Raw genomic sequence first — 576,716 nt, 5'->3', positions numbered from 1 at the left:
GCTGCAGTTGGCAATTCATTTCCATTGGTTGGGGCCAGTCGAGCGATAGCACAGAGTAGGCAATGAGAATTGCGAATCTAATGACTTGTTTCGGCGAGAAATACGAACCGATGACTTATTTTCGATATGGATAGCACGTAATTGACAATAATTGATCTGGCCATTACGGATTATAACGTTTGTTATGGGTTTTCTTATTTATTTACTGTATTGTGAATTTCTAGAAATGTGGCAGGATTTAATGGGATAATGTTTCGTATTACAACGTTGTAGTTCAGTTGTGAGTTGGCGACGGCAACTAGTGTGACTGGAGAAAAACTGGGAGCGATGAAGTAATGATCTGTGGCACAGCCCAATGAACGTTCCAAAAACTTTGTGGAGTATTCTCTAATTGTTCTAGTCTCCGAGGTTCTGGTTACGCCGGATCCTAAGAGCGGAGTTTAAATTTTATGGAATAAGCTGTTTTACATGATAACATTCCGTACAATATATACCAATATGCCGCCACATAATTTCGTACTTTCTTTATCGAATATTACTTTCTCGTTGGTTCCATCATCTTCCCACCATTCATCGCGCAGTTTACACCTGAAGCTCCGAAAGCAAAAACCACCGATACCATAAGTGCACCTTCATCAGAAGTTCAAAGCGATACATATGGGATGACTGATGCAGGAGACACGTATCTGCTATGCCTGACAACAATATTACAGAGGACTAAGTACAGAGACAGAAATAATCAATGAAACTCAAGAGGAAGGCACCCTACACCAGTGAGTAATAGCAATTAGAATGGTCCATATCTTAACAAGTATTTGTTTCACGACATATGTTAGTAGGATTTTTTTTCTAATTTTGTCAGGTACTAATTTCTGTAAGAATATGGGACACGCTTTTCTAAGCAAAAAACACTCAGTATATATGTCTTTCCACCACTTATATGATCAATGTTCATCATTGATGTAGTCTCGTACTACAACTTCATTTCTACAGGGTGTCTCGGGAGGAATGGATAATATTCAAGTATATAACAGGAATAATCATTCGAAGTACAAATGTCTAGTAAGCTTGAGATCTAAAAAGCTTACTTTAGGAACTTTGAGCAATTCTTCATCTTCGATACTGTGAAACAAATCTCTTCTACTGCAAGCTCTTTGGTTTACATCTTTTTGGAGGAGGTAGTACAGACTAAATGAAGAAAAAAATTTCCCGGTAAACATTGGCCTTAAAGTGCATACCTTAACAGCTATTAGTCCTTGTTCTGCAGAAAAGATATGCTTCACAATAGAGAAGATGGACATAGCTCTTAAGGTACGCACTTTAGAGCCACTGTGTACTGAACAATTCTCAAAATATGGAAAGTAAAGAGCTTACAGTAGAAGAAATTTGTTCCACAGTACCGAATATGAAAAAGGGCTCTTAGCTCTTAAGTTATGCATTTCAGAGCCAATGTTTACTAGAATATTCCTTAGAATGATAGTTACTGTTGAATCCATTCCTCCTAGGACGCCATGTATAGTGATCTCTTAAAGATCTGTTCTTTTACTCTTGGAAACCGAAGCGAAGAATAAATACTGTACTTACTATAAAAACGTGTAGAAACACTGTATCGTTACAGACGACATAAGAACATTACAACGAGGCTTACCAGCAATTTTCAGGTGATCCACTAAATAAGACGAAAAAAATCTTTACATGCATTTTTGAAAAGAGAGACTGATTGAGACAAGTGATATTGTTGTGTTAGGTTGTTACTAGTACGCGATGATGAATGTAGCTTACACAAGGCTGACCTCAACATAAACACAGTGGCTCTATTTGCACACGATATTTGTATCGAAGAGGAGGGTAAATAAACTTCAGTCTCGAAAAAAATTGAGTAAGAGTAGTTACTTCTTTGTTAACTGTTGACGTAACACAATTTAATGAACAATTAATGTTATTAACACCTCATTCTTGCAGTGAAATCAATGGGTAACAAAATTCGTTCTTTATCATCGGTTCTTAAAACCTCGCATCTCTTTCTCCACTTTCATTCGCATCCTATGTTTTGTGTTGACGACCGTGGATGCTGGAAACCCTACATCACATAAATAGGGTGTGAGAAAAGGTATTAAAGCTCGTTGTGCCTTGTTACCTATTTGCGGACACTCCTGGACCTATTCAACCAGGTTCCAAAACTCAGGTACTGGTGAGGAAACGAAAATCGGTTACAGTGTGGCGTCTGAAGAAATACCAATAAATGGGTCTTTTTCTTCAGTGTTAAACGTTAATGGCTCTTTTGTTCTGAAAGGATCTATAAGCCAATTGTGTTGACCAACATACTCTGGAAAGTTCTCCAGCAAGTTTGGTTAAATGATCCATAAACAACAGGCTTCAGTTTCTCTCTCAAGAGAAAGTCAGTCTCTCCTAAAACAGTGGAAGAGCAGGGAAGACGTAATGTCCTTGGAGCTCTAACTTACGCATTATTATGGCAGACCAACTAACTTTTATTGAATGATGCACCTCACTTCTAAGCAACGCAGATGCATGTCCACTTTTTTTCAACATAGTCATCAAGTCTCTGTAGCCAAGTATGGGAACGTGTCTGCACGAATCGCTAAATAGAACTTCTGACAACGCGCCACTCCTGTTGCGCAACAATTTAGTGAGGGACATGTGTTAACTTCCTGCAGTCGCTACGTATATCTGCATCCAGCTTTTCTCCTGCAACAGTAGCCTTTCCGAAGGCTGAAATTTTGCCTGCCAGTTGCAGAATATTTGTCTCATTATTTTGAAGAAATATATTCAATGAATTTAGTTTTTCAAGAAGGTCACATAGATTCGCCACCTCCAAAACAGTCACTGTCTACAAACTTCTCGGAATTCAAATGTCTCTCTTGAACAAGGTAAGAAAGAAGTTGATTCCTGAGTTCACACACCGTTTTCCACACATTCCTAGGTGAGATCCAGTCTCTTATCAGCGCATATTTTTTGAAAAAATCTGTATTTCAGTGACCAATTTTTAACGAAGTTTACCACTCGTATTACTGATAGCAGAAATTCATGATGGACAGAAATCACGCATTTTGGTACTAGTGCTTCTCGGTGAAGAAAACAGTGTGTCCAAACAGTATGAGGAACCTCTTTACGGAGCAAAGCCTGCAATCCGATGTGACAACCAGTCATATTAAGCGCTCCATCTGTAAAAATTTTTCCACATAAAAGTTCGCTGCAACTGGCTGAGTGATTTACTCATAGCCACATATAGCTCATAGAAATTGCTGTCCCACTGAAATTAAGTTGATGTGTTCCAATGTTTCAAAATTTCCTTTTCGAAAATATTTTCACCTCATTAAGAAGTACATAGAAACTACAAAAAGAAGCATTAATACCTGCCTTATGGACCACAAGAGTAACTGTCACCTAGGCAAGACGAAAAAATTAGAGGTAGCAGATCATCCACTAGAATCGGGAAACCACAAAACTGGTGTCTCTCACACTGTGGTTTTGGCAAGATCTATTAATTACTACACTGGGATGTACAGAGACTCTATACAAATTCAAAATGATTTTCACAGAGAGGAAGAGGGACTGAAATTAGACAAGTTGTGGGCCTTAGTGCTAACCAAAAGAAACAGCGCCAGCTCTCCCCCTGCAGGATCCATAGCACACGTCTGTAATTGCTTTCTGAGTCGGGAAGCCTCTAAGGGAAACATCAGCAACTCCGCAAATACCGGCCGTGAAAACCCGCATTCTATAACAGCAGTAAATATTCCGTAAGGTGACTCTTTGCCACAAAGTATTTCAAAATAATTGTTTAAATTACTTGTTATGTGCTGACGTCAATGGGGAGCAGCTGACTGAAGGCGATATTGCTGCCGAGATTGCCAGCCATGTAGCGATCGTTGACTCTAATATGAAACCCTCATCGATGGGACTATTGGATGTGTCAGACCAGGAGCACAAGGTCGGAGATTTTCGCTGCAGCGGAATATGCGCTTATCTGAAACTTCCTGGCAGATAAAACTAGGTTTCGCACCGAGACTCGAACCCGGGACCTTTGCCTTTAGCGGACAAGTGCTTTATCGACTTTTTCTTTTGATCTCATTTTGTTCATTATTTTTCTTTGTATTTGTTCGGGGCGGACGTCCCATGCCGCTTTTTCAATTTCATTGTTGATCCATCAACTCAGTTTTTTTTTTATTTCAAAGGACATCTAACCCTCTGTCCGAACACCCTGAGCTACCATGCCGGCAGCGAATCAGCTAGCTAAGCACACCGCAGAACCTGTCCTCATAGCTTTCTTCCCGTCACATTTGCTCGCGAAAGGCAAAGGTCGTGAGTTAGAGTCTCGGTCTGCCACATAGTTTTTATCTGCTAAGAAGTTTCAGTATCGTGTGATTACTTAAGCTTTTAGTGAGACGAATTAAAGTATGAAACGCAGTGACACAAAGTCGATGAAGTTTCAAAAAAATGGTTCAAATAGCATCTGAGCACTATAGGACTTAACGTCTGAGGTCATCAGCCCCTAGAACTTAGAACTACTTAAACCTAACTAACCTAAGGACATCACACACATCCATGGCCGAGGCAGGATTCGAACCTGCGACCGTAGTAGTCGCACGGTTCCGCACTGAAGCGCCTAGAACCGCTCGGCCACAACGGCCGACGATGAAGTTTCAAATCGCAGCAATATCAAATTACATTTCATTCCGTTAACTTCTACAGTTTTTTAGACCGATTAAAGTGGATAATTAGTTTTCTGACACCAAAGAAACTGCTTATCTACTATGCTGTACAAATTCTTATAAATAGGTATGATGTGGGGGTTAGAGCAAGGTCCGATTCCAACCGTCCGCTTTCATCCATGACGCAATTTTTCAAGTATACAGTGAAGTTTGCAAGATATGCGAAGACAATCAAAGGGGAAAAATATCTCAGAAATGAGCATTCAGATGCGTATAATTGATTTTGTATTGTTAACATACATGGTCACCGTGGTAACATCTCGGGACGGCGTAAGTTTGTCCGTAATCTGTCTTAGAAATTTTGAATATATTTTTGTCTCTTGGACAAACAGATTCCCTTCGTAGATGATGTGGATTTGGTACAGGCGTTTCCTAGGCAACATAACAATTTTTATTTGGTATCTGGAATAAACTGCGCCCTTAGGTTTGAAGAGCAAAATGAACGCGCACCTCGTCACCGTATCGTCATGTCACGGTGTATTCACACTCTCCGGCACGTAATTTCACGTCAGTTCACTTAGCCCAGGGTAGCGAAAGCGAGGTTATGAGTCACCATTCGTGATACAAAAAGTCAGAGTATAGTATCGGAAGTGACGAACTAACAATACAAAGTTTATTACTGACCAATGAAAACTTCATAACGCATGCTCTTAATCAACTTCGTTCACTAATGCGCTGAAAAGTGAAACAAAATTTCAGAACATCGACATTTACTTGCTAGCGAAAATATACACATACAAAATACAATACGTCTAACAATAGCTGTAACAAAGTAAATGGGGCCTCTTTACCTTACCCAGTACGGTTTCTTTTTTCTTATGTAATTAATAATGTCATAAACAACTTTTTTCTTCTTCATTAAAGCTGACCTTTTCGCTTAAAATGTTATCTAATGGAAACTGCTTCGTCAACTTAGTTCTTATTGAGATACATTGTGGACGTCAGCACTATTCTGTTACTGTTAACCCTAAATAACTTTTCGCTTTGAGATATCTGATCTCGCTTGTCTAAGAATGTTCAGTGAAAAAAAAAAATATTCAAGTTAACAGGAACATTTGAAATTTTCCACGAATACGAAGCGTAATAATAATAAAATAAATTTTACAAAGACAGAAAGCATAAAATCTACTACTATACCACGAGTGAAAATATTTTAACTTACGACGTTAGAGATGACGATACCGTCAAAACTTTATTCACGAGAAACCTTGACGTGCCGTGACATGACGTGATGATTCGTTGACGACCTGTGTGAATGTTGCCTTTTTTAAATGTACCGGGGAAATGATTGACGTCACATGATGTAACGTGACGTGACGGCCAGTATGAACTGCGTCGTCCTGTGTTGAAAACATGCGCAGAACGCAGTGCTCAGTCCAGAGATATTTCTGCTCCATGAAGACAACCAGAGGTAACATTTAATAAGAGACCAGTTACGTCGCTCAAGATAGCAAGCAAAGACAGACGATTATGGTAATATATATGCAAGACATTTGGAATATTTCAAGCAGATAATGAAATGAAAGTAATGGAACAACCGCGGGTATTGAGGGCTTTTAGGAGCAGACAAACTACAGAAATAACAATAAATGTGAGATTACCTCAAAGGACTCGAAAATCCAAAACATCACGCACACGAATTCTTCCAGAATAATCTGAAGGAAGAAATACACACACAGTCTTGGAATCGAATATTTTACTTGAACTATATAGCTCAAATGAAGACAGCGACACCAGAAATACCTCCCACCCCCGCACCCAATAACCGAAAAGTAACACATAGAACTACTTCCAGGATAAACAGACCATAAAATCAAAAACATACACGATTGCAATCGAATATTTAACTTGACCTAACACAAATTTCAAAACCCTCATTTCAGATAGATTTCCCTTCCACAAACTAACTACAGTTTGACAATAAATGGCAAAGATCGCAAAAACACACTTTTGAGCTATAGACAACTCCAAATTAATCAAGGCTGGCCACAAAACACACATACACACACACACACCACACTACAAACAACAAAATATCCAAACACTACTCCAAAGCATACCACAAACAAAAACATTCAGTCTAAGAAACTAACAAACTGCAAAGAAAACTAACAGATCAGAAACTAAAACCAAAAAAATTAGCAGTTACTAGCGAAGACTTGAGCCCATTCAACTGAAGCATTACTACAACCCATAATTCATACACAGACCTCCATCATAATGAGTGAGCCATTGCTAACAACAACAACACGACCCCTATGATAAACAATTCATTTCAAATACACTGCTTGTCCACGACGTCACGTTCGAAAAATATTCTTGGAAATTAGCCTCGTTTCAGTCGCAAACATTTGAGATATACACTCAGGTGCCTGCCTAAATTCACCATCTGCAAATGTATCACATTACGGAATCAGAAAAATGATGAGACACAGTACTTTAATTATAATCAAAAATCGTTTCACTTGCAAAAATTTAAGCTGTGCTCTCAGTTTCCACCATAACCATACCCTCGTAATTCACGATATATTTAGAATAAACGGCATATTTTATAAACTTCATAGTTTACACCAGTTGCTAAGACAACCACAGATAAAATTTAATAACATGCCACTTACCTCCTTCGCGTCGTAAACTCATAAGGAAGGATGAAGGTAGGAAGATTGTGTTTAACGTCCCTTCGACAAAGAGGTCATTAGAGACGGGGCGCAAACTCAGATAGTGTCAAGGATGGGGAATGAAATAGGCCTTGCCCTTTCAAAGGAACCATCCCAGTATTTGGCTGGAGCGATGTAGGCAAAACACGGAAAACTTAAATCTGGGTGGGTTTGAACCGTTGTCCTCCCGTATGAGAGACAAGTGTGCTAAACACTGCGTGCTAAACTCATGTCGGTATAGATGACTACATGGGTCAAAGCAGATGAATGGAATCGGGCCGTGCCCCTGACCATGATTTGCTATGGTATGTTTACGGAAAACTGTGTTTCAAAACACTTTTTTTATACAGTGATTTACTGCACAATACCAATGTGACTGAATGCAGAAGCGCCCTTTCACGGAAAATGAATAGGAGAGTGTATAACTTGCAGAATTTCTATTTTCCTATAATTATGAGATTAAAAAGTATTTAGGCTTGTTCAACGCAAACTGATTCGGACAAACAGTGATACACAGTTCGGATGAGCGATCTGCAATATCAAATTACTCTCAATATAACCACCGTGTCGTATTCATTACACATACGTGCTTCTAAGAATTTATATTGCCCATCTGGTAAAAGGTACGATTGATTTATGAATTGGGTGCCACGAATTGGCAGAACCGAGATGTTTTATGATGCCTTACCTTCTCACTGCTGTCGTAGTTCCGCGTTCTTACTTCACCATTCAGTTTTCTTAGGGTTTTTGTAACTGAACCCGATACATTCGTGTTACTCGTCGGTTGTCTCATCTCGAACTGTTGCTACGCAACGCTGTGGGCCGCCGCAGCGACTCTTCTATTGTTAAGAAACGCGGCGCGACGCGATTCGTTGTTAACTTTTACAAGGGGAGCCCACGACGTTGGGATCACGGGTTTACTTGAAGCTTTGTAGGCCTTTAGTAGCCCATTAAACAACATATGAGTAAGCAGTAAAGTGCACTACTTTGGCAATTCCCAGAAAATCTCAAGAGAACTTTTAGTGTCTATTACGTAACTGATGTATTGTGCGAAGGCTCCGGTTGCAAAAAGGCTTTGTGGTAAAGGGTTTGCGTTCGCGCTTAGAAAGTGAGTTGTGGGCGACCTAACAGTTCGAATCCCACTATGAATTAATTTTTAATGTTTATTCTTTTCATGACTGGTCGCGTTGTTTAATTTATATTGCATTTGAGAGGCAATGTAATCAAGTGAATGTCCCACGTTATTTGGCCATTAACTATTTGTAATTAAATTTTCATCGACGATGGAAAGGCTTGGGAAGCCCAAGTCAAACTCAATAAATAATGATGCGAATGACGTTACAATGTGCCAGACCACAAGAGTAATGTAAAAGCACTCGTCGGATGTGCTCTCAACATCATACGTTTCAGGAAGGTATTTGTCATACAGACGAGGAAAGCATAAATTGAAACTTCATGCAAATACTGCATGCAAATAAACGTGTTTTTTTAAAATATAGTATCTCTCAAATGTCGTATAAATCAAATAATATGACCAGTGATGAAAAAATAGATTAGGCATTAAGTTTGAGCGGGAGTCGAACAATCGCTTCTTTTGTGTTTGTCTTACAATGCCCGAACACTAATCAAGTGATCAAGCTGAGCTCTAACGTCCAGCACCTACTCATAGATATGAAAGCACATAATCGGCGCGTAAAACTTGTAACCCCTGACACAGCACTCGTTAAAGCCTGTGCTATGGTAAGTGAGCGGGATTCACCTTATGAGAAAGAATTTTCGTATAGATATCGACCGCGTGTACCTGAATGGTGGCATATCAGACGTACCTCCACTGTGTAATAACAATGATCCGTCAAGTAAGTTCGAAATGCCATTACTCGTCAGGATGGATCAAAAGCAACCCAGAAGATGCTACCAATTAGATAATAATACGGTCGCCAGCCTAATTAAGCATTAATTGAGTTTCTTACCTGTACAAGTTGGTGTATATTCACGCAAAGCAACAAGTTGTAACACTGCATAATATAGTAGAATTTTAGAACCAGAAACTCTATTGAACTGATAGTTTCACGTTCTGTACTGATATGGAAAACCATGAATACATAACACTGCACTATGATGTATACTACAAAACTTTATACTGTCTATTAATCTGATTAAAATCGGGCATAGGTTACCCTACAAATTGCACTTTCGTGCCACACACAAAATGTCAATTTTGATAAAGAGAAAACACTGATAAATTTTGACTTTTATATTGACTTTAACTTTTGCTGGTCAAACCAATGTAGAACACTTCAAAATTCAAATGAATGAGGGGGGACCCCGAAACTTTTATGATCGCTGTATTTAAAAAAAAATGATTACTGAATTTATTATGCGAACAAGATTTCCAGTATATAAGTTACTACTCTTTTCATTGTATTTACTGCTCATTTAAATGCCTTTAAATCTGTTTCGAAATAATAAACTTCATTACTACATCAATACTAAAGTTATCTTTCAACTTCGTTAGACCTTCGTTATCCATTTACTGGTTCATTAACAAAACTTTCTTTAAACACAATTCTAACATAGCTAGTTGTGCAAATAATTATTATTAACACAAATTTTGATTTTCGTTTCGGGACACTCGGATTGCACAACATTTGGAAAGGAACCTGTCTGGGTTAGTTGTGAGGATAATTAAATGATGGAAAAGTTCTGGTAAAATTTAGGTTATTATTGCACCAAACAAACACAGTTCACTCTCTGATCCACACGAATACAGTACTTAAAGGTTCAACCTGCTAGTATCGATGCGGCGGTTGGCAGGCGGCGAGATGGCGAGGCACAGAGCACACATACAGCCACAGGTATGGCTCTTGATGTATCGGCACTTTAATTCTTCTTAGCGTCGCAATACTTTTCCATTTAGTGCCTGTGCTGTGAGGGCGTTGGAACGGCATACCCGAGGCACAGTGAAGCTATGTCTTCCAGGAGAGCCTCCTCGCTCCAGAAGGCGTTGCTCAAACCAGTGCCAAACTCCAGCTACTACTGAGGCCGTTGTGCCGTGCAGTGCCCGCGTGCATTTTCCCGCGCTCGCCTGCCATCCACCTTTTACCGCTCCCTTACAGACAGGGTATTCACCCGAGGTTTTGCATTCTACGTATCTTAACACATTGCCTACGTATGGACCCGACGCACAGTTACAATTTTAAACATCTTACAACAGTCTCAACATTTGTCACATTTCAATTCTATTACAATATTACTTGACATTTGACATCAACATTAATATTCACATTGAAACTTATTTACAGTTTTCTTAACACAATGACGTGAAACAAAAAAATTGAAATCAGAACATCAATTACACAAGTTTATCGAAAAATCAGATGGAAAAAATTACATGTACAATAGTACAGCGTCGTTGTTGTTACAAACTTCTCTTGCAATTTTCTCGGAATTTCCAGAGTAGTGCACCTTATTACTTGCACATTCTGTTGTTTTAATGACGCACTAAAGGTGTGTAAAATTTGAAATAAATCTGTGAGCCAGCGTCGTGGCCTCCTCTTGTTAGAGGAAGTGCGGAAAATTATCACATCTTGTCAAGGTAATTATTCAGCAATAATAGTAGGGCGTAACTAGGTTGGGGCAGCTTTTTCAAGGCCGTAGGACCACCGACGAAAAAGACACCAAAGAAAAAAATAAGGAAGAACTAAAATGTAAAGAAAAAGTGCAAAATTAGTGAAATCGATCAGGTAGGTGAACTCTTTCACTAAGCGCAAGTAACAAAAGATGTTTCCGCAGATTCAGAGGTAAGTATACGCGAATCACGTACTTCCTCTGCCTCAAACAAAAAATCGCTGTACAGCGGGACTCGAACATTATTTAATTCAGTCACTAGAACTCTTTCACCGCTATTCCAAGCATATTTAGATATTACTCAAGAGATTACAACGAAGATCATTAGAGCAGCTAGATCAGGAGCGTCCGAGATTTCGGCTACGGTACGAGTGCCATAGCGCTCACCTCAGCCCCGCTGCACGTTTTCCCCACTGCCACACCATGCTGCCTGGGCTGTTGGAGGGGGGAGAGGGGGAAACTGCGAACGCACCGCATTAAAATGGCAGTACAGTCGCACTGCATGTGTCCTGGTTGAATATTTCGCATTTCTCGGCAATGTGGATTACAAACAAAACATATTTTCCGTGTTACCGGATTACTTTCGGCGGGCTGAAGACATAATTTTTGTCTGATACGAAGTGTCAGGATACGAACATATGCAGACAGTATTACTGACTTAGTACCGTAATCGCCGGCCATTGTGGCCGAGCGGTTCTAGGCGCTTCAGTCCGGTAACGCGCTGCTGCTACTGTGGAAACTTTCAATCACCAACTGTCTCCTCCGAATGCGAAAATATTTTGTTGACGCATAGCTACATAATGAGAAACGATCATCGTAAAAAATAAGGGAAATCAGAGCTCGCACGGAAATCTATAAGAGTTCGTGCTTTCCGTGCGCTGGTCGAGATTGGAATAACAGAGAAATATTTTGAAGGTGGTTCGATGAACCGTCTCCCAAGAACTTAAGTGCGATTTGTAGAGAATCCACAAAGATGAAGATGTAGAAGAGTATGAGGTAGCTGTTGATTACAGTGTTCAAGAATATTAACCAAAAATAAATCGTGCTTGGTTAAGGATTGTGCGTGTCGTGGAGATCTTCTGGGAGCTTCGTCTGCAACACTTCGGGAGCTTGCCAAGGATGTTATTCTAGAATACAAGAGAACTATGAGAATGAATGTTGGGCTGTTTAACGTGTCGTATAATTTAATTGAACGTAAAATATCAAAAACAGGTACGTGAATGGAGGTTGCCTTACGATATTTAGGCAATGGTGTAATTTACCAAACTCTAGCCATCACGTTTCGCATACTACCCGAAGTATTACAGCAATAACTACGGCATTAAAAGAATATGTCAAGGTAAGACCTCGCAGTTTATTGCGTACTAAGTAGTTAATTTATAGTTTATGGTAGCAGAAAAATCAAGAACTGGTCTGTCTTTTATATCACGTAACACCTATTTTTGAAAAGAGCATCTATTCTTAGAAATACCGATGCGTTAAAAGTAAATAACTGCAGAAATGTGCATATATATTCAGCAGTTGTCATTCCCAATTATTGTTCTAACCGTACAAGAGGTGATTAAATAAAATATATAAAGTTCATTTAGTACAAATTATTATTAAATACTGGACGTAGAACAAAAATTATTTGTGAGGAAAATCTCCTTCAGTTATAAATTCGTCATTTCAATCACCAGTGTTAGACGAGGCTCTAGATAACATCGGAGTAGTTGATGGTTGTGGGGCTTCCAACAAGTTGGGTCTCCCTTTTGTCCGCGCTGATTTAATATGATCTTAGCATGTAAGTCTATTTTTTTACGAGAAGGTACTTCAACTGAGCTGTAACAAATTTTACACAGACAGGAAGTCAACCTCGTCGGGCTGAGGTGTATTTGAAGTTGATAGGCGACACTTTGATGTTTTCCGTAACTTCTCAATGGCAAAATCAACTTTCGCCAACTTGCCTACATGCCTTTTTATACTGGGCGTTGGCAGAGGAGACACAAGTGGGGGTTGTTGTGAACCATCGGCATTCCGTACGATGTCAGTAGTTTGATAATCAGATGCGCCAGTTTCGTTATGCGTCCCATTATCTGTAGCACTGGTAGTTGTTGTAAATGAAATTAAAAGCCTACCAAGAATTAACCGCACTCACAATTCTTAATGCTTTTGTTAATGCTTTTTTACCCACTTGCAGATTTTACTTTGTAACTAATATTTCTTTTTTAAGTTCCACAAACATTGGAAGAACAGATGGAAAAAATTGAAACAAAATGGAATTTTCCGTTGTATTGATGGAAAGCATGTTGCCACAGAGCATCCATCCGGGAGTCTTAGAATTACAAAGGAGGCTGCAGCGTTATGCATTTGGCACTAGTAGATGCTGACTGTAAGTTCCCATACACCTGTCTGGGGACTAATGGTAGAACCAATGACGCAAGTGAATGCCGGTTGTCCTTGCCTAAGTCGGCCTTAGTCAATAGTACGCTACATTTTCCTAATGAACACTTTATTTTCGGTGATGACGCATTCACTTTGTCACCGAACTTAACCTTTTCAAAACGAAATTTCACATTATGAGAACGTGCATTCTAAGACAAAAAAAGGAAAAGCGATGCACCCCGAAGGAATAATCTGAATGGTACGGAAGTCGGTAGATGTGATGTACACGTACGGACAAATAAATGATTACATTTTCATACAAATTGGATGATGTATCCTAGAGAAAGAGCTTCACAAACTGAGCAAGTCAATAATGCGTTGGTCCTCCTCTGGTCCATATGTAAGCAGTTATTCGCCTTTCCATTCATGGATAGAATAGTCAGATGTCCTCCTGACGGATAACAATGCCAAATTCTGTCTAATTGGCACGTTAGCTGGTCAAATTGCCGAGGTGGTTGGAGAGCGCCAGTCGTAATGCTCCAAACGTTCTCAATTAGCGGGAGATCCGTAGACCTTGGTGCCAAGGCAGTGTTTGGCAGGCACGAAGACAATCAGTAGAAACTCTCGCCGTGTGTGGGCGGGCATTACTATGTCATTATGTGAGCCCAGGATGGCTTCCCATGAAGGGCAACAAAATGGGACGTAGAATATCGTCCACGTACCGCCGTGCTGTAATAGTGCCGTAGATGACAACCAAAGGGGTCCCCGCTATTGCAGGCAGTGGCACCCCATACCATCACTCCTGGTTGTCGAGCTGTCCGTGACGTCTCCAGAGACGCCTTCGGCATGGAATCTCATTGATGGGAGTAGAAATGTGGTGATGAGTCCTGCTTCGAACTGAGCCTCTATGACCAGTGGAAACGTGTCTGGGGACGCTCTGGACAGCAGTGGAATACCAACATGGCTGTCGCCCGCCATACAGCGTGAAACCATGAGTAATGGTCTCGACTGCTATTTCATTTAATGAAAGGCACCCTTACAGCACTGCGAGACCTCGACGACATTCTCCACCCCGTTTTGTTGCCTTCATGGCAAGCCATCCTGGGCTTGCATTTCATCAAGATACTTTCCGCCTCCATACAGCGAGAGTTTCTATTGTTTGTCTTCGTGCTTGCCAAACCCTATCTCAGCCAGCAAGATCTTCGGATTTCTCCCCAATTGAGACCCTTTTGAGCATTAGGGGCAGGGCCCTGGAATCAGCCTGGGATTTTCACGGTCTAACGCGCCAATTGGACGAAGTTTGGAACGATATCTCTCGAGAAAACATCCAACAGCTCTGTCAGTCAATGCCAAGCCCAATAACTGCTTGCATAAGGACCAAAGCTCGACCAACTCTTTATTGGCTTGTTCAATTTGTGAAGCCGTTTCTTTTGACTAAATCATTGTAACAGGAATCTTAATTTAGAAACGGTAGATTTGACTGTACTATGTATACGTACTCTTCAGAACTGGTTGCAAGGAATGCCACCTGAAATGATCTTTGAAACAGGATGGGTTGACCATGAGGACACTGGCACTGGGGTTTTTCTCCCTGGCCAGTGACGTTCCACTGGAACAGAACTACCGTCATTGCGTCGGGCTTACGCCACAGACACATATTTGAAAACTGCTTTTGAAACAAGGATGAAAGTGGCTGAGTTCTTCAGTGATAAAGGACGAGCTTCTTGGCAGATGAAAGCAGTTGGCTTTGTAATAAACAGCACTGCAAATGTACTTAGCTACTGATGAACTCTGTAATATAAATTGTTCTGAACATCTTACTACTGTCATTTTACAATGACTCAAGTTCGTTTACATGTTAACAGTATATAACAATAGTCGTTTGATATTGCCTATTATCTTATTAAATCATTTAGTCTGGAGAGTGTTTTTTTAATAACTATTATGATCCTTTACTCCTTATGGTTAAAAATATGTTCTATGCTTTTACTTTTTTGTAAGTAATCGAAATTACGTTACCTAACGTCTAGGAAAGTGACAATTATTTGAATACCATTTTACTGGTTTACCTGTGCTCACGGTTCTGATTTGACACACACAGGGATTAAAAATTACTTTCCAAATTCGCTGTCAACCTCCTCGTGATGAACACTTCTCTCAAGAAACTGTCGGCTGCAATAAATCCTTCGGTACGCAGTTACCGTCAGTGCCCGCTCCGCTTGTCTTTGATGAACTCTCTTTCAAGAGTTCACATCGGTATGTGGTCTTTATTGCCTTTATACGGGCTCTCAGAAACGTCAGGAACTGCAATCCCTAGGTCCGCTAAATCACTGTTTAACGTTACCGTAGCTCTCTCCCTCTTCGCATTACTGGCATAATCACAATGACGTATATAGTAGTTCATAGTTTACGTAAGTCCCTAAAAATATACCTATATTGTCGGCACTCCATTTTACACTAGCAGTTCTGAAGATACTAAAAACCTTCAGCATTGAAAGTGTAATACGCACAACATAGTTCTCCCTCTTCTGGCGACCATTACCTTTATGAGACATGTCCGCCACTAGATCACATGACTTTCTTACTGCATCTTTAGTGTCCGACAAACTCAAACAAGCTTGAGTTTGCTGGTTACCAGTAGCCTACTAGACGGTGAAGCCGATGTACCCCTCTCTGTACACGGCAACATCGGACGGATAACTACTTGCGGCAAGTACTGGCTAATATTACTGGCTGCCAATACTGTCAATGTTTGCAGGTGCTTCAGATTGGCAGTGTCTTCGAAACGTTCAGGAAACTGTTCTTGTAATTCATTCAAGGCTACAGAGAATTCTTAAAACGCCTCGCTTTCGTTTAACGGCAGTGAGCTTAGCGAACTGAATTGTGTTTGTCAGAATTTGTTCCGTATACACCGCGGTTTTCTTTTTAAATGCTTCCTCATCAAATCAGAAAGAAGTTGATTCTCACGTTGCCATATCTTGTTGCGAGCTGTGGGCACTTAAGTCCAATCCATTGCGTATGTTCTAATTTTTATTCCTGCGCTCCTTTTTCCTTCGTAAATTAAACAGTAGCGAGTTTTAAATCCAAAAATGGTTCCTGACACTCCCCTTGATTTAACCAACATACTTTGCAGTAATATATTATGTCTGCATACTCTTCATTCAGTTCCATAGAAAAACTGTCGCAAGTGACAGTGGGATAATTCTTGCGGCTTCAGAAATTTTACTAGCCATAGCACCAATTTCTTCACGAGCTGAACGCCCGAAAATGTGACATAGACTGCTTCTTCATGTACTGAACAATGAATCCCATCCGTCGATCATTGTAATTTTTTGCTCTTTCATGGTCAACTAAATCTTTCAGTTCCTACTGTACGATATTGTATTAGCGTTTCATAGCAAATCCGCAGAACCCGTCGCTTATGCAACTGCATAATAGATAATGAGAACTCTCATCCTTCTCTTCCGTCATTCCCATTCATTTTTAAATCCTTGGAATGGCAGATCTCTGGAATTCATCTTTTTGTGCAGATAGCCACTGGGTCTATAAATGGATCTGTGAATGTCCTTCACACAGCGAAGGGAAAACAGCGTTGACATCAAGATTCTGCCGAATAGAAGAGATTCGCGCCGACCTAAAAATACCACACTGCAGCATTACGTGAAATATGGCGCTGTACCTTGTGCTTCCGGGAATGAACGAGTAAAGCCGAGACAGGCCGAGCCGTGGCCCCCGCGCGGCCTACACACTCGGCCCGCATCAAGTTTAACACTTGATGGCTGGCCTTGACCTAAACTAAATAGTTTTTAGCGTCCCATTCCCACAGAAATAGTCCAAGTTGAAAGTAATATCTTGCCCTGATGACGAGACTCACGTTACCAATAACACTTTTGTTGCCGCGTTAAGTCAAGCGCCGGAACGCCAGTCGGAAACGAGAGAGGATAGAGGGCTGTGAAGAAGACGTCAGCCAATTGCACGCTGACCGACCCCTCTCCAGGATGACAACGCGACAGCAGCAGCCTCTGTGCGACGTGGACATAAGCACCGCGCCTTCTGGTTGCGGCCCAATTCTGCAGCAGCATCAAGATTACTTGAAGACCGGCGACTTAGGAGTTGTATATACTGAAGAACATCATTGTTTATTTTGTCTGTCGCTCTTTGCTTGCGACACATCTGACAAATAGAAAGTTAAGTATTGTAATAATTTCCTTTTGTAATAAAATTCATTAAGACGATTTGTTTGAATGTTGCCTAGAGCTTCGAGAAGGCAGGCTTCCTAGACCCCACATATTTGACGTCAAGGCAGGATACAACAACTTTGGCGCACGTTTCTAGACAGTATGATGAGGAAAAATGTATCCGTACTGACAGCTCCAAAGCCGTTGACCCTGTCGGAAGTGCTTATTGTTTATAGTGTTTGCCGAACTCTGGGCTATTCAAGCTACCAAAAGAGGCGAGTATCATGACTGCACAACTTGTTGCGATACCAGGAACGTATCGTCTCTTATTGCGGATAACAAAATCCATATTATTTCCTACTCAATTACTCTTCACATACTAGATACTACTTCAAAATTTTAGCACCTGTTCGACTGTATTGTATTGTATACAGGATTATCGATGAGCTGGAATCGATCCATGGGGAAAGTCTTCTATTAATTTCGCTTGGGTGAAATCACACTGTGGGCTCACTGGCAATGAAGCTTTCGTCTGCTTAGTCAAAGAAGCTTCTGGATTGCAATCCAAAGTGCTGATTACCGAAGTACGTGTGTCCTACACAGAGGCGTGATAGAACACTGGAAACGGGAATGGGAGGATACAACAAGGCATAAACGAAATAAATGCACAACAGTTCACCCACCGGAAACCTATTCCACGAAATCAACACAAATTCAGTGCCTAGTCAGCCCACCCCTCTAATAGACAGACTAAAATTTATCCAAGGATGTCCCCGTAAACATCTTCACATGCTGAACATTGTAGAGACACCAATTCTCACTTGTAGAGAACAAGAGGACCTACATCACCCTTTCTTTGGGTGTCAGAGACTACATGGGAGGACTGTAAACCTGTTACACGAAATTGTACAGATAGACGCAACATGTGTGACGGCTAGGTTAACAACATAGGGTCACAGGCTTTGTGCGTGACGTACTGGTTCACTGTTGTCACAGGTATCCACATCTAAGAAGAAATTATGACTAACAATGGACTGCACGAAAGTGTTAATTAACTAGTGGATTACCGATTAGTTATTAAGGATATTCCATCTGCATTAACAAATTTTATTTTATAATTGTTGTCCAGCGCATTTCGTAACTTCATCTCCATTCACAAGGGCTCTGTAGATGTACTGGGCGTAGCATTTATTTCGTTCATCTCGTACAGACCATTTTGTATCCGTATGAAACATAAGCATGGAAAAAGATTATATTTTACTGCTTGAGAATCCTAACTTTGCTCTAAATGATAGTTATTTCTTGTGAAGTGTGAATTGCCTACGAGGCCTATACATTTTCACTTAATAATCTTCCTTGCAATGTGTTGTGTAGTATTGTAACTGGTTTGAATCCGTTTTCAATCAAGAAGATAGCAGAAATGTCTCCTTCTGACTTTCCCAAACCAGCTGCGTTTTAATTTGTAACGATCTAAAATACAAAAGACGAATAACATGAGTTTTTGCAGGAAATAAGACATTAAGAGATGATTTTTCACAATTGTTTGAGATAAAGTACGACATACTTTCGCGTGCGATTGATTTTCACTGTTTAATTTATCTTCAGTGTGCTACTATAAGTTAAAAAAATTAGCTACATATTTAATCAGTAACCAACAGAAATAGCTTCTTTCAAGTTTATTAAATCATCTTGTGTCCATTTCCCACGCATCTGAAAAATATAAAATGGATAAATTAGTATCTACAGGATGAGCACCACCAGGTGGTTTTACTCTACTATCTGACACAAAAAGAGACTAACTTTTATAATGTTGCGTCTCTCCCCTTTTGGCAGCCTTGCATTCTGCTGGAGTGTGCTTTATAAGCTGTAGCTAACTTCTTAATCAGGTAAAATATCATGTTTTCCCTTTGCAAATGGTGTCCAGTCAATTCTGCACACGTCTGAAACATGGAAAATCAATAAATTAACTTTTGGTCGATGAGCAACACTAATAGCTTTTGCTTGGCAACTACACACATAAAAAAAAAGTTTGCATCACCTCGGTTCCGAGAGTTCCGGTACCTGTACAGAAAACTGGAATAGAGATCAACATAAACATCATTTTCCCCCTTCTTATCGTTCATGAAAACCAAACATTGCATGTTGTACCACCATATAGAGAGACCTTCAGAGGTGGTCGTCCAGATTGCTGTACACATTGGTACCTCTAATACCCAGTAGCACGTCCTCTTGCATTGATGCATGCCTGTATTCGTCGTGGCATACTATCCACAAGTTCATCAACGCACTGTGGGTCCAGATTGTCCCACTCCTCAACGGCGATTCGGCGTAGATCCCTCAGTGGTAGTGGGTCACGTCGTCGATAAACAGCCCTTTTCAATCTATCCCAGGCATGTTCAATAGGGTTCATGTCTGGAGAGCATGCTGTCCACTCTATTCGAGCGATATCGTTATCCCGAAGGAAGTCATTCTCAAAGTCTGCACGATGAGGGCGCGAATTGTCGTCCATGAAGGCGAATGCCTCGCCAATCTGCTGCCGATGTGGTTGCACTATCGGTAGGAGGATGACATTCACGTATGGTACAGCCGTTACGGCGCCTTCCATGATCACCAGCGGCGTACGTCGGCCCCACATCATGCCACCCCAGAACAGCAGGGAACCTCCACTTTGCTGCACTCTCTGGGCAGTGTGTCTAAGGCGTTCAGTTCAGCCTGACCGGGTTGCCTCCAAACACGTCACCGACGATTGTCTGGTTGAAGGCATATGCGACACTCATTGGTGAAGAAAACGTGATGCCATTCCCAAGCGGTCAATTCGACATGTTGTTGGGCCCATCTGTACCGCGCTGCATGGTGTCGTGGCTGCATGGATGTCGTGGGTGAAGTTGCGCATCATGCAGCCTACCTACTGAGCACAGTTTGAATCGTAACACGACGTCCTGTGGCTGCACAAAAAGTATTATTCAACATGGTGGCGTTGCTGTAAGGGTTCCTCCGAGCCATAATGTGTAGGTAGCGGTCATCCACTGCAGTAGTAGCCCTTGGGCGGCCTGAGCAAGGCATGTCGTGTACAATTCCTGTCTCTCTGTATCTCCTCCATGTTCGAACAAAATCGCTTTGGTTCACTCCGAGACAACTGGACACTTCTCTTAAAGAGAGCTCGCCGGCCGATGTGGCCGAGCTGTTCTCGGCGCTTCAGTCAGGAACCGCGCGACCGCTACTGTCGCACTTTCGAATCCTGAATCGGACGTGGATGTGTGTGATGTCGTTAGGTTAGTTAGGTTTAAGTAGCTCTACATTCTAGGGGACTGATGACCTCAGATGTCAAGTTCCATAGTGCTCAGACCCATTGAGAGTGCTTCCTGGCACAAAGTAACAATGTGGACGCGATCGGAATGACTGGAACTGATCGGCTGTCGGACTCCCTCCGTCTAATGGGCGCTGCTCATGCATGATTGGTTACATCTTTGGGCGGGTGTAGTGACATCTCTGAACAGTCAAAGTGACTGTGTTTGTGGTACAATATGCACAGGTAACGTCTATCTTCAGGAGTACTGGGAACCGGTGTGATGCAAAACTGTGTATTACTAAGTACTATGTATTACTAATTATGACTTACCTACCACTCCGATTTATTTTCACATTCCACTCGTTCACGCAACATGGTAACAGCAGTTTAAAAGAGTTTTAGATGGATTTTTGATCGATAGTCCACAATAATGAATATATTTTCTATTTGACACATCTCATGCAGACTATTTTATATCCATCAGGAACATAAACTTGGATAAGATTAGTTTTTACACATTGATCACCCTAACTTTATTTTACATGTCAGTTATTAGCTGTCAAGTGTCCAATACATTTTCGCTCATTGATCTGCCACACAATGTGCTGGGTGTATTTTAAGCTCTTCAAAGCACTTTTCATTCAACAAAAAAATGTTCAAATGTCTGTGAAATTTTATGGGACTTAACTGCTAAGGTCATCAGTCCCTAAGCTTACACACTACTTAACCTAAATTATTCTAAGGACAAACACACCCACCCATGCCCGAGGGAGGACTCGAACCTCCGCCGGGACCAGCCGAACAGTCCATGACTGCAGCGCCTGAGACCGCTCGGCTAATCCCGCGCGGCTCATTCAACAAGATAGCAGAAATATGTTCCTTTTTGAGACCTGAGTTTCTCCTGGCGTATACAACTTTCAAATAACTTCCGGGAATTCAGCCAGGTAACACTTTCAGCGACCGCCGATATTTCGGCGGGAGAACACCCCGCCATTTTCAAGGCAAACTGCAACGGACAGGCGGCGTACATGCAAATTTAATACCTCGGTCCTCGGACCCAAGCAGGAAAGATAACACACACACACTGAACACTAGTGCCACCAAAGATGGCCAAAGTCAGAGCTATCGATAGTGAGACTATGAATTCGCCGGTGAGGTAGCATTGAGTCTGTCCCTCTGTTTCTTGACAAGGGAGAGAGCCGGATTCCAAACAGAGTTTAAACAGAAACCTCCATCCCTGTTAACAAGGTTGCTCGCTAATTTAATCTCAACTGCCTCCCGAATCACACTGTCCCAATAGCTGGACGTGCATGCCAATATCTCGGTCTTATTATATAACATGGGGTGACCAGTATCCAAGCAATGTTCGGCAATAGCAGATCTATTAGGCTGCTGTAATCGTGTGTGCCGTTTATGCTCAGTACATCTGTCCTCCACGGTCCTGATAGTTTGACCAATATATGCCATGCCGCAGCTACAAGGGACACGATATACACCCGCCTTACGCAGTCCAAGATCATCCTTAACGGAACCCAAAAGTGCTCTAATTTTAGATGGAGGTCGGAAAACGCATTTCACATCGTATTTCCGTAAAATACGACCGATCTTATTGGACGTGTTTCCTACGTAAGGCAAGAAGGCAGTAGACTTAGGTGTTGACTCAGAATTATCATCAATCACCTGATGTACAGTTGGTCGATAGCGCAACGCACGTTCAATCTGTCTATCACTGTAACCATTTTGACGAAATGTAACTTCAAGATGGGACAGCTCAGCTGGCAAAGTCTCAGCGTCAGAAACGATATGTGCCCTGTGTACCAAGGTACGAAGTACCCCTTCACGCTGAGCCGAATGGTGACAACTATTAGCTTGTAAGTACAAGTCGGTGTGAGTACGTTTCCTGTAGACTGCATGTCCCAATGATCCATCATCCTTCCTCCTAACCAACACGTCGAGAAAGGGAAGGCAACCATCCTTTTCCACCTCCATCGTGAAACGAATGTTCGGGTGGATCGAGTTCAGATGTTCTAGAAAGACATTCAAATTCTCCCTACCGTGAGGCCAAACAACGAAGGTATCGTCAACGTATCTATAGAAACAGGCGGGTTTTAAAGGCGCCGACTCCAATGCACGTTCCTCGAAGTCTTCCATAAACAAATTTGCGATCACAGGAGACAACGGACTACCCATCGCAACTCCATCTGTCTGCTCGTAATACTGGTCATTAAATAAGAAATAAGTGGATGTCAACACATGCCTAAAGAGATTAGTTAAATCAGCACCAAACCTGGCTTCAATTAACCGCAACGAATCAGACAGAGGAACACGAGTGAAGAGAGAGACCACATCGAAACTCACTAAAATATCAGAGTCATTCAGCCTCAGTCCCTCCAAACGACGTAAAAAATCAGCTGAGTTCCTGATATGATGTTCACACCGTCCTACTTGTGGACTCAACAGAGAAGCAAGATGCTTGGATACACAATATGTCGGGGCGCCGATGTTACTCACTATAGGACGGAAAGGAACCCCTTCCTTATGAACCTTTGGAAGGCCATATAACCTAGGGGGAACCGCACTATAGGTGTTAAGCCTCTTGATTGTGTCCTGCGACAAACCACTTTTCTTCAGGAGGCTGTTGGTCTTTCTCTCAACACTTTTCGTGGGGTCAGCATCGATTCTGCGATACGTTGAATCAGATAGTAAACGTTGCATCTTTTGTACATAATCATGTTTATTTAAAACAACGGTGGCATTGCCCTTGTCAGCAGGTAAAATAACAATACTAGGATCAACTTTGAGAGAGCGTAAAGCAGCCCTCTCTGCTGCTGTTACATTACTCTTGGGTGGACGAGCCCTAGTCAAAACACGGCATGCCTCCCTCCTAACTTCCTCGCAGGACACAATCAAGAGGCTTAACACCTATAGTGCGGTTCCCCCTAGGTTATATGGCCTTCCAAAGGTTCATAAGGAAGGGGTTCCTTTCCGTCCTATAGTGAGTAACATCGGCGCCCCGACATATTGTGTATCCAAGCATCTTGCTTCTCTGTTGAGTCCACAAGTAGGACGGTGTGAACATCATATCAGGAACTCAGCTGATTTTTTACGTCGTTTGGAGGGACTGAGGCTGAATGACTCTGATATTTTAGTGAGTTTCGATGTGGTCTCTCTCTTCACTCGTGTTCCTCTGTCTGATTCGTTGCGGTTAATTGAAGCCAGGTTTGGTGCTGATTTAACTAATCTCTTTAGGCATGTGTTGACATCCACTTATTTCTTATTTAATGACCAGTATTACGAGCAGACAGTTGGAGTTGCGATGGGTAGTCCGTTGTCTCCTGTGATCGCAAATTTGTTTATGGAAGACTTCGAGGAACGTGCATTGGAGTCGGCGCCCTTAAAACCCGCCTGTTTCTATAGATACGTTGACGATACCTTCGTTGTTTGGCCTCACGGTAGGGAGAATTTGAATGTCTTTCTAGAACATCTGAACTCGATCCACCCGAACATTCGTTTCACGATGGAGGTGGAAAAGGATGGTTGCCTTCCCTTTCTCGACGTGTTGGTTAGGAGGAAGGATGATGGATCATTGGGACATGCAGTCTACAGGAAACGTACTCACACCGACTTGTACTTACAAGCTAATAGTTGTCACCATTCGGCTCAGCGTGAAGGGGTACTTCGTACCTTGGTACACAGGGCACATATCGTTTCTGACGCTGAGACTTTGCCAGCTGAGCTGTCCCATCTTGAAGTTACATTTCGTCAAAATGGTTACAGTGATAGACAGATTGAACGTGCGTTGCGCTATCGACCAACTGTACATCAGGTGATTGATGATAATTCTGAGTCAACACCTAAGTCTACTGCCTTCTTGCCTTACGTAGGAAACACGTCCAATAAGATCGGTCGTATTTTACGGAAATACGATGTGAAATGCGTTTTCCGACCTCCATCTAAAATTAGAGCACTTTTGGGTTCCGTTAAGGATGATCTTGGACTGCGTAAGGCGGGTGTATATCGTGTCCCTTGTAGCTGCGGCATGGCATATATTGGTCAAACTATCAGGACCGTGGAGGACAGATGTACTGAGCATAAACGGCACACACGATTACAGCAGCCTAATAGATCTGCTATTGCCGAACATTGCTTGGATACTGGTCACCCCATGTTATATAATAAGACCGAGATATTGGCATGCACGTCCAGCTATTGGGACAGTGTGATTCGGGAGGCAGTTGAGATTAAATTAGCGAGCAACCTTGTTAACAGGGATGGAGGTTTCTGTTTAAACTCTGTTTGGAATCCGGCTCTCTCCCTTGTCAAGAAACAGAGGGACAGACTCAATGCTACCTCACCGGCGAATTCATAGTCTCACTATCGATAGCTCTGACTTTGGCCATCTTTGGTGGCACTAGTGTTCAGTGTGTGTGTGTTATCTTTCCTGCTTGGGTCCGAGGACCGAGGTATTAAATTTGCATGTACGCCGCCTGTCCGTTGCAGTTTGCCTTGAAAATGGCGGGGTGTTCTCCCGCCGAAATATCGGCGGCCGCTGAAAGTGTTACCTGGCTGAATTCCCGGAAGTTATTTGGATGTTCCTTTTTGCTTTTACAAAACAGGTGCAATCTAATTAGTATCCATCTAAAATGGTCCGTCTGTATACCTTCGTATGTGCCCTAATTTCTCGTATTTTATCTTCGTGGTCCTTATGTGCGATGTTTGTTGGAGGGAGTAGAATCGTTCGGTAGTCAGCTTCAACTGCCGCTTCTCCAAATTTTCTCAGTAGTGTTTCTCTCCGGGGATTCCCATTTGACTTCCCGAAGCATCTCCGTAGTACTGATGTGTTGTTAGAGCCACTGGCAACTCTGAATTGCTTCGATGTCTTCCTTCAATCCGACCTGATACGGATCCCAAACACTCAAGCAGTACTCAAGAATAAGTCGCACCACCATCCTACATGGGGTCTCCTTAACAGGTGAACCACTCTGTCCTAAAATTCTCCCAATAAACCGAAGTCGACGATTCGCCTTCCGTACCAGAGTTCTCACATGCTCGTTCCATCACGTATTGCTCTCCAACGTTATGCCCAGATATTTAAACAACTTGACTGGGTCACGCAGGACACTAGTAAAACTGTATCCAAACACAACACATTTGTTCTTCCCACTCATGTGCATTTTTCCTCATTTAGGTCTAGCAGCCATTCACCACACCTATTGGAAGTTTTTTCTAAGTCGTCTTGTATCTTCCTGCAGTCATTCAACTTCGACACCTTACCGTGCACCGTGGTATCAGCGGAAAACAACCGCAGACTGCTGCCCTCACCGTCTGCCAAATCATTTATGTACACGGTGTTTCAAAAATGACCGGTATATTTGAAACGGCAATAAAAACTAAACGAGCAAGGATAGAAATACACCGTTTGTTGCAATATGCTTGGGACAACAGTACATTTTCAGGCGGACAAACTTTCGAAATTACAGTAGTTACAATTTTCAACAACAGATGGCGCTGCAAGTGATGTGAACGATATAGAAGACAACGCAGTCTGTGGGTGCGCCATTATGTGCGTCGTCTTTCTGCTGTAAGCGTGTGCTGTTCACAACGTGCAAGTGTGCTGTAGACAACATGGTTTATTCCGTAGAACAGAGGATTTTTCTGGTGTTGGAATTCCACCGCCTAGAACACAGTGTTGTTGCAACAAAACGAAGTTTTCAACGGAGATTTAATGTAACCAAAGGACCGAAAAGCGATACAATAAAGGATCTGTTTGAAAAATTTCAACTGACTGGGAACGTGACGGATGAACATGCTGGAAAGGTAGGGCGACTGCGTACGGCAACCACAGAGGGCAACGCGCAGCTAGTGCAGCAGGTGATCCAACAGCGGCCTCGGATTTCCGTTCGCCGTGTTGCAGCTGCGGTCCATATGACGCCAACGTCCACGTATCGTCTCATGCGCCAGAGTTTACACCTCTATCCATACAAAATTCAAATGCGGCAACCCCTCAGCGCCGCTACCATTGCTGCACGAGAGACATTCGCTAACGATATAGTGCACAGGATTGATGACGGCGATATGCATGTGGGCAGCATTTGGTTTACTGACGAAGCTTATTTTTACCTGGACGGCTTCGTCAATAAACAGAACTGGCGCATATGGGGAACCGAAAAGCCCCATGTTGCAGTCCCATCGTCCCTGCATCCTCAAAAAGTACTGGTCTGGGCCGCCATTTCTTCCAAAGGAATCATTGGCCCATTTTTCAGATCCGAAACGATTACTGCATCACGCTATCTGGACATTCTTCGTGAATTTGTGGCGGTACAAACTGCCTTAGACGACACTGCGAACACCTCGTGGTTTATGCAAGATGGTGCCCGGCCACATCGCACGGCCGACGTCTTTAATTTCCTGAATGAATATTTCGATGATCGTGTGATTGCTTTGGGCTATCCGAAACATACAGGAGGCGGCGTGGATTGGACTCCCTATTCGCCAGACATGAACCCCTGTGACTTCTTTCTGTGGGGACACTTGAAAGACCAGGTGTACCGCCAGAATCCAGAAACAATTGAACAGCTGAAGCAGTACATCTCATCTGCATGTGAAGCCATTCCGCCAGACACGTTGTCAAAGGTTTCGGGTAATTTCATTCAGAGACTACGCCATATTATTGCTACGCATGGTGGATATGTGGAAAATATCGTACTATAGAGTTTCCCAGACCGCAGCGCCATCTGTTGTTGAAAATTGTAACTATATATGAAGACGCATGTACAAGTGTGCAGTCTCAAATACCTCCTACCTCTTTAACTAAAATTTTAGCATAGTCATTCGATAGAGAGCGTAGCGCGTAAGACATTGCCAAGAAACATAACCATTTATTCGCTCCAGCATTCGCCTTTATCGAGATTTTTCCACAAGTTTGTCTGCCTGAAAATGTACTGTTGTCCCAAGCATATTGCAACAAACGGTGTATTTCTATCGCTGCTCGTTTAGTTTTTATTGCCGTTTCAAATATACCGGTCATTTTTGAAACACCCTGTATATAGAGAACAATAACGGTCGTATCATACTTCCCTGGGGCGCTCCTGGCGATACCCTTGTCTTTCATGAACACTCGCCGCCGAGGACAACACACTTGTTGTGTATGCTGAACCAGCTGCTGATGTGCAGACCTTTGAACAGATTGCCCGTGTAGCCTATGACGCTATTCGTCTGTGGGCTGGGACATTTGAAAGAATAATAGAATTCATGCTGCGACATGCAGTGTGGTCAGAAACAGTCTGTAAAGCTTGTAAGGGTGTTGCAGAATAGATTGCGCAGAGAAATAATTGCTAAGAAAAAAGTTCCATACAATGCGCTGTTTTCGACTTACTTCGCATCGAAGTTGGCCAATCAGGCATATGCTTGAGCAAATTCAAGTGGCCCGTCAGGTACCATTAATGTCAGATGTTCTCATAGCATAGACGATAGCGGACGACACTATTCAACCTTTGGCTGGGGTTCGATACCATGTGCACGTTTTGTATCGCTCTCTTGTTTGGTTTTAGGAATCCAAATGAAGGACACATTTGACGACACAGTCTCTGGCGGGCAGCTTGAATTTGCGCGTGCTATGGCCTGATGGATAACTTGCATGATAATTAATTCGGAAATGGCGTAACGTATCGATACTACTTCTGACCGCCTTGTATAAAAGATTTCACTATTGCACTGCATCCCACGATGTGTTGTGGTGGCTTCTGCCACCGAATGTATCAGGATGACCAAATGTAGCGGGAAGACATCAAATGTAGTGGATGGTTGCCAGGAGGTGCCATATTGGAACTTAGTGAGAACTTTCCAAATGATTTATTTGCTTCAACTACAGTGCTCCGTTCACCTGGGTGTGCGTCACAGGATCCCGCAATGCTGAAACCACCGCCCAGCGACCCAGTGCAACGCGCTGTGTCCTGCCGGCCTTGTACGCCATCTGCAGAGTTCCAATTACCTCAGGATGGATGCGCCAGCAGCCGACTCAGCCGCTACCGTCCTCCTTATTTCCGCGCTGCCCTGACGGGAGCCGTAGGCCGGCACCGCTGCTGCTTCTGCCTCGCTGGCGTAGCTGAGATTGCGGTGGCAACGACCGTCCGCGATCCGGCGTCCGAATCTGCGGCCCTCGCCTCGTAAGTCTCGGGTGCGTGTCGGGAGCCGAGACGACTGCCCGCGGTAACGACCCGAAGAGTGGCCCGCCGCTGGCTGGCTGCAGACACCATGTCGCCATCAGAGGGTCGAACCAACGACCTGCCGTGGACTGGGACGTTGTCGCCCCACCTGTTGCTGCGTGTAACCGGCGGTGTGACACGCCTCGCCGTCCACGAGAGCTGCCACATTTGAATGAATCTCGTAAGAAAATGGCACCTATTTGTACTCGGTTGTGCATGTCTGTTTTGCCAAGCGCGCAGCTTCGCGTATGCATAACACTTAGGTTGGCCAGTGCCCCACTTTTGCCCGTGACTTGCGCCATGGAAACTGCTGTGTGCGCCCTCTCTGGCAGTTCTATGCCCCTGTGGCCTCTATTTGCCTTCACAACTGCTGGTATGTGTAACTTACTGCAATGTGGCCTACAGTTGGCTGCAACGCGTGCTCTGAATATAGCACAAACCTAACTTTCCGTATCCTAAACGGTGGTGCAGCTACAGATGGCTACTTTGAAGATCTTTTGTAATATGAAAGATATTAATACCATGCAATGCGCTATGTAATATAGCAGTGGTACATGCTTTATTGCAGGCCCACTTCCAGATACTATATGATACGAAGTTTTTAGATTCTTTTTAGATTCACTCTCTCTCTCTCTCTGTCCAACCCCTCCTCCCACCACAAACAGACAAACACACACACACGCACACGCACGCACGCACACACACACACACACACACACACACACACACACACACACACACACACACACCTCTTAGTACAGTATGACACAGAAACTATGTTCAGGAAAGACTTAAGTCATGCTGCAGTATTTTAAGTGTAGTTATATGTGATGCATGTACTTATCCCAAAAATACTTCCTCTCTCACTCTCCTATATATGAAGACGCATGTACAAGTGTGCAGTCTCAAATACCTCCTACCTCTTTAACTAAAATTTTAGCATAGTCATTCGATAGAGAGCGTAGCGCGTAAGACATTGCCAAGAAACATAACCATTTATTCGCTCCAGCATTCGCCTTTATCGAGATTTTTCCACAAGATGGCTACAAGACCGCCACGACAAGAAAACGCAAATATTACCCTTTTTGCTGAACTATATACGCTTTGCAAAAGGAACCGAAAGAAAGACACCTGATAAGACAAATTACACAACAATCCCCGAAATATTACCCTACAAAAACTTACTTATTTCCTAGGTGGACACAATGTACCAGCTTCCCATACCCTGAAATTACGAGCTATGTACTTTAACTTTTCCACTCCTTCTGGTCGTCTCCGCTGCGTCTCTACGACGGGTTTGTTTTTAGGCTCCATATTGGCGGTCGATTCCAGTCATTGGTGGTTTGTACCGTTCTGCCGCTCATTGCGCCACGTGTCGGGTGCTCTCACTTCCACAATCTGGGCACCTTTACACTCTGCATTACGAACCTCTGTTCTTTCATCCTCCACATGGTTGGTCCAAGGACGCGCTCTGCTATTGGCATTCTTTTTACGCTTGCGCGCGCCCTGCTTGATGCTGTCTCTTGCTCGCTTTACTGTCTTCCTGTGTCGCAACTTTCGTTGTGGCGGGCAGTCTCATCCAGATGCAATCTACTGAGTCGTAAGAAAACGTAATGGTCGAAGACCTCCCCCGCTGCCGACTTCGCTGCCTGGATGACCGCCGGGCGCGGTTCACGATATGCGCCACTCAGTGTTCGTGACGACAGGCACGTGTTACAGTTTGGAGACTGACTTCGGTCGCTTCTTACTCTAACTTCAAGAGCGAACGGTATGCTGCACTCATTTGCACGGCCGCCAACCTCCGTGCCTAACACGGGCGCTTCTTTGATTGCGGGAGCGCCTAGTTCCTCGGCACATTAAGTCCGCCTGCCATTTGCTTTCCCTGTTGATATTTCCTCATGGCTCAGAACGTTTCACCCGTTCCTGCACTTTGCCGAGTAGGAACTGGTAGAGGGGCATCCTGTCTGAGCCTGTCCCTACGTCCCGTTCCACCTCCTCGACTGTGCGTCCCATTTGAGCCGGAATGGCACGTACTGCCGCTTCTACCTCTTCAGTTCTTTGTACTGCTTCTCCGGTTCTATCTTCCTGGTCATCCTGACGCCGTTTTATATCGGTAGCTTCCTGTTGTACTTGCTGGAATTCTCTTTCTGATAGTTCAGATTTCTTTTCTTCTTGGTTATGTGACTCCGTTGAGACCTCCTTGTTGATAACATCTTGTTTTTCTTGGAAGGCCTCATCCGTTTTCTGATTTTCTTTATGTCTTATTTTGATTTGCTTTTTTGTGTGTTGCCTCAGTAAATGGCTGCAATCTCGCCCCTGTCTTCTTAGCAAGTTCCTCCTGTGACTTTTCGTACTTCCTATCTCGTTCTTCGACTCGTTTCTTCTGTAACTTCTTATTCTCTTCCCCGTCAGATATGATTTTTCCGTAGCACACTCATTATGTCCTCGGTTCCTCATGCTGCTCCTACCACTGTTGAAATCATTACGACCGGCTGAGTGAAATGCGTTTCCGTGCCCTGCGTGTTTTATATGCTACCACCTATCTCGTAACTATCATCACTCATTGTGGCTGCCTCATCCTGATTTGTACCCAATAGGCTGTCATCCACATTACTGCTATCTTTCCCTTGAAACTGCTCCCCCATTTACAGACGTATCTACACTATCACCTGCTTCCGCAAGAATGAACGCTGTTACGGTTTCCGTGTTGCCTAATTGTCTCGTCTGGCTTCCAGTTCTCATTCTCTAAAAGCTCCGATGCACCTGCCTATTCCTCTGACGTGCAGTGCACAGAAAGCTCACGCGTTTATTGCTGATAATGCAGAAAGAATACTAGAAAAAATGTAGACGGTGCACAAAATGCTAGGAGAAAAATTTACACAATTACGAAAAGCGCTGCACACTTAGCTAACATCAAATATATTCCCAAAATTTAAACATATTTGTTAACAGTTGTGTACTCTTGTTCGTAACTTTATTGAGTATTCGATTCTTACATTTGCGTATCTGAATGAGAGAAAAAATTATATCTGACCATGGATCAAAAGAAAGAAAGCTCGTATCCCCTATCATGAGAAAAGGAATGAAGGTGAGGCGAATTTATGCCAGAGACAGGATGTGCTGTGAACACGACCTCTTGCTTATCAGGTACTCCGTCGTTATGCTGAACCTATCACCCCAGAACATATAAAATGATAGATTACCCCCATGAAGCTGATAGGCCACTTGAAAAATCAACTGCCGCGCACATCGGAAAGCGTTATTTGTTAAGTTCCTAAACTCGTCAGGGGGCTCACCCAGTACTTTTCGTTGGAGGACATGGTTATTGCGTTTGAATAATTTACGTTAATTGTTGTTGAATGATACATTTTGATCTGATAAAATAATACTTATTCAAATAGTGTGTAAAAATTACTTATGGCACATAAAGGTCGAGGTTATAAAGCAATTTGAGAGTGAATTTTATTTAATTAAGAAAAATAATAAGAAAATGAATGGTTGTTAGGGTTACCACCAGCATGATGTTTGACAATCACGATTGAGATGTTGCCCAGACACATAAAGAACACGAATTATGCTTTCAATCATGACTGAAAAACTTTAAAATTACACAAAAACGTTATGAATTCGAACAGAGCATACAACAGATCAATGAATGAAGAAAGAATCAGAAAGAAACATCACCAGTCTGGTGAACTCGACATCGAAACTAACATGAGTGGTTAAGAGAAAAATTCACTTTGGAGCAAGAATTAGACTGCATACCAGTGCGTGAAGCGTGTAGATCAAGTTAGGGGGACTAGAAAATAGAAACCAGAATTCAACTCATGTTCCCTAAGCAAATCCTGGAAGTCGGGAGTGTACATTGCAGATACGATCTTACCGTGAGAGCCACTGAGGTGTTTCCGGCATCTCGAAGTGCGCCAAACTTCGGCCGCTGCTAACCGTTGCTGGACTGAGCTGAGATAGCAAATCTCATCATCCTACTGATTACTCACCGCCTAAGTTCAAAGTGAAGACTTGCCAGAAGACCGAAGTCAACAAAAATACGTACGAGTGCAGAGTTCAGGGCAGACTCACCCAGTTCCAATTCGGGATCTGGAAGTCTATAAAGTTAAACGTGTATCCGCCAATGAGACGCATGTTCACAGGGTGTTTCCGTAAGAGCGTGCAAAAATTGAGTAGGGCATAGAGGATGCTGCACGAAACAATTTGAGGTAGAGAACCACTGAGAGCACGCAGAACTGCCACAAGAATACGCGGCATGCACTTAACTAATGACTGAAGTAGTGCTGGAGGCAACTGACACTATGAATCCTGCAGGGCTGTCCATAAATCCGTAACAGTACCAGGCGGTGGAGATCTCCTCTGAACAGCGCGTTGCACGGCAGCCCAGATATGCTGAATGTGTTCATGTATGGTGAGTTTGATGGCTAACGGAGGTGTTTGAACTCAGAAGAGTGTTCTTGGAGCCACTCTGTAGAAATTCTGGGCGTGTGGGGTGTCGCATTGTCCTGCTGGAATTGCCCAAGTTCGTCGGAATGCAGAATGGTCATGAATGGATACAGGTGATAGGACAGGATGCTTACGTAGGTGCCACATGTCACAGTCCTATCTAGACGTATCAGGGGTCCCATATCACTCCAATTGCACATGCCCCACACCATTACTGAGCCTCCACTAGCATGAACAGTCCCCTGCTGACATAGAAGATGCATGGATTAATAAAGTTGTCTCCATATCCGTACATTCCCATCGGCTCGATACAATTTGAAACGAGACTCGTCATACCAGGCAACATGTTTCCAGTCATCAACAGTCCAGTGTCGGTGTTGACGGGTCCAGGCGAGATGTAAAACTATGTGTCGTGCAGTCATTAAGGATACACGAGTGGGCCTTCGACTCCCATATCGATGATGATTCGTTGAATGGTTCGCACGCTGATACTTGTTGATGGCCCAGCATTTAAATCTGCAGCAATCTGCAGAATGATTGCAGTTATGTCACGTTGAACGATTCTCTTCGTTCGTCGTTGGTCCCGTTCCTGCAGGATCGTTTTCCAGCCACAGCGATGTCGGAGATTTGATGTTTTACCGGATTCCTGATATTCACGGTACACTTCATCGCTACCTCGGAGACGCTGTGTCCCATCGCTCGTGCGCCGACTGTAACACCACGTTCAAACTCGCCTAAATCTTGATAACCTGCCATTGCAGCAGCAGTAACAGATCTAACAACTGTGCCAGAAACTTGTTGTCTTATATAGACTTTGCTGACCGTAGCTCCGTATTCTGACTGTTTACATGTCTCTGTATTTGAATACGCATGCCTATACCAGTTTCTTTGGCACTTCATTGTATATCATTCACCCTTTTTGGTCGACGGCGCAACATATGTCTGATCTGTCTCTCACTAGAACCATTCCGTTGTAACGACACCTCAAGATGAGCTAACTTAGTTGACAAACTCCAGTTTCGAGATGATGTGGGCCCTGTGAACCAAGATACGAACTACCTCTTCCCTCTGAGGCGGATAGTGACAAGTATCAGCCAATAAATACAAGTCAGTTTGAGTAATCTTCCCGCAAAGGGCACGTCCCAACGTACCATCAGTCTCATTCCTGACCAGCGCGTCAAGGACGGGAAGGCTTCTGTCCTTTTCCACCTACATCGTTAAAAGATATACTGGTGGACTGAATTCAGGTCTTCTCAAAATCGACGGAATTCTTACTGTCATGAGGCCAAACGATATAAGTATCGTCTCTTACAAGGAATTTTTACAGTACTTTAAAAGAAAGACATCGACCGAGTTAACGGCCACAGGCCAATTAAATGAGCTTTACAATTGGTAGACACAAGGAGTGCATCACGGTCCACCCGACAAAATGTAATAAACAAGTGACATATAATTCATAATCAGAGGATACTGATCTAAAGTACTCAGCTGGCCAGCCCGGTTACCAGAACAGATCACTGAAAAGGAAAGTGTTACCACTTCCGTTTCATATATGTCAGAGAACAGCATAATGCATACAGTGAGGCATCTCAGAAGAAAACTTTTGTAATGGAATACATGTCCTGCTAGATACACACGAAATTTAACAGTACAGTATTCACAGCCAAGGTACAACAAATGTTGTGTCCGACTTCATACACAACGGTAAGGAGATTTGGATCACAGAATGGTGGGACTCATTTAAATTGATGCAACAAGAAACGGCGTACGGCGTTTAGAATAGCAACAACGGTGGTGACAAAGTCGCGACTAGGCGGCGCCTGAGTAACTTCATATAGCGATGTGGCATCTAGAGCGAGTAAGGATGTGTTGCTGCCGCTGCCGCTGGCCGTCCTATAGCGTGCGGGCAGAGTGTTCTCATAGTCCACAGGCGATGGAAGCATGGCTCAGCGGGCGCGTTTCATTGGGCCCACCAAATTCCACGCAGCCGTAGTCGGTGTCAGACGGAAACTTCCAGTTCCATTCTTGTGATGCCCATGGGGTGGTATCGATACATGATATGACAAAACAAGCACTAAAAGCACCAGAAAAACAAATTAAATAACATTGCTCGCAAAAAATTCAGGACACTAGATAACATGTGAAACAGCCAGATATAAGAAACCTTAACAGTAGGCTCCTAGAGCACTCTTTAACCAAAGAGAAAATGCCTCCATACACTGGCAAAGAGATGCAAAGAACAGATCCATTAAGCTACTAAAGCATGTAACAGAAAACAACCGTTTACATACACCACAAGGCAGCCATGGCGCTCAATATCCAACAGGTTTCAGAATGAGATTTTCACTCCGCAGCCAGAGAGTGCGCTGATATGAAACTATTTTGCAGATTAAAACTGTGTGCCGGGCCGAGACTCGGACTCGGGACCTTTGTCTTTCGCGGCAAAGGGCCAGAGTTCGAGTCTCGGTCCGGCACACAGTTTTAATGTGCCAGGAAGTTTCAAATAACGGGTTAATACTTTTAACGCACGATCCCCAGAAACCGCAAATACATGCTCGGTTGTGAAACAAAACTGGCAGCTTGGGCTCACAATATCAGACGATAGTGAGGGCACAAATGTTAAGGAAACACATGGGAAATGAGGATGCAGGCATGAATTTAGAGCCAGTAATCATCTATCTAATAACGTCGCAGAAGAAGGAAGAGAATCAAATATTAGAGTCAGAATTTAAATGAGCATTGGAAGACTTAAGATCAAATAAGGCAAAACGGATGGATAACTTTCCACCACAATTTATAAAATACTGGGGGACGTGGCAACAAACAGACTATTTACGTTGGTGTGTAGAATGTATGATCTGGCGACATACTATCTGACTTTCGGAAAAACATCATCCACACAATTTAGAATATTGCAAGAACCGACAATTGCAAGAATTATCGCATAATCAGTTTAACAGCTCATTCATCCAAGTTGCTGACAAGAATAATGTAGAGAAGATTGGAAAAGAAAACTAAGAAAGTGTTAGATGACGACCTGTTTGGGCTTAGAAAAGGTAAAGGCATCTGAAAAGCAGCTCTGACGTTGCGGTTGATAATGGAAGCAAGACTAAAGAAAAATCAAGACACTTTGCCAACCAGAAAAAACGGTTTGACAGTTACACATGATGCAAGATGCTCGAAACTTTGGGTAAGTAAGGGTAACCTACGGAGAAATGTACAAGAGCCAAGAAGGAACAATAACAGTGGAAAACCAAGAGGTAAGAGCTCGAATTAAAAAGAATGTAACAGGAATGCAGTCTCTTACCCCCTACTGTTCAGTCTGTACATAGAAGAGGCAACGACGGAAGTAAAATAAGGGTGCAAGAGCAGAATTCCAACTCAATGTGAAACAATATCAATGATCAGAATCGGTGACGACAATGCTATCCTCAGTGAAAGTGAAGAAGAATTACAGGGTGTGTTAATGGAATGAACAGTCTAATGAGTACAGAATATGCTTTGAGAGTAAATCGTAGAAATATGAAAGTAGTGGAAGTGCATAAATGAGAATAGTGAAAAACTTAACATCGTAATTTGTGACCAGCAGATGAAGTTAAGGAAATCAGGAAAATAGCCCAGGATGGATGGAGCAAGGAGAACATAAAAAGCAGACTAACACTGAAAAAAGGGAATTCCTTGCCAAGAGAAGTCCATTCGGGAGGACGACGGTTCAAATCCACGTCCGACCATCCTGATTTAGGTTTTCCGTGATTTACCTACATCGCTTAAGGCAAATGCCGGGATGGGTCTTTCGAAAGGGCACGTCTGCTTTCGTTCTCCATCCTTCCCTAATCCGAGCTTGTGCTCCGTCTCTAATGACCTCATTGTCGACGGGACGTTAAACACTAATCTCTTCCAAGAGACGTCTACTAGTATGAATCATATTCTGCTACTTAGGCAGCAAAATAACCCATGACGGATAGGGCACGGAAGACATAGAATGCAGACTAGCACTGGCAAAAAAGGCCATTCCTGGCCAAGAGAAATATACTGGTATCAAATAGGCCCTAATTTGAGGAAGGATTTTCTGAGTGTCTATGTTTGGAGCACAGCATTATATGGTACTGAACATGGACTATGGGAGACTGGAGAAAAGAGAATAGATGCATTTGAGACGTGGTGCTACAGAAGAATATTGAAAATTAGGTTGACTGATTAGGTTAGGAATGAGTAGGTTCTCCGGAGAATCGGCGAGGAAAGGAATATATGGAAAACACAGACAAGAAGAAGGGACAGGATGACAGGACACCTGTTTAGACATCACGGTATAACTTCCATGGTAGCAGAGGGAGCGGTCAAGGGTAGAAACAGTAGAGGAAGACAGAGACTGGACTACTCCTGCAAACAACTGACGACGTAGGCGGGAAGTGCTACTCTGAAATGAAGACAATAGCACAGGAGGGGAAATAGTGACAGATCGCGTCAAGCCAGTCACAGGACAAAAAAACAAAAAAAAAAAATGAATCAAGCAGCACCTGACCATAGTACACAACATGTGCAGGGAACAGGTCCGTAAACAGGCTCGTTTCCTTCAACGGTGAAGGAGAATAGAATCAGGATCCCAACTAGTGCTGCTGTGATGCCGCTGATAACTCATAACAAGCAGAGTCCGGCCTACAGGGAACACTCACACGTCCTCCAACAAAACGGGTCGTCATCTACCGCTGCCACGAGCCAGTCCCTACCGCCAGCCGCTCACCGGAATATAACCCGACCACAGACATTCACGCTCGTCCTCCAGAGGGCCAGTGTCCACCCTGTCACCCAGCAATGTCCAGAGCAAAATATAGCACGAGTAGGATCTATACCAGCAAAGATAACATACACACAAGACACAATAACATACTGAAGAGCCAAATAAACTGGAACATCTGCCTAATATCGTGTAGGGGCCAATCAGTAAGAGTACCAGGCGATGGAGATCTATTCTGAACAGCATGTTTCAAGGCATCCCTGATATGGCCAACAATATTCATGTCTGGGGAGTTTGGTGGCCAGCGGAAGTGTTTAAACTCAGAAGAGCGTTCCTAGAGCCACTCCGTAGCAATTCTGGACGTTTGGGGCGTCGCATTGTCCTGCTGGAATTGCCCAAGTCCCTCATATCCGCAATGGACATGAATGGATGCAGGTGATCAGACTGAATGCTTACGAACGTGTCGCCTGACAGAGTCGTAACAGGGGTCCCATATCACTCCAACTGCGCACGCCCCACAGCATTACAGAGCCTCCACCAGCTTGAACATTTCTCTGCTAACATACAGGCTCCACGGATTCACGAGGTTGTCTCCATACCCGTACATGTCCATCCGCTCGATACCATTTGAAAAGAGATTCGTCCGACCAGGCAACATGTTTCCGGTCATAAACAGATGTTAAGTCCCATAGTGCTCAGAGCCATTTACAATGTCGGTGTTGACGGGTTCAGGCGAAGCGTAAAGCTTTGTGTCGTGCAGTCATCAAGGGTACACGAGTCGGCCTTCGGTTCGGAAAGCCCATATCGATGATGTTTCATTGAATGGTTCGCACGCTGATACTTATTGATGGCCCAGCACTGAAATCTGCAGCAGTTTGTGGAGAGGTTGCACTTCCGTCATCGTTGGACCCGTTCTTGCAGTACTTTTTTTCCGGACGCAGCGATGTCGGAGATTTGATGTTTTACCGGATTCCTGATATTCGCGGTACGCTCGTGGAATGGTCGTACAGTAAAATACCCTCTTCGTCGCTACCTCGTAAATGCTGTGGGCCGACTATGAGACCATGTTCAAACTCACTTACATCTTCATAACGTGTCATTGTAACAGCAGTAACTGATCTAACAACTGTGCCAGACACTTATTGTATTATATAGGCGCTGTCGACCGCAGGACTGTATTCTGCTTGTGTTAGATATCTTTGTGTCTGACTACCCATGCCTATACCAGTGTCTTCGGTGCTTCAATGTACACTCCTGGAAATTGAAATAAGAACACCGTGAATTCATTGTCCCAGGAAGGGGAAACTTTATTGACACATTCCTGGGGTCAGATACATCACATGATCACACTGACAGAACCACAGGCACATAGACACAGGCAACAGAGCATGCACAATGTCGGCACTAGTACAGTGTATATCCACCTTTCGCAGCAATGCAGGCTGCTATTCTCCCATGGAGACGATCGTAGAGATGCTGGATGTAGTCCTGTGGAACGGCTTGTCATGCCATTTCCACCTGGCGCCTCAGTTGGACCAGCGTTCGTGCTGGACGTGCAGACCGCGTGAGACGACGCTTCATCCAGTCCCAAACATGCTCAATGGGGGACAGATCCGGAGATCTAGCTGGCCAGGGTAGTTGACTTACACCTTCTAGAGCACGTTGGGTGGCACGCGATACATGCGGACGTGCATTGTCCTGTTGGAACAGCAAGTTCCCTTGCCGGTCTAGGAATGGTAGAACGATGGGTTCGATGACGGTTTGGATGTACCGTGCACTATTCAGTGTCCCCTCGACGATCACCAGTGGTGTATGGCCAGTGTAGGAGATCGCTCCCCACACCATGATGCCTGGTGTTGGCCCTGTGTGCCTCGGTCGTATGCAGTCCTGATTGTGGCGCTCACCTGCACGGCGCCAAACACGCATACGACCATCATTGGCACCAAGGCAGAAGCGACTCTCATCGCTGAAGACGACACGTCTCCATTCGTCCCTCCATTCACGCCTGTCGCGACACCACTGGAGGCGGGCTGCACCATGTTGGGGCGTGAGCGGAAGACGGCCTAACGGTGTGCGGGACCGTAGCCCAGCTTCATGGAGACGGTTGCGAATGTTCCTCGCCGATACCCCAGGAGCAACAGTGTCCCTAATTTACTGGGAAGTGGCGGTGCGGTCCCCTACGGCACTGCGTAGGATCCTACGGTCTTGGCGTGCATCCGTGCGTCGCTGCGGTCCGGTCCCAGGTCGACGGGCACGTGCACCTTCCGCCGACCACTGGCGACAACATCGATGTACTGTGGAGACCTCACGCCCCAAGTGTTGAGCAATTCGGCGGTACGTCCACCCGGCCTCCCGCATGCCCACTATACGCTCTCGCTCAAAGTCCGTCAACTGCACATACGGTTCACGTCCACGCTGTCGCGGCATGCTACCAGTGTTAAAGACTGCGATGGAGCTCCGTATGCCACGGCAAACTGGCTGACACTGACGGCGGCGGTGCACAAATGTTGCGCAGCTAGCGCCATTCGACGGCCAACACCGCGGTTCCTGGTGTGTCCGCTGTGCCGTGCGTGTGACCATTGCTTGTACAGCCCTCTCGCAGTGTCCGGAGCAAGTATGGTGGGTCTGACACACCGGTGTCAATGTGTTCTTTTTTCCATTTCCAGGAGTGTAAATTCTGAGTAAGAGAAACATGTTGCAAATTCTTTTCTGAAGGTATTTGTGGAGACAGTAGCCATGTATAGAGGTGAAACGTGGACAATAAACAGTTGAAATTTGAAATATGGTGCTATAGAAGAATACTGAAGATTTTATTGGTAAATCATGTGACTAATGAGGAGAAACTCGATAGAAAGGGCGAGAAAAGAAGTTTGTGAGGTAAGCTGACTAAAAGAATGGATTGCTTGATAGGCTATACTCTGAGACATCGAGGGATCAGCAGTTTAGTATTGGAGGGAAATGTGGGTGGGTTGGCGGGGTGGTGGCGGGGGGGGGGGGGGGGGGTGAGCAGATTTTAAACGTTGTAGTTTCCAGTAGTTATTCGGAGATGAAGAGGGTTGCACAGGGACAGGGCAGAGTATATGGAGAGACACATCAAACCAGTCTTTGGACCGGAGGCCACAACAATAACAAGATCTATACACTCTTTATTTCCACAACACACAGAAGCAAAGTTCATCACAATGTACAATTGAAAGATCGCCCGGATCTGATAAGAGTACGACGCCATCGAAGTTATGTTCGTCGCGATGGTCACTATGAGGCAGAAGTACACATACTAAGTTCCACGGAAATACTAGCAGTCCAGTGACACTGAGTTCCGGGAAGGTCAGTGAAGGAGGAAGTGGAGATTCTGAGGGAGATGGCCGGCGGCTCGGTGCAGCAGCTGTGCAATGTCATCCCCGGTGGCTGCAAGAGTTGCGTCACCGAGCGGTGCGCTTTAGGTGCTGACCTTGGGACTGGACTCGGCTGGCGAGAAACACGGTGTGTGCACGTGTGATGCCTGCTAGTGATCGAGCAGTGTCTCGAAGTAAGCAGCAGGCGTAAGGGTACCGCACATCGCTCGGCGAAGGCACTTGGCTTGTGGATGCAATAAAGTCCATGCGATTGCAGCTCCGCCGTCGCTGATATGCGCTCTCTTCGTGGGCGAAGTTGGCGACTCTGGTGGTGACCGTTGGAGGTTAGCGTAGGGATGGTTGTTATCGATGAAAGAACCAGTTTTCGCTGATACCATTTTTTCACCTCCGAATCTGAAAGACGTACGAAATAGCCGGTTTCCGAAATAACCGTTTTTTAGTTATTTTAAGTAATAAACGTAGACACAAAACAACGATTGAAAACTTATGCAGTATACATTTCGAGATACATAAAATCGAAATTGTCAAATAAAATAGGTAAACAAAAGAAAACTTAATCCTTCCGATTTTCTTGAAGATTTATAATGCAAAAAATCATCAGAATTCTCATACTGGGTTGAAACGCCGCTCAGAAATGAGCGTAATACAAGTATTACGAATAGTCAGTGTTATAGTGTGAAAACTGAAGTTGGACAACGCTATTATTCGTGTTAAATTGTCCGTTTCCAAGCGCATCACGCCTCGTGTAATAGGCCACGCAACACGGCAACAAGTACAATGTTAGCTCAGCAGTTTTGTTCCGATTTTTGTATCTTGTGTCTAGCTATCGGGGTTGTTATTAAGGTAACGCTGATCGCTTTTCTTATCTTCTATAATAATCCAAAATCCAAGATTTTACGAATAAACATTATCTTTTTAAAAAAAGTTTTATTTGAAAACCAATAATTGTAATGCCACCGCTATACCAAACTGATGATCGATTTTTTTACCGGGTTATTAGTAAAAAATATAAAAACAGATGAACTCAAGACCATACTAATACCGAAAAATACCGGTTATTTATAATTAAAATACCTGTCTCGGATTTCACTGGTTGGTTTTTCCAATCACTAGGTCATCGTATCAAGAGGCATGTTACTGTACATGCTTCCAAAACACGCGGTGTGCTAGCGATGCTCGGCGCAGGAAGAGTTACGCCTACGGCATAGCTTTAGACTACCCGCTGATCACGGGCGTCGTGCTGGAAGCAGAAGCGGCCAGACTGGTACAATATTTCCATTTTACTTCTTATGCATTTATACTCATTCAGTATTTTGATGGCATCTCAGTCTTTTCTTAGAATCCAGCGAAGAGGAACCTACATGCCATCTCATATTCGTTTCATTAGTATTATTGTCACAAGTACGTCTTCCACTATTTTTCGTTCCCTGATTCATTTGTTTTATTTCCTACCGCTCCTAATAATTTGTAGGCCGTTTCTATCGATTATAAATACGGGAAAGATATATACGACCAAGAAGAAAATTAAAGAGACTTTTGGTAGAAACAGAAGCAGCTTATGAATATCAAGAGCTCAGCTGGAAAGCAAGTACTAAGCAAAGAAGGAAAAGCTAAAAGGTGAAAGGAGTATAGAGAGGGTAATGCAAGGGAAATGTACTTGAAGACATTATTATAGAGAGGGAAGATGGAGATGAGCTGGGACGTACATGATACTGCGAGAAGAAATTGACAGAGCACTGAAGGTCCTAAGTCCCCTGGAATGGACGACATCCCCTCAGAACTGCTGGTATCCTTGGTGGAGTCAGTCATTACTAAACTATTCTATCTGGTGCGCACGATATATGGAACATAGGTATATTGAGCAAGCAATGAAGGAAACAAAAAAAAAAGAAATTCGGAGTTGGAATTAAAATCCATGGAGAAGAAATAAAAACTTTGAGGCTCGTCGATGACATTGTAATTCTGTCAGAGACAGCAAAGGGCCTGGAAGAGCAGCTGAACGGAATGGACAGTGTCTTGAAAGGTGGATATAAGATGAACATCAACAAAAGCAAAACGAGGATAATGGAATGTAGTCGAATTAAGTCGGGTGATGCTGCGGGAATTAGATCAGGAAATGAGACGCTTAAAGTAGTAAATGAGTTTTGCAATTTGGCGAGCAATATAACTGATGATGGTAGAAGTAGAAGTTATATAAAATGTAGACTGGCAATGGCAAGGAAAGCGTTTTTGAAGAAGAGAAATTTGTTAACATCGAGTATAGATTTAAGTGTCAGGAAGTCGTTTCTGAAAGTATTTGTATGGAGCGTAGCCATATATGGAAGTGAAACATGGACGATAAATAGTTTAGACAAGAAGAAAATAGAAGCTTTCGAAATGTGGTGCTACAGAGGAATGCTGAAGATTAGATGGGTAGATCACATAACTAATGAGGAGGTATTGAATAGAATTGGGGAGAAGAGGAGTTTGTAGCACAACTTGACTAGAAGAAGGGATCGTTGGTAGGACATGTTCTGAGGCATCAATGGATCACCACTTTAGTATTGGAGGGCAGCGTGGAGGGTAAAAATCGTAGAGGGAGACCAAGACATGAATACACTAAACAGATTCAGAAGGGTGTAGGTTGCAGTAGGTACTGGGAGATGAAGAACCTTGCACAGGCTAGAGTAGCATGGAGAGCTGCATCAAACCAGCCTCTGGTCTGAAGATCACAACAACAACAGGTTAAAGAAAGCAAACTTACGATATAGAATTTGTAGATTTGGAGAATGCTTTTTGACAATGTTAACTGGAATAATTTTTTGAAACTGTGAAGGAAGCGGGGATAAAATAAAGGGAGCAAAAAGTTCATCTTGTACAAAAACCAGACTGAAGTCATAAGAGAAATAAACATGAAAGGGAAGCAATAGCTGAAAATAGAGGGAGACAAGGTTGTAGACTATCGCCGATGTTATTCAGTCTGTTCTTTCAGCAACCTGAGAAGGGAAACAAGGAGAAATTCCAAGTATGAATTAAAGTTTAGGGAAAAGGAGTTAAAACTTTTAGGCGTGCTGATGACATTATGCTTCTGTGAGAGGCGACAAGGACTTGGAAGAGCAATTGAATGGAGTGGGTAGCGTCTTGAAAAGAGAGTATAGCATGAACTTCAACAAAAGTAACGTAAGGGTGATGGAATATAACGCCGTTAAAGTTTGTGATGTTCAGGGAATTTTATTAGGAGATGAGGCACTAACAGTAGTGGTGTTTTGCTGCTTGCGAAGAACAATGACTTATGGACGAAGTAGAGAGGTTATTAAAGGTAACGCCGAATGTAAATGTTGGGAACTTTTTTCTGAATGTATTGTAGGGAGTGTCGCCTTGTACGGAAGTGAAACTTGCACAGTTAACAGTTCAGTCAGGAAGAGAACAGAAGATTTTGAAATATGGTGCTACAGAAGAATGCTGCAGTTTACGTGGTTAGACTGTATAATTAATTGTGTAACTAATGAGGAGGTACGGAACCGAAGTGGAGAAAAATATTTGTTGCTCAATCCGACTAAAAGGACGGTTTGGTTGACAGGACACATCCCGAGGCGTTAAAGAATCGGCTATCTTCTAATGGCGTGAAGTATGTGTATGTATGTGAGTGTGTGTGTGTGTTTAGTGGTGGGGAGGGAGGAGCGGCGGGGGGGGGGGGGGGGGCGGCGGATGTATAATTGTAGAGGGAGACGAAGGCTTGAACACAGTAAACAGGTCGAAGACAAAAGAGTACACTGAAGTATTTATATGAAGGTGAAGAGAGACAGCACGGACTAACGTACATGGTTGCATCAAACCAGTCTTTGAACTGAACACAGGAACAGCATTTTTCATGGTGAGGAAGGAGGTTAGGATTTAACGTCCCGTTGACATAGAGGTCATTAGATACTGCATGCGCGACAGCCTGAGAAAGGGTGGAAGACAACGGCTACTTGCTTGCCCACGCGGGGTAGCCGCGCGGTCTGCGGCGTCTTGTCACGGTCCGCGCGGCTTCCCCCCGTCGGAGGTTCGAGTCCTCTCTCGGGCATGGGTGTGTGTGTTGTCCTTAGCGTAAGTCAGTTTAAGTTAGGTTAAGTAGTGTGTAAGCCTAGGGACCGACGACCTTAGCAGTTTGGTCCCATAAGACCTTACCACAAATTTACACATTTTCTACTTGCTTATCATCGATTTCAGTTCATTCGACCACATTCCCAATGTTACTCTAGGTGCGCGTAATGCATCAGAACGTGATTTGCATCATGTATTGTTTTTATGTGAACGTAATGGCGATCAGAAAATCATTTTGTGCAAGAAGTTATACAAGTTCAAACATCAGTTTCCGGAAGCACCCCCAGTATCCGTGGTTTCTGCAAGTCTTCGTAGACGTCTTCTAACCTAGTCAACGAAGACCAAAAAATGTCGACTGGGAGAAAAATTCATGTAATCGCTAATTTGTCAACAGTTGTGTGGTGGAATGCCATGAGCAGCATATTAAAAATTCCGGGGTGTGGATGTCCGAGTGGGAGGAGGGTCGTAATGGTCACGAAATGGTTCAAATGGCTCTGAGTACTATGGGACTTAACATCTGTGGTCATAAGTCCCCTAGAACTTAGAACTACTTAAACCTAACTAACCTAAGGACATCACACACATCCGTGCCCGAGGCAGGATTCGAACCTGCGACCGGAGCGGTCACGCGGTTCCGGACTGAAGCGCCTTTAACCGCACGGCTACACCGGCCGGCCCCGTAATGGTCACGTTTTTTGGTTTATCTAGAATATCTCGAAAACCCCGCCTTCTAGAGAGAACGTTTCCCAGTACAAAATTCAAGCACATTAAATTTCCTACAAAGAAGGCAGTGTTCATAGTTTCTGTAGGACTAATAGCTTACGCGTTCAAGGGCATGGAAGAATCTTAGCTCAAAATACTGTCTACGACGGAAGCCACATTTACCAATCCAGTAAATACTAAATAAACTTAAATCACCTCCATTATATAAAAACAAGCTCACTGAAGTTATTTTGTCTACTTACATAGCAGGACTGGACAGGAAATACTGGGAAGATATTTGCTCTTTCTAACCTGAAATGCGAGCAGCGTTCTTGATGGAGGAAGTTGTCTTTCCGGAAGAATGCACCTGCTGCCATACAGGATGGCTAAGAAACGACTTCCCTTGTAGTAATGTAGAACAGAAAACGAAAGGGTTGGTATAACTTTTCTTGCTTTTGTAGCATTAGCAACTCAAATCCGTATTCACCGTAATGTTAATACACTTTGTGGGAAATAAACCCGCTTCACCCCCAGATCCCACACCTGGCAATGTCTGCTCACAGATTTGACAGCGATTCATAAGAAGAGCTGCGAAAGGGTTGGTATAACTTTGTGAAGTTCCCTGTAGTTACTTTCGTGACGTAGTGCTGTAATGGAGAGAATGGCGAATTGCCTGCATGCTTCGATACAATGAGACTTCTGTACATTGGTTATACAAAATGGATCATTATATGAAATGGACATGAGTGATAGGGTACATTGATTTCTTAAATCTACATAGGTAAAAGCAAGTAGCGACATCACCAAGAGCAAGATATACGAGGGTCGTCCACAAAGTAAGTTCCGTTTCTATTTCTATCCGCGGCAGCGCTACGATCGCAGTTCCGAGCATGCGCGGCAGTTACTCTGACTCAAGGAGAAGACATGTACGCCATTTTCAGATCGCTGCTGCTGACGTTTGCTTTGTAATGCTTCCTTATAATGTCAGCCGTAATTGAAAATGCCGCTGCGTGTGAAATCAGATCTGTGGTTCGTTTTCTAAATGCAAAGAAAGTTAAACCAAAGGAAATTCATCGGCAGATCTGCGAGGTTTAAGGAAAAAATGTTATGAGTGATTCAATGGTTAGAAAATGTGTGAGACTGTTCAGTGAACGACGTGATCAAGTGCACGATGAAGAACGAAGTGGACGCCTGTCTGTGGTTCCTGATGAAATGGTTCACACAATTGAAGAGAAGTTTGGGCACAACCGTAAGTTTACACTTAGTGCCCTTGCTATGGAAATTCCGCAAATCTCACGATCACTAATTCATGAAATTGTTACTGAAAAACTGAAATTTCGAAATTTTTGCTCACTTTGGTTCCCAAAATTATCACTGAGCAACACAAAAAATTACGGATGGGCAGTGCACTTCAGTTTTTGAGACGCTACATTGAAGAAGGCGATGGTTTCCTTTCTCGGATAGTCACGGGGGATGAAACTTGGGTGTTGTACGACACTCCTGAAACAAAACGGCAATCAACGGAATGCAGGCATATTTCATCGCCTACGAAGGTTAAGTCTAAGCAAATCTTGAACCTCGAAAAGTCATGTGCACCGTTTTTTGGGACAGAAAAGGCATTTTGCTGACTGATTTCTTACCACGAGGCCAAACAATCAATGCACATGGTTACCGCGAGACCATTAAGAAATTGCGCCGCGCAACGCAGAACAAGCGCAGAGGTGTTGGTTTTTTCCACGATAATACCCGACCTCACACGGCGAATGTGAACAAACAACTCTTACTGGAATTTCACTGGAACGTGTTTGATCATCCTCCATACAGCCCAGACCTCGCTCCTAGTGACTTTCATCTCTTCTTACACCTAAAATCTGTCCTTGGTGGTCAACACTTCAACGAAGATGGCGAGCTGAAAGAACATGTTACCATAAGGTTGAATACACAGGAGGCAATGTTCTATGAAGAAGGCATTCAAAAACTTGTGACACTCTATGACCAGGGCCTACAAAATTTTGGAAGCTATGTAGAAATGTAGTTTAACAGTTGTAGATTTATGTACAGTAAATATTTTCTTCTGTATCTGTACGCATTTGTTCTATATAACCAAACGGAACTTACTTTGTGGACGGCCCTCGTATATAGCAAATTAGAACACAAGGCTGGGCATTTAAAACATAGCAACATTATAGAATACAAAGACTAACTAACCCAACAAAGAATTTAATAATAATTCATCAGGCAATAGCGTAAATGTCAGTAGTAATAGTATCTTGCGCTAACAGGAAAGTGGAGTAGCATAGAATCATAAAAAATAGCACATTACACGGTATCAGAAAAGACAAAATAGCATCAGAAATAAATGAACGTAAGCCATATAGAGGGAACATACCAAAAGACAAAAATTATTACTAAAAAAATGTTTGAGTTACAGTTTGCAGGGTCAGACCACCCAAGGGATGTGATGGGCTGGACAGATGTCAAAATAAATGGTGACTCTTTCCGTTGTTGTTTTCATGCACATGCGTATGAAAACAGAAAAATGTGCAAGGTCTATACCGATGTGCAAGATTCTCCCTACCGAGCGCGGCGCCACCTTCTGAAATTCAGAATAATCGAGGAATCGTGGTAACTAGGTACCAATAGAATTTTTATAAGCACAGGAAGTGTATCAAGCAAAAGTCTGGTGTGTTTTATAGGTATGTGGACTCGCATAAAGAACTAAAACAAGCGTAAGTTGAGATGTACTGGTAATGCGAATAACGCCTTCTGAAAGACAAATGTGAAGTATCATATTACCTGTAAGATAGAAAAAAAAATTATACAAAACTGAAATACGGAAAATAAATAGTTGTGGTATGTGATCCTCAAAATTATATTTAGCTAAGTGAAATGGACCAAAGGGAAAGTTATTCTATAAAGTGCTTGATGTTACTGATCTGGTGATTGGCTCGCGATTTTCTCGTCCGTAAAGTTTCAATGTGAACCACATTGGGATGGGGAAGATTAAGTATCCTAAACGGTCCAGAATATAAATGTTCAAATTTACTGCAACGATTCTTTACTCCGTTGGATAGGTAGCGAGTGAGTACTAATACTTTTTGTCCTACGCGAAATTCCTGGAGGTTACTCACCTGTTCTTGTTGACGTTTGCTCCGCTGTGCTGCACGCTTTATATTGTTAAGTGCGATGTCTATAATTTCATGGTGGCGTAATCTTCTTGTAGAAGGAAAAGAAACAAGTTCACGAATTTTGTTATGTGCATCTACACTCCTGGAAATGGAAAAAAGAACACATTGACACCGGTGTGTCAGACCCACCATACTTGCTCCGGACACTGCGAGAGGGCTGTACAAGCAATGATCACACGCACGGCACAGCGGACACACCAGGAACCGCGGTGTTGGCCGTCGAATGGCGCTAGCTGCGCAGCATTTGTGCACCGCCGCCGTCAGTGTCAGCCAGTTTGCCGTGGCATACGGAGCTCCATCGCAGTCTTTAACACTGGTAGCATGCCGCGACAGCGTGGACGTGAACCGTATGTGCAGTTGACGGACTTTGAGCGAGGGTGTATAGTGGGCATGCGGGAGGCCGGGTGGACGTACCGCCGAATTGCTCAACACGTGGGGCGTGAGGTCTCCACAGTACATCGATGTTGTCGCCAGTGGTCGGCGGAAGGTGCACGTGCCCGTCGACCTGGGACCGGACCGCAGCGACGCACGGATGCACGCCAAGACTGTAGGATCCTACGCAGTGCCGTAGGGGACCGCACCGCCACTTCCCAGCAAATTAGGGACACTGTTGCTCCTGGGGTATCGGCGAGGACCATTCGCAACCGTCTCCATGAAGCTGGGCTACGGTCCCGCACACCGTTAGGCCGTCTTCCGCTCACGCCCCAACATGGTGCAGCCCGCCTCCAGTGGTGTCGCGACAGGCGTGAATGGAGGGACGAATGGAGACGTGTCGTCTTCAGCGATGAGAGTCGCTTCTGCCTTGGTGCCAATGATGGTCGTATGCGTGTTTGGCGCCGTGCAGGTGAGCGCCACAATCAGGACTGCATACGACCGAGGCACACAGGGCCAACACCCGGTATCATGGTGTGGGGAGCGATCTCCTACACTGGCCGTACACCACTGGTGATCGTCGAGGGGACACTGAATAGTGCACGGTACATCCAAACCGTCATCGAACCCATCGTTCTACCATTCCTAGACCGGCAAGGGAACTTGCTGTTCCAACAGGACAATGCACGTCCGCATGTATCGCGTGCCACCCAACGTGCTCTAGAAGGTGTAAGTCAACTACCCTGGCCAGCCAGATCTCCGGATCTGTCCCCCATTGAGCATGTTTGGGACTGGATGAAGCGTCGTCTCACGCGGTCTGCACGTCCAGCACGAACGCTGGTCCAACTGAGGCGCCAGGTGGAAATGGCATGGCAAGCCTTTCCACAGGACTACATCCAGCATCTCTACGATCGTCTCCATGGGAGAATAGCAGCCTGCATTGCTGCGAAAGGTGGATATACACTGTACTAGTGCCGACATTGTGCATGCTCTGTTGCCTGTGTCTATGTGCCTGTGGTTCTGTCAGTGTGATCATGTGATGTATCTGACCCCAGGAATGTGTCAATAAAGTTTCCCCTTCCTGGGACAATGAATTCACGGTGTTCTTATTTCAATTTCCAGGAGTGTATGTTTTTCAACAAAAGATACGGCGAAAGCATGGTAGACTCGTTCGGTATGGAATTGATGACGTCCTGAAAATCTGAAATCTACTTGTCCTAATCACTATGTTTATTGTGACAGTAGATACGACAAAGTTTTCCAACCTCTTTCATGATGAGCACTGATGGGGTGGAATAAGCATGGTATTTGGAGATAAAAGTGGATGTAATATTTCTGTCTACAGTGTGCGTTTCCATATTACTGATAGACATTGCGGTCCATTGTCTGAGATTACTTTCTGAACATGTCCAATATGAGGCCAAAAATGTTTAGAAAAAGCATTATAAACAGTTCTAGCAGTGGCTTTGCGCAATGGAGTGAAATAAACAAATTCCTAAGTTAGTTCTGCAGCAACTAACATCTAGCAGAAACCTTTATTTGTACTCGGAAAGGATCCAAATAGATGAACAGCTGCGATATGTCTTAATTTCATGCGTACAATGGGTTACAGAGGGACAATGTGAGATATTGTAGAGAATTTAGCTTTTTGACAAATTTTGCAAGTCGCCAAGACTCGTCGAATAGGCTTTCCCATATTTGTGAAATAACAGTTCTCTCGTAGCATCAAAAAGCATTTGCGAGCACCATAATGGGCCTAGCTCAACAGTTTATACCAGATTAATTTATTGACAACTTCTTCAGGTATGCATAGAGTCCATTTATCGCTGTCAGGGTGAGCGCAGTGAAACATAGTGTTACTGTGCACGGTATAGTAAGTTCTGATTGTTATCTGGCTCCTGATGCGCCACAGAAGTTTGACCTCTTTCCAGACGTCATCTTTGCTCTGCTCTATGGCAATGTTTTTTAACGATGCTGAAATGAAATTTTTAAAAGCTACCTGTTTAATATAGAGAAGGCTGAAATTAGTTTGACAGAAATTGGCAGCTTTTTCTTGCTGGTTACTGCACAGTGAGCGAGAAAGCGCATCTGCTACAGTACACCGGGTTCCTGGGATGTGGACAATCGTAAAATCAAATTCATGTAAATAAAGTTGCCAACGACTAAGTCTGTCATGTGTGAATTTAGCTGATAAAAGAAATTGAATAGCTCTGTGATCAGTGTATACTGTAGTGTGTCTGCCGTATAGAAAGTGAAAAAATTTAGTGAAAGCCCAAACAACACATAATGTTTCGATTTCAGTGATAGAGTAATTTCTTTCAGCCGATGTGAGGATGCTACTAGCAAACGCGATGTTCTTCGTAACAGTTGTACCATTTCCCTCTATTTCCTGAAATAAATGGACACCAAGAGCAGTCTTGGAACTGTCTGTAGCAATCGAAAAATTCTTTGTAGGATCAGGATGTGATAGAAGTGCGCTCGCAGCTCGTAGTCGTGCGGTAGCGTTCTCGCTTCCCACGCCAGGGTTCCCGGGTTCGATTCCCGGCGGGGTCAGGGATTTTCTCTGTCTCGTGATGACTGGGTGTTGTGTGCTGTCCTTAGGTTAGTTAGGCTTAAGTAGTTCTAAGTTCTAGGGGACTGATGACCATAGATGTTAAATCCCATAGTGCTCAGAGCCATTTGAACCATTTGATAGAAGTGGAGCGTTAAATAAATCATTCTTTACATTGAGCAACTCGGACTGTGCTTGAGCATCCCACGACCAGATAGTATTTTTACTAGTAAGATGACATAACTCAGGGTATCTAGTGCAGAGTGGTGTATGAAACGGCGAAAAAATTGATCGAACCGAGGGAGCTGAGAAGTTGTTTCTTGGTAGGCGCAATTGTAATGTCACGGATGGCTTGTAGTTTCCCGGGAACTGGCGTAATGCCGACTGCCGAAATTATGTGACCTAGAAATTTAATGGAAGTCTTGCCAAATGAGATTTGGTAAGGTTCATGGTAACATCTTCCGTAAGAAAAGTTTGCAGTAGCATGCGAAGAACAGAATTATGTTCCGACCAAGAAGGTTCTGCAGTTAGAACGTCGTCAATGTAAGTGGTGATTCTGTCTTTTAATTCCTTTGGAAGAATAGCATTCATCGCACGGATGAAAGTAGCGGAGCTAATTGTTAAACCAAAAGGCAATTTACAAAATTACTATCAGTTACCAAAACATAGGAAAGAGGTGTATTTCCGGCAATTAGGATACAACTGAATATGCCAGAATCCAGATTTTAGGTCCAAAGTGGAACAGATTGACGTTCCGTGAAATTTTTGCAAGAGCTCTTCCAGCGTTTGCGGATGATTGGTTTCAGTAACGATGACTTCGTTGATCTGACGTGAATCCAACACAAGGCGAAAAGAGCCATCTTTCTTGTTAACAGTATCAAGAGGGTTAATATATTGACTAACGGCTGGTTGAATGATACCTTGGTCTAATATAGCCTGAAGTTCTTGCTTGACTTGATCTCTACAGATGAACGGAGTGGAATAATGTTTTGCCTTAAATGTATCATGTGGTTTTATTTGGAATTCGTAAACAAAACTGGACATGGTTCCTGGTTCATTGCCAAATACTTAATAGTGCGTAAAAGAATATCCTGCAACTGTTGGCGCTCTTCGTCGGTGAAAGCTTTACATTCATTCACCTTACTGTTGATCGTCTGCACAGTGTCATAATCAGTTTCCTCAGGGATATTGTTACTACAGAAATAGGTGTCAGTACAGAATGTTGTATGCCAATTAGTATTCTTAGATACTGAAATGACCTCTACTTTGTTAATGTCTTGCTTCTCAACTGACAAAATATTGTGAAAAGCGACAGTTAGTTGTTGCGTATCGGATTTCAACATAAGCAATGACTTCTTAAAGTTGATAACAGGGTTATGCTGGCCTTGGAAATCCACACCAAGGGTGACGCCGGTTGTTAAGAGGCAAACGACCCAGAAATTAGCATGAAATGTGTGATCAGAAAGTATAAAAGTTATGTGAGTTTGCAGTTTCACATCTACTCCCTTATTAGAGATTGCGCCTTGAACTTTCGCTTCACCGAGTGAATAGGTAGGACAGGTATTATCGGCGTTACATTTTTGGAATGCTGTTTCTTTTATCACTGTTACTGGTGAACCAGAGACGATCACTGGAGAAAATAAATACAAACAAATTTTAATTTCAACTATGTGATGAGAAGTATTCTTTTTAATGTGATGTCTCTCTTCTAATAGTGTGTCCCTAATGTCGTCGAAAGTCGATGTTTTACTGAACGGTGTCATGGGTAGCAGAATAACACGGTATATTGTCCGACAGAACTGCGTCGGTAGTTTCTAGTCATTCATTACTACTGGACTGATTGGTGGCAGAATATTGCTGTGGTGATTCAATTATATGTACTGTACGGCTGTTTGGTCTGCAGAATGCCGCGGTGGATGGAAACGAACATTAGGTAATTAAGAATGACCTGAGGGTGTGATGTTTAAAGCTTTCCCGGCGTACTGATTGTTCCATAAAAACACGGGAGACCTGCCGGATATCAGTAACGTCCTGCCACGATATTTCGGCGCAGAGTCTTCTGGCCATCTTCAGGTGAGTGCCACTGTAGTAGTACTGGCGAGTTCGCGCTGAGATCCGCTATTTAAAGCCTTCTGAGGTGACATTGCGCATGTGCCGCTCAGCGTGCGCGTTCATAACGGCTCCGTGCGCTGCGTCTCGCGCTCTCCACTGTGAAAGCCGGGCGTATCGGTATCACGTCGATTTCCATCTTTATGCAGATAACTACGTCGACTACGAAGTTTCTCTATAACAAGATTCCAAGCAGAGTTTAACTGATAACCGTTATCTCGATTGATGAGAGTCTCGTTGTCAGACAATCTTATTTCCACAGATTCATTGATAATCGAGCTCCAAAAGTTTGATTGTGGGCCAAAATTTTTGTGTCGTAATTCATGGAATGGTCTGTGGAAATACAATGTTCAGCGATTGCGGACTTGGTGGGTTGGAGAAGGCGAGTATGCCGTTGCTGTTCCACAATTAGTTCCTGCACAGTTCGTGTTGTTTGCCCTATATACGAGGTGCATTCAAGTTCTAAGGCCTCCGATTTTTTTTCTCCGGACTGGAAAGAGATAGAAAAATGCGCATTGTTTTAAAATGAGGCCGCGTTCAATGTCAATAAGTCCCAGAGATGGCAGCACCGTACGGCAGATGGAATTTTACCGCCAGCGGCGAGAATGAGAACTGTTTTAAATACTTAAAATGGCAACGTTTTCCTTACTTGAACAGCGTGCAATCATTCGTTTTCTGAATTTGCGTGGTGTGAAACCAATTGAAATTCATCGACAGTTGAAGGAGACATGTGGTGATGGAGTTATGAATGTGTCGAAAGTGCGTTCGTGGGTGCGACAGTTTAATGGAGGCAGAACATCATGTGGCAACAAACCGAAACAACCTTGGGCTTGCACAAGCCGGTCTGACGACACGATCGAGAAAGTGGAGAGAATTGTTTTGGGGGATCGCCGAATGACTGTTGAACAGATCGCCTCCAGAGTTGGCATTTCTGTGGGTTCTGTGCACACAATCCTGCATGACGACCTGAAAATGCGAAAAGTGTCATCCAGGTGGGTGCCACGAATGCTGACAGACGACCACATGGCTGCCTGTGTGGCATGTTGCCAAGCAATGTTGACGCGCAATGACAACATGAATGGGACTTCCTTTTCGTCGGTTGTGACAATGGATGAGACGTGAATGCCATTTTTCAATCCAGAAACAAATCGCCAGTCAGCTCAATGGAAGCACACAGATTCACCGCCACCAAAAAAATTTCGGGTAACCGCCAGTGCTGAAAAAATGACGCGCAACGACAACATGAATGGGACTTCCTTTTCGTCGGTTGTGACAATGGATGAGACGTGGATGCCATTTTTCAATCCAGAAACAAATCGCCAGTCAGCTCAATGGAAGCACACAGATTCACCGCCACCAAAAAAATTTCGGGTAACCGCCAGTGCTGAAAAAATGATGGTGTCCATGTTCTGGGACAGCGAGGGTGTAATCCTTACCCATCGCGTTCCAAAGGGCACTACGGTAACAGGTGCATCCTACGAAAATGTTTTGAAGAACAAATTCCTTCCTGCACTGCAACAAAAACGTCCGGGAAGAGCTGCGCGTTTGCTGTTTCACCAAGACAACGCACCCGCACATCGAGCTAATGTTACGCAACAGTTTCTTCGTGATAACAACTTTGAAGTGATACCTCATGCTCCCTACTCACCTGACCTGGCTCCTAGTGACTTTTGTCTTTTTCCAACAATGAAAGACACTCTCCGTGGCCGCACATTCGCCAGCCGTGCTGCTATTGCCTCAGCGATTTTCCAGTGGTCAAAACAGACTCCTAAAGAAGCCTTCGCCGCTGCCATGGAATCATGGCGTTAGCGTTGTGAAAAATGTGTACGTCTGCAGGGCGATTACGTCGAGAAGCAACGCCAGTTTCATCGATTTCGGGTGACTAGTTAATTAGAAAAAAAATCGGAGGCCTTAGAACTTGAATGCACCTCGTATGATTTGCCGCATTCACACGGAATTTTGTAAACACCTGGCTTACGCAGGCCCAGGTCGTCTTTAACGGATCCCATCAGTGACGAACTTTTGGAAGGAGGGCGAAAGATGACTCTCACTTGATACTTTCTCAATATTCTGCCTATCCGGCAGTTCACCCATGTTTTTATGGAATGACCTGAGGATGATTCTGATGAAAGCTGCTGTTGTTGAAATTACGCTTAAATTCGTGGTCATTCCCTTTATGTTTGTTGTGAAAATTACGTTGCTGATGATCGTTTCTATTTGACTGCGACCATTGGTTCTTATGAGAGAAATTATTCCCTTGCAGTTGCGTGAAACTGTTCGATTGGGCTGTCCTGATAAAGCTCAGCAGCGGCTCATTTACCTTCGGTTGAGCTTGTAGACCGTCTTGTTGAATATTTCCAGGCTGCTGCGGCTGCGGCAACAATAGCGTCTGGAAACTGTGACAATTGGCGTCAACATTCTGATATTGTTGCTACTGCTGAATATACCAGTTGTCAAAATGTTCTCTCTTATTAAAATGTCCATGAAAATCGTTATTAGAACCAAATCTTGTATTTCTCTTGTTAAGGAATGGGCGGGATTGCTCGTTGCAACGGAATGAGTTGTTATCTTGATTGCTGTTATGAAAGTTCTTATTGACAAATGAGTAGTTCGATCGATGAATTTCTAATAATTGTAATAAGTCCCTGAATGCTGAAATGCTTTCCTTTTGCTGTCTGGCGAGAAGAGAAACTCGCAATGAACGTGGAAGTTCTGAGACGCATTATTGTATGAGTGCAGATTGGCTATACGGTTCGGTCAGGTACTGGTATTGTTGAACCATATACTCAAAAAAAAAACTGGGTGATAGTGGGAAAACTGGAGTGTTCAGAGTTGGGTAAACTGATTAGTTGGTCTTTAATTCCTTGCTGAGTCGTTTCCGACCAATACGCAGATAGAAATGCATTTTGGAACTCTTCGACGGGGTGACATTGCCTTGCTATGGGTCTCATACGCATCGAAGGTTCTCCCTCTTTTAGAGGGACCGATAAATTCGAGCTTGTGTGTCACTGGCCAGTTTGGCGGCAGCGAAAATGAAAATTGCTGCACCTAATGAAGGGGATGCAGGCCTGTGTGGTTATTTCTAAATACCTTGAATTTCTTTAAAGATAGGAAATGTTTATAGTCTAATTCTTCGTGTTGTAGATTTTGAGAAGGTTTAGCGGCGTAAAAAAATTATTGTGAGATGACTGACTTGCATAAATGTCACACGTTCTTTGTAGTCTGCTCATATTATTGTGAGGTTGAAACGTAGGTGACTGTTGCTGTTGCATGTTAGTTTGAAACTGATTATGTGGAGAAAATTTTGTATTATTGTCTACTTCCTGATGTAAACTATTAACTTTTCTATGTAGCGAACTGTTTTGTGCACCAAGCTGGATTATTGTTTGCTGCATGGACTGATATTCTCGAAATTCAGTAAATGGAATGGGAGCTGTGTCGTCTGATTTATTTTCAGTTGTCTTCCAAGTGTTTCTAATCTTGCCGATAGCTCATCACATTTTTCCGTGAGCGTAAGGATGTGTGTGGAATTACTTGAATCTAAAACGTCAACTTGCTTCTGTAGTTTCCTTGTAGCTTTGTTCGTCTTTTCCAAATCTGGTTTAATTGTGTCAGGGTCCTGCACCAGTTCTATTTGCTCAAGACGTGAGCTTAACGACTCAGTGTCATCTGTACACTTTACTTCAACTTTTTGGATTCGTGTGACAACAGTGGTTCAAAATCAGTTACATCTGTCTGAATTTGGTTCTGTAATTTTTTACTCTGTTAACTTCGTCTGTAACGGAATTTATACTAGCGTCAACATGGGTTGTAAGATTAGTGAGCAACTGCTGTTCTACGTCCTTGCTTTGTACAGCGAATGACTGTAACAACTGATTGCTTTCTTCTATATGTTTACGGAGAAAGTCTTTGTATCGCTTTTCTGAGGTCTCTTAGTGGACTTTAAGACGTGTATCTAATCAAGTGTCTTGTTGATCTATTCTTTCATTAACTGATTGTATTTCGTATGTAAGCTGTTTATATGTTTCACTATACTGAGGTCTTAAAACATTATCATCTCTCTAAGGTTTGGTGCTGTCTGCGCATTGCCTGGTTATGGCTTCAATTTTATCGCAAAGACGTTTTTCTCTGGCCTTAATGTCTGTATTTACCTGTTTGAAATGGTTATCTGTCGTTTCTGTGTACGATTTAAGCTCGTCACGTTTGGTGCTAAATTGTTCATTGAACTGTGTGGTGGTGTCAACTTGTATTCCTCGCATTTCTTGTTGTAACCAGTTTGTGGTGTCAACTTGTATTTCTCGTATGCTGGAAAATTGTTCGTTTAACTGAATATTCAGGTTAAACATCACTTGTATGAGATTTTGAAGTGTCACTTCCATATTCGTTTCAATTGATACGTCGGGTGTCACTTGTGTTTCGTTGAGTGGAGACATCATCTACGACCACAGACGTATCTTTCGTTGCATTATCTACATAATTACCGCTAATAGAATATGACGGGTTTTCTAAAACAGACTGAGTACTTGGCACTACTGTGTCCTCTAACATACTGTTGGCATTCAGACTGACTGTATTAGAATTGGGAATTTTATTGACCTATACGGTAAAAAATCCTGTTCTGACATAAGCGTGTTAGCAATATCTACTTCAGCGTCGTCCACTATACCGGTATCGACAGCCTGAGCAGATGATAAATTGGGTGAAATCATACTGTCAGTAAACTGCATAGTATTTCGGGAAATGGAACTCACGTTATCTGTGGTGCTTTGTAACTGTTGCAGCGCAGAGTGGTTAGTATCATTCTCAACATTGTTGCCTATGATCGGAAAATCGTCTATCTCGGTATCTTTAACTGTCGGATTACGCGCCGGAACCTTGAAACTTTTGCGAGGCATCATAAATCGAATATAGAGTACAAATCCAAAGGCAGAAAATTATGATCAACCAAATCAATGAAAAGAAGGCGGAGCATAAAAATACCAATGAACTGTAGAAAAATTTTGTACAAGTTACTAAATTGCGTTGCGCCAAAAAAATCGGACTACTATTATCGCTACAGAGCGGTTACAGAATATATATATATATATATATATATATATATATATATATATATATATATATATATATATATATATATACATATATATATATATCAAAGATTTCACAAAGCGAACGACTAGCAAAGCTGTCGGCAAGTGTAATGTTCTTTTTAAAATATTAGGTTTTTTTGTTTGCCAATGAATATGCAGTGCATAATGTTTGCGTCACGCAAATTTACTGTGTTATGTGTTGTTGAGCAGATGGTGTATTTAATCAGTTTTGCTGTAATCCAAAAAAATTGAACAACTTAATCAGGAAAACCAGTATGCATTGCCTATAATGAAATCAGTCCCTCTGAAGTTTACTCAGTCTCGTGAGCACTGAGTTCTATAGCCCTGTGTAATAAAGTGATAAAATTCTCTGCGCAAACAAACAATAAAAGAAGTAGATTGGTTTATAAATGAATAACCTTGCAAATGTTCAGTGAAAATTTTAGATATTGGCTCAGCGCTGTGCAATGCTGCTCGCATTAAAGCTGTAAAAAAACATTAATACTTTTCTGATGCTGGCACATTAATATTTTTCTGATTCTAACTGAAAAATCATTTCTTTTAAAAAAATATTCATTGGATTTAAATAACACGATGTGGAGGGGGATGAGGTACTGATAAGGGGATATGCTAAGACCGAATAGTTCAGTTTGAAAATTGTAGGTATTCAAAATATTCTCCTTCACAAAATCTGATATGAAACATTTTACACTAACTTAAAAATCAGTGAACTTCTCAGCTGTTCTACAATGCTTACTGTTGTAATTAAAAACACTTGGATTGTTACATGAGAAACAGTCTGATATCGTTTGGCAACATAGATTCCAAAATTTTCTCTGTATCAGGATTACAAAACACACAAAATATTACAAAATGGGTATACCTAATCAATATGCACATAAAATCTGATGGAAGATATTTGGTTCATACATTCAAAGGTCGGTACTGCTAGAATTGGCAAAATCCACATTGCATTGCAGCATTCTTAAAACTAAATATAAAAAATTATCATTATCTTATAAATATGTTCCAGCTGCTTTACCTTTGAGTTACACTATAATTCTTCACTTCATTTTATAAAAACTGTATTATGGTGTGTCCATAGACCAACACCTCAATTGTCACAGCTAGCCACTAGCTTTAAGTCTTACATCCTACCTACGACAGAGTGCAACCACCGAACAAGAAAAAAGAGAAACGCAACTCTCATGTTAAAAGTGGGAAACACAGATGTACAGCAGCGCCTCAAGTGGTATGGAGATGAACTAAAATATGAAAACATTGCGGGTTGCATCCCTCCTAGTTTACTTACATTGTAGGTTTTTATTTTAACTTTAATTCTATTACCTCATTTTTCTGGACATGCAATGTAATTATTTTGGCTGGCATCATAATATAATAATTGAAACACAGCTATAGCACACTGTACTACAGCAAAGAGAAACCTATTCAGTAATATTTTCAGTCTATTTTTGACGTTTGCGTCTGACAGACAAGAAAATGTGATAGGAGCAGCGAATGTCAGGCGCAAACGTCTAAAATAGACTTTTAAATTGACATGCTTATGTTGTTATCTATCAACATGTAAAAGCTCCAGCATGTTTTATGGCTCATAAGAACTAGATGGAACACTTGAAACTGAGAGTAAGACGAAACAAGCTTGTGGTGCAAATAACTGAAGCAAACGAAAAATAACATTGTAGCAACTAAACTGGACTACAAACATTCCTGAATAATGTCATAATTTTTATGTCATACAAGTTGCTGGATCAATGGAGGGAAAAAAGTCTATTATTAAGAGAATAAGCAGCAGTTAAAGAGGTTCAATTAAGAAATATTTATCACAGGATTAATTAATGAAGAATTCTAAAATTTGTTACAACTATGTTTTCAGGACTAAAAGTTCTGAGTAACTGCCCAGGAAACTTGCACTACTGACCATTAATTTCTTAAAAATGTTCCTACATCTTACTACCGTAAATGCTTCAACACAAAAAAGAGAACATCAATACCAAGTACCAAAAGCAGGAAGGGTGGATAAAAACAGTGAAATGAAAACAACACTTACTTTTTATTTATCAAGCACACAAGAAAAAATTTCTTTTAACTGTTATAAAGCTTGAAACTGTTTACTGAATTTGTCTTTAACAATATCAAGTATTTTATTACTGATGGTGTGTTTCCAATGTTTCACATAGTTGTAAATCAATAGGGGTACACATTGTCGTAAAATATACTGTCCAGAAAAATGGGCCTTGCAAAATGTTACTTCCTCTGGAAACTTGAACAGTGAATAGAATGTATTCTCCAATTGTTGCTTGTGTCCACATTTATCTAAGAATGCAAACAACTGACTATGAACATTTGTACAAAGGACATTAAGCTGTCACTATTGTACAATAATTTTGGGTTTAAAGCATCATATTCTTTGAAACTTGTAAATAAATTATGCTCTGTGGATGTTGGTGAGAACAGAGTTGTTTTACAGTCACTGCAGTTGGTTTCAGGTGTTACAGCCTTCTTTCGTAGAATGTAACCAGCTACATATGCTAGTGCTTGTCTGTCATTTCTTACATCAGCCCCACCACTACCAGCAGCAGCTTCATCATCAGCAAGGGCACAATATAAAGCACTTTGATCCATAATGGAATGGTCTGTTGTGGAGTCGAGAAAGTTGTCATCACTAGCTCCCAAAAATTGCCTTAAATTGCTTAATGGCATACATCTACCATCTTCACAAGTACCTAGTGACTTTGTAGGTAAGGACATGTTATTGATTATAACTGTTTTCAATGCTGCTTTGAACTGAAAGCAGGTTGGGTTGGTGTTTGTAACATCATGCTGCCTCACACAACAAAATACATTCTCCACTGAGTCTTGATTGAAAGCCCTCATGCTTAAAAAATTAAAGCCATTTTTTAAAATCTGTTCCAAATGAACATCAATGATCTTATTGTAGTTTGCCACCCACTTGTGAAATTGAACATATTTGTCTTATCTCTCCCTGTGCCTAGCTCCAACACTTTCCAATTTTCCATTTCCTTTAACAGACTGTACCACATTTCAATATGTGGGGACTCTGCAGAGAGGGCACACTTATAAGACTAGCCATCTTGTGGATAACAATAGGAACTGTTCAGTGAAACAAATAAACAATCCATCTTTTCAACAAATTATGCAGTGTATATTGCCTCATCAGGTAAGATATTAAATGCCACATAAGTTTCAATAACTGCAGCAACAGTATGAGTGAGCTGGGCTGCAGCTACCTTGACTTTCATTTTAGTAAAAGAATCCTTTAATTCAAAATGATTCCTATGTAGTTTTGGCAATGTCTTAAATATCTTATGCTGATCCAGAAGTAAAGCCCTGTGAATATATTCAAAACTGCCCTCTTTTTTAAACCCAAACTGTATTTTATTTCCTAGCAGAGCATTTCTAGTATTTTTAATAAATGTGGGACATCATAAATGAGTGCAATAGGTTCATCTCTGATTACAAAATGAAATGGACTGGACTCAGCAGATTTCTCACAGCAGAGTTCCTTCAGTGCTCTCTGGTTGGTTGCAACCAGGTCACAAACTGTACAAACTACCTTTAGCCCTACTTCTTGCAATTGCCTTATGCCATAGGTAATAAGACTTTTTAATGTGATACTTGAAACTGAATTGTGAGTGAAATAATAAGCAACAACCTGCTTCCAGCTTTTATGTATGCCTCTAACCATGAAAACTAATGCATGAATTGCATGAACATTTGATCTCCCTAAATGCCCTAAATCTTGAACCCCTGAAATTTCTTGTTTGATTGCATTATAATACAACCCTCTTTCTAAAGACATTTCATCAAACAACAAAGCACAATATTTGTCACTGTTGTTCATTACTTCAACTTCTGCTTTCATTACATTCATGACTGAAGTATTCAATCCTGGTTCAAAAGGTATGGAAGGCAACAGACATTTCAGATACCTCACAGAAGGAAGATAAAAATGAACTGACAAATATTTGTATAGGCGGGGACTTCGTTTGTATAAGGATAAAGCAAATACTTTGTCCTTGGGTGTCCATCACCCAGCCTTTGCTGATCGATGAGCATTTCGTAATTGGCTGTTTATGAAATCTTTGGCAACAGAGTTTAAATTGGATTCTATGACAGAGAAAATATTGCTGTCATACAAATCTTTAAGTGCTTTCAGTTCTGATTTTCCATGATGTAGCTTTGCTTTCAGTTTTGATAGACTTGTCAGAGTATTCCTATGAATCTTGCACATTTTTGATTTTGTATGAGTTAAGTCTGCTTTTGAAACCCCTGTACCTAAAACCCCATTTTCCTCATTACAAAATGTTTTAGATAAGATTGTTTACTCACTATCTGCAGATTGATTTTGAGGGGAGATAAAAAATTTAAGAGGTTCATCACTCAATGAATTACTCTGCTCAGCACAACTAGTGCTAGGTAATTTTCTAACACTAGGTTCACCTCTGGTATTGGCACCTGTGTAATAAAGATTTTCCATGGTACCACTAGTGCTTGGTACACCTAATTCACTATTGACACCAGTTTCACCTGATCCACTTCTGGTACAAACACCTACATGAGAACTACTTACCACAGCACAACTAAGGCTTTGTAGTTCATTAACACCGGTTTCACTTCTGGTATTAGGAGCTGTAAAATGAATAGTTGCCATAGCTCCACCAGTGCTTGCTGGGCCCAATTCACTATTAACAACAGTGTCACTTGATTTTGGCAATTTCACAAGGAACACCTATTTTGGAAACACACCCCCATTTTTAGCCTATGCCTACTTTTATTCATAAAATCTTCTTCGAAAAAATGATCTTCACAAACAAAACAAGATGCACAGTTCACATCTGGTGACAGTTTACAAACACTCTACCACTTTAGAAGCAACTCTTGAGGTTGTTTTGGAAACCTGCAGAAATGCTTGTTGCAAATTTCCTCTGTTGAAACCACATAATAGCACAATGAACAGCCAGGGAAATCGCAGGAGTATTTCAACGTCGATCTGTTGTGTTGAATATTGTGAAAAAAACATAAATGTGTTCGTTAAATAAAACAACTACAGACATATCAAAGTTATTTAAATAAACAAACAGAAACCACACTGCTTAATTCACGATAGAGGAGAATACATTTCATTTATATGCTATGAGATTATTGAATGAAAAATTAAATGTCTTACCTTACAATTAATTGTGGACATTTTTCAGCAGGAAATTTCTTCAATTCCACAGTGAGCTTTATGAATTTAAAGTAAAAAATCTGTTTATAATGGGAATGAGTAGTATGTAAATATGAAATAAACATAAAGACGACTGTAAGCGAGGACCACAGACTTCAGTGCAGAGCAAGGGGATATAATATTTCAAAACAACCACCATTGAAGTTTAGGTAGCTCTCATTAGTCAATTCCAGCTTCGTTTCACCCCTAGCGCCTCTAGTGGTCTGGAATGGAACTACATGGCTTGTTGCCTCTTCGCCCATATAGCTTTCATCCCCGAGAGTGCAACGACAACTGCTACTTCGCTTCACAGGAGCCCACTTACAATCGATTCTGCCACTCAGGCAACATCTTTGGTTTAGTGGCGTCAAAAATACAATCTTTTCATGAATTGTATTACAAAATCGGGCTCCACGTGCAAGTGGATCTCTCACAATATCAACTGTCTTTGCTAAGTCTTAACCTAAGTGCGTTCGAATGCCGAGCCACATCATGCTGCAACCGGATCGGCAGCCATCTTGTTTGCTTCGCCAACAGTTACGGAGGCGGATTATCTAAAGTATGCTAATACCCAAACCTCCAGAAGTCGGGCACTCTGATCGATACCAAACGTAGTGTGTCGAAAGAGTATCAACGAAAATACCAATTTAGTTCGTGCTGTGTGCTGTCGTCCAGTATAACATGTGTAAGCGTATCTGTGAGGAGTGGTTATGCAGATCTCGCGTGGATGAGTTCGAAGAGCAAATAGTCGGTTCGTTAGCTGAAAGTAGCAAACCTATAGGGTACATTTATATAGACATGTCCGACAGGTTTGTTACTTTCAGCTAACGAAGCGGAACCAGCCTGTCAACAGAATATTGCTACAAAGTCCGAAAAGTCCGTTTTACATGTCAGGAAATTGTTCTCTCATATAACAGTTTCACGCGTAAACAGTTAAAAAAATTGTCTTGAGCCGAGTTTGAAAGCCGGATCTTGGGAACGACGACCTTATGATCTACCAACTCACCTAAGCGAGCTTTTCAGATCTTTCGCTCACAGTTAAGCTTTCCCAGTGCTCTGTAGGTGTGGGGTTACCTTTAATTATCGTTTACGCATGTTACACTGGACGACAGCACACAATACGAACTAGATCTTTGTTTTGGTTGATACACTATCGACACACAATGTTTGGTACCAATCTGAATGTCGGACATCTGGAAGTTTTGGTGTAAGGGCAGTATGATTAAAGACGAGGAAAAGATGTGTACCTGCGGGCTCGGCTGTTGGCTTCTGAAGCATAGTGTGATACATGTCAAATGAGGAATTAACGCTGTAGTTGTGGGTGAATGAAACCCTCTTTTACTGTACAATTGTCGAAGTCATGCATAAGGCAACACGTAATTGAACTGTCTTATGACCCAAATGAAATCAGTTGCCCATTCTATATGTTCAGTCTTCTAACTCTTCTCTGTACCTATTTCTTTAAGACTACAAATTTGTGTCTATGTGATCGCTGAAAGATGTTTGGTTTACTCATTTTAAGTTACAGCATTTCTCTAGCTGCGAATTTATACAGCACAATGTTCTTGTTTAACGAACTCTCATATGAAAAGTTCATTTCCAAAAGATACCAAATCGATAACATCAAATCTAACAGAAAAGACAAAAAACGTTTTACAACTACAGTAGCCTCAGAATATGGTTTTGTAGCTTTAGTGTTATATTCAGACAGATGTTGAGACACATTACGCCAAGTTTATTTGTTTAATTGTTATTGTATAAATAAAATTGTATTTGGTACTTTTTGGCAGAAAATAGCGTTAAGTTTGATAACTGTTGTTCTGGAGTTTTTGTTACTGATTCACAGTATTCACCTGATATATGAGACTCCATAATTTAATTAAAAACTCACGGTGAATATCAAAAAACGACAGACACGTCCTTACAACATACAATGCCTGTACACAAATGTCGGCCATGTTGTGTGTGACGTCATTATCAAGAAGAGCAACGATTGGCTGCTGGGATTTGATACATCTTGGAAACGAAATAAGACTGGATTTGGTACCTTTTGGCCATGAACAGCAAGTCTTAAGAAGAAATATATAACGGATATGCTACGTTTTGATATATACAGGATGTTACAAAAAGGTACGGCCAAACTTTCAGGAAACATTCCTCACACACAAAGAAAGAAAATATTTTATGTGAACATGTGTCCGGAAACGCTTACTTTCCATGTTAGAGCTCATTTTATTACTTCTCTTCAAATCACATTAATCATGGAATGGAAACACACAGCAACAGAACGTACCAGCGTGACTTCAAACACTTTGTTACAGGAAATGTTCAAAATATCCTCCGTTAGCGAGGATACATGCATCCACACTCCGTCGCATGGAATCCCTGATGCGCTGATGCGGCCCTGGAGAATGGCGTATTGTATCACAGCCGTCCACAATACGACCACGAAGAGTCTCTACATTTGGTACCAGGGTTGCATAGACAAGAGCTTTCAAATGCCCCCATAAATGAAAGTCAGGAGGGTTGAGTCTGTTGAATCTATTGTTGAGAATCGTACGAACACTTCGACTGAAATGAGCAGGAGCTCCATCGTGCATGAACCACATGTTGTGTCGTACTTGTAAAGGCACATGTTCTAGCAGCACATGTAGAGTATCCCGTATGAAATCATGATAACGTGCTCCATTGAGCGTAGGTGGAGGAACATGGGGCCCAATCAAGACATCACCTACAATGTCTGCCCAAACGTTCACAGAAAATCTGTGTTGATGACGTGATTGCACAATTGCAACATTACCTTCCTTCAATCGGGCCAACTGGCGGTGAATCGAGGAAGTACAGTACATACTGACGAAACTAAGATGAGCTCTAATATGGAAATTAAGCGTTTCCGGACACATGTCCACATAACATCTTTTCTTTATTTGTGTGTGAGGAATGTTTCCTGAAAGTTTGGCCGTACCTTTTTGTAACACCCTGCTAACTGTTCTCTAGTAGCATTGCTACATGTTATCTCATTTTTCAATTTTTCGGATTTCGTACCTTTTGGAAATGAACTTCTCATATGTCGTGTGGGTTTTGAGTTATTATAAACGTTAATGACCTTTGTGAGACGCATAAAGGTCTTTAAGTGTTAAAGGGTACCCTGACTCATTTATTATACCAGCGAAAAATGCCCCTGTCAGAGCAGAAAAATGCGAATATCTTCCTCTTTGAAAGAGTCTAAGAGAAAAGTGGGGAATAAACTGCCTCAGTCCTCATTCCACCTTCCTCACAAAAAATTTTGGCATGCAGACGTATTAGCGCTCTTTTTAAGGCAGAATATTCTAAATCATTTTACCCAGTCTCTCTTGGATCTCCCTCTTACTCTGTTTACATACGTCTCTCTCCCACTGTCTCTCTTTTCTCCCATTGACTTACAGTATATTCCATTACAACTGCTTCCTGTGTCACTAACACTGTCTTTCTTTTCGACTGCCACTGTGTCCAGCATTACTCGACAGCTCAAAAACGGTAGGGGGGGGGGGGGAGGGAGGGGGAGTCTAACATATCTTTTGCTCTGTACTCACGTGTTTATAATTTCGGTCCAAAATGCACCCTCCTCTGTAGCTATGTGCTAAAGTTCGCCAGTCTGGTAGAGTCCATACCCTCCAAGTCAATGTATGGTCTCCACTCCTCTGTATTTTTATTTGCACTCTTTTCTCATTCTTTTTCTCCCACTACTTCTATCTCCATGCATCTCTCCTGCTCTTTTACTGCCGCTTTCTCTCTCCTAACACCACTCTCTCCTTGTCTCGCGCTGTCATTCTCTCCTTTCTATTTCACAGTCACTGTCTTTCAGCTGTTCTCTTTCAGCACAAAAAAAAAAACGCAGATTGTTCGCATGCCAAAATTTTTAGTGAGGAAGGCGGAATGAGGATTGAGGAATTCCCCACATTTCTTTCAGGTTCCTTGAAAGAGGAACATATTCATCTTCTGTGTACAAAGAGAGGAGCATTTTTTCCGCTGGTTCCCTGCTACAGGGGTGTGCTGCTTATAGTCTAGTGTATAAAACGAATTCTACATCTCAGTAAAGTTTTGATCGTTTAATTATGTACTTAGACATGTTTATACACTGAGGTGATAGAAGTCGTGGGACAACGATATGCACATTTACCGGTAGCGGTGGCATCGCGTGCACAATGTATAAAAGAGCAGTGTTTTTGGCGAAGCTGTCATTTGAACTCAGCTGATTCATGAAGAAAGGTTTGCGCTGTGATTTTGGCCACACGACGGGAATTTGAATGCTGGATGGTAATTGGAGAGAGACACAAGGGACATTCCATTTCGGAAATCGTGAGAGATTTCAATATTTCGAGATCTACGGTGTCGAGATTGTGAAAAGAATATCACATTCCAGGCATTTCTTCTCACCACAGACAACGCAATGACCGACGGCCTTCGCTTAATGACTGAGTGTATAGGCGTTTGCGTATAGTTATCAGTGCTAACTGACAAGCAACAGGGTGTGAAACAACCGAAGAAACCAATATGAAAAGGCCTACAAACGTATCTATTAGGACTGTGAGGCAAAATTTTCCGTTCATGGGGGAAGGTAGATAACGACCGACCTGAGGGCCTTTGCTAACAGCAAGACACAGCCTTCAACGCCACACCTGACCTAGTGACCATTTCGGCTGGACGCTAGACTATTCGAAAACCGTGGCCTGGTCAGATGAGACTCTATTTCAGTCGGTAAGAGCTGATGGTAGGGTTCGAGTGCGACGCATGCCCCACAAAGCCACTGGACCACGTTCCCAACAAAGCACTGTGCAAGGTGGTGATAGCTCCATAATGGAATGGGCCAGGTCCTCTGGTCCAACAGAACGGGGCTGGAAATGCTTATGTTCGGCTACTTGCACACCATCTGCAGCCTTTCATGGACTTCATGTTCCCAAACATGACACTGGACCACAATTGTTTGCGACTGGTGCGTAGAATATTCTGGACAGTTCGAGCGAATGATTTGGATACCCAGATCTCCCGACACAAATCCCGTGGAACATTTATGGGACCTAATCGAGAGGTCGGATCGTGGTCACAATCCAGCACCGGAAACACTTTCGCAGTTATGAATGGCTATAGAGGCAGCTTGGCTCAATATTTCTGCAGGTGACGTCCAACGACGAGTCCACGCCGCGTCTCGAGTTGTTGCACTCCACAGGGAAAAAGGAGGTCCGACACGATATTAGAAGGTATCGCATGAATTTCGTCATTTTATATGTAATTTGACACATATAAGTGACAAACAAGTTCACATAATACAATGCTAACACAAAATCGTTACTTTACATTTTTTCCAGATAATTTGCTCACTGATCACAATTCATCTAAAGCGTCTGGCTTATGATTTGTATCTTAAAAATGTTATTAGACATATTTCACTGAACTTGTAGTTTTTCCAGTTTTACACAATTTTTAGCAGCCATTTTAAGTTCTTTTCAGGCATGTTGAGACCCTTTTTAGCCAATGTTTTGTCACTGCAGTACCACTTTGGGCATGGTACTACTGGCGTGCAGTACACATTATACCGAGAGACCGGGTCTTAACGTTTTATTGGTAAAAAAACATAATTTAGTAACCTCGTAACTCTTGAGACGACGCTAGAACCTTTGCCATTTACTAAATACGTCAATTAAAACTATATTTATACCTCATATCGGATATTACGTGCATATTTTACATTCCTAAATACGGGAGCTTTGAAGCTACGGACGTCGGTATCGGATAATGACATCAAAAAAAGTTTCGAGGTTCCGTTCGAACATCATCTTAAGAACATACGGTAAAAATTTCGATGTTTCGATATGAATAGAAATTATAGAAATGATCATCTCCTCAAATGGTATTTTTGGTACCTAGAAAATCATGATGTCTTCGTGGTTTTCTCATGAGCCCACCATTAACAAATGGAGCTTTTGTAAGTCGCCTGAGACCGACCCTAGAGCACACCTAATGCATAGGAAACAAGTGATTTGCTCAGTTTGCATAGGCTGGAGGAAGTATGTAGCGTTTAAAAAAATGGTTCAAATGGCTCTGAGCACTGCAGGACTTAACATCTGAGTTCACCAGTCCCCTAGAACTTAGAACTACTTAAACCTAGCTAACCTAAGTACACCACACACATCCATGCCCAAGGCAGGATTCGAACCTGCGACCGTAGCAGTCGCACGGTTCCGGATGAAGCACCTAGAACCGCTCGGCCACCCCGGCCTGCTGTAGCTTTTAAACTTTGGCCCTGTACAGCAAGATAGCTACAATATGCCCTTTTTTCCGATAGGTAGAAAAATGGTCGCTAGGGCAAGGGCTATCAGTAAGACTTGACCCCTTACCTCTGTGGTCAATGGAACCCTAAATATGATCCTCTGAAAAATCGCTTTTTCGCGCGAAGCTTTTTGGAAGATATTGGCACTGTGCACTGTCGTGCACGGACAGACAATTTAAATGACAACGGTTTGCAGAACAAATTCTCATTTTATAACATAAAGAAGTTCTAGTGTATTACCTTCAAAAATATTATATGTCTTTCTGAAGTGAAAGAAAGTATTAAGTCTGCGTATTTTAATTTACTTCTGTGAGTTGTATGGGACAGTGGGTCGTTTACCAAACATAAGCTGATTTTACACGTACAGGTCAAGAATAGTCCAAGAATCGATAGTCGAGCGCCGAGTGCGCCCAGCCAGTGAGTGAGCAGTGGAAGTGAGTGGCGGTTGTTGTGATGTAATGGAAAAGGATGAATATCGTATCGACTGAATGCTTGTTCCCATCGCCGTGGGATGATTCCAGATAACTGAATTATACTGGCCAGTGACAAGTGTTTCAACGAGAAATGATTATAAATACAGAGTGCTAGTATTCGTGTTTACTTCTGCCCCGCCGGCCAGTGAATTCAACACATTTGACTTGTGCCGGATTTGCCATGAACGGAAATTAACGGCAATTGCAGTGATTGTCTTATATATATAACTTTCCTTTGGCCAATTGTTCGAACTTTGATTAGTGCAGAACCTGTGTCCATGGAAAACAGCGTTTTTGAGCAGCCGTTTGAAACATCTCCAACAGCTCCAACCGCTTATCACTTGCCCATTAGGTTATGGTTATTTAAAATAAAGGTAACCTGCTAAATTGTTAGGCTAGTAACAATAGCATAATTTAATCGGGGGTCAAATCTTAAACATGGCTATGAAACAGCAACTGTGTAATTCAGAATAGATTGAAAATCAACCAACCAGTTGCAAATAAAGGTTTATTATCCCTTGAACATGGTGTCGATATTTGTAAAAATATCTTCTTCAGAAGTACTGGTCCTGTTTAAAAAAATTAAGAACAAGGCCAATACTCCTGAAGAAGATATTTTAACAAATATCGAAACCATGGTCAAGGGATAATAAACCTTATTTGCAACTGGTTGGCTGATTTTTCGATCTGTTCTTAATCGGGGGTGTTTCATCTTATCCCCATGTGAGGGACGTAATGTTTCATTTCGGCTACCGTGCATGTGACCTGTTGTTTGGATCGAATAAGAAGAAATTCTGAACGGTAGTAAGTGTAATACATCATAATTTCGAAAGTTAGAAATCGCACGATTTTGCATTGCAGTAATATCTTATATATGGTGAATAAATACGTTTTCATCATACGAAACAGTACGAACAGTGTCAAAGAACGTTGTCTAACAGTGTGAACCCTAAAATCCGCGTGAAAAACTGTGAATTTCAGTTGCTAAAGAAAGACATGTGTGGACGTTACTGCGTCTAAACAGTCGATGTAAGTCGATATGCAGGGTATTTGGAAATTCTCGTTTCAAACTGCTACGACTTGTAGATGCGAGTGACTACTTACTATTTTGAATAGGAACCTATGTCGTTTCCTTCTACGACGATTTCAGTGCAGATGTTGAACTCATCCACTTCAGCTTGAGGAATTGAACTAGCGTTACGCAGAACAGTCGTTACGTAACAATTCGAAAGCAAACATAATGAAACATCTATTTATCACATAAGCACATTTGCTTGCATTAACACATAAACATTGCATTCTGTACGTATAGTATGCACGGTTCTTTCTTGCTTTTGAATAATGTAAACACGTATTGTTGAAGTGTTAATACAAACAACCGTGCTTAATGGATCGGTGGACGTTTCGTTATGTTTCCTTTCGAAATGTTATCTAGTAACTGTACCACGTCACTCCTAATTCAATTCTTCAAGCTGTAGAGGATGAGTTAATCTGCAGTGAAACCGTCGTAAAACGGAAACTGTACGTTTCCGAACATGGGTTCCTGTTCAGAATATTATGTACCCACTCCCCTCTACGAGTCCTAGAAGTTTGTAATGAGAACTTCCGAACACCCCGTGTATTGGGGGTCAGAGTCCCACTTTCCCCAGTATGAAAATTTGGGCAAAATAGGTAAAATACTGTCGAAAACTACGAAATTTATATCAAAATAGCGTTTTGTTGACGGCATGAACCACATTTCACGAAAGAGAAACAAAGAATATTTACTGAAAAAGTGGAAAACGAGTGGCACCGAATGTTCTTTCGGACGCCTTTAGCCTGTGCACGCGACTCTTCACGAAGGCTAACTTCAAAATTAACTGAAGTGCTTCATTGATTCGAGGCGTTAATAATTACACAGGTGAGAATGAAGATCGTCTTGTCGAACGGCATGCCCTCCCCATAAATAACGTTATATAAAACCTCGTCGGTGATGTCTATTCGCTTCAGTCAATGACGGAGGGTATGACGGAGCAAAGAATCATGGAATTTGGAACTAACCATTTTTTTTACGTTTAAATGACACGCTGTAAATCGAAGTGCCACCGTTGATGACGATTCAGACTTCATGGTGGAAGGTAAATACGTGCTTGGGGTCACTTTATTATGAATAAACTTTTGGGGTCAGTTTGTTAGGGCCTGTATATCGGTCCGTAAGATACCGTGAGTTGGTGCAATGGGTTAGGATGTCGTAGTACCAAGGAACGTGGTACCTTATACTGATGCCATTGGGGACGGGGTCGGTATCGCAAAGTGTCTACTTCGTTCTGCAGGGTCGTCGTACGTTTGCGAACTGCTTCGAGTGCTGCATTCATATGGAGGGCAGCGCGCAAGTCAACGATGCGAGTACAGCGGCTGGAACGAGGTATCCATCCAAGCACCGTATTTTGTAAAACTTGTAGACGGTCAGTTTGTGCTGAACTGGCAGGACCCCACCCCGCGCTGCTATACAGTATCTTTGAGTGAACGGAACTAACTACCTGTACATATAGAGCATCAAATCAGTAAAAACTTCATTCAAATTAAATCATTTTCATCATTTTATTTTGTGCAAGCACACGATTTTTTTAAGAAGAGAAGAAATATGGACAAGGCGTAAATGTGATCGTAGCTACACAAATTTTCGTACAAAAAGAGTAATTTTATTGTGAAAGTACCCATCGTACCGTGTTAAAAACTTGGCATGTCTCGCAAGAGACATCTATGGAGACTTCAAGAAACTATTTCTTCGTGTACTACTGCAAGGAATTACTACAGAACGAGACAGGAACACGTGGTTTCGATAAGCACGAGTGACGGCCTTGTCATATCTACAGACGGAAGAGGAAGTTCCTACTTGATTTCCCTTCATCCGATGGCGTATGCCAGACATGTCGACATTGTTTCCTTACGTTGTTCTTCTTATAAATGACAACGCTAAGAATTCACAGTAACTCAGCCTCGCGCCAAGTTGAAGGGCGAAGGACTTACGACATTTAGTGTATTGTAAAAAATGAATTAATTCCACTTATTCTTAAGGATCAGGATGATCGAAGAAAACTTAAAAGAAATCTTTGGAGAGAACTGCTCTACACAAAACTTGAGAATGATGATGAAGTCTTCAAAAGTGATGAACCCACACAACCGGAGGAATCACCAAGAATGACGAAATCTTCCAGTTTCACAAAGGTGTCTTCGGAAAGCACGACGTTTGCCAGGAAACTACACATGACAAATTTTGAGAACAACCTCAGTCTACTCGAACCAAACTTTTTCTTGATCGCATCGAGCAGAAAAATCATGAAAATCGTAAAAAGTCAGCTAAAGGTTCATCATGGGTTGAAGATCAATCTTTTCCTCTTCTGTGAGTTCAGACTGGAAGAAAGTGAGAGAACCGTGAAATTTGGTTTCCAATCTTAAGACAAAAGAATGAAAATTTCACACTGCAGCGGAGTGTGTGCTGATATGAAACTTTCTCGCAGATCAAAATTGTGTACCGGACCGAGACCCAACTCGGGACCTTTGCGTTTCGAGGGGAAGTGCTGTAGCAATTTATTTTTTAATATCTTTTTTTCGTTTTAGTTCGTTGTATTTGTTAGTGGTGGACGTCGCAAGAAACCCGTTCAAGTTCGTCGTTGATCCATTAACTCAGTTTTTTTTTTTTTTTTTTTGTTACAGAGGGCAGCTAACCCTCTGACCGAACACTCTGAGCTACCGTGCCGGCATTCAACTGGGCCGCCCAAGGACGACGACGACCCCTCCTTACAGCTTTACTTCCGCCAGTACCTCGTCTCCTATCTTCCAAACTTCACAGAAGCTCTCCCGCGAACCATGCAAGACTAGCATACAGTTTAATATCTAGGAAGTTTCATGTCAGTGCACACTCCGCTGCAAACATTTCCCAGGCTGTGGTTAAGCCATGTCTCTGCAGTACCCTTTCTTCCAGAAGTGCTAGTCTCGTACTGTTCGCAGGAGAGCTTCTGTGAATTTTGGATGGTAGGAGACGAGGTACTGGCGGAAGTAAAGCTGTGAGGAAGAGTCCTGAATCGTGTGTGGATAGCTTAGTTGGTAGAGCACTTGCCCTCGAAAGCCAAAGGTCCCAAGTTAGAGTCGCGGTCTGGCACACAGTTTTAATCTGCCAGGAAGTTTCATAAAACAAGAGGATCACAACGGAGAGAGATTCACTCAAGTTCTGTAGAAGAGCCAAAAGAAAGATTTTATCGAAAATGACTAAGCCCGTGGATCAGCCTGGACGTTGAAAATGTCATTGGCCTTAAGCTGGCAGCCAATCGATGCGTTCCACTGAGAGAATCATCATACAATGAACTGTCAGAAAAAATAAGAGACAAACAAGCTTTCATCTACGTGAGAAATAATGATCAGCATTAAATCCTGTAGATCGTAAAAAATGTAAAAATTCTGAGAGAAGGAGTAACTACAAAAAAATTCTAGCAGAACTTGAAGTAAAAATACACATCTCATTTCCCAAAACAATTTATGATATTTTCAAGGCTGAGGGAAAAATCAACGTGTACATCAATGTTTACTCATCTGCTGAAAAATTTCTGGTGTACCTATTAAAGGCAACGACTAACAAGAAGGAAAAGCACTTGAATCTACTGTATTTCAAAGAAGGTGTGAACTCTCACTACTGTTGGATTAAAGATCTATCTCGTGTTGTTTCTACACAGATCTCAAAGCATAAAGAATCAAAATTTATGTTGGACATGCGTCTACTTCACTTCAACAACAAGGAAAAATTAGATAAACACACACCAAACTGTCTAGTCAGAAAGCCACTCACAGTTGAATTACCTGTGAAAGGCCAACGAATCGTCTTCAGAAATTTTCAAAGCACGATGAGAGTTCCCATCGTGGTTTATTCAGATTTCGACAGTTTACTCTTTAAGACAGAAAACTGTCAACCAAATCCAGAAGCCTTGTATACGACGATATATCGAAAAGATAAAAAAAAGTGGATTTTGTTACTACATCAACGGAAACTACAGGTAATCAGATTTCTATCGAGCAAAAAATTGTCATGCAAAAGTTCATCGAGTGTATGAAAAGATAAGTTGAAGAAATCGAAAGAGTTTACTCTGAAATTGAAGAAATGAGACCACTCACACGAGAAACACAGCCAATTTGCGACAAGTCTAGAAAATGTCCACTGCGTCGAAAACTTTACTTACGACGGAACTGAAAAGTTCGTCACCACGATTGTTTGACTGGAAAATACCTTGCCCCACTGTGCGATCAGTGTAAACTACAACTGTGGCATCCAACGTCCGTTCTAATTTATCTTATGATAACATGGATTCTTGGAAGATATTTGAAGAAACACCACTTACACTGAAGGAAGAATTTCACAACAAGCTGATTGACTGCGCCCTAAGTGATGAAGATTAGAAACATGCAGTTTAAAGTAGTAATTATTGGTGAATGCCATGAGTTTAAAGTAGTAGGTCTTGGTGAATACCGTGATCTTCGCCTTAAAACTAATGTCCTGCTGTTGGTTGACGTGTTTGAAAATTTCAGAAAAACTTGCTTGGATGTTTGTGATCTCGATCCTTCCACACAGCACCAAGATTATCTTTGGATGCAATGCTGAAAATGTCTGAACAACCAATTGATCTTTTTCATGATTATGACATGAGTCTGATGGTTGAGAAATGAGTCAGAAGAGGAGAGGTTGTAAGAGATACGTCAAGGCATACAAAAATTTTTTTCATGAACTGCGATTCAATGAAGACATTACGTTTTTCGACATATCTCGATGCAAACAACCGCTATGGATATGCCATGAGTTAATTTTTACCTTAAGCTGTGTTTTAATGGGATGAAACAACTTCATTCGATTCTGAAAGGAATATATGAGATTTAGGAGATATCCCAAGTTGGATATATCTTCGAAGTTGGTCTAGGATAGCCGAAGGTGTTACGTGATCTTCACAAAGATTTACTACTAGCTCCAGAATATAAGCTTGTAAAAAACACTAACGGAAGCAAACTGTTGACTACACTGAACGACAAATGTAAGTATACTATACACAACAGAAACCTCAAAAAATGCGTATTCCTATGGATGAAAGTGACCAATGTGCGCAAAGTCTTGAAAGTCGAGTAATCTGACTGGTTGAAGAAGTGCAGAGACTTGAACACAGAGATGAGGACGAAGGCAATGAATGATTCCGAGAAAGATTTGTACAAGCTGACGAACAAGTCAGTGTTCGGCATGACGATAAAAAACATAAGAAACACAGTGGACAAGAAATTGGTCTCGAGTCTAGAAATGTATGAAAACCTCATTTCAAAGCCAAACTTCAAAGGAAAAACCATTTTTAATGAAAATCTCGTTACTATTCACACGAAGAAGACGAAAATCACGTTCAACAAACCTATTCACGTTGGTATAAATATACTCGACTTATCTAAAGAATTGATGTATGACTTCCACTAAAAGGTGATGACACTAAAGCAGGGTTTAAAAATTAAACTTTTCTATCAAGACACAGACAGTTTCATCTACAACATATAGACCGTAGATTTCTATGAAGCCATGGATACGACGACTGTAGAAATTGATACAAATAACTACCCCACAGAGAATATCTGAATCCTACAAGTGAACAAGGAAGTTCTAGGAAAGATGAAGTGCAACGGAAGGATACTGGAAGAATTTTGTGGTTTGAGAGCAAAAATGTATACCTATAAGTTTCATTGCAAGGAAAAGAAGAAATCGAAAGGAGTCCAGAAATTTGTGATCAAGGATAAGACATGCCTTCAAGACTACAAAGACTATATGTTCAACGATGTTGAAAAATATAGAACGATGAACTTCATCAGATGTGTTAGACATGAGGTTTACTCAATCGGAATAAACAAAATAGGGTTGAGTTCTCTCGAGACACCAAGAAATTTGTGTTGGGAAATCAGGTACACACACTATCGTATAGACATTACGTTTTTGAGTAACCACCGTTTCTTGTAACATTCAAAATCAGCACATATTTCAGCACCCTCCAGGATAAAGAAATGAAAAACATCTTCGTCATTCAGCTAATCTATGAAGACAGGCATTTCCTCATCGTCACGGTAACAACAATTAGAAAGAAATATGTAAAAATGGTTTCATCGAACGTGAAAAAATTAGCGTTATGTGTACCTTTGGAACTGAAGTACGTAGAGATGGCATCAAAAGACATCAACTGACGTCCAAACACAAAAAAAAACAGACAGAAATATAAACAAATTAAAAATGTTCACTCCAATTTCTGTGTTAAGCATCGTACGTAAAGTTTTTCTTGCCACACATAATTGTGTAGACACCTGTGCCCTTTAGAAGTTTATCACTGAATGTTGTACACAGTTTTCTGTGTTGCCAGCATGTTCATCCTTCATGATACTTTTATCACATACATGGGATAATTTTCAATGAAAGTGAATAGACTTACGTTAACATCACCATTCAGTTGTGTAACACATTTAAAATCACGAAAAGAATCATTGTTGTTGTTGTTGTTGTGGTCTTCAGTCCTGAGACTGGCTTGATGCAGCTCTCCATGCTACTCTATCCTATGCAAGCTTTTTCATCTCCCAGTACCTACTGCAACCTACATCCTTCTGAATCTGCTTAGTGTATACATCTCTTGGTCTCCCCCTACGATTTTTACCCTCCACGCTGCCCTCCAATACTAAATTGGTGATCCCTTGATGCCTCAGAACATGTCCTACCAACCGATCCCTTCTTCTGGTCAAGTTGTGCCACAAAGTTCTCTTCTCCCCAATCCTATTCAATACTTCCTCATTAGTTATGTGATCTACCCATCTAATCTTCAGCATTCTTCTGTAGCACCACATTTCGAAGGCTTCTATTCTCTTCTTGTCCAAACTATTTATCGTCCATGTTTCACTTCCATACATGGCTACACTCCATACGAATACTTTCAGACATGACTTCCTGACACTTAAATCAATACTGGATGTTAACAAATTTCTCTTCTTCAGAAACGCTTTCCTTGCCATTGCCAGTCTACATTTTATATCCTCTCTACTTCGACCATCATCAGTTATTTTGCTCCCCAAATAGCAAAACTCCTTTACTACTTTAAGTACCTCATTTCCTAATCTAATTCCCTCAGCATCACCCGACTTAATTAGACTACATTCCATTATCCTTGTTTTGCTTTTGTTGATGTTCATCTTATATCCTCCTTTCAAGACACTGTCCATTCCATTCAACTGCTCTTCCAAGTCCTTTGCTGTCTCTGACAGAATTACAATGTCATCGGAGAACCTCAAAGTTTTTATTTCTTCTCCATGAATTTTAATACCTACTCCGAATTTTTCTTTTGTTTCCTTTACTGCTTGCTCAATATACAGATTGAACAACATCGGGGACAGGCTACAACCCTGTCTTACTCCCTTCCCAACCACTGCTTCCCTTTCATGTCCCTCGACTCTTATAACTGCCATCTGGTTTCTGTACAAATTGTAAATAGCCTTTCGCTCCCTGTATTTTACCCCTGCCACCTTTAGAATTTGAAAGAGAGTATTCCAGTCAACATTGTCAAAAGCTTTCTCTAAGTCTACAAATGCTAGAAACGTAGGTTTGCCTTTCCTTAATCTTTCTTCTAAGATAAGTCGTAAGGTCAGTATTGCCTCACGTGTTCCAGTGTTTCTACGGAATCCAAACTGATCTTCCCCGAGGTTGGCTTCTACTAGTTTTTCCATTCGTCTGTAAAGAATTCGTGTTAGTATTTTGTAGCTGTGACTTATTAAGCTGATAGTTCGGTAATTTTCACATCTGTCAACACCTGCTTTCTTTGGGATTGGAATTATTATATTCTTCTTGAAGTCTGAGGGTATTTCGCCTGTTTCATACATCTTGCTCACCAGATGGTAGAGTTTTGTCAGGAGTGGCTCTCCCACGACCGTCAGTAGTTCCAATGGAATATTGTCTACTCCGGGGGCCTTGTTTCGACTCAGGTCTTTCAGTGCTCTGTCAAACTCTTCACGCAGTATCGTATCCCCCATTTCATCTTCATCTACATCCTCTTCCATTTCCATAATATTGTCCTCAAGTACATCGCCCTTGTATAGACCCTCTATATACTCCTTCCACATTTCTGCTTTCCCTTCTTTGCTTAGGACTGGGTTTCCATCTGAGCTCTTGATATTCATACAAGTCGTTCTCTTATCTCCAAAGGTCTCTTTAATTTTCCTGTAGGCGGTATCTATCTTACCCTAGTGAGATAGGCCTCTACATCCTTACATCTGTCCTCTAGCCATCCCTGCTTAGCCATTTTGCACTTCCTGTCGATCTCATTTTTGAGACGTTTGTATTCCTTTTTGCCTGTTTCACTTACTGCATTTTTATATTTTCTCCTTTCATCAATTAAATTCAATATTTCTTCTGTTACCCAAGAATTTCTATTAGCCCTCGTCTTTATACCTTCTTGATCCTCTGCTGCCTTCACTACTTCATCCCTCAAAGCTACCCATTCTTCTTCTACTGTATTTATTTCCCCCATTCCTGTCAATTGCTCCCTTATGCTCTCCCTGAATCTCTGTACAACCTCTGGTTCTTTTAGTTTATCCAGGTCCCATCTCCTTAAATTCCCAACTTTTTGCAGTTTCTTCAGTTTTAATCTACAGATCATAACCAATAGATTGTGGTCAGAGTCCACATCTGCCCCTGGAAATGTCTTACAATTTAAAACCTGGTTCCTAAATCTCTGTCTTACCATTATATAATCTGATACCTTTTAGTATCTCCAGGGTTCTTCCATGTATACAACCTTCTTTCATGATTCTTAAACCAAGTGTTAGTTATGATTATGTTGTGCTCTGTGCAAAATTCTACCAGGCGGCTTCCTCTTTCATTTCTGTCCCCCAATCCATATTCACCTACTATGTTTCCTTCTCTCCCTTTTCCTACACTCGAATTCCAGTCACCCATGACTATTAAATTTTCGTCTCCCTTCACAATCTGAATAATTTCTTTTATTTCATCATACATTTCTTCAATTTCTTCGTCATCTGCAGAGCTAGTTGGCACATAAACTTGTACTACTGTAGTAGGTGTGGGCTTCGTATCTATCTTGGCCACAATAATGCGTTCACTATGCTGTTTGTAGTAGCTTACCCGCATTCCTATTTTCCTATTCATTATTAAACCTACTCCTGCATTGCCCCTATTTGATTTTGTGTTTATAACCCTGTAGTTACCTGACCAGAAGTCTTGTTCCTCCTGCCACCGAACTTCACTAATTCCCACTATATCTAACTTCAACCTATCCATTTCCCTTTTTAAATTTTCTAACCTACCTGCCCGATTAAGGGATCTGACATTCCACGCTCCGATCCGTAGAACGCCAGTTTTCTTTCTCCTGATAACGACATCCTCCTGAGTAGTCCCCGCCCGGAGATCCGAATGGGGGACTATTTTACCTCCGGAATATTTTACCCAAGAGGACGCCATCATCATGTAATCATACAGTAAAGCTGCATGCCCTCAGGAAAAATTACGGCTGTAGTTTCCCCTTGCTTTCAGCCGTTCGCAGTACCAGCACAGCAAGGCCGTTTTGGGTATTGTTACAAGGCCAGATCAGTCAATCATCCAGACTGTTGCCCTTGCAACTACTGAAAAGGCTGCTGCCCCTTTTCAGGAACCACACGTTTGTCTGGCCTCTCAACAGATACCCCTCCGTTGTGGTTGCACCTACGGTACGGCTATCTTTATCGCTGAGGCACGTAAGCCTCCCCACCAACGGCAAGGTCCATGGTTCATGGGGGGGAAAAGAATCATATGCTTTCTAAAAGTTTTTTGGTGATTCGAAGTTCCATATTTCTTGAAGAAAAAAGTCGTTTCTTCCACTCTTCAATTACATATTCAGTAGTTTGACATAATCGAACAAGGAAAAGTCAGCTAACTGATTGTTTTTTCTATTTGTCTATATCGAATAATAGGTAAGGCATGTCAGATTCTGCTGAACTGTAGTAGTTTCTGATATCAATTCCGAAATTTCTCTATCTAGCTGGTATTTTCTTCGAAGAAATATATAGCAATCTTCGGATTTTTCAACTTGTTCTACCTCGAGAAAATATTCTGCTTCATACGTCACTACAGCAATCTAGATTTTCATGCTTTCCACAACAATTTTACCTTCTTGTGGAACTGAAACCTGGTCCAAATTACCATTGTTGATGTCAGACCAATGAAAAATGTCATCGTTTGTTCTTGAACTCCAGGTGAAACTTATAGTTGGATCACTTCCCCACATGAATTCTTTATAATCTTTAAAGAACTCACGAAGCATGCTTAGTGGAAAAAGTACTTCATTTTGTTACTTTTCATCTTCCAGTTGTTGAGGATGTGACCTCCCTTGCTTAACTCATTGGCAAGAGATGAAGTCAAATGTAACAAAACTGATGAAGAAATGCACAGATGCTCAATCCTCTACAAGATATTGTCTCCTTTCTTGATGGTGATAACCTTTAACAACTTCATCACATAGATGTCAATGAACTTTTTGTTGGATTTTCCATTGCATTTTGGAAAATCTTTGGTATCAGCTTTAATAATCATGAAGCTGTTAATTTCTGTGCCCTTGCTGGGAGATATAGGGTACGTTTTTTTGTCTTCTCATTCACTGAGAACGAGTAAAGCTGATAGCTCTTGATTTTGATAATTGATGAAGAAAAATTTGTTAGTTTAGTTCTAAAATAACTGTCACATGTGTTCATCTTCATAATTATGGTTACTTCTAGTAGGGTAATGGTGGTGCTGGTGCACTTTGTGCATGTTGCATACATTCAGTGCAGGCATATATTTGTGGGCAAACCTATTGCTCTGTTAATTGATTTATTACTCCAAGTGGGCAATAATCTGCCCTTCTGAGAAACCCACCTATCACTCCCCATCCCCCTCCAACACCCTCACCCCTCTGGGAAATCACGTACCCATACCCCCCCTCCCTTGTCAATACAAGCCCACTTTTGATATCAAATTATTTGACTAATTAATTAAATCAAACAGTTAATTAACTCCACCCTCTCTGGGATATTCCTCAGCACTCCCCTCCCCTCTCCCCCTTCTCCACCCCCATCTGGGTATTGGTGGGAAAGATGCTTGGTCTCTGTTGGAGAGGAAGCATCTCACCATACAAATTTCAAATCAATGTCACTTACATAACGGAGGATATAGTGTTTATTTATAAAACTCAGTTTTTAGGGGTTGGAAAGTGTGTAGGCTGTTACAACAATGTTTGGTGATATGTCTACTCTTTGGACCTGTGTTGAGGTTAGCCATGAATGGAAATACATGACAATAGTAGTGAATGTCTCCAATTGTGTTTAAAGTGGATATATGTAAATTTACTTTCGCACACTTTTTGCAACTTAGATAAGTGCAGATCTCTGTCCTTGGAATACAGCATTACTGAGCAGCAAACCGGATTGAAACAATTTCTGTGGCAGTCAAACAGATTACCACACACCTATTAGGTTATGTTTATACAGGGTGTTACAAAAAGGTACGGCCAAACTTTCAGAAAACATTCCGCACACACAAATAAAGAAAAGATGTTATGTGGACATGTGTCCGGAAACGCTTAATTTCCATGTTAGAGTTCATTTTAGTTTCGTCCACCTACGCTCAATGGAGCACGTTATCATGATTTCATACGGGATACTCTACCTGTGCTGCTAGAACATGTGCCTTTACAAGTACGACACAACATGTGGTTCGTGCACGATGGAGCTCCTGCACATTTCAGTAGAAGTGTTTGTACGCTTCTCAACAGATTCGGTGACCGATGGATTGGTAGAGGCGGACCAATTCCATGACCTCCACGCTCTCCTGACCTCAACCCTCTTGACTTTCATTTATGGGGGCATTTGAAAGCTCTTGCCTACGCAACCCCGGTACCAAATGTAGAGACTCTTCGTGCTCGTATTGTGGACGGCTGTGATACAATACGCCATTCTCCAGGGCTGCATCAGCGCGTCAAGGATTCCATGCGACGGAGGGTGGATGCATGTATCCTCGCTAACGGAGGACATTTTGAACATTTCCTGTAATAAAGTGTTTGAAGTCACGCTGGTACGTTCTGTTGCTGTGTGTCTCCATTCCATGATTAATGTGATTTGAAGAGAAGTAATAAAATGAGCTCTAACATGGAAAGTAAGCGTCTCCGGACATATGTCAACATAACAAGTTTTCTTTCTTGTGTGTGAGGAATGTTTCCTGAAAGTTTGGCCGTACCTTTTTGTAACACCCTATATAGAATAAGGGTTACCTGCTATACTATTAGACCGCTAATAATTACATACGTTAAACTGGGGAATTTCATATTCCATCTTGTCACCAAGACAGGGACGGTAACTTTTCAGTTTAAGGTTTGTTGGCAAATCCACCCCTCTCTCTGTGGTGTCGTTCTGTTCTTCGACCATCTGTTCTTCGACCATCTGTTCCTCGACCATCAGCAGTTACTTTACCACCCATTCACTAGTCATACCGGACTCGAGAGTGCATTACCGCAGCAACGTATTTTCGCCATCTGTCCCTGTCTTGGGCTATTTCCTTCCATTCACCTTCAATCCCTAGGCTCCTCAAATCAGCCTTCACATTGTCCTCCCATATACGCCTCGGTTTCCCCACAGGACGTTTTCGCTCAAAGTGCCCTACCAGTACTCTGCGCGCTGCCCTGCCCTCATCCATTCGAGCTACGTGACCCGTCCATCGCAGCCTACGTGATAATACTGATTATGTCAGGGCTTGAATAGAGTTCGTGAACCTCTTAGTTACGCAGTTTTCGTCACTCTCCACTAAAATCATCCCTTTTTGCTCCAAAAAGTTTCCCCAAAATTTTGTTTTCAAATACTCGAAACGGCTTTTCATTTTGCACAGTGAGAGACCAAGTCTCACACCCACACAGCATAACTAGTAGAATAATAGTTTTGTATATTCTAATCTTTAAATTCCTAGACTATATCCGTGATGTACGTAATCTATTCAGTGAGAAGTAGCACGCAGTTCCCGTCAGGATTCAATCTCATTTCTCGAAGTGATGTGCACGCCTAGATAAATGTGTTCACTATTTCAAACTGCATGTCTCCAACTCTTAACATTTCCTGATCTACTGCTGTAGGCAGTCTAGTAGTAACCAGGTATTTAGTTTTGTCTTCACTTATCCTTTGACCTACATCTTCACTAGCCTTGATTAACGCATTCGCATTTGATGTTAGAGATTCTTTCCTATCGCTAATGATGTTTAGATCATCTGCATACCCTAATATCTTAATATTTTCATTTAAATCCACACCCTCTGAATTATCTGCTGCCATTCGTACAATATATTCTAGGACTAAATTAAAAAGTAGCGGGGACCGGGCATCTCCCTGCTTAAGTCCGTTCTTCATTACTAATTCTACTGACTCCCATTTCCCCCCGCGTACTCTACCTTTTGTGTTTTTCAAACTCGCTTCTATAAGTCTAACATACTTCTTTGGTATTCCAAGTTCCAAAAGAATTGTCTACAATTTTGACTGCAACACTGAATCATATGCTTTTGTAAAATCTATGAAAAGATTATGAACTGGTTTATTGTATTCCCATTTCTTTTCCAAAATTTGACGCGGGGTGAATATTTGGTCTATAGTTGATCTGTTCCTCCGAAAGGCAGCTTGGTAATCCCCCACAATTTCATCTGCATATGGTGTAAGCCTGCTTAGCAGAATATTCGAGAAAATTTTGGAACATACAGGTAATAGCGATATCCCTCTATAGTTACTACAATCCATTTTGTCGCCCTTTTTAAAAATTGGGATCAGAATCGACTCCTGCCACTCTTCAGGTATCATCTCTGAGTTCCATACTTTAGTTATCACTTTGTGAACTACTTCCACCAATTTCTGTCCCCCATTTTTAACTAATTCCGCAGTTATGCATTCTGATCCTGGTGCTTTATAGTTTTTCAATTTGTTGATTGCATCTCTTACTTCCTTTAACATTGGCTCGGGTATCTGGAGTTCTGCTGTATGTATTTCGTACGCCTGCTCATTTCCTGCTTCCTGGTGTACATTTAACAGATGCTCAAAATACGCCCTTCATTTACTTAATATAGCACTGGGGTCTGTCAGTATTCCCCCGGCATCCCCTCGAAGTGCATTTGTCGTAGCCTTGAACCCCTTCCTATACCCATTTATGTCTAGGTAAAGATCCCTAATGTTTTTTGCTTTACTGTTTGTTTCAATTTTTTTAAAATTTGATTGTTCAAATAATCCCTCTTCTTTGCCCATAGCCTACGACCAACTTCCCTTCTCATGTTCAAGAACTCCTCTCGTTTTCTGTCTCCCATTCTATCCCAATCTAATCGCGCTATTCTCCTTTCCTCTACCAATTTCTTGCATTCCTCATCAATCCACGGTTTCCTCCTGTTCTTCTTAATTGTATCTGTTGTGACCTTCCCTGCCTCTTTGATATTATTCCTCACAGTGATCCACTGTTTATTTACATCCTCGTCTTGATCTTCGTGTGTCCTGAGAGAATCAAACCTATTTGAAATTTATGTCATGTACCTTCTTCTAAAGTTTTCATCATTTAGCTTGTCAGTGTCGAACCTTACACGTTCTGCATTGTGACACCTTGATGTTGCTGTAGATAGCCGTTGGTGAACTTTGGCAACTACAAGAAAATGAATCGCAGTCTGCTCCCATGAAAGTCCTAACATTTTCTATACTAGTGTGTCATATCCTATCTACAAGAACTTGATCAATTTGGTTTCGGATGTGTCCATCCTGAGAGACCCAAGTTGCTTTATGAATGTCCTTCCTTTTCAATTATGTGCTCTCAACAATCATGTCTTTTGAAATAGCAAAATTGACCACCCTTGTGCCATTATCATTCGAAATGTTATGCAAAATTTCTTTCCCAATTGTAGGCTGGAATGCTTCCTCCTTCCCTATCTTCGCATTAAAATCACCTATGGTTAAATTTGTATTGTACGAGGAGAATTCATCCCACAGTTGATCTAGTTCTTCATAAAAGCCGTCTTTAACAACCTCTTCAGTGTCCTCAGTTAGTGCGTGTGCATTAATTACTACTAGTCTATCCCACCTGCCGGACAACACTATAACTGATAGTCGGTCACTAATGAACCTTGTATCTCTGATTGCGTGAAGCACTTTTCTCTGTACTGCGAAACCTGTTCCGAAACTGTGAGCTTCCGCACCTCCATAGAAAAATGAATAGTTACCCCTCTTTATGCTACTCTCCCCCTGCCACCGAGTTTCTTGAATAGCTGTAATGTCTACATCGTATCTGTCTAATTCGTCTAATAATGTCTGGAACGTTCGTGGCCTGTTCAAACTTTTAACGTTCCATGTTCCCAACCTGAAAGTTCCTTTTGGCCTGAATCTCTTCGAAGTAGGTTCCGCCCGGAGATCCAAATGGGAACCTAGTTTACCTCAGGAATATTTTACTTCAAAGGGGCCCATGCCCATTAATGTTGCTGATTCTTGATGAATAGATTTGATAGTAAGAGAAGAAGAAACAGGGATGATTCATCACGCCATCGCCTGCTCCTCACCAGCTGTCCGCGACTGCTTATTTTTTGTATTCGCAGCTACCCTTCATGTCTGAAGGCCGTATCCCCTATCCGCAACCTGGGGACGCGCTGTGCCGTGGTGGTAGGGGCCCACGAGACAGTTCTATAAAATCAGTCACTGGACTAAAAACCTCAACAGCAACAACAACATATGTCTACAGCTCAGTGCCAAGACCCCTAACACACCCTAACACTAGTATCCACATCAACAGTTTAGGCCAAATGGTGTCTCATTTTGAAAGGTGGCTACAGTGAGCCACAGCGCCAGAGATTGCGCCAAAGAGTATTATTCAGCCGCCTCCACTGGCAGTGCTTGGGGAGAACTCGTAGTAGTCAGTGCTTGTTGAGATGTGCTAGTGAAGAGTGCTTGATGAGAACTTGTAGCAGGCAGCGCTTGCTGAGATGTGATACTGAAAAGTTCTTGTTGGGATGTGGTAGTAGCGAGTCGGTGTGGAGATATATTGTAATGATTAGAGTGATTTTCGTTAATATATGAAGGTAAAAGAAAAAAAATTTTCCTTTTCTTTTTATGATCTCAATGTCTTAAATAATGCAGCATTACAGGTTCAGTCAACAAAGCATCTGGCTTGTGTTCTTGTATTAGAGTGTAATTCTGCTTTCCTTACGCAATTATAGTATTTCTATTTTTTAATTACTTCAGTATAAATGATATTTAAATTTCCTGTCTTATTGAAGAAGAACCGTGCCAGATGTGTACGTTGAGTCATACTTCCACTCACAGAACAGTTACACTTGTGTTTTGGTTTCGTAGGTTTTATAGTTGCTGGGGACTTAATTAATTAATTGTATTAACGAAAATTTTCATTTCATTCTTTGTTGTTGTTCTATGCAGTCAGATTGCGTACTAAAACTAGTCAGGGCCAACCGTTTACGAGACACAGCGTAATCGGACATACAGCCACCAAAAATAAAAAAAATGATTTTCAAATTTAATAATAATTAAGCCCCCATGCACGTGGCGACCGCTGCTTCGGATGGTCCCCTGGAAATCTTCTGATTGTAAAAATAGTAGACAGTAGTATTGTTGTAGTAATTTGTAGTTTAGTAATTGTAGTCCCTTTTCCATGTGTAGATTTGGTAATTGGCATTCTTCTAATGGTATTTTTCAAAATTTAAATTTGTTGTCTTGTCTACGGGTTTGACAATTTAGTGCAATTATTTCAATTGTTCGTTAATCGTGTTTGAGGGAAGCATTTCGTGTGAATGGTATTGTTGGAGATAAGGAGGCATTGTGTGTAATTTTCGTATAGTGACGAGTTTTGTATGTTTTGTAAATGATTACGCGATCGATGAAAAAGGCAAAAATGATGGATAGTCAGAATGACGAAATTGTTGACATGGCGAACTCGCCAACACAGGGGAACAGTATGATGAATAATGAAGTGGAAAACAATTTAATAAGTCGGGAAAATAGTCCGGAACCATTTCAAAATTTTTCTCAATTAGAAAATTCACAGAATACGAGATTAACGATAGAAGATTCTGAAATAGTATCGAACAAAGATAGCTTTACAGCTATGACGAAAGAAGTTGGTTTCGCGGGAAATGTTAGGGGCGAAACGAATTTCGAACAAGGTAATATGGAGCAGTTGATGGGTGTAATATTAAATTTGGGATCTAAATTAAAAACACGGTTAGACTCACAGGGATCACAAATAGGAACAATTAAAACTGATATGGGAACTCTGAGATCTGAATTAAAAACAGAGATGGAAACAATGGAAACACCGTTAGATTCACGATGTTTCAAAAACATCAAAGATGAATTAAAGAAAGAAATCCGAGAAGAAGTACAACCGATTTTGAATTCTTACAATAATAGATTAATTGCAGTAGAGATTAGACAAAAGGAACAGGATAGAGAACAGGAAGAAAGAGATCGCGTGATAGTACAGAAATTTTCAGAGTTAAATTTACAACGTGCACACGATAAGGAGGAAATATTTGAGAGAATTGAGGAATCCGTACCAAATTACAGATTAAATAACCTAACACAACAATATGAACAGTTAACTACCAAATGTGTCAATACTGAAACCCGAGTCGCGACACTTACGGAAGACGTAAATAAACAGAAAGAAAAAATAGGTGACTTATCGGAAAGAGTTGAGGAGATTTCAAACAAATTGACAAGTCTTAGTTTAAATGGGGACAGAGATTCAGATGATACAGCACCATTGCCATTTGCAGAAACCGAAGAGTACCAGAACATAAATAAGCATGTTGAAAATCAGGGAAAATTTAATGAACGAGTGAAAAGGGAATTTGAGGCATTAAAAAAGCAACTCAAACAAATTGAAGGCGAAATCGTAGGAAAAGACGGCAAAAGAAATTTAGAATCACAGATACCAGAGGGGTTTGAAGAAAATAATTTGTTTCATTTATGGGATGCAACAAGAGAGCGCCAGGCGCGTGAATTTAACAATAATCGTCATTGGGACTGGGACAGACGCGGTAGGTCTTTGTCGCCACGAGGAGAAAACTTTGACTATAAACGCATTTTGACTGTTCGGAAATTTAAGATCTTCCGCAATTCTCAGAATGACATACATCCATGTGCATGGTTAGATCAATTTATGTACGCACTCCCACTGAATTGGCCACTAAGACACAAACTGGAAATTACGTGCGGCTATTAAGGTCCTCAGGGGATTCACTACTCTAAGTGAATATGTGCCGTAGCGTGCATAGGGCCCCGAGCTGTAGTGGTGCTATTTCTCTTTTAGTTTTCTGTACCGCTGCCTACTCTTTTACTATTCTTTGCATCTGTCAAACCAACTCTTCGACTATCAATCTATCTAGAGAGTAAGTAAACAATAACCGGATATGACTATTTTACCTAGAAGTGATTTCGGAAATTACCGTTTGGACTTACAGTATCTTCACTAGCATTCATTCGTAGCTTAAACGAAATTTTACCTGTTTATCTTCGTAACAATATCACTTCATATGTTGCTGATATTCTTATTGCTAAACATTCTTGGAGTGAGCACAACAAAATTTTGGATTCATTATTATGTATTTTTGCACGAGTTGGCATTACAGTGAACTTAGAAAAATCTGAATTTGGTCGTTCTCAGGTGAAATTTCTCGGTCACATTATTTCTACAGAAGGTATTCTTCCTGGTCCAGAGAAACTAGATGCTATTCAGTTCGCAATGACATTCTTTTTAAACGAAAATCGCTCGACAACTCTGTTTGGTTAGTTTGTATTCCTGATGAGTGGGTCAATAAATTGATTTGGTACACACATTTCAGTTATGCACACTTTGGTCCCAGAAAATGCTTTCATAAATTACGGGAAAATTGCTACTTCAGTAATATGGAAAAACGTATTCGATCTGTTCTGGCCAAATGCAAATTATGTCAAAAGGCTAGGCCGCCAACAATTTCTCACAGAGCACCGTTGTTTCCTATCATTCCAGCGAAATTAAAGGACATGGCTGCAGTCGATTTGTTCGGTCCAGTGGTTCGTTCTGCTAATGGTTTTGCGTACATTTTAGTAGCAGTGGAATTGACATCAAAATATGTATGTCTTACACCTTTACGCAAAGCAACAGCTCATTCAGTATCTAATGCTTTCATCAAACATTTTCTTAAAGAAGTTGGTCATGTTAATAAGGTTATATCAGATAATGGATCACAGTTTCGTTCTAAAATTTGGCTTCGTACTCTACGGCGTCGTAAAATTAAACCAATTTTCATTTCACTTTTTCACCCTCAATCTAACGCTTCAGAGAGATGGATGAAGGAAATCAATAAATTGTGTCGTCTTTATTGTCATCAGAATCACAGAACTTGGGATCAGTATCTTCATATTTTTCAAAACATTCTGAATGAACTTCCTAATGACTCAACTTCTTTACCGCCTATACTGATATTAAAAAACAAAGCACCGACAAATCGCATATCTGAAATCGTTCCTTTTCCGCCTTCACGGAAACTGCGGCATTCTGAAGTTGTCAACCTGGCTCTACAAAATATTGCATCTGCGGCTGCTAAAAGAGAGAATTCAGCTAATCATCCTGGTCGTTTAAAAATCTTGTCAGTTGGTCAGAAGGTGTTAATTAAGTCTCATCGTTTGTCTCACAAAGGAAAAGGCTTGTGTCGCAAATTTTTTCTGCTTTATAACGGTCCATATAGAATTCGCAAAATTATTCATGATAACACTGTTGAAGTAGAAACTCTTAAATCACGACGCTCTAAGGGAATACATCATATATCTAACGTTAAAATTTTTGTGGAATGACATACTTTAGAGAAACTAACAGCTACATGTAAACATGCAGAGAATACAAGGATACCGCGCTGTGTTTTGGCAGCGGCACATACTCAAAGCAACAGTCAAGTCTGCGCGCCGCACAAGGCAGTCGTTGACCGCAAACAATTGCTTCCTACGTCACGCGCCTACAGCTGATCGAGCGCTCAGTGCGAATGCACTGACAGCCGTAAACAAATACACAGTCTAAGTTCTCCGACTAAATTCAGTATAAAGCTATAGTAACTTGATGAATTATGTTATTAACATTCAGTATTTTTCAGGATACGGTTCTATAAAATATTTAAGAACTTCAGGTAAATTCTGTGCGTGTCCGACGTTAAGACGACTTGCTATCGAGAAATTTTCAGGAAGAATGTAATTTTGAAGAAGAAACTAATAAACTAAAAAAGGTAACTATTAATTGAGTTCATTTTTCAGGTAACATATTTCCACTTAGGTACGTACTTTAGACATAATTTGCTGCTCACGATTACGTGATTCATACTTCGTGCTAAATTTCATGTTCTATGAAATTACTTGTGAAGCGACGTGCTTGCGTACGTTAACTGATTTTGACAATGATTATTAATGAATAGGGTTGTTATTTGTATATTATGCATCGCTTGGCTGCACTGCTTTTTCACTGATGACATATTTTTTTTATTATGTGCCTGCTGTGCTTATTTATTTAAATTATAATTGTAACCTGATTAGTTGTGTTGATTTGTATGTAAGTTATACTTTGTGATTTATCTGCTTGCGCCTTCATGTTTACTTATTGAGATGACATATGAACATTTATTTGCTTATGCCGATATGATGCTAATGACCTGTTTATTATGTTAGATAACATATTTGCTGCCTTGCTTATGGATTGCATATTCACACATTTCTGTTTTGTTGTCATGACTACTCTTTAATTTGGTATATAGAAATGCTGATATACTGTGTACGAACATAGAGTGTAGGTCACACTATTGTATTAATTATAGATTGTTCGCTTGGCAGAGCCTCGTTGTAGGAATTACATTCTGTTCTCTACTGGTATATTTACTCGCTATTGCATGTTTTGCTTACGCTCAGTGCCTTATATTTTTAAGATAGGAAAATGAACTGCTATAATTCGACGAACGACATTAGTACAAGAAACTTCATAGAAGTCACATGAGCAGAGGTTTTATGGAAGCTGTATAAATTCATGCTAATAGGAAGGAAGCTAACGACATGACATACCAAAACTAGGTTTAGACCATTGACACTGCATTTTTCGTGAGCAATTGAAATAGGAAGTGACACTTGACACAAGAAATACTCCACATGTTTGCTTCTGTTTGCCATAATTCTTGAAGTGGTGTACACACTGTGAAATATTATGATCATTCACACTCCGTAATCGTACTTAATTACTGAGAGTTATTCGAATTAAGTCTGTTAGAGGTCATGTATGCATTTCTTTTGTTTATAATTCATAATGAGTAGAAGATTTGGGTCAGATGGATTACACAGAGGTTGTGTGTTGACAGTGTGTCTTCGGATTGTATGGGATGATGAGGTTTGCATTAGGATTTTATCTGTACTTGTTCGAGGAGACTGACTAGAGGAAAGAGTTGTTATGGAAGTGAAATGATATTGGCGATAAGGTTTATATGTGTCGACGTATTGAAGAGATATTATTGAGGTATTGATATTATATGAAGTTGATGATTATTGGAGTTTTTGTGGACAAGAGGTAAGGTAAATGATATTGATGATAAGATTTATATATATCGATGTAAGAGGTATTATTGAAGTATTGAGATTATGTGATGCTGATGATTATTGGAGTTTTGGTGGATAAGAGGTAAAGTAAGTGAGGTGCATATATATATATATATTTTGTTGGTCTATATGGAACAAGGAGGATGAAGATAGCAGACTAGAACACTCAAGTAGAAGGAAGATAGTCTATACACACACTTTGTTAAATCACTAAGCAGTATATAATTTTTTTTTTGGAGAGAGGAAGTAATTGCATATCTTGGCTCACTGACAGTTGTTCAGCAACCGTACATTTTGATCTGGCTTGGCAAACATTGGTCTTGACATGATGACTATGACGTTGACTGAACTATTATTGACTGTTATACATTGCTGCCACTACTACTTGATACACATGATGAACATCAAATTTTGACAGAATTGCATTTCCACAGTTAACACTATTCAATTACACAGTAGTACTTAATGTGAATGAAAGATGAGTGAGTGTGTTTTGTGTGTTTTCCTTTCCTAATCCTACCCACCTATCTCCTAAAAATTATTTTATTTGTTTGTAGTGGCTTGCACTGACACCCATAAATATTATAGGTTTACTGGTATTTGTGTATTTGTAATAGATAATATGACAATTATCTGATATCATTTGTGTGTTTATTAGAATTTATATGTTTAGTGTGTAAAAGCATTTGTATGTGTATTCAAACTATTGTTCATGCCTGAACTGTCTGATTAGTGATGGTGAATATTATGGACTGTTACTTGTACTTTTTCTACATGATTGGTGCCACTAGGACATGTTTAATTTCTGCTTATAAACTCTGATGAGCAGTGTGATCAGTGATAGTGAATATTATGGACTGTTACTTGTACTTTTTCTACATGATTGGTGCCACTAGGACATGTTTAATTTCTGCTTATAAACTCTGATGAACAATGTGATCAGTGATAGTGAATATTATGGACTGCTCTCTGGACCTGCTCATCATTGCTAGGTGCAACTGATGGACTGCTTCTACTGAAATAATGTCACTTGTTGGTGTCTGCACCTGCTCAACATTGCTGGGTGCCACTGATGAACTGCTTCTACTGAAATAATGTCACTTGTTGGTATCTGCACCTGTCAACACTACTGGGTGCCACTGATGAACTACTTCTACTGAAATAATGTCACTTGTTGGTGTCTGCACCTGTTCAACATTACTGGGTGCCACTGATGAACTGCTTCTACTGAAATAATGTCACTTGTTGGGTCTGCACCTGTTCAACAATGCTGGATGTCACTAATGGAACCGCTTCTGCTGAGAAATGTGACTTGGTGCTGTGTGTACCTGTTCAACATTGCTGGGTGCCACTGATGGACTGCTTCTACTGAAATGATGTCACTTGTTGGTGTCTGCACCTGTTCAACATTGCTGGGTGCCACTGATGGACTGCTTCTACTGACATAATGTCACTTGTTGCTGTGTGTACCTGTTCAACGTTGTTGGGTGCCATTGATGGACTGCTTCTACTGAAATGATGTCACTTGTTGGTGTTTGCACCTGCTCAACATTACTGGGTGCCACTGATGAACTGCTTCTACTAAAATGATGTCACTTGTTGGTATTTGCACCTGTTGACCATTGCTGGGTGCTACTGCTGGAACTATCAACTACTTGTTTTTTTTAATCATTAAAATCATTTTATGTGAACATTTGTATAAACTGATTTTTTGTGTATTGTGTAAACTATTATGTAAAGTCACATGTATGAAAGAATTTGTATTGCTTACTTTATTTCATATATTAGGTTATTCAAAGGTCAGTGCAAAGCCAAAATTTTATCTAATTATGTGATATTTACGTATTGATATTATCTTTTATTTTTGTCTGTATTTTTGTGGACGAATTTGGTGGTATTTTCACCACCAATGCTGGCAAAAATACCATCAAATTTTGCCCCGTGGAGGAGGGGCATATGAAAGGTGGCTACACTGAGCCACAGCGCCAGAGATTGCGCCAAAGAGTATTATTCAGCCGCCTCCACTGGCAGTGCTTGGGGAGAACTCGTAGTAGTCAGTGCTTGTTGAGATGTGCTAGTGAAGAGTGCTTGTTGAGAACTCGTAGCAGGCAGTGCTTGCTGAGATGTGATACTGAAAAGTTCTTGTTGAGATGTGGTAGTAGCGAGTCGGTGTGGAGATATATTGTAATGATTAGAGTGATTTTCGTTAATATATGAAGGTAAAAGAAAAAAAAAATTTTTCCTTTTCTTTTTATGATCTCAATGTCTTAAATAATGCAGCATTACAGGTTCAGTCAACAAAGCATCTGGCTTGTGTTCTTGTATTAGAGTGTAATTCTGCTTTCCTTACGCAATTATAGTATTTCTATTTTTTAATTACTTCAGTATAAATGATATTTAAATTTCTTGTCTTATTGAAGAAGAACCGTACCAGATGTGTACGTTGAGTCATACTTCCACTCACAGAACAGTTACACTTGTGTTTTGGTTTCGTAGGTTTTATAGTTGCTGGGGACTTAATTAATTAATTGTATTAACGAAAATTTTCATTTCATTCTTTGTTGTTGTTCTATGCAGTCAGATTGCGTACTAAAACTAGTCAGGGCCAACCGTTTACGAGACACAGCGTAATCGGACATACAGCCACCAAAAATAAAAAAAATGATTTTCAAATTTAATAATAATTAAGCCCCCATGCAATTTCCTAATCTAATTCCCTCAGCATCACCTGATTTAATGCGACCACATTATATTACCCGCGTTTTGTTTTTGTTAATGCTGATATTATAGTCTCCTTTCAAGATATTGACCATTCCGCTGATTTACACCTAGAAATGGAGGCTAATTAAAGAGGATGTTTAACAGATCACGCCAATAATAAAAATTTTAGGAGCTATGTTTTACGGGAGTGCTATGAGAATAAACTGGAGTAATGTTGAAAAAGATGTGGATGAGAGAGTGAAAGTGTTGGACACGTATTGCATTTTAATGAACTGAATATGAATATGCTACTGATGACGACCTAAGTTGATGTGATGGATATGTTGCACAGAAGAGGTGTGACGAAAATGATGAGACCTATACTGTTGATATGGATACTAGTGTGAGGGTGTGTTAGGGGTCTTGGCACTGAGCTGTAGACATGTGTTGTTGTCGCTGTTGAGGTTTTCAGTCGAATGACTGGTTTTATAGAACTGTCCATGTTACTTTATCCTGTGCAGGTCTCATCATCTGCGATAACTACTGCAAACCACATGAATTTGAACCTGCTTACTGTAGACGTCCCTGTGCAATACGGTCTACCGATTTCATCCACAATATTCTTCTGTAGCACCATATTTCACAATCTTCTTTTCTCTCATTGTCGGAGCTGCTTATTGTCTACATTTCACGTATGTACAAGCAAGACAAATGCCGTCAGAAGAGACTTCCTAACTCTTAAATTTAATTCGATGAGAATAATTTCTCTTCTTCAGAAATTCTATTGGAGACATTGCCATTCTACATCTTACATCTTCTCTACTCCGACCATCATCAGTTATTTTACCTCCCAAATAGTGTCTCGTTTCCTAATCTAATTGCCTCAGCATCACCTGATTTAATTCGACTTTATTCTATTACCCGTGTTTTGCTTTTGTTAATGTTGATCTTATAGTCTCCTTTCAAGTTACTGTCCATTCCGCTGAACTGCTCTTCCAAGTCCCTTGCCGTCTGTGGAAAAATTAAAATTTCATTGGCAAACCTCGAAGTTCTTCTGTGTTCTCCCTGAACTTTAGTACCTTTTCCTGATTTTTCTTTGGCTTTTTTTCTGCTTGCTTAGTGTACACATTGAATGACGGCGGGGAGAGGCTACAACCCTGTCCCACTCCCTTCACAACCACTGCTTCCCTTTCATGGCCTTCAACTCTTATAACTCCCAGCAGGTTTCTGTAGGAGTTGTATACAATCTATTGCTCCCAGTATTTTACCCCTTTTACCTTCAGATTTTCACGGTGTTTTCCAGTCAACACTGTCAAAAGCTTGATGTAAGTGAGCAGAAGCTGTAAATGTAGGTTAGCCATTCCTTAACCTATCTTCTAAGAGCAGTCGTAAGGTCAGTATTGCCCCACATGTTACTACATTTCTTTGGAGTTCAATATTTGATCATTTCTGACCTTCACTATTTCATCTATCAAAGCTACTCATTCACCCTTCATTGTATTCCTTTCCCCTGTTCCACTCAACAACATCTTACTGTTCTTATCATCCGCTTAATTTCCTACCTTTTACAAATTCTTCAATTTTAATCATAACCAATGAATTATGATCAAGATTTTAAATATGGTTCCGAAATCTCTGTGTTACCTTTATGTAATCAACCTGAAACCAGTATCTCTATATACAACCTTCCTTCATGATTATTAAACCAAATATTAGCGATTATTAAATTTGCCCTTTACAAATTCTACCCGGCTAGCTTCCTCTTTCATTTCATTCCCCCGTCCATATTCTCCCACTATTTTTCCTCTTCTTCGTTTCCCTACAACCGAATTCCAGTCACTCATCAAAATTAAATTTTCCTCTCCCTTAATTTTCTGAGTAGTTTCTTTTGCTGTATCTCATCATACTGGCACAGTTTTTCCGTCTCTTCATCATCTGTGCAGCTAGCATATTTTAGCTCTGATAATGTTTTCACTATGCTGTTTATAGTAGTTTACCTGCATTTCTATCTTCTTATTCATTATTTGACCTACTCTTCCATTATGTCTATTTGATTTTGTATTTGTAAACCTGAACTCACCCGACAAGAAGTTCTGTTCTTCCTAGTCCCTACTATATCTTACTTCAACCTATCCTTTTACTTTTTCCGATTTTCTAACCCACCTATTCAGTTAAGGGATCTACTATTCTAACATCTAAACTGTATAAAGCGAGTTTTACTTTTCCCGATGACAAAGCCATCCTGAATAGTCCCTGCCCTGAATATTTATATTCATTTATAGATGTGGTCTACATGTATAGCAGATCTGCATCTACGTAGATACTCCTCAAGCCACAGTACGGTGCGTGGCGGAGTGTACCCTCTACCACTACTTGTCATTTCGTTTCCTGTTCCACTCGCAAAGAGAGTCTGTATCCCTCCATAGGAGCCCTAATTTCTTGTATCTTATCTTGGCGGTCCTAACCCGCAATGTGCGTTGGCTGCAGTAGAATCGTTCGGCAGTCAGCATCAAATGTCGGTTCTCTAAATTTTCTCAAAGGTGTTTCTTGAAAAGAATGTCGCCTTCTCTCCAGAGATTTCCATTTGATTTCCCGAAGCACCTCCGTAACACTTACGTGTTGTTCGAACCTGCCGGTAACAAATCTAGCAGTCCGCTTCTGAAGTGCTTCGATGTTTCCCCTCAGTCCGTCCTGGTACGGGTTCCAGACACTAGAGCAGTTCTCAAAAATAGGTCGCACCAGCGTCCTTTATGCGGTCTCCCTTACAGGTGAACTACTCTTTCGTAAAATTCTCCCAATAAACCGAAGTTGACCATTTGCCTTCCATACCACAATCTTCACATGCTCGGTCCACCTCATATCGCTTTGCAACGTCATGTCCAGGTATTTAAACGAATCGACTGTGTCAAGCAGGACACTAGTAATACTGCATCCCAACATTTCAGGTTTGATCTCCACATTAACTTACATTTTTCCACATTTAGGGCCAGCTACCAATCATCACAACTGTAAATTTTGTCTACGTCGCCTTGTACTCGTATCTTCCTCCAGTCACTCAACTTCTACATCTTACCGTACTCCACGGCGTCATCAGCAAACAACAACAGACTGCTGCCCACCCTGTCAGCCAAATTACTTGTGTATAGAGAGAACAACAGTGGTCATATCACATTTCCCCGAGTCACTCCTGACGATACCCTTTCCGCTGATGAACACTCACCATCGAGGACAACATAGTGGGTTCTACTATTTAAGAACTCTTCCAGCCACTGGTATATCTGTAATTTTATTCCATATGCTCGTACCTTCGTTAACAGCCTGCAAGGGGGCACCGTGTCAAATGCTTTCCGGAAATCTAGAAATAAGGAACCTGCCCGTTGCCCTTCATTCACACTTCTCAGCATGTGTTGTTGTCTTCAGTCCAGAGACTGGATTGATGCAGCTCTCCATGCCTCCATGCTACTCTCTCTTGTGCAAGCTTCTTACTCTCCAAGTAACTACTGGAACCTATTTCCTTCTGAATCTGCTTAGTGTATTCATCTCTTGGTCTCTCTCTACGATTTTTACCCTCCACGCTGCCCTCTAATCCTAAACTGGTGATCCCATGATGCCTCGGAACATATCCTATCAACCAATCCCTTCTTCTAGTCAAGCTGTGCCATAAATTTCTCTTCTCCCCAATTCTATTCAGTACCTCCTCATTAGTTGCCTGATCTACTCATCTGACATTCAGCATTTTTCTGTAGCAACACATTTCGAAAGCTTCTATTCTCTTCTTGTCTAAACTATTTATCGTCCATGTTTCGCTTGCATACAGGGCTATATTCCATACGGATACTTTCGGAACAGACTTCCTGGCACTTAAATCTACACTAGATGTTAACAAATTTCTCTTCTTGAAAAACGCTTTCCTTGCCGTTGCAAGTCTACATTTTAAATCCTCCTTATTTTCGACCGCCATCAGTTATTTCGCTCCCCAAATAGCAAAACTCATCTACTACTTTATGTGTCTCATTTCCTAATCTAATTTTCACAGCATCACCTGATTTAATTCGACTGTATTCCATTATACTCATTTTGCTTTTGTTGATGTTCAACTTACATCCTCCTTTCAAGACACTGTCCATTCTGTTCAACTGCTATTCCAGGTCCTTTGCTGTCTCTGACAGAATTGCAATGTCATCGGCAAACCTCAAAGTTTTTATTTCTTCTCCGTGGATTTTAATTCCTACTCCAAATTTTTCTTTCGATTCCTTTACTGCTTCCTCAATATACAGATCGAATAACATCTGGGATAGACTACAACCTTGTCTCACTCTCTTCCTTAACACTGTTTCTCTTTCATGTCCATTGACTCATATAACTGCCATCTGGTTTCTGTAGAAATTGTAAATAGCCTTTCGCTCCCTGTATTTCACCCCTTCCACCTTCAGTTCTCAGCATAGCATGTGAGAAAAGGGCAAGCTGAGTTTCACACGGACGATGCCTTCTAAAACCATGCTGATCGTGCACATAAGCTTCTCAGGCTCAAAAAAGTTTATTACACTTAACTGAGAATATGTTCTAATATTATTCAGCAAACAGAAGTTAAGGATATTGGTCTGTGATTTTCTGGGTCCGTTCTTTCATTCTTCTTTCATACCGGAGTCAGCTGCGCTTTCTTCCAGTCGCTTGGGACTTCGTGCTCGGCGAGAGATTTACTATAAACTAGGGGGCAAATACCGCAGAGTACTCTTTGTAAAATCAAACTGGAATCCCATCTGGAGCTGGCGATTTATTTGCTTTCAAATCTTTTAGTTGTTTCTCTACGCCAGGTATTCTTATTACTATGTCGCCTGTATGGGAGTCTGCCCGATATTCAAATGACGGTATGTTTGTATGATTCTCCTGTGTGAGCGATTTCTTGAAAGTGAAATTTAAAACTTCAGCTTTCATTTTGCTATCTTCAACTGTCACACCAGTCTGGTCAACAAGGGACTGAATGAAAGCCTTAGACCAACTTAGCGATTTTACATACGACCAGAATTTTCTCGGGTTCTCTGCTAGATCTTTTGCTAAGGTCTGACGGTGGTAGTTGTTATATGCTTCGCGCATAAATCTTTTCACAGACGTACGAATCTCTACTAACCTTCGTTTGTCGTCATGTATGCGTTTCCTTTTGAACCGAGAATACAAAAGCCTGTGCTTGCTCAGCATTCGCAGAACTTCGTTATCAAACCACGGTGAGTCTTTTCCATCCTTTATCCACTTACTTTGCACATAGCTCCCTAGATCACGATTTACAATCTGCTTACACTTTGTCCATAATTCCTCTACATTCATCTTACTGGAACTAAGTGATGCCAATTCACTGCCCATGTGAGATGTTAATAACTTCTTATCTGCTCTATCTACCAGAAACACTCACCTAGCCTTCTTGACAGACTTGTTAACTTTCGCAATCATAGTTGCTATAGTAACATCATTATCTCTAATCTTCGTTTCTATGCTGTCATTGTCAATAAGATCCGTCATATTTGTAGCTACAAGGTTGTACATTGCGTGTGGGCTGCCAATCTAGCAGTTCAAGACAACTTTCAGAAAAAAAGGGTTCAAAAGTATTTCTGTACCCCCGCAATGAATCTGTAGACATCCCAGTCTATACTCGGCAGGTCAAAGTCGCCTCCAACAAGTATTGCATGATCTGGGTATTTAGGCGCTATTGACCGTAGACCTTCTTTGAATGACTCCACAACTGTCACAGTAGGATCGGGTGGCTGGTTAAAACATCCAGTAATTAACCTGGCATTACCTGCACCTGTTATACGCGACCAGATGACTTCAATGTCACACTCAACTTCGACCTTAATACAGACAATATTTTTGTCAGCTTCAACGAACACTCCCCCTCCCTTCACAGAGTGAAATAACTTTGTAAGGTTTTGACGGTCGATCTGTTGGTTATGAAATATTCATATGTGAGTGTTCTAGCAGAAACTGGTACCTGATATTCAATTAAGACCTGAACAGGGTTATATTTTTTAAATATCAGTTCAAACTGGAATTTGCATGAATTAATAACTTTTCATTGAAAAGTAATTTCCATATATCATGGTGCGTTACCTATTAGTGGGAGAAACCAAAAAGACACCCAACATGTATTCGCTTAGATCTGAGAGACTAACGGAATTAGAAGTTTGCACATGTGTTTCTTTTTGCCTATAACTTTAAGTTTTGTAGTTACATGTGAAAAATTTTTGAAATTTGTTAACTTATTAGTCATAGTTTATCTGAGGACAATTCATTAACGTTCATTGCATTTGAATGACATGAACTTCATCACTAAAAGGTTACACATGCGTTTGTCACTGTATTAGTTGATGTGCTATATGGGAATGATGTTCTAGAAAGCTTTCATGTACCTTTGGTATATTAAAGCCATTACACACTGTCATAGAGTCTGTAGGAATATTGTTTTGTTGTACGAGTAATTCAAGTGTATCAGTTTGTTCATGCAGATTTGAGTTTTATATTTGGTAGGAACATAATGTTTACATTTTAAGAATAAGATGTGTATTTTTGCCTTCCCTCTCTCTAAAGTAAGGTGAGGGAAATTCTGATATTTTTGCAGTGGCACAGATTTTTCACATTGCTGAATCAATGGGACCGTCATCGTCCCTCTGCTGATACTGGTGGGCGGTGCCCTCTGATAACACCAAACCTTTTTCCTCTTTATTTCTTACCCACATGCAGTGCCACAGACGCTATTCTGTATTCCTACTTCTGTCGAAGCCACCTTCCTCTAAAGCCCTGACATTGGAAGTAAGCTTTCCTTTTGTTGTCACTGTGCCTAGTTTGTAGACTTTTTAAACTTGTCGAGTAACTTCACCTTTAAACATAGCAAAATAATAACTTCAGGTTTTGTTTATTGTAGAATATCCCCGTTTTATGACAGTTGTATAACGATTTTAATATGTGTTGAGGGTTGTAATTCACTGATAAAAGTAAGTGATTACCACATTTATATTGGTCAGTTTTGTATATGGTTCAAACTTTTTTTGGTGATCGATGTTAAAGTGGCCTATTCTGTCTTTATTAGGAAGAAATATTTTATGACAACTGTGAGTAGAACTGTGTCAGATTTTAAGATCATATTTATCTTCCCTGTATGGATGGGCCATTTGAGACTGCAGACACAAATTGTGCTGGGTAGTATAGTCATTTCAAATTGCAAACCACCCGTCGTTAAAACAGTACTTACTTATTTTTTCACAAGTTGTCATTTTATAGATGTTATATTGAAACAATACAATCCATTTATCTGCTGAGGGCTTTTATGTAAACTCAAAAAGCAGAGACAGGATCCATCTGTCTCTCCATTACCCGAGAGATGTAATTTATTTTGCAAAAAAAAATATTTCGCACATTTATTTTCTAATTGATGTGGGTGTAAGTTATGAGTTATAAAATGATGATCGATTGAAAATAACTTCCTAGAGGTTACATGTAACAGCATATTAAGTGCAAACGTTTGTTTAGCTTTTGTGAGATAACAGGAATTTTAGAAAGGAAATAATGGAGTTAAGATTAAAGCACTATCAGTGAATTTAGGCTTTACGATTACCAATTGAGGTTATTTACGATCAGTGGTTTATTCGGTGCGAACACCCACAAGATTAGTATATGATTGCTATATTGTACTGTAATAATGTATAGTGGAAGATTACTTCATTTTTTAGCTGTCTCATTCTAAAGTTATTGCAAAAACCTCTGTTGCAAAATTAGAAATATCAATTAAAATTCTCCTTCCCTGGTTCTTGAGTGTCTGTCTGGGCAAACCGCCTATCCGGGGGAATGTCTGGCACCCTTATGGAAACATTGGGAGCCACCACTTTCTACAGACGGGGGATAGATGTACACGATGGCCAACTAGTCTCGGAGTGTTTACGATTTTTAGGCATTACATCTTACTTCAAACTATGTCTTTCCATCAAGTCTTTCAAACACTCTCCCAACCTATTTCTGGTGTCCACGAACCTGAGAGCTGCAAAGCCAGCATCGCGCCGCATTTGCTTTTGGTTGCTGAAGTTAGCGTCACACCTAAGCGCAGTTGCTTCACTCTCTTTTATTAGAGACTTCTCTCTGGTACTCACCCATCCTGCACCACTTCCCGTACAATGCTGTTGGAAATACGTCACACAAGAGTGGTTGCCTATCACTGTCTCAGGGGACGGTAGAGCTGACTTTTTGCTCAATCACTTCCCTCAGCGTTCATCATAGCCGAGTCGAACTGTAGCGGTCAGTCTCCGACCAGTTATGTAGAAACTGCCCCTCAGCAGTTGGCACTGTCAATACTACAGGGTAAGTGAAAAATGGCTTTGTAATTTTGGAATGATATAGAAATTTATTGGGATAACTTAAGAATAGACAGATATGTCATTTTTCAGCAAGCAACCTCAAGTTTGATTCACGTAGTGTATCAGTGCCCCATTCCGCCATCCGTAGCACCAGCGTAGTACACCGTTAAAATGGCTACTTTCACGGTATGGAGCGTGCACGCTCTGTGTTTTGGTTTCGTGAAACGAATCTGCAACAACTGTTCGGGCGTAAAGTTCACATCGAACACGCTTAAGAACCTCCGAGCAGGTCTACAGTTTAGCCGAACTAAAAAATCGAATCTACGCTGCCGATGGGCAAGTTACGCCCGGTTTGTTGCAATGAGCATGGGAAGAAACTGATTGCTGGTGAAATGTTTGTCACATCACAAATTGTAGTCACATCTAACCGAAATGGCACTTGACACTTTTATGTGAAACCTCAGGTTATTTGCTACAAAATGACACGTCTACCGATTCTGTGGGTTATCTGAAAAAATTTGTGCATCGTGCCACGACTCAACCTATATATTTGAATTTTTTTGTACCTCTGTTCCTCCTACGTGCTTCCTCTCTAAGTAACTTCTTCTGCTCCTAGACAGAAAATACCAGGTGTACCGGTACGAAATGAGCGTTTTTTGTGAAAATGAAACGCTAATTTTGAATTGAAAAGTAAAAACATTTTATTCAAAGTACTGACCATTGTTTTCTATACATTTTGACTACCTTTCTGGCAATATGTGGGCACCACACCAATAGAAATGTTCGTCTTTTGAAGCAAACTAATCAGACACCCAATTTTCGATTTCTTCGTTGGAATCGAAGTGTTCCTCAGCCAGTGCGTGTCCCATTGATGAAAACAAATGGTAGCCGGAAGGAGCCAAGTCTGGTGAATACGGCGGGTGGAGTAGCAGCTCCCAGCCAAGTGTTTTGATTGTATACTGAACCAGTTTTGCTTTGTGTGCAGGTGCATTTTCGTGTAAAAAAATTACTTTTTTCTATGTCTTCTGGCCCATTCTGGTCTTTTTTCGATCAAATCGATCATTTGTTGTCTGTAGCGATTAGTATTCACAGTTTCATCCGGTTTTAGAAGCTCATGATACACCACACCTTTCTGATCCCACCAAACACAGAGCATTGTCTTATTACCGAATCGATCTGGTTTTGCAGTCGATGTTGATGGTTGTCCCTGATTAACCCATGACTTTTTCCCTTTTAGGATTCTTAAAATAAATCCATTTTTCATCGCCAGTAACAATTCGATGCAAAATTGATTTTCTTTCATGTCTTTGAAACAAAATTTGACAAATGGTTTTTCGGTTTTCCATCTGTCTTTCATTCAATTCATGTGACACCCATTTTCCACACTTTTGGATCTTTCCCATAGGTTTCAAACGGGCAGAAATTGTTTGTTGTGCAACATTTAGCATTGCTGCCATTTGCTTCTGACTCAAAGTATCATCTTCATCCAATATTGCTTGCAATTCGGCGTCTTCGAACTTTTTTGGTGGTCTTCCACGTTCTTCATTTCTTACATCAAAATCATTATATCTGAACCGTTGAAACCATCTTTTGCATGTTGCTTCTGATAGAGCATAATCACCATATGCCTCGACAAGCATTCGATGCGACTCTGCAGCTCTTTTTTTCAAATGAAAACAAAAAATTAATGCTTTCCGCAAATCATCACTTTCTGGTACAAAATTCGACGTTGTTAACACGATGAAAACATATTATGAGGTTTGTTCCGTGACTTGATTTATAATAAATATCTTTGACAGATGTCATACCAACCAAACAAAAGAAAATTAAGGCTCGTTCACAACAAATGTTCCCTATCGACACATTTGTATCTTGACGCTCATTTCATACTGGTACACCTGGTAATCAGCATGGTTTCAGAAAACATCGTTCCTGTGCAACGCAGCTAGCTCTTTATTCGCACGAAGTAATGGCCGCTATCGACAGGGGATCTCAAGTTGATTCCGTATTTCTAGATTTCCGTTCCTCACAAGCGTCTTCTAATCAAGCTGCGGGCCTATAGGGTATCGTCTCAGTTGTGCGACTGGATTCATGATTTCCTGTCAGGAAGGTCGCAGTTCGTAGTAATAGACGGCAAATCATCGAGTAAAACTGAAGTGATGTCCTCCAGGTGTTCCCCAGGGAAGCGTCCTGGGACCTCTGCTGTTCCTGATCTATATAAATGACCTGGGTGACAATCTGAGCAGTTCTCTTAGGTTGTTCGCAGATGATGCTGTAATTTACCGTCTAGTAAGGTCATCCGAAGACCAGTATCAGTTGCAAAGCGATTTAGAAAAGATTGCTGTATGGTGTGGCAGGTGGCAGTTGACGCTAAATAACGAAAAGTGTGAGGTGATCCACATGAGTTCCAAAAGAAATCCGTTGGAATTCGATTACTCAATAAATAGTACAATTCGCAAGGCTGTCAATTCAAGTAACTACCTGGGTGTTAAAATTACGAACAACTTCAGTTGGAAAGACCACATAGATAATATTGTGGCGAAGGCGAGCCAAAGGTTGCGTTTCATTGGCAGGACACGTAGAAGATGCAACAAGTCCACTAAAGAGACAGCTTACACTACACTCGTTCGTTCTCTGTTCGAATGTTGCTCCGCGGTGTGGGATCCTTACCAGGTGGGATTGACGGAGGACATCGAAAGGGTGCAAAAAAGGGCAGCTCGTTTTATATTATCACGTAATAGGGGAGAGAGTGTGGCAGATATGATACGCGAGTTGGGATGGAAGTCATTAAGGCAAAGACATTTTTCGTCGCGGCGAGATCTATTTACGAAATTTCAGTCACCAACTTTCTCTTCCGAATGCGAAAATATGTTGTTGGGCCCAACCTACATAGGTAGGAATGATCATCAAAATAAAATAAGAAAAATCAGAGCTCGAATAGAAAGGTTTAGGTGTTCGTTTTTCCCGCGCGCTGTTCGGGAGTGGAATGGTAGGGAGATAGTATGATTGTGGTTCGATGAACCCTCTGCCAGGCACTTAAATGTGAATTGCAGATAATCATGTAGGTGTAGATGTAGATGTAGATGTAGATACGTAACTTCTGAACTATTGCTTTCCTGGGATTTCCATTTTTGCTAAGATTTTTTTCAGTTAATCAAGTGCAGTAAGGGTGCGCCTACTATAGGACACACAGTGACCTCGATTTTGAGCGTTAAACTTGTAGCAGGTAGAAGTTGACTGCTCGCAGTGCCTAATGGTGATGCACATACGTCCTGCTGACACCAGCTGGAAAGCAAGTGAAAGGGAAGGAGAAGGGTGCCAATGAAACTTCGTTAAGCGAAAACATTGTTATTTAAAAATGAAAAACTTCAAATCTACAGGCTTATGGCGATATTCTACTTCAGAAAAAAGTTATCATGATACTGTCTTGTGTGTATTGGTCTCTCAGGCGGGCTGATCCGTGGGATTCCGTCACGGTCTCTCGAGGTTTCATGCTGGTCTGTTGCTGCGCTTCTTGAGATCGAGCTCCAACTGCTCTTGTAGTTGGTTCAGCCGCTGCCGCACCAGTGGAGTGTGGTCGGAGAAGGAGTCCTTGATCCGTGTGGTGTTGGTGGTCGTGGTGGAGCGCTGGTAGCCGGGTGGTCGGCCGCTGCTGGGCCAGCACCACAACACACGAGACACCGATGCCCGCAGACTGCTGCGCAGCTGGCCGTTGCACAGCACGAAGAACACGAACAGCGCCATCCTGCAGACAGCACGGAACCGTCAGCTATCAGTGGTTGATCTGATAGTTCTACCAGCGGACAAAGGCAACGCAACGGTTCTTCTGTCACGTGATGACTATCTGGGAAAGATGGATCTCTTATTTGAGGACTCAACATACAGAACATTGCAGGACGATCCAACTGAACGGATAAAACGGAAGACGCTTCCACTCCTGAAGAAGAGTTCTTTACCTGACGACGTTCTCAAAAATTCATCCTGGTGCCGCCGTGCCACCGAGATTATACGGTCTACCCAAGATTCGTAAGAAAGGGGTCCCGCTTCGTCCAATCGTGAGTAATTTGGGTGCTCTTACCTACAATCTAGCCAAGTATTTAGCATCTGTTCTTGGCCCTCACGTCGGTAAATGCGAACATCACATTCCCAATTCTATGGTGTTTATTCAAAGTTTTAAGTCCTTGTCTCTTAGTCCCTGGGATTTGCTTGTGAGCTTTGATGTCGTGTCGCGTTTTACCCGGGTTCCTCTGGAAGAATCCTTGCAATTAATTGGTGAGAAACTGGATGAGGAAACAACCAGGCTTTGTCGCCATGTGCTGAAGTCGACGTACTTTTTATTCAGTGACATATTTTGAACAGACTGACGGAGTGGCTATGGGGAGCCCATTGTCCCCAATAGTCGCCAATCATTTTATGGAAAATTTTGAGAACATGGCGCTGAAGACGGTGTCCTTAAAACCAACCTGTTTCTAGAGGCACGTTGACGATACGTTTATGGTGTGGCCTCATGGGAGAGAAGCTCTTGACCGCCTCCTAGATCATTTTAATTCCCTGCATCCTAGCATCAAGTTTACCATGGAGGTGGAAAGTGATGGAAAGCTTCTGTTTCTGGATGTTCTGGTGTACAGAAAGGATGATGGGACATTGGGACACAGTGTTTATCGAAAGCCTATGCACGCGGACCGTTACCTGCATGCTTCTAGCTGTCATCCATCGTTCCAGCGTACGGAGGTCCTTCGGACGTTGGCGAGAAGAGCTTATGCCATTTCAGATGGAGAAAGCTTGACACAAGAATTGGACCATCTTAAGGTTATGTTCAAGCAGAACGGCTATACAGATAAACAGATCCGTCGTGCTTTCCAGTTTGGACCTTCGCCTGAACCACCAGAAGATACCTGCAAATCGGTGGCTTTTCTGCCTTTTGCTGGGAGCATTTCCTCGAAGATAGGAAGAATTCTGAAAAGATATCATATCAAAAGTATTTTTCGTCCGCCAGCCAAGATTAGAGCGCTCCTTGGCTCTGTAAAGGATGACTTGGGTTTGAGAAGCCCGGTGTGTACCAGATCCCTTGCCACTGTGGGAAGGCTTATATTGGGGAGACAATCCGGACCATTCAGGACCGATGTGTTGAGCATCAGCGGCACACACGGCTGCTTCAACCTGAGAAATCTGCAGTGGCGGAGCACTGTCTCACCGAGGGACACAGAATGCTATATGACGAGACACAAATGGTTGTCCCTGCATCTCGCTATTGGGACTATGTTTTAAAAGAATCCATAGCGATTCGTTTATCTGACAATCTTATAAATAGAGACAAGGGCTATCTTTTAAGTAAGACTTGGGACCCGGTGATATCTGACATTAAAGAACAACGGTCTGTGTTTCGATCGTCGGAAAAAAATTTTAAAAAAAATTTTAAATTTTTGACAGCGATATCTCGATTTCGCCTGCGCTAGAGGGCAGTTACGGCACCTTCTCGCGCACGCGTTGTGGGTCCTATGCGGCCTACATAGGGGCCGCCGCTTGCGCTGGAAAGTCAGTTCCGGCGAGATCGTGCACCAGCACTCTCACCTGAAGATGGCGGCCAGTTGGACCGCGGAAATATTGTGTCATGAAGACGTTATGATCCGGCTGCATACCCGAGAAGAATATTATAAATTATTACGCCGGGAAAGCCATCGTAATCATATCAGTGGTTGAGTTTGTAATAAGCGAGGACAACAGGGTTGGGATACGATAGTGGAAAATGAAAAAAAGTCACAAATATTGTACATGATTGTTTTATTGTCGTATTGTACTGGGCGATAAACTGCAGGAACGGACTGCTGACTGGAAATGGAGGAGAAAAGGTCCCATGAACATGTGTCTGGAAATGGTCGGTGTGCGTGCAAAGACAACGAATCGTCCAGGAACACCGTACAAAGCTGCATCGCATCCACGTCACAGCAGATGTACAAAGTGGTATCCATGTGATGCAATGCACACGTTCACACGTCTCGTTATAGATTGTTGATGACAGAAATCCCGTAATTGTCATGGTCTGGTGCAAAAACCATAGACAAAATCCTTCCCCTGGGGTTAAGTCCCTTGCTGATAATGCTTGCACTCGTTCCAGGCGATAGGGATAGCAGCGGTTGTGATGCAGTATATGCAGGGTGGTCCACTGAATATGACTGGGCCAAATATCTCACGAAATAAGAGTCAAACGAAACAACTACAAAGAACGAAACTTGTCTAGCTTGAAGGGGGAAACCAGACGGTGCTATGGTTGGCCCGCTAGATGGCGCAGCCATAGGTCAAACGGATATCAACTGCGTTTTTTAAATAGGAACCCTCATTTTTTATTACATATTTGTGTAGTACGTACAGAACTATGAACGTTTTAGTTGGACCACTTTTTTCGCTTTGTGATAGACAGCGCTGTAATAGTCACAAAGATATGGCTCACAATTTCAGACGAACAGTTGGTAACAGGTAGGTTTTTTTAAATTAAAATACAGAACGTAGGTACGTTTGAACATTTTATTTCGGTTGTTCCAATATGACACATGTACCTTTGTGAACGTATCATTTCTGAGAACGCATGCTGTAAACGCCACATTAATGCAATAAATGCTCAAAATGATGTCCGTCAACCTCAATGCATTTGGCATTACGTGTAACGACATTCTTCTCAACAGCGAGTAGTTCGCCTTCCGTAATGTTCGCACATGCATTGACAATGCGCTGACGCATGTTGTCAGGCGTTGTCGGTGGATCTCGATAGCAAATATCCTTCAACTTTCCCCACAGAAAGAAATCCGGGAACGTCAGATCCGGTGAACGTGCGGGCCATGGTATGCTGTTTCGACGACCAATCCACCTGTCATGAAATATGCTATTCAATACCGCTTCAACCCCCACGCGTGCTATGTGCCGGACACCCATCATGTTGGAAGTACATCGCCATTCTGTCATGCAGTGAAACATTGTGTAGTAACATCGGTAGAACATTACGTAGGAAATCAGCATACATTGCACCATTTAGATTGCCATCGATAAAATGGAGGCCAACTATCTTTCCTCCCATAATGCTGCACCATACATTAACCCACCAAGGTAGCTGATGTTCCACTTGTAGCAGCCATCTTGGATTTGTCGTTGCCCAATAGTGCATATTATGTCGGTTTACGTTACCGCTGTTGGTGAATGACTCTTCGTCGCTAAATAGAACGCGTGCAAAAAATCTGTCGTCGTCCCGTAATTTCTCTTGTGCCCAGAGACAGAACTGTACTCGACGTTCAAAATCGTTGCCATGCAATTCCTGGTGCCTAGAAATATGGTACGGGTGCAATCGATGTTGATGTAGGCATTCTCAACCCCGACGTTTTTGAGATTTCCGATTCTTGCGCAATTTGTCTGCTACTGATGTGCGGATTAGCCGCGGCAGCTAAAACACCTACTTGGGCATCATCATTTGTTTCAGGTCGTAGTTGACGTTTCACATGTGGTTGAACATTTCCTGTTTCCTTAAATAACGTAAGTATCCGATGAACGGTCTGGACACTTGGATGATGTCGTCCAGGATACCGAGCAGCATACATAGCACCCGCCCGTTGGGCATTTTGATCACAATAGCCATACATCAACATGATATCGACCTTTCCCGCAATTGGTAAACGGTCCATTTTAACACGGGTAATGTATCACGAAGCAAATACCGTCCGCACTGGCGGAATGTTACGTGATACCACGTACTTATACGTATGTGACTATTACAGCGCCATCTATCACTAAGCGAAAAAAGTAGTCCAACTAAAACATTCATATTTCTTTACGTACTTCACGAATATGTAATAAAATGGGGGTTCCTATTTTTAAAAAAAACGCAGTTGATATCCGTTTGACCTGTGGCAGCGCCATCTAGCGGTCCAACCATAGCGCCATCTGGTTTCCCCCTTCAAGCTAGACGAGTTTCGTTCTTTGTAGTTTTTCCGTTTGATGCTTATTTCGTGAGATATTTGGCCCGGTCACTATCAATGGACCACCCTGTATACAATCGTAGTTTGGCTTCCACCATCTTGGCGTTCCACTTGCCTGGACCTTTTACTAGGGTTCGTCTCAATATCCCTTAGCACCTGGTCCTCTAAATCTGATATTCGCACGGTCCGCCGCCTCCCTCCATGTTTGTCTGTCTGAGAGGTCCCATGATCACACAAACGCACAAAAGGGGCTTGAAATGTTGTGGTTGGCGTCTGTGAAGGTACTTGTTTTGGTATACCCGCGCTGCCTTTCGATCGTTTCCATCTGCTTGGCCGTGCACAAACACCATCTCGACTTGTTTCCAACATGAATACCGGACCACTCAACTGCTTACAGTATTTTGTGTCAATCACCAGCCTGCAAAACACAAAGAACTCACGGCCCATAGCCACAGGAACTTTCATTCGTCAGAGTCAGTCACCGTGACAACTATGCATTTCCCAACACATGTTCATAGGACCTTTGTTCCTCCTTTTCCAGTCAGGAATCCGTCCCTGCAGTTTGTTGGTTTATTTATGTTCACCCTGTACATAGTTTTAAAATAATCGCATACATTTGGAAAAAATGGTTCAGATGGTTCAAATGGCTCTGGGCACTATGGGACTTAACATCTGAGGTCATCAGTCCCCTAGAACTTAGAACTACTTAAACCTAACTAACCTAAGGACATCACACACATCCATGCCCGAGGCAGGATTCGAACCTGCGACCGTAGCGGGCGCGCGGTTCCAGACTGAAGCGCCTAGAGCCGCTCGGCCACAACGGCCGGCCATACATTTGGAAGGCGTAGGTAACATTCCCTTGGAATTTCTAAAATCATTGTGACAAGTGCCAAGCAAATGGCAGTTCAGCTTTGTAGAATCTAAGAGCCTGGAGAAATACCATCACATTTTCGAAGAAGTATTATCCACAGAGTGAGAAAGATAGGAAGGCAAGAAACTGCAAGAACTCTCGCACAGCCTAATAAAACATTTTCATATTGGCAATGAGAAGTGAAACTGAGATGAAATTTTATAATTTAAATTTTATTAAACATTCCTTGTAACAACTGTAGATAAAATAATTAAGCGCTGATACCCAGACCTCCAGATGTCAGATCGGTACAGGAAGTTATGTGTCGACAGAGTGTCAACCAAAACACCGATTTAGTTCGTGCTGTGCGCTGTCGTCCAGTATAATATGCGTAATCGGTAATTAAAAGTAACACCAGAGGTAAGGAGCACAGGAAAAGCGTATCTGTGAGTGATTTTATTGCGGTTCTCGCGTGGGTGAGAAGGTATAGCGTTCGGATGTCGTACTACAGGTCCCCCGTTCTAACCACTCTGATGAGAATTTTGTTTTACTCTTTACGCTGGAAACTGGTGTATGGGTGAACATTTTCCTGATATGTAAAAGGACATTTCGGAATTTGTAGAAATCTTCTTTTGGCAGTCTGCTTTCGCTTAGTTATTTGAACGTTTTGTACTTATTATTAATCTTAATATTTTGTTTACTCTTAATTATTATTACTACTGTTACTTCCGCTCGTGTGATGCAGTTGTTTCTTTATTTTTCTGTTCTGATTGTACATTCTGTGGAACTACAAATGTAGTTTACTACTTTCGGAGAAACGAAGCGAAAGCAGACTGCCAGGAGAACATTACTGTAAACTCCAAACAGCCCTTTTACGTGTCATATACACGTAGTTCCATATAACACTTACACGCATAATACAGTGAAAAAATTTGTTGTTACTGGAGTTTGAATCCTGGACCCTTCGTAGAAGGATCTAACGCTCTACCAACTTCCCCACGGAAGCAAAATGTGTTAGTTGCCTACAGTTATGCTTTTGATGTGCTCCGTAGTTCTGGTGTAACTTTTAATTAATGTTTACGCTCGTTCATCTGGACGGCAACACATAGTACGAACTACATCGGAGATTTGGTTGCTACTCTATCAACATACAACGTTTGCTACCGATCTGAGTGACTGACATACGGAGGTTTCGTACGGACAAACATCGGGATAACTGGCAGAGAATCATTATCAGCTGCAAGAAAGAAGCTCTCTGAAATGCAGGGTATTCTGAAAGAAGATGCATAACGGAGACTGTAACTTTTGTCTTCCTCTGAAGGCGAAAAAAGACATCGAGGAGTAGGCATAAAATTTGCTGTTGTTGAAAAGCCGTCATTGAAACTTTTTTAAAAGGTAGAAGTTTATTTAAGTGATAAGGTGTATAAAACTCAGCTTAAATGTAATTAAATGTGATTAAAGGCCACAAGAATATTAAATAAATTACAGTTTGTGATAAGGTGAGTTGTTTTCCAATATAGTCCGATAAAAGTTACTTGGTAGTTGACACTTCACACGCTGCAGTTATTTTCCACCAGTCAAAACTCTCTTGAACCATAACTTTTGCCAAACTGCCACAACAGTTGGTCAGTTCACTTCCAATTCCTCGTCCGACGTCCTTTCTTGAGGTGTTTGGATCCCAAATCATGGATCTGGCACTTTTATTTCGTATTTCATAGCCAAAAAGTTGACATTGAGCGTTCCAAAACGCGTTGTTTTCACAGTTCAGTCATTGTTCACTTAAAAACAGCAGTCGACAGAGCATCTTGGATTTTCGACATACCTAGCGGTAACCACTCCCAACATTGTTTCACTTTACATATTAACAACATTTGTGAAGCAACCCGCCATATTTGTTGGCTCTGAGCACTATGGGACTCAACTGCTGAGGTCATTAGTCCCCTAGAACTTAGAACTAGTTAAACCTAACTAACCTAAGGACATCACAAACATCCATGCCCGAGGCAGGATTCGAACCTGCGACCGTAGCAGTCTTGCGGTTCCAGACTGCAGCGCCTTTAACCGCACGGCCACTTCGGCCGGCGCCATATTTGTGTTTTTGCTATAACTGAGTGGTAGCTGGCAGCCGATGTGGCAACTCCATAGTGGGAAGAGACAGACGTCAACTATGAAGTAATTTTAGTCAGACTATAGGAACAGATTTTACTGGGATGTGTAAGTGTTTATATGTGTACACACAGACACACATCTCCCTTGATGAATGAGTGCCGATTCGAACCTGTGCGTGGTCCAGTTCTATTGGAAGAGGGCTCCTTTCACCGGTACTCTTTTAATTTTATCAGTAACTTTCCCCTGATCTGACGCCAAGAATCGTCGGCACGTACTATTTGACCCACCCCATGTTCAAGTCTGTCTACAGCGAAGCTGTATAAATAGAAAATGTTTCAGAGAAATACGGAGTCTAGCAGCATCTGTGGCATGGAGCAGGAGTTAGCTGCAACTTTCCAACACAATTCTCTTTTAGATTACGGTGACTGAAAATTCAAGTAATGTAGAAACACTTTCAAAACTTGCAAGGTAAACACAGTCCTGATGAAGGATATATAGACATTCAAGAGGCTACATGGACTTTGTAGTATTACACATTCCACACAGCAAACATATTTAAAACTTTATTAATTTATGAATAGTAAGTAAGTATACAACCACCAAAACAACCAGCTTATCAGATCTTGCGTCCACATTGCTAAGGGGGACGACATGTAGAAGAAGGGAGATGAAAATTGGTGATCAAATGTTCAAATGTGTGTGAAATCTTATGGGACTTAACTGCTAAGGTCATCAGTCACTAAGCTCACACTACTGAACCCAAATTATCCTAAGGACAAACACACACACCCATTCCCGAGGGTGGACTCGAACCTCCGCCGGGACCAGCCGCACAGTCCATGACTGCAGTGCCTAAGACCGCTCGGCTAATCCCGCGCGGCTAAATTGGTGATCTTTTACATGAAGATCAGTTTGGTGTTAGGGAAGGTAACAGGAACATAAAGATATTTCCGACGTTGCACTTGATAAAGGAAGCAAGACTTAAGAAAAGTTAAACTTTCGTTGGAGTTGTCGGCCTTGAGAACGTGTTATACAATTTAAAATGGTGTAGGATGTTCAAAACTCATGTTTTCTAAAATACTGTAAGATGCCCAAAGTACTTAAAAATGGAGGTATATATTACAGTGAAAGCTGCGTGATGTACAATATATACACAACAATTAAGGTGTGCTTCCATAGCTGAAAGGTCAGCGTGGTTGACTAAAATGTGAAGAACTAGGGCTCGAGTCCGGCTACTGCCAGGGATTTTGTCGTTGGTGAGAAGACTGGAACGAGGTACATTCAGCCTTGTGACGCCAATTGAAGAGCTCCTTGACCAATTAGTAGCGGCTACCGGTCACGGACATTGAAAATGGCAGGGAGAACAGAGTGTTTCCAATAACGCCAATGGAAAGGATGACACGGTGGTCGGTCGGTATTGGGGGTCCCACCAGGACCTGTGGACGTAGTTTTTTGACAAGAACGAAGTGGAAAAGATAGGAATGGAGACGTAAAAGGAAGTACTTTCTCCCATAATGTTCAATCTGTATGTAGAAACAATGACAAAAATAAAACATCGACTCAGGCAAGGGATTAAAATTGAAGGTGAAAGAAAATCAGTGATAAGATTCGCTGAAACTACGATCTTCGTGAAAGTAATTAAGAGTCACATGACATATTGAATGGAATGAGCAGTCTACTGAGCACGGAATATTTCCTGGAAGTAAACCAAGAAAAGACTAAAGTAATGAGGAGTAGAGAAATGCGATTAGCGATAAATTTACATCAAAACTGCGACGCCCGAAGTAGACAAAGCGAAGGAATTCTGCTATCTTGCTTCTAAAATAGCACATAACGGTCAAAGTAAGATGGCAGGCTAGCACAGGACAAATTTCTGAGAACGTGCGTGTGGAGCACAATGTTCTGTGCTAGTGAATCATGGACTCTGGAGAAACCAGAAGAGAACCGAAGCGTTTGAGCCGTGGTACCATAGAAGCATATGGAAAACACTAACAGGTAGATGGAAGACAATGAAAGGACATGTGCTCATACATCAGGAAAGAACTATCATAATAGCAAAGGGAGCTGTAGTTGGTCAAAACTGTTGCGGAAGACGGAGGCTGGAATACAGTCAACAAGTGATTGAGGATAAATGTACATGTGCCACTCTGTGATGAAGAGGTTGGGACCAAGGAGGAATTCATGGCAGGCCACTTCAAACCAGTCAGGAGACCCATGTCTCAATAAAGTCATAAGTAAGATGAAAAAAAAAAAACATCAAGAAGGTTATGCAATAGATTCCAGTCTTACAAACGCATATACACAGTGGCTTGTAGAAGACAATTGAGACTAAAACATTATTTATTAGACGAGTGGCACTCTGAGCTGCATTTACACTGAAGAGCCAAAGAAACTGGTACACCTGCCTAATATCGTGTAGGTCCCCCTCGAGCACGCAGTAGTGCCGCTACACGACCTGTCATGGACTCGACTAATGTCTGAAGTAGTGCTGGAGGGAACTAACACCACTAATCCTGCAGGGCTGTCCATAAATCCGAATGAGTACGAGGGGTTAGAGATCTCTTCTGAACAGCACGTTGCAAGGCATCCCAGGCATGCTCAACAATGATCATGTCTGGGGAGTTTGGTGGCCAGTGGAAGTGTATAAATTCAGAATAGTGTTCCTGGAGCCACTCTGTAGCAATTCTGGACGTGTGGGGTGTTGCACTGTCCTGCTGGAATTGCCCAAGTTCATCGAAATGCACAATAAACACGAATGGATGCAGGTGGTTTGGTTTGGTTTGGTTCTTTGGGAGAAGAGACCTTTCAGCAAGGTCATCGGTCTCATCGGAATAGGGAAGATCGGGGAAGGAAGTCGGCCGTGCCCTTTCAAAGGAACCATCCTAGCATTTGCCTGGAGCGATTTAGGGAAATCACGGAAAACCTAAATCAGGATGGTCGGACGCGGGATTGAACCGTCGTCCTCCCGAATGCGAGTCCAGTGTGGTAACCACTGAGCCACCTCGCTCGGTAATGCAGGTGGTCAGACAGAATGCCTACGAGCGTGTCACCTGTCAGAGTCGTATGTAGACGTATCAGGGGTTCCATATCACTTCAACTGCAAACACTCCACACCATTACAGAGCCACCACCAGCTTGACAGTCCTTTGCTGATACACAAGGTGCATGGATTCATGAGGTTGTCCCCATTCCCGTACACGTCCAACCGCTCCATACAATTTGAAACGGACTCGTCCGACAAGACAACATGTTTCCCATCATCAACAGTCCAATGTCAGTATTGACGGGCTCTGGTGAGGCGTAAAGCTATGTGTCTTGCAGTCATCAAGGGTACACGAGCAGGTCTTCGGCTCCGAAAGCCCATATCGATGATGTTTCGTTGAATGGTTCGCACGCTGACACTTGTTGATGACCCAGCATTGAAATCTGCAGCAATTTGCTGAAGGGTTGCATTTCTGTCACGTTGAACGATTCTCTTCAGTCGTCGTTGCTCCTGCACCACTTTCAAACTCACTTAAATCTTGATAATCTGCCATTGCAGCAACAGTAACCGGTCTAACAACTGCACCAGACAATTGTAGTCTTATACAGGCGTTACCGACCGCAGAGACGTATTCTACCTGTTTACATATCTCTGTATTTGAATACGCATGCATGTACCAGTTTCTTTGGCGCTTCACGTTTCTTGTTCAACAAAAGCATTGTAGAGACTTCGTAAATGTTCGCCAAAGCTTCAGTACCTATATCTGGTTTTTAGAAGAGATAAAATGTCCAAATGTGTGTGAAATCTTATGGGACTTAACTGCTAAGGTCATCAGTCCCTAAGCTTACACACTACTTAACCTAAATTATCCTAAGGACAAACACACACACCCATGCCCGAGGGAGGACTCGAACCTCCGCCGGGACCAGCCGCACAGTCCGTGACTGCAGCGCCTAAGACCGCTCGGCTAATCCCGCGCGGCAGAAGAGATAAAAACGTGAATATTTGGCACATATACAAAACAGATTACTAAGACCTTTTGTAGTGGAATATTCCTATTGAATATGTAAAAAAACTGATTTTGTTGTACAACATAGAGTTAGGACAGTGAAACAACCAATGGTGACTAAATGTTTGGACGACCACGACTCGTCACAGAAAGTGGGCTTCGGGGCACATCTTTCATCGTACATTGTTAAACACGGAGCTCTGCAGCAGACCACACCCTATGTGATCACATATCGATCTAACGACATTGTTAGTTACGACTGCGGTGGGTACTGGACCATCGGGAGTCGACCGTCGATCAAAGGAAACTTGTCGGCTCTTCCGACGATTCACAGTTTTGCTACACTAGGTCGATGGTCGTCTTCACAAACGCCACCATCGAGGTGAACGGCGGCTCGAAACGTGCAGCGCGCCACGGAAGCAAGCTGGTAAGAGCAGTATTATGCTGTGGGCGACATTATCCTGTGATTGTATGGTATCTGTGGTGGTAATCGAGGACACGTTGACAGCTGCGAGCCACCTCGGTCCCTTCGTGCTTAATGTCTTCCCCAAAGGCGATGTCATCTTTCAGGAGTATAATTGTCCGCCTCTCGGAGCCAGAACCATGTTACAGTCCCGGCCGGTGTGGCCGTGCTGTTCTAGGCGCTTCAGTCTGGAACCGCGTGATCGCTACGGTCGCAGGTTCGAATCCTGCCTCAGGCATGGATGTGTGTGATGTCCTTAGGTTAGTTAGGTTTAAGTAGTTCTAAGTTCTAGGGGACTGATGACAACAGATGTTAAGTCCCATAGTGCTCAGAGCCATTTGAACCATGTTACAGTTATTTGAAGAGCATTATAGTGAACTCACGTTGATGTCTAGGCGACCAAACCCGCCTGATGTAAATCCTGGGGAGCCCATCTTGGTTGCTTTCAGGCACCGTTACCGCGTACGCAAACCATCGGCCCGTTATTTTCGCGAATTACATGACCTATACGTATACATCTAATACCACATACCTCCACAAACCTATTAGCAAACTGTCGGATCCGTGATGCGCATAATGAGTCATGAATTTTTGTTTCAAATACGGACAAAAAGCAGGTGTTCGTAATGTTTTGGTTCATCTGCGTATGTACAGTCGTGGACAAAACGAGCGAGACCCCTCGCCTTTTCGTTATGCTGATCCGCACAGCTTTGAAGTCTGCTACTCAGCATACAAGTCAAGGCGACGAAGTGCTACCAACATACTATGCACAGGCGTGAAATTGAAAAACTATCCGAACTTTGTCAGACTGTTTTCAATCACGTATAAGACTATATTAATGCTGATTAGTGTGTTAAACAACACATTCATATAAGATGTGAAAGAAGAAACGCTAATTAGCATGAACTGTACTAATAAAAATGAATTTTTTACACCACCAAGGGACCGTATACCGCAGGAAGTGCGATACATTTCCGCTTATTAGGTCTACCTGTTCTCGAGGTAAACGGGTTTTAAGGGTTCGGTAGACAGATAGACGGTCAAGAAAGCGAGACTAGTAGGGTTCCATTTTTACGGATTTAGGTGACACTTACTGAAGATGAGGGCCGCATAAATAATTCCCACTACCCTTTATTCGAAATGTTCTAGTTGCAGTCGATACATCAGTATATTAATCGTAGCTACGCTTTCGATCCAAATCACGTTTACAGGAATGCAAATAAAATCCATTTGCCTGTACATGTGGTAATTCAGATCCCAGTATTAATGCCACCGCGTTTTAGAAGTGCGGGCGTTCCCATTGCTAGCTAGCTAAAGAAACACTTCAGCTAATGAACGTTTTCTGGCTGTGGTAAGTCTAATGGAGAATTCAAAACATTGTAGAATACGTTTGGCAGCTACTTAGCCGTTTATTTCCTGGGGTGATGCAGAATTATCCTACTAAATTTACTCGCTAATAACAGTATTTTGTTATTTCGATAAACATTCCGAATGATTGTCATATAAGCGGTAACATAAAGGTATAAAATTCATGTTTTTGAGTCCAGAAAGCTCTGTGCAACAGAAACTGCAGATCATTTTGCCATTTGCCACATTCATTGCGAAATTGCCGGCTTATTCATGTGAAGGGTAATAATAGAGGGCTGTTTGCCTGGGTTGTCTGCTAGCGTAGTGAAGGGTGTTTGCTATTGCATGGGAGGTCTGGTTTGTTTTCGGTTCTAATCTCGATGGAGGCAGATACACTATCAGTAAAGCAATTGTAAGGAACTCTTGCGCCCCCAATACGTTTCACTGCTACCTTTATTATGTACCGGCGCCCTGTGGATGTAAATATGAAAATCTTGTAGCATAAGAATTTACTTAAGTGAGCCACTGAACGGTTTTTAAGTGAATTTCGTTATGAATCTTCACGCATTGCTAAATTTGCACACTTTTATGGTAGGTCAGTAACGGTAATCCAGTATGACTGGTCTGAACGTTGACACAGACCGTTTTGCGGCCGAATGCGCGTAATATTTTGCTAATTCGTAACCATCTGCGGTTCTTTGTCTTACTAAAACAGTTATGTTATCCCAATAAGCCCAAATTGATTTTTATTAGTACAGTTCATACTAATTATCATTTCTTCTTTCATTTATATCTTACATTTACGTGTTGTGTTTAACACACCAATCAGCATTAATCTAGTCTTACACATGATTGCTAACAGTCTGACAAAGTTCGGATAGTTTTTCAATTTCACGACTGTGCGTAGTATGTTGGTAGCACTTCATCACCTTGTCTGTTATGCTGTTATCAGACTTCAAAGCTGTGCGGATCAGTATAACGAAAAGGAGAGGCGTCTCGTTCGTTTTGTCCACGACTGTACGTTTTCCACAATAATTTACAGATTTTCTTCACGTGCCTTACAACTGAAAAACGAAGACAGGTGACAAAAGTAAGGGTGCTAAGCGGGTTCTGTGCGGAATTGTTACCAATGTTTTTATGATGTCACTGGTAAGATCACCATACACTGTTGCCATGCTACTTCTTCCACTCCCCCTCCACTCCACGCCTCTGACGTTATGGCATATTGTCGTATATATAAAATTGAAGGAAAATTTAAGAATGGGACGAAATTCAAAATATAAGTGTAAAATGGTGGGAAATACAAAAATCCAAGATGACTAACTTTATCATAGCTCTATTGCATCACAGTCAGAGATGGTGATATGAGATAGCGGACCTTAGTCCAGCCTGTATGGATGGGAATCCGAGATCAGATGCAAGATGGTGGACCTTAGCACGGCCTGGATGGAGGGCAGTTCAATATGGCTGACCTCAGCAGAGCCCGACAACATCACAATCTAAGATGGCGTTCCAAAGAGGCAGGCATTGGCGTACTAGCATAGCCTGCATGATTGTTAGGTCACTTGTGCTAAATATATATTCTTAGATGTCGATACAAGGTGGCGAACATAGAGCACTTGTCCTACTGAGTTGTCCTGAGCCTCATGACGCCAGAATTCAAAATGGCTGACCTGGTTGATATTGGCAGAGCCTTCACTTCACTGTTATGATGATTACAGAATCCAAAATGGCGGACTGTTGGATACTGCAACAGCCTACATGGTTGTCTCCACATCTACATCTACATCTACATTTATACTCCGCAAGCCACCCAACGGTGTGTGGCGGAGGGCACTTTACGTGCCACTCTCATTACCTCCCTTTTCTGTTCCAGTCGCGTATGGTTCGCGGGAAGAACGACTGTCTGAAAGCCTCCGTGCGCGCTCGAATCTCTCTAATTTTACATTCGTGATCTCCTCGAGAGGTATAAGTAGGGGGAAGCAATATATTCGATACCTCATCCAGAAACGCACCCTCTCGAAACCTGGCGAGCAGGCTACACCGCGATGCAGAGTCTGCCACTTGAGTTTGCTAAACATCTCCGTAACGCTATCACGGTTGCCAAGTAACCCTGTGACGAAACGTGCCGCTCTTCTTTGGATCTTCTCTATATCCTCCGTCAACCCGATCTGGTACGGATCCCACACTGATGAGTAATACTCAAGTATAGGTCGAACGAGTGTTTTGTAAGCCACCTCCTTTGTTGATGGACTACATTTTCTAAGGACTTTCCCAATGAATCTCGATCACAAGCCAGGTCGCTTGTGCTAAGTATAGAAACCACAGTGGCCATTTGTCAAAGCCAAGATGGTCACTTGTCCTATGCAGTCACTACTCCCTGGCACAGCCTTTATGGTTTCCAGATAAGTTGTGCCAAGCTCATAATACTGTTTCAAATGTAAATAATTTTTACTATAACAAAGAGGTACATCACAGTATAAATGGTAATTTGTTAGAACTTTGCTTCATGTCGGTTAAATACATTTATTTATCTCAACTAATATTATTACATGTAAATGTGAAGCAGAGCCAGTGCCAGCTGATTGACATCAAGTCTTGTGTAAGCAGTTGTGGTCATGTTTTTCAGACCTTAGATACCACAGTGTTGTGTTATTTCTGCTTAATTTTGTGCCAAAAAATCTAAAGGTGTCATCGATTAACTAGGAGCCAACATGAAAATGTACACTTAAAAAGTATCAACGCAGATTATCCAAAAGATTATAATTACACGCTTAATAGCACGTTGCCATGACTTTTACACCCAATACGGCGACAGAATGCGCATTAATGTCGACTAGTTGGAGAATGGGTCGTCAGTGAAATGTGTTTATTAGATAGCAACACAGACAACAGAAGAGGATGAAATTAGTAGGTGCCGTTCTGATAGGTTGTAGTAAAATCCATTGATAATTACATTGAGGGTGTCTGTGTTAGGTGTGAAATGGCCTCCAGGAGAGATCACGCACCTGAGGTAACTGTTGCTGGTGGTACGAGATGAATGAATGTTGGTTTCGCGTTAGATGGGATTTAAGCTAAGAGGTCGTTTGGTAAGTATTACATCGGCTTTCTGTGACATAGGACACATTATGTAACTCCACTGCACTCAGTAGTTTAACAGTTCGGTATGTTAGGGCTACAATAATTTATTGCAACTGTAAAGTTTTCATATTAAAAATGCACAGTTCTTTCTAAGTACCGTGGTGAGATGCAATCGTAAGAATGATTACCTGTAAGAGATACATTCACAATTAATGTATACATATCCATTTGTGTGAAAATATCCCACTCATTGTGTAGAACTACAGCTATTATTACATACACTGTGCTTTACATGGTTCCTTTTGATTGTCAGTAGATCGAGCATGTTAGTGAAGCTGTGCTAAAGTAGATTTCCAGAGGTATATCTCATCACATGTTTACAAAATTCCCGTAAACTCGTGGTATAGAGCTAACATTCACTAGTGTCCCAGATGTGTTCAGGTCAAACGAATTTGGTGGCTTGGACTGTGTGGTTCCTGATTTATGCAGTCGTCAGCGTGAGCCAGCTTTTAGTCTCTAACGATCTCGATGTAGACACTACCTTCAACTGCAATGCTCCTTCTTATAAGCAGAAAGTGACATAGTGTTGTGGCTTGCATTCCACTTTTAAGGAATTTTTAAGTGTTTTCTCACATCAATTGCATGTATTTTACATTTTACATAAGACATCAGACATCTCCGTAGGATTTTTAAATGGAGACAGTAGAGGAATCTAAAGGCGTATCTCATTTGTCGAAGGTGTTTTCGTCATAATCATCGGTTGGGAGTGGGAGTTTTACTTGTTTCCACGGTGTTTACTTTGACAAGCTTTTTGACAACCTAAACAGGGATTCAGAAACGTTTCTTATGACATCGGTGTGATTCCTTCGACAAGGTAGATATTGTCGGAAGTTCCATGCGGCTTTTCGCGGATGATGCTGTAGTATACAGATAAGTTGCAGCATTAGAAAATTGCAGCGAAATGCAGGAAGATCTGCAGCGGACAGGCACTTGGTGCAGGGAGTGGCAACTGACCCTTAACATAGACAAATGTAATGTACTGCGAATACATACACTCCTGGAAATTGAAATAAGAACACCGTGAATTCATTGTCCCAGGAAGGGGAAACTTTATTGACACATTCCTGGGGTCAGATACATCACATGATCACACTGACAGAACCACAGGCACATAGACACAGGCAACAGAGCATGCACAATGTCGGCACTAGTACAGTGTATATCCACCTTTCGCAGCAATGCAGGCTGCTATTCTCCCATGGAGACGATCGTAGAGATGCTGGATGTAGTCCTGTGGAACGGCTTGCCATGCCATTTCCACCTGGCGCCTCAGTTGGACCAGCGTTCGTGCTGGACGTGCAGACCGCGTGAGACGACGCTTCATCCAGTCCCAAACATGCTCAATGGGGGACAGATCCGGAGATCTTGCTGGCCAGGGTAGTTGACTTACACCTTCTAGAGCACGTTGGGTGGCACGGGATACATGCGGACGTGCATTGTCCTGTTGGAACAGCAAGTTCCCTTGCCGGTCTAGGAATGGTAGAACGATGGGTTCGATGACGGTTTGGATGTACCGTGCACTATTCAGTGTCCCCTCGACGATCACCAGTGGTGTACGGCCAGTGTAGGAGATCGCTCCCCACACCATGATGCCGGGTGTTGGCCCTGTGTGCCTCGGTCGTATGCAGTCCTGATTGTGGCGCTCACCTGCACGGCGCCAAACACGCATACGACCATCATTGGCACCAAGGCAGAAGCGACTCTCATCGCTGAAGACGACACGTCTCCATTCGTCCCTCCATTCACGCCTGTCGCGACACCACTGGAGGCGGGCTGCACGATGTTGGGGCGTGAGCGGAAGACGGCCTAACGGTGTGCGGGACCGTAGCCCAGCTTCATGGAGACGGTTGCGAATGGTCCTCGCCGATACCCCAGCAGCAAGTGTCCCTAATTTGCTGGGAAGTGGCGGTGCGGTCCCCTACGGCACTGCGTAGGATCCTACGGTCTTGGCGTGCATCCGTGCGTCGCTGCGGTCCGGTCCCAGGTCGACGGGCACGTGCACCTTCCGCCGACCACTGGCGACAACATCGATGTACTGTGGACTGTACTGTGGAGACCTCACGCCCCACGTGTTGAACAATTCGGCGGTACGTCCACTGGGCCTCCCGCATGCCCACTATACGCCCTCGCTCAAAGTCCGTCAACTGCACATACGGTTCACGTCCACACTGTCGCGGCATGCTACCAGTGTTAAAGACTGCGCTGGAGCTCCGTATGCCACGGCAAACTGGCTGACACTGACGGCGGCGGTGCACAAATGCTGCGCAGCTAGCGCCATCCGACGGCCAACACCGCGGTTCCTGGTGTGTCCGCTGTGCCGTGCGTGTGATCATTGCTTGTACAGCCCTCTCGCAGTGTCCGGAGCAAGTATGGTGGGTCTGACACACCGGTGTCAATGTGTTCTTTTTTCCATTTCCAGGAGTGTAGAAAGAAGGATCCTTTATTGTATGATTATATGATAACGGAACGAACACTGGTAGCAGTTACTTCTGTAAAATATCTGGGACTATGCGTACGGAACGATTTGAAGTGGACTGATCATATAAAATTAATTGTTGGTAAGGCGGGTGCCAGGTTGAGATTCATTGGGAGAGTCCTTAGAAAATGTAGTCCATCAACAAAGGAGGTGGCTTACGAAACACTCGTTCGGCCTATACTTGAGTATTGCTCATCAGTGTGGGATCCATACAGGGTTGGGTTGACAGAGGAGATAGAGAAGATCCAAAGAAGAGTGGCGCGTTTCGTCACAGGGTTATTTGGTAAGCGTGATAGCGTTACGGAGATGTTTAGCAAACTCAAGTGGCAGACTCGTCAAGAGAGGGGCTCTGCATCGCGGTGTAGCTTGCTGTCAAGGTTTCGAGAGGGTGCGTTTCTGAATGAGGTATCGAATATATTGCTTCTCCCTACTTATACCTCCAGAGGAGATCACGCATGTAAAATTAGAGGGATTCGAGCGCGCATGGAGGCTTTCCGGCAGTCGTTCTTCCCGCGAACCATGCGCGAATGGAACAGGAAAGGGAGGTAATGACTGTGGCATGTAAAGTGCGCTGCGCCACACGCCGTTGGGTGGCTTGCAGAGTATAAATGTAGATGTAGATGTAGATGCAGAAGGTAACTACTGTTTTAGACCGACACCAGTGTGACTGACCAAGCTGCCTGCAAGAGTACAAAATGTAATAGAGAAGTGATGTAGTTCTCACCTCCCCATTTGCTTCTTTGTTTGACAGACTAATGCGAAGAGGAAATGCAAATTGATTTTTCAATTTTGAGTCGAAATCAGGGAATTTTGTGTCAAATCTGCTCCCTTACCGTTGAACGTGTACATTAAGGAAACCTATGTAGTTATTTACTAAGTTTTAAACTCTGCAAATGACACCTGACAGCAACCACGTTACAGGACATATACATCTTATGGTTACTGCATCACTGTATTTTTATGTTATACATATAACTTTAGACATATCCACAAGATTTCTAAATTATTTCAGGCGAATACAGTTCGAATTAAAAGAACAGTTGTATTAGCTTGCTGGAGACGAATTTCTAAGCGCATTATAGACGAAGGACCAGGGGACAGTTCCGCCTCGTGCGCCGAGCGGGAAGGTTCCTTGTCTTCCACCTCGACGCGAGCCTGGACCGCTTTTCCTCAGTGTTGTTCGTGTCTTTGTGCCACATTGTCGTTTGGTCCGTAGCGTCAGTTGTTGTGTGTGTCCATTGGTAGCGGCGTAGTCCTCTCCATAATGTATGTTAGGGCGTAAATTCAAGCGATGGCACACTAGTCGGGAACGATACAGAAGAGATGGCTGTGAGCAGACATGAGCCAATCGCACGCTGACCGTCCCCTCTCCAGGACGACAATGCGACAGCAGCGGCCCGTATATGAAGAGGACACAAGCGCCACGACCGACTGGTGACGGCCCAGTTCAATAGCAGCTTCAAGGCTAGTAACTTGGATAGCAGCGTCAACGATCGATCACTTCGCTTGTACTCTCTATGTAGGACAGACCTGGGATTGTCTGCACTGCAGAAGATAGATTATTTTGTATGCTGCCCTTTGCTTGAGACACATCTGTGTAGTTGCGAAAATTAAATACTGCAATTTTCTTTCTGTAATAAAACTCATTAGTACGACTGGTTTCATTGTTTGTCTAGCGATCTGAGTATGTAGGCTTCCTAGTCACCACTATGTCGACTATGGTTTTCATGTGTGTTCCGAGAAAAGGTACAGTAAGCTTTAGTGTTGACAAATCCACGTATTCTGTATAGCCTGGATCTTTGGAGCTTCATGACTGGTTAGTCGAAACCATTCATATAACGTCCAATCAGGTTCATGCTGCCTATCACTGGACTCGCATTCGGGAGGACGACGGTTCAATCCCGTCTCCGGCCATCCTGATTTAGGTTTTCCGTGATTTCCCTAAATCTTTTCAGGCGAATGCCGAGATGGTTCCTTTGAAAGGGCACGGCCGATTTCCTTCCCAATCCTTCCCTAAACCGAGCTTGCGCTCCGTCTCTAATGACCTCGTTGTCGACGGGACGTTAAAAACTAACCACCACCACCACCATGCTGCCTATTTTGACTGTGTTAAGTGTGTCCTTTTCGTTGTTTTTGGATTACAGGTCTCAAGTTCCCTTTAAGCATCGTGATAGATCCAGAACTGTGGTACTTCTTGCTAACGTGGAACTGGATTACATAAATACCCGAGAGTTCAGTCTCCCACTGAAGGTTGTCTTAAGGTGGTTTTGTTCCCTTGTGGTGAAATGCGGGGTATTCGACGCAAACGCTGGTCCACTCAACACCGATTGCAATATTGTATCGGTATCCGTTCAGTGGAGATGGTAGTCAAGCTTAATATTCCTTCCCGACTACAGGTCTGTGGTTATCACATTCATGTCATGTGTAGTGCACAAGTGGGGACGTGCTTTCTCTGCAATGAAAGGGCCACCTTAGATTTAACTGCCTACAGTGGGTATTTGCATTGAAGTCCTCATTTTAAAAATCCTACTCCCGAAATTCATGCCACATCTTCCATGAGTGAAGTGGAGCAACAGAGAGAGGGACGCTCGGCTTACTGCTCCGAATTTCCGCCATTACCCTCGCAGCACAGTCCTGAAATTATTGTTGCCAATCCGACAGTATCCGCAGGGCAACAGAAGAGACGTTGTACACATGATGCTGAACAGTTAGATACGTCTCCTCCTCACCCACGCCTCTCTGAAATAATTCGTCTGTTGACGTCTCTTGTAGTGCTGAGTCCTGCACTCTTGATGGGGCCGGTGGTGCGACAAAAGCTGATGTTATCTCTAGCGTTCCTCCTCGTGTTCCTCCTGCGGCTGATGTAACTTCTCCAGAACCATCCACGGGTGGGGCCGGCCGGGGTGGCCGAGCTGTTCTAGGCGCTACAGTCTGGAACCGCGCGACCGCTACGGTCGCAGGTTCGAATCCTGCCTCGGGCATGGATGTGTGTGATGTCCTTAGGTTAGTTAGGTGTAAGTAGTTCTAAGTTCTAGGGGACTGATGACCACAGCAGTTAAGTCCGATAGTGCTCAGAGCCATTTGAACCCATTTGAACCACGGGTGGGAAAGTGGATGGGCCTTCTTGTTTCTAAATGATCTAACAGCAGCAATCTCAGGCGCCCCTAAACCCATCAGTTCCCTTGCTGTCACTCATTCCGGTGAGATCGGAATGGCCTACTGGTGTTGCGATTGGTAGCCACGGAGAACTACCTGGTTCTCGCCTACTTTAGATAACGTTCAGGAACACCGTACGTCCCCTGAGCTCGCGGTTGCTCGTGAAACGAAAAAAAAAGAAAAACATAATATTCCAGAGACAGGGGTGCAAGCGTCCCTCACTCGGACTCTTCGGTGGAGTTGGGAAAGAAAGTTGATACACATTGATAACATAATTAAGTAGATCAGCTGCTCGACTTTATGTTGTTGTTAAAGCATGTATTTCTTTCTTTGAATGTTAATCAGGTGGAATCTGAATTGTGGCTCGATTCGTTGCGCCAGATTATAATTTCTGTGCGAATGTCGTTTTCTTTCAGGAGTTCAATCATTTCTCTCTCCCTGGTTTTTACGCTCTGTCTAATGTGGCTCCCGAATGTTCTGCGAGGACTGTCTTGTTTTTATGGGAGGGCATTCCCGCTGAAGCGGTTGAAGTTCTTGATAATGGTGGAGGAATAGATTGTACTTTCCTGCACATGACCTTCATCCTCCTTCATGCACGTCCGGTTCCAGACGCACTTTGCATCGTCCTCGATTTTATAGGGAAGAAGTGGTTTATTTATTACGGAAAAGTTCACAGAGTATTTACATTCATGATGATTTTAACTGTTTGTTGCGTCCTGTGGATCAGTCCCCCAATTTTAATTTCTGTCAGGAATTGCAAGATTTATTTCGTTGGATCTGTAAATACCCGACTCTTGTGAAATTTACCTATTTTACTGACACTTCTAGCAGTAGAATTGACCGATTTTATTTATCGGACTGGATAGAATTTTGGCTGCCTTCTTGTCAGATCGCCTTCTCGTAAATCGCGGCGATTGGATGGTCTGCCAAAAGAGTTTTATGTGCGTTTTTGGGCTTTGTTGGGTACTACTTTTACGTTATTGAAAGGGGGTCTCTTTTAAAGACGCGAAAATTCTGTTAATTTCTAACTTTCGCCCCCATTACTTTATTAAATTTTTATTACAAGACTGTGGCGCTGGCGGTGAATAGCGTTTTTGGAAACGCAGACAGCTAGTGATGTATCGGTGGCCGCTGGTACCTCTGTGCTTTGTGCTCTCGCCTTTCTGCATTTTGACAAGGTGTTCGACCTTGTTCGCCATAGTTATCTGTTGCAGGTACTAGAGGCCGTTGGGCTCACTGTTGATGAACGAAGGGTCTAGTCTAGCTTGTTTGCGGGTGTGCGAACTTCAGTGACTGTGAATGGCCAACTGGCATCCCCGATAAACATCCGTAGCGGTTTTCATCACGAAGCCCGCTTTCAGTCCCATTGTTTGTTCTACCATTTGATCCTCTTCTTGGAAGGATTGCTGCTCAGTTACAAAGATGGTCACTTTAAGGCGAGACGACCGCTGTGCGCACAGACGCGAATGGTGTGACGGTGTTACTCTGCACTACTGATAAAATTCCATTTGTCAAGGCTACCACGGATGCCTTTGCATTGTATCTGGTGCCCATATCAACAAAGGCAAATGTCGATTGCTCGTTCTGATTATTCCGTAGGTAACACTGGTCGACCGACATAAGATTTTGGGAGTTACAGTTGATCGTTCTTCAATTAAAATGGCTACACTTATTTAGAACTCGGTTTCGGGGAAGATTAGAAGTGCAGTCCTGGAACATAAACGGTGTTCCCTTAACGTGCTTCAGAAAGTTCAGATCCTGGGTATCTACGTCTTTTTCAAAGCATACTACAACGCCCAGGTTTTTCCCCTTCCCGCATGATTGCTAGGAAACTGACACAGCTGTCTAGCTTTATGGAAGCATCACAATTTTCTATTACGATACGAGGTGGCTACCCGTGTGTGTCCTCTCGCTGGCGGCCGGAGGAGGGGGGGGGGGGGGGGGGGTGAGTTATTTGTTCAGAATGCCGTCTTGACTCTCCCTCATGCAGTCCACACGTTTTCGTCTCGGATTGTTTCACTGTCTGCGGCGAGGCAGTCTTGAACCGCTTATCGATGTGGTCATTTGAATTTTCTGATAAATATGTGCGGTCATTGGAAAGTTAAATTGACAATGGACAGAAAATCTCAATTCCTACGAAATATGGTATGTTTCAGGAATAAATGGCTTGTTTTGAATCTTCACAACCGTGTCACCTTCGAATATCTCAAGTGCGAAAATGTTATTTGCACTTGCAAATCGGAGTTCATAAATTAAATAGCAGTCAGGTTCTAAATAATTACCACAATTGAAATAGCCATCATGGTGGTAAATATAATCACGCAAGCCTGGTATTCGCTTTCATACAATCAGACTCACCCCACTTCCAATGTAAAACCTGTCACTAGTATATCAGGGGTATTAGTGGTACAAAATAAAAGAATATTTCACAACGTTGAAACAAAAATGAATGATTATTCTCCCTTAAAGAAACCTACATTGATATTTGCATCTTAAAAAATCACAGCTAGGAGGAGTGACAAGTAAAGAATGTCAGACAAAAGACAGATATTACTTTACAAAGACAATACATTTTTCAAACTGATTACTGCAGACTTTACACATTATGACTGTGTGTTCCATATGCATGAGTCTTTTCTTTATCACAAGTAACACACTTGTAATCTCACTAATACATTTGTTCTAAAAAATGGTTTCATTAAAACAAAAACAAGAGAAAATACGTAATATGTCGCTGTAATATGCCTTTTAGTAATGAGCCACACTGTGATAACGACGATAGGAAAAGGATCCTAATGTTGGTTGACGACGTGGGAAAAGAATTAAAATTCAATGTTATTTATAGTTTTACAGAAACCACAATACTATTCGCAGATATTGAATTTGCAACACTGGCAAGTGTTTTACACCAATACACTGCTAAAATGGCACAATCAAACTTTGTGGTGAAACTGAATTTGGCGTGATGTAATCGTACAATGGCAACAATAACTGACAACAGGCTCTTCTTCCAGTAACTAGTAATTTGTATTAATTTTCTCCATACAGTGCATTTCTTCCAATAATCTATTTTGCCAATTCTTCTTCAATAAACATTGTATGGTGGCCCATACAAATGCCCTTTCGTAAATTCACAATGCCTTACCATAATTTGGATACCACATCGACAATGCACTTAATTTTGGATGCCAGCATAATCACTTTGTGTCCATTCTGAATCACAGTTATCTTGCAGCTCTTTCTCTGTCTGTGTGTGCTTGTATTTTTACGATGTTAGTGCCATGCTCTTAACAGTGTCTTTGGATTCTACATGATACAAGGTCTCTGACATTGCCAGTGTGCACACATTTCTTTATAGCCTTGATTTCAAATTACTTTGACATAACTATGCATTACATCCCTTCAATCAAATATCATTGATAATGAAATAATAAGATACATATATTTAACGTCAAAACATAATATCCAGGTTCAACAAATAAATAATGTGATGGTTTTGAGGTACTGTGTTGTGGTGTCCCATTCATAGATGTATTACACCAAAACTGTAACAAACGTCCCCACACATAATCAAGTTATAGCAACATTGCATTGCAACAAGTTTCTGCTCTCCCCCCTCACCCCAGAGTCATAGCAGAATTGTAACGAATTGCCCATATTATAGAGAAATTATAGCATATTACTCCTATTACATTGAAACTGTAATAAACTGCCCACTTTTACAGTGAAATTTTACTAAATTTTCCCCTGTTACAGAAAAATTGTAACAAATTATCCATACCATCGTCATGTCGTCACAAAAATTATAAAAAAATTGCACAGTACACCACTATGTTAGCGCAAAATTCGCTGAAGGCCTGCAACCTGCAGGACAGACGTCAGACCCAACGTGCCCTGTGTGTACAAGTGTTGTGTCACTCACATACCAATTGTGTTGACATGGAGGTAATACTAGGCGCAAATTCATAGCTTTCACAAGTGCTGAGTGCTTTTACGAGAAAACCTCTCAGCTCCCACACTGTCCAGTCCTATTGCGTTTTTCCCTCATGTTACAACAGAAGTGTCCGCTCCCGGTAGCTGAACGGTCAGTATGATGGATTGTCAATCCTCTGGGCCCGGGTTCGATTCCCGTCTGCGTCGGGGAATTTTCTCCGCCCAGGGACTGGGTCTTACGCTGTCATCATCATCCAATCATCCTCATCGACTGCAGGTCGCCGAAATGGCGTCAAATTGAAAGAACGGTCTGCCCGACTGGGGGCCCTAGCCGTACGATTAAATTAAATTAAAACAACAGAAGTAGGTAACTTGTCAATGATTTTTAATGACATACTTGGAAATCAGCAACTAAGTTCAGTTTTCATAATCAGTCTTGACTGTAAAATACCGGATGATCAAAAAGTCAGTATAAATTTGAAAACTGAATAAATCACGGAATAATGTAGATAGAGAGGTACAAATTGACACACATGCTTGGAATGACATGGGGTTTCATTAGAACCAAAAAAATACAAAAGTTCAAAAAATGTCTGACAGATGGCGCTTCATCTGATCAGAATAGCAACAATTAGCATACAAAGTAAGACAAAGCAAAGATGATGTTCTTTACAGGAAATGCTCAATATGTCCACCATCATTCCTCAACAATAGCTGTAGTCGAGGAATAATGTTGTGAACAGCACTGTAAAGCATGTCCGGAGCTATGGTGAGGCATTGGCGTCGGATGTTGTCTTTCAGCATCCCTAGAGATGTCTGTCGATCACGATACACTTGTGACTTCAGGTAAACCCAAAGCCAATAATCACACGGACTGAGGTCTGGGGGCCTGGGAGTCCAAGCATGACGAAAGTGGCGGCTGAGCACACGATCGTCACCAAAAGACGCGCGCAAGAGATCTTTCACGCCTCTAGCAATGTTTTTTTTTTTTTTTTTTTGCTCTAATAAAACCCCATGTCATTCCAAGAATGTGTGTCAATTTTTACCTCTCTATCTACATTATTCCGTGGTTTATCAAGTTTTCAAATTTATACTGACTTTTTGATCACCCGGTATTTTATTCATGGTAATGGCCGCGCGGGATAGCCGCGCGCTCTGAGGTGCCTTGCCTCGGTTTGCGCGGCTCCCCCCGACGGTGGTTCGAGTCCTCCCTCGGGCATGGATGTTTGTGTTGTCCTTAGCGTAAGTTAGTTTAAGTTAGATAAAGTAGCATGTAAGCCTAGGGAACGATGACTTCGGCAGTTTAGTTCCATAGGAACTTACCACAAATTTACAATTTCGTGGTAATGGGTTTCAGTCTCTGACGATAATCTTCAGATCAAAAAGTGTCTCATTTAGCGATCTGCAAAGGTGGAACTATTTATAGCTGACCTATTTTACTCATGCAGCAATGACATATTTCCACACCAATTTTACTCATGCAGCAATGAAATATTTCCCCAACCACTAGTCTACATAACCCAGTCATCTGTCGAACTTTATTATTATTATTATTATTATTATATTGTGTGTAAGTGTGTGTGTTTTCGCGCTTTTGATTTAATTCTCCATCAGGGCATTGGCTATCTGAGATGATAAAGAAGGATTCAACTGAGTGTGCAGACAGGCTCTCTGACGCAGAGAAACACGCAAAACCGTTTCCAGACGAGCTCCATGGTACAGCACTTGGTACAATGGAGCGGAACACAGAATTCTTCCCAGATTTTGAGTTTTCACTATCTCCAACCTCTACACCACTCGTCAAGCCACTAGCGTTGCGTAGTGTACTGATGAATGTTGTGTTATAACACAATGTAATGTACAAACTTAATTCAAGTGAGACTAAACATGTTGTTATAGGCTGTTATAGGCTTTTAATTAGACTGAGAGTACAATGCAGTGGTAATTTTTGAAAATACACAGTTTAGTAACACGAATTTAGTGCTATTAGAATATGGATGGTTTCAATTATGTCAAAATCTGACACAAATAACTGCAATGTTCTGCCTTCAAAGTATTACTGGAATGCTATACTGATATGAGTTAAGGACTACCCAAGAACAGTCAAAATAAAAACAACAAGAATACAATGAAGTGCACTGACTTTCAGGAATCCACATTCATAAACTTGATGTATGCTGGGAACGCTAACTAGTGTGTGTTGAACGACTGGACTAAGTTGTGTCATTAAGTGTGTGAATATAAATGGAAATATTTGGCATACCCTTGCAGACCTTAACCCATCACAACCGTCCAGAATATTTACAAATTTTGACACTTGTTGTGCTTCAGAACACAGCACGTGCAATGCATCAACACCATTGCCTAATACAGATACTTCTTATTTGCATACTCAAACATGTTTTGTGATCCTCAGCCTGAAGATGGTTTGATGTAGCTCTCCATGCTGCTCTATCCTCTGCAAGCCTCTTCAACTCTGCGTAACTACTGCAGCCTATAATCCACTGAATCTGCTTACTGTATTTATCTATTGGTCTCACTTTACGATTTTTACCCTCCAGGCTTCCCTCTGTACTGAATTAATGAGTCCTTGATGTGTCAGGATGTGTACTACCAATCAATCCCTTCTCCTACTCAGGCTACGCCACAAATTTCTTTTCTCCCCAATTCTATTCAGTGCCTCCTCATTAGTTACATGTTTTCCCCTTCTAATTTCAACATTCTTCTGTAGCACCGTATTTTAAAAGCTTCTATTCTCTTCTTGTCCAAACTATTCATCGGCCATGTTTCACTTCCATACATGGCTACACTCCATACAAATACTTTCAGAAGAGACATCCTGATACATCTATATTCGATGTTAATAAATTTCTCCTCTTAAGAACCGCTTTTCTTGCCATTGTCAGTCTACATTTTATACCCTCTCTACTTCGACTATCATCTGTTGTTTTGCTGTCCAAATAGCTAAACTCATCTTCTTCTCTAAGTTTCCCATTTCTAATCTAATTCCCTCAGCATTGTATGATTTAATTAGACTGCTTTCCATTATCCTCGTCGTTTTGCTTTTGTTGATTTTTATGTTGTATCCTCCTTTCAAGACACTGTCCATTCAGTTTAACTGCTCTTACAAGTCCTTTGCTGTCTCTGACAGTATTACAATATCACCACTAAACCTCAAAGTTTTTATTTCTTTTTCCTGGGCTTTAATTCCTACTAAAAACTTTTCTTCCGTTCCTTTACTGCTTGTTGAACGTACGGATTGAATAATATCACGGGCAGGCTACAACACTGTCTCACTCCCATCTCAACCATTGCTTCGCTTTCGTGCTCCTCGGCTAATATAGTTAACGTCTGGTTTCTGTTCGAGTTGTAAATAGCCTTTCGCTCCCTGAATTTTATCCCTGCCACCTTTAGAATTTGAAAGAGGGTATTCCAGTCAACATTGTCAAAAGCTTTCTGTAGGTCTACAAAGGCTATATACATAGGTTTGCCTTTCCTTAACCTATCTTCTATGAGAAATCGTGGAGTCAGTATTGCCTCACGTGTTCCTACATCCAAACTGATCTTCCCTGAGGTCAGCATCTACCAGTCTTTACATTCTTCCGTAAAGAATTCGTGTCAGTATTTTGCACCCGTGACTTATTATACTGATAGTTCCGTAATTTTCACACCTGTCAGCACATTCTTTCTTTGGAATTGGAATTATTGTATTTTTCTTGAAGTCTGAGAGTATTTCGCTTGTCTCATACATCTTGCTCATCAGATGGATGAGTTTTGTCGTGGCTGGCTCTCCCAGGGCTGTCAGTAGTTCTCTCAGAATGTTGTCTACTCCCAGGGTCTTGTTTCGACTTAGGTTTTTCAGTGCTCTGTCGGATTCCTCACGCAATAGCATACATACCATCTCCTCTTCATCTATGTCCTCATCCAATTCCATAATGTTGCCTTCAAGTACATCTCCGTTGTATAACCCTCTACATATCCTTCCACCTTTCTGCTTTCCTTTCTTTGCTTAGGACTGGTTTTCCATCTGAGCCCTTGATATTCATACAGGTCGTTCCCTTTTCTCCAAAGGTCTCTTTAGCTTTCCTGTAGGTGGCATCTAGTTTTCACCAAGCGATATGTGCTTCTAAATCGTTAGAATTGATCTCCAGCCAATCTTGCTTAGCCGTTTTGCACTTCCTGTTAGTCTCGTGTTTTAGACGTTTGTATTCGTTTTCACCTGATTTATTTATTTCGTTTTTATATTTTCTCCTTTCATAAGTTAAATTCAATATCTCTTGTGTTATGCAAGGTTTTCTACCAGATTTCGTCTTTTTACCTACTTGATCCTCTGCTGCCTTTACTGTTTCATCTCTTGAACCTACTCGTCCCTTTCCCTGCTCTTTTATTCCCTAATACTTCCTCTCTAACTCTCTACAAACTCTCGTTGTTTCAGTGCATCCAGTTACCATGTCCTTAAATTAATACCTTTTTGCAGTGTTCAATTTTAAACTACAGTTCATAACCAGTAAATTGTGGTCAGAGTTCACACCTGGCTCGTGGAAATGTCTTACAATTTAAAATCTTGTTCTGAAATTTCTGTCTTACTACTATATTATCAGTTTGAAGCCTTCCGGTGTTTGCCACGCGGGATTAGCCGAGCGGTCTGAGGCGCTGCAGTCATGGATTGTGCGGCTGGTCCCGGCGGAGGTTCGAGTCCTCCCTCGGGCATGGGTGTGTGTGTTTGCCCTTAGGATAATATAGGATAAGTAGTGTGTAAGCTTAGGGACTGATGACCTTAGCAGTTAAGTCCCATAAGATTTCACTCACATTTGAACATTTGAACACCTTCCGGTGTTTCCAGGTCTTTCACGTAAACAACCTTCTTTCACTATTCTTAAACCAAGTGTTAGCTATGATTAAATTATGTTCTGTGCAAAATTCTACCATGCGGCTTCCTCTTTCATTCCTTTCCCCCAGTCCATATTCACCTACTATTCTTCCTTCGTTTCCGTTTCCTAGCATCGAATTCCAATTCCCCATGAGTATTAAATTTTCGTCTCTCTTAATCGTGTGAATAATTTGTTTTATCTCATCATACCTTTCTTCGATCTCTTCATCTACGGAGCTAGTTGGCATATGTTATGGCGTAAAGTCAAGTGCCAGCACGCCAGTCGGGAACAACAGGGAAGAGAAGGCTGTGAGAAGGAGCATGCTGACCAACTCCCTTCCAGGACGACAACGCTCAGTAGCTGCCCCTATGTGAGGAGGACATAAGCCCCGCGCCCGACTGGTGGCGGTTCAGTCCGATAGCAGCTTCAAGATTAGCCACTTGGATAGCAGCGTCAACGTTAGGCATTTCGATAGCGGTTTAGGAAACACTTTAGTCAGTTAGAGATCAGTAGTCACTGCAGAGACTGACTATTTCGTATGTCGCCCTTTGCTTGCGACGATCTGTGTAACTGCCAAAGTTAAATGCCTGTAATTTTCTTATTGTAATAAAACTCATTAATATGAGTTGTTTGATTGCTTGTCTAGCGAACCGAGTAGGTAGGATTCCTAGACACAACAGCATATTAACTTCTAGTGTTGTGGTGGGTATGGGCCTCGTGACTATCTTGGCTACAATAATGTGTTCACTATGCTGTTCGTTGTAGCTTATCCGTGTTCCTATTTTGTTATTCATTATTAGCTTTACTGCATTATTCCTATTTCATTTTGTATTTATAACTCTTTATTCACCTAAACATATTGAACCAAATTTAAGAAAATGATTGCCTATCGCTCTGTGTATCATTGCACGCAACTTCCAAAATGTTGCATGAAATATGCAGTTATGATTACTAAAGCATACAAAGGGGACTAGAATGATTTACATCTTTGATAGTGTAGATAAATGAGACAGCCATGTCATATATCAAGGAGACACTAGAAAAATTTACAAATAGCCAGGAGCGTACAGAAGAACTGCACCACAAGTACAAACGAATAGTTGTTCACCCTATGGATACATATACTAGAACAGTTTTCTGTGAGGATTCGTGACTTTAGAGTAAAGTTGTTGTTATGTCTAAAAGACTTCGCACATTTCATATGAGATGAAACTTAACAGTTCAGGTGTTGAAAAGTCAGAGAGAGTCTTACTTTACATTTCATATATTTTCTGCTGTTTTTTCTGCGTTAGAGAGACTTAGCAGTTCATGACTTTCATTTGTCGTTGTTGGAATTAGAACTGCATTATTAGAAGAGACAAAATGGTTAAGGTCATTACAGCCCAGCCAATTAGGGGAATAATAAACCATTTTTAATACAAATCCATTTGAATCATTTACCATCAGTTGGGAGGATTGTAATGGAAGCAACCTATTTTTTGCCTGCAGATCTATCACCCTACTGGATGAACTATTTTACCCATTTTGGTAACCCTATATAAGCACATTATATCTCCACAGGTACATAGTGATATAAGATGAGAGGGATAGATTCAACTTTATAGTGCACTCATCACCCCTAGTGAAACAGAAACTGTCTGCATTCACTGAAGGACTATGGTTGCACAACAAAATTAAAGTATGTGTGAATGAACCATAAAAGAAGTGTGTGAGAGGAAGGTTGTTCATCATGAGTGCTACAGCATTCTGCACCATGGCAGGTACGTGATCAGGAACCATGCTACGCACTGCACAATCTGGACATTGCATCCAGTGCACCGTGCAATATGCCACATAGTCCAGGCATTTCACTACAAGTTGCATAGTCCAGGTATTTTATTTGGGGAACCACGCAGCACACTGCATAATTTTGGTGTGTCAGGTATCACGTTGTACTACATTGTCCTGTTGCCTCCACACAGTACTCTTGTAGGAGGTATCCTCCCTCCCATAGAGGACAACTTGATCTGATATACTTCAGAGTAACCTATATAAAATAAAAATCCCTGCGACCTTGCGTAATTCTATGTTCGACGATTGTCGCAAATACGTCTGTGTCTAAGTACAGTAGAACATATTTCAGTGTACCACAAACTAGCAGACTCACAGAAATTCGCCAAGTCCAGGAATGGAGCATCTGCTGACACTTGCTATCATGATTGTCCTCAACCTTGGCTGTCAAAATATTTCCCATGCAAACGCTGTTGTTGAAGTAAGTACACCTGCATTCATCAGAAATTATAAAGAAACCCTATAAAAACATCTGATGTCTATACCACACTTACATATGCGTCACCCAGGGCAACTATTTCTTTTAATCGGAACTATATCCACCTTAAATGATTTATGGCTCTGAGTAGTATGGGACTTAACATCTGAGGTCATCAGTCCCCTATAACTACTTAAAACACTGATGTGGTCGTTATCTTGTTGAAGGAATCACACAAACATTCATAAAAAGTGAAAGACACCTTGCTATCACGCCACACTAACAGATTTTGACCACAAAAAATTTTCGCAATTAATGCACACTTCTAGATTCCTCTGTTGTCTTCTTTAAATACCTGATGCCATATGTACGATGTAAAAAAACGTGCAATTCTTATGAGGAATTGTTTAAAAAATCACTTAAAATACAATTTTAGCTGGCACACTACATCACATTCTCCTTATAAGGAGTGTTATAGTTTAACATACTGTCTGCATCGAGATTATTAGAGGCAAAAGGCTAGCTCACACCAAAGAGTGTGTAAATCGATAGTGACCTTGTTAGAGGAACCACGTCAACATAGCCACCAAATTCGTCTGATCTGAACACATCTTGGACGCTACTGAATGCCAGGCGCTACGCCAGCAATTTACAGGAATTGTATAAACACGTGGTGACATTTATCTCTGTAAATTTGTAGCACTGATCCATTAGCATTCTCGATCTGCCACCATCCTCATACAGCATGGGGAGCAGAGTGTGTGTCGTACTAGCAGCAGTTCTGCTCACTGAAAGGGATTTTTCCATACAAATGGATGCATTTTCATTTATGGTCTATGTATCTCTTACAGGTAATTCTTCTTACGATTGCATTTCTCAATTGTATCTCAATAAACTCTGCCTTTGTAACATGAAGAAAATTTGATATTGGTCAGAGGTAACTGTAGCCATGAAATACTGAACCTTCACACTGCCGACTACAGCTGACTTAAATTAAGTGTTCTGTGTTAACTGGTTTGTAAGGTGGCAGCTTGAATGAATGTTAATATCGCACTTGACATGAGATTTGATATGTTGTAACAAGTAGATGGGTGTATCACCTGACATACTTCGGTGGTAGCGAGCAGATTTGCCTATCAAAATGTACAGTATGTAATGCAAAAAGGTATGACACTGAATTCGACGGTATTAACACGCTGAACCCAAATGCTGCTTGTCAGTGAGCAAATAGTGAAAAAGCTGCTGGAAGAAACGCTTTAGTTTGGGACAGACTCGAGCTGCGCAGCCACAGCCTGCATACAACGAAAGGCTTCTAACAAGGGGTCGGTGACAGGCAGCCAGGCAGACAATGAACGCACCAGACGATACATCGAAGGGATCAGGCAACGGCCCAGCGCTGCCTGCGATGGAGAAACTCTTTAGCAAATTGCGTTGGGGAATTTCCAAGTGGATAAAAACAGGCCTGAGATGCAGTTAAAATAGAGTCGCTTTTACTAATCACATGAAAGGTCCATTGTGGTTTTGTGATGTATACGTCTAACTTTTAGGCGTCAGGAGCAGATACAAAATGTCTGACTGGCTGAAATAAACACGGAAGGAGTAGAAGTGGCGAGAGTACAGCGCAGTTTGAAGGTGCGCCCTTTGCGATTCGCGGGGGTAGTTTCCACAAGATAAAGGAACACTCCCATTGGTCTAAAAAGGCCGTCACGCGAAACAGGAAAGGACACAAGTGGGGGACAGTTTACTACGAAAGACAGAATACCGAAAACTTTGCGGACTCTCCTCTGAACCAGGGTCAAGTGTAGAACAGGGCGCATCATGCTCTGTACGACGCCAAAAGAGGAATTTTGTGTGAACACTGCATTCACTTCGGCTGACATTCAGCGAGAAATAAGCTGAAGAGTCATTGAACTCCGATAGCAGAGAAACGAAACAGCCACGTAGTTAATTGTTCTTGTGAGAACTGAGAGGGTGTTGAAGCATACATGCTGCTCCATCTATCCACGTGTATATCGCCATAGTTTCCAGACTAGGGATAAGTGCATGTTTTCTCGCCTAACGAGAAACATTGGACAGTTTCAGCTGATAAAATCAGTAAAGATTTTGATTAGCTTTTTATAGGAGTTTCAGAGGGTGAGAGCAACCATGCAACTGACAACATGTCGCAGCTAAAGGTAAATACCATTGGCAGAGGTGTAAAATTATTGGATCACCAGCCTGCGTCCACTGTGAACATGAGCAACCTTGAGTAATCTTTTGCACATCTTGTCACAAAAACTAACGATCCTCCATAAACTTGATTGTTATCCTAGATAGTACCGAACTTAGAACTGTAATAGGATGATTTGATGTTATATTGGGCAACTCAGACAGTGCTTCACTGTCTAGAAGTAAGAAAAATCTTGCAGATAACCTTCAATTTAAATTTGATATTGTTGTGTTCAGTGTTATTTCTGCTAATCCGAATGTAATACGTTATATTGACAATTGTCCTGGAACTGTGTTGTCACAATCTATGTAAACCAGTGTGCTTCATGGACAACAATATGGAAATTACACAAATTTGGTACAGCTAAACACTGATGTGCTCTGTCGTAGGATAAGGGTCCACCCCCCCCCCCCCCCCCCACCCCGAAATTTATTATAGTGACGCTAACGCAATGTCAGGGTATTTTTGCTATGCCTGACGAATGTGAAAAGGAGTGGAGTGTCGGAATGTTTGTCTATGTTGTGAGGAAATCGTCTGGTGCGTGTAGAACACTTATAACGTTCGTCTCTGGCAGACCAATGCGGTACTCATCAATCGCCCTCTTTGCCTACATGCCAACTAATAAAGTACTGATATTCATTGATGTTGTTCCCCTGGCGACAGGGATCCTGGGGTGTGATCTGTCCTGCAGGTCCCTTTACAACCAAATGGGACATCCTTATGATGACGATTTAATGAGTATTACTGCCACCTATCAGAACCACATGTACTAATTTCCTTCTGTTCTGTTATTTGTGCTATTCTCCGAAGAACTTATTTAACTGACCACCCATTTCCCAACCCTTCAACGTTACTATGCATTACGTCAAAATGATGGAAAATCGCTATTGGGAAACGAATCTGATGTGGATTCTGCAAAAAACACAATGGATTGTGTCTTGCAGGCATGTAAACACACTATTAAGCATATAATTATAATGTTTTGGATTGTCTCTAATTATACTCTTGAAGTGGGCACACATCACACTTTTGGATTTCTTGGTGCAGAATCTAGTAGCAATAACACAGCGTTGTGATATCTAAGGTCAGAAAAACCTTTCTGACAATGGCAATGGCATACACAATACTTGATTTCAATAACCTCTTAACCGGTACTTACTCTGCTTTATATTAACACATAAAAAAGTCTGTAGAGACAAATAAATAATTTATTGAATCAACATGAAGCAATATCCTAGTAAAGTAACACTTAAATCATCGTTTAGCGCCATGTTACCATAAAAACTGTAACAAAATGTTCCATGTTGTAGCAAAATTGGATGTTTTTTTGGTATGGGATATTGAAAATGGTTTACACTATGTTCATTAAGGAAAAGCTTATGCATTTAACAGCTATCTAAGGTGTAAATTCTCCAATATCCCCTCTGTAGGACGTTATGTCCAGATGAAACTACAACGATTTTGTCCCAAACATAGAACAAGTGGCCTGTATCAGCAGGAAAATCTTATGATACTATTAATAACCACTTATCATTGAGCTTGGAATGTATGCACTGTGGACATGATGAGGCTGTTACCGTGCCAGAATCTGCTTAGCCCCCCTACACACAAATCATAGTTACCTGTTGGTTAATCTAATCTCGGTGTGCCATGTGCTTTTAGGGACTGGTCTGAAGTTAATGGTGGACACACCAGGTAACATCACAGTGCAGCCTGGAATCATAGAGGGCGTAACCTGCTGGAGCACTGAGTGGTCATTTGGGAATACAGTACCGCAGAGGTAAGGTACCTGCAGTGTCGCACTGGTAGTAGTGGTGGCTCAACTCGACGGCGTCAGCAGTTTGAGACTGGTGCACAAGTGTTTTGCGTACTCTGTTCCCCATCTGTTGACACGTGGCTGTCTCTAGCATGCTACCTTGACAGCTTGGCTGTACACAGCATGGAGCCTTACTGGAAGGTGGCCACATGACCCCTGCAGATTTCATCGAGTCCCCTCTGGTGTGACATTTATATGAATAAGACGCAGTTGTTCCCATCGTACCGTACTGCACGTTCCATAAATCTCTGAATGTCCAATATGAACACAAAACAAGTGGACTTTTAAGAAGTGGGCTTTGAACTTCTTGCCACTTTACACTTAGGACAGGATTGTAACTGAGCAGAAATTACCTGGCAGCTATGCAGGATTTGTGGGTGAGCTGTGAAATGGCCATCTGGAATTTGACAAATAGCCATCTTGTAGTATAAGCAATAGTGAGTAGTGACCCTACAACCATGGAGGCTGTGCCAGTATCCAGCAGGTTCACCATCATGGATTCTGTACTTATCACAGGCGACCAGACAACCACAGAAGCTGTGCCAGTATGGACCACATCTGCAGTCTTGAATTCTGACACCATTAGGCTCATGAGAATCTAATAGGACAAGTTGTTTATGTCTTCCAGTATCCCCAGTCCAACACTATGGATCACCATCTTGGATTGTGAGGCATAGTGCAGTGCTAAGATCAGCGTCCTTAGATTGTCTTCTATGTGTGCTGTGTTAAAGTCCATCATGTTGGATCACTATTTTGGATTGAGATGTCTTAGAGCTATACTAAGTCAGCCATATTGTCCAGTCTTTTTAAACTTAGCACAATAGGGATATTTTGAAATTTTTACCATATTTCTCATTTTTCTGCCATTTTATATACGAGTATAAGGAAATATTGGATTTTGACTTAAAAATAGTGAGGGAGGAATGCCGACAAATATGTTATGAGCGATGATGTAAATGGAAATCTGGCAATGATGCTACCTGTGCCAGAATATGCTTAGCCCCCCCACCCTATTGACAAATCATTCTAAACACTTTCAGTGACACAGAACTGCAAGTGTTACTATTTTTCTGAAAAGAAACACTTTTTTACACAAAAAATACTGTAACTGCGCAGATAGTTCTTGAAAAAAGTGATATGAGATTTGAATTATATTTATTTTTTAAGTATTAGCTTATTTTACAAAAAGCACTCGTTTATGTGAGTTTTTTTATATCATATTTGCAAACTAAATTAGTTAATGAGTATGAAAAACTAGTTATTTTAAATATTGATGGTTTCAGTCCTACCCATGGTATAGTAACAAATTTTCACAGTGACCATTTAATGAACACATATGTTTGTTGGAAACTGTCTTTTCACCAGTTACAGACAGGAATGATACAATTAATGTACAATATGCATGGCTGAATACTAATACTGTGACACCACAAGAAAAGCACATAACGAAATTTTACACGTGTGTATATGATATGGTAGGAAGAAGACATTGTAATTTTCCGATAACTTGGGGAATACAGTAAACTAAATTTAATTTCCTGCTGAGCATAGCGACGAACTGAGCTTCGATGATATGCTGGAGTATATCATTCCACATTACCTCGACTCAGAGTTAGTGATAGTGGCTGGTGAGTGGTTGTGTAGCCAGTCTCTTGGAGTCCAGTAACCAGATGTTTCCAATGTGTGAGAGATTTGGGGAATGTGCTGCCCAAGCAAACAGTCGAAGATCATCAGGGCAGCTCGGGATCCTTTGTTATGTTACTGAAGGATAACGACTCTAAGACACAGTCACCCAACTTAACACGTCAAAATGTAGCGGCTGCCGTTCAAATTAACGGTTATGCGAATCGGAGGTGATGGTGTGGTGTGCCCAAAGTCGCCCCTATACTGGCCTGTGTAATTATGACGAATATAGTCCGGGAATGTTCGTTTTGCTTGAAGCCTTCGTACATTCTGTAGACTGAATTTGGACTTGCGTCAAAGGATGAGATGGTGTCATTCGTGCACCCAGTGACATCGTTGGGCGCTCAATTGTCGGTGTGCCTCGTTAAGGAAAACCTTAACAGTTGTCTCTGTGGTAACAGCACTTGGTGCCCTACAAGTCATCACATTGACCGTTTCTTGCAAAGAAACCCATTTTCTGATTAAATGTGTGTGACATGGATATTCGCACGTCCATAGACAGGCAAAGAAATATATTCTCCTTGGCACTAGTTGTGTGAGGCTGTTGAAACACTACATGGGAACTCGACAAACGCTAACAGTAATATCCCTGAACGACAAAGTGCAGTCTCGATAGACCACAGTGCTATCACTGTCAAATTAGGACAGGTGCTGGTAGTTGTTTCTTGTTCCTGTACGAATCATAAGACTCTTCTTTCATAAATAACTCTCATTTAAATGCTATTTCTGAATAAGAAACCCAATGCATAATCATTCCTTGTTTACAGAGTGCACGTGATGTTACTGATACCTGTTTCGAATGAATGTGGTGATCGAATACACCACAGTCAACTTCAAGATATTTGTGCACTCTTGGGAGAATATGTTGTGTTGCTCATCTGTGTGCCTTTGCACATTCTCTTCTGGGGGGAGAGCAGCGCCTATGATACGACCAAATAGTTCATCTCGCGTATTCGCCTTTATTTGCACACTTCAAAGTTTATCCAACTACACAAAGAAAAATCTGATGCCGTAAAGTCCGGCGATCTTGGTGGCCAGTTAACTGTACCACCACGACCCATACAGAGGTTAGGGTGAGTGCGGCTGAGATGTTCTCTCATACGCCTCGTAAAATGTCGAGGTGCTCCGGCATGCTGGTAGTACATTACACTCCGCATGATCATAGAAACGTTCTCAAAGGTATTCAACAAACAGAGTATCCCAAAAATTCAAGTAATTCTGTCCCATTATTCGTTCTTTCTAAAATGATGTATCAACATGTTACCGACCACGCCGCTCTATACACCGACTGAAGAGAAACTTGCAAATTGGTTTCCACTGTTGCATGTGGATTATCCTTTGGCCATTGATGATTGATACATGCCTTGTTGATTTCATTCGATGTAAACGATTTCCACCACTGAATAATATTAATGAAAGTACGTGACAACTGTCATTTAACTAGTGAAAATCCAAGTCGCGTGCCATTGTCACCAATGTGAAGATTGTGGACACTCTGTATGTGAAACGGGTACAAGTTTTCCGAACCTAGTGTTCGCCATACGCATGCTCGTGGTACACTGATATGTGAAGAAAGTCCCTGTATACTGGCAGTAGGACTACGCTCCACCATGTCAGCAGTGTGTTGCTGTTGCTTCGCAGGTTGCTGAAATACACGTTAAGAAGAAAAATGAGAACTTGGAAAATACCTGTTTCACACAAGGTGCTGAAAACTCTGGTAGACGCTCTACGATCACGAACTGGTCGTGTCGGAAAGCGCTGACGGCTTTCTTCAACAGTACCAGGAGCATTATCGTCACAGAAGCCGTAAACGTACATCACATCTGCATATTCTTCATTAATGTAGGTGTGTGGCATTTTAGAAAGCGCTTGTACGGACACATTTAACCGATGCTTTCCCCTAATACTCTGTCAATCTCTCGAACTACTTCGCTCACAAAACATCGTGGACAAGTGAACGTTCAGCGGGATAGTTTACGGGCAGGAACACATCCTGAGGAAGGAGGTTAAAAGCAACAAAGTAAGTTGGGCTAGAATAAAACGACAAAGACACATATGTGGGTCAGACACATATGTGAGCGCCACTAGCCCAGAAACAGTGTTCCTTAAATGTGTTCCATCTCGGAAACCATTCTTGTATTTTGGGCATTAATATTGAGAAGAGTTCAAGAACATTCTTGACTAACTGTGAAAGGATCCACGTCTTAGGCTCGTGAAAGACAGTGCAATCATTCAGCTGCGTTGCAGATAATGTGACGGCGCGCAGTTGTACGGCTGAACTATCGACCACAGTCACAGCCGACCTACAGCTGGTGGTTGCTGAAGGTCGGTGGATGGCACCTCCATAAATCATCGCTTCTTGTTCTCTATTACGACTGGACCTTGAAAAATCAGCGTCGGTGGCCGTCTGCCAGAACACGCACCAATTTAAAACCCCCTTCCTCTTCCAAACTCTCAAATATGTAAGTCTCCCCTATCCTACAAAGCAGAGGGTTCAGGTCCTAAGTGATTGGTGTGGAGATTTTAGTAAGTTTCTGATCGCATACTACATTATAGAATATGGTTCATTCTTAGGGGTTGTTCATCAGATTGCCCTTCTAGGTTCAAAAATGGTTCAAATGGCTCTGAGCACTATGGGACTTAACATCGGAGGTCATCAGTCCCATAGAACTTAGAACTACTTAAACCTAACTAACGTAAGTACATCACACACATCCATGCCCGAGGCAGGATTCGAACCTGCAACCGTAGCAGTCGCGCGGTTTCGGACTGAAGAGCGTAGAACCGCTCGGCCACCGCGGCTCCTGTTGCCTACAGTTCGGAGTTGTCAAGTTAAACATCTGTTGGTAATCGTCTACTTATTGCGAGACTGATTCTTCCCTGCACCCTCACCTTCGGTGTCGCTGAGACGATTGGTAAACAGGATTTGTCATTGTGCAGTTCCTGTCAGAACCACGTCAGAACACCTCACCTTTCAGTCATGACTCCAGCTCGTCGTAACAGAGGTGGAAAGTTCCACATGTGATAGGAACGAAAAAAAAAAAAACCTTGTAGCCGCTTTCATGAATTCGTGCTCTGCCGATTTTATATATTAGTTAGGAGAAGCTGTCTACGGATGCATCTAATCAGAAAGCATATTCTAAGAAATTGGAAGCGCCCCATATGATTCCCGTGAGCTACTAGCGACATGACCCTTTATCATCATGGGGTAAGCTATGACCCTAATATGTTTGCTGTAGTCAAAATTCAGACTGTTCCGTGGTTGGGAAGCGATTGTGCACTCTGACACCAGGCATGCTAAGCTATCAGTTTCCTGGCCCTATATACACTACTGGCCATTGAAATTGCTACACCAAGAAGAAATGCAGATGATAAACGGGTATTCATTGGACAAATATATTATACTAGAACTGACATGTGATTACATTTTCACACAGTTTGGGTGCATAGATCATGAAAAATCAGTACCCAGAACAACCACCTCTGGTTTGCCTGGGGAAAGAGTCAAACAGAGCTTGGATGGCGTGTACAGGTACAGCTGCCCATGCAGCTTCAACACAGTACCACGGTTCATCAAGAGTAGTGACTAGCGTATTGTGACGAGCCAGTTGCACGGCCACCATTGACCAGACGTTTTCAATTGGTGAGAGATCTGGAGAATATGCTGGCCAGGGTAGCAGTCGAACATTTTCTGTATCCAGAAAGGCCCCTACAGGACCTGCAACATGCCGTCGCGCATTATCCTGCTGAAATGTAGGGTTTCGCAGGGATCGAATGAAGGGTAGGGCCAGGGGTCGTAACACAGCTGAAATGTAACGTTTTGCCATTCGTGCAACCAGGTTCGTCGTTGAGTACACCATCGCAGGCGCTCCTGTCTGTGATGAAGCGTCAAGGGTAACCGCAGCCATGGTCTCCGAGCTGATTGTCCATGCTGCTGCAAACGTCGACGAACTGTTCGTGCAGATGGTTTTGTCTTGCTAATGTCCCCATCTGTTGACTCAGGGATCGAGACGTGGCTGCACGATCCGTTACAGCCATGCGGATAAGATGCCTGTCATCTCGACTGCTAGTGATACGAGGCCGTTGGGATCCAGCACGGCGTTCCGTATTACCTTCCTGAACCCAACGATCCCATATTCTGCTAACAGTCATTGGATCTCGACCAACGCGAGCAGCAATGTGGCTATACGATAAAACGCAATCGCGGTAGGCTAAAATCCGACCTTTATCAAAGTCGGAAACGTGATGGTACGCATTTCTCCTCCTTACACGAGGCATCACAACAACGTTTCACCAGGCAACGCCGGTCAACTGCTGTTTGAGAAATCGGTTGTAGACTTTCCTCACCTCAGCACGTTGTAGGTGTCGTCACCGGCGCCAACCTTGTGTGAATGCTCTGAAAAGCTAATCATTTGCATTTCAGAGCATCTTCTTCCTGTCGGTTAAATTTTGCGTCTGTAGCGCGTCATCTTCGTGGTGTAGCAATTTTAATGGCCAGTAGTGTACTACCGCTGTTTCTTTGGCTCATTGCTCTTAAGTTTATGTATTTCTATAGTTCTTTGGATTCGATATTTTATTGTTGTTGGTTTTTAGATATCATTCCCTTACTAGTTATCAGTTGCTTTTTATCCGTATACCATTGCTAAATCTGCTCGAGTAGATTTCTTGTCAACGCTTCCAGATTTGCGATTGCGTCTTCAGATGCTGTCATTGGCATATCATTGGACAACACTACAGTACAATCTGCAATACATCCAACTCCTACTCTGATCACCGCCAGCGTATATTCGAAAACAAAATCTCAAAAGAGATGTCCAAGTACGTCTTGCACACACTCTTTCTTAAAAGAATCTGTAGCATAATGCGACTGTTACACAATCATATACTTGCAGAAATCGACAAAGTTGTAAAAGATTCCACCTGCGAACCCAGGACGCTCAATAGGGTCATAATAGAATATCAAGAACCTCCTACATGTCTATCGTAATTATCACTGCATCTGACCTAAGTTGTCAACATTCACAGAGCTTCACTAGACGTTTCTACACTTGCTTCTGGGTGAGTGACGTAGTTTATGACTTCCTAGAGACGGAACACAAAAGGCGCCGGTGTCTTTGTTAACACATTTTCTGATCGGTATAACTCATGTCTCAGTGGGCTCCATTGCACGCAGCGATGATACACGCCTCTCTCTCCGTCTAATACATACATGGTAACTTTTCGAATATGCAAAGAAAATCAAGAGACGTACAGTTGCTCCTGACGAAGGCGATGGAAGTAACTGTCGAAAGGTCCAGGTTTGACCATGAATTGACACGGCAAGAAGTCCGAGAATGTTTTATACAAGAGACTTAAAGATAACGCAGAACGAATTGAAACGGTATGTATCACAGTAGTCTTTACGGAGCTTCTGGTTCCTTTCTGTAGCTCACAAACAGCAGTCGGAAAAACGTAAAACTAACTCTCGCGTAAAGTTATGACAGTAATTTCTTGGACCTGCTTCGGCTAAAAGGTGTGTGAAATGTTTCAGTAGTGCACCAAGAGAGAGACAGTTATAACTTAGGAAGCCGGCCGGTGTGGCCGAGCGGTTCTAGGCGCTTCAGTGTGGAACCGCGCGACCGCTACGGTCACAGGTTCGAATCCTGCCTCGGGCATGGATGTGTGTGATGTCCTTAAGTTAGTTAGGTTTAAGTAGTTCTAAGTTCTACGGGACTGATGACCTCAGATGTTAAGTCCCATAATGCTCAGAGCCATTTGAATCATAACTTAGGAAACAGTGTATGCTTCGGGCACCACAGGAAGTTCTACTTAACGACGGTCGTCGAGAAAAGGTACCGTGCTTTTCCTGGTACGTATCCGCCACCTATTGGCAACGCGAACCAGGAAGTGCCCTCCGCGACTGCTTGGTCCGACAACCGCGTGTGGCTTCCTGTTCCTGCCGTATTTGGTTTCCTATGGTCGTTTCTACGAACAAAAAACTTCGAAGTTAATTATTTTCATCTGCCCGGTATGTCCACTGTCTTCAGGCCACGGTACCGTACGCATCGAAACATCGCACTTTACGCGGGATGTTTCAGTAGCACATACTCACGGACCGTAAGCAAATTCCTTAGGGACAAATATAGGATCTCAAGTAATTTTTGGGAGACAGTTGTAGAATTGTAACGTGTAGTCAAGAATCAATTAGAAATCGCTTATTATAAGGCAACGAAAACTGGCATGGAGCTAAACGTTTACGGAACACATTACCATAAAACGTCATTACGGGGACTGCAACCTTGTTGCATTTAATAGGGATTTGCTCTGTGAAATTGCGAAGAACTTTGTATCGCAGAATCTGAAACAATTTTTCATGTTTGGAAGTCGCAGGCAGAAAGCAAATAAGAAGGTCGTCTTTGTAGCGGTAATCCTAACGCAATGTAATGCTAGTGTTTAGTGTAATGCTAACATGTGGTTTCCTGTGTGTTACAGGGTGTCAGTTACTGAACTATATGAAATAGAATCGTCCCAACTTCTGAACAGTTTGCATTAGGACGTTAGAACTTCACGGTTGGCCGTGGCGCATGATGGGAATTAGTAAGAGCGTGGTTTTTTTTAGCCCACTTTCATTTGGATGGGTTCGTCAATAAGCAAAATTGGCGCATTTTGGGGACTGAGCATCCGCATTACGTGATCTAAAAGTCTCTGCACCTTCAATGAGTGACTATTTGTGGTGCAATGTCCAGGCTCTGAATAGTCGGTGCGATATTCCTTGGTGGTACGGTGACTACCGAACGATACGTGAGGGTTTTGGAAGATGATTTCATTCCCATTATTCAAAGAGACCACTATTTCGACAAGATGTGGTTCATGCAAGACGGAGCTCGACGTCATCGAAGCAGGAGAGTGTTTGACGTCCTGTAGGAGCACTTTGGGGACCGCATTCTGGCCCTGGGGTACCCAGAGGCCACTGGCCGGGAATGGATTGCGTGCCACATTCTCCGGATCTGAACACATGCGATTCTTTTTAGTGGGCTATATTATAGACAAGGTGTATAGCGATAACTCCATAACCATTGCTGAGCTGAAAATAGCCATTCAGGAGGTCATCGACAGCATCGATGTTCAGACACTGATTCTGCTAGACTCCGTATTTCTCTGAAACGCCGGCCGGTGCGGATGAGCGGTTCTAAGGGTTTCAGTCTGGAACCGCGCGACCGCTACGGTCGAAGGTTCGAATCCTGCCTCGGGCATGGATGTGTGTGATGTCCTTAGGTTAGTTAGGTTTAAGTAGTTCTAAGTCTAGGGGACTGATGATCTCAGATGTTAAGTCCCGTAGTGCTCAGAGCCATTTGAACTATTTGAACCTTAATATGACCTTGTGCTCCGTCTCTGACTACCTCGTGATTGACAGGACGTTAAACACTAATCTTCCTTAAAGTCCTCAACTCCATAACACACCTAGTGAAACGTCCCCTTTGAACAATTTATACATGACTGTGCTTAAACTGACACAATATTTTTAGCGCAACGCAATCTGACTTTCAGAAATCCCTACAAAAGAATGGCCCTGACTAACATTAACCTATGCATTTCACAAATCGCTTACCTCACAAAAATCTTGGTTACTCGAACTACTGCAATACAGCGGGCGCCGCTACTGCCAGCTAAATAAAAGATTCAAACTACGGAAGGCACTAACTACTGATAGAGATAGTTAGCAAATGAAAGATATTAATAGAGAACAAACAATGTATTTACCTTAATAGTCATAATATATATTGCAGTTCATGACAAATTACAAAACTCCGACATCTCTCTCCCCACATCCACCACTGCTGGCGGCTCACCTCCAACTGCGCAACGCTACGCGCTGTTAACAGCCCAGCTGCCCAACACTACAATGGCGAGTATTACAACAATGCAAAGCAGCCACAGACTGCACACAGCACAGCCAGTGATTTTCATACAGAGGTGGCGTTACCAGTAAAAAAACCTAAACAGCCTACTTACACTAGAAAAGATCTGTCTGGGTAAATTATCATCAGTCCTAATGAGTAGGCTATCTCGCTATCACATTGACGTAAGGTAGAAGGAAAAAGATGAATAAATAAAAAGACAACGGATCGGGGTTTTTTGCCATGGTAGTTTCATATTTTTCTAAAGTTGTTTTTTAGGGTAGAAACATTTGCTAGGATATCATTTCACACCACTTATATGGCAGTAGTGCAGACTGCCTAGCTCCTAGGCAATAAAAAATAAACCGGAAAAATATGATTTCTACGTTAACGATGAGGATTAACGCTTATTATGAAAATGAAATTTTTATTGATTCTTTCTTAATGCTTCCGAGCTCATCATCTAAGTCCCTAGAACGGTAGTCCCTATGTGGAAATCATGAAGCCCTGCTTATTTATCCCTAGAAATTTACTAATGGAAGGTTAACATGTGGTCTGAAGAGGAGAGAGAACGAAGATGTGAAATATTTGTTAAAAGACCGTTTCGGGGATGCCAGACGAACCCCACTTCTACACAACGCTCTCAGATGTACGCTGCTCTATCCGAATCGACTTCTGCCCATTTTCATTTCAGTAGGAATGCACTGTCGCTCTTTAAGACATTCGACATCAATTTGGGTGGACCCCCAACGAAACAAAGAGTTCCAAAGTAACAAGAGAGCAGGAATACGTATATCAGTCCCAGCGATGCTGTCAGACCATGTCCAATATTACAAGGGGCAATCAAAAAGTCTCTGTTCGAAGCCACACTAACCCTTTACCTTCATGCCGATGCTCGTATACCACACATCAGAGTCAAGCTGTGTTGCACAAATGCTGCGACAACGCCTGCAAACGGAAACTGTTTGATCGTCCCTGATACAAGGTGTTGAGAGGTGGCACTCCACTCTGTCACTTTAACAACAATCTCAGTCAGATGAACGTTCATATTTTAAGTCATGCTCTCTGTGTTCTCCAGTACTACATTTAGTATGTGTGATATATGACTCCTTGACAAGTCGAAATTGTGAGCAGAGTGTGGTGTCACCGCCAGACACCACACTTGCTAGGTGGTAGTTTTAAATCGGCCGCGGTCCGTTAGTACATGTCGGACCCGCGTGTCACCATTGTGTGATCGCAGACCGAGCGCCACCACAAGGCAGGTCTCGAGATACGGACTAGCACTCGCCCAGTTGTACGGACGACGTAGCTAGCGACTATACTGACGAAGCCTCGCTCCTTTGCCGAGCAGATAGTTAGAATAGCCTTCAGCTAAGTCAATGGCTACGACCTAGCAAGGCGCCATTAGTAACATTGCATGTATCTATAGAGTCTCACTTGTATCGCCACAATCTCCAGATGTACCAAAAGGATGGATTAAAGTTAAGTATTCCAGAAGCTACGTACTTTTCTTTATAGCATTCATTACGTATCCTGTTTCAGACCTCACCCCATCCTGCTTTGGCTTAGCGCGTGCCTTTCGGCTTCCTCTCATTGTGTCTAGGCTGTCTTGTCTAGACACAACACAGGGTGTTCTTATAAATTCGTGTGTAACCAGCAGAGAACTTGTACCTGACGGGCCGTAGTGGAGGTGACGGAGAACAGGGAGAGTGACAAATTTGGGGAGGGGACGGGGGACGTATGTTCTGAGTACAGCAAGCAGGCTATGTGAGTGATTCTGCGAAGCAGCGCTCAGTGGATCGTACCTGCAGAGCGACTTCTGGCCATAGCACTCTCTTTCTTCCCCTTAGGTTTGGAGAGGAGGATGCCCATTTGCAAAACATGTTACCCGGGCCAGGTGGCAATCTGTCATGAAGGTGGCCACTTGGCGGAAAGTCGGTGGAGGAAGACATTTAAGACAGACTGGTGTACACTGAGTCTTTGTGAAAACGGTGGGAAAGTCATCAAACTCTTGTGCAAACGGCGGGAAAGTCATCAAACTCCGTGCATTCTCATGTTGGAACTGAGAGGATGTGGAGAAAGTGTTCTTATAAATTCATGTGTAACCAGCAGAGAACTTGTACCTGAGGGGCCGTAGTGGAGATGACGGAGAACAGGGAGAATGACGAATTTGGGGAGAGGGGGGGGGGGACGTAAGTTCTGAGTGCAGCAAGCAGGCTATGTGAGTGATTCTGCGAAGCAGCGCTCAGTGGATCGTACTTGCAGAATGACTTCTGGCCATAGCACTCTCTTTCTTCCCCTTAGGTTTGGAAAGGAGGATGCCCGTTTGCAAAACATGTTACCTGGGCCAGGTGGCAGTCTGTCGTGAAGATGGCCACTTGGCAGATAGTGGGTGGACAAGACATTTAAGAGAGACTGATGTAAACAGTCTTTGCGCAAACGGCGGGAATGTCATCAAACTCTGTGCATTCTCATGTTGGAACTGAGAGAATATGGACAGAGTGGCTGCTGCACGTGTTTAGCTGAGGCACGACTGTAACTCACCCGACACCAGGAAGTCACCAGGATCTTATTTCATTTGTTTGACTGTCTGGGAAGCTTAACAGCCTTCTTTCAGAAACTGGAAATGGTCGGCCTGGTAAGATTAGATCTCTCCGTAAACGATGGACTCTGGTCCCATCTAGGTAGACGTTCCTTTTTTGTTCAAACATGTCCATGATTACCATGAGAACGGCGCCTCCCTAGTCTAAAATCTTTTTTCAGTCAAGACAAATTTGGTATGACTGATTGGTTCCTCTCAGGATATGCAAAGTGGGAAACCCGGTGCTGTGTCTCGGCTGGATATCAGTCCAACAGAACGCTCAATAAGGGAGATTCAATCAGTACAGCATAGTTCGATTGTTTTGTGCAATATGGGGGCGATTTTGTGTTTACTAATTCTGTTGCCGTACCAAGCCTTTTTGAAAGTGGTGATTCTTTGCCTTCTTCGTTTTCTGCTCCTCCCCTGATGGACAATTTCAGGTCTTTCCCTACTGGGTAAGACTTGTGATCTGTATCTTGTGATGGACTAATAGCCAAGGACAGTTTCCAGCTGTACCACCAGTGTAACTGCATATCATCTTGGACATATTGTGTGTGACAAGTGTAAACCTATTCGTCTTGAATCGGCCATTTGTCGTTTGACAATTCCAGCATGCACCGTCATGCATATGAGTCAAATTGGTTTGGCCAAACCAGCAAACAGGTGCACCTCACACTGAAATCTGCTGGGATTTCGGGGCTTTGATAGGGAAATTTCTCGCGTTCTGATAATCAGAGCCCCAGACCGAGTAATTTGCAAATTTTCATTGACGCGTCCGAACGTTACAGCTGCCACAGTGCGCCGCTCCTCGCTCACAGTGTGCCGTTTTCTGATGCTGTCTCAATCAAGGTGAAAGGGGAAAATACTGCTGCGCAGGTGTAGAGTTGTTAAATGACGTTCACTGCTCCCTGTTCTCAAGTGAACCATAGGTTGTGGTATGTTTGATTGTAGCTGATTCCATTTGAATACTGCTGGGCCTCACAGTGGATTTATGTAAAGAGAGGCAGATGCGTTGTAAAAGAGATTAATTCAGAGGGAAATTTGTATAGCTCGCATCCCATGCTTTGCCAATCAAACACCTTCACTTTTCTGATTTGAGTTTGCCTTTTTTGTGTAAGATTTATCAGCTCGTTGTAGCTATAAAAGGATTGATAAAACCTCTCATTATTTTGTAAACTTAAATAAGCCACTGTTCTCGTTCATACTCCTTCAACTATTCGCTGTTTTTATTTTATTGTGGTGGTACATGGGTACACCAGCAATTTAAGGTTCAGTCTTATTAAATTAATTAATCTGTTTATTAATTTGTGTTCTGAAAGTGTGCGTAGGCATAGGAAACTGAAGTGCCATGATTAAATTCACTAATCCCGTGTATAAATCTTTCTTTATGTATATATAAGAACATTCAGCATGACACACACACACACACACACACACACACACACACACACACACACACACACACACACACACTCGTTAACGCATCCGACAGCTTGCAGTGTTTCTTTTTTAATTTTTAAGACTCTCTGAAGAACTTTCTGTTTTTGTGTATGGGTCTACAGGTTTTAGCTAAACAGTTCAGAAATGTGAAATTAAACTGTAATGGAACCTTTCTTCTCCAGACAGTGTGATCTTAGCAGACACTGAATAAGAGCAATAAATTTTTCAGAGGACCCAAATAAAGTTGAACTTTTCATAAAATTGTGTTTTAGCTGCAACCGAAGGAATATAGATATGGAAGAGTTGGAAAAAAAATAAATACGGCTTATTGGTTCTGCTTTCTTACTTCTATAAATGGCAACAATTTTTAAGCTGATAAGTTTGTCAGGAATTCAGAATCTGTTCCTCTGATTCGTAAATTTTGTTGGTAAAAATGACGCACCTCTAATAGTCTTATTTCTCTATGTTGATCGATATTGTTACATTAGTTGTCTGAAAGCGAACAAACATCCCGCTGAGGTTCGAGGTAATTGTCGAAAAAATGAAAAGAACATATATTCTGGAGTAGAATCCGCTACATTGATTATGAGAGCTCAGTGTGCTAATGCAGTTAGCTACTGCTGGGGTTCGTTAGAGTTCGTACGTACTGTTTACTCGAAATTCCATCGACGTAAGAGTACATTACCAACTATTCTAAACTTTTATTCCACGGCAGCCATAAGAGAAGTTCGAAAATTGGTCCGTGACATAAGCAAATAATGGTAATCCGTCTCTGTCCACGACCTTTCCCTTCTTTGCCCATTAGAATTCAGATATGCATAATCTTCTCTCATCTAAAATTAGAACATACAGGGTGTTTCAGAATTACCCTCGAAAATTCGAGACTATGTGCAAGGTGTTTTAAGAAACAAAATAAGCATAGGAATCTGTGTCCGGAAACGTCATGCAACGACTCTACAGGGGGTCGAAGTTACAGGTGCCGGCGCCTGTAGATTTATGTATGCAAGGTCTCAAAAAAACATGGTCAAATTGTAGTGACAGGTTGACAGGTTCCTTATGCAGAAATAAGTAAAAAAATGTCTGGTAAACATGGGCTCTAAACTGCTTACCTTAATAGGTGTGAGCACTTATTCATCTTCTGTACTATGAAACAGATCTCTTCTACTGTAGGTCTTTGCTTTTCATATTTTGGAAGGAGAAAGTATTGACCAAAAAAAGAAAACAAATAATCATAGGGTCTAAAATGAATACTCTAAGAGCTATGAACACTTGTTCATCTTCACTGGCGTAAAATATTTCTCTTCTACTGAACAAGTGCTCATAGTTCTTAAGGTATGCATTTTAGGACCCATGTTTACTAGACATTTTTCTTGTATTGATCCATACCACCTCTTCCAAAAATCTGAAGAGCTAAGAGCTTGCAGAAGAAGAAATGTGTTTCACAGTATCTAAGATGAACAAATTCTCATACCTCTTAAGGTACACATTTTAAAGCCTATGTTTACTAGACATTTTTTTCTTCTGTCGGTCCGTACTACCAACTCAGAACGTTGCCTGCCCTACAGCCTTAGCAACAATAGTAGCGGCACATAGAGTAGTCTCTATCAGAGGTATCAGAAAGATTTCCGCTGATAACTTTCGACTTATTCGTTTCCGGACCAGGGTCCCGTAACTCAAATTGACACGTCTAGCCTTCTTCATCATCCCTGAAAGTTTGTAACACCATCACGAAATCACCCTATAAGTACAAACATCTACAAGCGCCGGCGTCTTTAACTTCGACGCTCTGTAGGGTCGTTGGATGACGGTTTCGGATACGGTTTCCTATCCAAAATTTGTTCCTCAAGATACCTTCTACATTCCCACGCAGTTTGCCGGTGCAATTTTGAAATTGCAGATCTAGTAGCCACTACTCGTGACATTAGAATATAGTGAGTGGGTTGTTCCTTCTGGTTGTTTTAATTTTGTAGTTGTATTCAGTATAAAAGTATTTTTTTCAATTAATTACATTTGAATACACTGTGGGAGCAAACAGTGGTCAATGTTTTTACTAATATTTACTATCAAAAACAGTCTTGCTCAGAAATTATTTATTCCGGTGACCGGTTTCAACCACAACTGTGGTCATCGTCAGACCAATAACCAAAAACTTCCTTCTGGTGGTGTTCATTGGTCTGAAGATGAGCACAGTTGTGGTTGAAACCGGTCGCCGGAATAAATAATTAGTGACCAAGACTGTTTTTGATAGCAAATATTTTTTTCAATATCTCGCAATACGGTGATAGAACAAAATACATGAAATGTGCATCTTCATCTGGTCTTCCAGAAAATGTGAATGGTGACAATCCGTAATGTCGACGCCATATTTCCAGTTCAGATATCGACCTAATCGGATAACCTGACTCGAGGGCGCTTGATTCTAAAGGAACGTCTTATCTACAGAGAGGTCCTCACACTGGGCGCTGACTAGAGTTTTGAGAGGTGCGGAGACTAACAGTTACGGTCATGGAAATCCTGCTGTCTCTGTAAGTGATTCCAGAAATCACCTGAATTCTAAATCTAGACAATGCCTTTGTTTCCTAAACAAGAAATTGCATCATATACTAATCAGGCGCACACTCCGCTATCGATCGATTCCATGCAGCAGTGGTCAGCCTTTTCGGAGCTATTCAGCAGGCTTTATCCACATCTCTTTTGATAAATTGCGGGCTATTATTCTATTATACCAGAAGGTTAGGCATTCCCAGATGGATTTCACGTTGTGGATTAACAACCGGTGGTCTGGTAAACTAGCTAGACTGAGTGTGGTTTTGAGGCGGTTTCCCGTGCTTCTTAGACTGATCCCGAAATCTGGCTCAGAAAATACGATAGACAGGCATCTAAAATACGTTAACACACAGGACACTGTTCATAGACAAATGGCAAACACCAGTGTTGTGTGTTCAATGGACGCAAGACAAGCACTGCTTGCTCAGCATAAAATATAGACGAAGGTGTAGCTAATGAAAACATTACAATGAGGTGACAAATTCATGTTATAGTGATACGCACATATACAGATGGCTATAGTGTTGCGAACAAAAGGTGTAGAAGGACAATGCGTTGGTGGAGCTGTCCTTTGTATTCTGGTAAAATGGAAATGCCGTGTGGCTAGGGCCTCTCGTCGGGTAGACCGTTCGCCTGGTGCAAGTCTTTCGAGATGACGCCACTTCGGCGACTTGCTTGTCGATGGGGATGGAATGATGATGATAAGGACAACATAACACCCAGTCCCTGAGCGGAGAAAATCTCCGACCCAGCCGGGAATCGAACCCGGGACGTTAGGTATGACATTCCGTGTCGTTGACCACTCAGCTACCAGGGGCGAACTTGTCCTCTGGTGATTCATGTGAAAGCGTTTCCGACATGATTTTGGCCGTACGGTGGGAATTAACAGTGTTTGAACGCGGAATGGTTGCTGAAGTTCACGAATAGGGCACTCCCTTTGGGAACTCGTTACAAGAGTTAAGAGTGCACCGAGAATACCAAGTTTCAGGCTTTCCCTCCCACCGTGGCCGACCGCTTTCACTTAGCGAGCGAGGGCGACGGCGTTTGGGTGAAGTTGTCAGCACTGACAAGTAACATTGCGTGAAATAACGGTAGAAGTCGATGTGGGACGTACGATGAACGAATCTGTTAGGACAGTTCGGCGAAATTTGGCGTTAATGGGCTATGGCAGCAGACGACCGACGCGAGTGGCTTTTCTAACAGCACGACTTCGCCTGCGGCGCCTCTCCTGGGCTCGTGACCGTACCGGTTGGACCCTAGAAAACTGGAAAACTGCGACCTGGTCAGATGAATCCCGATTTCGGTTGGTAAGAACTGATGGCAGGCTTCGAGTGTGGCGCAGACCCCACGAAGCCATGGACCTAAGTTGTTAACAACGCACTGTGCAGGCTGGCGGTGCTCCATAGAGGTGCTGGCTGTGTGTACATATAATGAACTGGGTCCTCTGGTCAAACATAACTTTGAGACCATTTGCAAGCATTCACGGACAATGCGCCATGTCACTGGGTCACAATTGTTCGCGAATGGTTTGAAGAACATTCTGGCTAATTCGAGCGAATGATTTGGTCACCCAAATGGTTCTACATGAATCCCATCGAACATTTATGGGACATGATTGAGATGGCAGTCAGTGCACAAAATCCTGCTACGGCAACATATTCGCAATTATGGACGGCTATAAAGGCGTCATGACTAAATATTTCTGCAGGGAACTTCCAACGAGTTGTTGAGTCTACGTCATTTCGAGTTGCTGCACTATGCCGGGCAAAAAGAGGCCCGACCAATATTTGGATGTATTCCACTACTTTTGTCATCTCGGGGTAAATTTCGATAGCATTCCTTACATGAGTTGACAAATGCGATGTTATACAGAATGTTTAGATTAGAGCCGCCGATTTTTCATTGTCCTCAGCAATATTCGTAAATTCGCACTCACAATGAGTTGCGATTCAGGCGGGGACTAATTTTCTATGAATGGGCTGTACAACTGGCAGCTGGAGCGCGGCGAAGTGTGTTTGCCCTGTCAGTACCAACCCTGGCCGCTGGGTCCTCAGGTCATGCAGTCAAACGACTGCCGACTGCAGACCTTGGTATGAGGTTAGGAGGACTAAAAGTTGTAAATTATTTCATGGTCTAATGGAAAACGTACTCGTATTAAGATAAACGACTAATTACACATCTGGCACGTCGTCTCATGTTATCTCAACGCCATAAACAGCCGAAAATGTTTATAACAACCATCGCATTGGTATGCTGCTGTTGTCGGCAAAGTAAGCAACGCTCATTGCGGTTCGTACTGCTGAGCTCCGAAATGATCGAAATCGAAGCATGCCAGATTTGGGACTCTACAGAACATCTCTGCCTCCTACATTTTCAAAGAGGAGTAGAACGTAGTGCAACTGGGTACACGTGTATAACTCAGTCATGCATCACTCCTAGAAAACGTGCATATGGTGTTAGAAAACGCAGTCTTACAACAGCAATAAGTGGCTGTTAGGACGTTTTAATATGCAGCATCTAAATAAACACACTTATGTTTAGGTCATGCATCTTCCCGGTGAGTACGGTTGAAAGCTAAAACATCAATTAGTACATTCTTCTATGTTTAGATGAGTGTCAAGTACTGCAATGTTCGTTCACTGTTCCGCTCATCGAATGAATTCAGTCCTATCGCAAGACGTATTACAGATCTATGAATGCAGAAATTTTTCCTCATTTCCAATAGCTCTGCTTCTTTGTTTTTTCAAGGCTAGCAAAAAGAACCCGGCCTCTAGAAAAAAGTATAGAAACGACTGCCTAAACCGTCTGCTACGCAGTGAAGTCGCGCGTCCCGTTTTGGGGAAACCAAATATTGTAGTAACCTGGTTTTACTTTTCAAAAATATAATAAATCCCGAGAACTGGGAGGAGCATGGTTCAGTTCGTCCACGTTTACCAAAGTCACTTTAACTGGACCCATCAAAATTTGCACGTTGCATGTTTCACGTTGTGTGTATTAGAGATATGTGGTGTACAAAGCCATTTTACTGCTTTCCTATCCCCCTTAGGTGGTGTAGGAAGAACCAAAGTCGGTATCCTTCGGTATTTGTTCCACTCCCTCTAACTGTACTGTGTTGATCGCTATCCGAATTGTTAATGTGCAACTGTGACGTATTTCTTGGGTCGTATTGGAACACGGGAACTCGTAATTTGAAGAGTAAACGCTTCCAGCGATGAGGAAGGCAATGCTGCTGCGCCTCCCACTGTACTTTACTGAACATTTCTGTGACGCCCTCGTTCCGTACAAGCAAATTTGTGACGAATCACCTAGCCCTTTTTGGAATCGATCTCTTCCATCAATCCAACTTGTCAAGGGCTCTAGATGATCGAAGACCAATCGAAAACTGGCGTACATCCCTTTGTACGAGTTCCAGAGATTCATCCCGTTCCATTCGCGTATGGAGTGAACAAAGAATGACTTTTGAAATGCCTCTGTACGTGCTGTAGTCAGTCTTGATCTTTTCAAAATGGGTCAAATGGCTCTCAGCACTATGGGACTTAACTTCTGAGGTCATCAGTCCGCTAGAACTTAGAATTACGTAAACCTAACTAACCGAAGGACATCACACACATCCATGTCCGAGGCAGGATTCGAACCTGCGACCGCAGCGGTCGCTCGGTTCCAGACTGTAGCGCCTAGAACCGCACTTGGTCTTATCCTTACCGTCCTAGCAGAGAGATACGTAGGGGGCTGTGGTATATTCCCAGATACATCTTTTAATGTCTTCAAATTCTGGTTTTTGAAATTTCGTAATTAGATTTTCTTTGCATAGCTTGCTTCTATCTTCAGTCGTCTGCTAGTTCTGTTTCTTCAACAAGTCTGGGACACTCAGCCATGGGTCAAATAAACCTGTGACTATTCGTGCTGGCATTCTCTGTATACATACAACATACGCTGTCAGTCCCATTTGGTAATGGATCCACACGTTTGAGCAATACTTTAGGATGGGTACAATGAATGATTTCTAAACGGTCTCCTTTGTAAACTTATTAAATTTCCATAATATTATACATGCTTCACCTACGACCATGTCTTTATCATCGTCCCACTTCATAACCCTACAAATGTTACACCCAACTAGTTACAAGCAAGCTGCCAATATTTGCTCCGCTTTGGAGTATTACCGAGGTCCGACTGAATATTTGTGCAGCTTTCTTCAGACACTACATCATTATACACGGTGCAATCACATTAACGTTATGATAGCCTATACTCAACGTCAACGTGCAACCATCACTCAAAGACCGCAGGTGGCAGCACTATTAGAGCAGGGTACATAGAGCGTGTCGGGGGACGCGGGAAACAGTGCAGTCATTATCGTAACGCAGAAATGGAGCGATTTATCTGACGTCCAAAAGCTCATGACCAATGGCTTTCGGGGTAATGGTGGAAGCATTTCGGAAACAGCTAAGTCTGTAAGCTGTTCGCCTGTCGCTCTGGTTAAAGTATACAGTGCATGGCAAAATGGCACTATCCAAAACCGGCGCCAGGACAGCTGTCGTGCATTACGGGCCACAGATGACGTGTCTGAATGGCGGCTGCGGAGATGTGTACAGGTGAACAGACGTGCAACCTACCGCACAGATGAACAGTGCCTCCCCAACGACGGTCCAGCGAACGTTGCTGCGCATGGCCTTCCGTAGTACGCGTCTGGTTCAGGTAGCCATGCTGCTTGGGGTCGATCGCCAGTGGAGGCTGGAATTTGCACGCCAATAGCACTACTGGACGTCCGCTGAGCGGCGACAGGTGTCCTTTCCAGATGTACCGTGTTTTATGCTCCGTTGGACAGACGTAAAACACCCCACAGCAATCATTGGTATGGTACAGTCGTAGGACGGAGCTTATGGTTCGGAGAAAGTTTTCGTGGCATTCCCTGAGTGATCTAGTCATTCTGGGAGCCACAATGGATGAACATAAGTATGAGTTTATCTTTGGGGACTCTGTCCAGGTCTACATGCAGTGTTTTTTCCCCCGGTACAACGTAACTTGTCAAACAACTAGCAGCGTAGCTCCGTGGTTCGAAGATCACTAGAATGAATTTACTGTACTCCCCTGGCCACCATACGTCCCGGATTTTAACCCAATAGGGAATCTGTGAGACCACCTCGTACGGACCGTTCGCGACATGGATCCTCAATCGAGAAATATAGCACTGTTGGCCACGGCAGTGGAGTCGACATGGATCCACACTTTGGTCGGTACCATCCAGAACCTCATTGACTCTCTCACTGTGCGGCTGGTCCCGGCGGAGGTTCGAGTCCTCCCTCGGGCATGGGTGTGTGTGTTTGTCCTTAGGATAATTTAGGTTAAGTAGTGTGTAAGCTTAGGGACTGATAACCTTAGCAGTTAAGTCCCATAAGATTTGACACACGTTTGACCAATTTTTTTACTCTCTCACAGCGGCCTGTGCTGCACAAGACGGTTTCTTAGGCTTTTGACAGGTGGCTACACAGATATAGTCTGAGGTTACCATTAATATTGCCTACAAGGTCCTTAATACACAATATGAAGAAGAAGGGTCACAACATATCTCGTTCGGGCACATCCGAAGTTACTTCTATACCTGTCACCGACTATTCATCCAAGACAACATGCTGTTTTCCCCTACGAAGAAATCGTCAATCTATCCTCAAATTTCGCTTGATTCGCCATACGTTCAAATTTTTGATAATAGACGTCTTTGGGATCTGTCATTATTATACTCTCACGTCCCTCACGTCATTGATTCGACGTTTCTGAAAGCCCGAAACACGGCAGTAAGCTGCACGTGCATGCCCTGTGGCCATACTGTGTTGCTATTTCCACATGAAAACTTCCAGCAGGGTAGACAAACCCAACAGCCGTCATTCATACCAGTCGTTGTCTGTACGAATGTCCTTTTTCTGTCCTGAAAAGAATCTCACACCAGGATAAAACTGTAATCAGTACATCCAAAACGCATGGGAATACTGAAGTATGTGTTTGGTATCGTCTAGTTTGGTTCTCATGGTGTAGCTCTCTCCATTTCCATTAATGGCCATCACCCGTCTATGCAGCCTTGCTTGAACATCACCCTCTACTTGTACTATGGTTGGTATTATAACCAAGTGGCCTGCATGTATATGACTGTATTGTAATTGTTATACTATTCTTTTATGAGGTACGCAGGTGAACAATTCAAGGAACATTGGAAGGTAAAGTACTAGGTGAGACTCAGAGTCATAAGACAAGGAAAAATAAAAATATTACAAAAATAAAATACAGGCATCTCAAATCATACTTCTGAGAGCAGTAATAGGTCTCTCTAAGGAAAAGGAATGGGAATAGCCGGCCGTAGTGGCCGTGCGGTTCTAGGCGCTACAGTCTGGAACCGCGGGACCGCTACGGACGCAGGTTCGAATCCTGCCTCGGGCATGATGTGGGGGATGTCCTTAGGTTAGTTAGGTTTAAGTAGTTCTAAGTTCTAGGGGACTGATGAGCACAGCAGTTAAGTCCCATAGTGCTCAGAGCCATTTGAACCATTTTTGAATGGGAATGAAGAAATTAGACAGCCATTAAAAATAATTTTTTCAGTAATAAAATATGTCAGTAAAATTCGAAGCACCATGTACGAAGGATGGACAACAAAGGACTCCAGAAACTTGCTGTTGATCATCATCCTATTGAAGGAAGAGAAGTTTTTCGTCCCATGGAAAGATGGTTTGAAAATTGAGGTAGTAACGGGCTACAAGCTAACTCGTGAAGAAGAACAGAAACGCCTGTCGCTACCTTCGCTTCCGACCACGACATTTACGCGAGAGAAAGCACGGTCGGCTTGTTGCGCAGGCTGCTTCATTTCGAGTTCCTGTTCCGTCTTCAATTACTTCGATGTAACACTACTTGCTTACACTGTTCCTTTTAGGGTTCATCATTTATGCAATTCCTCATTTGTATTACTATTGTTCTTTTGTGTTACAACTGTTCATTTGTATTACAAATGAAGTTGTGAGTAGGTATATAAGAGGCAGCGTTGGACATTATGGTTAGTTTTACTGAGTTAACGATGGGTTATGGAGTCAAATCGTGGGAAGTTTAAAAAGTATACTGCTCGTGGTGAAGAGAAACGGTTACCTTGGTCAGCAATACGAGAGCAGTAAATACGTGAGGAGTGTAAAAGAACGAAATTTTTACTCCGAAGGGGAGTGTGCGCTGACATGGAACTTCGTGACAGATTAAAACTGTGCCGCACCGAGACTCGATTCTGGAGCTTTGCCTTTCGTGGACAGGTCGTCTACTGACAGCTTCCCAAGCATGTCTCATGACGCAGCTTTACTTCTGTCAGTACCTTATCTGTGCAGTTTGAAAGGCAGCAGATGAGGTACTGGTGGAAGTAAAGCTGTGTGGACAGGTCGTGAGTCGTGCTTTGCAAGCTCAGTCAGTAGAGCACTTGTCCGCGAAAGGCAAAGGTCCTAGTTCGAGTCTCGGTGCGGCACGCAGTTTTAATCTGCCAGGAAGTTTCAAGAGTGTAAAAGACTCGCAATGAGTTCACTTGGATGACTGTCCCTCTAGTGTATCCTGAGATGGGACTGTGGTGAGAGTACGTGCATCCACAACACAAATACGTGTCTGGTTCAAATGGCTCTGAGCACTATGGGACTTAACGTCTGAGGACATCAGTCCCCTAGAACAGAGAACTACTTAAACCTAACTAACCTAAGGACATCACACAATGCATGCCCTAGGCAGGATTCGAACCTGTGACCGTAGCGGTCGGAGGTTACAGACTGCAGCGCCTCGAACCGCTCGGCCACACCGGCCGGCTACGTGTCAGGGTCAAAATATCCTGAACGCAGAGCACTGTCGGTAGCCAGACACACTGAAGTCAGGATGGAAAAAATTAAAGCCTCCGTAGAATGTGAGAGGTGGCACTTACCCCTGTGGCGTGGCGACGATGCAGAAAAGGTAGGCGAGAGCCGGCACCCTGGCCGGCGGTCCCAGCAGCCACGGGAGGCCCAGAAGGAAGAACAGCATCACGGCATAAAGCGTACGCCTCCTCAGCTGCGTCGCGCTGCGTCTGCGACACACCGAGCCGCCTCTCCGTACTTAGATTATTACTCTACTTTATTTGCTGCCACTTACAAAAGACCAGCCACGTAGTAACAAATATTAAATTATAATTATAAAATTATTATTAATTAAAATGTAATTTAATATAATTGTTATAATCAAGTTTTATTATTAATTAATTATTAACTATTAAAGATTATTAAATTATAATTATTACTTATTGAATTATGTTCAACATTAAATTATGCATGTAGGTACAATGAAATTTGATTTCTTATTATGTTGCATCTTAGGTGGAAATGTTTAAGATTAACAATTTATGTACTGAGAAGATGCAAAGGTGACAGAAAGTTTACATTTACAGGATGGCACCACCTATGCTGTCCAGAAAGATTTTGCGCCTCTCACTCCTGGGCAGCCACCTCCCACTCTACAGTGTGACCCGAAAATCCGTTTACATTTGAAAATGCAGTAATTCACGGAAGAATGTAGGCAGAGATGTATAAGCTGACCCACGTGCCTGAAATAACACGAGATTTTTTATTTGGTCATCAGTTTTCTGACTGGTTTAATGCGGCCCACCACGAATTCCTGCGACCTATGTCCTCAATTATTTGCTGGATCTATTCCAATATCTGTCATCCTCTACAGTTTTTACCCTCTACAGCTCCCTCTAGTACCATGGAAGTCATTCCCTCATGTCTTAGCAGATGTCTTATCATCCTTTCCCTTATCCTTATCAGTGTTTTCCACATATTCCTTTCCTCTCCGATTCTACGCAGAACCTTCTCATTTATTATCTTATCTGTCCATCTAATTTTCAACATCCATCTGTAGCACCACATCTCAAATCCTTCGATTCTCTTCTGTTCCGGTTTTCCCAAAGTCCATGTTTCACTACCAATACAATGCTGTACTCCAGACGTACATTCTCAGAAATTTCTTCCTCAAACTAAGGCCGATATTTGATATTAGCTGACATCTGTTGCCCAGGAATGCCTTTTTTGTCATAGATAGTCTGCTTTTGATGTCCTCCTTGCTCCGTCCGTCACTAGTTATTTACTGCCTAGGTAGCAGAATTCCTTGACTTCATCTACTACCTGACCATCAATCCTGATGTTAAGTTTCTCGCTGTTCTCATTTCTACTACTTCTCATTACCATCGTCTTTTTTGATTTACTCTCAATCCATACTCTGTACTGATCAGACTGTTCATTCCGTTCAGCACATCATGTAATTCTTCTTCACTTTCACTCAGGATAGCAATGACATCAGCGAATCGTATCATTGATATCCTTTCACCTTGAATTTTAATTCCACTCCTGAACATCTCTTTTATTTCCTTATTTCCATCACTGCTTCCTCGATGTACAGATTGAACAGTAGGGGAGAAAGATTACATCCTTGTCTTACACCTTTTTTAATACGAGCACTTCGTTCTTGGTCGTCCACTCTTATTATTCCCTCTTGGCTGTTGTACATATTGTATATGACCCGTCTCTCCCTATAGCTTACCCCTAATTTTCTCAGAATTTCGAACATTTTGCAGCATTTTACATTGTCGAACGCTTTTTCCAGGTCGACAAATCCTATGAAAATGTCTTGATTTTTCTTTAGTCTTGCTACCATTATCAACCTCAACGTCAAAATTGCCTCTCTCGAGTCTTTACTTTTCTTAAAGCCAAACTGATCGTCATGTAGCGCATCCTCCATTTTTTCCCGTTCTTCTATATAATATTCTTGTGAGCAACTCGGATGCATGAGCTGTTAAGCTGATTGTGCGTTAACTCTCGCACTTGTCAGCTCTTGTCATCTTCGGAGGTGTGTGGACGATGCTTTTCCGAAAGTCTGGTAGTATGTCGCCAGACTCATACATTCTACACACCAACGTGAACAGACGTTTAGTTGCCACTTCCCCCAACGATTTTAGAAATTCTGATGGAATGTTATCTATCACTTCTGCCTTATTTGATCTTAAGTCCTACAAAGCTATTTTAAATTCTGATTCTAATACTGGATCCTTTATCTCTCCTAAATCGACCCCTGTTTCTTCTTTTATCACATCAGACAAATGTCCTCACTCATAGAGGCTTTCAGTGTATTCTTACCGCCTAAGAGGCTTTCAGTGTATTCTTACCGCCTATACGCTCTCTCCTCTGCATTTAACAGTGGAATTCCCGTTGCACTCTTAATGTTATGAACCTTCCTCTTAACGTCACTGAAGGATGTTTTAACTTTCCTGTATGCTGAGTCTCTCTTTCCGACAATCATTTCTCTTTCGATGTCTTCCATTTTTCAAGTAGCCTTTTCGTCTTACCTTTCCTGCACTTCCTTTTATTTCATTCCTCAGCGACTTGTATTTCTGTATTCCTGAGTTTCCCAGAACACTTTTGTACTTCCTCCTTTCATCGATCAGTTGACGTATTTGTTCTGTTATCCATGGTTTCTTCGCAGTTACCTTCTTTGTACCTATGTTTTCCTTCCCAACTTCTGTGATGGTCCTTTTTAGATACGTCCATTCATCTTCAACTGCCCTGCCTACTGCGCTATTCCTTATTGCTGTATCTATAGCGTTAGAGAACTTCAACCGTGTGTCGTCATTCCTTAGAACTTCCGTATCCCACTTCTTTGCGCATTGATTCTTCCTGACTTCAGCCTACTCTTCATCACTATTTTATTGTGATCTGAATCTATGTCTGCTCCTCGATACGCCTTACAATCCAGTATCTGTTATCGGAATCACTGCCTGATCATGACGTAATCTAATTGAAATCTTCCCGTATCACGCGGCCTTTTCCAAGTATGCCTCCTACTCTTGTGATTCATGAGCAGAGTATTCGCTATTATTAGCTGAAACTTGTAACAGAACTCAATTAGCCTTTGTCCTCTCTCACTCCTTGACCCAAGCCCATACTCGCCTGTAACCTTTTCTTCTACTCCTTCCCCTACAACTGCACTCCAGTCTCCAATGACTATTAGATTTTCATATCACTTTACATACTGTATTACCCTTTCAATATCCACATACACTTTCTCCGCCTCTTCATCTCCAGATTGCGACGTTGGCATGTATACCTGAGCCGGCCGGGGTGGCCGAGCGGTTCTAGGTGCTACAGTCTGGAACCGCGCGACCGCTACGGTCGCAGGTTCGAATCCTGCCTCGGGCATGGATGTGTGTGATGTCCTTCGGTTAGTTAGGTTTAAGTATTTCTAAGTTCTAGGGGACTGATGACCTCAGAAGTTAAGTCCCATAGTGCTCAGAGCCATTTGAACCATGTATACCTGAACTATCGTTGTCGGTGTTGGCTTGCTGTCGTTTCTGATAAGAACAACCCTGTCACTGAAATTTTCACAGTAACACACTCTCTGCCCTACCTTCCTATTCATTACGAACCCTATTCCCGTTATACCATTTTCTGCTGCTGTTGATATTACCCTATACTCATCTGAGCAGATATCCTTGTCTTTCTTGCCCTTCACTTCACTGACCCCTACTATATCTAGATTGAGCCTTTACATTTCCCTTTTCAGATTTTCTTGTTTCCCTGCCACGTTCAAGCGTCTTACATTCCATGCCCCGTAGAACGTTATCCTTCCGTTGGCTATTAAGTCTTTTTCTCATGGTAACCTCCACCTTGTCAGTCTCCTCCCGGAAATCCGAATGGGGACTATCCCGGAATCTTTTGCTAACGGAGAGGTCATCATGACAGTTCTTCAATTACATGCCACATGTCCTGTACAAACACGTTACATTTCTTTAACGCAGTGGTTTCCATTGCCTTCTACATCATCATGACGTTAATCACTGCTAATTCTCCCGCCTTTAGGGGCAGTTTCCCACCCCAAGGACAAGAGAGAGCCCTGAACCTCCGTCCGCTCCTGCGCCCTATTTGACAAGGCCGTTGACAGAATGAGAGGTGACTTCTTATGCCGGTAGTTTTCGGCCGCCAATGCTGATTATTAATCAAAATTTAAGCAGCAGCGGGATTCGAACCCGGGACCGGAGACGTTTTGATTATGAATGAAAGACGCTACCCTTTCTTTTTCTTAATCTCATTTTGTTCGTTGTATCTGCTCGGGGCTGACATCGCAAGACACCCGTTTCAGTTCGTCGTTGATCCACTAGCTCAGTTTTTTTTACTACAGAAGGCAGCTAACCATCTGAGCCCCTAGACCACAGGATTATCGGCACCAATAACGAGTGCAGAAACTGCCCAACAGATGGCGCTAGACGGCAACATGTCAGTGACAACACACGAGTGGGCGAGGTACATCAAAATGTTAGCTAATCACGTCATCCCTAGCCATGCTCTCTCTCATTTTAACAACATTGCCAGTCAGATTAGCATTCATGTTTTAGGTCAGATCTCGGTGCTCCACAGTACTAAATTTTGTATTGTGGTTCATGACTTTTTTACGTGGAGAAATTGTGCACAGAATTTTCATATCAATGCAAGTGTAACTTGTAGAGGATTTGTACCCGAGGGACCATAGTGGAGGCTATGGACAACAGGGAGAGAGATGAATTGGAGGCCACAAACGTTGAGTGCAGCGACTTGGTTGTGTGAGTGATTCTGGGAAGCAGTTCTCAGTTGATCTTACCTGTAGAGGAACATGTGGCCGAAGCCCTCGCCTCCTTACCGTTTAGGGTCAGGCAAAAGGATGAAAATTCGCAAAACGTTTTACCTGGGCAAGGTGGCAGTCCACCGTGAAGGTGGTCAGATGACGAAAAGTCGTTGGAGGAAGCCATTTAAGACAGATTCTTGTAAACTGAGCTTTTTGGTAAACGGTAGGTAGGTCATAAAACTCAGTGCATTCTGATATTAGAAGCTGGGACGATACGGACAGAGTAGCTTCATGTGCGTGTTTCGTAGAGGCGAGACTGTAAACCACCTGCCCCACCCCCACCCTGACGCCAAGAAGACGCCAGGCTCTTTTAGTGAGCGACAAAAACATATATTTCATGGGTGCGACTATCTGGGTAGCTTAACAGCATTCTTTCAGAAGTTGGAAGTAGTCAGTCCAGAAAGATTACTTGTTTAGGTAGGTGTGTGTTTTTTGCCAAAACATATCCATGCTGTAAGAACAACGCCTCCCTGAAGTCTGTATCATGTAGGAAGGCGGCCCAATTTCCAGCCCTTCTGCACATCCCCCTCCACTAGCCACTGGCAGATAATAATGTTCATTATCCTTCTGAGCGACTAGCAGCGAGTTACAAGTTAGACAGCGGGCATCTCCCTCCTACATTCAGGAATTAAAAAAAAAAAGAAAAGTCAGGTGGCAGCAATAAATGTGAACTGCTTCACAAGCAGCCGAGGGGGATTATTTACCGCATTTATAACTTTTTCAAACGCGAATTTGACAGCAGGTCTCCTACAACCTGTAACACAAATGGATGATTTCAACAACGATGTTTTAAAGTGCACCCTGTGAATGATGAATGCCTGACATCACAAAAGCATGTCACAATAATGCAGGAGAAAATTGGCTTCAATGGTAAGCGCTTCATCGACGTAAGGAATTGTAAAATATGTTGGTTCCAGGTATATTAAGAAGAGAGTTTTTAGTTGATAAAAGTTTCATAGGTGCAGCAAAAACTACATCGCGTATGAAGATTGACGATAGAAGAGAAGGAAGTAGTTATCAGTTTATTACCTTGATGAAACATGGGTCAATTGGAATCAATTCAGGCATATCTGCTGGAAAATGAGTGATGGTGCTGGTGGTTTTAAAGTTTTCGTAAGAATGGGTTCTCAGATAATTATTCTGCAGCCTGACTCTTCTTCTGGTTTTGTTTCTGAGAATAAACTTTTATTTACATTTAAGAAAAACAGCAGTTACTGCCGTTTGGAAATGAACGCTGTCAATTTCGTGACGTGATTCAGAATTCTTGTCTTAGCCTGCCTCGAAATCGGTCATTGCCAGTTATAATTAAACTGTTACAGAGAAAACACGAAGTACAAACACCAGAAAATCGGATATTTTTCACTGGCTTAAAATTAAAAATTTAATCACAGTATAAATCAGACTCGTGGCGATCCCCTGTAGCTCGTTAATTTATGCAAGTCAAGTGAAATAATGTACATACTTGACTTCCTTGCACGTGAATGGCGCCACACAGTTTTGCGTTTACTCACGTGTCACCGTCAGTGTGGCCCTAGGAAATTAATTTCGGCAAAGGGTTAAGACCATGTCGTTCAAAAAAAAATGTGTTTGTCAACACATCAGTTGCATACACAATAATGAGAACTTCCCGGTCTTTTTGAATAGGAAATTGTATCCTTCGAATTATGCAGACTATAATGTTCAACATATTGCCCAAGGAGAAGTTAAGCTTAACATTTCTCTCATGACGATTTATCGAAATTGGTTTTAACTTTTACTATTCTCTTCATAGATTTGAACGTATAATGCTATGTACCGAAGACAAATGAGCCAGACTGTTGTCCGCAGCAACGCAGTTCGGCAACGTGGACTTTGTTTGGCCCCTCCATGCTGCCGTGCATGTGCAGTTCTCATCCCTCCACTCCTCCTTACCACTCAGCCTCCACGCGCAGAACCGCCTTCCTACATGATGCGGGCTATAGTCTAAAATCTTTTTTCAGACAAGAGAGATTTGGAGCTGCTGATTGGCTCCTCTTAGAATATACAAAGAGGAGGCTTGCTCTCCTCAGCGTGTCTGGGTTGTCTACCTGGCAACAGAAATGTCAATAGGGGAGATTCAATTAGTAGACAGTTCGATTGGTTTGTGCCATGTGGGGGGTTTCGTTTTTGCTAATTCATCTCCCGTACCGAGGCTTTTTGGAAAATGGTTCTCCTTTGTCTTCTGCTCCTCCCCTGGTAGAGAACTTCAGGTCTTTCCCTAGTGGGTGATACTTGTGGTCTGTATTTTGCCGGCCCACTGAAATCTGCCGAGATTTCAGGGCTTTGATAGGGATGTTTCCCGTGTTCTGATAATCAGAACGCCAGACCGTGTAGTTTTTTCAAATTTTCGAGGACGCGTCAGCACGCTACATCTGTCGCAGCGCACTGTTCCTCACCCACGCCGCACAGTTTTCTGCTGCTACCTGAATCAAGGTGAAAGGGTAAAGTATTGCTGCACCAGCGTAGGGTTGTTAAATTATATTCACAGCTCCCAGTTCTCAGGTGGACTATAGTTTGTGGTATACGTGGTCGTAGTTGATTCCATTTGAATAGATCTGGGTCTCACAGTGGATTAATGTACACAAAGTCAGACTGCGTTGTAAACGGGATTAATTCAGAGGAGAGAATTTAATGCCTTCCACCCCAATGTATGCTTTGCCAATGAAACACCACTCCTTTTCCGATTTGTTTTTGTCATTTTTATATAGGGTTTATCAGTTAGTTGTAGTTACAGAAGGATTAATAAAACTTGTCATTATTTTGTAAATTTACATACGCCGCTGTTCTCATCCATACTCCCTCAACTATTGACTGTTTCCGTTTTATTGCGGTGGTACATGGATAGACCAGCAATCTAAGGTTCAACCTTATTAAATTAATTAATTTGATTATTAACTACTTGAGTTCTGAAAGTGTCCACAGGCATAGACAGCAAAATTTCCATGAGTAAATCCACTAATTTATATATAAAAACTAATTTTGTAGCTGATGATTTGAAGGTTATTGAGAAGATAGTAATTTTCTGCAAGTAAAAATAATAAAATTTATCATCAATGAGACGTATTTTTATGATTAAAGCAAGCGATGGCTTGCAACGCCTGCTGAAAAGTACGACTTTTATGCAACATGGCGCTCCATCCATATTACTGCACGAGAGAGCGACCTCTTTCGTACATCATTTGGTGAAGATCGTTTGCTAAGCCGCCACTACAGTCAGACTTGGCCTCAGAAGTTCTACGACCTCAGTCTGTGTGATTATTGGTTGTTTTATTACCCTAAATCGCAAGTCTACCTCGATCGTCCGACCTCATTAGAGATGCTGAAAGATAATATCCGACAGTAATTTCTGCCGTACCTACTGCTGTGATGTAGAGTGCTGTTCACAACATTGTCCCTCGACTACAGGTATTGTTGACGAATGACAGCCGAAATGTTGAGCGTTTGTTAAAGAGTGCATCGTCTTTGTTAAAAATCAATTTTTATGCTTTTTTTGCTTTTGTACCATACTAAGAGCCATTAGGTCAAATACAAACATTTATTTGGTGCTGATGAAGAATACATATATCCTACAGGCGTTTTGGCAGTTGTCTCACTTCCTTTGCCATTATTTCACTCTGCAGGGACCGAGCTTTCAAATAACTTCCAGGAATTCAGCCAGGTAACACTTTCAGCGACCGCCGATATTTGAGACTTTTCCAGCTGAGCTGTCCCATCTTGGAGTTACATTTCGTCAAAATGGTTATAGTGATAGACAGATTGAACGTGCGTTGCACTATCGACCAACTGCACATCGGGTGATTGATGATAATTCTGAGTCGGCACCTAAGTCTACTGCCTTTTTGCCTTACGTAGGAAACACATTCAACAAGATCGGTCGTATTTTACGGAAATACGATGTGAAATGTGTTTTCCGACCTCCATCTAAAATTAGAGCGCTTTTGAGTTCTGTTAAGGATGATCTTGGTGTGCGTAAGGCGGGTGTATATCGCATTCCTTGTAGCTGTAGCATGGTATATATTGGTCAAAGGACCGAAGTACAGAGCATATGCGGCACACACGGTTACAGCAGCCAAGTAGATCTGCTATTGCCGAACATTGCTTGGATACTGGACACCCCATGTTATATAATAACAACGAGATATTGGCATGCACGTCCAGCTATTGGGACAGTGTTATTAAGGAGGCAGTTGAGATTAAATTAGCGGGCAACCTTGTTAACAGGGATGGAGGTTTTTGTTTAAACTCTGTTTGCAATCCGGCTCTCTCCCTTGTCAAAAATTAGAGGGACAGAGTCAATGCTACCTCACCTGCAGGTTCGTAGTCTCACTATCGATAGCTCTGACTTTGGTCATCTTTGGTGGCACCAGTATTCAGTGTGTGTGTTATTTTTCCTGCATCAATCCGAGAACCGAGGTTTTGAATTTGCATGTACATCGCCTGTACGTTGCAATTCGCCTTGAAAATGGCGGAGTGTTCTCCCGCCGAAATATCGGCGGTCGCTGAACGTGTTACCTGGCTGAATTCCCGGAAGATATTTGAAAGCTGTATACTCCAGGAGAAACTCAGGTCTCACAGGGTCTGAGCTGACTCAATGTCTGTATGTACTACCATTAAGGGGTCTCTCGCTGTATGTGGTCTGCCTGTATTTAGTCAATATGTTTCGGCGCGATTCTTAATAGTTATCTCTATCGGGTGTATCCCGAGCATCACGTTCAGTTTTCTCCCCTGACGTGGTATCGAACCCCCTCCCTGCCTTACCACCATGCTGTTAGTTGCTCTGCTGAGTCTATGTTGTGCCCACACGCTAGTAGCAAAACATATCGTGGACTCGAAGTGAGCACAGTGATCTGTTTGTATTATAGTGATGGGTAATCTGAAGTTCACTGCATTGATCCTAGCAAGTTTCTGCAGCAACTCCTATAGCTTTTTTTTTATATATGTATTGATTACACAGGGTGTGTCAAAACGAATCCTCCGGCTTAAAAAAAATGTCATAAGTATTGCTGTTTGAGATATGTGAGTCAACAACGTACTGTACGAAAGAGCAAACTCTCGACTTTTACATGGTTCCCGCTAGCTAGCAGCAGTGTGCACCCAGTTCAGTTCTAGTGAAAATGGTGTCGGGACAACAAAAAACGTTTTGTGTTCTACGTTTTGCACAGTGCGGGTCAGTAATACTGTTCAGCCCAACTTTCGTACTAGGTATGGTGTGGATCCTCCTACAGCACAGAGCATTAGACGATGGCATGAACAATTCCGAGAAACAGTAAAGGCAAATTTCTGGGGCTTCCCCGAGTGTTGACACAGACGTCCAACGCATCCGCCTTGGTTTCACAGGGAGTCGGCAGAAATCCGTTCGCCGTGCAGCTCGTCAGCTGAAAATGCCCCCGATGTCCGTCTGGTGTGTGTTGTGTCGACGTTTACACATGAAACCATACAAAATTCAGCTACTGCAAGCTCTTCGTGTAGGTGACAAACAATAACGTGTGTAGTTCTATCATTCCGTTCGTGGCAAGATAGAAGATGACAATTTTCTTCCACGATTAATGTTTAGTGACGAGGCAACATTCCATTTAAATGGAAACGTGAACCGTCATAATGTGATAACATGGGGTATGGAACAACCAAATGAAGTAGTACAACATGAGAGGGGACTCTCCAAAATTTAATGTGTTTTGTGCAGTTTCACGGGGAAAGGTCTATGGTCCATTTTTCTTTACCGAGAACACTGTTACAGGAAACACATATCTCGATATACTTCAGAACTCTCTTTTCCCACATTTGGAGACTGACTCGATCGACTTCATTTACCAACAGGAGGGGGCATGCCACATTGGCATTTGGAAGTGCGTGATTTTTAAATCAAAGTATTATTGAACTATGGATCGGTCGCACTGTACCAAATGATTCACCCTTGCATTACTGGCCTCCAATGCCTGACTCTAAGTGATTATTTCTTCTGGTTGTTTATAAAGGACTCTGTACATGTGCCTCCGTTACCAACAACAATGAACGAACTGAGACATCGCATAACAGCAGTTGTTGAAGTTGTAACTCAAGACATGCTCGCTGGAGTGTGAGAACAATTTGAATGCCGGGTTGATATATGCCATGCATTTAAAGGGGGCATATTAAACAGCTATGGAAAGGTATGAAAAGAAAACTTTTTGTCTCCCGTTCATCAAAAAACAAAATTCATCGTAGATGTTTATTAGTTTCAGAAATACAGACGTGCCAAATCGGATGATTCTTTTTGATACACACTGTAGTTTAATTTCTAGTCCAGGTATGTGCCCAAGTATCTTGTAACCACGTTTCTTTTTATGCTATTTGCTTCTAGTTTAACTGTAGGACTTCTTTTTATGTTCACTTTCAACATAACGTAGAGTCCGTTTATACCACACCAATTGCTCATGGTTTGCAGTAATGCTCATGATTTCACTTCAAGGTGCTCTTTCGAGTTGGTCACTATCACAAGAAGTATATGGAACTACTTGTGTGCGATCGTCCCACTCCATTGATGTTAGCGAGGATTCAGTGGTAATTTTCCAGAAAATGTTCCCTCAAATCGACCCCACAGGCCTCGCTTATTGATCTGTGTCATCATCTTGCGACTCCCTGCTCGCCGTTTGGTGACTCTATTTCTGCTATAGCCGTGAATTATATAGGAATAAGACCAGACTAACAACATTTTTTCTAAAACAAGATGTCTCTTCATAGAAAGTAAAATACATGAATTTATCGTAGATGGAAAAAGTATTGTGGCATGTCAGAGTTATAAATATCTGAGGGTCGTAATCTCAGGTCAGGGTTCCAATACACAAGAAGTAAGGGAGAGACAGCACAAGATAAACAGGCAATCAAGAAGCTGCATGCCGTCCTTTAGTCAGATAAAATTAAGAAAAAGACAAAAATTGTTATATGGATCAATAATGCGAAGCATTTGTTTATGTGGAGCGGAATCCTGGGAAATGACAAACCAAGATAGAAGAAGACTTCAAGGCGTGCAAATGAATTTTTTGAGAAGAAGTTGTAGAGTTTCGAAGCTGGAGATTATCCCAAATAAAGATCAGGAAGCGTATGAAAACTCCCACGTACAAATCGCCAAAGAGGTGGGGATCAGAGTTTAAGATGGGATTAACATGTAATAAGATTAGAGGATGAATGATGGCCGAAAAATATTCTATGTTGGGGACATCCATACAAGAGAAGAAGAGAAAGATGTTGTGCACAACGGAAAAATGAAGTCGAGGAAGATATGCAACAAAGAAATGTGAAAGGTTTATTATACAAGGATAGGCTCGGATACAACGTTCCGAGAAACGGCGTAATTAGGTATAAACAACTCGCAAAAAAAAAAAAAAAAACACAAAGGTGGTTTTCTTTGTGGCGAGATCTATGTACGAAATTTCAATCGCCAACTTTCTCTTCTGCATGCGAAAATATTTTGCTGACACCCACCTACGTAGGTACAAATGATGATCATAACAAAGTAAGAAAAATCAAAGCTCGAACGGAAAGATTAAGTGTTCCTTTTTCCCACGCGCCATTCGAGAGTGGAATGGTAGAGAAGTACAGGGCTATTACAAATGATTGAAGCGATTTCATAAATTCACTGTAGCTCCATTCATTGACATATGGTCACGACACACTACAGATACGTAGAAAAACTCATAAAGTTTTGTTCGGCTGAAGCCGCACTTCAGGTTTCTGCCGCCAGAGCGCTCGAGAGCACAGTGAGACAAAATGGCGACAGGAGCCGAGAAAGCGTATGTCGTGCTTGAAATGCACTCACATCAGTCTGTCATAACAGTGCAACGACACTTCAGGACGAAGTTCAACAAAGATCCACCAACTGCTAACTCCATTCGGCGATGGTATGCGCAGTTTAAAGCTTCTGGATGCCTCTGTAAGGGGAAATCAACGGGTCGGCCTGCAGTGAGCGAAGAAACGGTTGAACGCGTGCGGGCAAGTTTCACGCGTAGCCCGCTGAAGTCGACGAATAAAGCAAGCAGGGAGCTAAACGTACCACAGCCGACAGTTTGGAAAACCTTACGGAAAAGGCTAAAGCAGAAGCCTTACCGTTTACAGTTGCCACAAGCCCTGACACCCGATGACAAAGTCAAACGCTTTGAATTTTCGGCGCGGTTGCAACAGCTCATGGAAGAGGATGCGTTCAGTGCGAAACTTGTTTTCAGTGATGAAGCAACATTTTTTCTTAATGGTGAAGTGAACAGACACAATGTGCGAATCTGGGCGGTAGAGAATACTCACGCATTCGTGCAGCAAATTCGCAATTCACCAAAAGTTAATGTGTTTTGTGCAATCTCACGGTTTAAAGTTTACAGCCCATTTTTCTTCTGCGAAAAAAACGTTACAGTACACGTGTATCTGGACATGCTGGAAAATTGGCTCATGCCACAACTGGAGACCGACAGCGCCGACTTCATCTTTCAACAGGATGGTGCTCCACCGCACTTTCATCATGATGTTCGGCATTTCTTAAACAGGAGATTGGAAAACCGATGAATCGGTCGTGGTGGAGATCATGATCAGTAATTCATGTCATGGCCTCTACACTCTCCCGACTTAACCCCATGCGATTTCTTTCTGTGGGGTTATGTGAAAGATTCAGTGTTTAAACCTCCTCTACCAAGAAACGTGCCAGAACTGCGAGCTCGCATCAACGATGCTTTCGAACTCATTGATGGGGACATGCTGCGCCGAGTGTGGGAGGAACTTGATTATCGGCTTGATGTCTGCCGAATCACTAAAGGGGCACATATCGAACATTTGTGAATGCCTAAAAAAACTTTTTGAGTTTTTGTTTGTGTGTGCAAAGTATTGTGAAAATATCTCAAATAATAAAGTTATTGTAGAGCTGTAAAATCGCTTCAATCATTTGTAATAGCCCTGTAGTATGAAAATGGTTCGATGAACCATCTGCCGTGCACTTAAGTGTGAATTGAGGAGTAACCATGTAGATGTAGATGTAGGGCCTCTGGGAGCTGCGAGTCTCAAAGACGCGGGCCATCATAAACTGTCGAATGTTTCTCCCATATATCGCATAACTTTCTATGTTCTGTTAATTATTCGAATAGACTGATTAATCGCGTCATCCGTCAATTTTCTGGGTGTAAATCTGAACCGATGTGACCTCAGACGCCTGAGCATTTGAGGACCTGTAGGGTTCATAAAGGACTCATCCCTGGACCTATGCCAACAGCGGAAAATCCGTAGCTAACATTTGAGTTCTGACGGAATTCCGTCTTTGTGGTGTGCGTACTGTAAGACCTTCGGTACACACATCATCAGATTATTTTACTTGTCGCTCTAACGAAGTAGACGAGTGTCAGCAATATGTCTCGTGGTCTTATCGTGGCGTGTTTATCTTCTGCCGTTAGGTCAGACGATAGAAATGCCACTTGCACGCTTAGAGTAGCAGATTGACGGTGACCAACTTTAAACAGAACTTGATTAATTTTCACACACATTTATTAAAATAATAACAATTATAAACCCTACTTAACTTGATTCTGGATGCTATTTACAATCGACAATCTGAAGTTCCTTTGGTTTTGGTACGTTAATCTTATTCTCACATATCTCTGATACTTGACAAAGTGTCTATACATTTCTCTTCATGGCTATGTACAGGAATATGATAATCTTATTAGGCGCAGACTGAAACTTGTCTATAGACTGGTACAGACAAATGCAGACTAATGCAGAAAAATGCAGACTGACTAATCGTAGGTCTGTACACTCGTTATAATACCTCGCGCGTTCAGGTATCACTGCGTGAGTGTGATCCGTGAGGACAAAAGGTTCTACGTTAGCAGCAATCTCATTGGCTGCGTTACATATTAATACGCGGATCGGCGGGAGCAGAATTTGGTCCGTCTTTATGGCAGCGCCATCTCGTAGTGCGGAGACAGACGTGCGCTGCGCCTGCGCTGTTGTGCTTAGCGGGCGCGCTCTAGTGGGAAAGTTGTGTATGCGCTGACTATGCGGAACTATGTACACAATAGTCTTCAGATTTTTTAAGGCTGACTGTGATTGCCCCCCTCCAGGTTTCAGGTACCTCTCACGTCCGGAGGGTACCGTTAAGAAGTTTCGTCATTTGTAAGGTCTTTTGCGGTGTGATCTGCTGCAGCACTTCTGAATGAATTGCATCAGGGATGCGAGCCTTCTTTCTCTTTAGCCTCTTAATGGCAGAAGCGAAGGGGTGGACAAGCGTGTTCGTCGTGTACTGTGTTTCCAGCTATGCTCGCAATTTCCTGTGTTCAGCTTCGATGGTCATTGGATGTGTATGACAGGGAGGGGCTTATAAAGCTAAAATCCAATCGTTTGCCTCCACTGCTGGGTCATTTCACTACTGTCCTGTCTCAATGTTGATGATGCTGAAGTCACTGTTATTCTCTCGATAAAGAGTTTATAAGGCCCACACCAGTGAATTTCAATTGTTTGTCAGCGTAATTCTCTATTTAACTGGCAACAGGGCTTCCTGATATTGTTCTTTAGCTTATCGAAATTGCTGATGTCTGACTTGTCTCTAGCTGCCGCAGGACATTGCGGCAGGCGTGCAGTCTTCATTTATCTGTGCAGTCCTAGCCAATTCCTCGATCCACGCTATTCTATATCTGGGTCTAGTTGTGGTGATTGTAATGGCGGAATACTACGCACTTTTTCATAAGTCGTTCAGTCCATAAGTCCTACGTTGTACACTACCTTTCACTTCGTGTAGTAGGATGGAGAATATATTGTCACAAAGCTTCTCCCAATCCCCCTAGCGTAGGTTAAGGTGACGATCAGACGTCATCTGGATTTAAGTGTCAGAATGAATGCCTGTCACTGAGATATTGCGATCGCTGCGAGTGAGCTGCCCCGTCCTCTCCCACTGTTGTATTTGATGGAGCGCTCTGTTATTTGTTACTGTAGTGTCTATGTTGCTGGGAGCACCCGCTCGATTTAAGAATGTGTATGGCTGCACGAAAAATGTGAAAAAGTCAAAACAGTCTTCTTTGAAATTGAAAAGCAAGGGTGGTAACGATAAGGGTGCAACGGAAATTCCACTGTTAAATGCAGAGGAGAGAGCGGGTGGTTGTAAAAAGTACGTTGAAGGCCCCTATGATGGAAAAGCTCTGTGTGATGCGATAGAAGAAGAAACACGATTCGATTTAGAAGAGATAAGGGATCCAGTGTTAGATTCAGGATTTAAAATAGCTAAGATCAAATATAGCAGAAGGTTCAAAAATGGCTCTGAGCACTATGCGACTTAACTTCTGAGGTCAGCAGTCGCCTAGAACTTAGAACTAATTAAACCTAACTAACCTAAGGACATCACACACATCCATGCCCGAGGCAGGATTCGAACCTGCGACCGTAGCGGTCACGCGGTTCCAGACTGAAGCGCCTTTAACCGCACGGCCACACCGGCCGGCAGAAGGTTCAAAATGGCTCTGAGCATTATGGGACTTAACTGCTGAGGTCATCAGTCCCCTGGAACTTAGAACTACTTAAATGTAAGTAACCTAAGGACATCACACACATCCATGCCCGAGGCAGGATTCGAACGTGCGACCGTAGCGGTCGCGCGGTTCCAGACTGTAGCGGCTAGAACCGCTCGGACAGCAGAAGGGATAGATAACATCTCATCAGGATTTCTAAAAAAAATTGGGGCATGTTGCAGCAAAACGACTGCTCACGTTGGTGTATAGAATGTATGAGTTAGGCGATATACTATCTGACTTTCGAAGAAATATTATCCACACAAATCAGAAGAGAGGGAGAGCTGACAAGTGCGAGAATTATAACACAATCAGGTTAACAGTTCATGTATCCAAGTTGCTGACAAGAATAATATGCAGTAGAATGGAAAAGAAAATTGAGGATGGGTTAGATGACAATCAGTTTGGCTTTGGTAAATGTAAAGGCACCAGAGAGGCAGTTCTGACGTTGCGGTTGATAATGGAAGCAAGACTAAAGAAAAAGCAAAACACTTTCATAGGATTTGTCAACCTGGAACAAAGTTCGACAATGTAAAATGGTGCAAGATATCCGAAATTCCGAGAAGAAGAGAGGTAAGCTATAGGGAGAGACGGATAATATTCAATATGTACAAGAGCCAATAGTTAATAATAAGAGCGGAAGACCAAGAACAAAGTACTGTCATTAAAGCGGGTGTAAGACAGGGATGTAGTCTTTCGCCCATACTGTTCAATCTATACAGCGAAGAAGCAAGACGGAAATAAAAGAAATGTTCTGCAGTGGAGTCAAAATTCAAAGTGAAAGGATATCAATGATACAATTCGTTGATGACACTGCTATCCTCAGTGAAAGTGAAGGAGAACTGCATAATCTGCTGAATAGAATGAACAGTGTAACGCTTACAGAATATGGATTGAAAGTAAATCGAAAGACGAAAGCAATGAGAAGCAGCAGAAACAGCGAGAAACTTAACATAAGGATTGATGATCACGAAGTAGATGAAGTTAAGCAATTATACTACCTAGGCAGCAAAATAAACAATGACGGACTCAGCAAGGCTACAGAAAAAGCAAAATAACTCTGGCAAGAAGGGCTTTCCTACCAAGAGAAGTCTACTAGTATCAAACACAGGTCTCAATTTCAGGAAGGAATTTCTGAGAATACACGTGTGGAGCGTAGTGTCGTATGATAGTGAAACATTGACTGTGGGAAAACCGAAACAGTAGTGACTCGAAGCATTTGAGATGTAGTGCTACAGACGAATGTTGAAAATTAGGTGGACCGATAAAGTAAAGAATCAGGAGGTTCTGTGCAGAATTGGAAAGTAATATGTGGAAAACACTGACAAGTAGAAGGAATAGGATGATAGGACATCTGTTAATACACCAGATGTAGATGTCTAATTACAGATACTTGCTACAGATGTAACTATGCACTCAAGACTTTGGTAGGTCGAGGAACACTCATCCCTGACCCTTCACATGGTCCCTGTATGTTTTGTCTATATTGAGTCCTTCCGCTCGCCTTCTGCAAGCCTAACTCGTGCTTTCACTCAGCGCGTGCGAGTTTCGTCGGTGAGTTTTCGGTTCATAATATTTTTCTGTCCGTTTGTTCCGCTGTAGGGTAGCAGATAATATACCCATTTCGGTGCGTTCGTCACTTTAAGAGTCGTTGCGGCGTCTGAAATATTTCTTGAGACTCTATCTTATTTAACTACACTGAAGCGCCAAAGAAACTGGTATAGGCATGCGTATTCGAGTACAGAGACATGTAAACAGTCAGAATACGGCGCTGCGGTCGGCAACGCGTATTATAAGAGAAAAAATGCCTAGCGCAGTTGTTAAGATTGGTCACTGCTGCTACAATGGCAGGTTATCAAGATTTAAGTGAGTTTGAACGTGTTGTTATAGTCGGCGCACGAGCTATTGGACACAGAATCTCCGAGGTGGCTATCAAGTGGTGATTTTCCCGTAAGACCATTTCAAGAGTGTACCGTGAATATCACGAATTCGGCCAAATATCAAATCGCCGACGTTGCTGCTTCCGGAAAGAGATCCTTCAAGAACGAGACTAACGACGACTGAAGAGAATCGTTCAACGTGACAGATGTGCAAACCTTCCGCAAATTGCTGCAGATTTCTATGATGGGCCATCAACAAGTGTCAGCGTGCGAACCGTTCAACTGGCTTTCGGAGCTGGAGGACCACTCGTGTACCCTTGATGACGGCACAAAGCTTTACGCCTCGCCTGTGCCCGTATCACAGACGTTGGACTGTTGATGACTGGAAACATGCTGCCTGGTCGGACGAGTCTTGTTTCAAATTTTATCAAACGGATGGAAGTGTACGGGCGTGGGGACAGTTCCATGAATCCATGCACCCTGCATGTCAGCAGTGGACTGTTGAAGCTGGTGGAGGCTCTATAATAGTGTGGGGCGTGTGCAGCTGGAATGATATGGGACCCCTGATACGTCTAGACACGACTCGGGATCCGACTCTGACAGATGACACGTACGTTAGCGTCCTGTCTGATCACCTGCGTTCAGTCATGTCCCTTGTGCATTCCGACGGACTTGGGCAATGCCAGCAGGACAATGCTACACCTCACACGTCCAGAACTGCTACAGAGTGCCTCCAGGAACGCTCTTCTAAGTTTAAACTCTTCCGCTGAACACCCAACTCCCCAGATATGAACATTATTGAGCATACCTGGGATGCATTTCAAGCTGCTGGTCAAAAGAGATCTCCATCCCCTCGTACCCTTACGGATTTATGGATAATCCTGCAGGATTCACGTTGTCAGTTCCCTCCAGCACTTCTTCAGACGTTGGTCGGGTCCATTCCACGTCGTGTTGCGGCACTTCTGCGTGCTCACGGGGGCCCTACACAATATTGGGTAGCTGCACTAGTTTGTTTGGCTCTCCAGCGTAATTTTTATATTACTACATTTAAAATTGGTCCGGTTGTCGTCTTGTTGGTTGCTTCCGCTAACTTCCGTTGAGCCGTCACCTGCAACGCTACAGGGTGTTGACTTGGATGTAGGAAGCATCCTTACGGAGGCACCAGTATGAGTGGAACTGGATTGTAGGGCACTGGGGAAGCACTGTCTATGGTGCCTTTACTCGGCAAAAGGCGTTTCAAGGCTCCTACCAACTGACTATGCCGGCCGGAGTGGCCGTGCGGTTCTAGGCGCTAAAGTCTGGAACTGGGCGACCGCTACCCTCGCAGGTTCGAATCCTGCCTCGGGCATGGATGTATGTGATGTCCTTAGGTTAGTTAGGTTTAATTAGTTCTAAGTTCTAGGCGACTGATGAACTCAGAAGTTAAGTCGCATAGTGCTCAGAGCCATTTTTTTTAACTGAGTATGCGGGGCCACGTAGGAAGAAGCACTTTTGATGGTGACTTCCATCTTTGCCGCGTCTGTCAATGCCCTGGCGGTACTTGATAGTTTGTTACAAGAAGCAAAGAGCACCGGGGGTCCCATGAGTTTGATGCACTAGTAACAGTCGTAGAGACTATGTTCCAAGACGGGAACGCAGTGGAGGAAGTACTATCGATTCCATTCTGAGACCCCTGCTGAGACAGACGTATCATCTGCTTTTGATGTTACCGTAATGCTTCCTTAGTTCGTCGCTGGACGATAATTGGGGTGCGCTCTGCTTGTTATTGTTTGCATCCTTTTCATTTCGTTCTTTCTCTCGCCTTTCACACGTACCGTCGTTACTTAGGAGTTCCCTATCAAGCTTCTCAAGCCGATTGAGCGGCTCTATTTCAACATGGTGTGGCTGTAAGCCTCCTAGCCATGCCGGGTCTCGCCTTGCGCTAGCATATCATCCTCATAGTGCATCGTATTTAGGAATCATCATGTTTAGAATCCGAACTGGATCCCTTCATACTGTAATTCTGACGGCCGCGTTTCCGCTTCTACGCTGTACGCTGTCCACTCCCCCCCCAGCTGTCAAAAACACCGGCAGAGAGGACGTCTGACGCCTCCACGCCTCCTCCCACCACCAGGTTCTCCACCGTGTCGACGGAAATTAGTACTTGGGTTTTGTCGTAGCCGCGGCGCTTGCTGGGCCTCAGTATTCGATGTTGTTGTTGGGGTGTTTGTATTTCTGTTGGTCTCCGTAGTCCTGTCGGGCAAGCTGGCCGCGGTGTAAGTTCTTTCACGTGGAGCATCCGGCCGTTTTAGAGTTGTTTCAGACTTTTGTTCCGTTTCTGGCGTGGAGTACAGCATTCCTTAGGCTCTTTTGCTTTGCACTCTGGTCTATTGTGGCCCTTCTCCTCACATCTGTTGCACATAAAGCCTGTTTTTGTGCAGTCCTTGAGCGTGTGGTCAAGATCACAACACCTAAAACAATACAAGACTGCAACATATTCCTTAACACTCAACGGACGCAAACTGACTTCCACGTCGCCTTCGTCCAGTAGCATGTCACCCATGCCTCTCACTGTTGTCGAGTTCATATATGACGTGCAGTCAAATGAAAACAGAAGACTAGCCATGACGGGACCGTGAAATAGTTCCATTCAAAAGTAGCCACCACACAGGTTAAGACATTTATCCCATTGGCTGACGGGACGATCGAGTCCTGATTCGTAGAACGCGGTGGGTCGCTGACGGATCCATAACCGCATCAAGTCATGACTTCGTCGTCCGACTGAAATCGACGTCCTCGCATGTCTTTCGTAGCGTCACCAAAAATGTGAAAATCACACGGTGAAAGATCTGGGTTGTAAGGAGGATGCTGCAGTGTCTTCCAATCAAATCGATGAAACGCAGCCGTCGTCCGATTGGATTGACATCGGGGTGGGGGCGGGGGGTGTGGGGAGGGGGGGGGGGAAGGGGGCAGCAGTGGTTAAAGTGTAACAGGATGCCTCAGTCTGACGACATTCTTCGGCGTTTTGACTTCATGGCGGGTCGCAGTTTCTACGAATATCGTCTTCTACAAAGTGTCGTCGTAGCGCTGTGCACTGATAGTGCTTCCACGCTCGAGGAACTCGACGAACAGAGGGCCCCTGCAGTCGAAGAAGAAGGTCTTCACCGCCGTAACGGTACTCTTTAAAGTAGTACCAGTATTCATTACAATTTATATTGTGAACGTTAACGTTTGTTGTGCCTACAATATTGTTAAGTCTAAAGAGAATATAGAATTTATTTCTTGATGGTATTAATGTCTGTATACTGTATTACTGATTAAATAAAGACATGTTCCCACTGAGCCTATAGCTTTATGTAATAGTTCTGTTTGGTATTGGTCAGTTTCAACCGCATCAAACATGTGCATATAAGTAAGTGGTCATATGTCTACTTAATGACCATGAGGTTGAAATTTGGCCAATAGCAAATAAAAGAAATACATAAAGTTAGAGCCTCGGCGGAAAAATGTCTTAATTTAACTAGTATTTGTTGGCTGTGGGCCCAGTTATCAAGAAATTTTTACAGCCGAGCTCCTGATAAAAGGCAGATTGTTAAGTGACCGAGTTGAAACATAGCTGCTGGTAGGCAATAAATCTGATGCCTAGGATCTGCTAATTGACTCATCCGGATAGTCAATAATTTCCACTACAATCTCAAGTGTCTGTAGTTAGAAGCCGAATCAGACACATGCAGTGCAGAAAAAGAACGCATCTGTATATCTTCGTTACCAAGGGTGGTTTGTAACACACTCATGGTACAACAGATCACAAGCAGTAACTTTAAGCTACAGTTGAACATGTATAATCATGAGTATTTTCTCTCCTCAGTTAAAAACTTGCATTTATTTATGAAGACGCCACAGCGAGTGACACTATGATATGGAGAGACAGATGGGGAAAGGAGTTACCGGTGCCGGCCTTGTGGCCGAGCGGTTCTAGGCGCTTCAGTCCGGAACTGCGCTGCTGCTACAGTCGCAGGTTCGAACCCTGCCTCGGGCATGGATGTGTCTGATGTCCTTAGGTTAGTTAGGTTTAAGTAGTTCTAGGGGACTGATGACCTCAGATGTTAAGTCCCATAGTGCTCAGAGCCATTTGAACCATTTTTTTTTTTTTTGAGTTACTGTAACATTCATTACCTTACCCTATAGTTCGTAGAGGGATTGTAGTTACCAGAGGGAGAGAGAGAACGTCTTTGCAGTTATAAAGATGCTTACCGTCGGATTCCTAGGTCAACCTCGTCCTGGCATACAGGGAAGAGAAAAGCCAGCAGCAAGTAGAGGAAGATGGCGGCGTTGGCGGCAGTGCAGAGCGCCAATGGGAAGACGACGGTGGTGTAGAGGGCGACGCCCTGCGGGTAGCACAGGAACTCCGTGGCGCTGTCCTGCCGCAGCGGGTAGCCCGCCTCCAGCCCTGAGGTCGCCACCAGCGCCACCACCGGCACCAGCGGAGACAGCCACGAACACGCCGAGCTCACCAGCACCACGTGTGGGCACAGCGCCTGTGCACGTCGCCAAGCAGAGAGTACTGTAATTCTTACTACTATCCACATAAGTGTGTTGGATTACTGATATATAATAAAATACTGTAGACAACATTCCATTAGAACTACTGACAGGCTTGGGAGAGCCAGTCCTGACGAAACTCTACCATCTGGTGAGCAAGATGTATGAGACAGGCGAAATACCCTCAGACTTCAAGAAGAATATAATAATTCCAATCCCAAAGAAAGCAGGTGTTGACAGATGTGAAGGAAACAAAAGAAAAATTCGGAGTAGGTATTAAAATTGATGGAGAAGAAATAAAAACTTTGAGGTGCGCCGATGACATTGTAATTCTGTCAGAGACAGCAAAGGACTTGGAAGAGCAGCTGAACGGAATGGACAGTGTCTTGAAAGGACGGTATAAGATGAACATCAACAAAAGCAAAACGAGGATAATGGAATGTAGTCAAATTAAGTTGGGCGATGCTAAGGGAATTAGATTAGGAAATGAGACACTTAAAGTAGTAAAGGAGTTTTGCTATTTGGGGAGCAAAATAACTGATGATGGTCGAAGTAGAGAGGATATAAAATGTAGAATGGCACTGGCAAGGAAAGTGTTTCTGAAAAAGAAAACTTTGTTAACATCGAGTATATATTTAAATGTCAGGATGTCGTTTCTGAAAGTATTTGTATGGAGTGAAGCCATGTATGGAAGTGACACGTGGACGATACATAGTTTAGACAAGAAGAGAATAGAAGCTTTCAAAATGTGGTGCTACAGAAAAATGCTGAAGATTAGATGGGTAGATCACATAACTAATGAGGAGGTATTGAATAGAATTGGGGAGAAGAGGTGCTTGTGGCACAACTTGACTAGAAGAAGGGATCGGTTGATAGGACACGTTCTGAGGGATCACCAATTTAGTATTGGAGGGCAGCGTGGAGGGTAAAAATCGTAGAGGGAGACCAAGAGATGAATACACTAAGCAGATTCAGAAGGATGTAGGCCGCAGTAGGTACTGGGAGATGAAGAAACTTGCACAGGACAGGGTAGCATGGAGAGCTGCATCAAACCAGTCTCAGGACTGAAGACCACAACAACAACAACATGAACAAGCTTCATTCTCCTATCTTACAACCACCTCTGTAGGCAAATGGTTAGTGTCGCTGCCTCTGATTTGGAAGTACCTGTCGTCGATTCCCGGCACCTCCTCAGATTTTTCTGTGATAGGAAGATCTGGAACAAGGTCCACTCAGCTTTGTAACCCCCAAGAGGAGCTGTTTGAATAAACAAGCAGTGGAACTCATCCACAGGCGCTAATGGCTGGAGGAACTGGTGACATGTCCCACAATCGTGTGAGATGCAGTCAAATTAAAACAAGACAGATGGAAAAGTAGGTTTATTATTGAGCCATGTGCGGCTCGCTTTCTTGCCGTTCATAACTTGGGGTCTTGGTAGTGGCATCTCGTTTCCTTCTTGTGTTAATGGCGCCACTAAGTTTGCTAGTGTTGTTTGTCCACAAGTGGCAGCAGCAGCGGTTATCGATAGCCAGTACTGTGGTACTATCTTTGCTGCCACGGCTGGTATTTCCGGGTCGTCGTGTGTGTCAGGAGTGCTGCTTAGGACGGAGCAGAGAGGAGGTCTGAAGCGCTTGAACAGGCTGAGACGGCTGGCGGCGTGCAAGCTCTGTCGAATCGAGGGGCTGCAGCCGACGACCGAACCCAGGACATTTGGTTGAGTGAACCTTATCCAGAAGTGAAACTTCCACTGTTTGAGATCTCACTGATGTTTGCGTGTTGCTGCTCCCAGGTTCAGCGAGACTAACTGCAACAAGCGGAGTCTGCCACGTTGGCGGAAGCTGTTAGCCGCCTTCTACTGTTTGATGTTAGTTTGGATTTAGTGTTATTATTGCTGAAGTGCAACCTGCGGTATCTTACCGCCTAGTGGCCGCTAGCACCCTAGTTACCTGCCCTGGAAGTTAGCGTATTTTGCGCCAGCGTACTTTCATCGTCTTGCCGATGCTGTCCGGCATGGTGTGTAATTTGACAGCTTCCTTGATTGAGGGTATGGATAATTGTTTTCCTTGTCTACCTGGGTTACAGTGGTTCCTTCTGCCTTTTGGTGTTTCAAACACGCAGTGCTGTCTGTCACTTCGCTTTCGCCTGAATTATTCCATCGTTCGACTGGTTATCTGGCGTTAGTTGGATTTGCTAAGAAGGTTGATCGGCGGTTAAACCGTCTCTAATTTGAGTTGCCCTCGTTAGGTGAACATTACACTTGGCAGCCTGTCTCGCCACTTATATAGTGGTAGTCACCTTCCTCAGGTCGATCCAAGGAGCAACATCTGTGGATCACTCCGTCTTACTTGGTCAAGCTGTCATAATTGTTTAAAATTTATCCTAATGTTTTAATGTGTAACTTCCTTCCTCACTTGTAATTCAGACCTTCAACCGTTGTGTATTCTGAAATTGCTTGTGGCCTTCAGCCGACCAATAATTTCTTAATAAGGCCTTCAGCCGTTACTATAGCTTGTTACAGTTTTGATTATTTAAGAAGAAAATATCTTAGTATTTGTTAATGTGTAAGTGCCTTCCTCAATTGGTAATTCAGGCCTTCAGCCGTTGTGTATTCCGAAATTTCTTGTGGCCTTCAGTCGTTAATTGTTTGTAACATAGCTTGTGGCTTTCAGCCGACAAATAGTTTTCAATTCTGTCTTAATAAGGCATTCAGCCGTCACTACAACTTGTTACAGTTTATTAAGATTGTTTGAAAACGGTTTTAGTATTTTTAACGTGTAATTGTCCACCTTATTGGTAATCCAGGCCTTCAGCCGTTGTGTATTCTGAAATTGCTTGTGGCCTTCAGCTGACGAAAAATTTTGAACTTTCCTTAATCAGGCCTTCAGCCGTTGATTGTATGCAACATTGCTTGTGGCCTTCAGCCAGCAAATAATTTGCAATTCTTTCTTAATAAGGTCTTCAGCCGTTACTATAGCTTGTTACAGTGTCTTGATTTTTTAAGAAGGAAATATCTTAGTATTTGTTAATGTGTAACTGCCTTCCTCATTTGTGATTCAGGCCTTCAGCTGTTGCGTAGTCTGAAGTTGCGTGTGGCCATCAGTCGACAAAAAATTTTAGTTCCTTCTTCGTAAGGCCTTCAGCTGTCAGTGTAGTAAAATCTTTTAAAATGATTGTTGAGAGGTTTTTTTTTAAATAAAGTGTATGTGTTTACTGTATCCAACGGTAGCTGATTACGGCCCCATCCACAATCGTGGTCTTATCCTGCTTCTCCCTGACTACCAGATTACAATTATTTCAAAAGTAATGTCCGTAACTGTTAACAAATTTGAGAGAACTCGTGAGGGAAGATTCACACTGGAACGTGCAGTTAAAGAGTGGTAGTGCTGACACGTGGATATTGAAGCAGTCTTACACAGCACTCCAGCTGCCCTCATGGTTGCACTGTGTGGATGCAAACACAGCCTACAGCGGAATGTGCTGATGCTCTCATATTGCCGGCTACACCCGTCGTCCTGGGTCGTAGGCAGCTGCTACTAATATCCCAAAGATGTTCGGGCTCACATGCGGTTCCTCTTCGTCGAAATGACTTGGCTTAAACTCGTCTAGGGGATGAACCGCACATGTCACATTACACGCCCTAAATTAGACACTTGTGACCCTTTGGTTAAATTGTCTAGCTGGTGGCAAGTTGGTGAAATACAAAGTTAACATAACATATAATAACAGTAATAATAATATCGGGAACTAAATTAGCGACCCATAAATGATGTAGGCTACACGGCTGTGCTTTTGTTAGAAGAATGTTTATTCAGAAAGCAAACTAATAGCGAAAATGGTCGTAGTTAGAGAACTGATACACTCGAGCGCAAATCCATTTGACACAGTTCGATTATTCACAATCTCATCGCGAATTAAAAGTCCAATACTTGACACGAGAAGTTAGAGTTCACACCAGCGCGCGGCTGCTCACCACTCAGAAACTAAGTCCCGCTATACCACATAACGCGAAATTTTCAAAGTCGTTTCACTTCCAAGCTACCTAAAGACCGACCGTCCGCTTCCGCGTCTCCACCAGCACTGTCTCTCTGCCCGCCCCAGCCGTGTTTTCTCGCGCGACGAACTTAATGGTTAAAATGGCTATAAGCACTAGGGACAGATGTTAAATCTGAGGTCATTAGTCCCCTACACTTAGAACCACTTAAACCTAACTAACATAAGGACAGACCGATGGCCGTAGCAGTCTGGTCCCTTCAATCCCACAAACCACAAACCAACCTAAGGACATCACACACATCCATGCCCGAGGCAGGATTCGAACCTGCGACCTTAGCAGCAGCACCATTCCAGACTGAAGCGCCTAGAACCACTCGGTCACAGCGGCCGGCGCGCGAGACGAACATCTTCGCTCAACTGACTACGGCAGCTCCCTTTCCTGAGGCCATTCATCTGACTGACTACAGCTTATTCTACATTAGGTTACATTTTAACGTATTTATATAATCAAAGCTTGACCACTTTCACGTCGTAAATAAAGTAGCAACAATATCCATTTCATAATAAACGTTAAATTCTTCTACATAGAACCAACACAATTTCCTTCTTAACTTTGAATATCATGGCCAGTAGCCTTGCACCAATGTGCTTTCAGATAAATAAAAAACAAAATTAATTACTATGCACTATGCTTTACAACAAATATAATGATTCAATAAGGTGTCATACTGTCATCGTTCGATGTGTTTTGGGTGGAGGAAATGATGATCTGATGCTTAACAGAAAATACTGATAATTTAAATGTTCTATACATATTAAACAAATAAAGTTACAGTTGATATTTACCACGTTTGTCATTTTAATGATGCGCTTCTATATGAAATGTCGAACGCTAAGATCGACTAAAGCGTTCAGATTTTATCATTCATATCTTTGTTACCCCCCCCCCCCTCCCCATGAACCATGGACCTTGCCGTTGGTGGGGAAGCTTGCGTGTCTCAGCGATACAGATAGCCGTACCGTAGGTACAACCAGAACGGAGGGGTATCTGTTGAGAGGCCAGACAAACGTGTGGTTCCTGAAGAGGGGCAGCAGCCTTTTCAGTAGTTGCAAGGGCAACAGTCTGGATGATTGACTGACTGATCTGGCCTTGTAACAATAACCAACACGGCCGTGCTGTGCTGGTACTGCGAACGGCTGAAAACAAAGGGGAAACTACGGCCGTAATTTTTCCCGAGGCCATGCAGCTTTACTGTCTGATTAAATGATGATGGCGTCCTCTTGGGTAAAATATTCCGGAGGTAAAATAGTCCCCCATTCGGATCTCCGGGCGGGGACTACTCAAGAGGATGTCGTTATCAGGAGAAAGAAAACTGGCGTTCTACGGATCGGAGCGTGGAATGTCAGATCCCTTAATCGGGCAGGTAGGTTAGAAAATTTAAAAAGGGAAATGTATAGGTTAAAGTTAGATATAGTGGGAATTAGTGTAGTTCGTTGGCAGGAGGAACAAGACTTCTGGTCAGGTGACTACAGGGTTATAAACACAAAGTCAAATAGGGGTAATGCAGGAGTAGGTTTAATAATGAATAGGAAAATAGGAATGCGGGTAAGCTACTACAAAACGCAGAGTGAACGTATTATTGTGGCCAAGATAGATACGAAGCCCACACCTACTACAGTAGTACAAGTTTATATGCCAACTAGCTCTGCAGATAACGAAGAAATTGAAGAAATGTATGATGAAATAAAAGAAATTATTCAGATAGTGAAGGAAGACGAAAATTTAATAGTCATGGGTGACTGGAATTTGAGTGTAGGAAAAGGGAGAGAAGGAAACATATGTGAATATGGATTGGGGCTAAGAAATGAAAGAGGAAGCCGCCTGGTAGAATTTTGCACAGAGCACAACTTAATCATAGCTAACACTTGGTTTAAGAATCATGATAGAAGGTTGTATACATGGAAGAACCCTGGAGATACTAAAAGGTATCAGATAGATTATATAATGGTAAGACAGAGATTTAGGAACCAGGTTTTAAATTGTAAGACATTTCCAGGGGCAGATGTGGACTCTGACCACAATCTATTGGTTATGAACTGTAGATTAAAACTGAAGAAACTGCAAAAAGGTGGGAATTTAGGGAGGTGGGACCTGGATAAACTGAAAGAACCAGAGGTTGTACAGAGTTTCAGGGAGAGCATTAGGGAACAATTGACAGGAATGGGGGAAAGAAATACCGTAGAAGAAGAATGGGTAGCTTTGAGGGATGAAGTAGTGAAGGCAGCACAGGATCAAGTACGTAAAAAGACGAGGGCTAGTAGAAATCCTTGGGTAACAGAAGAAATATTGAATTTAATTGATGAAAGGAGAAAATATAAAAATGCAGTAAATGAAGCAGGCAAAAAGGAATACAAACGTCTCAAAAATGAGATCGACAGGAAGTGCAAAATGGCTAAGCAGGAATGGCTAGAGGACAAATGTAAGGATGTAGAGGCTTATCTCACTAGGGGTAAGATAGATACTGACTACAGGAAAATTAAAGAGACCTTTAGAGATAAGAGAACCACTTGTATGAACATCAAGAGCTCAGATGGAAACCCAGTTCTAAGCAAAGAAGGGAAAGCAGAAAGGTGGAAGGAGTATATAGAGGGTCTATACAAGGGCGATGCACTTGAGGACAATATTATGGAAATGGAAGAGAATGTAGATGAAGATGAAATGGGAGATACGATACTGCGTGAAGAGTTTGACAGAGCACTGAAAGACCTGAGTCGAAAGAAGGCCCCCGGAGTAGACAACATTCCATTGGAACTACTGACGGCCTTGGGAGAGCCAGTCCTGACAAAACTCTACCATCTGGTGAGCAAGATGTATGAGACAGGCGAAATACCCTCAGACTTCAAGAAGAATATAATAATTCCAATCCCAAAGAAAGCAGGTGTTGGCAGATGTAAAAATTACCGAACAATCAGTTTAATAATTCACAGCTGCAAAATACTAACGCGAATTCTTTACAGACGAATGGAAAAACTAGTAGAAGCCGACCTAGGGGAGGATCAGTTTGGATTCCGTAGAAATACTGGAACACGTGAGGCAATACTGACCTTACGACTTATCTTAGAAGAAAGATTAAGGAAAGGCAAACCTACGTTTCTAGCATTTGTAGACTTAGAGAAAGCTTTTGACAATGTTGACTGGAATACTCTCTTTCAAATTCTAAAGGTGGCAGTGGTAAAATACAGTGAGCGAAACGCTATTTACAATTTGTACAGAAACCAGATGACTGTTATAAGAGTCGAGGGGCATGAAAGGAAAGCAGTGGTTGGGAAGGGAGTGAGACAGGGTTGTAGCCTCTCCCCGATGTTATTCAATCTGTATATTGAGCAAGCAGTAAAGGAAACAAAAGAAAAATTCGGAGTAGGTATTAAAATCCATGGAGAAGAAATAAAAACGTTGAGGTTCGCCGATGACATTGTAATTCTGTCAGAGACAGCAAAGGACTTGGAAGAGTAGTTGAACGGAATGGATGGTGTCTTGAAGGGAGGATATAAGATGAACATCAACAAAAGCAAAACGAGGATAATGGAATGTAGTCGAATTAAATCGGATGATGTAGAGGGTATTAGATTAGGAAATGAGACACTTAAAGTAGTAAAGGAGTTTTGCTATTTGGGGAGCAAAATAACTGATGATGGTCGAAGTAGAGAGGATATAAAATGTAGACTGGCAATGGCAAGGAAAGCGTTTCTGAAGAAGAGAAATTTGTTAATATCGAGTATAGATTTAAGTGTCAGGAAGACATTCCTGAAAGTATTTGTATGGAGTGTAGCCATGTATGTAAGTGAAACATGGACGGTAAATAGTTTGGACAAGATGAGAATAGAAGCTTTCGAAATGTGGTGCTACAGAAGAATGCTGAAGATTAGATGGGTAGATCACATAACTAATGAGGAAGTACTGAATAGGATTGGGGAGAAGAGAAGTTTGTAGCACAACTTGACCAGAAGAAGGGATCGGTTGGTAGGACATGTTCTGAGGCATCAAGGGATCACCAATTTAGTATTGGAGGGCAGCGTGGAGGGTAAAAATCGTAGAGGGAGAGCAATAGATGAATACACTAAGCAGATTCAGAAGGATGTAGGTTGCGGTAGGTACTGGGAGATGAAGCTTGCACAGGATAGAGTAGCATGGAGAGCTGCATCAAACCAGTCTCAGGACTGAAGACCACAACAACAACAACAACAACATCTTTGTTACAAAACTTGTGAATTTCAATTTAACAATAAATCGTAAACTATTATTGATATGATCAATATTCAAGTTTTTTTGGAATCACCATGAAAATTTATGGAGGATGGCAGATTAAAATTCCTGTGCCTCAATTTCCTGCAATTCTACAGAATTAAATAGTTTTCATAAATGTTTCCCTTTATGGCCGATCTTAGGTCCGCCATATTTAACACTGCTACGTCTCTTTGGTCACAAATGGCTTCTGCTGGGATTCCTTATGACGTAGATTCTCGTCTGTCTCACTCGCACACTATAGTTCTTAGGCCTCAATAGACAATAGACTTCTGAGAGTTTCCCCATCTCGTGGTTAATCTGCGCCCTTGTGGCATGCGGTCTTGGACGACAGGATTCGTATCACAATTCTGTAGGCTGCCTCTTTCGGCCAAATATTTAAATGAGAGCGCAATGCTCGTTAACTCACACGTGGCGTCATGTGGGTCACCAGTGGGTGGAGAACGAGTGCAGCCCACCCAGACCCTCGTGAGTATCACAGGCTGTTCATCCTCGTGTGTACTCGTTATCCATGTGTCGTGCACTTGGGTGCGATAACCGACACCAGATGTCCTGATACACTGCAGCAATGCCCCAGCCACTCCTCAGGGGCAGACCAGGACTGTGGACGACGGTGACTCGGTGGCTAGCAGGCCACGAAGGCACCTTCCCCAGCCGGACAGTTGCAGTACACTGGCTGAAATCTGACAAGGGTGACTGACCACACACCAGCTCCCTGCATCAGTGAAATTTTCCAAGTCCTACAGCTGCACCACCACACGCGAGTTAATCAGTCGACAGGTGGCCACTCGATTATCGTCACCCAGTTTTAGCCGTGATTTCTCTGAAAATCAAAAGCCTTTCATGCACTCCTGCTCCAGACACAGACAGACTGGTGCTACAACTAAATGCTTTGAGGTCCTAAGGTCGATTGTTCATACCCTTATAACTACGCTTCTGACATAGTCCTAGTGGGAGGAGTGGGGGGCAGGTTTGGCAGAATTAAACTTGAAGTATGTGAATTTATTGGTTACACGCAAGTGTTCTGAGTTACAAATTGTTACTTCACTACTGGTCACTGTGTTGCGGTGTCAGTAGTTCTATGCATCTCGGTTGTGACTGGTGTCTCAAACCCCATCCGGCTGGAGTGTTTTGATATAATATCGAAAATACTGTCGAGTGACTTACTCGATTAGCCCATCGCCTATGCTGCTCTGTACTGCCTGGCTGGGGCTGGAGAAAACCTTAAGAAATTTACATTTCGTCCGCTGAACTTTTTTGGGGCACAGCACTACTGAAAGACAAGATAGTGAATGCCTTTCTGAAAAAAAGTTTGCAGTTGCCTATAGAACAATGAGTGCAACCATGTGTGTGTGCTGGTTGTTTCAAGTATGCTGCAGAAGTTTCACTGGGAAGCCCTCACACTTCCTCCATACAGTTGGAGTAGGCAAATTACGCCCTCAAGGAATTTCTTTGAATAGCACTTACATCGATGGGCTTGACGCAAGGTTGTTCAACAGCAAGATACGCATGTAGTGATGGATCGATTCGAGACGAGCCGCCGCGGTTCACAGTCACGATATCTCCATATGCGATTTCTTAAAGTTTTGGAGCTCCACAGAGAGACGTTAGTGGCTGTCAGTTTGTTCCGGACGCCTGGGTACAATCGTGGTTTTCTAGGCAACCGAAACCATTTTTCATTGAAGGTATTACCCATCTTGTCTCACAGTGAGGTAAGCGTATTAATAGTTATGGTGATTACTTTTGAAAGAATAAACAGTTTATTTACTTTTTTCCATCTGTCTCGTTTTAATCAGACTGCCTCTTACAGACTGCTCCTCATACCGCCATATAGGAAGCCGTCGGCCAGTCGGAAATGGCGCAAGCCCTACTTCCTGAGTGTCGTTTACTTTATGATTACTTACTATGCACTGACGATAATCAGTTTTACATTAATGATTTGCGGTAAGCGGAATCGTTAAGAGCCACTAGTATCTCAGGACTCGTTGTATAACGTGAAGGCGTACTAGTGTCCAGCAAGTGGAAATTGTTCGTACCCTCTTACTTGGTGGATTAGTTCGCTTTTCAGCAAGTATCAGGACAGGATATTTTCTTCTGAAAGGATTGAAGAATACAATGTTTGCGAGGTGCTAGAGTGGCCACCTAAGTAGTATCAATTGTAGCTTAAAACGCAATGCAGCCTATAAATAGATATTCTGAAAGGGAATTAAGGTCCAGGCAGCAGAGATACAAATATTGAGGATAGGCAACGACACTGTATCTATCAGAGATGGCAAAGGATTTGGAAGAGCAGCTGAAATAAATAGATATCGTCTAGAAATGCGGTTAAACATGAACATCAACAAAAGTAAAACACGGGTAATGGAATGTAAATAAATCAAATTATGCGATTCTGAGGGAGTTACTTAATGAAATAAGAAGCTAAGAGTAGTAACTAAGTTTTGCTATCTGGGTAGCAAAATAACTGTAGATGATCCACTTGAAGAGGATAAGAAATGTAGAACTGGCAGTAGCAGAAATAGGGTTTGTGTGAAAGAGGAATTTGTTGACATCGGATGTAAATTTAATGTTAGAAAGTCTTTTCTGGAGATATTTGTCGTCAGTATAGCTTGGTGTGTACGTGAATTGTGGATGAAATAAATTGCAGACAAAATGAGTACAGAAGCTTTTGAAATGTGTTGCTACAGAATAATGCTGAAGATTACATGGGTAGGTTGTGTAAATAATGAAGACGCAGTGAAACGAATAAGACGGGAGGGAGGGGGGGGGGGGGGGGGCAAAGAAATTGGTGCCACAACCTGATTTAAGGAAGGGACTGTTGATTGTAGACACCTTGAGGCATCAAGGAATCATCAGTTTGCTAGTGAATAGGAGTAAAAATTAATGAGGGTCAAGGATTTGCTGTAGTAAAACGAACTCTTTTGCCAGGCCGTGAAGGCCTAAAGGTCTAAGGTATGTCGACCGGCCGCCGTTTCATTCCTTGCCTTGCAGTATCATGTGGATGCATTATGGAGGGGTATGTGGTCAACACACCGTTCTCCAGGCTGGTTTGCAGACTTCCCAGGCCGTGCGGTCGCTTCTAATCGATCAAGTAGCTACTCAGTTGTCATCACGAGGCTGAGTGCCGTCCGTGCTAGACCTCCGGCCCAGAAAAAATCCGTGGCGGTATGGGAATTGAACCCGGGTCCTTCACATGGCAGCAATCTGTGCTGACATTTGCTTCAGCAGAGATTTGGACTGAAGACCACAACAAAAAAAAACAGCATCGGCAACAACAACAACCATTACATCAGTCGTACAAGTGCACAGTAAGGCACTCATTCAACACTTAGCATTGCGTTACATGTTGGTGGGCACATGATCAGGTTATTTTGCCATCGTAACGTTGGTTATCAATTGCTCAATGAAGCGTCAAAGAAACTGGTATAGACATGCGTATTCAAATGCAGAGATATGTAAACAGGAAGATTACGGCAATGCCTATATAAGACAACAAGTGTCTGGCGCAGTTGTTAGATCGGTTACTGTTCCTACAATGGCAATTTATCAAGATTTTAGTTAATTTTAACGTGGTGTTGTAGTCAGCGTACGAGCGATGGGACACAGCATCTCCGAGGTAGCGATAAAGTACAGATTTTCCCGTACGCCTATTTCACGAGTATACTGTGAATAAAAGGAATCCGGTAAAACATCAAATCTCCGAAATCGCTGCGGCCGGAAAAAGATCCTGAAAGAACGGGGCCACCGATGGCTGAAGAGAATAGTTCGGCGTGACAGACGGGCAACCCTTCCGCAAAATGTTGCTGATTTCAATGCTGGGCCATCAACAAGTGTCAGCGTGCGAAAACCATTCAACGAAACGTCATCGATATGGGCTTTCGGAGCCGAAGGCCCCCTCTCGTGTACACTTGTTGACTGCACGACATAATACTTTTCGTTTGGGCCCGTCAACATCGACATTGAACTGGTGATGACTGGAAACAAGTTAGCTCGTCGGACGAGTCTCGACTCAGATTGTATCGAGTGGATGGACGCGTTCAGTTATGGAGACAACCTGAGGAATCCATGTCAGCAGGGGACTGTTCAAGCTGTTGGAGGCTCTGTAATGGTGGGGGGCGTGCGCAGATGGAGGAACATTGGACCCCTCATACGTCTAGATATGACTCTGATTGGTGACACTTGTCGTATCCTGCCCACTCCTCTAATATAGGGTGCCTAGGAATGTGTTTTCTCGTATAGCTAGACAACAATTCAAGCAAATCTGCAGTTAACTCCCACGCACTAGCAAACTGACAATTCATTAATGCCTCAAGGTGTCTACAGTCAACAGTCCCTTCCTTAAATCGGGTTGAGGCACAAATTTCTTTGCTCCCCCTCCCCTCTTATTCGTTTCACTGTAATCAGGACAGCAAGTTAAATTGACAATACTTAACTTTACGTTTTCACAAACAGGTGTCGCAAGCAATTGACGACATGCAGTAATCAGCGTCCTTTGGTATATACCCGTTCAATGGAATCAGAACGCAACAGTTCGTAAGTCACGGCTAAAGCATTTGGAAGACGACTCGTCTTCTATTGCGGCCGCGGCTAGGCGCAGCGGCGCTTATATTCTCTTCGTATAGGGGCCGCTCTTGTCTTGGTGTCGTCCTATACTATTGGCTGACGTCGTCTCAAAGCCCTCTTTGCTGTAACGTTCCATGCCGACGTGACGGTGCCTGATGTTACGCCGGAGCAACACGTACCTAAGCATACTGTCTGATCACCTACATTCATTAATGTCCATTGTGAATTTTGATGGACTTTCACAATTCCAGCAGGACAATGCGACACCACACATACGTCCAGCATTGCTACAGAGTGGCTCCAGGAACACTCATCTAAGTTTAAACACTTTCTCTGGCCACAAACTTCACAGAGATGAATATTATTGAGCATGTCTTGGATGACTTGCAACGCGTTATTCAGAAGAAATCTCCACCCCTCGTACTGTTACGGAATTATGGACAGCCGTGCAGGATTCGTGGTGTCAGTTCCCTCGAGCACTAATTGAGACATTAGTCCTGTTGCAGCACTTTTGCGTGCTCGAGGGGGCGCAACACTATATTAGGCAGATGTAACAGTTTCTTTGGCTATTCAGTGTATCAAGGGAGCGAGAAAGACGGGGTGTTCAAAACGTCTCTCCGCAATGCCGTATGATTGTTAGCCTCGCGTGCCGTATGATTGTTCGCCTGCCTAGGTTACTTCCCTTCAAGTGGACTCTCCCAACATTCCACTGTTTCGTTTATCTCAGCCAGCGTCAGTAGTATCGTTGGTGTGTGTCGTTACGTGTTGACGTGTTTCGTTTTTGTCACAGTGAAAATGCTAACCATTGAAGAATGTGTGTTTGTAGCCGAACAAGTGTTCAAAGCTGGCTGTAAATACACAGTTTCAGTTCGTCAACATTTAACTCAGTTTTCCCGGGGACAACACTCCAACATCGCGATACTGTGCGAGATTTGACAAACAAATTTCGAAGTACGGGTTCAGTGACAGAGCCGGTCGGAGTGGCCGAGTGGTTCTAGACGCTACAGTCTGGAGCCGCGCGACCGCTACGGACGCAGGTTCGAATCCTGCCTCGGGCATGGATGTGTGTGATGTCCTTAGGTTAGTTATTTTTAAGCAGTTCTAAGTTCTAGGGGACTGATGACCTCAGAAGTTGAGTCCCATAGTGCTCAGAGCCAGTTGAACGGTTTTCAGCGACAGATGCACCGAGAAGTGGTCGTCCTAACGTTTTGTCTGAGGATAAACTACTCGAACAAGTCAGTAATAAAATCGAAAGGAAATCGATGTTAGTGTCGGAACGGCCCAAACAGCTGTAAGGAAAAAATTAGAAATTTCCCACACAAAGTGAAAGTCGTGCAAGAACTGAAAAATACTGATGATGGCAAGAGACTGCATTATTGTCAATGGTTGAAAAATTTCGTACAACAAAATGGAATGTATATTCTTAATGAAACGTTTTCACTGATGAGGCGTGGTTTCATTTATCTGGGTACATGAACTAGCAAAATTCTCGTGTGTGGAGTACTGCAAATCCATTGTGTATTCATGAGAAACCACTTCATTCTATGAAAATAGGAGTTTGGATTACAATTTCTAGAGTGGGTCCTATAATTTTCAACGAAACAATAAACGCACAACGATACTGCAGTGATATTCTGTACCCATTCATAGGAGAACTTGTGTTAAGAGAAATACTGAACAGTTATTTTCAAAAAGATGGTGCAACCACGCATACAGCTCGCGTTTTAATGAATGTCACGGCTTGCTAGTGTTTTTGGTGATCGCATAATTTCACAGGGACTTTGGCCTCCACGATCGCCTGATCTAACACCATCTGACTTTTTCTTTGAGGTGCAGCGAAAGCAACTGTCTATAAAAACCGTTCAAAAGGCATCGATGAATTGAAAACTGCAATATCCAGTTTCACTGCTTCTTTTATAGAAGAAATGTTACAGCTTGTGTTTGGAAACATGATTATACGAATTGAATTGTGTATGCAACAACAGAGGGACAGTTTCAACATTTAACGTGAAAATTTGTAAGTAAAAATGAATATTCAATGAATTAATAACTTGTATTTCACTGAGTTTCATTGCGGTATATTCACTGCTGCCTAACAATCATACGACACTGCGGAGAGACTTTTCGAACAGCCCGTACTAATTGTGAAGGTGAGAGTTATCGCAGATCAAGTAGATTTTTCTACTGTTTTTCTGGCAGCGATGTTGCATGCTCCATTGTAGCCAGTTTTTGAGAAAGATGGTGGCTGGTGCATATGGTATGGTGTGGAGACAAAGAACAAACTTGGAACACCACAAAATACTCCTTATGTCTGCACAGTGAGTTCCACGCATCTGCCCCGAGGCTACCGAACACTCTAGTGAGAGTGATAGCGAATCGATCGGAGGTACCTGAGGCCCGATGATCGTGCCTAGTCTGAGCAGCTGCCACACGGCGGCCGCCGTGGTCCAGGCGGCGGCGGCGAGCAGCGCGTAGTGCAGCGCCACGCCCAGCCAGCGGCACGCGTCTGGGTCCTCAGGACGCCACAGCGACGACGGCCGAAACGCGTCGACGGCGGCCACCGCCAGCAGCAGGTCCCGCGCCGCCACCGCGCTGCCCAGCTGCAGCAGCATGCGCGTCCTGCCGCCGAATGCAGAGCTCAGTAAGAGACCGATTCAAGAACAAGAAGCACAACTGCGAAACGCCATAATGGAAGCATAGGAGTTGAGTTGGCTACGTGAAAGATTATCAAGATTCACTCTTTACCTGCAATTGTGCTATTTATGCCTGCACGTTGCCATTAAAATTTCAACACCAAGAAGGATAACAAACAACGAACTTATCTAAAGTGTACATGCACAATGGTAGTAAGAGTAGATGATTACATCTGCAGGTGATTGGGGGATGATTTGGGGATCTGCCAACGGCCTTGCTGCAATGGTATGGTTCCCATCAGATCACCCAAGTTAAGCGCTGTCGGGCTTGGCCAGCACTTGAATGTGTGTCCGTCCGGGTCAGCCAAGCGCTGCTGGCAAGCGTGGTGTACTCATGCCAGTTGGAGAGATACTTGGTTGAGAGGCTGCGGCTCCCGTCACGAAAGTGGTTTACGTGTTGAAAGATTAAGTAGCAGCGATTTCGTAGATATGAAACAGCCACCGGTATTAACACGCCAGAAATTTGACGTTTCCCTCCCAAATTGCAGGTTATGCGAACCACAGTTGTTCATGTTACGTACCCGATGGCACCCTATCCCACCATGCCAGATGGCCAGTCCATATTACAATTACGACGACGAATAAACGGAGCTTCTGTGGTACTGCCTGGGGTTGAGGATGGCCGTTCAACCAATTCGATATTGGCATGACAGTCGGAGGATCCCATCCAATGCTAGCAGCAACATTGCGGAACGACAAACTGCGAGTTCAATAGGCCAAAAGCCAGCCTCTGTCAAATTATGACACTTGCTGGTACTGGATGGTTATCATAAAAGTGCAGCTACTGATGAGGTCCACTGTGGGCAGTAATTAACTAATGACATCCACGTGACGCTGTGGCAGCCCGTTGTGGCCGAGAGGTTCTAGGTGCTTCAGTCCGGAACCGCGCGACTTCTACGGTCGCAGGTTCGAATCCTGCCTCAGGCATGGATGTGTGTGATGTCCTTAGGTTAGTTAGCTTTAAGTAGTTCTAAGTTCTAGGGGACTGATGACCTCAGTTGTTAAGTCCCATAGTGCTCAGAACCATTTGAACCAAAAAATGACAAGTGTCACCTGTGCACCTCACTAGAAAACACTGGGACACAGATACTCACTTCTCCAAAAAATGGCAAGTGTCACGTGCGTACCTCACTAGGAAACACTAGGACACAGGTACTCACTCCTCTCTGAGGGGTCATCTGATACTGCACCGCATAACACAGCCAATAGGAGATGAATGATTTTAAACGTTGCCTACATTAAAAGCAAAGATCTCAGCCGCGCAATAAGACCGCAGGTACTGTCTGTATCAAAATAGTTTTCACATACCAGACGTTAGTGGTAGTGTTCCCCTAAGTGAGACTTTCTCCAAAGCCACAGAAGGTAGACATTTCGAGTGTAACAACTGTAGGAAAAGTAATTATATTGTCCGCAGCTCGTTGTCTTGCGGTAGCGTTCTCGCTTCCTGCGCACGGGGTCCCGGGTTCGATTCCCGGCGGGGTCAGGGATTTTCTCTTCCTCGTGATGACTGGGTGTTGTGTGTTCATCATCATTGACTCGCAAGTCGCCGAAGTAGCGTCAACTTAAAAGGACTTGCAATACGGCGGACGAACTTCCCCGCATGGGGCCTCCCGGCCAACAATGCCATACGATCATTTCATTTTCATTTCAGTAATTATATTACGATATATTTTAACACGCTGTGATTTTTAGAAACCCAGAAATGTGCATTTTTAAGCTCTCTGATCAAGAAGCTTTCTTCCTCTTCTCGAAGGCCAGACATTACCAGAGATTAGTATTGGTTAATTAACCATAGCAGACAGACGCTTCTTTTGACAATTTCAGTAGCCATTTTGTGCAAGCGTAATATGAGTAATTATTACAGCGGCTTCGAGCGTATTTAGCACGTAAAACTATCACATATGGGATCATGTTGCTAATTTGACAATCTACAGTGATCTACGTAGATCAGAGAAAAAGTGAATGAAGATTTCTCTTGTTCATCACTGAATAGTCACTAATCGTCCCCTCAAATTTCCACATTCGCCGAATAAGCTGCCGGAGAGGACGAAGTCGTGGAGAAACCAAATTGTTCCCACACCTCGCAATTTCAACAACCACAGTCATAATAGTAATGTCTAAGGGACTTAAGGGTAATTTAACATAATAGTTACGCATTAAAATCACAGATTTTATATTGAACGAGATATTAAACGTCGTATAAGTGCTTTACTTTGATCTGAATAGATTGTCCCATTCAAAGACGTTGGCGCCCAATATTGTCATCCCATTCCTTTGAACTACCATTTTATTACAATACACTACATCTACATCATATACATCTGCAAAATTACTCTGCAATTCATAATTAAGTGCCTGGCAGAGGGTTCATCGAACCACCTTCAAGTTACTTCCCTACCGTCCAATCTCGAACTGCGCGCTTAAGAAAGTAACACTTAAATATTTCTGAGCAAGCTCTAATTTCTCTGATTTTATTATGATGATCATTCCTCCATACGTAGGTGAGAGGCAACAAAACATTTTCACACTCTGAGGAGAAAGTTGGTGATTCAGATATCATGCGAAGAATCCCCTGCAACGAAAAACGCCTTTATTTTAATTATTGCCACCCAAATTCAGGCATAATATCTGTGGCGCTCACTCCCCCAGTTCGTGATAGAACAAAACGAGCGGCCCTTCTTTGAACTTTTTCGATGTACTCCGTCGATTCTCTCTGATGCGGATCTCACACCGCACAACAGTATTCCAGGACAGGGTGGACAACCGTAGTGCAGGCAACCTCTTTAGCAGACCTGTGACATTTTCTTTGTCTTGCCAGTTATTCGAAATGTTTGGCTTGCTTTACCCACACCTTTAACTATGGGATTCTTCTAACCTAAGTTATTCGTAACTGTAATCCCTAAATATTTAGTTGAATGTGCAGACTTTAGATTTGTGCGATTTAGTACTCATGTGGAGGTGGATGACTTCACATTTTCCATGATTTAGAGTCAACTGCCTCTTTTTGCACCATACAGATAGCTTGCTAAATCATTTTGCAATTCATTTTGATTATCTGATGATATTAAATGATGATAAATGACAGCGTCATCTGCAAACAATCTAAGAGGACTACTCAAATTGTCTCCTAAATCGTTTATGTGATCAGGAGTAACATAGAGCCTTTGACACTTCCTTGGGGAACACCAGATATTTCTTTTTCACTCGATGACTTGCTGTCAGTTTCTACCAACGGTGACCTTTCTGACAGGAAATCATGAATCCAGACGCACAACTGAGACAATAGTCCATAGGCACGCAATTAGATCAGAAGTCGCTTGTGAGGTTCGGTGTCAGAAGCCCTCTGGAAATGTAAAAATATAAAATGAATTTGATATGCCTTGTCAATAGCACTCGTTGCTTCATAATAATAAAGAGATGGTTATGTTTCTCAAAACCGATATTTTCTGAATCCGTGTTGGCTGCTTCTCAGTAAATCGTAATGCTCGAACACAGTATCGTAATGTTCGAACAGAGTATACGTTCCAAATCCTACTGCAAATCGACGTTAGTGGTATGGATCTGTACTCTAGCGGAATACTCCTGTTTCCTTTCTTGGATATTTGTGTGACTTGTGCAAATTTACAGTCTATAGGTACAGATCTTTCAACGAACGACTGCTAAATATGGAGTTGTCATATCAGCATACCCTGAGGGTAATCTGGCTGGTATACAATTGGGACTGGAAGGCCTTCCATTTTTTAAATGATTTAAGGTGCCGTGCTACGCCGAGGATATCTACTTCTAAGTTACTCGTCTTAGAATTTGTTGTTGACTCGAATACTGGAAAATTTAGTTCATCTTCTTTGTTGAAGGAATTTCGGAAAACAGTATTTAGTAACCGTGCTGTAGTGGCACTGTCATAAGTAACAACACTATTGTTACCGTGCAGTGAAGGTACTGATTGTGTCTTTTCGCTGCTGTACTTTATAAACGACCAAAGTCGCTTTGGATTTTCTACTAGATTTCGAGAGCGTTTCGATATGAGAAACTGTTAAAAGCATCTGGCATTGAAGTTCGCGCCACACTTCAAGTTCCTGTAAAACATCGCCAGACTCGAGGGTTTTGCTTTCTTTTAAATTTGGCATACTTTTTTCATTGCTTTTGCAACAGTGTTCTGACCTGTTTAGTGCACCATGAGGGATCAGTGCCATTTTTTTGTATTTAAACGCTGGCCATTAAAACTGCGACACGAGGAAGAACAGTAATTAACGAAATTTACTTATTGTGCATATAAAATACAGTAGAAAAAACCCATGATTAAATCTGCAATGATTTCGTAGTATAAGGGTGCGAAAGTTAGTACACAGAGCTGCCTCCTCGAGCAGTAACGACAGTTACAGCCCGCCTGGGTTTGGATGACGGATACAGATATGTCACTGCATGCTGCTTCAGTTATGTGCCACCCATCATGAAATGTAGCAGCTCGTGAGTGGTTGTGTGCCAGTCTCTGGTCAATCTATGAGCAGGAGTTTCTAAAGCGGTAGTATGTCAGGACAGCAGAAGTGCAACGTGGCAGGCCTTCTGTCCTGTTCATACACTTGTTATGGGCCATCAAACAAGCCTATACTGCATTTCTAAAATCTGAATTTGCGTACATGTAAATTAACGTCATTTTGTTACTATATTACACAGTCGTGCAAAGTAGGTAATCGGATGCTATGTACCGGCATTTACATGATCGGGAGTAGGATGCATTCGTTTTGTTGTTCTGCTCATTTCACGCAGGAGATGAATAGGAACTTTTGGGCTGTGTGGAGGCCAGCTGCTCACAATAGCAGGAGTGGGGAGACATGTGGTTACTGGGAATCGTAGATAGAGTCTCGGCCCCAGGATGGTGGTTTTCTCTTTCACGTCGGGTCTCAGGAGCGAGAGCTAAGAGCTAGAGAAGCTATTTTTACTGTGGTTGGGGGCAGTTTTCTCGAGAAACCGACCCTCATGTTTCGGGCAGGAACGAGCCAGCTCAGCGCCCCAGCTATGCTGTTGTGTGGGATGTTTCGGAGGAAAGGTAGCCGAACTCCTTGGATAGCCGACAGAGCGGCACCATATGCAACATCCCAACTATCATGTTCCATTGGCGCCCATCGCCATGAAGATCCCCGCGCAAAGTCCTGGCAGAGGGTATGATAGGCTGCTCAACTGTTATGTCAGCACATGTCTGTAATCACCGTGGGGAATTTACGGGAAGGAATAGTAATGGCGCCTTGGTTGATGGAGTACAGTGGTGGGAGTTTAGACGAATTTGTCGTAAGACCTTAACTGTCGAAAGCCTTTTTTAATCAGCGTCGAGCGGTGAAGTTCTAGCTCAGCAGAGTGGAGGGGCGGAAGATAATTTTGAAGGGGGTTGTAGCAGTCAGTCACATATTCTGCCTGTCCCCAAGCAGCGGCCTACCACGATAAGCAGTTGTCATCAGCATACTGCCTTGCGCTATATTGCCGGCAATATACGCAGCTTCGGCCTATAGGTTTCCAGTTGATTTTTCAGCCCCCCCCCAAAATTCGGACTGAAGTTTTCGGTGCTGATACCTGTAGAGCCACCTTGTCTCCTTAGGTGATAACGTGGTACTGTATTCAATTAGTTACTTGTTTATCGATATTATATAGTTCACCTGTTCTCTTTGTTCCCCCTTCTGATACTAGTGAAGCACACTACATTCCTTGCAGTGTCGTAAGTACCAGGTTCTTGCCAACACCTCTATCAAATGAGGACTATTTGCATGTTTGGTTTATGTAAATGTATATGATTGTTCCTTCTGTAAATACATGACCAATTTGTTCCAATTACAGAAAATAAATGAAATTGCAAATTTTTAGGATAGCATTGATCTATTAAACCGTCACATTCACCAGACTCCTTCCCCATCATCATCTTTGGATGGGAACTTTCATCAATTAATTTAATGAATAAATTATATGGTAGGCTAGCTCCCCATGTAGGATTTATATGAGGGCCATTATAAGATTGCGTTACACACTTTGCGCAGATTCAATATAAACTCACTTTGGTGTGATTTTTGTAACATTATTGATTGTGCCCCCTAACTTGTATATCAGTTAAGGGTCACACGATAGCAAACATGCGGCTAGTTTCCACAGGAGCCATGCAGTCTTACGTTACCTTGTTGAAAGATACCTTCACAAATACTTCGAATATAAGTCATAACTACTAGCATTCATATGTCAGAAATGTAATTCCTGTTGTTCAAACAGCTGGTTATGCGACAAAGAAGTGTGTGCACGTGCTGTGTACCTGTACCATTTTACCAAGCGAGATGGCGCAGTGCTTAATATAATGCACTTGCATTCGTGAGGACGACGGTTCATATCCCCGTCCGGCAATATAGATTCACATTTTGCGTGATTTCTCTAAATCGCTCAAGGAAAATACCGGGATGGTTCACTTCTAACGGGCGTGGCCGATTTCCTTTCATATTCTTCAGTAATACTGTCTTGTGCTTCATCTATAATGACCCAATTATTGAAGAGACGTTAAACACTAATCTCACTTCGTTCCTTCCTTACCGTCGTGCAGGGTGCTGAGCCGTATGACATGATGAATACGATCTGGCAACGTTTGTTTTCCTTGTGCGGTCAACACATGGATTCATCCATCGGACTAACACTTTCGCTGCCGTCTTCGTTTATACATGGCCTGCTGCGCCGTTCCCCATGTGCTGTTGGACGTGAATACGCCAGCCGCTTGGATTTTTCTACAGTGCTGTGGACATCTGAAGGCGTCCTGATCCACCGATCTCTCACTGCTGCAGACGAGTTACTTCCCTGTCTCGGTGAGTATTTATCATGCAACATATGTGCTTAATTGCACGCTATAATTCGCAAAAGACCTCGTTTCGATATCTTGCATCGTTGACGTGATGTGATGACTGTTATGACGACATGATTAGCTATGCGCAAGGACGTGAATGAGCGTATCGCGCGCTCCCGTCCTTTGGATATAAGACCCAGTAACTTGGGAATGAAATCAGCTATCGTTCTGCTCTCAATTTAAAATAAAGTTTCGATATTTACATTTTATTGACTGGATCTAAAATGAACCGTATATAACGTTTACGCAATGCATTTTTACCTCTGCAAAACCTTTAAAATTTCACGCAATGTTTATTTAATTTGATGGAGCACAGAGAGAAGAAATTCAGTCCTTTATCAAGTGAAGATATCAGACTATAGGCTGTGCAAAATAATTTTTTTTCAGTTAATAGTTCTCTTAAAAACGGATGATAAGTATTTCATAATAGCAGGTAAGTCCGCATGCACAGAATTGGAAGCGTCGCGTCCGACTGACCGTCGCATATAAAGCCCGATGACTTGAGAACGAAATGATATATCGTTCTTCTGTGGATGTTCAATAAAAATTCAGTAACTTGCCTACGTTTCATTTTCTGCAATGTATGAGCTAAACTCACCCATACGCAAAGTTTTTATCTCTGCAAAGTCATCAATTTCATGCAATGTTTTATTTAATATGATGCAGCGCAGTAAATATAACGGATAAAGAGAAGAAATTAGTTCTTTATCAAGTGAAGATATCAGACGGTAATGTTGAGTCTCGTTCCACAAGGAATCAAGGGAGGAGATGTTGTTATGGGTGGCTGATATCCTCTTTCTACAGCACAAATGCACAGGTGGATTAATATTGTTCTTTATTTACATGAACTGGAAACATTTACTCAACTTAAATAGAGTTTATGTTTCGTGGTGCAAGCTCATTAGTAATAGTCCTCTTACAGACGGATGTAATGTCAATATCGGTAATCTTGTTATTACAAGCTTGAGTTTCTCATTGCTAATAAAGTACAATACTGGTTGAGGCAAACTAGTCCCGCTGTAGTCACTAATCTGATCACTATGTACTACCGTAGCCTGCGGCGAACTAAACCCGCTCTCTGAGTTAACTGACAGACGCCAAACTGGATGCTTGAGTGATTCCCTCCGGTCAACGGCGGCGGCCTAAATACATGTTGAAGAGAGGGCGTTGCTTGTGACTGTGCCGCTGGTCTCTCTCGTGATAGGAGCGCTTCATCCAGCGCCTACTTATCTTCGCGCTTCATCTTTGCTGACCGATGTGCTGGTGAAAGCTTACGCCAGCACATCTAATATGTCCAATAATAAAAAATTTTCACCTAATATTTTTCGAAAAATCGAATGATATGTATTTCACGTATGCCGGAACGCCATCTCTCAGTGCAGTCAACAGCATTCGGCCAGCAGTCCAGCCATAACAAAAGCTGCTTCAGCACGGAATGCAAAGACCACTTCTGTAGCAGCGAAAGGAGTGGTTAACACACTGGACTTATATTCGGGAGGTCCACAACTCGGATCACCGTCCGACCATCTAGATTTTAGGTTTTCCATCATTTCCTTAGAATGCTTAAGTCGAATAGCGGGATGGTTCCTTTGAAAGACCACATCTTCCCCTAATAGGAGATTTTGCTACACCTCTAATGCGATCGTTCTCTTTGGGACGTTATACAATAATCGCCCTTCTTCCTTTTCATCGATCGTGATGCAGTACGCGGAACTGAGACTCATCTGAAAAGACGCCGTGGTGCCATCTGCCGCACGCCAAGGGAAGTTGCATCATTCTTCGCCGTGATGACAGTCTGTGATGCTAAGTACGTAGTCGTACTCTCTGTGAAGATACGTAACTTTCTGATGGCGGGCCCACATCCTGACTCAAGGTGCATGTAGTGGATGCATTATCCTGTCAGGCTGAACAGACAATGTGTTTATCCTTTCGAGCGCTAGAGCCAGTGACCGTTGAGACCCTGCAGGGTGATCAATATGGTCCACGTGCGTCGATAAATCACAGTCTCGATATACCGCGACAATGTCGCTATCAAATTCGGATAAGCTCTTCAGTAGGTATAATATGATCTTTTCAAAAACGACCAACATTCAAATCCCATTTCTAAATGTAAGTCCCACTGCGTAGTATATGCTTACAAACTACCCACTTCGTACTGTTGCGCTGGAACGCTAATCATATGCCTATCCAGCCTCGTGATATCCTCCATACCAATTTGACGATGGTTACGCTTACAGTAACGAGTATGCACATATCATTAACTGTTGCCGACAACAGATAGGTTGCACTTTCAAACTAAAATAAAAATTGTAATTAAACAGAGCAGTACACAGATGAGCCCATAATATTATGACCGCTTGTTAACAGCGTGTTGGTCCACTTTCCGAACTCCATACAGCAGTGATTCTGCATGGCATTGATTGAAAAAGTCATTGATGGGTCTTCGGAAGGGTGTGACATAAAATATATGTGGGCAGATCACGCAGTTCTTGTAAATTCGGCCGGCCGCGGTGGTCTCGTGGTTCTAGGCGCGCAGTCCGGAACCGTGCGACTGCTACGGTCGCAGGTTCGAATCCTGCCTCGGGCATGGATGTGTGTGATGTCCTTAGGTTAGTTAGGTTTAAGTAGTTCTAAGTTATAGGGGACTTATGACCACAGCAGTTGAGTCCCATAGTGCTCAGAGCCATTTGAACCATTGTAAATTCGGACTGCTGGTTAGTGGGCGTGGGGATGGGGCTCCACAGCGACGCAGATGTGTTCCACAGGGTTTAGATAATTCAAATTTGGTAGCCAAAATATAACGTGAGTTCTCAAGCCAGTGCAGCACCATTCTGGCCTTTTGACGTGGACAGCTATCAGGCCGGAAGATGCAGTCGTCCTCGAGGAAGACATCAAGCATGAAGGGATAACGTCCGGAAGAATGTTCGTGTAGTCGACTCCTGCCATCGTGCCTTCGGTTACTAACACAGCTAGTACTAAAGCGTTGGTAAATACGCCCCGTAGTGTAATATTGCCCCCAGAAGATTGTGTTCGTGGTGCGGTGCATGTTTCGAGCAGCGGCTCACTTGAATGGCTGCGAATTTGCACACGAGCGTCGACCTGGTGTTACAACAAATGTGATTCGTCCGACGAGGGGATACTTTTCTATTGATCCACGGACCAATCTCGATGATACTGTTCCTATTGCAATCGTGATTTACTATGTTCTTGAGTCAAGATGGGAGCACGAAGAGATTGTCTGCTTCGGAGCCCCTTATTCAACACTGTGCTCCGAAATGTGTGCTCCTAACCACTTGTGCGGGTACCAGCACTGCACTCTGCCGCCAGATCTGCTACAGTTCACCGCCTATCCTGCCTTACACAGCAGGCAAGCCTACGAAAATCACGTTCTGTGGACGTCAAACTCCTCGTCGTCTACTCGTGATTTCACCGTCCTTCCACCACTTTCTATAGATGTTCATAACAACAGCACGCGAACAACCGACCAGCTTGGACGTTTCAGAATGCTGGGGTTCAGGTGCTGGACAGTAACAATCTGCCATTTGTCATCGTCGCTTATGTCAGTGGATTTCCCCATTTCCGACCAATATCGTCGCTAGAATGGTTTGCCATTCGTCTCAGCTCCGCTTATACATTTTTCTCACCGCTCTCCTGCCCTGAACGCCACGATGCGACATTCAATCTCGTCATGGGCTGTGGACCCGATCATCAGTGTACGTAAATTGAATTAACAGCGGAATACTGAATGCCAGAAAATAAGTAGCATCAATCACCAAGAGGTTAAGTGTTATCACAAAAAGATGTGAGCGTTAACAGAAAAATTAGCATTTACATCTTAAATGTTTATCACGGAAACATTTTGTTGTAGAATTACAGCAATGTAGCAGTGCCGCAGTGGCCGTTAGTGTAATACACCTAACTAGTTTCGCACTATAGCACATCTCAAAAGATTTTCAAGTAATTAGCTTTAATTAGCTTTTCTTTATATGTTGAGTAAGGCCTGTCTTGTTTGTAGTTCCTATTACTGAGGGCACGCTAGTCTTGAGAGATGTATTTAGTTTTTCTGTCTCGAGCGGCGTACATCCGACTAAATGATGGAGGAGAACCGTAGTCCAACTCATAAAAAAAGGTGGGTGGGGGGTAGGGGGCGGGGCGTGATGGGGGGGGGGGGGGGTGAGGACCCCACAATCAGTGACCAATCAATTACAGTTCTGTCCACAGTATCCAAAGCCTTGCAGTACAATAAAAAAACAATCAACTAACTATACTTGGACTCCAAAATCCAATATAACAAACATTAATCTTGGTTTGTTAAACGGAAACGCAGACAATGCACTAATCAAGGTAACTGTGATGTAAACATGCCATAGGTAGCAGTGACGCCACGACACTGACATTACCAAAATTTATTTCGTAGTGTTAGGTGTGACATAACGCTTACAAAACCATGGCAACAAAATATTTTTTATGGTGGACTCATGTAGTTTGAAACTTACTTGTCAAAAAGACAGCCGTGTGTCGTCTGTGCTAATGAAAAGTTTTCACAGAAGCGAGTTTCTCAAAAGCGTGGCACGGTTTAGCCCTGAGCCCGCAAGTTTTCACCTTCCATATGAATGGCATCTCGTCGGTGTTGGCCTCCCACAAAAACTATTTCTCCCTCTCTGCATGACGTCCATCATTACTCCAATCTATAAATGCTGACATCATCCAGATGAATGTCAAACAGGGCTCACAAAGACGCAGAACTTGTATCTGAAACTAAATAGTAAGAAGTCCTTGATAATTTAAGTATCTCATGAGAGTTCATCTGCCGTGAATGCTACGAATGCCCCCTCCCTTTCCCTTCCACGATTTCTTAACTCTGCATCAATACCATACCGAAAAAGTATATTACAATCTGTGCGAAGCTTTGGCTGAGCACTTCAACTGGGCAGGAAGTACTGCCAGCACTTGCAAGAGAACTCCTGCTTTTCTTTATCCCCTATACGAATTTCCACAGAATATGAAGTATAGACATATGTCGTCAATATTTCTGGCGAGACTATAGTACTGCCGTAAAGGACAACGCAGCCTGAATAGCGAAAATTCCTTACCTTACAACTAGCTTTGAATGCTTGCATTACGTCTGTAACACCCGCTTTTTCGATAACGCCAGAGCTTCGTACACCCGGTTTGAACTGTTGTGAAGAGGGAGTTCACCTGATTACCACACACACACCGTGTCATCTTCACCGGATGCTCACTGTGCACGGCACTCAGAACACCACCCGCATGCATGACACACATCCGAAGCAACAACTGACGTGAGGTACTTGGAGGAAATCCGTTGCCACTGGTTGTAAAACAACTTTTTTATTGCCCATCTCGATTAATTTTTAAGTAACCGGCTTGGCTGCAACATGAACCATCGTCATATCTTATTGTATCGGTTGAAAGAGTAAACGGTCCAACTTATCAGGGAAATTTACGTACTTTATCGCAGGATAAAATAGTTTTAATAGTATTACGGCTCTACTGATCTACACTCCTGGAAATTGAAATAAGAACACCGTGAATTCATTGTCCCAGGAAGGGGAAACTTTATTGACACATTCCTGGGGTCAGATACATCACATGATCACACTGACAGAACCACAGGCACATAGACACAGGCAACAGAGCATGCACAATGTCGGCACTAGTACAGTGTATATCCACCTTTCGCAGCAATGCAGGCTGCTATTCTCCCATGGAGACGATCGTAGAGATGCTGGATGTAGTCCTGTGGAACGGCTTGCCATGCCATTTCCACCTGGCGCCTCAGTTGGACCAGCGTTCGTGCTGGACGTGCAGACCGCGTGAGACGACGCTTCATCCAGTCCCAAACATGCTCAATGGGGGACAGATCCGGAGATCTTGCTGGCCAGGGTAGTTGACTTACACCTTCTAGAGCACGTTGGGTGGGACGGGATACATGCGGACGTGCATTGTCCTGTTGGAACAGCAAGTTCCCTTGCCGGTCTAGGAATGGTAGAACGATGGGTTCGATGACGGTTTGGATGCACCGTGCACTATTCAGTGTCTCCTCGACGATCACCAGTGGTGTACGGCCAGTGTAGGAGATCGCTCCCCACACCATGATGCCGGGTGTTGGCCCTGTGTGCCTCGGTCGTATGCAGTCCTGATTGTGGCGCTCACCTGCACGGCGCCAAACACGCATACGACCATCATTGGCACCAAGGCAGAAGCGACTCTCATCGCTGAAGACGACACGTCTCCATTCGTCCCTCCATTCACGCCTGTCGCGACACCACTGGAGGCGGGCTGCACGATGTTGGGGCGTGAGCGGAAGACGGCCTAACGGTGTGCGGTACCGTAGCCCAGCTTCATGGAGACGGTTGCGAATGGTCCTCGCCGATACCCCAGGAGCAACAGTGTCCCTAATTTGCTGGGAAGTGGCGGTGCGGTCCCCTACAGCACTGCGTAGGATCCTACGGTCTTGGCGTGCATCCGTGCGTCGCTGCGGTCCGGTCCCAGGTCGACGGGCACGTGCACCTTCCGCCGACCACTGGCGACAACATCGATGTACTGTGGAGACCTCACGCCCCACGTGTTGAGCAATTCGGCGGTACGTCCACCCGGCCTCCCGCATGCCCACTATACGTCCTCGCTCAAAGTCCGTCAACTGCACATACGGTTCACGTCCACGTTGTCGCGGCATGCTACCAGTGTTAAAGACTGCGATGGAGCTCCGTATGCCACGGCAAACTGGCTGACACTGACGGCGGCGGTGCACAAAAGCTGCGTAGCTAGCGCCATTCGACGGCCAACACCGCGGTTCCTGGTGTGTCCGCTGTGCCGTGCGTGTGATCATCGCTTGTACAGCCCTCTCGCAGTGTCCGGAGCAAGTATGGTGGGTCTGACACACCGGTGTCAATGTGTTCTTTTTTCCATTTCCAGGAGTGTATAAAACAAACATGTCTTCGAAGCTCTTCTCCATGGCTGCCTTCCAACTCTAGAATTTACCACTCTACGCACAAGTGAACACCCTAATGCTATTACTTCCCCATCAGCAAAGAACAGAGACGTTTACCCGACGCTGAGGCACAAGCAGTCTACGTATAACTACGTATAAAGCCGATAGCAGCCGCACGGGCATGCCTCTGCAGGGCGGAGTCTAGCGGGTACAACGCGTCCCGGCTGCGCTTGACAAAGGCCTCCGGTGACAAGCGCCCTGTAAAAATAAAATCGCCAGCGAGGTAGCCCCAGACAAGCAGGGAATGCCTGCAATCGTCAGCGAATTTTGTGTACTGCGCATGTCGAGCAAGTCATCGACTTCACTCCACGTACGCATAAACAAATACATTTACACATAGACGAGGCTTTCAAATTTTTTCAGATTCGTATTACGCCTGAACTAAATGTAAAATAAGCCCCATTCCCCTGTTTTGACCAAGGTTTTCGCGAGGTCTCCCTCGGTTGTAAGGACAATGCCGGAACTGGAAACCTCCACCCAAAATTTCCCTGTCGGACTCCCCTGCCCCACTAGCAGAACGTATATGGTACTTGGGTAGAAAGTCCCTAATTCTGCATGGCTCATTTTTGCAACAGCCCACTCTACCCTTAGAAGTAGTTGTGTAATGTATGAGAAAGAGGTTAGGACCTCTTCTCTCTTTTCTATGAAGCCCCCCTTTACGCACCATAGTTTGATTACTACGATCACACTTTGAATGCGGAATTTCGTTTTGCTACTGACTGGATTGTTTGTCTTGGTTTCAACGAATTTAGCTTCTATGGTTACTGGTTGCGAATTGGCTTGTGGATAGAGTGATATTTTCATTCGCTCTCGACAGCTGTCCGTGAATTAGACTTGTGACTGGTCACAGTGAAACTGTTCTCGCAATGTTCTTTTTTGTGATTTATACTGCGGTGATTCAAACTATATTAAAGAAAAAATCGAAGCACTTACGTTCGTCATCTTCATCATTTCATTCAAAAAATAATGTTTTTCCTTGGGAACGTTCATTTCTCCCTGTAGTAACACTTCTTATCAGTTCTATAGTACCTAATCTAATCTTAATTTACTTTTTCCCTGCATTACATGTATTTTACGAGGGCGTGCTGAAAAGTGCCTCCGAATTTTTTTGTGTGAAAACTATTTTAGCTTTTTTTAAAAGAAAAAACGTTACTAACGTTCTACGTCTTTACTGTTCATGTCTGCATTTTTATTTCTCAACATCGCGACCCTGGCGACGAAGACATTTCTCTGAAACAGAGACCAGTTTGTTGGTACCACAACTGTAGAATGTCTGACATTGTTGACGGAGCCACAACCTCACCTCTCCTTGCACCGCTTCATCACTATCAAAGTGAAGCCCTCAAAGATGTTCTTTAAATCCTGGAATCAGATGAAAATCAGGATGGGGCAAAGTCGGGACAGTATGGAGATCGATCGATGACAGTGAAATGAGGCGTCGGACTGTTGGAGATGTCGGAGCGCTCGTGTGTGCTCTGACTTTGCCATCTTGAGGAAGAGGATGATCCATGTGTGGACGAACTATTGGAATTCGACGACCGATTGCAGCATGCTGTTTCTCGCACACAGACATAATTACGTTTCACACCGTCATGTCTAAGAGTTTTCAGATAAAAATTCGGAGTCCTTACTTTTCAGCACGCCCTCGTACCATTCCCCCTGTTCCTCTACATCTTTGCCTCCTCCTCTCACTTCCCTCACGTCAATTGCTGAAACAAGCCACAGCCTATTGACCCGTAAATTATTATTGTTCTTTCACTCTTTACAGTTGTAACCTCTGCAATTATAACTATTTCAATTTTTCGTATCGTTAATGTATCTAAACTGTACTACATTACTCTTCACTGATAAGTCAGTTTAATGGGTTCCTGCAAAACTTTCAGTCAACAGCTTCAGAAGACTTATGCCACCGTAAAGTAGGTAATTCGTGGAGTTCACTCAACAAGTCGAGGTTTCAATCACAGGGCGACAATTATTGAACTATATGAAATAAAATCGTCATAACTTCTGAACGGTTTGTATTAGGAAAGTCAAACTACACCGTTGGCTGCGGGGCATGATGGCAATTAGTATGGTTTGCTTTAGCGACGAAGTCCACTGTCATTTGGATGGGTTCGTCAATACGTAAAATTTGTGTATTTCGGGGACGGAGAATCTACATTTTGAGATCGAGAAGTTTCTTCACCCTTAAGGGTGACTGTGTGCTGTGCGATGTCCAATCACAGAATAATCGCTGCGATATTCTTTTTTGGCACGGTACGTGAAAGTTTTGGAACATAATGTTATTCTTGTTGTTGTGGTCTTCAGTCCCGAGACTGGTTTGATGCAGCTCTCCATGCTACTCTATCCTGTGCAAGCTTCTTCATCTCCCAGTACCTACTGCAACCTACATCCTTTTGAATCTGCTTAGTGTATTCATCTCTTGGTCCCCTCTACGATTTTTACCCTCCACGCTGCCCTACAATACTAAATTGGTGATCTCTTGATGCCTTAGAACATGTCCTACCAACCGATCCCTTCTTCTAATCAAGTTGTACCACAAACTCCTCTTCTCCCCAATTCTATTCAATACCTCCTCATAGTTATGTGATCAACCCATCTAATCTTCAGCATTCTTCTGTAACACCACATTTCGAAAGCTTCTATTCTCTTCTTGTCCAAACTATTTATCGTCCATGTTTCACTTCCATACATGGCTACAGTCCATACAAATACTTTCAGAAACGACTTCCTGACACTTAAATCTATACTCAATGTTAACAAATTTCTCCTCTTGAGAAATGCTTTCCCTGCCATTCCCGGTCTACATTTTATATCCTCTCTACTTCGACCATCATCAGTTATTTTGCTCCCCAAATAGCAAAACTCCTTTACTACTTTAAGTGTCTCATTTCCTAATCTAATTCCCTCAGCATCATCCGACTTAATTCGACTACATTCCATTATCCTCGTTTTGCTTTTGTTGATGTTCATCCTAAATCCTCCATTCAAGACACTGTCCATTCCGTTCAACTGCTCTTCCAAGTCCTTTGCTGTCTCTGACAGAATTACAATGTCATCGGCGAACCTCAAAGTTTTTATTTCTTCTCCATGGATTTTAATACCTACTCCGAATTTTTCTTTTGTTTCGTTCACTGCTTGCTCAATATACAAATTGGATAAAATCGGGGAGAGGCTACAACCCTGTCTCACTCCCTTCCGAACCATGTCCCTCGACTCTTATAACTGCCATCTGGTTTCTGCACAAATAGTAACTAGCCTTTCGCTCCCTGTATTTTACCCCTGCCACCGTCAGAATTTGAAAGAGTTGACAGAGCACTGAAAGACCTCAGTCGAAACAAGGCCCCGGGAGTAAACAACAATCCATTAGAACTACTGACAGCCTTGGGAGAGCCAGTCCTGACAAAACTCTACCATCCAGTCAACATTGTCAAAAGCTTTCTCTAAGTCTACAAATGCTAGAAATGTAGGTTTGCCTCTCCTTAATCTATTTTCTAAGATAAGTCGTAGGGTCAGTATTGCCCCACGTGTTCCAATATTTCTACGGAATCCAAACTGATCTTCCCCAAGGTCGGCTTCTACTAGTTTTTCCATTCGTCTGTATAGAATTCGCGTAAGTATTTTGCAGCTGTGACTTATTAAACTGATAGTTCGGTAATTTTCACATCTGTCAACACCTGCTTTCTTTGGGATTGGAATTATTATATTCTTCTTGAAGTCTGAGCGTATTTCACCTGTCTCATACATATTTCTCACCAGATGTAGAGTTTTGACAGGACTGGCTCTCCCAAGGCTGTCAGTAGTTCTAATGGAATGTTGTCTACTCCCGGGGCCTTGTTTCGGCTCAGGTCTTTCAGTGCTCTGTCAAACTCTTCAAGCAGTATCGTATCTCCCATTTCATCTTCATCTACATCCTCTTCCATTTCCATAATATTGTCCTCAAGTACATCGCCCATGTATAGACCCTCTATATACTCCTTCAACCTTTCTGCTTTCCTTTCTTTGCTTAGAACTGGGTTTCCATCTGAACTCTTGATATTCATACAAGTGGTTCTCTTTTCTCCAAAGGACTCTTTAATTTTCCTGTAGGCAGTATCTATCTTACCTCTCCTGAGATAAGCCTCTACATCCTTACATTTGTCCTCTAGCCATCCCTGCTTAGCCATTTTGCACTTCCTGTCGATCTCATTTTTGAGACATTTGTATTCCTTTTTGCCTGCTTCATTTACTGCATTTTTAAATTTTCTCCTTTCATCAATTAAATTCAATATTTTTTTCTGTTACCCAAGGATTTCTACTAGCCCTCGTCTTTTTACCTACTTTATCCTCTGCTGCCTTCACTATTTCATCCCTCAATGCTACCCATTCTTCTTCTACTGTATTTCTTTCCACCAATCCTGTCAATTGTTCCCTTATGCTCTCTCTGAAACTCTGTACAACCTCTGGTTTAGCCATTTTGTCCAGGTCCCATCTCCTTAAATTCCCACCTTTTTGCAGTTTCTTCAGTATTAATCCACAGTTCATAATCAATAGATTGTGGTCAGAGTCCACATCTACCCCTGGAAATGTCTTACAATCTAAAATCTGGTTCCTAAATCTCAGTCTTACCATTATATAATCTATCTGAAACCTGTCAGTATCTCCAGGCTTCTTCCATGTGTACGACCTTCTTTCATGATTCTTGAACCAAGTGTTAACTATGATTAAGTTGTTCTCTGTGCAAAATTCTACCAGGCGGCTTCCTCTTTCATTTCTTAGCCCCAATCCATATTCAACTACTATGTTTCCTCCTCTCCCCTTTCCTACTACCGAATTCCAGTCGCCCATGACTATTAAAATTTCGTCTCCCTTCACTATCTGAATAATTTCTTTGATTTTATCATACATTTCTTCAATTTCTTCGTCATCTGCAGAGCTAGTTGGCATATAAACTTGTACTACTGTAGTAGGCGTGGGCTTCGTGTTTATCTTGGCCACAATAATGCGTTCACTATGGTGTTTGTAGTAGTTTACCCGCACTCCTATTTTTTTATTCATTATTAAACCTACTCCTGCATTACCCCTATTTTATTTTGTGTTTATAATCCTGTATTCACCTGACCAAAAGTCTTGTTCCTCCTGGCACCGAACTTCACTAATTCCCACTATATCTAACTTTAACCTATCCATTTCGCTTTTTAAATTTTCTAACCTACCTGCCCGATTAAGGGATCTGACATTCCACGCTCCGATATCCTGATAACGACGTCCTCTTGAGTAGTCCCCGCCCGGAGATCCGAATGGGGGACTATTTTACCTCCGGAATATTTTACCCAAGAGGATGCCATCATCATTTAACCATACAGTAAAGCTGCATGCCCTCGGGAAAAATTACGGCTGTAGTTTCCCCTTGCTTTCAGCCGTTCGCAGTACCAGCTCAGCAAGGCCGTTTTGGTTAGTGTTACAAGGCCAGATCAGTCAGTCATCCAGACTGTTGCCCCTGCAACCCTGAAAAGGCTGCTGCCCCTGATCAGGAACCACGCGTTTGTCTGGCCTCTCAACAGATACCCCTCCGTTGTGATTGTACCTACGGTACGGCTATCTGTATCGCTGAGGCACGCAAGGCTCCCCACCAACGGCAAGGTCCATGGTTCACGTGGGGGAAATAATATCGTCCCCATTATCCAAAGCGACTCTAATTTCGACACTATGTGGTTCATTCAAGACGGAGCTCGATCCCTTCGAAGCAGGAGAGCGTTTGCTGTCGTGGACGAGCACTTTGGAGCCGCATTCTGGTTCTGGGGTACCCAGAGGCCAGTAGCACGGGCCTCGATTGGCCGCCATATTCTCCGGATCTGAAGACATGCGACTCCTTTTTGTGGGGCTTTGTTAAAGACGAGGTGTACAGCAATAACCCCAAAAGCATTGCTGAGCTGAAAACAGCCATTCAGAACGTCATCGACAGCGTCTATGTTTCTACGTTTCAGCGGTTCATGCAGAATTTCGCTATTCGTCTGCGCCACATCATCGCCAATGATGGCAAGCGTATCTAACATGTCATAACCTAGATCCGAAATTGTGTGTTAACGTTTACATGTTGAATAAAGTGTGTGCACGACGTAGTTTGTAAATAGTTTGCTTTTTTTTCATGTAGTTCAATAATTGTCAACCTGTGTGTAATACTGTACGCACGATAAGACACTATGATGATCACATACTAATGCCCAGTCAACCACTGTGATCATAGCTTCATAAACATGAAATCTGAATCTTGGTGCACTCATTAGTTTGACTTAATAATGACTCAAACGAGTTATCCAACTTAACATATATTTTGATTTCATTATCGAGCACTTGCGCCCACATCTTCGCATTTATGACTCTCCTCACAGACTTCTTCACAATGATATCGAGAAACCTTCTGTTTCCTGCTCACTACAGAGCGAAGCAATGTTTGAAATAACTCATAGGGATCAACATTGCAGAAATTGAATGTTTTATACTATGAAGCACCAGTCTGATGCTTATAATAGTTTGCATAGAGGTTCATCACAAAACGGGCATTAAATTTAACGTTAATTCAATTCGAAGCTGATGTCTATGATAAACATCAGTCTGAGTTGTGAGCTTTCCACTGGCAGGAATACGCTCTTATATCCGTTGTGGAAAGGAAGTCATCAGCCTCCAAATATCATGTTGAGGATTTCTTCCCAGGCCTGAAATAAACCTTCTGTCAATAGATGAAGATTGCTTACTTTAGGCTGATATGAAGGTCTTCCCATCGCATCCCAGACATGTTTTGTCGGAGGGCCAATCAAGGCTCCGTACTTTCCTCTAGGTGTTTATGTTCTGATGGTGAACTCTTGAATTATCCTGCTGGAATATGTCATTCTATGCACTGATCATGAATGGTATGACAGGAATGTTTAACATACTTGCCACATACTGGCGAGCACTGAGCTGTCACATAAACAGATCCAACATCTAGGTACTAGTCATCTATGGTTTCCGTGATTTTTCTCCAATAATTTAAGATCATCCCATCTAATTACGTAACACCCTAATTTAGCCATAGAACGGACAGTTTAAAGATGGAGCTGCGGCCAGAGAAAGTTGGTATGGGTAATCTGTCAAAGCGAGAAGAAGAAGACATTTCACTAATTTTCATATGCCAGCTTGGAAACTGATCCACTCAACCAGTCTCCACATCCACAGTCTTAATCTAACTCAATCTCACTCGTGTCTACGATTTCCTGGTTATCTGCTCCTCCATGGTTCTGTCACTCACTACGACTCCTCAAACTACTTGCATTCTCCCATCTATAAATATTCTACCAAATTACCGTCACCCCAAACCCGAATCACACATATCCACGTATGCTACATATCTCACAAATTAGACTCAAAAATGCCATTGTTTCCCCTGCAGCTTCCATTCCTAATATGATGCAACGGATCGAGTGTAGAGCAATCTCGCTGCCACAGCAACATCAGTTTTCAAGAAGACGACTATGACTACATGTACTTATAATGTCATCAATCACAACAAATGTTTAGTAATTTTAGAACTCATGTCAATATTTTATCATTTAATTATTTTGCATTTGTAATTATTTAGTGTCAGCCATTATATGAAGGGTGTACAAAAAGTAATGCAACACTTTTTTCTGAAAGCAGGTCGTTTTATTCAGGATTCCAATACACCATATTATTCCCCACTTTTTTGGCTACAAAGCCCTATTTTTCAACATAATATCCATTCAGTGCGACAGCCTTACTCAACCTTACTGGGAGGGTCTGTACATCTGCATGGGACCACTCTACCGGTCGACGTCGGAGCCAACGTCTTGTAGCATGCCCACCATCCACGTACTCTGGAGAGCATCTTTCATTGAGCCAAACAGATGGAAGTCGGAAGATGCTGTGGGGAGAATGAGGAAGAGTCCTATGAAGTTTTGTGAGCTCCTCTTGGGTGCGCAGACTTGCGTGAGTCCTTGTGTTATCATGGAGAAGGGGAAGTTCGTCTGCATATTTGCGAGATTGAACACGCTTAAGTAGTTTCTTCCATTTCCTGGGGGTAGCACAATACATCTCTGAGTTGATCGTTGCACCACGAGGGAGGACATCAACAGAGTAACCCCTTCAGAATCCCAGAGGTCATCACCATGACTTTACAAGCTGAGGATGTGGCTTTGAACTTTTTCTTCCGAGGAAAGGTGTTATGACACCACTCCATGAATTTCCGTTCTGTTTCCCGTTCGAGGTAATGGGGCCATGTTTCATTGCCTGTGATGTTCGGAGTAACGTGTCTCTGTTAGGCGGCGTGGAACCCAGTGTGCAAACACTTTTGAGTTCCCCTACAGGTGGACGTCAGTACCATCAGAGATGCCCAGTTAAGCTGTTAGGTGTTTGATTGTCATGTCTAATGAGAGTGTCCGCAAGTTCCAACATTGCAGGAGTCACAACTGTGTGCATACGGCTGACACACGGGGGATCGGACAGGTTTACGTGACACCTCGCCCAACGACTCACCATGCTTTTGTTCACTGCCAGTCTCAGTAAACATTTTGCAAGCTTCTATGTATATACAGGGTGAAAAGTATTTAAACCGACAAACTCTGGGAGGTTGTAGGGGACATCAAAAGAAATATTTTTCCCTAATGTCATTTTTTCCTATGAGGAATATTTAAACCGGTAGAAGAAGATTTCTCTGGCGACAAATTAATTAAACCAACAAAGAAGTCCAGGGGGGACATATCTGGGGATGGAGCAGGCCATGGTACAGGACCACTTCTGCCAATCCAAGTTTCTGGGAACCGTCGGTCTAGGAATTGACGCACACGACGACTGAAATGTGCGGGCGCCCAGTCAGGCTGAAACCACATGCGTTGTCTTGTAGGGAGCGGGACGTTTTCTAGCAATTCTGGCAATGCTCTGGCGAGAAAATTGTAATAGTGCCTGCCATTTAATGGCCTAGGTAGCAGATACGGCCCAATTAAACAGCCCCCAACAACACCGACCCACACATTAACGAAGAACCGCACATGATGAGAGCTAGTAACTGTGGCATGTGGATTATCCTCACTCCAAACATGCGAATTGTGCATGTTGAAGACTCCATCACGCCCAAACGTTGCTTCATCGGTAAACACAGAGGATGAAAATGTAGGATGCATTTCACAGTGTCATGGGTACCACTGCGAAAACTGTGCTCTGGGTGGATAATCAACTGGTTCCAGGTTGTGGACACGCTGTAAGTGAAATGGACGTAACAATTGCTCTCGAAGGACTGTTCTTACATTCGTCTGATTCGTCCCCGTGGTACGTGCAATTGCACGAGTACTGATTGAAGGAGCCCGGTCCACATGCTGCAAGACAGCTTCCTCAAACTGCAACGCTCTTACCGTGCGACGGCGCCCCTGTCCAGGTAATCTGCTAAATGAGCCGGTCTCACGCAGACGTTGGCACACAGCATCAAAGGTCGCATGATGCGGGATATGACGATTAGGATATTGTTGCTGATAAACCCGCTGTGCATCTCGTCCGTCGTGGTGCGCTACGTAGTACGCACTAAGCATGTCAGTGTACTCACTATAGGTGTATCGCTCCATTAGTAAACAGAGACAATGCACTACTACACTGGTGGACAGCAGTTGCCTAGAACCGAAGAGCGTAATACGGCCTCCAACGGCTTAAATAATCCTCATAGGAAAAAATGACATTAGGGAAGAAATGTTTGTTTTGATGTCCCCTACAACCTCACAGAGTTTGTCGGATTAAATACTTTTCAGCAAAGAAACGGAATGACAGCTCTTTGTTTGGAATGCACTTCCGCTACAGACGCCATTTTGAAGGCTACGTTCAGCGCCGCCACCAATCGGAACTTCATGAAAGTATAGAGGATCCACTATGTCACACAACAAATTCAGCATTTTTTAAACCGAAACTGGCCGAGAAGAATTGCGTGTTGCATTACTTGTTGACTGCCCCTCGAACCTTAGAACATGTTTGGAGGAAGAGCCGAAAGCAAGGTGGTGTGTGGGTTGAAAGCAGCGCTAGTGGTGACTCACCCCGCCTTGCGGCGCCAGCGGCCTGCGAGCGCTGCGGTGACGGCGAGGCCCAGAGCGCCCAGAAGAGAAGCGCCGATGCCGACCAGTGAGAGCGTCTCCAGCGGCCTGGCGTGGTCGCCCCACTGCAGGTCGGCGTCCGTCACCAGCTGCCCGATGTGCGTCAGGTGCCGGCAGCGGCACACGTCCGTCGTCTGCCAGGGAAAACACCACAAGCAAAATCCAGAGACGGAAAGCACTTCTGGAGAAAGAAACTACACTAAAGCGCCAAAGAAACTGGTATAGGCATGCATATTCAAATACAGAGATATGTAAACAGGCAGAAAACGGCTCTACGGTCGACAACGCCTACGCAAGACAACAAGTGTCTGGTGCAGTTGTTAGATCGGTTACTGCTGCTACAATAGCAGTTTATCAAGATTTAAGTCAGTTTGATCGTGAGGCTATAGTCGACGCACGAGGGATGGGACATAGAATCCCCGAGGTAGCGATGAAGTGGGGATTTTCCGGTACGACCATTCCACGAGAGTACCGTCAATATCAGGAATCCGGTAAAACATCAAATCTCCGACATCGCTGCGGCCGGAAAAAGATCCTGCAAGAACGGGACCAAAGACGATTGAAAAGAATCGTTCAACGTTACAGAAGTGTAACCCTTCCGCAAATTGCTGTAGATTTCTATGTTGGGCCTTCAACAAGTGTCAGCGTGCGAAAACCATTCAACGAAACTGGCTTTCGTGTACCCTTGATGACTGCACGACACAAAGCTTTGTGCCTCACCTGGGCCCGTCAACACCGACATTGAACTGTTGATGACGGGAAACATGTTGCCTGGTTCGACGAGTCTCGTTTCAAATTTCTTCGAGTGGGTGGACGAGTACAGGTATGGAGACATCATGCAGAATCCATGGACACTGCGTGTCAGCAGCGAACTGTTCAAGATGGTGAAGGCACTGTAATAGAGTGGGGTGTGTGCAGTTGGAGTGATATGGGACCCGTGGTATGTCTAGATAAGACTCTGAGAGGTGACACCTATGTAAACATCCAGTCTGATCACCTGCATCCATTCATGTCCGTCGTGCATTACGCCGGATTTTTGAAATTCCAGCAGGACAATGCGACACCCTACATATCCAGAATTGCTATAGAGTGGCTCCAGGAGTACTGGTCTGAGTTTAAACACTTCCGCTTGTCACCGAACTCCCCAGCCAAGAACATTATTGAACATATCTAGAATGCCTTGAAACAAGGTGTTCAGAAGAGATCTTCACCCCTTGGTACTCTTACGGATTTATGGAGAGCGCTGCAGGGTTCATCGTGTCAGTTCTCTGCAGCACTGCTTGAGGCATTAGTCGGGCCCATACCACGTCGTGTTGCTGCACTTCTGCGTGCTCGCGGGGGCCCTACACGATATAAGGCAGCTGCACCAGTTTCTTTGGTTCTTCGGTGTGACTTTTCACAATATATATAAATGACCTCGTAGATAGTGTCGGAGATTCCATGCGGCTTTTCGCAGATGATGCTGTAGTATACAGAGAAGTTGCAGCATTAGAAAATTGCAGCGAAATGCAGGAAGATCTGCAGCGGATAGGCACTAGGTGCAGGGAGTGCCAACTGACCCTTAACATAGACAAATGTAATGTATTGCGAATACATAGAAAGAAGGACCCTTTATTGTATGATTATATGATAGTGGAACAAATACTGGTAGCAGTTACTTCTGTAAAATATCTGGGAGTATGCGTACGGAACGATTTGAAGTGTAATGATCATATAAAATTAATTGTTGGTAAGGCGGGTGCCAGGTTGAGATTCATTGGGAGAGTCCTTAGAAAATGTAGTCCATCAACAAAGGAGGTGGCTTACAAAACACTCGTTCGTCCTATACTTGAGTATTGCTCATCAGTGTGGGATCCGTACCAGGTCGGGTTGACGGAGGAGATAGAGAAGATCCAAAGAAGAGCGGCGCGTTTCGCCACAGGGTTTTTTGGTAACCGTTATAGCGTTACGGAGATGTTTAGCAAACTCAAGTGACAGACTCTGCAAGAGAGGCGCTGTGCATCGCGGTGTAGCTTGCTCGCCAGGTTTCGAGAGGGTGCGTTTCTGGATGAGGTTGAAACACGTATGTAACGCAGCAGCGATGGCGAGGCATTGTAGCATCTGTGACCAGAGAGTATGCGCTTGACCGCGCGAGTGTTGCGAGCGGTTCTCAGTCAGTAGTAGTCTTTGCGAGTTAGTTGTCGCTATGCAGAGTAGCAGTACAGTAGTCGTTGCGAGTCTGTAGCTCTGTCTAGTTGAGAGCAGTACTCAGTCTGTAGTCGTCATGCAGAGCGGTCGGTCAGTAGTAGCAGCCCAGTGCGGTTGTGTGATGTAGGCGGTCGGCAACAATGGTCAAGATGAGGAATAAGGTATACTGTTAATTAATATAATCATTAGATAATGAAAAATTTATTTATTGTAATTATTCTCCAACAAGTCTCCCAATAATAATTTTTTTATTTCAAAAGCATTTTCTCAAAAATTTAATTTTTTATTGAACTCAAGATTTCGTTGCACTTCCCATTTCATTCCACTTCTTTTGAAGAAAAATTCCACTAAAATCACAAAAAAAGAGAATATTATTATTTGCAATGCAGTTCCTCCAAGCGGTGCGCAACAACAAGAGCAGATATGTGACATCCAGTTATTCTGAGGTAAGACTTTAATTCTGATTGTTTTTACACAGGGCCAAAGACCGATATTTCGGTTTAATTAAATTTTCTTATCACTGAATGGACTTTAATTTTTCATCAGGAATTTATATTTGAGTCAGATTGCGAATTTCACACATTTGTTGCCATTGTCAGTACATTTGATTGTAGGCAGGTTACGCATAGAGCCATGTCCATCAGCATTTCTAATTAGTATCGTTATTTTCTTTAAAAATTTTTGTGGGGAGGTTACACTTGGCCCCCATTTCTATTAAGTATTGTCCATTTTCTTTCTTTTAAAATTTTTGTGGGGAGGTTACACTTGGCTCCCATTTCTATTAAGTATTGCTATATTTTCTTTTAAAATTGCGGTGGGGAGGTTACACTTGGCGACACCCAGTCCAGGATCGTATTTCGTTGAGAGTCTTTTGAGCGACAGTCGAAAGACTGTGAATAGTGTATCGCGAGGTATTATGAATGAAATTACCGACCCAAACAACTTTGCCGATAGGACATATGACACGCAGTGTAATGATGACAATCCTGCGTTCACTAACAATCAGTGCATTCCAACCACTAATGATGACTTTCACCTTAATGATGAACAAACGAACTCAATTGTCTCGTCTGTTAACTTGACGACAATTGATGACGCAGAATGCTCTATGGTAATGAGCGCTGCAGAGCTTAACACACCCGATTTAGAAAATCCAAGTAATGTACAGACAAATTTGTCTAATGAAAATGAACAGGATACTGAAAGTACGACGGATTTATCTAATTCCGAAATAATGTCTGACAGTGTACATCCGACTGCTCAGAATAACCAAATGGTTACAGTAAGCGTGAAAGTTCCAGATCCACCACTAAACAGCACAGAGAGTATAAACGCTAACTTTGGCTTTGAACAAATCATGGTAAGATTGCTACAACAACAGAGTGAAGATATCAAACAACAATTTAGTGAACAGGACAAAAAATTTAATAAAATTGATGAAAATTTTAAACAACTTAGGGAACAGTACAAACAGCGGAGGGAAATGATGAATAATTTTTTCAAACAACTTAATGGAGGTTTTGACAACCATTGCAGGCAGGTAGATGAGGGTGTCGACAGCCATTACAAACAACTTAGCGAAACAATTGATAAAAGTGTCGATCTCACAAACGAAAAACAAGACGACCGTAAAGAACAGAACAAACAAGTTAGCGAACAGATTACAGCTGTTACCATACAATGTCAGGACACTAAAGTACAATTACGTGTGAATACTAAGACTTGTGCTAATAACAGTAATGAAAAAGTTGGCACTGTTGCACAAGAATTAAATAGTACACATGTAAGCACAACAGAATTACATAAAGACGAAGTTAATGCAGTCACTGAACAATGTTCAGCAAACGCAACACAGATACACGAAATTAATGCAGTCACCGAACAATGCCCTAAAAACGAAGTACAGATTCGCGACGAAGTTAATTTAGAGTCAGTGGAAGTTTCATACACTCCGAATACGGAAGTTGACGAGAAAAGTGAACGACACAATGACCAGATTGACGAAAGTATTAAAGTAACAGAATTAACAATTATTTCAGTCACCAATACGTCACAGAATCCGCCACGTTGCGAGCATGTGTCAGAGTCACGCAGCGTGTATAATGTGAGCAATTTACAGCAACTACGCGACTTAAAATCCGAAAAGCCACGCGAATTAAAATCTGAAAAGCTACGCAACTTGAAAACCGAAATGACAGAGACGAACAGATTCACACACAAACCCGAACGTGTTCTCAAATTCAGTGACGAGAACGTTGATAATAAGCAGTTTGCATTTGTAAGAAAATGTAAGGAATTTAATAATGGCAGAACACAGATACACGATTTGCACTGTATACGACAATTTATTTTTGTACTTTCACCGCTATTATCTGTAATGGAGAAACTAGCTTTGAACCTGAAGCGACAAATTGCTATTGTATTTTCATCAGCATTGCCTGTAATGAGGAAACTAGAATTAACATGGATACAACTATTTGCTTTTGAATTTTTACCGCTATTGCGTGCAACGCAAAAGCTAAAATTTATTTGCAGTGCGTAATAGACCTCAGGGGATTCATTACGCTTTAATGAATATGTGCCGTAGCGAGCATAGGGCCCCGAGCTGTAGTAGTGCTGTTTCATCTTTAGTTTTCTGCACTGCTGCCTTTTCTTCTACTATCCTTTATATCTATCCAAACTGCTCTTTAACTATTGCTCTACCTAGTATTAAGAAACGTATGTAATGAAAACCAGATACGACAAATCTTTTACCGAATGTGACAATTTTCAGTAGGCACTCCAGTACCGCCGTAATTTTAATTACAGATAAAATCGTAATCATCAGTATGTATAAAATTTTGAGCAGTCGGAACCATATTTTTTGTAACAATAGATGTTTTTCACCACAATAGCATGAAAGTCAGCCGCTTAGCATACCTAACCAACAATGCAGTCTACAAGGTCAACCAAACTTTAATGTTTCGCCGCGTGCATGTATAGTCTCAGCGCCAACAAATAGTAACGCATGGCAGCAAAGAAATAACTACGTACAGACAACACTCTATTTCAATTCCTATCGCAATACACCGTATAGGAATGATTATTAGGACAGACGTAAAAAGAATGATGAGCACAATTTTCAGCGTACATTTAATAACAGTCGATCTTATGAGCAGCAACAACATCAGCAACAACAAATAATCATGAATGGAACAGACAATAGGTGTCATCCATAGCGTAACACGTCAGTAAGAAATAACAGAACAGTTCATATAGTGGATATGCCACAGCATCCTCCCGTAAATAACAGGACGAACGATAGAATTTAACCAGATACAGCACAGATTGCATACTACAGTAACGCAAACATTACTTTTGACAAGCAGAATTTTGCTCACGAGAATGTTATTTGAAGCATGCTTTGTTGAATGCTCCACTATTATCGCACCCAGATCTTACTAGAAATTTTTCCATTGCCACCGACAGTTCTAACACCGCTTTAGGCGTACACATTTTCCAGGAAATTGAAGAAGATGGTTCAATAGTAATCAAAAACATCGCATTTGCAAGCCGCATTCTGTCACCTGCTGAGCGAAATTACTCCGTTACAGAACTTGAAACATTATGCGTTGTATGGGCTTTTACGAGATTTCGGCACTTTCTTTATGGCAGACATACCACCGTCTACACAGACCACAGAGCAATACAATTTTTGCTTTCAGCTAAATTTACTCACGACAGGTTAAGTAGATGGAAACTATATTTACAAGAATTTAATTTTACAATAGTTCACATTCCCGGCACGCAAAATGTTATAGCAGACGCACTATCGCGTTCTCTCGGCAACAATCAGCAAGACGTAGCAACCAACTTCTGCAAAGCAAATTTCAGCGTCATGTACATTCAACAAGTTGCATTTGAAAATTTCATTTCGTCGTCATTACGAGACATAGTATTCTTTTTTTCACATGCTTTGGTCAGCTGCGCGAGCTAATGCTTCTGTCCGTCAGCTGTGTTGTCTTCTGCTGTCACTACCAATTTACGACACTCACAAAACACAAACAAATGTTTTTCAGCAAATGATTAATTTTGACACGTGCAAACTATTACGGATAGTAACAAAGTAGAATCGGAACACAAAAGAACATGTCCGACCTCACTACCATGTTTTTGCTACATCTTTGTCGCTGTTGAACTCACTTCAACATTTGTTACTTTCACTCCGTTACGCAAAGCTACTGCTAAAACTGTTTCGAAAGCATTTGTAAAACATTTTCTATTTCATGTAGGGCATGTAATGAAAGTAATTTCCGACAATGGATCACAATTTCGTAGTAGTGTATGGACACGCATGTTACGAGCTAGAAACATTTCTCCGATCTATATATCCAAGTACCACGCTTCTTCGAACCCTTGTGAAAGATTAATGAAGGAAATTGGTAAGCTGTGCAGAATATACTGCCACAAAAGACATATTGATTGGGATACACACATACTCTCATTCCAAGATGTAATTAATTCCATTCCAAATGAATCCACTATGCTATCTCCGACTGTTATACTGAAAAACGTTGAACCACCCAACAAAATTAAAGAATTAATAGAATTCCCCAAAAATCGTCGCCTACGACACCACGAAATAATTGACATTGCGCTGAACAACATCAAACGTGCCGCAGAGCGCCGGAGAAGACAGCAAAAACAGGTTTGTACACGCCGCGACTTTCACGTTGGACAGAAGATATTAGTACGTACACACTATTTATCCAGCAAATTAAAAGGTAAGTGCAGTAAATTTGAACTTCTATACGCAGGTCCGTATCGGATTCGCAGCATCCCTCACCCCAATGTTGTACACGTCGAAACTTTGAGAACCAGAAAATCGAAAGGCAATCACCATATCTCAAACATTAAACCGTTTATTGAGTGAAACCACTGTATGATTCAACACACTATGATGCCATTTACTAATGCAATTAATTCACCTGACTAATTATTGATGATTATCGTATTTTTTTTCTTGGCAAGTGCCCGGCAAGGTAAGGTTAGCAGGTCGCTCTTCTTGTCGTCACACATCAGACCGTGCATATTTTTCCAGATGAATTTACACATTTACGACTATTTCTGCAATTATATTTATGTGACTACTTATTGATGATTATCGTATTTTTTTTCTTGGCAAGTGCCCGGCAAGGTAAGGTTAGCAGGTCGCTTTTCTTGTCGTTACACATCAGACCGTGCACATTTTCCATTTTTTTGTGTATATGACTGTACTCCAGTTTTGTTTGTATGCACTATGAAATAGTTAAGATATAACACACACCAGTCGACTTTGACATTTTTTTTTTGCCTTATGACATCTCAACATCGTGACTGTTTCACATTTTTTTTGCTACTGCATTGTATTATTCTGTGTACATTTTTTCGCATCCGAACACTGTCAATGTCTTGGACATATTACGTTTTCTGTCATGTTATGCTGTATGGTTAATTGTGTCACCATAAACCAGTCATTATTTAGTGGGTATAGGATTTAAATGCAAGACATTAATCTTTGTTCATCAATTTCAGAAAGGAATGATGATTCTAAGAAATAAATTTAACATAAATGGGAATTTCACCTACGGAATAAACGAAAGGAGATGCAATAACTTTATGAGGAAGAGTAAAGGGATCAGGATTAACAAGCATTAACAAGACTATACTATACTCATCACAGAATAGCAGTCTTAACTAATTTTTTCTTTCAGAATACAAGGTGATTGATGCAGGCTGTCAGACTGAACTACACATCTTAGTTTTAGTGATGAAATATGCTAGAGATAAGGAATAGTTATGAAATGAGTAATGAAGTGATTTTTTGCAGTTGATAGTGAATACTGATGAATAATGATGAAGGAAATGGTATTATGAATAATGAAGTTTTTCTTTACAGGTGATGATAATGGTGAAGTTATGATGATATGGATAATGAAGTTTTTTTCTTTATGCCACGTAGTTATTTAAGTATTTGTTGCGGTTTGCTTTGACAGCAGGTGTTACATTGCATAGTAGGATGACGGAAAGTTTTGGAAAGGACAGCTATGGAACACATTTTATACACATTTCACTACTTGTTAATTCGAAGTTCACTACTTTTCAGCATAGTGTGCGTTTCTTCTTTCAGGTCAACAATCCGTTTTTGTATTTTTTCCAGGAGAAGTTTTTCATGACACTTACTAAACCTGTTACTTATTATACCTGTTCTAGTACTTGCATTTTTATATTTTTTACCCATTTGTGTTTATCATTTATAAATGTGATCACATGTACTGCCTTGTTACATAATCTTGCTACAGCTGACTCATGACGAATGACGTTACCTATCCTCATTTGCAGCAATAGGTCAAAAGCAAAAAGTATTATGCCTCAGCAATTAATTATCGATCCCAACGCAATGCATTGCTACCAAAAAAATGTATTACCAGTCCCACATAATGTCACTAGTTTATGATAATTCTGAATAATACTGATCAACTCTGAATAGCATGTCACTCGAGTAATGACCTCTTAATGAGACTATATTCAAAATAATGCTTTGTCACTAGCTAATAACTGCCACTGTTTATTGTAATGCCTGTGATTACTAATGATTTGACTGTAATTAACTGATTTTTAATAATGACTTTGTAATGATCTGAATAATACTGAATGATGAACTATGTTTTATTCTATTCAATACTTGATGGCCACTGAGTGCCAATAATTAATGTCAATCAACGAAATTGTTATTAATTATGCCATTAATTAACTCTTGTTTTCAATGTTCATACTTTGTAATTGGAAATAGATGTGATTGTTTAATAATGCTTTGTAATTAGAAAAAGACTAATGATTCTTAATAGATTGGAATGACACATAATTAATTAACTATGGTACTGTTTAATAATGCTTTGTAATTAATTAAGGCTAATAATTCTTAGTATATTGAAATGACAAATGATTAATTAATTAACTGTAATTAGACAAATGATTAATTAACGACAAATGATTAATTAACTGTAATTATACAAATAATTAATTAACTGTAATTAGACAAATGATTAATTAAAGACAAATGATTAATTAACTGTAATTAGGAGAAGGTTAATGATTCTTGATTATACTCTGTAACTGAAAAGAATGCGATTATTTCATAATATTTTGTAACCAGGAAAAGAAGGCTACTGATTCTATGTAAAACAATTAATGAACATTTTTCTGTAATACTACATACTTGGTACAGAAATGTTCAATAACTGGGCTATGAATGCCACGAACTATCAATGAAGACTGTAATTGTCAATATTATGTGACTTGATGTCCTTCACCTCATAAGCTGACTACCCTGAATTACTGCAATGTCCATTTGTCCTGTTTATCCCAGTGATCATGGAGCACTATATTTGGTTTTGCACTAATTCTACGTTGGTGTGCCTTGTAAGAGTGTGGTGTTGACACGACATGCTGTCCACCACCATGAGCGATGAAGACATTATTATGGTCCCACTGTTTGGTGTACCTAATGTACTGCCAAAATGAAAACATGGAACATTACTACGACAGTTCAGTGTCTTTTCTACACTGATAAATTCTGATGGGAAAAGAACTTCAAGTTGTGTCACTTGGTGTTGTACTACTGTGGAAAGATATGGACTTTCAGAGCAGCTGTGTGCAATCTAAAGTGCTACAACCATGATGCAATCCTTCCCTTTCCTATCCTGATTCTTGTCACATAAAGAAAAAATTTTTTTTTGGTAACATCATTTATGTTCATAGGTTATACATTTTTCGATTCGCTAAACTCCAGTGTGAGTACACTTATGTCACTGGTCGACATGATGTTTGCCATTATGTTTATTTGTTGTGAAAATACTAAAGACATTTTTCAGTGCATGTGCACTTTGGACATGAATTTTTTTTTTTGCCATTATGTTTATTTGTTGTGAAAATGCTAAAGACATTTTTCAGTGCATGTACACTTGTCAACATAATATCTTTTGCCAGTCTGTTTATTTGTTCTGAATATGCTAAAGAATTTTTTCAGTGCCTGTGCACTTTGTTATCTGTCAAATAATTTGTATATACTTTTCTGATTTGCTACTATGTTTTGTACTCACATTTTGTCTTTGTCTGATATATTTTGTACTTAGTGCGTGTGCACAACATATACTTTATGTACTACATCTAATTATTCTTGCCAGTCTGTTTATTTGTTCTGCATATGCTAAAGAATTTTTTCAGTGCCTGTGCACTTTATCTGTCAAAAAGTTTGTATATACTTTTCTGATTTGCTACTATGTTTTGTACTCACATTTTGTCTTTTGTACTTAGTGCGTGTGCACAACATTTACTTTATGTACTACATCTAATTATTCTTGCCAGTCTGTTTATTTGTTCTGCATATGCTAAAGAATTTTTTCAGTGCCTGTGCACTTTATCTGTCAAAAAGTTTGTATATACTTTTCTGATTTGCTACTATGTTTAGTATTCACATTTTGTCCTTGTCTGATATATTTTGTACTTAGTGCGTGTGCACAACATTTAAATATTCTGTAAGTTGTAGGATTTTGTTAATTAAAGAAAAATTTTGCCGCGATTGGCAAGTCCAAATGACTCACCATCGCTGCCAAATTTTTGCCCCCCGAGTGGAGGGTTATGAAACACGTATGTAACGCAGCAGCGATGGCGAGGCATTGTAGCATCTGTGACCAGAGAGTATGCGCTTGACCGCGCGAGTGTTGCGAGCGGTTCTCAGTCAGTAGTAGTCTTTGCGAGTTAGTTGTCGCTATGCAGAGTAGCAGTCAGTCAGTCGTTGCGAGTCTGTAGCTCTGTCTAGTTGAGAGCAGTACTCAGTCTGTAGTCGTCATGCAGAGCGGTCGGTCAGTAGTAGCAGCCCAGTGCGGTTGTGTGATGTAGGCGGTCGGCAACAATGGTCAAGATGAGGAATAAGGTATACTGTTAATTAATATAATCATTAGATAATGGAAAATTTTATTTATTGTAATGATTCTCCAACAAGTCTCCCAATAATAATTTTTTATTTCAAAAGCATTTTTTTCAAAAATTTAATTTTTTATTGAACTCAAGATTTCGTTGCACTTCCCATTTCATTCCACTTCTTTTGAAGAAAAACTCCACTAAAATCACAAAAAAAGAGAATATTATTATTTGCAATGCAGTTCCTCCAAGCGGTGCGCAACAACAAGAGCAGATATGTGACATCCATTTATTCTGAGGTAAGACTTTAATTCTGATTGTTTTACACAGGGCCAAAGACCGATATTTCGGTTTAATTGAATTTTCTTGTCACTGAATGGACTTTAATTTTTTGAAGGATTTATATTTGAGTCAGATTGCGAATTTCACATTTTTTGTTGCCATTGTCAGTACATTTCATTGTGGGCAGGTTACGCATAGAGCCATGTCCATCAGCATTTCTAATTAGTATCGTTATTTTCTTTTAAAATTTTTGTGGGGAGGTTACAAGGTATCGAATATATTGCTTCCCCCTACTTATACCTCCCGTGGAGATCACGAATGTAAAATTAGAGAGATCCGAGCGCGCACAGAGGCTTTCCGACAGTCGTTCGTCCCGCGAACCATACGCGACTGGAACAGAAAAGGGAGGTAATGACAGTGGCACGTAAAGTGCCCTCCGCCACACACCGTTGGGTGGCTTGCGGAGTATAAATGTAGATGTAGATGTAGAACGAGTTGTCAAACAAAAACATCTACATTTTGTTTTATCCACAAGGGAGGAAGCTAAACACTATTATGCCCTCACGTTTTGCCCCTTTCTGCACCACTACACGATTATAGTAGTCAATAATGAAGGCTGTTTTAATTCAAACTGTTACAGTTAAAACTGCTACTATGATTTTCAAGTTTGATTGGTACTTGACAAAAATAACGAAAGAGAATAATTTTATTGTTAGACTGTTGTTAGCATGACCAAGCTCTTAAAAAAGATATTGTACTCCAAATAGTATCCTCGCAATATGTTGCTAATCACTCAATATTTTGTGTGTGAGTGTGAAACTGTCCCTGTCTGGTAATGATCGGAAACACTCTAAGTAAGTTAATTATGATTTGGTTTCACAACCAGAACCAGCAATCCCCCACACAGCAAATGCTGATAAACGTAAGGATTTAAAAAGTTATATATTACTAGCTTCAAATAGACTCACTTTGCTTGGTCCTTATTTTCATTTGTTTTCTGATAAAATTTCGGATCACTCTAGAACACTCAAGTACATTGCAAAAATGAACACTCAAAGAAATCCTACTAATGTTACTATTTCACGCTTAGAAATACTCTAGAATATTCCAAACTACTCTTAAGTACTCTTAAATACACTTGGGTATACAACAATGCACTTGATCCATTTTTCCAGTGACAACGTGTACGTATTTGTTAAACGCTTCCGTGAGATCTTTACGGGAATTTTGCACTTGCCAAACTGTAATTTCTATTACTTCTGATTTGCACTTCTCGTACACTGATGTTTTGTTCATCTGTTTACGACCGTTGTCTTTCACGAACTTCACGCATTCTAATTCTACTTCACTCATTGCAACTCTGCTTAGTTCATTTTGCAATCTTGCTTATTCAGCACTTTGTCTATTTCTGCTCGCTGAGTGTCTCACTCGATCCTCTTCTCTATTTCTATCTCGATTTTCATCTATTAAATTTTCTTTCAGTCTCTCCATTCTTTTCGGTAGCTACATTAAAAGCATTTGTTGCTCCTCATCGGTTTCATTTCTTTGCTGTTCTTTCTATTTCCTTTTTTTCAGTTCTCCACTGACAAGTTTTCCTCGTCTTTTATGGTACTGCGTCCTGTTGAGTGTTAATATTAATCTGGTAAAATTCCATTTAATACAATGTTCACAAACATAAGAAATTTCAATTGCAGTTAAATTTATTTTTCTATCGTTTTCACTTATCCCTGATCCAAACGCATACTGACACAAGCGTCTCACCACTGCCAATGTATTCTCTTTTGCGATGGAATGTTTCTCATCCCAAACAAGACAATGGACCACTCTAGAGCATCCTTGAACATCCTCTACCATTATAGAATATTCTCGATTATCCAGGAAAATTCTAGAACATTCTGCAACATTCTCCATCATTCTAGAACATTCTCTAGTCTCACCGATTTTGGCACTCAGTTCCTAGCTGCTTACAAGACTTCCTGTAAGACGTCCATTGTCCTTTTGCGACACCCACATCTTCGAAACCAACCCCTGGAATTCTAAACCGAAACTTTCTTCATGGAGGGCTACCACACCTTATAACCCTCACGGAGCTACAGGTTTGGGTTGCAGAGTTACAGTGGCGCACACTGACAAACCACGCTTCACATTTACTGTGTATATTGACGTGGTCGCCAACAAAAGTGCATATAAGCATGCACACATAGAAATTTGGAACAATAGGTTTTAATCTTTCATTCCATCTTCTCTATTATTAGTATTGATAATGTTTGATCTGCTGCATGCAAAACTGAGTGAACAGTCTCTCCATTCTTTTCGGTAGAAAAGTTCGGGATTTTGATAATATAAAGCGCCAATTGGAAAGAATCTGGTACGACATTCTTCACAGAAAACTATCCAAAATTTTAGAGGAACTTTCATTTATTTATACTTCTGTTCATGCACTCATTTTCAGAGATGTTACAACAACTAAACTGTATTTTTGTTTTAAGTGAACAATTGTCATGTTATTTTCTGAGGCATATTCAGCGGTCTACAATGTTACTAAACGCATTTTGTTTCTGTATATGGTTACTATGTCATAGCAGCAGTTCGAGGATAACTTAGTACATTATCTGTATTGAAAGGATTAAGACTGAGAACTTTTTATGTCTGTATTGGCTGCATGCCAAGTACTTCGATATTCAGTATACTAGTTTTTGTGGTTACTATATTGCCTGTAAGTACTTTTCCACGTAGATTTCATGAGTATCCACTACTGTATGGCTGAGAATGTCACAACAATGTCAGATCTACAACATACTTCACTGTTAGTATGGATTGTGCACTTGCATGTAAGTTACTGGTATTATTAATCTGTGGACACAGCTGCAAAAATCTTTCAAAGATATAGAACACTGAATTCTATGTAGTGGATACTTCTTGAATCAGTCTGATGTCTGATTCTTTCCTTAGTCCATCACTTGCTACTACAATTTTCTTTTTCAGAACACATAGCAGTCCTTTCCTCAGCAGTAATTGATTAATGCTGTTTCTCAGTCTTTTTAATAGCTCTGTTCCTACAAAATTGAGCATGTGGGCAGAACACAAGGTAGAACTTCTTCTTACGAATGTTACCTCTATTCCTGTAACAACTAAAGTGATGTCGTTACGAGATATTGCTAGAAAAAGATTCGTTTTGAGATATTGTCAGAAAAAGATTTGTTTAAATGACGAAATAACTGTTGACAGTTGTAACAAGAAGTCTCTTTTTTTGTCAGTATCGAATGTCGATATCTTTTCTTTGTCCTTAATATCGTCGGTACGATGTTTAAATGTTTCAGTATCGATATTGAAACATCGACGTTTCTATTCCCAAATGCGATAACTTGTTAATTACGATATCATCACATACCTGTACTGTCAACCAATCTTTCCACAAAAAATTCTTTTTATACATATTGATCTTAGTAGTTTCAAATACAGTTTCAGTCAACGAACAAATAAAAACTTTTATTTTTTTTTTTTTTTTGCTTTTGCCTTCGTATCTTTGCCGTCAAAAATAAACTTGAAGAGCATTGCAGGAATTGTCTCAAATCGAAATTTTTTGTTACACATATGTAAACTGCCTAGAATGTTCCTGTGAATCTTTTGAACGTTAAAACCACCCATATGGCGAAGTCACGTAGTGTGCACGACACCAGAAGATGCACATACCTGACCCCGATGGTGCAGCTTACAGACGCTGAAGTCCCAGGTCTTGGTTGTCAAGTCCCAAACGCCGCACCGACGGCGCACACCAACTACTCGAGGCCTGAGGAAGATGTCCACGTGGTTGATGGATAGCGAAGAGTTGAAAGCTGCCACCTACAAGTACAGCATGCCACTTCATGAACACCTAACTCAAGAGACAAAGTAAACGTGAATTGCATTGATTATCCCGGAGGAGCTGCTTAGACAACGGCTGCTATATTGTTTGCCAAATAACGAAGCAGTTATGTTACAAGAACCAGAATGTCTCTTCAGAAATTAGAGTTCCATACAAAAACGAGTATAATGAGGAACAAAAATAAGGAAAACTAAGAGTGGCTGTTACAAATATAGGCCGCCATTACTTCAATGAGCTGTGGGACATTCCAGTTAACTGCCGCACTCTTTCAGCAGCTACAACGAAACGGGCTTGCGGTTGTGGCAGCTCAGGTCTCGTGAACTGGCATCTTATATTATCCCCCAGAAATGGTCTATTAGCCTTAAATCTAAAATTAGCAGTGTACTCAGACATAAATACACCAAGAAAAAAAATTGCACCACGACGGAATTATCCGAATGGGACGGAAACTGGTAGATGCGATGCTTATGTATAGAGAAACAAATGATTACAGTTTCAGAAAACTTGGATGATTTATTCAAGAGAAAGTGATTCACAAATTGAGTTAAGTTAGTAATGAGTTGTTGCACCTCTGGCTCTTATACAAGCAGTTATTCGGCCTAGCATTGATCGACTAGCTCGACGTATATATTCGTGAGGGATACCGGTCGGAATTCTGTCCAATTGGCGCGTTAGGTTGTCAGAATCCCAAGCTGGACGCAAGGTCCTGCTCATAATGCTCCAACGTTCTCAGTTGGGGAGAGATCGGACGACCTTGCGTATTGGAAAGCAAGCAGAAAAGCAGCAGCAACTCTCGCCGTGTACGGGCGGATATTATCTTCCTGGAATCGAATCCCAGGGTGGCTTGCCATGAAGAGCACCAAAGTGGGTCATGGAATGTCGTCGACGTAACGCTGTGCTGTAAGGGTGTCGCACATGACAACCGAAGATGTCCTCCAATGAAAAGAAATGCTACCTCAGGCCATCACCCCTCGCTGTTGGGTCATTTGGGCGACAGTGACGTAGGTATCCCACCGCCGTCCGGTGAGTCTCCAGACACGTCTGTGGTGGTCAACGGGGCTCAATTCGAAGACGTGTCTGAAGACGCCTCTGACAGTGCTGGGATATCAGCCTCACCGTCGCCCGCTGTACAACCCGACAACCAGGAGTGAAGAAGCTCTGGAGTGCCATTTCTTTTCATAGCAGAACCGCGCCACCCGTACAGCACAGCGGAACGTCGAGATATTCTATGCTCCGTTCTGTTGCCTTTCATGCCAAACCATCCTGGACTTACATTTCAGCAAGATAATGCCCGTCCACTCACGGCGAGAGTTTCTGCTGCTTATCTTCGTGCTTGCGAAACCCTGTCTTGTCCAGCAAGGTCGCCGAATCTCTCCCCAACCAGTTCGGGATTTTGATAATATAAAGCGCCAATTGGAAAGAATCTGGTACGACATCCCTCAGGACGACATCCAAGAACTATGTCAATCAGGTCCAAGGCGAATGACTGCTTTCGTAAGGGCCAAAGGTGGATAAATGCGTTATTGACTTGCTCAATTTGTGAAGCTCTTTCTCTTGAATAGAACACCCAATTTTTCTGAAACTTTAATCGTTTGTTCGTCAGTACACGTTCATCACATCTACCGATTTTCGTCCCATTCCGATAATTCCTTCGTGGTGTGTCTTTCTTTTTGTCTTAAAGTGTATCATAGTGTGGAAAGAGAAACAAAAGTAGTCACGCCGTAGTGAGAGTCAGCGAAAACACAAACATTTTTACTTTAAAATACGCAGCCGCAGTCTTCTAAATTTGTCGGTGGAGTTTGTATTAACACCAGACAGTGGCCAGCCGGCAACAAAAGTCAACTGTAGGCTAATTTTAATTGTTTATCGGTGAAGTTACTATATCTAAAGAGGTTAACTTATCAGACGCATTGCAAATTAGATCTAAGGCGCTGCAGTCATGGACTGTGCGACTGGTCCCGGCGGAGGTTCGAGTCCTCCCTCGGGCATGGGTGTGTGTCTTTGTCCTTAGGATAATTTAGGTTAAGTAGTGTGGAAGCTTAGGGACTGATGACCTTAGCAGTTAAGTCCCATAAGATTTCACACACACACCACTACTACTACTGCAAATTACATATAGAGAGCGACCAGAAGCTGAATCAATAAATAAATAAAAAAAAACAGCAAAACACATTTCTGGTCGTCGAAATTGCAACGCCATGAACGATAGCAAGAAGCGAAATTTTCAGATTCGTAGACAGTGGTAGAAAGAAGACAATTAAATCTGTAAGTGATCTGGGATCACACAAATTGCGTAATTTAGTACAAGGATCTGCCACCTGTCGCATCAACGTCAGCTGTTAGCCACTTTGCATCGCCTCGAACTAGGCTAGGATGGCAGATACGGGTATGTCATTGGATGCTGCTCCAACTGCAGTTCATCCTCATTGTGGCTGGATAGTGGTGGCGTTCCAGGCTCTCGGCAGCCCATGACCAGAGGTTTCCAGTGGCTGCGTGATCTAGAGAACGTGCTGGCCAGCCCAACGGACGAACTCCTCTGTACCCACGTAGCTCAAACATCTTTGGCAACATGACGTCTTGCCGCGTCTTGTTGAAAGTAACGTCACGGGGACCACGGCCGCCGGCCTTAACGAGACAGATATGTAACACTCGCTGTCCAGATAATCGGCTATTGGAATCGATGGTTTCCGGAAGGTAGTACTGTTGGTCCATAGGTGATGAGGGTCTGTACCCAGTGGCATCCCACACCATCACGCCACAGACATGGTTGTATGACAATAAGGTATACAAACATGCAAGGTTCATTATCCTTGATATCTCTACACACGGAGGTGGCAGTCGTGATGCTAAAGCCGAGCAGGGACTGACCTGAAAAGACAGACGTGGTGCCTCCCGTGTGCCTAGTGTTGTCACTGGGTGTGTCACTGTCAGCGCGCATTTCTCTGCAGCCGTGTCAAGGAAACTGACAGCGCCGCTGCTCGATGCCGCACTGCCACAGGAACGATATAGCTGTCCTCTCGGTCCCTAGTCGCGTGGGGCCGTTGCGATCTTCCGACCCCAACCGATGCGCGTTTTAATATAAGGGAATGGTAACTGTAAGTCTGGATAGATCGCGATATTATCCCTGTCGAAAACGTTTCTCCACCTCATGCGAGCTGTAACACGATCGTCTCACCGTTAAGCAACATCAGAATGCGATTTCTGAATGGGAAACCAGCTGTGCAGTCTTTCCTTGTATACGCAGCATAGATGGCGTTACTCCTACCTACGTTATGTAGTTCGCTGAAACGTGAATCATTTGCATAAACAAACAAATATTGTACTTCATGTCAGTTTGTAGTTTGTAGCATACCTCTTCCATCGTTTTGCAATTTTGATGGACAGCAATATAGTATGAGAAAATGAATTCAAAAGATAATAAACAACACATCGACAGAGAAGAGTTCGTCGTTAAATGCACAGGAGATGCTAAGGGCATAATGAATAATTTTCTGTTAACTGAATTTGAATTATGACTTGGAGCTTATGCTCACTGAAAAGATAGAACTAGGAACTAAAATTAGATTATCGAATTAAAGTATTTATTTTCTGTTCAGATAAAATTTTGCGCAAATGCACTATTGCTATCGTAAACCAACATACATCGAGTTTAAACTGAATTTGGTTCTAATGATAACATCTTAAGCTTGTTATTACTTTAAGAAGTTCAAACTGCACGTAATCCACAGCACTAGTTCGCTTCAGTGTTCTTACACAGACATGCTAGCGAGCACAACGTAGCTTCTCCCTAGTCCATTGTCGAACGCAGCATTACTTTCACGCACGTTACTACACCTGAATCAACCTCGCCTTTTTGTGGAACATCAGTTTTGATAGCACTGGATATTTTGTGAGGTGAATACTCGAATACCAAACGCGTTCTCCGTGCAACAAAAATAAACTTTAATTTATCGTAAGTATCGTGTACGTTTGGTTTAATGGTTCTAAGAGAACACAAACTAAAAATACCAGATTTCTGTATTTACATGTAACGTTATAGATGACGCCTACCAGTGTTGCGGAACTACGCCAGAGGAGAGTCATCTGATGGGGAGGAATCTCTTCTGAATCAGCAGTCTTCTGACTGGTTTGATGTAGCCCGTCGCGAATTCCTCTCCTGTGCCTTCAATTTCCTCTCGGAGTACCACTTGCAATCTACGTCCTCAATTGTTTGCAGGATGTACTCCAATCACTGTCTTCCTCTACAGTACTTACCCTCTACAGCTCCCTCTAGTACCATGGAAGATATTCCCTGATATCTTACCACTTGTCCTATCATTCTGTCCCTTCTTCCTGTCCATGTTTTCCCTGCGTTCCTTTCCTCGTCGATTCTGCTGAGATCCTCCTCATTCCTTACCTTATCACTGCACCTAGTTTTCAACATCCTACAGCAGCACCACATCTCAAATGCTTCGAGTCTCTTCTTTATCGGTTTTCCCATACTTCATGTTTTACTACCATACAATGCTGTGCTCCAAACGTACATTCTCAGAAATCTCTTCCTTACAATAAGGCCTTTGTTTGATATCAGTACACTTCTCTTGGCCAGGAAGGTCCTTCCTTGCCACTGCTAGTGCGCTTGTTGTGTCCTCCTTGCGGCGTCCGTCGTTGTTTATTTTGCTGCCTAGGTGGCAGAATTTCTTAACTTCGTCTACTTCGTGATCCCCAATTCTGATGTTAAGTTTCTCGCTGTTCTCATTTCTGCTACTTCTCATTACATTCGCCTCTGTTCAGTTTTCTCTATCCAAATTCTGTACTCATTAGAGTAGTCTTTCAATTCACCCGATCCTATAATTCTTCTTCCATTTCACTGAGAATAACAATGTCATCAGGAAATCTTATCATCGATATCCTCTCACTGTGAATTTTATTAGCACCCTTGAATCTTACTTTTGTTCCCGTCATTAGTTATCCGACGTACAGACTCAACATCAGAGGCGAAATACTGCATCCATGTCTTACGCACTTTTTATCCGAGCGCTTTTTCTTGATCTTCGTGTCTTACTGTTCCCCCTTGGTTTTTGTACACATTGTGTATTACCAATCTTTCCCTATATCTTACACCTATCTTTCTCCGAATTTCGAACATCTTGCACTGCTTTACAAAATCGAACGTTTTTTTCAGCTCAGCGAATCAAGGAAAGTGTCTTGATTTTTCTTCAGTCCTGCTTCTATTATCAAGCGCTACGCCAGAATTGCCTCTCTGGTGGCTTTACTTGCCCTAAAGCCAAACTAATGGTCAGTTTTCTTTTCTATTCTTTGTATATTATTCTGGTCAGAAACTTGGATGTATGAGCTGTTAAGATGGTTGTCCGATAATTCTCGCATTTGTCGGGCCTTTCTGTCTTCGGATTTATGTGGATGATGTTTCTCCGAAAGCCTATTGGTATATTGTCAGTTTCATCCAATGCAAGAACTCGGCACCCTTGTAGATCTCTTTCACTTGAGAGCACACCTCCGCCGATACTACGCTGTCTGACTGCGAACACGCAGAAAGGGGGAGAAATTGCGAAAGAGTTGCATGTGGCTTGTTTCATATATCATTTTTCTCAACACAGAAACAAATTTTCAGTGTTGTTTAATGATTTATGCCGCGCTGAAGACACACTAAAATGTTTATAATACAGAAATTATCAGCATACGTACAGACGCAGAGAGTTTCGCAGGTTTTTGATAATCAGGTTGGCACGTAATTATGACTCATTTAGTTTCACAATCGAAAAATGCCTTTCACGCACATACAGTACGAACGTTAATAACCGACAAAAGGCAGGGACGGATTTCTGACTGGAAATGCAAGGAAAAAGATCATGTGAACAGGTGTCCGGAAATGTATCGTTGCAGCGGTAGATGGCGCTGACGAATGTAAGCTCCTCTGACCTCTGTGTTTCTTGTGTGTTGCAGGCTGTGGGATTGACACAGCGTCCTGTAAACAGCAGAATGGTCACGTATTCATGTCGGGAACAAGGCGAGATGTCTACGCCCAAGCAGATGGAAACGGTCGAGAGGTCGCACGGTATACCAATTCCAGTACCCTAACAGACACCAACCACAACACACTACATTTCAAGCCCTTTTTGGGAAATTTGTGTAATCATAGGCCCTTTCAGATCGACGAACGTGTAGGGAGGTGGCAGATTGTGTGTACACCACATGGGGAGGATCAGTTCCCACCGGATATTGAGACGAACCGTAGTACAAGCTCCAGGCAAGTGGCCCGCCAAATTGTATAGGTCAAAGTACGATCATGTGTATTCTGCATGGCAATCGCTATTATCAATACCACCTGCAACGCGAGCAAGAATTACTAGCAACGCATTTCCTTCTACAGGAAGGATTTTGTCGATGGTTTTTGCACCAGACCATCACAATTATGGGGTTTTTGTCGTCAGCCCCCTTTACCGACGAAGCAACCTTTAGCAGAACTGGCATCATCAATCTGCAAAATCGTCGCGTGTGAGATAAGGACAATCCTCGTTTTATCAGCATCGGTTCGGCACCAGTGTGTGGGCAGAGGTTCTTGGTGATCACATACTTATTATTCCACAATGTCTCGACGGAGGAACATACCTCGACTTCCTGCAGAATGTCTGGATTACTTGATAATGTGCCTTTGGCAGTACGGCAGGTTATCGGTTTCTGCGTGACGGAGCACCACCCTACTGCCGCATTACAGTTCACCGACACCTCCGCATCTTCCCCAGATGCCCTGCAGCGTGGCCTGCTAGATGACCAGAAAAAAGTCCTTGTATTTTTACCTCTAGGGGGCCTCTGAAAAACATTGTGTATGCTAAACCAGTTCCTGGTGTGCAGACCCTTCAACATCGTGTTCGCGACACCTCTGGCGCTAGACGGAGAGAGACCGAAACGAGACACAGAGTGCGGTAGTCCATGATACGACGTGTGATCGTGTGCATTACATCCCATGGAAACCACTTTGAACATCTATTGTGACGTGGATGCGATGCAGCTCTGTACTGTTTTCTGGTACGATTTGCAGTCATTGCACGCTCACTGTCTACTTTTACACGTGTTCACAGGACCTTTTTTCCTTCATTTCCAGTCAGGAGTCCATCCCTGAAGTTTGTCAGTTTTGTTAACGTTCATCCTACATGTTGATCAAAACTCTGATATCACGTTTGTAACCTCACTATGGAGTCGTGGAAACTCTTCCTGGCGGCCGCTGTGGGAGAGCGGTTCTAGGCGCTTCAGCCCGGAACCAGGTTGCTGCTACGGCCGCAGGTTCGAATCCTGCCTCAGGCATGGATGTGTGTGATGTCCTTAGGTTGGTTAGGTTTAAGTAGTTCTAAGTCTAGGGGACTGATGACCTCAGATGTTAATTCCCATAGTGCTTAGAGCCATTTGAACCATCTAAACCAGCACACCGAAGTGGACAGAGAAAAGGATCTTGCTGAGTCAGATAATCAGAGCTTTCTGCCAAAGGAGAAACAGAAGACCAGCGTTATGATTCAAAACGAGCTTCACGGCGCTAAGTAGCTCCAAACGAAAAGAATAGCAATAATAATAATAATTTGTTTACCGCTTAGTAAATTGGTTTGGCATAACTTGAAAAATATTGCAATAACGAAAAACAAACAAAAAAAAATATTTTTAAAAGAATTTGTCAGAAGGTTTGAGACATTCGAGTGTCATGAAATTGGTTTAAGACCTATGATAAAGGGGAACTTTCACAACTATGACATCATAATTATACAATATAAAATCGAAGTGTGCACACATCATACATTCGTTGTTGTACTTACTACTATGTTGTGAACATATCTTCATAGACTATGGCTATGTGAACTTTTAAATTGGAGAATCCTGGGAATTGGGAGAATATCTATAGGCTATGGTTGTGTGAACATGGAAATGAGGTAATGCTGTAAAGGTGGGGGGGAGTCTGTAGACCGTGGTTTTGTCAACATTTAAATGGATGGAATGCCATAAATGGGGAGAATGTATATAGATTAAGGCTATGTAAACATGTAAATGGGGGGAAGGAATGTTGTAAGGTGGGAGAATGTCTATAGACTACTGCTGTGTGAACAAGTAAATGGGGTAATGCTGTAAATGGGAAGATTGTCTGTAGATTATGGGCATGTAAACATGTAAATAAGGAGTGTATTCTAACTGGTGCAATGTTTGTAGACTACAGCTAACTGAATATATAAATAGGCGAATACTGTAAATGGGGAGAATATCTATAGACTATCACTATGTAGACATGCAAATGCAGGGAATGCTGTAAATAGGGGGAATGTCTGTAAGCCATGATTATGTGAATATAAAAGCATGGAGGGGTGGAGTGCTATAAATGGGAGGAGTAGTGGGACAATGTACATTCTGGGGCATTTTGTTAGTGTGTGTTGCATACATTCAGGGGCAATTTGATTGATTTGTGAGATCCTCCTCTCCCCTTAACAAATTGTTCTAAGGGTTGATTTCTAACCCCCTGCAGATAATCTGTCCTTCTTAGAAACCTCTCCCCCATCCCCTCCCCCTTCTCTTCTCTGGAGACCTCCAACACTCCCCATTCCCCCCTTGCCAATACAAGTACACTTTCAGGTCTTCGTTATTCGAATAGCCCCCTCCCACTCTATCAGTCTGATTGGCTAATTAAATCGATAAATTAATTAACCCTCTCCCACTCTGGGAAATGCCCCTGCCCTCCCGCACCTCGAATTCGGCAGGTCTCTGCTGGAGAGGACGGCTTCACAACAGGAAATTTAACTGTATAGCAAAGGATATACTGTCTGATTATAAAATGCAATTTTTAAATAGATCACTTTTGTATTCAAATCACACAAAAAATACCATCAATATAACTCACCATACAAAATTTCACTGTTGAAAATATTTCTCACTGACCGCAGGGCATTGTGCACCCACTCCCCATCCACTTTGCCAGGCTGGCCACTTTGCATATTCCTGTACCAGCAGGCTGCACTTCTGCTGCTCAGGACCTGCGACCACTGTTGGCTGCAAAAGGCAGCTGACTTGTGTGGTGAACAAACTGTAAGTTGCACTAATCACCTGAATAAAAGCTTCAGATGGCAGCAACCCTTTGATGTTTGATAACTGAGAAATTGCTGTCAAAACACAGGCTTTCTCTCTCTCTCTCTCTCTCTCTCTCTATCTCTCTCTCTCTCTCTCGCCCTCCCCCCCTCCCCTCTGCCTCAATTGGCAACATCCTGTTGCATGCCACTGCTACAACCATATTTGCCATCAACTGTGGCAGGACTGAACTGTAACCAAAGCAGCATTTACCTGGGAAACCTCCAAGCCTTCCCCTGTGGAATACTAGTGCACACAAAAACCCCTTCCAAGACAAATGCTTGACTGGGAATCGATTTAGAAATACTGCTACAGTCAATAAATTGATGGACTAATTAATGTGCAGTCGTGACGCAGGCGATGTAAGGTGGGTGCAGTAGTTCATTGGTTCCATTGCAGTCAGCCTGTGGAAGAAGAAGAACCATGAAGCGTCGCCAGCAGCAGCTGAGATCTTCATCTCCCTCTCCATTGCAGAAGAAGCATAAAATTAAGTACTCATTACAGATCATTAGTACTGTTACTGCATGTAGCGGTTCCTCCTCCTCTTCTTTGTCAAGTTCCACTCTGTATCATTGTCTGTAGATGCTTATTGTTTCTTCTCCTTCTTCTTCTTCTTTGTTCAATGACCTCTGTTGTGCCTGGACCAGATGCAGCTACCATCAGCTTGTTGAGACCTGCAGCAAACTGTGTCATATCAAGACCAGCAGCAGTGGTAGCAGCACCATAGGATTCTGTACCATACCTGACCATCATGCTGGAGCAGGACAACGAGCTTCCATTATCCATCCTGCTCAGTGATTTGTGTAATGATGACACCCAGCAAGTCCCCAGCTTTCAGAAGAACAGTGCTGGAGGCCCTACACCATGCAGTGTGGGTCAGTAGTGTTCCCCACCATATGCACCATTCCTCAACATTCCTGTGTTACTGCAAGTTTCACTTCAACTTATAATTTGACAGCTAGTGGTTCAAAGCGCTTAAATATTGCTATAGAACCATGAACTGACAGTGACTGGTGTGTTGTGTTAGAGACTGAAAATGCATTGAGAAGTATTAAAGTGCAGTTTACAGAGTTTGAATGGATGAAATCCATTGTGCAGAACACTACATCAATCAGCAGATTACTTCCAAGTATTCTCCATTTCTGGATATTTACTGTGCCTGCCTGTCACTACCTATAACATCACTGTATGATTGTGTGAGACTTATAGTGGGATCTGGAAGTCGATCCATTTATTTGAAATACTCCACATTTACAAATGTGTTCGACCTACAGACGGTGCTATCCTTCTGCTGGAAATACTGAACCATGGGCTGCCGTGCATTCAAACTATGTATAACGTCATCTTGAACTATCTCCATACATAAAGTGTACATGCAAAAGATTTTGAACAATGTATCAGTATGGGGTCAAAAGCAGAAGCTAAAGGAGCAGCCATCAGTTTGAGAGAAATATATGCTGAATTAACTGCATCAAAGAAGTAGTTATTTTGGAAATACTGTAAAAAATAAATCGGTTGTTTCTGTTGTTGCAATGCAGCCTTTGTATCATTGCTGAAATGTAAATACAATGTGTATAATGGCAAATCTTTGTTGTTTTTCTTATTCAACTAGTCATTATATAATGTAAGGTGTAGCCATTGTAGCTCAGTTGGTCAGACGATTGTACCATAGTGGCTACATATATTATTATTATCACAAGTGCTCATTTTTCTATAAAAGCACAGTGCACACCTAAACCTGACATAGTCAGTAGTATGGTTGGGTGGTGAAGCATCAGCAGTTTGTTGTAAATGACTGTTTCTGTGGTGGTGCAGAAGAAGAATAGAAGAAGAAGAAGAAGAAGAAGAAGAAGAATGGGGTACTCCTACTTGATAACATAAGAGTGACAGTTGTAGATCCATCCAACTGTTCCAGGACAAGTGTCGTTACTAACAAACCCAGATGAAGTTTGCTTTGAGCATGTATGTGTTTTTCAAAAACGCTGTTTCAGTCGAAGCACCAGCTAGTGCAAAAGATACTGCAGGGTGCTGATGGTGTCACATACATGAACTCAGTCAAAGCAGTTACATTCCCCCACCAGAAATGTGATGCCAGACACAGTGTTCACATTTGATGATGTTGCTGAGGAAAACCGAGATAAAATTCTACATCATCTCTGTTTTGGTCTTGACGTATTTTATTTGAGTCAGGCATTTTCCAGAACCCCAAAACAGTTGGTGAGTGACAATGCAAATCTCATTATATCTTTCAGGCACATATAGGAACCGACATGTCATTCAATGATTTTATTAATATATGTGCAGATTGCTGCAATCACACACAGTATGTTTTTCTTGGTATTGATAAATCAAGAAAACTGAACGACTGTAGGTATAGATGGAACTTCCAGGAGTTTCTGCATATATAGCTATGAAAAAATTATGAGTATGTCAATATGCATCATACCATGAACAAGCTCGCATGTATGTCAGACACTCAGCCCGAGAGGGTAGGTGTGCATTGACACAGAATGCGTTTGCACGTATGTAGATGGAAAATTTCAGTCTCTAATCTAATGTTAAGGAGATAGAGATGTATACCCAGACCCTTCTGAGACAAATCAACGAATTAGATGTGAGGGCTAAGAAACTAGAGATGTACATCCAAGTCATTCTGTAAAGATTGATGAAATTGAAAAATAAGTACGTGACTTAACTGAAAAGGTTGAGTGAAATATATATAAGGTGCAGCCTGCAAAGCAGTCAGCTTAGTATATAGCAAGATGTCAACTAAGCATAAGGTCATCGGTGCATGAAAGGCTATTTGAGAGAAGTTACAGTTGCTGCGGTTAGGACATTTGGACAAAGAGTAGACACTGCGAGAAATGTTTTAACCAGTTACTAAATATTTCGATAAACTCTCATCGAAATTACACAACAATGACGATAATGCTATTGCTGGTTTCATTAACCATCGCAGTGATGCTAGGAACATGCAGAGTCAATGATGAAAAACCATGCATATTGGATTCAAATGGCTCTAAGCACTATGGGACTTAACTTCTAAGGTCATCAGTCCCCTAGAACTTAGAACTACTTAAACCTAACTAACCTAAGGACATCACACACATCCATGCCCGAGGCAGGATTCGAAACTACGACCATAGCAGTCTCGCGGTTCCAGATTGTAGCGCCTAGAACCGCTTGGACACACCAGCTGGCTGCATATTGGGCACACAATCTACAACTTTGAATGAGAAAACAGTACAGATTGGGACAGGGAATTTCAAAGAACATTTTCCTAAAACCCTCAAAAACCGCAAAATTTTCACCGAAAGATATTGAGGTGTATGATGAAATACACTATGTGATCCAAAGTATCCGAACACACCCAAAACACATACGTTTTCCATATTAGGTGCATTGTACTGCCATCTACTGCCAGGTATTCCATATCAGCGACCTCAGTAGTCATTAGACATCGTGAGAGCTCAGAATAGGGCGCTCTGTGGAACTCACACACTTCGAACATGGTCAGGTGTCATATGTCTCTATGCGAGATTTCCACACTCCTAAACATCCCTTGGTCCACTGTTTACGATGTGATAGTGAAGTGGAAACGTGAAGGGACATGTACAGCACAAAAGCATACAGGCCGAACTCGTCTGTTGACTGATAGAGGCCGCCGACAGTTGAAGAGGATCGTAATGTGTAATAGGCAGACACCTATCCAGACCATTACACAGGAATTCCAAACTGCATCAGAATCCACTGCAAGTACTAAGATGGTTAGGTGGTAGATAAGAAAACTTCAATTTCATGGTTGAGCAGCTGCTCATAAGCAACACATCAAGACAACAAATGCCAAACGACGCCTCGTTTGGTGTAAGGGGCGTAAACATTGGACGACTGAACAGTGGAAAAACGTAGTATGGATTGATGAATTACGGTACACAATGTGGCGATCCGATAGCAAAGTGTGGCTATGGCGAATGCCCAATGAACGTCATCTGCCACAGTGTGCAGTGCCAACAGTAAAACTCGGAGGCAGTAGTGGTATAGTGTGGTCGTGTTTTAATGGAGGGGGCTTGCACCCCTTGTTATTTCGCGTGGCACTATCACAGCACAGTCCTACATTGATGTTTTAAGCACCTTCTTGCTTCCCACTGTAGAAGAGCAATTCAGGGATGGTGACTACGTCTTTCAACGTGATCGAGCACCTGTTCATAACGCACGGTCTGTGGCAGAGTGGTTACACGACAATAAGATCCCTGTAATGGACTGGCCTGCACAGAGTCCTGATCTGAATCCTACAGAACACTTTTGGTATGTTTTGGAACGACGATTTCGTGCCAGGCCTCGCTGACCTACATCGATACCTCTCCTCAGTGCAGCACTCTGTGAAGAATGGGCTGCCATTCCCCAAGAAACCTTCCAGCACCTGATTGAACGTATCCTGAGAGAGTGGAAGCTGTGATCAAGGCTAAGGGTGGGTCAACACCATACTGAATTCCAGCATCACTGATGGAGGGCGCCACGAACTTGTAAGTCGTTTTCAGCCAGGTGTCCGGATACTTTTGATCACATAGTGTACTGCAATTGGCCAGTGTACCCAGAATGGAGAAAAGGCAGTGCGAAATACCAAGATGTTATAAAATCATTATTAATGGATGGTTGGTATAAGAGTTGTGATGGTATTGATGTACAGCATAAAAAATTAAGCAATCAGCCCCGCTCACTATATATACTATGATAACCCCAACATATGGACTACGATTTCTCATGGCATCAGCTGCTGCAGTGAATAAGGTTTCCCAGTATAAGAGAATGAGTATAGAGACAGTAGTTCGAGAATTGGACTAACGAGCATGCAAAACATACCCTTGTAGGCATGTTATGATTAAAGGTTTGAATGACTTATAGTAGGGTGATCTCGTGGATAAGAAAGAATATTCACATGAGAAAAATGGATTCAAATACGCTTTAATGGCTATTGATAATATTCCAAATTTGCCAGGGTGTTATCCATTAAAAGAAAAATGGAGGGAGTGAGTGTTTGTTGCAGACAGGCACAAATCGACGCCTGGACAACCTCCAAACCGATCACAGGGAGAGTTTTACAATATGTATTTCAAGACCATGATGCAGTGGTATAGAATACAACTCAACATTCAACCATCTGAAGGCGAATATCATGGAAGGTCTGAACAGAACAATAAAAGGTCAAATTTAGATGTGTTTTAACCTTTGCAGCTCATACAAATGGACAGATATCCTCCCAGAAACAATAGCACAGTATAATCTAACCAAACGTAGCATAATGAGACCAATCGATGTTCGTGTTAATGGACTCATGGATATGGTGTACTATGGTATTATAATGCCGGACCCATGTAGTCAGAAATTTAATACGGGTGATTTGGTACTTATCTCAAAACACAAAACAGCATTTGAGACATCATTCCTCACAAACTGGTCAGTTGAGATAATCACAGTTTACAAAGTGCAGAGAACAAAGAGATCCCAGAATTTAAATCTTAAAGGATGGTAATGGCACTGAAATTTCAGGGTGCTTTTACACCACCGAAATGCAGAAGAGCTAAGAACCAAATGTGTTTCTCATAGACCGTGTCATAAGATGTCGAGGGAATACAGCCTTAAGTCAATGGCTAGGTTTTCCCGCGATACAAAACAGCTAGATTGACGCTGATGATTTGCTATGTAATGGGATGCACTGAACACAACCAACACAATAGCATAACATGCATAATAGAAGACGCATTTTAGGAGGCGGTGGTATTCTCGACAAATTACCTGTCAAATTGCATATTCCGGGGTATGATTACTGTAGACCTGATACATAGCTTCAAAAACGTTTGGGTGGTGGTGAAAAGGGGATTAACCTGCTTGACAAGGCGTGTTTGGAACATGATATTGCATAGGCAAATCATAAAGATCTCCTAGGACGTCACACTGCAGATAGAATTTTAGCAGATAAAACCAAGGCAATGTGTGCAAGAAAGAATATTGGTATAGGACAGGGCATTTAGTTGGGCTTATTGGTGATGAATTTCAAGAAAGTTATGAGTGCTGCTCGTCATGCACTGAAGAAGAAGAAGAAGACAACGATTAAGAAGAAGAAAGGATATTTAAAACACTGTATGCTGACAGTGATGTACGCAGGTAAAGGCGCCCTGAAGCATAAAGGACCCATTAAAGCACCCATGGTTCTGCTGATACCCAAGACATCAGGTGGAATTGCCCCCCTCCTCATTCCTGCCCTCGCAGGTCTCTCAGCAACGGGTTCACTGGCTGGTGGTGCTGCGGCTATTAGCAGAACAGTGAAGAACGCACAGAACTCCCAGTAACAGCTAGAGGAAGCAAGAAGATATAATTGCATGATGAAAGCAGCAGTCATCAGAAAGGAGAGTACTTGAAACAGTACAAGAATGGACTAGGTCTCTTCATAAGTAATAAAAAGCCCGTTACCTGTCCTGCCAGATAGACCGCTAACAAATATAGATCTTCTCAGGTCTCTCAGGAAAAAAATCAGCATTCCAAGATTCCGTGATCTGTTCATGCGGAATAGATTACTGAAGACTGTGGAAATCCAGAGAATGGGGAATTGTGAATTTAGACGATGCTGGGGAACCAGAAACCCACTGGGTGTCGTGTGTTAAGAAAAATACAAATAAGGTCTATTGGTTCAACTAATTTGGAGACTTGCAGCTGTCAGAAGAGCTACAATGATACTTCATCGACAGAAGAAGTAGTTTTAACAGTGAAATAATGTGTGGTGAGTTATGTTGATGGTATTTCTTGTGCAATCAGAATTTTTTTTTTTAAAGCGATTGAAAATGTTCAAATGTGTGTGAAATCTTATGGGACTCGACTGTTAAGGTCATCAGTCCCTAAGCTTACACACTATTTAATGTAAATTATCCTAAGGACAAACACACACACCCATGCCCAAGGGAGGACTCGAACCTCCATCAGGACCAGCTGTACAATCCATGACTGCAGCACCTTAGACCGCTCAGCCAATCCCACATGGGGAAAGCGATTGATTTTAATTACTTCTTTTCGATGTATTTTAAAAGACCTGCATCTTTGCAAATAGCAGAGAATGATGGGCAAGACAGGGATCGAGTCCCTGAAATTTGAATTTTATAAATAAACAGTATATCGTTTGCTACACAATTGAATTTCCTGTTATGAGACGCCTACTCTCCAGCACACACCCGCCAGTTTCCAGGTGGGGAGGAGGAGGGCTGGGGGTTTTCCCAGGAGGAGGGGTTAATTTATCGATTTAATTAATTAGTCAATCAAATTCATAGAACAAGGAGGTACTAATCGAATAATTCAGCCCTCACAGTGTACTTGGATTGGTGGATGGGCAGGGTGAATATTGGAGGTATGTAGAGAGGTGGGGGAGGAGGATGGAGAGAGGGGAAGGGAGGTTTTTTTTTCAGAAGGACGGATTATCCCCAAGGGGCCATAAATCAACCCTCAGGGCGTCATAAGCTATTTAGCAGAACAGTAGGTTAAGTGAGGGGAGGAGGTCTTAAATCGATCAAGTTTTCCCCTGAATGTGCGTAACATGCACTAAAAAAATCACTAGAACATACATTGTCCCACTACTGGCGACGATGCTCTTTCTTTCAGTAGTTTTCGCTACAGCTACGGAAAGGCAGCCTTTGACTTTACTTCTTAATTGGCGATCTCCCCATTTTGTCTTGCTAAACGCCTGTGAATTGCCAGTTCTCCCTGTGGACTCTTGAAATGTGTCAGTTTCTTGTTGACAGCAGGTGCAATCAGAGGGTGACAGGGTGCCTCGCATTTTCCTGGCAGGAATATTCTCTCAGGGAGATGAGGTCTCGATGCAGCCTTGTGGTTAGATAAAAAGTATCCTGTGTTAATCATAGCTGGCAATTTTCTGGAATCACTTGCAATATTTGAACTGTTCCTCGGTACTATTTCCTGAAAATTACAAACCTGGAAATATAAATACTTTCAATAAAATGTATACTTCTGGCAGGAGGGGTTGTCATGACCCCCTTGACGAAGCTCTTGAATCCACACCTGTTCTGAGAGGCCATCACGAAACGTGATGTCACACTCGAACAGGAGCCATGAAACCCTGCTTGAATATAAATGTTTACTGTAGTAATAAGCATGTGTAGGACTAGCATCAGAAGCAGCTTACCTGTACACTGATGACGTCACTGTTGAGGTGGAATTCCTGCTGGCTGAAGGCGTTACCCGCGATGTCGCGGGGGAATATGGTGATGGCGACGCCGGCGGCGGAGGCTCCGGGCCCCAGGTCCAGCAGCACCCCGGCCGAGGAGGGTAGCGCCAGCACCCCCTCCACCGTCCAGCCCTGTGCGCCACGCACGCGCAAAATTACTTTAGGACTGACAGCGAGGACGGAAGTAGGAGGGGGAAAGTCCAGCGGACCCGGGCCACCTTTCTGCCTATACCACACAATCTGCAGCTGCACCAAATCCCCAAAGTTACTTACTGCTCTCAGTGGGCTTAAGTTGCAGCCACCTTGCTGTCCTTTGTGATCGTTGCACCCTGTGACTTTCTGTGCGTTCGTTTTTACCGTTGTTTCCATTATTCGTTGGTACTGTTATTCGTTGTTTCTGTTAGTCGTTGTATGGTAATGAACGATTTGAGAGGGAAGTTCGTCGAAAGTTGTAAGTGGAAAAGTTCTCTTGGCAAGGGGCTCGCAATACAAGAGCAGTCAAGAGAAATGGTTTGCGCGTTACATGCCTACTCTGAAAATGAAAAACTTAATGGCGGTCCGAGGCTCTCCGTTACCAAAGTGGTCGACAGAATTGCTGCTTCTCTGAATATAAACAGAAACTTTGTTGCGAAGATTGGGAAGGAAATGTTCGACAAAGAACAAGAAAGCTCAACAGCCATCGAAACTTATCGCCTATGGGTAGAAATGTGTGTATAAGCGGATTACCAATAGCTATTCGTCTGCACAGGATCAGATTCATCCTAATGTTTACGATTATTATCGTAGGAAGAAACCTCCAACGATCAGGAAGTTACTGATCATACTTTTTCAAGGCAGGCGCACTTCCTTGTCCATAGTTTTATGCACTGAAGGGCCAAAGAAAATGGTACACCAGTCCAATATCGTGAAGTGCCCCCGCAAGCACGCAGGAGTGCCGCAAGGTGACGTGACATGGACTAATATCTGAAATAGTGGTGGAGGGAACTGATACCATGAATCCTGCAGGGCTGTCCATAAATCCGTAAGAGTACGAGGGGGTGGAAATCTCTTTTGAAGAGCACGTTGCAAGGCATCCCAGATATGATCAACAATGCTCATGTCTGGGGATTTTGGTGACCAGCGGAACTGCTCAGAAGATTGTTCTTGGAGCCGCTCTGTAGCAACTTTGGACGTGTTGAATGTCGTACTGTGCTGCTGGAATTGGCAAAGTCCGTCGGAATGCACAATGGACATGTATAGATGCAGGTGATCAGACAGGATGCTTATGTATGTGTCATTTGTCAGAATCGTATCTAGACGCACCAGGAGCCTAATATCATTTTAACTGCACACGCCCCACACCATTGTAAAGCCTCCACCAACTTGAACGGTCCCCTGCTGACATGCAGGGTCCATGGATTCATGAGGTTGTCTCCATATCCGTACACGTCCATCCGCTCTATACAATTTGAAACGAGACTCGTCCGACCAGGCAACTTGTTTCCAGTCGTCAACAGTGGAATGTCAGTGTTGACGGGCCTAGGAGAGGCGTGAGGTTTGTGTCGTGCAGTCATCAAAGGTACACGAGTGGATCTTCGGCTCTGAAAGCCCATATCGATGATGTTTCGTTGAATGGTTCGCACGCTGACGCTTGTTGGTAGCCCAGCATTGAAATTAGCAGCAATTTGTGGAAGGGCTGCACTTCTGCCGCGTTGAACGATTGTGTTCACTCCTCGTTGGTCCCGTTCTTACAGGATCTTTTTCCGGCCGCAGCGATGTCGGAAATTTGATGTTCTACCGCATTCCTGATACTCACGGTACTCGCGTGAAACGGTCGTACGGGAAAATCCGCACTTCATCGCTACCTCGGAGATTCTGAGTCCCATCGCTAGTGCCCTGACTATAACAGCGGGTCAGACTCAGTTAGATCTGGATAACCTGTCATTTTATCAGCAGTAACCGATCTAACAACTGCGCCAGACACTTTTTGTCTTATACAGGCGTTGCCGCCGGCAGCACTGTATTTTGCCTGTTTACATATCTCTGTATTTGATTACTCATGCCTATACCAGTTTCAGTTTGTCTATGGACAGTACTGTGATATATGCTGCTGATGGAGATATTGGATATAGCTGCTTGGAAACGAAGATTTTTAAGGAACATTGCATAAATATTGACGAAGTGGTGTGACTTGACAAAACGCGGGTCAGTTCTCGCCCCGTTGTCAAGCAAGGCTGGAGAGACTACACGGTTAAAGGAACAACGGCGATACCTTCTGGCAAGTGGGGCAGACGTATTCTCCATGCACGCACTTCCCTAGGTTTTCTCACAAACAGTCTCCTGCTTTTCGAAGCAAACGAAACAGTTGGTTACACGAAGAAATGATAGACGTTACATTTGACAGTGGTTCGAAGATTCACTAATAACAAATCTTGGAATCAATTGTTCTAGATATTGGTCCTCGCCATCCAACTTTGTTGACGAGACACCTAACATGGCAAACCGAAAGCAGCAAACGACTGATTGGCTTCAGCGTCATTATGTCGATGTAAGGGGTAACCTTAAGAATGTGTAACGTATGAAAAAATATCTCTTCGTAAGCCACAGTGCCGCCTATAAGAAATCGACAAACTGGCAAAAAGCTTGAGCGTACAATAGTTAGGCTACCACTTTACCACAGCCATTTCAACCCGGTAGCGTTAATAGGGGTCAAATTACAGATTACGTTGCCAGGAATAACAATAAATTTACTCTATCTGCAGTTGAAACACTCACAAGCTGTCAGGAACGTCACCCCTAAAGACTGGAAGTAAGCCGTCGAACAGCCGGAGTGCATCATGGAAAGAGCATGACGGAATGAAGCTCTTTATGAGAATTCAGTGGAGGAGACAATAATTTCTTTAAATGACAACAGTGACAGAGGACACAGCGACGAGATTGACATCAGTGGAGTTTTTCCATGATTCCCATAGAAATGGAGCCAGACGAATCCCCAGTTACATGCTTGGCGTACCCAATTTGGATCTGTGAGTAGCTCCATAACAAAATCATATCGTTGTAAGTTTTCAAATTTTAATTAGAGGGCCTAAATAGTAACTAATTACAAAGGAAGTTCATCTCAGGAATTCAGTATGTATCACACAAAATAAATGCTATTGTTTAGGATATACCATATCTAACACGGATACGCTGTTATTTGTATCGCTTTTATCCTTTCTAAACAACTGAATTTGACCTATTTAAGATATGTTTTCCCACCGTGAAAAACACGCTTAATCTCATTTTTAGTAGTACTAGAATTAAGTAGGAGGGTCAGAAAAATTAATAACCGTTTCACTTCCAACCTGTAAGGGCGCTTTATTAGTAGTCGACGCGCGAGCGGACCATTGTGCGTTATATTCAACTCAAATTACCTCGCATTAGAGTTCTCCGCTACAGTTCTGATTTCGAACATATGAAAATGATGTATTCTTCAGATTAGTTGCTATCTGCAATAACAGAATGTTTCCCGCATGTCCAAAAATTCGGTGACGTCGTGAGAAAATGCAATTTCGCGAACTGTCATTATATCGCCTTAATAATTAGTTATAGCAGATAAAACTGAAATCAAAACTAAGTGTAACTTTTCCAGGATACGTTAATGCAATGTCCATATTTAAAAGAGAATAGGTTGCCTGTTTGCGCTAGTTAAATGAAATGTAAAATTACGCGTGTATTGCGTGCGGGACGTGTCATCTCTGTTCCGCCGGTCCACGTACTCACGCCGAAGTGGCAATACTTAAGTAAGTTTGGACAGGCTGTAGAGCCCTGATGTGTGCGAGAGAGCGCGCGTTTGAACTTCGCACGGCTTGACGGAAGTTGGCGAAAACGAACGATTCTGCCTCATCTAATGACACAGCCGTGTGAGCGGCGTCTATGTCCATGCGAATCTCAAGGGGTTTCACTCGCTTGCTGACGGCCTGCGAAGTCGCAAAGTGAGAATAAGTGACAATGTTGCTTTACTGAACGCTAAACACTGTGCTACGTTATGGCCAGCGATCTCTGTGCTACCTGGATGCAGAACTCTGGCCTTTGAGTAAGGAACTGAGAACAGTCTGCATCGGTCGCCATGTTGTAGTTAGGCAAAACATCTACACTGACCAGAATAACATGAGATTCTAATACTTAGCCGGCCGGCGTGGCCGAGAGGTTCTAGGCGCTTCAGTTTGAACCGCGCGACCGCTACGTTCGCAGTTTCGAATCCTGCCTCGGGCATGGATGTGTGTGATGTCCTTCGGTTAGTTAGGTTTAAGTAGCTCTAAGTTCTAGGGGACTGATGACCTCAGATGTTAAGTCCAATAGTGCTCAGAGCCATTTGAACCATTCTAATACTTCCTTAGGGGATTCCTATGTAAACAGAATAACTGCATCCTTTGGGTAACAAACAAATATTAATATATCTCTTGTGGTTTTCTTGTAAATATTGTCAGAAACTTCATTCGTCCAGAAATATTTCGTGTACTTGGTATCTCTACTATGTACGTCCTGCAGAAAACTGACAAGCTTTTGCAACATTATTTCTCAAAATCAATTGTCTGTTAGCTGATACACACAACTGTATTATCAAAATAAAACACACTAGTACCCATAGAAGCTCATAATTTTCCTGAAAACTCGATATGTAACGAACTCGATATTTAACACCCAATTGAAGGAAATCTAACATAGATTTTGTCAGCAATGCATCACTTCAGATATGGAGTATCTGAAAAGATATTTCTTCTTAGACATGTAGGTTACTATCGAGCCTTTCAATATCAGTTTATACGTAATAAGTTCATACTTACTACACGGTCCAGTCTCGATAATGTGACCACGTTAACGTGCAGTAGCAGGTGGCAGCGCTAGCAGTGGAGGGTACATAAATGGTGTCGGTGGATGCGGGAAACAGTGCAGTAGTTGCCGAAATACGGAAACGGAGCGGTTTATGTGACATCTTAAAGGGCATGATCATTGGCTTTCGGACCAATGGTGGAGGAACTTCCAAATGAGTAAGCCACCACTGTTGTGGACTGGCAAGACAGCCAATACACTATGACAGGTAGCCGAAAGGCACGCGTTTAAGCTCACGCAAGATGGCGTGAGGTCTGGAAAATGACAAGGAATTGAGACTAGCAAAAAAGGTACGTAGCTTCTGGAATACTTAACTTTAATCCATAATTGGTGAACATCGGTCTGAAGGTACATGCATCACAAGATAAATAGTAATTGATAATGGCGCCTTGCTAGGTCGTAGCAAATGACGTAGCTGAAGGCTATGCTAACTATCGTCTCGGCAAATGAGAGCGTATTTTGCCAGTGAACCATCGCTAGCAAAGTCGGCTGTACAACTGGGGCGAGTGCTAGGAAGTCTCTCTAGACCTGCCGTGTGGCGGCGCTCGGTCTGCAATCACTGATAGTGGCGACACGCGGGTCCGACGTATACTAACGGACCGCGGCCGATTTAAAGGCTACCACCTAGCAAGTGTGGTGTCTGGCGGTGACACCACAACCACCGCTAAAGTATACCGTGTGTGGTAAAATAGCACTATCCAAAACTGGCGCCAGGACTAATGTGATGCATCATAGGCGGTAGGTGAAAGAAGTGAACGACGGCTGCGGGGATGTGTACCGGTGAATATACATGCAACTGTTGAGCAACTGACCGCCCAGATGAACAAAGGGGCTACCAACAGTGTGTCCTCAATGACCGTTCAGCGGAAGTTGGTGCGTATGGATCTTCGCGGCAGGCGCCTGGTATGTGCACTGATGCTGACTGCTGTTCACCAGCGACGAAGGCTGAAATTTGCACAGTAGCGCAACTAGACGTTTTCTGAGTGGCGACAGCTGGCATTTTCAGATAAATCACGTCTTCGCTCTATCGAACAGATGGCTTTTGGCGTGTACAATCCCGTAACAATCATTGGAAGGGGCCAGGCCGGAGCAAGCAGCGTTATGGTCTGGGGAATGTTTTCGTGGCATCCCCTGGGTGAGTTCGTCATTCTGGAAGGCACAATGGATCAAGTATCCATCTATCCTGGGGGAACGTGTCCACACCTACATTTGTTTTTCCTCGTCATTATAGTATGTAACAGCAATACAACGCGATTTATCGCAGAGATCGCAGTTTAAGTGCGTCATTGTGGGAGAAACAGGATTTCATCGTATACCCTGGCCACCAAACCCCCTCGGATTTAAACCCGGATGAGAATCCAAGGCCACCTAGATTGTTCTGCTTGCGACATGGATCTTCAACCATGAAATCTAGCGCAGCTGACGACGGCTCTGGAGTCCTCATGGCTCCACATCCCTGTTTGTACCTTCCACAACCTCACTGATTCTCTTCCTGCACATCTCCCAGCGGCCCGAGGAGCAAAAGACGGTTATTCGAGCTTTTGGCAGGTGGCCATTTTGTTTCGCATTTTAGTTCATGGTCGCCATGCTTTAGTTGGACAAGTCAAGGCGTTAGAGGATCTTTGGCCAATGTGGACAGCTTAATTTCGACATCCAGTTTAAATGGAGATTTCTGGTTGTGTCGCAGCTACCCGCCATGTTTCCATAGACATCTGTGAGGTCCATTCGCACGTGGCGAGTGCTTACCCACTTACTGCTAATAAAATCGAGCCACGCGAAAAGCGAGTTGTGGGTATGTGTGTCATTCTCTTTTTTGCAGTTAACCATACAACAGCATTCCCCACAGTCCCACCAACCCATCAACGATGGAAGCAGATCGCAGAAAATAAGAACCAGAGAACAAAAATGAAGAGACATAAGAAGAGAAAGAAGACAAAGAGGAAGGAAAGAAGAGGAAAGACAAAAATAAGAAGAGATGAAGGAAGACGAAGAACGGAAGACGGAAGATTGAGAAGAAGGAAGGTGAAGATAATACAGGAAACAAAGAAGACAAAGTGAAGGAAGAAGATGAAGGGAAGAAAGTCGATAAAAAGGAGAAGGAAATGTGGTGTCACCGCCAGACACCACACTTGCTAGGTGGTAGCTTAAATCAGCCGCGGTCCACTAGTACATGTCGGACCCGCGTGTCGCCACTGTATGATCGCAGACCGAGCGCCACCACAAGGCAGGTCTCGAGATACGGACTTGCACTCGCCCCAGTTGTACGACGACATTGCTAGCGACTACACTGACGAAGCCTTTCTCTCATTTGCCGAGAGACAGTTAGAATAGCCTTCAGCTAAGTCCATGGCTACGACCTAGCAAGGCGCCATTAACCGTATCTGAAGATAGTCTTATTTGTATTATCAAGAGCGATATACCACAAGGATAAATAAAAGTTAAGTATTCGAGGAGCTGCATACTTTTCTTATTAGCATTCAATACTTATCCTGTTCCAGAATTCACGCCCGTCTGCGTTAGATAGCGTGCATTTCGGCCTCCTATATCTACAAGGTGTTGGCACATTTACCAACACATCAGGAACAGTAGAGAGAAGTACAGACTGAAGCAAGTAACACTAAAGACAAGAGATCAGTACAAGCAGAAAGTTTAATAATCACCTGGATACATCAGAAGGGACAAGACATCATTGACATGCAGTACTCTGGGTTGTTTGTTGTTTGTAGCTGAACTTATGAATGATGAAAAATGTAATGTCAGCAACGAGCACTAGAATCCATGCGTTCATTGATCTGGAAGCGGAATCAAGCAGCAGAAGGTACTCACAGCCAAGATAAAGTAACAATGGATGTACCAAAACAACGAGTTAAAAAGCCACCAGGCAAACGAATGCAACCGACAAACGAAAAAATCAAATAAATAGGCGCCTTTATGGACGAATTCTTAAGAGAACATGTTTCGGAGAAAGAGTTTTACAATTTTGTTGTCTTAGTTTTTTCTGTGTGCTATTTAATGAATGAGTGTAGTGAAGTTCAATTAAGAAAGTGGAAGGAATCCAGTGAGGTAAAGCCCACAGCACAGTTACAGCTGACAACTCGACGCAGCACACTGATGATCGTTGAGGGCACCAGACGTCATTGTTGGAATCAGGAAGGATGGTTTGTCTATTGGGAGAGAGGGATGGAAAGGGAGAGAGAGAGAGCTAAGTGTAGCAAAGGAATGTGATTGAGTAGAGGGGGCACGGTTTCCAAGCACTTTCTCCAGACTGCTCAGTCTGCGTCGACATGAACAGCTGAAGCCAAACTACGTCATTCAGTATTTATAAACGTGAGACCGGTCAGTGAACTACCAGCGGACGTGGAGGCGCTGATCTCGCACATCCATATGAATGCGAGGAAAATGGTTTGTGGATGAATCCAAGTTGATTCAAATAGTTTAAGCTATCATTGGTGCTCATCTCTCCATTTGATCTCTTTCCACTGTAGTATTCGTTACTGATGCCACCCATGTCCGATTGTTTTCCAAAGATTGCTGCAAAAAAAGTGATTTTTGTTATAACAACAGCATCCTGTCATGACCGTCAAATAAAATTGTCATAAAACATTCTGAAAATGGTTAAAATTCTCCTCTATTTCACTATCTCTTCAGTTCTTTGAGTCAAAACTAGTTATTATTTACTCCACACACAGTAGCCGCTATTGTTCTGTACACTCGCGCATCTTTGTCGAAAACAACTCAGTTCTCATCCTTTTGATGCCTGGAATTCTTCGCTCTTCTGTCGTCTTCTACATCGAACTTCTTAACATGTCTTCTGCGCCGATACATATTAGTTCTTCTGTCTTCTCTCTTTCGTCTTCCCCCTCGTCAGGCACTCTTCTCCGCGGAAAATTTCGCAACCTTAAGATCGGAGCAGAGGACGATAGAAGATCAACGAAAGTCTAAACATTGAATGAACGAAAACTGAGCGATTTTCGACAAAAATGCGCAAGTGCATAGAACAATAGCAGTGCTGTGTATGGAGTAAATAATAACTTATTTTGACTTGAGATAAGTGAAGAGAGAGTGAACTACTGCGGAAATGTAGACCGAGTGAACAGAAGTGAGAATTGCGCGATCCTTGTACCAGGGCAGCTAATCTTGAAACAGTGTAATTTTTACAAGAGCATTTATTGTGAGGAGCAAACACAGATTAACTTCGACAGTTAAAGCTTGAGTAAATGACGATGTGCCAGCTAAATAAATTGTTGCTTGGTTGTGTATTGTTGAACTCAGAATACTGTATATTCGGAATATAACCCAGAGAATTGCCACTCCATACCATACATGAAGTGGTTTCGCGTTTTTATGCCGCAAAATTATTTTTGGTGCACCTATTTTGGAGGATAATATTTTTTTAATATAATTTTCAACGTCTGAACTGAAGCCGCATACAGACACACGGTACTCTGCAGAGCTGGCGTCCACGGGCCTATTTCACGGCGATCAGAGGCGGTTGAGCATCGCCAGTGCAAGGTAAGAAACATCGTTGGTTTTCACCGAAAGAAATTAACAGCAGATTTACAATCATAAGACGCGACCGTTCTGTAAAGACGATTACCAACCCAGTTGATTAAAACAATTCAAGGGGTAAAGTTTTGCGTTAGTGATACGTTACCAGCACTCAAGATTATTTAACAGTTACAGAAAAAGTTAAGTACGTCTCACATTGGAATACTTTGCATCGCTGTATAACTCAAGTACGAAAAACATGTCTTGAAACAGAAGTGTTAAATCTCTCCATCACAATTCGTGTATCTTTAATAACACAACATTTTTTAAAGACTTGTTCATTTGAGTCAGTACGTTAATATAGTAATCAAAGACCACAGTTGACATTGACGACTACGTACACAATCTCTTTGATGACATAAATTTGTTTAGAAACCAGTTCAGTTATAACGTTGTGTTGCAATAGATCACGAAAGACTGCACTTGTCATGTGTGAGTGCGCACACACAGGGGCGCCCTCAGGTTTTTATGGTACTTCAGTACGGGAGCAAATGTGACTCACAAATTTTGGGGACGTTATCACGTTCTCTTCATTTTCTCCTATTGTATTCTACGATATAATTGTAATACCTGGTCAGTGCTATTAACATAAACAAGCTATCAGTATAAATGCAGTAAAAGAGTTTTTAAATTCCCAGATTTTGTGTTTTCCCTGCCATTAAAATTTTCGGATGGATAACATGCCCTACATTTTTCGCTTATGAACCACTGACACATGCTTCGACATCGATTTTAGAATCGGCTTATGTGGCATCTACACCGTGTTCCGGGTAATTCCTATAAAACTGTACAGTTTCTTTCAGAATCTAAATGACTTCGGGTTCTATGAGAAACATGTGGCATTGTTAGGGGCACTTTCAAACTGTTCCTCAATGTTTCGTCACCTGACTGCTCTTAACTGCAATACCCTATGAAAAAAAGCATTTGAATTTGTAGTTGCTATAAAGACAATTCACGTAACGCACAAAAATACGCAAGAAACTGTGGTGTCACCGCCAGACACCACACTTGCTAGGTGGTAGCCTTTAAATCGGCCCCGGTCCATTAGTATACGTCGGACCCGCGTGTCGCCACTGTCAGTGATTGCAGACCGAGCGCCGCCACACGGCAGGTCTAGAGAGACTTACTAGCACTCGCCCAGTTGTACAGCCGACTTTGCTAGCGATGCTACACTGACAAATACGCTCTCATTTGCCGAGACGATAGTTAGCATAGCCTTCAGCTACGTCATTTGCTACGACCTAGCAAGGCGCCATTACCAGTTTATATTGATTGTTATGAATGTATCAACAAGAGCGATGTTCTCCAATTATGGATTAAAGTTAAGTATTCAAGCAACTACCTACTTTATTTCTTAGACTCAACTCTGCAACACGGTGTTGGCTCTTCTGTCAACACTTCAGAAACTACTGATATTAACTTAGTGCGATTAGTTTGTACTAATTTCGTAAGACAAGTTCTGCATTCTTATACTACTGGCCATTAAAATTGCTACACCACGAAGATGACGTGCTACAGACGCGAAATTTAACCGACAGGAAGAAGATGCTGTGATATGCCATTTATCATATCGTGACATTGCTGCTCGCGTTGGTCGAGATCCAATGACTGTTAGCAGAATCTGGAATCGGTGCGTTCAGGAGGGTAATACGGAACGCCGTGCTGGATCACAAAAGCCTCGTATCATTAGCAGTCGAGATGACAGGCATCTTATCCGCATGGCTGTAACGGATCGTGCAGCCACGTCTCGATCGCTGAGTCAACAGATGGGGACGTTTGCAAGACAACAACCATCTGCACGAACAGTTCGATGACGTTTGCAGCAGCATGGACTATCAGCTCGGAGACCATGGCTGCGGTTACCCTTGACGCTGCATCACAGACAGGAGCGCCTGCGATGGTGTACTCAACGACGAACCTGGGTGCACGAATGGCAAAACGTCATTTTTTCGGATGAATACTGGTTCTGTTTACAGAATCATGGTGGTCGCATCCGTGTTTGGCGACATCGCGCTGAACGCACAGTGGAAGCGTGTATTCGTCATCGCCATACTGGCGTATCACCCGGCGTGATGGTATCGGGTGCCATTGGTTACATATCTCGGTCACCTCTTGATCGCATTGATGGCACTTTGAACAGTGTACGTTACAACTTTGAACAGTGTACGTTACATTTCAGATGTGTTACGACCCGTGGCTCTACCCTTCAAAAAAAATGGTTCAAATGGCTCTGAGGACTATGGGACTTAACTTCTGAGGTCATCTGTCCCCTAGAACTTAGAACTACTTAAACCTAACTAACCTAAGGACATCACACACATCCATGCTCGAGGCAGGATTCGAAGCTGCGACCGTAGCGGTCGCGTGGTTCCAGACTGTAGCGCCTAGAAGCTCTCGGCCATTCTGGCCGGCGCTCTACCCTTCATTCGTACCGTGCGAAACCCTACATTTCAGCAGGATAATGCACGACAGCATGTTGCAGGTCCTGTACAGGCCTTTCTGGATACAGAAATTGTTCGACAGCTGCCCTGGCCGGCACATTCTCCAGATATCTCACCAATTGAAAACGTCTGTCAATGGTGACCGAGCAACTGGCTCGTCACAATACGCCAGTCACTACTCTTGATGAACTGTGATATCGTGTTGAAGCTGCATGGGCAGCTGTACCTGTGCACGCCATCCAAGCTCTGTTTGACTCAATGCTCAGGCGTATCAAGGCCGTTATTACGGCCAGAGGTGGTTGTTCTGGGTACTGATTTCTCAGGATCTATGCACCCAAATTGCGTGAAAATGTAATAACATGTCAGTTCTAGTATAATTTATTTGTCCAATAAAAACCCGTTTATCATCTGCATTCCTTCATGGTGTAGCAATTTTAATGGCCAGTAGTGTAACATTAACAAAATTATTTAACTTTTCAACCACATCTTAAATACATTCGGAATTCATATGAATTTTTGCTGATTCGTCAAATGTCTTCAAATTGGTGAACGGACTGGTAAAGAATCCGCCATAATGTCCGTCATGAGTCATGAGTTGGAAAACCACACAAGTTACAACACGCAATCGATATATTGACAGACAGTCGAGTTAATACGTTCTCTTTCCGCTATCTTTCTTATCGTGAAATTATCATTTTTGTGAGGTTGTTATGGAGTCAATAAAATCTTCAGGGAATCGTCATTCTTTGTTCTTAATTTTTTTATTTTTTTCGATGGCATCATATGTCCTGGCCGGGTCCATGTTTTTTTGAATTAATACAATTTATACTTTTCGATTACCTCACTCTCGGTTTTAAGTAGTTTATGAGGTACGGTACGGTGACCGAACTATGATTCAAAATTTGTTCTTAGATTTGAAAGAAAAAGAATAACTTCAAGAACAACAATTTTCAATGTTAGATAGTATAACTACTTCAAAATGACTGTATTTGACCCTTTAAAGTTAAACATGTAGACTAAGAAAATAATAACTGGGTACCAGTTTTGGACTGTAATTCTTAAATATGATGCAGCTGGTCCAAAATATGATACACTTGTGATATTGTTGTGTACATGAAGATAGAAGGTGGACGCGTTAAAAGTGAAACAGAGGAGAAACAAACGATAGAACATGGAACTGGGATTTTTTGTGGGGGACATTTCTAGGTTATTTATGGTAGGAGGCACGCCAGAGTGAACTTCAGAAATTTCTTTATTAGCTTTTTCTACATTTAATCGTATAAAGGTAACGAGCAATGGATGCGGACTGTTTACAATTATACTGAATGTATTGACACTGACACAAAAATAAGAGATACATTCATTTTAAATAAATTAATCTTTTTGTGATTTCAGGTCTAACTTCTTATAAAGATAAACGTTAATTTAGTACATTTTATAACACACGTTACATGTGTTTCATGTGATTTTTACGTCACATTATCGGTATCTTCAGATCATTTTAGGGCTAATTTACCAAGTATTTTAGGACATAAAAATCAGGGCCCCTGTTGTTACAGGCCCACTTTCACCAGGGCAGCTGCCCCCAATGGGCATCCTTTTCAATAGACACAGAACAGGTCAAACATTCATAACCTTACATAGGAAAATAGCGACATTATTATCCCGTAACTCTGAATCGAGAAGTTGCCTACATGGGAGGTTACACATAACTTTACTACTTGAACATGTGTAGACGTAAAACTACTTACGTTACGGGTACCCAAATTTATAGGAATGCTGTGCACAGTAGGATTTTCTTTGTTAGTTGTGTTAGTGTCACGACTTGTCACCAGGCGCGGTACTCGTACGGTGAAGCAGAGGGAGAGGTGATGGAAGGAGTAAGACATAAGCTAAGAGAGAGGGAGGAGGAGACGGAGACAAGAGGGAGAAGAAGACTAAGACGTATCTCTAGTTCCCATTCATATTAGGGAGTGCGCTATCCTTTTTTTTTCTTTTCCATTTAACCAGACTGAGCCACTGCAACGCGTGGCCAGGTATAAGATTTATTGAAAGATTTTTTTGACAATTGTATAGTTCCAAGAATAATTTTAATGTAAGAAAATTCTTCATGAACTATCCTAAACATGCGCACTCTTCCTTATGACCACGTGATTGGACATGTTCAGCACATATTTTCGTTGGTGTCGAACTGTAGGTGTAGAACCGCTCTGAAATGTGAACTTCATAAATGATGTACACCTAACAGCACTCTACGCCGTGAGAAGGTGACGAGAACACCGTGGGATAAACAGTTTGGTTCCCTTTGTAAGAGACTAAATTCACCTCCTTACGTCCCTACTGGTGAGTAAAGAAATGTTCAGATACCTCTTCCTACTAGTGATTGATAGACGATTGTTGTATCATTCTTGGTTTTGGGTTCGGTACAAGAACAGGACAAACGGAGTATGTTAGTATGAGACGTCTGGAGAAGGATGTATAGCAAGGTTGATGCAGAGGGCAGTGGAAGAATCGTTACTGGTTTTTTGTTTTTTTATGCATCAGTCTTCTGATTGGTTTAATGCGGCCCATTGCGAATTCCTCTCCTGAGCCAAACTTTGCATCTCATACTAGCAATTGCACCCTACGTCCTCAATTATTTGCTGGATGTATTCCAATCTCTGTCTTGCTATATACACTCCTGGAAATGGAAAAAAGAACACATTGACACCGGTGTGTCAGACCCACCATACTTGCTCCGGACACTGCGAGAGGGCTGTACAAGCAATGATCACACGCACGGTACAGCGGACACACCAGGAACCGCGGTGTTGGCCGTCGAATGGCGCTAGCTGCGCAGCATTTGTGCACCGCCGCCGTCAGTGTCAGCCAGTTTGCCGTGGCATACGGAGCTCCATCGCAGTCTTTAACACTGGTAGCATGCCGCGACAGCGTGGACGTGAACCGTATCTGCAGTTGACGGTCTTTGAGCGAGGGCGTATAGTGGGCATGCGGGAGGCCGGGTGGACGTACCGCCGAATTGCTCAACACGTGGGGCGTGAGGTCTCCACAGTACATCGATGTTGTCGCCAGTGGTCGGTGGAAGGTGCACGTGCCCGTCGACCTGGGACCGGACCGCAGCGACGCACGGATGCACGCCAAGACCGTAGGATCCTACGCAGTGCCGTAGGGGACCGCACCGCCACTTCCCAGCAAATTAGGGACACTGTTGCTCCTGGGGTATCGGCGAGGACCATTCGCAACCGTCTCCATGAAGCTGGGCTACGGTCCCGCACACCGTTAGGCCGTCTTCCGCTCACGCCCCAACATCGTGCAGCCCGCCTCCAGTGGTGTCGCGACAGGCGTGAATGGAGGGACGAATGGAGACGTGTCGTCTTCAGCGATGAGAGTCGCTTCTGCCTTGGTGCCAATGATGGTCGTGTGCGTGTTTGGCGCCGTGCAGGTGAGCGCCACAATCAGGACTGCATACGATCGAGGCACACAGGGCCAACACCCGGCATCATGGTGTGGGGAGCGATCTCCTACACTGGCCGTACACCACTGGTGATCGTCGAGGGGACACTGAATAGTGCACGGTACATCCAAATCTCCATCGAACCCATCGGTCTACCATTCCTAGACCGGCAAGGGAACTTGCTGTTCCAACAGGACAATGCACGTCCGCATGTATCCCGTGCCACCCAACGTGCTCTAGAAGGTGTAAGTCAACTACCCTGGCCAGCAAGATCTCCGGATCTGTCCCCCATTGAGCATGTTTGGGACTGGATGAAGAGTCGGCTCACGCGGTCTGCACGTCCAGCACGAACGCTGGTCCAACTGAGGCGCCAGGTGGAAATGGCATGGCAAGCCGTTCCACAGGACTACATCCAGCATCTCTACGATCGGTTCCATGGGAGAATAGCAGCCTGCATTGCTGCGAAAGGTGGATATACACTGTACTAGTGCCAACAATGTGCATGCTCTGTTGCCTGTGTCTATGTGCCTGTGGTTCTGTCAGTGTGATCATGTGATGTATCTGACCCCAGGAATGTGTCAATAAAGTTTCCCCTTCCTGGGACAATGAATTCACGGTGTTCTTATTTCAATTTCCAGGAGTGTAGTTTTTACCCTCTATAGTAATAGTAATATGGAAGTTATCAAATGTTCAAACCTGTGTGAATTCCTAAGGGACCAAACTGCTGACTTACACACTACTTAAACTAATTTAAACTAACTTATGCTAAGGACAACACACACACACACCCAAGCCCGAGGGAGGACTCGAATCTACGGCGGGAGGGGCCGCGCAATACGTGACATGGCGCCTCAAACCGCACGGCCACTCCGCGCGGTGGAAGTTATCTTCTGATGCCTTAACAGATGTATTGTCATCCTGTCCCTTCTTATTGCCAGTGGTTTCCATATATTCCCATCCTCGTTGATTTTGCAAAGAACCTCCTCATTCCTTAGCTTGTCAGGCCACCTGATTTTCAACATTATTCTGTAGCACCACACCTTAGATGCTTTTATTCTCTTCTGTTTCGATTTTCCCACAGTCCATGTTTCAGTACCTTATAACGCTGTGCTCTGAATGTACATGCTCGGAAATTTCTTTCCTAAATTAAGACCTACGTTTGATAGTACACTACTAGCCATTAAAAGTGCTACACCACGAAGATGACGTGCTACAGACGCGAAATTTAACCGACAGGAAGAAGATGCTGTGATATGCAAATGATTAGCTTTCCAGAGCATTCACACAAGGTTGGCGCCGGTGACGACACCTACAACGTACTGACATGAGGAAAGTTTCCAACCCATTTCTCATACACAAACAGCAGTTGACCGGTGTTGCCTGGTGAAACGTTGTTGTGATACCTCGTGTAAGGAGGAGAAACACGTACCATCACGTTTCCGACTTTGATAAAGGTAGGATTGTAGCCTATCGCGATTGCGGTTTATCGTATCGTGACGTTGCTGCTCGCGTTGGTCGAGGTCCAATGACTGTTAGCAGAATCTGGAATCGGCGGGTTCAGGAGGGTAATACGAAGCGCCGTGCTGGATCCCAACTCCCATGTATCACTAGCAGTCGAGATGACAGGCATCTTACCCGCATGGCTGTAAAGGATCGTGCAGCCACGTCTCGATCGCTGAGTCAACAGATGGGGACGTCTGCAAGACAACAACCATCTGCACGAACAGTTCGATGACGTTTGCGGCAGCATGGACTATCAGCTCGGAGACCATGACTGCGGTTACCCTTGACGCTGCATCAGACAGAAGCGCCTGCGATGGTGTACTCAACGATGAACCTGGGTGCACGAATGGTAAAACGTCATTTTTTCGGATGAATCCAGATTCTGTTTACAGCATCATGGTCGCATCCGTGTTTGGCGACATCGCGGTGAACGGACATTGGAAGCGCGTATTCGTCATCGCCGTACTGGCGTATCACCCGGCGTGATGGTGTGGGGTGCCATTGGTTACACGTCTCGGTCACCTCTTGTTCGCATTGACGGCACATTGAACAGTGGACGTTACATTTCAGATGGCTCTACCCTTCATTCGATCAGTGCGAAACCCTACATTTCAGCAGGATAATGTACGACAGCATTTTGCAGGTCCTGTACGGGCCTTTCTGGATACAGAAAATTTTCGACTGCTGCCCTGGCAAACACATTCTCCAAATGTCTCACCAATCGAAAACGTCTGGTCAATGGTGGTGGAGCAACTGGCTCGTCACAATACGCCAGTCACTACTCTTGATGAACTGTGGTATCGTGTTGAAGCTGCATGGGCAGCTGTACCTGTACACACCATCCAAGCTCTGTTTGACTCAATGCCCAGGCGTATCAAGGCCGTTATTACGGCCAGAGGTGGTTGTTCTGGGTACTGATTTCTCAGGATCTGTGCACCCAAATTGCGTGAAAATGTAATCACATGTCAGTTCTAGTATAATATATTTGTCCAATGAATACCCGTTTAATGGCCAGTAGTGTAGTAGGCTTCTGTTGGCTAGGAGTTCACTTGTTGGCACTGCTAGTCTGCTTTTTATGTTCTCCTTACTCCTTCCATCATGGTTTATTTTGCTGCTTACATAGCAGAATTCCTTAACTTCATATACTCCGTACCACCAATCCTGATATTAAATTTCTCACTTTTTTCATTTCTGTTACCTCTCATCCAATCGTCTTTCTTCGATTTACTCTCAATCCAAATTCTCTAGTCACCAGACGGTTCATTCCATTCAGTACATTGTGCGATTCATCTACAGTTTCACTAAAGATACCAATGTCTTAAGTTAATCACGTCACTGATATCCTTTCATTCTAAGTTTTATTACCATTCTTGATCTTTTTTTTTTTTGATTGCTTCCTCGGTGTATAAATTGAACAGTAGGGGCGAAATACTACATCCCTGACTCATGCCGTTTTAATCCGTGTTCTTGCTCTTCCAGTCTTATTGGTCTCTTTTTGTTCTTGTACGTATCATATGTCACCTGCCTTTCCATATAGCTTACCCCTATTTTTCTCAGAATTTCGAACATCTTGCACCGCTTTTTGACTTTTCTTCAGTCTTGTTTCCATTATCAACAGCAACGTCAGAACTGCCTGTCTAGTGCCTTTACCTTTCCTAAAGCCAAGATGATCGTCGTCTAACTGGTCCTCAGACAAATTTCTGCACAGAGATATTGGACGGTTGCAAAGTCACTGGCAACAGGAAAGGTGGAATGGACACCATAAGTAATTTTTCTTCCTATCCATGATGCCTTGTTCCATGTACGCCTGTAATGTCTCTTCAGCGTATTGCAGCATGTTTTCTTATCCCTCGATACTAGTCCTCCGAGACTCATCTTAACCGGGAGGGGGTGGGGTCAATATAATTTAGCCAAGGTCAAAATAATTAGTTACGAAAGTAAAGTCGCGAAGAAGTGGAACATATTCTGACACGGCTTAGCGTCTGGAAAGGGAGAGGGTAAGGTTTCAGACCTAAAGTAGCACGTCAGACGGGAAGAGGAACCGTCGTAGGCTTCGTTAACATAAAATCGTCAGGTCATACCCACCTAGAGGCCTCAATAAAGAGGCTACACTGGTATTTTTAATTTTGCCATACTCAAATAAGAGTCCAGTCCCAACAAAGGCGCTATTACGTTCGGTTCTCTCTGCTTCTGCTATGTCGAACGTTGCCAATCAAGAGGTATACGTACATCTCCCTGTGGGAGTAGTTTGATCCTTTCTCCACTGTCAGAGACCAGCGTGCCGACGACCCCCGAAGCAACGACCAGGGTGAAGTTTCCATGCTCCTCCGTCACTAGCCGTCTCCCGCTTTTCAAGTTGTCCCGTAGTATCTTCATGGAAAATCTCTCGAATCCCTCGAGTGCCAGTGGCACCTGGAACAAAGTGAAAACATCGGTCTCGGCTCTGAAAGAACTCTCTCTCTCTCTCTCTCTCTCTCTCTCTCTCTCTCTCTCTCTGTCTCTCTCCCTCCCTTTGTCTCTCGCGTCATAACAACTGCGTAAAGTAATTGCGTCATTCCAGAGAATATACAAAAAAGTAAAGTAGAGTTCTAAGGTTTGAATGGCCTTGAGACCCCGAAGTGCAGGTTTAACCGGTAATAGGAAAGCTTCCTGTTCTTCGCGTCCTCAGGCACCTCTCAATCGCTGAGAACGAGAGCTGCGTGCGTAAGTGCATCTGTTACGTGTAGGTGGCTGTAACGCGCCTATGTGTGGAATCTGTACATGGGCATTAAGACGGGATACTCCAGATTTACGGCCACATAAACCGCCAAAACAGTTGGTCTGTTGGCTTTGTCACGTGGAACGTCAGCGTCCGTGGTGTGTAAACGCGTGCTGTCGGACAGTGAACCATCAGCTCACAGACCCATTTTTCAGCGACGGGACACTCAACGCGCACAAGCGTCGCAGCGTCCTAACAAAAAATGGTTCAAATGGTTCTCAGCACTATGGGACTTAACTTCTGAGGTCATCAGTCCCCTAGAACTTAGAACTACTTAAACCTAACTAGCCTAAGGACATCAAACACATCCATGCCCTAGGCAAGATTAGAACCTGCGACCGTAGCGGTCGCGCGGTTCTAGACTGCAGCGCCTAGAACCGCTCGGCCACACCGGCCAGCAGCGTCCTAACAGATCAATTTCCACAGATGCTAGAAGACGTTCCTCTGCAGACAATGAGGAACCTGTGGTACCAACATGATGGCTGTTTAGCCCACTGTGCTCTAAGTACTATATCACGTCTTCACGATTTGTTTCCAGATCGTTGGGTTGGGTTTGACGCCTGTAAATGTTTTTCTGTGGGGAACTCTCAAAGGCACTGTTACAGTCTGTTCATTGGCTACAAATACGAGCTCCTGACTACCAATCCCTTCTCTGAAAACCGCACATCAATAGCACTTTCCATTTCCCGTAGTTTTAGGTGATTCGCCATGTGTACAAATTCTAAACTGTAGCACAAACATAAATATAAACTAATCAAATGTAATCCCCAAATAAGTGTTTTGTTATGCTTCGTGTCAAATTAATATGTATATCATGTAATATCCATGTGGTAGGCAGTGTAATTGTCCAATAGATTAAAAATTATTCTTGTAATTTTATCGAGGAGGAAGACACAGTTGATGACGGGAGCCTAAAGAGATATGGAGAGAAAAGACATGGTAGGTTGTTAGCGGAGAAATGAGTGTTGTCTTTGTGGAATGGATGTTTCTTCTTTTGTGGTAATCGTTGGATGGTAAAGTGAGGAGAGAAGAGTGGGAGTACACAGCTGAAAGTAGGAACTGAGGGCGAGAGGGGCGTGTCGTTTGGAGTCACGTTTGCAGAAGTTATCCTTTGGAAATTTCGGGAAGAATTAGTTTATTTCAAGCTATATTTGAACAACAAGCAACGGAGCGAAACTAGAGAGAGAGAAGATTTAAAGAAACAAACAGACTGCAACAGTTGTATGAAGGTCATCACAAGAGTGATGAAGCAATTCCGTCATGGTACCATTGTTGTACGAGTAATTTTCTCATATGAGCTTTCGCGTATCAGAATTATTAATCAAAACCTGCAGACACTGATCAAGACAGAAACTGGGAGAAGAATAGGAGACAGATTTATCAAGAGATTGTAGACGCGACAGGTTATTGAGTTCATAAAAATCAAGGCTCTGGAAGTATGAGAATTGTCAAAAAGATTCGAGCTTACGGAACAACAGCAGAAGATAGCGGTTGCGTGTGTTAATTGAGAGGAGGAAAGAGCCAGTGAACTACAGCGACAGCGAGTGGTACAAAAGAAAGCTTCTATTGAGCGATCTGTAATATTACGGAAACAGATCTCGAACAGTGTACTGATTGTCGAATTCATTAATGTAAGGACCAAGCACTGATTTAGATTGAAAGTGAAAGTTTAAATAAATTGACGTCAGGCTATGTAAGTAAATTACTACGAGGGTGTCCATTGTTGCGATTAAGAAGCATCGAGTACATGTACCATCAGATCCCCTGTAAACACCCCATCAAAGCATTTAAAGCAGTTTTAACAGGCAGGTGGTGCGACGAAGCTACAGACCAAGTCATTTACATTCCCAGACAATTCGTTGATTTACGAAACTGATCACCACAATACTGTCAGCTTCCTTTAGCCCAGCAAAATATGTCCTGCACCACATATCCAGCGACCATCTTCTACCGCAGACATTAGATCTTGGATAAGAGAAGTCGTCTTACATCTTTGGGTAGCCATCTCCATAACAAACAGACGAGCGTGTATATGTGAACTGAATGACACGCTACTGACAATATTAAACATAATTAACAGCAGAGTACATTCTGATAGTATCAGTTATACATAAAGTTAACAATGAAAATGTAAATACATTCTATTGTGCAGGGAAAGTGAAGTTGTTACCCACAGTCAGTTCCTTTGCATTACTGTATAAGCTGAAGTAGGAAACCCTCGCTTTCTTGAAGGAGAAGCTTTGGAAATATATCATTTCTGACGCTATGTTATTATATTTAACGAAAGACCGCTCTTGCTATACATGAGCAATCGTATAGGTATAGAAACCTTGTTATAGCTGTTTCACTTTCCAGTTTCACCGCAGCTACAGTTAATTACTTATAGATTGTTCAATAGAGTTTCGACAAATTCACAACAGATTAGATACATAACATTACGTACGAAAATTTGCACTAGCGACATTAATACTCTGTGAATCTGTGACGTAATCCATTTCACCTACCTAAACGTATATAAAAATTACTGTAATGTTATGTGTATATCTGTTTACGTGTGTGCGTGTGTGTGTTCAGAACTTAAATCTACCTTTTATTAGCAAGTGGTTATGTGAAACTTGGCCTCGTACCTAGACAAGAAAAGTGACACAAGTCGAAAACCGGCATCTTTAGTTTATGCCACCGAAGAAAACGTTTGAAGGGCTCCAATGCGCACGAAGAATATACTGGAATTTACTGCCAATAATACTTACTTGAAGCGTAAGGGATGCGTGTATTGCTTCAATAAACGTTAATTCTTTTAGTCGAGTTCTCTCATGTATTGATTTTTTTGTTTGTATCGCTGTTCTTGCCGAGGTCGATTTGTTCAGTTGTGACTCATTGTAATAAAATTATGGGCTCTGAAGAAATAGTCTTTCGTGTTTTGGTTAGGAACAGTGACCGTTGGTATATCCTTCATACGTACAGAGCGATATAACAATAGTCAAGTGCTAGTTGGCCAGATATCATACGTCACATATATAAATTTAATCGTTTTAGTACCTCTCGTTTTAGTGCCTCCTTTCGCGTTCGGTTGTTCAAGGAGGTTACTACTATTTCCAGGTTGTGCAGCATATTGGCGGGGTCCTTGAGATAGTCGTCCGTAAAATTTCGCGACTTCAGTTGCTCCAGCGCATCCTGAACTGCGTCACGAGTTGCTAGTCTGTCCTGCAACAAAAATGAAGAAAAATTTTTGCAGTAATGAAGATGGCTTTATGAGCCAAACGACGGAAATTCAAAATGCTGAGTGATATAGGGTTGGTACAAAAGCAGAATGTGACATTGTAGTGAACAATATATTTGGCGACCATGTGCTTAGTTGTCGATAACAAATCAAGATATTAATGGGCTAACATTGTGTTGCTAACTGCAAAATTATGAGACTCATGTGTATTACCTGTGCTCATAATGCAAGTTAGGTATTTTTAGAAAAAAACCCTTGATTTACTCGTTATTATGTACTTAATTCTTAGGTGTTCATAGTATCTAGCAGAGCTGTGACCGGTTTTTGATATGATCAATTGACGTGTATGAGACTAATAAGCCTCATGTAACTCATTGGTATAATGTATTTCTCAAATACTGTCTTCAGAAAAAATTCGGGATTAATCCTCACGTATTTGCGGATAAACCGAGCCTGAAACATTCCTGCTTGCACAGAATTCAGAGTTAATAAAATGGCGACTGTCAGCCCTGAAATCCTGATGAATCTATGATTTGGCTTTAAATCGATATACAGGGTGAACACCTAAAGCTTGCACCACAGATATTTCGTAAATAAACAGATTGTAGTAATAGTCAGAGAGAGTAAACTAGAATGTCAGTGGTGTTTGTTACAGGATTCTAGTTAGCCATTCACGAGATGACCTATTTTGAAAAGTTTGTGCCATTCAATCTGCATAGTTGTTAGGTACGATTTGTCATGTTTTCTTCCTGTGTGCTTGTGTGTTCCTTGAGTGCGTTACGACATGCTAGTCAGTAAGAGTGTGACAGTTCAAGAAGCAAGTTGTGAGTGGCCGATGTAATTTACCAATGCAGAAAAAGCCGACACGCTCATTGTGAAAGGAGAATGTTGGAAGAATGCGGAAAGATATCCCAATAGACGTCAACTATATAGGCAGTTATTTATTAACCTCTTCAACCAGTTGCGTGAAAGTGGTAGTGCAACACCTAAGAAACGTAAGTGACGCCAGAGGAGGTGAAAATTAACGTTCTCGCTAGCAGTGGGTATATGGGGTTTTCAGCACCCGTTTGACATCAAACTGATATGAAAATTAATTACATTGATCAATTAATCACCACCACCCCGCCCCCACCCCCACCCCTAACCACACCCACCCCCACCCCTGGATGACATCATGTGTTTTTCTCAGCCTGCACATGGGCCCCAGCCCATATTCTCCCTGCCTCTTCCCCCACCCCTCCCCCTCCCCAAGACGAAATTTCGAATTTTGGCGGGAATTTAGAATTTTTGTGGGAATTTCTTTGTCCCAGGGCTGTGAAGATGTCCCCCCCCCCCCCCCCCCCCCCCACCCAGGAGTTGGTAGGAAATTAAAATTGTCAGTGCCCTTTATAGGACTCGAACCCGGATTCTACTGTATGAGAAGCCCAAGTGCATGGTTCTCTTTTTTCCAGGAAAGCATCAAAGACAGCAGTCAACTCGCGCATGTCACTGTTACCTCAATACACATACAGTAGAATATTGCCTTTATGAAAAATAAAAGATTGTATCCCCAGTACACAGTGCTTCCATCTTGCTATTTTCCCGTATTCGTCTTGCTCTCGTATACTCGTTCCCATGTACAAAAATTGTTCTGCACCAATCAGAAACATGCAAGTACTCTTGCAATTTCCCCGTATTTTTCGTATTTTCCCTCAATTTATACTTATTTTCCGTCATTTTATCGATTTTATGTCACTTCTATCCATGTGAATATGACATCACTTCTTGTTCCGTATATTTAATAGGATCGCTACATGTTTGGGTAATAGACATGAATTCCCCCTGAGAGACACAGATCTCCTTCGGACTGCAGTAACTGTATGTAGTTTGCAGATGTGTCGCAAAGCTGTAGCAAAATCTTCGTCCATCCTCCATGCCATGTATGATGTGTAGTCTTCCTAACTTTCCCAACAAGAAACACCACCGTAACTGCTCGTACTATCTCTTCTACTACCTTGGGTTGCAGGGGAAAGCTTCGTTTGGCGCTCGCCTTACACACTGTACGCAGTTGGAGGAGCGTTGACACCATGTTCCCATTTCGACTGAGTGGTCAAAACGCGCTCCTGTCGCGTTAACTGAGCTCGTCCTCTTTCCCCTCATGATGCAGAAGGTCTTAGATGTAGCGCTCTCTGACGTCCGTAAAGGTCAGACTTAAATTGGGACGATCACATGGGCTAAGCTGCAGGGAGGTCAGGGCAGAGACTTAGGAGCAGTTATAAGATGCAGAGAGACTGTCTAAAAACCCCGACCACTCTGCTAACCAGTGCGCCACCTGGCAGCAGTTGGACAGCCGAGCTACACGAGATGGTTCGTTTCTGGAACTCGTTGACTCCCGATGTGAGGGAAACTCGAAATATTAGGTTGATGCATAAGTGCGTACTGTTTACCCAGAAACGCAACAGACACTTATAACAGAGGCTTTAGTCATCAATAATGTGTTCTCCTTCACTGTTTGAAACAGTCTGCCAACGCTAGGGTAGCTTTTAGATTCAGCGGCTGTAGAAAATACGTGGTTTTGAGGCGAGAAACTCGTCGAGCCGTGTTCGGAGCGCATTTTCATTCGGAGAGGAAGGCCTCTGAAGGTTGTTCGACAAGCAGCAGAAAAGGTGAAAATCTGAGGGCACAAGATGATGTGAATAAGGAGGATCAGGAATAACTTCCCAGTCCAACTCCTGCATAGCGTCTTTTGTAGTGTTGCAGTATGCGGGCAGGCGTTACCGTGGACTAGCATCACCTCATGCACACTTCGTAGTCTTGTTCTTGGACTTCTTCTGCATGACGTCTAACTTGTTCACAGTAAATGTCAACCGTGTTGATTACACCTCGGGGAAGTTATTCGTATTACACCACACCGTCGGTGTCCCACCAGATGGATAACATTATTTTTTGTGGATGCGCACAGGGCTTTGTACAGGGAGTTGCTGCTATGTTTGCGCTCAACCATCCCTTCCTTTTCCTTATGTTAGCATAAAGATACGTTTCTCGTCGCCAACAGCGATACAGGATATGAATAGTCAGTGTTGGTTACGAGCCAATTCAGAGATTCACATATGGCCACCCGCTGCTTTTTGTGATTTCGGCACAGAGCATGCGGTACACATACACGCGATTTCTCAACATTCCCCATTTCATGCAAATGTCGCACGATGGTGGAATGAACACAGTTCATCATATTTGCCAGTTCTCGAGTACAGTGACTCGGACCATTGTGGATTAATGCGCTTAAACGATCTTCATCAAACATCGAAGGTCTACCTGAACATGGAGGGTTATTAGCGCCAAAAACATCCTCCTAAGAATGAGAAAACGATTTTCTTGCAGTGTTCTGTACAAAAGGCATTATCCTCGTACACGACGCAATTGTTTCAGGCTGCCTCTGCTGTTGTCGCCCCTCTATTTGAACTCAAACAGAAGAAAGTCAGAACTGTTCCGATTTCTCCACTTAGCATTCCATTTTCTAGCGTCTATAAGTCCACTCACTATCTCGAAAAGACAACATGAAAATCTCTAGACTCAAATAGCAACAGCTAATTACAAACATAAAATGACAGTGAATAAACAAATCCATAGCAACCGGAAACGCTATCAACTTACGCATCAGCCTAACAATATCTCGAATAAGTAAAATCGTGGAGAGCGAGTCAATAAGCTGTTGATTGGAGAAACACTGAAAATTACATTGCATGATGCAAACTTCAGTAGAGACCCAGGTACGCAGTTATTAAGGCATAAAACTGTACACTTGATAAAGAACGAACGTAGTCTCGTAACGTACACTCGACGTGATTGGCGGCACTACAAATGACATTGGATAGACAGCGCAGACGTGGTCTATGAGAGTTGAGGGCGCCGCCGCAGTATAAGCCATTTCCATGACGTAATACAGTCAATCAGATGCAGTTCCGCAGTTCCCTCACATAAAAGTGGGAGCCTCCCCAGTTTCACGACATCGGGACTTAGTCCTTGACGACTATATCGAAAGCTTGGAATTTTATTCGAATTTGACTTGGCCAATTACCGTCAGTTTTTTTATCCGAGGTCAGTAACTTGATTTCATTCAAAGTGAGACACAATGTTCAAATGGTTCAAATGGCTCTGAGCACTATGGGACTCAACTGCTGAGGTCATTAGTCCCCTAGAACTTAGAACTAGTTAAACCTAACTAGCCTAAGGACATCACAAACATCCATGCCCGAGGCAGGATTCGAACCCGCGACCGTAGCGGTCTTGCGGTTCCAGACTGCAGCGCCTTTAACCGCACGGCCACTTCGGCCGGCCACAATGTTCATTCTTGGATCTTGGGTAAGGCGTAACTTTAGTTGGCAGAAACACTTTTTGAAATGAGGGGTCTGGAATTATCGTTTTGTAGCTTTGAATTTCTTTGCAGTGGATCGGTGTTTCTTCAAACGTTCGAATAGCGTCTATATTTACTTGCAGTACACGGCTTCCAACTACAGTTGAAACATTTCTCTGTTGCGGGTGACCGTTTCCATGACAACAGTAGTGTCTCATTCAAAGGCAGTTGAGATGAAGACGTTATTTCTCTTCCGGATCTCGACGACACTTTCCTTTCGGCTGTGATGCTATCGAATTCTGGAGAAGGAGCGCTACGGGAGATTCCTGAAATGTCTCGCCTTATAGCCTCAGCTTCTGCCCTGCGGAGACGAATAAACGCGAGAAATACTACGATTAAATTAACGAGAGCTTCTCAGTAAACCACAATGTGCCGAAGGTTCCCGGAATAAGACCTCAACAAGCAAGCCGAAACGTCCGATCGCATTATCTGCAAGAATGACGTAGTAGCAGAAGCTACGGACATTTTGTAAGTAGCCTGTTTATACGTTGGCACCGCTACAGACTGTGTTAATATTGCTAACGGCACTCTGCGCCCTCGGCAAGAGATTCTGTCGCTGGACGGACTAGTACATAGCGAGTTGATAAAGAAGTGGAGACTCAGTGTTGGTAGAACACGCAGTGTAAGGTGAGAGGAAATTTCTTATAAGGGAAGATGCAAGGAAAGGTATGATAATGGATGTATGGTCAATAATGTTTGGGTAGTGGAGTTATTGACAACTATATAATTTTTGGAACTGGATGGTAAAATTTTCTAAATATATTGTTTGTTCTTCAATCAAATTTTTCTTTTGCTAACCAGATGCCACCTACTAGTTTGAGTCTATAGTAGTTAGAATCTTTTCATTTAGCTGGCTGTAGTTGCTGTTTGCTGCAATTGCTGTAGTTCGTGTTATGAAGATTTTCTGTGAGGTAGGTGACTTATAAAAAGAATGAGGTTTTCACTATCGGGATTCGTGACTGAAATGAGTTTAGGCAATTAACAGAGTTGGAGGTAGTTTCATATTTGTTTAATTTCATATTTTTTTATTTGTATTATTGTTAGGATTTCTTGCGATTCAGGGCCATCCTTTGGTGTTAATTATTGGAAGTCATGTTGTCAATGCATAGCAGTCAGATGCGTTGGGCTTCTATATTGTGAGTAGTAAATGAATAGGCTAAGTCTGAGTTGTCTTTGTAAGGGAAAATTCTGTTGGTCAGTACTTAGTAAAAAAAAAAAAATAATAATTAAAGACTTTGTTTCAATTTAATTTCGTCAAGAAGAGTTAAACACTAGGTGTGATTATTACTAGAAATCCTGCAAAAAAAGATGGAAACATCTACTCCACTCGAAAGGCGAACGAAGCACGTTTGAAATTAAGCATTTCCCATAAATCAGCGGGAAAAGCGCTATATGAGAGGTCGAAGTTGACCGACACAGTGCAATTTCAGAACTGTTATGCTACTTTTAATTGATTTACCTGGCACACAGGAGACTAACTTCTATGACATGGCTGCCATTAGCTTTTACAATATACTCGTATTTACGGCCAATGATGTCAAATGTGCGACATTTGCAAAAAACGGAATGATAAGAAAACCAATAAACAGGAGAATTGGCGGCAATGTGTGGTATCGTCTGTGTAGCAATTCTTTTTCATACTGACTGCTGAAGCACTCCGTGACTGATAATGACTTATACTGAAAAGCAGAGAAACAATCCTTAAGCGTGACTAACCAACACACAAAAGTACATCAGTAGACAAGCTATAGAAATTCTTGCGCTTATTTGCACGAGTGGTTTGATGACTGGCGTGGTTTGCCAAACGGTGAAAGTGTGAAAATTTCCAGTGCTTCATGGTAGCTAACTGTTTCTGCAATCAGGATGCAGTATATAGATCTGAATACTGGCGACGCACCCTAAATCATTCTCAATTAAATCAAAAAAACCTACCAACGACAACGCTGGTTTCGGCAAATTCGTTACGTTACCAAAGAGTACATACAGCTGCAACACATGATTCAAAATATAGCTTTTTTCGCTAAATTCGCTACGTTCTCAAAGAGTGCATACAATTGCAGCTTTGATTTTGTAACGTGCCGCGTTAGAGTCTTTCTAGGGCTTCTCCTAAAGTCTACTTGTCACTGATATGGAACCCGTTGAGTGCAAGTTCGTAAAAGACGAATGATGTTTACGCATTCGGTCCCCCACATATTGTCTACCACGTAACCTCAATATTGGCTGCTAATGGCAACTGGGGCGGGACTGGAGATACCCAATGGTGAGCACAGCAGGAGGCTACGAAGTGTAGCTGAACCGCTTAATCGACGAGTAACTCTCAACAGTGCAACAGTGCGAATGGTGTTGATGCATAGCAGGGCAACGACAACGATAAACAGAGGAAATATTGCATTACATCTATAACAACAGCTGCCGAAGTTGACATTTCGTTAGAAAGGAACCCAAGGAATTTCGCACAATGAGAAAGAAGTGGCAGATGAAATATTAGCGTTAGTGCAAGGTTAGTCAGTGGCATGTGTGGTCTACACGCTCGACTGTGCGGACAATGTATATGAGGAGTACAATGATGCTAATTACTGAAAATGATACTGAAACAGGTGTCGAGCCATATAGTTCATCATCCTTGTCGGACAGGGAGCCACCAAACACGCCTCCAGTGAAACACAGTAAAGGACAATCGTTGTCCATGGAGCGGGTACTAAACATAATCACGTACATGCCAGATCGTCCACAGCAAGGGAAACGAGGGAAGTTGTGGATAGATGCAAAACTTCAAACAGCGCTACAGAATTGTAAGACGGAAGATAACGAAATTGCAAACAAATCGTCAACTTGACGACGCACAGCTAACTGCGGAATCGGTCCAAAAAATTTTAGATAAGATAAGTAAGTTTATCCCATCGTTCAGTAATAATATTGTTTTCAACTCTAACCAACCGGCATTTGAAGAGGAAATGGATATGAAAGGAATCGTGGAATTCAGACGTATCAAGAGGGTGGTATCAAGATAACTAACATTAATGCCTTAACGCATTCGGCCGGCCCGGGTGGCCGAGCGGTTCTAGCCGCTACAGTCTGGAACCGCTTGACCACTACGGTCGGAGGTTCTAATCCTGCCTCGGGCATGGATGTGTGTGACGTCCTTAGGTTAGTCAGGTTTAAGTAGTTCTAAGTTCTAGGGAACTAATGACCTCAGAAGTTAAGTCCCATAGCGCTCAGAGTCATTTGAACCATTTGAACCTTAACGCATTCGTGTACAATTATGCCGACTGTTAATCCGTATGGTAAATTGGCTGGAAAGTGATTTCTTGTGCTGGGAGAAGTTGAAGGTGCTCTGCCCCTACGACTGCTTTTCATGTGCGTGACCTTGCAAGGACAATAGGGAGTATTTAGGTCCAGCAACCATGAGAGGGAAAATGGGCGTTGCTCGAGTATCATGTCGTTTTTGGAAACCCAGAATCTACTATGTAGGAATCAACATGGATTCCGGAAACAGCGATCGTGTGAGACCCAACTCGCTTTATTTGTTCATGAGACCCAGAAAATATTAGATACAGGCTCCCGGTAAATTGCTATTTTTCTTGACTTCCGGAAGGCGTTCGATACAGTTCCGCACTGTCGCCTGATAAAGTAAGAGCCTACGGAATATCAGACCAGATGTGTGGCTGGATTGAAGAGTTTTTAGCAAACAGAACACAGCATGTTGTTATCAATGGAGAGACGTCTACAGACGTTAAAGTAACCTCTGGCGTGAGCCAGGGGAGTGTTATGGGACCATTGCTTTTCACAATATATATAAATGACCTAGTAGATAGTGTCGGAAGATCCATGCGGCTTTTCGCGGATGATGCTGTAGTATACAGAGAAGTTGCAGCATTAGAAAATTGTAGCGAAATGCAGGAAGATCTGCAGCGGATAGGCACTTGGTGCAGGGAGTGGCAACTGACCCTTATCACAGACAAATGTAATGTATTGCAAATACATGGAAAGAAGGATCCTTTATTGTATGGTTATATGATAGCGGAACAAACACTGGTAGCAGTTACTTCTGTAAAATATCTGGGAGTATGCGTGCGGAACGATTTGAAGTGGAATGATCATATAAAATTAATTGTTGGTAAGGCGGGTACCAGGTTGAGATTCATTGGGAGACTCCTTAGAAAATGTAGTCCATCAACAAAGGAGGTGGCTTGCAAAACACTCGTTCGACCTATACTTGAGTATTGCTCATCAGTGTGGGATCCGTACCAGATCGGGTTGACGGAGGAGATAGAGAAGATCCAAAGAAGAGCGGCGCGTTTCGTCATAGGGTTATTTGGTAGCCGTGATAGCGTTACAGAGATGTTTAACAAACTCAAGTGGCAGACTCTGCAAGAGAGGCGCTCTGCATCGCGGTGTAGCTTGCTCGCCAGGTTTCGAGAGGATGCGTTTCTGGATGAGGTATCGAATATATTGCTCCCCCTACTTATACCTCCCGAGGAAATCACGAATGTAAAATTAGAAAGATTAGAGCGCGCACAGAGGCTTTCAGACAGTCGTTCTTCCCGCGAACCATACGCGACTGGAACAGGAAAGGGAGGTAATGACAGTGGCACGTAAAGTGCCCTCCGCCACACACCGTTGGGTGGCTTGCGGAGTATAAATGTAGATGGAGATGTAGAACTACAGCTATGGTATGAACACTGTTGTTGGTCTGTAGCTGGTCAAAATAACTTGTTCTTGTTCGATTCCTGGTTTGCGTATTTAAATCATACTCCTCTAGAGCAAACTATCCCTCCTGAAAAGTGTGACATTGCAGTTCATACCACGTGGAACCACTGGTTAAATTCAGCTTCTGGAAGTTTTTTTTGCGTATCTATAAAACATATTAGCGCACTGTCTACAGCGACACCTTAAAGGCTAACCAGTTCCGCGATATGCTCCACGGCAGACTGTTTTGTATTCGGTTGCATACCATCACATTCCAATGTTCATCACCCTGTTACACCATTATGATTCTGTTTGAATTCTTTAAGAACTGATAGCTGGCTGAATGTCTTGCACGGTTTGTAACACCCAAGAAATTCGCCTTCGACGTTGATGGTGCCAACCTTGTAATCAATGTGGAGAGCCATTTTTCACTCGGTGTTCATGGGGCAAGATAATGGTTTGTTTTGAACATTTCTTGAATGTCGATGATGTCCACTTCGTGAAGAATAGTACATACATCCCATGCAAGGTTGATCTTTGCGCTTGACGAACACCCATTTTCTGTCGCGCACCTGATGCAAGTCGCGATCATTAGCAGCTAATTTTTTTCGTGTCATAATTAACGCAACGTTTACAAACGAGCCTGCGAGCTCGCACTCGGGGGTTTCTTGTGGGTACGCAACAGACCTACGGAGAACGGTAGAGAGAAACTTACATTTCCATCTGGCTTCGTGTATTTGCTCTCAGTGCTTGGCGGTGGCTGTGTTATCTTGGGATCTGCTGTCCATTTTGTCGACAGCGAATTCGTTGTCGTTTGCTCTGTCGACATTGTAGTTGTCGTTCCCTCCGTCAGCAGTGTAGTTGCCTTCTGCTCTGTTGACATTGTGGTTGTCGTTCCCTCTGTCAGTCGTGTGGTTGCCACTTTCTCTGTCGATAATGTGGCTGTTGTTTGCTGCCTCGACAGAGGGACTGTTGTGTGATCTGCTGGCAGCAGCGTTGTTGGTGGTACCTGCTCTCTTTCGCACGTACTGTTACTGGAACCTGGAAGTCAAGGAAAGAAAATCGACTCAGTCTGGTGTGTGTTAGATATAGACACATTAGACGAAAAAATTAGACCAAATACAAGCCAATTATTTGAGGCTCGTTCACTAGGAATTTTCAGCTACCAAAACATCTGCATTAAAGTACTGCAGGACACCCTATGGTGCTAAGACGACAGCATTTCCTCTGCTGCTATTATTTACCGCTTTGTGTTTTCCATTTCTAAACAGTGTGCGACAAGAAGGAGAGTCGATAAGCCTTTGTACATGCCCTATTTTGTTTAATGTGAGGATGTTTAGCATTTCGTGTGATACATGTAGTTGGAAGTAATGTAACTCAGTTCTTGTAATTTTTGTAGTAAACCTATTTGTATGCCCAACGCATCTTATGTAATGTCCACTAAATGAATCAGACGAGCATTTCCATGACATTTTCGCGAATACTACACTAGCTCGTTACACTTCTGTTGCATTTATGGCAACATTTAAGCAATGTGATGTATCATACCTGACACTGTAGATGGTGGCAGCATATGTCTATTGGAACAGAAATGACCGAAGAAATTTTGTATTATAATGGACATGTAGATGACAAATGTCGATAATCGAAGGAGGTACCAGAGATGTAATGAATATTCAAAATCTCTTTAAGAACCGAAACAATAATATCTTATTCACACATGAACAAAAATGAAACAAATGTATTAGCTACCTCGACATGACTTACCACAAGACACACCAACATCGAGAAACACCAGCATTCCGCTAAGTTATACAGAAGGCAAACTATTCAGCAGGCGAAATACAGGGGATAGGCAAAATAATGTGAACAGTGGTAGTAATGGGATGGTTGTGTTTGACAGTCAACAACGCAGGTAGGCATGTATCGCGCTGGACTGTGCGTGTTCGGTACGGACTAGGCGTCAGTGCAGGTTGCGTAGGAGTAGTGAACACTTCGTATTTGCATTCACAGGTCGAGGTCGACGTACAATGAAAGACTTAACAGAGTTACAAAGAGGGCGGATTGTGGGGACCCGATTAGCTGCAGCATCAGTGACCAAGATAGCCAACTTCTTGAATGTTTCAAGGCAACTGTTTCAACCGTAATGACACAAAGCATGGTTAGTCACCATCGTGTAAACGTAATAGTGGGCGCAAATCAAAACTAAATGACAGAGATCGTTGTACGCTAAAACGAATTGTGTGAAAACAACACAAAACTATGGCGACTAAAGTGACTGCAGAGCTCAATAGCCATCTTGGAGACCTCGTATCTATCGATACTGTCCGACGAGAACTCCATAAAGCAAATATTTATGGACGAGCTGCTATACCGAAACCATTAGTGAAGACAAACAAAGCAAATAAGTGTAAAACATGGTGTCAGGAGCATAAATCCTGGACGGCTGATCAGTGGAAACACGTCATATGATCGGACGAGTCAACGTTTTCGTTAATTCAAACATCGGGCCGGTTTTACGTTTGGAGAACACCAAAAGAAGCCTACAGTCCTAATTGCTGGTACTAACGATTAAGCATGTAGGTGGAAGTGTGATGGTGTGGGCGGCCATATCATGCTATTCTGTTGGTCCCATCTTACGTTCAAAGGCTGTGTTACAGCCAACGATTATGTGAACATTTTAGGTGATCAGGTACACCTCATGACTCAAATGATGTTCCCCAGCAATGATGCCATATTTCGGGACGATAATGCAACATTCACGCAGCCAAGACAGTACAATTTTGGTATGAGGAGCATGCAACTGACATGCAGCAGCCTCTTCTCCGGCCAGCACAGTCCCCAGATTTGCAGATTATCGAACCCTTGAGGGCGGTATTGGAGCGCGTACTCCGGAGCAGACTTCCGCCTTCCTCGTCACTACGGGAGTTAGAATAGGTTCTGATGGAAGAGTGACTTAACATTCCACTAGAGACTACACAGTCATTAAATGCCAATATTCCAAGAAGAATCTCAGCTGTATTACAGGCAAATGGGGGTCCAACGCCTTATTAATAAGCCATTCCCAAGTAAGTACAGGTGTTCACAGTATTTTACCTATTCCGTGTATGTAAGCGTATGTAAACACAGTGAAATACATTGCACTAGCCAAGACATTACCAGCGTTCGTGGTTTAGATAACGTGGAAAGAAAATTAAAAACCACACATTAGACATATGAGAAAAAAATGTTTGTGTATTGATGTCATCCTGAACATTGGTAGTATTTAAAATAAAAGTTGCAAAACTGTTCAAAACGCATTTGATAAAAATAGATGGCTCTACATCTACGAAACTGCAATGGAACCAGTACGGAAATTAACTGTTATTACGACCCATTTTCAGACGACAGATCTGTATAATAAATTTCCCGAAATGTGCTACCTTCTACAAAGGAGAAATAGATCAGGATTTCTTTACGAAAAATTCAGAGCATACGAGTGCTTTAAAACTCATCTCCGCATACATTTTTGCAAAGTTGCTGAAATTCAATGCATTAGGCACCTAATACAAATATCCAAAACTTGAAGGTTCGTCAGAAGTTTGTTACAGCTTAAAATAACTGTCAGTTCTGACGGTCGAAAGAGTTGGACTAGATTTTTACGCGCTCGGCCCCCGCCTCCCCCCTCCAAGGACAAATGTTGTCAGGGTAGAATGCTTTGGTAAAGACACACTTGTATTTAGTGGATGTAGAAATACCGCACTCGGGGAAGAATAGGCAGGAAGGGTCGCTGCTTGAAATACTGGAGATCAGGAACCACTACCAGAACCATCCTGAACAGCTAATGAATTAGGAAGCAGATATCAGAAACTCTCTGTTTGTTGATGTTTCCCACTCTCACTGATTACCCAATTCAAAAAATGGGAAATCTAGTACAGAATGTAACAATATTGTGAGAAGGAAAGCTGCTACTCACCATATAGTGGAGATGCTGAGTCGCAGAAAGGCACAACAAAAAGACTCTCACAATTAAAGCTTTCGGCCATTAAGGCCTTAGTCAACAATCGACACACAGACACACAAAGACACACACACACACACACACATACACACACACACGCAAACGCGACTCACACACAAGACTGCAGTCTCAGGCAATTGAAATCACACTGCCTTAATGGCCAAGAGCTTTAATAGTGAGAGTCTTTTTGTTGTGCCTATCTGCGACTCAGCATCTCCGCTTCATGGTGATTAGTAACTTTCCTTCTCATAATATTGTATGATTCCCCAATTCAGTTTTATTAAATCAATTTTCCATTTAGTCCTTTATTTACTTACTTTGGTGTCACATAGGATGAAGAAAAATTCGCGCGCTCTGACTTGGCAGCGCAATTCCTCACATACTGGCATACGAAAATATCTCTCTCAAAATTTCGTCCTGCGCGTGTTTTAGGCAGTAAATGGTTATTAAAAGTCGGTAATCTGACAATGTAAGCACGTCTACGGTAACTACCTTTGTTAGCATGTTAACACTTGTGCTGTGCAGTTGGTGCAGAGGATAGCGTTTTGGGTTAGCATGTAGGATGTCGATGGTTCGATTCTGTGTTGAGACATATTTGTTTTTATTTGCTAAAAGTAGTCTGCATAGCACGGTATCTGACGTCTTAATCATCATACAGCGATTACAGCGGGTCTTCTGCAAAGCATTTGCAGTTACGTATTACGAACACAGAAATGGAAATACAATCGTTTTCATTGCTCAGCTTTTAATGAAACGTTTTGCATGTGGTGGACTAGAATTGTTTCGCACCATTTCATACGACGTGCAAAAGGCTTCTTTTAAAGCTGACCAATGAAAGCGATTATATTTCCATTTCTATGTTTGTAGTACGTAACTGCAGATGTTATGTAGAAGTATGACGATTAAGACGCCAGACATCGTACCGTGCAGACTACTTTTAGTAAACAAAACAAAATATGCCTCGACCGCCCGCATCTCGTGGTCGTGCGGTAGCGTTCTCGCTTCCCACGCCCGGGTTCCCGGGTTCGATTCCGGGCGGGGTCAGGGATTTTCTCTGCCTCGTGATGGCTGGGTGTTGTGTGCTGTCCTTAGGTTAGTTAGGTTTAAGTAGTTCTAAGTTCTAGGGGACTGATGACCATAGCTGTTAAGTCCCATAGTGCTCAGAGCCATTTGAACCAGCCATTTATGCCTCGACCCAGAGTTTAACCTTCAGCCTCCTTCATGCTAATGCAAAACGCTATCCACTGCACCAAGTGCACAGCACTGCTTTATCTGCTGACAGAGGTAGTTACCATACAGGTGATTATAGTATTGCCAGATTGCGAATCTTTAACGTCCATTTACTGCCCGAACCATTCACAGGGCGAAATTTTACGAGAGACATTTTTGTATTGCCTTGATGTGAGGAATCGCGCTGCGAAGTCAGAGTGCGCGAGTTTTTCTACACCCTGTATAACTCTGAATATAGGATTAGGCCTACTTACTTATAGATATAATTTCTTTGTCGACTGTAAATTCTTTGGTATTCGCCATTGTACAATCAAACATGACATTTTTGTCAGTTATGGTAGCCATTTTTCTGACAACGCGAAATCTTCTTTGCGAAAGTACCGGGTGATCAAAAAGTCAGTATAAATTTGAAAATAAACCACGGAATAATGTAGATAGAGAGGTAAAAATTGACACACATGCTTGGAATAACATGGGGTTTTATTAGAATAAAAAAAAAACGTTCACGAAATTTCCAACAGATGGCGCTGGACAGCAAAACGTCAGTGACTGCGCATGACACTCGTGTATAGAGCTGTAATGAGAGAGAGAGAATCCGTCTGATCGGATTCTTTCACTCCCGCCGTCCTTCCTATGTCACCATCCATAACACAGATTCCTACACCTTTTTCCCCTCCGCCGGTGTGCCCCAAGGCTCTGTCCTCTCCCCCCTTCTGTACCTTTTGTACACGGCGGACATGCCGCCGCCATCACCCCCCATCCACCTTCTCCAGTTTGCCGATGACACCGCCTTCCTTGCCCTTGCCCCCAACCTGCAGCGCTCCCAACACCTTCTCCAATCCCATCTTGACCGGTTCACCGCTTGGTGCAACCAGTGGTTGCTCAAGGTCAATCCCTCCAAAACCCAGGCGATCATTGTAGGCAAAACCACCCCTTCCTTCCGCCTCCTTGATTTCTATCTCACCATCTATGGCCTTCCTATCGCCCTCACTCCCACCCTTAAGTACCTTGGCGTCACCCTCTACCGTCGCCTCTCCTGGACTCCCCATCTCCGGACAATCCAAGCCAAGGCACACTCCCGACTCCGTCTCCTCAAGCTCCTTTCCGGCCGTACGTGGGGTCTGGACCCCTCCACCATCCTCCACACCTATAAATCCCTCATCCGCCCTATCCTTTGTTACGCCCATCCGGCTTGGATCTCCGCCACTCCACATTTTATAAATCCCTCCAAATCCTTGAACGCCATGCTCTCCGCCTCGCCTATCGCATCCGTCTCCACTCCCCCACGCGTGTCCTGTACGATCTCATCCCCTTCCCCCACCTCCTCCTTTTCCTTGAAAGGATACGGATCCTGTACACCTCCCGCAAACTCGATCCTCCTCACCCGCTAGTCTCCCCCATCCTCTCCCACCCCCGCCCGCTGCCGTGCCTGTATTCCCACATCCCACCCGGTCTCCATCTCTCCACCCTCCTTATGCTCTCCCAAGGTGGCTTCCGCCAGCTCCCTCTCCCTAATGATGCCCTCCTCCCCTCCATGTACCCCTCCTACCAACTTTGAACCTCCCACCCTCCTCCTGTGTTTGCTCCTCTGGGCACCCTCCCTCCCTTCTCTCCCTCTTCCCACTCTCCTCAATTTCTCCCCACTCCTCCCCCGGGCTTCCCCTCCCCTGTCCCTAACCTCCTCCACCCATCTCCTCAGTCATTGGCATCCTTGTTCTCCCCTCTCACCCTTATTCCCCTCTTGGCAGGTCCTCGTACTCACACACGCTACGTGGACATTCGCGCTCCGGAGATCATCGCCATCAGTGTCTCGTGTGTGCCGTCGTGTTTAGTGTTCAGTGTTCACCGTCACACTCCATCGTTCACCAGTGCCATCGTCATCTTCAGTGTTTGTGCTTCGTGTCAACAATTTGTAGTGTGGATTGTCATCGAGTGTGAACGGCTTCATGTTTTTTTATGTTCATGTGTCTACTGTTTTTTTCCCGCCGTTTTTCCAAGTGATGTATCTTCTCTGTTTATATCATTGTACTGCCTTTGGCTGAAGAGCGGCGTATTGTGCTGCTGCCAGCCTACCTGTTCTACAGGTTTTAAAATCACAATAAAGAAAAAAAAAAAGAGAGAGAGAATCAGATGCGCCAGCAGTTGCAGCATGTTGACGTTACCTGAAAGGGCGCTTTTAGTGAAGCTGTATTATCAGAATGGGGAATGTGCTAGTTCAGTGTTACGATCCTATCGCCATAGGAAGGGGATTCGAAAGGGTAAAGGTCCGTTGACAAATGCAGCTGTAGCGAGAATGATATCGATGTTCGAAGCCACGGGTTGTTTAGACGATGGACCCCGTAGTGGCCGACCGAGCACGAGGCGTAATGCTGCTGAGACAGTTCAGGAAGAAATGGAGACTGTAGCGGGTTCGTCTATGCACGGGGAAGTCAGCACTCGTGCAGTCGCACGTCGCACCCTCATTCCATACACTACTGTTTGGTTGGCACTTAGGCCTACCCTCCGATGCTATCCGTACAAAATCCATCGGCATCATGAACTGTTACCTGGCGATTTAGTGAAACGAAGGGCATTGCGGTGTGGGCGTTTCAAAAGATGGCGGAAGATGACGATTGGTTGAGTTATGTGTTGTGGACCGACAAAACTCATTTCACGCTCCGAGGGTCTGTCAACGCCCACAACTGCGGAATTTGGGCTACCGAAAATCCTAGAACTGTCGTGGAAACTCCGTTGCACGACGAGAAAGTCAGGGTATGGGTTGGATTTACCACATCTACCGTTATCGTCCCTTTTTACTTCGAGGAAATGCGTGATTCTGGTTTTGTAACTGCTACCGTGACGGGTGAGAGGTACGCCGATATGTTACAGAATCGCATCATCCCCAGCCTGTCTGGTGAACATCTGCTTGAACGTACGATGTTTATGCAGGATGGCGCTCCACCCCATATTGCTTGACGCGTGAAAGATCTCTTGCGCGCGTCGTTTGGTGATGATCGTGTGCTCAGCCGCCACTTCGTCATTCTTGGCCTCCCAGGTCCCCAGACCTCAGTCCGTGCGATTATTGACTTTGGGGCTACCTGAAGTCGCAAGTGTATCGTGATCAACCGAAATCTCTGGGGATGCTGAAAGACAACATCCGACGCCAATGCCTCACCATAACTCCGGACATGCTTTACAGAGCTGTTCACAACATTATTCCTCGACTACAGCTATTGTTGAGGAATGATGGTGGACATATTGAGCATTTCCTGTAAAGAACATCATCTTTGCTTTGTCTTACTTTGTTATGCTAATTATTGCTATTCCGATCAGATGAAGCGCCATCTGTCAAACATTTTTTGAACTTTTGTAGTTTTTTGGTTCTAATAAAACCCCATGTCATTCCATGCATGTGTGTCAATTTGTACCTCTCTATCTACATTATTCCGTGATTTATTCACTTTTCAAATTTATACTGACTTTTTGATCACCCAGTAGATATTGTGAAATAAGTGGCAAAAAAGTGATCTATATTCCATGTAATAATGTTCCTGTTGCTACCGTGTAATAACGTTTCGTCAACTACCCTCAGGGAAATCAACGGAAACAGAATTCGTTCGTTACGATGCCATAATCTTCCAAGTTCCACATGGCGTCTTGAGCTATGTGCAACGTACTGTTGACCGAGCCTGCGCGGTCCGCCCGGCACCGCAGCCACGACTGCCGGGCGAGCCTCGACTCGCGCTGCCCGGTCATCCGGTCGAGCCGCACCGGGGACCGCTGCGCAGAGCGGAGCCCCGCCAGAACTCGAGTCCGCCCGGCGCCCGTGCGGTTCGGCTGCTCGCCAAGTCGCGCCGCCGCCGGACGCTCCACTGTGTCGGGCGCGAAATGAAATACCTGTGGCCCGTTTGCAAGCAGTTTTTCACTACGCACAGTATTCACCGACACAGTTCTTCACCTCCGGTGTTATATTAAAATAATTGAGGGCCATAGCATCAACAACACGATCATTACTTAAATGTCCACCGTCACTTCCAATTGTTAAATCCACTTATTGTCACGTACATGTGAAAAAAAACTCTATCCTTAATATGCAGTGAAAGTAGTTGATTTTGTTAATAGTCGTCTTACTAATTAGCGAATTTTTGCAATACTAACCTAAGTATTTAAAAGTTTTTATTGACTCACACTGAAGTAAGATGGTTAAATCACGGAAGAACTGTTCTCATATTGCATGAATCAGTGGAGAACAACCTCACGAATGCCCTTGACGATGTATCCAGGTATTACAATACAAACCAGCTTAAACCAAACCCTTCAAAGACCCAAATGTGTGCTTTTCATTCGATAAACAAGGAAGCCACTCGCAAGTTGAAAACCGTATGGCTGGCAGCTGATAGTTGAAGTGCTGTCACGTTATCTGTGCACCCAGTAATGCTGGCAACTGATGTGATATATATAGGGATCATATCAACAACGCAGTGAAGCGTTGAAACTGGTTACAACAGAATAAAATAAAATCATAAGGATGGCTGTAGGTGTTTTTCTTTTATCACGATAATAAACGTCCTGCCAAAACGATGGACATACTAAAAGATGGTCAGAGATCGAACTGGAACACTACGAGACTCCAAAATACCACGGAGTGACACGTCACAGATCTCTCACTTTCAAAAAGCACTGCATCAAATGCAAGTCAAAAGTTTCCACCAGGAACAATCTCCTACGGAAACTGACCGCATCACAGTGGGGTAGTCAAACTGAAACAGTCCGAACATTTGCAGTGGCACTATGCTATTCTGCGTCAGAGTACGCCTGTCCTGTTTGGTATAATTCAACTCATGCCAAACAGGTGGATGTAGCTCTCACCGAAACCTGCAGAATTATAACAGGTTGCTTGAAATCCACTCCTGTCGAATGGCTTTACCATCTCACTGGAATAGCATCATCACCTGCTCGAAGAGAGATAGCTACGAACAAGGAAAGAAAGGCAGTGGAACAGGAAATTACGCATCCTCTGTATGGACATGAACCGCATCCGCAACGACTGAAGTCAAGCAAGAGTTTCCTCAGGACGTCAAAGGAACTTAGAACTACTGCTGAAAAAGCTAGGTTACAACTATGGAGGGCTACGACTTGCCTTCCCCCTGGTTGGAAAAGAATTGTTGAAGCTTTACCTCCAGGCCATGACGGGGAAATGAAAACTTTGAAGTCCCTGGATAGACTGAGATCCGGAGTTGGAAGATCAAAAATTAACTTGGCAAGATGGGGATACACTGATCCAAATGATATTCGGTGTGACTGTAGAGAAGAACAGACAGTTAAGCACATGCTTCGGTGTCGATTGTGCCCAGTATCGTGTACAGAACATGATCTACAACAAGCAATAGAAAATGCACTGTAAGTGGCCAAGGTAATTTAATCATAACTGTGTAAAATGTATGTACATGTATCTGTATGTTTCTGACACGATAATGACATTAACAATAATGACGTTTATCTTTTCCTCGCCAGGTACATCTTTTCCTAGACAAAGTGAGGCTACCGACTGTGACTTAATTGACAGACATTTTGTTAAAAGTCAACAGCTTAAATTTGTTGCTTCACGGAACAAACATAAACCTGTGTAATGTACAAGACCATGTTGAATCGTTCACTAAAAAAAAGCCTTTGCAGTTTGGGAAATCTGTCTAAATTCCCATCAAATTGTGTGCTTCGATACCCTTCACGATTTCATTGTAGAAATTCATTTTACTTCGGACGAAAATAAGAATAAATTAAACCCTCTCCCCACAAGGTGGATTGGAAGGACGTCAACAACAAAGACGGGTGTAATCCTGTCCGTACCACCGAGCAGGCGACTCCCCCAATACCGTGAGCCCGACGGGTTAGAAGGGTACACCAGTGGGGGATAAGACCTGAGCTATATAGCGCATGCGCGCTAAGGCAAGGAGGGCTGGTGGATGGTTAAGGAACATCTGAAGGGACTTGGAAAATTTTCGAATACTATTTTCCTGTTCTATGTAGTAATAACAACTGGATTCGTAATCGCTTGGAAAAATACGAAAATTTTCGAATCGACACGAAGTGTAAACTGCAACGAACAGCTACCCGAAACATCTAGTGACTAAGTAACACAAAGTGAATCCTTTTCACCGGTAAAAGCTTGCCGCTATGGCCGAGTGGTTCTAGGCGCTTCAGTCCGGAACCGCGCTGCTGCTACGGTCGCAGGTTCGAATCCTGCCTCGGCCCTCGATGTGGTTGATGTCCTTAGGTTAGTTAGGTTTAAGTAGTTCTAAGTTCTAGGGGACTGATGACCTCAGATGTTAACTCCCATAGTGCTTAGAGCCATTTGAATCATTTCACCAGTAAAATTCTGCTTAAACTTGAAGGCGGAGTTTCCAATGATATCAAATAAATCATATCAAATAAAGCGGCAACAAGTATACTACCTGTCTTATCCACATATCTGTGTGAAAAGGCTTTACCTTCTTACATGTATATAGAAAGTAAACGTAGAAACGACTTTCACAGCGAGAGTAATTTCCCTTTACTTTCCGTGGTTCCTGATTTCAAAGTTATATCACATGCAAAGCAGACGGATCCTCCTCAACGAATTCCGAAGAAGGACCGAGCGAGATGGCGCGGCGGTTACCACACTGGACTCACATCGGGATGACGACGGTTCAAACCTGCGTCCCATCATCCTGATTTTCTGTGATTTTCCTAAATCTCTTCAGGCAAATGTCGGGATGGTTCCTTTAAAATTCCAAATCTGATGCCCTTTTCCGTCCCTCCCGAATCCGAGCTCGTGCTCTATCTCTAATGAAGTCGTTGTCGACGGGACGTTAAAACACTAATGTCCTCCTCTCCTCCTCCTCCTACTCCAAGGAAGGAATGGGCCAATTAATTCCACAAAGAAAACTTCTAGATTAACAGAGAAGTCTAAAATACTTTAGTATTTCTTACTACACTTACTCCTTGTGCAAAAGCCTTCTTCAATCCTTTTGATGTGGTACAGGCGAAATGTAAACCGTTATAAATAGTGATAGAAGGGGAAGAAATGAATAAAAATGCATTCCACGGTCGTTATCCACCTTTTGCTTATTAGGCAGAAATGCTAACCACTACACCACCGCAGTACTCTGGTCAATCTTGCTGCACAACTACCCAAGTCGAGTCCCCTCCCCCAACACACACTTCAGTTCATATTTTCAGCTTATTTTCCCGCTACATTGTCACTATTGCCAGGGATATTTTACCATTTGTTCTGAATTCTATTACTTTCATGTTACAATACGTGCTTTCGTGTTACACTCATTATTCTGCATTACGAGTTGTTTTTCTTTGCGAAGGATCAAGAACGCCCTGTTCCTTGCGTATCAAACCTTCATGATTCTCAAAGGAGTGCAGACGATTCAGAAAGCAATCCCGGTCGCGCGTTGGTAGTCATTCCCCCCTTCCCAGGGATGTCTGTTGCCCTCTTCACACCGACAATTGTTGACACCCTTGCTGGGCCGAGTACCCGACGAGCCACGGGTCTCGATGGCGCATGGCGACCCGGGCATCCTGCTGCCTCCTCCACATTAAGAAATAAAACAATGCTGAAAGGCAAAGGCAAAGTTACAGACAAAACATCGATTGCTAGCAATTTCTAGCAAAAACTACGTAAAAACTATTTAAAACATATAATTTGGGCAGTTGGCCGGCTGGCACTGCAATGCACTGCATAAATGATGTCACCATGCAACATTGCCATACTTCCCTTCCTGCCTCCTACAATGTCACAGTGAACATAAGCCAATTGGCTATGTACAAAATGGCAAGAAATTAAAAAAACCGCGGGAAATTCGGAATACTCCTACTGTGATAAGTGTAAAATGTTGAGTATTAAAAAACTCAATATGGCGGACTTTGCCCAATTGCCCCAAGTATAGATTAGTCAGAAATTTAAAAAATTAAGGATTAGAAATTGCCTGATAGGTGAAAAATCTAGGTTGGCAGACTCGTAAATGCGAGGCCAGCCTTGATGGTGGGTGATCAGGTCACTGGTGTGAAACATAGAATCCAAGATAGTTAACATGAGGATACTGGCACAGTCTGTGTGGCTGTCACATGTCCTGGAGTTTCACTAGTTGTATAATGTCAGGTGAAAGGATATCAATGATACGATTCGCTGATTACGTTGCTATCCTGAGTGAAAGAGAAGATAAATTACACGATCTGCTAAATGGAATGAGCAGTGTAATGAGTACAGAATATGGACTGAGAGTAAATCGAAGAAAGACGAAGGTAATGAGAAGTAGCAGAAATGAGAACAGCATGAAACTTAACATCAGGATTGGTGGTCACGAAGTAGATGAAGTTAAGGAATTGTGCTACCTAGGCAGAAAAACAACCATTGAGACACGGAGCAATTAGGACATCAAAATCAGACTAGCAATGGCAAAAATGGCATTCCTGGCCAAGAGAAGTCCACTAGCATCAAACATAGGCCATAATTTGAGGAAGAAAAATCTGAGATTGTACGTTTGAAGCACAGCATTGTATGGTAGTGAAACATGGACTGTGGGGAAACCGGAACAGAAAGGAATTGAAGCATTTGAGATGTGGTGTTAAAGACGAATGTTGAAAATTATGTGGACTGATAAGGTAAGGAATGAGGAGGTTCTGTGCGGAATCGGAGAGGAAAGGAATATGTGGGAAACACTGACAAGGAGAAGGGACAGGATGATAGGATATCTTTTAAGACATCTTTGGTGTGCACACTGTAAGACCTTCGGTACACACACCATCAGATTATTTGACTTGTCACTCTAACAAAGTAGGCGAGTGTCAGCAATATGTCTCGTGGTCTTATCGTGGCGTGTTTATCTTCAGCCGTTGCGTCAGACGATAGAAATGCCACTTGCACCCTTATAGTAGCAGATTGACGGTGACCAACTTTAAACAGAACTTGATTAATTTTCACACATATTTATTAAAATAATAAAAAGCGTAGAAATTACTTGACTTGATTCTGGATGCTGTTTACAATTGACAATCTGAAGTTCCTTTGGTCTTGGTACGTTAATCTTATTCTCACATATCTGTGATACTTCACAAAGCGTCTGTTCATTTATCTTCATGGCTATGTACAGCAATATGATAATCTTATTAGGCGCAGACTGAAACTTGACTACAGACTAATGCAGACTGACTAATCGGAGGTCTGTACACTCGTTATAATACCTCGAGCGTTCAGGTATCACTGCGCGAATGTGATCCGCGAGGAGAAAAGGTTCTACGTTAGCAGCAATCACATTGGCTGCGTTACATATTAATACGCGGATCGGCGGAAGAAGAATTTGGTCCGTCTCTAAGACAGCGCCATCTCGTAGTGCAGAGACAGTGCTGCACCTGCGCTGTTGTGCTTAGCGGGGCGCGCTGTAGTGGGAAAGTTGTGTAAGCGCTGACTATGTGGAACTATGTACACAACAACATCCATGGTACTAGAGGGAGCTGTAGAGTAAGAGGAAGACAGAGACTGGAATACATCCAGCAAATAGTTGATGACGTACGTTGCAGGTGCTACTCTGCGATGAAGAGGTTGGCACAGCAATTCGTCGTGGGCCGCATCAAAGCAGTCAGAAGACTGATGACTAAAAACTAGTAATTTTAGAATCCAAGCTGGCAGATCTGTGGATCTGTTGCTTAAATCCAGGACGGCACACCTGGGAATAAGAGAATATCCTATGACACCAGAATCATAGACGACGGTCCAAGACGGCTGACCTGAGGAGAGCCTCTATCACGACACAGTCGAAGATGGTGATCCTGGGAATACAAGCACAGTCAAAGGTATCATACAGGTCAGACAATGCAGTATTGCTATCCGCGATGTGGGACGTGGAGATACAAGTACAGTTTTGAGTCCATTTACACTAGTGTCATGAATACGATTGCCAGAATGCGTTCGGACCTGCTTGATATTTGTGAAATTTCCTGTACTTTTTATAGCTGACCTACATTCAGCAACAAGAAAACGCACTTAGGTATGCACAAACATGTAATTCAGACGTCAGGAATTTGACACAGCGAACCACTTAGAAGGGTAACAATATACCTATGCCGTCACCCTGAACGTAGTAACCTGCACAGAGACTTCTATACCCGTCTGTTATTTGTACTGAGATGCCTCAGGTGTCTCTGTACATTCGTAGACTGCGGGCATCACGTCTCAAGTTTATCATCCAGGAGTTAAGCAGTGCTGAATATAAACTGGCAGGAAATTTCGGTTCAAAGTGGCGAAGCAGGTCACTTGTGGGAGTCTGACACTGCAACAGCTGAACTGTTAAGTTTCATCTCGTGTAAAATGTCCATGGAGAATCATTTATTTAAATTTGAGCCACAGTTCTTCTACTTGTTCCTGGCCATAGGTAAATATTTCCAGTTCCTCCTTGAGACATAACTCAGCTGGATTACTGAACATGTAAATCAGTCTAATTGCCCTTTGTATTTCAGTAATCATAGTTGCAACAATTTGATGAAGGATGACTACAATAAAGAGATATAAGCAATTTATTATTCGTTTTATAAATTTGGTTTCATACAGAACAGCGTACAAACAAAGTCTTCTCAGTTTTCAAGCTTATTCGAATAAAATTCTCGAGCTTTCGATGACTATCTCCGCCACCGTCGTCAGGAGTAAAAACCACTGACTGCAGGAGCTGGCACGGTTTTCCACTTATACAGGTACGACTGCAGGATCTGGCTGCAGTCAGAGAGGACAGAAACGACGCGAACGCAGAATGTGAGCTGGTAAGCTCATGGCAGCTCCAGCCCGCCGCTGGACCGAGTGGCGTCCAGTAGCGCGAGGGACCAACGACACATTCGAAACTGCCTATAAGCGTCAAGCATCCGTCTTTGCTTCCTTTCGATACCCAAAGCCCGCTCCCACGCCCTACTAAATCTGTACTCCAGGTCTATGTTAAATTTATGCTGATGGATCAGCCAATACTCTCGGCTTATCAAGCTGTAATCTGTGTTCGTTTTCCAGGCGATGCTGAGCTATGGTCGACTTGTCAAGCTCCCTTTTCCCCTTTTCCTAGTATGTCGCTTTTTCTCGGTAGGACGCTCCATAACTGTGCGATTTGTTTGAAATGTAAAGATGTTGCAGCGTTTGCAAGAGACTTGCTGCTTTTTGCCCCACAGCCTACAAGGAAAGTAGCCGGCTTGGCCTCTTCTGCCGATTCAAATGGCGCCCTACTTCGGTGGCACCTGAAAACGTTTTCAGTCTCTTTCTTGTTATAACCATTCTCTCTGAACACTTGTCTCAAGTGCTGAACTGAGAATGTAGGCGGACGTCGTCAGAAATAATTTTTGCTAGGTATACTAACGTATTCAAGACCGCTTTCTTGTGTATAGGATGTTCAAAACTATTGGCGTTCAAGCACAGATCAGAGTGCATTGAATTCCTGTACACTGCATGTCCAAGCCGGCCTCATGCCTACTGCTCAACTAAAACATAGAAGATAGCTTGTAATCCTTTTCCATCTCTATGGGATATCTGATCGACGAACTGCTGTAGTTCATTTTTACCGTCAGGCCTTATTAGGAAGGTGTCATCGGCGTACCTTACGAACCAAGATGGGAGTTCAGAGCTTTCTCCTCAAAGTGGTCTGTGGTAGACAGTGGTGATCCCATCGCTGTGCCATCCGTCATTTCATAATATTATTCGCGATACATGAAGCACGTTGTCGTTATAAACTGAAGGAAAAACTTGATAATTCGAGGTGGAAACTGATGATCCAGAAGATCCAGCATGTCTTGTGCCGGCACCCTCGTAAAAAGTGACACACAGTCCAGACTCACCACTACGTTGTTTCGGCCTACTTTCATTTTCTTCGGTGTTTCAACAGATGTCTGCGTGTTTGCAATATGTTGTTCACAATATCCCGGCTTGAAAAACCTGGAAGATTTTATTCACATATGACACTCCAAAAGCCGGCCGGCGAGGCCGAGCGGTTCTAGGCGCTTCAGTCTGGTTCGAATCCTGCCTCGGGCATGGATGTGTGTGATGTCCTTAGGTTGGTTAGGTTTAAGTAGTTCTAAGTTCTAGGGGACTATTGACCTCAGATGTTAAGTCCCTTAGTGCTCAAAGCCATTTGAACCATTTGAACACTCCAAAAGACTCCTAGGGCACCTACAAATAAGTTCAAATACGCACATAGTTATCCACTACCATCAGCCAGTGATGCTGATGCATTGCACATACTGCATACTGAAAGAAAAGACGCGCCGAAATTCGTATCAAAGACTACTTCTGAAGTGCTCTGATGGATCGCCATAAAATCCATAAATCGAAGGCTTCCACTCAAGATGCTCGTCCACAGTGCTCTGGATGGCGTTTCTGAATGTAGATTCATGACAGTGACTGCACTGCACGGCATTCTCGGTGTTGTATATTTTCACTCTTCATGGGTGGTAGTCAACACACATTTTATGGCAGTCCAGTACCACTCGAACGTTGAACACTGCAGTTGTTTGTATTGAATTCGGGCATAAGTGACTCCATTCATAGTCGGTTAGTAATACTTCCACGTTATCAAATAGCGGATTTTCAAAAATTGCCAATACGTTGATCTCGTGATCTCATGACAAGCCTACTATGGCTCATTTACTATCTCTTCCATTCAGCTTGTACGTTGCAGAGAATAACACCACATTCATAGGTGCACAATGCAATGCAAACAATTCAGCGAGTAATACCGACGTGCAGTGATAGTGGAAACTCAAAATCTCGAAATGATTCTGGATGCTGATTCGATTTCTGTTCCAATGTATCAGGTGCACTGTGTAACGACGGTGACTTACTGGTTGGTGTAGACGCTATACGTGGTGGTTAATCAAGGACTATCAGCCAATGCTTTAGGAAACTTGACTGGAAACAGTTCTACAAGTTGCTTCAATGTAACAGACAGTAGTTTTGCTGAGGGAGAAGTAAACTGTGAATACGTATGCACTTACACACAATGATAATAATAATAAACATTGGGTAGGGTCAATACTTTCAAATGACTGTTTTTTTTTTATTATTATTCAGCTTGAGTTGAGGATTGCCATCTTGGATTTTAAACTTAGTGGCCATCTTGGGCGTTTACAAATGTTCATCTTGGATTTTATACTTAGCACAAGTGACCAACTTCCTTTACGACGTCAGACAGAAACGCTATAGGGTCAGAACGAGTTAAGAACTTATGAGTAGGAAAATTAAGACCTCCATAAGCAAGTTAAAACCTTACCAGCCACGATAAGTAACTGCAATGAAGCTCAGGAGAAGTCAAGATTGTTTAAGTCCCTCTCCCCCCTCCCTACCCCATCGCCTTCTCGATCCGCCAGGAGCAGATTTAATAACATCGTTTTTCCGAGAAAAAAAACGACGGATGATGTCACTGTGGTCTTTAGAGATGTTCTTCCGTTTCAACATTTCGTTGACAAGGAACAACAACTTCATTTAAATTACTTAAAGCGTTTAGTAACGGTTCAAATGGCTCTGAGCACTATGGGACTTAACATCTATTGTCATCAGTCCCCTAGAACTACTTAAATCTAACTAACCTAAGGACAGCACACAACACCCAGTCATCACGAGGCAGAGAAAATCCCTGACCCCGCCGGGAATTGAACCCGGGAACCCGGGCGTGGGAAGCGAGAACTCTACCGCACGACCACGAGCCGCGGACGTTTAGTAGTGGTTCTGTCAACAACTACAGTACTTATTAGGCGATTAATTTCTAAACTTACAGGTTCATTTTTAATCCTAGCTTACTGAAGCTGCACTGATAGTGCCTGATCTTAATAATGAACATAGAGTCGCAACACATGCTCTATAAATGTTTGGAGGATGAATGCCACAATTCACACGTGCCTATTACCAAGTCAAAATCAGCAGGCATGTGTGGATTGAAGCATTCATCCTTCAAACATTTATACAACATGTGTTGTTACTCAATGTTTGTTACTAAGCTCAGGCACTTTCAGTGCAGACTAGTAGGCCAGGCTTGAAAATAAACCTGTAATGTTCGAAACTAGTCGCCTAATTAATAGTTATACCATTCGTTCAGCCGGATGATGTAGCCGAGCGGTTCTAAGCGCTTCAGTCTGGAACTGCTGCGCGACCGCTACGGTCGCAGGATCGAATCCTGCCTCGGGCATGGATGTATGTGATGTCCATAGGTTAGTTCGGTTTACGTAGTGCTAAGTTCTAGGGGGCTGATGACCTCAGATGCTAAGTCCCATAGTGCTCAGAGCCATTTGAACCATTCATTCACATTTCTAGAGAAGTCGATGCATTAGCCAAACGAAGTAAGAATCACTGATGTTTGATATTGGACTCGTTCACTGGGGCTCGATAGTAAAATGCAAAGCAAAGTAGGCAGAGCTACACGAGGAACTATTTTGCTTGACTGTCATTAAGTGGGAAGGATTTGTGAATCGTACAAATTTTGATACCAATTTTAATACGGCTTTTGGGAACAGAATACTATATTATAGACATCCAACATAAGGCCTCGAATCGTAAAGGCAAGTCGGAAGTATTTAGAGTTTCAAATTCACTTAGGTCATTATAGTCTACTCGTACAGTTTTAAGAAGGAGATTAGAGGAAGCGACCACAACCTGTTTAAAAAAACTATCCTGGTAGTCGTCTGAAGTGAATTTATGGACCAACAGAAAACCTAAGTCAGGACTGTCTAATATGTATTTGAACTACACTATCCCCGAATAATAGTTCAGTCTCTTAAAAACTGCTCCATCACACACGTTGCCTGGAATACGGCACTCAACACTCACCAACGTCCTGCCGTGAGCTGAGTAAGTAACTAAGAAAATACCTTTCAGTTTAAAGTAAATTACGCAAGAAACGTTCTAAAGCTTACCTTGTTTCTGTCCTGTTTCGCAATCAGAGGCGACCTTAATCCACTCGTGGCACTCTTCGCATGTGAATTCTTTGACGTTCATCGCTTTCAGGGTTGGGAAGTTCTGAGTATCATTCCCATTGCAAGACAAATAGCGAAACACCTGAGGGCTTCCATCATTGATTATAACATACGTGTAACTACAAAATAAGAAAAGCATATTTAGTAACAAAGATACCACGAAACATTGGAGCAACAGTTACCAAAAATTAGATCGTCAAATCATTGTACACTAAATAGAATACTTACCTTTCCTCTGCCAAAACTTGGTTCCCCAGAGTTGAATTTTCGGTACTGCCAAAACTGCAGTGTGTACATCTGTATATCTCATTTGCCAGAAGTGCAGCAGCCTGTACAGGAAGAAATTCTATAAGTGACAATTTTATGTGGCAAAACACACAACGTAGCTCGATGCGAAATGATAGGGTTTTGTTACGACTAACGGGGGATACTGAACAGATATAGAGAAGGGTAGCACAAATGGTCACAGATATGTTTGATCCTTGAGAGCGTGTCACAGAGATGCTGAAGAAATTGAACTGGCAGTCTCTTGAAGATGTACGTAAACTATCCCGAAAGTTTCAAGAACCGGCTTTAAATAAAAATTCTTGGAATATACTGCAACCTCCGAAGTGTACCCGCCCTAGTGACAATCGAGAAAAGATAAGATTAATTACAGCAAGTGCAGAAGCGAGTAAACAATCTCTTCCCGCACTCCATACGTGAATAGAATCGGAAAAAACTCTTCTGATACAATGGGACGTACCCTCTGACATACACTTCACAGTGGTTTACAGAGTATAAATGTAGATGTACATGTAGCCGAGGCCCTGCAAGTCTAATATTTTGTTTTTGGCTATGCATGGTGCTACACATCTGAGTACGTTTAAAGTCTGGATTATTAGACTGCACAGACGGGCAAGTTCTGATATTTGCTTAATGGTTGCGCTAAATTTTATTGGCTCATATCCATCGCATCGTGCTTGACAAGAATGGCATGCCTGACGCGATGTGAACAATGAGAACTGTTTGGTTCACTGGGTCAGGTCACGGTGTCGCGCCAAGCAAGAGGTCACACGTAATGCCCGAGTGATGTAATGCTACCCTAACCAGACTACTTCCACAGCACAGAATGTTGTCTAAAAAAAAAGTTATTTACACGCACAAAGTGCACAAAAGACCTGGAAACGTTACTGAGGTGCTCGTGGGAACATCACTTATCTGTCAAATGTAGTTTAAACGCTGTTTATGCAGCGAAATGGCAAGATGCGCGTAGAAAATATTATGGGAAAGGCTAACCAAAGACTGCGGTCTATTGGCAGGACACGTAGAAAATGTAACAGGTCTACTAAGGAGACTGCCTACACTACCCTTGTCGTCCTCTTTTTAGAACACCGCTGCGCAGTGTGGGATCCTAACCAGATAGGAGTGGCGGAGTACATCGAAAAAATTCAAAGAAGGGCAGCACGTTTTGTATTACCGCGAAAGAGGGAAGAGAGTGTCACTGAAATGATACAGGATTTGTGATGGACATTATAAAATCAAAGACGTTTTTCGTTTCGGAGGAATCTTCTCACGAAATTTCAATCACCAACTATCTCTTCCGAATGCGAAAACATTTCGTTGACGCCGACCTACATAGGAAGAAGCGATCACCATGATAAGGGAAATCAGAGCTCGTACGGAAAGATATAATGTTCGTTCTTTCCGCGCGCTATACGAGACTGGAATGATAGAGAACTGTGAAGGTGGTTCGACGAACCCTCTGAGAGGCACTTAAATGTGATTTGCAGAGTATCCATGCAGATGTAAATACCATGTTTCTTATAATAATTTCAATAATACCATCCGACTATTAGACTGATATCAAGAATAAATGGTGCGATCAAAAAGTGGTGACACTGTAGTGAAAGGGGCACTTCGTTTGTGGTAAATGTTAGCTCCTCCTCTGTTTTATCGTTATGCTGTTCACTCAAAAAAAAAAAAAAAAAAAAAAAAGGCAACAGCACAGGTATGCTTTCGCTTGATTTATAAATTGCTCGACATTAATCTCGCAGTCCCTAATGCAGCGAACAACGGCACTGTAAGGAAGAAACTATTCGAACACCCTTACGTAATGCGGAACTGACCCGCCGTATAACAGGAGGCGGGGACTATTTCGTTGCAAGCAGAGAAGCGTAACTTCGAACGCGGATCAGTCATTGGATGTCACTTCGGCAACAAGTCTATCAGTGACTCTTCAATCCTTCTAAACCTGCTCCAAGGTGACTGCTGGTGACATGAATGCGAAGTGTACACGTGAAGGCACATACGCGGCTAAACAGGACCAGGCATTATATGAAGAGACGGTCAGGGACCGTCGACCATTAAGGATGGTGGTAGTAAAAAATTCATATGAAATCAGCGGAAGGAATACTCGTGAGTTACAAAGTGCTACCAGCGGTCCGATTAGTACAATGACTGTGCATGGGAAGTTAACAAGAATGGGATACAATGGTCGAGCAGCATAAGCCACACATTTCTACTGTCAGTGCTAAGCGACGCGCGAGGTGGTCCAGAAAACAATGCCGCTGGACAGTGGTTGGATTAGAAACGTGTGATTTGGAGTGTTGGATCGCGCTATACCCTGTGGCAAACCGATGGAAGGGTTTGGGTTTGGCGAATGCCTGGAGAATGTTACCTGCCACCCTGTGTTATGTCAGCAGTGGAGCATGTTACGGTAAGGGGGCGTTTTTCGTGGTTAGAGTGTAGTCTCATAGTTGCGCTTAAGAGAACGCTAAATGCGGAAGGATATGAACACATTTGAAGCACTGTATACTTGCGTACAGTAGAGGCATAATTAGGATACGATGTTTGTATTAGCATCACAATATACCTTGTCATAAGGCGACATGTGCGAGGCAATGGTTTGTCGGCACTAACATTCCTCAAATGGAATGGCCTGTGCAGAGACCCGACCTGAACCTAATGGAACACTTTGGAAATGTGTTAGAACGTCGACTTCGCTCCAGACCCACATCACTACCTTCTCTGGTTTTGGGTCTTGAGGAAGACTGTGCTGCCGTTACTCCACAGGTATTCAGATACCTCACTGAATGCGTCGCCAGCAGAATTCAGGGTGTCACAGTGGTGAATGGGGGACACACCGCATATAATGTCCACTAATAGCTGTCCGGATATCTTAGCTCATTTAGTGTATGTCAGTGCAATCATAGGGGTTCTGGCGAAAGTACAGAAAGTGCTCACCCCCCATTCCCACAGGATTACCCTAACGCCATACCATTCTCAGCTGCCGGCCGTTGTGGGCGAGTGGTTCTAGGCGCTTCAGTGCGGAACCGTGCAACTGCTATGATCGCAGGTTCGAATCCTGCCTCGGGCATGGATGTGTGTGATGTCCTTAGGTTAGTTAGGTTTAAGTAGTTCTACGTTCTAGGGGACTGATCACCTCAGATATTAAGTCCCATAGTGCTCAGAGCCATTTGAACCATTCTCAGCTCAACAAAACTTTGCCCACACATCGTCTTTAACAGCCAACCGCCCCACTCCCTCTCAATTCAAAAGCACGACCCCCCCCCCCCCCCACACACACACGCACTACATTACACCATTACTCGACCTTACTATTCCCACTTGAATGAAAAAGTTAATTCAAAAAAATATTTTTGTATGATATACATTAGCGAAGTAAAATATAATCTAAACAATGTGTTTCTGATTTATGCATACTTGAAACAGCTGCCATTACATGTAACAAATGCTGCACACTACACAAGTTACATTTTAATAACCTACAAAACCAGACTGTTTCTTATGAGAATCTATATTTAACTAGTAAGACAATTTTCTTTCAATCAGAATCATCATCATTTTCTTTGGGCCTTTGTCCCGCTTCAAAGCGGGATCGACCAAGATACTATGGATGTGGCGATATTAGTATCAGAGGGTGGCCAAACGCCCTGTCACCACCCTGTCAGCCCCCACCCCCAGGCTGAAGTAGTGTACCCCAGCTGTCTGCGTCTAGTGTAAGCCATGAAATAGTGCGAACGTTTCCAAATGTCTGCGAGTCGTGTAACTGAGGCAAGACGTGAAGACCAGCCCAGTATTCACATAGGTAGATGAGGAAAACCGCCTAAAACCCACCTACAGGTTGGCCAGCACACCAGCCCTGTCGTTAGTCCGCTGGGCGGATTCGATCCGGGGCTGGCGCGCCTACTCGGGTCCAGGTAGCAGCGAATTAGCGCCCTCGGCTAACCTGGCGGGATTCGTACTTTCAGAATAGAAAATATTATTAAAAATTAATTTACTGAGATACTGAATAATGAAACAATATCTAATACTATATTGCAAGACTAAACAAGAACGCATTGATAATTTCAGAGAAGTGTATTTGCTTGAGTATCCACGAAAAATATCTACTGCTAATGAAATATTGTGCTTCGTGATGTACATTCTTGTCTTACTTAACCAATCATACAGTGCAGGCTTTCGCATTTAGTATTTACGTCCTTGGTGTACTTTGTTTTATGAGCGTTACGCCTTAGTCCAAATTACATTTCTGTGCCTATGCCTAATGGTGGAGACATCGTCAGAGGCTATAAAAGTTTCAGACTTCAATATCCTCAGGAAGTAGAACCGTTAATATGTATCCGTGCAATGGTCGGCACATGACGTCATGACAGCATATGTGAGACTGCGGAGTCGCGCCAACCCGTATTCTTATGTGGTATCAACACGCAAAATACAGACAGGACAATGGCAAGCACAGAGCAGAACGGCATCGGCAGGATAAAATTCAATAAATCTCTTTTAACAGTCGAATTTTAATGGTTCAGTTACCTCTGAAAAATCTCTACGAAGCTTTAATTGGATTTCTTGTAGTTACATTAGTTTTATGAACACACTTCAACGTGTCTCTCACGTGTCTTGTACCGATTCTCTGAGAAATGGTACATCTTTGTAGATATCTGCAGTAATTTCCTTGTCTTCTGTCGATATGAAGTCTTCATGCACCCAAAATCTTCGCAAATCCATGCAACGTATCTAACGGGCCATTTTTTTCTCCATTGCTTGTCGTGAGTGCCTTAGAATATTTACCACCAACTTATTCCTTCCACTGATGACGGATTCATTGTATTTTCCTAAGCAGCTTGCCCTACATAATTATTTTTAATTTTGTGCTTCGTTTGTGTACTCAGTTTTCAATGTCCTTCCATACAGTCAGATCTGAAGTACTCCTAGTTTCGCAGTATTTCAGTCTTACCAGTACTTTCTTCTTCTATGTCAGCCTGCTCCACAAGTCCTACCTATTATCTTTTACGGGGAGAAGGGAGTGAGACACGAATGTAACCTATTCCCGATGTTATTCAATCTGTACATTGAAAAGCAAAGAAGGAAATAAAATAAAAAGTTGGGCAGGGATTAAATTCAGGGAGAAGAAATAAAAACTTTGAGGTTTGCTGATGACTTTGTAATTCTGTGAGAGACCGCAAAGGGCTTGGAAGAGCAGTTGAACGGAATGGACAGTGGCTTGAAAGGAGGATATAAGATGAACATCAACAAAAGAAAAACGAGGATATTGGAATGTAGTGGAATTACATCAGATTATGCTAAGGCGATCAGATTAGGAAACGAGGCACTTAAAGCAGCAGATGCGTTTTGTTATTTGGCAGCAAAATAATTGATAATGGCTGAAGTAGAGAGGATATAAAATAGAGACCGGCAATGGCCAGAAAAGCTTTTCTGAAGAAGTGATCTTTGTTAACATCGAGTATAGATTTAAGTGTCAGGAAATATTTTCTGAAAGTATTTGTATGGAGTGCAGCCTTGTATGAAAGTGTAACATAAACTATAAGCAGTTAAAAGGACCTGACGAAATCGAAATAATTAAGCAAATTAAGACTTAGAAACAGTAAAGCATCCGGAGAAGATGGTGTAACTGCTGAATTACTAAAATCAGCTGGCCCTAACACTATAAAAGAGATTACTCAACTAATAGGACATATCTGGCAAACAGAGAAAATAGCTGAGAGCTGAAAAACTACCCTAATTCATCCATTACATAAAAAAAGGTGGCAGAACCGATGTTAATAATTACAGAGGAATCTCTTTCTCCCTGTCACATACAAAATTATCTCGCAATATTTAATTGATCGAGCCCAAGAACAGTTTGAACCTAAAATTGGTGAATACCAAGCAGACTTTAGACCAAACAGATACTGTCCAGAATAGATTCTTAATTTAAAACTAATCCTTAGCCACCAAAGGATTTCTGGTAACAATATTATATGCACATTTGTCTGTTTTAAAAAAGCCTGAGACTCAATTGATCGTGAATCTCTTTTCCAAATTGTAAAGGAACAAGGGGTAGAATATAAATCTCTAACACCGATTAAGGAAAAGTTAACTCACACTAGCTCTAAAGTTAAATTCATGGGAGAAATTTCTGAACCATTTGATATAAGGACTAGTGTTACACAAGGAGATTGACTGTTTAACTGTTTTTTGGACAAGGTAATTACAGAATGGCGCGAACAAAAGTCGAGTTAAAATATAGATCAGTCAGTCAAGTTAGGTACAAGCAATATTAGGGTAGAGTGCCTCGCCTTTGCAGACGATATGGCGGTTTTAACTAGCGATATTACCACAGTTCAAAAAAAAAATAATAAATCTGAAATTCTTAAAGAAGTTGCAGAAAAAGTAGGGCTACAAATATCATTCGAAAAAAACGGAATATACACTCCTGGAAATTGAAATAAGAACACCGTGAATTCATTGTCCCAGGAAGGGGAAACTTTATTGACACATTCCTGGGGTCAGATACATCACATGATCACACTGACAGAACCACAGGCACATAGACACAGGCAACAGAGCATGCACAATGTCGGCACTAGTACAGTGTATATCCACCTTTCGCAGCAATGCAGGCTGCTATTCTCCCATGGAGACGATCGTAGAGATGCTGGATGTAGTCCTGTGGAACGGCTTGCCATGCCATTTCCACCTGGCGCCTCAGTTGGACCAGCGTTCGTGCTGGACGTGCAGACCGCGTGAGACGACGCTTCATCCAGTCCCAAACATGCTCAATGGGGGACAGATCCGGAGATCTTGCTGGCGAGGGTAGTTGACTTACACCTTCTAGAGCACGTTGGGTGGCACGGGATACATGCGGACGTGCATTGTCCTGTTGGAACAGCAAGTTCCCTTGCCGGTCTAGGAATGGTAGAACGATGGGCTCGATGACGGTTTGGATGTACCGTGCACTATTCAGTGTCCCCTCGACGATCACCAGTGGTGTACGGCCAGTGTAGGAGATCGCTCCCCACACCATGATGCCGGGTGTTGGCCCTGTGTGCCTCGGTCGTATGCAGTCCTGATTGTGGCGCTCACCTGCACGGCGCCAAACACGCATACGACCATCATTGGCACCAAGGCAGAAGCGACTCTCATCGCTGAAGACGACACGTCTCCATTCGTCCCTCCATTCACGCCTGTCGCGACACCACTGGAGGCGGGCTGCACGATGTTGGGGCGTGAGCGGAAGACGGCCTAACGGTGTGCGGGACCGTAGCCCAGCTTCATGGAGACGGTTGCGAATGGTCCTCGCCGATACCCCAGGAGCAACAGTGTCCCTAATTTGCTGGGAAGTGGCGGTGCGGTCCCCTACGGCACTGCGTAGGATCCTACGGTCTTGGCGTGCATCCGTGCGTCGCTGCGGTCCGGTACCAGGTCGACGGGCACGTGCACCTTCCGCCGACCACTGGCGACAACATCGATGTACTGTGGAGACCTCACGCCCCACGTGTTGAGCAATTCGGCGGTACGTCCATCCGGCCTCCCGCATGCCCACTATACGCCCTCGCTCAAAGTCCGTCAACTGCACATACGGCTCACGTCCACGCTGTCGCGGCATGCTACCAGTGTTAAAGACTGCGATGGAGCTCCGTATGCCACGGCAAACTGGCTGACACTGACGGCGGCGGTGCACAAATGCTGCGCAGCTAGCGCCATTCGACGGCCAACACCGCGGTTCCAGGTGTGTCCGCTGTGCCGTGCGTGTGATCATTGCTTGTACAGCCCTCTCGCAGTGTCCGAAGCAAGTATGGTGGGTCTGACACACCGGTGTCAATGTGTTCTTTTTTCCATTTCCAGGAGTGTATGACGCGCAACAAACAAGCACCAGAGTTATTGAACACGAAATATGGAGAAATAAAACCATACAAGAAAACGGACCGGGAAAAGCAGCAAACGAAGATCGCTGTTAAAAAATGGCAACCGCATTCTGATTCACACAAAATATTTATAGTAAAAAATCACTTTCTAAATTCACTAAACTTAGGCATTACAGCACTGTAATCAAACCTGAATGGCTTTATGGAGCAGAACCTTTAATTTTAAATAGAAAGAGGGGCATCGAAAAAATTCAAAAGAAAGAAAGAAATAGCATTACGACAATATTAGGCCCAAACATTACTGATTGAGGAACGTATTGGCGGAGAAGTAATAAGGAAAGAGAAGAATACATGGTGATGTGAGAAAACGAAGACTTGAATTTTATGGGCACATTAAAAGGATGGCATCCACTACGTTGACAAAACAAATAGTAGAGTTTTACGAAAACAGAAGTAAGGCCAAAACTGAGCCAATTAAATGGATCGCTGGTATTAAGGAGGATCTTAAAGTTGCCGGTATAGCTCAGGGAGACATTAAGATAGTAAAACATTCAGACAAAAGATATTTGATTGGAAAGTTGGTCAGAGGGAAGTTAGAAAACGGACTGGAACACCATGGTCTGATGAAAGAAAGAGACTTCATTCTAAATGGATAAAATAAATCTGGACAGAAAGGAAGAACAACCAACAAAAGCGAGATTGATGGATTGTTGAACCCATACGTGAATAATAATAAACAGTTTAGACGACAAGGGAATAGAAGCTTTCGAAATGTGGTGCTGCAGAAGAATGCTGAAGATTAGATGAGTAGATCATAAATAATGAGGAGGTACTGAACAGAATTGGGAGCAAAGAAATTTGTGGCACAACCTGAATTCATTCTGAGGCATCAGGGGATCACCAGTTAAGTACTGGAGGAAAGTGTGTGAGTGTGTGTGTGTGGGGGGGGGGGGGGGGGGAGGGGGATAAAAGTCGTAGAGGGAGAGCAAGAGATGAATACAGCAAGCAGATTCAAAAGCAGTAAGCAGATTCTGCAGTAGTTACTTGGAGATGAAGAGACTTTCACAGGAAAGCGTTGAGAGCTGAGTCAAACCCGTCTTCGGACTGAATACCACAACAACAACAACAACAACAAGATGACCTTCGGTGTGTTTAAGTAACTGCATCAAAAAAATTGATATGTGCTACTTTTCAGACGTAGCTTTACAGATCTCAATACAATATTACTCACCTGCTGTTGGTTGATCGTCGTCCCTTCAGCACTGGAGTAGTCATAGTGCCAGCAAGGCGGTGCATTGTAAGTGGCGAGCCATGCCGTGTACTTTTCCGGACAGAGCCCTTCCGACGGATCCCATACGGCACCGAAGTACGCCTCAGTTCCATGTCCGAGGCCTTTTGCTACACAGACCATCCACTTGCTATCACCGCGCACAATGTCCACATAGCCGGATGAGGCACCGATAATCATAAATCCTTGGTTGAATGATGAGGGGTTCTTGAAGCAGTCTGCTACCGTATCGGTGATGGTCGCGTTCAAGGGCCGCGTCCGGCACCAACGAACCATGCCGGACAGCTGCGGCAGGAGCTGCGGGCATGATGGTCGGCAGTGGTCGGCCGGCGTCCCTGCCGCTGCGGTCACAGTCACCGCGAGCAGGAACAGGCTGCAGCCTGACGCCATAGCAGGTCTTCCACCCCCTGCGGACGAGATTGGCGATAGTAGGTTAATTCCTCATTTCGTCTTATTTATTATGGTTAAGCCATTTCTTTTGGTTGTGTTGCTAATCATTCAGTCCATGTTAGCTTTAGGTATCTTCATATACTGGGTGCATCACCTACATCTACATCTACATACATACTCCGCAATCCACCATACGGTGCGTGGCGGAGGGTACCTCGTACAACTAGCATCTTCTCTCCCTGTTCCACGCCCAAACATAACGAGCGAAAAATGACTGCCTATATGCCTCTGTACGAGCCATAATCTCTCTTATCTTATCTTTGTGGTCTTTCCGCGAAATGTAAGTTGGCGGCAGTAAAATTGTACTGCAGTCAGCCTCAAATGCTGGTTCTCTAAATTTCCTCAGTAGCGATTCACGAAAATAACGCCTCCTTTCCTCTAGAGACTCCCACCAGAGTTCCTGAAACATTTCCGTAACACTCGCGTGACGATCAAACCTACCAGTAACATATCTAGCAGCCCGTCTGTGAACTGTTTCTATGTCCTTCCTCAATCCGACCACTTAGGGATCCCAAACGCTCGAGCAGTACTCAAGAATAGGTCGTATTAGTGTTTCATAAGCGGTCTCCTTTAAGATGAACCACATCTTCCCAAAATTCTACCAATGAACCGAAGACGATTATCTGCCTTCCCCACAACTGTCATTACATGCTTGTCCCACTTCATCTCGCTCTGCAATGCTACGCCCAAATATTTAATCGACGTGACTGTGTCAAGCGCTACACTACTAATGGAGTATTCAAACATTACGGGATTCTTTTTCCCATTCATCTGCATTAATTTACATTTATCTATATTTAGTTAGCTGCCATTCTTTACACCAATCACAAATCCTGTCCAAGCCATCTTGTATCCTCCTACAGTCACTCAACGACGACACCTTCCCGTACACCACAGCATCATCAGCAAACAGCTGCACATTGCTATCCACCCTATCCAAAAGATCATTTATGTAGATAGAAAACAACAGCGGACCTACCACACTTCCCTGGGGCACTCCAGATGATACCCTCACCTCCAATGGACACTCATCATCCAGGAAAACGTACTGGGTTCTATTACTTCTATTACTAAACCTTGCAACGCATATATTGCGGAAATGGAAAGTGCTATTGGTGTGCGGTTTTCACAGAGTGTATTAGTAAACAGGGGCTCGTATTGTTAGCCAATCAAAAAATTGAAATAACATTTACAAAGTGTATTTTTTATGCATACATAAACATTTTTAAATGGAACAATCCCTATTGATATTAACAAATCGAAAGCAGGGTAAATTAAAATGTCAGTTGTGTTTGTTGCATGACTCTAGTTCAACTCGTTTACGAGATATCGTATTTTGAAAAATTTCCACACCTGCGCTTGTTTCTACCATTCAGCCTGCGTACTTGCTAGGTAAGATGTTTTTGTGGTGTCGCCGCCAGACACCACACTTGCTAGGTGGTAGCCTTTAAATCGGCCGCGGTCCGCTAGTATACGTCGGACCCGCGTGTCGCCACTATCAGTGATTGCAGACCGGGCGCCGCCACACGGCAGGTCTAGAGAGACTTCCTAGCACTCGCCCCAGTTGTACAGCCGACTTTGCTAGCGATGGTTCACTGACAAATTACGCTCTCATTTGCCGAAATGATAGTTAGCATAGCCTTCAGCTACGTCATTTGCTACGACCTAGCAAGGCGCCATTATCATTTGCTATTTATCTTGTGATGCATGTACCGTCAGACCGATGTTCACCAATTATGGATTAAAGTTAAGTATTCCAGAAGCTACGTACTTTTTTTACCAGACTCAACTCCTTTAACTGTTCCAGACCTCACGCCAGCCTGCGTGAGCTTAAAAGCGTGCCTTTCGGCTTCCTCTCATAGTGGCTTGGCTGTCTTGCCAAGTCACAACAGTTTTTGTTTGCTTACAGTGTGCTTGTGTGTTCCTTGACTGCATTTCAACTTGCTGGTCAATTAGTGTGTGACAGTCCAAGCAGTAGGTCGTGAGTGGACGATAGGATTCACCAATGCAGAAAAATCCACCATGCTCATGGTGTATGAAGAGAGGATACGCAGAATGCAGTTCGTTCTTGTATGGCGCATGCGGCAAGATGTCCCAGTAGACAGGATACTCCTGATGTATCATGTATCTTGTTTAGTTATGAAGCCACATTTACCGTTCATGGCCAGGTAAACAACCAAAACATGCGCTATTGGTCTCTTGACGATCCACGTTGGCTTCGACAGGTGGAACATCAGCGTCCATGGAGTGAAAACGTGTGGTGTGGGATAGTGTATCATCAGGTCATAGGCCCATTTTTCATAGGCGGAACACTGAACGCGCACAAATATCGTAGCCTCCTAACAGAGCAGTTTCCACGGAAGCTAGAAGACGTTTTTCTGCAGACTAGGAGGAAACTGTGCCAGCAACATGACGGTTGTCCAACCTATAGTGTACGAAGCGCTACAGCATACCTTCACGAATTGTCTCCAAATCGCTGTACTGGGAGCAGAGTACCTGTCCTTAGCCGGCCCGTTTCCCGGATTTGCCGCCTGTAGACCTTCTTCTGTGAAAAAAGCTGAATGATGCCGTCTTCAAGGATATACCAAGTACACCAGACGATATGCAACGACGTGTTACTAGCTGCAGCCTCAAACGCTAGCACGTGTGCAGCCGTCGTTCTATGCCAGACTGGAAGCATGTATTGGCGCTGCCGGTGGTCATTTTAAACACATCCTGTGATGGTCAGTTGTCGCGTTGGTGGTCAGGATCTACATACTTGGTGGATGCACTTGTGTTGTTATTTTTCGTGGGTTACAACAGGTATTATACATGTATTATATATTTTCAAACACAATATCTCGTAAACGAGTCTCGCTAGAGTCCTGCACCAAACACCATTGGCATTCAATTTTACTCTATTTTTAGTTTGTTGTCAATTGGCATTGTTCCATTTGCACAGAAATGTACACTTGCTAAGTATATTGTGGTGTCACCTCCAGACACCACACTTGCTGGGTGGTAGCCTTTAAATCGGCCGCGGTCCGTTAGTATACATTGGACCTGCGTGTCGCCACTATCGGTGATTGCAGACCGAGCGCCGCCACACGGCAGGTCTAGTCTAGAGAGACTCCCTAGCATTCGCCCCAGTTGTACAGCCGACTTTTCTAGCGATGGTTCACTGTCTACATACGCTCTCATTTGCAGAGACGACAGTTTAGCATGGCCTTCAGCTACGTCATTTGCTACGACCTAGCAAGGCGCCATATTCAGTTACTATAATAACTTCAAGAATGTATTCTGAACAGATAATATTGTGAATCATGTAGCGTCAAGATCGACGTTCATCATTAATGGATTAAAGCTAAGTATGAAAGTAATTACGTCCGCTTTCTGAATTCTCATCCTTGTCATGTTCCAGACCTCAAGTCAGTATAGTTCTTCCCTCCTCACGCCAGCCTGCGTGAGCTAAAACGCGTGCACTCGGCCTCCACGTAGCACGGTGTTGGCTCTTCTGCTAACACAAAAATTATTACAATCTGTTGATCGGTTACAATACGAGCCTCCTGTTACCAATTCGCTCTGTGGAAACTCCACATCAATAGCACTTTCCATTTCCACAATATTTGCGCTGCAAATTTTAGGTGATTCGCGGCGTATGTTCACATGATTACTAGGTAGTTCACACGTAACTCTTTGGCTGAAGGTTCATAGAACTGCTTTCAGACTATTTCTCCATCGATCCACTCTCGAGTAGTGCGTGGGAAAAATGAATCTCTAAACCTTTCCGAGTGAGCTCTGATTTCTCTTATTTCATTTATTTTCTATATGAGGGAATTAACAAAATATTTCGTCATTGAAAGGAGGAAGCTAGTGACTGTAATCTCGGAAAAAGATCTTAACGCGACGAAAAAAAACCTTTGATTTATTGATTGTCACCCCAACTCGCTTATCATATCCATGATAGCTCGATAACACAAAACGAGTTGCACTTACGTAAGACTTTCTCGACGTTCTCCTTCGCGCAGAATAGTAGCGTAGACAACATCTTTCGCAGATTTGTTCGAGCTTATAAGTCTTCTGCCAATAAAACCCTGTATTTGATACAACTTTCTCACAACATTTTCTATGTAATAGTTCCAGTTTACGTTGTTCGTAATTGAAATTGCGAGATATTTAGTTTAAACGACGACCTTTAAATTTGCTTTATTTTTCGTGTAATCGAGCTTTGACCTTAATTTTTTAATACTCATCTAGAGAACCTCACACTGTTTATCGTTTCGCGTCCATTTTCACTTTTCGCATCGTGCAGATATCTTGTCTAAATCATTTTGTAATTCTGTTTGATATTCTGATGACTTTACTACACGGTACACAACAGCATAGTTTACAACTAGCCTAAGAGGGCCCTTGATCGTGTAATAAATTATTCATATAGATTAAGAACATTAGAAGCCTATGACACTTCCTTGGGGCAGGGGAGGGGGGGGGGAGCAAATATCACTTAGATTTCCCTAGATTACTACTATTGCTACAATCTACGACAGGAAATCACAAATTCGGTCGCACAACTCAAACGATGCTCCATAGGCACGCAATTTGATTAGTAGCTGCTTGTGAGGATCGGTGACGAAAGCCTCCTGAAAATCTAGAAATTACTTCTTGTTTATAAAGATGCAGCAATGTTTCACGAGAACGACATTTTATGGAACCGTGCTGGTTATGTTCAATAGATGGTTCCTTTCGAAACATTTCAACGTTAGAACAAAGTACATGTTTCAGAATCCTACTACAAATGGATATCAATCATGTGAGTTTATAATTCACATTATTACTACTATTTCCTTCCTTGCATAGTGGTGGGACCTGTGCAACTTTTCCAGTCTTTAGGTACGTGTAGCGAGCAGTTGTATATGATTCAAATGGAGCTATTTCTACAATTTGCTGTGAAAACAATCTAAATGGTGTATAGATCTAAATTGGACGGTTTACTCAGGGCATAGGAGGTTCTGTGATCGCTTGGGGGTATTTTTGGTAACATTATTACGGGCCTAGTCATTCAGATTACAAAAAACATGAACCGGGATGTTTATTTATTCCCAGTGATCAGGTTTTAGTATCTGCAAAAGTGGGACAACGCCACTACACTACACGACTGGTGTGGATACTTCATGGGCCAATGATGACTCCATAAGAGTTGGGGAACAGAATTCCGTGACAGGAAAACTACATCGCCGTTTGGGTCAATCAATGAGATGCAGAGGGTCATAAATCACTTAAAGACAGGCACAGGAACAGGTAATGGCCAAGCACGAAGTACAAGGAGAGGTCTACCGTGGTCGAATTTCAGGTAAGCACTGGCCTGCCCAGCCCACTGCCGTCTGCAGCAAAGCACCTTCACCAGGTCCGCACACTCTATGCGCCACAGGCACCCTTCGTGACAGGTTTCTGCACTATCCAGCGGCAGTCCCCCACGCTAGTTCGTCTGCCCTCATCACTGTCTGCTGGAGGGGACATTAAACAAGTTTTATCCCTTTTTCTGTATCTTCATGACCAGTATATTATGAACACTCCACCTTCCAAGATGAAAACATGCATGTTCACAGGCCTACCTCCAAGCATGCATGCATGCATGCATGCATGCATGCGTTACTGGTTGGACGAACACCCAGGCACCTTGTTGGCCTACTAAATTAACCGATCTTAATCCCTTAGGGAAAATCTGGCATGATTTGGAACAGTAGGTCAAAAGTATCATAATTTTTCCCCACACTTAGGTAGCTCCATGGGATCTAATCTTCAATGCCTGGCTTCATCTTGATAGGGAGACCCTGAAGCAACTCACGGACATTTCCTCTCCGAACTGAGTTTGCAGTATTATATGCTATTACATGATGTATCTTGGAAATGATAATTTTTTCTAGGGGAACATGAAGCCCCCATGGGCCACACCCACCCTGACGCACCCCTTCTCGGCAGCCAAATATGGTAAACTAATCAACAATGTTTGCTTTACTGACTTCCAAAAATTCGTTTAAGAACTGTTTCCCATATTGCCAAATTTCATTTGAAGCTATATACCATTCCTCTGAGGTCATCAGTCGCCTAGAACTTAGAACTAATTAAACCTAATTAACTTAAGGGCATCACACACATCCATGCCCGAGGCAGGATTCGAACCTGCGACCGTAGCGGTCGCTCGGCTCCAGACTGTAGCGCCCAGAGCCGCACGGCCACTACGGCCGGCTATATATCATTCCTCATGGAATATTGGAAAGAGTAGATAGCATAATTCTCTACAGTTAATTAAAACCCAGAATGTGCTTCCAAAATATAAATAACAAAATAGAAATCGTATTTGTTGAAACCATCAATACCATTCGACAAGCCTCTAAAATGCAAATAAAAGCAAGTCCTCTTTCACATTCTGCTTGCTCCTGTCACCAGCAGATGGCTGCACTGTAAAAAACGAGTGCTTAGTGCCACCAGCATGTGACTATGCAAGGGAAATTCGATCACCATTTCGTACTGCCACAAATGGATTGTTGCACAGTTAAAAAACGCAACAGAGTCATAAATTAATTATTTTTCACACCCATGGTGTTGGAGAATTTCTGAAATGTCTGCAAAATACGTCAGCAGTGCACAAAATGCGATGTTTGCATTGCTTGTTGATGTTAATTCATGAAAAATACTGTAATACTCAAATCAATGAATGTGATGTCACAATATTGCAAAAAAGGCTGCAGTGTTAAATAAAGCCTGAGATAATTTGCACATATACATATGGTCGCCAAATCAGTGCCCAAAATTCTAATGTATCGACGCCAATGCTAAATTTCCACGTCCAATAACAGTTGACATTTTAGATGTTAGGCCTAATAATTCCATGTCGTAAAACTAACCTGACCAGGCTTATAACTGCAGAAAAATGCGTGTTAGCTAAAAAACACTGCCCTAATCGTGAAAATAGGCAGACTGAATGTCGACCTACTATTGATGTACGACACAGCACACCCTAAAATTAAGTATTTCCACATTTAAATTATTCTCAAGCACGACTATAGGAGGAACACTTGTAACGTGTCTTGTTATCTGCTACAAACAATATAAGCAATGCTACTGATTGCTAGTTATTGCTATTATTACAAAAGACACAAGCCTACTGAAGGATGTGAACAATAGTAACAATTGGCAGTGAGAGAGCTCCCTAAAATCTTTATAGACGTAATTTTCCCTATAATATTCCTCACAACATAGTAGAACTACGTCAACAGCGCTAAAAGTACGATGTTCATGTTGCAGTGGCGTCTCAGTACGTTAAGTATATATTTAATCTGTGCAGTCGCATTTCCAGAAAGTATGGATCGCGAAAATAAAGAGCTGTAACCAACTATTATACCATAAACACACGCACAAAGCAATTGTCTTATTGTAGAAGGAAGGAAGAAATAAGGCGTTTTTACTACAAAATATTACTTAGGCTACAGAAGAGTATGTACTGCTTTTAACCAAAAGACCAAAGACGGTAACAGTGAGAGATGTGACATTTCCAGAGACAAAGTTAGTCGATATCTTTTAAAATAGACTTACTATATATCGTGAAACGTCTCACTCTTTCCAAGCACAATAAAATATTGACACATCTAAACTATCCGTATGAATCATTAAAATACATGTTTATGGTAATATTAAAAAATCACTACGAAAATTCGATTCTATACTCCTTACAAGCACAATGAACTATCGTGCTACCCCTCCCGCAAGACTTTTTATGACCATCCTCCATTGGTATAAATGCTAAACAAGTGTCACAACACGTGTTAAAGTGTGACAGCAGACAGTGCCAGGTTGCAGAGACGAAGATATCGACGTCATAACACGCGGAAAACAGAGACGAAATAATGTGATTGCAGCAGCAGTAGCGGTATGGAATTACCAGTACTTGCCAAAGTGACAGGTACATTCCATACAGAGCTATTGCAAAGAAAGGCATAATTCGTCATGTACATACCTAAACGGTCTTGCGCAGGGATCAGATCCATCATTTATTCTGATGTGGTCTCCAACTTGGTAATACCGCGCTCTCTAGCCAAGAAAGACGTAAAAAGTTACCCGTAATTTCATGTTTGCATAATTTATAAGAAGCAAACGGCACGGGATAGAGTGGAGCATATCATAAATACTGTTAAGTGTTGTTTAAGATAATTAAGGAATCTTGCACAGGGCCAAAGCACAGCTATAGCTTTCTATTGTGCCCTTTATTTGGATTCTGAATGCTGTGATATTCCGTCCCAGAACATACGAGCTGCAAGTAAATTTCAGGCTGTAAGAACATAACAACCGTTTTCAGGTTTGCAACTGATGGAATATAAACTTTAAACAGTCATTCGGAAATGCACCATAGCAGCCTTTTGTCATATTAAAATGGTAAGCCTCTCTGCATGCGGAAGAAATGTCAGTCTGCGTGTTGTGTTCCGTTGTTTGTTTACTGGAATAATAACCCATAAGCACGGTTAGTACGTCACATACAAGAAAGAGAAGAAAACCGGAAATATAGGACCTCGAAGTCATATAGTGAGCCGCTACAGTTTCAAGTATCTAATTTCAGCTACTTTTCAAGACGTACAACAACCCACATCCCACACAGACAGATCATCATAAATGGAAAACTTTTTAGGATTTTGCCAGGGTAGCGGATAAGAAGGCATAATATATACTCAAACTTTTTTAATTCTTGCATTTAGATTCACACGCAAAACCACTCTCTTTTCATTTTTATTTGGTGTAGTTTTAATAACATCCAGCTTAATCTTTTAACTTACAATTTAAATGTACATAGGACTTTATAATTCGTGCACGATCCAGTAATTTGACAGGTACGAAGAAGGTATGTTCTCGAATTCCAACACATATCTAAGTTTCTTCCCCTGCAAGCTGTGTCTTTTATGGCTTTCACAATTAGCTCTGTTTCTTCCACCAGTTCTTCTAGGCGATATAATTCAGAGGTTTTCAGTTTACCTCCTATTCCCTGCTTACCCATGTTTTTCTTATAATTTCAAACACCTTGCACCATTTTACACTGTCGAACGCTTTTGCCAGGTCGACAGATCCTATAAACGTGTCTTGATTTTTCTTTAGTCTTCCTTCCATTATCAACCGCAACATCAGAGCTGCCTCTGGCGCCTTTGCCTTTCCTAAAGAGCGAGCGAGGTGGCCCAGTGGCTAACACACTGGACTCGCATTCGGGAAGATGACGCTTCAATCCCGCGTCCGGCCATCTTGATTTAGGTTTTCCGTGATTTCCCTAAATCTCTCCAGGCAAATGCCCGGATGGGTCCTTTGAAAGGGCAAAGCCGACTTCCTTCCCCGTCCTTCCCTAATCCGATGAGACCAATGACCTCGCTGTCTGATCTTCTCCCCCAAACAACCCAACCCCTTTCCTAAACCCAAACTCCTCGGTTTCAAAAAAATGGCTCTGAGCACTATGGGACTTAACTTCTGAGGTCATCAGTCCCCTAGAACTTAGAACTACTTAAACCTAACTAACCTAAGGACATCACACACATCCATGCCCGAGGCAGGATTCGAACCTGGGACCATAGTGGTCGCGCGGTTCCAGACTGCAGCGACGAGAACCGCTCGGCCACCGCGGCCGGCTCCTCGGTTTCATTTTCCATTTTTTTGAATATAATTCTTGTCCACGTCTTGGTTGCTTGAACTGTTAAGCAGATTGTGCGATAATTCTCACACTTTTCGGCCTTTGCAATCTTGGGAATCTAGTGGGTAACATTTTTACGGAAGTCTGATGGTATATCGCCAACCTTAAACATTCTGCCCACAGACGTGGATAGCGATTTCGTTCTGGCTTCCCCAGTCATCTTAGGAATTCCGATGGAACTTTATCTATCCCTTCTGCCTTATTTGATCTCAAGCCTTCCAAAGTTGTTTGAAATTTTGATTCTAATACTGGATTCCATATCTCTTTCGTGTCGCCTTCTATTTCTTCTATCACGTCATCAGGCAAATCCTCCCACTCATGGGGGCTTCAGTGTACTTTTTCCACTTAGCCACTCTCTCCTCAGCATGTAACAGTGAAACTCCTATTGCACTCGTAATGTTACAGCCCTTGTTTTTAATGTCACCGAAGGCGGTTTTGACTTTCCTGTATACTGAATCAGTCCTTCCGACAATAACATCTTTTTCTATTTCGTCACCTTCTTCATGCAGCCATTTCGTCTTACCTTCCCTGCACTTCCTGTTTATTTCATTCCTAAGAGACTTGTATTTCTGTATTCCTGCACTGACCTGAACATTTTTGTACTTTCTTCTTTCATCGCTCAATTGAAGTATTTGTTATGTTACGCGTGGTTTCTTTGCAGTTCCCATATTTGAACCTACGTTTTTCTTCCCAACTTCTGTGACTGTCTATTTTAGACACGTCCACTCCTCTCCAACTGAGCTGCCTACTGAGTTATTCACTATCGCAGTGTCTATAGTTTCACAGAACTTCAAGTGTATCTCTTCATTCCTTAGTATTCTCATACCCCACATCTTTGCGCATTGATTGTTCCTGACAGGTCTCTTAAACTTCAGCCTACTCTTCATCATTACTAAATTGTGATCCGAAACCGTTATCTGCTGGCTACGGCTTACAATCCAACATTGGGTTTCGAAATCTCTGCCTGACCATGATGTAATCGAAGTGGAATCTTCTCGTGTCTCCCAGCCTTTTTCAAGTATACCTCGTCCTCTTACGAGTCTTGAGCAAAGTACGCCTGTTACTAGCTGAAATTTACTGCAGAACTCAATGAGTCTTTCTCCTCTCTCATTCGTACTACAAAGCCCAGCGGTCAGAGCTCAGCCGTCAGAGCGTCTGTCTAGTAAGTGGGAGACGCGGGCTAGAATTCTAGTCCAGCACACATTTTCAACTTTCCCCACAGATGTAAATCAATGCCCACTAACATCTACATGTAGTAATTCATTTTTACCCTGATTGGTAATGGGTACCGTGTCAAAATGTCTGTTCTTTTGGACATTTCCTGAAGAACAGACACTGCATATACGCTAATGGGCCAGAGCATAATGACCACCGACTAACTATAGATATAAATCAGTCCAGGCGATAGTAGCATCACCTGACTTCTAGTCAGACACACGAACGGTGCATGTAGTGTCAGTGAGCGTGCTATCCATGTGTAGAATGGGGAAGGCGCACGACCTGTCTGAGTTTGACCGAGGGCAGATAGTGAAGGCTCGAAGGCTCGACACGAGCATTTCCGAAACTGCACGAGTTGTCGGGTGTTCGAGGAGTGCTGTGGTGAGTAATGAAACCAAACTGAAACCACAGTAGATGTCGTGGGGTTGGGCGGCCATTCTCGATTTCAGATTTCGAACGTTGTAGGCTGGACACACTGGTACAACAGGACAGGCGGCGAACCTTTGCGGAACTAACATCAGACTTTAACGCTGGGCAGAGTTCAAGTGTGTCTGAACACAAAAGTGCCCAGACCGAGCGAGGTGGCGCAGTGGTTAGCACACTGGACTCGGATTCGGGAGGACGGCGGTTCAATCCCGTCTCCGGCCATCCTGATTTAGGTTTTCCGTGATTTTCCTAAATCGTTTCAGGCAAATGCCGGGATGGTTCCTTTGAAAGGGCACGGCCGATTTCCTTCCCTAACCCGAGCTTGCGCTCCGTCTCTAATGACCTCGTTCTCGACGGGACGTTAAACACTAACCACCACCACCACCACCAAAAGTGCCCAGAACACTCCTAACAATTGGAATCCGCTGCCGACGACCCATGCATGAGCCGGTGTTAACACCATGACATCGGTAACTACCACTGAAATGCGCACGTGAACATCGGCACTGCACGCTGGCGCAGTGGCAGAACGTTGCATGATCTGATGGATATCTTCTTCATCATGCCGATGGGAGTACGTTAATCTGTCCTCTTAAGCGGAAATGCCCTTTGACAGCTGTAAATCAAAACACCCCCTGCTTACGGCTGCCACGTTGAAATGACCGAACATATCTTGTGACAAGTGAAGAATTGTGCTGTTCATATGTGTGCGCGTGTGTAGATTTATGTGTGCGAGAGAGATTTTCGGAGTTAGCGTTACGTTTTATATCTTATGATGATATGTGACAAAGATAGCTAAAGCAACTTCTCTCTCTCTCTTTTATACAAACACTTGCCATCACTTTACAGGAATATATCAATCTCTTACAGTGCATAAGAAGGGCGCTGTTCTAATAAGAGCTTATTTCTGTTTCTCTATACGTCTTGTTTGATATAATATCTTATGAAATATATGAATCATCGACATAATTCCGTAATATGTTCGATGCTACCAAACTATGTTGTTTTCTTTTGGTACCATCAATGGAATGCCTCAGTGCGCCACTGCACAATACCGTCAGATATGGATACCGCCGAACTGGTACTAATACTCACAATGTTATCCCACAAGTCCTAAACAAGAGAGTAACTGTATCACATGGATTTAAATCATTTCGCATTATAAAAGTTACGCCTTTAAGTGCAGTTACTGTGGGGTGCGTACGAACACGAAAGTTGGAAATGAAAGAGATCGAAGCCAAAAAACGAAAACTGGAGTATAGGGCGAAGACAACTTCCATAAAGAAGGAATACAAACTGAAATTGGAACAAGAAAAAGCTATTGCAGATGTTCCAGCGAGGCTTACGCATTGCTTTAAATACAGTGTATGGCGAAATCTGGCTACGGCTGGAGAAAATAAAATATCTAAATTTACTGTTAATAGCACTGGTAAATGGCCATGTGTTGGAGTCCCAGCCGAAACCGATGGGTGGGAGCAAGTTTATTACATTAAAAGGCACACGAAAAATCTGTCTATCAAGTTCCATTCCCGTCTGGAACTGCTTACAAAGGATAGTTATATTGTATCTAAATGTGCTGGACTGGATATTGTGCATTTAGCAACAGAACAACCGTGTTCAGAGCTTAAAACCAACTGAATAACAGCACTTAATGGTCACTCGTTTGCAGAAGTTGTAAACATGAAGTTCTGTACGGAAATTTCACAAGAATGTGCAGCAGGAGAGCTGGTAGCGTACACCCACGAAAATTTGTTGTAACAGTAGTGTTATACAGGGAATTTTCTTTCTTTTTTAGTCATCAGTTTTCAGACTGGTCTCATGCGGCCCACCACAGATTCCTCTCCTGCCCCAACCGTTTCATCTTAGAGTAGCACTTTTAACCTATGTTCTCAATTATTTGCTATATGCATTCCAATTCCTGTCTTCTACAGTTTTTAGTCTATACAACTCTCTCTAGTACCAAGGAAGTTATTCCCTGATGACTTAACATGAGTCCTATCATTGGTTCACTTCTTGACAGTGTGTTCTATGTATTCCTTTTCTCGCCGACTCTGTGGTAAACCTCCTCGTCCCTTACCTTTTCAGTCCACCAAAGTTTCAACATTCTTCTACAGCATCACATCTCAAATGCTTCGATTCTCTTCTGTTCTGGATTTCCCACAGTCCGTTTCTCACAACCGTACAATTCTGCGCTCTGACGTACATTCTCAGAAATTTATTCCTCGAATTAAGACCTATGTTTAATACTAGTAGACTTTTCTTCGCTATGAATGGCTTTTTTGCTAGTCCTAGGCTGGTTCTGAAGTCGTCCTTTGTTTGCTGCCTAGGTAGCAGAATTCCTAAACTTAATATGCTTTTTGATCCCCAAGTTTCTCGCTGTTCTCATTTCTGAAACTTCTGCTTTACTAGTAATTTTAATTTTAATAATCAACAGCTTCAGTTGCACCGTTTACCTGGAATTTACCTAGGTTTCAGTCGGGATAACCCAACCTTCTTCAGAATAACAGTAACTACCGTTTTTCCATAGTGGATATCGTCAAGCTAAAACTACAAATCCATAAATTATCGTCAGACTGTAAAACTTATCTGGAACTGCCTCTGCCCCACTTCGCGACTGCGATGCGGCAGCCACGGGTACTGAACCGAGTTCCAGTACAGCACTCGTGGCTGCCGCATCGCGGTCGCGAAGTGTTCTTACACCCTCACCATACATGGAACAGGGATTGGGTTTGGCGGAAAAATGGTCCTCTCAGTCAAAAATCAACCCACAAACAAAAAAATATTGTTTTAGCGTCCCCCCATAGGACCAAGCCCATACCCATAAATTTTCCACTCAGAAACCTTTTTAAGCTACTACACGTATGCTCTTCCACCATGTGATAATATACAATGTTTTCTATGGCTGGCTAATCTGGATTTTCGGCACAGTATCAGAAATTTTAGCCTAAAAATTGCGTGATGTAGGTGTGCCAACACCGTGAAGCTAAGAGAGCTCACCGCGCTGAGGAAGTAGTGATAACTTGTAAAAAAGTGTGGATATGTCAAGATGTTCTGATTTAACTGTCTTTGAAGTTGCCAGATAGGTCGAAAAGTTAGTTCCTCTCTTTTACTTCCCTAACAATGCCCAGGACATAATGGCTTTTTTGTGCTATGTACGAGCATTTTTCATTCTGGATTTCAGCTTCAATTTTGACATTAGACAGTCATAGCTTGGCAACCGATGTAAATTTTTGTTGACTCGGGTGACGACTGACGTGGTATAGGTTTATTATTGTCTTTTGAACCATGTTGCTTATATCGTGGCAACGGACAAAGCTTTCACAAGACAACAGGGCGACCGTTAATTACATGTATTTGTTTACCTTCTTACAATATTTAAGACGATTCGCACAAATCTGAAACATAGAAGTAGCGCGATTTTTTTTCTCGTAGAATCCGAATGGAGAAAGATTTTTGAAAGTAAGTTTTCAATTTTATCGTAAGAATAAATCATTTGTAATTTCTTTGATTCACTTTAAACCGTTTTTGCACATTCATTTCACGTACTAGATTTAGCTCGAATTGAAACCATCGTATCTCGACAACGGATAAAAATTATTAAATTTGAAAAAGCCTCATTTTGACTTTATCCATTTATCTACGGTCGTGCCAAGTTACAACCGATTCGTAGAGGCTTAAAGAACAGAAGTTTCAGGCTTCAAAAACCTTTCAGAAAAATGTTTCATGGACGGTTTTGCACGTGGAAACCGAACGGTGCACATACAAGTAATTCTATTAGCTGACCATTAATTTCAGACAAATTAAAATTTTTTGCAAAAGGAATTAATTTGCCTGGGCGCCAGCGCCGGTTTGTCGTTCAAACCTTACTTAATATGCTGTACTACAGTAAGACAGATGGTCGAATGGCTGTGCAAATAGCCACTGGTCCAGGCTAAAGCAAAAACATTTCACACCATGTTCCTAGCTCAAATACGAACCGACTTCCAACACATCGCAAACCGTAATTCTGTGTACGGCCTTTTCAGATATATTTGTTACAGTACCTCCGCACTCTAACGATACGGAAGTTTCCCAACAATATTCTCACTCTCTTGAATAACAAGAACGTGGGTTAAATGATGTAAGTGCAAATGATCCAGTGGATAGAGTTGGCAGCTCTAGCCCCCACTATCACATATTTGACATAGTTATCATAAAGATAAGATAAAATAGACTAGGGTACATACAGAGGCTTTAGATAAAAGTGAGATACGTATCAGAATTCGAGAATATACCCGCTATGTTTTTGTCAAATAATTGTTTGGAGAAAGAAATAGACGATTCGCATGTAGATTTAAATTGTAAGCTGCAAGTTAAGCTGGGTGCTATTGAAACTACACCAAGCACTAATAAAGAGGAAGTTGTTTTCTGTGTATAAATAAGTATGCAAGAATTAACATAGTTTTCGTACCCAGATATTTGTTTTCTTAGAGTAATTTTGACCCATTCCATCGAATGACGACGTAAAATTCCTCTTTACAATCGTTTAGTTCATGGACTGATACTTGTAATATGTCAACAGCGTCTAAAGCGTGGAGTGCGACCCCCTCGATCGATCTGCCATTGGAGAATGACGAGTTTTTTTACAGTACAACTGAGGTAAGAATGTTTTTCTACAGTTCTTGCTATTGAGAAAATATATCAGTGTGACTGAATCTTTATGAAGTCTCATTTCTGGAAATAATCCTAAAGTCCGAAAGAAGTATTACATAAGAATTGATATATTTTAAGATTGCCCCTGTATTTAAAATGTCCACTACACATGTTTTCAGCTCTCTGTAGTGTGCTTCCTGACGCATAGGCAAGTACTGACAGGTTATACAATGGGTTCTCTGCTCTAAAGCCTACAGCCGCCGTGTGTGTATGGAGTAAGGGGTTTTAATTCTGTTGGCGCTGCTGACCATTGGCTGGCGGCATCTCAAATGCAAATTGGCAGCTGTCTTGTCACACTGGAGTGGCACTGGGAATGGTGCGAGATGGCCTATTACTGGCTGACGTGCCATGATCGTGGGACTTCTCCTCGCATTTTGATTGCTTAAACAAAAGTGCGTACCTGCGCTATTCTCATCCTATGAGTGGTAGAATCACAAGTGGGTGTGGGAAATTATTGAAGCATGGGGTATTAATGATGTTTGCAGTTGATGTGTTTCATGGTTAACACGGTTGAAGGTTATAAATGTGAGCTATCAGTGTAATTTGTCTAAACAATTCACTGTTATAACTGTTAAACATTTAGAGGTTCGTATTTATGTTTGTCTCTGGACGACCATTTTGAAGGAAATGTGTTTATAATACTGGAAAAAAATCGACAAAATTGTAACAGATTACTCCAAAACTGTAAATACAAATGGAAGATTGTGATACGTTGTAGTGGACAGTCATTACATGATTCATTATAGCAATTCAGCTGACAGGATAATGCAACACCATTTTTCACACACACGCTGTACTGTCAAAATGTCTGATATCACTTCCTGGATCCTAAATCACAACAATTAACGTAAGAGTGTTAGATCTCGCAAAGCACCTTTTCGAAGGAGGTTTAATTTTAGAAGAGCATGCTGGGCGATGTTTGCAGAATTGCTCGACGTCGAAGTGACTAGCGCCATAACATTGTGACACCTTCACTACTGCTGTAAGGATCTGTTCTAGAATGTTGCTTCCTTATTGTTGTCGAACATCCCACATTCCCGCATTTACATCAGAGCAAGCCATCCTACTCATAGAATACAGCATGATATTTGAAGAGCATCCTTTCAGTGAAGCTACTGTGGAAGCAGGGAAAAACTCATTACTTGTATAAGAAAGATAAAATGGTATCAATGGATTAAAACCATAGAAAACTTGGATCTAAAAAGAGACAGTTATATAACATCGAGACTCCTCAAACATCCATCTGAGACCGCTGTACAGCATAACATTGCAGCCTATAAAATAGCACTTCATTTATTCCTGAATAGGAAGGCAACCCACAAATCCAAAAGCCAAAATTGCAAAGAGGAGAGCAAGAGGAGGACAATCTGCTTACAACATCACTCACCATGGAAGAATTAGATAAGGCTATTTAACAAAGTAAAAATGGAAAAATAGCTGCCTTAGATGATATACGAACATAGTAAATTAAGCACTTTGGCGTAACAACAAAGAAATGGGTACTGCAATTGTGTGAGCGGCCTAAAATTCCAAAGATATGGCGGAAGAGCCGAGTGATTGATTTGCTGAAACCTGATAAAGAAGGGAAAAAATCCAAGGAATTTTAGACCAGTTTCATCACTCTACCATCTATACAAACTGCTGGAAAGAATGATCAACCTGTAGTCGACCCTCAGCTAATCCCTCAACAACCTGGATTTCGTCCTGGTAAAAGCTGCAATGGACTACTGCTGAATCTTGCGCAGTTCATAGAAAATACATTTGAAGCTCGTAAGGTGACAGAGGTTGTTTTTGTCGACTTACCAGCTGCCTATGACGCTATCAACCATCAGCTACTACTATTTAAGGTATACAATATATATAACCAGGTACATCGCAGCAATTCTGCAAAACGGCAGGTTCTTCGTTGATTTTCATGGGTAGCGGAATCGATGGAGACTACAGAAAAACGGTCTTCCACAAGGATTGGGTCTAATCTTATTCAACGTGTATACAAATGACTTACCTATAGCCCCCAACACTAGGAGTTTTTGTACACTGATCATCACGCTCTTGTCACTGAGAGCGCAGTCTTTGAATAAGTGGAGAACACCCTCACGAATGCCCTTAAAGATCTGTCAAGATACTACAGTACTACCAAACACCTAAGAGACTCTAATGTGTGCCTTTCATTTGAGGAATAGGGAAGCTACTCGTAAGTTGATGATAGTATGGTCAGAGGTTGAGTTGCAACATTGCTACACTCCAAAATACCTAAGAGTGGAAAAACTGGAAATTTGTGGTAAGGTCTTATGGGACCAAACTGCTGAGGTCATCGGTCCCTGTGCTTACACACTTCTTAATCTAACTTAAACTAACTTACGCTAAGGACAACACGCACAGCCATGCCCTAGGAAGGACTTGAACCTTAGACGCGAGGGGGACCGCGCGAACGGTGACAAGGTGCCTGAGACCACGCGGTTACTCCGCGCAGCACCTAACAGCGACGTTGGATAGATTTCTTACTTTCAACAGACACTGCATGAGTTACATGTTGAAAGTTTCCACCACGAACATCTGTTAAGTTAACTGACAGGATCACAGTGGGGCAGTCAACCTGAAACCATTCAAACCTCTGCACTTACATTAGCCTATTCTGCAACAGAGTTCGCCTGTCCTGCATGGTATAATTCAGCACATGCCAAACAAGTAGACGTAGCATTCAACGACACCTGCAGAATTATAACAGGTTGTTTGAAATCTACTCCTGTCATATGGATTTACCACCTTGCAGGAATAGCACCACCCCATAATCGAAGAGAAACTGAGGTGAATAAGAAACCAAATAAAGTGGAACAAGAACAAACCCATCACCTGTGTGGGTATAAACCGCATTCGCAGCGACTGAAGTCAAGGAAGCGTTTTCTTAGAACACTAAAGGTACTTACGACCACTGCTGAAAATGCCAGGGTGCAACTTTGGAGAGATATGACTTCCCTTCCCTCTGGTTGAAAAGAATTCCTGGAGTTCTGCCTCCAGGACATGACGAGGGATATATGATCCGGAAATCTTTGAATAGGCTGAGATCAGGAGTGTGTAGATTAAGGTTTAACCTGACAAGATGGGGCTACAGTAAAAAAAAAACAATATTAAGTGTGATTGTCGAGAAGTCTAGACTGTCCAGCACATGCTTCAGTGTCAACTGTGCCCAGCCTCCTATATTGCAGAACACTTCCATCAAGCGACAGAAAATAGACTGGGAGTGACCAAATTTTGGTCAAAGACTATATGACGTGTTTACTGTGCACCTGTGTATGTTTCTGACACGAGAATAAATAATAACCTAATGAAAGAAGCATGTTTCAATAACCCATAAGTTCACACACTAGTAAAATATGCACTTTTGACCTTAATGTGATATGTGTCTATCTGAAGTCTTGTGTCCTAATTACATAGAATTCCAGGAGTACCGAGAAATATAAAATATGTGAAATATGGAATGACCTGGAAGTGAGAGTACACACATCAAGAAACTCAGTTAACGTATTATTCAATGTCACACACTAAATAAGTCAAACTCGGTATTCATAAAAATATGTAGGCCGATGGAGAGTAGTGTCAGTATTAATTACTCCATGATTCTAAAATTTCCTATTTTGTTCACCTTCAAATTTACAGAATAATGCTGCTTCTTGATATAATGATCTATAAATGTTAAAAGTTATGGATTCTTAAGTAAACATTTATTAGTCAAAGTCGCAAATTTTTGTATAATCGTCATAACTGGTTTCCGTTAAAACAGGTAGCCATCACCAGAGCAAATATGATAAATATTGTCATCAATAAGTTATGTACTTGGGCAATGAATGCTGTTAAGCACAAGTATGTAATTTATTGATGACCGCGTGTCAGTGATGACGAAGTAGTTTCAAGATCTCGTTACTGATTCTCGATCTGGCAGCTTGTAGCTCAGAGAACTGGCAATAAGCTGTCAGTGTAGAGCCGTGCTGCGAATAGATAGGTCGCGTCGCGTCCTCATCTTTGGCCAGAGGGTGTGGCCCACTACCTCACATGCCTCGCCACCAGGCTGTCTCTCTGGGAGCTCGGCAGTCGAACAGGGAAGACGTTTCCGAGGAGCAGAGGCAGAAGCGGGTTGCAGTTTTACTCGGTGCTAGTTCGAGTGACCTCTTGTCCTGCGTCCAAGTTTCGTCGCCAGAGTCATTTCTGGTGCATGTGGTGCTTGGTTACTGCGCAGATTACTCCTGGATGACAAAGTGGGGCCCGCAACACCCAGAAAGCATCTGACGTTTACCGCCGTGGCAATGTTCCTGCGGATACCGGCCAGAAAAGCGGAATTCCTACCACTGTGGGAAAGCGGCCATCACACCAATGTCTGTGTCCTCTAGCAGCTGAGCGAGCGCGTTTTGAAACTTTCTGGGTGTCAACTTCGTTGGGTCGCACATTGCAGCCTTGGAGCAAGAACATTTCGTGTGTGACCAATTCCTCCAATCTCTGTTGGAAAGCTCAGCCATTAAAGATTATTTCTAGTTTCCATAATTATTTAGGCTTTTAAGATATGTTACCTTTCAAATCTTGTGGTTTATAAAAGATTTCTCTGATGCATTCCTGACTTGTGCTTTACAGCATAGTCTGAATTCACTATTTAATATGGTGTCTTGCAAAACTGAGCGAATATATTCTGCTTCCTTTGCTTGTGTCTTGGTTGGAGCTGTTGTTCTTACATAGTGCAGTGCCTGTCGGCACTGTGGGGCTCAACTGTTGTTAATACTATGAAGCAAGTGTGCGTATCCAGTTTCTCGTTTACTGGTTTGGCAGGCATGATGAGGTTCTACTTTAGTCCATTTGTTAAGGAACTTGTTTTTTATTTAATTCAAGGTGTTTATTTTCTTTGTTTCTTGAGCCCTGCAAGTTCGTTATTTAATTCCTGGCTCTGAAACCTTGTTATAAATTAACTCATATGAATCCTATTGCTTGCACAACCACATGTGTGCTTGTCAAAATTCTGTGGATTTTTAATTGATTTCAGTATATTTTCAGTTTATCTTTTAAATCTTGTTGATTAATTTGAAGTGGGCAGTCTGTTTCCTGTTTGATTTTTGCCATTAATTTCTGGTATATATCCAATTTGCCTTCTAAACCACTTTGTTAATTAGTTTAAAGTATATACTTTAAACCTGCTTGCCATCTGGATTAATGTGCATTTGGTAAGATTCTTCAATGTTCATTAAATTCAAGAATAAATACAATTAGTCTTTCAAAAGAAAAACTCTTGTGACCAATTAATTCATAGTGTGTAGCCAGTTGACTTGGATCTTGCGTTCAAGGATTTACTGAAAAATTGTGAACTTAACGTTGGAGATACTTCTATTGAATGTATTACAATGTTGTTTTATGTCTATGTTTTAGAGTGAGAAATTGTTTGGGTTTCTTGACCAGAATGGTTTGTGAAGTAACCGGAGTAACCAGTTGTGTCAGTGCTTAGACTTATTGCCTCAGATTTGAGGTGATATTGTTCATGTTACTTGTAAATCTGGTATTTTGTCAATGATCTCTTTGGTTGCAATAAACTGTATTTAAAATTATTCTGCACCTTGAATGGCGTTCAATCCCTGTTTGTCCAATCCTTCCATTAGCAATATAACGAAACGATTGACCGCATTTCAGAGTGTGGTTGCCTTTGGGAGTTGGACTAATTAACTGATCTTAGTTGAAGATCATTCGTGATAAGCAAACTTATTTGGGGCATATCCTTCTTGGAGTAATACTGTGTTGCCAGAGTTTACTTGTTTGGTGTATTTCCAAGTGTGCCCATATTGCGATTGTGTGTAGGTTGCTGATTGGGGTCGGCTGTCTGAAGAGGGACCAACTGAGATACGTGCTATGCATACACAGACAGCCAGAAGAGGGAGACATGTTACAGCTGTGCTTGCAGCTGTGAGGTGAGGCGGCGAGTTCAGCGTAGGTAACCGAGGCAGACATTGACCAGGTGAGCGCTGCAGTTGAGCACTTTGCCTCTCCTCTCTGATGCAGAAAAGAATATCGCATTATTAGATGGTAGTCATCATTTCCGAGCTTAGTTACACGCGTACATGTGTAGACCATGCACTGGTTCCATCGGGTTGGGGATTTGACTCTTACAGTTACGGATCTGCAATAGAAGCTAAATGTTGGTGCATTACAGGCCACGATACAGCAATAGCAAATGAAACTGAATGCATTAGAATGGGGCAAAACCCCATGGGGGCGTGAGGAAGAAGGTTCTTTGTCACAGAGGCTACCAGGGTCTCTCTTAGTCCGAGCATGTGCCATTCTGCTGGATTACTAAACCCTATTTAAGTCTCCTGCGTGGTGTAGAATTTATTTCTATTCACATCTTACAATAGTTAGTTTTTTTTCGTGGTTTTCCGTATCCTTGGAGAGACAAGTGAATGTTGTAAGGTTCCGTGGAAGCTTTTATAGCCTTTGTCTCGGCCTCCTTAGCTGTGATGGTGAGTGTTGTCTTGGCCGAGCCAGGTTCCTTACGGGTATTGTATCAAAGAGTTCTGACCGAGACGTTGTCAGCTAGAATTAAAAGTGATTTCTGGTTCAACGCGTAGGGGAGTCTTTGATCAGGTTTATAGGCGAGGTACATATAGCGGCGCTTGCTTTTGAGGTCCAGCTTCGCGAATCCGAGGTTGTAGCTACTGTCTTACAGTGTGTGAAACCCAAGACATGTGTTTTGTTTGCTGAGAGGCCAATTACGTACAGCGATCTGGAACGTCTAATCACCAGTACTGAGGGCTTTCAACAGCCCGATCTTCAGCGAGGACATATGATGTGGCATCTCTCCAGTCGAGTGACAGCATCAACTGTGAGGGTAGCTTATCAGGCTCCAGGAACAAGGCCTGAGGTAGTGCCCTTCCAAACAGAAGTCGTCGAATAGCTGAAGCCAGAAGGACCACAGTCGGATCCCGACTTGCACCTTATCGACTGTTTATAACAAGGTAAGGGTGTTGGCTAACAGCCCACTTCCTTTCGTGTTTGCTAGTGTTAAAAATGAGTCAGTATGTGCACTGATGGACTGAGGAAGCAGCATTTCATTGTTGAATTATGTGTGGTATATCAGGTACCAGTCCATTCGTAAATTTTCTGATTTGTGTCCAGTAACTCGGACTTGTTCTGTTAATGGTCAACTGCTCACCTTGGTTGGATCATTACGAGTTAACTGTAGATTTAAGGTATTTCCTGGCCTCTGGATTTAATTTTGGCAAAGGTTGTTGGAATGCTACTTTGTTGAGAATACTGGGTTAATCTTGGACTACTCAGGCGAGCAGTTCTATTTTGGTTTCTACCATTGCAAGAGTTCAGGTTATGCTGGCATTCCAAGTCATTGGGCATTTGCACAGTAGGGACCAAATCCAGAGGATCTGATATGGCACACTTGCCGGCCAGCGAAGCACAAGAACTGCTTGGGGCAGGAATTTCTTGAGGTGCTAACTGTTGTGTGTGGGTAGTAGGGTAGAATACAACATTCGGCTTTCAGATTAGGTGCCGGTCCAGCAGTCGCCCTATAGGTTGCCCTACCCAAAATGAAAGTAATGTGGCGGTTGGTGGAAAATAAAACATGTTAAGTGGTGGAGTTAATAGACCTCCAACTCAACCTCTTACTTCTACCATCTTTCTTGTAGGTGAGGGTAAAGGTACAGGTCATAAACAAGGAATAGATTACCATGCCCTAAACCAAAAGGTTATTTTGGAGTCTGTTCCTCTCTCTGATTTGCATCATTGTCTTACTTGGTTTGCCAGGGTACGGTATTTCATCGTGTTTGACGGCTTTACCTCAGTCAGGCCTATTATCAAATCCAGCAAGCAGAGAACACCATGGCAGCCACAGCTTTTTCCACCAACTGGAATCTCCATTAATTCAATTGGGTGCCCTTCAGGCTATGTACTGGTGCTATGGTGTTTTTAAGGCTGCCTGACTCCATTCTAGCGGACATTAAATTCATGTCCATGTGTAATCATCTTGATGACGTCTTGGTTTGTAGCCATTCATTTTCCAAACACTTTGAATTCCGAGGCAGGTCCTGACCAAGTTTAGAGAGGCAGGGCTTACTGTCAAGCCCTTAAAGCTAATTTGGTGTGCCAAGAGATCTCTTTTCTGGGCCATCTTCCTTCAGTCACAGGTATCAGGGTAAATCATCTGCACACCATGGCTATCTGTAGCTTCCACTCACCTAAGACCAACATGGGCATAGCCCCGTTTGTCAGGATGGCAATCTTTTTAGAAACATCGGTTCCATATTAGCAGAATTAGCGGCAGGTGGACCGACAGCCTACAGGCAGCGTTCGAGGGGATAAAGATCGCTCTGATTCAAATTCTCCTGTTGGTGAAGCTGGAAATCGAACGGCCATTTGTCCTACAGACAGGAGCTTCGAACTTGGCTGCAGCTGTTCTACTGCAGGAACAGGACAGTGATTATAAACCTGAAGAGTACATGTCCTGCTGTTTGTCCCCAATAGGGAGTTGTCATTCGGCCTATGAGGAACTCTTGAGTCTTGACGCCTCTCCAGAAGGCCAGTAGAACTGCGCTTTGGGCAGTACCCATCTCGATTTTCCGTTTTTCTGTCAAATAGATAAGAGGGCTGTAAAACCTAACCTAACCTAACCTAACCTAATGTGGTGGCTTACACCCTCAGCGGGATGTTTCAGGAGGAATATGGAGTACGTCTCCACTTCGAATTTTGTGAGTGGGAAGAGAGGGTCTGTGCTGTTCTCGCTGAGGTGCCCGCCTTGTTCAGTGATCAGGGGGAACACCAAGAGCAAGATGTGGACCTAGCACTGGTCAAGAGGATGCTGAGATCGAGAGAGGAAGTAGCGCTCTATGAGCTACGTGGGGGATATTGTATTAGGTGGCGGAATTAAACTTTTAACTTCCCCGTGAGTTGGTGCCAGCTGTATTTAAATACGTTGATGTCTAAAATTGGACCAACAAACGGAAATTTTGTAAGGCTGCGTTTACTTTGCCACAAAATTGTGTAAACAGGTGATAGTACAGTAGAAATCAATACAGGACATAAGCAACTGTAACATACATAACGGTAGGCAAAAAGTTTATTCGTTTTTTTCCAACTTAACGGATTTACACACACATTCCGACAACTGATTAATGTGCTCAGTATGGATTGTAACCCTCTCTTGCAGCAATAGAGGGCTGACAACGACGGGGCACCCTGTGTGTGATGTCATCAACATCATTATGAGGCAATAACGCCCATTCTTCCTGCAGGGCTGCCCGCAAATCTTGAGGAGTGGTTGCTGGATGCTAATGTTTGCAATCCGTTTACAAAACGCATCCCAGATATGCTCTATGGGATTCAGAACGAAAGAGCGAGCAGGCCACAGCATGCAAGCAGTATCTTCTGTTTCCGAGGAAACACCAACCATCTGCACTCTATAAGGTCAAGTATTGTTGTTCATTAATACGATATCTGGGCCCACAGCACTTAGAAACAACCGCATGTGAGGTCTCAAGATCTCGTCACGATATCTGACAGCAGTTAAACCTTGATAATTCACCCATACAATTTCATGAAGACCTGTTCGAGTGGACAGCATAATCCCCGCCCACATCACTAGGGTTCCTTCTCGACATCGATCTCTTTCCACAATGATTGGGTCCGGAAATCATGTTCCATGTTCCCTTCAGATGCGAATTCGTTGGGACTCACTGTCCAGGCCAATTTGGGACTCATCTGTGAAAACAACATTGGCCCAATTTTCAACTGTCCAGGTGGCATGTTGACATCTCCTCTCTAGACGTTCCCCTATGTGAAAAAGCGTCACAGGTACACATACAGCAAGCAAAGGCCACTCTGTCGAACCCTTCTGTACACTATTTGCCTCGATATAACGTCCAATGGATGGTGTGAGGTCAGATGCCAGTTACTGTGCAGCACTACGGTGGTACTGTTGTACCCTTATAGCCAAATAACGGTCTACTCTTTCTGATGTCGGCCCTGCCCTAGTCTTTGGCATACAGTTTCGGTCTCTACAACGTTCGCCACATTCGAGAAACGACCGAACGATTCACTTTAAGCCATAGGGCCACACCAGTTTTGCTACTGTCCTGCTTCCATTCCTCCACTGCAGAGAGAGTGGCAGGCGTCTTCTCTGTGCCATATTTCACCATCTTGAGTGTGTAAACAGCGACTGTAGATGTGGGACCGCCCAAAAAATACTACCCCCTTTGATGGGTGCCCTGACGTCATCGCTGGCGTGGTTGTCCATTGGCAGGAATGCCATCTTCTGTACAGAACACGATATACAGACATCTGTTGATGGTATGATTATATTGTGATTTGGACACAGGATGGGGAAATAGCGCTTTGTTTCTTTAATTTTGGACAACAGTGTATTATCATCATTCCATAGTGTGAGGTCATTTGGGGGTTTGTAAGACGATACATAAGATCAAAGAGGCCTTGACTTGGATGTTAGGGATTTTAAGAAGCTGGTGAGCTAGTCATAAAGGGGCCCTCCAATCCACACATGCTGAGCATCCAATGAGTCGATTGTTTATAAGTTATTTTGGTTCATTATCTCACACAGTGCAAAAGTATATTTTTCTAGCTGTGGATGGCTTCTCCTGTTTTACCTGGTTAGCACCCAGTGGTGGTGGGGGGGGGAGGAGGGGGGGAGGGGGGAGTATGGTGGAGACAAGCATTTGATATATTACCAGAAGTTTTTCCTTGTTTGGCTCACCCAAGGTCATGGTGAGCGACAGCACCTCAGCTTTTGTGTCTAGGCAGTTCCATAAGTTCTCTTTCCAGCATGCCATTACACATGCCACACAACACAGACGGTCAACCAGAATCTAAAACCCATTATGATCATGTTGTTTGCTGATGCCCAGACCAAGTGGGATCATTTATTGTCCAGCCTGCATCACCACGAATCATGAGGCTAATAAGGCCGCTATGGTCACCTTAATGTTTTTCTATTCTTTAAATTCCCCATCGTTTAACAACTGGCCCATCAAGATTTTTTGCTGCATAAAGTCAACCCAGAATTTTTTGTAGCTAGTGAAAGGTCAAAGTAAACTTTGAAAAGGCTCACCAGACAGAAGTGTCATGGTATAACTATGACCAGCATCTGAGGAATTTCGAGATGGGGGACCCCGACCTTTATCAAGGATAGTAGGGGGGGGGGGGGGGGAGGGGGGCCGTTGGAATCGTTCTAATAAGAGGTCAGGCAAACTGGCACCACATTTTGTAAAGCCATGTCAGGTCCTCTAGGTGCCTAGGTGCTGATCCCTGTCACTCTCCAGGTCAGGAATGAATAAACGGGATAAGACCATCAAGTGCATCTAAACCAGATTAACACTGGCGGTCCTAGTTAAATTATGTACTGTGTTGTAAATCCTACCCCGGGAGTTTGGGTTTTGGGTATTGGGGGGGGGGGGGGGGGGGGGGGGGATAGGAGGCTGAGCCATCCTGTGAATCGATAAGTTGCACCACATTCTCAAGTGTACTCGTCTTGGCCAGAGGACACAGCTAGCTGTCATGCCATGCCATCACAGAGACGTCAAAAGAAGAGATGAAACGTGGGTAAGAGGGGCTGTGACGACCTTCCCACTGTGTGACACTTTCACACCATTAACCGACCTTCTACCTCACATGAACTTCTGAACTGTGGCTTTTTTTCCTCGTGTGTCGACACCATGCTGTTTGTAACGTTGCTGAGGCCGAGGGTGACGTCACTAGGCGCCACACGTTTTACCTCATCAAAAACGAAGCTTGTAGGCACCTTGGATCCAAATTTCAAACTTATACGTCGCATTAATACGTCGCATTCATTTTCAGACAGTTACGGCTTTCCGAAAAAGTGATCCTTTAATTGGGTTGCTCTAAGTAGGATAAGGAACTAGACTGCAGTTGTGAACAATATTCATATCCACCAACCACGAATAATTGTTCGTGTATTCGTGTGTTAAGCGTACTGTAAACATAAAAGGTAATTCATTAGACATATCAACATTTAATATTTGTGAATAACGCTGGAGTTGATATCCGACAATGTCCCACATGTGCTTGATTGGAGACAAATCTGGTGATCGAACAGGTTTAGGCAACATGTCGAGACTCTGTAGAGCAAGTTGAGTTAAGAAAGTAATATCTGGGTAAGCGTTTTCTGTTGCAAAATACCTTCTGAAATGCTGTACATGAATGGCAGCTCAACAGGTAGACTTGCCAGACTGACGTACAAATTTGTAGTCAGGGTGCATGGAAGAGCCATTGTCTTCGAAAAGCGTGCTTACCTAGTGCTAGCCATCAGTTGAGCGAACGTATCCCCTCTGACGCTAGTCTACTGGAGAACAGGCAACAGTGGAATGTGTTTGGCAAGAACATAATCATCGATTTACTTCCTGGTGTGGTTCAGAATTGTCCAGGTAAATTCACTTGATATTTCTTTGTCGTTTCCGATAAATAATCTGAATAATTCTCACTTAAGGTTTAACACTGCCAAATTTACTTTTTGATTCCAGAAAGGCCATTCCACACAGAATCTAAACCTAATCTCACATTTAACGTTATTAATTATCTCTGCTAACGAAGAATACCGCAGCGAGAACGCACTCATTGCAATACCGTTTCACTAGCTAGAAGTGTATGCCTTCCACATCCATATCCTGCCACGCATGCTGCGCGTGAGGTCTTTACGCTAAATGTGTAGCGATGTACTGCGTTATTGCATAGAATCATGACCTTTTCGTTCCGCAAGTCGACAATGAAATTTAGTTATACTGACGAATAGGTTCGACAGAAGACTAAAGACAGAACGTTATTTACGGCGATGAAGTAAAAGTCGAACCGTCCGGTGTAATGGGAATACACTTATCCACAGTCAGCAGCGTGGTCTATTTCAAGCTCATTCATGAGCCGGTTGTGTGACAAAATACTGCTCCGATCCCGGCAAGGACTTCATTTCCGTCATTCGGACGGGGCTGTTGGAGTGGTTACAGTTGAACACGCCGGCATGGGACTACGATCGATCCGTGTCTTCGAGCTCCTGTTCGAAGTCCCGGAAGAATTGGTGATCACCGTACTGCTCCCTTACGGGACGGTTCTAACCTACGTGGCTGAGCAGTGGGCGGGTTTCGAAACATATCCTGTCCTCAGCGGCGTCAGATAAATGCAGGTCGAGCCACAAAAACATGTTCTGTCGTACTCGTACATCCCTAGTTGTAGGGTATCTACGAACATGTTCTGGGCGTGGAAAGGAGGTGCAAGTACGCTCTGAATATGCCCAGAGAAGGTTGTTACAGCTGCCAGGGGGTAACCCTCTCCCCCCCCCCTCCCCCACCCACTTACTCCTCATCCGACGGCGGCGCTCCCCATGACCCGTGTCGCATCAGCAGCATTACGTGATCAAGTATGACAGTCGGCGGAAAAATACGGGTACTTATGGACAGTGGCAGATCACGATATACTATTGAAGGAAGACATTGCACCAGACCACCCAGGGCAGTTGCAGGACCCCTTGCCTTTGGTGCCACTCTCGGTCCAATCAGATACAGCAGTTCTGGACGTTGACAATTTGATGGAGCACGATTCCGAAGTCCCGCCACCAACATCAAGAAGCCATAATGCCTATGATTCGGAGGCTCGGAAGTGGAAACAGCTATCACCAAAACGCTGGAACTAGCGCCGCCTCATGGCGGAGAGCGATCAACATGATTCAGAACGGAATGCTGAGGCGTTTCCGTGAACAGATCAGCCACCTATGGATACAGAACAACTCCTTAGTGTGGATGCTGGTGGAGAGCGGTGGGGAGGGGATTGACGAGGATGTGACGCGTGATTGCCACGATGATGTCCTGGAGGCAGCGGAGGAGTTTGGCCAGTGGCGCTGGGATACTGGAGAGGATACGGCGCCTGCAACGCACGGCGATGATGGGACGCTGCGAGACTGGTCACAAGATCCGCCCCAGTGTGGACCAGGTGATGCTTGAAGAGATGCACCCACACACTCACCCTGGCATAGGACCGGGGGAGACCACATTAGGGCACGGCAGGGGAGGTAGAAGAGGTATCAGCCACCGTAAAGTGCCATGTCTAGGATGATGGTCATGTAACAAGCGTATTGGACAGGGTATGTCAGCATCAATAGTTTTGGGATGCCTGCGGAAATAAAGATGTTCAGTGACACGTTAAGGCCTGTGGGCACAGGCATAACGCTGTTTCAGGACGTTCAGATGCTTCCCTACCTCGCATTTTTATGGTTATGATATTTACTGTTCTCTGTGTGACGAGACTTGCATTGTGGAGTACTTGCCTTCAGCCTGTGGTATGGCCGTTACGATAGGTGCAGTGCGCTTGATCGCTATTTTCGCGCCATCTGGCTCTGGTAAGAGAAGGGAACTTGCAGAATTTTACACCCACGACGATACACCATTGTTCCAGGGACAATACTACGCGTGTACAATCTTCAGTGATTTTAATTTTATGGTCGACCGGAAGAACCAACATCCTAACTACTCTCCTAGCCGAGAACTTCGGGAGGCGGTCAATGGGATGGAACTAATCGATACAGGTATTGGCGGAATTAAAGCTGTGAGGACAGGGCGTGAGTCGTGCTTGGGTAGCTCAGTTGGTGGAGCACTTGCCCGCGAAAGGCAAAGGTCCCGAGTTAGAGTCTCGGTCCGGCACACAGTTTTAATCTGCCAGGATGTTCATTATCAGCGCACACTCCGCTGTAGAGTGAAAATTTCATTCTAGAAACAACCCCCAGGATGTGGCTAAGCCATGTCTACGCAATATCCTTTCTTCCAGGAGTGCTAGTTCTGCAAGGTTCGCAGGAGAGCTTCTGTGAATTTTGGAAGGTAGGAAACGAGGTACTGGCGAAAGTAAAGCTGTGAGGACGGGGCGTGAGTCGTGCTTGGGTAGCTCAGTTGGTAGAGCACATGTCCGCGAATGGCAAAGGTCCCCAGTTCGAGTCCCGGTCCGGCACACAGTTTTAATCTGCCAGGATGTTTCAGCAAGAGCACTCTTGTGGTTTTCCCACACATCCTGACTGGAAAATTGTACGTCAGTCATGATTCGACTTGTTGTGCCACCATTCATGAACAGTATTCTAGGGCGTGTTTTCAAAAAGGACAAACTCGTTCAGCATGCTCTACTGATTGTCAACATGTTGTTGCCGGCCGTTGTGGCCGTGCGGTTCTAGGCGCTTCAGTCTGGAACCGCGTGACCGCTACGGTCGCACGTTCGAATCCTGCCTCGGGCATGGATGCGTGTGATGTCATTAGGCTAGTTAGGTTTAAGTAGTTCTAAGTTCTAGAGGACTGATGACCACAGATGTTAAGTCCCATAGTGCTCAGAGCCATTTGAACCATTTTTTTGTCAACATTTTGCCTTGGCCTGCTAGATCACCAGATCCATCTCCAATCGAGCACAAACGGGATATCATCGGACAACAACCCCAGCGTCATCCACGAACAGCATTAACCGCCCTTTCACTGGCCAACCAAGTGCAACAGGCATGAAACTCCATCCCACAAACTAACGTCCGGCACATGTACAGCACAACGCAAGCACGTTTGCAGGCTTGCAATCAAAATTCTGGCGGTTACACCGCTCGTCAATGTACCAGAATTTCACACTTGCAATGGCTAATATCGCTCTTACATGAACCTATGATTTTGCAATGTTAATCACTTAAATATATTACCCAGATATATTTCCGAAATTTCATTACTCTATATTAATTATTTTTTGATGTTGCAATTTTTTCCGTCAGTGTGTTAACAGTACGCCAAACAAAATCTCCTTAAAGTTATTCAACAATCTACTTTTATCAGTGAGATTTGCCCTTCATGGATTATAAACATCAATAATCTTGATATAAAATGCTGCATGAGAAAAAGTCACAACTCCCTTGCCTATGCAGTTACGTGAAACGAAACGTGGTGTAAAAACATAAGATGAGAGTATGTCGATGACTGATCTTTGTTTTTTGCACTGTGCCATACCTATGAGCCGACCATAATTAAATACACCAGAACAGAATCACAAGTGGAAAGCAACACTTCCATCGGAAATTTCCGCGTCCCACCATGCTGCCAGTCAGTGCAGCTGGCTGTTATGTGAATTTGTTTCAGTGATTACAAAATCAAGGCAAAATCATGTATTCCGTAGCCAAGGCAGCTAGTGAATATCATTGTGGACGACAAGGGAAGTGAATGTTTCGAACAGGTTGTAATCACCCTCGTTCAATGTAGAGCCTCTTTCTTTACGCCAAAATCGTGAATCAAATTTATGTGTAAGTTGGTGGTCTGTTGGAATGATTCTAGCTGCGTATATTTAAAATCTGTATTAAGATTCTCATATTAGGCAACCGGTTTAACGATACAGACAAACCCTCTTCACCTTTTTTAACGCCATCTGAAGAACGTAACGTTACACCGTGACTCCAAATCCGCATTAAATACGACGGACCTTCTCTACCAATAGGAGAGTCTGTGTAGGTTGGGCGGAAGTCGCACCAGATCGAAACCGTGTCTCCCGTAACTTTTCTTAAAAGAGAGATTGTTTTATTAACTAACCTGTCCTCATGTAAGGGCACAGAGCTTCTATTCCTTACTGTATTTGATTTTGAGCTGTTGAAAATATTGGTGCCAGAGTAGTATTCGAACTAATATCTCCCCTTCCGCTGGATTTGTCCCCTACGAGACGATACAACTCCATCGTTTCATTGCTTTCCCAAAATCCCCAACTACTCAGGGTCTCCACGAAAGGCTCGTGTCTGGATTGGAATCCACGTTTCACACAAAAGTTTACGTCCTGTCATTTCAAGTCGTAGCATGCGCACATCAAACTACAGGTGACTAATTATTATGATTTCTGTCGACTCTCCGTGATTTGTGGACAATAACGGTGGACATCGATTTCAACTCCCAATCAGACACAGAATTTTTATCACATCATTTCAAGTTCAAACATGTCACTCCTAGTTAATGTCGAAAAAGAATTAGACAGTAAATGTCTATTTCTAGGTAGTCAACAGCGATGATAAGTGCAGGGTTCGACTCCCAGTCAGCACAGAAATTTCTTTCATGTCATTTCCAATTCAGACATGTGCACATCTAGCTACTGATGAAATAGACCGAAATTTAAAATCTACTCTTGACTAGAAGTCAACAACGATAGCTGCTGGGTTCGATCCCCGTAAGACAAAACTTTTTCGTCTCGTCGATTCAGTTTGTCATCTCACTACTGGTGAAAAATTACAATTTCTAAAATTTGATTGTGCTTAGTGAACACTCCTATTAGGTGCTGAGTTCGAATATCCGTCTAACGCAAAGCTTTATCCCACGTCATTTCTAGTTTAAACGTATGCACGCTTTGCTCCTTGTGATTGAAACCATATTTAAGATCATTCGTAGTTAATTAACAGGAACAATAGTTCTAGAGTTCCAGATCCCTGCCATTCCAAAAATTATAGTCATATAGTTTCAAACTGAAACTTTCTGAAATGTCATTTATTGTAATAAATTTGAATTTCCAAGCGTAATGACTATATCATCTCTAACAACGTGTGTTCTGATGTTTGCATTATCGTATTATTAATTTTTATCCGGACTAATAGCCACACAGAGCAGTTATCTCTTGTGGCCTCTTGCAGTAACCACTGTGCATAGTCAAATGACTGTTTGAATAGTCAAATGACTGTACCGAAAAGAGAGCACTGGACCTGCCACACAGTTGCTTCATGTGCGTTGCATGCAAATTACTGAAGGCTTAATGAAAATGATAAATAAAAATAAAAAATTGTAACTTGGAGTGGCGTTTGTACACAACGCCTCACGGAAAAACCTCGGGACGCAAATTGAGCATTACAGATGGGCAGAAAATGTTACAATTATATCGTTATGCGTTAAGATATCGGCAGATCCTGATAAAATTCCATTTCGCTAATAAGAAAAAGTTGTAGATAAGGGTCTCTAGCCTCAGCTTGCCAAGCGATAGAAGAACATTCATCAATTCTGGAGCAATCTGATTGTATTTAGTTATGTACCAAATTTTTACCATCGAGCCAGAAACATAGATTGCTACTAGTCTCCATTTAACCCCCAAGTAATGCCTTGCATTGTCATCAGCAGTTTCAGGAAATAAATACGGCCAACAGTAACGAGAAACAAACTAGTTCGTCCTTAAGAAGTTACATGATTTATTCCCACTTCACAAGCTCGATAATGACCACTATCTCCCAAATCTAGCCATTTGCTGTATAAGACTGCCTTCGATTAATACTGCCATCTTCTTCTAAGTCTCTAAACACCACACTCTGAAGGACAAAACAGCCGACCATCTATCAATACCAGAAGCTGCAGCCGTAAGGTAACGCGCTTCTGTGCTAAATCACAATACTCGACATCGGAAGTCGGAATCTGGTAGTGAAACTCATTGCCCAAACACACGAACATGATTTTGAGTTCGTTTAAACTTTTCAGTCTCAAAATTAACTTGATCAAACCCTGTGGAACCGAATGTCTCTTTTGAGAAACTGGTTACCGAAATGAATCACCATGTATTGCGGTCCTCTGGCCACTAGCACCTCCACCAACTCCTCGATTCTGCGAGTACCCAGCGGTCCCTGAAATTGTTTAAAACCTATACATTTCATTGTCGGTATTGTTTTTTTGAATGGCATGTTGAAGCACTCATGAGTTGGCGCTAGTTTAGTCCCCTATGTGACTAAAAGCGGAATTCTCCAACGTCTGCGTTCTGACCGAAGCTCACATAGCTCTCTCATTGTAAACATTAGAAAGATTCTCATAACGTCATGAGAAACGCTCACATTAACAATAGGGCAGCCGACAATGGTTGTAAACAGACGAGACCATCCAGCTTTCGTACCACGTTCGGTTCCTAGCTATTTAAATTCACTGAAGCTCTCACATCTCGTTCCGTTAAGAGAAATCACATTTTAACCAAAAATTATAAAATGATCGGAGCAAAGTACTGCTCTACAAATTCGTTCCCAGAACCACGTAAATGAAACCACAGTAAACCATTCTAGTTATTCAAGGAAACGTATTCATGTCTTTTTACTAGTTCCAGCACATACTATATACAGGGTGTATCATAATTAATGACGTAAACGCATACAGTTGAAAGTACACGATACAAGAAGGAAAAAAGTCTCAGTAAACATAGGGTCGAAAATACATACCTTAAGAGCTACGAGCAATTTTTCATCTTCGATACTGTGAAACAAATCTCTTCCACTGCAAACTCTTTGCTTTCCACATTTTGGAAACTAGTAGTATGGACCAAAACAAGAAAAAATGTCCAGTAAAAATCTGCTCTAAAATGCGTACCTTAAAAGTTATGAGCAATTGTTCATTAGAAGAGTTGTGTTTCCAAGTAACGAAGATGAGCACGTGCTCATAGCTCTTAACGTATGCATTTTAGAACACATGTTTACTAGACTTTTTTTTCTTGTTTTGGTGCACATTACCATTTCCCAAAATATGGAAAGCAAAGAGCCTACAGTAGAAGAGATTTGCTTCAGAGTATCGAAGATGAAAAATTGTTCGTAGCTCTTAAGGTATGCATTTTCAACCCAATGTGTACTGAGACTTTTTTGCTTCTAGTATCGTGTACTTTCAACTGTATGCGTTTACGCTACTAATTATGGTACACCCTGCACAATTTAAATTGTTGAGGAACGTGGTGTGAAATGGTAGTCTTTGCAGCTACAACTAGAAACCGTCAGAAGTGGTTGTAGATTTCTATTTACATTACCAATGTCCATTATCAACTTTTCTGATTAGGTGTTTTGTTCTGAAGATTAAATGAACAGGCTAAATGCGGATACTGCATGTGGCGAACTTTCAATGCTTCCGTCTTTCCAGCACCACATTAAAAGCATACTGAAAATAAGTGAGATAAAAATCTTGTATACATATGACTAATAGTAACAATAATGATAATAACATAGTAATAATTAACCTTCCGCTACTCGCGCAATATTTCCTGATACTATCACTCACGCCGATGACAAGTGTCATCCACTACAGTTAGACGTTTTGAAAGGTATATATGAATGATTTTAGAAGTGTGATATTTAAATATCAATATAATGCACTTAATATGCAAATACAGTAAGATATACTCTAGGTGATAATTACATTTGTTAACTTTTCAAAAATAGTACTAGTACCTCCACGACAACGGCCAACTTGTCATTATTTCTTCAAAAAACACCTCTGTCAACGATATTATCGAACATCAGACATCTCAAGTGCACCCAGAAATGCAAGGACTTTCATTCATGCATAAGTATCACGATTCATGTTCATTGGACTTTGATTCATCCCACAACTTCGATAAACTCTTTCTAGAAATTCTCAGAGATACGTGCAGATGTTACAAACCAATGAAAGCACTGATCTTTATAACATTTGTTTCTTTAGCATTCCTTTCACTAGATAAGTTACAAGGACTTTCATTGTTGTAAATACTAGTATACGTTGCAATAATGCGTATTTTATTTTCATCCGAAAATGGCTTCACAATCGTTTTTGTCTTTGTTATATGAGCTTCATTTTTGCGCCCAGGTGACCGCGAAATAGTATTATAAGATCTCGTTCTAACTGCGGTAGGATAATTACTTTTCCTACATTTATCTCTTCCAATTTTTTCTAAAAGAAATAGGTCCTCTTGAATTAGTTATTCCCTGTGACTTATATTCATCATTTTCTGACACTTATTGTTCTGTTTCTGAATCATGACCACTTTCATGCACATAATCCTGGTTCTCTGAGTCGCTAATATCACTGTCAGGGTCTTCATCACTCAGCTCATTGAACCACTCCAGCAACTCATGCACATCTTTGCTAAACTCTGCCCTAGGTTTTTTTTTACCTTTGACATTTATTTCACAAACTAAAAGTATACAGAATATTTGCTTTTCGTAGACAAGTATTCTAGATAAAGACTGTAACTGATTTCTATGCGCCTAAAATTACTCACATGAAAATAGGAGTGGATTTAGGAAAGAAGTTAAGTAACATACACTTACTTTGATTCACATTGTAACAGTAATGCTCGTGCGAATGACCAGTGTCCTCCAAACTATAATAATGTTTCGACAAGAGTGCAACCCTGCGGAACTAAAATCCAGTGGTGGCTGAAGCTAACCGATGAAAAGTTAACGGAAAGGTACTGAAAATGGAGCGAACTCAATCCAGTCCAATCAGACAAAAGGAGAGCGGAAAAATCATGTGGACAACGAGTGTCATCCGCCGGAGCAACGGAGGATTGATTAAATGTAGCACATTCCATCAGTCATCTGGTGATTATCGAAAGCTGCTTGCCCAGTCAATACAAAAACAGCAGTACGCACTCAGAGGTTCGCTTAAGATTCCAATGCTATCGGTTTCAGATGTGTTAGGGAACGAAGCAAAAATAACCGACTTGATATACGTATATAAAGTTTCCAGCGAGAATCGGTCGTATGGCCAGAAGTACATTCATAACAGCAAACGAGCATTAAAGCGCACGGCTCGTGAGACATCGATGATACGACCTTTCTCTCACTGCTGCACTAGCGACCAAAAGAGAAAAGAAAGGTAGATTGCTCACATAATGAAAAGAAAATTTAATCGTAAAATGATCAGCTTATGGTCAAAAAATTAAATTTCCGTACTCATTACCACTTATTACATAAGAATGTTTCATCAAACTTTAAAAAAAATACATATAGTGAATTTAGAAGTATACTTCAGCTCCATTCCTAGAAGTAAGTTGACGATCACTGAGTTGCCAAAGACTTTCTGTGATGTCGCCAAGTCTCAGCTATTCCAGCAGTAGGAGCACATTTTTGGACGGCTCTCAGTGTCTCACTCTAGTGCTGTTACCTACTCCTTGTTCTGGCTGCCCGTCTCAGCTAGCGAGGCCCAGCCTGAGGCCAGGCTTCATTTAACACACAGGATATACAAAGTGAACTTTACACCGATACTACTGGCTAACATTGCCTGAATGTGTCTAACTAAACTTAAAATCAAAACATCTAGTAATTTTTTATAATTGTATTACTATTTGTTTATGTGTATAATTTTGTAATAATAGTAGAACTGAGTCAAAAAATTGTCAAAGATGAAAAGTCTTATGCAAAATTTTTATAAAGAGCAATTTCTATAGTAAGGGTAGTTAGGTGTTTGACCTGCCCAGATTAGCTCTCCGATGATGTTGTGGCGCCGTTGTCCCATGCGCCTGACTGACCTGTTGCTGGAGGCCCTTGCACCACGCCCTCTATCTGCCCCTGTTCAGCTTTCGGACGTCCCGCCCATCATTTGCTTCCACCATTTTTTCCTTGAACTGAGCTACGTCCGTTTTGCGAAACTGCCAACGTGCTTGATGGCCAAGAAGGCAACCTGTGGCTTTTTTCAGCGGAACAGCTCACCGGATGTGGTTGAAGTGAAGTGTTCCCAGGTCGACTGGCGTGCCGTTTGGCAATCGGTGTGCGCTCCTTACCTTGCAACTGCCGTCCGGTCTGGATGGTATCTTACGGTCAATGGTCACTCCTTCACGCGATTCACTTTGCAGACGCTCCACTATGCGTCGGCTATGATGTTCTGGACACAGACGAGCGGCGGTAGGTCTCTGGTTCTTGGTGAGACAGATGCTACCAATAACTACAGGTACGACTCCCCATCAGATACCTCCTGACCTGCTCCTCTATCCAGACTCGAGATACGTCGCACAAACGAAGACGAACTCCGTGAAGTGGGTCTGTAGACACGCAGTTCACTACTTGTTTGCTGATAGCGAGAAAAATGTCCTCGATTTTTGGCGCTTCCGTAATGGACGACATTGTGCAGTCCCAAATACAGACAATTTTTCTCTAATTTGCTTTGCAGTGTCTTTCTTAACGCACTCCTGAGTTGAGGTGTTACCCAATGCGAAGTTGATCCACGCATTTTCCTGACTGGGTACTGATTATTCTCTGGTCAATGGATTGTTCTCCTCAGCTACGTCGGTCTCCTGATACGTTCGATGGTAATAAAATAAAACATAAAAAAGAAAAAGAAGAAGAAAAATCAATGAATAAATAAATAAACTTTGTCTGCTTGAAGTGCATCATTTTCCCTGCACCTTCCTTCGTTCTCGATGGAGGAAACGGGATTGTGGCCAGACCTCAGGTTGCGACCCCTGCCTGCTCTACCTGCTCTACTCCCCCCCCCCCCCCCCCCCCCTCCACACCTTCCTTTGGGTGCCAGGAAGACTCCATAAAAAAAGTAGCTGTGCAAGCTAAAACGCCGCGCTTCCGGTACAAGGTGGTTCGCCGGCCCCGAATCGAATCCATCTGGGGGATTAACGACGAGGATTGGTGTGCCAGCCAGCCTGGATGCGTTTTTAGGCAGTTTACCATATTACACTAAAAGAAAACCGGGCTGATACCCAAGTCTGCACCAGGTTATACGCTTCGCAAACATTTTGAAAACTTTCGCTACTTTCACATGAATGACATTACACTCATAAAGTTGGGGTTCAGAGCAAATGCTTTGTCGGTTACATTATCGCTGGGACAAGCATTTTGCTTCTTTTTCGATAGATCGCTAAGCAGACAGATCGAAAATCAGTCACGAAATCTTAATAAAACTTCTCCATCATAAGTCTTCTTACTACTTTCAGTACCCCATAGGCCTAATGATGGAAAACTGAAGATATTGCAGAAGTGCATGCTTGATAATTCCTACATTATTCTCCCTCTGTTGACAGATTTTATTAATAAAATTGAGACATGAATAATTTGCTAGTCCAACAGCCTCGCCGCAGTGCTGACGCCGGTTCCCGTCAGATCACCGAAGTTAAGCTCTGTCGGGTTGGGCTAGCACTTGGATGGGTGACCATCCGGTCTGCCGAGCGCTGTTGGTAAGCGGGGTGCACTCAGCCCTTGTGAGGCAAACTGAGGAGCTACTTGATTGAGAAGTAGCGGCTCCGGTCTCGGAAACTGACATACGGCCGGGAGAGCGGTGTGCCGACCACACGCCTCTCCATTTCCGCATCCAGTGACGCCTGTGGGCTGAGGATGACATGGCGGCCAGTCGGTCCCGTTGGGCCTTCCAAGGCCCGTTCGAACCGAGTTTTAGAATAAATTTCTATATGGATATCTTTATATGTATACTCCCACTGACACATTTCCGCACAATTTGCGTATAACAAGGGACTAGTCTATGAAACAAGACATTTCTATGTCAAACAAATTTAATGTCTTACGAATTCGTGACAGTTTGGAGAACCTCATGTTACAGATAACTCATGTTTAATAAAATATTCTTTATTCATAAGATTATCTTGGTAAGTTGTAAATCATATCTATTAGTACACTGCCTAGTTTCATAATATTTTTTATTTGTATATTGAACACAAAACTAAACAAAAGAGATTGATTCCTTATTTATAGAGTTCCAGAAGGCTTCAGATACTGTACCACGCATGCGACGTGTAATGAAATTGCGTGATTATGGAATATCGTCTTAGTTATGTAATTGGATTCGTGATTTCCTGTCACAGAGGTCACAGTGCGTAGTAATTGACGGAAAGTCATCGAGCAAAACAGAAGTGATTTCTGGCGTTCCCCAAGCTAATGTTATAGGCCCTCTGCTGTTTCTAATCTATATAAATGATTTAGGAGACAATCTGAGCAGAAGTACTACGTTGTTGCAGATGTCGCTGTCGTTTATCGTCTAGTAAAGTCATCAGAACATCATAACAAATCGGAAAATGATTTAGAAACGATATCTGAATGATGCAAAAATTGCCAATTGACCCTAAATAACGAAAAGTGTGGGGTAATCCAAATGAGCGCTAAAAGGAATCCGTTAAATTCGGTTACACGATGAATCAGGCAAATCTGAAGGCCGCAAAATCAACAAAAATCTAGGAATTACTATTACGAACAACTTCAAATGGAAAGAACACATAGAAAATTTTATGGGGAAGGCAAACCAGATACTGTGTTTTATTGGCAGAACACGTAGAAAATGGAACAGATCTGCTAAAGAGACTGCCTACACTACGCTTGTCCGTCCTCTTTTGGAGTACTGCTGCGCGGTCTGAGACCCTTACGAGATCAGATTAACGGAGTACATCGACAAACTTCAAAGAAGAGCAGTACGTATTGCATTATCTCAAAATAGGGGAGAGAGTGTCACTAACAAGATTCAGGATTTGGAGTGGACATCATTAAAACAAAGGCGTTTTTGATTGGCGACTCCATGGAGTGCTGTGTGCACAACGACCATATTTGTTAAATTAAAAAGGTCAGCGTTGGTCGTAATATTGATGTTTTATTGATAGCAGAATCGATTTTCGATCGCTTGGTGATCATCTTTAGTGCTGTACAAATTAAACTCAGACACTGGTATCAAGTTATCAATAACAAAACTGAGAAGCGATCACAATAACAATAATATTGTGATCGCGTCTCAGTTTTGGTTATTGATAACTTGATTCCAGTGTCTGAGTTTAATTTGTACAGCACTGAAGATGATCACCATGTGATCGAAAATCGATTCTGCTATCAATAAAACATCACCTGATTTATTTCGAACACATTCCATTATACTTGTTTTGCTTTTGTTGATGTTCGTCTTATGTTCTCCTTTCGAGACGATGTCCATTTCATTCAGCAGCTCTTCGAGGACCTTTGCAGTCTCTGACAGAATTACATTGTCATTGGCTAATCTCAAAGTTTTTCTTTTCTCTGCATAATCTTAAATTCCATTTCCAAAATGGGCCTTGGTTTCCTGTAGTCCTTGCTCAGTGACATCGAGGATAGACTAGGACCTGTTCTCATTCGCTTCTCAACCACTATTTCCCTTTCACGTCCTTCGACTCTAGCTGCCGTCTGGTTTCTTTGCAAGTTGTGAATAACCTTCTCTCTCCGAGTTCGATCCCTGCTACCTTCAGAATTTCGAAGAGTGTATGTAGTCTAGTCAATTCTCTGAGTCTACAAATGCTGTAAATGTAGCTCTGCCTTTTCTTATCTTCCAAGCAAAGTTGTAGGGTCAGTAGAGCCTCGCATGTTCCTGCATTCCTCCAGAGCCCATCCTAATCTTCCGAGAGATCTCCTACAAGCTTTTTCATTGTTCTCGAAATAATTCGTGTCAGTATTTTGCAAAAATGACTCATTAAGCTTAGTATGCAAATTGAAAGTAGAATGGGGGAGAAAAGAAAGTGAAGGGAAGAAACTAATGATATCAGCTGCACCGGGACTTCATGCGGAATTAGGGGCAATCAGTGGAAGTATGTGCCAGACTGGGACTCGAACCCGGGATCTTTTGCTTTCTAGGCAGTGCCAATGCCGACCCACACTCCTACCTAGCGCCATCTATCCGATAGGTGGGAGTGTGGCTCTGCCAGGGTAGCGTGCTGAGACAGTCAGCGCATTTGCGATAAACACTGTGTCCGGATGGCGCAGTGGTTACTGGCACTGCCTAGAAAGCAAAAGATTCCGCGGTCGACTCCTCCGGCACTCGTCACCGCTGATTCCGCAAGTCCCGGTGCAGCTGATATCATTAGTTCTTCCCCTTGACTTCCCACCCCTTTCTCTCCTCTCCACCTTCAGTTTACATATTCTGTATCACAGCTGCGGATTTCTCGTGGTGTCTGTTCTTTTGGACAGGTCCGAGGGTATTATTCCTGTTTCATACATGATGCCCACCAGGTCAAATAGTTTTCTCATGACTGGCTATTCCAAGGATATCATTAGTTGCGAGAGAATGTCGTTTACTCCAGGGACCTTGTTTCGACTTACATCTTTCAGTGATCTGTCAAATTCTTCTCGCTGTATCGTATCGAATCTCCCATCTCACTTCATCTCCATCTCCTTCCATTTCCCTTGTACAGCCCCTCTGTATACTCCTTCCACTTTTCAGTTTTCAGTTTTTCCTTCTTTCCTTGGTAATGGTTTTCCATTTGAGTTCTTGGTATACAACTAAATTCAGAGCGAACACGAACGACACAAACTTTATAATTTGTCCATTTCATGCTTCGGTTTCTAACGCTTGCGCGAAAGTCCTCATAAGATATAAATACGAAGGACGTTCAATAAGTAACATAACATAATTTTTTTCTCGGCCAGCTTCGGTTGAAAAAAAAATGCGGAATTTGTTGTGGGACATCTCTCGCTTCAGCCCCTATAGTTTCACGAAGATCCAATAGGTGGCGGCGCTGTAAGTAGCCTTCAATGTGGCATCTGTAACGGGGGTGCGTTCCTAGCAGAGAGCTGTCATTGAGTTTCTTTTGGCGGAAAACCAGGGAATCTCAGATATTCATAGGCGCTTGCACAATGTCTACGGAGACCTGGCAGTGAACAAAAGCACTGTGAGTCGTTTGACGTGGCGTCTGTCATCATGGCAACAAGGTGGAGCAAACCCATCCAATCTCTCGTATGTCGGCTAGCGGCACACAGCTATGACTCCAGCATTGTTAGAACGTGCGGACACTCTCATTCGAGTTGATTGACGGATCGGAATCAAACAACTTGCTACTCAACTGGCGTCTCTATTGGTAGTGCTGACACGCTCGTCACTAGTTGGGCTACTCCTAATAGAAGACTGTAAAGAGCGCTATGGTTGCTGGTCCTACTCCCCCATGCGCTCATTTGGAGTGTTTGTGATCTCCCATGACTGACTGTCCCGACCGCCACACATTTGTTCCCAGAATTGTTTCGTGACATTGGTGACACCTGGCGATGAAGCCAGTTTAGAGACCGGTCGTAGAATAAATTAAGAAAGTTATTGGCAACGAAAGCGGATTTTTCTTCTATAAACATATGTTGTCAAGATTATTGAATAATAACGTCCTGTTTACATTTTCGAGATGACAGGTACAAAATATTGCAATGTAGTGAACCTAACTGAAAACGGAAATGGTATTAAGATGTTCTAAACCCTGAGGACAACAGATGTTTTACAAAATCCGAGCCGCGTGGGATTAGCCGAGCGGACTGAGGCGCTACAGTCATGGACTGTGCGGTTGGTCCCGGCGGAGGTTCGAGTCCTCCCTCGGGCATGGGTGTGTGTGTTTGTCCTTAGGATAATTTAGGTTAAATAGTGTGTAAGCTTAGGGACTGATGACCTTAGCAGTTAAGTCCCATAAGATTTCACACACATTTGAACATTTTGAACAAAATCCGATACCTTATTGAATTAGGCTCAAAAAATGGCTCTGAGCACTATGCGACTTAATTTATGAGGTCATCAGTCGCCTAGAACTCAGAGCTAACTAACCTAAGGACATCACACACAGCCATGCCCGAGGCAGGATTCGAACCTGCGACCGGAGCGGTTGCTCGGTTCCAGACTGTAGAGCCTAGAACCGCACGGCCATTCCGGCCAGCTATTGAATTAGGTCATAAATACCTTAAAGTTACCGGATAATAATTTGGAGCAGATTTTGTTACGTTAATTTAGGAATTAATACAGGGTGATTCAAAAAGAATACCACAACTTTAGGAATTTAAAACTCTGCAACGACAAAAGGCAGAGCTAAGCACTATCTGTCGGCGAATTAAGGGAGCTATAAAGTTTCATTTAGTTGTACATTTGTTTGCTTGAGGCGCTGTTGACTAGGCGTCACCGTCAGTTGATGCTAAGATGGTGACCGCTCAACAGAAAGCTTTTTGTGTTATTGAGTACGGCAGAAGTGAGTCGACGACAGTTATTCAGCGTGCATTTCGAACGAAGTATGGTGTTAAACCTCCTGATAGGTGGTGTATTAAACGTTGGTATAAACAGTTTACAGAGAATGGGTGTTTGTGCAAAGGGAAAAGTTCTGGACGGCCGAGAAAGAGTGATGAAAATGTAGCACGCATCCAGCAAGCATTTGTTCGCAGCCCAGGAAAATCGACTCGCAGAGCTAGCAGAGAGCTGCAAATTCCACAATCAACTGTATGGAGAGTCCTACGAAAAAGGTTAGTTATGAAACCTGAGCGTCAACTACCCGAGGCGATGGATCGGCCGCCAGGCAGCCCGTGACAGAGCACTTCATCACTGGCCTCCAAGAAGCCCTGATCTTACCCCCTGCGATTTTTTCTTATGGGGGTATGTTAAGGATATGGTGTTTCGGCCACCTCTCCCAGCCACCATTGATGATTTGAAACGAGAAATAACAGCAGCTATCCAAACTGTTACACCTGATATGATACAGAGAGTGTGGAACGAGTTGGAGTATCGGGTTGATATTGCTCGAGTGTCTGGAGGGGGCCATATTGAACATCTCTGAACTTGTTTTTGAGTGAAAAAAAACCTTTTTAAATACTCTTTGTAATGAAGTATAACAGAAGGTTATATTATGTTTATTTCATTAAATACACATTTTTAAAGTTGTGGTATTCTTTTTGAATCACCCTGTATATCTATTTAAATTAGTATGACTTAAAACTGATTTTATTAGAATTTTTTAGTATTCTATAAAACATTAACCTATTCTTGAGACACGAGAGTTTTCTATTAAGGACAATATTCGCTTGAGGAATGGTCAGTATTCTTTTCCCGGAGGAATGGTCAGTATTCAATGACACGACAAGGGTTATCATTCGAAGGAAAAAAAGTCCAGTAAACACGGTCTCTACAATGCACACCGTAAGAGCTATGAGTATTTCTTCATCTGTAGTGTGAAACAAATCTCTTCTACTGCATGTTCTTTGCTTTCCATATTTTGAGAGGAGTTAGTATCGCCTGCAACAAGAAAAAAAATCTTTAGTGGTTATGGGCTCGAAAAAGTTATACCTTAAGAGCTATGAGCATGTTCAGTAAAAAAGATACGTTTTACAGTAGCGGAGATGAACAAGTGCCCATAGCTCTTATGCTCTTCAGAGCGTATGCTTACCGGACACTTTTTCTTGTTTTAGTCCATACCACCATTTCACAAAATGTGGAAAGCAAAGAGCTTGCAGTAGAAGAGATTTGCTTTACAGTACCGAAGATGAGGAAGCGCTCATAGTTCTTCATGTAGGCGGTTTAGAGCCCATGTTTATTGACTTTTTTCCTTCGAACGATCGTTCCTGTCACATCGACGAATACTGACCATACCTCCAGGAGCACCCTGTACTCAAGATGGAAAGGATGATTGTTTACAACGTAGCAAAGCGCTGAAGGTAAAGTCGAGACGAGCACAATGACACAGGACACGTGTGGTTTTTCAACCGGGGAAGCAGCCTCAAACTGGCCTACAGAAGCAACCTACGCAACAGTTATGCGCGTTGTGAGAGATTTTGGCAAAAATCGTGCTTCAGTGTTAGGAATTCCTTGTTATTGCTATTACAGAATGTAAAATTGACGTCTGTATAATTTTACCACACAATATTGTGAATATCAACAGCATAAAATCAACAATTTAATCGTTTTGTTCCTGTGGCCCTCTTAACACTAAATTACTGTCGTTATAGTGTTTAAGTGGCAAACGTAATTGGTTTTTGCACAGCGCTTACAAAAGTCTTTTTTCAATCATTACTCTCTGCACACAGTCTCGTGATGCCAATTGAGGAACTACTCGACCGAATAATAGCGGCTTCGGTCAAGAATACCATCATAACGACCGGGAGAGCGGTATGCTGACCCCACGCCCCTCCTATCCGCATCCTCCACTGAGGATGACACGGCGGTCGGATGGTCCCGGTAGGCCACTCGTGGCCTGAAGACGGAGTGTACTCTCACGCGAGTGATTCGATTAAAAAGTCAACCTAATAGCTCACTAAGTCTGTGGCGTAAGTGAAAGAGAAGATTTCGTGCGGTGGGCATGCGCTATTATAGCTCTGGTAGATTTTGACGGTCAATTTGAGGTTATTTCCCAGCTTGATTGACTGTGAGCGCCCAATATCAAATCGTTCGTCTCGATAGCCCCTACACCTCTGTGGCACACTCTAAACAGTTGCTGCTTACACACTATAAGCTTCCATTGGGGTAGTTCTGAAATTATCATCACGTTTCTGACAGCTTTTCATTAAATGGTATTACCGTCTAACGACGACGTTGCGGTCACGGTAGAGATAGCGGGACAAGGCCCAACCTAAGACACTATTCTGTAACTTGTAACTTAAAATAATTTATTTTTAGTACACAGTCTGGATTAGTAGGGGCCGTAGTTGCTGGCATGTTCACATAAGTTGATTTAAAAAATGGCTCTGAACACTATGGGACTTGACATCTGAGGTCATCAGTCCCATAGACTTAGAACTACTTAAACCTAACTAAGTCCGCAGCTCGTGGTCGTGCGGTAGCGTTCAATTCCCGGCGGGGTCAGGGATTTTCTCTGCCTCGTGATGACTGGGTGTTGTGTGATGTCCTTAGGTTAGTTAGGTTTAGGTAGTTCTAAGTTCTAGGGGACTGATGACCATAGCTGTTAAGTCCCATAGTGCTCAGAGCCATTTGAACCAAACCTAACTAAGGACGTTACACACATCCATGCCCGAGGCTTGATTCGAACCTGCGAACATAGTAGCAGAGCGTTCCGTAAGTTGGTTTAGCTAGATTGTAATCCGAAGGAAAAGCTCCTGTAGTTTCGCGTCTCTGAAGACTACATCTTACTTCTTACACTCGCCAGTGCACATTGTGAGACGTAATTTTGCCAGTTGCAAGAAACTGTCGCGATCCGTTGGGCACAGGATAAGTCACACCTAATTTGCATGCATGCGTGTGTGCGGCGCTGCTGCCGTGCGACGTACCTCAGTATGCTGCGTGTTCCCGGCGGCCGTCCGCTTTCATTGCACGGGCGCGAAGTTAGAACGTCTGCCCCCGTGTGACGGTAAACAGAACTCCTTACACGTCGCTACTGTGATAAGAGTGCAGGAAGCGCCCAACGGAAGCTGATGACGGGACCTGGCGCTCCGTCAGTTCCTCGAAGTGCCGCTATTCCCCGCTCACGGGCTGCCTTCTGCGTACGGACGGGAAAATCCGACCGATTATTACCGATACCGCTATTTTAGTTCTGAATAAGCGGTATTTCTCGGTATTTGTTTGGTTTCGGTTATAGCAGGCGCTTTTACTTTTTACTGATAAAAGGCCGAAATATCAATTGGCAACAGCAACTGTGTTAATTTTTTTTCTTTTTTAAATAAACCTTCCTTTTAAAAGAACGAGTCACTTTTATTTGCAAAATTTGCATTGCTTTGAAACATGGCGTTATTTTTGACAATGAGAAAAGTGATCAGCGCTATTTTAAAACCAATACTGACAGCAACGAGCAACAAACACATGGCATTAGAAATGGTGCATCATTGCTGAGACATTAATGTGCCTGTTACCACGTGGCGTGTCCTGTTAGAAGGTGCGCGTGTGCAAGATTTGCCCTATCTTGTGTTTGACAATTGTTGAACTACACGAAAAAAACGCAAATTAATTACAAACTACGGCGTACGCACACCCCATTCAACATGTAAACGACGTCACTACAGATACACAGACTTAGATTATGACATGTTCGATATGCCTGCCATCATTGGCGATGATGTACCGCTGACGAATAGTGAAATTCTACATGACCCGCGGAAGTGTCGGAACATCGATGCTGTCGATGACCTTCTGAACGGCTGTTTTCAGTTCAGCAATGGTTTTTTGGCTATTACTGTACACCTTGTCTTTAATACAGCCCCACAAAAAGGAGTCGTATATGCCCTGATCCGGAGAACATGGCCGCTAATCGAGCCCCAAGCCAGTGGCCTCTGGATACTGCAGAGCCAGAATGCGGTGCTCCAGGACATGAAACACTCGTGCTTCCATGGGGTAGAGCTCCGTCTTGCATGAACCACATCTTGTCCAAATCAAAGTCGCTTTCCAAAACCTTCACGAACGGTTTGCTTTAGAACGTGCACTACTGGCCGCGGGGCACGATGAAAATTAGTATGGTTTGGTTTAGTGACGAAACCTACTTTCATTTTTATGGGTTCGTCAATAAGCAAAATTGGCGCATTTGGGGCACTGAGAATCCGCATTTCGCTATCAAGAAGTCTCTCCATCCTCAACGGGTGGCTGTGTGATTTACAATATCCAGTCGCGCAATAATCGGTGAGATATTTCTTGACTGCGAGGGGACTATCGTGGTACTTCCTAGCACAGTTGTCTGGTACAGCTGTCTGCACTGCTGTGATCTGGGGTTACTAATATCACCGTATCCATGCGATCTGCGTATATCACAGGTCTATCAAGATGTGACTGTGGCCCGCTTGCAGCGAAACCCAACTTTGAAAAGCTGTATGAAACAACTATATAGGAGGGATCACTGGAGTTTTATGTGTCCTGACAAATGCAGTACTGCTCTATTGATTTTGCTTTAATACCTGGACCTAAAGGCTCTGTCTTTTCCTTTCTTAACTTTTGCTACGTAAATGAAAATGCTTGAACTGAACTACATTTATGATGATTACAGGGATAAGTGAACGGATGTATATAGCCTACCCTCACAGTGTTATGGGATTAGTAACAGAATTGTTCAATGTAGCTTTGTTACCCCACCATTAGTTATAAGTATTTTTCTTTTACTTAAATTATCTCTTTCTTTTAAATTAATGCTGCTGCAGTTGTAGAGTTTTTGCGTGTCTTTTGAGGGGGTATGTTACAAACGCGTATGCAGTGGTATTTTCAAAGCGAGTCGACATACCGCTAGTTTGATACGGTCGCGCGTTAATCGCGGATTCCGCAGTTATTTTGTGAGCGCTGAACAACAGAACTGAAGCTGCTTGTTCGCTGTTGGGCTAAGCTTCGCGGTAAGAGCAAGTTGAATGTGACAGCTGTCGAACCACGCGGTCTATGTTTACATCGTAGTTACTCATGCTGTCACACTTTCAAGAGCAGTAACTTGGTTGTTAATGATTACAGGGATAAGTGAAAGGATGTATATAGCCTACCCTTACAGTGTTTATGGGATTAGTAACAGAACTGTTTTTTATTTACGAAGGTGGTTTGAAAAGCTCTCGGAACTGAATAGAAAAAAAGTACTTACATCGCTGAAACTTTTTTTATTTTTTAATGTAGTCTACTTGTAGATTAATGCACTTGATCAAACGATGTTCCAGTGCCTTGATCCTATCTCGAAAACGAGTTTCCTCCAGGGCTGCAAAATAGTTGCCAACTCCGGCTAGCCGGCCGCGGTGGTCTAGTGGTTCTAGGCGCGCAGTCCGGAACCGCGGGACTGCTACGGTCGCAGGTTCGAATCCTGCCTCGGGCATGGATGTGTGTGATGTCCTTAGGTTAGTTAGGTTTAAGTAGTTCTAAGTTCTAGGGGACTGATGACCACAGAAGTTAAGTCCCATAGTGCTCAGAGCCATTTGAATCATTTGAACTCCGGCTATCAATTCTTCGTTTGAAGTGAATCTTCGTCCACAAAGAAAAATTTTCATTTTTGGGAAGAGACAGAAGTCTGACGGAGCCGTATCAGGTGAACAAGGCTGGTGTGGCAACAATTCATACCTTAGCTCGTGTAATTTTGCCATGGCGACGGCAAATGTGTGCAGGAGCGCATTGTCTTGATGGAAGATGACTTTCTTCCTCGCTAAACCTGGCCTTTTTAGCGTATCTTTTGTTGCAATTTGTCCAGGAGGTTAGCACAGTATTCTCCAGTAATTGTTTGCCCAGTGGGGAGATAATTTACGAACAGGATCCCCTTCGCATCCCAGAACACTGACACCATGACCTTTCCTGTCCAAGGAATTGTCTTCGCTTTCTTTGGTGGCGGAGAATCAGCATGTTTCCACTGCTTTGACTGTTGTTTTGTCTCTGGGGTATATCAGTGCGCCCAAGTTTCATCTGTGGTCACAAACCGGTGCAAAAAATCTTGTTCGTTTTTCCTAAAACGGTCAAACATTTTTTTCCGAAATGTCCATTCTCAGGCGTTTTTGATCCAGCGTCAAGATCCTGCAGATATTTTTTTTCATTTCTAATTATTCAGTTAAGATGTGGTATACCCTTTCAGATGACAGCTGACAAGCGTGAGCAATCTCATGCACTTTCACTCGGCGATCCTCCATGTCCCTTTTGTGCACTTTTGCAATGAGTTCTGGAGTCGTGACACATCTTGGCCGACCACTGTGCGGATCATCATCTAAGCTCTCCCGACCAAATTTAAATTCATTTGTCCTCTCGAAAACAGTTGAATATGAAGGAGCAGAGTCTTCCAGTGTATTCTGCAAATCGATATGAATGTCCTTTGCTTTCATACCTTTCTTTACGAAGTACTCGACGCGCAAGTCGCAGAAGTGGTGTCACCTCAAAAGACTTGCAAAAGGCGATCAGGTCTACCCGCCAGGAGGCCCTCGCCACACGACGTTTTATTTTTACGAAGTACTTTATCACGGCTCGAATCTCGATTTTTTTCATCTTCGAAAATCACTACGCGGGAACAGCAAGAGCCACGTCACCTCCACACCTCTCTTCCAAGGCACTGACGTCGCATGTGTTTACAGGCAACAGTTCAATGTACACTCCTGGAAATTGAAATAAGAACACCGTGAATTCATTGTCCCAGGAAGGGGAAACTTTATTGACACATTCCTGGGGTCAGATACATCACATGATCACACTGACAGAACCACAGGCACATAGACACAGGCAACAGAGCATGCACAATGTCGGCACTAGTACAGTGTATATCCACCTTTCGCAGCAATGCAGGCTGCTATTCTCCCATGGAGACGATCGTAGAGATGCTGGATGTAGTCCTGTGGAACGGCTTGCCATGCCATTTCCACCTGGCGCCTCAGTTGGACCAGCGTTCGTGCTGGACGTGCAGACCGCGTGAGACGACGCTTCATCCAGTCCCAAACATGCTCAATGGGGGACAGATCCGGAGATCTTGCTGGCCAGGGTAGTTGACTTACACCTTCTAGAGCACGTTGGGTGGCACGGGATACATGCGGACGTGCATTGTCCTGTTGGAACAGCAAGTTCCCTTGCCGGTCTAGGAATGGTAGAACGATGGGTTCGATGACGGTTTGGATGTACCGTGCACTATTCAGTGTCCCCTCGACGATCACCAGTGGTGTACGGCCAGTGTAGGAAATCGCTCCCCACACCATGATGCCGGGTGTTGGCCCTGTGTGCCTCGGTCGTATGCAGTCCTGATTGTGGCGCTCACCTGCACGGTGCCAAACACGCATACGACCATCATTGGCACCAAGGCAGAAGCGACTCTCATCGCTGAAGACGACACGTCTCCATTCGTCCCTCCATTCACGCCTGTCGCGACACCACTGGAGGCGGGCTGCACAATGTTGGGCGTGAGCGGAAGACGGCCTAACGGTGTGCGGGACCGTAGCCCAGCTTCATGGAGACGGTTGCGAATGGTCCTCGCCGATACCCCAGGAGCAACAGTGTCCCTAATTTGCTGGGAAGTGGCGGTGCGGTCCCCTACGGCACTGCGTAGGATCCTACGGTCTTGGCGTGCATTCGTGCGTCGCTGCGGTCCGGTCCCAGGTCGACGGGCACGTGCACCTTCCGCCGACCACTAGTGACAACATCGATGTACTGTGGAGACCTCACGCCCCACGTGTTGAGCAATTCGGCGGTACGTCCACCCGGCCTCCCGCATGCCCACTATACGCCCTCGCTCAAAGTCCGTCAACTGCACATACGGTTCACGTCCACGCTGTCGCGGCATGCTACCAGTGTTAAAGACTGCGATGGAGCTCCGTATGCCACGGCAAACTGGCTGACACTGACGGCGGCGGTGCACAAATGCTGCGCAGCTAGCGCCATTCGACGGTCAACACCGCGGTTCCTGGTGTGTCCGCTGTGCCGTGCGTGTGATCATTGCTTGTACAGCCCTCTCGCAGTGTCCGGAGCAAGTATGGTGGGTCTGACACACCCGTGTCAATGTGTTCTTTTTTCCATTTCCAGGAGTGTATATCACGTGAACAACTAATTGCGCTAGCGCTGACCTCTCGTGCTGATTCCGAGAGCTTTTCAAACCATCCTCGTACATAATTTAGCGGCTAGACTGAACCACATTCTACGCATCCACAAAATTCAGAAGTAAAACGAATTCTTCTGGGGCTAAATAAACAGTCATCGACCCAGTTAGGTTATTTCTAACAAGACCTCATATGGGAACAAACTTGGGAAAATTAAACACCTCTCAACGGCTTAAACGACTTCCTCTCGCCCCTCTCGTCGTGAGGACATACTTCTAGCTCGGCTGCATATTGGGCACTGTCGTTTCAGTCACTGTCATTTGTTGAGAGAGAACCCCGCAACGCACTGTCCTTACTACAACCAAGCACTGACAGTGCACCATTTTCTGACCCAATGCCGATTTTATAACCGTTTACGTTTTTAATTTATGTTTGCCGTCTGAATTATCAGACATTTTAACAAATACGGCACGAGCTGTAGATCGCGTTTTAGTTTTTATTCGTCGTAATGCTATGGCGAAGGAAATTTAATTTTCGACTGTTTGAGCAACCTCCTCAAAGGGGAGGTGATCGTTTTTAGGTATCCCTTTACCACAGTCGTTTAGGCTCTCAGTGTTATCAACTTCAAATTCATTCATAATTGACTTAAAATAGTCATGACACGTGCGCTTATGATCTCAGCTGTCTTGCACCCTAAAGCAACAAAAAATTTCTAACAAGATCATGTACAAATACACTGATCGCTTTTCACATTCTCTTTAATATCGCAGTATTTCAATGAAATACAAATTTTAAGAATAAAAAATTACTCGTTCTTCATACACTGAAGAGCCAAAGAAACTGGTACACCTGCCTAACATCGTGTAGGGCCCCCGCGAGCACGCGGAAGTGCCGAGCACGAATTGGCATGGACTCGACTAATGTCTGAAGTAGTGCTGGGGGAAATTGACACCACGGATCCTGCAGGGCTGTCCATAAACCCGTAAGAGTACGAGAGAGTGCAGATCTCCTCTGAACAGCACGTTGCAAGGTTCAAATGGTTCAAATGGCTCTGAGCACTATGGGACTCAACTGCTGTGGTCATAAGTCCCCTAGAACTTAGAACTACTTAAACCTAACTAACCTAAAGACATCACACACATCCATGCCCGAGGCAGGATTCGAACCTGCGACCGTAGCGGTCGTGCGGTTCCAGACTGTAGCGCCTTTAACCGCTCGGCCACTCCGGCCGGCCGTTGCAAGGCATCCCAAGTACGCTCAATAATGTTCACGTCTGGGGAGTTTGGTGGCCAGCGGAAGTGTTTAAACTCAGTAGAATGTTCCTGGAGCCACTCTGTAGCAATTCTGGGCGTGCGGTGTGTCGCATTGTCCTGCTGGCATTGCCCAAGTCCGTCGGAATGCACAATGGACATGAATGGATGCAGATGATCAGACAGGATGCTTCAGTACGTGTCACCTATCAGAGTCGTATCTAGACGTATCAAGGGTCCCATATCACACCAACTGGACACGCCCCACGCCACTACAGAGCCTCCACCATCTTGGACAGTCCTCTGCTGACATCAAGATCCATGGATTCATGAGGTTGTCTCCATACCCCTACACGTCCACCCTTCGATTCAATTTGAAACGAGACTCGTCCGACCAAACAACATGTTTCCAGACATCAACAGTTCAATGTTGGTGTTGACGGGCCCAGGCGAGGCGTAAAGCTTCGTGCTGTGGAGTTGTCTAGGGTACATGAATGGGCCTTCGGCTCCGAACGCCCATATCGATGATGTTTCGTAGAATGGTTCGCATGCTGACACTTGTTGCTCGCCCAGCATTGAAATCTGCAGCAATTTGCGGAAGAGTTTCGCTTTCCTCACGATGAACAATTCTCCTGTCATCGTCGGTCCCATTCTTGCAGGGTCTTTTTCCGGCCACTGCGATGTCAGAGATTTGATGTTTTTCCGTATTCCTGATATTCACTGGTACAATCGTGAAATGATCGTACGAGAAAATCCCCACTTCTACATCTTCATGGATACTCTGCAAATAAAATGTAAGTGCCTGGCAGAGCGTTCATCGAACTACCTTCACGATTATTATTCCGATCTCTTATAGCGCGCGGAAAGAACGAACACCTAAGTCTTTCCCTTATTTTATCATGATGATCGTTTCTCCCTATGTAGATCTCTGTCAACAAAATATTTTCGCATTCAGAGGAGAAAGTTGGTGATTGAAATTTCGTGAGAAGATTCTGTCGCAACCAAAAATGCTACTCTTTTAATGATTTCCAGCCCAGATCCTATATCATTTCAGTGACACTCTCTCCCCTTTTTCGCGATAATACACAACGTGCTCCCTTTCTTTGAACTTTCTCGACGTACTGTGTGAATCATATCTGATAAGGATCACACACTGCACACCAGTATTCTAAAAGAGGGCAGACGAGCGTAGTGTAGGCATTTCCTTAGTAGATCTGTTACATTTTCTAAGTGTCCTGCCAATAAAACGCAGTCTCTGTTTAGCCTTCTCCACAACATTTTCTATGTTTTCCTCCGAATTTAAGTTGTTCGTAATTGTAATTCCTAGTATTTTGTTGAATTTACTAACTATAGCTTTAACTAATTTATTATGTACCCGAAGTTTAATGGATTCCTTTCAGCACTCCTATGGATTACGTGACACTTTTCGTTATTTAGGCTCAACTGCCAATTTTCGCACCATACAGATATCTTTTCTAATTCGTTTTGCAATTTGTTTTGATCTTCTGATAACTTTATTAGTAGATAAACGACAGTGTCATCTGCAAACAACCTAAGACGGCTGTGCAGATCGCCCCCAAATCGTTTATATAAATAAGGAACAGCAAAGGTCCTACAACACTACCTTGGGGAACGCCAGAAATCGCTTCTGTTTTACTCGATGACTTTCCGTCAGTTACTACGAACTGTGACCTCTGTGACAGGAAATCACGAATCCAGTCATATAACTGAGACCATATTTAATAAGCACGCAATTTCACTATAAGCCGCGTGTGTGGTACACTGTCAAAAGCCTTCATGAAATCCGGAAATACGGAATGAATCTGAAATCTCTTATCAATAGCACTTAACACATCATGCGAGGAAAGAGCTAGTTGTGTTTAACAAGAACGATATTTTCTAAATCCATGTTGACTGTCTGTCAATATACCGTTTTCTTCGACGTAATTCATAATGTTCGAACGCTTCATCGCCACCTCGGAGATGCCTTGTCCCATCGCTCGTGTGCCGACTGCAACACCACGATCAAACTCACTTAAATATTGATAACCTGCCACCGCAGCGGTTGTAACCGATCTAACAATTGCGCCGATACTTGTTGTCTTGTATAGACGTCGCCGACCGCAGTGTCGTATTCTGCGTGTTCCGTATTTGAATACGCATACCTATACCACTTTCTTTGGCGCTTCAGTGTGAAAGGTTTATTTAAAAACGAAAAAATTTAGCACTGCTGCAATGACTAATTAATATTTCAGGTTTTTCCCGGTTGTCAGAAAAAATAAAAATACCTGTTATAACCGAGACCAGAGAGATACGGAAAAATACTGGTTCTTCGGAACCAAAATACCGCTATCGGTTTTAACCTGTAGGTTTTTCCCATCCCTGGCCTCAAGCGGTCGCTTGTGTCGCTTCAGCCCTAAACCGCCTCTGATCAGGTGGCAAAACATTTGCTAGAGAATGATGGCCGTTGGCTCTGTGATAAATTCATTGAATCTTATGTCAGTGTACTCTGAAAAGTTGCTACGTTCTAAGACTTGTGAAGAATGCTGATACGGATCTATAAGAGCAGTCTCAGCAGACCCGTCCATTACGAGCACACTGATGCCACGAAAAGGCTGTTCGGATGGCGGAGGCTGAAGAGGTTTCTGTCTCGAGTATTTGACCGGTTGGGGAAGAAGAGCTCGCGACACAAGTTTATGCCCATCAGAACCTATGAAAACGGGGCCTTCGTGAACTGGGGCCGCTTAATACCAGCACCCCATTATCCCCGCTCGCTGTCCCATCCGTTCTCTCAAGCATCCGAATTTTTTTTCCTGTTGCTGGCTCAGTTTGCTTTGGTCTCACACCAAGCATGAGTAATATTAAGCGTAGCCCTCTATGAGGAGGAAGACGTGATAGAGGAAGAAATAGGAGTCGATACAGAAGAGATGGGGGACCTAGTATTAGAATCAGAATTTAATAGAGCTTAGGATGACTTAAGATCGAATAAAGCAGAAGGGATTGATAACATTCAATCAGAATTTCTAAAATCGTTGGGCGAAGTAGCAACGAAACGACTATTCAAGCTGACTTGTAGAATCTATGATTATGGCTATATACCACATGACTTCCGGAAAAATATCATTCACGCAACTCCGTAGACTGTGACAGCTCGCAAGTGCGAGAATTATCACACAAGTCACGCATCCAATTTTCTGACAAGAATAATATACAGAAGAATGGAAAAGAGAATTGAGGATATGTTAGACCACGATCAGTTTTAGCTTAAGGAAAGGTAAAAGCACCAGAGAGGCAGTTCTGATGTTGCGGTTGATAATGAAAGCAACACTACGGAAAAATCATGACACATACCGAGGATTTGTAGACTCGCAAAAAGCGTTCAACAATGTAAAGTGGTGCAATATGTTCGAAATTCTAATAAAAACAGGAGTAAACTATAGGGAGAAATGGGTAATATACAGTATGTACAATAACCAAGAGGCTAGAATAAGAATCGAAGACCAAGAACGAAGCGCTAGGATGAAAACAGAGTTTACGACAGGGTTGCAGTCTTTCGCCCCTACTTGTTCAGTCTATACAGCGAAGAAAGAATGTCGAAAATAAAAAATAAATAAATAGAAAAAGTTCATGGGTGGAACTAAAATGCAGGTGAAAGGGTGTCTATATAAAATTCCCTCATGTGATTGCTATGCTTAGTGCAAGTGAAGCAGAATTACAGGATCTGCTGAATGGAATGAACGGTCTAATGGATACAGATTATGGATTGAGAGTAAATCGACGGAAGACGAAGGTAATGAGAAGTATCAGAAATCAGAATGGCGAGATACTTGACGTCAGCACTGGTGATCACTACGTACGTGAAATTAAGGAATTCTGCTACCCAGGCAGCAAAATAACCTACGACGGTCGGAGCAAGGAGGACATAAAAGACAGACTAGCACTGGCAAAAAAGGCCATTCTTGGCCATGAGAAATCTACTAGTATCAAACTTAATTTGAGGAAGAAATTCCTGAGAATATACGCTTGGTGTAAATACAGAAAACACTGACAAGAAGAAGGGAGAGGATGGTAGGACATGTGTTGAGCTATCAGGGATTGACTTACACGGTACTAGAGACAGATGTAGAGGCAAAAACTGTAGACGAAGACAAAGATTGGATCACATCCACCAAATAATTGAGGACGTAAGTGGAAACTGCTGCTCTAAGACGAAGAGTTTGGCACAGGAAAGGATTTCATGGCGGGCCGCATCAAACCAGACAGAAGAATGACGACTCAAAAAGTAAATCAATAAATAAAAAAATAAATTTAAAGAAAGGAAAGGGACAGCATAATTCCACGAGAGTTGGGCTAAGAGACGACTACAGATCAGTTAAACAGGTACACTGTTTCAATAACCCATAAATACTCTTAAAAAAAGCTGACACATTTTACAAATTGGAAAGCATTGAAATGAGTGGTAAAAGTTCTCTTGGTATACACTATCATTCGTTTAATGGAACAGCAGACAGCATTCGATCAATAACGAAAAATCGCACACAGAAAATCATGGAAAATATACAAATACTCATATAGAAATCAAGTATGAAAAGTTAGCATGAGTGAGAGAGATTCTATCTAGTGATGGTAAACAGCAGTTGAGTATTGTAACTTCCCTTCGCATGGCACTAAGGCGTCTGTGGTTCTGATTTCGAGTAACCTTCGTTATTCCGATCTATCTGATTCAAGACTGGAACTTGGATTGTCAAGGAGCAACATTTTTTATTTTATTATTATTACTGTTATTGTATTTCATTGTTGGCATTCTTATCTTTTTTCTTCTTCTGCTTCTTCTTTGCCATTACAGCCCTTGATGGATGTTGGTCTCTTCAACAATATGTTGCCATGTATATCTGTTATATGCTTTTCTCCGCGACCCTTGGATCACCATCTTGGCGAAGTCAGCCGATAAATGCTGATATTACTAATACTGCCGCCCTTCTAATCATAGCTATTTTTCTAGGTTACATGTGTTGTGTCGGCTACTGTGGGAGCCAGCGCCGACGCGAACAAGGAAGAAGTTGCAATGGCCGTAGCAGGAATCCAAATTGATCTGTTCGTACACATGCAGATTAATAGAGCTCCTTATTTCTAAAACGGAAAGCAACATGACTTAAATTCTCGCTATGAAGTGGCTTCATGTGCTTCCTGTGCCGTGTGCCTCCTACATGCAATTGCTTTATAAATTATTACTGCTCGCAGAACGCAGGCTAAGTATCATCTTCCCAATACTCAGTACTGAAGCTGTTGAAGACTGCGACCGAAATAAGCCGGACCGGCGATGGGCAGCTGGTTAAGTCAGCGTGACAGGGGGCGTTGAGCTCTGCCTTCCTGGAGGTGTGGTGATGCCCTGTCTTTCCATTGGGGTGCGGGTCAGCGCTTTCTTGACGCCGTTTTGCGGGGCGGCGCTGCGGTGGTCGGTGTGCAGTCGATGCTATAGGACTGTACAACATGTAAATGCAAATCACTTTCTTGTGTATACAAGTATCATCTATTCATGCAGTTTTATCGAGTACCTGAAGAAAAACAAGGCATATGCTTAATGAGCTGCATTCAAGTAACTCCTGTTGACACAAGACATACTGATAAATAGTATGTTTCATCAATGTGAAAATAGAAAAAAAGCTAGCATGCATTATACTGTATGTGATGGTTCAGGTGGATGCTGTCAAGTATGCAGCAAGATATTCAGAGACGCTTTTTCACTGTAATTCCGACTAATACAGGCACTGCAAGAGCGTCATAAGAAAGGAGAGACAACCTGAAAAGACGGTAGACGAAACACTGCAAGTTCACACAAAAGTAAGTTGTAGCTGGATGATGAAGACACAAATCTGATTAAAGCACACATTCGTTCTTTTCCCAGAGAAGTAAGTCATTATTGTAGAAGAAACTGTTCAATAAATATTTTAGCTGAGACTTGAATATAACTTGGCTGAAAATGGCTAGGATATAATAAAAGATGAATTTTTAGCATCTCAAATGCCCTTAAGCGAAACTTACACCGTGTCCGTCCATCTTCAGCAAGTTCTGTTCAGTCTCTCACACGGCAGCGCGATATATTCAAGGCAGCTCTCAAAGTACAACTTTCGCTTTAGTACTGACTTACGCACGTCATCCATGTGTATGTGCCATGGGGATAAGGCTAGCACATGAGGAAATGTAGCGGCGTCGTGTTTGCTTAAAGTTTACTGACAAAAAGAAACTCAATTTACAGTGTGATAACTGTGTGGGTCAGAAAAAAATCGCACAATAGTGATGGCTTTAAAGTTACGTCATTCTGAATCCGTACTTGTTGAAGCGAAATTTTTTGTTTCTGGACGCATCTACAAGGCTTCGGATCGTGATCTTGATATTATCGACAAGAGGTGGAAGAATGTTAAACGTCTGATACCGAGTTAAAAAAATTCAGTGTAGTAGAAATCGATAAAGGACATTTATTACATCTGACTTTCTTGGATAACAGATTTCTAAATACCAGACAACTACAGATAAAAGAAGCTCAGTTATACGTTTCAGATAGGAGAAGGATTGATGATGAAGACTGGACTTAGTTTGCTGTGTTTAAAAAGGGGTTCAAACTGCATAATCTTGTCATTTTAGAAAATATTCCTCGCGTTTCATTCACCAAAATGTTAAGTGCTGAGAAAAGGGACCTATTAGGCGTCATCGATTTTCTTGAAATGAAATTAGAGTCTTTTCAAAAGTTCTGCACACGGTAAGACAGAATTGAAGAAAATAATTTATTTTACAAAATATCTTTACAAGTCTTCAATATAATCTCCATTCTTGCTTATGACAGCTTTTGAAAGTTTTGGGAACTTCTGTTTTCCAGATAGGGTACCTTCACTGTTGAGCTGTTGGACTTTTCCGATCATCTCACTGGAAGCTACATCAGTTGTATCAAAATGTTTCAATTTTGGAAAGAAAACAAAGTCTGTTGTGCTCATATCAGGGTATGTATGGTGGGTGGGAAAGTATTTCCCATCCATATTTGTAGAGCGTTTCTCTCGCAGGTAGGGTAACATGCGGTTTTGCAAAATGAGGACACCAGCTGCAAGCACGTCAGGGTTTCTTTGACGAATTTTCTGGCGCGAAACATTTTGCAGTACGCACCTTGTAGTACGCACCTGTTACAGACGTCCCCTGGGGCATTCTATTTGTAGCTATGACTCCACTCGTGTCATACGCAAATGTCTTTAACAGATTCACCTTTGATTTTTGGCGACAGAATCTTTTCGGTCGTGGAGAGTCGGAGCTTTTGCATTGTCACTACAGACACTTCAGTTCTGGCTAAAAATTTCATATCCTGGTTTCATCAAGTACAACAGTCCTTCTGTTCGAAAGCTTTGAAGCAGTTCTTCTGCGATTCTTTTGCGACTTACTTTCAACCATGATCAACCTATCTGGCAGCTACTTTTCTCATCTTCTACTTTTCATTTATGATTCTTTAAACTGAAGTGACAGACATTCTGGCCTTATATGCCATTTCCTCACATGTTTTTCGTCTACCCTCTCCCAAAATGTCATTAACAATAACCAGACAGGTGTAATCTGTTGCAGCTGATGGCCTTCAACTATTTTGGTTGTCCTCAGCGCTTACCCGACCTCCACGGAAACTGGAAGACCACCGTCATACTGCACTATGATCCACTATACTATTCCCACACGCCTCTCTCAAAGCGTTGTGAATTTCCGTTGGGTTCTTTCCACTTTTCACTGTAGGAGTGCTGATTAATACGTGTAATCCGACCTGACTCAGTTTCAGCTCCCATTTTAAAACTGAATACCTCATGACACAGCCAAGCGAACCAGCAAACCCATACAAGACCGTCATGCCTAAAGCATCGCTCACAAATGACATGAATTTCAAGTTGCTCACACAACCGTAACACTCGCGCATGCGCAGTGTGCAGGAGTTTTGAAACGACTCTCGTACAATAAAATATTATTTCTCGTTGTGTCAATGATATCAGTACTGTATTCCTTGTTACTGCACAGAAACAATTGAGGTGATGTTGTGGACGTTCAGACATCTCTTGTAAGTAAACCATGGCATTTAAATCTTTTCGTTTTCATTTATTTTTTTAACTCTTAAACTTATTACACTTTTGCAACGCTTTTTCTGTCCGACGTCACAAATGATGTGAAACTATCGTTATTTACATTCCTTCGAATAAAATGACCTGTAGTGTGATATTATCATTTTTTCCTGTTTTCTTACATTTTGACGTTTCGCACTTTCAGGGTTTCGCATTTGTAATGTCGAACTGCCACGAATAACGAACAATGATTGGTAACTGTTTTGCCTGAAAAAACAGGCATTCTTGCCAAAACTTCAGAGTCCTTAGGCACCCACGTAAACTGCTGCAACATGGTGCCTAGTGCGACAGCTTCAGGCGACGAAACACAACCGCAGGGGTAGTTACGGAAGTGTCCTACGTGAGCTACATCTCTGTCACTGCCTGTCTCCCGCTGCAACAGGCGACGATTGAATTCAAACGTGTTTGAATCTTGTCGCTGCAGCACGCGCGACACAGAGCGACAGCTTGGCAAAGCAGTGGAGCGGACGCGACGACAGCTATGAATTACTTAACATCCGATTTTAAGAAAACTATTCTGCGAAAGAATTTGATTCTTCCGCAACCTATAGCTTGATATCCTTAAATGATAAAGGTCAGGACTTATTTTCGTTATTCGTCATAGTTACTGTGCTACATGAAATGGCTGCGCGAAATTTTTACGAATTTGCAGGGCTAAAATCACATCGTGTAGACTTTCCGTATAGTTCATTTAAGGCCATACATTATTGCATATGAAATGTAACCAATACATCTAAATTGTATTTAAAGTTGAGACCAAAATGATATCACTTTTCATTCTTGAGATATTGGTTATTATATCCGCGGACTGGTCGCTCTCGGCTCGTCCGAACCTTTCCTGCGCTTCAGGAATCAACTGGTCGTAAAAATCGTCGTATCTCATAAAAGGTTCAAGGTATCGAAACGACGAATTTTGGAAATGACAGCATGCAGAAAGGACTATTTTATCATATGATTAACACTCGATACGTTTTTGTAAACGCGTGAGCAGAGTAAAAACAAGACTCCCTATAAGTTACACCATGAGGTTTTGTTCAAATTTTCATAGCCAAACAACGGAAGAGAAACAGGTAAACAGGTTATCAAAATGACCAGCATGAGGTCTAGTTTGGCATGAAAATATTTAACTGCTTGAAAGTAATCAGGGTAATGAACGAAAACTTAATTAATAAGCTGAGGAAAATTGAAATATTTCACGAAAAGCTGCTGTTAATGAAGTGTCAAAAATTTCATCTGTTAAAGACCTAGTTATTTTGCACATTAAAAGATACATTGCTGCGAGTAGTAAGTGGGTCACTTGATGGCAGTCACAGATAATTGGTTGCACGTCATCTTCTTACAAAATAATATTTTCTACAAACTCTTATTTTCTTACAAACTATTATTTTTCTTACAATCTCTTATTTTCTTATAAACTCTTCAACTAGCCACTTACAGATGCAAGCCACAAATTATCAAAAATTTTCAACAAAAATTCTATGCTGTGAATCATATGTCAAATTCTTTTTGCCGTACATTACGACATACATAAATGTATCTTTCAGAATTGTTTCATTAAAATTTGCACACATCTTCATTGTAGTTTTCTGTTTAGCTAATACATTCATTCTACTAGACATATTTGTAACATAGACAGGATAATTTTCAATAAAGCTGAATAGACTCAAATTAACATCACCATTCAATTGTGTAGTTCTCTTAAATTCTAAGAAAGCTACACAAAAAACTCCACATCATGAAATTCAGTATCATTATTTTTAGTTCTCTTAATTCCTTTATATTTTAGTTTAATTTCACCATATTTAAAAAATTGTAAGTCACAGTTATCGATTATTTTATTGAACCTTTCTGGCAAAATAATTTTAAACTTATTATCATGCTCTAGACAAATTTTATCACCATATCTAGTTTTTAAACATTCACAATCAGTAATGTAATAAGACACACTTACATCAAGCTCAATAATCATTTTAAACAGATTAGAATTGCTTGCATTATTGAGCTTTTCTATATAAATATAACTAATGTGTGGGATGAATTTCAATTTGACATATTTGTTGAAAGAAGTAATAATCCAAGACAGAAACAAGTTGTGTGTAATGCATGCAAAGAATATTTTAAACCATCATTAATTATAGAGCATTTGAGAAGTAAGGATCATACTAAATTTGTTAGCACATTAAAAATAATTTATTGAGAAGAATACGAAAAGTACTTTGATAACTATGAGGAAACAGATATAGAAATATGGGAGGAAATAGAAAATTCGAATTCTTTGTTTTCTATGACTGTTAAGCAAATAGTGAATTCTAATATACCAATTAATAATCTCCCTACAAAATTACATTAAAGCCTATTCGTTATTTTTAAAAGTTTATCACTCTATAACTAAAAAGTTAGACAACTTAGAATGGAACAAAATGCACCTAACTAATTTATTCTATTCCTAACTAATTTATTCTATTTACATAGGGCATGTTGTATGAATTTTTTCTTACATTAGAAGATATAAATAGTTGTTAATATCCATAAGGCACTGTATCATAATTATCTAGATCAATTCTTTCATCATACTGAAACGAGAAATAGTTTTTAATATCCATAAGGCACTGTATCATAATTATCTAGATCAATTCTTTCATCATACTGAAACGAGAACCTGTTTATTGACTAGATTTTTAGTATCAACATCTCTTGTTATCTCATTGTACTCGAACTGTATCTTTTCTTTCACTTTGTTCTCAATTAATCTGATCATCGATTAACCATTCAACTTTTGAATATTTTTGTAATTTAATGTGAGTCTTCTTACCTTTATTTCTGTCTTTTTATCATTTTCCTCACAATAGTAACTTTTCGGATCTGTTAAAGCCCAATCTGTAATCCAATTATTTCCTAATTCATCTGTCCATTCACCCAACCAACAACCTGTTTCCACAGTATTTTTACCATCATCTATGTATACTACAGAATCAGTATCAAAATATATAACAGATTCTCCTGGTTTATCTAACATATCATACAATCTATAACTTGCATTTGATGTAGTGAATGAAGCAATGAAAATATTTGTAGTTGCATTGTTTTCCACATAGTAATCTTTGAAATTGAACCTCATCTGAACCATTTCCTCTGTAATAAAATTTACATCTAAGTTATCTAACCGATCATCTAACAGTATTTCATAAAAGCGTTGTCAATTGGTTACATATTCTGTTTGACTCATATTTTGCCTTTGTCCAAATTTGCCCCATAATGAGATAAGACATATCTTAGCAACATCTCGTTTTCCAGGATTTTCACTTATTCTATCATGATCTAAGTCAATATCCAACTTCTCTTTAACTGTTTTGATGTATTCTTCATCACTTTCAAAATTATGTGAACTAGTTTCTAATTTTATTTTCATAAAGTCTACCACATAATTTTTAAACAGCATACTGCTTTTATTTTTAAAATCCCATACTTCATATATGTAAAAAAATCACATTGCTATGCTTTCAGCAACCTAGTTTCAGATACTTTCTATTTTTATATTTTTTAACCTTTTCCACTTCTAGCTACTTTTTGCAAGTCTAATATTTTTTTAATTCCCTAAATGGAACATGAAATTAAAATGTCTCCTACAAATGGAAAGAAATATGCCATAGCAGAACTGCTTGGAAATAAAATAAAACCAACTAACGAAAGATTTGGATTATGGTTACTTACAGAGAATTTAAATAATAATGATCTTGTTACAAATATTGGAGATAAAATATACAAAAATGAAGAACAAAAATTAGAGGAATTTAAACCAATTACAGAACCATTTTGCGATAATATGATGATAATTAAAATAACAGATTTTATAGACTGCGAAGGAGAAATGAAAAATGGACAATTTCTTGTAAAAAACGAAACATGGTGGTTTTAATAGTATTTTAAGATCTAGATTTTCTTATTTTAATTTGGCAAGACATGGAGCTGAAGCAAAATTCCATATTTATTAAATTCCAATACACAAACAATTAAAGGAACCAAACAAATTATTAGCAAACATATAAAAATAATAGAAAAAAATATAGAAATCCTGTTGTTATCCCTTACAAAATAGAATTAGCAGATTTAAACGCAATACTTACAAATGAACACTATAATTTATTAGATTTTGACGTAACATAGGATTTTGCAGGAATTTTTAACAAAGAAGAGATGTGTAAATTATATGTGTTGTATTGTTTATGAATACTTTAAAATTCAATTTGATGAAGAAGATTCATTATATCATTAACCAATTCTTCTTGTGTATAATTATCCAAATAATTTCGATAGCAAACAATTCTCAAATTTTCTTTCAGTCGTTGACATAAATTTATTGAGATAGGATTATGATTAAGTCTTAATATTTCTTCATAAGTTGGATGTCTATTTTCGATTTTATATAATTGTTTCTGCAAATTTTTTCGTTGTGCTCTAATGACATAGTAAGTATAATTACATTCATCATCAAATAATTTCAGAATTACAAAAGCTGGTCTTACATTTTTATTGTTTGTTTGTTGAACAAAATGAGGTAATAGTGTATCTATTTCTCTGTTTCTTGTGTTTATTACATCAAAAGTCATGTTAACTGTTTCTCTTAAAACTTTGATTTGTTTTTCACATATTTCATGTAAATATTTTATTTGGTTTTTATAAGTATCAATAATCTCTTTTCTAATCTTATATTCGCCATATTCGCGAATTGCTGGTAAAACCTCATGTGTAACCCATTTTCTAAATTTTTTTGCTTCTTCTTTTTTAGAAGATAAAATTAAAGAATACAGACCAAGTTTGTTGCTAAATACTGTATTTTTTGGGTGCTGTGTGATAGCAGCCTTTGTTCTAATGAATTTTCTAATGTAATTCGATCATCAGCATCAACATTTAGTCTAATAGCTTGTTGTGGATTAATGTATTCTAAAATCGTAGCAATATCTTTTGCTTTAAACCATGGATTATTATTTTCATCAATAATTACTAAAATATTTTGGTTGTTATAAGTGAGCTTATTATTTTTTAGATCAATAAGTGCCTCCATTTATATACAATTAAAATACATTAGTAAATTAAAATCTACAGCAGGGACAGTACAAAATTTTATCATAAATATTTTTTCTCTCTTCATTTACTTCATCAACAATATCATTGGATCGGTCACATAATTTCTCTACAAAGTAAGATAGAGTGTTGAAGTGTATATCATATATTTCTTTTCTTTTATCTACTCTGTGTACACCAAAATAAATATTAATCATTTGCTCTATTAATTTATAATCAGTACATTAATATATTCTGACATAAAATATTTTATCATCTTTCAGTCTTCCACTATTATAGCTTGATAATCTTTTTGACAAATTATTTTCAGTTAATAAGCCACCAACTTTAAAGTAATTTTTTTTTGGCATACTGCTTAGATGTGGCAATGTATACAATTTGCTATATCTTCATCTCCACTACATCAGATATTACATCTTTTAATTGTAGACATTCTTTTTCTTTTTCTTCCAACTCTTTCTCTTTTATTTTTAATTGATTTTTGAAATTGAGTGCAAGTTCTTTCTTTTCTTTAACCATCATTTGTAGTTTGTATTCTCCATATTTTCTAATTGAGGGAAGAACTTCATCACAAACCGAATCTTAAAATTTTTCAGCGTCTTTAATTTTTGATATCATGATTAAAGAATATAATCCAGGTTCACTAATAAAAATAGATGCTTTTTCATTGCCTCTTCAGATGAACAATTCGTTCAGGTTAAAATTTTCGAAGGATTTGTGATATTTTTTCCTAACATGATCACGAGTGGTTTTTTGAGGATTTGCAAATTCTAATATTTCAGCAACATTTTTAGCTTTGAACCATGGATTATTTCCTTGATCAATAATCACAAAACTTCTTTATTCTTATACACAACCTTGTTGCCTTTCTGAATGAGATCAAAAATATTTAGCATAGGACTTTCTGAACTTGTGACAACAGCATTATAAATTTCCAATTATATAGAATTAAAATACATTAATAAATTAAAATTCTACAGCAGGCACAGTAAAAATTACCATAAATATTTTTTTTCAAAGGTCAAATTTTTGACCACTATATTTCCATTAAAAAACTTAAGAATGTCATTCATGATCAACATGTTCTTCAAGTAAACCAAATGTCATTGAATGAACTTCCTAAACTTAATTCATACTTTCTTTCTTGAATGAATTCAAAAATACTTAACATTGACTTTGAACATGCGACAACTGCCATTTATATAGAATGAAAATACATTAGTAAATTAAAATTTTTAATTTTACAGGGTTCTCGCTCGAAAATCCTCAGGTCATGAATTGCTGAGTAAATTCTAGCTTTGAACCATAGATTATTAACAACCTTGTTGAGATCAAAAATTTTCATTTATATATAATTAAAATACATTAGTAAATTAAAACTGATGTCAAATTTTCAATTATTCAAGCATCTGCAATTTCTTTAAAAGTGTGTTATTAAAGATAATAATTTCCTTTTCGTGTAATGTGTATGGCACTAAAAACTCATAAATGAAATAAAAACAATCAGTAGAAATACTAGTGAGAGAAGGAAAATTATGAATGTAAATATTTTATCTCTACAGCTATCAATCCCACAGCAACATGAAAGAGGACTCATTTAGTAAGGAAAAATTTAATTATCAATGAAAATATATCTCAATAAATGGAAGCACACAAAAAGTGTAAAAGAATGTGAAGTGGAGAAATCAATTGATAACTTTTATTCACACAAATACTCAAAGGATAAGCTTTCATAAATGTGTAAAGAATGTCATAAAACGATTACAAAAAAATGGATATAATAACAAAAAAGAATGTTTTGAACAGTTTATATCTAATTATAAGAATCCTTTGGCAATGTTTAAGGACTTGAAAGACTTTCTTTCTTTTTACAAACAACAACAACATTGGTTGCAACATTTTAAAAAAATGTCTTGGTTGTCAAGAAATTAAAGATCTTGACTGTTTTTATGTAAGTCATACATCTAGGGACAAAATCGCAAGTAGATGTAAGCCTTGTCAACTAGAATATAGACAAAAAAAGAACAATAGTGTGTGAGTGTGGAAAAGAAGTAGTTAAAAGTGATCTCAAAAAACATTTACAGACAAATAGGCACATTAAAAATGAACTATATACTGAGACTATTACAACTTAGTAAACAACTAGAACCATTTTTGAAATCTATCAAAATTTATCTTAAATAAATTAGTATTCATCTTTGCTGCTGATTTCTAATTTTCAAATTTATCTTAAATAATTTAGTAGTCAACTTTGCTGCTGATTTCTAATTTTTCAAATCTATTAAAAATTGATCTTTAGTAAATGGAAGCCTTTCTGAGAGGTTTTACAATTGCTCAACTTCGTGATTATTGTAGAATGAATAATTTATGAATACACAACAGATTTAGGAAAACATGATTTAATTAATTTAATTGTTTCACCACCACCCATTTCTTCAAAAGGTAATGAAAATTTTTCTATAATAAAAGATAGTAAAATGGACATCTCTCTGAGAGATTTTACAGTTGCTGAACTGCGTGATTATTCCAGAAGGAATAATTTACAAGGATATAGTGCACTTAGAAAGGATGGCCTTATTAACTTAATTATTTCAAATAATTTGCCTCTTCCCACAATAACTCTAGAAAATTTGAAAGTAAGTGAACTGAAAACTAGAGCTAAAAATATTTTATTAAATGACACAGTACAGTAAAGAAATCAGAATTAATTAATGCTATTATATTACAAGCGTTTAAACTTCATCCAGATGTATTCCTAAAAACTAGATTAAGACCAAAACGTGTACTGGATATAAATTACTTTTACAAATTTGATGATGGTGTTATTGGAAACCCTCATCCACCAAAAGAGGAAAAAATAGTAAGGTTAGATCAAATTTATCCATTTAGTAGTAAAATATTTGATAAAAAAAAAGGAAGCTGAGCCGTCTGAAAAACTTTTATTTGATGTAAAAGAAATTAGATCGAAATTTAATGAAAAATTTAAAGCATGGTCTGTTGAGTATAAAATTGTCTTTAACGATGTTAACATTGCCAAACTCGATACTGCTAGTGAGAAAACAGATTATACAACGAAAGCACTCAATTCCATGGTAAATGTAGCTAAAAAGACGACTAAGTTCAGAAAGGAGATAAGCTGAATATAATAGTCAATAATCCAAAAATGTTTTATCCAATTTGCATAGGTTATAATGCATCAAATAATACTCGATAGTCTGTTCAAGTTTTGTGTAATAAAATGAGGATATCTTAACATCAGATGAAACTGTTGATATAGCAGAAATATCATTTAATATTCAGATGTTAGCAATTCCTAGGGGTAGTGGGTGTAAAAAATAATAAATCTAGCTGAAGACAAAAAGACTAAGATGTGCATCACAAGAATTAAAAATGATGATAATCTGTGCTGTCCTAGAGCTGTAATTGTAGCTTTGACACATCACACAAATAATATTTTAGGTAGAGAACTAACTACAAACGAGTTTATCTAAATCAGAGAAGGAGATAAATACAAATTACAGAAAGAGTTACCCAATATATTATGTAATCAGTTTGGTGAATACAATGAAGAAGGATTTACTTTAGATGATATTAAAAATGTTGAAGAATTGTTGGACATTCAAATAAATGTTATATGTGCTGAAAATTTCAATGCAGTTATCTATAATGGTTGCGAGAAAGAAATAAAGATTTATCTGTACAAAGATCACAACCATTTCGATGTAATTAACAGTATGACTGCTTTCTTGGCATCTTCATATTTCTGTGATAAGTGCTAGAAAGCTTATCACAACAAGGATGCTCACAGATGTAAAACAGAGAGAAAAGTGTGCATATTATACAAAAGTCCAGAACATGAAAGTGAAGAAAATAAGATTTATTGTGAGAAATGCAATAGATACTGTTTTAATGAAGTGAGAGATAAATGTGGTTTGATTATGAAGCAACTCAAGAAACTGGAACACACATTCCAAATCTTATAATTGTTCACAATTTCAAAGGTGATACTGTTTATAAATTTAAGACAAATGATAAATACTGTAAGTGGATGATATCTCAAAGGAACAGTTATCACACATTCATAGCTCACTATGCAAAAGGTTGTGATTCCCAATTCATTTTGAAGTGCTGTGTTGAAACACAATGAGGCCATATAGCATCTACACAGTAACAAAACTGATGTTATTGGAGATCAAGCAGTTAGGTATAAAAATTATAGATAGCAGTAATTTTGTGCAAGGACCACTTAGTAGTTTTCGAAAAACTTTTGATTTGAAAGAATTGAAGAAAGGCTACTTCCCATATTTATTCAATATGCCAGAAAATGAAAACTACATAGGACCAATTCCTCATACTAAATGCTGCTGTGCTGAGACTATGAAGCCAAAAGATAGAGAAGCATTTCCCAAATGGCATAGCTCTAGAGTTAAGAAGAGGTTGTTTGGATTTAAGAAAACAATTTCTGGAAATTGCTAACATTGATCCATTCTGTTATCTAACAATTGCTGGCGTTTGTATGGCAATTTACAGATCGAAGTATATACATCCGAAAACAATTGCTGTATTGAATAAAGAACAGAAGGAAAATTATAGTAAATAATCAATAGCTTGGTTGGATAGTTTAAACAACAATAATATCTCACATGCTCTTAATAGTGGAGAAGTAAGAATTGCAGGAGCAAAAGTAGATGGATTTGATAAAGAAACTAATACTGTTTATCAATACCATGGTTGTTATTGACAACTAACAACAAAAATAAGGAAACAATGGATGATCTTTATCAAAAGACTTCAAGAAGAAGTGCAGAAATACGAAATGCTTGATACAGTTTAGTGGAAATATGGGAATGTGATTGGCTGACCTCAGCAGAGTATACAAATCATAAGCAGTTACCAGAAATTATTGAACCATTAAATCCAAGAGATGCATTTTATGGTGGATGAACAAATGCAATAAAATTAAGAGCTAAAGCAGATGGTATTAGCTCAAAAACAAAATATATTGATGTATTTAGTCTTTATTCTACTGTGCAATATTATGATTATTATCCTGAACAACATCCAAGGAAATTATATAGACCAAGATATTATTCTAAAAATTGGTATGGATTAATAAAATGTAAAGTATTGACTCCTAGAGGATTGTATCTTGCTGTTTTACCTGTACACATGCAAATCGATAAAAATGAAAAATTACTATTTCCATTGTGTGTCAAATGTGCAGAAGATCAAATAAATAAATGCAATCACAATGATGAAGAAAGAAGTTTCATTGGAACTTGGGTAACAGATGAAGTTAAGAAAGCTCTAGAAAAAGGATATGAAGTTTTAGAAGTTTATTAAGTATAGGATTTTAAAAGTAAAAGCAATATTCTGTTTAAAAATTATGTGAAAGACTTTATAAAAATAAAATTAGAAACTAGTTCACATAATTTTGAAAGTAATGAAGAATACATCAAAACAGTTAAAGAGAAGTTGGATATTGACTTAGATCATGATAGAATAAGTGAAAATCCTGGAAAACGAGATGTTGCTAAGATATGTCTTAATTCATTATGGAGCAAATTTGGACAAAGGCAAAATATGAGTCAAACAGAATATGTAACCAATTTACAACGCTTTTATGAAATACTGTTGGATGATCGATTAGATAACTTAGATGTAAATTTTATTACAGAGGAAATGGTTCAGATGAGGTTCAGTTTCAAAGATTACTATGTGGAAAACAATGCAGCTACAAATATTTTCATTGCTTCATTCACTACATCAAATGCAAGACATAGATTGTATGATATATTAGATAAACTAGGGGAATCTGTTATATATATTGATACTGTGCATGGGGGCTTAATTATTTAAAATGCAAATAATTTTTTAAATTTTTAGTAGCTGTATCTCCGATTACGAAGTCCCGTAAACGGTAGGCCCTGACTGTTTTTAGTACGCAATCTGACTGCATAGAATAACAACAAAGAATGAAAGAAAATTTTCGTTAACACAATTAATTAATTAAGTCCCCAGCAACCATAAAACCTACAAAACCAAAACACAAGTGTAATTGTTCTGTGTGTGGGAGTGTGATTCAATGTAAACATCTGGCACGGTTCTTCTTCAACAAGACAAGAAATTTTAAATACCATTTATACTGAAGTAATTAAAAAAATAGAAATACTATAATTGCGTAAGGAAACCAGAATTACACTCTAATACAAGAACACAAGCCAGATGCTTTGTTGACTGAACCTGTAATGATGCATTATTTAAGACATTGAGATAATGAAAAAAACAAGGAATATTGTACCTTCATATATATTAACAAAAAGCACTCTGATCATTACAATATCTCCATTCGAACAACATCTGCTGTCTAGCCCATCAAACAACTGCATAAAACATGGAACAAGCACTCTCCACTACGACTTCTCGACAAGAACTCTTCACTACGACATCTCAGCAAGCACTGACTACTACGAGTTCTCGACAAGCACTGCCAGTGGAGGCGGCTGAATAATACTCTCTGGCGCGATCTCAGGCGCTGTGGCTCAGTGTAGCCACCTTTCAACTGATTCTGTGGTATACATGAATGATGGTAAAATTACTGTGGAAACAGGCTGTTTGTTGGGTGAATGGACAGATGAATTAGGAAATAATTGGATTACAAATTAGACTTCAGCAGGTCCGAAAAGTTACTATTATGAGAAAAATGATATAAAGACAGAAATAAAAGTAAAAGGATTCACATTAAATTACAAAAATATTCAAAAGTTGAATGGTGAATCGATGATTAGATTAATTGAGAATGAAGTGAAGGAAAACATACAGTCAGAGTACAATCAGATAACAAGAGATGTTGATACTAAAAATCTAGTCAATAAACAGGTTAAGAAAGAATTCTCGTTTCAGTATGATGAAAGAATTGTTTGAGATAACTATGATACAGTGCCTTATGGATATTAAAAACTATTTATATCTTCTAATGTAAGAAAAAATTCATACAATATGCCCTATGTAAATAGCATAAATTAGTTAGGTGCATTTTGTTCCATTCTAAGTTGTCTAACTTTTTAGTTATAGAGTGATAAACTTTTAAAAATAATGAATAGGCTTTAATGTAATTTTGTAGGGAGATTATTAATTGGTATATTAGAATTCACTATTTGCTTAACAGTCATAGAAAACAAAGAATTCGAATTTCCTATTTCCTCCCATATTTCTATATCTGCTTCCTCATAGTTATCAAAGTACTTTTCGTATTCTTCTCAATAAATTATTTTTAATGTGCTAACAAATTTAGTGTGATTCTTACTTCTCAAATGCTCTATAATTAATGATGGTTTAAAATATTCTTTGCATGTATTACACTCAACTTGTTTCTCTCTTGGATTATTACTTCTTTCGACAATTATGTCAAATTGAAATTCATCCCACACATTAGTTATACTTATGTAAAGTAAGAAGCTCAATAATGCAAACAATTCCAATCTGTTTAAAATGACCAGTGAGCTTGATGTAAATGTGTCTTATTACATTACTGATTGTGAACGTTTGAAAACTAGATATGGTGATAAAATTTGTCTAGAGCATGATAATAAGTTTAAAATTATTTTGCCAGAAAGGTTCAATAAAATAATCGATAACTGGGACTTACAATTTTTAAAGATTGTGAAATTAAGCTAAAATATAAAGGAATGAAGAGAACTAAAAATAGTGATAATGAATTTCATGATCTGGAGTTTGTTGTGTAGCTTTCTTAGATTTTAAGAGAACTACACAATTGAATGGTGATGTTAATTTGAGTCTATTCAGCTTTCTTGAAAATTATCCTGTCTATGTTATAAATATGTCTAGAAGAATGAATGTATTAGCTAAACAGAAAACTACAATGAAGATGTGTGCAAATATTAATGAAACAATTCCGAAAGATGCACTTATGTATGTCGTAATGTATGGCAAAAAGAATTTGACATATGATTCACATCATAGGATTTAGTTCAAAATTTTTAATAATTTGTGGCTTGCATCTGTAAGTGGCTACTTGAAGAGTTTATAAGATAATAAGAGATTGTAAGAAAAGTAATAGTTTGTAAGGAAATAAGAGTTTGTAGAAAATATTATTTTGTAAGAAGATGAAGTGCACTATTATATTATCTGCGACTGCACTAAAGTGACTCACTTACTACTCTAGAAGAATGAATGTATTAGCTACACAGAAAACTACAATGAAGCTGTGTGCAAATTTTAATGAAACCATTCCGAAAGATATACTTACATATGTAGTAATGTACGGTAAAAAGAATTTGACATATGATTCACACCATAGAATTTTAGTTGAAAATTTTTAATAATTTGTGGCTTGCATCTGTAAGTGGCTACTTGAAGAGTTTATAAGAAAGTAAGAGATTGTAAGAAAAATGATAGTTTGTAAGAAAATAAGAGTTTGTAGAAAATATTATTTTGTAAGAAGATGAAGTGCACTATTAAATTATCTGCTACTGCGCTCAAGTGACCCACTTACTACTACTGGTGCAGTACTTAAATGTCAAAAAGGCTTCATTCGAATAAAGCACATTAGGAAGACAAATGAGAAGTCAGTCAGATTATACTTTCTGAATAAAACTTGAAATTCAAAAATGGAAGAAATCAGTCAAATGTTTTATGAAATGGTTTGTGTAAAAGAAATAAGTAGATCAGAGAAATATTCTACGTGACTTTGAATGATGCTCAAAATCATTAATAGAAAATGAGATGCACCAAACGTTTCCTAATATTTTTTATTTCATACTTTTAGACAAATCATTACTCAAAATGTTTGACTATCTTTTAAAAATTTTTGGAAGCTTTACTTTTACAGACTATTTAGAGTCTGCTGATGAATTACGTTCACAACATCAAATTTCTGTCAAATTTCATGCTTCATTGTAATTTATTAGGAATTAAATGTATGTGATATTCTGGGATTGGTGTGAAGATCAAGTTCTATGGCAAGACCTTAAAAATATACTTAGCAATGCAATGTAAACAGTATATATAAAACTTAGTACACAGAATCGTAACTGAGTCAGTAAATATATATGATCGAGCCAGGACCGAACCCACGACCTTGTCCAACCATGTAATTACGAACTGCATGCGCTACCCCTACACCACAGCTACTACTTGTTTACTGATATCAATCTGCGAGTTTATGTTAGTATTTAGCATAGTTAGTCATGTAATAGTCATTCCTCCGCATTTATTGGCTGTTGAAAGTTCATGATCATGTAAAAATACATTCGCATTTAATTTATTGATGAGACAGTCGAATGCTCCTGTGCTCATTCAAGTGTATTCGAAGAATTTGTCTGGTGGTCTTCTAGTTGACGATACTTACGAAATTTTCCATGTTGATTCCTCCAGCATTCCTTTTTGCTTTATTTTCTTAAGTAAACATAATTCTGTAGCCTTACTTTCCAGCTACAGTATTCTACAGCTTTTATAGAAACAGCTGGTTGGCTCTAAGCAGACATCTTGTAGCACGACATTGTCGCTCGCACCCAGGACAGCGAAGGTTGTCGCCCGATGTTGCTGCTTGTCGCTGGAGTGTCGTGTATCCGGAAGTTGCTCGCTTCTGTCGCTCATGTAGGACATGGCCCCTTAGGTCTATCTCACCTGGTGACAAACTGTACTAAAGCCCACGTCACCACGTCGGGAGGAGAGAACAGCTGACACGGCTTTGTGAAGACGTGAAGTACAGTATTTCTCAAAACTACATTGAAACTGCTCGCAATAATTACCATTTATTGCGATGACAATTGCTTCTGGTCAATAGAAATTTTAAAAATGTGTAAGGTGTGTGTGTGTGTGTGTGTGTGTGTGTGTGTGTGTGTGTGTGTGTGTGTGCGTGTGTTTGACGATAGTTAAGTGTAATCACTGCATGTAGAAAAGAATTACTGGTAGAAAAGACTAACGTAAAAAACTATCGAAGAATGGCCAGTAAGTTGTCATATTTTTCGTTGTTAACAGGCATTATGCGTGTACATTAACAAGTTAGATATTACAGTGAGAGACTGCATTTATAATCCACTGAACAAGCAAACAATCAACTTTCATCTGTGAATAACACCAGGGAATCTGACCGATAACATCGAAAACTACCAATATATCGACAAGTAACAGTTATTGTTATTTTAGAGTCTTATTCAGTTCGTACCTTGAAAATGACAGAGGTTTACAACATGATGGTAGAAGCTTAACTACTCCTTTGGCAATATGTTGAACATTATAGTCTGCATAATTAAAAGGATACAAAGTCCTCATCAAGAAGGATAGGGAGTTCTCATTATTATGCATGCAACTGATATGTTGACAAACACATTTTTGAAACCACGAGTCTTTAAAACTAAGAAATATTATTACTTTGTTCCAAAGTCGACATCGTAATACTATTGTCACTTCTATTTGAGTCCGTTTCCGAAAAATCTGATTTTAAACTTATGGTGATAGGTTCAAGGCTTATATATTCATTATCACTTCCCTGTCAGATTCTTCTTTCTGAATCTTTTCAGTATGCCACACAGTCTGTGCCCACGCTACAGGTGGGATGTTGTCTACTGCTTCATTGTCTATTGCCTCATGCACAAGCGATGTACTGTGTTATCTTCAATGTTTTGTTGTTTTCTTCCATATAGCCTTAAAAAACTTTGCCCAAATTAGCTCCATGGGGCTACAATGACAGTGACACGTGGGTAAATGCAAAACTGTGTGATCCCATTCACATGCAAGGAAGTCAAGTTTGTACGTTCTGTCACATGACTTGTACAGTATAAATTAACAAGATGCAGGAGATCTGCATGAGTCTGGTTTATATGGTGCTTAATATTTTTATTTTAAAGCTGTGGAAAAATATCCGCTTTTCTGGTGTTTGTAGCTACTTGATTTTTTTCTCTATAAGAGTTGAATTATAACTGGCAATGACTGACTTCGAAGCAAGCTATGAGAAGAATTGTGGATCACGTCACAAAACTGACAGCATTCATTGCCGAATGGTAATCATTCCTGTTTCTCTTGCACGTAAATACAAGATTATTCTCAGAAATAAAATCAGAAGAAGAGTCAGCATGTGGAATAATTACCTGAGAACCTATCCCTATGAGAACTTTAAAACTGCCAGTACCATCGCTCATTTTCCAACAGATCTTCTTGGAATGATTTTAATTTACCCATGTTTCATGAAGGTAATACACCATTGAACTGTCTCCTTCTCTTGTATCGTTAATCTTTATGTGGGATGTAGTTCATGCTGCACCTAGGTCACTTCTTTGAACTGAAAACTCTCTTCTTAACATATCTGGAACCAACGCCTTTTAAAATTCTTTACATTGCGCTTATCATTGAAGCCTGCATAACTGTAATACGTTCTTGTGATGTCGGGCATTCATCATTCACATTGAACACTTTAAAATATCGTTGTTAAAACTATCCATTTGTGTTACAGGTTCCTTGCAATTTCAGTGGTTTCCAGGCGACACGAAACCAACTATTTCTCTGGTTCCTCCAGCTCTGATACTTTCCTTTACAATTCTCATTACAGTTCTCTTGGGCGACACCACAAGGTTCTGGAGTCCGTTCATGTGTTTTCCAATGTCACCAGCAGGAGTCCTGCTTTTAAATTCACGTTTGGAAAAAGTTATAAATGCGGTAAATAATCCGTGTCGGCTGCTTGTGTAGCACTTCAAGTTTATTGCTGGCACCTGACTTTCTTTTTTTTTTAATTGCACTTACACTTTTACAAGATACACATTCTATACTGCTGAAAGAAAAAAAAAAGGAAACAAAAAAATTGATATTGAATGAATAATTCGGTTGTGGCGAAGTGCGGCAACAGTGCAGCGTGTAGTAGCGAGATTCTCGCTCTCTAGTTGTAACTCCCTGCTAGCCGCTCCGAAAGAGAATGAATATTATTGGCCACCAGTGGCTAGTGGAGCGGGGTTCGCAGAACGGCTGAAAATTGGGCCTCCAACTTACATGACGCGAATACTAACTGTGCAAGAGAGGCGGTTTTCTCTGTAGAGGATTAACAGAGCAATTGAGAGTTATTGCTAGCTTTTGGTGCTATTTAAAACCTCGATACTCCAGGAAAACAGTTTACATCCACAGTGGTGCTACTTTTTACAGTAAATTTAACTGTGACCATTTCTGCAGCTTTATGAGCCTGGTCACACACAACTAGGTTGCCAGGCACACTGGCGACTCCTACAGGCCCAAGTACCGAAAATTGCTTCTAAATAGAATGGAGTAATGGTCCACAGAAGTTATGGAAAAATACTTCATACCCTACAACAGAAATGCGATATACAATTTTTTAAAATGTTTATAGACGTTTCTCTAAGTTAGTTTCATAAGCGTGCTTTGTGTTCCACCCAACTCACGACAAGGGCAGAGAAGAGAAAAGAGCAAAACAAAATGCCTAGCCAGAACATCTAAGCTTGCACTAAAATTTGTTAATCAGCTTGAAGATAATGACATAGGGTTGCAATCGGAAACGTGGTTTATGATCATAATTTTATAATTAGGCAGCAGTTCTCATTCGGAATAGCCCAACACAAAGGTATCAAAACCCCAAAAACTCCATCACTTGAAGAATTGAAAATAGTAAAATTTCATAAAATTTTTGCTCGCCTTAGACCACCGACATCCTACCTATCCAAAATGCTTTACTTCAGCCACGCAGTGCTTGTATCACTGAACGAAATGCGTACGAAAATGTTCTGAGTGCCACACAAGAACATGCCTTTCAGCGTTGTTTAAACTGAGACTGGCACACTAATGAAAGTTTAAGTTTACGGTAATAGTTGGCACAACAGAATTACTGAACGTCTTCACAGTGCGGCTCTCCAAAAACAAAGTCTAAAATGTGCTGTGAAAGTTTTAGTTCTTTTTCCTACATGCCTCGGCTTAGCTGAAGCTATTACTTCTTTGGATGGGAGGAGGACTACCATCACAATGTGTGACCATACTGACTGAGACGTAAGCATTTTTTTCTTACTTATTATTTTCTGTTGGTCTGCCATTAAGAGCTTTAGAGCTCCCCCTATTCCACCCCCTCGCTCCAATAGTAGTTGTTTCCATTTATTTGCATACTACATCATTACTCTCCTTACACTAGGGAGCGAGCTGCTTTATGTTTGTGCTGTCGTTCCAGTTCCATGTGGTCTATGTCCCCTATGTGTATTGTTGTATTTCTTAATTGATCTGGTCTGATATGAATTTAGATGAGCTTTTTCTCATTGTGCCTTTTATCATTTCGATGTTGTTTTCTTCATGCAAGGCTCTTATGCTTGAATATCTCCATGCCATTTGACTCCATCTTAATCATTTGTTCTGTAAAACTCTACTCTGCAACTTTTACCTCGTATTATCCAGTATCCAACAGGTGCTGCCGTATGGCAACTTAACCTGCACTGTGGCTCAGCAGACTCATACTTTGGTGTGGATTTTGAGTTCTGTGCTGAGAAATGACGGTAGTAGTTCTCGTACCATTCTGACTGCTTGTCTGTGGAGTTCCTGCTCGTGAGTATGGAATAATATTAGATGATTCATGGCAGCTTCCAAGTAGCCGACGTTGGGGTTGCAACTTTTCATACTCTACACAGGTTTAGTGTCATCTCTGAATTGGAGTGTTTCTTGGTGAAATGTACTGCCACTGTCTTCTGCATGTTTAATTTTATCTTGTGTCTTTGGCACTATTATGCCGCAAGGTCTAGCTGTGCTTGCAGTCTTCAAATATTGGCATTATGATGTCTAACACAGGTTAAAAACGTCATATAACCAGCAAACTATAGACTTAGTTTATCGTTGACAAATCGTTCACATATATCATATATAACAAGAGTGAGAGTACTAAGCCCTGGAGTACTCCTGGTTTCAACTGTTTGATCTCTGATCTCTTTTCTTCTACTGTGACAATTATTTTTCTGTCCTTGAGAAAGTTTCCCTTTAGCTTCATACATTAGAGTGGTATTGTCATTTGCTCTTGCATTTTCGCCATTTTATTTTCTTGCCAAATGCCTTTTCGGCCTCAACAAAGACTGCAGCTAAAGATCTGGTAACGATGAAGTACCCTGTGATGTATTCTGTGAGGCTGAGTACTTTCAGTTGTGTGGAAATCTTCCTATGGGATCCATACTGCTCAGGCCTTACTGTCTCGCTGATGATTACTGGAAATTGGATATGAGGCTGAATAATTTATTCGAACAGCTTGCCAATGTTGCTTAGAAGAACTGTGGTCTTTGGTTTGAATTAAATCCTTTCCTTTTTTTTTTTTGGCTCTAAGCACTATGGGACTTAACATGTGAGGTCATCAGTCCCCTAGACTCAGAACTACTTAAACCAAACTAACCTAAGGACATCACACACATCCATGCCCGAGGCAGAATTGGAACCTGCAACTGTAGCAGCCGCCCGGTTCCGGACTGAAGCGCCTAGATCCGCTAGGCCACAAACGCCGGGTTTTCCTGGTTTTGGGATCTATATGATATATGTTACGGTACTTTCCATCAGTCTCAGAAGAAGTAGATTAAAAGAATCTACTAAAAATCCCCATGAAAAGCTAGGATTTTTGTTCTTCTTTTCTGCAAATGTTCGTAATAATGTCGTGGTCAGGAGTTTTATAATTGTTTAGGTAGTCACGTTGCTTCGAGTAGTTAGTTTTGGAAGTCTGAGTACTCCCAATATTATAATTACATCCACAAGTTGACTTATTGTGGCTTCTTGGTCCCATTCCTGTAAAGATGGGACTTCTTCAAGAAGTGTAATGCCTATTTTGCTTTTAGAACACTGTTGCCAAGGTTTTTCACTTTCACAGGGGAGTCTGTGATGAGTCCTTGCTGCGTATGTATAGGGTTTTTAGGAAATTCTAGGTCTTGAGTCTCTTGAAAAGTTGTCTTCTCTCATCTGCATTAGGTACATCATCATTTTTTCTTTCTGCTGTTCTTGCCTCTATTTGAGAAGTCTCTGTCTGAGGTTCCTCTGACACATGTGCATGCCCCATTGGCGTCTGTGATCCCAGTATTCCTGCCACAGCTTTCTATACATTTTTTGTTGTTGTTTCAGCTCCTCCAGCAATAGAGGTAACAGGTTCGTCTGCTATCTTTGTAGATGTTGATAGTGGATGCCAGTTTGTCTGCTGATTTTATTTTGTTTGCTATGTATGTAATTCCTCTGTCAATTTGTTCAGTTGTTGTTAGTTCCAGCATTGGGATTTTGTTATTTAGATGTCTGGTGTACCTTTCCCAGTCTATTTCTTTCTGTGGATGCTATCATAGCTTTTCTGATCGTCCCCATAATTGGTTGATGAGCCGAAGATAGATCACTGAAGAGCCTCAGTTTTGAGTCACATCCAATTTCCTTTATCATGAAGGAGTTCAGAACGTCTAGCAAGTGCCCTCCAATAGCTGATACATGTGTGGGATCACTAGGGGTCCATACCACTGCTCAGAGGTCTCTGTGGGTATCATGTGTCGTAGAACTGTGATAACACACTTTTAGAGTAAGAATTAATGTTTATTTCGCCACTGAACAGAGCGAATACAGAAATGGATATCGAACATGGTGCAAGGGAAGAACAAAGACAAAGATCAAGATCATAATCAAAGAAGTGTCACTTCGCATCAGAGACGCCACAGAGCCCCCCCCCCCTCCCCCCCCCCCCCCCCCCGGCAGTGCAGAGCACGGTGGGGCAAAGCTAGCACAAATCCACAAAAAAGTCTTTGCGCCAGCGTGGCGGACGGATGCGGCGTCCGGCGCACGAATTGTACGGTTCAGGTACATGATCATTATGGTCTCACGTGCCAGACAGCAGCGTAGGCAGTGGCGAGTCGATGGGGGCCACGGAGGGGGTGGTTGCTGGTGAGGCGTCAGCTGAGGCAGGTCGGCAGGAAGCGGCGAGGAATGGGTCCAGGAGGGACCCCGCAGGCTTTTGACGTTGTATCGAAACTGTACTTGGGCGGCCATTGAGCAGAATAATTTTTCATAATGAGGGGCCAAAGTCATAATATATTTCTTTAAAGTCAGTACTGCCATTAGACTGTTTTTTTTCAGTGTTACATGTTTAACTGCATGTAACAACAAACTGTATAAATATATGAATGTACACCCAACATCCATACATTTTAAAATGTCCACAGATGGCTAAATAAATAAATAAACATTGCACAATCATGATTTCGGCTTTAAAGTGCCATTATCAAGTGTTTTAATGCTATACAGTGCCTATGATGGCATAATGTCGTATTTAAAATAGTATGCCATCTTAGGCACTGTATAACATTAAAACAGTTGATAATGGCACTTTAAAGCCGAAATCATGATCGTATAATGTTGTTGTTGTTGTGGTCTTCAGTCCTGAGACTGGTTTGATGCAGCTCTCCATGCTACTCTATCCTGTGCAAGCTTTTTCATCTCCCAGTACTTACTGCAACCTACATCCTTCTGAATCTGCTTAGTGTATTCATCTCTTGGTCTCCCTCTACGATTTTTACCCTCCACGCTGCCCTCCAATACTAAATTGGTGATCCCTTGATGCCTCAGAATATGTCCTACCAACTGATCCCTTCTTCTGGTCAAGTTGTGCCACAAACTTCTCTTCTCCCCAATCCTATTCAATACCTCCTCATTAGTTACGTGATCTACCCACCTTATCTTCAGCATTCTTCTGTAGCACCACATTTCGAAAGCTTCTATTCTCTTCTTGTCCAAACTATTTATCGTCCATGTTTCACTTCCATACATGGCTACACTCCATACGAATACTTTCATAAATGACTTCCTGACACTTAAATCAATACTGGATGTTAACAAATTTCTCTTCTTCAGAAACGCTTTCCTTGCCATTGCCAGCCTACATTTTATATCCTCTCTACTTCGACCATCATCAGTTATTTTGCTCCCCAAATAGCAAAACTCCTTTACTACTTTAAGTGTCTCATTTCCTAATCTAATTCCCTCAGCATCACCCGACTTAATTAGACTACATTCCATTATCCTTGTTTTGCTTTTGTTGATGTTCATCTTATATCCTCCTTTCAAGACACTGTCCATTCCATTCAACTGCTCTTCCAAGTCCTTTGCTGTCTCTGACAGAATTACAATGTCATCGGCGAACCTCAAAGTTTTTATTTCTTCTCCATGAATTTTAATACCTACTCCGAATTTTTCTTTTGTTTCCTTTACTGCTTGCTCAATATACAGATTGAACAACATCGGGGAGAGGCTACAACCCTGTCTTACTCCCTTCCCAACCACTGCTTCCCTTTCATGTCCCTCGACTCTTATAACTGCCATCTGGTTTCTGTACAAATTGTAAATAGCCTTTCGCTCCCTGTATTTTACCCCTGCCACCTTTAGAATTTGAAAGAGAGTATTCCAGTAAACATTGTCAAAAGCTTTCTCTAAGTCTACAAATGCTAGAAACGTAGGTTTGCCTTTCCTTAATCTTTCTTCTAAGATAAGTCGTAAGGTCAGTATTGCCTCACGTGTTCCAGTGTTTCTACGGAATCCAAACTGATCTTCCCCGAGGTTGGCTTCTACTAGTTTTTCCATTCGTCTGTAAAGAATACGTGTTAGTATTTTGCAGCTGTGACTTATTAAGCTGATAGTTCGGTAATTTTCACATCTGTCAACACCTGCTTTCTTTGGGATTGGAATTATTATATTCTTCTTGAAGTCTGAGGGTATTTCGCCTGTTTCATACATCTTGCTCACCAGATGGTAGAGTTTTGTCAGGACTGGCTCTCCCACGGCCGTCAGTAGTTCCAATGGAATATTGTCTACTCCGGGGGCCTTGTTTCGACTCAGGTCTTTCAGTGCTCTGTCAAACTCTTCACGCAGTATCATATCTCCCATTTTATCTTCATCTACATCCTCTTCCATTTCCATAATATTGTCCTCAAGTACATCGCCCTTGTATAGACCCTCTATATACTCCTTCCACCTTTCTGCTTTCCCTTCTTTGCTTAGAACTGGGTTTCCATCTGAGCTCTTGATATTCATACAAGTCGTATAATGTAACACTGCAAATAAAAAACAGTCTAATGGCAGTACTGACTTTAAAGAAATTTAGCAGAATTACAAATGTATTGACCCCGCGGCGTAATACGTGGTACAGGCCGGAGCACAGAGGTTGCAAAGCCGCACAAAGAGAGTCATTCCATAACATGACAAAATCGCAATATTTCAATTCCTTATGAACAAACACCTGTGGTGTGGTGTGAGCGCGAGGTAGAGGCGGGCAAAGGTGGGCGACGTGAGCAGGCACTCCTTCAACGAGGGCCAGCAGGTCGGTAGCATCTGTTGGAGAAGTCTCCTCGACAAATTCGGCGGACAGCACGAGTGGTTCACTATACAGGACCTCCGCCAACGAAGCACAGTGGTGGTCCTTGTGCGTGGAGCGGATTCCCAGCAATACCCACAGCAGAGCCTCAGACCAAAGCCCACCATGGCCCATGAGTGCAACTTTTAGCGTTCTGTGCCATCGCTCCACTAGTCCATTGGCTTGCGTACGGTATACAGTCGTGTGAAATTTCGCCACCCCGCACAACTCACACAGGCGAGCGAAAAGCGACGACTCGAACTGGCGGCCCTAATCCGTGGTAAGTGACAGGGGGCAACCGAATCTAGCCACCCACACCGATATGAACGCGCGAGCAATTGTCTCAGCCATAATGTCCATTAGGGGCACCACCTCAACCCAACACATGACGCAGTCGATCATGGAAAGAATGTATTTGAATCCCTTGGAAGGGGGAAGAGGACTGACCACGCATGTAGCGCAGGCGGCCCCTGGTGATGTCAAACTGTCCTAAAGGCGGTTGCGCATGTCTGCTCACTTTACTTCGTTGACAAGGAATGCAAGCGAGTGACCAAGAGCGGCAATCGTGCCGCATGCCCAGCCAGACCAAATGTTTGGTTAGGAGGCGTGTCGTTGCCCACATTCCAGGGTGGGCAAGATTATGTAACATGTAGAAAATCCCGTGCAGAAGGGGGGAAGGCACCAAGGGCCAGGGCGAACCAGTAGAAACGTCACAGATGATAGGAATTGACGACCCATTCAGGACAATAGGTTTGATGATGAACGAAGAACCATTGTCTGAGAACATACGTTGAGTGTCAGCATCTTTGGCCTGAAGCCCCACCAGTTCCTCTAAGTTCAACAGGGTGGAGATCATCAAAATACGGGAGAGGTAGTCGGCAACTACGTGTTCCACACCACAGACGTAACAAGTGTCCGCAGAATGTGCCGGAAACAGTGCGGTGGGAGATCTTCTGCAGATCATGTCAACAAGAGGTTTATGAGCAGAATAGATGGTGAAAGCGCGTTCTTCTACGTCTCTCCTGAAATGTTTGACTGCCTCATAAACCATGAGGAGCTCGTGATCGAAGGCCGACCATTTACACTGACTCCTTGTACGCTTTTTTGAGAAGAAACGCAACAGCTGCGTTGAGTCTGCAGTGTGCTGTTGAAAGACAACACCTACCACCGACTTGCTAGCGTCAGTAGTGATAGAAATCCATGCCTTGGAGTTGGGATGCGCGAGAGTGATAGCCTGTGCGATTGCCAATTTCAAATTGTCGAAAGCGTCCAGCATGGGCCCAGTCCAGTCCAGTTTATACTTCCTGGTTGTATTTTTATCGGAGAGGGCGTCAGTTAGAGCCTATTGGACGGAGGCAGCCTGAGGTATATATTGCTGGTAAAAGTTCACCATCCCTAGGAAACAGCATAGTTGTGAGTAATCCTCATGGAGAGGCAGAGCGAGGATGTTCATGATTCGTGAGTCAGTAGGGTGGAGGCCATTGGACAAGACCGTGTGGCCAAGGAAAGTAACAGATGTGGAACAGAGCTGCGATTTATCGTCATTAATAACCACGCCATTGGTCGCAAGAGCAGCATGAACTGCATGAAGGTGAAACTGGTGTTCCTCTGCAGGTGAGGAAAAAATAAGTATGTCATCCAAATAGGCAAAAGCGAAAGGAAGTGGTAGAAAAATGGAGTCAATGAAACGTTGCCACTTCTGTGTAGCGTTTTTAAACCATAGAGCATGAAGCAGTATTTGAAGAGGCTGAAAGGCGTAATGATTGCCAGTTTTGGAATGTCCAGCAGGTGTACTGGAATTTGGTGATATGCCTTTGAACAGTCCAAGACAAAAAAGAACGTCGAGCCATGCAGTAACTGCGTGAAATCTTGTATATGAGGAATCAGATAGTTGTCTGTAACAGTCCTAGCATTAAGGAACCTGTAGTCGCCTCACATGCAGAGCGACCAGTCTTTCTTAGGCACTAGGTGGATGGGGGTGGATCAGTTGCAGTCAGAAGGTCGGAGCACACCCGAAGTCAGTAAATCCTGAACTATCTCTTTCGCTTGTAACAATTTCGAAGCATTAAGATGTCGAGCTTTGTGACGTATGGGCGGGCTGCCCATGGTGCGGATTCAGTGGCAGATGCCATTGCTGATTGCTGAGACCCACAAAGGGGGGGTATGCTTGGTGGGGCGAGAGGGGGGGGCATGAGTAGCGGTGGTCCACTGACCTTGGAGTGCTGGAATGTCATATACAAAGCGTCGGCTGAAGGCAGCAGCTGAGCAAGCGGCACGGTAGGCACAGAAAGCGAGTGATCCCACAAAGTGGCAACATGGACGTTTGAGCCAGGTCGGAGTGACATAGGCAGGGCCTCAGCAGGAGACGGCGATGGTGGATGTGGTGCAACAGCCAAGCGATGCAAAGGATCCCATGAAGCAGGGGCAGGTGCATCCTGAATGTCCTACTACATACGCCCAGAACCGGCAGTAGGAAAGGTGCAGCTCGACACATGAGTGGAGCAGAGAGAACACACTATAGGAGAGGGAGGCTCTGTAGACAGGAGTAGCTCTGCAGAGCAGCAGCATAAGGTAATCCGTGTAGGAGCCAATTCAGCAGAAGTGGTAGCAATGCTGCATCGTAACTCCACATTATAAGTGTGTAGTTCATCGATCTGCATGCAGACATCCGATAAATCAGAGAGGCGAGCTGTAATATCTTTGAGCAGAGAAGAACATGTGGAAAACGTGGCCAAGGACATGGAGAGTGAAGATGTGCTGCACCCGTTCAAGCACGGAATGGTAGAAACAGACGCATGGCGAAACGTAGCAGCCTGTAGGTCTGGTGAAAGCTCATAATCGTGTAGAAAGTATGACCTAATCACAGGTTCGTCCACATCAGCGATGTGGAAGGTTCAAGGAAATGTCGCGCCCAGGACAGATGAATCGACATCTTGTTGGAGCCGAGGACTGCAATATGAGAGCGATTCAAGGCGACCAGTGGAAGGTTAGCTGCAGAATGCGTGTTGCCCACACACTTAGCCAGGATAACGCTGACATCAGCGACAATGTTGACAAGAAAGCGTGTGCCCAACGACAAGTCTGTGGCATAGAGGCACTGCACTGTTGGTGCAAGCAGTGTGGGGTTAGAAGGTAGATGCCGTTTATGATAATGGTGGGACATGGTGCCTAAACACACCCACCAAAGTAGTTTGGGTACACACAAAGCTCACAGCAGTTGCGAGCAGCACCCCCGTAGGTTGCGTAGTACCAGCAAAGCGGGTAAGCTTAGAGGCGAGGTGTCGCAGGGTGAGTGGGGTACGCAGCTGGCTGCATTGTAGCTCGAGAACATTCGGGCTGCTGCTCAGGCATGGTCAGCTGTTGTCGGGAGGGTGCAGACAGTACCTCCTGTAGGCCGCCAGGAGGCAGCTGAGCTGCTCAGGTGTGTGCACTGACCTCTACTGATGGTGCATGGAAATGGCGAAGCAAGGGTGCCAACAAAAGGTGAAGATGATGTCATCCTTCACAGGTGATGTTGGTGATGAATGATTGTGTAGGCCCAGTTGGCCATGTGTAGGCAGACCTCGAGAGGGTCAGCGACATACGATAGCAAGTGAAGCTGTAGGTATGATAGTAGTTTGATCATCCACAGAATCCACAGTGCAACATCAGGTAGTGCTTGGTCATCAATCAAAGTATGAAGGTGCCGCCAGAGCTGCTAAGGTGTGTGGTCATCGAGATGCTCATCATGGATGATGTGGTGGATGGCCTTGGCTGGAGGGTGAGAAAGGTGTTAAGTAAGCAAAGTTTTCGCTGTCGCATACTTGGGTGAAGGGGGAGGTGAAAGCTGCAGATCTCTGATTAGGTCAGGATGAGAGAGGTGGCTCACCAGGCAGATGAAACATGCATCATCTGAGATCCTGTGGGTATCCAGTAGATGGTCCACCAGGGCGAACGAAGTCTTAGGGTTGTCCTTTTGCAATGCATCCAGCTTAGGAAATCTGCTGGGTAACTCGTGTAGATGTAGCACAGGCAGGTGAAGATCCATGTCAGGAGCTGAGGGAGCCCCCAACGCCAGGAGTGCAGCAGCAGTGGGCGATGTGTCACCCAAGTTCTATTTGTGTGGGGGGGGGGGGGAGGGGGGAGAGGGGGGCAGCCACAAGCAGCACATAAAGAGGCATAGGATGGCGCAACTGTCAGCACAATGTGTCCCAACTGCAAGCCTGGAGGCAGGTGCAACTTGGTCATAACAGCCGGTGCCAGTATAACAGCGGGTGGAAGGCAGTCGCAAAACAGCCAAGGGAGCTGTTCTCGAAACTGGAGCAGAAGAAACGGCAGGAGGTGTTATGGGAGCAGGTAGAAAGTGATCTAGATGTGACGACAGAGCGATGGTCGCTGCAAGCGGCCTGGCTAAGGCGACCGGTGGGTGTCGCCGAGATGGCGTGTGGAGTGGGGAGGGGGGCTGCAATGATGTCAGGCGTGTAAGAATGTGCAACCCCACGCATATGAGCTTTCAGAGTACAGTTCTCAAACAGCATCTGCACTTCAAACCTGCCGGAAGGCGACTGCTTAGCAGGAGGGTGAAACACAACGTCCTTGACACGATTATCGTTCACTATGTTGGTGAGCGGCGCGCACTGTCCAGGCAGCAGGCCCTATTGCGTAGTAGCATTTGACAGTGGACATGTTGGGCTGTCAACATTTTAGTGGCCGCTGGCGTGGCATGGGCCAGAAAATTTTTCACTTTTAACCAACTGTAGATTAGGAACGCTATTAAAAAGGCAAGCACAATTGCTAAGGTGTAACGCACTTGCACAAAATGACACTGGTAGACCCATTGTTTTCAAGAGAATAAGACAATGTGGTCCAACACACAGAGTCCATTACTGATGAAAGTAGGCACAAAATAGATTCCGAATGCACAACATTGAAGACAGGGTCACCACTGTGGGTATTACATGGCATAGAACCGTAATAACACACTTTTAGAGTAAGAATGAATGTTTATTTCGGCACTGAACAGAGCGAATACGTGAATGGATGTCGAACATGGCGCGGGCGAACAAAGACAGGCTGCAAATACAAAATTCATAATCAAAGAAGTGTCACTTCGCGTCAGAGACGCCACATCTCTTTCCATGTGTAAGAGGTTGTTTCCCTTCGTGTTAGCGCATCTGAAGTTTCACAAAGACTTTGTCATGTTTATCAGAGATGCTGTGAAAGTCTTCTGGGGTACACTGTGATTTGGATCTGAACTAAGCTGGTACGAAACTCATTATTCCAGTATCTGTCCACATTGTGACTGCTGTAGACTCAACTTCTTGGAGCGGTGGTAGTAATTCTTTCTTCATCATCAGTCGGCGTTTTCGATGGATGGCACTTCTGTAGTGCTCATGAATGAGGGGGAACAATACGCTGCAACTGACGGGGAACAACACATTGCAGCTGATCTGCCCTGGCAGCCAATAACAATGGGACTTTATCAAATCAAATAAACGATATACAATAACAGTTTCCTAGAAAATGAGTGAGCATTACTCAGTTAAGTTTGAAGTTAATCACTGAAGCACTGGAATGTCCTAATAAGTGCACACTTATGTTGAACTGGAATATCCTAGTGCATAATTGCTGACATTGCACAGGGATGTTCATATCGTGGAGATAATGTCCTGTAAGATGGTGAGCTCAGACATGAGTCAGACACAAAGTCCTATGTAGCAGTGAGTTGCAGTGGACAACTGGATCTCTAGGTGTGACCAGCGAGCCTACAGTATACTCAATGAAAGAAGTCCAATTGAGGACTACTAGGCATGGCCGATATGGAGTCTAGAGCATAGAGCAGTGACACAATTCTGATTGAGAAAACTTCAGGCATTGTTGATGTAAAGTCCGTAGTGTCAAGTTACCGCTCAACAGTCGGGCAGTGACCTACATACTCGTCCAGCAGAAAGGTACTGGCAAAGGCACAAAACTTGTAGAAGCGATGTAGTGCCACGATGGTAGCACTGTTTGTAGCGAAGACTCTGCCTCTGGCAGCGAAGTTGGTGCCATATTGTGTCGTGGCAGCTGCTAGAGCTATGATTGTAAACAACCAGGCATATTTGTTAGGCGTATTTGTTTGTTGCTTTGGTTTGTTTTCATCTGAGCTACGAGGAAGTGTCATTAGCGGGCTGGAGCTGCAGCAACCCATGTACACAGCTGTGTGATTGGTGGCTGTGTCGCCAAGGGATACAGCAACCCCCTCCCCTCCCCTCCCCACACTTGAAGATGCAGCTGCACAAAGGACAATGTGTCCTTTGTGAGAAAAGTGATCCCTGGAATGGATGCTCTCCACAGTGGAGGCCAGGACCTAGATCATCTTGCTACGCAGCTGGCATGGGTCCATGACTGATGGTATATCATGGTGCTGGTATGCCATGGCGCTGTTGTGTGACACCTGAGGTAACAGTGCCACTGGAGGCAATGGTGCCAATCGAGGTAATGGTGCCATGTGGGGCAACGGGCTGCTGGAGATGATGGTGCTGCTGGAGAAATGGAAGAGGGAAAGAAACTGTGGTGAGAGCATGGATTAATATGAAGTTGAAAAGATATAGTGCTGAAGGCTTTGAGTGTGCAGGTAGGAAGGGGAGGTGCTGCAGAATGTGTAAGTTGTTAAGAAGAGGCATGCAGGATGCCACAGGATATGTAAGGTGTCGAAGAGTGACATGGCGGATGCCATGGAATGTGTAATATGCAGATCAACACTAAGAACGTGAGGAGGAGGATGGATGGATATTGAGGAAGATGTCTTGGGATGTAGAGCACGCATTGGAGCACGAAAATCGTCAGAATAAGCATCATAGTGGTCCCGTAAGTGGACATAGGACAGAGTATCAACATCTGCTCTGGATTAAGAAAATGAAGATTGATATAGCCCAAAGTACACGTGGTTATGGTGGGCTACCTGAGCAAGCACAAAGCACAGAAGTCTGTCTGGATATTAGTCACTGCAGGGACATATTTACTAATCAAAGTATTCTCATCGCTATCGTAGTTGGGATGAGAATGTTGAATCTTTGAACACTGGAGCTGCACATCAAACTTTGAAAACCATGTTCCTTATCACAACTTTAGTACAGTACAAGGACAGTGCAACCATTGAACTTCATCACTACTGAAGTGTCAAACAAGGGAGTAAATGCCCCCCCATTGCAATTGTGGCACAACGAGAAGCAACGGTGATCCTCATTGCCATTGTAGTGTTTGTTAAAAAGGGGGAACAATAAACTGTTGTTTTTGTGCCCATATACGTAATAACAATAGAAATTATAAATAAAATATAATAACTTACTGTTTCCAAGTCTGTGAGTCAGCACAGTTACAGTTAATCAGTGAAACATTGAAATGTCCTAGCAAGTAAACAGCAATGTTGGACTGCAATGCCCCACTAGGTAATCAAGAACATTGTATGGTGATTTACGTATGCTGATGAAGTCAGTGGTGATAGTGTCCCATGAGGCAGTGAATTTGGAGATGAGTCAGAGGCAAAGTTCCATGAATGGTGAGTCACTGTGGACTCCAGCTGATGGATCAGTAGGTGACAACAATTTAGAACCTGCAGTGCAGGGTGTGCTGGGTGAAAGATCTCCAATTAATTCAGGAAGTGCTGGGTGCAGTCACCATAAAGCCCAGTGTGTGAAGTGACTGCAGAGTGGGTGGCCTAAATACTCGTCCAGCAGAAGGATACTGACAAAAGTCTCTGTGGAAGTGAGGTTGTGCCATGATGGCACTTTGGCCAATAAACAAAATACAATAACAGTTCCCTAGAGTGTAAGTCAGCACTACTCAGTACAGTCTGACAGTTAATCGCTGAATCACTGGAATGTCCTAACAAGTAAGCACTGGTGTTGCACTGGAATGTCCTAGCAGATAATCTTTGACATCACATGGGAAAGTTTCTGTGTGGACAAAGTCCATGGTGATAGTTTCCCATGGAGCAGTGATTTCAGAGATGGGTCAAAGTCTCACAAAACGGTGAGCTACAACAATCACCAGCTCATGCACCACTAGATGCAGCTGATGCATAGCACAGAGTATGGATTGCACTCAGTGGAAGCTCTGCAGTTCATGAACCAATAGGTGCTGTCAGAGTAGTCAGTCAGTGACCTAAATACTCATCCAGAAGGATACCAGTGGAAACACTCTCAGAAGTGAGATAGTGCCACAATGGCAGCACTATTTGTGATAATACTTCTGTCTCTGTAGGTGTGGCAGGCTCCACACTGTACTGTAGTGTCTTTTGGAGGTTTGATTGTAAACAACCAAGTTTATCTGTGTGTTGCTATAGATTGCGTTTCCCTGAACTCTAGAGGAAGTGTCACTAGCAGTCCGTATTCGTAGCATCCTGTCAATCTGTAGTTGGTGACTGTTGTCACCAGAGGATACAACAATTTCCTCCTCCTCCTCCTCTTTCATTCAGTCTGTCATGTTGGTAGCCTATCATTTTCTGTAATTTGAATTGTTCTGATATTCATTGGTGTGACTCTGTCAGTAGTAGTATGTCAATATTATTAGTTGCATCAGTTTGAGAAGTTCACTAATCCCTTCTGTTGTCTAACTGTTATCTTATGGTTTATTCATTGTATTCTTCCCCAGATTTCCTATGTTTGCATATGTCAGTGTATGAGCTGTGTCCTTTTACCGTCAATTTGTTTGGCTGTTCCTGGGTATCATCTCTGGATTTATCCTATTGAAGTTGTGCTCTTTGAGACTTTTGTTTGGGTACTGACTTCATAGTATTTTCTGGTTTCATTGATGCTGTTGGTGCAGTCAGTAGGACTTAAATGCTTTCTGATATTACTCACATCCCTTAAGGTGTATGCTTGCCTTAGGAATTAACTGAAATTACTTCCTTCAATAGGGTGTGCTACCAAAAGGTTGTCAGTGGATTCCCATGCACAAGATCTCAAAATGCATCTCCAACACTAATCATCACTGAGAATGTTCCACATCATATAAACACAGTGTGCTACATCCAATACACACACCTAAACTAAGCCACAGTGACAGCAGTAAACTGTAATTGTCACTGGATGTCTACAGAGTGCAGATTATTGACCATTTAAAATGTACATGTTAATACATCTACAAGAAAACAAAACTTATTGACACACTGATATTCGTGTGAACTCATCAACTCTTAATCCTTGTAGATAACCAATGTATTATCCAGACAGAAGACAAACTTTCAGCTTTGTCTGAATTTGCATTATTCCTATGATGAACATCATCCAAGTCTTCCCAGTTGACAAAATGTTATTAAATATGAATAGTTGTGTATTAAATGTTATGTTGTTATCTGTTATGAAGAATTGGATCCAAAAACTTTTTTGCATGTAAGGCTACTTCCCTCTTTTTCTTTTATTTGTTCTACAGTAGTATGATACCAGCATGTATCCATCAAGATGAATCTGTTCAGTTTCAGTGATTTCCATGTGATATTGTGATATGTATAACATGTATACTGTAGTTGCATCTACCTCTTCATTTTCATGAATGGATATGAGAGACAATATTTTAATGTATTATATGCTGTTTCAACTGAACCTGTATCTATTCAGTAGCTTTATCTTTTGGGATAAATTTATTTTAAAGAAAGGCCTAGTGAATACATAGGGAAACACTGGGACAGGATGGATAATGGATGCTTCTGGCAATTAGGTGCACAAGTAGCTTCTTATCGGAAGTGTTCAGATATAAACCATGCTACATATGATACAATCAAGTGAGGGAAAATGCTGTCACAACTACGTGTGAATGTCCCTCTCCCCTGAGTGATTTCCCAAGCTCTGCATTAACACATTTCCCAGAACACCTCATCCAGGGCTTATCATATTACTCAGAGAGTGACACAGTATCCACACCAGTCTGAGGAGGATTCTCACTGTTGTGCTTGATGTCATTCTCAACTGTATAATATAGCTTTTGGTCCAAACTCTTACCTGTGCTCCCTACTATTATTATATGATCTTTGTTTTCATTGTTCATCCGCTGAGAGGCTAAATCACAGATAACATCACTCAGTCCTACATTTGGCTCAAAAATGCTATTTACATGCTAATCAATTCCCAAGGATTTCTGAACCAGCTCTGACTTACCCCTTAAATGCCTACCACCCAGCAACAAGACCTTCTGGATATCTTAAAATTTTTCTTCCTACACTTTGCTTGCACCTTAAGTGGTGTACTGACAGACTGCCTTTGAAATTCTTGGAAGGTCTGAATGCTTTTGTCCCCAGTCTCCAAAGCATTGAAGCTGTTGGAGGCAACCAGACTGAAAACCAGTCTTGTGATGGAGAACTAACATTGCTACTGCAGACTGCAGCACACTAAACTCACACTAAACTGTCAACTTTTCTTGCACCCCTGCTAAATCAGCATGAAGTTTCATGATAAGTTGCCATTATTTCAATGTTATATACTGGTAGTAACAATCACGAATCCTCCAGAAGTGACCAATTCATTCTCCATGATGAAGAGGTCTGTATAAGAGCAATTACCATGACAGCTGCATCAAAAATCGTTCAGTCTGAAGACAACAAAGACCTCATCAACAATGACAACAACATAAACATGTTTTCAAAGGCTTTTAGTCACCAATTATATGAAACAAGAAACTGCACTATACAGTTCAGAAAAGTGAGTAATGAAAGTGAGAGTAAACTTAATATCTGTCAAGGAAAGTAGAAATTCAGAATGTCAAAGCATTACATGGTAATACAATTTTATTTACTCTGCTACCTGTCCTGTTGTAGGGTGACCTTCACTCCAAAAATTTCATCTCTGCATAACTACTGTAACCTACATCCATTTGAATGTGCTTACTGTATTCAAGGCTTGTCTCCCTCTACAATTTTAACAATTAATCGATAACTAACCTGTCGCTTGCCATTCCTTGATGCCTCAAGATGTATCATATCAACCAAGTCCTATTTTAGTTACATTATGAGATAAATTTCTTTTTCTGTAATTGGGTTCTTTACCTCCTCATTAGTTATTCAGTGTACCCATCTAATCTTATCATTCTCCTGTAACACCACTTCTTCTGTTAATTTATTGTCTGAATTGCAAAACTCAACCGCTGTTTTCGGTGTCTCATTTCCTGGTACAACTCCCTCAGCATGACTGTATCTAATTTGAAGATATTCCCTTACCCTAGTAGTACTTTTGTTGATATCCATCTTTTATCCTTCTTCCAAGGCACAATACATTCCTTCCAACTGCTCTTCCAATTCCTGTGCCACCTCTGTGAGAATTACACTGTCATTGGCAAACTGTAAAGTCTTTTTTTTCTCCCTGTACTTTAACTCCCTTTCCAAAATTCTCCTTGGTTTACTTTACTGTTTGCTCAATGTACATAATGAACATCTTCAGTGATAGGCTACAACCTTGCCTCACCTCTTCTCAGCCACGGTTTCCCTTTCATATCCTTCAGCTCTCATAACTGCAGTCTGGTTTCTATGCACGTTATGAATAACCTTTGTTCTCTATATTTTATCAATGCTGCTTTCAGAATTTCGAAGAGTGTACTCAAACCAAGTTCATCAAATGCTTTCTCAAAATCTACAGATGCTCTAAATGTAGGATTACCTTTCACATCCTATCTTTTAAGATATGTTGCGGGGTCAATATGGTCTCATATGTTCATACATTTCTCAGAAATCTGAACTGATCTTCCCCATAATTGGCTTCTACCAGTTTTCCGTTCTTCTGTAAATAATTCATGTCAGTATTGTTTAACCATGACTCATTAAAATTTTGGTTTGTTAATACTTATATCTATTTTTTCAAACTGGATTTAATATAGTTATCTGGAAATGTGAGTCAAGTGTCTTCCACTTTCTTTGCTTTCACCCAGTCCATGTTTTCCTGTTACCTCTCTTTCTCTTACTTTTCATCTACATTATATATCAACAGTTTTCTCATCGCTGGCTCTCCAAAGGATCTCAATAGTTCTGAGGGAATGTTTTAGTGGTCTTGTTTCAACTTAGGTCTTTTAGTACTCTGTCAGATGCTTCTCACAGTATCGTTTCTCTCATCTACTTCCTCTCCTTTTTTCGTAATATTATCTTGTAGTTAATTCCCTCTGTATATCCATCCCATATATTCTGTGCCCTCCCCCCGTGAACCATGGACCTTGCCGTTGGTGGGGAGGCTTGTGTGCCTCAGCGATAAAGATAGCCGTACCATAGGTGCAACCACAACGGAGGGGTATCTGTTGAGAGGCCAGACAAATGTGTGGTTCCTGAAGAGGGGCAGCAGCCTTTTCAGTAGTTGCAGTGGTAACAGTCTGGATGATTGACTGATCTGGCCTTGTAACACTAACCAAAACGGCCATGCTGTGCTGGTACTGTGAACGGTTGAAAGCAAGGGGAAACTACAGCCGTAATTTTTCCCGAGGGCATGCAGCTTTACAGTATGGTTAAATGATGATGGCGTCCTCTTGGATAAAATATTCCGGAGGTAAAATAGTCCCCCATTCGGATCTCCAGGCGGGAACTACTCAAGAGGACGTCGTTATCAGGAGAAAGAAAACTCGTGTTCTACGGATCGGAGCGTGGAATGTCAGATCCCTTAATCGGGCAGGTAGATTAGAAAATTTAAAAAGGGAAATGGATAGCTTAAAGTTAGATATAATGGGATTTAGTGAAGTTCGGTGGCAGGAGGAACAAGACTTTTGGTCAGGCGAATACAGGATCATAAATAGGGGTAATGCAGGATTAGCTTTAATAATGAGTAGGAAAATAGGAGTGCGGGTAAGCTACTACAAACAGCATAGTGAATGCATTATTGTGGCCAAGATACACGAAGCCCACGCCTACTACAGTAGTACAAGTTTATATGTCAGCTAGCTCTGCAGATGATGAACATAGTAGGTGAACATGGATTGGGGCTAAGAAATGAAAGAGGAAGCCGCTTGGTAGAATTTTGCACAGAGCATAACTTAATCATAGCTACCACTTGGTTCAAGAATCATGAAAGAAGATTGTGTACATGGAAGAAGCCTGGAGATACTGACAGGTTTCAGATAGATTATATAATGGTAAGACGGAGATTTAAGAACCAGGTTTTAAATTGTAAGACATTTCCAGGGACAGATGTGGACTCTGACCACAATCTATTGGTTATGAACTGTAGATTAAAACTGAAGAAACTGCAAAAAGGTGGGAATTTAAGGAGATGGGATCTGGATAAACTGACTAAACCAGAGGTTATACAGAGTTTCAGGGAGAGCATAAGAGAACAATTGACAGGAATGGGGGAAAGAAATACAGTAGAAGAAGAATGGGTAGCTTTGAGGGATGAAGTAGTGAAGGCAGCACACGATCAAGTAGGTAAAAAGACAAGGGCTAGTAGAACTCCTTGGGTAACAGAAGAAATATTGAATTTAATTGATGAAAGGAGAAAATATAAAAATGCAGTAAGTGAAGCAGGCAAAAAGGAATACAAACGTCTCAAAAATGAGATCGACAGGAAGTGCAAAATGGCTAAGCAGGGATGGCTGGAGGATAAATGTAAGGTTGTAGAGGCTTATCTCACTGGGGGTAAGATAGATACTGCCTACAGGAAAATTAAAGAGACCTTTGGAGAAAAGAGAACCACTTGTATGAATATCAAGAGCTCAGATGGAAACCCAGTTCTAAGCAAAGAAGGGAAAGCAAAAAGGTGGAAGGAGTATATAGAGGGTCTATACAAGGGCAATGTACTTCAGGACAATATTATGGAAATGGAAGAGGATGTAGATGAAGATGAAATGGGAGATACGATACTGCATGAAGAGTTTGACAGAACACTGAAAGATCTGAGTGGAAACAAGGCCCCGGGAGTAGACAACATTCCATTAGAACTACTGACAGCCTTGGGAGAGCCAGTCCTGACAAAACTCTACCATCTGGTGAGCAACATGTATCAGACAGGCAAAGTACCCTCAGACTTCGAGAAGAATATAATAATTCCAATTCCAAAGAAAGCAGGTGTTGACAGATGTGAAAATTACCGAACTATCAGTTTAATAAACCACGGCTGCAAAATACTAACACTAATTCTTTACAGATGAATGGAAAAACTGGTAGAAGCCAACCTCGGGGAAGATCAGTTTGGATTCCGTAGAAATGTTGGAACACGTGAGGCAATACTAACCATATGACGTATCTTAGGAAATAGATTAAGGAAAGGCAAACCTACGTTTCTAGAATTTGTAGACTTAAAGAAAGTGTTTGACAATGTTGACTGGAATACGCTCTTCCAAATTCTGAAAGTGGCAGGGGTAAAATACAGGGAGCGACAGGCTATTTACAATTTGTGCAGAATCCAGATGGCAGTTATAAGAGTCGAGGGACATGAAAGGGAAGCAGTGGTTGGGAAGGGAGTGAGTCAGGGTTGTAGCCTCTCCCCGATGTTATTCAATGTGTATATTGAGCAAGCAGTGAAGGAAACAAAAGAAAAGTTCGGAGTAGGTTTTAAAATCCATGGAGAAGTAACAAAAACTTTGAGGTTTGCCGATGACATTGTAATTCTGTCAGAGACAGCAAAGGACTTGGAAGAGCAGTTGAACGGAATGGATAGTGTTTTGAAAGGAGGATATAAGATGAACATCAACAAAAGCAAAACGAGGATAATGGAATGTAGTCGAATTAAGTCGGGTGATGCTGAGGGAATTAGATTAGGAAATGAGACACTTAAAGTAGTAAAGGAGTTTTGCTATTTGGGGAGCAAAATAATTGATGATGGTCGAAGTAGAGAGGATACAAAATGAAGACTGGCAATGGCAAGGAAAGCCTTTCTGAAGAAGAGAAATTTGTTAACATCGAATATAGATTTAAGTGTCAGGAAGTCATTTCTGAAAGTATTTGTATGGACTGTGGCCATGTATGGAGGTGAAACATGGACGATAAATAGTTTGGACAAGAAGAGAATAGAAGCTTTTGAAATGTGGTGCTACAGAAGAATGCTGAAGATTAGATGGGTAGATCACATAACTAATGAGGAGGTAATGAATAGGATTGGGGAGAAGAGAAGTTTGTGGCACAACTTGACTAGAAGAAGGGATCGGTTGATAGGAAATGTTCTGAGGCATCAAGGGATCACCAATTTAGTATTGGAGGGCAGCGTGGAAGGTAAAAATCGTAGAGGGAGACCAAGAGATGAATACACTAAGCAGATTCAAAAGGATGTAGGTTGCAGTAGGTACTGGGAGATGAAGAAGCTTCCACAGGATAGAGTAGCATGGAGAGCTGCATCAAACCAGTCTCAGGACTGAAGACCACAACAACAACATATTCTGTTCATTTCCTTTTGCTTAGTATTGGCTTCCCAGTTGACTTCTTAATGTTCACGGAACTGCTTCACTTTCCTCTAAAGGTCCTTTTCATTTTCCTATAGGTGTTATCTATATTTCCCCTAACTATGGATGCTTCTACAGCTTTGCATTTGTCTTCTGGCTACTCCTGCTAAGCCATTTTTAACTTTCTGCAAGTTTTGTTTTTTAGACATCAGTATTTCCTCTTACTTGTTTCACTTTGCTGCATTTTCTCCTTTTGTATACAAAACTGAAACCTCATGTCCTATCCAAGAATTTATAATGGGCCTTGTCTTTTTGCCTATTTCATTCTCTATTGCCTCACTGTTTCATCTCTCAAAGCTACCCATCTGTCTTATGCTGTTTCCAGTTTCAATCAAACTTTGCATAATGCTCCTTTGGAAATTTTCACCAGTCAGTGGTTCATTAAATTTATCCAAATCCCATTTGCTTAGTTCCCCACCTTTCTGAAATTTTTTCAGTTTTATTATGTACTTTGTAAGCAATGAATTGTGCTAAGTGTCTGCATCTGCTCCTGGAAATGATCTATGGAACATGTAACTAACTAGCTAACTAACCAGCTCCAGAAATGTTTTGCAATGTAAAATCTGGTTTTGAAATCTTCTTCTTGCCATTATGTAACCGAGCTGGTGTCTCTGGGTCTTTTCCCAGTACATAATTATCTTTTCTTCTATATTCTAAAAAAAAAAACCAATCTTGGCAGTGAATACATTACTCTGGTAGACAGTGAACTTTTTTCTTAAAGGTAAAGAGTTTTTCTGGCTTTTGTTTGGGTGCTAATTTCAGGTAAAGTACCATACTTAGAATTTTCAACCATATGCAGTTTTAACACAAATTTAGAATTTATGAGAGGTATACAAACTGTAACTATTTAACTGTTATAAGAATGGCAGTATCGTTTCCTGGAGGTTTGCAATGTAATCTGCTACAAAAAGATGTTTAATTTTAGAATATATAACACAGCTACCTGTATATTTAGGTGATATTGCGTTGGTGTGGCCTATATGTTTGTTGCAGATAGTATCTTTCACACAAATTTCAGCATGTGAATTTCATGCCTTCAAGAGATTATAATAATTCTCCTGGCCACTACTGATACGTCTGTGATAAACTATACATGTTCCCAAGTAATCGCTGAATCCTGTAAGATACTGGCCCTATATACGGAATGGAAAAATATTTTTTCTTTTTGTCAACTTCATCATTAAAAGGAGTGCTGAGAGTAGTAATTCTGGCTTTGGTCTTATTTCTGAAGATTTTATCTACTACAGTCGGCTTATATTTTTTTCCATTCTGTATATAGGGTCAGTATCTTACACGATGCAGCAATTACTCAGGAACAAATATAACTGCAACGTAGACTTTTCTACTAACAACAACTTGCATAGCAACCTTATATGTAATTTAAAATCAGAACGGTCTCCCTTCCAGAACTCAGGAATCTATAAAATCAACTGTGACACATGTAAAACCTATTACATAGGCCAAACAAGTCGTGCTTTCTCTGCTAGATACAAGGACCATCTTTTAGGGAAAAATGGTTCTAACATTCATAACTCAACCTTTGCCAACCACCTGTTGATCACAGACCACAAACCTGTGGAAATTTGGAATTTTGCACTGTGAAAGAAAAGGTTTTACACTAAACATTTTAGAAGAGTTACAGATCTTCAAACAACTGTCTCTGAATGTTGGCCTCATATTAAAACAACAACTGCAGCCATGTAATAAAAATTCCTTCAACGGCTTAAAGCCATTACTTAAAGATGTCTGATAGTTACTGTTGGTTATTTGCTTCCTTGTTAATCTCTTAAATACTGTGTTCCTTCCCCCTGCTTTTATGATTTACATCCTGTTAATTTGTCAGTCACTATTATATTAATTTTGTATAGATGTTGTTAAACCTTTGTAAATTCTGCTACTAGATGGCGCGAGCTGTATCATGTTCATGTCGTCATTTGCTATGGCCTGCTCGTGTATTCGTTGTTACTCACTTGTGTCCTATAACACTGTAGTGCCCTTAGTGGCTTATTTATATAATGTTTTAAAATTTTGACTATACCTGTTAATGTATTCAGGTGGAAAATTTTTTAATTGTGGTTTTAATGTTTTGACTAGAGCGATGTCACTCAAATTTCCTTTTGACTACTTGTGAGTATTTTTATGCAATTTAATGTGTAAAAATTAAGTGTTTGATCTAATGCCTACCTGCTATTAATGTACTTTACTGTGATATTGTTAGGTAAGGTATAGTTTCATCTGAAGAAGGTGCCCCTAGTTGGCATGGAAAACTAGTTAAAGAATTTTAAATTCTATTTGCAACTGACTGGCTGGAAATTTGTGTTATGATTGCTGATCACAGCCATGTTCAAAATGTCACAACTTATGAAATCTATCCTTCAATAAAATTCCAAAATTTAATTCTAGATTATCAGATTTTAGACAAATTACTTATGATGTTGGATACTTTAAGCCCTGGAGCAAAGTTAGGAGCTCAACAATCTACCTGGCATGATCTTTTACAAAACAATTTCAATATAAATCTTTTCCAAGTCTCTCTCAAATTTTGTATAAAATGTACACCACGGTTACTCATGCAGCTTGTTTCTGGCAACTTAAAAAAGCCTAATAGTATTTAAGAAGAAGCTTTCCAAAATAGAATGCTGCTTTAAAGCAGTTGTTCCATTGAGCAGCTACCAGTAATAGAAAAGTTCAGTTATCTTTAAATTTCCATTCATCAATTTAAAAAATTGAATCTATTTGTATTTATGCTTCTTGATGTTTAGGAATGGTGACTTCGTCCTTGTCATGACTACATTTAAATCAGTCATAACTGCTGTCCAGCATTTGACAACCAATTGTCAACATGCCCAACACTGCACATGGATCAGATTATAGTTAATGATAATGTTTAGAGTTTCATAGCAAAGAGGCATATATGGAGCACTGTAATTAACACACACATGAATAGCATCATATGCTATAGGTAGCATATGATGTGTATATCTATTATTATCCAAGAACAGTTTGTTGCATTTGCTGATTCTGTGAATTTCACAACAGCAGGAATAACAGCTGTTCTTGTGCATCTGACACTTTTATTTATTTAATTTGCTCATAACACTTAATTTTTACAAGCATGTGTCTTTTTTAATAAAGTATATAAAGTATTAAAGTGAAATTTTTACAATTAGAGTTTTCATTTTACATTATTTCTTAATACATTATAAATGTATATAAAGTATATAAAGTATATAAAAGAATAAAAATTAATTTATTATTACATCATAACTGTATATAAAGTATATAAAAATATAAATTAATTTTTTCTATTAGAATTTTCTTTTTACATTATTTCTTTTTTACATCTGCTTTCTTATTACATCATAATTCATTTAGGTCCAGATTACAGGGTCATTTGTAATAAGCCACTGCTTTACACACTTTTTAAAAGTATGGCCCGTCACTGTTTTGATTCCATCTGGCAATGAATGGTGGAAGACAGCTCCGTGGATATAAGGACTTTTTGCTGTTAGAGTTAATCTTCTGGTAACCATATGAAAGTCTTTTTTATGCCTTGTTTCATAGTGGTGGATATCCATATTTCTTTTTGTGATCTTAGTGTCTTCTTTCACTAGCATTATGGTTTCTAGTATATACATGGCATAAACTGTAAGAATATTGTGTCTAGTGAACAGTGTTTTACAAGAGGTTCTTTGTTTTACTTTTGCTACAATCCTTAAGGCTCGCTTTTGCAGGATGAAGACTCTTTTCATATTTGTTTGGTGTGTGCTGCCCCACAGTACTACCCCATATGACAAGAAAGGGTATACTAACCCATAATATACAGTCCTTAGAGTTTACGAATTGAGGTATGGTGATAACCTTCTTAGTACATATAGACCGGTTTTTTTTTTTTTTTTTTTTTTTTTTTTTTTTTTTTTTTTTTTTTTTGCAGACATGGTCAACTTGCTGCTTCCATGAGAGTCTGTCGTCTATGTATAGTCCCAAGAATTTACAATCTGAACAGGTATTTGACAGAGTTTCCTTAGTCTCAGTGTTTTGCCTGTTTATGCCACTGGGTTTAAAATGGATGATGTTTGTTTTTCCATGTTTACTTTCAAGTTGTCTTTTTCGAAGTGTGATCTTGCCTATTCAATAAAGCTACGAATTTCTTCGACTAGGCCAGTCTCACTGTCTGCACAACAGACACCAGATGTATCATCGGCATACATAGTGAGCAATTGCTTACTGTCTAGAGAACTTGTGAAATCATTTACGTAACATATGAATAGGACTGGACCTAAAATGGAGCCCTGGGGAACCCCAAAATGTATTTTTCTTATACTTGACCTTTTCTGCTCTAGTATTTCCCCATTGTAATATAGGGTTTCTGTGCACTGTTGCCTGCCTTTAAAATACGTTTTAACTAATTGCATGAATTTTCCAGTGACACCACTCTTCGCAATTTTTTATAAGAGTCCATCATGATGTACTCTGTCAAAAGCTTTTGAGAGGTTCAAGAATACTCCTGCCATTTGAGACTTTTCATTTATGTTTTCAAGTACACGGTGAAAAAATTGTACAGCTGCTGACATGGTACTTCGACCCTTGCTGAAACCATGTTGGAAATCCCCTAGTACGTCAGCGTTATTGTAGCGTTCCAGGATTGTTTTTAATATTATTTTTTCTATCAGTTTGCTGAATGTTGAGATAAGGGCTATGGGCCTGTAGTTCTTTACATGCTTTCTTTCCCCTTTTTTGTGTAATGGTTTAATTACAGCCAGTTTCAACCTGTCACGGAACACACCTTCTTCAAGTGTACAGTTTATAAGATGAAGTAGTGGTTTCAACAGTTCATGTTTGCATTTCTTCATTAGATATGGAGACATTTCATCTATTCCTGCTAATTTTTTGTTTTTGAGGCTATCAATGTGCTGCAAAATATCATAAGCACTTAATGTGGGTAGTGTACTACTTCAATTTGAAAAAGGAAAACAAAAACATGATGTCCCATTGTGTTGAAATTTTATTGCAAATGATTTTTATCTTTCTTCCATCGAATTTCTTGTGGTAAGAAGCAATTTGTAGGACTAACGAAAGGCTATCATATAAACAAGCACAACACAAAATTATCATAACAATTTCAGTTACTTTGGGCACCAAAGTTGGTTTAGTTTTGATTTTACAATTTCATTTTATCCAGTGTAAAATAAACTTATAATGACAAAAATGAGTGGTTTCATTATATCTGACCACCATGATTTTTATTTATTTTGTGCAAGACTTGTTGAGGCAAATAACTCCCACTGTCAAGCATGTTTGCTGATTTTATTCTGATATCTTAATTGGGTACTTGCTGATGGAATCTATTGCAATATTAAGATAACTGTAATGTAACACAAACATATGAAAATTTTACAATTATTGATGTATCTTGTCTTACAGGTAGTGTCAAATGTGAGTGTAATTGTACTCATAAAATTTTTATGTGAACTATGAAAGTGACGAGCAGCATCTGAGTTTCTGCACAGGATGATGTTAAAAATTTTGTAACTACAATTAGTTTCCATTGCCAATAAAGGACAGGGTATATGAAACTTTCACATGTTCGCATTAAACTAAATCATCATTACAATGCAGTGATTCCCATAAACTTCATTAAGCATCACACTTCACACCTAATAACTAATAAAAAACTGTTTACAATGGAACTTAGTTACAAAAATCCATAGTACATACGACAAATTTTTAAAAAATCATGACTGTTAGCATGAAATATTCTAGTAAGAGCACATGCCAGGTGTGCCAATTGCACATCTAGAATATTTGTTTTCTTGTGTACTGTGAAACTTCTTACATGTTATATGGTGAATAGCACTACAGAGTGTGACAAGCATTAGATAAAAAGTGAGAATAGTAGTGTAGAAAACATTTCTGCAGTATGCTACATTGCATGCTATTGATTTCTGAATTTATGATTTTTGTGGTGGCATATTTAAAAACCCAAGCACAATAAATCTATTACCATGATGTAACACATGTCCTGTAAGAAACTGGTGACTTACGCACAAATAAATATCAATGTGGTGCTTGCTGACTCTATCAGTAGGTAGGACTATACTAGGCATGGCCTTCAACTCAACAGGAAAGGAAAGGCAAAACTGTCTGGGCTAATAGCAAATGCAAATAACTAAAGGGGATGGGGGGGGGGGGGGGGGGGAGGGGGAGGGCACTATCACAATTGGTAAAGTACCAGTGGTTACAAGTGACAGATCAGCAGTTTTTTAGTGTAGGGAGGGCAGAAACTAGAGATGTTCAGAGACAGGCTGAAAATGACATTCACATTGATAAAACAGGCAGCCAGAAGCAAATTTTCATCATCATCATCATCTTGGACAGTTTCCAGCCACTGGCTGGGTCTGTCGGGAACACAAGCCTCTCCATCATGTTCTGTCTTTCCACCATTCCCGCTCTTCCATCTTCGTCCAGTTCACTCCTCTTCTCGTCACACATTCCTTCACTCCCTTCACCCATCTATCTCTTGGTCTTCCTCTGGGCCTCTTCCCCTCCAGTTGCAGATCAAACATCCTCTTTGGAATTCTTCCCTCATCCATTCTCTTCATGTGTCCACACCACTGCAGTCTTGATTTTTCTATCCCGTCCTGTACTGGTTCCTCCTTTAGTCTTTCCCTCACATACACATTTCGCAATCTGCCTATAGGGGCGATGTACAGCGGGAACTTCGTGTGCCCCAGGACCGCTACGGTAGCTGGGAAGGCCCTATGGGAACCCTGAAATGTGACGGCTAACGAGGCTCTGGTGAAGCTGCGATAGGCCTAGCAAGACAGTAGTGGATAAATCAACTGCTTTTAAAAAGGGAACAGAAGCAAATTTTAATGTACACAATTCATGCAGACAGCCTCTGACTGAAACTACAGATACTCAAAAACTGGCACGAAAAGAAGGTTCATCCAGTTGTAATACAGCCAGTGCACAAAATTAGTTATCATTATTGCTTCAGAATATATGAAGACTAATGGGTAAGCTTAATGATCTAGGGAAAAAGAGTCATATCACAAAACCAATAGTAAATGGGCTATCTGATCCTGACATGCAGCATCTTGTGTTAAATGTTGAAACTTGTCGGGATTAAAAATTATTAAATCTGAGTACAGGAGGGTAAAAAAAAGTCAAAAATTGATAAATTCAGGAAATTGCTCAAAGATATGAACTGGATAGATGTTTACAGTACTTCTGACTCAAATGGAAAATACAAAGCATTCATCAATAAAGTTACCTCCACTTTTGAAAATTGTTTTCCCTTAAAGGTAACTCAGATCACACAGAAGTAAAAAAAATAAACTGTGGATAACACAGGAAATAAAGATATCATGTGGGACAAAAAAGGAGACTGTATCTACTATCTAGAAACAGCTCTGATGTTAGAATTGTAATGTATTACAAAGAATACAGCAGAAGATTGAAGCAAGTAATCCAGAAATAGAAGCAGCTTTATTATGAGAAAAAGATAATTACATCAGGCAACAAAATATAAACTGTATGGAATATAGTGAAGACAGAGACAGGTGGGGCCAAAAAGGAAGAGGAACAGATAGCTTTACAAATAAATGAGACTTTGGTAACAAGTACATGTAGTGTTGCAGACCTCTTAAACAAGTACTTCATTTCTGTTACTGACAGCCTGGGGTTATCAGGTTTGGTGAACAGTGCAGTGGAGTACCTGAGATCAGTCTTTAAAAATAACTTCAGTAAAACAGAAATGACACTCACATCTCCCAAAGTAGTAGTAGCCATCATAAAATCTTTAAAATATAAATATTCCAGTGGGTATGATAACATATCAAAGTGTGATCATGTGAGTTGAGGTCTATCTTAAGTTAGTTGTGTAATAAATCTCTTATCAGCAGAACATTTCCAGATTGGCTAAAATATGCTGAAGTTAAGCCTCTTTACAAGAAGGGGGATAAAGAGATACCATCAAACTATTGACCAATTTCAGTTTTGTTGGCTTTCTGAAAAATATTTGAAAAGGTTGTGTTCAAGTGTCTCCTTAAGCATCTGACTGCAAGTAATGTATTGTCCAAGTCACAATTTGGATTTCTTAAGGCTTCTGATATAGAGAAAGCTATTTTTACAGTGAGGATGTACTTAATTCATTAGATAGTAAATTAGAGGCTACTGGAATTTTCTGTGACCTGTCAAAAGCTTTTGACAGTGTGGACCATAGCATTCTCTTAAGTAAATTACAATATTACAGTGTCACCTGCAATGCTGTGAAATGGTTTCAGTCTTACCTATCTAACAGGAAACAAAGGGTGTCATCACGAAATACCTTTATCTGACTGGGAATTAATTACATGTGGTGTTCTCAAGGTTCCATTTTGGGTCCATTGCTCTTTCTTGTGTCCATTAATGACCTCTCATCTGTTACATTACCAGATGATACAAACATTGCAATGAGTAGCAAGTCAAGTATAGATTTAGAAACAGCTGCTAATCAACTTTTCACTGACTTTGAGAAGACCCACTATATGCAATTCAGAATCTGTTAAGAGATTTTTCCCAGCAAGTGTATAACATATGAAGACATGCAGATCAAAGAGGTTGACACTTAAATTTCTGTGATTACAACTATATAATAAATTCAGTTGGGAAAGACATACCACATAATTGCTTAAGTGCCTAAACAAGTCTGTATTTGCCGTGAGAATTATGTCAGATGTAGGAGTTATAAATATTAAAAAACGCATACTTTGCTTACTTCCATTCAATTATGTCATATGGGATCATATTCTGGGGCAACTCATCAAACCAAGCAAAAGTTTTTAGTGTGCAAAAGCATGTGATAAGAATCATCTGTGGTGTAAATTCAAAACATCACCTAGAAACCTGTACAAGGACCTTTGTATTCTAACCACTGCTTCTCAGTATATTTATTCCTTAGTGAAATTTGTTGCAAGTAATACATCTCTATTTCCAACAAATAGCTCAATACATCGTATCAATACCAGGAACAAGAACAATCTACATAAAGACCTAAAATCACTTACCTCGGTCCAAACAGGGGTCCAATATTCAGGAACACACCTTTACAGTAAATTGCCAGCAATCACTAAAAACTTGGTTTCAGTTAAAGTACAGTTTAAACAGTGTTTGAAAGACTTTTTGACAGGCAACCCCTTCTACTCCATAGATGAATATCTCAACGGAGACTGTTAAGCCAGCTTAAGTACAAATATCTGTTAGATTACAGTTTTGACAGCACTTGGTCACAACAGTCAAGATTAGGCAATTTGTGTATGATAAATTTATTAATAGTGCGTAACAGTGTTTCATTCTGACAGCTTGTTAATATCAGCTGTTCCAGTTTACCGCATTGTATTCACATATTTCAACAACCTTCAGACCAATGATCAGGGTAGTAGATATTATATTCAAATGTTTTATGTTTTTATGTTATATTTTCTAACATGTTCCACACCCACGAGAATCATCTCATTTTTTGGATCTGTGTAGGCAAAAATTGAATCTAATCTAGTCTAATCTAATCTAAATAATATTCTACATATATACCTGTTACATTGATAATTCACTCGTAAAATTTAAGAATGAGTACCAAATATGAATAGAAATCTTGAGTCTGCACTTCCATTCCCCACTAAAGGAGTGCAAATAATGTGATATTCTTGTTGTGCACAAAAATTGTGTATTCCATACACAAGATCTAGTGCACCAAACCTGAGGACTAATATATCTGTTACTTTTTAACATACATAATAATCTCAAGTCTCATAAGCAAGTAACTCACCAGAGAAATATTTCATATGGAAAGTCCTTACACATGGTAGATTTTTGTTTGAGAATTTAGCACTCCATGACTGTAAGGCACAATTTTTACAGCTTTTCTAATGCAATGTTGGCTTTTGCAAAGACTTCAACTGTTCCTTTTCCTAAAATTGTCCTTGTCTTGTTTTCTTCTTTCAGCACTGTTTACACTATCAACTATTGAAGACTGTTTGCAATAAGAAGCAGCTGAATTTCTTGCCAGCGAACACAGTGCTTCTCCTACTTAATGTGTCTCTCAATATTGTCTTTCTTTTCCCACCCAGTTCAGAAATTGTAAAATCTAGACAACACTGCTTTTACATCTGTAGCACATGAGCCCTGAGTAGCATTTTGATGAGTCTCTCATCCGCTGCAACTTTAATTTCCTCCAATAACAAATTTAATTTATTTAGTACTGATTTTTGATGGTCAGAATAAGATCCAACAGAGATTAATTATTCATAAACTATTCATACATGGAAAGGAAATAAACAGCCCAAAACTCTCACCTACAACAGATGATAGAACACAATGTCTGGCAAAGTAGGCAGACTACCAATGCTGCATGACATAGATCTACTTTCATCATCTGTGCACCCCAAGACACATTCGACCTATTAACCTTACCCCCTTAACTTGTTATGCAGTTGTTCATTTGGTGTGCTCCAATTTGCAAAACCTGATTAAGCTTTGTAATAGCACCACACTCCATGAGAAGTTGGTACAGCATCAGATAAATAACAATCAGATAATAATATATTGTCCTCTATGTGCTCCAATTTGGGTGGCATACATTCATAACAAAAAATATGCAGAGCTACAAATGACACTCATCAGAATTTATGGAGTCTACGTGCGAGAAGCTTACAAGACTCTACTGTTCTTACTCCGATACCAACTCCCGTATATAATTACAGCACTGCAGCAGCCATGCAGAACTTTGAAATGAAACACCTGGATAGCTCTGAATCTGCTTGGCAATAAGCCACATAACATTCTACAAGACACGAAATAATCTACACATCTACCCCATGCAGCAGTGACAATCTAATTACAACACTGAGCAAAGACACAACTAGGAAACAAGCATCATCCAACTAACCAACAGAAGGTTGAATGATGGCGTACTATGGGACATTTGTTTTGTTCATTTAAACAATCTCCATCTAAACTCTAGACAATGTAATTGTCAAAATATAACTTAAAAACACTAATTAAAAAAACTTCCTATGTGATTGTATATATTTAGACTTTGTCCACATATAGTGAGCAAATACAAAGTTTATTATGCAACAAAGGTGGGACTGCAATTTGACATAGGTCCTGTCTCAACCAACACCTCTTCTCCCCAACACATCTATAACTTTTCTAATTCTTGTGATATCAGGGAACTCACTTTATTAATATTTTCTCTTTGACTACTATAGTGTCCTACACTGGTTCCCCAATGGAGACACTTTTGTAACACTACTTGAAACAATTTTATCCTTGTGCCAACTCTTGAAAAACATAATTATTGGAGGGACTATTTTTATTTCCCCCGTCTGCAGGGCTTGGGACAGGTCCACCTGCTTGTTGCAGGGGTGTCTTGCCCTATAAACTGCATCTAATTTTTAGTTCTTTCATGTCACTTCCTTGTGCCAGGCCTCCAGAAACTTTCCAGTGCTGCACTCCAAACCCCCACCATGATGACCTGGAAGTTCCTGGGTGCTCAGCCACTCACCAGTAGATATTGGTTGCCTTTGGCAGTTGAATGCTACAGCAAATTCTGATTCCAGCACTGAATCAAAACTGAAATACATCATGATCTATTGGTCACATCATGATGCAGTTTGCACCAAACCATCTCAAATAAAAGATCACACATACACATTATGTTCTGCCCTTCTTTTTTATTTTAATTATCGCAATTCCAGAACATGTTGTTGTTGTTGCGGTCTTCAGTCCTGAGACTGGTTTGATGCAGCTCTCCATGCTACTCTATCCTGTGCAAGCTTCTTCATCTCTTAGTACCTACTGCAACCTACATCCTTCTAAATCTGCTTGATGTATTCATCTCTTGGTCTCCATCTATGATTTTTACCCTCCACGCTGCCCTCCAATGCTAAATTTGTGATCCCTTGATACCTCAGAACATGTCCTACCAACTGATCCCTTCTTCTAGTCAAGATGTGCCACAAACTTCTCTTCTCCCCAATCCTACTCAATACCCCCTCATTAGTTATGTGATCTACCCATCTAATCTTCAGCATTCTTCTGTAGCACCACATTTCGAAAGCTTCTATTCTCTTCTTGTCTAAACTATTTATCATCCATGTTTCACTTCCATACATGGCTACACTCCATACAAATACTTTCAGAAACGACTTCCTGACACTTAAATCTATACTCGATGTTAACAAATTTCTCTTCTTCAGAAAGGCTTTCCTTGCCATTGCCAGTCTACATTTTATATCCTCTCTACATCGACCATCATCAGTTATTTTGCTCCCCAAATAGCAAAAATCCTTTACTACTTTAAGTGTCTCATTTCCTAATCTAATGCCCTCAGCATCACCCGACTTAATTCGACTACATTCCATTATCCTCATTTGGCTTTTGTTGATGTTCATCTTATATCCTCCCTTCAAGACACTATCCATTCCATTCAACTGCTCTTCCAAGTCCTTTGCTGTCTCTGACAGAATTACAATGTCATCGGCGAACCTCAAAGTTTTTATTTCTTCTTCATGCATTTTAATTCCTACTCTGAACTTTTCTTTTGTTTCCTTCACTGCTTGCTCAATATACAGATTGAATAACATCGAGGACAGGCTACAACCCTGTCTCACTCCCTTCCCAACCACTGCTTCCCTTTCATGTCCCTAGACTCTTATAATTGCCATCTGGTTTCTGTACAAATTGTAAATACCCTTTCGCTCCCTGTATTCCACCCCTGCCGCCTTCAGAATTTGAAAGAGATTATTCCAGTCAACATTGTCAAAAGCTTTCACTAAGTCTACAAATGCTAGAAACATAGGTTTGCCTTTCCTTAATCTAGCTACTAAGATAAGTCATAGGGTCAGTATTGCCTCATGTGTTCCAATATTTTTACGGAATCCAAACTGATCTTCCCCGAGGTCGGCTTCTACTAGTTTTTCCATTCATCTGTAAAGAATTCGTGTTAGTATTTTGCAGCTGTGACTTATTAAACTGCTAGTTCGGTAATTTTCACATCTGTCAACACCTGCTTTCTTTGGGATTGGAATTATTAGATTCTTCTCGAAGTCTGAGGGTATTTCACCTGTCTCATACATCTTGCTCACCAGATGGTAGAGTTTTGTCAGGACTGGCTCTCCCAAGGCTGTCAGTAGTTCTAAGGGAATGTTGTCTACTCCCGGGACCTTGTTTCGACTCAGGTCTTTCAGGGCTCTGTCAAACTCTTGACGCAGAATCATATCTCCCATTTCATCTTCATCTACATCCTCTTCCATTTCCATAACATTGTCCTCCAGTACATCGCCCTTGTATAGACCCTCTATACACTCCTTCCACCTTTCTACTTTCCCTTCTTTGCTTAGAACTGGGTTTCCACCTGAGCTCTTGATATTCATGCAAGTGGTTCTCTTTTCTCCAAAGGTCTCTTTAATTTTCCTGTAGGCAGTATCTATCTTACCCCCAGTGAGATCAAGCTCTACATCCTTACATTTGTCCTCTAGCCATCCCTGCTTAGCCATTTTGCACTTCCTGTCAATCTCATTTTTGAGATGTTTGTATTCCTTTTTGCCTGATTCATTTACTGCATTTTTATATTTTCTCCTTTCATCAATTAAATTCAATATTTCTTCTGTTACCCAAGGAGTTCTACTAGCCCTCGTCATTTTATCTACTTGATCCTCTGCTGCCTTCACTACTTCATCCCTCAAAGCTACCTATGCTTCTTCTACTGTATTTCTTTCCCCCATTCCTGTCAATTGTTCCCTTATGCTCTCCCTGAAACTCTTTACAACCTCTGGTTCTTTCAGTTTATCCAGGTCCCATCTCCTTAAATTCCCACCTTTTTTGCAGTTTCTTCAGTTTTAATCTACAGTTCATAACTAATAGATTGTGGTCAGACTCCACATCTGCCCCTGGAAATGTCTTACAATTTAAAACCTGGTTCCTAAATCTCTGTCTTACCATTATATAATCTATCTGAAACCTGTCAGTATCTCCAGGCTTCTTCCACGTGTACAACCTTCTTTTATGATTCTTGGACCAAGTGTTAGCTATGATTAAGTTGTGCTCTGTGCAAAATTCTACCAGGCGGCTTCCTCTTTCATTCCTTACCCCCAATCCATAGTCACCTACTACGCTTCCTTCTCTCCCTTTTCCTACTACCCAATTCCAGTCACCCATCACTATTAAATTTTCATCTCCCTTCACTATCTGAATAATTTCTTTGACTTCATCATACATTTCTTCAATTTCTTCATCATCTGCAGAGCTAGTTGGCATATAAACTTGTACTACTGTAGTAGGCGTGGGCTTCGTGTCTATCTTGGCCACAATAATGCATTCACTATGCTGTTTGTAGTAGCTTACCCGCACTCCTATTTTCCTATTCATTATTAAAGCTAATCCTGCATTACCCCTATTTGATTTTGTATTTATGATCCTGTATTCGCCTGACCAAAAGTCTTGTTCCTCCTGCCACCGAACTTCACTAATTCCCACTATATCTAACTTTAACCTATCCATTTCCCTTTTTAAATTTTCTAACCTACCTGCTCGATTAAGGGATCTGACATTCCACGCTCCGATCCGTAGAACAACAGATTTCTTTCTCCTGATAACGACGTCCTCTAGAGTAGTCCCCGCCCGGAGATCCGAATGGGGGACTATTTTACCTCCAGAATATTGTACCCAAGAGGACGCCATCATCATTTCACCATACTGTAAAGCTGCATGCCCTCGGGAAAAATTACGGCTGTAGTTTCCCCTTGCTTTCAACCGTTCGCAGTATCAGCACAGCAAGGCCGTTTTGGTTAGTGTTACAAGGCCAGATCAGTCAATCATCCAGACTGGTGCCCCCGCAACTACTGAAAAGGCTGCTGCCCCTATTCAGGAACCACGCGTTTGTCTGGCCTCTCAACAGATACCCCTCCATTGTGGTCGCACCTAAGGTACGGCTATCTGTATTGCTGAGGCACGCAAGCCTCCCCACCAACGGCAAGGTCCATGGTTCATGGGGGGGTTCCAGAACATAAGAAATAAGAAATGAACAAGTTCAGTATGATAACATATCAATGCCATGTCTTAGTGCAACCCATGTTTAACAACACTGTAGGTAGAACTGAACTATGTGTGTACAATCTGTTGTAATATGGCAACCTGTCATATTCTTCTCTCTGCTCTTCCATCAACAATAGTGTAGTTACTCCTTACCTCGATGTTGCATTCATACTATAGTAGTGGTGGCAATCACAGAAGTCATCAACAGTACATATTATGTCAGTTTCTGTACCAGTTTGTTACCTAATACATGCATTTTAGAATAGCATGGCCAGTAAAAAAAGCTTACAACTGCGTTAATACATTCAGCTGCTAATGGGAATAGATATATGTCAACAGGGACAGGTGAAAATGTGTGCCCTGACTGGCACTCAAACCCGGGATCTCCTGCTTACATGGCAGACGCTCTATCCATCTGAGTCACCGAGGGCAGAGAGGATAGCGCAACTGCAGGGACTGTCTTGAGCATGCCTCCTGCGAGTCCCACATTCTCACCTTGTATATCCACACATTACATTCACAGTGTCCCACCCCAACACACTCATTACTCGTGGAAGACATTCTTTCCAAGTCCCGTAAGAGTTTGGGGAATATGTGTGCATCCGCACAGGAGAAGAAGGTGTTGCCAGAACTATATACTTATATGGATATGGTGTCTGTTCTTTCGGTGGTTCAGATGGATAGAGCATCTGCCATGTAAGCAGGAGATCCCGGGTTCGAGTCCCCATCAGGGCACACATTTTCACCTGTCCCCGTTGATATATATCAACACCCGTTAGCAGCTGAAGGTATTAATATAATTCTAATTTCGTTCTAGATGGGTGCAGGTCATCAATGGTGTCTGTTCTTTTGGACATGTCCGAAAGAACAGACACCATATCCATATGAGTATATAGTAAAAGAAAAGTTGTAGCAGTGGAAGAAAAAGGGAAAGCAATTCATGAAATCGAGAGTGGAGCTAAAAAGGTTGATCTGTATCATCAAGTCAGCTGATAGGTATACCTGCTTAAAGGAAGTGCCTCTAACTAAGCGCTCACCTCCAGAGGATGTAATGTTTCCAAGTAGAGAAGGAATTAGCATATTTCATCAAAATATAAGAGGTATTAGAGATAAAGTTAGTGAACTGCTAATAGATGTTAACTCTGAAATTATTGGTATATCAGAGCACCACTTAAATAATTTGATAATTCAGAGGCTTCCTTTACCAGGCTATAGATTAGCTGGCTGTTTCTCAAGGAGTTCCTTGCAGGGTGGGGGAGTGGCTCTGTACGTAAAAAACAGTATTTCATTTGAGTCCATAGACGTATCACGACACTGCACTGAACAGATATTTGAAAGTTGTGCAGCATTAGTTGAATTTAGTGAAACTAAACTTCTAATTGCTGTTGTTTATAGGTCCCCTAACTCCAACTTCAGAGCATTTTTGCTTAAGCTAGAGAGGGTTCTTGATTCACTTTGTAGGAAGTACCAGAAAGTAGTTCTATGTGGTGACTACAATATTAATTTTGTACATGATTGTGCAAGAAAAAGGATGTTGGTAGATCTCCTAAATTCATATGATCTGATGCAAACTGTGTTTTTTCCAACTAGGATGCAGGGGAACACTAGCACAGTCATAGACAATATTTTTATTCATTCTTCATTACTAGATGGGCATTCTGTTAGTAAAAGGGTGAATGGCCTTTCAGACCATGATGCACAAATTTTAACACTAAAAGGTTTTTGTACTCTAACCAATGTCGTATTTAATTACAAACTACGTAGGAAAGTTAATCCAACAGCAATAGAGAGTTTTTCAAAACTTGTCAAGGAACAAGAGTGGCAAGATGTTTATAGTGCCGATAATATAGATGATAAATACAATGCTTTCCATAACACATTTCTCATGCTCTTTGAGAGTTGCTTTCCATTAGAACATTCTAAACGGGGTACTAGCAGTAATGGACAGCCCGGTTGGCTGACTAGTGGGATAAGGATATCATGTAGAACAAAGCGGGAATTATATCAAAATGTTAGAAGTAGTCACAATCAAGCTACAGTAGCCCATTACAAACAGTATTGTAAGGTGCTTAAAAATGTTATTAGCAAGGCAAAAAGTATGTGGTATGCAAATAGAATAGCTAATTCACAGGCTAAAATTAAAGCCATATGGTCAATTGTGAAGGAAGTGTCTGGTCAGCAGCAAAAGGTTGACAATATAAAGTCAGTTTGCAGTAATAATATTTCTGTTACTGATAAATCAGATATATGTACAGTATTTAACAACCATTTTCTCAGCATTGCTGGTGAATTAAATAAAAATTTAGTATCTACAGGAAATCATATCAATTTCTTAGCAAATGCCTTTCTGAGATTGACGTCTGAAATACTCCTCTGTGATACAGACAAGAGGGAGATTGAGACAATAATCAAATCACTGAAGACTAAGGACTCTCATGGTTATGATGGAGTGTCTAGTAGAATATTAAAGTACTGTGCTGCACATGTTAGCCCTGTATTTAGCCATATTTGTAATTTTTCCTTTAGGAATGGTCAGTTTCCTGAGCGATTAAAGTACTCAGTAGTAAATCCGCTTTATAAAAATGGAGAAAGGGACAATGTAGATAATTTTAGACCTATTTATATGCCATCAGTGTTTGCAAAAGTTATCGAAAAAGCTGTGTATGTAAGGTTAATTGATCATTTTAAATCACACGATTTGCTATCAAATGTACAGTTCAGCTTTAGAAGTCGTTTAACAACTGAAGATGCTATATTCTCTTTTCTCTGTGAGGTACTGGATGGGCTAAACAAAAAGTTTCGAACGCTTGGCGTATTTTTTGATTTAACAAAGGCATTTGACTGTGTTGATCACACGATATTGCTCCACAAGTTGGACCATTACGGAATAAGGGGAGTAGCTCACAATTGGTTCACCTCTTACTTTAGCAACAGACAGCAAAAGGTCATTATTCACAATGTTGATAACGGCTGTGATGTGGGATCTGAGTGGGGTACTGTCAAGTGGGGGGTGCCCCAGGGATCAGTGTTGGGGCCGCTCCTGTTCCTTATTTATATAAATGATATGTTGTTGTTGTTGTGGTCTTCAGTCCTGAGACTGGTTTGATGCAGCTCTCCATGCTACTCTATCCTGTGCAATGATATGTCCTCTAGTATTATAGGTAACTCTAAAATATTTCTGTTTGCTGATGACACTAGCTTGGTAGTAAGGGATGTTGTGTGCAACATTGACTCGGTTTCAAGTAGAGCAGTACATGACCTCAGTTCATGGCTTGTAGAAAATAAACTAACGTTAAATCACAGTAAGACTCAGTTTTTACAGTTCCTAACACACAGTTCAACAAAACCTGACGTTTTTATCTCACAGAACGGGCATATGATTAGTGAAACTGAACAGTTCGAATTCCTAGGTGTTCAGATAGATAGTAAGCTGTCGTGGAAAGCCCACATTCAGGATCTTGTTCAAAGACTTAATACTGCCATTTTCACTATTCGAACGGTATCGAAAGTGAGTGATATTTCGACACGTAAATTAGTCTACTTTGCTTATTTTCATTCACTTATGTCGTATGGTGTTATGTTTTGGGGTAACTCTTCCCATTCTAGAAGGATATTTTTGGCTCAGAAACGGGCGGTTCGGGCAATAAGTGGTGTGAGTTCATGAACCTCTTGTCGACCTCTTTTCACGAGTCTGGGTATTTTGACATTGGCCTCTCAATATGTATATTCCTTATTTCGTTTCTTGTTACCAATATTAGTTTATTTCCAACAATTAGCAGCTTTCACTCGGTTAACACTCGGCAGAAATCAAACCTCCATTTGGATCGGACTTCCTTAACACTTGTGCAAAAAGGTGTGCAGTATACTGCTGCATCCATTTTCAATAAGCTGCCACTCGAATTAAAAAATCTTAGCAGTAACCCACGCGCATTCGAATCGAAACTGAAGAGTTTCCTCATGGGTCACTCCTTCTATTCTGTCGAGGAGTTCCTTGAAAAATTAAGATGATTCTCATTGTATTGCTGATAGCGTTTGCTTAAACTTATGGACTGATTTTCTTTCAGGTTCATGAACATTTATTTTTATCTGTTACTACTTCTTATGTTGTAAGTTCATGTACTGACATGTTCCATGACCTTGGAGATTTGCTCCTCAATTTGGTCCTACGGAACTTGACATTTAAATAAATAAATAAATAAAATAAATTTGACATCGTCAGTTACGCAGTCCAAATGATTTGGAGGGACAAGTATAAAACTGTTACTGTGTTTAAATGAAATGGACCAAAAATTAAGAGATTATGAAGAGCTGAACAGAATGATGTGGATGAAGACTTGTTTAAGAGGTTTAAGCAACAGAGAAGCATCAATGTACCCTTTAGTCAGACTCTCCTCATGGTGAAAGCAGAAGACTTTGCAAACAAATTAAAAGATGAGGAATTTGTGCACAGAAGTGACTGCATTGACAGGCCCAAGCATCGTCATGGCTTTACTTTTGGGCAAGGTGAGCAGTAGAGTCAGTAACATAAATACTGTAACAATCCAACAATGGCTTACTACTGTGTGGCCTGTAGTTAATGAAGGATATGCAGACTGTGACATGTTTAATAATGCAGATGAGACTTGCATTTTCTTTAAATTGACACATGACAAAAATCTGAAATTCAAGGGCAAAAAATGTGTTGGCGGCAAGTTATCTAAAGAATGCATAACAGTTCAGATATTTGATAATGCACATGGAACTGAGAAGAAAAAATTGCCCATGATAGGTAAATAAAAAAATCCTAGATGTTTTAAGCATGTAAAAAATCTGCCAGTGCATCACAATTCTAATAAAAAGTCTTGGATGACCTGCAAACTCTTGGAAGCTGAAGTAAAGAACTGAATCGAGAGCTTAGAAGTCAGAAAAGTATGAAACTGATTCTTGTTGACAAATGTGCAGTACATTCTGCATTTTCTGGTCTGGAGAATGTTAATCTTGTTTTTCTTCCTACAAATATGACACGCTAAATGCAGCCCATGGACCAATGACTAATTCAGTGTTTGAAATGCCACTGTCATAAGCTCATATTAATGAAAAAGATACAATGCATTGAGAAAAAGCAAGATTATTTGGTTACAATGGTGGATGTGATCAGATGCATTACCAAAGCTCGGAGTTGGGTCACAGTCCAAGCCATCAAGAAATGTTTCCATCATGTGGGAATCACAACTGAAGGAATAAATGACATTGAAACTGAAGACACATTCAATGACACTGATGATCTACTGCTATCTGAATTGCTGCCAGAAATCAACTGTGATATTCTCAATCAGTGCGACTATGAAATGTATGTAACAATAGAAGATGACCTTGTTATAGCCAAAGAGGAAACATAAGACAAAATTGCTAATGAAGTGAAGAATCAGGGCCACAGTGACCACAAAGTGAGCAAGGGAGATAAAGAAGAAGAGAAAGATGCAAGACAAAGTGCCTGTCCCCACCGTGAGTGATTTTTTAGAAGCCATTATAATTGTGCACATGTTCTATGAAGCTAGTGGAAACGCAAATGAAATAATGAAAATATGAAATAAATAATTACTTTATAAAGAGTGCATTGGGCAAGTAGACAAAAAAATAAAATGACTGATTACTTCACATGTAAGTAAAGAAGTTTGGTGAGTACTTGAGATACTGCTGTATATACGGTATTCATGTAAGCTTAAGAGTGACTGCTGTATCTAAAATAAAACAAAGCTAAATAAATTTGTTCTTTTCCATTTGCAAACACAATAGACTAAAAATACAAATCTCAATTATAATGAAACTTGTTTATAAAAACATAACTTTCAATGTCCTTTGAATGTTGTTATAGTCAGGTTCCACAGTATATGCAATTATACCAAATGCAAGTTTTTAAGATCTGTCATTGTAAGTGTATAAAACACTGAAAAAGAGAGCAAACAACTTTACAAAAAACTGTGATAGTGGAACAGTGGACCAACAGAACAACAGTCATTACCTTGTTGAGAACTACAACAGAATAAAATTAATTATTTTAAAAAGTTACATAAATGAGTAAGATATCCAGTTATCTTTTGCAGCAGTGATACAGTGCTACTTTTAAACGCATTTTACAAAACATTTACGATGCAAAATATTAATCCCTTTTTATTTGTTTCATGGCAGATAGCAAGTTGCATGACTGATTGGAATTAAAATGATGAGAAAAATAAATGCAAGCAACTGCAGTTTTTTCGTCAACAGCACAATACACTTAATTTTTCCAAGTTCAGTATCTCAAACAGCGTGAAAACATATTACCTGCATTTTTAAATTGGTAGTGCACATTAACAAAGCTACACATAAGCAACAGTGGATCCCCAAAACAGCAACCAGTTCTATGGATATGTTTTTATGTTTAAATTACAAATATATCTATACTTGTTTGTGTTATCTTCATCCAATTAAATTCCAAATGTAAACAATATGTGCCTTGTGTAATATACTATGGAAGTAAGTGTTACACATTTATGTATATTTAACTACGCAGGTGGACTCTTGTATATTTCATACATAGTATATGCTTCTCATTGTGTTACTGAACCTTTTTTACTGCTGATCACATTCCACAACAGGTAAATGATTCAACAGATAATGAAAAAGAGCAAAAATAAACAAGTAATTGTCTTAAACTTAAAAATTGCTTAATTCTTAATGTCAGTCAGAAACAAAATTACCAATGGGTAAAATACTGACCTACAAATTGCACATCTGTCTTCCAGTTTTACAAGAAACAATATGATTCATTTCTGTGCCTGTAAGTAAAATACATTTTGTTACACTGATGATTTGTGGCACTGTGTGATTCATAATGAGCAAGAAGATTGCGAAGATTCAAATATCACTGCCTTATAATGCTTTGCATGGATACCATAATGGAACAGACTAAGATTCTCTTACAGTAGTATATGATACGTCTTTTTACTAAACATCTCTATATGATATAATTTTTGGTACATAATTACGCATTTATGATTAAATCTTGTTTTCAACTTATACAAATTATTGTTTAACAACATTTGAAGCAATCTTCGATCTAGGGTAGAAGATTCTTTGCGATCAAGTGCTCCAAATGTAAGAAGGTATCAGGTTGACAGTCTTCAATTCAACTTAAAATACTGATTTTTTAAATTTCTTTTTTTTTATAAAAGGATAAAACTATCATCAGCTACTATTCTAGGAAACTGAAATGTCCATTATGTCCACCTCTCTTTAATGAAATTTATATATTTTAACAGTAACCATAAAAAATATTTAGTTTACAAAATTTAGAATTTGTAAGTTTTGTATTTTACAAAACAATTTATTTAAAAACATATTTTTCTTTATTGCTGTGTATGTTATCAAATGCAAATCAATGTGTACAAATTTCTTTTTATTGTAAATTACAAGAAATTATGATTACAAGAATAATTTAAAAAGTACGCATTAATTTATATAAGGGCTTGTGTTCGGCCAAAGTTAGTCAGTAAGCAGGTGAGTTGGAAAAATGAGTTTTTATGAGGCAGATGTGATTCATTTGAAGTGAAAATTATTACTAAATGAGGAAAACTTCAATCCTGTGTTTCAAGAAGTATAAATTCCTTATCCAAATGAAAAATACAAAGTTCCATAAAGTACACCTCAGACTTCTGCAACAAACAAGAATGAAGTACAATCACATTCAATGATCTTAGTCACCCTCAGTTCTTCAAGTATATGAAATTAATGTTTCCTTTCCAGCTCAAGAAATTCTTAATGATTTGCAAAAAAACTCAGTTATTTATTGAGAAGATTGCAGTTTATAAACAGAAATTTTGCCAGTTTTAATATTCATAGAGATCAGGAGTGCTACAATACTCATTTTAGTGAGAGTGAATGAAATGTAAAATTAATGTGTGGTTGAATAAAAGATGTCATTCAAGCTTTGATTTTGTATCAACTGCCAGGAGACAAATTCCAGTGCTATATACAGATGGTAAGCAAGCAGGTAAAACAGTAACTAGCAGAGAAAAAAACTCTAACCAGTACTGAAAACAATGATTTGAATGGTATCCGCTGAATATGTCAGGTGTCCACTATACGCAGGAGGCGGCTACACGGGTAGCAGGGGCTGTGTGGCATGGACTGGGCGGTTTTTTAGGTTAGAGGGTCTTGGGAAAACATAAGAAGGGCTTCAGTCACGAAGGGTGCAGGCTGAACACAGTAAAAACGTAGATACAGGAACCATTGGTATAAAGTTGTAAATTGTCATAGCTGTGTTGGGAAAGCACCAGAGCTCCAACAGCTAACAGAAAGCACTGATGCTCAAATCGTTATAGGCACTGAAAGCTGGCTAAAGCCGGATATAAGCTCAGCCAAAATTTTTGCGAAGAACCTAACAGTGTTCCGAAAAGATAGGCTAAACACGGTTGGCGGTGGCATATTTGTTGTTGTCAGTAGTAGTTTAACTTGTCGCAAAATTGAAGTAGGTACTTCCTGTGCATTAGTATGGGCACACGTCATTGTTGGCAACAGGAATAAAATAATAATTGGATCCTTTTACTGCCCTCCCAATTTAGATGATGCAGTTGCTGAAAGGTTCAAAGAAAACTTGAGTTTGATTTCAAACACATACCCGACTCATACGATAATAGTTGGTGGTAACTTTAATTTACCCTCGATATGTTGGCGACAATACGCATTTAATTCTGGAGGTACGCATGAAATGTCGTCCGAAATTGTGCTAAACACATTCTCTGACAATTATTTTGAGCAGCTAGCTCATGAGCCCACGCGAATAGTAAGCGGTTGTGGAAACACACTTGACCTCTCAGCAACAAATAACCCTGAGTTAATAACAAGCATCAAAACTGATTCAGGGATTAGTGAACACAGGAGATTGAATATTGTAATCCCCTAATCCTCGAAAAATAAGCGAAAAATATACCTATTCAAGAAAGCAAATAACAATTCACTTGATGCCTTCCTGGGAGACAATCTCCACTCATTCCAAATTAATAATATAAGTGTAGACCAGATGTGGCTTAAATTCAAAGAAATGGTATCGGCAGCAATTGAGAGATTTATACCAAATAAATTAACAAATGACGGAGCTGATCCTCCTTGGTCCACAAAACGGGTAAGAACACTGTTGCAGAAACAACGAAATAAACGTGCCAAATTTAAACAGACGCAAAATCCCCAAGATTGGCGATCTTTTACAGAAGCTCAAAATTTAGCGTGGACTTCAATGCGAGATGCCATTACACAACGAAGCTTTGTCTCGAAACCTGGCAGAAAATCCAAAGAGATTCTTGTTGTATGTGAAGCATGTTAGTGCCAAGAAACAATCAATGCCTTCTCTGTACAATAGCAATGGAGATACTATCGAAGACAGTGCTGCCAAAGCAGAGTTACTAAACACAGCCTTCCAAAATGCCTTCACAAAAGAAGACGAAGTAAATATTCCAGAATTCAAATCGAGAACAACTGCCAACATGGGTAACGTAGAAGTAAATATCCTCGGAGTACTGAAGCGACTTAAATCACTTAATAAAAGTAAGTCTTCTGGTCCAGATTTTACACTAATTAGGTTCCTTTTGGAGTATGCTGACGCATTAGCTCCATAGTTAACAATCATATACAACCATTCGCTCGACGAAAGATCTGTACCCAAGACTGGAAAGTTGCACAGCTCACACCAATATTCGAGAAAGGTATTAGGAGTAATCCACTAAATCACAGGCCCATATCGTTAACGTCGATATGCAGCAAGATTTTAGAACATATATTGTGTTCGAACAAAACGCTCTAATGACACACAGTCAACATGGGTTTAGAAAACATCGTTCTTGTGAAACACAACTAGCTCTTTATTCACATGAAGTGTTGAGTGTTATTGACTAGGGATTTCAGATCGATTACGTATTTCTGGGTATCCGTAAGGCTTTTGACACTGTACCACACAAGCGGCTCATAGTGAAATTGCGTGCTTATGGAATATCGTCTCACTTATGTGACTGGATTTGCCATTTCCTGTCAGGTTACAGTTCATAGTAAATGACGGAAAGTCATCGAATGAAACAAGTGATCTCTGGCGTTCCCCAACATAGTGTTATAGGCCCTTTGTTGTTCCTTATCTATATAAACGATTTGGGAGACAATCTGAGCAGCCGTCTTCAGTTGTTTGCAGATGACGTTGTCATTTATCGACTAATAAAGTCGTCAGAAGATCAAAACAAACTGCAAAACGATTTAGAAGAAATATCAGAATGGTGCGAAAAGTGGCAGTTGACCTTAAAAAATGAAAAGAGTGAGGTCATCCACATGAGTGCTAAAAGGAACTCGTTAAACTTTGGTTACACAATAAATCAATCTAATATAAAAAGCCTTAAATTCAACTAAATACATAGGTATTACAATTACGAACAACTTAAATTGGAAGGAACACATAGAAAATGTTGTGGGAAAGGCTGTAGCGATCATACAGTAATAACCTGTACTTCCGTGCATAAGCTTATACCCTATTCAAACCTCATCAACCAGTTGCTGGTTCCAACAGAGTTTCATCGTACAATCATTACACCTTCCTACATCCCCCGGTGACCCTGCAGGACATGACGCACTATTCGCCAACCGAGGTTGGCAACTCCACACGCACAGCCACACAACCGGCTACACACGCCAGCATTAAACCACACACCGAACCGACCGCGCCCTGTACCGGGTCATCCGCCCGGCGGACAAATGACTCCGTGGCTTCTACCAACAGCAACGGGCTCTGTCATCAATCTGCTGGTACCATGCAACATTCGGTGATAAAGCCACGAAGTGCCGCATGCCCTGCAATGCTTTAAACCCCGAGGATGGAGCGGTTTAGGCACGCCACTCTGTACTAATGAACCTCTGCGCCTACAATCATGCTCTAATTTTTCGAGCCTGTCGACGCCATCTGCGCGCCCATACGTATATGATCATACGTTACTCTCTTCATTCTCAATCGATACGGGCGCAGAAATGAGTATATTACCTGCCTCTATGACCTCTGCCACTGACTCTGCTCCACCTGTTGAGCTTTTTGCGGCTAACCACACACGCATTCCTATCACTGGCACAGCTCTCGTCCAGTTCGAATTCAATACTGGTACTACATTTCCATGGTCCTTCTGCGTAGCTTCAGTTGATGAACCTGTCATTGGTATAGACTTCCTCCGTCACTACAAGCTATCAGTGGACATCGACGATTCTTCTTTACTCTCAAAATCAGGCATTTGCATTTCATTCTCGACACAAAACACCGACACCTCATCATCTATCATCGAGGAACGTCACCGTTGTGTAGCACTCTTTGTCGATTTGGCTACAACTATGTCTTCTCTCATCTACCTCCAACATGAATCCTCAGCCCTCATCGTTGACAACAGCACTCTTCGGTGCCGTCTTCGTGAATTACAGGCTGAAATCAACTCCAGAAACCGCACAATTGCGTCTCTTACTCCACCCCACAATGTTGTTTCGCCGCCTGACCATTCCTTTTCTGGTCGCCATGTTCAACATGACGCTGGGGCTACCGATGCCACGGTCGCAGTGCCCGTGGCTGAACCTCGCGACCCAGCATGACGCTGCAGTTGCAAGGGTTATCGAGCGGCGCCTGGTTGCCACCCAGACCCCACCACACCACCACAACACCGGGCATGCCTTATGCGTGCCCTCGTCACCTGTAGCTGTCACCACGACACCTCCACCACTGACCTACGAGGCACCGGTTGCAGTAATGACGCCCGTTCCGAGCTCTGCCGCCACAAATGCCGCCGCCGCCACCACAACCACACCGATGCCCTCAAGGAGCCACATACAGGTCAGTCCAGCGTCTCCCTGTGTTGCCCCGCTAGGACAGTCAGGATGACGACTCCACACGTCAGTGTGCGCAGTAACAACAGGTATTGCACATCATATTCTCACAACACCGGGACCGCCAATCAGACACAAAGCCCGCAGGCTTAACCTGGAAAAACTCCTATCTGCACATGCCATCATATCTGAACTCTTACACACCAACATCATCAGATGCTCTAGTAGCAGTTGGTCGTCTCCTATTCATTTAGTTGATAAACCCGATGGCACGTACAGACTTTGCGGCAACTACCGCGCTTTGAATTCCAGAACAATCATGGATAACTATCCAGCGCCACATATTCAGGAATTCACACAGTGGTTACATGGCTCTCAAGTTTTCTCAGTAATAGACTGTAAAAAAGCGTATCAGATACTGATGGCACCAGACGATATCGAAAAGATGGCAATTATCACACCCATCAGGCTCTTTGAATACTTATACATGCCTTTCGGGTTAAAAAATGCCGCGCAAACCTGGCAGAGATTTATTGACGAGGTGTTACGACCTTTCCCTTTTGGTACGCATATTTAGATGACAGTTTAATCTTCTCACCCTCTAGAGAAGATCATCAAGCCCATCTATGTACTGTCACAGACGCTTTGTAAAGCGCAGGTGTTGAAATCAACCAGGACAAATCGCAACTTGCGCTTTCACAAATAACTTTCCTCGGACACGTGGTTTCCGCTGCAGGTATCACTCCACCACCCCCTTGTGTGGAGGTAATTACCAACGTCCCACGACCAAATAACTTTCATGGGTTACAACGGTTCCTCAGCATGGTTAATTTTTATAGAAGACACATTCCCCATGCTGTGGCATTACAACTTCCGCTTACTGATGCGCTTTGCTGGAAGAATACTTCAGGCACACGCATAGTTCAATGGACAGATGAAATGACGACGGCTTTCGACAAACTCAAAACGGCCATTCAGACAGCAGTGACTCTTTCACATCCTATACCGGATGCACAGCTTTTGCTTACGACAGATGCAAGTGACTCAGCAGTCGGCGCCGTGCTCCACAACATTTAGGTAGTTCTGTCGAACCGCTACACATCTTTTCGCAAAAACTGTCACTTGCTCAGACTAAATGGTCAGCTTTTGATAGAGAACTTTGCGCAGTTTACGCTGCCATTCGCCACTTTCAGGATGACCTCGATGGACATGCCTTTGTGATTTACACCGACCACAAACCCCTTGCGCAGATGATCCGCAATCTGAGCGCCAACGCACCTCCTCGCAGACTTTGCCATTTGGAATACATTTCACAGTTTTCAACCAATGCACGGCATGTTTGCGGTTCCGATAATGTGGTCGCTGATTTTTGGTCCAGGATCGCAGTGGTCTCAGCTGACATATCCCTCACCGAACTTGCACGCCGCCAGCGGACTGAACACGAAACTCATGCTGAGTTTGATAGCTCAACCTGAACTCTTTGAATTGCAGACCGTCCGCTCCCGGACTCAGACCTTACACTAAGGTGTCACATTTCAACTGGACCATGGATCCCGCCGTCCATGCGACAACCCATTTTCCAAGCACTCCATGATTTAGCACATCCGGGCGTCCGGGCCAGGATCTGCCTTGTGACTGAACATTTTGTGTGGCCTGGTGTACGTCAGAATTGCAAACGGTGGACACAAGCGTGTGTGGCGTGCCAACGTAGCAAGGTTTCCTGTCACACCCACCCTCCCCTCGCCCTCTTTGATGTACGTACCGGACGTTTTTGCCACGTCCACATTGACATCACGGGACCCCTACCCCCTGCGGGCCCATTTAACCACTTATTCACAACGATAGACAGAGCGACCCGCTGGGTCGAGGCCACGCCCGTCACCAACGCTTCCACCACAACGATAGTCTGCACCTTTATAGAGTCGTGGATCTCATGTTTTGGCTGTCCCTCCTCTATAGCAACAGACCAGGGGCGCCAGTTTGAAGCGAACCTCTTTGCACGGCTCTGTCAACTGTGCGGTGTAGACAGATTCCGTACGACAGCTTACCACCCTCAGAGCAAAAGCCTGGTGGAGAGGTTCCACCGCACCTTAAAAGCAGCAATCATGGCACATGGTGGCCAGTGGACAGACGCCCTCCCATTGGGTTTTACTGGGCTTGCGAACCGCAGTCAAGGAGGATCTAAATGCTTCACTCACAGAGGTGTTGTACGGGGAACCCCTCGTCCTCCCCGCTGAATACATCGACGACTCACCTCCGTTGGCAACTGTTGACTTGCAACCTTTATTGGGGCGAGTACGATCCATTATCTCGAAACTCCGCATGCCAGCTCCCAAGACGCACTCGGCGCCACAAGTTTTCGTCCACAGACAGTTGGCAACCTGCACACGTCATGTTGCACGACGACACAATTCGCGGAGCTTTACAATCACCTTATTCAGGCCCATACCAGGTGGTCCAAAGGGTGCAAATACCATGGACATTGATATTAACCAAAAAGCAGTTACTGTTTCGACACATCGCGTGAAACCAGCCTGGACGCTCTCCGAACAATCGGATGAACCTGTCCCAGCCGCCACTCCGCCTGTTGGTCACACTGACACGATCCACGATGATGCGTGTGACGGGTATTCAGGTGATGATACTGTGTGTGACAATGATATGCGTGTGACGATTATTCGGGAGGCCATACTGCGTGTGACAATGTCCCCCCCCCTCCCTAGTGCACGACACCGAACGACGATCGCGGGCTGGCCGCCTCCTCGTTCCCCCGCGCTACCTAGAGAATTATGACTGCAATTAGACAGTTTTTTGTGTAGATTTCTTGTACTTTCCTTTTCAGTATTACTTGACACTCAGTGACTGTGCATTGATTAGCACTAATTTTGACATTTTTCACAAAGTACCGATGTGTACCTTTTGCTTTCTTAATGTACATGTATGGGGGGGGGGGGGGGGCTATGTAGTGATCGTACAGTAATAACCTGCGTACAGTAATAACCTGTACTTCCGTGCATACTTATGTATATGTCTTTGCTATATTTACGATCTTTGGCTCTGCTTCGCCTAGAGAGTTGGAGTTGGTCGATTGTTTACTCTTGCACTGTGATGTTAACCTGTGAATGTTATCCGAATAAATCGTTATTGTGCTGTAAGGAGTTGGTTTATGGGACTCAATACCTACCAAAAATCTACAAGGCTAACCAAAGACTGCGTTTTATTGGCAGGACACAGAAAATTAACAGACCTACTAAGGAGACTGCTTACATTATGCTTGTCCGTCCTCTTTTAGAATACTGCGGCGTGGTGTGGGATCCTTACTAGATAGGACTGACGGAGTACATCGAAAAAGTTCAAAGAAAGGCAGCATGTTTTGTATTATCGCGAAATATGGGAGAGTGTGTCACAGAAATGATACAGGATTTGGGATGGACATCATTAAAAGAAAGGCGTTTTTCGTTGCGACGGGATCTTCTCACGAAATTCCAATCACCAACTTTCTCCTCTGAATGCAAAAATATTTTGTTGACACCGACTTACACAGGGAGGAATGACCACCAAGATAAAATAAGGAAAATCAGAGCTCGTACGGAAAGATATGTGTGTTTATTCTTTCTGTGCGCTATATGAGATTGGAATAATAGAGAATTGTGAAGGTGGTTTGATGAACCCTCTGCCCGGCACTTAAATGTGATTTGCTGAGTATTGATGTAGATGAGGTATGGTGAGGAAAAAAAGAAAACAACCCTAATGACAACATGAAGCTCCTGACTTAGTGAGAACATCATTACATAAAAGGTGACAGCCATTAGTTGCACTGAACAAGAAGAAAAGGGAAATGGGGGTAGTAAATACAAATGACAGAGAGAGAGAATGAACTTTAAGAAGCTACTGTAAACTGAATTTGAGGAGTAGAACAAATGCCTGCACAGGTCAAAAAACTTTGCATTATTTTATGTACTGCTACAGTTTCGTGAGTGAGTGCCAGACCGAGATAAAGGTTGCACTGTTGTACATTATTGTTACTGATCAGCAAGAGATGAAGAGATTTGGTAACATATACTTTATACCTTACATAAAAATTCCCTGAGCTGAAGAAAATTTACGCAAATTAATAAGCAAAATTAGTTCCTGAAATTTTTTATTGAAAACACAACTGACTTTATTTCATCAGCATACTAAGCAGTGGTGCCTGGTGGTATGTGAAGCTGGGTGAGCACCAAGCTTTTCACTGTCATGTTTGTCACATTTTTATATGAGAATTTTAGAATGGAATGATTTTTTTTTTAAATTCAGCATCTAGTTTTTTTGTATTCTATCCCAATAAATTATATGAAAGTGATTCGAATCAAAATACAAAAAGTGCAATAGAATCCATTAAAATTATACAATAAATTTCGTAACTGGCAGAGCTGCCCTTGTGTTTTGACAGATGATCAGCAGTTGACAGCCTTTTGTTGCATAAGGTAAAATTAACCTGTTACTGTAAAGATGGTCACCCATTGGTTGACGTCTGCCATGTTGTAACAGTGATCTGGGATACTTTGTTTGAGTAGTGAAACTGTTAAAGCTTTGGAAATACATCACAGGATGAAAGCACAGTACAGTCATTCAAGTGTGTCCCCAAAGCAACTTTATGAATGGTGCAAAAAGTTTAAGAGAGGCACAACTTTTGTGTAAGATGCTTGGCACCCAAGCCAGGAATGCCACGTAGAGATGAATGAAGACACTGCTACAGGGGAAGAGCTTGAGAAGGAAAATGAATATTACTGTAAATGAAATAGAAACTATTTTGGATATTAGTTTTGTTCAACACACAATTGAAACTCAACTAACTCCACTGTGCAATTCAACTCAAATTTCCTACGAAATCATCTTTGTTCTGAACACCCATCTCACTTTCCAGACCTCACCCCAAGTGATTCATTTTCGAGTGTTTCCTTGCCCTTACAACTCAAATAATTCTTCTCACGAGGTATCCGTGCACTTTTGAGGAACATGGGGAACTTCTTTAAAAGAAGTTGCAAGATGACCTGAGGAACTAAAATAGTTCTTCGTCTTAGGCATAGTATGACATAGCATGTTTCCTTTGTTTCTCTTCCCCACTGCACCTTGTTCAGTTTCTTTGTCCCTGGTGATCAATCAGTAGGTTAATTACAGCTGATTATGTCAATTTCTTCTCGGAGATTGGTGATATTTGCTTGAAATTTAACATGGCCTTCCGTGTAAAGCACACGTCTCTGTGTTACAACTAACTCAAGAGAGCTTCAACTAGTGGCATAACTCTGGCAAAGAATTTTAACCAATAATGAGAACTAAACAGGAGAGAAATTTTTTTATGACCACAAGCTTGGCGCATTAAAGTTTCACTCTTTCCAGAATCACCTTTAAGTATCTAATTCATGAACTTGATAATGCTCACAGTTAACACCAACAATATTATGTCTAGCCACTTTACCACATTTGCCAATGTTGGCACTATGCTCAGTTTACAGTTGATTGAAATATAAAGTTATGCTGATGAGAAAACATTTCCTCCAAAACTCTTATCTTCATTACGAATTACAGGATGAACCAAAATGTTTATGATTGCTAATGAGCTACCAATGTTGATAAAGATGTGGGTGGACAGTATAGAGTAACCTAGCAGCATGGAAAGAAATTGGCGTTGAGAGGCAAGAAAGCAGGGATAAATTCATCTACCCAGAGTGGTGCAATATAAGGATAGGTTTATGCTACAGACTTGCTGCTGGCATATTGCTGCACACAGTAGTATTTATCCTGTAGCTGTTCAAGTCACTAGCTGAGTGCATTACTTGCAGCAGTGTGAAATGAAAATACTCTTTGCATCATTTGAGATCAGTAAGAGCAGTGTGTTCAAGACAAAAATGTGGTTACTGGCAAGGAAAATGAAGAAGAGGTATGGAGAGCACCTTTAAATGCAGAAAGTCTGGACAGTAGGTACTTTCACGTGTTTTACACACAGCTCAAAAATTATATGCAGCTCCAGGCCACTCGTGGCCTGAAGATTCTTTTCCAGATAGTTACAAATGTCTTCACAAATTTACCAGGTTGCTTTAACTATTATTAAACCACAAAGAGTCAAACGTGAAGATTCAATCCCACATTACTAATGCAATTTCTGTGGACAAGTGATGATCTGTATGTCTCATGTCCCAAATAATGTTACGTTCAAAAGGGCTGCCATAAGTGCCTGTATAAAGTAGTCACCAATAATTCTTGCTCTCAACTCATAAACTCAGAGCAAACATTACTGTCTGCTTATCACAATTTCACTAGTATAATATTGGGAAAATTCAGCCAGTCTACAAATGAAATTGCTTACAGAACACTTCTGTGACCCATCCTTGAATATTGTCCAAGTGTGTGGGATCCATATCTAACGAGGTTATCGAAAGATACTAAATGTATACAAAGAAGAGTAGCACCAATGGTCAAATGACTGAATCTCGGAGATAATGCAAAATATCTTGCGAAAGCCTACTAATAAACTTACAAATAGCGAGAAATCTAGGGATGTAGAATAGTCTCCTCCATACACTCTTGCAGATTGTGAAGACAAGATTAAATAAATGACAGCATGTACAGGGGCATTTAAGCAGTCATTTTCTTCCACACTCCATAAGCGAGTGGACTGGGAAGAAATCTTAAAATGTGGTACAACGGGTCTGTCATACACTTCACAGGGGTTTGCAGAGTACATATGCTGATGGACATTTAGACATATGGTGGGTAAGAAACCACGTAAATGAGGAGTAGTACTCTCAACAAAGCAGTCCCTAAAGCAACCAGTCATAGCCAGTAAGACACAGTGGGCTTGTTTCGACATCACTGATCCATGCCAGCCAGGTGTGAGCAGTGACACTTCAGCATGCATACTAGCAGCGATGTTTGCAACTGTTTCCCCACTGGGGGTCTGCTGGCATGCGGCAACGCCCAATTACAAGTACAATGGAGCATTCTACTTGCTGCTACATACAAAACTAGACTACAGTGCATTGCACACAAGGGAGCTACAGTAAAACAGCAATCACCAAGTTTCGCATGAAACTAGCAGCATTTATTGGTACATTATGAAAACATTAGGGCATTAAACAACCAAAGATGGATGATTTTACCATATTTTGGATAATATGTCAGATTCATTAAAGTAAAAGATCAGTCAAAAAGGCGGAAAATTAGGTCTAAACTTATTTGGAGTTGAGTGACACTGCAATAATATCACACTCTACCCCTGGCATTATCAAGACATCTGGACATGCTTTTACAAGCTTGGACTTGACTCTCCTTCCCTCTCCAGTTGCTGCACTCATTTTCCTCCATGTGTAATAAGTGACTGTTTAACATACTTACTATCTTATACTCACCAACCTCTACACAGATAGTATTGCATCAGCTTTTTGCAAGAGACTTACGGATAGAAAAGGGCGATATAACACCAAGAACATGTGCAGAACTTGTTGCAGTTGCATCTTTTGAAATTAAACCATCATAAAAGAAGTTTTTTAAAAATGAAAAAATAGCAAGATGAAAAAAAGACACCTAAGTGTACTTTGTATGGAGTACTATGAAATGAGAATCACAAGATAACTCTCAATGAAATAAAATTTTCTTCGGTTTCTTGCCATGATACACCCCAAATTGTAATAATGCCCTTTCCAGAAAACTACTGCTTCTTATTTTATTTTTAACTCCCAAAGAAATAACATTACTTATTATGAATGACAACTTTTTTTGGAGTTGCTGTTAATGAAATTTGTGTGCTGTACAATGCTCATCAATTCTCAACAAAATATTCTCTCTCACACATTCCTTACACACTATATTGAAATCTTTCATGGAAAAAAACCAATTATTCCAAATTAACTTGCAATTAAAAGAAAATAAATATTCAGTAACTTCTAAGAAATATATATTTATTTATCAGTGATTTCACTTCTTACAATATATGTACATTCGCCACTCATTCTTAAAAAAATAGATCTCATCATGATTTTATTAAAAAATTATATGTTGTTAATATCATTTAAATAAATACATTCCTTTGCTTTGGTAATAGGCACTGTCAGTTAAGTATAAATGATTTACATTCACAAGAACTTTCTTAACATGTTCTCCACTTCATTCAAAAGACATTCATCACACTGGCAGTGTTTTGGAGACAGTGCTTGAGACAGTAGAAGAGCAAAGCCTCGTAAAAAACATGATACCAGACTGACCACCAGGTATGTAACTGAAGAGGAACCATAGAAGTGCAACAATCTGACACGCAGCACAAAGCACAGTGAATGGTGTGCTCTGAACATGCAGTGCAAAATATAGTGTTGCAAATAAAGTACCAAAGTAGACAGAGGTAAAAGGTAATCGTTCCCTTGAACACAAATGCCGCAGGTGATGTAGAGGACCCCAGAGAAATGAAAAGCTGAAATGTAAATAAGTCTATAATTAGTATGATGAAAATGTACTACCACTACTACTATTACTACTACTGCTGCTGCTGCTGCTGCAATAAATAGAACTGTACAGGTATACTGTACCAAAAACTTGTTATAATTCAACTTAATAACAACACATTTAAAAAATTTACTTTTGAAATATAGAAATACAATTTGTATTGGAAATTTAAAAACCTGATGCCATTCCAGAAGATAAGAGTTCTTGTGACTGTATGATGGAAACTGGTTTATGTAACACAGGTTGCAGCCAAAAAACGTATATAAATTCATTCTATGTATGCCTTTTCTTTGCTACCAGCATTATTTAATGCTATAACATTCTGAATCATGAACCATGGACCTTGCCGTTGGTGGGGAGGCTTGCGTGTCTCAGCGATACAGATGGCCGTACCGTAGGTGCAACCACAATGGAGGGGTATCTGTTGAGAGGCCAGAAAAACATGTGGTTCCTGAAGAGGGGCAGCAGCCTTTTCAGTAGTTGCAGGGGCAACAGTCTGGATTATTGACTGATCTGGCCTTGTAACACTAACCAAAACGGCCTTGCTGTGCTGGTACTGCGAACGGCTGAAAGCAAGGGGAAACTACAGCCGTAATTTTTCCCGAGGGCATGCAGCTTTACTGTATGGTCAAATGATGATGGTGCCCTCTTGGGGAAAATATTCCGGAGGTAAAATAGTCTCCCATTCGGATCTCCAGGCGGGGACTACTCAAGAGGGCGCCGTTATCAGGAGAAAGAAAACTGGCGTTCTACGGATCGGAAAGTGGAATGTCAGATCCCTTAATCGGGCAGGTAGGTTAGAAAATTTAAAAAGGGAAATGGATAGGTTGAGGTTAGATATAGTGGGAATTAGTGAAGTTCGGCTGGCAGGAAGAACGAGACTTTTGGTCAGGTGAATACTGGGTTACAAATACAAAATCAAATAGGGGTAATGCAGGAGTAGGTTTAATAATGAATAAAAACATAGGAGTGTGGGTATGCTACTACCAACAGCATAGTGAACACATTATTGTGGCCAAGATAGACATGAAGCCCATGCCTACTACAGTAGTACAAGTTTATATGCCAACTAGCTCTGCAGATGAAGAAATTGATGAAATGTATGATGAGATAAAAGAAATTATTCAGGTAGTGCAGGGAGACGAAAATTTAATAGTCATGGGTGACTGGAATTCGAGAGTAGGAAAAGGGAGAGAAGGAAACATAGTGGGTGAATATGGATTGGGGGAGAGAAATGAAAGAGGAAGCTGTCTGGTAGAATTTTGCACAGAGCATAACTTAATCATAGCTAACACTTGGTTCAAGAATCATAAAAGAAGGTTGTATACATGGAAGAATCCTGGATATACAAGAAGGTATCAGATAGATTATATAATGGTAAGACAGAGATTTAGGAACCAGGTTTTAAATTGTAAGACATTTCCAGGGGCAGATGTGGACTCTGACCACAATCTATTGGTTATGAATTGTAGATTAAAACTGAAGAAACTGCAAAAAAGGTGGGAATTTAAGGAGATGAGACCTGGATAAACTGAAAGAACCAGAGGTTGTAAAGAGTTTCAGGGAGAGCATAAGGGAACAATTGACAGGAATGGGGGAAAGAAGTACAGTAGAAGAAGAATGGGTAGCTTTGAGGGATGAAGTAGTGAAGGCAGCAGAGGATCAAGTTGGTAAAAAGACGAGGGCTAGTGGAAATCCTTGGGTAACAGAAGAAATATTGAATTTAATTGATGAAAGGAGAAAATATAAAAACGCAGTAAATGAAGCAGACAAAAGGGAATACAAACATCTCAAAAATGAGATCGACAGGAAGTGCAAAATGACTAAGCAGGGATGGCTAGGGGACAAATGTAAGGATGTAGAGGCTTATCTCACTAGGGGTAAGATAGATACTGCCTACAGGAAAATTAAAAAGACCTTTGGAGAAAAGAGAACCACTTGTATGAATATCAAGAGCTCAGATGGAAACCCAGTTCTAAGCAAAGAAGGGAAAGCAGAAAGGTGGAAGGAGTATATAGAGGGTCTATACAAGGGCAATGTACTTGAGGACAATATTATGGAAACGGATGTAGATGAAGATGAAATGGGAGATATGATTCTGCGTGAAGAGTTTGACAGAGCACTGAAAGACCTGAGTCGAAACAAGGCCCCGGGAGTAAACAACATTCCATTGGAACTACTGACGGCCTTGGGAGAGCCAGTCCTGACAAAACTCTACCATCTGGTGAGCAAGATGTATGAGACAGGTGAAATACCCTCAGACTTCAAGAAGAATATAATTCCAATCCCAAAGAAAGCAGGTGTTGACAGATGTGAAAATTACTGAACTATCAGTTCAATAAGTCACAGCTGCAAAATACTAACACGAATTCCTTACAGACGAATGGAAAAACTGGTAGAAGCCGACCTCTGCGAAGTTCAGTTTGGATTCTGCAGAAATGTTGGAACACGTGAGGCAATACTGACCCTACGACTTATCTTAGAAAATAGATTGAGGAAAGGCAAAGCTACATTTCTAGAATTTGTAGTCTTAGAGAAAGCTTTTGACAATATTGACTGGAATACTCTCTTTCAAATTCTAAAGGTGGCAGGGGTAAAATACAGGGAGCGAAAGGCTATTTTCAATTTGGACAGAAACCAGGTGGCAGTTATAAGAGTCGAGGGACATGAAAGGGAAGCAGCGGTTGGGAAGGGAGTGAGACAGGGTTGTAGCCTGTCCCCGATGTTATTCAATCTGTATATTGAGCAAGCAGTAAAGGAAACAAAAGAAAAGTTCGGAGTAGGTATTAAAGTCCATGGAGAAGAAATAAAAACGTTGAGGTTCGCCGATGACATTGTAATTCTGTCAGAGACAGCAAAGGACTTGGAAGAGCAGTTGAACGTAATGGACAGTGTATTGAAAGGAGGATATAAGATGAACATCAACAAAAGCAAAACGAGGATAATGGAATGTAGTCGAATTAAGTCGGGTGATGCTGAGGGAATTAGATTAGGAAATGAGACTCTTAAAGTAGTAAAGGAGTTTTGCTATTTGGTGAGCAAAATAACTGATGATGGTCAAAGTAGAGAGGATATAAAATGTAGATTGGCAATGGCAAGGAAAGCGTTTCTGATGAAGAGAAATTTGTTAACATCGAATATAGATTTAAGTGTCAGGAAATCGTTTTCTGAAAGTATTTGTATGGAGTGTAGCCATGTATGGAAGTGAAACATGGACGATAAATAGTTTAGACAAGAAGAGAATAGAAGCTTTCGAAATGTGGTGCTACAGAAGAATGCTGAAGATTAGATGGGTAGATCACGTAACTAATGAGGAGGTACTGAATAGAATTGGGGAGAAGAGGAGTTTGTGGCACAACTTGACAAGAAAAAGGGACTGGTTGGTAGGACATGTTCTGAGGCATCAAGGGATCACAAATTTTGCATTGGAGGACAGTGTGGAGGGTAAAAATCGTAGAGGGAGACCAAGAGATGAATACACTAAGCAGATCCAGAAGGATGTAGGTTGCAATAAGTACTGGGAGATGAAGAAGCTTGCACAGGATAGAGTAGCACGGAGAGCTGAATCAAACCAGTCTCAGGACTGAAGACGACAACAACTACAACTACAACTACAACTACAACTACAACTACTACTACTACTAAACATTCTGGGACTTTCTTCATCCAACGCAAAAAAATTCATCATTCAGGGAGTTTCTTTACCCTTCATAAAATGATTCATTATTAGTGTTGCAAAACACATGAATTACAGTTATTGTGGACACCCTATAAGCCAGCAAGTTGTCTTTCATATTTACTTTCACAAGTCCCTCAACCGGTTTTATTCCTCAACATTCTGTCTCTTCCATGGCTGTAAGTATCAGGTGGTAGAAAGAAAATACTAATCAACCTTATGACGGGAATTAGTTTTCCACAGAACTCATTCTAGTATGTCCTCACATTGGAAAACTACCTGAACTGCACATCATATTTAATTTCAGTAAACTTCTTTTAAATGAGAAAGCTTTCAACTACATCTGGTTTGTGGGGCACTCAATTGCGCGGTTATCAGTGCCTGTACAAATTCCCAACCTTTGCTGTGTCCAATCTCGCCACTTCCAGGAATGATGAGGACAACACCAACTCCCAGTCATCTTGAGGCAGGTGAAAATCCCTGACCCCGCTGGGAATCAAACCTGGGACCACATGCTTGGGAAGCAAGAACGCAACTGCGAGACTCAACTACATGTGCAGCCATACTCCACAAACTACTGCGAAATGCATGGCAGAAGGGTACTTATCCTTGTACCAGTTATTAGAGCTTCTTCCCATTCCATTCTCATAAGGTGTGCAGGAAGAAAGATTGCTTAAACACTTCTGAGAGCACTATAATTAGTCTAATCTTGTCTTTGCAATCTCTCACATAGGTGATTCTTGAAACTTTGTAAGTAGGCTTTTTTGGGCTAGTCTGCCAGTTCAGTTTCTTCAGCATCTCCATGACGCTCTCCCATGGGTCAACAAACCCGTGAATATTCGTGCTGCCTTCCTCTGTATACATTCAATACTACTGTTAGTCCTATTTGCTTTGACTCCCACATAATTGAGTAATATTCTAGAATACGACACTTGAATCTTTTGTAAGCCATCTCCTTTGTAGACTGACTGCATTTAGTATTCTATCAATGAACGAAAGTATGTCGCCTACTTTACTGTCACTGAATCTGTGATCATTCCATTTCACATCCCTACAAATTGTTACACCCAGTTATTTGTATGAGTTGACAGTTTCCAGTTATGAGTCATCGATCTTTTGATCATCGGATCCTATGTTTTGTTATTTTATGAAGACCAGAATTTTACACTTCTGAACATTTAACATATGTTGCCAGGCAATCTTTGCACCACTATGAAATCTTGTCAAGATACAACTGAATATTTGTGCAGATTTTTCGGACATTACTTCAGCCGAGATCACTGTATTATCAGCAAAAAGTCTAAGGTTACTTTTAATAGTTTCTGCAAGGTCATTAATACACAATAAGAACAACAAGGTGCCAAAAACATTTCCTCGTGGGCACCTCTGAAGTTACTTATACAGTTGTTTTTAATAACTCTCCATCCAAGCTCAGAAGTTGTGTCCCTCTTACCAAGACATCTTCAACCCAGTCACAAATTTCACTTAATATCTGATATGATCTACCTGACTGTCTTGACCCATGGCTTTCAAGATGTCATATGTGGAAAGTACACGTTGGATCTAACACAACTGATGGTTCAGAATCCACACAGGCTGGCATCATTCTGTTCACGATACCTCGTTATATTTGAGCTTAGACTGTGTTCTAAGTTGACAACAAATAAATGTCAAGGATTTTGGGCAGCAGTTTTGTCAATCACTTCCGCTACTCTTTTTGAAGACAGGTGTGACCTGTGTTTTCTTCCAACCACTGTGTATGGTTTTTTATTCAAGGGATTTACAGGAGTAGATTATTTTTAAGAAAGGCGATAACTCAGCTGCAAAGTTAGTATAGAAGCTGGTAGGGATTCCACTGGGCCATGGACCTTTGTTTGATTTTTAGCAATTTCAGTTGTTTCTCAACACCACTGGCACTAATATCTATATCACTCATCTTTGCAGTGGGGTGAGTGCTGAACTGGAGGAGGGGGGGGGGGGGGGGGGGGGGGTAAAACTCCTGGATTTTAGTGTATGAAGGAACTTTTGGAAACAGAACTAAGCATTTCTGCTTTTAATGAGTTTGTTAGCATAGCCATCCTCCACAGCAAGCACAGAAATATGTGTTTTGTAAATAAAATATTTCTGCTTATTTTCTATCGTAAATTTGAGTTCCTGTCTAATCCATGATTGACTGGACACCAACTTAGGTGCTACTAACAGTGTTTACATATGATGCAAGTTTTTTTGGATTTTGTGAGAGAACTTTCAATAATTTTCTGCTACAGTAGTGACTGAAGGTTTCATGTGTTGCCCTTTCGACAGCCACAAATGTTTCATTACCTCATTAGCTATAGTGATGCTTTTTTTGCAACTATCATGCAGCCATCTCAGTTTCTTTAGACACTTCTTTATAGTGACTGTATACCACAGAGGATCCTTCTACTAAACCACAGAGGATCCTTCTACTAGGCTCATATCTATCACATGCATGGTTTTAAAATTGAGCCACAGTTATATATGTTGTTCTCCATAGCTAAGTGTTTCGAGTTCCTAACTGAGATATGGCACTACTACCTCTTTATCTGGTTTGCTGATCATATAAATCCTTCTACTTGTTTTAGTTGCCCTTCGTACTTTGGTAATTGTTGTTGCTTCACTGATATCGGTTGCAATGTGGATATCCTAAAAGAGGTCAGGTCTATTTGTTGTCATTACATCCAATATACTTTCATCATAAGTGGGTTTCCCAGCTTATCTGTTCTATATAGCTTTCAGAGAAAGCATTTAATAATTATTGTTGGATGATTAGTCTCCTCTAATGATAACAGTATAATTGGGGAACTTGTGTCCTAGTGAACGTGTGTTTTACTTAAAAGTTTTTTTTACATCTGTAGGTGAGTCTGGTGGTCAACTACAGGTATAAGTTTATGCCCATATCTGATACTGTCACTATCCATTTCTGATCTCTCAAGCCTTCTTGGTTCACACTGCTTTTTACAGTAATTTTCTTCCTATTCTGTCTGTGTCATCTTCAATTCTGGTGGCAAGCATGTGGGCATCTTCTTTAATACTGCTCATTACCACTTCCCTCCTTGCTTTATTTTGTCTAACTAGGCTATCAGTTCCATCCAACAGTTTTCGGAGATCTTCGCTTACTGTCCATACAGTCTTGCTCTTGGGTATATGGGTTACACAAAAGTGAAAAAAATTAAACTGTCTTCCTTGGTTTCCCACATTTGTTATCCTCATGTGGTATATGTAGACACTCCAGATTATGTGTTTGGTTTTTGGCTGTCTCCATTCTTGAGATGGTTTTGAACAGTGTATTTCACATCCCACTGCTTATGCATTCTCTGGAGCCGCAAATGCTATATTTGGTTTCATTTTTCTCCCTTTTATTGCTAAGCGCGAACTCAGAACTCTTTGTACAGACCCATTACTTTTTTTTAGAAGCAAAACCATTTTTCAGTCCCTACCTCTGTAATTTGATTTTCTATTGTCCTGTATTTTATTCTAGTCAGCAATTTTAAAATGTATTGGTTTCCTGATGGTTGGCACAAATACGGACGATGTTCAGAAAGTAAAGAAATACTTTTTTCTGAAGGTAGGTTGTTTTTATTCAGGATTCTAACATACCATATTATTCCCCACTCTTTTGGCTACAAAACCCTATATTTCAACATAATCTCTGTTCAATGTGACTGCTTATACCATTCTGCTGGGAGGGTATGTATGTTCACATGGCAACATTGTACAAGTCAATGTCAGGGCCAACATCTTGTTGCATCAATTACCTCCCCACCATACACATACTGCTTCCTGTGGAGTGCATCCTTCATTGGGCCAAACAGATGGAAGTCGGAAGGTGTGAGATCCAGGCTGTAGGGTGGATGAGGAGGAACAATCCAATGAAGTTTTGCAAGTTCCTCATGGATGCGCAAACTTGCGCGAGACCTTGTGCTGTCATGGAGAAGGAGAAGTTCATTTATATTTTTGTGGTGACAAACATGCTGGATTCATTTCTTAAGTGAAGGTAGCACAAAACATTTCAGAAATGATTGTTACACTATGAGGGAGAACATCATACAGAATAACCCCTTCTGAGTCACAAAAGACTGTCATCATGACTTTACTGGCTGAGGGTGTGGTTTTGAACTTTTTCTTCGGTGGAGAGGTGGTGTGATACCACTTCATGGATTTTGTTTTGTTACCGGTTCGAAGTGATGAACTCATATTTCATCACCTGTGACAATGTTCGACAAAAACTGTCAGTCAGCCTGCACCATGCACGCAATTCGGCTCTTTATGATTTTCTGTCAGGCAGCGAGGAAAACAGTGGGCATACACCTTTGTGTACCCCAAATTGTGGACGAGTGTGTCAGCAGTACCAACAGAGACGTCCAGTTGTGCAGCCAGGTGTTCAATTGTGATCCACTGATCTACTTGAATAAGCGTGTCTGCATGTTCCAACATTACAGGAGTTACAAATATATGAGGCTGGCCAGCATGTGGGAGACAGGGCAGGTTTGTGCAACTTTGTTGCTATGGTGACACACACCTCACCCAACAACTCACCATGCTTTAGTTCAGTGTCAGGTCTCCGTAGACTTCTCCAAGCACCTATAAGTACCTGCAATATTCTACTTTTCCATCAAAAGAAACTCAATGACAGCACCCTGCTTGGACTGCACCTCCGTTAAAGACACCGTTTTGAAGGCTATATACAGTACCTATTGGAGCTTCATGCACTATGGGGATGAAGCAGGAATATTTCACATGTCCCACAACAAATTCCATTTTTTTTTTTCAGCTGAAATTGGCCATAGAAAAAAAAGTGTTCCATTACTTATTGAACAGCCCTCACTTTGATGGTAACCTAATACCTAATTTCTTTTCCGTATAACCAGTTATGGTCTTGTGTGCAGTCAGATTTGGGGTTTCATGCATAGTTGTTTTGAGACCAAATCATTGAAAAATTCTGAATGTGACTGACAGATTTGCTGAAAATTTTATCATTATAATAATAAAAAAGTTAAAATCTTAAGTTTGCTTCCTGACTCATGGTCAATAGCAAAAATAGTTCATGAATTCAACATTCTCATTGTTTGGATAAACTAACCCAAAAATTAATGAAAGAGCAAGGCATTCTTCCAGTTTTAGTAAAGAAGAAAGGAGTAGGTATAAGTGAAGAAACAATCAGAAAGATCCAGCAGGTTTTTTTGAAGATGATGAAAACAGTAGAATGTGTCCAGGTTGCAAAGGTAGCAAAAGAGTTGTTATAAATGGAGTTAAAGTAACAAAGCAGAAACGACTAGTACTGTCAAATTTAAATGAACTTTATGTAGCTTCAAAAATTATCATCCTTAATGCAAAATTGGAAGGTCAAAATTTTGTGACCTTCACCCTAAGTGGTTTATTTTGGCTGGATCCTCAGGGAAACACACCGGTGGAGAGTGGTGAGACTTGATGCCTTTTTTACATAAGCGGTAGGTATAAACATCAGAAAAGAACTAAAATGTGTAATAAATAGTCAGTTTTTAACTCTTTCTGTCCCTATTTTTAATTCAATCCTTTGCCATTTACCATCATCATAAAAAATTAAAAACTAAAGCCATGCACAATGGATCAAGTCTCACCATATGTGGGACACTTGATCCCTTTTACGGGGAGACTTGATCCGCCACTTTATTGTGGTAAATAAAACAATTTATTCATTATTCAAACCAAATTTTATTTTGTCTATAAGATTAATAAGAGGAACTGAGGTTTACTAACAAAAGAAACTCACATAATAACTTTAGAAAACAAATTCATTCATGATCTCTAGAGGCATTGCTTGAGGTGCAATCTGTAGCCTACAAAACATGTTATGAGATCATAAAAAAAGTCACTAAGTTATCAAATGTATATTTTAAATAGTTTAAATTATTGTCAAAAAATTAGAATCAGCATGTTTAGTGTATCCAAGATCATACACGAGATAAAGCACATTCACACAAGGAAAAAACAAGTATACTTCTTGAGAAAGTCAATAATGGTTGCCTGTGTTTGAAGTATTGAACATGATGAAATTATAGACAAACATACAAATTATTGAATATTAAAGCCCTCAAATTTGACACTGTTAAAAATGAAACAGGTAACTCTGTCATTCTTTGAAGAAAATGCTGAAGATGGAATGACTCATACAATTTGGTTCCTTTCAATGTTACATGTGTCTTCAGTTTCTGGCCACTTGAACCGTTGGCCCTCTATTTTTCTTGCACATTTTATAGTGAAATTCTCTTCGTCAGGAACATTGACAATCTCTCCCACATAATGTTTTTCAGTTTTCTTTGTTTGGAAGGTAGCAATGATCCATTTTCCAGTGCCTGGTTCATCATTCAAAATTTCATCAGAATCACTGTTACTCAAATTCTCCAAGTCATTATCAAACTCACATGGAGACAGTTCTTCACTTTCTGGAGTTTCTACTTTCGGCTTATTTGTTTGTTTCTTGTTTTCAAAGTTCAGCCTCTTAGGTCTTCCCACAGGTTTCAATCTTCGTGCATTTCTTGCTCTGAGTTCTTCCTCAAGTTTTGTCAGAGTGTTTGTTAGGATTGCGGTACATGCTCGTTTTCTTCCTCGTCTAGTTGTAGTGCGAGCTGCTGCCTTAGGGTGTGGTCTGATATCTTCAAAGGATCTGTATCCAATAGGGCTAGGTCTAATTCCGGAAGATGAAGGTGTTGATACTGAAACAAACTCTTTTGGAGAATCACAAACTTCCACAGATTGTAAGTGGTCTGTTGTATATGCAGACAAAAACTCATCATCTGTAAATATATCAGAGTTAAATGGCCATATGCCTGAAACCTGAAAACCACTAATCACGTTGCCGAGTGTAAAAGCTTTAGGGAAAGCTCTACCAAAAATCTCGGAGATATCATAGATAGAGATAGTTTTCCCTGGATGCGCTGTCATCCAGTCTCCTGCAACAGAATTGTAATATGCCTTCAGTGGACCATACACTGACCTATCATGGGGCTGTATTTTATGGGATGTATGGGGAGGAACTGTCAAAAGAGTAATTCCATTTTCTTTTGCAAAATGTAAGGATTCCAAACTAATATGCCTATTATGATTGTCCATGATAAGTGCTTTGTGTTGATCACTGCATTTTACATATTTATGAAAATGTTCTAAAAACCAAACAAAATTATCAGCTGTCATCCAACCCCTGGAATGAGTGGAACCACTGGTTCCAGGAGGAGCTCCATGCAGCATCCTATCCTGCCAGTTCACACGTGGAAAGATCATGAAAGGTGGGATGTGGCCTCCTATAGCATTTATTGCACAACATGCTGTCACAAGTTCACCTCTCTCGGCAAAAGTCACTTTTCCTACCTGTTTCTCTCCTCTTACAGCCACTATTTTTCCTGGTTTGTGGACTGTAGTAAGACCTGTTTCATCTGTGTTCCAAATAGATTCTGGTCCAAGAACTTCCCTAGCGATAATCTGGCGAAGATTATCAAAAAACTGTCTAACATTGTGTTTATTAAAGCTGCTTCCTCTGCTAATACTGGTTCCTTCTGGTGTACGAATAGAGTGTTCAGGATGCCTTCTCATGAAACCTCTGAACCAGTCATTTCCAGCTCTGCCCTCTTTCTTCCAATTTTCAGGAATTTTTTTTTTTTTATTTTCAGAAGAAAACTGATATGCAAATGCAAGCACACCTTTTGCACTCAGGCCATGATGTAATTTGCTTGCCGTTTTCAAGTATTCAGATAAAGAATTTTCCTCCTCAGCTGAAAACACCTCAGACTTCTTGTATGTAGAAGAATAAAACATTTCAGTATCTTGACTTAACTGCTTCCCTACATAACATTTTAAGGTCATTAGTGGGACTTGAAATTCTTTTGATGCTCCTCGAAAACTTTTTCCCCCAAAGCGCGCCATTACTGCAAGTTCCATACTTCTAGAGTCAATTTTTTTTCTAGCTTTGACTCCCTCTTTCCTCTTATATGTAAGACCCATAGTTCTGCAATATAAAGCAAAATTAAGATACTTTTTGTTTTAGTTTATTAGACCTAAGTTTCATTTTCATCCATATTGTATAATTCAATGCATTATATTACAATAAAATGCCTATATAATAACATTTGTTGGGTGTTGTATGTTTTACGATAATGTGATACCAGGAAACAATTAAATCTTTGGGAAACATTTGAACAGGGACACTTGATATGTGGATCAAGTCTCACGAAGTTCTTGAGGATCAAGTCTCCCCATAAGACACAAGTAAGCAAAATTGCTTTTGAATGCTCCCTAACCTACAAATAGCATTCATTTTCAGTTATACTTTATGCCTTAAAGTATGGACTTTTATGGGAAACAGTTACCAGCATTATTTCCTACAGAATTAATATGTAAAAATAATTGGATTCACTTACCAAAATAAAAGTTAATTCAGTGAAAAATCTTTCTTTCCCTCTTACTGGACAGCAACAACAGTTAAACTCACAGATGCAAATTACAACAATGGAAAGTGGATGGCAAGAAACACTGATGCCAACAAAAAAAAAAAAAAAAAAAAAAAAAATAATTCCCCAAAATGGCCAAAGTAATGGGAGGAACAAGTCTCCCCACAGATCAAGTCTCACCACCCCGTGTGTTTGTTTATATAATCAAAATGTCAAACTGATGACTGCGGGTTCAAAACTCAGTTATCTTAACTACAAAGAGTTGCTAGATATAATGGCCTGTGACACTAACTGTTATGACTGCGTGATGAGTTTGTGTAATAAATGCCCTAGTAAGGAAACCATTATTGAATTGTTTCACAAATATGATGAGGAAATGCCAGATAGTATTACCTTCATACAGTGGCAGAAATGATAACAGTGGTTAAATCTCAGGAAGAGTACTTGAAATCTTTAATTGATAACTTTAAAAAACTCAAAACGCCCCACTACGTTTCTAAAATCCAAAGTAAGTATTTGAAGGACGAAAAAGCACGACTTTATGAAACTGAATGCATAGTGCTAGCTGATTTGCAGAAAATTTTACATTTGTGATTCAGGATGCAATACAAGGGTACCACTGGGTCAATGACCAGGCAACAGTGTATCTATTTATTCTCTACTTTAAAAATGAGAAAGATGAAGTTTGCAGTTCTTCAATTTGCATTCTAAGCAACTACTTGGAGCACAACACTTTGGCTGTACATGTGTTTCAAAAGTATGTAATAAATTACATAAAAGAAAATTTTCCCAAGGTTGAGAAGCTGATATACTTTACAGATGGAAGTGATAGTCAGTATAAGAACAAAAAGGATTTTTCAGATATGTGCAACCACAAAGTAGAGTTTGGGTTGGAGGATGAATGGCACTTTTTTGCATCTTGCCATGGTAAAAATGCATGTGATGGAGTAGGAGGTACAACAAAACTTGAAGTAACTAAAGCCAGCCTACAAAGACCAATCACAGACCAAACTCTCACAGTACGGGACATGTAGTAGTAGTAGTAGTAGTAGTAGTAGTAGCTGCTTTATTCATTCACAGATCTCTTTTTACAAGGATATAGGACATGTATGTTTTTTGCAAGGATAATATTAAAGGCATTACCTGTTTTCTTATCAAGAAAGAAGAAGTAGTTCTGCATATGAAAACAACGCTTCAACCAGATTTGAAAACTGTACAGCAATAAAAGGAACAAGGCATTTCCACAAATTCCTTGGTATTGCAGAAAACTTAGTTCAATGCTATGTAACATCAGAAACCGATATTTATGAGGATCATTGTGTCAGTAAAATTACATCTCTGTCTTTAACGCTGAACGACATAATGGCACGTGTGTATGATGTACAGTGGTGGCTTGCAGAGGTTGAAAGAATAAGTTTGGAAAACAATGATGTTTTTGTGCATTTTTACCACCCTGCTGGCCCAAGAACATTATTCAATAAATCTACTAGTGAGAAAGTTTGGATACCAATGAAAAATGTTTTAAGGAAACTTTCAGTGCTTGAACTTACCACAGCAACTGGGGGGTTGCATTATTAAAAATAAATAAAGTAAATGAATATTGGGTGATAGTGTTAACTAAATAGATTCACAATTAAATGTTATTACAATGAAACAATAAACCATTTAAATAGGCAACAGCTATAAGATCAGTTGTACAGTAATCTGAGTTATTTCCCCATTTTCATAAATTCATATCTTTGTTCACAGTCAGATATCAAACTAAGCCGAAACTTCACAAAAAATTATAATTTTCAAGTTTAAAAAATTCATAAAAAATTAAGGAAACATTTGTAAGTGTTCTTGCTCTATATGGGGCTAGTAGTGTATGATATCTAACTATAGGAAAAAAGATTCTCATAAATTACTCCTTGTTTGTTGTTTTTGGGCCTAAAAAGTGGATTTTTGAAAATTTGGATACCAAACATTGGAGGTCATTTCGACTGGTTATTTTTGAATTTGGGGTATTTTGTGTAATAGACAATGTTGTAGAGGATACTTTTTAGAAAAACAATCATGTCAATTGCAAGGTTGTAACTTACCCAGTGCAGAGATATTCATATTTTTGCTAACGTCTCTAAACTGAAACATCGTTGCGTGCTTACAAACAAAAATGGACGCCATTCGGTAAAGGTGAAAGGTAACTTTTTTGTTTTTTTTGTTTTTTTTAACTGTTCTGAACTTCTCAATTATAGGGTAATCACATATAAAAAAAATTAAAATATTTAAAAGTGGTCAAGCAACCAACTTAATTTTTATTGGACCACTTCGTTTGGATTGACCCATATTCAACTTTTCGCTAATCTCTCCAGACTGAAAAAGCGTCACGCGCCTACAAATAAAAATGGCCACAAACCAGTAAAGGTGCAAGATAAATTATTTTAAAAAACTGTTTTGAACTTCTCAAATACAGGGCAATCACATATAAACAAATTAAAATATTTGAAAATGGTTAAGCAACCATCACTGGGCCACTTCCTATGGACTGACCCTTTTATATAACTGGGTACGTTATCAAAAATTTTTGTTGCAGCACTGTGCACCTGTTTTTGTGTGAAAGTCAATGTTAATGTGGAGTAATGAATGTATTTTTCCTTCTGTCATTGTGATTATGTACATAACTGCATAACTGCTCATTTTGAACTGTAGTTGATTATTTACAACAAACTTCACGAGGGAATAAATATAGAAACAGCTTCTGCAATGAACCATACATATGTTGGGTTGGTGCTTGCTTCCATGCAGTATGATCAGCCCAAGCAGAACAGCTCTGTAAGGAGGGTCAATATGGAGTTGGTTCGGCTGCTTCGGGCAGCTGCTGGGTCAGACATGGGTTTGATTCCTGTTGATGCTTTTAGTAGGTTGGATTTCACTAGGCGTGGGTTGCATCTCAGTAGGAAAGGAAAGGCTATCAGGAGATTAAGAAGCAAGGTAGATGAATTTCTTGTTTGTCTGTAAGATTTAGAAACAGATAATGCAATAGAAGTGCTTTGTCTGTTAAAAAATCGCGTAGTCACAGATATGGAAAAGCTAAATGTAAGTGGATATAAGCTTTCAGCGTACATAAGTAGACAATACGGAAAAGAGTTGCCATATATTTTAAGGGTTAACATAGTGTGAAAAACTTAGAAACTAAAAATTTTGTGTAGAGCAACATATAACAGAATGTGCCCCTGAGCTTTAACCAAATAATGGCAATTTTATAATTGTAACTTTGCAGAGGCTTCTAACGGAAAATTTTCAACTATTCTTGAAAAATTTTGATTCCTACCCGTCAGACAGAGGGAAGGAAATTATTACATGTGGGGATTTCAATGTACATTTTCTGAAAGGGTTTGACAGCAATAATGATACTGAAGTACTACTCAGTTCTTTCAATTTGACATCAGCTACTGATTTTCTTATTTGGATAGTAAAGGGAAGCAGCACACTGATGGATAATATTTTCCTAGGCCAAGATTAAATTTAATCCAATAAACATTTATCCTGTCAAGAATAGTCTTTCTGATAATGATGCACACATAATTACAGCATATGATATTGCTCCAGACAGTAATGCAAAACAGTCATCCAAAATGGTGTGTTCAATTAACCATTGAACAATTTCAAATTTTAGGGAAAGTTTGCAGCAGTTAGATTGGGATGAGTTGTGCCAGGAACCTGACACTAATTTAAAATCTAACTTGTTTCATGACACATTTGTGAGTATTTTTCAAAACAGTTTCTCTACGAAAATAGTGAAATATAATTCTGACATGAAATATAATTCTGACAGAGCATATAAGTTTACTGAAGGGATAAAAATATCTTATAACTGTAAGAGGGAAATGTATCTAATAGCAAAAAAGAATAATGACCCATAAACAGTCAAATATTATAAAAAATACTGTAAGATATTAAGGAAAGTTATTAATAAAAGTCTAGAAGGGTGTGTATTATATCTGAGATTAGCAGCTCTGATAAAAAATTGAAACAATTTGAAATATCGCAGAAAAGAAAAACCGCAACCAAGAGCACAAGAAGACTTTATTACCATCAAACTGAAGGAAAAGTTAATTAACAAGAAGTCAAAGGTTGAAAATATTTTTAATATAATCATTTTTTAGATGTTGAAAAGAGGATCCACATGTTCATAGCAAAAGGCAAAGCTGTATGTGGAAGAGACAATACCAATGTAGTTTGATAAAATCAAAATTCTGCCTGTCTCTCCTTCTAAAGATAGGAAAATAATAAACTCAATGGAATGTAAAAGCTTTCACAGAATTGATGGCATCTTCAACAAAGTACTAAAGGTTTGTTCCCAACAGATAAGTAGGATTCTCAGTCACATGTGTAATAGCTCACTGAAACAGAGCAGTTTTTCTGAGAGATTGAAATATGATATTGTTAAACCATTGCCTAAAAATGGGGATACGGCTGATGCCAACAGCTACCACCCAACCGCACTTCTTACTGCTTTGTCCCAAATTCTTGAAGAGGTAATGTATTCAAGAGTAGATTTACACATTTATAAAAATGAAGTACTAACAAAATCATAATTTGATTTTCAGAAAGGCTTTACAACAGAAAATGCTGTATATGCTTTCACTGATCATATATCAAATGCTGTGAATAACAAAATATCGCCAACTGGTGTTTTCTGTGATCTCTCAAAGGCTCTTGATTGCGTAAATCATGGAATTCTTCTACATAAGCTTAAGTATTGCGGTATGGGTGGGACAGTACACGATTGGTTAAATTCATATTTAGGTAACTGGAAGAGTACAGAGGGCCGAAATAAACAGTTTGCATGATGTGCCCAAAAATCAGCAGATTTCTCCAGTGGGGGAGGTACCAAGAATGAGGTCCCATAAGGTTCAGTCTTGGTCCCTTATCGTTTTTAATATATATTAATAACTTGCAACTCTACAGGGTGTTTCAAAAAGAATACACATATTACAAAGTATTATTTTGTCTAAACTCTTGATTGCTGTGCCTCGACTTGGTTACTGGAGAAACAAATATATAGTCTAGTTTACATTAATAGCTGCTAGATGTCAGTTGTCTTCTGTCTTGCTTGGTAACTGTCATATGTTTAAAATGACTACTCCACAACAGAAATAATTTTGTGTTCTCAAGTTTGCAAAGTGTAATCCTGTGATTACAGTGCAAAGACATTTCACATGGTGCTTCTAAAACACCAGCCAATTCTTTTTGTCACTGTATAACACATCAGCAAAATGGTTTATTGAAACTGTGGAAGTAAATATTTACCCCTCTCTCTGAATCTGCTCCAGAGGAAGGGAATCAGACAATGAATGACGCTGTAGTCGAGTCAGCAAAAGAAGATACCTGACAGTTCCAAAGGACTTTCTATGTCTGCTCCACACTTCTACCTGAACCTACCTTGTAAAAAAATTTTGTGTATATCTTTATCGCATCATTTCAGTGTTGTAGCAGCTCTATAGACGATTAGGCCTACTGTTTTTGCCTACAGTCATTTGTGTTTCACAGTTTAAACCTGGCAAGAGCACTGCCAGCTGTCAGGGACACTCTTTTTCTGACTCTACTATATTACTAATAACGGGCCCCATAATGACAATAACTCTAAATAAACTTTACACATCATTATATACAACAACACATGTGGCAACCAAGTGACCAGTCTACCAACCAACAAAAAACTCAACTGTTATACCACAAAAGAATGAAACAAATTTTTAATAAAATCACGAAGATATCTGAAACACACTGGCAAAAAAAAAATGTAAAAGGCAGACTTGTAGGTAGCGCAACCACTGCTATGGTAATAATCGTCTTAGGTGTTGGTATCCGCTTCAGCTATATTTAGTCCTTTATTATTGGATCACTACCAATTTCATGGCACTAAAAGCCACATCTTCAGGTGTCATATGTTCACTTGAAGATGTGGATATTAGTGACATGAAACTGGTAGTGATTCAATAATAAAGGACTAAATAGAGGTGAAGTGGTTATTAATTCCCAAGAAAAATATAACAGACACAATCTACTTCACATTTGACACCAAACTTCCCATAATATAGTGATATTGTTTGCTACACCCCTTACTTCATACCAAATCTTTGTGCGAACTATTGTAACAAATTCCTTTAAACAGCAACAAGAAACAAAGGGGCTACCATAGGAGGGAAAAACAATGAGAAATTCAACTCAAATGTACATATCTGTTAATAGTATTATTTAGCACAAACATGAAACTAATTGATAATGTTTACACAGAACCAGACACACAGCATCAAGGCAAACACAGTTTGTACAACTCAATCCCAGCACAGAAGGGATACTTCCACCATTCAAGGAATGTAATGTCCGAGATAAGCGTTATTGAACTAAAAGGTTTACTCATGGCCAGTTTCATTTACACACATTGTATTCAGGTGTGTAAAACATCAAGTCAATGTAGCTTACTAAACATAAGTAACACCATCAGAACAATAACAAAATCTAATCTCCGTGATTCTTTTATAATCATATCCACAGAATTCATACAACATCGTACATATGATAGTGACAAATAATGATTGCAGACTAATACTGTTCCTTCACTGTATAATGATTTTGGTCTGAGAGCTGTATTGGCTACCTCCCACTTATTTACTACAATTATGTTACACACTTTAATGAAATTCTAACTAAATACAAGCTAAATAAGGTCATACAATACCTGCTAATTACAAATAAGCTGCCTAATGTGTACAGGAGTGCGAATTTTCTTGCTTTCAAGAGCAGAACAGGTGTATACATAGCAGCAAGGATGAAACAGAGGCAACCCATTCCGAGGCAAAAACAAAATCCTGTGATTCTCTGAATCCGGCCCTGAAAGCAGATACGAAACTGAATCAGAATACGTAATATGTACCCCAAGTTTCATGAACATTGTAGCTCATTTATGAAGGTACACTAGTTTTTCATAGCAAGCGTCAATGTTTATGATCAATTCTTATAGTGATAAATTGGTCACGCTGCACACGCAGTTAGGAGGCTTTAAAACGAAATGCCGCTTCTTTCAGGTGTTCATTACGAATTATAGGGAAAATTATACTATACTAACCATACGTGGACAGCAATCTTTCTGTGCTTCTGCAAACCATCCATCTGGTGCTTCGTCATTTTCGCCCGATCTCTTAAACCACCTACCAACTGACGTGGCTGGAAAAACAGCAGGGATACTAAACTTTGTCTGTGATTTGTCATTTCTTAAGAGATACTCGTCGAGATCCCTTTTCAGATCTACCATAGCTTGTTTACATTATTCACACATTGTAAGCCTAAGCAACAACTGTCACTTCAACGCAAAGATGTGACGCACTATCTCAGAGACAGAATGTGTGTGTAAACAGAGAGAATAATTAATTACACCCAACACAGCTCTAAATGAAAAATCAATAGCTAAGAAATCCTGTTATCTGTAACATGATTTTCCATTTTTAGTTGGTCATGAAAATACGAGTGCTGATTTCCCTGACCTAAAATACATTGGGTAGCATTCATCTCACGCTAGGTGAGAAGAGCTCTGCGTCATAGTGACGTGCATGCTACGTCATCGTGGCATAAATAAACCTAAATCCGACTTCATGCATACGTATATCGATCTTTGCAGTTGTACCCACACCACAGAGGTTGTGCGGTAACGTGGAAGCTAAATGTAAATACACATATACAAACGAAATGACAGCAGTTGTGTGGTATGCTCATCCCAGTTTAATTACTTGTTAAGCTGTAATCTCAACAGTTTTCGATGTTATTGTGTGTTTCTTGATGTAATGAATGTCTGAACGAAGGAACCAAAACAATAACAAAAGTCAAAAATAGCGTCTAGTCATTAAAAAAAATCCGATTAATTGTGCATAAATCATGCGGATAGAAACGTGAAATAGAGAGAAATTAAAGTGTTTCGTATTTTTATAAAAGCCAATAAATCGTGAATAATTCTTCTGGGCAGATACGTTAAACTTAGAAATTTATGTGGTTCCAAATATAATTCGGAATATTGCTGTAATTTTAATTTTGCCTTCATGCTGTAGATCAGCACAGACACTTTTGCTCTTCAGAAATAAGTTATTGCTGATGAATATAATGTACTGATCTGTTATAACACATGCCATTATTTTTCTTCATATGTTGTATACTGTGAAAAAACAATGACATCCAAGTTACATTTACCAGTATTTTAAGCAACTGAAAGCAGTGCGTGCTGTTGCCATTTTCAGCTACTTTTTGTATGACTCTTAGGCAATATGGAAATAGCTATAGTAACCATGCCAAACATCCCCAAAATTAATACCATGTCTATTGAGAGAATAAACAAACACAGTATTCCACCATCGCATATGAAACATCGCTTAGTGCTGCTAAAACTGTGGGCTTTTGTGGCTATTTTGTCAAGTAGTTCACCCATTGTGACAGCCAGTGTTCCAACATCATATGGCAACTACTAGGAGACTTACTTTTTTTATAGTTGATACTGCTTACATATTAAAATGTGAGTAACAATTATAGACGAAATATCATTGTTTTTTCACAGTGTACAGCGTATAAAGAATGAATGCAAAATTAAAACTCCAGAAACATTCCGAATTATCTTTGGAACCACATTAATTTCTCGGTTTAACGTTTCTGCCCGGAAGAGTTATGTACAATCCATTGGTTTATATAAAAATACGAAACACTTTAATTTCTCCCTATTTCACTTGTCTGTCCACATGATTTATGCAGAATTAATTGGCTTTTTTAATGACTACTCGCTTTTTTTAATTTTCGTTGTGGTTATGGCTCCTTCGTTCAGATATTCGCTATATTCATGTAACATACAATAACATCCTACATTCTTGGGATTAGAGCTTAATAATTAATTATTTCACGTTTCTGTCGACACAATCATGCACAATTCATGGGATTTTTCAAAAAATGACTACAAGCTTTTTTTTACTTTCGTTATACTCATGAAATAATCAATAACATCCAAAATTCTTTGGATTACAGCTTAATAATTAATTATTTCACGTTTTTCCAACATGATTTCTGGACGATTCACGGATTTAAAAAAAGACTGCAAGCGTTTCTTTTTTTCTTTCGTTATGGTTCCTTCGTTCAGACATTCATTATGTTCAAGAAACACACAATAACATCCGAAACTGTTGGGATTCCAGCTTCATAAGTAATTCAGCTGGGCTGAACATATCACATTTAGCTTTCACGTTACCGTGCAACCTCTAACTGCAAAGATCGATACAGGTACTCATGAAGTCGATTTAGGTTTATTTACGTCACGATGACGTAGCGTTATGTCACTATGACGTAGGGCTCTCCTCAGCTAGCGTGAGATGAATACTACCATGGAGGTAAGAATAAGGGGAGATGGCTCTACGTATCCCAGCTGTACTACGTTTTGAAACCATGGGGGCGTGGCTCGATACCATGACACTGACCAAAACATTGCCAGTGTGCTATAGCGCTGCGTGTATTAAAGTCGCTAATTGCACCATATACGCATGTAACGTCATCAGATTGGTTGATTCAGAGTTTTTGTTTAAAATAATATCTCGTAAAGTCGAAATTCCGCGTTTCTCCTGATTAAAAATAGTTTTTAATGTAATATTACGAATAGCTAGTCTTCAATGTAAACGATACAAGTTCGTTAATTCAGTAATCAACGTGTATCACAAAGCTACAAACACTGCTTCGATGTTGCCTTTCCTATAAAAAGAGTCAAAACCAAACATAAAACCAAAACATGGGTTACACAGGGGATTAGAAAGTCATCAGACACTCTCAGAAAGTTAAATAAATCATCCAGGAAGAATGTAGTACTGAAAGCACATGTGAAATGTTATAGAAGCCTGTACAAGAAAGTAATAATTGCAGCTAAGAAGCTTGATAATGATACCTATATTGAGAAAGGTAACAACAAAATGAAGTCAACTTGGGAGGTAATAAACAAAAATATAGGTAGACACAAAAGAAAAGATAACAGCTTTGTCATTAAAAGTGGGGGTAAAACTGTTAAGGAGCCACTTCAGATTGCCAACATATTTAATGAACATTTCACAAATATAGCCATAAATTTAATTAAAACTAAATGCAATTCCAATAGCAAGGTAAAAATCCCCATGAATGACATGACAATGTTCCTTTATCCAGTATCTGATTCAGAGGTACTAAATGCTATAAATAAGTTAAAAAATAAAATGTCATGTGGGTGTGATGGGATTCCTGACAAAGTCATTAAGCAAAGTGCAAGAAACATAGCCTCGCATCTCACTGAAATTATAAATGAATCTTTTAAGACAGGGGTGTTCCCATCAAAACTTAAAATGTCTACTATAAAGCCACTTTACAAGAATGGTGATAAATATGATGTTAGTAACTTTAGGCCTTTATCAATGTTGTCAGGTTTCTCAAAAATAATAGAAAGGATAATGTATCAGAGACTATACAAATTTCTTATTAAGAATAGAATATTGGTTAATGCGCAAAATGGTTTCCGTAAAAATAAATCAACTGAAACAGCTATCTTCAATTTTTTGCAACTTGTTCTAAATTCCATAAACAGAAAGGAATTAAATTGTGGATTGTTTTTAGACTTATCAAAGGCCTTTGATGTCATCGACCATAAGTTACTGCTTAGGAAGTTATATGCCTATGGGATACGTGGAGTTGCCCACAAATGGTTTGAATCATATCTGTCATACAGGTATCAGAAGGTGGAGATAAGCCAGGCAGATAGGACATATTCATCAAGATTCGAGAGAGTTTTGTATGGAGTACCCCAGGGATCTGTATTAGGGCCATTACTGTTTTTAATATTTATCAACGACCTACCAAGTCATCTATCTGAAGCAGAGGCAGTACTGTTTGCTGATGATACAAGTTTGTTTGTTAAAGCAAATAGTGAAGCTGACTTACAGGAAAAAGTCACATTAGCAACAGACGAAGCAGACAGATGGTTTAATGAAAACAGACTCATTGTGAATGCCAAAAAAACAATGTGGATCAACTTCAGACATATTACAAATAAAATAAAAACTAACCTTACAGTAGAACTGGGTAAGCGTAAGATTGAACAAGCATCATACACTAAATTCTTGGGAGTATGGTTTGATGAACACTTAAGATGGGAAAAGCATGTAATATCATTGAACAAAAAATTAAGTCAAACATGTTATATACTTAGAATGCTTAAAAGCTCATGTAATATTAAAACAGTGTTATGTGTTTATTTCTCATTCATGCACAGTTTATTAAGATACGGCGTACAGTTTTGGGGGAACATCAGTCTAACAAAACACTCATTTAGACTACAAAAGAAGGCAGTCAGAATAATAAAAGGTATAGGATATAAAGACTCTTGTAGGCAAGCTTTCAAAGAATTAAAAATCATGACACTACCATCTTTATACATATACGAAAGCATATGTTTCTTAAAAGAACACGAGGAATTTTCTACATTAAACAGAGAATTTCACAATTACGAAACAAGGAATAGGAATGATTTCCACAGAGAAATTCATAAAACAGCTATGTATCACAAAAGTGTACTATACCAACCCAAAATCCTCTACAGTGCTCTCCCCAAAGAACTAAAAATAATACCAAAACTGTACATATTTAAAAGAGAATTAAAAAACATGTTATTAAGCAATAGTTTTTACAGTATTGATGAGTTTGTGAATCGTTGACAATAAAAGCGCAGTTAATATTTCCCTGACATACTAAATATGTGTAATTGCTCACATTTAAATACTTGCTGTTTCTATGAAAGTGTGAAACTGTTAATGTAAGAATGTAAATAATCTTTGATGTGAGAATCACTAACTTTTTTTTTTTTTGTACGTTGTTATCCTACTTGTGTACTTTTATGTTAATGTTCTAAAAGTTCTATTAAAATTGTAATGTCTAAGTGACATGTAAATTCAATTACAAATTTTCATGTATTTGTATTTCAAATTGTAATGTTTATTGACAAGTCCTATATCATTTCGATGATGTACTACAAGGACGCTAATAAATTGAATTGAATTGAATAGGGTTCTTTCTTTACTTATTCTTACAATCATCTGATTGGACGAAGCATTGCTATATAGTGAAAAGTGACGACGTCTTTTCCGATTTTCGTGACATATAAACCAAAACTTTTCATTTGTTTGGTTTCAGAATGATGTATTGTAGCAGCTATTTACTAATGTGTAACAGACTGGTTGCGGTTCTGACCACCACCTATATCTGAAGAGGTAACCAAATGATCAGTCTTTGTTGTTAATTATTTAAACAATGAAGCAGCAGATAAATAAGTCTGATGAAATAACTCAATGTGAGTTAATGTTTAGCCAACAACCTGTCACATTGTGCACAACTTCATTCTGTTGTCAAGTGGAATATAACTGTGGAGAATCCCAAGAAATATAAATTAGGTGTTTGTTATACACAAAACAGGTACTTTCAGTTTGGATAACATTGACCCTGAGGAAGAAAACAAAACTCTTTGCCATACAGTTCATACACACTTCAATTCATACCCACATTTCTTCTCTTAAGTGATATTCAGCAGCTCTAATATGAGACGAGGGCACTTTTTTTAGTAACTAACAAATCAACTGCAGCAGCAGCACTTAAATGACGTGTCTGTTAGCCAAGGCAGTATAACAGTGTTCCAATTTTCATCTGCTATGGGACTCATTTTAATATTAGTAAGGAGTTCTACTTATTGCTTACTTACCTTAGGTTCCAATTTGTTATTTTGGTATGGAAGAGATTTCTTAACAGGGCAACAATGTCCCAGTGTTTTTAGGTAGCTTAGACATAAACCATTCTACATTGAGCTTTGTTTATGTCATTCCCTATTTTATAATTTTCATTCTTTTAAATGCAAGCCTTTCTTGTCAAACTGACAGGTATTTACAGTGGTACAAAATGAAATGATGAAGGGATTGAGACATATCATGGAGCAAAACTTTACATCATAGTTTGAGAAGTGTGGAATGTCTCAATCAATAAGCAGAATCTTCATTGCTTGCCAATGACAAAGTTTTACTAACATTGAAACTAGGATTTGATTTTGAAATCATTGTCCTAATAAAAATATAGGCCATATATTCCTTATTCATTCATAAAAAGTATGGGAACTGGGAATGAAATAAAGCATAAATATTAGGTACTATATTCAGAATTTTATTCCAGCAAAAAAGCTTTTCTTGATCTGTTGTTATCCACTTTGTTGAACTGCTTGTTACAGGTATACAGAAAAATTATTACAATGTGACTTTTCAGTTAACTGCCTGCTTCACAAGATTATGGAATTTAAAAATAACACAGTTCTATGTAAAAAAAATATTATGTGAAATTGTAACAAAGTCCATATCATTGCTTGCTGAGAACGAAAGAAATGTCTCAGTCTCCTGACTGATACAAATGTAATACTATTTACCATTCCACATACATATGATTTATCACAGTGGTCTTGCATAAACCAGGAAAGTAGTCAAGCAAACAAACATAAGAAAGTATGGAATCATTCATAAAATATGTCTTACTACAGATATAAATGTTGTGGGCTGTAGTTTCTGTTCAACACATGGGTTACATTTCAATGGATTAGGGGAGAGACTGCTAGAAAATTTAGTGCCCAATGAAGCAGTGAAAAACCAATAACGCTCACCTGCGAACACTACTATCTCTCATTTTTTGAGGGTGAACCACTGTTGGACTAGACCACAAAAAAATATAATTTGTAATGACAAATGCCCAATGAAGCAGTGAAAAACCAATAACGCTCACCTGCGAACACTACTATCTCTCATTTTTTTAGGGTGAACCACTGTTGGACTAGATCACAAAAAAATATAATTTGTAATGACACACAAGCAAAAACCATAACATACCACACAATGATGGGAATGTATTTCAATGTGCCAAAAAAGAGGCAATTCTAATTCTGATTAATATATTGTCACTCGTGGAAACTTAATTAACAACACTGGCTAGAACATACTACAGCATACTCTGCCAAACAATGGCTAAACATTTCAAAAAGAAACGTATGTCCCATTTGGAAGCACACAGATCACAAGCTATTGCAGAACTAGTACTGCATACTGGTATGGTGGAGTATCAATCACTTGGAAACACTCTACAAATAATGTAGTTCCAAATGTTGGTTTGAGGAAGATATGTTTGAAAGGTATTACACACACACGTAAAATTATAATTGTCTGACTCCATCACACACCAGGAACAAATTTTCATAGATACACTGAATATGCTAGTACTAATAGTTTTAAGATACAGACATCACAAACCTTTTGTAGCTGGTTATAACAACATAGACATAACAGAAAAGGAAGAATGTGCATCATTTATTAATTACAATAAGGTTACATTCCCAGTTTGCCTCAATATAATGAGTGCTTTATACAAGATGCCTCACACACTAGACCTCTGTGTACAAATATCAGTTACTGACCTTTAAAGAGTACCAGTTTTGTATAGGTTGTCCTGATTTTATTTTCATGCAATGCATCACTTATTCTCTTGGCTGCATGTTTTTGGCGTGTCAGGAGGTATTGTGTGACAATTGCTTTAATCAGCAGTATCATATGATTGTCCAAGGGATGCTGATTTTTCATGTGGTCTGCTAACTCCTTTAACACTGGCTTGAACGTGAATTCACTAAGCGCCTCAGACATACATTCGGAAAACTGATTTTTCAAAGGAACTTTAGAATTACCTGTAGTATACCACCTGAACACTTTTTCTGCACACACACAGATGTCAACAACATCATTCGATGGTAAAACCAACCATCCCCTACTCTTTCTATGAATGAGAGAATAAGCAACATGGCTACCATCCCCTCTCAATACGGATAAACATGGTTCACATTTTAAGGTTTTCTCTAAGTGACGCACCACAAATCCAGCTATATATACTACAATATGGACTGCCACTTCAGAGAGATAAATTCCAGTAGCAAAGTAATCGTGGCCGTTGTCAGTTGTTGCTGCACTATTTTCCGTGCTTAGTAACTGCCACCGTTCCGAAGTGTTATTTATGTGATCTTCAACATTGGAACTGCTGAAAGTAAGAATGGGAATATCTTCCAAAGTTATACAATTCCCTCTTTCTGATCCACGGATCTCACTATGAATTAGTAGCCTCTTGTATGCTGCAACAAACTGGCGAGCAGTGGGGTTGTTATTCCAACCACCACGACTTCGGATGGCACTAAAAACATTTCCAAGTGGTCCTGAGAACATTTGTAAAGAGGCAGAAACTTCAGTAGAGGAGCATGAGTTTGTGTCCCCACTACTTCGCAATACATGTGTAAAACACTGGATATACACACCAGGAATCCAATAAACCCTGTCTTTCTATTTGAGTCAACAACTCTCATTGCTTGATGATTTGGACCAACAGTGAGTTCCTTGATGTACCTCTGTGCCTTTAAAAGAAATCCCTCTACATCACTAAAATTTTCTGTATTTAATGCCTGCTTGAAACCACTTTGTAAAAGTGTTCTGGAATTGCAGACATCAAAGAGACAGTTGAAAATGCATATAAATTTTACTGTTGCAGATGCCTGTTCAAAACCTGGGAGTTTCATATCACAACAGTACTGTATGGCATCAGCCACAGAATTGCTAAGCATCTGAGTAGCCAGTTTCACCTTCATTTTATTTTTAAAAAAAATTGAGGTGACTGGCAGTGATCTTGTTGCCTATGTGGAGCCCTTCCTTGACCTGTAATTTATGTAACAGTTCCAAAAAGTGCCAAGAAATGCTCATCCCAAAGAATTTTTTTATCTCCTAAAGTGTTGCGCACAAGTTTCAACATATGTGGAGGGTCTAGGAAAAATGACATTTCATGATCATTCCCTTCAACTGAAAAAGTATTTTTCAGTTTCACAATTGAGATTGCAGCCTAAACATCTAGCCATTGACATATTGCTAGCTGAACCATCACATGTGAGCGAAACAACTTTCACACCACTTGAATTGGCAAGATCAATGCACTGTTTAACTATCTCGGCTTTTTGCTCACCAGTTATATCAGCAGTCAGGAAATACCCAACTGGGAGCTTCCAAGAAGCATTAATAGCCACAAGCATGAGCACAAATGTTTCTTTGGCAACGGGCAAATTATCTGTGTCTACAGATGACCCCATGTCAACATAACCATAATAGCATGTACCATCAAATTCTACATGTTGCCTGATGGCAATTTCATCAACTACCAAGCTACATAGAGTTGGAAACTTTGTTTCACAGTGACAAGCTTCTGCCGTAATTACCTTAAGCGCCTCGGATGTGAAGCCAGGTGCTCCACCCACACACTGGTACCACTTTGTTAATGTTCTGGGGTGTGGCAAACATGTATTAAAACAGCACCTAACATAATTATACGCCCTGTGGGAATAAAATTGCAGTGTTAAGGCAAAGGAGCGCAGTTCTGGGCTGTATGACCTAGGTAGAGCCTGTGCCCAAGCTTTCGCAGTTTGTCACTGCAGCAAGTCTCTCTCCATCCACAAGATGCTTGTCTTTCAGTACCTTAATGATAGCACTCAAAAAAGCCACTTTCTTCCTAAGTCGTCGTTTAGACTGCTGAAGAGTTTTAATTTGTTTTTTGTACTGATCAGTTTTTCTTATGAGGTGTTCACACTTCGTCTTCAGTTCCTCACTTTCAGAAGATGTCTGACTACGTTCTGGTGGTCCTGCAGCGTACTCAGGAACAAGAGCAGGAACTTCTTCATCCTTCACTCTGCTGATGGCAGCCAAAACTGAAGATGGAAAGGAAGAGCTCTCCTTCCGCAATGGTCTCTTCTTGTCTCCCTAAATGAAATAAACAGATGGAAAACATTAAGAACTGTTTTTAACAGATGGTTGAAGGTGTTACAGTCTTTGACATGAACAGCATGTTACAGCCCACTAATTACTCCTATTCTTAGTCCTTTCCAGAAATATAAATTCTATTTTTCCAGCAACTATTTATCTTGTTCATAAAATACTCATTACTCTAACAAAACCGTTGTTGTGTTCAGCAGACAACTTGAAATGCCTCCCATGAGCGAAGCTACAATTAATACACACTTATTGAAAAAATATAAACTTTGAACATGTAAAATATTTCTGCTGGGGTGTCTTGTTTAACTATCACACTGTATCGCTATGGGTGCTGTCAGTTAACAAGTTCTCAATACAACTGGTCCAACAGTTAATGATATAAAATTGTGTGTTATATCTAATTTTGCATTAGTGGTTGGTGCATATTCAATGTTCCACAATAGTGGATAATGTTAAAAAGAAGGTACTGCCAAAGCTTTTTAATCAATGATATCTTTCAATGGAGAATGTCAATGAATAGTGCATCAAACAAAAGAAATGTTCATTTGCTGTGCTTAACCCAAATACAAAGTTATATTTAACACAGCCCAAGTGTTAATTTCTGTGACTTCACTAAATAATTATACCAGACAAACTTGTTAGCTTCAGTAGTCTCATAATCTAAACAGCGAACCTGAATTTTCTTCTCAAATATTCTCTTGTGTGCAGAGGCTGATGCTCATCAAAAATGAGTTTCATAAATTTGTTTCCACATGAAAATGTGGAGAACCAGATTATCTCTTTATAACATACTGTTTAGCTGCAGAAACACTTCAGTGTTTCAGCACCTCCCCTCTTAAATTCTATATACAGCATGGAATCATTTCTAGGCAAAAGCTATGTGTAAGGACCTAATCAGGTGGAAAGTGAAATTAATGTATTCAAATGACCTGAAGGAATCCTCTCAAAATCAACATATATAAGTAAAACTAGAGCTTTATCAATTACTCCTAAAACATAACTGCCATTAACTAGCAAAGACAGTGCAATAAAAATGTTGTACAACACAGTAGACCAGACAAAGTGAGATGTTCACAAACTACTGCTTTAAATATTCATGTAACTGATATAATGTACTTCACATGTGTATTCCATTAATTTCAGAGTTAGAGCTAAATAATAGAAACTGAAAACAAAGTTAGCTATACCCTCCCTCCAAAGCCCCATAAATACATCTTATTTGTAATACGTACTGGGACATTTCAGTTACGTTACACTGCTGGGAAACACTGTTCATTACCACCAATATTTACTGAAATAAGGTACATAGGATGGCAAATCTACACAGTGTCCTGTTTAGGCCTATACTTTACACAAGTTAATGTAGTGTTAGATTTTAATTTGGTACATGATGAAGACAAAGTGAGTTACTCAACACTTCGATTATCGACGATACGTACGTATTATACTGAAACGTGAACTTGAAAACTAGAATTTAATTCTTTGAATTAACATACGTTTTGCAAATGTTTTGGATGTGTAGGGAAAACTGATGGTACAGCATTTTCTCGGAGCCTTACTGTTGAAAGGGAAGTTCGGTCTATGTCCTCTTCTCGGAAATGCTGAGAACATATAGTGCTCCATTTAGATGCACACCAATTCTTCCTCCTCACGGCATTCTCTCACAGAGCTTTCCGACTTTCATTTTTGGGAAATCTAAAATCATGCAGGAGAAAAACACGCTATAGTACAAGTACCGATGTAGCACACGTTCATTCACAATGAAGTTGTAAAATCACACTCAACGAGACAACTTACACATGAAATGTTATTCCCTTCGATTTCGCATCACAATCAGAACGATTCGTACATCTGAACACCACACATGTCACCATAATAGCGCAAAATCCTTCCAAAAGCGAGCGACAAGCCTATGCACACAAGCTTACAGCAACAATGTATTGGTCGGACTGAGATAGCTACCCTCAGTTTCACATAGTTTCGCAGCTGTGACGTCACGGCGTCTCCCTCTATTCTTACCTCCATGAAGCCAACACGCCATTCGAGAACAGAGGGGGCTCACACGTTCAGTAACATTGTCAATAAACTGACAGTCTGCAGGGGCGTATTGACGCAATGTCAATCCTAGAAATATTGATGAACAGTGTTGATGGAACTCAAAATATTATCAGTATTGTCAATATGTACTGAATGTGTGAGGTCTAATACTGATTGACAATATTCTCCGTTCAGATGTTAACAGAGCTTCAGGAACCAGCCACACAGCGTTTTTCTTTTTTCTTTTCTTTTTTTATTATGTGCACTTTATTTTTTCAACTCTCCATTGTGCATTGTGTGCAATATGCCGGGTCTAGTGAAGCAGGGGATACAACCCGTCGGCTTTGAACAATGACGTCATTTCTTAGTCATAGATAGTAATGTCTTCACTTCGAGGCATAGATAATAAAGCAGTTCTGTGTTCTAATAAGCGCTATCATTAAAATAATTGAATGTGAATCTAAAAGCGATCGTTTATCTATATTTCACTATTTTACCATATTTCACTTTCTTATTCCACCAATATGCTTCAGTAGCTGATAAGTGTTTTTTGGCTTATTAAAAAAAATCTCACGAGATAGAATAAACTGATCCTAAGATACAGATGCTTCAGTAGCTGATAAGTGTTTTTTGGCTTTTTAAAAAAAAAAAAAATTTCACGAGATGGAATAAACTGATCCTACTTCATTAAGCAATCAATAAGAAAACTAAACTAAAACATAACAGCTTTTGCTGTTATGTTTTAGTTTAGTTTTTTAATTGATTGCTTAATAAAGTAGGATCAGTTTATTCTATCTCGTGAGATTTTTTTTTTTAAACCCAAAAAACACTTATCAGCTACTGACGGGAGCTACAACACTAAGAAGAATCGCTTCTCGGCTTTTGACAAGATCAATGTTTATCTCTCTCGCATTCCTTTGTTTCTCAACATTCTCCTCAGCTCTTTCATCTTTGTAATACATGCTCTCTGGCGACTTGTGACGTCATTGTTCAAAGCTGACGGGTTGTATCCCCTGCTACACTAGACCCAATATGCCTTAGATTCAATGTGTGGCTATTCCTGATACGCGGAGCGGCGGCGATCATTAAATAACACACCAAAATACATGAAGACAATTTTATTATGCGTGAACATTTACAGTCATACACCGTCGGCGGCACAAAACAGAGGTAGAATAAGGGGAGATGGCGCTACAGACTGTACGTTGTTTTGAAGCCAGTGGGCGGTGCCTGCCGCCATTTTGGATCCCCCGAAACATTAGCAGACGAGTGTTTACAATTGCTTCTTGTTCGTTATTTCTGTCGTGTGCACGCGATATTTGTTTTATATAGTAAATGTTACACTGTTTTAGTGAACAACACAGCATAAGTAACGCAACTTCAAACGTTTTTCTTGTCTTAAATGTGTATTCCATACAGTAATACGACACGAAAATATGACGCTTCTGGTCTCAGTACTGTAGTTCCTTCTCGTTTATGCACTTCGAATAACCGAGAAGAGAAGTATGTGCTATGAAAAGCGTGCTTTCGCAATCCATTTCCATTCACTTTCATTGTGTTTGTGTCGATAATTGATAAAGGCAGAACTCCAAAAGCAATGATTGATAGTTTAGACGAACCGATTAATACTTGTTGCATTTTGAAGTCAAATGAAAATTTTAAATGTTCAAGTTTGCAAGAAACTTACCTTACGTCCTTTGGTGTCCCGTGGATGTATGCAGGGATGATTTAAACAAAGTGAAAGATTCGTTAAATTACTAAGGAAAAGAACTGAAATTAAGATTGTCAGGCCAGTTGTAGTTTACACAGCTGCTTTGTTTTTAAATTGTACCTACCAAATGACATTCAGTGTGGCAAATAATAACAATTTACAGGGTAAGACGACTACACAATGATTAATGTAATGATCTAAGCCTGGACTTAGATAGGGAACTTTGCTTTGACAAATATGTAACCATTTAAGTACTCATAATTTAATCACTGTAACAGGTGTACCACACATTTTACTGAAGATTTGATTAACTACATGTAGTTACATTACTTTTATATTAAATTATTGCATTTTAAAACATTAGTCCCCATTTCCAGGATATTTCTTCCCAGGACTCTTCAGTTACTTGGGAATAACCAAACAACGAAAACCAAGTGCATTGCTCACCTCCAGAGAGCTTTCCACGTTGTATTGATAGGAAATCTAAAGTCAAATCACAGAAATAAAACCATACTGTAAAACTTTACAGTGCATCAGAATTTCAAGTATTTATAAGAAAATAGCGTTTAAATAACTCCACTTACGAATGAAATGTGATTTTTGAAACTTTAGACAACAATCAGAACGATTAGTATACCTGTAAGCGACGCAAACCGGCATTTTTTTTATCAAAACACTTCATGACTACACAGAATCAAACCACCAGAAGCGAATGTTTTGGGGTAGCTAACATGGCGGATCTTCGCTTGGGTTGGCTTCAAGTTTGTGACGTCATGACAACTCCTCTTATTTTTACCTCCATGTTTTTACCTCCATGATGCTACCCGAGGTCCGCCTGGGTCCGGGAGCCTCTGCTATGGCAAATATATATCACTCGTACAGTCGATAGCCGTCATAAATTTTTAAGGAGTCTTTCAACACAAAATAATTTTAATAGACCTATGCAGCAGTAGTAATTGTATATGACATCTTAGGATGGTTAACGGAGGATTCTCTAGGACATTGCTTACTTCATTAATTTAAAAATATAGTATAGAGTGTTGTGTTTCATAGTAGTTTTGAAAAAAGCTCCCATTTCGAAAAATACATCACATGCTTGCAACGGCTAGTTAGAGGTCTGGGAACTGCTGTTAGTTTAACGAAATTATCACAAAGCGTAAAGAAACGTTTTACGTTATTTTTTTAACAGTTCCTTGGCAGGCAGGCATAACTGTTTCATAGGTTTCCATAGAATTTTAGTAATTGTAGTTGCTGATATTACAGAACTAAACTTCGAACCTTAGAATGACCTGTCTGTCGCCAGACACCTCTAAGTTAATCCTAATCTTTGGTCGAAGGTGATTCCCTGTCTTATTGACGTATTTTCCGCCTGTATTTTACCTTATATCAACACTAATAAGTAGGATGCAGAACTCATCGGAAAAAATCTCGCTAGTCTACTATTTTGATTTCACTCAGTAAATTAGGGTGTGATTAGTGGTACCTTTTTTCAACCAATCTTGTTGGATCCATTTCCTCTTTACCTTTGTTTTCTGATGCTTGCAAACTATAGCTAATATATTTGCAGCACATGCTTTCTTTATGGTCTTCGACATCTTAACCTTGCAATATCGCGTTGTCAACTGACAATTCTTGTCAATGAAATTTATAGTGTGAGATCTCTTCAATATATTGAAGGTTTGACAAACTTTTGTTGTTGTGGTCTTCAGTCCTGAGACTGATTTGATGCAGCTCTCCATGCTAATCTATCCTGTGCTGCTTCATCTCCCAGTACCTACTGCAACCCACATCCTTCTCAATCTGCTTAGTGTATTCATCTCTTGGTCTCCCTCTACGACTTTTACGCTCCACGCTGTCCTCCAAAACTAAATTGGTGATCCCTTGATGCCTCAGAACACGTCCTACCAACCGATCCCTTCTTCTGGTCAAGTTGTGCCACAAACTCCTCTTCTCCCCAATCCTATTCAATACTTCCTCATTAGTTATGTGATCTACCCATCTAATCTTCAGCAGTCTTCTGTAGCACCACATTTCGAAAGCTTCTATTCTCTTCTTGTCCAAACTATTTATCGTCCATGTTTCACTTCCATACATGGCTACACTCCATACAAGTACTTTCAGAAACGACTTCCTGACACTTAAAACGATACTCGATGTTAACAAATTTCTCTTCTTCAGAAACGCTTTCCTTGCCATTGCCAGTCTACATTTTATATCCTCTCTACTTCGACCATCAACAGTTATTTTGCTCCCCAAATAGCAAAACTCCTTTATTACTTTAAGTGTCGCATTTCCTAATCTAATTCCCTCAGCATCACCCAACTTAATTCGACTACATTCCATTATCCTCGTTTTGCTTTTGTTGATGTTCATCTTATATCCTCCTTTCAAGACACTGTCCATTCCATTCAATTGCTCTTCCAAGTCCTTTGCTGTCTCTGACAGAATTACAATGTCATCAGCGAACCTCAAAGTTTTTATTTCTTCTCCATGGATTTTAATACCTACTCCGAATTTTTCTTTTGTTTCCTTTACTGCTTGCTTGATATACAGACTGAATAACATCGGGGACAGGCTACAACCCTGTCTCACTCCCTTCCCAACCGCTGCTTCCCTTTCATGTCCCTCGACTCTTATAACTGCCACCTGGTTTCTGTCCAAATTGAAAATAGCCTTTCGCTCCCTGTATTTTACCCCTGCCACCTTTAGAATTTGAAAGAGAGTATTCCAGTCAACATTGTCAAAAGCTTTCTCTAAGACTACAAATTCTAGAAATGTAGCTTTGCCTTTCCTCAATCTATTTTCTAAGATAAGTCGTAGGGTCAGTATTGCCTCACGTGTTCCAACGTTTCTGCAGAATCCAAACTGAACTTCGCAGAGGTCGGCTTCTACCAGTTTTTCCATTCATTTGTAAGGAATTCGTGTTAGTATTTTGCAGCTGTGACTTATTGAACTGATAGTTCAGTAATTTTCACATCTGTCAACACCTGATTTCTTTGGGATTGGAATTATATTCTTCTTGAAGTCTGAGGGTATTTTACCTGTCTCATACATCTTGCTCACCAGATGGTAGAGTTTTGTCAGGACTGGCTCTCCCAAGGCCGTCAGTAGTTCCAATGGAATGTTGTTTACTCCCGGGGCCTTGTTTCGACTCAGGTCTTTCAGTGCTCTGTCAAACTCTTCACGCAGAATCATATCTCCCATTTCATCTTCATCTACATCCATTTCCGTAATATTGTCCTCAAGTACATCGCCCTTGTATAGACCCTCTATATACTCCTTCCACCTTTCTGCTTTCCCTTCTTTGCTTAGAACTGGGTTTCCATGTGAGCTCTTGATGTTCATACAAGTGGTTCTCTTATCTCCAGAGGTCTCTTTAATTCTCCTAGTGAGATAAGCCCCTACATCCTTATATTTGTGCTCTAGCCATCCCTGCTTAGCCATTTTGCACTTCCAGTCGATCTCTTTTTTGAGACATTTGTATTCCTTTTTGCCTGATTCATTTACTGCATTTTTACATTTTCTCCTTTCATCAGTTAAATTCAATATTTCTTCTGTTACCCCAGGATTTCTACAAGCCCTCGTCTTTTTACCTATTAGATCCTCTGCTGCCTTCACTACTTCATCCCTCAAAGCTACCCATTCTTCTTCTACTGTATTTCTTTCCCCCATTCCTGTCAATTGTTCCCTTATGCTCTCCCTGAAACTCTGTACAACTTCTGGTTTAGTCAGTTTATCCAGGTCCCATCTCCTTAAATTCCCACCTTTTTGCAGTTTCTTCAGTTTTAATTTACAGTTCATAACCAATAGATAACGGTCAGAGTCCAGGGTTCTTCTATGTATAGAAACTAGTATTGTCAAAAAGTATTGAATGTGTGCAGACCCCTGAAGCTCAGTACTAAACTAGAGAGACTACTAAAGGTGTCTTTGGCAAGAAAACCGTGAAGGTCTTTAGTGGAGTAGCAATATTGCAGTGGGGCACTAGTACATATTGTCGTTCTTCTGCTTGTGAATTTAAAGTGATTCTGTTCCTTTTTTTAACAAACATTGTCAAAAGTTGTGCCGTATACAGATGTAGTAATCAGCAGACAACAGGCAGTGGTATTCAGTTCCACCTGTAAGTTACAAATGCTTTAATATATGGTAAGGAAAGTGTTCGAGAAATTTGAATCCTGTAAAAAGGTATCTAAAATCTTTTCAATTTTCCTCACTCACATCCAGAAGTTTTAAAGAAATGGGTGCATGCATTATGAAGGGAACACTGGACTCCATCGAAACATTTTTTAAAAAAGCCAGTTACATATCTTGACCAGAAGCTGCTAGCTGCTCAGGGACGACGATACACCAAGTTTATTCAGTTTTCCAGGCCATTTGCAAGTGAAAATTAGTTGGATAAGGCAACTTGTTCAGAATAAACCATCAGTTTCTGATGTAAAACCATGTATTTAACTAGCAATAAGAATACACATTGCTGTTCATGCATCTTTCTGATTAACTAGCAACAAGGGTACACATTGATGTTAATGTATCTTTCTGAGCTTCTAGTAGCTTGTAATTGTTGCTGATGGATTCTTTAAATTTTGCTTCACGAACTGAATGAGATTCAAACTACAAATATGTTGTGTAAATTGATGGCAATCATGAGAAGTGTGATGCAAGTATTCAGACTGATATCTCTCACAGAATTGTGGCCCTTAGGAAGAAAGTGAAATGATTGCAGATGAAACATAAGTGATGGGGAATAGAAAAGTGGAAACACTGGCAGAATTGATAACAGTGCTAAAAGAAGACAGTGTGTAAATGACAACCTGGAAAGTTTTCTTCAGGAACATTTTAGTGATTTTCCTTTAGACTTTTACCCAATGGAAAACCAATGATGCAAAGAGGGAATGCTGGCAATACAGTGAAATAACCAAATAATCTGCCCCTAGGGAATACAGATTTGTATACTCTATGTTTCTTTTGCCCCACCCCATTATTCTTTGTGGTGGATGTTATCTGTAAATTGTGAATCTGGCTCTCTATAAGAGATTTTCAATTATCTAAAAATAATACCAGTGACAAATGGTGTCTTAAAGAATGTGCACTTATTTTTGATAGTATTTCAATTAGGAAGCAGCATGTGTGGAACAATAAGAAAAAAGTGTATGCACAAAGTATTGATCGGGGCAAGATTGTGAGCACAGATGTAGAAGAACTGACTACTGAAGTTTTACTTTTTCAGATTGTGTCATATACTGAAAAGTTTAAGTGCCCAATTCCATATTTCTTTGTGAATAAACGATATCAGATATAATGACTGTAACTGTGAGAGTTTGTATACTGAAACTGTTTTCTGTAGGTGTTCTTGTGAGGTCAGTGAATTGTGATGATGCTGCTGTCAACATTCAGACACTGAAAAATATTGGGTGCCCACTGAATACAGAAAATTTTGCCCCTTACTTCAAGCATCCTGCCACTCACAGTAGTGTTCATACAATTCTTGATCCATGTCATATGAAATTAGTTTGTAATACTTCAGCTGAAAAGGAAATTATTAACTGCAAAGCTGGAGATGGTAAGTGGCACCTTATATGGAAGTTACATTATTTGAAAGAGTGTGAATCTTTAAAATTTGCCATTTCACTCTCTGGTCCATGTATGAATTTCTATAATAAGAAAATGAATGTCTCTTTAGTAGCCAACACAATGAGTTCCAGTGTTGCTGATGCCATTGAATTTCTAGAGAGTTCCCAGCACCCAAATTGTCAGGACCCTTTGCCACTATAATCAAAATTACTGATAAAATGTTTTATGTGGGCAACTCTAAAATGTTTGTGCCAAGGGTTTTAAACAACGATTGAGAATATAAATTATTGGACTAAATTTCTTTGTCATGCAGAAAACATCTTCCAAACATTAAGGACTGATGGCATGAGTGAATTAGTACATCCATGAAAAAGATTAGTGGTGTGATTTTTGCTGTACATACATGGTGTTAGAAACCTGTCGTAGGTGTTTGTTTTGGGACACAGGACCTCTTAAGTATATTTTAACATACAAACTCTCACAAGATCATCTAGAACTCTTTTTTTTCTTGCATTTGAACTAGGTTTGGTTGGAAAAATAATCCCACACATTATAGTTCCAGTCTGCTCTTAGAACAAGGTTGCTCAAGAACAATGTTACTGCAAGTGAAAAGAGTAGTGTAGATTGAGAAAGTGAGCTCTTTCATTATTCATAAATTCATGTGTCATAAGAAGCAAAATTATAAGTTCACTGTTGATAGTGAAGATACTAGTTACTTTGTTGTAGCCCTTCATAGTACTACTCCTTGAATACCAGGATAATAAATAACACCAGCATATGTTGTGAAAAAAATATGCAAATGTTAAGATGTGTCGAGTGCAAAGACGTTTCCCTACATGTTCCCAGATGATCACACTAACTGCAGGACTCCTGTGGAAAATGCAGCTGCCTTTACTATGAAGGTTGGCGTTTGTTCCATTCATCTGTAGCAGTGTTTAGAATAGTGCAGCACACAGAAAAAATGCTTTCGTTCTGCTGTAGTGAGATTTATCTTAAACTCAAATCATTTTTATGAGAGGCTTATTAAGTCTCTTTGTTGTTTCTTTGATGCACAAGCCAACACATTTGGCAAAAAAATATTCCATTGACTGCGAAGACTTCCATGAGCCACAGTTAATACAACACATTGCTACTATGTAGCTTCAGATTAGATTAAAGGCACACACAAAAAAAGCAACAGCTGCTGCATATGGTAACTATTCTGGCATGAGGGAGATATTGTGGACACTAATTACATTTGGCAGTGTATGACATGTGAATATATATTGAACGAAGCAAAACAATAAATAAAAATCAAAGTATCATGTTTACATGTTACTAATTTGACCACTTCGTTCCTCTCCCAAAACTTTTGCCTGTTAATTGTTGACATAACAGATTGTTAAGTGATCCATGTTAAAGTAAAGATTTTTCCCCTGATAGCAGCTGACATTAGCAACAAAGCAATGGTTTAGCAGTTTTCTTATTATCTTTAGAGAGAAATGGACTTTGCATCACATACGTTAGTGTATGAGAGTTAACCACATATCTGATAAAGTAAGTATAGTAAGAAACTTTTTATGTCAAAATTTTTGCCAATTTTTAGTGCTATATAGTTTTAATCATCAAGAAATAAAATGCGAAAATTGAAAGCAATAAATCTTTTGCACAGAGGTAAGATTTTTGACGAGTATAATTTTTCAGTGGCATTTGCAGAAGTACGGAAACTATGTGACTAAACACAGCAGAATAATTGCGAAATTGATATTGCAGGGAAGGGTTAGAAGGTACAAGGCAACAGCTAATAGTGAACTATAAACTAAACCAACACAGCACCATATAATGTACATAAATAGTAAATGTATTTTTTCAATGTAGTAGAACAGTTGTATACCCTGCTGCGGTTTAACATGGCGACTGTGACAGCATGCTTTTGCTTCATGTAGTTGTCTCTCCACTTTAGTGTTGAGCTCACCTTTTGAGGCATAGTTGCAACCATTGTAACCATGCAAATGCCTTTGACACAGGCATTGTCCCAGCTCCCATGGTTTGTGACAGGGTGAAAGCCGTAGTGTAATATCATAGAGTAGAAATATCTCTGGAGTTCCCATTTCCCTTGACTTGTGAGAGGATGAAAGCCACAGTGTTATACCATGGAGTAGACATATCTCAGGAGTGAGCATTCAGATGAGCAGAACTTATTTTGTGTAGTGAACATCATCCCATCTACATGGGACTCCGAAAACAGAATTTCGTAAACCGATTTCCCAATACCACTTATGGGTGGTCATGTAAATACTTCAAAAATGATTCTGGATATCCGCTTTTAGTTGTAGGTTTTCCAGTACCACAGTCGATTTTCGCTCCCATCTAAACGCAACCAGTTTTGAAATGTGCTTGGGTTGTCAAGCTGCATCTCTTTTTTTAGAATATTCGGTTAATATGGACATACTGTGTGGTGAAACAAAAACAGAAATATTTCAGTAAAGAGAATTAACGACTACATCAGAAACTGGATCAGCTGTTTTCCAGACGCCATATTTAACTGGACTTGCAAATCCGTTTCAGACCTTAACCCTCCTAATGCCATGGGGTCTATAATGACGCCAGGCCGTAATTTTTTGTAAAATATACCTTATTTCCTATTCCTAAAAATTATGCAAAATTCAGACTTTTCCTGAATTAAGTAACGGGTTCGTAATATATTAATATAACTTTTTGAAAATATTTAGTTTTGCAGAAAATCAAGAGAGAACCACTGAATACCATTGGGGTTAAATGCGACCCCATTTCTCTCTTGCAGTATTATTACCCAATAATGCTGCATTGAATCTGTAACTGTTGCTGTATTTCCTTTGTTTTATTCTTGTAAAGTGTGATTGTTACCAATACTTTATAAGCCGACAGTTATTTGTTCCATAGCAGTGGAGACTACTATTGCATGTATTGTATCTAGTGGAAAATGTCTCATCACCTTTCCGAAGATGAAGTGCTTGAAATATTACTGCAGGATAATCCTGTATTTGGAGAATCAAGTAGTGGTATCAGCGATATATTTTCTGATGTCTCGTGCAACGATGGAGAAACTGACGTCTTAGAAGAGAATATTCCTCAATCAGACGGAGGTTCAAAAGAAGATTTGGACAGCCAGATGTCCAGCCTCAACAGGAAGTTACACATATTTCTGACTGTTATATGTAAGTACACACTGTATTTTTGCAAATGTGCGTTAAGGTCTAGCGCCAAGATACACCCTTTGTATTTTTTTATTTTGTGTGGATCTAAAAACATAGAATAATTGTGGGACAAACACGAGTTGAGAAGAGCTCGTGGAAGCGAAGAGAGATGGAACTAATGTGAGTAAAGTCAGGTCCAACAAAATTCACAGTGAAAAATGTAGAATCCATAGAATCAACTGTTCACTTGTTTCTTAGGAGAAACATTGTTGATGTAATTCTAAAGTGGACTAACAAAAAGGGTAGTCTTGTTTACGGTAGTAAATGGAAACCAGTAGATGCCATTGAAGTGAAGTGCTTTATCGGTGTCTTGATCCTAGCAGGTGCTTACAACGCCCATAATGAAGCAGTTACATATCTGTGGAACAAAGAGGATGGTAGACCCATTTTAGTGAAGCAATGGCGAGAAATCGCTTTACGCAAATTTCAAGGTGCATCCGATTTGATGATGCAGATGTGAGACATCACAAGCCTGCTCCTGATGAGCTGGCCCCCATTAGAGAAATATTCGAAATGTGGCTACACACGTTTCAAGAAGCATATGTTCCTCACAGCAACGAAGCAATTGATGAACAACTTGTGGCATTTCGTGGTAGATGTCCATTTCGGCAATATATTCCTTCAAAATCAGGAAAATATAGGTTGAAATTATGGGCTGTATGTGATACTGCAATGTCTTTTCTTCTCAATCTCCAAGTTTACACTGGTCGACAAGAAAATGAACCTCGTGGAGTTGGTAAAGGCAAGAGAGTTGCTTTAGACTTCTGAAAATCAATCTCACACTATTAGGAAAAAAAAAAAAAAATAAAATAAAGGAGAACTACCACAAGCTTTCACTCAGTCCAAAGGTGGAGTCAAATATTCATGTATTTTTGGATTCCAAGAGCATTTTTCAATTGTTTCATATTGTCTGCAAAAGGGAAAAGTTGTAACTTTGCGCAGTACAATGCATTCATGGAAGGAAGTGGAAGATCATGAAGAATACAAGCCAGTAATGATTCTGGATTATAATGAAACAAAATATGGAGTAGATATCATGGACGAGCTGGTTAGAACGTACACTACAAAGAGTATGAACATAAAGTGGCCAATGGTATTATTTTACAACATGATTGACATCAGTGCACTGAATGCATTTATCATATGGCCACATCTTACCTGAGCATAAAGGATCAACTACAAGAGACGGGCATCTCTCATAGAATTCGGAAAGCAGCTCGTCAGAAGAAAGCCAGACAAAATTATTTCCCCAGTACTTTCATCAACAGTACAGACAAAAAAAATGAGGAAGGTGTCCGTCTTGTAAAAGGACTGAGGATAGAAAATTCACTGATAAATGTTCAAAATGTGGATGTTCTGTGTGTAAAAATCACTCTGCAATTTATTTCTGTCAGTGTAGTGCGCCACAAATGCCAATTCGGAATTTAATCAAAAATGTTTGTAGTTTCATGAGAGTCGTTTGTAAATTTTACAGAAATAAATAATTTAAAAAATATGCATTTTAATTTAATGTTATGTCACTGACATCATGTTTTAGATTATGAAAAAAATAAGGAATGTGATTTTATTCTACCATTATTAAAACTATCCTTAATAAGAAATAAATTTCGTTGGGGTCACTAAAGACCCCAATGGTACTCAGTGTAACAAAAATTCCTCGGTATTAGAAGGGTTAACATGTAAACACGACAGCGAAAAACGGTTTCTGAAAGTCGGTTTTCGTCTTTTGGTAGATGCATAGAGCAGAAGTATCTACTCAATGGGAAGATGTGTTGCATGTAAACAAAGTGATACGTAGACACCTTGGTTACGTGATTTCTGGGCACTGTAGGTTTATCTGTAAAGTGCCTTGTACATTTAGAATGTCATTACATCACTAGTAGAAATAAGCTCTCTTTGTAGGTTCCTTGGATTTGGTACAATCATTTCGTAAACATCATAACAATCTGAATTTGATGCCTGGAATAAACCTAACACTATTTTCGAAGAGAAAAATGAAGAGGAATTTTTGCTTCTTAGCGACGATTGTCACAGGTACAATCACTTCGTAAACATCATAACAATTTGAATTTGATGCCTGGAATAAACCTGACACTATTTTCGAAGAGAAAAATGAGGAATTTTTGCTTCTTAGCGACAATTGTCACAGGTCAGATGCACTATTTTTTTTAAATCTGGGATAGCCATCACTGCCTTTGGTTTTATATGGAACTTTATCACAGTCTGAGATAACAGTCACGACACACCATCTCATTTTTATTACCCACAGCAACAGCAGTGCGCCAAGCAACCAGGAGAGCGTATGTAGTGTCATAAAAATCGACAGTAAGTTTTTTTTAAAAATGACTCCACATTTGTCATTTTTTAGTTTCTTAAGTACCCTGGGAGATATGAAACCATATATTACAGCATTGTTTCTTTTTGTATCAAGATGGTGTCTGTTCTTTCGGAAATATCCGAGAGAACAGATTACATTGGTCACCATGCAGCTCTCTTACAATGAAATGATAATTAAATCAAGACCCTAAGCTGTTGACAGGCGTTGATATAAATCAATGGGGACAATTGAAAATGTTTGCCCTGACTGGGACTCGAATCTGGGACTCGAACCTGGGACCTCTTGCTTACATGGCAAACACTCTATCCATCTGAGCCATTGAGGGCACAGAGGATAGTGCGACTGCAGGGATTTATCCCTTGCACGCTCCCCATGAGATTCACATTCCCAGTGTAATGTCCACACACTACATTCGTAGTGGCCCTGCCCATTACTCTCATTACTCGCAGCGGACAAACTTACTTAGTCCCATAAGAGTTTGGGTAATGCATGTGCATCCGCACAGAAGAAGGTCAATGGCTGGTTAGCCTTAACTATATGAAGATGGTATCTGTACTTTCAGACATGTCTGGCGTGAAAGTTAATACCTATATTATTTAATGTACCAAGGAAGCCATCGTACAAGTAGCGGAAGGGAAAACTGCACAAAAGTCATAATAAAACGCCAAAAAGCAATAAAACTGTTTTTTACATGGAAGAAACCAATTCTACTATTGTTACTACATCTTAAAACGCAAACAGCAAGAATATTCGACATATTCACATCTGAAATAAAAGTAACTACATGTACAAAAATATTCGTGCATCAGAAAGCTGAATGAAGTCTAACAATGAGTGAATCATTATACTGTATAAAAGAATTTTTATATATCAAGGAAAGTGATAGAAACAGAGATATATGCTTCTTAGGCATGAAATATCTATTTTTATTCTCTTGTTGTCAGCAAAGTAAAAATGGTTCAAATGGCTCTGAGCACTATGGGACTTAAGTTCTAAGGTCATCAGTCCCCTAGAACTTAGAACTAGTTAAACCTAACTAACCTAAGGACATCACACAAATCCATGCCTGAGGCAGGATTCGAACCTGCGACCGTAGCGGTCGCGCGGTTCCAGACTGTAGCGCCTAGAGCCGCCAGCAAAGTAATCTGCAATTTTTTAAAAATTAAAAGGTATCACATTATGAACAAGTTGTAGCTTACGTCACTGAATCAGTGAAATTCAGCTGTTTTAAGATTTATTACACAACAATTTTTGTCCCTTGGTAATTTAGTAATGCATAGAATGCTAAAATACAATTATTTTGTTACTTAATCTGAAAAATAAATGAAATATGCATTATCCTTCGAGACTTGTTACTGTCTGCGTTCTCACCATTTGGAGGCTAGTGTTTCTCCAGCTGTCAAACGGTAGCAACTTCCACACCAGAGACTGTTGTGACTGTATTTATTACACTGTGACTTTATCGTACTGCTATGCCTATTGTCGTAAATTTTGCTGTGACAGAAAGTCAATGCCTTTGACAGAGTTCCAAAAACTACTTAATTTACCATACATTAGCGGTGTGGCGTCTCTGGCGCAGAGCGCCCTATCGACTAATCTCCTGTGATACACACAGCGGTTATACCAATTGCTTGGAAGGAAACCTCTTACGTGTTCTGAACTGCATTTAGTGGATCTATTCAAAGTTTAATGACAGTAAATTACCTTTAAACGATTTATTAACATCAGTGAAAATTTGACTATCAGCCATTTCTAAAGCTGCATTTGACTTACTACTTTGTTTGTATCATCTGTAAACAAAACAAATTTATCTTCTGGCAATGTAATAGATGAGAGGTCATTAATGTATATAAGACAAAGCAATGGACTCAGGACGGAACCTTGAGGAACATGACATGTAATTAATTCCCAGACAGAAGATGACTGACTGCTTACACCGTAAGTATTTCCACAAAGACATTCTTTGTTTTCTGTTGGGTGAAATGGAACCATTTTGTGGCTCTACCTGTGACACCATAACATTCTAATTTACTTAAGAGAATGCTGTGATTCGCACAGTCAATGGCTTTTGACAGGTCACAGAAGAAGCTCAAAGCCACTGTTATCTAATGAATTAAGCACATTCTCACTGTATGTGTAAACAGCCTTCCCTATAGTGGGGCACTTAAAGAACCCAAACTGTAACGTGGACAATATATTATTTGTAGTTAGATGCTAAGGAAGACGCTTGAATACAGCCTTTTCAAGTATTTTTGAAAAAATCGACAAAAGGGAAATGGGTCGATAGACTTTCTGATACATCAACATTTTTGTAAATGTAATTAATTTTGCTTCCAAAGTGAATATGTTGAAGATTCTTGCCATTTGTGGCGCAGATGTAGTAACAGTTGTGGAACTGCTTTTGTCTCTGTTGGGAAACAGTTTTATTGCTTTTTGACCTTTTGTTTTGATGAGTAGGTGGATACCCGTTTTCTCCTCAGCTACAGATATAGCAACCTATTTGATATGTTAAATAATGTCGATATTACATTCCATACACATTTCATACATTTCATGTTTACTGATTTGGCTGGAAGTGCAGTGAACAAAACCTCATATTGTTGGGAAGATATATGACATCTTTCTTCAAGAGGCCAGGTCTTATAGTGCTTCTTGGAAATTTATTGTTATTAAAGGAAAAAGATGTTCTTCAGTAAGCATCTGCACATTTTAAAGGCACATTTTTAGCCATAGCATGTAAATCTATTTTTTTTAAATCAGAGAACCCTGTTTAATAAAGCATGAAAGCCAATGCAAGTTATCTCGTGTGCAGTCGCATGTGATCGCTGGTGAGACACAGAAAGGATGTCTAGTCTTTTGTTAATCACTTTTTCTGTTATCTGTTCTGGAATGGAGTCGAGGGAGAGCCTTGTGAGTTACACTGGCCACTCTAATTTAAACTCTTTAATTTTGTAATAAGTCACTGCATACTGTAGGGTGCATACTTGTGCATACTAGTAATTATATAAGGAAATTTCCACTGTGCACAGATGAGAAACCGACGTGTTGATAATCAACATATCACTAGTGATTAATATTGTATTCCCAATGTAAGTAGCATAGTGCACTTCAGTAATCATAGTTATGATTAACGCTATGAACGCTATTGTGATTTCATTATTTGTTTAATCCATGATCCTAAAATTTCAACATTATATGTAAACTGTATTTTCAGTATTTATCTTATTTTAGCTCAGAAATAACGTGGCCCACGAACCTCCTTCTTATGATGACGAAATTCTCAAAATATATGTCCAATACCACCTTATCATGGTTTAAATATATTCACTGATTTTTTTTATATTTCCATCCATCTCAATGCAGTTCAACAAAAATCATAAAAAAAACAAAATAATATAAATAATCATATATATATATATATATATATACATATAAAATTTAATTATTTACAGTGGCGACACATTGGCGAGGATGTTATTTGTGAGCTAATAATTTTTTTTTGTTTCATGTTTCATCACAAACATTACTCTGAGAAATCACCAAGAAGGAATGGAAAGAATATTAAATCCAGAAAGCATAATGGAAAATCTGGTCAGACTGTGACAACAATCACCACAACAGAGTAGGTAGGACAGACATATCATATCCTTTGCATTTGATTCTGGCGCAATATTTCATTAACTCGCGATATATAGTGAAGATTTGCAAAAGTTTTTTTTTTTAAAGGAAGTGATTTTTACTACTGAGTGTGATTTTTTTTTCAAAATTTTATTCAGATTTTCAAAGTACGACAATAATTATTGCAATATGGGCGATACACAGCTTAGTAGAGATAACATAGTGTGTAGATACATCGTCAATAATAGATCAAGTCTATGCATTATTTGAATAACAGTTACATACAAGCTAAACATTGTAGATACTCATTTGCTGTAGAGACGATTTTAAAAATATTTCACGCATTTACTTTACTGAATTTTCAAAACATTTTATTACATTTTTGCTATTGATATGGTCACAACTCATAGTATGGCAAACAGAATGGATAACATAAACAGTTCGCCTACTGCAAATTCCATATACAATGAATAAGCACAGAATCAAATTACGATTGCTCAAAACACTAATGCTCAAATAAGCGAAACAGTAAATGAAATACAGAACCTAAACAATATAGCTGTAGCAACAGACAGTAACATAGAGTCGCAAGATATGGAAACTGAATCACAAGCAGTAAATTCTCACAATTTACTGGGGGCAGATAATGTTCAAACAGTACATTTCTCACAATTTATCAATGCAGTCGTGCAACAATTTCAGCAGATGAATACAAGTTTACAGAACAATGACAAACAGTTTATGGAAAAATTTCAGGAAATAAACAAAAAACTTGACAGTACTGATTTAAACAAAAGGATCGATGAAATGGACGCGAAGTTTTCAAACCAAAATCAATTTTCTTGAAGCCAATGTCAAACAGTTAAGTAGCACGTGTGACACCGTGACAACAAAAGTAGAAAAGTGCGTCACTGCTCATGATGACATCACGAAGCATGTCACACAAGTAGAGACAGATTTAGAAACAATGACGAAGACAATTGGCCAGACAATCAAATTAGAGACAGACAGGTGTTTTTCTAAAATTAATCAAGAATTTCATTAGTGGATTGACAAATAAGACAAACATCTTGATGAATGCATTAGGACAAACCTACCGGCAATAGTCAAACAGACTGTAGACAAATATGTTGCAACGAAAGCGAACAAAGTACCTGATGCTGCACAAACAAGAATATGTGTAAACAAACGTGTACACGATGTTGACAGTACAGACAATTCAGATCACAGTGGCAGTTACATTCAAACACACAACCGACATAAATTGTCGAGACATAACAGACATAAGAGAGAAACTTATTCAGACAACTCAGACAGATGTAAATACAGAAAAGTAGAACAAAACCGAAATTTCGGAAATGATTCTGAACCACAGTCTTCTTGTCCTGAAATGTATCAGAGACAAAGGACGAGTAGAGGAAATATAGATCAATCTGACAGACAGCAAGAAAGTTTTATAAAACACCGAACCTTTCAACCTTTTACTTCAGACAAGAAAACTATTCACCCTGTAATTTTCATGAAAGCTTTCAAAGACGCATTTCCTCGCACGTGAAGTGAGCGGAGGAAAATGAATTTTGCAGTATCTTATATACAAGGAAACGCAGCTATTTGGGCCTATAATGAGGTAGATGCCAAACTTTTCAGCAATTCGAAAATGCTTTCCTGTCAAAATTCTGTTCACATACCATGCAGGAAAGAATAAGGAGACAGATTGCAGAACTCGAACCATTTAATCCAAAGTACGGAAATCTTAGACGTTTCTTTGAGAAGTATATAAATGTGATATATTTCTTGTCAGAACCTGTCGTGTCTAGAGATCTGCTCCGTGCAATCAAAGCACGTTTACCGTTCTATATCAAAGAGAAATTGCTACATATCCCGGATTACGACATAGAATATTTTCTCCAGGCTCTAGATACTGTCGATCTGTTATTTGAACATCAGCGTAGCAGCCGACATGACAACAAACAATATGACAGTCGTAATTCCAACCAAAACAAGCAGTGTAGCCAACCTCATCAATACATACCACCTACCGTAGCATATGTTGCGCCGCAATTTGGGTCTGCAGCGAATGCAAATCATGCTGGCAACTGTGTACCTAATTTGCAACCACCCATCTTGAACACTAACCCCACATTTTCGCCTCGCGAGAATGGCTACAAGCGCAGGCGGAACAATAAACAAAACCGCAATTATGAAAATGGCGAAAACTGGCAAAATAACTGACAAAATTTTAATTACAACAGTAACCAAAACCAACAGGGGCAGGTTTGGTACAGTAATAACCCAAACTACAGAATGCAATATCCAGCATATTCACAGCATTAGAATGTAAACAATGGCCCACGGCAACATCAAACTCAATCACAGCCACCGCCGCAAAGGAATTAGAGCAATGCAGTACAGAACACAACACAACAGACACCTAATGCAACTTTTACACAGCAACAAGGAAGGAATGCGGGTGACTGGAATAGACAGTACCCGAATGTAAACATAATAGAGGTAGACAGTAACCCATCTACACCAAGACAGACTGATGGAACACAAGACAGGCATCTAAACTAATGACAGCCATTACTAGACCCCAAGTTGTGGCTGAGGAATACTATGGGGGCGACTTTGATTTACAAGAATTATTTAAGACTGACACAGTAAGTACTGAACAAGAAAAAGTAAGAAGTATTTATAAACATAAACCTGTGTTATTCTTACATTATAATTATGGCCAAAATTTATCAGATGAACTCACTGAAAATGATGACAATATTTGCCGTTCATCACACAAAATAGTAGTACTTGCTTCCACTAAAGCAAAAGTAGGAGATATAACTACAAGTCTCACATTGTAAGAGCATGGACAAGTGAAAGTGTTTCCAGTGCAAGGACGCAACATACTGACTGCTGTAGGTAACAAGCCTTTTAGTATTAAGAAGCAAGTTTATATGCCAGTTCAAGTAGAGAATTGATCGATCAATTGTGCATTCTTAGTTGTACCTAATTTAATATGTGATGCCATACTGGGACTGGATTTCTTGTGTGAAAAGGACGCTATAATTAACTTTTCTGCACAAACATGTAGTTTTAAGGATTTTGGCAAACAGTACACCATGCACTTAGAAACTAGAGAAGTAACCCATGATAAACACTGTCCAGGATACGAGTTACAGATAATACATGAACATGATTATACAAAGACATGCACACCAGTACCTAAGCAAGACATGTTTGAGTCAGATACAATTATACAGAGTAAGGTACAGCAATCATAGGCCTTATCTGAGGATGAACGAAGTGAACTAGCAGAACTATTGCATAGATATGCCACTGTTTTCTCAAATAGACCAGGAGTAATTAACACATATTCTTATAACATTGAAGTGAAGCCTCATACAGTATTCTACCACAAATCATATAGTGTGCCACACTCACAGAAAGCAGCACTTTTTAAAGAGTTGAAACAGATGCTGGAGTGGAATATTATTGAGCCCAGCACATCTTCATATTGCAGCCCACTATTAGTTGTAAGGAAAGCTAATGGTAGCATTAGACTTGTGTTAGATGCTAGGGCAATAAACCAGATTATGCTACCTGTTAGAACTAAGCCTGAGAACCTTGAAGAGCAACTGCAGAAATTTCTAGATGCAAGATATTTTAGTTCCTTAGATTTGGTCAATTTCTTCTGGCAAACAAGACCGGAACCTCAGTATAGAAAATACACAGCCTTTTCGTTTAATGGAAAGAGTTATCAATTTTGTGTACTGCATTTTGGCTTGAATATCATCTCTGGTGTTTTCATCTCAGCCTTAGAGACGGTACTGAATGAAGACTTAAAACATTCTGTCACACACTACGTGGATGATCTTTTGATAGCCACCCACACATGGGAAGAACATCCATACATTCTCAACGAGCTATTAAACAGATTTATGGAATGTGGTGTTACAGTGAATCTATCTAAGTCTAAGTTTGCTTGTGAACAAATAAAGTTTCTAGGACATATAATAAATGCACAAGGCAGAAGGCCAGATTCCATGAAGCTGGATGCACTGAAGAATCTCCCAGCACCCAGAAAAAAGAAACAACTAAGGTCACTAATTGCGTTTTTCTCATTTTTTAGAAAATTTTTACCTCACTGTTGTGTACATAGTTCCCCATAGTCAGCACCTACACAACTTTCCCACTAGAGCGCGCCCCGCTAAACACAACAGCGCAGGCGCAGCGCTCGTCTGTCTCTGCACTACCAGATGACGCCACCATAGAGACAGACCAAATTATGCTTCCACTGATCTGCGTATTAATATGTAACGCAGCCAATGAGATTGCTGCTAACATAGAACCTTTTCTCCTCGCGCATCACCCTCGTGCAGTGATACATGAATGCGCGAGGTATTATAACAAGGATACAGACCTCCGATTACCAGTCTGTATTTGTCTGTGCCAGTCTGCATTTGTCTGCACCAGTCTGTACCAGTCTGCATTAGTCTGTACCAGTCTGTACGAGCTCTACATTTGTCTGTACCAGTCTATAGTCAAGTTTCAGACTGTGCCTAATACGATTACCATATTCCTGTACATAGCCATGAAGATAAATGTATAGATACTTTTGTCAAGTATCAGAGATATGTGAGAATAAAATTAATGCACCAATACCAAAGGAACTTCAGATTGTCAAATGTAAATAGCATCCAGAACCAAGTTAAGTAATTTTTATGCTTTTTATTATTTTAATAAATGTGTGTGAAAATTAATCAAGTTCTGTTTAAAGTTGGCCACTGTCAATCTGCTGCTCTAAGCATGCAAGTGGCATTTCTATCTTCTGACCTAACGGCAGAAGATAAACACGCCACAATAAGACCATGAGACATATTGCTGACACTTGCCTACTTCGTTAGGGCGACAAGTCAAATAATCTGATGGTGTGTGTACTGAAGGTGTTACAGTGCACTAACCACACTCACCCACCTCTAAACAACCCACATCTACTCAAATTACATAAGAAAAACCAGACTTGGCATTGGAGTAAGGAGTGTCAGGAAGGCTTTGAAAAAATTAAACATGCACTAATGAATGCAGACATATTATGCCACCCAGATTTTAGCTCAGAGTTCTGTTTAGCTTGTGATACTTCGAACTATGGTTTAGGAGCATGTCTTTTCCAAGTTGTAAATAAAGATGGTAAGGAAGAAGTTAGAATTATAGGATTTTCTAGCAGAACTTTGACCGAATGTGAAAGATCTTACACAACTACTGAACTAGAAACATTAGCCATAGTCTGGGGTTTCAAGAAATTTAACTATTATATTTTTGGCAAGCACACAAGGGTATACACAGATCATCATGCGTTGACATTTCTTCTATCGCGTAAATTATTAGCCAGGTGGGCGATTTCCCTTCAAGGACACTCATTTGAAATAATTCACATTAAAGGTACAGATAATGGCATAGCAAACACACTATCACGACTTTCACAAGGATTTAGTAAGGGTACAACAGAACCAGAGAACCTCCACGATTACAGAATTTTGCTAATGCAGAATAGCAATTATACCCAGCATTACAAAGACTTGTGTACAAACATGGAAACACTACAGATGGCAGACCCTCACTGGTCAAAAACTAGGAAAGTTATCACAGATCAGCCTCAGCACACACTGTGTAGTAGATATAAACTAGATAGGGGAGTATTATTTTACAGAAGACCCATTTTGAGTAAAAACTGGTGCATTTGTATTCCGCAGGAATATGAAGGATATCTTATTTGGGATACACATTTTCTCTTTGGTCATTATAGATCTAAGAAACGTTTTTCTAAATTAAGCTCATACTGTTACTTCATGAACATGAGGAGAAAAGTACATAACACACTCAAAACTTGTACCATATGTCAGAAAGCAAAAGCAAGTAACCAGTCACACAGAACAGAACTACATTCAATACTGCCTACCAAACCATTGGAAATAATTAGTACTGACATATCTGGACCTCATCCTACAAGCTCTGGAGGAGCAAAATATGTACTTTTATTTTATGATGTTTTTAGCAAACATTTAAAGTTATTTGCACTGGTATCTGCAACAGCAAATGCCATTATCAGGAGATTTAAGAACGATTACATACCACATATAGGAAAACCTGTTAAAATCGTATCAGACAATGCCACATACTATACAGGATTTCGTTAAAGGAAATTTCTATCCGTCAACAACATACAACCCATATTCATTAGTAAATTTGCACCACAAGGTAACCCAGCAGAAAGAGTATTTAGGGAACTCAATCGATCTATCAGGACTTACATACCAAATAAGCAAACCAAATGGGTAAGCATATTGAACTCATTTGAGGAGGTGCGCAATAATCTAAACATATATGACACTACCTATACACCTATGGAAATCATGTTTAACATAGCAGAAAGAAATGAATTGAGTAATCCAATACCAAAGTTGAAACACGAAGAAATCCCACTAGAAGACAAGCTAAGAGAAGTCTACATTACATTGGAAAGGGAAAGTAAGATAAGAAAAGGACTCTACAGTAAACAAACTAAGAAAAGACTGAACTACAAACAAGGTGAACTTGTACTTTTGCGTACTCACCACAAATTCTCAGTGGAGACTTATCTATGATGGTCCATACATAATCCTCAGGATATCGCATCCAGTAGCATACTCACTAAAGAACAGGAGAAATGACAAAATTATAGGATTATATCCACATAAAGACATTAAAAAGTACTACACAGAATAACTACATGTAAATAGTAGTTTTAAGGGAATGCACTGAATAATGACAGGCAGAGGATACTAATATTAATTAAGTAATATTTATGTACCTGACTGAAGAAAGAAGACATGACTACAGAACGCTGATGCGGAATATTATAGTCATTAAGATAGAAGGTAAGTGATATTATATGTTATTAAGTATATATGATTGTGCAAGCCACATCTATTAAAGAAGTTTGCAGTACAATGTGTAGACTGTGACACCGATTCACATGCACGCCTGCGGAACAAATAGAAATTCTTGAGCACAGCGATTTGAGACAAAAACACAGAACACCGAGTGACACGAACACAGTGGCCAATTAGTTGCATGGTTACCTTAGGTTATGATTTACTGAATAAATTTCCTTTTCGTTATGCGTTAACATTTGTGTTTAATAAGCGCCTCAGGGTCTAGTGCTCTAGTTATGATGTATTTTGCCTTATATTCTCTATTTTTAGGTGAATTTAAACTTGTATAAATTTGTTGAATTTTTGATTTGCAAACAATTCTTTCCATACCTTGTTGACAAAGGATGCTTATTTCGTTAAGTTATTTGGTTGTAAAAACTAGATCACAAGAGAAGGAGAAATGTGAATAATATTGTACATATCTAACATGAAACCTTCACATGAATGAGTGAGAAATATAGTTGTAATTGTATTCTTAATTTTATTTGCGTGTCAGTGTATTGATCTATACCTGTAAATAAGGACAAGAGTGTAGAAAAGGACCAGAATATATAAATGCCCACAAATTGAAACTTTTGTTAAACACAATGTGATCAGTGTGTTTACGTGTGAAGTTATTCGCATGTATGAACAAGTGCATTGTTAGGTCTTGTGTGTGAATGCGAACAGTGGCAACGACGTGATACGGTGAAATTTGCAGTCCAAACGACTCTGAACAAAGACATCATGCTAACTATGTTTGACGACAAGCGCAAGCTGTCGCGAATAATTATTGTCAGAGTGCCCCTGCACTCACTAACAACATGAGAAACTTACTATGTAATGCCATGCAAGCGACCAGAGGAGCAACTTATGGAAGACTTCAAAATGCTAATAATTCAACGTATGACAAACACTAACTTTAGAACATTGGATAAACAAATCAGTAAACTGTGACGTCGGAAGTGATTTCGGTGCCTTCTCCGGGACTAAACACTTGTGGCACACCTGAAGTTACGTACTTCAATTCTTACATACGACCGGATCTGTGAACAACGACAAAATAGTCAATCAAACGGCAAAAGTGAACCCTTTCCTTCGTTAAAAGCGAGGAAAAGGTGCACTGTAATGAACTTTAATGGACAATACAAACCTATATCACATCTGCAATAACACCAACAAATGGACTTTGACCGCTGGCGTCAATTGACAGCACGAGAACCTAACGGATGCAAGAAATGAATAAATTATAAACTATACCAGTACAATGAACATTGAAAACCAATGGAAAATATTTTCTTTTCAACGTGATGAAGTACTTACCTGCAAGGAACTTTGGTATGCAGTCATATGAACGTTATCACAACAAGATACATCCGAGAATGTACGCGTGGCAACAGAGACTGAAACCGGAATCTATGCAAGACAGAATATCTATCAACGATCGCAGCGCGGCAGCTACCTACAGTGAAGCACATGCGCGCGGACTACAATAACAGACAAAGGGACATAATCCGGCATCTTAAAGACCGGCTAAGAACTTGATTTGTCAAAACGTAAATAAATGCAATAATAATGTATCTGTATATGTTGTTATGTTTAAGGAATTGTATGAGTATTTATTATTTTTTTTATTTTTGCTTGTCTAAAGGTGTGATCTTTTGCCTCGCAACTTTGGGGGAAGTTTAAAGGCACATTTTTAGCCATAGCATGTAAATCTATTTTTTTTAAATCAGAGAACCCTGTTTAATAAAGCATGAAAGCCAATGCAAGTTATCTTGTGCGAGGTCGCATATGATCGCTGGTGAGACACAGAAAGGATGTCTAGTCTTTTGTTAATTACTTCTTCTGTTATCTGTTCTGGAATGGAATCGAGGGAGAGCCTTGAGAGTGAGACTGGCCACTCTAATTTAAACTCTTTAATTTTATAATAAGTCACTGCGTACTGCAGGGCGCATACTCGCACATACTAGTAATTATATAAGGAAATTTCCGCTGCGCACGGACGAGACACCGACGTGCGGATAATCAACATATCACTAGTGATTAACCTTGCATTTCCAATGTAAGTAGCATAGTGCGCTTCAGTAATTATAGTTATGATTAACGCTATTAATGCTATTGTGATTTCATTATTTGTTTAATCCATGATCCTAAAATTTCAACATTATATGTAAACTGTATTTTCAGTATTTATCTCATTTTAGCTCAGAAATAACGTGGCCCAATAACCTCCTTCTTACGGCAATGAAATTCTCAAAGTATATGTCTGTTGCCACCTTATCATGGTTTAAATATATTCACAGATTTTTTTTATATTTCCATCCATCTCAATTCAGTTCAACAAAAATATATAAGAAAGAAAAACAAAATTATATATATATATATATATATATATATATATATATATATATATATATAAAGATATATAAAATTTAATCATTTACAACGTCACCAGAGAACTGACAATGAACTGTTCTGTTACACACAGTTTTATACCTTCCATGGTCCTTAGGAAATAAAAGAATGAGAGATATGGTGTCATTTTTCAGTTATTGTCGATATTATGACAATGCAGACGCTCCTTATTGTAAAAGCAATGTTATAAGTCAATACAAACGATATAATTCGCACTTATCCAATGTGCTACTCGCAAGTGTTATTTGCTGGCCACTTTACGGGTTGCTATCGCATTGGGTAACAAAAGCAAGCCGGAATGCCATGACTGGTACGTTAAGCTGGGTTCACAAATGCAATGAATGTGGAGCCACAGTTTGTGACCTTCTTTAGAGGCATCGTGATCTAAAATTTACAAAGGACGCTACAAATTCAACGTAGTTTCACAGTTTTGCAGCATGGCGTCAACTGAAATCATATGGACGGGTATGGAGTGTTATAGTGCAGGTTATGTTATCAGAGCTGTGACAAGAGTCAAATACAAGGAATATGAAACCCAAATGTTGAATTTCCCCCCACCCACACACACACACTGCTACAGAAAATCAAACGTAGATGCAGTTCCTGTAGTTCCAGAAGCTGCAAAAGTGTACCGTCCGACCACTGTTTTCACTTTTTTCAGTAATAAAATGAAAACACTCTGAAAGCGAATGGAATACAGCAGGAGTTACTCCATGACAACTAAGACAGAATCCCTCTATTTCCAAATTTTGCTACCAAGGAACCGTGGTGGAAGGAAAGTGGCGCAATGAAGTACAACCAAATTGAACGTTTTGTGGCATGACAAAAGGTGCGACTCGTAAGTCACGCCGCTATAGAAAGAACTAGGAGTTTACACAGACAACTGCAGCATGCCACTAGCTGTGGCGTTCGAGAAAAAGCCAAATTGCTCAGACGGTCGAAACTATTACGAAGCTGTAGAGACGGTTTGAAAACAGTTTCACTCATTTGTCCTATCTTTACTCGAACGAACCTAAATGATGATACAGATTACCATCAGCTAACGAAAACATTCTATTTTCTAAAAAAACCCTCACACTGAAAGCAAAGTCCAAGAAACTCACTTGACAATTGTTTTCAATTCGAAGTTTAGACTTAATTGTCAGTTGTTGTTAACCGTTGTTTGACATCGCGTGTTTGAAAAAGTATTTAAGAGGAATTGTATCTCAGGTCAGTAGTATATGGTAAGTGAGCATATACAAGACAGAGTTGGATGACTTGTACATGTGCATTGCTGTGACGTCTGCTGTTTTCCTGTATTGTGTTTTTACAGTGGTGACTCACGAATGGTTAACAGGACAAAGTATTCACCTTTTGTTAGAAACTGAAATCAGGAAACCCTCGTGAGATCCACCTGATTCGATGTTTAAGGACACGAACGATTTATTGAAAGAAATCTCCGAAAATGATTGTGTACCGCTTGTGGAATGTGAAAGAAAATGGACTAATATGAAAACCCAGTGATACAGCAAGCATCCTAAAATGCTGTAAATTGAAAGTGGATCCAGGACTGCTGATATTTATATTCTGAAATGGATGTGTTTTGAGTAAATGATGTTTTTGGTAAGTGTGAACAAGCCAGTGGGAAAAATGTTCACAATCGTAGGTGAAGTATCACTCACTAGAATAACTGAAGCTGTAAGGCTTTTGGTCAGAAGTTGGGAATTACATCTGCCTTTTCACTGCAAATTTTTTTGTTTGTCTTGCCATAGGCCCATCGCTTACCCAGCATCTGATACAAAGTAGTTTGCAAATTCAGGGTTTTCATTGCTCATAACTGAAGCAGGAAGGGTTTTGTTTGGAAGTTTTTAATTACATTTGTCTTTTCACTCAGTATTTATTTATGAATATTTCTCTTGCCATATCACTTTACTGACATCTGATGCAAACTACATTGCAAATTCATCCCTTATATTCTTCCTGCATTCATCTTTTTGTCTGAAGACATTTGTTTTGTGGAGACATCCTCCAACTACTATCTCAAACTCTGCTTGTTTCTGAATCTTCCACATCAAATCTGCCAGTCGAGGAGCAAGATGTGGCACTTTGTGTATTTTTTTCTAGGACAATTGTGCAAAGACACAGCTGCAGCTGTCACTAATGTCGCTTTTCTGGACTTATATACATAGTTGTTGTAGAACGTGAAAAACAGCTGACAATATTTTTAAAAAATTTCAACAGTTTTCTAGTACAAGGTGTCTGATAATTAAACATTCTTTCTTGGCTCAGTTTCTCATGCCATTCTGCATATCGTTTCATCATGTACTCTAACAGAGCAAGAGCATCATCTCCTGCCATAACAAATGGTACATTCTCATTTCTTCCAGGAAGTGGTCCTGGTGCGGGGAGAGCAATCTTCACCTTAGCAAATCGCTCACCCGTTTTAGATCAGTTAAAAACATCACCATTTGAAATATTTGCCTGCATACCTACTATGTACTGATGACATTGTAATATCCCTTTACCTGTGCTAGCAGTACAACACTAAACATTCCAGTGTAATTATAGTACAATGATCCATTTTCTGCAGGCAGCACTATTTCAATGTGTCAGCCATCTATTGCAGCTGTACGATGTGAGAAGTTTCCTATGGTCTCAAATTCATTTGAAACTTTTTCCCATTTTATGTGCTAGATGATTCCTATAAAAATAAGAAAAAAATACTGTTAAAATTCAAACAGTGTATTAATAGGTAGCTTTAGAGGAGTCAGTGTTTTAAAGTAAACTTACATTTTGTGTATTTCAGAATTCATAAGAAACATTTAATTCTCACCACCTAGCTGCCAATGTAAAGGATAATAATGATGACAGTGATGAGTTAGATGACTTTGAAGGAACAGTACTGAGGTCGAACACCAGTCTGAAAGCCGTAATGAAGACACCACACCTGCTACACCAAGTATCTTTGCATCTGGAGTGCCATCTCCTTCATCATCACAAACAACACACACTCTCCATCATCTTCAACATACACTCCTGGAAATTGAAATAAGAACACCGTGAATTCATTGTCCCAGGAAGGGGATACATCACATGATCACACTGACAGAACCACAGGCACATAGACACAGGCAACAGAGCATGCACAATGTCGGCAGTAGTACAGTGTATATCCACCTTTCGCAGCAATGCAGGCTGCTATTCTCCCATGGAGACGATCGTAGAGATGCTGGATGTAGTCCTGTGGAACGGCTTGCCATGCCATTTCCACCTGGCGCCTCAGTTGGACCAGCGTTCGTGCTGGACGTGCAGACCGCGTGAGACGACGCTTCATCCAGTCCCAAACATGCTCAATGGGGGACAGATCTGGAGATCTTGCTGGCCAGGGTAGTTGACTTACACCTTCTAGAGCACATTGGGTGGCACGGGATACATGCGGACGTGCATTGCCCTGTTGGAACAGCAAGTTCCCTTGCCGGTCTAGGAATGGTAGAACGATGGGTTCGATGACGGTTTGGATGTACCATGCACTATTCAGTGTCCCCTCGACGATCACCAGTGGTGTGCGGCCAGTGTAGGAGATCGCTCCCCACACCATGATGCCGGGTGTTGGCCCTGTGTGCCTCGGTCGTATGCAGTCCTGATTGTGGCGCTCACCTGCACGGCGCCAAACACGCATACGACCATCATTGGCACCAAGGCAGAAGCGACTCTCATCGCTGAAGACGACACGTCTCCATTCGTCCCTCCATTCACGCCTGTCGCGACACCACTGGAGGCGGGCTGCACGATGTTGGGGCGTGAGCGGAAGACGGCCTAACGGTGTGCGGGACCGTAGCCCAGCTTCATGGAGACGGTTGCGAATGGTCCTCGCCGATACCCCAGGAGCAACAGTGTCCCTAATTTGCTGGGAAGTGGCGGTGCGGTCCCCTACGGCACTGCGTAGGATCCTACGGTCTTGGCGTGCATCCATGCGTCGCTGCGGTCCGGTCCCAGGTCGACGGGCACGTGCACCTTCCGCCGACCACTGGCGACAACATCGATGTACTGTGGAGACCTCACGCCCCACGTGTTGAGCAATCCGGCGGTACGTCCACCCGGCCTCCCGCATGCCCACTATACGCCCTCGCTCAAAGTCCGTCAACTGCACATATGGTTCACGTCCACGCTGTCGCGGCATCCTACCAGTGTTAAAGACTGCGATGGAGCTCCGTATGCCACGGCAAACTGGCTGACACTGACGGCGGCGGTGCACAAATGCTGCACAGCTAGCGCCATTCGACGGCCAATACCGCGGTTCCTGGTGTGTCCGCTGTGCCGTGCATGTGATCATTGCTTGTACAGCCCTCTCGCAGTGTCCGGAGCAAGTATGGTGGGTCTGACACACCAGTGTCAATGTGTTCTTTTTTCCATTTCCAGGAGTGTATATGATAGGTACAAATTTTGCAAAGACGAGGAAGAGGACCTTTGAGCACATTTCATTACTTCATCAGTACAGGACAAAAACCATCAAAAATATTAGGCAAATATTTGCATTTGCAGATTATGTTGGATCAGCTTATGAGAAGGTACTCATTAAAGCAAAAAGAAAAATATCAGGTGTTATAAATGACACAAAAGAAATGCTTGCTGAGCATGCAAAAGTCAAAGCTACTACTGCTGATTTAGCAGTAACAGTGATATTATTTTATGCAACAGATGAAGAGTTTGCAAATACAGAAAACACTCCAATACTGACAACAGATACAGATGAAACATAGTGATAGCTTTTCTTTTTGTTTCTTAACTCTGTAGAGCCCATGTTAGCCAATAATTTTATGAATAAATTATTTCAGTTCAACCATATTTCTATTTTAATATTAAGACAGTGACATCTACTGAGCACCATTTTGGGTATTAAAATATATTTTAGTTGCTTCTTTTCAGAAGAAAATGCTTGCAAGATATAATGTATGTGAATGTAAGGGCAACCTGTATTCTTTTTGCACTTAAAACTTGAAGTGCCTACTAACAACTACAGCATTCTGAGACCATAAAAATAACTTTCAGTTCCTTCCCTTCTCATAATGTGAAATTGGGAAGGAAATGATTGTCTAATATGTGCAAGTGAGTGTACATATTAATATGTGAAAAAGGATAGAAAGTAAAACATTACTTTTACTTACTTTTACAAAATCTGTGTACACCCATGATAACCCAGCACCCCTTAGACACAATTTCACTAATCTTGACCAGAGACATTTGATGAGAGTACATTAAACTTGTATAACTGTCACCTGTTGCCAAAATTGGAAGGGTTACAAGAAGTTGTTCTGCTGGTGATACTACAGCTTCAAAATTTGTATCTTCCCATTGAATATGTGATGCTACTTGTCCCTTGAGTTCTTTGAATTGCCCACATGAACAAAAAGGGAAGATCCAAACTAGCACACCTAGTATGTGAACAGATTAGCCCTCAGTCACACACACCAGTTAAACAACTAGGATGGAACAAAAGTATTAATATGCCTATTACTATAGATACGTTTTTCAAAAGCTAAGTTGGTCTGAACAATTTAGTAATGTAGCAGGTAGAAAACAAGTCCTGAAACTGATACACAGAAATATTCAGTACCTCAGAAATGAACTAGAACATTTACAAGTTTTTGAGACTGAAGATTGCCTTCCCACATGTCATTGGGAGTATTGAACATGGTCTTCAAGATGAGCAATTAAAATTTTCGAAATTCGAGGTTTATATCTCAGCTAACAGCTACTGTAGGCAGCAGCATAAAGGCAGTGGGACGGCTGTTTTCGTTCAAGAGACACTAATTACTTCAAGAATGTCATTTCTGGATAAACACAGCAGTGAAATAAATCTAGAAATTACTGGAATTACTCTTGAACTGAAGACAGAGTGTAGTAATTACACCAAGCACAATCTAGTAGAAATTTATCACCCATCAAATGGAGATGTATCACACTTTTTTTACTAGTCTCAGCTCAATAGTTAGTCTAAGTGGCCGCTATAATCTTACTATACTAGGGGACCTGGATATTGATGCAAACTCCAACAACATTACTAACTTGAGGCTGACAGACATATTGATTTCACACAACCTTGTAAACATACTAGTCATACAAGAGTGACTGACTACACCTCCAGCAGGATAGATTAAGCCAAAATCGGTAGAAATACTAAAACAACGTTAAGCACAGCAGTATAGAATATCACTTCTCAGGCCACTAATGTCAATTTGTTGAACACATGGATATAAATAGAGCAGATGCAACAAATGTTACTGAGCAGAAATGAATACTGAATGATCACAATACAAACTGCCTGAAACATAGCGTAGGAGGAATAGAGCAGTGTTTATAAGGTAAAAGGCTCAAAGAGCTTTGAGGCAAAATAATCATTGTTCCCCAGTTAAAGGTATGAAAGGACTCTAATACATAGAAAGAATCCAAAGCTGAGACGATCCAGCAATCTGATAAAAACTTAAGCAAAATATTCATAACCTCTTCTTACTTTAAAAATCTAAAATGGGTATAATTTTCAAGGAAAAGTATTCCAAAGTCACGAAAATTTTTAAGACAGAGCTTTTGAACTGCAGGGAACTGTTTCGGTCATCAATTCGGACAATATGAGAAAAGCATCTTGAAAGCTCATTAATCAATAGCAGAAAACACCATCAAATGTGAATGTGGAAGAAATAAGCATATTACACTAGGGAAAATAAATAGAAGATCCAAGAACAATCGGTGACATTTTTAATAAATATTTCATCACTCCATGTGGTATTCCAGCTCAGCCTGTTGACAAAAATAGATAAACATTTGCTCATCCCAGTATATAAACTTTCAATTCAGAGCTGTTATCGAACATGAATTAAGTCGAATGGTTAACACATTAAAGACCAAGCACTCATCTGGCAGGGGTGAAACATCTAGTGTCCTAGTTAACAAGTATCACAAAGAATTAGTAAACTTGTTACCTATCTCATTAACTGCTGTATTAGGGAAAACACCTATGCAGACTTATTAAAAATGTGCTTAGTTAAACCAGTTTATAAGAAAATATCCAAAACACATTTTGAGAACTTAAGGCCAGTTTGATTAAGCCCCATATTTTGCAAAATCTTTGAATATTTTTAGCTTTCACAACTCAATGACAGTCTCACAAAAAGAATCCACTCACTGAAACACAACATGGTTTGAGGAAAAACCACAGCACCGTCACAGCAATCTCTGCATTTTTACGTGATGTATCCAGTGTACTGGGTGAAGGAAATTGGGCAACAGGCACATTCCTTGATCTTACTAAAGTACTTGGTTCTGTTGAACATATTAATAAACAAATTTCGAGGATATAGCTTAAAAGATTCAGCATTACTACTGCTGACCAACTGGAAGCAATGCACGAAGTTAACCTATCAGATTACTGATCGAGCTGTAATCTCTCAGTCTTCTAGTGAAACAGTGGATCAAGGAGTCCTCCAGGGGTCAATTCTCTGTCCCTTTCTCTTCCAAGTTTGTGTGAATGATGTCACCCAACCACAGAACTCCAAAATAGTGAGTTATGCAGATGACACATATTTGTTGTTTTCTTGCAAAAATACCTATGAACTTACATCTTCTGCAACAGATGGAGTAATAAATATAATTAAGTATTTTCATGATCAAGATCTGAAGTAAATGTTAAGAAATCATAACTATTATCATTTCAGACTGTTAGCTCTAACCATATCTCTATAATTAATATATGTGGAATTGAAGCAATGGGCACTCATAGCTGCAGATCCCTAGGCCTGTACTTAGATGAAAACTTGTGATGGCCAAATCATATTAACATTGTATGTGGGAAGATTACACAGGCCAACAATGGAAAAAAAATTTTTCTGAAAATACCTTATTCTTATGTTTTTTAGGGTGGGAGATCCAAATTGGATACTTAAAAAACTGTATCACCCACTATTTCTTCACATTTTACAGTTACACTTATTAAATTAAGTGATTTTTAACGAATTTAACAGCTTTTATATAGTTAAAATAATTTAAAAAGGAGGTGTAATGAATGTAGATGACGTCTTAGCACTGCTGAAAGATGTTTGCTGGCAAAAAGGTCGATTCTACTTTTGTGTTAACAGATAGTGTTTTGCTTACTGAAACTGCTTGCAAAGGAGGTCTTACCTAAAGATGGACCATGTTTTAAGTATCTCTGCCAAAAGTTTTCACACTTTTCAGAAATGAAATTAAAAGAAGGCATCTTTGTCGGACATGACATTAGAAAATTGATGTTTGATGTTAACTTTGAATGCACAATGACCTTAAATGAGAAAAAGGCATGGGTATCATTCAAGCAACTCGTTAAAAAATTCTTAGGACATGAAAAAGAAAGAGAACACGTTTCCATTACAGCTACAATCTTAAAGAACTCAGAATGAGATTTTCGCTCTGCAGCAGAGTGTGAGCTGATATGAAACCTCCTGGCAGATTAAAACTGTGTGCCGGATGGAGACTCGAACTCGGGACCTTTACCTTTCGTGGGCAAGTACTCTATCAACTGAGCTACCCAAGCACGACTTACGCCCCCTCCTCATAGCTTCACTTCTGCCAGTACCTCGTCTCCTACTTTCCAAACTTCACGGAAGCTCTCCTGCGAACCTTGCAGAACTAGCACTCCTGAAAGAAAGGATATTGCATAGACATGGCTTAGCAACAGCCTGGGGGATGTTTCCGGAATAAGATTTTCACTCTGCAGCGGAGTGTGTGCTGATATGAAACTTCCTGACAGATTAAAACTGTGTGGCGGACCGAGACTCGAACTCCAAACCTTCGCGGGCAAGTGCCCTACCAACTCGGTCCAGCACACAGTTTTAATCTGCCAGGAAGTTTCAGTGCTATAGAAGTTTAAAACTTTAGGATGTTTAATGAGCCTGAAAGTTCACTTTTTAATAGTCATGTTAATTACTTCCTGGACAATATGGGAGATGTTAGTGAGGAGCAAGGAGAGTGCTTTCACCAGGACATTAAAGTTATGGAAAAACGCTACCAAGGCCTCTGGAACACCAACATGATGGGAGACTACTGTTGGTCACTTCACCGAGAACTTCAGCAAGCAACTCATTGTAGAAAAAGCTAACAAGAAGCTTCAAACAAAAAATAGAAAGAAAATACAAACCAATTCTAGCTGACAAGTGAAACCTCTATTAACACATATCATTGTTTAAAGTAGCTTACTGTAAATGCAAACCATGCTTATGTTCTAACAAACTGTTTCGCTAGTTTCCCCATTTACCATATAGCATAGGATTTTTAAACTATATAACAAAAAGCATATTGCTCTAAAACTATGGGTGATACATAGAACTAAGGCTAGATTTGGATTCAGGTCATAAAAATCTATAAGATCAGCTATCAAAGTAAATATTTTTTCTAAGAAAAATGTTGTTGGCCTGTGTTAGTAATGGATCATATCTACTCAGTCATCTGGCAAAAATAGTTACAAATTCTTCTATGAAAACTGTTTACTGTGGAACAATATATCCTTTTCTAAACTATGATACTGAATTATGGAGCTGTGGTGCAGATGTACACCTCAATAGATTGATGTCACTGCAGAAGAAGGTAATTAGAATAATGCATGGTTTAAGTCACCATTATCCTTGTAGAGAGGTTTTTTTGTAGCACAATTGCCTTAGAGTACATTCCTTGTATTTATTTAAGGTAATTTTATTTCCTTTGCATCATCAAAAAGATTCTAGGAAATGTAATGACATACATGGCCAAAATACTAGAACTAAAAGCTTCTTTAGTCAAAGAAGTGAAATAACAAACCACAGCCCATACATCAGTGATCGAATCTGATATAACAAATTGCCAAATGACTTAAGTGCACAGGATGGAAATATCTCTAGAAGGAAACTTAAATTATTCCTGACAAAGAAATGTTTCTACACACTTCCTCAATTTTCAGTTGCAAACATGTGCACTTACAGTTTTTATTTGTAATTAGATATGTTTTAATTGTATACCTACTTTTGTGGCTTGACATTCTCTTTTGTGTGCTTGTATTGCAATTTTGTTAGTTCATATCTACTATTTATTTTGTTTCTATGTTAACGGAATTCTCAAGTATGATAAAAAACAACACTGAAATTTGGAAAAGTCATTATCTTTGTTAACTCTGTGCAAAAACTAAGTTAATAAATGTCATTCTCACAAAATTTTTGAATCCTTGCCTGTCTTCATTTTAGAGATTTTCCAATATGGAAATATAAGGTCCTTGGGTTATCTTTGTAACAAAAATTTTCTGGACCACAAGAGTCTTTTTTGGTTGATTTTTGCTACCAACAATGACACCAAGAATTATAGCATCAACTGCTAATGCATCTTCACAGTCACAATCTATTTTCATTCTTTATCTAGTAAAATAATGAAACTGTTGTCAACATTTTGCAACAGCTGACAATTGCTTGCGAAACTTACAACAATTGTGTGTTTTTACTTTTTAGAGTTACTTTTCTCTGTGAAGGTACATTAATATGAGCACCATATTGTGTAAATTGGTTTGGTGTACATGGTTTATCTATGGATCAAATATGTAGCATTCTGTGAAGTTTGTGGGAATAATTTTGTCCACAGGTATAACTTGCACAAACATATGTGTGCTTCCCACAGAAGTGGCAAGGTAGAGAAAGCATGTCACATTTGTGTTAAATTTGTGGCTGCTCTTGAGACATACGTGAAAACATGTAGGCTTACAGGACAGGTAAGGAAAGTATTGAATATAATATGACGAACTGTAAAGTTTTGTGTGTATTTACGCCAATAATGTTGAAACGCCCAGTTTAAGTCCACAGGACAGAACATGTAGTTGGAATTGTGGAAAGGGGCCAAAAGGGAGCTGTCAGCTACACTCAAACACATATAACTTTATTTAGTTGTCCAAACAATACAGCAAAAAATTTTGAACTTAGTTATTGGCTAAACAGGCCACACTAGCTTATGCCTTAAGGGCACAACCACTTAAATTTAAAAATGGCTGAAAGCCATTAACTTAAAATTCAGACTCAAAACAGAATATTTAGAAGGCAGAATGCCTCACATAAGTAAGTTCTATAACTTGGCTGAAGGCCCGACAAATCTAACACTTAAAGGCCAACAAGTTTAATTTAAAGATGGCTGAAGGCCCATGATTTAAGACTGCAGATAAAATTAATTAAAAAAAACACAAGGCAGAAGGCCTTATCTTCAATCAGGCTAAAGGCCCCATGCAGTCTGATACTTGAAAGACAAGAACTTTAATTTAAAAACGGCTGAAGGCCGATTACTTAAAACAACTAAAATAATTTTTAGTAGGCAGAAGGCCCAAAGCTTTATCTTTAAACAATATTTTTCACAGGCTGAAGGCCCAAACAATCTAAGATTTAACAAGTAAGGAATTTAAAATTTAAATTGGCTGAAGGCCCATTATTAAAAAACACAAATACAATAAATTTTCAAAAGGAAGAAGGCCCAAAGCTTTATTCAAAAATATTTTAAATGATACTGAATGCTCAAACATTGCAAAACTTGACAAGTAAGGAACTTTCAATTTTAAAGCAGCTGAATGCCCATTATTTAAAACCCAACTAAATGCATACAAATTCAAACCATCGGTTATAAGCTAATAAAAACACAATGAAACACCAATAAGAAAAGGCAATACAGCCAGTGGTGCTCAGAAGTTTCCAGGGGTCGGTCTGCACTTGAAATATTAACGTTCGCTTGGGGGAGACAGGTAGTCGGCCCAACTATATTCGATCCGCTGGCACCCAGCCAAGAGACAGTCAACGGACCCACCAACAAGACGACTTGCTTTCCAACGACCAGTGCCCAAGGAACTCCAGAGCCAAAACGTAAATGGAGTAGCCACCCACATCCAGGTATACATAAGCTGGCAAAACTACACACACGTGTTGGACAGTGACAACACGGTGAGGAATGGACACTACCTGAATTTTACGTCAGTGGCCACCAGGGCAGGTAACCGGAACACTAACGGCCACAAGGCAGAAAATTCCGCTGGTGCACTTGGACTTCAAATAACCAAAATACATTTAAACTCCACTGGATGGTGGCCAAACTTTCGCCAACTCGAACACTCGCTATTACTCATGGGAATACCCCCAACAGCCAAGCATGAAAACCAGCGGCACAATGTGAACAGTCTAATTAAATCACACTCAACTTTGATGTCCTGGGTTGGTGAGCCACAAACCCTGTAGCAATCAAAACAGCTCACACACACTCTGACACTGCGTAGAGACCGCCAGTGGGCCCAGCCCGCCGCGCTCTGAGGAGATTTGGCTCTGAGCACTATGGGACTTAACATCTATGGTCATCAGTCCCCTAGAACTTAGAACTACTTAAACCTAACTAACCTAGGGATATCACACAACACCCAGTCATCACGAGGCAGAGAAAATCCCTGACCCCGCCGGGAATCGAACCCGGGTGTGAGGAGATCTCCTGGCTGATCCACACCAACTGACCGACTGCTTGCTGGTCCATCCGCAACTGCTGCTGCATTGCGACTGCACTGCTGATGTGTCTCCCACTCACTTCCAGAGACACGAATGTGGAAATACTGGCTCAGATCCAACCATACAGAGGAAACATGCCCACTGGCTGAGCAACATCCCTGCACCAGGAAAGGACCGACCCATGTTCCACAAGATGGTAATTGAAGAGGCCCAGAAGCGCTCAGAGAACCAGTTACACGTCGCCTGATGAGACGACCAACCTCTCAGAGCCAGTATGCCAACAACATTTAAAATAACTTGTCAGTCAAAATCACACAAACTACACACAGTTTCACGAACACTTACACAAAGAACTAAACAATGCTAATTAAAGTGACTGGACAATAACAGGGACGAATCACGAGTCGGCACATGCAGCGAACCCATAAGCGATCGCCGGCCAAATACATGTTGACCGGCAAGACGACCGACCAACGACCAACTATAGTCGTCCCCACTCCAATCACGTGTGTCGGCAACTGTCGGGTGAGTCACGGCAGTCCGGACCTCACTGCTGCTGCGCCCTGACTGAACTTGAGCCACATGCCAATTCAATCACTACCAGGTCCGAACTAACTGCTGGCATGTTCCAACTCACTGCCAGAGTCGAACTAACTGCTGGCGCATTCCAACTCACGCCTCGACACATGACGACCAGGAAGCAATAGCAGTTCAGCAAAGATAATACAGCAGGGCTTATATTGATAAGCACTGCTGCTGCCTCTCACGAGCAGGCAAGGCGGCAACTCATTGACACCAATAACTGAAATTAACATAATGAGGTGGCAGTACAGTAAAAACAGGATGTCAAATGAGATATGGCACAAACACGAGCCACGCACAGCTCAAATGTATTCATTTCTTTAAGAATATGCTTACCACATATCCCATTCCATTAAGTTGTTATGCACATTGTGGAAGGATTAATGTGAATGATGCATTAGTGCTTTTGCTTTATAAAAATGGCCACCACAAATCGTGTTTTCTTATTAAGGTGTTGTGCACAGAGTGTGAAGCTTGCACATGCTTGAAATGGCAGGAATTAAGAGCCCTTGAGGCAAAGAAATGGTGATAAAACTGGAGTTGGCGTTGATGACAGGTAAGGAAACATGTTTACAACATGTTTTGTTATATTTGTATTGGTTTGTAGTTTTTTGTTAGGAAACTTTGACAGGGGATTATGCTACAGATCAATCTGTTATTTATATCCCATTCACAGATCTATAACCAAACTGTCTCCTACCAACCTAAACTCGAATTCAGGGTATGCTACAAATCAATCTGTCACCTCAGCCAATATCCTGTGGGAGGAGGATGCAGTATCATACTCTATCAATATTTTATAGACTAAAAGAAAGGCAGAAACAGTATCTGTAGATGCCAGTAGTCAACTGTTTGTCTCCTTGAATAGACTTGTTCCATTTGTGGCAATGTTTTGTGTTGTAAATTGTTTTTTCCCAATTGTGAGATAATCTGATATTGACCCCACCCCTGACCCCAAAAGAATTCAGGAATAGTTGTTAGGTTGTAGAATCAAACGCAAGTTTGGATTATGGTGAAAAATCGTTGCCCAGTTGTGAGATGCCATTAGGTCGATTACATATATGTTCTTGAGAGAAACAGTTTTACAAAACTGCGAAGTGACCATCAATTTTTCACAACTGATACTTGTATATTCACAGTTGTAAGCAGAAGTCTGAACATTACAAAGGGCAGAACATGTCACTTAATAGGGTGTGTGATCTCTGCAGACGTTAGTGCATGTTTTGCAATGTGCTTCCCGGCTGGCTACAAGTTTGGTAACGAGTTCTAGTGGGAAAGAATTCCATTCCTTCACCAGCACAGTTGACAACTGCAGGATGGTGCATGAGGATGTGCTGCAGCATATCTTCCCAACACATGTTACATGGGAATTGAGGCAGGGTAATGTGTAGGCCAGTCCATTCGCCAAACAGCTTCTCATTCTGAGGGTTCTGCCCGACACAGTCGTCTGTGAAAATGAAGTCAGGGCTGAATGCATTCCTGAAAAGACAAACTTTGGTAAGGAGTGGAGTGTCACAATTATGGTGACTGGTGGGTGTAATGTGTTCAAAGATTTGAAGGGAATATATCCATACAATATTAAGCCTCCCTACTCCATAACACATGGATTACGAAAATGATAATGTTCGAACTGTTGCTTGGTGGATTACATGTGACCTCATATGGCAAGAGATCTGGACATATAATGCACCCAAGAACATTGTCATACATGATTGTTTTGGTGGTCCACTTATTATGATGTGTGTGTGTGGGGGGGGGGGGGGAGGGGGTGGTATAATGCTGTGTTATCATACTGCTTCCAAATCTTTGAACACAGTATGCTCACCAGTCAACATCATTGTTACACTCTACTCCTTTCAAACATTTATCTTTTCACAAGAGCCCAGACTCAATTTATATCGATGATAATGTGTGACTGCTCTTTACAGTGCAGGTGAAGGAGCTCTTGAACCAAGAGGATATTTGCTGAATGGGCTAACCAGACTGTTCCCTCAACTTACGTCTCACTAAGCATGTGTTGGATGCAGTGGGAGGATGTATTGTAGCACATTGACATTTACCCATTATTACCATCCAGCTGATGTCAGCTGCACTGCTGGAGGAATGGAATGCCCTACTATAAGACCTCCTTACCAACTTTGTGACCAACACAGGAGCACAATCTGGAGTATGCAATGCCATCAGTGATGAACACACACCTTATTAAGAACCATGCCATACATATTTTACTGTTCAGGGGACCTTCATAAATCACAGTGACTTCAGTGTAATTACGGACTTTAAATGAAAGTATCATTTCTATTCATCTCACTGTGCTGCAGTATATTTCCCTAACACATGCTACGAGTTACCTTCTATACTATATGAGTTACCTTCTGTACTATACTGTAGTAGTTATTTATATGTATGGTCCGAGTTTGATCGAGTTATGTTACTTGGCAGTGACACATAATGAGAAAGCAACTTTCGTCCGTAAGTTTTTCACATCAGAATAGTATGAGTGTATGGGCCTGTGGAGTGTGAATGCTTCCAGAAACCTGTTGTTGCTTACTGTGGCATGAAACTAATGTGTCTTGTACAACCTGTCACAAGTACAACATGATCGCCATCACAAGATCCTGAAGAGGATGGAGACCCACATTCCGATTATCATCCCCATGCTGTCAACAGCTTGTCGTTGTTACTGACCCAAGGCTGTCGTCAACCTGCCGTAATTGACAGCTAGAAGCTGTCCTCAAGACAATGTATTGCATTGTAAACCACACGCAATAGAGATGTCAGAAGGCATCCTATCGTCGGTTTTTTTAAGGGGACGTTTATCTTGCAGCCTACGGAAGCAGTGTAAAGGTTCATACCCCTCACACCAACAAAAGCCATCTCAAAAGATATTCGTGGCCTTCTCCAAGAAAACTCTTGTATAAAAAATTGTGTTAATTCAAAGTATGCAATATACTTATTTATACTGCATGATCCAAACCATGGTTGCTGTAGCAGCATCACTGCATTAGGCAGTTTTAGTATGAATTAGTGGGAGTGGATTGCCACCATGCCCATAAGACAGGTGCAGGCTTTTTGATAATAACTTTATGTAATGTAAAGTAGGAACATGTGTTAGGCTGACATGGGCAGAAGAGTCGCCAAACAGAATGCACAGTGAGACTGCGAGTGACTCTTGTCGCAAGCCGCCATTGAATCCAGCGCACTTTCACTTATCTAATGTGTGCAGTATGTGAACTCAAGAATCATATTCGCAAAACATATGTGCACTGTTGAATATAAACAGTCAAGTAACACAAGTATTTTTAGTGTCACAGCTCCCTTGGACAACTGAAGCTGCAGCTTCTGACAGAGGACCACAGTTCCTGTCTGAGGCAGGGCCACAGTTTTGCCCTCTGGTTCACAAGGGACTCAGAGCCATACAACAGTTGGTCAGACCAGGCCTTCCAGCAGCACAGTCGACTCCTATCCAGAGGCAGGGAGTCAAATCCTGGCTGCTACACAGGATATCCATCCACCAACATCCACATTCTGCCGCAGCAGGGAGTTCATTGGTGTGGTGTGAGTGCCAATTGTCACCAGTTACTGGCGCGCGACTGTCATTGAAGAGTTCAATGCTGGGATAGTGTGCCTCGCGGTGGCTGTCGCAACTGTCCCATGAGCAACGTGGCTGCATCCTCAGCAAAGCAGATGACCAAACAGCCGAGTGAGCGGAATTCGAAGTAAGCGGGATGACGAATACGTGCAGCACCTGAAGCAAAGGAAAATAAAATGTTTACAGATTGCCACAGCATCTCTTTGCAGCCCTGAGTTACCCTGTGCCCCGCCCATAGCCTCCACTCTAGCTTCCCCATACCTCTGTTGGGTAGTGAGCGTCATCTTTGTAGTATGGGGTTTGGAGCCATCGCCTACAAGTTTTTTTTTTTTTTTTTTTTTTTTTTTTTAAGCAATTGGTTGGTTATTGCGGCAGTGGACTGAAAGGATTTAAGTATTGTTTTGTTGTGTACCTTAATGAGATTTGTAGTATGAGGACTCTGTTGTTGTTTCACAGTCTCACAGGGGTAGGAATCGTGACTCTTTAGTACCTGGAAGACGCTGTCAGGGTAATTTGTGGGTTATTCAGCGCCTTGTAGTGAGTTTACGACACTAGAGTTTTATATCTGTATTCGTTCCGGCCATAATACAAATCAGTGTTTTGAGTCTAAGTGGTAGGACATTAGAATTAAGGCTGTTTTGCTCTGTGTTGTATTTGAGTGGTTACTACACCAAGTGTGAGGAGTAGTAACATGACCAGACGAATGAGTTTTTCTTTTTGTGGTTATGCTGTTTGTGATTTGCGATGCTGAAGGGCGAAAGCAGCACAATGGCAGAGTCGGGGACGCAAGACATGTCGGTACCTGAGGTGGTGCAGATTTTATTGACAAAGGTAGCTCAGGTAACAGCAGCTGAGTTGTTGTCGTTGTCCCAAGTACGACAGCAGGAGACAGATCCGGCTGCTGCAGGCCATTTTGGATAGAGCACCTGAGGATGTGCGTTATTTGTGGAGGATCTAGAGACATTGGGTGTGATAAATGGTTCAACCGATAATCAGTTGTTGCATTTGGCGAAGTTATGGTAGTTGAAGAAGGTAAAATGTATGGGGGATGTTCTGAGGCCTTGAGAAAGGCGAAAGAGTTTGAACAGCTGAAGGAAGGGTTGTTGCAGAGATATGAGTAACAGAATAGTGTGCATTATTTTTGGGAAATGTTGAGTACGATGGTAAAGAGACAAGGGGAAATGGCGGAGAAATTCACAGATAGGATAAGACAGATGAGCGAGCACAGTTATGAATTAGGACAAAGTAATGAGACAAATATGGTTCTGGTGAGCTGAGGGCAATGGATGTCTTTTTGAGGGATTTAGCGGTGAATATGTCTAGAAAGGTGTATGAAGAGACACTAAATGGTTAGTGCTCTGCTATTCAGTTGGAAATTCAGCACAAAGGAATAGACGTAGCAACGGGGGTATGTGGTAAGCAGACATCGTTTTCCACTAGCATAAAGTGTTATCAGTGAGGTCACCAGAGAACAGGGCTAGAGATGGTAATCAACAACCTGGAGGATGGAGGATTGGACATGGTCATGTTAAGCAGCCATTCAACGACAGAGGGAGGCCGAGGACTGCCTAAAGGAGTTCCAATTCAATTTCAGCGCTACAAATATGAATACAGAGTGGAATGTTCAGTGGTAGCATTCATAGGAACCAGGAAATTTAAGTTTTTGTTGGACACAGGGGTATACTTGTCTGTGGCTAGTACGAACCTAGTAGGTCAAAGGAAGATGAAACCACCATGATACAGGTTGTGTGGAGTGGGGAATGGAGAGGTCAGACTGTTGGGGTCAGGGACTATGGAAGGTTCAATTTGATCAGTGCATGGAGGTTGTACTGATTGTGAGCGAAAGCTATGACATGACCTGAGGGTAGGTTTCTTGTTTCAGCATCAAGGCAAAACTGATCTTGGACAGTGAACTGTGGACCTTAGTAGGATGTTATTTAAGCTAGAGGGCTTTCAATGTAATGAACAAACCAGATTAACCATGTAGGTTAGCATTAACGCTCACTTCGCATCACTGTGTGTCTAGTGGTACCAGAAAGTCACTTTCGGTGAATGTGCAGTCAAGTGTGGTGTCAAACCATTAGAAGGAAATGAAGTCTTGGATCCATTAGGTTGTTTTGTGAAATGAAATATTGTATGCATACAGGAGGGGAATGGGGTGTGAGTAGTATCTGTTAACATGGATAATTATAGCGCCATGGAAGTGAATCTGAGGAAAGGCATGTTGAATGCGAATTTAGATGTTCTGGATAAGGAGGATTGGTGAACAAAGGGTACCCACAACACTCACGAGCCGCTGATAAAAATGCATTACCTAAGAAAGTCGAGCATTTGAAAGGAGTGGATGAGGAGTGGATGGAAGAATTGTTATGGGAATTTGAAAATTTGTTTTTTTCACAAGGGCCATTGTCAGTAACGCCTATAGTTCAACACGGAACACCACCGGAAGAACGAAGCACCAATTTACCATAAACCCTATCGTATAATAAGGTATTTGCAAATGATAGTGGAGGATTTCATTAACCAGCAGCTAGCTGATGATATAATAGAACACAGTAATAGTGCTTGGGAGCTGGGATCGTTGTCATGCCAAAAAAGTAATACAGGTTCTGCTGTGACTATCAAGACAGTAGCGGATGTGCATTCCATTCCAAATACATCTGAGACTTTTGATCATTTGGGACAGTATCATGACTTTCAGACGATTGAGCTGGTGAATAGTTATCACCAGCTACATGTGGTTCTGGAGGATCATCCGAAAACTGCATTTTCCGTGCCTGGAGGCCACTTCCAATACAGAAGAATGCTACCGGAACGTTTCAGAGATTGTTGGAAAGTATGTCAAGGGATTCGAAACCATGGCAGTATATTGTATATTTAGATGACACCATAGTATTTTCGAGTACCATGGAACAGCATAGGAAAGTCTAAGGGAAGTGTTTAAGAGGTTGCGAGTGGCACGTTTGATGTTGTGCCTGGAGAAGTGTCATTTTGTGATCGAGGGGGAGAGTTATTTGGGCCTTGTTATTAGTAAGAACGGAATGCAAGTGGATATGAGGTTGGTACAGGCAGAGCGGAATTTTCCAGAATCAAAAACAACTAAAGAAGTTCAATCCTTTCTCCACATCTTGAATTTCTATAGAAAATTTGTGAAGGGATATGCTGACATAGCACAGCCATTGACACAGCTGTTACAAAAAGGCGTGAAGTTTGAGTGGATGGAGAGTACCACGTAGCATTTGACAAATTAAAGGAATTGTTGACATCTAGTTCTTGTTTTCCCAGATATTGAGAAAGAGTTTATTCTGGCACGCAATGCATCTAGTCAGGCACTGGGGTGTGTTTTTAGTCAGGAAATTGATGGGAAGGAGAGTCCTGTGGTCTGTGCGTCAAGACAGCTGAACGCAGCCTAAAGGAACTGCTTGACAACGGAGAGGGAAATGGTTTACAATGTTACAAATTTTAAGTGTTATTTGTACAGGAAAAAATTTCGTGTGGTAACGGACTATCCCACTTTGAAACGAGGCTCAAATGGCTCTGAGCACTATGGGACTTAACATCTGTGGTCATCAGTCCCCTAGAACTTAGAACTACTTAAACCTAACTAACCACCGAGCGAGGTGGCGCAGTGGTTAGCACACTGGACTCGCATTCGGGAGGACGACGGTTCAATCCCGTCTCCAGCCATCCTGATTTAGGTTTTCCGTGATTTCCCTAAATCGTTTCAGGCAAATGCCGGGATGGTTCCTTTGAAAGGGCACGGCCGATTTCCTTCCCAATCCTTCCCTAACCCGAGCTTGCGCTCCGTCTCTAATGACCTCGTTGTCGACGGGACGTTAAACACTAACCACCACCACCACCTAACTAACCTAAGGACAGCACACACATCCACGCCCGAGGCAGGATTCGAACCTGCGACCGTAGCAGTCGCGCGGTTCCGGACTGCGCGCCTAGAACCGCTAGACCCTTTGAAACGATTACTGAGACTAAAAGATCAATCTCGTAGACTTCCAAGGTGGGCTCCAAGGTTTAGCGAGTTCGACTATGAAGTCGTACACAAGCCAAGGAAAAAGTACGGTAAAGCACTAAGTGTACAAGTGGCAATGGTGAAAGTCCTGGGTCACGATCTTGCGGTATTGCAAAAAATGCATACACTGTCAATGATTGTAAGCAGGACTGGACACAGCGGCAGTTTAGCACGTATAACGGTCTTCTGTGCAGAGGAACGAGGTTAAGCATGAGTCACGGTGCCAGCAAAGTTGGAGGAGGAAGTATTAAGGGAAGCGCATGATCATGTATAGTCCCGTCATGGTGGATGTAGGTCGTCAAATACGATAGTGGTGGAGAGGTACTGGTGGAAGGGAGAGGTACTGGTGGAAGGGAAGGGCGAGTGACATAGACCAGATAGTGAGGAGCTGCATACAGTCTCCACAAAGGGCTGATTTGAGTTGGAAACAGATACATCATCAGAGATTGCCAGAAGCGTCAAACCCATTTTCTGTGTTGCGGATTGACGTCCTGGGACTGTGACGGTGATCCCTGTCGTCAGGTTACCGTAAATTGGAATCTTGGTGGTGGTGCATCTTGTCATCCTTGTCGGGGTGGACACCTTGGAGGTCCAGCACTTAGATAGAGGATTAGTCTACTCGAGGCAGGGGGATGTGACGGCTCATCGGAGGGCATTGATGTTAGTATTAAACACTTGGGAGATGCAGAATGAATTGAGGATTTTGGAGGAGACATTTGATGAGCTTAAACAGGTTGCGGAAAGCAGAGGAATGGTTGGGGAAGTAGCAGGAGAATACGAGAAATTGCTTCAGACGTATGTAATGCTACAGGAACGTATGTGACAAATAGTGGAAGCTATATCACATGCGAGGAGAAAGAGGGATTGGTTGAACACATGTAGGAATATTTTGAGAGCAGTGTTTAGAATGACAGACAAGAGCGATGTTAGGGAACTGAACAGCGAGGTGAAAATCATAAAGGAATTGGCAGAGGAGAGTAAAGCAACGAAGGCGTGGCACACGACATGATAGAGAGCTTGGAAGAGGAAGTCGTGGAGAACGCGCAGTTACCTCAAAAGTTGGCGCAAAAGGTGGTGGAGTATGTTAAAACATCGCAAGACGTCGTGAACCAAATCTAGGAACCTTACAGGGACGCTTGGAAGTGATGGATACCAAGACTGTGTTGACGAGACTTTTGCAAGGAATAGCTGACAGTGTGTGGGAGTAGTGATGGGCCTGTAGGGAGCTTTGCATCACGTCTTATGTGTGCAGCTGAGTATTAATTTGTTACGACTGGCCCAGTATTCGGTGGGATTACGGAAAGTGCAGAAAGAACTGCCACAAGGGTTAAGTTTGGAATTGAAACCTAGCAAAGCTATCTCTACCATTTTACTGTCACGTGGCAGCGGTGAAAGTAAAGACTGACCGAGCATGAGTATAATTTGTGGTTCGCCTTCGAGTAATGGAGAAGCATGCAGAATTCCAGAGCTACACCATCCATCCATATCCAGTAAAGTAGAGGCTTGAGGAAGTTCTTGGAAGTGAGGATTGAGTAGACGTTGCTCATCTCGGCAGATAGAGGCAAGCACACCGAAATTTTAAGGGAAGAATTTCACAATTGCCGTAGAGGAAGTATAACTGTGTGTCCATCCAGGGTGATACACATCCATCCGAATGCAATTGTTTATAGCCAGGCAGAAGAAGATAGATTATCTAAGAGATATAGTGAAATCCAAGCTGAGTCTTCAGCGAGTCGGGTAGCATTGGGTTTACTCCACGTATGAAAGTCTCGTGGTAGTAGCAAGCTGCTACATGTAGCGCGATTTCATGGAATCTAGAACTTGGACGACGTGGGATACTGGTTAATGGTATGGGTGTAACATACAGGGTGACAATTATTGAACTGTATGAAAAAAACGCAAATTAGACATAAACTTCGTCGTCCACACATTTCTTTAAACATGTAACGTCTCTACAGATATTCGGGTTCAGTTTATGACATGTTCGATATGCCTGCCATCGTTGGCGATGATGTGGGGCAGACGATAGAGAAATTCTGCACGACCTGCTGAAGTGTGGAACATCGATGCTGTCGGTGACTTCCTGAACGGCTGTTTTCAGCTCAGCAGTGGTTCTGGAGTTATTGCTGTACAGCTTGTCATTAATACAGTCCCACAAAAAGGAATCACATGTGTTCAGATCCGGAGAATATGGTGGCCAATCGAGACCCACGCCAGAGGCCTTCGGACACCCCAGAATGCGGTCCTCCAAACTGCTCCCCCAGGACATCAAACACTCTCCTGGTTCGATGGGGTCGAACTCTATCTTGCATGAACCACATCTTGTCGAAATCAGGGTCACTTTGAATAATGGGGATAAAATCATCTCCTCAAACCCACACGTACTTTTCAGTAGTCACGGTGCCATCAAGGAATATCACACCGATTATTCCGTGACTGGACATTGCACACCACACAGTCACCTGTTGAGGGAGAAGAGACTTCTCGATCGCGATATGCGGATTCGCAGTCTCCCAGTTGCGCCAGTTTTGATTATTGATGAACCCATCCAAATGAAAGTGGGCTCTGTCGCTAAACCAAACTATACAGCGCATACTAATTCCCATCATGCCCCTCAGCCAACCGTGCAGTACGAACGTCCTAACGCCAACCGTTCAGAAGGTATGACGATTTTATTTCGTGTAGTTCAATAATTGTCGCCCTGTAATAGGACCAACTTTTCATCTACCAGCGTCAATTTCAGGAATTACACAGCTGGACATCACGTAGCCACAGTTATACTGGTTGGAGGCAACATTAGGATTTTTGCCCGAACGAAATATCACCTTTCTGAATCAGACTTTCGAGCCAGACCTAACGCAGTTAATGGATTAACTTATGTCCAAGTGAGAGGGACGCATCACAGTCGAGCAGCTTATGCAGCATGTCACACGTTACAATAAAGGACAGCAGTTGGTAACAGTTCTTCTGATGGGCACCGTACCGAGTGCCATATGGTACTGCCCTATTATGCAATGCTTTCATTCTTATAAGGCAGAAAGCCAGTAAACAAAAGGAAGCGTCAGTGGTACAAATCCCAGTGGATTGGGTACCAAGGGAGTGAGAGGAGAAGAGAAATCGAGATGTCTTTTGCTTAAGTAACAGCGAAAAATCAGGATTCATGTGCATGTGGGTGAGACAGAATGTCTGGAGTACCACGAAATAATATATGTTATTATGAACACGTGTAATGGATTAGATTGTGCTTAAGAGAAACTCTTGTAACTAACAAGGGAACCTCCCCATCACACCCCCCTCAGATTTAGCTATAAGTTGGAACAGTGGATAGGCCTTGAAAAACTGAACACAGATCAATCCAGAAAACAGGAAGAAGTTGTGTGGAACTTCGAAAAAAATAAGCAAAATGTACAAACTGAGTAGTCCTTGCGCAACATAGGCAACAACAAGGAGGTTGACAGTTCAGGAGCGCCGTGGTCCCGTGGTTAGCGTGAGCAGCTGCGGAACGAGAGGTCCTTGGTTCAAGTCATCCCTCGAGTGAATTTACTTTATTTTCGCAAAGTTATGATCTGTCCGTTCGTTCATTGACGTCTCTGTTCACTGTAATAAGTTCAGTGTCTGTGTTTTGCGACCGAACCGCAAAACCGTGCGATTAGTAGACGAAAGGACGTGCCTCTCCAATGGGAACCGAAAACATTTGATCGCAAGGTCATAGATCAACCGATTCCTCCACAGGAAAACACGTCCTATGTATTTCATACGATACTGGTGACGGCATGTGCGTACATGACAGTAATATGTTGTCGACCCACCTAACTTGTGCACTTGGCGAATGGGTAAAAGGATTCTTCTACCTTGCCCGATTTAGGTTTTCTTGTGGATGTGATTATCACTCCCAAAAAAGTGATCGCATCAGACGGACAGATAATAATTGTCTTAAAACAAAAAATTAAAATTTTCACTTGAGTGAAGACTTGAACCAAGGACATCTTGCACCACAGCTGTTCACGCTAACCACAGGACCACGACACTCCAGACCATATAGGATCCTTGAAGTTGCAATGTTGCATATGGACTACTCAGTTTGTATATTTAGCTTATTTTTTTCATACTTCCACACAACTTCTTCCTGTTTTCTCGATTGATCTGTGTTCAGTTTTTCAAGGCCTATCCACTCTGCCAACTTATAACTAAATCTGAGGGGGGTGCGATGGGGAGGTTCCCTTGTAAGGAATATGTAACGCCAGAGGATTGCAGCTGTACCTGTAAACCAGATGAGGGCTTCTTGATAATAAATTGTGCAACCTGAAGTAGCAAAACATGTCGGGCTGACATGCGCACAAGAGTTGCCGAAACGGAGTGCTCAGTGGGATTACGAGTAACTCTTGTCGCAAACCATCACCGAAACCAGCGCCGCTAAACTAATGTGTGTCAGTGTGTGAACTGAAGGGGCACATCCTAAGATATACGGACATAGACGAGTATAAATAGGGGGCAGTCAAGTAATACAAGTGTCTTTGGTGTCATAGCTCTTTAGGATGACAGTGCTGTGCTACACTTGTAGCTACATGAAACATCCAACGGAGTACCACAGTTGCTGTCTGCGGCGGGGCCACAGTTCGGCCCTCTGAGTTCGAACGGAGTCGGAGCCAGCCATCAGCGGGCTAGACCAGGCCCTCCAGCAGCACTGTCGACTCCAGCCCAGAGACAGGGAGGTCACATCCTGGCTGCTGCAGAGGACATCCACCCACCAGCGTCTGCTTCCCGCTGTCGCAGAGAGCGGGTTGGCGTGACGAGAGTGCTACTAGTCACTGGAGCCCGGCACACAATCGTCACTGAAGAGTTTCCTGGGATAGCGTGTCTCGCATTACCAAACCATCGAATGGGCAGACTTCGACCGGAGCAGGACGACGGACACTGTACCACCGGAAGCAAAGGAAAATAAATGTTTACATATTTCTGGAACATCTCCCTGCAGCCCAGAGCGCTTTCTCCAGGTCGATAAATCCTGTGAATGTGTCTTGATTTTTCTTTAGTCTTCCTTCCATTATCACCGCAACTTTACAATTGCCTCTCTGATGCCTTTACCTTTCCTGCAGGCGAACCAATCGTCATCTAACACATCCTCAATTTTCTTTTCCATTCTTCTGTGTATTATTCTTGTCAGCATCTTGGATGCCTGAGCGGTTCATCTGATTGAGCGAAAATTCTCGCATTTGTCAGCTCTTCCAGTCTTCGGAATTGTGTGGATCATATTTTTCCGAAAGTCAGATGGTATATCGCCGGAATCATACATTATGCACCCCAGTGTGAATAGTCGTTTTGTTGCCACTTCCCAAAATGATCTTAGAGCTTCTGATGAAACCTTGTCTATCCCTTCTGCCTTATTTGATCTTAAGTCCTCCAAAGCTCTCTTAAATTCTGATTCTAATGCTGGATCCCCTACTTCTTCTAAATCGACTCCTCTTTCTTCTTCTATCACATCAAAAAAACTTCCCCCTCACAGAGGCCTTCATTGTACTCTTTCCACCTATCTGCTCTCTCCTCTGCATTTAACAGCAGAAGTCCCATTGCACTCTTAATGTTAAAATACATTGCTTTTAATTTCACTGAAGACCACTTTGGCTTTCCTATGTGTTGAGTCAGTTCTTCCGACAATCATTCCTTTTTCGATTTCCTCGCATTTTTCATGCAGCCATTTCGTCTTAGCTTCCCTGTGCTTCCTATTTATTTCAATCCGTAGTGACTTGTATTTCTGTATTCCTGAATTTATCTTAACATTTTTGTACTTATTTCTTTCATTGATCAACTGAAGGTTTTGTTCTGTTACCCAAGGTTTCTTCGCAGTTACCTTCTTCGTTCCTATGTTTTTCTTTCCAACTTCTGCGATCGCCCGTTTTAGATATGTCCGTTCCTCTTCAACTGTAATGCCTACTGAGCTATTCCTTATTGCTGTATCTATAGCCTTAGAGGACTCAAGCGTATTTCGTCGTTCCTTAGTACTTCCGTATCCCATTTCTTTGCGTATTGCTTCTTCCTGACTAATCTCTTAAACTTCAGGCTACTCTTCAGCACTACTACATTGTGATCTGTGTCTACATCTGCTCCTGAGTACGTCTTACAATCCTGTATCTGATTTTCTAATTCCTGTCTGACCATGATGTAATATAACTGAAATCTTTCCGTATCAACCGGCTTTTTCCAAGCATACCTCCTCCTCTTGAGATACGTGAACAAACTATTCGCTGTTACCAGCTGAAATTTATTGCAGAACTCAATTAGTCTTTCTCCTCTCTCATTCCTTATCCCAAGCCCATATCCTCCTATAACCTTTTCTTCTACTCCTTCTCTACAACTGCATTCCAATCCCCCATGAATATCAGATTTTCATCTCCCTTTATGTAGTAACCTTCCAGTATCCTCATATACTTTCTCTCTTCATCTTCATCTTGCGACGTCGACCTGTATACATGATCTATTGTTGTCGACGTTGGTTTGCAGTCGATTCTGATAAGAACAACACTATCACCGAACTGTTCACAACACACTCACTGCCCTCCCTTCCAATTCTTAATGAATTCTTCTCCTGTTATACCATTTTCTGCTGCTGTTGATATTACCCTATACTCATCTGTCCAGAAATCCTTGTCTTCTTTCCATTTCACTTTACTAACTCCTGCTATATCTAGATTGAGCCTTTGCATTTCCCTTTTCAGATTTTTTAGCTTCCCTACCGCGTTCAAGCTTCTGACATTCTATGCCCCAACTCGTAGAACGTTATTCTTTCTTTGGTTATTCAATCTTTTCCTCATGGTCACCTCCCCTTTGGCAGTTCTTTCCTGGAGATCCGAAAGGGAGACTATCCCGAAATATTTTATCAATGGAGAAATCGTTATAACACTTTTTCAATTACAGGTCACATGGCCTGTAGATACACGTTATGTGTCTTTAACGGAGTGGTTTCCATTGCCTTCTGCATCCTCATACCGTTGTTCATTGCTGATTCTTCCGCCTTTAGGGGCAGTTTCCCACCTCACGGACAAGGGACAAGTGAGTGCCCTGAACTTCTGTCCGCTCATCCGCCCTCTTTGACAAGGCCGTTGGCAGAATAAGGGTGACCTCTTATGGGGTGACTTCTTATGCCGGAAGTCTTCGCCGGACAATGCTGATTAGTAATCATAATTTAAGTTGTGGCGTGTTTCAAAGGACGTTTTGATTTCTAATCAAGACTGATCTCGTACTATTATGATATAGAGAAATAATCATCCTATAGCCAAAAGTCAAAAGTGTTGTCATGGTGAGAGTTAACCTGAGTGTTGGAATAAACATGAGCGCTAGTGTTCCACTGATAACATGTATCCAATGGAAACATTTTGCAACCAAGAATGTTGATCCAGTTGTTATCAGTCTTCATGTCTTACAATATATTGAGATATTAACCCAATAATGCCATTAAGTCTTAATAAAGCATTAGTGACACCTTATCAGTATTGTTAAAAGTATTTTGAATTTTCATTGTTGAACAGGTTTATCAGAGGTGCACATATATATACTCGAAAAATCAAGCAAAAGTTAGAGATGAGTTCAGGGAAACATATGTGTGGGAATTGAATTGGTGGCTGTGACTGAACAAACATCTTGCAGTAAAGTGTCTACAATAATGGTTACGTAGTCGTTTAGGACGGGAGAAACGTGAACTGTTTACTAAATGGTTGAGTAAATGTTACAGATAGAGAATGTTTTGGAACCGCTGAATCATTTAAACAGCAATTACTGTTGGAATGTTACCGCTGGTTCAAATGGCTCTGAGCGCTATGGGACTTAACTTCTGAGGTCATCAGTCCCCTAGAACTTAGAACTACTTAAACCTTATTAACCTAAGGACATCACACACATCCATGCCCGAGGCAGGATTCGAACCTGCGACCGCAGCGGTCGCGTGGTTCCAGACTGTAGCGCCTGGAACCGCTCGGCCACTTCGGCCGGCGTACCGCTGGTATTCGCAACAAGAGAGTACTTAACATTCCGTGACTGTGATGTGCCAGGCATATGTTCGTAATCACCTTCACATTTAAATCTCCTCTTTCTACACTCTTGTCGCTCCTTGAAGTTGTGGTACTGTTATGCAGTGGCACTCGTAGCTGTACTGAATGTCATCGCCGTCTGCAGGAAAGCGCTATGATAATGGAAAATTACGTGTGCTACCCACTAGCTACCAAAACACGTAACCACTTTTTTTCAAAATCATCCTATCTATAACAGTCCCCATAACAGTTTCAACATATGAATTGAACGTTCACATTGAAGCTCTTAAAAACCAAACTCGTCGACAGACAGACCGTTAGTATCCCATGTTGAAGAAGTCAATAAGTAAATTAATTAAGTAATTTCGTTTAATCTTCCTTTGTTTGTTCTTTCGGAACAACAGCCGTTGTTCTCCCGCCCTCGTGTTCTTGGCTACCCCAAGTCGCGACGTCGAAATATAAATGGCTCCTTCCCATCAGTAAAACACTCGCGCCCATCGCTCGTTGTGGCTGTACTGTGGTTACGTTTGCGTGTCGTATCTGCGCATAAATAAGTTTTCTACACGACCTCCTTTCATTGGCACAGTATAAAGAAAGTGGTACATGTTGCTACCTTGAATAGCAACAAGTACAAACACAGATCCCCCGACTAAGATGAAAGATGTCATTTCGAATAATTTGAATAACTAATCACAGAACCGTATAGGTTTAACTTTTCGTAAATTACTGTTATTTCCACGTCAAGAGCTTCTTAAGACAAAGCGTTATTCCATTCTTTCCACAACAAACTACACCCATTCAAACACATTCAGTTAATAATTTCTCTGTTTGTAATCTCTTGTTTCATCGGACATCAGTGTTAATCTCTTTATATCTATGTACGATGATTCGTATTTCATAATTTACGCCATTTCCTCAGGATGTATGCTCTCCTTGGTATATTTTAGTTCTTTCACAATACGTCACATTCTACATGTCAGTAAATGTTGTTTCAAACAGAATATTGCCACAGTTAATGAACGACCTTAAAATAAAATTCTTCAGACAGTCGGTCACTTTGCTTCAAAATACGTTCCTGGTCGTAAAATCTAATGAGAACTATTTACCATGACTGTTTACACTATTTTTTATTTTATTTTTGTATTGCATATCTATTAATTCTGTATAGTCCCTTGTAATTGCTTTGCAACAACATAGTTTTCTCAATTCGTTCCACCCCAAGGAGTTACATGTTTGCATTTCCCTTTTTTTCTTATTTCTCCTGTCTGCAAATCTCAGATTTGCCTTCATTCAAGATGGATGGAAAAATGAAAATTCATAAGAATCAACATTGACCAGGTAAGTCAATATACTTTAACTATTTTGGAGAACACTTCTCTAAATTTCGTTACTCTTACTTTACAGTTTCATACTTACAAAATCGATTTACTATCATCTAATCCTCTTGACAGATACTGGTAATATATTTTATTATATCTGTGACAAAAGTGTCCCTTCAATAGTTGTTCCCTATAAAACTGGTTCAGATCATTCCTTCTCTGGATTCACCTGTCCACTTATCCCTTGATGTTGGATCTGCATATCCTTTATTTCCTAATTCCCTACAGAGCCGGATACACTTGATTTAAATAACATGTAATAGTATGTGCAATTTCTGACCTTTCCTCTTCATTATTATCAATGTTGAAGTTTCTTCTTAACACAGTGACCTTACTGGGCTATAAAACACACCATTTTTTTTAAGACCAGCACATGATCACTGAAATATTCCTGCCTCGCACTTAATAGTGACACATTCTTCTTGCTAGCCAAACAACAAGAGTTGCCACATAGCTGTGTCCTATGTACCTTACCTCCTGTATTTACTCCTTGTCGGAGTCTTGCATGCTGCTCTTCCTCGTCCCTACCGATAATGCGAGATTCCTAACATATGCATTTAAGTACGAATGAATTAATTCTATGTCATCTGCCCGTGTTTGTGCGTTATGTGTGTGATACCATACGTCTCTGATGATAATATTGGTCTGTTCCTTTCTATTTCTATTCGTCTGTTCAATGTACAAGCGTCCAAAACTGAGCGCACATCTCCTGTGGCTTTCTTCACTACCAGTCAGGGATTATTATGTACACACAGACTCACTTCTATTACCTTATTTTCTACAATATTATTTATTTCTCCACTCACAACTGATCTTAAACTTAGTGGAAGTCGGTATGGCTTACAATGGATTTGTTCACGAGTTATTTTTCTTATAGCTACGACTCCAGTCCCTGATCACTCCTGGTTTATCAGAAAACACACTCCTACACTTAAACATCGTATAAATTAGTTTGGTGTCCCTTCCTTAACAGATGTGATTCGTAAGCTTCAAATCTTGTTTGTTCAATTGACAAACTAATGTCTTATGTTGGTTCTTTGGTACTTACTGTTCGAGCTGTAGCAACTAACTGCATAGTTTTTAATAATAAGGTAATGTTACGCTGCTGGAAAAAAAGTTAGTACACCATTTCATAGGTTTCCAATTCACTCAAGATTTATTGTTGCAACAGTGCATATGGAGAACATGGCCGGCCGCGGTGGTCTAGCGGTTCTAGGCGCTCAGTCCGGAACCGCGCGACTGCTACGGTCGCAGGTTCGAATCCTGCCTCGGGCATGGATGTCTGTGATGTCCTTAGGTTAGTTAGGTTTAAGTAGTTCTAAGTTCTAGGGGACTGACGACCATAGATGTTAAGTCCCATAGTGCTCAGAGCCATTTGAACTATTTGGAGAACATGAAATGAATACATTTACAGATCAGTAGCACAAGCGGTTCTGAGCCACTAAGTATCGACCCATGCTAAAAGACCCATATTAGCATGTGGTGTATTCTCCATGGGTGGCAATGCAGGCGCTGAGTGGCATCCAGTCGATTGTACAGATAGTGAATACTGTCCTGGGATACGCTATGGCACGCCTGCTCAACCTGTTCTCATAGTTCCGTAAGAGTTGTTGGTTAACGAATCACAGAGTCACTTCTTGTCCTGTCATCACACATCTCCTCGGTTGGAAAGAAGTCCAGAGATCGTGCTGGCCAGAGAAGTTACTGTACATCTCGTAGAGCATATTGAACTTCACGAGCAGCGTGTGGACGAACATTATCCTGTTGAAACAACGCATCATCTTCCTGCTGCACTGACGGCAAAAGAACAGGTCCAACAACATTGTGGTGTGCATACTGTAAGACCTTCGGTACACACACCATCAGATTATCTGACTCGTTGCTCTAAGGAAGTAGGCGAGTGTCAGCAACATGTCTCATGGTCTTATTGTGGCGTGTTTATCTTCTGCCGTTAGGTCAGACAGTAGAAATGCCACTTTCACGCTTAGATTAGCAGACTGACGGTGACCAACTTTAAACAGAAATTGATTAATTTTCACACACATTTATTAAAATAATAAAAAGCATAGACATTATGTAACTTGATTCTGGATGCTGTTTACAATTGACAATCTGAAGTTCCTTTGGTCGTGGTACGTTAATCTTATTCTCACATATCTCTGATACGTGACAAAGTGTCTATTCATTTATCTTCATGGCTATGTACAGGAATATGATAATCTTATTAGGCGCAGACTGAAACTTGGCTATAGACTAATGCAGACAAATGCAGACTGACCAATCGGAGGTCTGTACACTCGTTATAATACCTCGAGCGTTCAGGTATCACTGCACGAGTGTGACCCGCGAGGAGAAAAGGTTCAACGTCAGCAGCAATCTCATTGGCTGCATTACATATTAATACGCGGATCGGCGGAAGCAGAATTTGGTCCGTCTCTAAGGCAGCGCCATCTCGTAGTGCGGAGACAGACGAGCGCTGCGCCTGCGCTGTTGTGCTTAGTGGGGCATGCTCTAGTGGGAAAGTTGTGTATGCGCTGACTATGCAGAACTATGTACACAACAAACATTCAGCACATATCGAGCGCTGGTTAGCATCCCCTCGAGAAAAGCCAAAGGTAGACGAGACTTGTAGCTTATAACACCCTGGACCGTAAGGCCTGGAGTGGGGTCAGTGTGTTTTCGATGTAAGTGCTCTACGAGACAGCGCTCACCAGGTCTACGTCGTATATGCAAATGACCATCACCTGTGTGTGGGCGGCTTCCAACACTCAAGTCCACTGCGTGCCATTTCAACTTCGAAGTGGTGCTCTGGCGGCACCAGTCGAGTCATGCACGTCGATGCTGTCGCGTGAGTGGAAGATGCGCTAGCGGTGTGCGTGCCCACTGCTAATAACCTACACTCCTGGAAATGGAAAAAAAAACACATTGACACCGGTGTGTCAGACCCACCATACTTGCTCCGGACACTGCGAGAGGGCTGTACAAGCAATGATCACACGCACGGCACAGCGGACACACCAGGAACCGCGGTGTTGGCCGTCGAATAACGCTAGCTGCGCAGCATTTGTGCACCGCCGCCGTCAGTGTCAGCCAGTTTGCCGTGGCATACGGAGCTCCATCGCAGTCTTTAACACTGGTAGCATGCCGCGACAGCGTGGACGTGAACCGTATGTGCAGTTGACGGACTTTGAGCGAGGGCGTATAGTGGGCATGCGGGAGGCCGGGTGGACATACCGCCGAATTGCTCAACACGTGGGGCGTGAGGTCTCCACAGTACATCGATGTTGTCGCCAGTGGTCGGCGGAAGGTGCATGTGCCCGTCGACCTGGGATCGGACCGCAGCGACGCACGGATGCACGCCAAGACCGTAGGATCCAACGCAGTGCCGTAGGGGACCACACCGCCACTTCCCAGCAAATTAGGGACACTGTTGCTCCTGGGGTATCGGCGAGGACCATTCGCAACCGTCTCCATGAAGCTGGGCTACGGTCCCGCACACCGTTAGGCCGTCTTCCGCTCACGCCCCAACATCGTGCTGCCTGCCTCCAGTGGTGTCGCGACAGGCGTGAATGGAGGGACGAATGGAGACGTGTCGTCTTCAGCGATGAGAGTCGCTTCTGCCTTGGTGCCAATGATGGTCGTATGCGTGTTTGGCGCCGTGCAGGTGAGCGCCACAGTCAGGACTGCATACGACCGAGGCACACAGGGCCAACACCCGGCATCATGGTGTGGGGAGCGATCTCCTACACTGGCCGTACACCACTGGTGATCGTCGAGGGGACACTGAATAGTGCACGGTACAAACCGTCATCGAACCCATCGTTCTACCATTCCTAGACCGGCAAGGGAACTTACTGTTCCAACAGGTCAATGCACGTCCGCATGTATCCCATGCCACCCAACGTGCTCTAGAGGGTGTAAGTCAACTACCCTGGCCAGCAAGATCTCCGGATCTGTCCCCCATTGAGCATGTTTAGGACTGGATGAAGCGTCGTCTCACGCGGTCTGCACGTCCAGCACGAACGCTGGTCCAACTGAGGCCCCAGGTGGAAATGGCATGGCAAGCCATTCCACAGGACTACATCCAGCATCTCTACGATCGTCTCCATGGGAGAATAGCAGCCTGCATTGCTGCGAAAGGTGGATATACACTGTACTAGTGCCGACATTGTGCATGCTCTGTTGCCTGTGTCTATGTGCCTGTGGTTCTGTCAGTGTGATCATGTGATGTATCTGACCCCAGGAATGTGTCAATAAAGTTTCCCCTTCCTGGGACAATGAATTCACGGTGTTCTTATTTCAATTTCCAGGAGTGTATTTGGAACGGTTCGTGTTGACACGTCTGGACCCACAAGTCCTCTTATCTGTACTGTGGTAGCTGCACGGTCTACCACAGCTGCCCTTACAATACATCTACATCTACATCTACATCCATACTCTGCAAGCCACCTGACGGTGTGTGGCGGAGGGTACCTTGAGTACCTCTATCGGTTCTCCCTTCTATTCCAGTCTCGTATTGTTCGTGGAAAGAAGGATTGTCGGTATGCTTCTGTGTGGGCTCTAATCTCTGATTTTATCCTCATGGTCTCTTTGCGAGATATACGTAGGAGGGAGCAATATACAGCTTGACTCTTCGGTGAAGGTATGTTCTCTAAACTTTAACAAAAGCCCGTACCGAGCTACTGAGCGTCTCTCCTGCAGAGTCTTCCACTGGAGTTTATCTATCATCTCCGTAATGCTTTCGCGATTACGAAATGATCCTGTAATGAAGCGCGCTGCTCTCCGTTCGATCTTCTCTATCTCTTGTATCAACCCTATCTGGTATGGATATCCCACTCCTAAGCAGTATTCAAGCAGTGGGCGAACAAACGTACTGTAACCTACTTCCTTTGTTTTCGGATTGCATTTCCTTAGAATTCTTCCAATGAATTTCAGTCTGGAATCTGCTTTACCAACGATTAACTTTATATGATCATTCCATTTTAAATCACTCCTAATGCGTACTCCCAGATAATTTTTGGAATTAACTGCTTCCAGTTGCTGACCTGCTATTTTGTAGCTAAATGGTAAGGGATCTATCTTTCTATGTATTCGCAGCACATTACACTTTTCTACATTAAGATTCAATTGCCATTCCTTGCACCATGCGTCAATTCGCTGCAGATCCTCCTGCAGTTCAGTACAATTTTCCATTGTTACAACCTCTCGATATACCACAGCATCATCCGCAAAAAGCCTCAGTGAACTTCCAATGTCATCCACAAGGTCATATATGTATATTGTGAATAGCAACGGTCCTCCGACATTCCCAAGCGGCACACCTGAAATCACTCTTACTTCGTAAGACTTCTCTCCATTGAGAATGACATGCTGCGCCCTGTTATCTAGGAACTCTTCAATCCAATCACATAATTGGTCCTGTCGGGCGTCTGTGCTGCGTGGACGTCCATAACGTCGTTTTCCGGTGTGAGAATGCACAGCTGGCACAGCTCGTCCAATTTGTGTTGCAATTCCCCTAAAGGACCTTCCACCACTCGGAAGGCCACAATTTGACCCGTTTCAGACTCGCTCAGTTGGCTGTAGGATGCACGAGTGCGTCTCCGTGTCATGGTTGCCTGCTTGCTTCACACGTTTACACCATGCTGAGCTTTCTGCCGTTCTTTTTTTTTCTTTTACTGATTTTCGATTTGCCCCCCCCCCCCCCCCACTTAGGGAGGGGCGGGCTGACAGCAGCTTAATACGCTGCTTTAGAGCCGAGAGAAAACAATGGTGAGAGAACAAACAATATAAAAAGACATTAAAACGTGCTTTGTAATAACAGTAAAATGGCGGAAAGTTGCGGAACTTAAAATACAAGAACATGGCATTGACGATGCGAATGAAGACACACAGGAAGGAGACATGCACAATTAAAAAACTCGGCGACAATTTGGTTTCTGTTCGCACGAGATAAAAACACAACCAGTGACAAAGTACTGGCAGAAGTAAAGCTGTGAGGACGGGCTGTGAGTCGTGCTTGGTAGCTCAGTTGGTAGAGCACTTGCCCGAGAAAGGCAAAGGTCCCGAGTTCGAGTCTCGGTCTGGCACACAGTTTTAATCTGCCAGGAAGTTTCACAACTAGTGACAGTATGGTGGCTGTTTGCAACACTGACAGGGGACGCACAACAGGGACACTCACTTAAAACAACACTGTAGAGGCATGGTGGCAGATTGGGGGTGGGGTCGGGGGGTGGGGGAGGACCTGGACCGATGAAGGGGAAAGGGGAGAAGGAGAGGAAAGGGACAAAAGGGAGGAGCCGATGGAGGGAGGGGACATAGAAAACAAAGGGGGCGGGGGGCTGGGCGAACGCGAGAAGGAGTGGGAAAGGCAGTGGAGGGGAGAGGAAAAGGACTTTCTGGCGGTGAGCATTCGCTATTAAAAGGTAGATACAGATGGAGCTCTGGTAGCTATGCCACTACACTATCTGTTGGCGGACGACACTGAAACCATTATCAGTACATATCCTATCCTCCAGATTGCATATGCCGCTATCGGATCAAAATAGGTTTTTCTGGTGCACTATTTTTTTTTCAGCAATATATTACCTACGAAATATGCGTTAAACACTGCAACATAATTCTGACAGTCAATATTCCAGTATAATTATTTGTTGGCGAAGTCCATTTTTATTTTACACTTTACTGCTCCTCGTGGTCTCGCGGTAGCGTTCTCGCTTCCCGAGCACGGGGTCCCAGGTTCGATTCCCGGCGGGGTAAAGGATTTTTCCTGCCTCGAGATGACTGGGTGTTGTTGTGTCGTCCTCATCATCATCTTTAATCCCCACTACGGTCGGAGGAAGGCAATGGCAAACCACCTCCGCTAGGACCCTGCCTAGTACGGCGGTGCGGGTCTCCCGCATCGTTCCCCTACGCTCCGTCACGGAGTATGGGACTTCATCATCATCATCATCAACCAGTCGATACCTGTTAATATCTGTAAGGTAGTATTAGATAAATCTAACAAAGTTTACATAAACTTAAATGATTTATTTCTATAGTTCATCGTGTATATTGTCGAATTTGTTTTCCTTTACAGCAAGTGATTTCTATAATGTACACTCCTGTCACCGGTAGAATAGGACATGTAATTGTATTGCTAATTGTTTCGAGGTATTCCTTTGATACTAACGAAATTTAGCTTCCATAGTCTATGTATATGTTTACGCTTTTTCTCCACACATTTCCTCTTATTAACGGTTTCACATTTTCCTCCTCCCGCATTTTATCCTCTTGTAATAAACATTTATTTGTAGGTATTGTTTGAGTATATCTATTAATCGTTTTGTGTATTGGCCTTTTATTGTTTTGTTACATGCTGAGTTCTGGCTCACGTTCCAGAACGTGGAATGCTTACCGTCACTACTATAGCATAAGTATATTACCTACGAAATTTGCCTTAAACACTGCAACGTAATCCCGACAGTCATTATTTCAGTATAATAATTTGTTAGCGAATTCCATTTTCATTTTACACTTTACTAACCAGTCGATACTTATTTAATATCTATAATGTAGTATTAGATATCCCTAACAAAGTTTGCATAAACTTAAAATGATTTATTTCTATAGGTAATCGTGTATATTGTCGAATTTGTTTTCCTTTACTGCCAGTGATTCCTGTAATGTACACTCCTGTCACTGGTAGAATAGGGCATGTATTTGTATTGCTAATTGTTTCAAGGTATTCCTGTGATACTAATGAAATTTAGCTTCCGTAGTCTATGTATATGTTTACACCCTTTCCCCACACATTTCCTCTTATTAACGGTTTCACATTTTCCTCCTCCAGTATTTTATCCTCTTATAATTAACACTCCTTTGTAGGTATTGTTTGAGTGTAGCTATTATCGTTTTGTGTATTGGCCTTTTATTGTTTTGTTACACGCTGAGTTCTGGCCCACGTTCCAGAATGTTGGATGCTTACCGTTACTACTACAGCATAAGTACCCATTTGTGTTTTAATTTTCGATTAGGATGAGTTGTTTGTCACTCAGTTATCACCAGTGTTTGCTTTACTCGGTACAAATATCTCTGAATTATTACTTCCTCTAGTATTTATTTTTCAATTTTTCCTAACATGGGTTTGCTATTTACGTAACAAAAATTACTTTCTTTTCATCTTTGACATTTCGACGTGTAGCGATTCTTTCTTTATTTGATGTATCCGACCCTGCAACCAACTTCACTAAATTATCCACATTGTTGTTGTTGTTGTTGTTGTTGTCTTCAGTCCTGAGACTGGTTTGATGCAGCTCTCCATGCTACTCTATCCTGTGAAAGCTTCTTCAACTCCCAGTACCTACTGCAATCTACATCCTTCTGAATCTGCTTAGTGTATTCATCTCTTGGTCTCCCTCTACGATTTTTACCCTCCACGCTGCCCTCCAATACTAAATTGGTGATCCCTTGATGCCTCAGAACATGTCCTACCAACCGATCCCGTCTTCTGGTCAAGTTGTGCCACAAACTCCTCTTCTCCCCAATCCTATTCAATACTTCCTCATTAGTTATGTGATCTACCCATCTAATCTTCAGCATTCTTCTGTAACACCACATTACGAATGCCTCTATCCTCTTCTTGTCCAAACTATTTATCGTCCATGTTTCACTTCCATAAATGGCTACACTCCATACAAATACTTTCAGAAATGACTTCCTCACACTTAAATCTATACTCGATGTTAACAAATTTCTCTTCTTCAGAAAAGCTTTCCTTGCCATTGCCAGTCTACATTTTATACCCTCTCTACTTCGACCATTAACAGTTATTTTGCTCCCCAAATACCAAAACTCCTTTACTACTTTAAGTGTCTCATTTCCTAATCCAATTCCCTCAGCATCACCCGACTTAATTCGACTACATTCCATTATCCTCGTTTTGCTTTTGTTGATGTTCATCTTATATCCTCCTTTCAAGACACTGTCCATTCCATTCAACTGCTCTTCCCAGTCCTTTGCTGTCTCTGACAGAATTACAATGTCATCGGCGAACCTCAAAGTTTTTACTTCTTCTCCATGGATTTTAATACCTACTCCGAATTTTTCTTTTGTTTCCTTTACTGCTTGCTCAATATACAGATTGAATAACATCTGGGAGAGGCTACAACCCTGTCTTAGTCCCTTCCCAACCACTGCTTCCCTTTCATGTCCCTCGACTCTTATAACTGCCATCTGGTTTCTGTACAAATTGTAAATAGCCTTTCGCTCCATGTATTTTACCCCTACCACCTTTAGAATTTGAAAGAGAGTATTCCAGTCAACATTGTCAAAAGCTTTCTCTAAGTCTACAAATGCTAGAAACGTGGGTTTGCCTTTCCTTAATCTTTCTTCTAAGATAAGTCGTAAGGTCAGTATTGCCTCACGTGTTCCAGTGTTTCTACGGAATCCAAACTGATCTTCCCTGAGGTTGGCTTCTACTAGTTTTTCCATTCGTCTGTAAAGAATTCGTGTTAGTATTTTGCAGCTGTGACTTATTAAACTGATAGTTCGGTAATTTTCACATTTGTCAACACCTGCTTCCTTTGGGATTGGAATTATTATATTCTTCTTGAAGTCTGAGGGTATTTCGCCAGTTTCATACATCTTGCTCGCCAGATGGTAGAGTTTTGTCAGGACTGGCTCTCCCAAGGCCGTCAGTAGTTCCAATGGAATGTTGTCTACTCCGGGGGCCTTGTTTCGACTCAGGTCTTTCAGTGCTCTGTCAAACTCTTCACGCAGTATCGTATCTCCCATTTCATCTTCATCTACATCCTCTTCCATTTCCATAATATTGTGCTCAAGCACGTCGCCCTTGTATAGACCCTCTATATACTCCTTCCACCTTCCTGCTTTCCCTTCTTTGCTTAGAACTGGGTTTCCATCTGAGCTCTTGATATTCATACAAGTTGTTCTCTTATCTCCGAAGGTCTCTTTTATTTTCCTGTAGGCAGTGTCTATCTTACCTCTAGTGAGATAAGCCTCTACATCCTTACATTTGTCCTCCAGCCATCCCTGCTTAGCCATTTTGTACTTCCTGTCGATCTCATTTTTGAGACGTTTGTATTCCTTTTTGCCTGCTTCATTTACTGCATTTTTATATTTTCTCCTTTCATCAATTAAATTCAATATTTCTTCTGTTACCCAAGGATTTCTACCAGCCCTCGTCTTTTTACCTACTAGATTCTCTGCTGCCTTCACTACTTCATCCCTCAAAGCTACCCATTCTTCTTCTACCGTATTTCTTTCCCCCATTTCTGTCAATTGCTCCCTTATGCTCTCCCTGAAACTCTGTACAACCTCTGGTTCTTTCAGTTTATCCAGGTCCCATCTCCTTAAATTCCCACCTTTTTGCAGTTTCTTCACTTTTAATCTACAGGTCATAACCAATAGATTGTGGTCAGAGTCCACATCTGCCCCTGGAAATGTCTTACAGTTTAAAACCTGGTTCCTAAATCTCTGTCTTACCATTATATAATCTATCTGATACCTTTTAGTATCTCCAGGGTTCTTCCATGTATACAACTTTCTTTCATGATTCTTAAACCAAGTGTTAGCTATGATTAAGTTGTGCTCTGTGCAAAATTCTACCAGGCGGCTTCCTCTTTCATTTCTTAGCCCCAATCCATATTCACCCACTATGTTTCCTTCTCTCCCTTTTCCTACACTCGAATTCCAGTCACCCATGACTATTAAATTTTCGTCTCCCTTCACTATCTGAATAATTTATTTTATTTAATCATACATTTCTTCAATTTCTTCGTCATCTGCAGAGCTAGTTGGCATATAAACTTGTACTACTGTAGTAGGTGTGGGCTTCGTATCTATCTTGGCCACAATAATGCGTTCACTATGCTGTTTGTAGTAGCTTACCCGCATTCCTATTTTCCTATTCATTATTAAACCTACTCCTGCATTACCCCTATTTGATTCTGTGTTTATAACCCTGTAGTCACCTGACCAGAGGTATTGTTCCTCCTGCCACCGAACTTCACTAATTCCCACTATATCTAACTTCAACCTATCCATTTCCCTTTTTAAATTTTATAACCTACCTGCCCGATTAAGGGATCTGACATTCCACGCTCCGATCCGTAGAACGCCAGTTTTCTTTCTCCTGATAACGACATCCTCCTGAGTAGTACCCGCCAGGAGATCCGAATGGGGGACTATTTTACCTCCGGAATATTTTACCCAAGAGGACGCCATCATCATTTAATCATACAGTAAAGCTGCATGCCCTCGGGAAAAATTACGGCTGTAGTTTCCCCTTGCTTTCAGCCGTTTGCAGTACCAGCACAGCAAGGCCGTTTTGGTTATTGTTACAAGGCCAGATCAGTCAATCATCCAGACTGTTGCCCTTGCAACTACTGAAAAGGCTGCTGCCCCTCTTCAGGAACCACACGTTTGTCTGGCCTCTCAACAGATACCCCTCCATTGTGGTTGCACCTACGGTACGGCTATCTGTATCGCTGAGGCACGCAAGCCTCCCCACCAACGGCAAGGTCCATGGTTCATGGGGGGGGGGGGGGGGGAAATTATCTACATTAGTACATCCATTAAAGGATATCTCTTTTCGTACATAGTAAGGTAACAGCTCCATAGGAACTGTACTAAATGTTTCTCATCTAGTGGGTTGTATAAAAATTTTGGTCTGTTTAAATGCCATTCAGTATACTTCTTACATGTCCCACATGAGCTATTATAGAACGTTTGATCTAATACGCCGCTCAGGCAGAACATTATGACCACCTATCTAATAGCCGGTATGTCCATCTTTAACACGGATAACAGCGGCGACACGACGTGCTGACGTGGCATGGAAGCATGAGGCCTTAGTAGGTCACTGCAGGGTGTTGGTACCACATCTGCACACACAGCTTACCTACTTCCCGCAAATTCTGGGGAGGGGGCGATGAGATCTGACGCCACGTTCAATCACACTCCAGATGTATTCGATCGAGTTAAGATCTGTCGAGTTGTGGGGTCAGCACATCAATTGGAACTTGCCACTGTATTCCTAGAACCATTCCATCACACTGTTGGCCTTGTGACATGGCGCATTATCCTGTTGAAAAATGCCACAGCTGTTGGGAAACATGATCGTCATGAAGCGTTGCATGTAGTCTGCAACCATTGAATCATACTCCTCGGCTGTCACAGTGCCTTGTACAAACTTCACTGGACCCATGGATGTCCATGTGAATGTCCCCTTGAACATACCGGAGCCGCCGCCAGCTTGTCTCTGTCCTGCAGCAGAGGTGTCAAGGAGCTGCTCCCCTGGAAGACGAGGGATTCGCGCCCTCTCATCAGCATGATAAATAGGGTATCGGGATTCATCAGTCCATTCAACGCTCTGCGACTGCGCCAACGACCAGGGGCGATGGTCAAGTGCCCATTTCGTCGTGGTGGCACATGCATGGGTCGGCAGCTGCAGAAACCATTCGCTTGGAGTATTCGGTGCACTGTGTGTTCAGACACACTTGTACTCCGTCTACCATTAAAGTTAGATGTTAGTTCCGTCACAGTTCATCGCCTGTCCTGTTTTACCAGTCTGCCTGTAGCGACTTGGCAAGACAGTCAAGCCACTAGGAGGAAGCCGAAAGGCACGCGTTTAAGCTCACGCAGGCTGGCGTGAGGTCTGGAACAGGTAAAGTAATTATACTAGCAAAAAAAGTACGAAGCTGCTGGAATACTTAACTTTAATCCATAAGTGGTGAACATAGCTCTTGACGGTACATGCATCACAAGATAAATAGCAAATGATAATGGCGCCTTGCTAGGTCGTAGCAAATAACGTAGCTGAAGGCTATGTTAACTATCGTCTCGGCAAATGAGAGCGTAATTTGTCAGTGAACCATCGCTAGCAAAGTCGGCTGTACAACTGGGGCGAGTGCTAGGAAGTCTCTCTAGACCTGCCGTGTGGCGGCGCTCGGTCTGCAATCACTGACAGTGGCGACACGCGGGTCCGACGTATACTAACGGACCGCGGCTGATTTAAAGGCGACCACCTAGCAAGTGTGGTGTCTGGCGGTGACACCACACTGCCCAGCCTACGACGTCCGATATCTGTAGTGAGGGGTAGCAGCCGAACCTCACGACATCTGGACGTGGTTTCACTTTGGTTTCGCCACGTGTTGAAGACGCTGACCACAGCACTCCTCGAATACCCAACAAGTCGTGTAGTTCATGAAATGCTCGTGTCGAGCCTCCGGGTCGTCAAAATCTGCCCTCGGTCAAACTCAGATAGGCCGCGCGCCTTCCCCAGTCTACACAAGGACACCACGATCGCTGGTACTAACTACATGCACCATACGTGTGACTGGTAGTCATTCCTCGCCAGGTGCCGCTACTATTGGCTGGACGGGTTTATATCGAATGGTTCAAATGGCTCTGAGCACTATGCGACTTAACTTCTGAGGTCATCAGTCGCCTAGAACTTAGAACTAATTAAACCTAACTAACCTAAGGACATCACACACATCCATGCCCGAGGCAGGATTCGAACCTGCGACCGTAACGGTCACGCGGTTCCAGACTGAAGCGCCTAGAACCGCTCGGCCACACCGGCCGGCAGGGTTTATATCGATAGCACGTCGGTGCTCATAATGTTCTGGCTGATCAATGTAGTTCTAAGCTTACTTAATTTGTCTTGCGTACTCTCTAACCAATATTTTCTCTCAAATTTTTACTGGAAGTCGTCGCACAATTTAAACTCCTCAGAATGGATTGCCCCCCCGTTCCGCGGTCTGAGCTACTAAATGTCCGATTGCAAGAATCTATTTCCTTAGATTCATTCCATCTTGGGCACTGACGGGGAAAACACTCTTCATAAATACATCGTAAGTACATCAGCTTTGGGTTTAAATTTAGGGAATTGTTTCGTCCCATGTAATCCGTTCCCTAATTGTAATTCCTGTAATATCTCTGTAGATTACTCAGTGTTGGCTGGAGATGTTTCATTCCTAAGCTCCTGTTTGGTGTTATTTAGCTCTCGTTACAGTTTCTGAAATTAATTCTGATGATTAACCGTATCGTCCACAGATTTAGAATTACAACTAGTAGTGTCTACTTTTTCTTGTACTTTCTGTCCGGCTAATGCCTGTATACGCTTTCCCAGACTAGCTAAATTATTTGAATCACTACTTATTTCAACAAGCTTTCTATTTATTTACTGTACTTCAACCCTATTCTATGTATCATAGATAGGATTGCAACAGTTTCGAAATCACTCGCAGCTGTATTTTCTAACCGTTTGAGCTTATCATTGATATTATTACAATTTTCCTCTACTTCCTTCCTGAACCGAATGACAGTATTTCTTCGTTTCTGTTTCGAGGTCTTTCGGTAAGTTTGTTAAGGTTGCCTCAGTTCGAGACATTCTAGCTATTTGTAAGTGCTGTGATATCATTAGACATGTCTTCTAGCCTATCCAGCTGTTTCAATTTATCTGCTTGAGTTTTATTGTCCGTTTCGAGTTTTGTCATATCTTTGGCTTGTTATTTTTTGAGGAAGTTCATCTGTTTGATGGAGCCGCTTCAGCTTACCTAAAATCTCACTTATAATTTTTGTAACCGTCCTCCTAGTTATATACACATACTAAACTGTGAAATTCGCACACTCATTAACACTAATTATTTTGGATAAATGTTTTATCCTCTTGAAACCAGAATGTAGTACTGCAGATAAAATTAGATACAGTATGAAACACTAGACATAACTGTAAATGTCCTCATTACAGCTCACCTAGTTTGTAACAGCTCGAAGCCGACGCCTTTGTGTGTGTGTGTGTGTGTGTGTGTGTGTGTGTGTGAGATGCGACGTGACGTCTGGGGTAGGTGTCTTGTAGCCTCAGCCGTTGCAGTTGCTGCTTTTAACCATCCCGACCTCGAGGTGTGGAGTGGCGGAGCGTTGCCTTCAAGAACCGCAGTCGGACTCGTAGACGTTGAAGTTCTTCACAAACTCTTCTGTTTTGGCAGCTTACTACATCTTGTATTACGTGCTGAGCCAACGCTCACACACGGTAACTATTTTTAATGTTGAAGAGTTACTCTCTTCAACAAATCTTCTTTCTCCTGTTTAATTCACTGTTATCTAATCATTCGGTGGTTATCACAAGGTAATATCTACCTCACGTACTGTGGTAATACATTTCAGGTACGTCTCTTCTCTTTATCCCTGTTTACTGTTGCCGCCATCAGCAACGTCGTATTTTCTAACGAATTTCCGGTGAAATTCTTCTTACTATCACCACAAAGTTATTTCAATTTCTTTTTCTTCCTGTCACGGTCGCCACACGGAATGTTACAGCCGATATTCGCTGCTAAAGAGTACTTCGTCAGGGTACCAATCCTATGAATGCGATTTGTCAGTCGTTTGTTCAAAAAACTGGCTCTGAGCACTATGGGACTTAACTTCTGAGGTCATCAGTCCCCTAGAACTTAGAACTACTGAAACCTAACTAACCTAAGGACATCACACACATCCATACCCGAGGCAGGATTCGAACCTGCGACCGTAGCGGTCTCGCGGTTCCAGACTGTAGCGCCTAGAACACTTCGGCCACTCCGGCCGGCCAGTCGTTTGTTCATTATTACCTTTAAATCTTATCTTTCTGTAATCGTGTCACTCCTTGAAGTTGTGATCCAGCTACGCAGTGCCACTCGAAGCTGTATTGAACTTCTTCACCACCTGCAGGAAAGCATTGTGATACTGGGTCATCATGTTTGCTACCCACTAGCTATGAAATTAAGTAACCATCTATTTTCAAAATCCTTCTGTATTTAACAGTCCCCATAGCTGTTTCTAAATGTGAATTAAACGTTCAGATTTAAACTCTTAATAACCAAACTCGTCGACCGACAGATTGTTAGTAACACAAAGTCAAGAAGTAAGTAACTAAATTAACTAAGTAATTCCGTTCAATCTTCTTTTGTTTTTTTCTTTCGGAGCAACCGTCATTGGCGTCCCGACCTCTTCTTCTTTGGCCACCATGGCACCTGCAGGTCTCGACGCCGAAGTGCAAACGGCTCCTTCCCACCAGTCAAACACTCGCCCTCCATCCCTCCTTGTGGATGTACAGTGCTTGTGTTTGCGATTGGAATCTGCGCATAACTAAAAATGCGAGCACAGTATGCGGTCATTTCTCTACCATTACAACCATAAATTAAGGTTTCTATGTGACCGTCTTTGATGGGCACAGCAGAAAGGAAGTGGAACATGTTGCTAACTTGAATAGCGACATGTCTACCACAGTGTTTGCTACACAGAGAAACTGTTCGATAGAAATAAAAGTTTCACTGAACAATAAATGAAGGTAATGGGAGGTTAGAAATATGGAATCAAGCAGGAATATGTTTATATAATTTGAGATTACGGTTCTTCCTCTCTTGATTATATGGGTAACCTGACTCCACAATTGATTTTGCACATTAAGCAGCAGAGGTCACAATTATTAAGCTTTTATTTTCATAGAGAAGTACAGAAGTGTGCTACATGTGAAAAGTATGCTGGATCAAAGTAAAATTCTCTTCATTGCATTGCCTGCACAAATGAACACAAAAACATAAGGTTATGTAAACTTGACAAATTTGAAAGATATAACAATTTTTTAGAGCCGAGGAATCATTCACTCACACTGACACAAGTCAGCCACTTAGTGAAAGAATACTATTCCATATTTTAAAGTATCTTTCATATGAAGCGTTTTTCTGCTGCTCCTTTTTTGTTTCCATTGTTTCAGTGCGCTGAGGAGCCAAAATTATTTGAAAAAATCCGGACGACATTTATCCCCAGTTCCCCATCTTGGTAAAAATATGCAATATTTCATGAAATCTGATTGAGTACATACGTAAAATACCCAAACGGTGCCAGAGCAAGTGCTCAAAGGACACATTTGCATGCACAATACCACGAAGTATGGTAAACTATCCTTTCGTAATGTTTCATTGAACAATAGACGATATTGCGGCTCCAGCAGTCATCGGCAGTTAACAACTTCGCTCACTTAGTCAGGGGCTTAATGCAAAGAAAGGAAAAGAAAAGTTATTTTGTACTGCTATAGGTGATAATGTCTTAGAATCTCAAGATCGAGTTTTCTGCCAAACACGTCTGGAGCAAATCATGTCATCAGGTCTATGCGAGAGTGCATTACAGTATTCCTTTTTATAATTGAAGCTACATAATGAGGTCAAGTAGTGTCTGCATAAACAGCCACCAATTTAAAGTTAGCTCCCATAACACAGACGTATGACATATGAACTATAAACAAAACTCGGCAATGCAACCTCTAAAAATTTTCATTTAAGTAGTAGGGTGCTTTCAAAACCTAGAGACGCTCGTCAATAACCCTGCAGTTTGCTGATGAAGATTAATTTTGCAATACTTTGACAGTCTTGTGCTTCAGCAGCTGTTTACACTTTCCAAATGCAGACTGCTTCCAGTGCAGACTAGGTCGTGGCGACTATGTTGCTCTTTCGTATTCGTGCTCTAGGAGGAACAGCAGCATAGTAAAAGTATATACGAACTTTACAGATGCAAACTGAAACACTGAAGTCTCACATATCGTGTGGGACGTCCTTTGATTTATACTGCTTACAGTCGTATAGAGTCAGATATGATTTCCTCGTAATGGAAGTCCACATATGTGAACGTAAAAATCTTACGATAAAGGATGACAGCCAAAACAGTTGCAGAATAAAAATTTTTTATTAAAATTCTTGACCAAGGTTTCGGTACATATAAGTATACCTTCATCAGAAGTAAAAAAATCCTGAACAGGAAGACACTTTCATTAGAAAAGCGTTAGCATTGGAAGTGATTTTTTTTTTTTTTACTTTATTGTTATTTTAAAACCTGTACAACAGGCAGGCTGTCAGCAGCACACTACGCTGCTCTTCAGCCATAGAAGACACAAGCAGCAAAAACAGGGAGAAGACACATAAGTCACAGAGCGGTGGGCAATAAAACAGGAGACACATAGAGACAATCACGGAGCCGTTCACACTCGTCGATTTATTTTATTTATTTATTTATTTATTTATTTATTGTTCCGTGGGACCACATTTAGGAGAAGTCTCCATGGTCATGGAACGAGTCAATACATGAAATTATAACACGATTGTAGAAACAGATAAAATGAAACAAGTCGTTAGTTTAAATAAAGAAAATCAAGAATGTAACACTGGAATTTGCTTAATTTTTTATCTCTTCCAGGAGCTCCTCGACAGAATAGAAGGAGTGAGCCATGAGGAAACTCTTCAGTTTAGACTTAAAAGTGTTTGGGCTACTGCTAAGATTTTTGAGTTCTTGTGGTAGCTTATTGAAAATGGATGCAGCAGAATACTGCACTCCTTTCTGCACAAGAGTCAAGGAAGTGCATTCCACATGCAGATTTGATTTCTGCCTAGTATTAACTGAGTGAAAGCTGCTAACTCTTGGGAATAAGCTAATATTGCTAACAACAAACGACATTAAAGAAAATACATACTGTGAGGGCAATGTCAAAATTCCCAGACTATTGAATAGGGGTCGACAAGAGGTTTTCGAACTTACACCATACATAGCTCGAACAGCCCGTTTTTGAGCCAAAAATACCCTTTTTGAATCAGAAGAATTACCCCAAAAAATAATACCATATGACATAAGCGTATGAAAATATGCGAAGTATACTACTTTTCGTGTTGAAATGTCACTTATTTCAGATACTGTTCTAATGGTAAATAAAGCGGCATTTAGTTTCTGAACAAGATCCTGAACATGGGCTTTCCACAACAGCTTACTATCTATCCGTACGCCTAGGAACTTGAACTGTTCCGTCTCGCTTATAACATGCCCATTCTGTCTGATTAAAATGTCAGTTCTTGTTGAATTGTGGGTTAGAAACTGTAAAAACTGAGTCTTACTGTGATTTAGCATCAAATTATTTTCCACAAGCCACGAACTTACTTCATGAACTACATTATTTGATAATGTTTCAATATTACACACAAGATCCTTCACTACCAAGGTGGTGTCATCAGCAAACAGAAATATTTTTGAATCACCTGTAATACTAGAAGGCATATCATTTACATAAATAAGGAACAGCAGTGGCCCCAGCACCGACCCTTGGGGAACGCCCCATTTAACAGTGCCCCATTGGGACTGAACATCATTACCACTCTCAATATTGCAGAGGATTACCTTCTGCTTTCTGTTCTTAAAGTAGGAGGCGAACCAATTGTAAGCTACTCCCCTTACTCCATAATGTTCCAACTTCTGCAGTAATATTTTGTGGTCAACACAGTCAAAAGCCTTCGTTAAATCAAAGAAAACACCTAACGTTCTCAACCTTTTATTTAATCCGTCCAAAACCTCACAGAGAAAAGAGAATATAGCATTTTCAGTTGTTAAGCCATTTCTAAAACCAAACTGTACATCTGACAGCAAATTATGTGAATTTAAATGCTGCAGTAACCTTGTATATACAAGCCTCTCGATAACTTTAGCAAACACCGATGGCATAGAAATAGGTCTATAATTGTCAACATTATCCCTGTCTCCCTTTTTATAAAGTGGCTTCACTACCGAGTACTTTAATCGGTCAGGAAACCGACCACTGCTAAAGGAAAAGTTACAGATATGGCTAAGTACTGAGCTAATATACGTGGAACAATACTTCAGTATTCTGCTAGATACCCCGTCATATCCATGAGAGTTCTTGGTCTTTAGTGATTTAATTATTAACTCAATCTCCCTCTTGTCAGTATCATGGAGGAGCATTTCAGGTAACAGTCTCAGAACACTTTTTTCTAAGAGCGCTATATGATTCCCTGTTGGGACTAGGTTTCTGTTTAGTTCACCTGCTATATTCAGAAAGTGATTATTAAATACTGTACATATATGCGACTTATCAGCAACACGGACATCCCCACTACGCACTGATTCTATATCCTCGACCTGTCTCTGCAGACCAGCCACTTCCTTTACGACTGACCATATGGTTTTAATTTTATCCTGAGACTTAGCTATTCTATCTGCATACCACATACTTTTTGCCTTCCTAATAACTTTTTTAAGCACCTTACAATACTGTTTGTAATGGGCTGCTGCATTTAGATTTTGACTGTTTCTAACGTTTTGATATAATTGCCACTTTGTTCTACAAGATATTCTTATCCCTTTAGTCAGCCACCCAGGCTGCCTGTTTGTGCTAGTACCCTGTTTTAAACGTTCTAACGGAAAGCAACTTTCAAAGAGCACGAGAAAAGTCTTGAGGAAAGCATTATATTTATCGTCTACTGTATCAGCACTATAAACATCTTGCCAATCTTGTTCCTTGATAAGGTTTACAAAAGTCTGTACAGCAACTGGATCAGCTTTCCTAAAAAGTTGGTAACTATATTTAACATGTGTTGAAGCACAAAAATCTTTTAGACTTAAAATTTGTGCAACATGATCTGAAAGGCCATTCACCTTTTTGCTAACAGAATGCCCTTCTAATAATGACGAATGAACAAAAATATTGTCTATGGTTGTTCTACTGTTCCCTTGCACTCTCGTTGGAAAGAATACGGTTTGCATAAGATTATATGAATTAAGGAGGTCTACCAGCATCCTTTTCCTTGCACAATCACTTATACAATTAATATTGAAGTCACCACATATAACTAACTTTTTGTATTTCCTATAAAGTGAACCAAGAACCTCCTCTAGCTTTAGCAAAAATGTTGTGAAATCGGAGTCTGGGGATCTATAAATAACAACAGTAAGAAGTTTAGCTCCACTAAATTTAACCACACCTGCACAACATTCAAACACCTTTTCAGTGCAGTACTTTGAAACATCAATTGACTCAAATGGGATACCGTTTTTCACATACATGGCTACTCCCCCACACCGCAAAGAGCTCCTAGAAAAGCTGCCAGCCAACCTGTATCCTGGTAAAGGAAGCCTCTGAATTATCTCCTTATTTAAGAAGTGTTCAGATATACCAATAATTTCAGAGTCAACATCTATAAGCAGTTCACTAACTTTATTTCGAATACCTTGTATATTTTGATGAAATATACTAATTCCCTCATTAATCGGATACCCAAGCTTTGTAGAAAGTGGTTTCTTTGTTAGAGAGATTTCCCTTAAGCAGGAATACCTATCAGCTGACTTCAATCTAAAAAAGGTACAGCTCTAACACCCACAACTACCGGAATTTTCCCATGAGTGATCCCACCACCCCCACCTATGCTGTCACCTATAAGTTTTGCCAACCTCCCCTTCCCATACCTGTTGAGGTGCAGGCCACACTGCTAGCTGATGAGACGACGCACAACCACTGAAGATGATGATGGCACTGGTGAACGATGGAGGGGACGGTGAACACTAAACACTAAACACTAAACACTAAACACTAAACACACAAAACACTGATGGCGGCGACCTCCGGCGCGCGAATGTCCACGTAACGTGTGCGAGTCCGGGGACCTGCCAAGAGGGGTAGAAGGGGGAGGTGGGGGAGAGGGGAGAAAAAGGATGCCAATGGCTGAGGAGTCGGGGGCAGGAGGAGAGGAACAGGGGAGGGGCTTGGAAGTGAGAAACACAAAAGCTTAAGTAACAGTGAAATTACCAGAGTAATACAGGCACAAAATTTTTTAGTTACTTACTAAAATTACATCATGCAATGGAGATTAATAAATCAATTGTGCCAAAGGCGTCGTCAATAATTAAGACATCTTCTCCATTTGTACAACATGACTATGGGCACAGGGTCAATGCGAACAGTTTAGCACCAGTACTTCGCCTATGAACTATCGAGACAAGAGTGTGAAAGCACTAGGGCAGATGGTTTCGCCGAGAGAGGGCACTTGTGGTATGTGCCAGACAATCGCGCATATTAAAATCCATGAATACCTACATAAGCGCATCAGAATTATTAAAAGTTGTGTTAATTCAAACTTTCTGTCATAATAAATAAAACATATTAGACCATTTAAAAAACATTTACGTAAAATAGAAAATATGGAACCAATTTACCTGTGACCTAGTGTCAAATAGATGAAGCTTGCACTATGGAACACATCTAACGAGAGAAGGCACTAGTGTAATGCGCGAGAATCTCGCGTAACGTAGGTGGTGAAATACATACTAGCGAAAACAACCAAAATGTTATAATAAACCGAAACCATCTGTCGTTGTGAATAAAAACATGCTAGTCAATTAACTACACATACACATCGAAAAATCACAAACAGCAAACATCAAAAATATGTAAAATCCCAACAAGACAGGAAAAGCGCATTTCACCGGCATCAACGAGCAAGAAAACTAATTTCTAGTCGCCAGACTATATTACATTAAGGCAAGGAGGGGTTTGAAATTGTCTAAAAAAATTTTGTTTCTAAGTTGCACCTGTTCATTAAGAACAAAACCATCTTTTAGAGACAGATGCTTGAAAATCCCTAATTCTTCGAGTAAGTCCAGTTTGTAACCCTTATTCGCTTCATCAAGCAATTCCACGTCGTCCAGTTCACGTGGCGTATGCTGTAAGAGCCATAGATGTTCGGCAAACGTGGAATTATGTACGTTTTCCCCATTTTTACCTAACATGTGTTCTTTATACCTTACTTTATCCTGCAACTGTTTTGGCTGTCGTCCTTTATCGTGAAGAATTTCAACAGTTGCTGTTGCAGCCATGTTTAAAATCTTGTAAAAATCTTACCTACCTGAAGTCAAACAACATATAGATAATGTATGCCAGTATTCTGATTCACAAAACATACAGTTTCCATTATACTTGGTGGTGACAAAAGTCATGAGATACCTCCTAATATTGTGTCAGACCTTCTTTTGCCCGGCGTAGTGCAGCAGCTCGACGTGGCATGGACTCAAATAGTCGTTGGAAGTACTGCAGAAGTACTGAGCCATGCTGCCTCTATAGCCGTCCATAATGCCGAAAGTGTTGACGGTGCAGAATTTTCTGCACGAACTAACCTTTCGATTATGTCCCGTAATTGTTCGACGGGATTCAAGTCGGATGAAGTGGGTGACCAAATCAATCGCTCGAATTGTCCAGAATGTTTTACAAACGAGTCGAACAATTGTGGCCCAGTGATGTGGAGCACTGCCATCCAAAAAAATTTGCATCGTTGTTTGGGAACATGAAGTCCATGAATGACTGCAAATGGTCAATGATCCGTTCAGCTGTACTAGAGGACCCTGTCCATTCCTTGTAAAAGTCCACACAATAAAGGAGCCACCACAAGCTTGCACAGTAGAGGTGGGTCGAACTCGTTCATTCCCGTGAACTACTTAATTCATTTCACTTTTTGCCGTGAAGCGTTCAAATGAAGCAGTTCATTCACGAAGTACGGAAGCCTGGCGAGGTTGCCCAGTTCGCCGCTCAGCCGCGGCTACGCTCGCTTCGCCTCGCTCGTACAATAAAGCTTCGTAATATTGCATAATTTTACCAACAGATGGCCGAACTATGCAGTAACGTGCACGCAACGTTTTACGCTCTTACAGCGTCTGAGTTAACTTAAATAGAGCATGGTCGAAGGGGACAAAGCAAAGATAAACAGAGAAGCCTGTCACATATAAAGAAGATATTACATTTAATCTTGCTAGACATTTTCTCATGAAGCGCCCAAAAAAGTCTTTATCTGCCAAGTGAAACATTATTTGTTGTATTCATAGACTGAAAACTAGGGCTATCAAAGAAATGCAGTCCAATTTTATGTTCCTTTTAAAATTTAATCCAAAATAGAATGTGTATGTTTACCACTGTCACAAAGTCTATATACCTACTTTAAGTAATTATTCAGAAGCTTTCCTGTAGATTTTATTTTTGTTGAGAATAATAACCCTCCAGATTCAAAGCAGTTTAAACTGTCACCTGTAGTCATTGGTACGATTTCATGTAAAATCCCTCTTTCAGTGTTATTAACAAACCTTTTATTTTCATGTTGGCTGTGCGTGCTCACACAGCCAGCCTCTTCGTTTGTATCTGTACTACTCATTGGTCCGCAAGCGCTGCCAACGGTAGGCTACCGGTAGACGCGAAGTATAACTGAACTGCGCAAATAGTCAGGGGTAATGATGTCAGCACTGCAGGAAGCAGCTGACGCTGCCTTCCCCTCGCCCCTCACCTTCACAAGCCATCGCAAACCTATCGTTTCCCACAAACGCCGCGCGATTCGTCGACAGGCAGTAGAGGGGGAACTGAAGTGAAGGGAGAATGAGTGACGTAGCGCCGATGTAATGGGATGAGGGAGAGGGGAAGAGAGTGAGTGAACTAGAAAAAAGTATGGAGTGTATTATCTGTGAAGAGTTTGAAGTACCAGTTCATTGAAACTGAGTGGTTAGTTCACACTCCACTGGAGTGAAGCGTTCATTTGGACGACTCATTCACGAGCTCACCATCACTATTGCACAGTGCCTTATTGACAACTTGGGTCCATGGCTTTGTGGCCCCTACTCCACACTCGAACCCCACCACTGCTCTTGGCAACTGAAATCGGGACTCACTTGACCAGGCCACCGCTTTCCAGTCGTCTAAGGTACAACCGATATGGTCACGAGCCTAGGAGAAGCGCCACATGCGATGTCATGCTATTAGCGTAGGAACTCGCTGCGGTCGTCTGCTGTCATAGCCCATTAACGCCAAATTTCGCCGCACTGACCTAATGGATACGTTCGTCGTACGTCTCGCATTGATTTCTGCCGCAATTTCACGCAGTGTTGCTTGTTAGTTAGCACTTCCAAATCTACGCAAACACCACTCTTCTCGGTCGTTAAGTGAACGGTCATCCAGGGCGTTGTCCGTGGTGAGAGTCAATGTCTGAAATTTGGTAATTTTCGCACACTCTTGATACTGTTTATGTCAGAATATTGAATTCCCTAACGATTCCGAAAGGGCTGTCCCAAGCATCTAGCTCCATGTACCATTCCGCGTTCAGTGTCTGTTAATTCCCATCGAGCAGCAATAATCACGTCGTAAAGCTTTTCACATGAAACACCTGAGTACAAATGACAGTTCCCCTTTGATTTTGATTGGAATCCAACAAATGATGCACCATCTTGAACGCAGCTTTCTCACAGTCAATCGTTTAGGTAAAGCGAGCAACATTCATTCGCCTAATATGCATGTTGTATTAGCTATTTCAGACATCTTTTCTCACGTTCTTCCAATACCATATAGCGCTCTCTGTCGAATTACTTGTCGATTTGTGTGGTCTTATGACGCTCTTGATGTGGACACCTCAAAAGAGAACAAGACCATGTTTGAATTCTCTAGGCAACTATATAGTTTAAAGTAAAGAAACAGATACCATATAAGCCTTCACAAACTTTGTGTGAATGTCCGCCAGGAATACGTGGTCAAAATGAAGTACATTTTCGCGGCTCGACGTTCCAGTTTATCTATTCGAACTACATAGGATTAATTTAAAGAGCTTTATTCTGTAGATCAAGTTGACGCACACTACTGCGCAGTAATTAGTGTGTATGTCAGCATTCCTGGAAACACTAACGTCAGCAGCAGCATTCCTCGATTCACAATGTCAATGGGAATATTTCTCAGAATTGACACACCCTCCACTATTTCCTGGAATTCTCTCCCTCTCCTTCCTGCCCCTCCTCCTTTTCCACTCCTCCGTCTCCCTCGCCTCTCCCTGTTCTCTCTGCCACCTCCACCTAATTCCATGGCCAATGGCGGCATTACGTGTGTGCTCTCAACCAGTCATGATGGGAACCCAGATCACTGTTATATCAGCCTATAATGTAGAAGCTCAGCCCCCACCCCTCAAGCAACTGTAATTTTTGTAATTCGACTGCATGACGTCATTGTTTGCTGTCTGTATATAAATCTAGGTCTCAAGTGGTCAAATGATGAGACACTTCCAATGAGCAAAAAAGACTTTAATAAACTATTTATTGTAAACATTCATCAGAGAACATATTCGCAGCTTTCAGCATCATCAATGGAAAGGTATGATAAAGGAGGAGTGTATAACAGCAGCCAAGAGGAATATATTTCTACAAATAATAGCAGTTCAACAGAATGGGAAGAAGATGCATTACCTGGCTGCACCTGCCAACACAACTTGTGGCATTTTCTGGAATTTTATACCGTTTTTAAAATGCCTGTCCAGTCTCCCACCAAGCAAGGTGCAGTTGTGAACTTCGCTGGAAACACCTGTCAGTGAGTATTTGTCCATTTCTGATAGTAACAACAATAATAATAATTATTAATATTATCATTATAATGTGTATAAGTCATTATACTTAGGGCTTTGTTATTATTACAGTGCTAACAGAACTAACATTGTATGAATCATCGCAATAACTGCAACTGCAACTGCAACAGGAGACATGGAGGGATTGCCTGAGCCATACTGCCAGCCTTCTGGATCAAGACAGGGCAATTTATTCAGACTGCCAATCAATCAGAACGAATGTAG

At 41.5% G+C, this 576,716-nt stretch overlaps 3 protein-coding genes and 1 non-coding gene across 4 annotated transcripts; 1 reads left to right on the top strand and 3 right to left on the bottom strand.

Annotated features, from left to right (window-relative positions):
- Positions 1-108,736: 108,736 nt before the first annotated feature.
- LOC124594588 lies at positions 108,737-374,644 on the bottom strand. Its single transcript, XM_047132961.1, has 14 exons — positions 374,552-374,644; positions 326,288-326,750; positions 317,135-317,235; positions 316,847-317,025; positions 297,434-297,759; positions 287,456-287,620; positions 283,888-284,070; positions 264,820-264,993; positions 247,367-247,516; positions 232,208-232,398; positions 207,976-208,204; positions 192,439-192,722; positions 170,038-170,178; positions 108,737-109,149 (listed from the first exon to the last, which is right to left on the bottom strand). Exons 2-14 carry the CDS (start codon positions 326,732-326,734, stop codon positions 108,894-108,896), a joined length of 2,826 nt encoding a protein of 941 aa, XP_046988917.1. The 5' UTR covers positions 326,735-326,750; positions 374,552-374,644; the 3' UTR covers positions 108,737-108,893.
- An 88,108-nt stretch (positions 374,645-462,752) lies between these two features.
- On the bottom strand, positions 462,753-483,005 carry LOC124595307 (protein transport protein SFT2). Its single transcript, XM_047133994.1, has 3 exons — positions 482,545-483,005; positions 482,158-482,309; positions 462,753-463,284 (listed from the first exon to the last, which is right to left on the bottom strand). Exons 1-3 carry the CDS (start codon positions 482,728-482,730, stop codon positions 463,002-463,004), a joined length of 621 nt encoding a protein of 206 aa, XP_046989950.1. The 5' UTR covers positions 482,731-483,005; the 3' UTR covers positions 462,753-463,001.
- Positions 483,006-489,943: 6,938 nt separating this feature from the next.
- LOC124594587 lies at positions 489,944-491,160 on the bottom strand. The gene is made up of 2 exons (XM_047132960.1): positions 490,850-491,160; positions 489,944-490,793 (listed from the first exon to the last, which is right to left on the bottom strand). The coding sequence occupies exons 1-2, from the start codon at positions 491,158-491,160 to the stop codon at positions 489,944-489,946; spliced, it is 1,161 nt and encodes a 386-aa protein (XP_046988916.1).
- A 65,122-nt stretch (positions 491,161-556,282) lies between these two features.
- Trnas-aga lies at positions 556,283-556,356 on the top strand. Its single transcript has one exon. It is a non-coding gene; the product is annotated as a tRNA-Ser (tRNA).
- The last annotated feature ends 20,360 nt before the right edge of the window (positions 556,357-576,716 follow it).

The sequence above is a fragment of the Schistocerca americana genome, chromosome 2, assembly GCF_021461395.2.
Source record: "Schistocerca americana isolate TAMUIC-IGC-003095 chromosome 2, iqSchAmer2.1, whole genome shotgun sequence".
NCBI lineage: Eukaryota > Metazoa > Arthropoda > Insecta > Orthoptera > Acrididae > Schistocerca > Schistocerca americana.
Note: the sequence above shows the minus strand (reverse complement) of the source record. Positions and strands in the feature narration are given on the sequence as shown.

Coding starts and splice junctions, on each gene's coding strand:
- LOC124594588 (XM_047132961.1), bottom strand. CDS start 326,734: ATGGCGTCAGGCTGCAGCCTGTTCCTGCTCGCGGTGACTGTGACCGCA. Junction 297,760..316,846: donor CGAAACAGGACAGAAACAAG/GTAAGCTTTAGA, acceptor CTTGACTTCCAG/GTTCCAGTAACAGTACGTGC. Junction 109,150..170,037: donor ATCGTCGCCACGCCACAGGG/GTAAGTGCCACC, acceptor TGCTGTCTGCAG/GATGGCGCTGTTCGTGTTCT.
- LOC124595307 (XM_047133994.1), bottom strand. CDS start 482,730: ATGGTAGATCTGAAAAGGGATCTCGACGAGTATCTCTTAAGAAATGAC. Junction 482,310..482,544: donor AAGATTGCTGTCCACGTATG/GTTAGTATAGTA, acceptor ATCTGCTTTCAG/GGCCGGATTCAGAGAATCAC. Junction 463,285..482,157: donor AGCTTATTTGTAATTAGCAG/GTATTGTATGAC, acceptor TTTACATTTCAG/CTTTTCATTTCTCTGGGGTC.
- LOC124594587 (XM_047132960.1), bottom strand. CDS start 491,160: ATGAAGGTGAAACTGGCTACTCAGATGCTTAGCAATTCTGTGGCTGAT. Junction 490,794..490,849: donor GACTCAAATAGAAAGACAGG/GTTTATTGGATT, acceptor ATTGCGAAGTAG/TGGGGACACAAACTCATGCT.